The following is a 576,716-nucleotide window of genomic DNA, read 5'->3' on the forward strand; positions in this document are numbered from 1 at the left end:
GTAGGCAGAGATCTATAGGAATACATTCTGGAACCACAGTAGCAGTGTGGAAAAAGTTCTTATTCTTTTTAGTGTGCCTTCACAATCATTGTCCTACGCCAGCCACTCAGTGATCCGATGAAGAAAGACAGGTACTCTACAGCTTTAGAGATGAGAAAACTGAGGCACAAAGAGACCGAGTCACTTGTTCAAGGTGTGCTCTTAGTTCAGGAGCACGTTATTGCATTTAAAGGATTCTTTAAATCTGTCTACCTCCCTGTACTATTCAGGTTTTCTGAGGCCTATTCACAAACTCTGTATCCAGGCTGGTTCTATTCTTGAGTCAAGCCAATCTAGCCTTGCAGACGGTCTCTCTACCATCCAAGTAATCTTAAAGGCTGACACCATTTTGGGAGGTCCTGTTATTTCACATCACTGCCCTTTTACCCTCAATTCACCAAAGACTATCAACTCTACATAGCTTAAAGCTCTGTACCCTAGTGAATTTTCCATGTAGTTATCTTTTTATTTTCTGTTTCCAGTTTGTTTTTTGATCTTCATAGCTCAGGTTATCTGCTTCATTGAATACCCCAGTACTATAATCATTGCATTATTTGCCTTTTTGGTTCTTCCTTTCTCACAGCAGGGAGAAAATTAAAAATAGAGAAGAAAATAATCTTTCATATACAGTAAAGACAATATATGAATAGCAGTAGGGGTCACTTGCACAATGAGTAAAATGATTTAAATTTTCAACATGTTGTATTTTGAAATTTTGGCAGTCTTGCAAGCAACTGAAAATCTAATCTGATAGCAGAGTAAATGGCTATCTCTGGAAGCACTGATGTATAGGAGGCAAACAAAACTGCATGTATGGTGAGTTCATTGGTGTAAATGAACACAAAATAAGCTGGTCGGTGTTGATTTATGTAACAATTTGTGGCTTAGACAACTTCCATTTTTAGTTTACACCATCTTAATATTTGCCACTATAGTGGTTATAAGATGATAAAGCATATATACATTTCACAGTGAGTAGGCTTTCAAGTCAAAGAGATCTAATTTTTAGATATTGAAGTACAATTGATATATGATAGTCTTAATTTTAGGTGTACATTATAGTTATTCAGTATTTTTATATGGTATGAAATGATCCCTATGAGAAGTCTAGTTACCATCTGTCTCCATACTAAATTATGGTATTATTGACTGTATTCACTGTGCTGTAAATTACACCTCTATGATTCATCGTATAATGAAAGTTTGCATGTCTTAATCTTCTTCACCTATTTCACCTGCTCCCAACTCCCCCTTCCCCTACAACTCTGGTAACCAACAGTTTATCTATGAGTCCATTTCTGTTTAAACAGACCTAGATTTAAAAATTAGTTCTACCTTCTGCCAGAGTTAGGAACACAGACAAGTTAGCTTCATTCTTCCCAGCCTGTTTTCCCATCTCTATGTAGGGATAAATTAGTATCTATTTTGAAGTGGCTTGTGTAACATTTGGAGGAAAGCAAATTAAATGATACAATGTATGTACAATGCCTAGGAGAGTGTCTAACACTTGGTAGCATTTAATAAATAGTAGATGTTCAATTAAAGATAACTAATGATTTAAAATTTTATAGTCCAGGGTGCCTGGGTGACTCAGTAGGTTAAAGCCTCTGCCTTCAGCTCAGGTCATGATCTTGGGGTCCTGGGATGGAGCCCTGTGTTGGGCTCTCTGCTTGGCAGGGAACCTGCTTCCTCCCTCTCTCTCTCTGCCTGCTTCTCTGCCTACTTGTGATCTCTGTCTGTCAAATAAACAAATAAAATTTTAAAAAAATTAAATTTTATAGTCCAGATCTATATGTTTTTTCCCAAGATATTTGGTTTCTCACTTCATCATTTACTAAAGTCATATTCCTACTCAAATACATGGTTGAGGGAAGAGAAGGAAGTCAAACATATTATTAATTAGATGAACATGCTGAACTGTTCAAGTGATTTTCATCCTACTGAATATTAAGAATTATACTAATTGATATTTCTCTAATACATTAACTATGGCATACTTTCCCATATTGTAGAGTAATTTATTCCTCTCAAAATATATGTATTAAGTTAGAGTTTAAATACAAATTTTCATTAATATCCATAAATTACTAATAATTTGTACTTTAATGTTCATTATGGATAATAATTGACCTAACCACTTAAGAATTAATAATATTAAGTAACATCTTTTTTTCTTCCTGAAAAATGGAGAACTAACAATATTTAGAGGCATATATTCTTGTAGTTGGAAACCAGGTCTATCCTCTGTAAGGTGAATCAATAATTATTTAGTATGTATGGTAAATATAGATAAATAATAAGTAACTCAACTTCCAAGTTGGGTGGCAGGATGCAGAATAAAAGAAAACAGTTATAACCAGAATTTTTAAAGTAAGCATTAATCAATATTTCCTTACTTAATATAACTCAAAATGGAAATATTCACTTACAAATGTTTGTTTAGTTATAAACTCAGTAATTGACAAATCCCCAAAACCCAAATCATCATTACAAGTAGGTAGTCTCCCATTAGCTATGAAACAGTGACAATTTATGCTGGGTAAGGAAAATGCTGATTTGATTTGTTCCTAATGCTCATGTGTCTCCTGGGAGGGGAAAAGATTGGTAAAAATTTTGGTGGAATGATAAACGTTCTAAACTTCTGTTTAATGGGACTTATTGCCAGCTTCTTATGGCCTAGATTCCTCAGTTACCATATCTGAGAGTGATGGGGTTTTGCGGTATCACTCTTTTCAGGCCTGATGCCACAGAAAGTATTATAGGTGGAACCATGTGAGAGCAATTTCCTTTTGCACTTACAGTAACTGAATCTCCCTGGATGGGAGCCAAGAATAAAACCTTGCTATACCAAACTTCACACCATCATGGGTTGTGTTATATATAATGAGACTCTGATGTGCATGTAATGTTTCTCTTTGTTGATGGTTTATGAGAGGATCTTGATTCCCGGTGAGTAAATTTGTTGTCAAATCACTCACCCTTTGAAAATTCAGAATTTATTTCTTGCCTCAGAGGATAATTTCTAACCCAGAAGGTAAGCTTTTACATGACTATTTGAACGTTGTAATAATCTTTTTCCTCCCTGCCCCACCCCATGCTCAGAGGAGAAATTGATACTGAGAGAATTTTCAGGTCTTGGGATTACTAGTTCACTATACCTCCCGGGACATATAGTGGTGTTAGTACTGATGAAGTCCCAGAACCTAAGTCAGGTTCGGTGGGGTGAGGAGGTTCGGAGCCGACGACTAAAGAAAGAATTCTTAAGACGTCGTCATTGGTGCAAAAGGTGATTTATTAGAGCACGGGGACAGGGCCCGTGGGCAGGCGGAGACGCGGCTGCCCCGGGTTGTGAGGGGTGGTTGGTTACATACGCAGGAGTTGGGTAGGTGAGGACAAAGGGTTATTGGGGCAAAGAATACTATCAGGATATTGAAGGCTTAGTTACTATTAAGTAAAGACAATTGAGAGTCTCCTGGTGGAATGTTACATTCAAACATCCTTGTTAATGAGATTTAGGTTTAAAGAAATTTAACTTTATTTGCTTTTCCTTCTACCTCCGCCTCCTTCGGTTTTTATGGAGGGGAGGGTGACATTAGGCTTGAGAAACTGAGTTCTGTGTCTTTGGAATTTGGGCTATTGATAAGGTAACTTCTTTGTTTGTAAATCTCAAGGACATTTGCAAACCAAGGGAGACTCCTGTCTTGTAGGATTGTGATCTTAGCAAGTTAACTATTTATCATTTTATGGCAGTCAGGGGTGCCTGAAGAATGCTACACCTATGGAGGGGAGCGGATGAAGGGGGGGGGGGTGCAAGGCGCCAGCTCTTGCTTTGTCCTCAGCCAGCCTCCTGTTCCCTCATCAGTACTATCATTTCCATTTTGAAGGAAGGAGGGGGAAGGGAGCTCAGAAAAATAAACAGGTAGGCAAAGCATCACCTCTGCAAGTTGTATTTTGTGTTGGTTGCCACAGTAGCTTTTCTCAGACAAGCTATTGTTCAGTGTTTGTTGCTAGGTTACTTCATTTAAATCCCATTTATACCTAAAATAAGTCATGGGGTTATTGTTTGTATTTTGAATTTTTTTTTTTAAACCAAATTATCCATTAATCTCTAGTGGCTTCTCGGTCTACTGTCCTCCTTCAAAATTGTCCATATGGATCACAATTCTAGTCATTTTTTTTTTCTTTCCCTACAACAGTGATGTGAACATGTCAAATGACTTAGTGGTTCATCTGGCAGAAGGGACTGAAAATTTGAATGCTTATCTGAACTTTATCTGAACTATCCTGAGTTTTCGTGGGTCTGTAAAATTGGAACTGAAATCTCATGGAAACTGGCTTTCTCAAGAAATTTTTGGTGAGCCAGAAATACTGTGAGAGCAGCCTTTCCCGTGGTGTTTTGGCAATTTTTACTTTGGCCGGGACAAAACCAGGAAGTTCAGAGGTGAATGAGAATGAAAAATAACGAAATGGTAACTGATCTTTTTTTTTTTTTTTTTTTTTTGGTACTTTAGAAAGATTCAGTTCAAAATCTTTAAAGAACATATCAAGTCAGTCTTAGTAAATATAGGACTCATGATAAGCATTAAGAGAGATTTGGGATGCTATTAACAATTCAGCCCTTCTGTGATAAAGAAGGAAATTAAAAACTACCATTTCTTCTTGTTCTTCACACTGTTTGACTAACACATCATTTTTAGAATTGTAGATTCTATGAAATTATGGGTCAGTTTCATTAGCATATTTCTCCTGACATTAGCAATGACATGGCAGATGGTTTAATGAATTAATATCAATTTTCCTTACTGAATTTTAATTCAAAGTCTTACCACCAGGTAGCTTGCATTGCCATGGATTTTCATATTTAGAGGTTGAGAACCTATTGTTACAGATTATCCAAGATTTCGGTACATGGCTTACCACAGATTTTCAAGAAAATCAAGTTTCTATTTGTAAGCCAAATACATCTAGAAGATGCCTGAATTATATTCATAGAAGCATTCTGAAGGAGAGGGAAGAGATTCTTGTAGAGTAAGCAATAGTTCTCAAACCTTGTTCTACTTGTGGTACTTTTAAATAGAGATGCCCTGTCCCAACCCCCATCGACTACATCCAAATCACTGATTGTGGAACCCATGCTACTTTATTTTTATCTTGCTCCATTGGTTCTCATCATGTCCTGCAGACAAGCGTTCACTTAAGTGTCATGATTGTAAAAAGCAGTTCTGCATGAAAAATTGCATTGATATAAGTCTTGAAAGGGCTGTTTCTATCATTCTTGCTTTACGGTCGAAAGACTGAGGCTCTGGGAGTTTCAGTAATTTTCCCAGGTGTTAAGTGATCAAGTTGAAATTCAAATCCTGCTCTTTTGCCTCGAAGCTCCAGACTTTTTCCACTATAACACCAATGTCCTGCAAGCAGAGGAAGGAGGAACATCTGTTCCTATTTAAAAAAAATCAAAAAGGGATGTTTTGTCTGAGAAAGATCTACCATTCTAAACATCAATAACACCAAGGATATGACAGACATTTATTTGTAAATTACTTATCTAAGGAGACAGACAGGTAACTGAGACCATTCACAGATAACTTCGCTCAGATACCTACTCCTATTGGTGAGTGCTCAGTAAGTCCTTCGTGATAGACTATGACTTCAAGTTTTTGTTCTCTCTGCAAGCCTTTGCAAATCTTGGCTATGGAAGTGCTAATTGCAGATTCTAAATTGCTGATTCTGACGGCTGTACCTTCAGCCCCTGGGAAGTGTCCACCTTTCTTCTTAGCCCTTCCGTTAATTGTGGGTTCATTTGTATGTAGAGGTTTGGACAACAAGGGGATCAGAAGCCATGCTGAGCTATGCCATTTTAATGTAAAAACATATAATTCCTGTAGCGTTCTAAAAAGCCAGAGTTTACTAAAGCCTGAAAATTCTCAAAAATTGTTATGAAATTAATGCCCCCCCAAAGATTCTTACTTCATTGTTTTTGCTGGCTCTATTTTAAAAGCCGTGTACCTTCAGTGACCTAAGGGACTGGGCTTGGAATAAATGATGCCCTTTGGATCAGTTGTGTCTCCATAATTTGTACAGCATTGGCAACTCAGCCTGGCCTTTATCCCGGGCATTCATTGGAAATGTAGTCACATAAGATAGGGTAGGAACAGGAGGACGTGAGGGCAGAAGGATGATTGCCAAGCCCAAGGATAGTCAGGGGGAGAAGTCTATCCCTAGAGGAGAAATGTAAGTGGAGTTTGTGTGTAACTAAAATAAAAAAGTATGGAAGGTTTCTGAAAAACACTGAAATGTATACAAGTTAAAACAGACCGCCCTTAGGGCAGTTTCAGCGAGTGCAACTGGCACTCTTACAAAAGATAACCTAACCTGACACTAACCCTGCCAGTAGTTCAGGGATAATATTTTCACTAGGATGAACTGCTCTTGAACTGTTTCTGTAATTTATTTGGTGCAAACAGGCTTTCCTTCAACATCAGACATGCATGTCTTATGGCCACCCATTTGTTTATTGTAAAAACATATTTGTTATAGCCAATGCAAGCAAAACCCTCCTTTCCACTGCTGTTTGAATTCCCCCTGAAGCCTTCTCATACTGTGTACCACAGCCCTGATGATGAAGTATACGTGAGCTTGTTCCAAACCATGTCCCCTGTTTTCTTTGGACTTATATTCAAAATCTATGGCTAAAGAGCAACTCCTAGTGTTTTATGACCTTTTTGCATGATGGTGCTTATCCTTTGGAATTGAAATGATTTCCTTCTCTTGATGAAAATGTCAAGTGTGCCTGAGGATCCAGGCAGACACTGGACATTGGGCTAACTCCAAAGAAAGGAGAAGAGCTGACTAGATATAACAGAACAGATATGTTTTAGGAGACCATGGGAGTGTAGTAAAGATCACTCAGTGGAATCTAAGTAAAGCACTATAATGTATTATTAGTTTCATCATCATTATAGTCATGAATATGATAGTATATCCTATATGAGTTGCCAATGCTTGGCTTCTAGACTGATCATGCAAATAGAGGAGACCTTGAATGATTCTAGAGATGATGGCTTCTACACACACTAATTGATTCCAGAAATATTTCCTTGAGTGGCTACTATGTGCCAGTAAACAACCCAGAAAAAAAAATCATTTCCTTTGCCAAATCCAATTATTCTTTTTGTATTTGGAATGACTCAGTCCCCATCTTGTATTAGTAAAGCAGATTGTTTTGGGTTTATTCCCAAACTTGTGGATGCCATCTTTTAGACTGTTGAAAAAGAGTCCAAAGACCTAATGAGCATTTTAGACTTCATTTATGAATCTGATTGGAAAAGGAAATGAGGAGTGATTGATGAATCTGTTCTTGTGGCCCAGGAACTGCTTGGGTAGAGTTGAAGTGATTCTACAGAAGAATTAACACTTTTTAAATAATGCATATTAGGATTGTTGCTAGCACATATGACACCTTTGAGCAAATTAGGGAGAAAGTGCCTCTTCTTTGTAACACTTTACTGCAGTTTGGAATATTGTTATAATAAGTAAGCAAATCCATGACATCCATGCTTAGATGTGCTTCCCTGTGCAATGCACAGCTTGCCCAGCTACCTGCAGTGGCTCTCTACAGTAGCTATCTCACACAGTTTGGAGGGACTGCAAACAAATTGGAACAACTCATCAATATTAATGTCTATTCTCCCAAAAAGGGACATGTGCTATAATATTATGTCACCAAATTACTGTAACTTCCTTCTTCTTTATAGTTGTCTCCCAAACACACATATCACTGGGAACCTGAGTTTATCTCCCACATTTAAACAAAAGCTGTTTTTACTACCCTTCCTCTTTAATTTCCATAGATTTTTTTTTAATCAGTTGAAAGTTCTGCATTTCTGACTAACCTAATTTCACTTTGTTCGTGCATTACAACCTGTCCATATTTTTGGCTAACTTCTTTTCAGGATATCTTCCTGAAAATCAAAAATGGATGATGAAGTCCATGCATTTTCTGACCATGCAGGACTAAAATGATATGTAGATATCAGACATCTGTATGACCCCTATATATCTGAATATGGTGTCATGGAAATTCTAGAACCCCATAATTCTAAATTAAACTGAAAAATGCATAATTCTAAACCAAGCTTAAAAATTTTATTTCCTGCTTATCCTAAGTGTGGGTTCCATCATTTTTGTTCTGTACTTACATGGCAGAAAGAACAAAGTAAATACAAAATAAATTAGTGAGGGTTTCATTTTCTTTTGTAGCTTCAACATCTAGTTCCTGGAAATGTTTGCAGACATTTACATAGTATCCATCACACCCTCAATTCAATATAGTCATTTGGGAAGAACTGAGGGACAAAACTGGCAGTAATTATCATAAAATGTCATCCACAGAATTTTGGGTTTGGAAGGTCTGGTTTGTTGATCAGCCATCAATTGGTTAATGAGGTAATAAAATGAGAAAGAAACTTTACAAACTGTCATTCCTCACTCCTTTTTTATCTACCACTTCTCTAACCCCCATTCATTTCTACTTTAAAACTTAAGTCTGTAGCATGGCTGTTCCAACACATATAGCAGGAAATTGCTACCTACTGAAGGCTAGTATACATTAAATAGATCTATTCTCAACTATTTAGACAAAATAAACGTATGTATATAGGGAGTAGGGATTAGAAACGCCTCCTCCTCCCCAAGCTATGCTCAAAAAACCCCAGGAGCTTCCAAAGAGGAAACATAAAGGTTACATGGAGGTAAGATAAGGAACCTTGCAGGAGAGATTCATGGTGTCCCATTTTTATTTCAGTCAGAGTTCTGCTTTCATGCGTCTAATAACTCTGACATACATACAAGATTTCATCTGAAGAAAGATCCAACAAATGCAATAAATTTAAAACCTATCTACTTTGGAAATGCTTTGGCAAACAATCCTTAAGTAACTGCTGTGTCTATTCTCCATTCTAACCTTTACCTCCACCTGTGTCCTTATCTTCTCAAGGGCAGGTGCTGGGTCATAATCAACTCTTTGGCTGGCATATTGCTTCTTAAATAAACAGGTCTACAATAAAAATGTTGGAATAATTTTATTGATATACAATGAAAGTAATATCGCTATCACATTTTTGATATAATTTCTAGGGTTATTGGTTGAATTTAGACTAAAGATTGGTCAGAGTATGGCAATCATAAAGTGAATAATTTCCAAAAAAGAAAATGGTTTTTAAAAGCTTTGAGGGATGACTGGTATGCTTCCATGGCATTTTATGTTCTGAAACACTGGCTGTCTCTAAAAACAGCAATATTTCAAAGGACAGTCTTTCTTATTTAGTTAATTACTACTTCTATTTCCTTCTACTCTGGCCCAGGTGTACTTATTTATTTGTCATCTGAGAGAAGAAGGAAATAGCTTTGCTTTTCATGTTTTGTAGAACACTGTCTGAAAAAAATATTCTTATATCTCAAGTGCCCAGCCTGTTATAAAAAGAGAAAGTGGTAAATTGTACTACTCATTTCCAATATCCATCCCCTTGAACTCACAGCCATGTGACTTGCTTTTACTGATGCATTGTGATCAGGAGTCTCACGTGTCCCTTCCCGTGTCAAAGCTTTAAGGGACAATATGTGCTTCCCCCTCCCATTTTCCTTCTGGTAAAGTCAGTCAGCAGTGCTGCACGTCCCTGCTGGAGGCAGATAATGAGGAACAGAGACCCTGCTGACCATCATAGGCATTGTAGTGTGAGCAGGAAACACAAACAACAGCAACAACATACAATAACTTTGGTGTTTTAAGCATAGGAGTGAGGGTGCAAAAGTAGTTTGGGATGTATGTTTTTATTTTTGTGTGTTGAGTCTGAGTCAAAACGTGTCATCAGACTATTCTGTGGTCTTCTTGTGATCCAGGCCAAGGCACTATGTACAAAAACAAACCGCACTATTTCTAGTCCCCCCCAAAAATCAGAGAAGAGGGAGAGAGAACTGGTGCAGCTGTGGCAACAACCTTATTGTTAGAGAACGAGAGTATCTGATTTATAAGTGCCTAGGAAGTTTGGGTATGAAAAAAAAAAAAAGAAGCTATGCCTATCAGGGCATGGAGTTTTTCATTTTGTGAGAAACCATTCCTGTGTGCCTTTGTTGATTAGTTATTTTTGTCTTCAAAACTTGAGATGTAAATTTAAATCTCTTATTTTTACTAATTTAACCAGAATTATTGAGTTCTAGAATCTGGATTTAATGCTAGCTTGGGCCAACTTGCTTTAATTTCTGGGGACCTAGCATTCAACCTTTTCCAGCCCACAGATTACATGTGGGCCTGTGTTGGAGAATATCTGAGTTTTCTTCCTGGTAAGCATTAATTGCATTCCCATTGCCTCTCATGGAAAACATGCCAGGGGCCCAAGCCAATATTTAGACTATTGACATTAATTCTGTCCCTCTCCCTCTCTAAGGTGGTATACAGTAACTTCTAAGATCAAATTGTTAGACAAGCAAAAACATTTTCAGATTTCCGATAATTTTATCTTTCATTTTATGCCAAAGATATAAATTTACATCCAGCATTTGCTATAATCACATGGCCCTCCACAGTTACCCAAGCAAGCAGCCAGCAGAAACAGGAAGTTTAATAAAACCCTATACTTCCATAAAATGGAGCCTGAAATGTGTCATGGACCTGGACATCCCCCTTCCAAAGTGATAAACTAACATTTTATTTTCTATTAAAATCTAAATATATTTGATTCTTTAAATGACAAAAGGGAAAGACTCTTTCAATGGTTATAGACTTTGATATGAAAATGTATGTGGACATGTGTTTTCATCATTAATTACCATGGTATTTCAAAATAATATATGTTTATATTAGCTTCCGAATATCACACAAGCGTAACTTTATACAATGATCTTTATGGTAACATGTATATTTTGGAAAGATCTGTGACATTCCAGTCATGTTTGCTACTTATCATAAAGTTTTATACATCATCATGTTTGCTGCTTATCACAAAGATAAGTTTTTTCACAATTTCACTGTGGTCTTTCTATTGAACGTATAATTATAAAATTTTCTTAACTGAAATTCTATACTAAGAAGTGATAATTTATAAAACAAATAGGAACCTGAAATATATGCCAGAGGTTGAGGGCAAGACTCTAAAATAAACTTCTGTTTATGCTTTTTTTTTTTTAAAGATTTTATTTATTTATTTGACAGAGAGAAATCACAAGTAGATGGAGAGGCAGGCAGAGAGAGAGAGGGAAGCAGGCTCTCTGCTGAGCAGAGAGCCCGATGCGGGACTCGATCCCAGGACTCCGAGACCATGACCTGAGCTGAAGGCAGCGGCTTAACCCACTGAGCCACCCAGGCGCCCTCTGTTTATGCTTTGTAGGGACATGCCCTTATTTCTAATATTCATTGTACAGGATTGAAAATAAGTTGTCAGTAGTCAAAAAGAAAGAAATGAATGTGACTAAAGAGTTAGAAATGAAAGCAGTGAGGAATTCAAAGGAAGTATTTAAAAGTTATCTGCTATAGATACTCTAAAATTTAAATACAGAATGTGCAGTTTTAACTTTTTAAATTTATTTAATTAATTTATTTATTTAAGATTTTATCCATGCATTTGACAGACAGAGATCGCAAGTAGGCAGAGAGAGAGGAGGAAGCAGGCTCCCTGCTGAGCAGAGAGCCCAATGCAGGGCTGGATCCCAGGATCCTGGGATCATGATCCGAGCTGAAGGTGGAGGCTTTAACCCACTGAGCCACCCAGGCACCCCGAATGTGCAGTTTTTAAATGGATAAAATGGAGGCACCTGGCTGGCTCAGTTAGTAGAGCATGTGACTCTCAATCTCAGCATCATGAGTTCATGCCCCAGATGGAGCATGGAGCCTACTTAAAATAAAAATAAAATAAAGTATTTAAATGGATGAAATTAAAAAGTTATCCTCATTCTCTCTTCTTAGAAATTACACAAATGAACAAGAAAAGGAAATAAAGACCTAAACCTCAGTTCTCTGACACTGAGAGATACTTTTAACTTTGAACCCTGATAGGAAGAGGCTACCAAATCTTTTGAGACAGGGATGCAAGAAGATGCTGAGGGAGGGTCCAGAGACCATGGATCTAACTGAAGGTGGGCAAAGTCCAACTCTTCATTGGGACAAAATAGATGAACTGTCTGATAGCAAAAGCCTCCCTAGACAAGGTTTGGTAAAAAGAAGGGAAGGTAGGGCTGGCTGAGGAAATAGAAACCCAACGAGAAGCCATATTGTCAAAAGTTTTTTGGTGGTGAGGCATGCATTGTGAGAAGCCCTGAAATATCAATCTCTATCAGCTGGAGAGAGTAGCTAGCTCATTAATACTCACAGACTAGTATCATCAGAATGCTTTGTGGTTAAGAATATAGCCCTAGTCCCCCTCAAACATATCACCCTACAGAGAGCTAGTTCTGTAAGAAATAACTTCATTTAAATAGGAATTTTTAAAACCTGTCATAGAATCATTCAAATATATTCTATATAATCATATGAAAACTGAACAGTGTTTGCCATGAATTTTAAAATGTTAAGAAGTTATTGCTTCCATTAAATAGAAATTCTAGGAATAGACATGAGAGTGTAGGAAAAATAAGGTGAGGCAACAGAATGTAATGTAATTTGGGTTGGCAACTCAAAAGAAGTAGAAGAGAAAACAAAACCATCACAGAAATAAAGACCATTCTGGATGCAGCATGAAAGAGAATAGACTATACTGAAAACACAGGAAGGGAGCTCAGGTCATCGTCTCAGGATTGTGAAATGGAGTCCCTCATCAGACTCCACACTCAGTGTGGAATCTGCTTGAGATTCTCCTTACCCGTTTTCCCTTCCCCCATGCATACTCTCTCTCAAATAAATGAGTAAATAAATAAATAAAATCTTAAAAAAATAAATATTATAAAGGTAACAAAACAGAATAGAAAGTTAAAAAGAGATTAGGAGAATCAGAAAATGTGAGACCTGGAAACAAATATGAAAGCTCTAATAGAAGAATATAAACACTAGAAATAATGCTGTCCCCAAGAATGAAACATAAATTATGAAAGAATAAAAATATTTAAAGGTATAATTAAAGAGAAGTTTTTAGCAATAGAAGTAGCCTTAGATATTTAGATTAAAGTGTCTTGAATAGCAGAGCTAGAAAAAAAATTGCCTTAGAAAACAGAAACACACCCTGGTAAATTTTCTGGATACTAAAAATAAAGAAAAAAAATTATTTGAGTCTCTTGTCAAAAAGATAATAATTAAGGTGAGCTACAGAAAAGTTTATAGAAAGAATAAATGCTAGAACACAGACAAGAAGTAAAAGTGTAACCTAAGAATTTTATATCTGTCCAAATTTCTTCAAGAACGGGTGAAGATGATCTAGAGGAAAACTTAACAGTGAATCAAGAACTGAATGGAAAAAAAAAGTAGTGGAATGGTGCATCGAATCTATGTAACTGTTAAACCCAGACTTAAAAGAAACAAAAGAGAGTTTCTATTTTGGAGAATATAAATATTTTAAAAACTGACAATGTCGCAAACAGTTAACAGATAACAAAAGACAAATATGCTTAAACACCATAAAATATGCTCAGTCTCAAAAGAAAAGAAATAGAAAATTTGTAATGAACAACAAAGGACTCCAAACAGCCAAACAGTCTTTTTTTTTTTTCAGCCAAAACAATTTTGAGAAAAAAGAACAAAGCTAAAGGCATCACACTTCTTCACTTCCTACTATATCGTGAAACTACAGTAATGAAGACAGTGAGGTACTGGCAGAAAAACAGACTCATAAGTCAATGAAACAGAATCAAGAACCCAGAAATATATCATGTATGTCTGATCAACTAACATTTGACAAGGGAGCCAAGAACTCTCAATGGAGAAACAACAAACTGTGTTTTAACAAACTGAATATTCAAATGCAAAAGAGTAAAACTCACAAAAGAATAAAACTCACAAAAATTAACTCAAAGAAAAAAAAAATTAACTCAAAGAGTATTAAAGACTTGCATGTAAGACCCAAAAACATAAAGCTCCTCAAGGAAAAAAGGGGAAGGTCTTCTTGACATTGGTTGTGGTGATGATTTTTTGGATATGACACCAAAAGCACAAGCAACAAAGCAAGAATAAATAACAGAACGTTATCAAATTTAAAAAACTTTAAAAAAACTTCAGGGGGGCTGGTGGTGGGCAGGACACCTGGCTGGCTATCAGTTGAGTGTATGGCTCTTAGTCTCAGGGTTTGGGGTTCCAGCCCCATGTTGGGTGTAGAGATTACTTAAAAATAAGATCTTAAGAAAAAACAATAAAACCACTGAAAAACTTCTGTATAGCAAAAGAAACAACAAAATGATAGAGAACTTATGCAACAGGAGAAAATATTTGCAGATCATATATCTAAGAAGAAGTAAATATCCAAAATATGTAAGGAACTCCTGTAACTCAATAGTCAAAAAACAAATCAATTTAAAAATGGGCAAAGAACATCAGACATTTTTCCAAAGGAGGCATACACATAGCCAATAGGTACATAAAAATGTCCCCAACATCACTGATAAGCAGGGAAATACATATCAAAACCACAATGAGATATCACCTCACACCTGTTAGAATGGCTAGTATCAAAAAAACAAAAGGTAACAAGTATCATTGAGGATGTGGAGTAAAGGGAACCCTGTGCACCGTTGGTGGGAATATAAATATACAACTACTATGGAAAAGAGTATGGAACTTCCTTAAAATTTTTTAAATAGAAATACCATATGATCCAGCAATTTCACTCCAAGGTATATATCCAAAGAAAATGAAATCACTGTTTTGAGGAGATAGCTACATCCCTACATTCATTGCAGCATTATTCACAATTGGCAAGACATAGCAACAACCTAAGTGTCAGTTGACCGATGAATGGATAAAGTAAATGTGATACACACACACACACACACGCACACACAGAGAGAGGAGTATTATTCGGTTATGAAAAAGAAGAAAATCCTACCATTTGCAAAAATGTAGGATGAACTTGTGGACATTGGTAAGGACAAAATATTGGTAAGCAAGGTATAAAACAGGTCTAAAGGTACATGTCAATGATGCAAAAATGCAAAAAATGTGGGGGCAGAAAAAAGACCTAGAGCATATTAAACATAGACAAACATCTATGTGGAAAAGAAATTCAATAGAATGAGAGGATCTGAAGATCTGGTCAGCTGGGTTCCAACATAGGAGGCACATGCCAGGAGTTGTCATAGTTTAGCATTTGAGAATGTGGGCTTTGGTATAGAATTGCCTGTGTCAAATTTTTGTATTTTGCGTGTTAGCCACATGACCTGGAACAAGTGTTGGGAATTGAAGATATGGTAAAAGATATACCATACAAATATTAAGCAAAGCTGCAATATGAATATTAATATTTATATTAGTCAAGTTAGAACTGAATGCAAAAAGCATGAATAGAAATGAAGATATACATGACATAACAAAAGTAATGATCCGTGAAGAACATATATCATGAGCTTCACATTATATGTAATAGACAAAAACCAGAAGAGATATAGAAGCTTTAAAATTTATATAGATGTATACCCCCATTAAAAATATATATTTCTTTCAAATACATATGAAATATATATATATATATATATATATATATATATATATGCATGTATGTATTTTAAGTACTTTATTTATTGATCTGACAGGCAGAGATCACAAGTAAACAGAGAGGCAGGCAGGCAGAGAGAGGGGGAAGCAGGCTCCCTGCCAAGCAGAGAGCCCAGTGTGGGACTTGATCCTAGGACCCTGAGATCATGACCTGAGCTAAAGGCAGAGGCTTAACACATTGAGCCACCCAGGAGCCCCCAAAATATATAAATTTTTAAGTTGACTATATGTTAGGACACCAAGGACATCTCAATAAACTATAAGAAATTAATATATATAGATCACATTCTGTGACCACTATGCAATTAAATAAGAAATCAACATTAAAAGGCAGTTTTAAAGAACCCATATATGTTTGGATTTTTAAATATCTCATGTGTTAGGCAAATACTTAAATATAAATAACTATAAAAGTAATACTGTATAGCATCGGGGTACATGGTGGTTAGAGTAAAGTCTTTAACATATCTGAAATAAAAGATTTAAACAAATCAGTTAAGCATTCAATTCAGGAATGTAGGAAAAAAGGAAAACAATAAAAACAGCATACATGATAAGGAAATGATAAAGATAAGAGCACAAATTAATATGTAAGAGTAAAGAAATAATATAGAGAATCAATAGGCCTAAAAATTAGAGCTTTGATAAAATATTTTAAAGAGTATGTATAATTAATAATAGAAAGGAGACAAATATAGACATAATACAGATATAAAAACAATAGGAACATACTAAATCAATTGAAAATTTAGATGAAACATAACTTCCTAGAAAAATTAAAATTACCAAAATTCACTGGAGAAAAAATGGAAAACATGAATAAACCACTAACTATTAAAGAAATTAATAACAAGAAATTTCTTGCTCCAAAGACAGCAAGCCAAGACATCTTTATAGATGTGTTTTTTTTGTTTTTTAAATATTTTATTTACCTATCTGATAGAGATAGACACAGTGAGAAAGGGAACACAAGCAAGGGGAGTGGGAGAGGGAGAAGCTAGCTCCCCACCAAGCAGGGAGCCCAATGTGGGGCTTGATCCCAGGACTCTGGGATCAGGATCTGGGCCAAAGGCAGACGCTTAACGACTGAGCCACCCAGGCACCCCCTATAGATATGTTTTAATAAACTTTCTAAAAACAGATATCTGCTACTTTATATAAACTACTTATGATAAAAGTAAAAGAAGAAAAGCTTGCTGGCTTAATCTAAGAGGTTAATTTGCTTTTGATACCTAAACTAGTCAAAGACTTTATTAAAAAAGAAAAACTACTGGGCGCCTGGGTGGCTCAGTGTTTAAGCATCTACCTTTGGCTTAAGTCATGATCTCAGGGTCCTAGGATCAATCCCTGCTCAGCGGGAGGCCTGCTTCTTCCTCTCCCACTCCCCCTGCTGTTTTCCCTCTCTGGCCGTCTGTGTCAAAAAGAGAGAGAGAGGAAAGGAAGGAAGGAAGGGAGGGAAGGAGGCAGGAAGGGAAAGAAGAAAAAAAGGAGGAAAGAAAGAAAGAAAGAGGGAGGGAGGGAGTAAAGGAGGAAGGAAGGAAGAGGGAAAGAGAGAGAGAAAGGAAGAAAGAAGAGAGAGAGAGAGAAAGAAAGAAAACGACAGAATAATTCCTAAATGGACAAAAAAATCCTGACTAAAATGTTACAAATTGAATTTAACTGTTTATTAAAACTGCACATTCATCATGTTCAAGTAGTATTTATTCCAGGAGTACAAAGCTGTTTCAGTATCCGAAGATCTATCAGCTCATACTAGCACATAATCAAATGCAGAAAAAGGTAAAAATATTGACCCATTTATTTATTTGTTCAACAGATACTGATTTGATACCTACTTTGTGTTAAGCATTGCCCCAGATCATGGGGAATATCACATAAACAAAAAATTCTCTGCCTCAGGAATTTTACATCAAAGTGGATGAATGGAAAGATAATCAAATAACAGCTGAATTATATAATATCATGACATAATAATTGCTACAAAGAAAACTGAAGCAGGATAATGAGATAGAATGTGATGAAGAGTGCTATTTTGAGCAGATACTTGGATAAAGTGAGAAAGTGAGGCAAAGTTTTTAGTGAAAGAACACATCAAGCAGAGGGAACTATGAGTGTGAAGGCTCCAAGGTAGGGGTCTGCTTGGACAGGGATTAAGGAGGAACATTTAGGATCATGCCTGGTAGTATAAGAAGATATAACTTGGATGGAGCAACTGAGCAAAAAATAGAAAATGAGATTGAAGAAATTGCTAGAACCCTGATCAAGTATGGTTTTGTGTGCCAAAATAAAGACTGGATTTTTTCTGGATGTAATGGAAAAACTTTGGAGGGTATTCAGAAGATGAGTGATAAGATCTGATTTGTGTTCTAAATAACCTCTCTGGCTACTGTGTAGAGGATAATCTATACTAGTGCAAGCATAATTTATGGAAAAGTCAGTGGAAGGGGATAAACTAGTTCCAAGAAAATGGCTGTACCCCAGATGAAATGCACTGGTGGCTTCTACTAGGGTAGTTGCAGCAGTGAGTGTGATTAAATGGATTCATATATGAAATCTGGTAGCAAATGTATTGGTCAGGTTCTCCGAAGAAACAGAACCAATGGGAAGTATCTGTGTTTTATTATAAGGAATTGGCTTGTGAAATTATGGTGACTAACAAATTCCAAGATCTGCAGTTGGCAAACTGGAGACCCAGAACCGCTAATGCTGTAGTTCTAGTTCAAGTCCAAAGGCCCAAGAACCAGGAGAGCCTGTGATATAGTTGTAGCCTGAAGGCTTGTAGGGTCTCAAGTAAATATTCCAGTTTGAGCCTGAAGGCAGAAAAAAAACTGATGTCCCATCTTGAAGGCAGTCAAGCAGGAGGAGTTCTTTTTTACTCAATGGAGCATTGGCCCTTTTTTCTATTCAGGGTGTCACCTGGTTAGATCAGATCATCCACATTAGGGAGAACAATGTGTTTTACTCACTGTTATGATTTAAATGTTAGTCTTGTCCAGAAGCAGTATTGCAGACATTCCCAGAATAAATGCTTCACTGAAAAGTGTAGGCACCCCATAACCCAGTCAATTTGACACAAAATTAACCATCATGGCAAATTAGGAATAGTCTCAAGTAGAGAGTATAGAAAAACCTACAGATACCACTATTCAAAAATGAAACTTTAGAAGTGTTTCCAGCAGCAAGACAAGGATATTACTTTAACCTTGTATAGTCAACAGTGGGTTGAAGATCTCATCCAATGCAATACAAGAAGAAAAAGATTAAGTGGTACAAATATTGGAAACGGAGAGAAAAAAACTGTCTTTATTTGTAAACTATGTGATTTTAAACAAAGAAAATCCAGGAGCTCTTCAAGCAACTAGAATTAATAAGAAAGTACCATAAGTTTACTGGACTGAAATCAGCATGCTAAAATCATTATCATTTCAACAAACCAGCTAGAAAATTAAGTAAAGAGAAAAACATAACATTTGCAGTATACTAGTACATGATAGTTAAGAACTCTAAGAAAATTAAATCTATCTGAAGAACAACAAAGCAAGATTTAAAAAAAAAATATTTATTTATTTGACAGAGAGAGACACAGTGAGAGAGGAAACACAAGCAGGGAAGTGGGAGAAGGAGAAGCAGTCTCTCTGCTGCGCAGGGAGCCTGAGGTGGGGCTCGATCCCAGGACCTTGGGATCATGACCTGAGCCAAAGGCAGGTGCTTAACGACTGAGCCACCCAGGTGCCCTACAAACAAGATTTGAATACAGTTATTTGAATACAATAGTTATGCACTACTACATTCAAGAATTATAAAGATGTAGATTTCCCTTCAAAATACTCCATAAAGTTAATAAAATTCTAAGCAAAATATGGGACTTTATGGAACTTGACAAGCCAGTCTTAAAATTAATATGGAAGCACAAAGAATCAAGAATAGCCAAGATAAATTTGAAGAAGAATAAGTTGGGGGGAGGGGGAAATTTGTCAGAGCAAATAAATCAAGAATTTATAGAGCTATAGAAAATGAGACAGTGTGGTATTGGCATAGGAAGAATCAAATAAACCAAAGGAACATAATGGAGAGCCCAGAAACAGATACTTGCATATGTGGAAACTTGAAATATAACCAAGGTGGCACTACAAATCAATGAGAAAAGGCAGGACCGTTCAATAAATGGTACTGGGACAACTGGTTAACCATATGGAAAAAATAAAGTAAAACTGGATCCCATTCTCACACCATATACAAAAGTAAAGTCCAGATGGATTAAAGATCTAAATGTTAAAAGCAGTTTTGGGTAGAAAATGTGAAATATCTTCATAACATTTAGATGTGGAAAAATTTCTTAGACAAGACACAGAAAATAGAGCCAAAGATTGGTAAATTTGATGACACCAAGATAAATTAAAAAAAAAAAAAACCCTCTTATGTTTAAAAAAGACAAAAAAACAAAGTGAAAAAAGAAACCACAGAATGTGAAAAGTTATTTATAACTCATATAAATGACAAAGGAATTTATTTTTCTAAGTAACTGAACAGAAAAATGAACAAATTCCATTATCATGCAAATCAAAGAAAACATAACCTAACACTAAACATATGAAAAGACACTCAACTTACCAATAATGGGGGGGGGGGCGGTGGTTAACAGTTAGATGTTATGTCAGATCAGCAAAATTTAAATAATGACTGTACCAAGAGTAACAGTAATCCTCATAGACTGCTAGTAAGCCTGTGAATCGGTTCCACTACTTTCAAGAGCAATTGTGAAATATCTCATAAAGTTGACATCATAATCTCTAACTTAGCAGTTCTATTGGTAGGTATATAACTTAGAGAAAATTTCACATGTGTAGAAGGAGATGGGTGTAAAGTTATTGCAGATTTCTAATGAAAACAATTTAAAAGCAGAAATGTCATTCAATAGAAGAGCAGATTAATAAATTGTAATATAGTCATATAGTGGAATACTATATAGCATTTGAAAAGAACATGCCTGGGTGGCACAATGGGTTAAGCATTAGACTCTTGGTTTTGGCTCCAGGGCTCCAGTTGTGATCCCAGGGTCATGAGATCAAGTGCCACATCATTCTGTGCTGAACACAGAGTCTGCCTGAGATTTTCTGTCCCTCTCTCTCTGCCCCTCCCATTCCTGCCGTCTCTCTCTCTCTTTCTCTTTCAAGTAAATAAATAAATAAACATTTAAAAATAAAGAGAATGCACTGGAGATATGTGTGTTAAGCTAAAGTATCAAAAGCATAGATTGAAATACAAAAAGCAAGTTGCAGAATGATATGTACAATAGCATACCATTAGAGTAAACTTCAAAAACCAGTCAACATTGCCACATTATGCAGTATTATTTATATTGGTGAATACATGAATACTGAGTAAAGATATAAATTATACTTGGGATTTATAAAACATTAAATCTGTGATTATGGTAGGAAGTCATAAATTATACATATTTATGTATAGTTATATTTATTATTTATATATTGATTATATATCACATTTATTATACATACATATATCAAACACACACACACACACACACACACACACACACATATACACTATACTCCCCTGGGATGGTTTCAATAAATTAAGAACTGATTGGAGGTGGTTTTTAAAGCACACAAGACAAAAATAAAGAGAGTCCCCCTCTGAGAAGAGTCCCCCTTCTCAGTACAAATACCACACACAATCCCTATCTTCAAGCCCCTCACTTGGGAGTGTAAAAGGCCAGGACCATTTTACATTTGTCTTTTTATCCTCAACATCTGATTAAATGAATAAAGGAAATCTTCTCAAAGTATTCTCTACATTTGAATGTAACTGTCCACAGTCTGCCATGCTTCCAGAGTGAATGTCAGAGTATTTCTGAGAAACCTGAACTATCTTTATACAAGATGTTTTGTTAGAGAGTCAGATGCTGCAGTTTTCAAATTGGATATATTTTAATTAAGATGATTTAAACTGGAAGTATCAAAGTCATAGAACACTTTGCTAGAATGACTTTTTCACTCTCAGCTGGAAATAAACTTGGAAGGAAGGTAAGGCTTATACTGAAATGAAGGAGAAATTTCCGAGTCTGAAAATAAATGAGCTGAACAGAGTCCCCCCTTCTCTCAACTTATGACAACAAGCTCCAGCTTTCATAAAGTACAAACTCATTGCTGGAATTCATTGGTTCTTTTTGCCCTTGTTTGCTGTGTGGCACCCACTTGAGGAGCTAGACTGAAAACGGTCATGTCAGAGGCCTTGATGAGGTAATGCCCCAGTGGGTTTCAATGTCTTAATTCTTCATTCAACTAGTAATTAAAATCCAAAGCTTTACTCAGCTAAGACTTTTTCTTCCATTGAACAGGTAGGGTGCTTATCACGGCAGGGGGTTTCTAAACTCTTTAAGCCCTGATTAAAATATTTTTACAAACATAATACATAATCACCTACTAATATGTAGTTGATACTATGTAGTTTTTTTATTTTTTTTTAATCTTGTGGTAAAAATGTAAGCTGACAACAGCAAATTTTTCTTTCTTTTCTACTAATTTAACTCTACCAATTAATTTTACTGAAGATTTATTTCACTAAAAAAGTGACTCATACTATAGAAAATTTGGAAACTCCAGAAAAATAGAAAGTGGAAAATAGATAAAAATGCCATAGTCCACTCACTTAACAATAACTCCTATTTTAAAGCTGATGCATTTCCTTTATTTTTCAATTAATTGCTTCTGAATGCACAGCATTTTGGTTTGGTTTTACATCATTATAACACACCACAACATCATTTTTGAGTTTTGTTTTGTTTTTAAGGAAGTGATACAAGCCTAAGACTTTCAGGCCAATAGGACTTACCTTATTTTTTTTTTCCTTGAAACAGGATAAATAAGTCAAACTTCAGTTGTATTTGCTTTGGCATGATTCTTAATTAGTTTCTTTGGTTCATTCTTCAGTTCATGTAGGACTTAAAAGCTGTATGTTGTAGCAGAAAGAACAGGGATATTGGAATCTTACCAACCGGAGTTTGAATTCCAGTTTCACTTCCTGGCAATTATATGCCTTAGGTGTGTTCTCTGTACGTGGGCCTTTTTTTTTTTTTTTTTCCTTTTTGTATGATAGACACTATTATTCAGTCTTAAAGCAAACTATTTAAGCTCTGGGCACCCCATTCTTTATTCTGTAAATTGAGAGTCATGCACCCTCCCTTGCAGGGCTAATGAAGGTACTAAAGAAAATGTAGAGGTATGCATCACCAAGTACAAATTTCACTGAATAATGCCAATTTTAGTCACTTAGAAAAATCTTCATCGATTTTAAACACACTAGCTTCAAATTACATGGGATCTATTAATGACAGACATAAAAGTAGTGAACTCCAAAAGAGCTAATTCACCTTGAAGAACATATTTTAAGTAAATAAAAGAGTTTCTGAAAGATTTCACACTAGCTGCTCTTTGCTCAGAAGATCTGGAGACCAGAGAGCTGAGACAAAGAGGAGGAGGAGGAAAAGGAAGAAGGAAGGACAGGAGGGAGGGAGGAAAGAAAGAAGAACGGATTTGACTTTAATAGGGAGACTAAAGAAGTAGATGCAGTATGACTTGACTAGAAGAAATGTGAGTATCTATAAATAGCAAAAAGATATAAATCCTAAGAGGAGATGAACATCAAATGAGAAGGAAATACTAAAGAACAGTTACATTGGCCAGTGGCAATAAAGGATGAATCAGGGAGGAGGAATCAAAATGACGGAGAAGTAGCAGTCTGAGACTACTTCAAGTAGCAGAAGATCAGCTAGATAGCTTATCTAAAGATTGCAAATACCCACAATTCCAACGGGAGATTGAAGAGAAGAACAGCAATTCTAGAAACAGAAAATCAACCACTTTCTGAAAGGTAGGACTGGCGGAGACGTGAATCCAAAGCGATGGGAAGATAGACCCTGGGGGGAGGGGCCGGCTCCCGGCAAGCGGCGGAGCAACGGAGCACAAAATCAGGACTTTTAAAAGTCTGTTCCGCAGAGGGACATCGCTCCAAAGGCTAAACTGGGGTGAAGCCCACGTGGGGTCAGCGTGGCGTCAGGTCCCGCAGGGTCACAGAAGGATCAGGGGTGTCTTAGTGTCGCAGAGCTTGCGGGTATTAGAATGGAGAAACTGGCTACAGAGACAGAGCTGAGGAGTGAGCTCGCAGCTCGGGGTTACCTTGAATGGGTCGCAGGCTCGGTGAGCTCGGAGAACAGCCAGAAGCCAGGGAGACAGGAATAATTGGGCGCTATTCTCTGAGGGCGGACTGAGGAGTGGGGCCCAGAGCTCTTGGCTCCTCCAGGCCGGAGACTGGGAGGCCGCCATTTATATTCCCGTCCTCCGGAACTCTACAGAAAGCACTCGGGGAACAAAAGCTCCTGAAAATGAAAACAAACCTGAGCTGATTACTCAACCTGGCCTCTGGTAAGGGCGGTGCAATTCCGCCTGGAGCAAAGACACTTGAGAATCACTACAACAGGCCCCTCCCTCAGAAGATCAACAAGAAATCCTACCAGGACCAAATTCACCTACCAAGGAGTGCAGGTTCAATACCAAGGAGAGCGGCGGAATTCCAGAGGAGGAGAAAGCAAAGCATGGAACTCATGGCTTTCTCCCCATGATTCTTTAGTCTTGCAGGTAATTTAATTTTTTTTTCTTTTTCAATTTTTTTTTCTTCTGCTGCTAAAATTTTTTTACCTTTTACCCTTTTCCTTTTTAATGTTTTTTAACTACTTTATCTAATATATATATTTTTTTCATTTTTATATTTTTTCTTTATTCATTTTCTTTTTTTAATTGTTTCTTTTTTTTTCTGAACCTCTTTTTATCCCCTTTCTCCCCCCCCCCCCCCCATCCCCGATTTAGGATCTCTTCTGATTTGGTTAAAGCATATTTTCTTGGGGTCTTTGCCACCCTTTTAGTATTTTACTTGCTCCTTCATATACTCTTAGCTGGACAAAATGACAAGGCAGAAAAATTCACCACAAAAAAAAGAACAAGAGGCAGTACCGAAGGCTAGGGACCTAATCAATACAGACATTGGTAATATGTCAGATCTAGAGTTCAGAATGATGATTCTCAAGGTTCTAGCCGGGCTCGAAAAAGGCATGGAAGATATTAGAGAAACCCTCTCGGGAGATATAAAAGCCCTTTCTGGAGAAATAAAAGAACTAAAATCTAACCAAGTTGAAATAAAAAAAGCTATTAATGAGGTGCAATCAAAAAGGGAGGCTCTCACTGCTAGGATAAATGAAACAGAAGAAAGAATTAGCAATATAGAAGACCAAATGACAGAGAATAAAGAAGCTGAGCAAAAGAGGGACAAACAGCTACTGGACCATGAAGGGAGAATTCGAGAGATAAGTGACACCATAAGATGAAACAACATTAGAATAATTGGGATTCCAGAAGAAAAAGAAAGAGAGAGGGGAGCAGAAGGTATATTGGAGAGAATTATTGGAAAGAATTTCCCTACTATGGTAAAGGGAACAAGCATCAAAATCCAGGAGCTGCAGAGAACCACCTTCAAAATCAATAAGAATAGGTCCACACTCCATCACCTAATAGTAAAATTTACAAGTCTTAGTGACAAAGAGAAAATCCTGAAAGCAGCCCGGTAAAAGAAGTCTATAACATACAATGGTAAAAATATTAGATTGGCAGCAGACTTATCCAGAGAGACCTGGCAGGCCAGAAAGAGCTGGCATGATATATTCAGAGCACTAAATGAGAAAAACATGCACCCAAGAATACTATATCCAGGGTCACCTGGGTGGCTCAGTGGGTTAAAGCCTCTGCCTTTAGCTCAGGTCATGATCCCAGGGTCCTGGGATCGAGCCCCACGTCCGGCTCTCTGCTCAGCAGGGAGCCTGCTTCCTCCTCTCTCTCTGCCTTCCTCTCTGCCTACTTGTTATTTCTATCTGTCAAATAAACAAATAAAATCTTAAAAAAAAATACTATATCCAGCTAGGCTATCATTGAAAATAGAAGGAGAGATAAAAAGCATCCAGGACAAACAAAAACTGAAAGAATTTGCAAACACCAAACCAGCTTTACAGGAAATATTGAAAGGGGTCCTCTAAGCAAAGAGAGAGCCTAAAAGTAGTAGATCAGAAAGAAACAGAGACAATATACAATAATAGTCACCTTATAGGCAATACAATGGCACTAAATTCATATCTCTCAATAGTTACCCTGAATGTTAATGGGCTAAATGCCCCAGTCAAAAGACACAGGGTATCAGAATGGATAAAAAAACAAAACCCATCTATATGTTGCCTACAAGAAACTCACTTTAGACCCAAAGACATCTCCAGATTTAAAGTGAGGGGGTGGAAAACAATTTACCACGCTAATGGGCATCAGAAGAAAGCAGGGGTGGCAATCCTTATATCAGATCAATTAGATTTTAAGCCAAAGACTATAATAAGAGATGAGGAAGGACACTATATCATACTCAAAGGATCTGTCCAAAAAGAAGATCTAACAATTTTAAATATCTATGCCCCTAACGTGGGAGCAACCAACTATATAAACCAATTAATAACAAAATCAAAGAAACACATAAACAATAATACAATAATAGTAGGGGACTTTAACACTCCCCTCACTGAAATGGACAGATCATCCAAGCGAAAGATCAACAAGGAAATAAAAGCCTTAAATGACACACTGGACCAGATGGACATCACAGATATATTCAGAACATTCATCCCAAAGCAAAAGAATACACATTTTTCTCTAGTGCACATGGAACATTCTCCAGAATAGATCACATCCTCAGTCCTAAATCAGGTCTCAACCGGTATCAAAAGATTGGGATCATTCCCTGCATATTTTCAGACCACAATGCTCTGAAGCTAGAACTCAATCACAAGAGGAAATTTGAAAAGAACCCAAATACATGAAGACTAAACAGCATCCTTCTAAAGAATGAATAGGTCAACCAGGAAATTAAAGAAGAATTGAAAAAATTCATGGAAACAAATGATAATGAAAACACAATGGTTCAAAATCTGTGGGACACAACAAAGGCAGTCCTGAGAGGAAAATATATAGTGGTACAAGCCTTTCTCACAAAACAAGAAAGGTCTCAAGTATACAACCTAACCCTACACCTAAAGGAGCTGGAGAAAGAACAAGAAAGAAACCCTAAACCCAGCAGGAGAAGAGAAATCATAAAGATCAGAGCAGAAATCAATGAAAGAGAAACCAAAAAAACAATAGAACAAATCAACGAAACTAGGAGCTGGTTCTTTGAAAGAATTAATAAGATTGATAGACCCCTGGCCAGATTTATAAAAAAGAAGAGAAAGGACCCAAATAAATAAAATTATGAGTGAAAAAGGAGAGATCACAACTAACAGCAAGGAAGTACAGACAATTATAAGAACATATTATGAGCAACTCTACGCCAACAAATTTGACAATCTGGAAGAAATGGATGCATTCCTGAAGACATATAAACTACCACAATCGAACCAGGAAGAAATAGAAAACCTGAACAGATGCATAATCATTAAGGAGATTGAAACAATCATCAAAAATCTCCAAACAAACAAAAGCCCAGGGCCAGATGGCTTCCCGGGGGAATTCTACCAAACATTTAAAGAAGAACTAATTCCTATTCTCCTAAAACTGTTCCAAAAAATAGAAATGGAAGGAGAACTTCCAAACTCATTTTATGAGGCCAGCATCACCTTGATCCCAAAACAAGACAAGGATCCCATCAAAAAAGAGAACTACAGACCAATATCCTTGATGAACACAGATGCAAAAATTCTCACCAAAATACTAGCCAATAAGATTCAACAGTATAGTAAAAGGATTATTCATCACGACCAAGTGGGATTTATTCCACGGCTGCAAGGTTGGTTCAACATCCACAAATCAATCAATGTGATACAACACATTAATAAAAGAAAGAAAAAGAACCATATGATATTTTCAATAGATGCTGAAAAAGCATTTGACAAAGTACAGCATCCCTTCCTGATCAAAACTCTTCATAGTGTAGGAATAGAGGGCACATACCTCAATATCATCAAAGCCATCTATGAAAAACCCACCACAAATATCATCTCAATGGAGAAAAACTGAAAACTTTTCTGCTAAGGTCAGGAACACGGCAGGGATGTTCATTATCACCACTGCTACTCAATATAGTACTAGAAGTCCTAGCCTCAGCAATCAGACAAAAAAAGGAAATTAAAGACATCCAAATGGGCAAAGAAGAAGTCAAACTATCACTCTTCGCAGATGATATGATACTATATGTGGAAAACCCAAAAGACTCCACTCCAAAACTGCTAGAACTTGTACAGGAATTCAGTAAAGTGTCACGATATAAAATCAATGCACAGAAATCAGTTGCATTTCTCTACACCAACAACAAGACAGAAGAAAGAGAAATTAAGGAGACAATCCCATTTACAGTTGCACCCAAAACTATAAGATACCTAGGAATAAACCTAGCCAAAGAGGCTAAGAATCTATGCTTAGAAAACTATAAAGTACTCATGAAAGAAATTGAGGAAGACACAAAGAAATGGAAAAATGTTCCATGCTCCTGGATTGGAAGAATAAATATTATGAAAATGTCCATGCTACCTAAAGCAATCTACACATTTAATGCAATTCCTATCAAAATACCATCCATTTTTTTTCAAAGAAATGGAACAAATAATCCTAAAATTTATATGGAACCAGAAAAGACCTCGAATATCCAAAGGAATATTGAAAAAGAAAGCCAAAGTTGGTGGCATCACAATTCCGGACTTCAAGCTCTATTACAAAGCTGTCATCATCAAGACAGCATAGTACTGTCACAAAAACAGACACATAGATCAATGGAACAGAATAGAGAGCCCAGAAATAGACCCTCAGCTCTATGGTCAACTAATCTTCGACAAAGCAGGAAAGAATGTCCAATGGAAAAAAGACAGCCTCTTCAACAAATGGTGTTGGGAAAATTGGATGGCCACACGCAGAAAAATGAAATTGGACCATTTCCTTATACCACACACGAAAATAGACTCAAAATGGATGAAGGACCTCAAAGTGAGAAAGGAATCCATCAAAATCTTTGAGGAGAATACAACCTCTTCCATCTCAGGTGCAGCAACATCTTCCTAGGAACATCGCCAAAGGCAAGGGAAGCAAGGGCAAAAATGAACTATTGAGATTTCATCAAGATCAAAAGCTTTTGCACAGCAAAGGAAACAGTTAACAAAACCAAAAGACAACTGACAGAATGGGAGAAGATATTTGCAAACGACATATCAGATAAAGGGCTAGTGTCCAAAATCTATAAAGAACTTAGCAAACTCAACACCCAAGAACAGATAATCCAATCAAGAAATGGGCAGAGGACATGAACAGACACTTCTGCAAAGAAGACATCCAGATGGCCAACAGACACATGAAAAAGTGCTCCATATCACTCGGCATCAGAGAAATACAAATCAAAACCACAGTGAGATATCACCTCACACAAGTCAGAATGGCTAAAATTAAGAAGTCAGGAAATGACAGATGCTGGCGAGGATGCGGAGAAAGGGGAACCCTCCTTCACTGTTGATGGGAATGCAAGCTGGTGCAACCACTCTGGAAAACAGCATGGAGGTTCCTCAAAATGTTGAAAATAGAGCTACCCTATGACCCAGCAATTGCACTATTGGGTATTTACCCTAAAGATACAAACGTAGTGATCCAAAGGGGCACGTGCACCCAAATGTTTATAGCAGCAATGTCTGCAATAGCCAAACTATGGAAAGAACCTAGATGTCCATCCACTGATGACTGGATAAAGAAGATGTGGTATATATACACAATGGAATACTATACAGCCATCAAAAGAAATGAAATCTTACCATTTGTGATGACATGGATGGAACTAGAGGGTATCATGCTGAGCGAAATAAGTCAATCAGAGAAAGACAACTATCATATGATCTCCGTGATAGGAGGAAGTGGAGATGCAACATGCGGGGTTAAGGGGGTAGGAGAAGAATAAATGAAACAAGATGGGATTGGGAGGGACACAAACCATAAGTGACTCGTAATCTCACAAAACAAACTGAGGGTTGCTGGGGGGAGGGTGGTTAGGAGAAGGGGGGTGGGGTTATGGACATTGGGGAGGGTATGTGCTAAGGTAAGTGCTGTGAAGTGTGTAAACCTGGCGATTCACAGACCTGTACCCCTGGGGATAAAAATACATTATATGTTTATAAAAAATTTAAAAAGTTATTTTAAAAAATTAACAAGCTAGGGGGGCGCCTGGGTGGCTCAGTGGGTTAAAACCTCTGCCTTCTGCTCAGGTCGTGATCCCAGGATCCTGGGATCGGAGCCCCACATGGGGCTCTCTGCTCAGCAGGGAGCCTGCTTCCTCCTCTCTCTCTGCCTGCTTCTCTGCCTACTTGTGATCTCCGTCTGTCAAATAAATAAATAAAATCTTTAAAAAAAAATTAAAAAATAAAAAGGATGAATCGGTTCTACAGCTGGGTGGGGTGATCATTGTGATTGTATTCCAATATACAAACATTTTAGGAATAAAAGCAAAACACCAATCACCCTCTCCCAGCATAGAAATCTGGAAAATTTTGTGTTACCTCAAGACCATTGGGTTAATTGCCTTCTGGGAGTCTTCTAACCCTAGTGACAGCCTATCCTTCTAAAAAGTCCTAACATCAGCCAGACCATCACACCCCACTCCCCTCCTCCATCCTATTGTTTTCCCCAGAACAACACCTCTAACCGGAAAAGGAGCTTAGAGTAGGTGAAGAAGGGAAGCAGGGGTCTGCCTTCCTCTCCCTGAAGTAACCACTGATAATAGTGAAATAAATAATCTCACCATTAGATCTGTCTTTCTGATCTTTTCAATAAATGGAAAAGTAACCAACATTTTTTATAACAAAATATATTCGTTCATCCATACTCACTGGCATTAACTTGGAGTTTTATTTTCTTTGCTGTTTCTATAAAAAAAAAAAAAAAGTATATAAAATGGAAGGGTTAAAAGGCACACAGTTTGAAACGCTAATGAGGAGGTGAAGCTACGGGTTTGCAGAGATAGGATCACGTGGACCAAAGACAAGACAACCAGGACTCAGCGGCTCCTCTGCAGGTCCCTCCTCGCACAGGCAATGCCGCTTCTACTGGAAAGAAGTGGAAGGTTTTCAAGATAACTACTGAACCGTGTGCGGGGTTCTCCTTGCCTAATTCTCTGGTTTTACAAGTTTCAGTTTTACCTTTTAAGAGGATTGCCAACGCTTGATGGCACATTTGAACATCTATTTTCCTTCCCCTTCTTTTGCCTTTCTCAAGTATGTTTGACGTGGTTCTAGGTAAAGAATGGGCCCAAATCATGACTTTTTCTATCCCTTAAGCAGTTATTTTCACTGATTGTAAATCCAGGGTATTTTTTTCTTTTTTCTTTTTCCTGAAATGTGAAAAGTTTTATCTTTTACTTAGAGGACTTCAATCTCAGGCTCCCATATATTGTAAATGATTTCCTTTTATGAAATTTGGAAAATAGCCTAAAAGAAGACATTGAAAATAAAAAATTTAAATATACAAAATCTTTAAGTATCATTAAAATAAAACTACGTTAGTAAGAAACAGAAAAACAGGGGGGAAAAAATGAAACAGAAACAGAAAACAATTTGAAACAGAAAAGCATTTTCTACATGAAGCCAAACAATTGTTTTAATATTTAAATGCAAAAAGGTTCAAATAGGAATATAAATAAAAAAATGAAAAAAAAAAGAATGAAATACATTTAGGGAATGATAACTCTTAAAAGAAATATATACAAAAAAAGAGGCAGATATAACAGTAGTTTTCGGATGTCCTATTTCTGTTTTCCTTAAAAATGAGGCTTTAATTATCAAAGGAATGTTTAAAATGAATTACTGATACATGTATTACTTTAAACAATCTATTATGAATACCATGTATCAATCATTCCATACTTTTGAAGTCTATACTTTGACATCCTTGAAGCGGTGAAGAAAAATCAAATTCAAGCCCGAGGGTACAAACAGGAACAGGGAAAGGTCAGGTTGAATTTTTTCCATGTTAATGATGGTGAGAGTGGGTTTACTTCTTTATTGAACAAAGTGGACCTTTGTTTTGATACAGTTTTTCTCCTTTAGAGAGTTGGATGAAAACTGCCAATTTAACAGCAGACGAGAGAATTTCTTGCTGTAAGGAACAAATGTAATGCTTAATCAAATTAAGAAGTGCCACAGAAATCCACACAGTTGGATAGAATGCCAACTGGCTTGGGCACAAAGCTCCCAGCTTTGTTGAAAACAGTGAGATGCAGTGAAAATATGACATTTCTTTAAATATCTTCTTCTCCCTATTTTATTATATTGCAGACATTTTGCTTATGGGTTTTCTTGCCATGCTCTCCCCAATTTACTAATAGCATACAAATATTACAGTTCTAAATTCTTTGGCCTGTTACAACTGGCATAACTTGTTTATTCTTCTTCCAAGAAATATTTTATGTCTAACCTTTCTTCATATTCTGATGCATACTGATAACAAAAGGATCTCCGGTACTTTTTGTTTCAGATTAGAAAAGAAAAAAAAAAGATATCACACACATCATGTACAGTCCAAAATAAACAGAACTGAAAGACTTTCAAGCATCTGGTTTGCTCTAGCTTTCAGAGTACTGGGACTTTAAAAGAGATTCTTTTTTTAAAATCGCTTTAGTAACGGAGAAATTAAAGGAAAAAAGATATCTATCATGAGAAAAAAACAATTTTTTGAACATTTCCTTTTTTTAGTCACTTATGTTCAGTAATTTATTTCTCCATTTTTATTTAAAAACTTGTGAAGAGAGTGGTCTTATTTCAGGGGCGCCTGGACGGCTCAGTCAGTTAAATGTCCCGACACTTAGTTTTGGCTCAGGTTGTGCTCTTAGGTTTGGGAGATTGGGACCCCCTGTTGGGCTCCACGCTGGGCATTGGAGTCTGCTTGAGATTCAAGATTCTCTCTCTCCTAGTCCTTACCTGCTTTTTTTTCCTCTCTCTCTCTCTCTCTAAAAAATTTTAAAAAAAGGTTCTTACATTGCAAAAATGTTTTTCCCTGATTAATTAAAATAGTCCTCTAGATTAGAAACTGATGATGATAGAGTTTATTGATTTAACACTATTTTAGCTTTCAGTTGAAAAGTAATGTAGTGGGCACCTGGGTGGCTCAGTGGGTTAAGCCTCTGCCTTTGGGTCAGGTCACTATCTCAACGTCCTGGGATTGAATCCCACATCAGGCTCTCTGGTCAGCAGGAAGCCTGCTTCCCTCTCTCTGCCTGCCTCTCTGCCTACTTGCAATCTCTCTCCCTCTCTCTATCAAATAAATAAGTACAATATTTAAAAAAAGAAAAGTAATATATCATTAGTCTTAACTATTTTGTGACATAGAAGTAGCACAGGCATTTTTTTTCCATTACTGTCCTCTCCACCGCACCCCAATTTCCAAATTATGTTACTGTGTTCATTATAAAGCACTTGGTTTTTTTCCATTCATGTAAGGAAAAAATTGCAACATCAAATTCCAAGATTTATAGATTTGTCACTTTTAGCAGAAATAATTTTGAAACTAAAAATGAAATAATCCAGATCTCATTGCATAAATAAGATATACAATATTGTATATCAAGAGGTCCCTCAGTTGTTTTATTTCACTTTTTGAAAGTAATCACTAAGTAACATAGGACTTTCCAGTAATTGTGGGTTCTTCAGATTTTAGTTGCTGATTATACTGTTTTTTAAGGGTTTGGGTAGCTATAATATTGTGATAGGCATTCAATTAAGAAAGAAGAAACCAAAAAGTTTTTTATCCTCTAAGCATCTTATAGTTGAATTGCTATCACTAATCACAAAACAAGTCAGTACTGAATTTTAATACTATAATAAATGTGCTCTTTGATTATAATTTTTATTATGATATGTAGAACAGTTTTATCTTACTAAACAAACCTTTGCTGAGTTTCAGGGGGAATTTATGTTTCTGTTCGCTGTAATACTCAGATGCAGGCATGTACATAGTAGGTGTTTAATGAAGAACTGTTCTTTGGAAGAATGTAAAGCCAGTATCATTTCACGTAACATGATCACATGTGAACTTTCCTGTTCACTTCCCAGAAGAAAGATTTTTTTGAATAACTCTTGTCTCCTCCTGGCTTTATTTCAACTGTAAACACTTCCTTTGGCAGCCTTCAGTGTAGACTTTTCTGCAACTTTTCTTGCTGATTAATTCACTTCACATTTAATATTCCCTTTATTCATGCCACCAGGCATTCACTCATTCCCTATTCCCCTGAAGAAATCACTAAGCAGGTAAGGATGATTGTCTGTTGGATTTATACCCATGATTCCAAAACTGGTATCTTTTGCTTTCCTCCGCTTCACTAACTCTGGAAGAAATTAAAACAAGTATACTCCAAATGTAATAAAGGCAAAAATTACATATTTGTACCTCCTTCCTCTTAATATCTGATTTTTTCCAGAATGAGTAAGTGGTTTCCAGGGTAAAAAAGCGCCAAATGCCTTGTACCGCCACATCTTTTTTTTTTTTTTTTTTTCCTTTTTACATACACTTTTTCATTAAAAAATGCTGTATAATTCTAAACTCTAAAGTACCCACACATCTAGAATTGAAATTCTAGAGTTATGGTAGAGAATCCCTGCATACCCCACCAGCTTCATGGTGCAGTACTGATGCCGTGCCTATGAGAAATAAGCAATGATTGAGGCCAGTGGTGGGAACAGCAAAAACCTATTCCTGCATGACCTTGAGAAGACTGATAGGTGCTGATCCAGTAAGAACTAACTCAAAGGAAAAAGCCATTCAGATGTTCTCGAGTTCACCCCCACCCCTCCCCACTCCCTGACTCACTGCTACCTTGGGTATGTCTAGCTATTTTGGGCATCATGCCATTCAAATGGAACTGCTAACCGAGGGATTTGCTGATCACCTACCTCACAGAAGTCCTGTGAGCTCAGCTATTGAGCTATTGTGAGGTGATCTAGAAACAGATGGTGCTATGTAAGCATTAAGGGAACTGACTCAGTGAGGAGAGGGGGAGCACACTGCCCTTTAAATCTGAGGCATTGTTTTCTTTTTTCAGTCTTTTGTAGTCATTTCCGGATCAGAGGCTGCTCCTGGAAGGTCACTAAGGGGAACTGAATTTAAAGACCATAAAGCCATGGAGCATATTGCTTTCTTAAATGGGGGGAAATTAAGCTTTTTTTTTTTAAATTTAAATTTGAGAGAGAGAGAGAGAACATGTGAGAGTGGGGGAAGGGGCAGAGGGAGAGCATTCCAAGCATACTCCCCTCTTAGCTCAGCTCAGAGCCTGAGCTGGGCTCCCTGAGATCGTGACTTGAGCTGAAGCAAAGAGTTGGAGGCTCAACAGACTGAGCCACCCAGGTGCCCCAGGTTTTGGGTTTTATTTTTTAATTAATAGAATTTTTTTTTCATAGAATTTTTAAGTTTGCAGAAAAAAGAACAAGGAGTTCCTACACACAAAGAGCACAGAGTTTCCCTAATTACTTACATCTTGTATTAGTGTGGTATGTTTGTTATATTTGATCAACTGATACTAATACATCATTATTGACCAAAGTCTACAGTTTATATTAGGGTTCATTCTTTGTGATGTACATGCTGAGTTTGAAAATCAATTTTTTGAGGGCTAAAATGGGGGAGAGGAATGCAGTTGAAATCACACAAATAACACGTGAGGAAACAATAACAAAAGAGACCGTGGTTGGTTTTTAGAATAGAGAATGCTTTAGGTCATTCATTTATGCTGCAGTGGAATATGCTAGAGAAGAGGGGGAGAGGCTGGAATGAGAATGCATGTCATCCTAGTGAGGATGATACAACAAAATATTGATAGAAATTTATAATGAAAGAATATTCTTCTGGGGAGGGTGGAGTCCCACAAAATTTATTTCTAGCAAAGGAGTTAGAAGTCCTTAAAACTCTCCCTGCAAGGGGTCAATAAAAACCAAAAATCAGACTTAGGGTGAGCACTGGAAAGATACCAGGGGTCACAAAAAATTTTTAAGCAAAGAATATAGTAGGGTAATTTTGAGAGTAATTCATGTCTATCAAAAATAAGAGCTTGAAAGTGTTTGAATTGTGACTCTGTGAAGCCAAAAGAAATCGTTGAAAAAAAGAAGTATTCAACCAGAATGCTGACTTCCTTATTTGGTTATCATTTTTCTTGTACAGAACCAGCCTTAATCTGTCCAGGGCAAACGCTTCACCTATTTCCCTCTGTGAAGTTTCAGCTTATGACTTATTATAACTATCAATGAAATAGAAAGCATTGTGAATGAAAAAGTGTATTTGTGAGAGTTCTCATTAAGTTCATATAAGGAGCTTACTTGCTAGTAAATAGAAAACAATCCTGAAGGCTGTAATAAAGAGATCACATGAGAAAGAACAAAACAGACAGAATGCCCCACTCTGTGGGATCCTAAGCAGTCATCACCTGTAAACAGCACTATTATCTTATGCATCAACAAAGAAAAGAATGCTTGCCCAATTATAATTTCAATAAGAATCTTAATTTGAAATGTGTAAATATAAAAAAAAAATCCTTAGAGTTGATGAAATACAGTTTATGGAGTAATCTGGAAGAGAAAGAACTCGATTCATTTAGACTCCATTTAGAAACGAATTAGATTGTGGGTAACCTATTTAAGGGACCTTTAGTTTTGCACTTAACCCTCCACTACAGAGTTTTCTCTTTTATTTTTTGCCATCTTATTTTGTTCTATTTAATATCAGTTATTTGCCAAAAATAGCATCAATTTGCTCAATTTTAATGTTCTAATTTTGAGATACTCTTCTCAGAAAAATTGTAGTTTGAATCAGTATGAGTTTCACTTAATTTTCAAGTGACTTGAACTCATTAAGTTTTGGTTTTCTGATCTGTAAGAAAGAGTATCATTAAATAATGTTTATTTTAAAAGGTTTTTATGAGGGACAGAAGAGCTCAGTGGCTGGCATCTCATAAACAATAATAAAATACCAGCTATTGCAATTATTATTTGGCATATAGGAACCCTTTTGTCTACCATTTTCTAGCCGTATTAACGTGAACAGATTGATTATTCTCTGTGATTCAATTTCTTCATCATAAATGAAAATAATGACACTGGTCTTTCAGGTTTTTATAAGGGTTCAATGAAGTAACTAAAGCACAACATATCACCTTCTCTATATGACACCAGCCATATTCTGCTGATTAACTCAAAATGGGATACTAGTACATGACATCTATTGAGCACTTATGTGTTCAAACACTCTATGGTCGTTGATTCATTTATTCCTCACAGTAATCTTGGGAGGTGGCTACAGTTATTATCCCCATTTTGCAGGCACAGAAACTGAGGAAGAGAGTAGCTAAGTAACGTTCACACAGCTTTGGCAATGCTGCACATGAAGTCCAAGCAGCATGGCCCTAGGGCATTTATGCTGTTCAAGCTGCTTCTTCACTGGCTTTGACATTACCATTGGGAATAACACAAAGGAGCCTTACAGGATGAACAAGGCCTTCTGCTAGGCTAAAACTCTGGGGAAATAACAATAAGCCAAGCTCTGAGTGGCCACCACAGATATGCTTTTCAGTGGAAGGCAAAGGCTCAACATAGGACACCCTGTTAAAGAGGATTGCTCACAGCTCCAGCATTTGGCATGCAGCTCAAGTTGAGTCACTGAGAACTCTGCATAGCCACATAAGCTGGGGAATAACACGGAAGGTATTTAACAATCTGTAGGAACACGTAAACCCAGTGTAATAATAAGCAATCCATCCCTAAAGTTAACAAAAAAGAGAAATAGTTCTAGGCAAATCTGGACATTTATGAAGAAGACAGCCATGTTTCAAGATGAAAGGAATGTAATACTTGTACTTGGAAATATTTAATAGACAAGTCAAATAAAGTTCAAGGGAAAACAAGCAAATCTGCTAAAATGGGATAGGGAGATGGAAGGATTTAACAACCTGGGGCTCTGCAATGACAAGAGAGCGGCTAAGAATGGCAGTAGTAAAAAAAAAAAAAAAAAAAAAAAAAAAAAAGGATGGCAGTAGTATGCGAACTGGAAAATCATGTTAGCTTATGAACTCAGAACTCCCATTGTGCTTGTAAGTTATAGTGCAGAGTTTTCAGCTTCCCTGTTTCTTTGTTTCCTGTGTATTTATGTGGGTTCCTAAGCAAGATTGTAAACTCTGGTGAGTGCTGTGGTGCCATATATCTAACTTCAGGATCCGAAAAGAGTTATCTAAGACCCGGCCTGCCTCCTTAGCCAAATGCCCACAGACACACCACTTCCTCTCTGGCACAGTTTCCTCCCAGAGAAGTGAAGATAAGAATATCTACTTAAAATAAGAATGTGTGGAAGAACTGTATAAAACATATACTCTGTCACAAGTATGAGGTATTCAGAAGCAGGGAATCCAGCAACAATGACAGGAGATTAGAAGAAGGAAAACACTTAAGGTCTAAAGACCAAAGCCCACGACTCTGTCACTTGACAAGTCCATGACTTTGGCGCAGAATAATCCAATGATGCCACTTCACCTCTCTCCAGTTTTTTCTTCATCTGCAGACTGAGTTCAGGGTACTTAACTACTTCCAGTGGACGTCAGCGCGACATACGCTAACCCTACACAGTAGGTACGGTTTTCTAGCCAAGAGAACTGTGTTTTGTTTTGTTTTTCTGTCATCATTGTAATAATTCTTATAAAATCTTTAAAAGTTCTGGACGTGAAACAAAAACTCAGTCCTTCCTGGTTGACGAATGTAAGTGCATCATTATCTTAGCGGAGGAGACCCATATGTCAGCTAGAGAGAGGATCTCTTAACTACCCAAGAAGTGCATGTGGTAAAATGCCTTCATGGGCTGGTTGGTCCAGATGATCTCTCAATGTCCCTTGTAGTCATTTGGTTCTGGGAAATCAAGTAGAGACTGCACAAAGAACATAACAGCAGAAATGAAATTACTGCTTTTCTGTAGACAGTGCTATTTGTCTGAAAATTGTAAAATGTAGCTGGGAAGGAGGAAATAACAGGTCTGTGATTCATAACACTAAATGCTAAGAAAAGGTGGGTTTTCTTTGTGGCTACAAAACAAACAAAAAAGTATATAAACCCAGTGTTTAAATGTTAATTTGCTACAGCACATCATATGTTTATAGCAAGAATTTGATAAAAGCATCAGATTGAAAAGAAAGAAAAAAAACAACAGATCCTTTCCCATTGCTCCATGCCTATAAAGAAGACACCCAGCCGTCTCCAGCAAGGCATATTTACATTTCTGCAGGGAATACCCTGACCATTTTTGCTGTAGTGATCATGAAACAATGCTTCCAGGATGGGTAATATGAAATATTTCAAAACAAAACAAAACAAAAAAACCTTGTGGTTTCTTAGATAAAGAAAAGGATACCCTCTCTTGCATTTCTTGTACTTGCTACTATGTGCTTGGTTTATCTATTAGCCAGTGTGTCCTGGGTGCTTTGTAAATGGCCTTCAGACTTGCTCAGCTATCCACATTGTAAAGCATAAGATTGAAAATACAAAATGCTTAGTTTGATACCTTAAATGTTACAGATTTTAGGGGAAATTTGGCAAACAGTTAAATTACAAGATATTGATTATTCATCTGAAGTAATATCCAGACACATCCAGGCATGTTTCTCCCTCCAACATTTCTTTCTCCAAACACACTTTTATTCACTTCGAGTTTACCTTATACTGCAGCATAAATCAGAGAGGAAAAAAGAGCTCACAAAATTCCATAGCATTCCATTTTACAAACTGTAATAACTAGGCTGTTCTGTAAAATGTCTGGTCAGGGAAAAGACTGAAAGTACTGACTAAAAATGAGGTCTGAGTTTCTTCTGAGAAGTAGAATTCCTTGGGCTCTTCCAAATCCTAGATGACATAGATAATGGAAAATTAATTTTAATGCTAATGATATGCTTAAATTGGCAAAGATCAGTAGTTATTATGGCCTGGTTTTTGTTCATGTCTTAATTTTGCTGTTCTAAAAGTTTGAGCAGGTTTTAAAGTACTTCATACAGCACTCCCCGGACTCCAGTGTTTACCTTCCTCCAAAAATCCATCTTTCATGATTTCACTTTCTTTCCACATACAGAAGTTAAGTAAGAGGGCTTTGGAGCAAGACTATAACTGAACTCAAACCCCAAGGTTTTTGCTAAGCTATGTGACTGGGAGCGAGTTATTTGACCCCTCTGAGGAATGGGATAATATCTTGCAAGAGGGTCATTTTATGAGTGAATGAGGAGGAAATGAGACATCATATATAAGATGCTCTAAACAGTGTCCGGATTAATTTAGGGTTTCTAATAGATGTTTGTTATTATTACTCCATCTCATAAATGAAAGTATGTATGTGAATATTTAAACTTTTTTTAGCATATGTTAAAAGTACTTTTGAGTTTTCTCACTTCTGGATTATAATATTATAATAAAAGATGGCCTATTACAACTATGTGAAACTGATGAACTCCACCCAGAGGAAATAGATCATATATGCAAACTAGAAAATTTTTAATGAAACACAAATCTGAACAACCTTAGTAAACTCTTAGGTTATTTGATTCCAGACTCTTTCGTAAGTCTATAAAGCATGCCTTAGAAACTGTTATAGGTACCTGAGTTTGGAGTTGATTTGGGCAGTGGTGGGGGGGAGGACACTTTTGAGTAAAACAGAATTTTAGAATTGAAAAAGGGCAATGTGCAAGTGTAACATGGTCCCTGGACTTGACACTGCCTGGGAGAGAACCCTGACTTATAAGCTTGGAGACCTTGAACAAATTACTCAACCCCTTTGTCACTTAGTTGTCTCATCTGCAAAATGAAGATATTATTAGTATCAATCTCGTGGTGCTACTATAAAGATTAAATGAGCTAACATATTTGAGAATGGATTAGTGCCTGACCTTTCCACTGAGTTCCCACTAAATGTTTGCTATTATTGTTATTTATTATTATTACTGTTTTACAAATAGGGCTCTCTCTCAAGGTCGAGAGAGGATGTGAATTTCCCAAGGTCATATTTTAGCTCATGGTGAGGGGTAATGCTCAGTATTTCGGACTTTCTGTCTGTTGCTCTTTTCCCTCTAATACCAATTTACTTTTCGTCTTGGCCTTGCCTCTAGATAAGCTTCAGTTCTCCCGCCCTTGTCACCTATGGCTTAGCCCATGCGGATCTGGTAATTGATCTTTACTGCTGGTGATGTCCAAAGATTGACTTTGGACAGTGAAAAGGCCACGTTCTATACTGGATAGAGCTTGAAATCTCTGCTCAGTTCCCATCCATGGCCTTTTCCTTACTTAATTATGAAATATGAAGACAAACAAAAACAAAAAGCAAAACTTCAGCTAAGCAAGAGATGAATATACTTAGACTTCTCCCCAAACCTGCTAAACGCGGACACACTAGAAGAGCATTTGGGGTGCGGAGGAGTTGGGGGAGGGGCCTGTTTGCAGTTTCCCCTGAGAAAACTTCCCTGTAGGAAATGAGCTGTAAAGAGAAAGGGAGGCAAGGCATATGTTAAACCTCATTTTCTGTTTATCTCTTTGCACACCCTCTTCACCACCCACTGTAGCACTACCTGTTTAATCTCCTGTGTCACAATTCCAGGTGCACTCATCAGCATGCAAAAAAACAGGAAGGTGGATACATTTGCATATGAAGATGGATAAATCAAATCTGAAAATGGATAATAATATGAGCAAGTCGTCAGTGTATGCTTGTAAACAACTTTTCAGTTAGGCCTTGAGAACAACAGCTATGATAGTCTTTCAAAAAATCAGTGTGGCTTTCTTTTTTTGAAGTAAGTCTTTTGGTTTTGTTTTGAACAAATTTCCTGAATTTATTTTGAATGTTAGAAATTGGGGTCTGCTAATAGGATCATCCTTGATCTTGGATGTTTGTGCTAAGATTTCTATAGTACAACTTCTCCAACTTTTTCACCAAAATAGACCTAACCACAGCCAAGAGTGAATACCAACAGTTAGGAGCAAAACCTGAAGAGCCCAGACGGCAGCAGAATTTTTTTTTTCAGATTTCCCATATGTGTAACATAGAAATTAGGAATATAGATTCTTGAAACCAAATTGTCTGATCTTCAATCCTTGTGACACCACTTATTAGCTTGGTGACTTTGAACAAGCAGCCTATGCTTCCTGTGCCTCAATTACTTTATCTGTTAAATGGGGGTAATATTTTTTAAAGATTTTATTTATTTGAGAGAGAGAGTGAGCATAAGCGGGTTGAGGGGCAAGGAAGGAGCAGTCTTTCTGCTGAGCAGGGAGACAATGCGGGGCTCTGTCCTGGGACTCCAGGGTCATGACCTGAGCCAAAGGCAGACGCTTAACAGACTGAGCCACCCAGACACACCACATGGGGGTATTAATAGTACCCTTTGCATGGGTCTGTTATGAGGATGGAATGAGTTTATTAGTAAAGTACTCACAGGAAGCCTAGCATAAGTTGAGCACTCAGGAAATGTTAGCTCTGACTATTTTGAAGATAATCACTTGCATTGTATGCTATGATATACTCTGGTTTGCTTAAAATAAAAATAATGGATTCCTCCCCTCAAAAATTGTCAAGTAATTTATCCATGTATTCAAGAAGACTATATTGAGGGCATATGAAGGACTGATGCAATGCTAGGCATTGTGAGAGAGACAAAACATAAGTAAAACACACAGTTGGCTCCCAGCAAACTTAAGGTTTTCTAGAGAAAATGCATGAAGTAGAGAAAGGTCCAAAAATAGAAATAAATATTTATCAAAAAATATGTATCGGGGCACCTGGGTGGTTCAGTGGATTAAAGCCTCTGCCTTTGGCTCAGGTCATGATCTCAGGGTCCTGAGATCAAGCCCTACATTGGGCTCTTTGCTCAACGGGGAGCCTGCTTCCCCCTCTCTCTCAGACTGCCTCTCTGCCTACTTGCGATCTTTGTCTGTCAAATAAATAAATAAAATCTTTAGGAAAAAAAATATGTATTGACCAACTACCACATACCAAATTTTATGTGAAGTAGATATAGACTAAATCAGTCCTGCCAGGTAGATATTATTTTCACCATTTTACAACTGTGGAAACAGGAGCCAAGAGAAATCAGGTAAACATGCCCATGTCACGTGATTTGTAGGTACTGCCGCAGGTAATTTGCAGTCACATAATTTGCACAAAGATTTGAAATCATATTTTTCTGATCTCACAGCCTGTGTCTTTTCTGCTCCACTCCCGTAATTCCAATTTGTTAAATTTGTGGTCTTGGCTTGGAAGTTGGAAGCCCCAGATAACGACTGGTAACGAAGGAGGGGCAGAAATGGGAATGTTGTGTAGGGATGTTTAGAAAATGAGAGGAAAAAAAGATCTCAAGAGAAAATCAAATCCTTGGCTCCGTATTGGAGAGCCTAAGCCTGGGCAAGGACAAAGAAGAGAGGTGGATGTGGTGGCAGCTGACGGGTGGTGTTGTTAGGGACATTGGGCAGACAAGCGGTACTGATCACCTGGACTCAATAGGGGAGGGTCTTGTCCAATCAGCAGCCTTCTGTGGGCGCAAGTGTTGGGGGTGGCAGCGTGGTATCTGCAAGTTCCAGCGGGGGGTAAACAGTGAGCCAGAAAAGCAATTAAAGCAGAAACAGATGAGGATAATTAGAAGGGACAGCTCCAAAGGGTAGAAGGAGGCAGTGAAACTATAACAGAGGATTGAGCTATTTCTGTCCGTCCCTTGATGTCTGGAAAAATGGTCTTTTTGGTCCAGACAATGGTACTACGCCCTAAATAACACCACAGCTGTTCTCAGTACTGTCCCCCTAGTTTGGATTCAGTGGCATCTTCTGGATTCTGTTCCTGAACTGCCCTGAACAGAACAATGGTCTTTTAGACATCTCCATGTGGATGTTCCATAGATTCTTAACTCTACTGCCTCAAAATTCAACTTCTCACCTCTTCACACAAAGCCTTCCCCTTTCTTGGTATTCACTATTTTAATTTAATGTCACCCAAATCCATTGGCTCTCTAACACTGGAGCTAGGTCTTTGTTTCAGTAATAAAATGCTTCTCTCGAGCTTTCGGTTTCTGTTTATGTGTTCCCCCTCTCTTCTCTATCCAAGGTCAGATGAATCTATTCTCTGAAGATATGTCACTGACATTATGGGGCTGGGTAAGGAGCTGTTGGCCCATAGAGTCCCCAGGAAAGTGCTGCTGGCATGTTATGCCAAAGCCAGGAATTTGCCAGGTTTTTTTCCCCCCCATAACTTTATAACAATCTAGGAGAAATGCTGGAAAAGTGTCTTTTGGGAGAGAAAAGAGGATCAGAAAAATTGGTGACATCGAAACGCTTCCAAAAAGAGAAATGCAAAGGCATGAAGAAAAAGAAACCTTTCCCTCTTTGTGATTCTGTGTAGAGAACTTGGTCATAAGGAAATGGGCTTAGAAGCTTCTCAACACTGGCTACAAGAAGGTGAAGGCTGAAAATGCAAATTGGCCAATCTTTTCTTCTTTCATTCTGCTGTCCCCCCTGCTCCTTTAACCTCTTAGATGTGTATCTTCATTACGCACGACAGAGAGGTCATAATTGCATAATTTGGCTTTTCACTAAAGCCCTTATAAATTGAACTTTTATTGATGTAGCCCCAAAGTCTTGGGGCAATATTTATATTATGAAAGCACTGACATCATTTCATATAATTTAGTGTTCTTGGCATACTCAAGAGCCAAGAACAAAACCTATGATGCCACAGGTCAGGCCAGAGGTCTGTTGGCAGGGCTCTCTGTGGGAAATCTTTGTGCATCCGATCAGATGTAGATTGAAGGTGCTACAAATTTCTAAATTGCATTTGCCCCAAGTTTACTGGTGGTTTTAAAGGTTAAATCATACAAGTCAGAGTGAAACACCCACCTCCATAATATAAGTCGATACATGAGCTGCTCTTTTGAAATACATTGCTCTAGTAATATATATATTTTTTAATTTGCTGTGCTGTCCTGGGTAAATTATGTAAGCGACTCCAAGCTCTGGTGTCCTCACCTGCACAGCCGGGCAATAGCTTTGCCTCATTCGCTCGCCATTTTGAGGATTATACTAATTAATTCCAGCACATGGTGTATGCTCAAATCATGTTAGTTGGGCAATAACAATAGTAATTCTACCAGTGGACTTCTAATTTTGAGACAAAGGAATGAAGGCTGGGAAACTTAACTACTTCTGCTGTTAGAGGAAGGGGTAGGGAAAGAATATCTGCAAATTGATAGAAGATACTTGGGTTTCGCCTTGTCTTTCTTAGTTAACCCTTCTATTTCTTTTTTTAAATTAATTTAAAAAAATTTTTATAAGCATATAATGTATTTTTATCCCCAGGGGTACAGGTCTGTGAATCACCAGGTTTACACATCTTTCTATTTCTTTTAAATCAAAGTACTATAGCACATAATCTGAAAAGTCAAGTAGGACTTCCGGAATGATGGTGGAAACAGTAGCTACCTGCACTATCTCCTTTCCACTCAAATCCCTGCTCTGAGGTAATCCTTGAACTCTTTATTCCTGGCATTATTAAATAACATGCTGGTGGTGCTATTTTTCTCTCTTTCCTTATATTTCAGTATTAGGTTGTATCCACTGACTTCTAAGTATAGGAGATAAGATGGCTGCTTTTTAAAAATTTTACACGTGCGTGCGCACACACACACACACACACACTCACACTTCTCCTTATCTGCTAGGAGACTTACATTTAGCATCTCTATTTTTCCGTTTTGGTCTCCATTGAGCCATATGATGTGCCATGATTACATTTGCCTTATTACACATTTTAGTTGCCACATAGATAACATATACCATGTTTGGGGCTTGTTTTTTCAGCTTCTCTGTTCTCTAGGTACCTATTATTACTGTACTCGAATACTTGGCCTTGTCTATCTATAAGAGTGATGTAAATATAATCTCAAACTTACCGGGTAATTTATCAATTCCTTTTTTTTTTTGCTTTGGGTTACGTCCCTTTCACTCTCTGCTTCTTTCCTCCAATCTAAATGGGTTGCTCGTTGGGAGTACTACCGAGCTGCTCTTGGAATTCCCCTCGCCATTATCCTTATCCTGGAATTTCTCCCTTCCCTTGTAGCTCCTTGTTGTGGATGTGGATCCCACATCTTCCTTGTTTTTTATTTAGTTCCCTGTTTCAGTGGCAGGTATATATCTATATCTATATCTATATCTATATCTATATATATATATATATATTCCAGTAACTATCCAACAAAGATGCAAGGAAGGTTTACTGTTTGAGCCCTTACAAGGCAGAAGCTGTTGGTTGCTACCAACTTCTCCTCTCTCAGAATGATGGAGTATTTAGCTGAACCCGTGACTAGCTGCCCAGAATGAAGATTACATTTTCCAGCCTCTTGAACAGTTCTGTGGGAATACTGTGACTAAATCCTAGAGAATAAACTAGGAACAAAAGCATGGGGACCTTCCATGAGAGAGCTGGAGTGCCCCCTTATTCATACCTAGAAAGTGGGTACCACCCTGAACCATGGGGTTCTAGGGATGATGGGGCAAGAAGTTGTAAGGAGTCTGGGTCCCAGAGGGCATCATGGAATAAGGCTTTCATTCATAACCCTGTGCTTTTATATAAGAGAGAAATAACTTCTGTCCTCAGGAAGAAACTGATCCTACGATTATAGCTTTCATGTGAGAATTCTTTATCTTTACATTGGACTGAAAATTTAGTTGAGTTTAGAATTCTAGGTTGGAACATTGTCCCTCAGCATTTTGAAGTTTTTTTCTAGCTGCCTTCTAGCTTCTAGTATTGTTCTTGAGAAATCTGTTGCTATTTTGATTCTTAATACTTTCAATACAAGCTTCTTATTTTTAATCTCTCTCTCTGGAAGCTTTTATGCTCATTCTGATATTTCATGATGGCCTGTTTTGATATGGGTCATTTTTCATTTGCTGTGAAGGGAATTTGAGGGACCTCTTCAAAACAGAAATTCATGTATTTCTGTATTAGGAAACTTTCTTCTCCCTTCTGTATTATTTCTGGAAGTCCTGTTACCTGGGTATTGCACTGTTTGGATTGATCTTCTAAATTTCTTCTATGCTTTTCATATTTCCCATCCCTTTATCTTTAATAAATCTATATTCTTACACACAACCCTTCTATTGAATTTTTATTTCTTCAGTCATTTTTCACTCATAACACACTCTTTGTTCTCTAAATATACCTTTTTCAAATAGTGACCTATTTTTTTAAGGATACTGATCATTTTTTTTTTTCATATCTTTTCTCTTTCCTGAATTATCTATTCCCTCTGAATGTCTTTTTATCTTTGCTTTGGTCTCTGTCTGTCATGCTGGAGCTTTCTTTAAATATATTTGGCCATATGTTCATATTTAAGAATGATCTACCAAAAAGCAGCCTCTGAAATCTGTGTGTGTATAGGGTGGGGGAACAGGAGTTTCTCACAACACACAATGTAGGATTTTGCTTACATCTCCTATTTTAAATATGATGCCTCATCCCTGACCACCTGGCCTCCTCTCAACCTGAGTCCCTGTTTAATTTCTCCAAAGACTAAACTTGTTTTTCTCCAATCTTGGAAAAAACTAATCATATGTTCAAATGAAGTTGGAGGGGGGAGTAGAGATCTAATTTCTCTTATTCCAGGAATGTCAACTGATCCACTGCCTTTGTTTTCAAATCTACCATCACCCCCTTCTCCTGTGGTATCTGGTGCCTCCAACTTTGGAGACTTTTCAAGGCCATGCACTAGGTTTCCACTTTCTCTTCTCTATTTAGTCACTTACCTCTCATAGACTGTTTTCTATTTTTGAAAAAAAAAATTACATATTGGCAGTCTGTGAGCCACTGATGGACAATTAATGGACATCATCTTGCCCCTGCCCTCTCACAGCTTATGTTTTAGGTGAGGAGACAGATAATAAAGACATAAAATGTCTAATGACACTAAATGCTATGGAGAGAAATAAACTAGGGTGAGAGAGAGAGAGAGAGAGAGTGATGGGAGTGTTATTTTTATACGGAATGTGAAGGGATCCTTCCCATGAGGTACATTGGAAGAGAAACCTGAAGAAAGTTAGGGAAGGAGATATGCGGATTATTTAGGGGAAGTGGACTCCGCACCCAGAGACATTCAAATGTAAAGCTTTTGAAGTAGGAGCCCTGTGTCAGCTTGTGTAAGGAACAGCAAGGAGGTCAGTGTTGTTGGCAGAAGAGGAGATGTCGGAGACTAGTGGTAGTGAGTGTTTGTGTGGGGTCTTGTAGCCACGGCCAGAACGGTAGACTTTAATTCTGATTGGAGGCTATTGATGAGTTTTGAATGGGAAGTCAATGATTAAGCTTGCACTTTATATGCAATGTTGTCTCCTCTCCTGTCTCTTGGTCCTTGTGAACTTTTTATTCTTTGTGATTTTCATGAGGTTTGGTTATGGTATGTAAGAATTCAATTCAAGTATTTTAAGAATCTTTTTTTTTTTTTTTAAGATTTTATTTATTTATTTGAGAGCGCACTTGGGATGGTACAGAGGGAGGGAATCTCAAGCAGACTCCTTGCTGAGCACGAAGCCAGACTTGGGCTTGATCTCATGACCCTGAGATCATGAGCTGAGCAGAAATTAAGAGTCAGTGCTTACCCAACTGAGCCACTCAGGGGCCCCTTAGAACAGGGAGTTATGTTAAAAGTGGAATGATCTGCCTTGAAAGTCATAAAAGCATAGATGATCACAACTACAGCACAGATGATCTAAACCAAATGGATTTTGCTTTCTGTGAGTTCCTGTGGATCATCACAGTGAAAATGAGCTAATGAGACAAAGTGCATTCTTGGACTATCTCACAGTCCAGTGGTTCTCACCAGGGGTTGGACCTACTTTCACGGGGGCATTTGGAAATGTACTCACTCATCCCAAAGGAGGCATTGGAAAAGTGTGAAGACTCTATAGTTTTCTTGCTGAATGAAATTTCTCTTTCCTGCTGCCATGGTTGTGCCACAAAGAATTACACTGCTCCTAATTCTGATAGCATGCCTATTGAGAAACAGCTTTCATCCTTCCCCCAAGAAAGAATCCAAGAATCCCAAACTCCTGTATCATTTGAGGATGTGAGTGAGTCTGGGGTCCCTGAATCTGGCTCTAAACGTGTGGTTCCCTAGGTGTATTGATTTACACATGGAAGTATACTAGATCTCGTTAACACTGGAGTTCAAGCCATCACTTTCCCTAAACCAGACTGTGTCAGCTTCTTCAGGAAACACAAGCGGGTTTTGCATTCACCACGGTTGTAGTCATATAGTTTCTGAATAAATACTTGTGGATAAACCTGAACTCTGATGCTAATTTTATCACTGAAGCAATATACCTTAAAGTTACCAAATCAGACTTTTATTTTTTTTAAGATTTTATTTATTTATCTGTCAGAGATAGAGAGCAAGCTTGCACAAGTAGGGGGAGCAGCAGGCAGAGAAACAGGCTCCCCACTGAGCAAGGAGTCTGATGCAAGACTCGATCCCAGGACCCTGGGATCATGACCAGAGCCAAAGGTAGACGCTCAACAGACTGAGCCACGTAGGAAATGCCCAAATCAGACTTCTGTAAATTAGTGTTTTTTTCTTTCTTTCTTTCTTTCTTTCTTTGTAAAGATTTCATTTATTCATTTGACAGATAGATCACAAGTAGGCAGAGAGGCAGGCAGAGCGAGAGGAAGGAAAGCAGGCTCCCTGCTGAGCAGAGAGCCTGATGTGGGGCTCGATCCTAAGACCCTGGGATCATGACCTGAGCTGAAGGCAGAGGCTTAACCCACTGAGACACCCAGGCGACCCTGTAAATTAGCGTTTCTAATGAAAAATCAGCACAACTCATATGACTCTAGCTCCCATGTAGTAATGCAACCTCCTTTCTGCCACCAAACTCTGTGAGGCATAATTGCCATATGACTACAAAGCACCATGAGAATGTGAAATATTATGAAGAAATAGGTGGGATAGGTCGTTATTACATAATGCAGTTCTTCGAATCATGGCTTGGCTGTAATGTGGAAGGCCTTGGAGGCAAGCCCCGGAGTGCAGGACTGTGTCATCAACACACATCAACTCTAAATAATGAAAACTCACTGCTTATAATCATAGATACAGCTGAGCCCACAGGAAATACCTAACCTGTAATCAATCTCCTCCTCGCTGTGGTCTGGCAGGACAGGTGATACCTGTCTTCATGAATTTTTGTGTGGGGACTTCATTTTTATTTCAGCATCAACATCACAAACCTTTATTGGCCAGTTGGAAACATGCTGATGGTCTATCGTGCTTTTATTTGTTTTTATAACAGCAATAGACCATCCATGGCCGTGGTGATTTGTTTATATGACAGCATTTTTCATGTGAAAGGTTATTTTCTTTTTAAGTACTTTCACAATCTTCCACTTGTCTGTCTTCCAGTGGTCTTGGGAAGGGGTTAGTAAAAAGGGACTCGATTTTATGAGAAATGGGGATTGGAAAGGCCAGGATGTTCAGTAATTGGCTCACCAATATCCCGAGTAAGTGGGTAAGTAAATGGTTAACAACCTCATGGTGAACATCACAGTGAAAACATCACATTCTTTGTGAGATTACGGTGCCATTTCTTTGCTAGAATATAAACATTCGGTTTGGTTTGTCAGTCTAGCCATTCCAAAAATCCTTATCAAGGGCTTGCAACATGCCAGTGTGTCAGGCACTATGGCAAACCAGGATGTGGTTTATGCTACATTTTAAATCACTTTTGAAATAACTAGACAATCCCTACAGTCACTTAAAGTATTTAAAAGCAGAATAAACTAATACCTCCATATTTTAGAAGAGCTACAGATTGTGTGAATAATTAATAGAACTCACAATTGATAACAGAAAGAAGAGGAAGTGTTAAAGAAATGAGATAAAACATAATTTTTAATAGCATTAAGTGCATAAGAATAGTAAATGCAAAATGGCTCATTTCAGTATGAATATAATGCCCGTTTGGACTCTGTTGAATATGAGAAATTAAGGTTGCAAACTAGTGGTTATTTTAAAAAGAAGCAAGGATACCTAGATACATTTTAGATGAATTAAAGATTAAAGTTCCTATCAGAAATGATATTAATAGAGGTAAATTGCTTTATTATTTTGAGTCAGGGATGCCAACAATCATAAAGGAAAAAATAATAAGGTAAGTAGATAATCATTATAAATTTCTATAATCAAAAGAACACCAACACGGACTAATGGCAGATTGCACATAAGTTTCATGTTGGCCTAATATATGGCAGTCATTAATATACCTAAGATATGAGAAACACTAACAGAGTAATAAAAAGATGTATACTCCAATAGAAAGGTAAGCAAAGACCCTAAACAGGCAATTCACCAAATGAGAACTATATATAATCAGTAAACGGATGATTAGACATTTTCCCTCATTAGTAACCAAAGAAATGAAAACCTAAATGTTATTTTTCACATATTAGATTTGCAAAGTTGAAAGGAATTGAAAATATCTGGTGTTGAGGAAATTGTGAGAAAGTGGACATGCTTGTCATTGGAAACAAATCAGTACAGTCTTTTTTTTCAGACATCAATCTGACAATAGATTCCAAATATTTTTAGGTACATTCCCTATGCCTATTCCTTATTAGGAATTCTAAAGACAAGTGCATTAAGAGATAGATACATTAATATTCAAAGCAGCAATATTAACAATGTTTTAAAAAGAGAGAAAAGTCAAGGTGTGCCTGGGTGGCTCAGCTGGTTAAGTGTCACTCTTGATTTCAGCTTAAGTCAAGGTCTCCAGGTCATGATTTGGAGTACATGATCTGGAGTACAGAAAAATGTTTACAACATTAAGGAGAAAAAAGAAGATTATGAAATAACATCATAGTAGGAATTCTCCAATGGGAAGGTGGAAAAGGTAGGAGAAATGACTAATCATTGATTCCTTTCTGTCTTGCCTCAAAAATTTGATTTGCCTTTGTAGGAGTCATGTTTGAGTAAGGGAACCATGTTCCCTTCAAGAAAGATCCCCGTATGGCTCTGAGTCAACAGCCCCATCCCCTCTTTCCAACATGGACTCTTCACAGGTTGTCTTCACAGGAGTCTCTTCAAGACTCTTCAACCTTCACAGGTTGAAAATCATGGCTGTCTTTTTTTTTTTTTTTTTTTTTTTTTTTAGGAAAATAATATATATGAATACAAGCACAGAAAAAATATCCAGGGGAATGTTGACTACAATTATCTTTGCAAGGAAGATATTCAGGTGATTTTTTACAAAATATTTTTTGAATTTTGTATTTGTTGGATTTTTAATAAAAAAATATGATTTTCATTTTAAAAATGAAGCAAACAAGAAACTTGAAGTCCTTGAAAACCACTGCTGGAGAAATCAGGTGACAGCAGCCCAATATGTAACCACAATCAAAACAAGCTAAAAAAAAATTCCTAACAATGGATATCCTTTGTACTAAACCATAATTACATGTTTTAACCCAAGAAGCTAGATAAAGTCAAGTGTATGGCATAAATGATCTAAAGGAGCAGAAAAAGTTTAAGAATCTTTTGGACAATGATGGTTGAATGTTAAAAAATATATGTTTCTAAAATCATGAATCTTATTAAAAGCATATAATCATCCTATTAAAAAGGGGAATGTCCCATAAAATTTGTTAGAGAGGAATTTAGAAGAAAAACCTCTATTTTATATGAAGGACAGAAAACTTGGAATTCATTACTTCCAGAAGAGAATGGAGACTACATACAGAAACTGATTGAAGATAGAATTATTGCATGATAAAATGAATATTAATTAAAAAATAATGAAGAATTTGAGCATATGACTCTACTTTAGTTTGAAATTAGGATATTCAACCAACAATTCTCCATGAAATATCTCTTACTACTCTTGCCAGACACAGAGACCTGAATTAGATGAATCTGGGTCTGACCAAAGGCTTTTTTTTTTTTCATTAAAATTCCAAATTAATGGAATATAAATTAATGATAGCTTACCATTTATTGTTTGTACTTTAAATTGGTAATTTAAAGATACAAGTGAAAATATTAATGGGAGGGGCGCCTGGGAGGCTCAGTGGGTTAAGCCTCTGCTTTCAGCTCAGGTCATGATCTCAGGGTCCTGGGATTGAGCCCCACATCGGGCTCTCTGCACAGCAGGGGGCCTGCCTCCCTCTCTCTCTCTCTGCCTGCCTCTCTTCCTACTTGTGATCTTTCTGTCAAATAAATAAATAAAATCTTAAACAAAATATTAATGGGATAGTTTTTTTTATTGCTGTGCTAGGAAGATTAAAAAATAGTGCAAAGGCAATGCTAGTCTATTTTTTCTTTTCTATGCATTTGGTGTTTAAGTTTGACTTGTTGTTAGTAGGATTCAACTGTGCTTGGGCCTGGTGTTTCTGGTTTCTGGAATTGGCAAGGTCACTCCAAAATAAAAGAACAAGTCACCCCAAGTAGAGAGAGAAAAATTATTAAGGAAGCTTTGAGCAACTGTTACAGATAAAGGGGAAAGATAGGATTAAACGTGGGGTGTGGCAAGGGAGGATAAGGGAACAGTATAAAAAGTGTTCAGAGAGGGAAAGTTTTGGCCAGGCCTATGGCTCATGGAGGGTCCTTTATTTCTGTTTCCTATTCGGAGAATTGTTCTTCCAGCTTGTCACTGTTTATTTCAACCTGACATCACCTATCATCCAGAGAAGGAAATTTCTTAATTTAAGTGGAAATGTCTTTTGCAACCTGATTCTAATCTTCGCTTTTGACTAGTCTTCTCCCCATCCACATCCAAGAATTAGTAGAAATCTTCTTCCTGAAAAGCTATATCCGTCATTTCAATTATCCAGGTATCAGGCCATATAAATTTCTAGTTCTTTACTCCAATAGTTCCCAGAATTATGACAAGTCAGTCTTTTGTCAGCATGCTTCTTTCCTTGTTCCCTTTTCACATGAACATACAAATGCCTTTTCCATTTAGAAGCTCACCCGTTCTCAGCTCTGTTCCCCCACCATCCCCACCCCTGTTGAAGTCATAGGTTTCTGAATATGACCCGGTAGTCTAGACACACTGTTGATGTGTTTATTGTCACGTACAGGATCTTATAAAATCAGAGACGTGCGTGTAGATGCAGGCCTGCTGGAGGATTTTGCAAGGGAGACGGTGACGCACGCGTCCGTGTTTTGTTCACTGGGCAGAATTGACCCCACAGGCTGGGAGATTGCTTACTATTTTCCAAATATTTCTAGAGGAAGAATTAACAATGAGAAAGCCAGGCCTAATTGCTCTCATTTCATCAGTTAGTAACAGTAAGGCAACATTCCTTTTAGTTCATATACTTGTCTTAAGAAACCATTTCTTTTGTTATAAAGGAGCCTGGTTTACTTTATTTATGCAGTTCTCTGCTTCTCTGAAACTCAGCTTTTAAAAGATTTAAGACAACTGCCTGTAATATGACATACAGTCCAAATGGCACAGGAAAGGGATATCAACCACTGTCTACCAGCTGTTCTCTCTCTAGTATTGTATTTATTTGTCATTCATTCAATCAATATGCATTGGGCATGTATTACACACCAGGCATAGTTTAAAACACCAAAAGACATATTTCTCAGGGACCTCAAGGATTAATGCAGCTCCCCTCATGTTATAACCTATGACACCATGAGAAAAATGCGAATGGAGATGTGTTTCTCTGCTTATGGATGAGGAAGAGCATAGGAAGATGCCCATACGTGTACAGAAGGGTGATATTTATGGAATTTTTAAATACTGGACAGGAATTTGCCAGGTGCATGAGAGGGGAAGAGAATTCCAAGCAAATGCATCAACGTGTCCAAGAACTTGGGAGATGTGAAGTAGACGTGGTTGGGTAACAGCAAAGAGGCAGTTAGAGTTGAACCATCGTGAGTTAGGGGCAAGTGGGCAGATATGGTTTACAGGGGTGAGAGCAATTAAATTGTCAAGGGCCTTTTATGTTCACCAAAGAATGGAGCAGATATATATATTTTTTACAGGGGGTAAAGTCAGTGAAAGCTGTTAAGCAGAGAAGTGTTGTGTAAATTTTGTGCTTCAGATGCTAGAGGCAACTGTCTAAAATACAGATTCAGGACGAACAGAAGGTGAGGAAGCCTGCAGGCAGGGAGGTCTGCTTGGAGGCTCCTACAACAGAACAGGTGAGAAATGATGGGAGTCTGAAGTCAGACAGAAACTGTGGTCATGGAGTGGATTCCAGAGATATGCATAGACTCAGCCAGATATAATGACTGACTTAGGTAAGTGAGTAACAAAGAGGAAGTGATCCTGAAGCTTCTGGCTTGGACACCAAAACCAAATGAAGTGGAGCAGAATTAGAAAGAGGTTAAAGGGTATTTAATATTGGATATGTTCAGTATAAGCTTTGGGGGATATATGTAGGTAGAGATGTCTGTTAGGACTGTTAGGAGCTTAGAAATGCAAATCTGAAGTTCAAGGGAATGGTCTGTGCTAAAGACAAAAAGTCAAGAGTCATTAATCCATGGTCCCTGGTGTTACAGGAGTGGATGCCACTGCCGTGGGTGTGTGTGTGTGAAGAATAGGCAAGGGCAAGGAGACAATCCTGGAGGAAAACCAGAGTGTGAAAGGACCTAATGTGGAGAAGAAAAGCCAAAGATGGGGTAGGAGAGAGAATGAATAGAGACAGAAGTTGATGAAGTGATCGCCACATAAAGGCAAGTGTTTCAAATGGAGTTTGATAAATATTTTGAATTCTGTGAAGAATCTGTTGCAGTATAATTGATAAGCACCCATTACATTTTGCAACTACAGGGCCTCAGAGACCAACACAAGAACAATTTTCTGAATGATGGATGGAGAAGCCAGATTGCAATGGATTCACCAGACGAAAGGAGGCAGGCAGTGGTAACATCAGGGTGGGTGACAATCAAGAAGTTGGGATTGTGAACAGAGATAGATGAGGGCAAGCTTTCTTTCCCTCTTCCTCTTTTCCTCTTCTTTTCTCTTCTTTTTCTTTTCTCTCTTTCCTCCTCCTACTTGTTCTCTCTTTTCCTGAGAAATGTACATCTTTTAGGATAAACTAAAGGAAGAGGTGTTATTCCAAAGAGATGCTCTGTTTGGGGGTCGCTACTACAAACATCTGCTTTTGGGGACAGTTCCTTCATAGTCATTTTTCTCATCTATATTATGTTTCCAGGAGCACTGAGCTGTAGAAAACCAGCCTCTATGTTAATAGCCCTTTGTCCTAGAGCAAGATTGTGCTGTATTTACAGAGAAGACTATGTGGAGTGAAGCCAGCCGCTAGAAATTCCAAGAATACTGAAATTGACAATCACTCAGTAAAATTACTTTCAGTTCAGTGTGTAAAAGTGTAGTACCTATCACAGTATTTTGAATTGCTGTCTTTATTTAGTCCACTTGATAGATCAAACAGTACTTTTAAAGGTACTCAGTAAGGATTTATTTTGTACAAAGTTGAAAGTGTCCTGGGTAATTTTATGACAATTATGTAACACACTTGAGTCTCTCCTTAGGTTTCTTACCTATGTAAAAAGAAATGAAATGCATAAAGGGCTTTGAATCCATATGGTTCTTATATTTGGGAAACTTAAAACTTCTTTCAGGTATTACCTTAGTAATCCTCACAGATTTTTAGGTTATTTTTTTTTTCTGAATTCCCTATCATCACTTCAGGTGGAAAGTAAGCTATGTGTCATTATGACAAATTTTGCCTCTATCCCAGGAAACCTAGCTTTTACATAGAGTTTTGGCAGACCACATGGTTTTCTAAGTCCACTAAAATCAACCACTCTGTAACTGCTTTTCTCCTCACAGCCTCTATTTTTTTCACAGGTGAGAAAATGTCTATGTACAGCTTTGTGGGGCAGAGAGCAGTCTTCAAGATTAGGACTGTTCGTTGCTGGTAACCAAACAGGAGAGTCATTTCTGATAACAGAAGGGGTGTCTTTGAATCCAGGAAGTTCCTATCACTTATCTCTCGTCTCTGCTTTGTTCTTCTTTGTCCAGTTCCACGTCCTCTGGATCCTGGTCAGTAACGTAGAAGACATGCCACGACATGAACCCTGCTCAACAACTTGAAATACTGACTCCCTCTCTCTCTACCACAGTTACAAAGCCTGGGGAAGAGACACAGACTGATGCTCACTCACAGTCCAACCAACAGTGGGCCAGAAATAATCACACTGTCTAAAATGGCTTTCAGGAGTATGCCCCTGTAGTGTGGGGTGGGCTGGGAGTTAGTTAGGGGCATGGTTATAGGCTCAGTAGGTATTCCAAAATGTGCCCATCAGAAAAGCTATTCCCACTATGCCCACACCCCCTGCCACAAACACACCATTTTATAGGCAAGGAAACAAGGCTAGGTTATAAAGTGAGAATTCCCAACCCAGTGTTATTTTGGTATGTGACTTAATCTTCTTGACAGTAGAAGTATTGGGACTAGACGCAAACACCAGCTTGCTTCTGTCTGTATCCTTCTGAAATCCCCCTGTCCCCTTGCCCTTATTTTCCTATTAATTTCTCTCAAATAAATTAGAGAAAATGCTACATGTAAGTTAGATAATTTCTCAAAAGATCTAACCCTAGTAATATATTGATTTACCATTCATTTTTATGCTCAACAAGCACGTTTTCCATACAAGAGGGAGGAGTTATCTCTAGATCATGAGGACAAAAAGAACAAAACACATGACCTCTGCTTTCCTGAAATAAATTTTCTAAATAATTGAGAAAATAGATCTGCATATGAACAAAATAGAGAACACATGCAAATAGATAGTCATGTAAGCCAAACTGCTTACAAATTACTGAAGAAACAGAAAATAAGGACAAAGGACAGAAATCTTCAGTTCAGGCCAATTTTAAACAGATCTTGAAGAAGATAGCAATCACACCTCAGAGGTGGCCACATTTATGTCCCACAAGTTAAATCAGGTTTATTTCTGTTATGTTGGGCCAGTGTAGTACTTAAAAAACCAAACCAAACCAAAACAAAACAAAACAAAAAACAAAACTCTTAAACTGTAATACCTTTTCATGGGACCAGCTCTTTTCAGGTTAGCTGCAATCTGTACTCCTGCTTATATTTTATTCCATCCATTGAGAGAAAAAATGGGCAAATCCTTTATGCTTGGGAGACTAGTATATACAAAGGCAAAGAGAGGTGAGCCATGGATATGTGCCCATAAAATGTAATGTTAATAGAACCTGGCCTGCATGAAGCTAAGAGACTATGGGACTATCGGCGGAATTCTATGGATGAAGATGCATAGTTTCGGAAGGACCTGGTGACAGAGGCCCTTAAGGACTAGGGTTAAAGAATTTAGATTTTTTTTCTTCCCATTCTCGGGTCTGTCATTCTAAGTTCTTGAGTTATCCGAGTGATTTGAGAAAAGGTACTTGACTATTGTCTAATGGTTAAACTGGAAGACAAAGGTATGAGCTCAAAACCTTTTCCGCCATCTAGGTAGGAAATAACAGTTTGGGCCAAAGTGGTCGTTCTGACAATAGAAAGCCGGAAAGGAGAAGTAGCAGGTAAGAGAAAATGCAATTAGACAAGAACAACACAGGAAAAAGAAGTTAAGAGGCTGCAGTTTCCGCGGAGGGGAAGAAAATTGGAGAGCAATGGCAGTGTGTAACATTCTGTAACAAAGGTGATGAAATAAATAAAAGCTGGTTTTCATATTAGCACACAGCAGTTCTCCGTGCTGCTCATGGGTCCCTTTCCTGCCAGCACAGTCACTCATGGCTCCAGCTACTTGACTCTGCTGCTTGTCAAGAAAAGAACAGGCAGCTGCATGGGGTCTTCTGTATTTTATTCATTACAGCTCCTTTTATTTGTTTTAATGTATTTAATTTGCTAAATGATTACAGATGTTTTATATTACAATGCTAATAAGAAAACTATGAAAAGATGCCCAGCTTCTTTTAAGTCTGGTAGAAGTGGAAACATTTTTCCTTTTGCCTGTTCAAGTTTCAGTTGATCCTTTTTGAAAATGCTGACTGAAAATGGAGGGTCCCTACTGCTTTTAAGTAGCGGGAAAGAGGAACAAATTTCAAGTGACCTTTTGAAGAAATCTTTACAGATTCTGCTTTGGGAAGGTTCGAGACGTTGAGAATTCGAAGGCCCCATGAAGACGATCACAAAATGCATTACTACTCTTTTCTGGGATCTTCATTACTATTTGAGAATGTTAAATGTACAAGAAATGCTTATAACACGCCAGCATCACTTGGTGTTAGTAGTTGGTGTGTGTGAACATCTGAGACCCAGCTTTTGTGGGTGGCTTTTGTGGGCAGTACACTTCACGTTGAACAAAGGGAAACAGTCTCCCCAAGAACTGTATTTATGTGTGATTCATATACGTGGATTAGAACACTTAGGGAAAAACGCAACAAAGAAAAGCAACTTTCCCTGTGGGCTTCATGATTTACACAAATTAAATTTGTCACTGTTAAGACAGATAGGGCAGGCTCACTTAACGATTGTGCACCCCCAACCCTGGGCTGCATTGAAGCTTATGAGATAGCCACAGGTAACTACGGTAGATTTTCTTTGAACTCGTCCTCTAATTGGAGCCCTGTCACAGCAGAAAGCAGCTGAAATTTAATTAAGGGACAGGAAACTCCCAAGTTTAATTTTGTCCTGGAGCTGCTCTGTGGGTTGTCTCTCAGGCCTTCAACAGCTGTTGAGTGAAGGTTTTGGCGCAGATGCTGATGGCTGCCCGGTGAGGCGACTCCCAGTCACGATATGGCCAGGTGGCTCATTTCAAGGTCAGCTAAGTCCATCTCCGTGGACCCTGTGATACACTGGTAGACTCCTGCTTGCTTTGATGCAGGTTTTGAGGGCACCTTCAAATAGGGGCCCAATTTAGTTGTGATAGAAGTCAAGTACTTTAACAAAGAACTCAATTTTTCTTTCTGCTCTTCCAGTTGAAAATTCTTTAGTTGTTTTTGGTGCTAAATACCCCCAAATTATCAGGTCATCTGAACCCAATGGGGAAAACTGAAATGCAATTAAGTGAGAAAATACATGTAGAAGATATCTTTGCAAAGAGTGAGGAAAATTTAAGATGTTATCAAAATACTCGTAACAAAAACAAACTTCTCAAGACACATTTAAAATTTCTCTAAGATTCATGCCAAGAGGATAGCAGAACTCCACTTCTTCTAATGGATCCTTGGAGCAGGCCCAATGTGTTGTCTTAGATGGGGGCACGTCTTCCCTCTGTAGTGGGTTTCTTCCAACCACTCTCCCATGCCTGAGGAAGATCTTTTACCACCTGATTGGCTTAGATAATTATATATATATTTATTTATATATCATAAATATATATATTTATATATAAGTTATATATAATTATATATATATATGTATATATATATATACACACACACACTATATATAGAATGCACCTGATTTTTAGCAATCCAGTATACTAATCTTCAGAGCAGTGTACTGTGTAAATCATACCTACTGGGCAATGGCTCCAGGTCATAATAAAAACATTGTGTTAATCTTTTCATAACATGAAAAGCTTAATTTGCCATGAATAATGTCTACTTTGTCATATGATCTAGTATGTTTATAACTGCTTGCAAGTTGAACTGGACTAAATTTTTGGAGTGGCTAAATTCCCAAAGGTTTAGTTCCAAATGAGAGAGTCACTTGGTGATCCAAGGCTGGGTCTTAGACTGAATGATGTCAGGACTACCCTTCAGGTATAAAGCAAAGATCTCCAGAGCTGCTCTTATTGGCTTGCCTTCATGAGTATATGTGCTGATGGACATCAGAGCCACGGAGAAATCTGAGGTATCACCTCTAACATATAATAAGCCGCCAGACAACTGAAAGCCATATTTTGGTGCCAGCATTGAACTCCTTCAACTGTGCCATTCATTGCAAAGTATAAGGGGGGGCGGGTGTTGAAATGGGAATAATTTTGACCAGATTGTGGGCAGAGGCTGAGCTTCATGCTGTATTGACATGGGTGACTTGCATTGCCCATGGATGTTCAACTTTTTTTTTTTTGATGGAAAATATATTTGCATATGGAGTAGATATGATAGTCAATATCCCCAAATCACTTCTGACCTTCTCAACATGACTAATGCTTCTAAAAAAGTGGACACTTGACTTCAAATGAAGAAACAGTGGGATAATTCACTCTTCTTCCAAATATGTTGTTTTGAGTAAATGCAGCTTAAGAATCTCTCTGACATATTGTTACCATGTTACTGTGAGCTGTAAATGCAACAGACTGGTTAAAGACCACGGCCTAACTGCAACCATGTATTTCCTTTGTTTTATATATTTAGGTCAGACGCTAAACATAGCTTTAACATATTTTCTTTGTGGTTTAATTTCCTTTGTGATTATTTCTTTTATTTAATGGGAGTGTAAAAATGTCCCAAGGAGTAGAAACAAATTGCAGCTCCTTTTTAACATAGGCATCGAGGGGTACTCTGTTAGTTTGCCTTTGGGTCAAACTTTCAGGATCATTTCGGGTTAAAAATGCAACAGTGAGACATTTACATTTTCTTAACAAAACATAGGGGCCTATATTCATGTGGCATTCTTTCTTACCCCCTTGGGCCTAAGTCTTACAACAAACAAGGAAGGAGAAAGTGTGGGCTCCACAGTGACTCTCAGTGTATCTCTGGTCTGCACCTCCCCAGAGACGCCCGGGAGGCGCCTGCTCGCGGCACCACCCCGCTGCTCATAATGACTCCCCGGAGATGTGCAGGGATTCCTGGCCATGTAAGAAGGCAAGGCAGACTAAGTCATCAGGGCAGCACCCCAGGACCACCGTGAACTTCACAGCAGTGCAAAGGGGTGTGTGTCCATCTCCTAAGTGTTAAAGCTGCAAAGAGGTTTTTCATTACTGTCCAGCTTCTTAATGTGTTTGCTTCCGGCAGGTCATTCAGTTTATACCCTGATAGTGAACAGGTCTGTTTTCATGGTATTTGTAATTCTCCTTTCTCAGTAAAGGTGTTGAAATATTTGCTTCTTAAACAAGACAGAAGCTTTCTTTTTCTTTTCTTCTTCTTTCTTTCTTTCTTTCTTTCTTTCTTTCTTTCTTTCTTTTTTTTTTTTAACACTTACCTGTTTGTTTAGTGAGTAGCAGAAATATATGTTTTTTTATACTTTGGTCTTTATGAACATAATGTATTCATCAAATCCTAAAAGGCATCCTTAATAGAATATCCGTTGATTCTACCCAGGACTTAATATATTTAACACCTGGATAAATTTAGAGTTCTTTTGAACTAAATGAATTCACTGAGAATCTAACAGTTACCAGACAGCTGTTAATAGTTTTAACAACTACTTGCAGTTGCCCAGGGGGAAGAAATGTGGTCCATTTCAGGTCCTTAAATAAAATACAGTGAAATACAATGGGCACAATAGTTTAACATTAATGAAGGGAGACCTGTTTATTTTAATAGGACTACAATTTCAATTGTTAAAAATTTTTTTCTTATATTTTTTAGTTCCTTGAAATAAAAAATATAAGAATCCTAGAAGAAATAGATCCATGGTAAAAAAATGAGTAATGGTTTTCTTCCTCTTCATATTCTCATTGTGGTTGAGGAATATATTTTGAAATGACATAGACACATGTACTTCTAAAAATATTTTTTATTTGAATCACAAAGTGCAATTTTCTTAAATTGTACTGAGAGTAATATTATGTTAAATTAATAGCAAAAATAAATAGGCAGATAATTTTATTAACAGTCTCTGTCTTTTTCTAGGAAGATATATGATATTTGGAAAAGGAAGACATAATTATTAAATGAATATTAGTCTAAAATATACAAAATTATTAAATAAAATCAGGCTCTTTAAAATAGCTGATTTTTCATTTTAATATTAATAAAACTTTCCCAGATTCTTGTTTCTTTATCCAATAAAGGTATAATTCACTGTACCACTTACCTAATTTGTGAAGATATATTTTATTATATGAACAAATAATTGCATATAAACATGATGACACAGATTTAATTCACAATGTTTAAGACTAACCATGCTGATTTTAATAAAAATATTTCCCTAATAAAATCTTACTACTAACCTTTTTTCATGAAACATGTGTTTCCACCACTTCCAAAGACCTGGTAATCGTTCATGCAAATGAAAAAAAAAAAAGTGTATGTTTTCCATACATGCATAAGTTGTTCCACAAACATCTGGTAACGAAACTTTGAAAGCTGCTAGGTTCTGAGCCAGCCCAGGTGTTCACTACAACATCTCTAGAACTCGGCAATTGCCTGCAGTAATTTGTTGCAACTCGTATTGGCATTTTTACGGTTATGATGAGGCAAAGGGTGATGACATCATGTTCTAATGTTACGAAGGTGCTGTGAATTCGGTGTGAAAATTCCATCAATGAGTGATTGTTACTGAAATTGACTACATTGGTGGCCATTGCATTTTGCCAACTGAAACATCTGGGCACAAGTTAGTAGTGGCGCACCTTGTAAATAACTTAATTGAAATTAATTGCTAGAAGTTTGCAGCACCCTAGGTAGTTTGTAGTACCAGTTCTTACTCTACTGCAATGTTTTGCACTTGAGAATCTTGTATTCTCAGATTCTGTTTTAGCAGCTTGGGATGAAAGTGAAAAGTTTAGAAAATACACGATGAAACAGCAGAACCGCAAGGAAATTAACATTATACGTAGAGGAGAAAACATTGCTATCTGTATACCTACTTTCACCGATAAAGTATTTTTCTCACAGAAATAAGTTTCAAATTAATGTATAAAGCAGCTTTTAGAAATAGGGCAGTTGAGTGATTAGATATAGGTCTCTATTTCTCCAGAAAGAAACATCTAATATTTTGCCCATGTTGTAAATATTAAATGCTTATTGTGTTGCTACAAATGTGTAGGATTATTATATACTATAAAACCATATATTTGAAGAGACAAAGAGGCTGTTCTGTGGAAAAATTAGGAGACTGAATAGGAAATTTGGATCCTGTTGTTGCTATACATATTGTGAAGCATTTAGAGTAATTTTCTAAGTTATTCACAGCTTTATGCATCATAAATCCAAGGAAAGGTAACAGAACAATTAGAAGGATATTGTAGTCAACAAAAATGAATTATTCCATAAAAACTGATGTCAATTTCTTGCTTCTTCCCTTAACTCCTCTTACCTTTGAATTTTTGCTTTCTAAAAAATGTTCTGAAAATATAAAGCTGTTTAAAGATCTTAAATGTTGACAGTTTAAAATTCACATGAAAACCCAATTAGTAAACTGAAGTATACATTTGCCTTAAAAGTATCACAACTTATATATTACAATATAAACTTCCATAATGCCCTCAATATTGCAAAAACTTTTATAAAACCTTGGTTTTAAAAAATATCTATTGTTTTATTCTGGATGTCCAATATGAAGTTCTAATTAAATTTCTCTAGAGTTTAATGGGGAAGTTTTTCTAACTAGTGTGATACTTGTTATTTAAACAGAAAAGCATGTAACTTAAATTTTCTCCATCTGCCACCTGGGCTGCCTAAAAAGTTAAAGTGCTCTCTCTCTTTCTCTCTCTCTCTCTCTCTTTTTAATGAATCAGTCATTATCCTGAACCCAAACTTTCTGGTTCAACCAAATTGCTTTTTCTGCCCTTTTCCTTTTATATTTCTTGGCATTTGTGCTCTTATATTTGCTTTGATAATCAGTTTTATCTGTATTTTCTTTTTTTTTTTAAGATTTTATTTATTTATTTGACAGAGAGAGAGAGAGAGTACAAGCAAGCAGAGAAGCAGGCAGAGAGAGAGGAGGGGGAAGCAGGCTCCCCACTGAGCAGAGAGCCCGATGTGGGGCTCGATCCCAGGATCCTGGGATCATGTCCTGAGCCGAAAGCAGAGGCTTTAACCCACTGAGCCACCCAGTCGCCCCTATCTGTATTTTCTATGTAGATGAAAGTACATAGGTTTTAGAAAATACTCTAGAATAGGACTATCAGTTGATACTCTTTCATATAAAATATTTATAATTCAAAAAAATCTATTCTTCTAAGAGCTGAGGGATATTTCAAATTTGAATTTTTTTCTTATAGCTCACTATAACAAAAGTTATATTTTATATAAGTGTTTTGCTTTTTAATACCAGAGACCCTTATGTTCACAAATGAGCTTTTGATATGACAATACAACCTAGCTATTCCCAAAAAAGCTTTGAATTCTTTTTTTGAAGATAGAAAAAAATTATCTCTATACTTGGTCATAAAAATAATCTTGGTGCTTTGTCATAATGGGCATATTGTTCAGGCAAAGTGAGTTCAGTGCACTATCCAAATGCAAGAAAGAATTCCATTTAATCTTTGCTTTTGTTAGGAACAAGCGTGGAGAGTATGGGCAAAGAAGCAGCTTTAACTTATGGTTTTAATCGTAAACATTTGAATCCCTGTAAGTTTCCCTGAGGTTAATATTTTAATGGTATCAGATCAAATTAAATAGAGAATATGTGGAAGGAATGGCAGGCAATTAACAGAGCCATACAAAATCAATGACAGTTGTTTTTTAATCAGATTTCCACTCAGCTGCTTTTCACTACAAATGAATGTATTTTACAAGAAAAATGTATAAATCTTTGGAATGATAGAGCTATATGATCTTGGGATTTATCTTTATGATTTAAGGAATAAAATAAGTCCCTGTCCTTAAGGATTTTGCTGTTAATAAAACAGTTATATTTATTAAAGCTATAAAAGAGCCTGAAGTAGAAAAATGAGTCAGGAATTTTGCTAACGAGTTGCAGAAGGGACAAACTATTCATGAAAGTTGTTAGGAGGCAGTCCCGAGCAGTGCTAGAAATAATGAACAGAATGTGATGGAAATACTGAAGGAGAAGGCGAGCTAAAAAGAGATCTTTCAACTGGAAATAAGTGAAGAATTTTAATTCTTGGATAAAAGCATTTTTATTGCCATATTCCACCATTGGTTTTTTTAAATACATTGTAGTAAGAGAATGATTTCAGTGCAAAGCAGATGCAGTGGCCCTGAGGCGGCCATAGAAAATTGGGGGCGTAGGAAGATTAGGACGATGGTAACTGATTATGAAGATCTGTTCTTTCATTCAATTAGTTTAGAAGCACCTATGATCCTTCAGGTCCTCCACCTGGCTCTATGGCTGTGGAGGGCGGTGAGGCTCCGGCCTTAACCTGTACTTTGTGATCATTGTAACTATCCTACGTTAGTGAAGTATGGTAGATTAGTTATATTTTATTTGAGAAGACAGGTAAGTACAGAGACAATAAAGCTGATTTAGTTTTAGATGTCAAGACAACAGTTATGCTTGGCCAAGAGGGAAAATGGGTAGAGAAAGGATACACGGAAGAGGCCTTTGAGATTCTGGTAGTTTGCTTCTTGATTTGTAGGTTGGTTCAATGAGTGGTTCCATATTCACGTTGTGAATATTCATTGAATACATGCTTAGGATTTTTGCACTTTCCTTAAGTATATATTAGTAAAAATTTACATGGAATTAAGGAGAAAAAAGAGAACTGTTTAATGCCTGCCTTTTCTTTTTTTAACCAAGCTTTCTTATCTCGTTACTGCTCAGCTTTCTTATCTATTACTGCTCCTTCCTCTCTAACATTCTAGGACACTTCCTATGATTGAGCTCTCTGTAAGATTGCTAATGACAGAATCACCATCTCTGAAGGCCACTCTTCAATCTTTACCTCCTGTGCTGGCTCTGGTCCTTTTGACTTTCTGTTTTTTCTCTAAATTAGAATAGTTCAAAAAAAAATCTTTTGGGGGCACCTGGGTGGCTCAGTGGGTTGGGGCCTCTGCCTTGGGCTCGAGTCATGATCTCAGGATCCTGGGATCAAGCCCCACATCGGGCTCTCTGTTCAGTGGGGAGCCTGCTTCCTCCTCTCTCTCTCTGCCTACTTGTGATCTCTGTCAAATAAATAAATAAAATCTTTAAAAAAAGATTTTTTTTCCTGATTTGGCTTCCCTGTTTCTTTTTCTAATCATTAAATTCTTATCTCTTAGCCCCCTTCACTAGATTTTCTTCTAGTCATTCCTTAAATATTAATGTTCTTCTGTTTTCTCAACATTTTCTCCTTGCTCTACCTTCTTCCAGGGGAATTTGATTCAGAGATTTTGTGCTTTTTTGGTTGTTGTTCTGTTCTGTTTGTTTGTCTTTGTTTTAACTACAGTTTATTGATAATGCTCAAATCCTTATTTCCACCTCCAAAACTTGTTATCTAGTTCCATATTTTAGATTGTCTACTTAGCATTTCCACCTGGTTTTAAGTAGCCCAAACTAAGTAAGTTTCAAAGTGAAATTATTGTCTGTAAACTCCAGAAGTCTGCTTTTCCTCCTTTATTTCCTGTCTCAATTAGCAGTTCATCTTTAATCCAGTCATCCAAGGTTGTATTTCTGAATAATTCTTTATTTTGTCCCTTCTTTCTTTCAACTCTCACATGAATAAACCACCATGTTTGTTATTAGTACCAATTAAATGTTTCTCAAATTGAACCTCTCTTCTCAATTCCATTGAAATAGGTATAGTCTAGACCCTCATTATCTTTTCTGCCCCCAGAATATTTTTATATCCACATAAGTAGGTTCCCCGCCTAAGGTGTGAACATCCTTCTTACCTGTATTTCACATTGCCAGTATACAGCACCATTCAAAGGGCACTTCCTGCGGGCATGGTACAGGGCACAGCTGGCTAACTCCTCTTTTAACATGTTTCTTTTGAGATGCAAAAGACAGTTAATCTCAGCAACAGCACAGGAACCTATGGAAGAGTACCATTCACCTGACATAACATTCAAGAGATTCCCTTGGTTATAGTGGAAGTGGTGCCGTATTTTAAAAAAGAACATCTCCTGTGTATTTTAAATAAAATTCAGGAGAACCTGATTTCTATAAACAGAAGAAAGATCAGAGGGCAAATCTGTAAATTGAGACAAAGAGAGGTAATTAAAAAAAAAAAAAAAAAAGGACAAAATTTCCAAGTAGTTGAATTAGAAAAAGGGGATTCAATTAATTAAAAATGCAATGAGATTTTACAAGATCTTAATAAGAAATGAAGCAACATTACAGGAAATAAAATTAGTATTTAGAAAACAAATATAGAGGGGCATGTGGGTGGCTCAGTCAGTTAAGCATCTGTCTTTGGCTCAGGTCATGATCCCAGGGTCCTGGGATTGAGTACCACCCCCCATGCCTGCTCAGTAGGGAGCCGGCTTTTCTCTTTCCTCCCTGCTCACGCTCTCTCTAGTTATCTCTGTCTCTGTCTCTCTCTCTCTCTCAAATAAATAAATAAGATATTTAAAAAACAAAAGAAACAAATATAGAGACCAAGGCATAGGACAGAATATGATAGGTCCATATATTTTCTATTATAAACAAGAGTTTAAAGACAAATCTTGCATGTTATTTCCTTATTCCTTAGAACAAATTTCTAATTGTAGAAATACTGGGTTATAAGGTATGAATTTTTAAAAAGTTCTAAATTATCTTTTTTTAAAAAGATTTAATTTATTTATTTTAGTCAGAGAGAGAGCACAAGTGGAAGGGGCAGAGGGAGAGAGAATCAAGCAGACTCCTTGCTGATTGTAGTGCCAATGTGGGGCCCGATCCCACACCACTAAATTCAGGAACTGAACTGAAACCAAGAGTCAGACACTGAACTGACTGCGCCACCCAGGGGTCCCCCAAATTATTTTATGAAATGATTAGATTATTTTATCAACAGTGACTGCAAAACAAACTGCCTCATGCCCAAGCTCATACAACTATTTTAGGTCTTTGCCATGCTGTTTTAAATCCCATTAATGACTGTCTTTAATCTTAGAAAATATTTTGTATTAGACATTTCTTAATGTTTTGATGTTTGCATTAATTTTGCATCAGTGATTCCAACAAACATTTAAATTTAATGCAATGTTGAACTGCCATTGATGCTCATTTCAATTCTTTTTTATTACAATTTCTTCTCTCTTTTATCATTTATTTTGATGCATTTCCCATTGGACAGAAGCATCTCTTTCAAAATGTTTTCATTCAGAAAATTCAGACAGTACAATTTCTGAGCTCCTGCATATGTGAGTATGCCTTTCTGTTGACTGGTATGTAAAGAACAATTTAGCTGAGTTTAGAATTTTGGGTAATGAAATGTTGTCTCAAAAGGAGGATACATTGTTTTCTCCCTTTCAGTGTTATGGTCAAACCCAAGGCCAATCTGATTTTTATTCCTTTTTAGGCAACCTTTGTTAATTGGCTGCTTTGTCATAGAATATTTTCTTTTATCTTTGAAATTTAACATTTTTATCCTAATTGTCCATTTTTTAATTAATTTAGCCTGGTCCAGTTATTGAACTATTTCCATTACAAATGTACATATTTCTTCAGCTTTGGAAAGTTTATCCATTTCTATTACAGTATCAGTTAAATTGAGAAGAGCACAGATCAACATTTACTCATAAAATGGATTGGGGGGGTGTGATGGGTAAAAAAAGTATTGGGCCCAGAAGTTTTTTGTGTTATTTCCAGTTAATAAGCAATAGGTAATTTCCATGTGATAAATTTAAATTTTCAGAAGACAAGAAAAGATAGAAATGTTCTTAGTTTATTTTATAATGCAAATATAATCTTAGTAGCAGAACCAAAGATACCATAATATGATATCATTGCAGAAAATTTTTATAAAAATAATATCAAAAAATTCAAGTAAATAAAATAATTTTAAAGTTGACAGTATGTCACAAAATACACCAAAATGAGTTAGGCATTTTTTCCCCCCAAAATAGCTTAATGTTACAAAACCCATTCATATAAATTATCACATTAAAATAAATTAGATGTTCATTGCAACAATGTTGATCTTCTTAAATTGGACTGGATAGTAGTTCACTTAGCATTACTTCTTTACCCTTTTATAGCAGAGGAGAAGCCACAGACTACCAGTAAGAAGCACTGACATGAGGTTTATAGGGCACAAGAGAAGGAAAGGTCATTACTCTCTGGAGGCAGTTGCAAACTGACAAATGAGCATACATGAGATCTATACTGGCTTTTTCAAGAATTCTTGAGAACCACCTTCTGTGGTGTTATAGGCTGAAATCTTTACTTTTGAACTCCCTGATCCTATGTCTCCTGTTCTTCTAAGAGTTGCATAAGCCCACAATTCCTATATTAAACTCTGTAGGTGGATTACACAGAGTGCCTTCAGTGTTCTGGGTTGATCCCTGATTGATATAATAGATAAAATTCAAAATCCAATGCTTAATCAAACTTATATAATGTGTATTATATAATATGTCAAACTTAACAATATGTAGGAAGCATATAAAGAAATTAATAGAACTTTTTGTAGAGAGATAAATTTTGAATAAATGGAAAGTCATACCTAATTCTTGGATGTTGAAGATTCAATATTATGAAGATATCAAGTGCCTTCAAGTGAACTCATATATCTAATATGATTTAAGTGAAAATTCTCATCAGAATGTTTTTTAAACTTGATAAAAATTTCATAAAACTTTCTTCAAAAAATCATGAACAAGATTAAATTATTTTTATTTATTTATTTATTTTAAAGATTTTATTTATTTGACAGAGAGAAAGAGCACAAGCAGGCAGAGTGACAGGCAGAGGGAAAGGGAGAAGCAGGCTGCTCACCGAGCAGGGAGCAGGACTTGGGGTTTGATCCCAGGACTCTGGGATCATGACCTGAGCTGAAGGCAGACATTTCAATGACTAAGCCACCCAGGTGCCCCAAGATTAAATTATTTATGAGAAAAGAACAATGCATAGATAATTGGCCTAGTGGCTATTAAAACAAATGATAAAATTACAATAATTAAAAATGTAATACGGTGCCACCATGTCACCATAGACATAATCAATAGAAATAGAATAAAAAACACATAAGTAAAACCTTGTATACATAGCAATTTAATAATAACAAAACTGTATCTAACTGTATCGTTGTCTCTTCCACCAGATTAGTGAATTCTACTGCTCGTGTTTCAATTTTTTGACCAACAAACCACTCCAATCTTTACTCCCTTATCAGTTTCTTGGAGCTTGAAGTTTTGATTGCCTAGAATAAATTGTTTACAATTCCTTTCATCCAAATAAATGGCTTTTTAAAAATGGTCCTTGTTCCCAGGCTTAAGATATATTTGAAACTGAAAACTTAATATTAAGATACCCATACCACCTAGGGTGACTTACTGACCCAACACAATCAAAATCCTATCAAAATCCCAACAGTTCTTTTGAAGAATTAGAAAAAAAAATCTTAAAATTCATATGAAATTTCAAGGGACCCTGAATTACCAAAACAAAAGGAAGAACAAATTTGGTTGTTTCATACTTCCTGATTCAAAACTTACTACAAAGCCATGGTAGTAAAAACAGCGTAGGGGCACTTGGGTGGCTCAGGTATTAAGTGTCTGCCTTTGGCTCCAGTCATGATTCCAGGGTCCTGAGATTGAGCCTCAGGTCCGGCTCTCTGCTCAGCGGGGAGCCTGCTTCTCCCTCTCCTCCTGCTGTATCCCCTGCTTGTGTTCTCTCTGTCAAATAAATAAATAAAATCTTTAAAAAAAAAAGTGTAGTATTGGCATAAAAACAGATATATAGACACATGGAATAGAATAAAAATTTCAGAATTAAACCTTCACTTATATTGCCAAATGATTTTTCACAAGGGTGACAATGACCATTTAATGGGGGAAATGACAGTCTTTTCCACAAATGGTGTTGGGAAAACTGGCACAACACATACAAAAACAATGGAGTTGAACTTTTATCTTACATCATATACAAAAATGAACTCAGAATGGATCAAAAACCTACATGTGAAGAATTAAATAGGATAAAGCCCTTAGAAGAAAACATAGGAGAAAGTCTTCATGACACTGGATGTGTCAATGATTTCTTGAGTATGACAGTAAAAGCACAGGCAACAAAAGAAAAAAAAAAATAGATGAACTGAACTACATAAAACAGTGTGTAAACTACATAATACTCCTGTGCATCAAAAGACATGATCCATAGAGTGAAAAGGTAACTTACAGAATGGGAGATAATATTTGCAAATCATATATGTCACAAGGGGTTAATATTTAGGATGTATAAAGAACAACAGCTCAACAACAAAAAGCTCCAAAGAACCCGGAGCAAGAGTCAAGTTATTTTTCCAATGGGCAAGAGTCAAGTTATTTTTCCAAGGAAGTGATACACATGACCAATAAACACACAAGGAGATGCTCAAAATCACTGATCAGTAGTGAAATGCAAATTAAATCCTCATGAGCTACTACCTCACACCCATTAAGGTGGCTACTATCAAACAAAAAACAAACAGAAAATAAGTGTTTGCAAAAATGTGGAGAAATTCTAACACTTTTGCACTCTGAGAATGTAAAGTGGTACAGTTACTATGAAAAACAGTATGGAGGGACACCTGCGTGGCTCAGTTGGTTAGGCGGCTGCCTTCGGCTCAGGTCGTGAGCCGAGAGTCCTGGGACGGAGTCCCACCATCAGGCTCCCTGCTCAGCGAGGAGCCTGCTTCTCCATCTGCCTGCTCTGTCTGCTGCTTCCTCTGCTTGTCCTCTCTCTCTCTCTGACAAAAAAAAAAAAAAAAAAAAAAAAAAAAAAATTAAAATCTTAAAAAAAGAAAAGAAAAGAAAAACAGTATGGAGTGTCCTCAAAAAATTAAAAATAGAAGTATCATATCATCTAGCAATTCCACTTCTGGGTCTATATCCAAAAGAATGGAAAGCACTTCTTTTTTTTTTTTTTTTTTTTAAAGATTTTATTTATTTATTTGACAGAGAGAGATCACAAGCAGGCAGAGAGGCAGGCAGAGAAAGAGGAAGAAGCAGGCTCCCCGCTGAGCAGAGAGCCCAATGCGGGGCTCGATCCCAGAACCCTGGGATCATGACCTGAGCTGAAGGCAGTGGCTTAACCCACTGAGCCACCCAGGCGCCCCTGGAAAGCACTTCTTGATGAGATATTTCTATATCCATGTTCATAACACTATTAATCACAATAACCAGAGGGTAGAAACAACCCAAGTGTCCACTGACAGATGAACTGATAAAATGTGGTATATACATTCAATAGACTATTATTCAGCCTTAAAAAAGAAAGGAAACATATGAAAGCATGGGTAAACCTTTAGAACATGCTATGTGAAATAAGCCAGTTACAAAGAAACAAATACTTGATTCCACTTCTATGAGTTAGTTACCTAGAGTGGCCAGATTTGGCCAGATGGGGAATGGTAATTTCTAGGTTTTGTGCAGAGGAGGTAATGGAAGTTTCTTGTTTAATTAGTACAAAGTTTCAGTATTCTAAGATGAAAACAGATCTAGAGATAAATGATGGTGATGGTTGCACAACAATGTGAATGTATGTAATGCTACTGAATGGTACACTCAAAAATGGTTACGTTAGTAAATTTTATGTGTACTTCATCACAATTAATTATATGCATATACAAATAAAGATATATTGGAGAGCTATCTATAAAAAGGGAGACCAGAGATGTTTAATTCTCTTATGCTTTCTGATCCTTAGATAATAATTATAATCTCATTTCCTGGTACCTCCCTTTTTTCCCCCTTTAGCAGAATGCCAGCCAATATTATGACCTTTCCCACTGCCAGAAGTCTCAGAACTAGCTGAGTTTTCCATTCTATGCTTGTTTTCTAACAAGCCTGGGTGCTCAGTGTGCTTCTTAAACTAGATACCATCCTTCCCCTCATATGGCTTACATTCTAGTTGGGGTTATTTAAGCAGCAAAAGGGGCAAGCATAACAAAATGTTGTGTGATGGTGTCAATTTCTAAAAAGTTCACCTGAAACTGTGGTGGTATTGAATTCCACAGGGCTTCCTACAGTAACTTAGTACATGGAGGTGACAAAGTAAAATGATGTTAAGAATAGCATAAAGACACTGGGTGGCTTAGTTGGTTAAGTGCTTGCCTCCAGGTCGCGATCCCAGGGTCCTGCGATCAAGTCCTGTATCAAGCTCCCTCAGTGGGAAGCCTGCTTCTCCCTCTGCCTGCAGCTCCCCCTGGCTGTGGTTGGTCTCTTTCTGTGTGTGTGTGTGTGTGTGTGTGTGTGTGTGTGTGTGTGTGTCAAATAAAATCTTAAAAAAAAGAAAAAAAAATAGCTTAGTGCCTTGCAGCTCTAATTTGACCATACATACACTAAGAAATACCAGGTACAACATTCCATCAAGATAAAAGGCTCATTTTTGTCTTAAATTATATAGGCATGAGAGCAGGGTGGAGAGGATATGATTAACATGTGAAGCACTCCTTTGTGGTTGGCATGCAAAAAAAAATTTAAGCTGTAGGGTCCCAAGTATAGACAAGAGCTATTTGATTAGCAAGTGTTTCAAGGGATCAAGAGTGAAAGATAGGAATATAAAACTCAAGTGTGGGAAATTTACTACTAGGATTTTTTTAGTGGCTAAGAAACAAGCCCATGCCACTTATGATATCATTTATTTGATTTGAGTAGAAAAACTAACAGATGAAATCAAAGCAGCTACAAAACTTCCTGTACCATTGATTGAAAAATTTGTAACAGAAGCAGATGCTTCAACTGGAAAAGTTTCTTTCACAGCTTCATCTCTGGATTTTGTAACTGTTAGCCAAGGTGGGCCAAATTATTACAATGTATTTGGACAAATGAGACTCCACCATAGGCTTTTTCAGTTAATACATTAAAAAATTAAAAATATTAAAGGAAGTCATATTTAGTTCTCTTTGTTTCTTCAAGATTATTATTACTTTATAGAACTTTAAATGTTCTATCATATTTTTTATTAGAAAGAAAAAAATGCCCAGAACATGACTGCATCAGTGAAAGGTTGCAATTCTTTCCTTTTTAGTTAAGCACAACCACCATTTGGTAAAATTAGGGTATTCTTAAATTTTTAGCAACAATAAAGTTTAACAAACCTTATTTTCGTTGGTGGTGGGAGAACACCTTGAAGTTCCTCCCGTGTAACACAATGATATAATGTAAGTCTGTTATGTTCATCTTGAGTGCTCAATAAACTCCTCTTAAAATTTCACATTCAAAAAATTCAGAACCGTTTAAAGATTTTATTTATTCATTTATTTATTTGACACAGAGAGAGAGAGAGAGTGTGCAAGAAGGGGCAACATCTGAGGGAGAGGGAGAAGCAGGCTCGTCTCTGAACAGGGAGTGCCATGCAGGGCTTAATGCCCGGACCCTGGGATCATGACCTGAGCTGTAGGCAGAGGCTTAATTGACTGAGCCACCATGCACCCCTAGCTTTATAAAGATTTTAACTAGGATAGTCTATTTAATATTTTTGGTTACTATATCAATTTATTTCTCAAACCCGCTTTTCCTGGGTCCTGTATTTCACTGAATAAAGTTGTCATCCTCCCACTTTAGCTCAAAAACTCAAACTTTAGTTTTGACTTCTTTTTCTTTTTACCCCACGCACATTTACTTAGTTTTTACTCATACCAATTTTACATTTACAGACCCCTTTTTTTCCCAAGATTTTATTTATTTATTTTGACAGACAGAGATCACAAGTAGGCAGAGGGGCAGGCAGAGAGAGAGAGAGGAGGAAGCAGGCTCCCCACTGAGCAGAGAGCCCAACGTGACCTTTGTCATGACCTGAGCCGAAGGCAGAGTCTTAACCCACTGAGCCACCCAGGTGCCCCATATTTACAGACCCTCTTGCTTGCCTCATTTTCAATCTCAAATTATGCGGGAGTATTGAAATCGCCTTCTAACTCAACTCCCTACCTTTGGATTCTTACTTATCTAATCTATCCTACACAATACTATCAGATCAATTTTCTTAGTACACAGAGCAAATGTTGATTTTCTGGTCCCACAATTTTCCATTATCAGCTTAGTTTTTGAAGCATCCCATCCTGATATTTAATACTCTGAAGTACCTATTCACAAAATAGTTCTCTAGCATTATTTCTACTACTACCTTTTGCATTCTCTGACCTCCTAGGTCCTTTAACTCACCCTATCCATAATGTTTCCTTTATCTAGGATGTGCTTTTATCACTTTCAATATGTCTAAGAATTTTGCCTCAGTTGCAAGATTCAGCTCAGATTCTGAACCTTCCCAAAAGCTTTCAGATCTCCATCTTCTCAATTTTCATAACACTTTGTATGTATCTTCTACTTTGTATAAGTTTGATCATGTTTTTAATTTTTCATTTACACTTTCATCCCTTGATAGAGTTCAAGCTCCTTTTGAGCAGGCTTTATAGGTGCTTTACTTTGTTATATCCCACACTCCAATTGTTCAGTAAGTGCTCACTGAATTATTTAATTAATTGAAAACCCTTGAGATTTCACATGTGAGATGTGTGAAGGAAGGAAGTTTATTCACCTTTGAATAATATTATGCATTTGTAAGTCTAAAGAGGTGAATTGAGTTTAGTAATTCCGAAACTATTGTTGTAAATTTGAAACACAGAGTTTACCAGAAACTTATTAAAAGTAATTACCTTATATCTCGTGTGGTGATTGATTAATTTCTCAATGTTAAGAATTCCTTGTAGGGGGGAGAGATACAACAAATTTAACAAAACAACTTCCATAATTTATTCTCTTGCCTGTGTTCTGTTTCTGATGATTTGACATTGGCTGTTCCAAAGGAAACATCCAACATAGGAGGTAGTAGAGCCGATTACTGCACACTGCCCTCTGGTGAGCCACAAGGGTAATCTTGAGGGGAAAATTGAGGGTTGAGAGTATAACTCACTCTCCATGTCCAGGATGCCAGCTGGTGCCAAAGAATGATGTCATATTTTGTGATGTGATCACTTCTCTCAATTGTGCTCTCCTGAGTCTACCAATTCTTTCCATGTAGGTCATCAAACGGCCATCAGCTGGTAAAACTTTCCTCCTCACTTAGCCAAAAATGGATTCGGAATAGTTGTAATGAGTTTTACTAAAACAAGAATTAAAAAAAAAATTACTATTACTTCCACCACGACATTTCCCTGCATCTTCAAATATGGCCAAAGCATTGAATGAAAATAATGATTAAAAATATTCTCCTTAGTTTGTGAGGAAAATGGATTCTTGGTAATTGTCATGCTAACTTATTCTACATTCTCATTAACAAGTCCTATTTTATATAGAAAAATATAGAGCTCTCATTGTTAAAGAGGAAGCCAAAAACCAAATAACCAGCATAACAGCATTAGAAGTACTGTTTGACTTCGAAGGACCACAAGCATATCTGGCTTTTGACCATATTAAAACTTCCATGTTACTGGGTGATACTCATTTATTCATCACCCCCTGACCAAATACCATTCATGACTAAAGGGATAATTTAAAGTTTCAGAACAGACATGGAGATGCTCAAAACTCATATTCTAGGAAGGATACAAATAACCCAGTGACCAATAAGGTGTTTCATTGGCTTCTGCAAGCAGCTGTATTTACTGTTTGTATGCCATGATGTTTGTTATTTTCTTATCCTATTCATGACTTTGGGAAACTACATTTTGTATGAGTGATACCAGTAATGGGTAATCTTCAAATAAGTGGAAATTTCCTTTCTGAAGAAGATAGGAAGACTTGCAGAAACATGGAATAAGTGCCATCTTGTTTTATGGCATGTGAATGTTGTTTAAAAAAGAAAACTCCCTTTAATAAAAATTTTGACTCTTCCAACTCCAAGAAACTGACTTTGTTTTAGAAGCCTGTTCTACCCTTCTAAAATAAAAGTGCCATTTTTCCTTATGTCCTTTATTATGTAGTTTAAATTTAAATTATACTTGAACTAAAATTCTTTTTTGACTCTCAGTCTTTTAATTTCCTGAGGCTGTTTACCCATGCAAAGTCAGTAAACTAGTTTTTACTTACTGTTAACTTATTTTCTTTCAAGTAAAAAAAAAATTCTGTGGGAGGTTTTACACTGGTTTCTGTTGAGTTGTTGCCTAAATGTGGGTAAAGGGATTCCTGAATTCAAAGAGAAGTTTAAATAAAATAGCATGAAAGCTCCTTTAACCTCTAAAATTTTATGTTTCCAATGATATCATACACTGGTGAACAATTGTTTTAAGACTTTAAATATTAATTATCTCTATATAATATGTATTTAAAACCAATCTTTGTGCCATTGTATATTATGTAACTGAAAATTACCATGAGGAGAAACTATAAAAATATAATTTGTTTTTCAGCACAGAAATGTTACTTAGGCTTACCAATAATAATTACCAACTCGATCTGTAGTAATCGTTTAATCAAATAGGATATATCCTGTATTTTGCATTGCAGTAAATCTACTTTCTTTAAAATAAATATTTGTAAATCAAGTAGGGAAAGTGATAACATTACATATAAATCAATACGATCTTAGAAACTTCCTTTTTCTTATATCTATTTTTTTTTTTCACAGATACCAACCAAAAAGTGAAAGACAACCACCATGGTCATAGAATCTAAAAGACTTATTTAAAAAGACTTTGATTATTTGTGTATTTATGATGTTGATACCTTTTCTTCATGTAGGATTTTCTGATTTAATTAATTAATTAATTAATTAATTTTTGAGAAAGAGTGTGTGTGTGTGCATGGCGGGGAGAGGCAGATAGAGAATCTCCCCTCATGGGACTGGTGGGGATTCATCTCATGACACTGAGATCACAATGCAAGCCAAAGTAAAAAGTCAGATATTTGGGCGCCTGGGTGGCTCAGTGGTTTAAGCCTATGCCTTCTACTCAGGTCATGATCTCAGGGTCCTGGGATCGAGCCCCACATTGGGCTCTCTGCTCAGCGGGGAGCCTGGCTTCCCCTTCCTCTGTGCCTGCCTCTCTGCCTACTTGTGGTCTTTCTCTCTCTCTGTCCAATAAATAAATAAAATCTTAAAAAAACAAAAAAAAAGAAAAGAAAAAAGTCAGATGTTTCACTCACTGAGCCACTCAAGCACCCCAGGAATTTTCAGTTTTAAAAAAGATTAATCAACTTTATTTTTTAGAGCAGTTTTAAGATCATAGCAAAGTTGAGAGGAATATATGGAGTTCCCATATCTCCTTGTCTCCACACATGCCCAACCTCTCTCCTATCAGTATCTCACACCACAGTGGTATATTTGTTATAAACAGTAAACTTACATTGACACATCATTATACTCAAAGTCCATAGTTTACATTAGTCACTCTTGGTGTTATAAATTTTATGTGTTTTGACAAATATATAATGACATGTATCCACCATTATAGTAACATACAGAGTATACTTATTTATCTACTCACCTTCTAAAAAACATCATGGTTAGGGCACCTGGGTAGCTCAGTTGGTTAAGCGACTGCCTTCAGCTCAGGTCATGATCCTGGAGTCCTGGGATCAAGTCCCACATCAGGTTCCCAGCTCCATGGGGAGTCTCCTTCTCCCTCTGACCTTTTCTTTCATGGTCTCTCTCATTCTCTCTCTCTCAAATAAATAAATAAAATCTTTTAAAAAAAGATTTAAAAAATCATGGTTAATTCCAAGTTTTAGCAATTATCAATAAAGTTGCTATAAACATCTGTATACAAGTTTTCTTGTGTGGACATAAGTTTTCACTTCACAACCAAGGAGTGTGGTTACTAGAATGTATGGTAAGAGTATGTTTAGTATTGTAAGAAACTTCCCAACTGTCTTCCAAAATGGCTGTATTATTTTGCATTCCCACAGGCAATGAATGAGAGTTCCTCTTGCTCTACATCCTCACCAGCATTTGGTGTTGTCAGTGTTTTGAATTTTGGTTATTGTAATAGGTATGCAGTGATATCTCATTGTTTTGATTTGCAATACTCTAATGACATATGATGTTGAATATCCTTTCATTTCTTACTTGCCATTTGTACATCTTCTTTGGTGAGGTGTCATTAAACTTTTTAAATTGAGTTGCTCATTTTCTTATTGTTGGGTTTTAATAGTTCTTTATATGTTTTGGATAGCGGTTCTTTATTAGATGTGTCCTCTGCAAATATTTTCTCAGATTGTGGCTTGTCATCTCATTCTCTTGACATTGTCTTTTGCAGAGTAGAAGTTTTTAATTTTCATGAATTCCAGCTTTACAATATTTATTTCATAGATCATGCCTTTTGCGTTATATTTAAAAGTTATCATCATACCCAAGATCACCTATGTCATCTTCCAGGGGGTTATATTTTTTCATTTCACACTTAGGTCTATGGTCCATTTTGAGTTAATTTTGTGTGTGGGCAGGGTATAAGGTCTGTGTTTCAGTCACTCTTTGCTGGATGTCCAGTTGTTCCATTATTATTTGTTGAACAGTTATCTTGCTCCATTGTATTGCCTTTGCTCCTGTCAAAGATCAGTTGATTAGGTTTTTGTGGTCTGTCTCCAGGCTCCATTCTGTTCCATTGATTTCTTTTTCTCATCTTTCACCAATAGTATGCTGTCTTAATTACTGTAGCTTTATACTAGGTCTTGAAACTGGGTACTGTTAGTTTTCCAAATTTGTTAACTGTCAATATTAAGTTGGCTATTCTGGATCTTCTGGCTTTTCATATAAACTTTAGATTCCATTTGTCAATATCCACAAAATAACTTGCTGGGATTTTTTACTGGAATTGCATTGCGTCTATAGATTAAGTTGGGAAGAACTGACATCTTGACAATATTGAGTCTTTCCCTCCATGAACATGGAATATATCTCCATTTATTTAGTTTACTGATATCTTTCATAAGAGTTTTGTAGTTTTCTTAATATAGATCTTGTACATATTTTGCTAGATTTATATTTAAGTATTTGATTTGAAGTGGTGATAATATGATAAATGTATTTTTAATGTCAAATTCTACTTGTTTATTGCTGATATATTAGAATGCGATTGGCTTGGGGCACCTGGGTGCCTCAGTGGGTTAAATCCTCTATCTTTGGCCTACGTCATGGTTTCAGGGTCCTGGGACCAAGCCCCACATTGGGCTATATGCTCAGCAAGGAGCCTGCTTCCCCTCCTCTCTCTCTGCCTGCCCCTCTGCCTACTTGTGATCTCTGTCAAATAAGTTTTAAAAAAAAATCTAAAAACAAATGCGATTGACTTTTGTATATTAACCTTGTATCTTGCAACTTTGGTATATTCACTTATTAGTTCAGGTGTCTGTTGATTCATTCAGATTTCCTATGTAGACAATCATGTTATCTGAAAAGACAGACAGTTTTATTTCTTACTTTCCAATCTGTATCCTTTTCTTATCTTATTGCATTAACTAGGATTTTCAGTGTATGTGAAAAGCAGTAGTTGGAGAGGACATCCTTGCCTTGTTTCTCATCTAAGTGGGAAAGCTTTGAGTCACTCACCATTTAGTATGAAGTTATTTGGAGAAATGTGATTGAGTATGGATTTTAAAGTAATAAGACAGAAGACAGAGAGATCACCTAAGAATTTGCGCAGAAAATTGGAGGAATACCTGAATTGCCATAAATATTAGAATGGAGAAGACAGACAGAAGATAGAGTTGAAATTATTTAAAAAGTTAAGTGATCAGAATTTGGTGACCATTAACAATGAAGGCAAAAGGAGTTTAGGGAAGCTCTCAGCTTTCTAGTTGGGATAACTATGTAGCACAATCAAAGAAGATAGAAAGTCTAGAAGAAAAAGCAGGTTTGGGGATAAAAAAAATCATGGGTGCCCTTTGGAATATATTGGTACATTGAATCTGAAATGTCTTGAGGCGGTCAGAAGAAAATGTCCATCAGTCAGTAAAATATATGAATGCAAGACTTGGTGAAGTAGTCTGAACTGAGTATATAGATTTCAATGTTACTACCGAGTCTGTCATTAATTTAAAATTGTGTAAAAATGGGATGCCTGGGTGGCTCAGACAGTTAAACATTGGACTCTTTATTTCAGCTCAGGTCCTGATCTCAGGCTTCTGAGATTGAGTGCCACATCAGGCTCTATGCTGAGTGTAAGGCCTGCCTAAGATTATCTCTCTCCCTCTCCCTCTGACCTCCCTCACAAACCTGATTCTCTGATTTGAGCTCTTTCTCTATCTAAAAAATTAAATAAAAATAAAAATAAAATTGTGTAAAAATGCAATAAAAAATAAAGGAGTTAAGAAATACTTGGGGGTCTAACTTTTACATAGAAGATAGGAAAAGGGATAGGGTAAAAACAGGTTCTTGTTTATTTAGGAAATGTTTATTTAATTATTTAATTATTTAATTATTTCTTCTGTGAAAGACATTGTTTTGGATGTTAAGGATACAAAAATGAAAAATATAATCCCTATTTTCAAAAAGTTCACAGTATATTGGGCAAAGGCATAAGTAAATTATTGAGATATTAATATATAAAATATATATAAACATAAAAATGATATATAAAAATATAGCTTGAGAATGGCTATAATAATGGCATAAATAATATGTGGTCAGCCATGAGCAACTAATATAGCCTGAAAATTTCAGATTTCTGAGGAAGAGTACGCCTGGAAGATGAAACAGCATGTTCAAAGGCACAAGGATGAGAATGTTTCAGCCACTGGAGAAAACTGCAAGTAGCTGAATGTGCTAGATACAAAGATGCACTACCAGGTGTTCTTTCAAGGAGGACTTTGCAACTGTAGGAAGTACACCTAGAAATCTACAGCTGTCAGCTCTTTTAGAATATGCTCAGGTGCAGAGAGTGTCTTTCCAAAGGCTGTACCCTTCCCAGGGCAACCTGCATCTGTGACTGAGAGAAAGTATGAACAGACCCGATGGAGGACTCTGAAAGACATATTTGTTCCAGAGCTTTCTGCTGGGTTGGCTGAAGCTCTGTTATGTCTGCATCACAGTTAAACTTCTCCCTCTGCCCAGGCCTGCTTCCTTTTCTCTTCTTATTAAGGTATGGCCTCTAATAATTCTACAGTAATAAATTCTATCTCAGCTCGTGCTTACTGAGGATGCAATCTGATACATTAAGTACCAAAAGTTGTCCAAGAGAGATACGATAAAATTTGGGCCTGAGCCATTCCTTGCCTTCTGGCAATAAAAACCTTATCAGTGGTGGTACATGAAACACAGACAGCCCCTGGCATGAGGTCGAGTTAAAATTTTCACCATTGGTAAATTGTGCAAGTGAACCAGATATTTGAGATGTATGGAGAATATAGTAGCTTATAAAGATAGTAAGATTGGATGGCTATTGTTAAACAGCTCTATAGGAGGATAATGATCAAAAACTGGGTGGAAAGTTAAGGATGCCTCTTTAGTTGCATACAAAGAAACTCTCATTTCCTGCAAGGAAAGGCTGGAGAAAGCTCAGGACCAAGACCAAGACTTTATAGTCAGAGTGGCTGAATTTCAAAGATGGTCCAAATGCCAACCAAGACAGATGGTACATGTTAAGCAAAATTGAAATGTTAGGATTGCCATGATGGAAGAGTGCTAAAGGGGGTAAAGGCTCAGGAAAACAGGCAGGCTGGAATAGATACACAAATATGGCTGGAAGACTGTATGATGGATTTGTTCCATGGGAAACCCAGTGGACATGCAATTTACCAAGACCATAAAGAATATCCTGGTGAATAGAATTGGATTCATTGATGGCAAAGGAGACGATTGGACTCTGAAACAAAGAGGCCAGGAAGTAGTACTTAATTGCCAAAAGTCAGAGGTTTTCAATTATTTCAATGACCAACACGATCAGAATGGCAGCCAGGACTCACAGGGTTATGGAAAATATTAATAGAATGTGACAACCCTAGGGGCAAATAGATGGGCACTAACAAAGGAATCACTCAGCATGTACTGGTGGAAGAAATCAAGCATGGATATCTGGGAGGCTGAGTGGCCACCACAATGTAAGTGTCATAATCCCTAGCCCAGTTAATAGATCTGAGTCAGTTTTCAGACCCAGAATCCATTAATCAAAATGGCCAAGTTCCCCTGGAGATGAACTGTGTTATACCATGACAAATATACCTGTTTATGATTCCCATAGCTTTTCCCAAAAGAGATCAAAGTCTTTTTTACTCAGGAAAATATGTACCCAAACATTTCAAAAATACTTGGACACTGAGTCTTAGTTGACTTCCTGACACAACATCAGGGCCCCCCAGTTATAGTGGAAACATACGAGAGGCAGTTAAAAAAATGGAGTTCTGTCCAAGGTGTAAGCTTACAGTGGGTTCATGGCTGCAACAGAGACTGCATGGTCTGCAAAGCCTAACTACTAAATATCTGGTTCTTTTCAGAACCCGACCCTGGATCTAAAGGCTGTATGAGTGGTGGTCCCCACAGGATGGGTCTGGAAGATGATCATAGCTGCTGATAATGCCAGATGCGTTATCTTTGTTAGAGTTAATCCACTTTGTTAGATTAACACAGCCTTAGGTACACAATATGTAGCCAATGGTTTGGTGAATGCATTTTTTCCTAACTCATTCAGATTACGGGATCAGAAACCATCCAGTATACACTCACATGGAAAGAATCAATACCTATTAAGAGGCTGTAGCAGTAATTTAAGTAGAGGAGAAAAGGTTAAAGGGTTTCTTCCCGCACTGGATGTGAGAGGGCTTGGTGGTTGTTTTCCAGTCTAGATGATCCTCCTCCTCTTTTGTAATAGAATCCCTGAGCTTTTGCAGGCCACAAAAGCTGAGGAGGGCATATCCCAAGATTCCTTGTAGCTAAGCATGGCTGTGTGGTATGGCAAAGTTCTAGTCAATGGGATGTGAACGAAGTGAATGTATGCCTCTGTGCCTCCACTTAAAGAGAAGAGGTATTACCTTCCCTTCCTCCTCTCCTTTTTTCTTCCAGTTAGAATGTCGATGTGACGGCAGAATCTGGAGCATGTTAATTGGACCACACAAAGAAAGCCATGTGTTAAAAATGGGAGAGTAATAAGATGTAAGAAGGGTGGGTTGGATCTCTGTGGAGCCACCATACAAGCCCTGGGTTACTATGCTTATGTTTGCATGTGAAATAGAAATCAAGACCTCTCCTATTTAAGCCATTACTATTTTCCAGGCTTTATTAAAATGGCTGAAACTAGTGTCCTAACTAACGCAGATTGTACAGAAGCAATTAAGCAAGGTTGAATACAAAGGTTTTGTGGAGAATGGATAATGAACATGTTCTGGAACATGTAATTTGCCTGTGGGACATCTATGTGCATATCTCGTAGGCAGCTGTAAAGTGAATTCTGAGCTCAAGAGATAATTCTGGGCTGGAGAGTTAAAAAAAACTTCCATGGGATCAAAGGTGGATAATATGAATGAATTTTGTAGACATGTAGGATGTATTAATGTAGAGTAATAAGCAAGACGACCTTATACAGAAGACACCAGTGTATTCGAGAATCATTTGCATTAAGGAGATAAAGTCTGTGGAGAGTAGAGACAATTACCCACAGAGATTGGCTAAATCTGAGTGAGAAGAGAACAAAAGATGGAAACTCGGAGGCAGCCAGCTGAAGCAAAAGGTAAAGGAAAAAGACTGAATTGGAATGAAGACCACAGAATGGTCTGAAGGGTCAGACAATCAGCAGAGAATACTTTTGTTGAAGTTGATGGGAGAGTGAATTTCTATAAAAAGACAGTGACTGGTAGTCTCACATGCATGTATATTTCCGTCAATACATATAATTGGGAACTATCTTATACTTACATGTAGTGATTGTAAAGCATATTTCTGTCACTACAGATTGTTAACAGTAAGTCTTTATGTTACTATAAACTTAGGGAACATGTTGCCTCTGCACTAGACAATCATATAGACATCAAAAATTCATAACATTTTACTGGAAAACAAAGAGCATGCCATTGTTCATACTTGTAACAGGAGTCATATAATCCATATTTTACTCAGGAGCCTGAGTATCAAGTATTTTCATAAGAAGCTAGATTTGGGGGGATCTCATAAACCTAATTTTGAAAAAAAAAAAAAAAACTTTGTTAAGGTAAAAGCTAATTTAATTGTTGCTTAATCTTTAGGTATTATTATTATCATCTAAAGGCATTATTAACATTTATTACGTTGTAATCTTTGGTAGATAAATTAGACAAACTATTATAATTATATTGGGGTTTAAGATACACATCTTAATGGGCCACTGGGTGGCTCAGTCAGTTAAGCGTCTGCCTTTGGCTCAGGTCATGATCCTAAGGTCTTGGGATTGAGCCCAACATCTGGCTCCCTGCTCAGCCCAACATCTGGCTCCCTGCTCAGCAGGGAACTTGCTTCTCCTTCACCCTTTGCTTTCCCCCACCCACTGGCCTGTGCATACATGCTCTCGCTCTCTTTCTCAAAAACAAACAAACAAAACAAACAAAACAAAACAAAAACGCATCTTAAGCAAACATTCTGATAAAGGTATTACAATCTTAAAATCATACAAAATCCTATAATGTAAATAACAAGCCAAACCATGCCTTAGCTTTTAGTAAATTCACTTTTTCCCCTCAAAAGCAATGGGTTTGTGACTTATTGCCAGAAACAGATTTTAGACACTGCAGGTTTGATACACCCTGTGCCTTAATATCCTTATAAATATACCTTTGAACTTAGAAAACTATTATCAAAGCAAAAATTGACTAGTCTATTTATTTAATTATAATTTACATTGCTGCCAAGTACTCCTGAATTGACAGTATAAGAAATGCACAGACAGAGTCAGACTCTTTTTTTTTTTTTTTTTTTTTTATTTTTTTTTTTAAGATTTTATTTATTTATTTGACAGAGAGAGATCACAAGTATGCAGAGAGGCATGCAGAGAGAGAGAGAGGAGGAAACAGGCTTCCTGCTGAGCAGAGAGCCCGATGTGGGACTCGATCCCAGGACCCTGAGATCATGACCTGAGCCGAAGGCAGCGGCTTAACCCACTGAGCCACCCAGGCACCCCAGAGTCAGACTCTTAATAGAGATAACTTTCTTTCAGTTGTTGGGATGATTTTTTCCTCCTGTGCTAGGTTAAAGTTTGGTATAAGGACCCAACATTTTCTTTATTAGAATTATTTGATATCCAAGACTTAAAGGAAGAGAAATAAATGGAAGTGTCTTCCACTGTTCATATGTAATACTTGGCTTTTCCTGGTCAACTTGAGTGATCAGACTCTCAGGAGAAGGTTGAGAGGGGTTCCATCTTTTAAACTCCATTTTTCAAACTTCAGAGTTTTCTCATGATATGTTAATTTTGTGGTGCACCAAAATTTTTGAAAAAGTTTAATTTAAACTCAATTTATATTTGTTGCAGCAGTCTTGCATGGCTTTCTGCCCAGAGTATTGCTTGCTCCATCTGCAAAAGTGTTAGAGCAACTTCTAAGGAAGCAATATAATGGTTTAATATAGATGCAAAATCTACCTCACTTTTAAATTTTTCAATATCATCATAAAAAGTAGTGTTTAGCAGCCAGAGATGTGATATATAAGCACCAGGAATTATGTGAATAATCTAGGTGTTAGAATTAATCCAAAATATAAAAAATATTCCAGCATTGATTTTTAATGTTTTTAGAAAATTTAATTCCCCTGGCTTTTTAATTTTTTTTAAAGATATAATGAAGAGTAAAGGAAGTCGAGTGGACACATGTGCTTTCCATTTACAGTCATGCCATCTCTGAGTTATTATTTTGAGATCACAAGTAAAGGCAACTGATCATGTAAATTAGTTTTTATCAACTTACTGTAATGATTACACGGATGAAATGTAATCTTGTGTCTCTTTCTGGCTTGTGTCTCTTTCTGGCTTGGGATTTCTTTTGTGTATTAGGCACTGAGATAATAATAGAAGCAGTTCATATTTTTTAATGACATACAATATAGTTGACATATAATATTATATTAGTTTCAGGTGTACAACATAGTGTTTCAATATTTAAGCACATTCAGAATAATCAGAACAAGTCTAATTACCATCTGTCACCATACAAAGTTATAATATTATTGGCTATATTCCCTATACTGTACTTTACATCCTCATGACTTATGTATTTTATAATAATTTTCAATTATTTAGTCTATGTCCCCACCCCCAACTCTTTGGCAACCACCAGTTTGTTCTCTATATTTATGAGAGTGTTCCTGTTTTGTTTTGTTTTGTTTTTTAGATTCCATATATAAATGAAATCATACGATAATTGTTTCTCTGTCTTATTGCATTTAGCATAATGCCTTCTAAGTCTATCCATGTGGTGCAGATGGCAAGACCTCATTCTTTTTCATGGCTGAATAATATTCCATCATATATGTATATCACATCTTCTTTATCCACTCATCTACTTATGGACAGTTAGGTTGTTTTCATACTTGGCTGTTGTAGATAATGCTGCAACAAAATGGGGCTGCATATATCTTTTCAAATTAGTATTTCCATTTTTTTTTTTTTTTTTGATACCCAGAAGTGGAATTGCTGGATTATACTGTACTTCTGTTTTTAACTTTTTGAGGAGCTGCCATACTATTTTTCACACTGGCTGTATCAATTTACTTTCCCATCAAGAGTACATGAAGGTTTCTTTTCTCCATATCCTCACCAACACTTGTTATTTCTTATCTTTTTGATACTAGCCATTCCCATATGTGTGAAGTGATATTTCATTGTAGTTTTGATTTGCAAATTTCCCTGATGATTGGTGATGTTAAACACTTCTTCATATGTTTGTTGGAAATCTCTATGTCTTTGAAGAAATGTCTATTCAGGTCATTTGTGAAGGTCTATTCTGCTCATATATATATATATATATATATATATATATATAATATATATTTTTTGGTGTTCAGTTGTACAGGTTCTTTATATATTTTGGATGTTAACTCTATAAGATATATCATTGGCAAATACCTTCTCCCATTCAGTAGATGGTTTCCTTTGCTGTGCAAAAGCATTTTTTTCCCCAAAGCTTTTTAGACATTGAGTGATTCTTGCCCATTTATTAATCAACCCAAAATGTGCAAACCAAAATGGTGGCTAATAACAATGTGCAAATGAGTGTGAGATTAGGGATCATGTATCTCCCATATAATGGAGATTTCATAAAAGGGTTAGATGCTGCACAGAATTCAAAGGAGACCTGATTAAAGGAGGGGCCAGTAAGGGCTTATTAAAGACTTTCACAGTTAACTCTTTCCATCTTTTATATATAATGTTATAAATACATGTTTGAAATAGTTTCCATTGGTTTAACATGAAAGCTGAGTATCATATGAATCTTAAAGAACTGCTCTCAGGGACAGTATATCATTTTCAATATCACTCTGGCATGAACATTGACAAAAGGAAAGGGAAGAAGGTGGAAAAGTTATTATCCATTTTAGGAAAATGACAACTCATTTTCTGACACTTAATATGAAGCTAGCATACAAAAATCCTCCTATGAGTTAAAACACTTGAGACTGAACATAACAGAAAACCTAATTTAAATTGGATTAAATAATAAATGAAAATTGTTTAGATAAATGAAAAATCCCATGGAGGTGAGAGAAGCTTTAGAACTGATTTAATCAAAGCTTCAGATCCATTTCTCTGAATTATATCAGCTTTGTTTTACAATCTGTGTCTGCTTTTATCCTTAGACTGGTGTCCTTCATGGTCACAAGATGACTGTTAAAAGCAAGAGGAATTGGGGCACCTGGGTGGCTCAGTGGATTGAGCTTCTGCCTTCGGCTCGGGTCGTGATCTTGGGGTCCTGGGATCGAGCCCTGCATCGGGCTCTCTGCTCGGTGGGGAGCCTGTTCCCCCCCACCGCAACTGCCTCTCTGCCTATTTGTGATCTCTCTCTGTCAAATAAATAAATAAAATCTTTAAAAAAAAAAAAACAGTAGGAGGAATTACATACTTCTTCACTATATCCTCAGGAAGATAGAGAGTTCCTTCTAACAACCACTAAACAATGGTCTTGGGTTTCGTGCTTTTTGGATAATCTCAGATTCTTCTGGTTAGGTTAATGCTATGATTGACATAGGACTGGGTCTGCCTGCCCCCAGTAACTGTGGCATGTTTGGGAATAACTTCTAGCTTAAACTGATCGGGACTAACACTGGAAAAGTTTAAGGCTAATCTCACCCAATATACCTGAATGGTACACCATGGGGAAGAGCAAAATTCATTTCTGGGTAACAACTACCCATCTGCTGTAGGGGACCCTTTAGCTGACCAACCACTGTAATTAGTAACTGTAATTATTGAACATCATCTTTCTGTTTCTCCGAAGTGTTTTAGCTTCATCTGGAGTTCCTTATGTTCGAGCAACCAGTGACAAGTCACCTACTCCCAATAAATGCAAAATGCAATGGAAGAGAAAGGACAAAGTAATTGCAATGAAAACTTCCAAATAAAAAGAGTATATCTGGAAAAAATACAGAGTAGTCACTGATCCCTGTCATACTCTGCAGACAGGAATAGTGAGGCCTCCTGGATGGCAAGGGTATAGGTTCTTTGGGCAGGTACTGTTTTGCTTTCAGTGTCTTTTATGGTCCCATCTGAGCAGGTCATTGGGGAAGAAGCACTTTTTGAGAGGTTACCCTATTTTGGTAGCTTATTTCCTATTAGGTTGAATGTAGAAGTCTGAGGATTGTCTTAAGATTAAACAGTCAATCTATTATCAGTTAGGCTTGAGGTTTATATAACAATATATTTTCCCATTAATATTAGGTTTTTGAACTATTTCCTTCTTGTTACTTCTATAGGCAATTGACCATGCATAGTCCAACTTTTGTATCCTGGAAATTCTCTTTCCTAGTAGCCCTTCATACTCTTGTCAGTCTGAATTTAGTTTAATGGCCCATCCTGAGATCTCAGTTTAATGGTGTCTCTACTGGGAATATTCTAATTATGAACTTGCAGTGGCGGATGGGGGAAGGCACTAATAATTTATTCCTTGCCTCCATAATTAACATGATGTCTCCAGTCACCTCCATAACGAACATGATTCTCCCTTCAGTTAAGGAGAAATTAAACTGTTCCATCTTTGGCACACTGAAGAGTATTAGGATTTTAGACATTTTTGTTTGAGGTCAGAATGGTGCTGTTTCTAAAAGTGTAGACTACAGAGTTTACTAATATTTTGAAACCTTGGTCATGCAAGGTAGGGAGTATCTCTGAAATATTTATTGAATCTATATATCATGAATACCACTTGTTCATCAGTGAGAGTCAATTTATAACATCCATCATGCTAGCAGAAAACCCACTTATGAAACCCATCACTTATGGGTTTCACTTATGAAAACCCAGCTATAACATCCATTGATTAGCAAAGCTTCAGGTGTTAACGGAAGATTATGATACCAGAAGCATTTATCATTGCTGTTTAGAATGCAGGCTTTCTGAATAAACACAGGCTGAATACATCTAAAGTGGGAATTCTAGATGATGGCATCTGACAATCATTAGAGGATAAAGTAAGGTAAGTAACACAATGTGCACATTTATATCAAATGATGTACACTAACGTATTTTGAGGTAAACTTTAATAGTTATAAATTCAAACCAATTTAACCAATACTTAATATACTATTCAGTATTCAATACTGAGAATCAGTGGCAAAAAAAAAAAAAAAATCAAACTCTATGTTGATGTGATTTGAAGGCTCACATAATAGAACAATCTAGTACAGGAGGAGAAAGGGGCCAGAAGAATGCTTATTTAAAAATTTCACAGTTTGTACTTTACATCCTTTTGCTTATATACAATGTTACAGATCTTTGTTTATTTGATAGGGTTTCAGCTCCATTTCTCTTTCATTTTCTTGGTCACAAGATGACTGCCTTCAGCAACAAGGATCATATGCTTTCTCATTCACATCAAGAGGGAGAAAGGGAGCCAAATCAGACAATTTTGGGGCAAAATTTCTATGATTAGTGCTCACTCCCAAACCTTTGTGGCCAAGGGAACATCACGGGTCAGGATTAACCTGATTGGATTAACTTTGGGATAAGGGTGAGATTAATTCCACCCAAATTTCTGAGGTGTGTGCTGCACAATGTGGGAAGAGTGGAACAAATTCTGAGAAGGCAAGTGTCCACTATAGTCATTTCCAAAGCACATAAAGACATAAAAATTGTATTATTTTCTTGTTGGAGTAAACAAAACAAAATGAAACCTAACCCTAAACATACGTAATAAAGACTGATCCCACAGTTGACTAATGGTTGACAACTTTCAAGCCCTCATGTGTTCCCTTTTGCTCCACATCTGGGCAGGCTGATAAGAAAGCCTGGGTGCTCCCTTCTTTGCTGCCAGTGGGTAATTCAAGCCACAGAAGCCCTGCCTCCTGTGTAGGAATTTTCTCCTTAGTATCATGCCCTAGCCACCATAAAAACCCCAAGAGCCAGTCTTTTTCCCAAGCTCCCTGCACCCACTCCAAGCCATTTTGGACTTATTTGGGAAGCCTGCCTTGCTCTTCCTAGAAAGTCTCATCATGTGACTAATAAACCTCCTTACACCTTTTTGGTGCATGTGTGGTAGCAAAAATCTTGAAAAATGAACCAAATTTTAGATGGGCATCCATTTCATTTCTGTGGGTGACTGCAACAGCATATCAACTTCAACAGTAGTAAGTTGTAGTGTTTCACTATTATTCTCAGCAAGTGTACCACCTTCCTCCTGAATCCCCTACCTCTTTGAAAAATGGAAGCCTGGACTACAACTTCAATTGTTTCCTGTAATTTTGCGTTCGAATCCTTTTTGCCAATTTCATGGCTACCACCTCAACTCGGGCTTCCACAATTCTTCATTCTAGTTATTTTATCAGTCTTCTAACTGGCTTCTCTGTTTTTCCAGAGAAAAACCTGTTCCTTATCTAATAATCCATACTGTGTACTGCTGCTGAAGTAATTCCCCCCAGCCTTGCTTAAACAATCCATTAGTTTTCCATTGCCTTCAGAATAGATTTCAAACTCCTTAGCAGTTTATAAAAGTCTCCATCCATCTTGACCCGTCTGTACCCACTTCCCCTGCCACTTTCCCATACCTCACCACCTTTGTATCTACCTACACACTATACTTACCTGCACAGCTCATAGGCAAGGAGATACATATCAAGGTACATGTGCCTTTGTCTAGAACACACTTTGCTTCTTAGCTTGGCCAATTCCTCCTCATTCTTCAAGAGTCATCTCGAGCCTACATTTTATGAGAAGTACTTCCTGTTTAATGCCAGTTGAATAAGGTTGCTCCTCCTCCACATTTTAACAATAAATTTGATTTCAGTGCTTGTTATTACTCTATTTGATTGTTTATACCTTTCTCCAAACTTGATCCTCTTGAGGGCAAGGAACCATGTTTCTCAGCTCAGAAGGTCACAGACTATTAAGGTAATGGGCCTGCAGCCTGCAGATACACACAACAAAGATAAATAATAATACAATATGGCTTATGAAAAATACCCTGACAAGTAATAGAGCTACCAGTGCCTTCTCAAAAGGTTAAACACAGAAATAGCATATGATACAACAATTCCACTCCTAGGTACCCATGAAAATGTTATCTTGACACAATGAATGCTCTCATGAATGTTCATAGAAGCGTTATTCCTAATAGCTAAAAAGTAGAAACAACCCAATGTCTGCCAACTGATGTATGGATAAATAAACTTTGAAAACATGATGCAAAGTGAAGGAAGCCAGCCAGAAAAGATGCAAAGTGAAGGAAGCCAGCCAGAAAAGACTACATATTGCATGATCGCATTCATATGAAATATCCAGAATAGGCAACTCTAAAGACATAAAGTGGATTAATGCTTTTCTAGGCCAAAGGGGCAGGAAATAGGGAGGAATGGGGAGTGACTGACAAAGGGTATGAGATATATTTCTGAGGTGAGAAAAATGTTCTGAATTTGATTGTGGTGATGGCTGAATTATTTATTGAACACCTTCTAATCACTAAACAGTGTGATACTGCTGCATATACAAAGACAAATGAGAAGTAGATTGAGAGATATTCAAATGAAAAGTCATCTTAGAGGTGTAGTAGATAAGTGAATAAATTTGAGTAAGGAAGCATCATATTTGCTATAATAGAAACCTGTTTATTGTGTACATGACAATGGTGGACAGAGAAAGTGGTTGTAGAAGAGTGACATGTATGTTCGATATTGGAGCTACTCACTAACCATGTAAGCTTGCACTAACTGGAGAATTGTGAGGATTACTTGCTGACATTTTCCACCTTGAGTACACAGCACAGATTATTAAAGGCTTGAACCAATTTTGTTCAGTGGAAAGATGAGAAAAATAACATCCAAAATGTTAAAGAATGCCTATTATATGATGACTGAATATTCCAGAGATCTATGCTCAAAATTCCCAGATTACCTGTCTTTCTCACTCTCAATGGACTGCAAACCCCTTGAAGACAAACATCTTGAATGTATCTGGTCCATTCTCTCATTGCCAGCAGGCCAAGTACACATTTCATAAAAAGCTGTTAAATGAATGCTCCCCCAATCCTTTCCCTGTCAAAGATGGAAGACTCTTTAACAAGTGACCAGTTAGTTAACTGTTTCTCTTTAACAGTTACACTTTGAAATGGACACACACACACACACACACACACAACTCTATATAATAATGCCTTCTTTCAGATAAAACTCTGACAGTTATATCATTCTCTCTTCTTTTTCTTCAGGAGACATTATTTGACTGAAGGCTTGGAAAAAAGTGGATGGCTTGGCAGATGAAAATGAACAGTCTCTGAAACAGGGATGGCATGTATAAATTGCTGTGATCTAGAGTTGGGGCCAAGTACAAGAATAATTCTTGAGCAGTCTTCGACTGATACCCTAGGGTCTGGAGAGGCTTTGGGCTTACATGCTCTCCGGTGATTCAGAGCTCCTATACACAAAGATGAAATGGAAGAGTTGTCCAGTCAACTGTATCTTGAGCACTTACTACCTTCAGGCTATTTGGCTAAATTCATTTTTACTCAACTCAGCCTGGAAGTGGTGCAAATATCAGGCTTGTCTCTTCTCAGGAACAATCCTACAGAATCCCAGATGGGAGTATCATTTGGGGACGGTTTTATTTGCATGCATTAGGCACAGACACTGGGCCTATCACTCACGAGGAAACAACCTATAACTAACAGAAGGTAGCTCCTGCATCATCCCTTTTCAGAAGGCACCCCCCCTCCCACCGTGGACTAGCCAATCCACTGAAGGCGTGTCTCTGAAGATGGGGGACCTCAGCTCGGGCCACGTGACCCGCGTGTTGGCGTTGAGTGACAGCCGCAGCTTTGGGCGGGCCTTGGAGGAAATCAACTTCCGGGGGCAGAGGTGTTCGAAGCCGGGTGGTGCGTGGGCTACCCTAACTCGTGTGGCTGGGGTCGCGGTTCCCCCGCCTCACGGGTTTGGGGTCGTGCCCCGGGTGTGCGCGTGGGGGGCCGTGTGCTGGGTGGCTCACCTGGCAGCGTGGGTGAGCGGCGCGGCGGCGGCGGCGGCGGCAGCCAGAGCGGGCAGCAGGTAAATGGACGCTCGCCTTCCGGGCCTGGGTCTGGGGGCCGGGACCGCGCGAGGCCGGCGGCGCGCCGAGGCGGCCTGGGCGCGGGCGGGGAGCGCGGCCAGGCGTCCGCCTCGCGCCGGCTCCGGCCTCGCCCCCGGAGGTCGCCGGGACTCGAAGTCGGAGGCGTGACCCGCCCGGGGCTGGAACGGAACCGCGCCCACCCGGCCGCGGGTGCCGACCGGTACTGGCCCTGCCGGCTGGTTTCTGCCCCTGCACGTTCCAGAATCGCGTCTTTCCGAACGTCTACGGACAAGTTCACGTGATTATTGTGTCACCGAACCTCCCACCGAACGGAGACTTAGATCCTTGCCGAGTTTTCTCCGATGGCGCCTGAGTTGTGTCCCCCACCCCCACCCCCCTGGGCTGTGCACACCGGCGTAAAGGCTCTGCGACGTCCGTCAGCCACATGTCCTTGTAGTTACTCCGGGCCACATGTTGCGGTGCAAGTGGCATTTGGGGATTAAGGCCGGAGCTAGTAACTTAAGTGGTGAGGCATCCTTCATCCCTCTAAGTGCGCCCCCTTTCCCCACAATAAAGATGTTTCTTCCATCTCCCATGGTGTGTACTGTGGAAAGCTTTGGACATGAAACCTATTTCTGGCTTCACTTTAAGGAGGGGTAACACTATTAAAAGCAGTGCTGGATGTTTTTTTGGTAGGAGGATGTTGCTGCTGCTACTCTCACTTGCTTCCATGATGGGAGTTGGGGCAGAGCCTGATTTCCTGGAGGGTGAAGTCCTGGCCACAGCTGTAGGTGACTCAGCAGTCCCTTAAGAATTCCGACTCCTTTCCTCCCCTTCCTTTCCGAACTGTACAGACACTGATGCCACCTTCCTCTCCAAGTATTTAGCCGGGCGGTAGTTGGGTGATGGCTTTTGGGAGTGGTGTTTGCATATTTCTGGGGGAAGTGATTGGGGTGGGCTAACATTTCGCCCTACAGTTTAAGGCAAAATACCCAGATTATTTAGTTGGGTGGGAGAACAGGGAGTGACAGTGGATTCACTTTGTTCTCTGACATCAGAGAGCTCTACATTTCTAATTATCCTGTTTGCCCTGTGCTACAATTTCTGTTGCAATGAAGGAATTGGCAATACGTACTGTGCCTGTTAGGTAGATGGAGCAGGAGAGATGCCAGGGAGAGTGCACCTGCGTGGTGCAGGCTAGCCAGAAAATTGTGTGGTCCACAATCGTCCTGGTTACAAAGTTGGCTGGCTAGGAAAGCTGTTCTGTGGGCTTGGAAATCTTACTATGAATTGGTATCCTAGCAACAGGATAAGCCAAATGGAATAAACATAAAGAAAACAGTGATGGAAGTTACAATTTACCTCTATAATACATGGAAAAATGTATCTTCTTAGTGGAGTAATAAGCTCAAAACTTCTTAGAGCCTTTTATAACCATCTTAATACCAGTCAAAAAGAAACTGCAGAGTCATCAGAGAGCGACAGCACTTATTTATTTATTTATTTTTTGGTGACAGTAAAAACAAAAAGGAATTAGTTGATCTGAAGGTTAAGTGGATAAATAGGAGTTTGCCACACAAGAAGCATTTTATCTTGTTCCCTTAGCTGTAGATGTATGATTTATGAAGTATATGGGATTGTTTAGTTATTGGAAGGTTTATTATATTTCTCTTAATAGTATTTGTGGAGGCAGTGCATTGGACTGGATGAGACTATTTCCATTACTAAACTGGAAGGGAGTGTTAGGTGACTTGTCCCCAGATTCTTGCTCTTAATCACAGTGCTCCTTTATCAACCTGTTCCTTAGAACTTTTGGTCTTGTAAGTTCATCAAGTTTTATTTTTTGCCGTCCAAAAATGGGACCTTAATGAAAAAGACAACCTCTGTAGATTAATTCTTCATGTCAATGTCTGTTTCTTCTTACTTATAAGTCTTGATAATTAGTTAGTTTTTTTGATTTGCAGTATTTCTTTTTCTTTTTCTTTTTTTTCTTTTTTCTTTTTTAAAAAAAATTTTTTTTTAAGATTTTATTTATTTATTTGACAGAGAGAAATCACAAGTAGATGGAGAGACAGGCAGAGAGAGAGAGAGGAGGAAGCAGGCTCCCTGCTGAGCAGAGAGCCCGATGCGGAACTCGATCCCAGAACCCTGAGATCATGACCTGAGCTGAAGGCAGCGGCTTAACCCACTGAGCCACCGAGTTGCCCTTGATTTGCAGTATTTCTAAGGATTTTTTTTTGTTTCCTCAGTCTCCCCTACCCGCAAAACCAGTGAGATGGGTTAAGCTCATTTAATTTGATGCATATTTTTCAAAAGGGCATGTCCTATGTCCTTTAAAATTTAGGTTTATTGAACTATATAATTTGTAATTTAAAGTTATCGTTCAATCAGAAGTTATATACAGATTTTTGACTGTTAGGGTGTTGGTGCCCCTTACCTGAACTTGAGTTAAGGGTCTGCTGTAGTTCATTTTCTTGTTTAATTGTACTGTCTAGGACCTCCACTATGATGTTGAATAGGACAGGTAAGAGTAGGCATCCTTGCCTTGGTTTTCATCTTAGTGGGTAAGGCATGCAATCTTTTTCATTAAATAATTAGCTGTAGGTTTTTTGTAAACAGTTTTCATCAGTTTGGGGGAGTTTTCTTAGCTTCTAGTTTTTTTTTTTTTTTTTTTTTAAATCATGAATGAATATTGTACTTCTTTTTTTTTTCATTATGGAGATCATAGTTGTATAGAGTAAAATTGGGAAATAATCCAACAGAAAAAATCTAATCCATTTCTGTTAATATGAAATAACCTCTGCTAATATTTTGCTGGCTTTTCTTTCACTCTTTTAATTTTACAAACATTTTAAAAACAACTATAAATGTTGTTTTATATTTTTCCCTTGTCACTTAGCATTACATTGTAAGTGTTTACTATGTCATGAATTTTTTGAGAACTTGATTTGTAAGTTCTTGATTTATAGTTAGTTAAGTTTTTCCAGTTAGAATTAACATTAAACATCTTTTACATAACTCTGGTAAGATTCTTTTAATTTATATTTTTAAATGTGGTTGTTACTCGAAGTGCATGAAATTTTTTTCAGATTCTTAATATACACCGCCTGTTTGTTTCATTTGATGTTCTTAGATTTTTTTCCTCTGGGTTTTTTATTGTAATAAATTTGGGAGCAAAATTTCTGGGCATCACTTGAAGGTAGAATCCTAGAATTTCAGAAACCATCTAGTTCAAACTATTTCTTTTATAGGTGTAGAGTCTAAAATAGTTAAATGATTTTTCTGCCGACATTGTTATTTTGCTGCGAGTGATCTAAACAGAATTCCTGATGCATTTTGTGTCATGTGAAATACAATTCATGTTCTATTTTTGATAAGAATTATAGTAGTCTTTGAGTCTAGCATCATGCAGATACTCTATATGTTGTTTTATTAAAATCCAATCAGTACCTTCTGAGGTAGGTAGTATTTTTCTCAATTCATAGCCAGAGAAATTAAGTCTCAGACAAGTGAGCACTTATCCAAGGTTGCATAATAGTAAGTGGTAGAATTAGGGTTTGATCACAGGTCTTCCTGAATCTTGTTTTACTCATAGACTACACTGCTGAGTTCTTGTAAGCATTTTGTATATATTGTGTTTATTCTGAATCTGTCTTAATTTTGATGCTTGAAATAAACTTATTAAATTAATAACTCAACGTGAGATAGTATTAGTCAATTCTAAAATGTGTACCCCAATTTATGTCTTTTTATATTTTTAAATTTTAAATTTAGACATTTCTTTACCTGTACCCTCTTTCCTTCTCTGTCAGATCTTCAAAAAGATATTTGTTAGCTATATGCCATAGAATCCTATTAAAGAATTAGGGATAAGTTTAGGGCACCTGGGTGGCCCAGTCAGTTAAGCATCTGCCTTCAGCTAAGGTCATGATCCCAGAGTCCTGAGATGGAGCCCCACATCAAGCTACCTGCTCAGTGGGGAGTTGTCTTCTCCCTCTTCTTCTGCCCCTCCTCTTCCCCCAGGCTCTCTCTCTTTCTCTCAAATAAATAAACAAATAAATAAATCTTAAAAAAAAAAAAAAAGAATTAGGGATACATTTAATGTTACTAGTGAGGGATACAACAATTTTTAAAATTTTGAAATGGGAAGCATTTTTTTTTAGTTACAGATTTAATAAATGAAGAATAGAGATGATGTTACTCACTTTAAAATGCAACATATAATAATTCTCTTAAAGCTATTTTCCTTAGAAGGATATGTACATTTTGGCATATATATAACGCAGTCCAAACAGAGAGTCTTGTAGGCGAAGTATGTAAATGAAGTAACCACAATTTTGTGAAGTGCGAAAACACTTTTTCCTGGTATTCAGGGACAACTGACTTTCTTTTCCTTTTGTCAGCCTTGTTATCATTGACCATGTGTATCTTCTACCAAAAGTAGGCCTAGATAATGGAGAGACCAGCCAAATCACCTTTTATGTTGTGTCCAACCTCGTGGTAAGAGACGATCTGCATGATCATTTCAAGATGCTTGACTGATGTGTTATGAGAATTCAGAACTTCTGCAGTTGTGGTAGACAGTGTTGCAGTATTATGTGAGATCCATTGATCTGTGCGTGTGCTTCACTGATAGGGGCTGCATGAATATTACTAAAAAACTAAATCAATCCAAGATAGTTAATAAAAGTGAGAGTGTGATTATTTTATTTTATTTTTTAAAGATAATTGAGTTTTTATTTTTTTTAAATTTTATTTATTTATTTGATAGAGAGAGATCACAAGTAGGCAGAGGCAGGCAGAGAGAGGAAGGGAAGCAGGCTCCCTGCTGAGCAGAGAGCCCAATGCAGGGCTTGATCCCAGGACCCTGGGATCATGACCTGAGCTAAAGGCGGAGGCTTTAACCCACTGAGCCACCCAGGCGCCCCTAGTATGATTATTTTAATTATGAATTTGATAAAGACAACTTAAAATGAGGTTATACCTTTTATTTATAGTTTGCCCAAATTGAGTATGAAAAATTGAAAATAAGTTAATGATACCTAAGTGGCATTAAATGGGCCACCTGCCCTGAATCACAAGACAAATTGAGATGAATATTTTCTTTTCTGCAGAATGGGAAGAACATTTTTTATTTATTGCTGATAGTTTTTATGAAGTATTTAGATATTTTAGGTTTCTTTTGTCTGTTATGCAGGAGAGGTACATTTTATTGATTTCTTTTTAGAACTAGCTTCTGATTAACGTGACTGGTGTTGTAAAATATCTCTTGCTTATTTAGTATATGTGATCCCCCCCCCCCAAGTCATATTAGTTAAGAATACTTGTATACTACATTTTGTTGTAAGAGTCATTTGAAGGAGACTTTATTTTCATTGATGCATTGAGTTTATTTTCTTTAGTTCCAAAGTTAGGTGTTACTGATCTTGCTTTTCTTGTTATCAGCAGAAGAAAGGAGTGCCACAGAGGTTATTCTCATTGTCACAGTCATGAACATAAAAATGATTTCCATATGATTGATGAGAAGTTCTCTGACCACTTAGAATCATATCAGATTGCAAAACATTTTATTGTGTGAGTTTTACAAAATACTTAGGAATAGAAAATCTTACGAACAAGTGAGACAACATATACATGAAATTTTTGGAGATTTTTTTTTCTCCCACAAAGAAGGGCCATGGATATTATTATCATAGTTACTTTCATTTGATCAAAATAATTCATCAGGTTGTTCAGGTGGTGAATTGGGAATCATAAGGCTGGATCTAATTCTTTAATCAGCATAGACTTTTTTCCCACTCTATAAAATGTTTCGGAATCCATCTTTTGCTGGTGTGTGTGTGTGTGTGTCTGTTGTATGTTTGTATTTTGGGAAGTACACTTTGGAAAGTTTTTGGCCATTATTTCTTCAAATATTTTTTCTGCCCCTTTCTCTCTTTCTTCTTCTGGGATTGCCATAGTGCGTTTGTTGGCATGCTTGATGGTTTCCCATCCCATGGTTTCCCAAGACCATCAGGTCTCAGAGGATCTGTTTGGTTCCCTTCTTTCTCTTTCTGTTCCTCAGATTGATTAGTCTCAGTTGAGGAAGTACAAAAATTTGCCCGTGGATTGGTCTATCACGTACTGAGTGTATTGAGTGAATTTATTGGTGTTTAACACTCCATGTTAGACATATGGAAAAGAAACAGGCATTTATAAGGACAAAGAGCAATCAAGGAAGAAATAAATAAAGCTTTACTAGTAGTAACTAAGTTGGGAGTTACAGAGGAGGAGTTATTGGTAGGCTGAGGAAGAGGGGTTTGGATACTAGAAGTTTCAATAGTTGTGAATGGCAAGTTCTGTGAGAATAATAGCCTGCTGTAAATACAAGGATACAAAGTTTTCGTAAGAAAGTGAGTTTTAGAGGTTAAGATCCTGGATTGAGGCAGTTATTCAATATCACAAATATAGTGACTGCTACCTGCGTTTATGGAACAGATACTGCAGTGATATATTGTGATTCTATAGAGCAATATATAGTAGAGGCAATAATAGTAGTCTCTGTTTTTAAGTATCTGTAATATAGCAGGTACTGCAGTGGACGCTTCAAACTTTTTTTGAACACTTCTTTTTGTTTTTTTTTACTGAGGTGAAACATAATATAGAATTAATCATTTTAAAGTGTATAACTAGTATATAATCATTTTAAAATGTGTAATATTTTAAAGTGTATAACTATTGTGAATAGTGCTACTGTAGCATTTGTGTGGCAGTATTTGTTTGTGTACTTGTATTCAGTTTTCTTGGGCATATATGTAGGTATGTAGGAGTAGAATTGCTGGTTAATGTGATAATTCTGTATTTACCATGTTGAGAAATTGCTAAGCTATTTTCTTAAGGGGCTGTATATATTATTTCCTACCAGCAATGTATGAGGATTCCAGTTTTTCCACATCTTCAACACTTTTTTTTTCTTCTTTTTTTGTTTATAGCCATTCTAGTGGATGTGAACTGCTACCTCGTTGTGGTTTTGATTTGTATTTCCCTAATGATGATATTAAACAATGCTTTCTAAGTGTTTTTGGTTATTTTTATCTTTCTTGAAGTGTTTATTCAGTTCTTTTGCTGATTTTGAAATTGGGTTGCTTATCTTTTTGTTGTTGAGTTTTAAGAGTTCTTCTGGATACTAGACCATTATTAGATAAATGATATGCTAATGTTTTCCTAATTCTGTAGATAGTGTTTTCTCTTTTGTATTTGTTTTTTTTTTTAAAGATTTTATTTATTTATATGAGAGAGAGAGAGAGAAAACAGGTGGGAGAAGGGACAGAGGGAAAGAGAGAGGGAGAGGGAGAAGCAGACACCCTGCTAAGCAGGGAGCCGGATGCGGGGCTCAGTCCCAGGACCCCAAGATCATGACCTGAGCTGGAGGCGGATGCATAACTAACTGCGCCACTCCAGAGTCCCTGTTTCCTTTTCTGGTTAATGCCCTTTGATACACAAAGCTTTTAAATTTTTGATTAAATTTAGTGAGTTTTTCTATTGTTGCCTGTGCTTTTGGTGTCATATCAAAGAATCCATTGCCAAATGAAGGTAATGATTTCCCCTTTGTTTTCTTCTGTAGTTTTAGTTGTATTTAGCTCATTGATCCATTTTGAGTTAACTTTGGTTTATTGTGTGAGATAGGGGGTCTATGGAATTTTTTAATTAAATTTTTTGTTGGGGTGCCTGGGTGGCTCAGTGGGTTAAGCCGCTGCCTTCGGCTCAGGTCATGATCTCAGGGTCCTGGGATCGAGTCCCACATCGGGCTCTCTGCTCGGCAGGGAGCCTGCTTCCTTCTCTCTCTCTCTCTGCCTGCCTCTCAGTGTACTTGTAATTTCTCTCTGTCAAATAAATAAATAAAATCTTTAAAAAAAAAAATTTTTTTTTGTTAAGTATTTTATTTATTTTGCTGCTACCTCCTTTGTTTACTCAATAATATGTTTATGAAATTTATCCATGTTGATACATATAGCACTAGTTTTTTCATTTATACTACTTTATCATGTTTAATGGCTTTTGCTAATTATTAATTTCATCTATCTAAATGGACTTTTAGATTATTTCTTTTTTTGGTATTTTAAACAACATGGCAATGAATTTTCTTCATTTTTTCTGATGCATGTGAAGGAATTTTTCTAGGGTCTGCCATAGAATTTGCTGGTTCTTATGGTAAGAACATCTTCAAGTTAGGTATTATTAAATTATTCTGCAAAGCCTTTCTTCCCACTTTGCTCTCATTATTAATATCTGAGAATGTTTCTTCATCCTTGCCAATATTTGGTATAATTACTTTTGTATTTTTTTTGCTAATCTCATGGGTATAAGTTTCATTGTCACTAACATCTCTGCCCCTGATTACTAATGAGAATGACCATTTTTCCACGTAATTATTGTCCACATGGGTAATTCTGTGAATTATCTGTTCATATATCTGTCATTTTAGTGGTGTTTTAGAAGGGAATGGTAGTAAACGTGCATGTTCAATACTCCATATTTAACTGGAAGTGCCTCCTGCTCATTCTGGCTTTGGAGGCAAGTATTCAAGGCTTCTGCTGATGAGGAAGTCTTACCTGACCTTCTGGAGATGTTCAGATTCCTTTTTGCCCTCAGTCTTTGCAGACTTGTGTGGTTGCATATGTTTTTACAGCTTATTTCTTCCTCTTTGCCAGACTAAGTACCATGAGGCAAGGGCCAATTTTACTACCGTTATATCCTTAGTGCCTAACAGGGGTCTTGAACATCAGAGGTGCTAGTTAATACCTATTGAGTTAACGAACAGAAGAGGAATGATGAATAAGGGGAGCTGATACATAAGACATTCTGAAGAAGGTTCCAAGGCATCTGAGGAGGTGAAAGCATGGGCATGGGCATAGGACCTCAACATTTTTAAACTTTTATTGTAGTTTACATTATGTATTGATACTTTCTTCTCTAATCTAAGACAGTGGCTTTATTGATCATTATATTCTTCAGTAGCATGTAGTTGGTTTTTATTAAATAATTACTGGGTGAATAAAAATCAGATCTTTGACTAACTTACAGATTAAAAAAAAAATTTATTTATTTATTTGAGAGAGAGCATGGAGGGGAGGGGCAGAGGAAGAGGGAGAGAGGGTCTTTAAGCAGACTCTGCACTGTGTCCAGAGCCCAGCGTGGCGCTCAGTTTCACTATCCTGAGATCATGACCAGAGCCAAAACCAAGAGTCAAATGCTTAACCAACTAGGTTCCCCTGGGTATGCATGTATGTATTTTTCATTTTTTTCACAAGGGACTGTAAGGTTAGGTATTTCCAAGATGCATCTCTTTATTTTCTTTTATTCCTCTTATTATGTTTGAAAACGAGTATTCAGTGGCACCCAGAACAAGAGAATGCTCTGCAGTAGGTTGAGGTCTCTGTGCAAGCTGCTCTGTTGCTGGGGTCATATGATACAGCAGATTCAGTGGTGTTTGGGTATCAGTGGCAGTGTCAGTGGGGTGTTTAGAACCTTTATCAGGCTGTGATAGGTAAATCATAGTACAGATTCTTAGGATTTAGACCAAAGCCTGCCCTTCTCTACCGATAACTATGCCTTTCTGAGAAATAGCTGTTGATTTGCTAATGGGTCGTAGATTCTGCTTAACTGTGGGCCACCAAGTTACTGTGGGACCTGAACTGCTCGGTACTAAGTGGGTGGTTATCTGACCCACCAAACCATAAAGTTGGGCATGGGCAGCAGCGGTCTATCGTCAAATGGAAATAGTATGTATCTAATCAGGCCTGAGAATCGCTTCTCGGCCTTTTGGCTAAGATCAAGTGTAATCAGGCCCGAGTAGGCCTGGAAGACACAATACTTTACAAGAAGAAAGGGCTCAAGTGCCCGTAGTCCCTGCTCTGCTAGCATCTTCTTCTTCTTCTTCTTCTTCTTTTTTAAGATTTTATTTATTTATTTTTCAGAGAGAGAGAGAGCACAAGGACACAAAGTGGCAGGCAGAGGCAGAGAGAGAAGCAGACTCCCTGCTGAGCAAGGAACCTAATGTGGGACTTGATCCCAGGATCCTGGGATCATGACCCAAGCCGAAGGCAGCTGCTTAACCGACTGAGCCACCTAGGCATCCCTCTGCCAGCATCTTCTTTTTTCTGAGACTGCACTGAAGGCTTCATGGGAAGTTCCCTAAGGTTAATTGACTGTAAGACAAGACTCAGATGTGATTTACAGATGGTTCTTCATAGTATGCAGGTACCACCTGAAAATGGGCAGCTGCAGCCCTGTGGCCCCACTCTGGAGTATCCCTGAAAGACAGTGGTGAAGGCCAATCCTTCCAGTGGGGAGGACTTTGGGCAGTGCACCTGGTTGCTCACTTTGTTTGGAAGGAGAAGTGGGCAGATGGATGATTGTATTGTTTCATGGGTTATGACCAGTGGTTTGGCTGGATGGTCAGGGACTGGGGAGGAATATGGTTGAAAAACTGGTGACAAGAAAATTTGGAGAAGAGGTGAGGTATGTAGATAGACGTCTCTGGACAAAAGAATGTGAAGATGTTTGTGTTCCATGTAAATGCTTAACCAAAGAGTGACCTCAGCTGAAGAGGATTTTAATAATCAAGTGAATAAGATGACCCATTTTGTGGTCTGCCTCTTTCCACCCATCCCTGTTATTGTCCAGTGAGCTCATGAATTAACGTGGCTGTAGTAGCAGGGTTGGAGGTTATACATGGACTTAGCAACATAGACTTTTCACTCATTTAGACCTGTCTGGTTACAGCCAATGCTAAGTGCCCAGTCTGTCATCAGCAGAGAGTAACACTGAATTCCTTATATGACACCATTCCCTGTGGTGATTAGCTCGCTAACTGGAGGCAGGTTGATTACATGGGTGTGCTAGCATCATGGAAGTGGCATTGATTTGTTGTTACTGGAATAGACACTTAATCTAGATATGGATTTGCCTTTCCTACATGCAGCGCTTCTGCCAAACCAATCTGTGGGCTTACAGAATGCCCTTATCCACCATTATGATATTCCTTACAGCATGCTTCTGATCAAGGAACTTATTTCAGAGCAAAAGAATTACATTTTGTGGAATTCATTGGTCTTATGTTTCTTACTATCCCGAAGCAACTGACTTGATAGAATGGTTAGAATAGACTTTTGAAGACTTAAGTTACAGTGTCAGCTAGATGTGTCAGTTTTTTGCAGCACTGGGACGGGGTTCTTAAGAAGGTTGTATATGGTCAGAATTAGCATCCATTATATGATGGTGTTTCTCCCATAGCCAGGATTCATAATAGGTTCAGGAATCAAGGGGTACGTAGAATGGAAGTGGCTCCATTCATTATGACCCCTACTGACCATGAGCAAAAACATTTTTTTTTAAAGATTTTATTTATTTATTCAACACAGAGAGAGAGATCACAAGTAGGCAGAAAGGCCTGCAGAGAGGAAGAAGCAGGCTCCCCGCTGTGCAGAGAGCCCGATGTGGGGCTCATCCCAGGACCCTGAGATCATGACCTGAGCCAAAGGCAGAGGCTTAACCCACTGAGCCACCCAGGTACCTCCCTCCCCTGCCCATGAACAAAAATTTTTAGTGCCTCTTTCCATGACCTTATGCGCTGCTGGCCTAGACATTTTAGTTCCAAAGGGAGGAATGCTCTTACTGGGAAGCACAATGATTCCAATTGGAAGGGTCTTTAATCCATTTTGAATTTATTTATGTGTACCGTATAACAAAGTGGTCCAGTTTCATTCATTCTTTTGCATGTGGCTGTGTAGTTTTCCAACACCAGTTGTTGAAGAGGCTGTCCTTTTCCCATTGGTTATTCTTTGCTACTTTGTCGAAGATGAGTTGATCTTATAGCTGGGCATCCATTTCTGGGTTTGCTGTTCTGTTCCACTGATCTATGTTTCTATTTTTGTGCCATTACCATACTATCTTGATCACTACAACTTTGTAAGATAACTTGAAGTCTGGAATTGTGATGTCTCTAGCTTTGCTTTTCTTTTTCAAGATCACTTTGGCTGTTTGGGGTTTTGAGATTCTATACAAATTTTAGGATTGTTTGTTGTAGTTCTTTGAGAAATGCTGTTTGGTATTTTGATAGGGACTGGATTAAATGTGTAGATAGCTTTAGGTAGTATATGATATAGAGAACAAAGGTAAAAAAAGAAATGCAGATAAAATTAAATTTGCTTATGACCTGCATCCTATTGACAAACACTTGAGGCAGGCAGAGTATAACTTTCCTCCAGGAACTCCCAATCTTAATGTCAGTGTTTTGCTAGTGGGAAAAACTACCTTAGCTTGACAATAGGTAGCTCTCCAGGATCCTATGAGTCTTTAGCATATGAAAGTCTATTTCGAAACTTCCCTTTATCTTTACTTCCCCCAACTCCCAAGTATTATCAGTTGCTTCTCACAATCCAGGGACAGCGGTTTCTACCCTTGGGTCCTGCCCTTTGGCTTTAATAAAACCACCTTTTTGCATCAAAGAAGTTTGAAAAATTTTTTCTTGGCCATCAGATCTGAACTCCAACATTTCCCATCAGGATGGACATTTTAACAATATTTGTTCTTCCAATCCATGAGCATGGAATGTCTTTCCATTATTTAGTGTCATCTTCATTTCTTTTCATCAGTGTTTTATAGTTTTTAGGGTACATATCTTTAATCTCTTTGGTTAGGTTTGTTCCTAGGTATCTTATTATTTTTGGTGCAGTTGTAAATGGTATTGTTCTCTTCATTCCTCCTCCTTTTGCTTCATTTTTGGTGTATAAATATACGACAAACTTCTGGGGATTGCTTTTGTATCCTGAGTCTTTATTGCATTCGTTTATCAGTTCTAGCAGTTTTTTGGTGAAGTCTTTCAGGTTTTCTCTAGTATCATGTCACCTGCAGATACCGGAAGTTTAACTTCTTCTTTAATGATTTTGATGGATTTTATTTCTTTTTGTTGTCTAATTGCTGTGGCCAGGACCTCCAGTGAACAGAATGAATAGAAGTGGTGAGAGTAAACCTTGTCTTGTTCCTGACTTTTGGGGAAAAACTCTCAGTTTTTCCCTATTAAGTATGATGTTAGCTGTGGGTTTTTCATATACGGCCTTTTTTATGTTGAGATATATTTCCTCTAAACCTACTTTGTTGAGTGTTTGTGTCATGAATGGATGTTGTACTATGTCGAATGCTTTTTCTGCATCTTTTGGAAGGATCATGTGGTTCTCATTCTTTCTCTTAATGATGTGATGTATTATGTTGATTGATTTGCAAATATTGAACCACCTTGCAGTCCAGGAATAAATCCCACTTAATTATGGGGATTGATTTTTTTTTTTAATGTATTGTTAGATTTGTTTTGCTAGTATTTTTTTGAGGATGTTTACATCAGCGTTCTTCAGGAATATTGGCCCATAGCTCTTTTTTTGTGTTGTCTTTATCTGGTTTTGGTATCAAGATAATGCTGGCCTCATAGAATGAATTTGGTAGTTCTCCTTCCTCTTGCATTTTATTTTTCCAAGATTTTATTTATTTATTTGACAGAGAGATCACAAGTAGGCAAAGATGCAGGCAGAGGCAAGCAGAGGGAGAGGAGGAAGCAGGCTCCGTGCTGAGCAGAGAGCCTGATGTGGGGCTCGATTCTGGGATCATGACCTGAGATGAAGGCATAGGCTTTAATCCACTGAGCTACCCAGGCACCCCTCCTCTTGCATTTTTTGAAACAGATTGAAAAGAATAGGTATTAAGTCTTTAAATGCTTGGTCGAATTCATCCATGAAGCCATCTGATTTTTGATTTTTATTTGTTGCGAGTTTTTTGATTACTGATTCAATTTCTTTGCTGATAATCAGTCTGTTCAAATTTTCTTTTTCTTCATGTTTTAGTTTTTGTTTTCTTTGAATTTGTTTGTTTTCTTCGAATTTATCATTTCTCCAAGGTTGTCCAGTTTGTTGGCAGGTAGTTTTTCATGCTATTTTCTTAAAATTTTTTTTTTTTTTTTTAATTTCTGTGGGGTTGCTTGTTATTTCTTCTCTCTCATTTGTGATTTTTTTTTTTTTTTTTTGGTCCCTTCTCTTTTTTTCTTGATAAGTCTAGATGGAAGTTTGTCAATTCTACTGATGTTTAAGAAAAAAAAAAGCAGCTCCTGGTTCCATTGATCTGTTCTGTTTATTTTTTAGTTTTTATATTACTTATTTCTACTCTAGACTTTCTTATTTCCTTTCTTCTGCTGGCTTAAGGCTTTATTGTTGTTCTTTTTCTAGTTCCTTAGGTGAAAGATTAGGTTGTTTATTTGAGATTTTTCTTTCATCTGAGGTAGGCCTGTATTGCTATAAACTTCCCTCTTAGAACTGCTTTTGCTGCATCCCAAACATTTTGGACTGTTGTGTTTTCACTTTCATTTGTTTCCATGTACTTTTAAAGTTTCTTCTTTTATTTCCTGGTTGTCCCATTCATTATGTAGTAGTATGTTCTTTATAACCTCCATGTATTTGTGGTCTTTCCAGATTTTTTCTTGCGGTCTTTCCAGATATTTTCTTGTGGTTGACTTCTAGTTTCATAATGTTGTGGTCAGAAAAGATGCATGGTATGACCTCGATCTCTTTGAAATTGTTGAGGCTTGTTTTATGGCCCAATATGTGATCTATTCTGGAAAATGTTCCATGTGTACTTGGAAAGAATGTGTGTTCTGCTGTTTTTGGATGGAATGTTCTGAATATATCTGTTAAATCCTTCTGGTCCAGTGTGTTCTTCAAAGCCATTTTTTCTTTGTTGATTTTCTATTTAGATGTTCTGTACATTGATGTAAGTGGGGTGTTAAGGTCCCCTACTATTGTATTATTATCAATTACTTCCTTTATGTTTGTTATTAACTGTTTTATATATTTAGGTGCTCCTATATTTGGTACATAAATATTTAAAATTGTTAGAGCTTCTTGTTGGGTTGTCCCTTTTATTATTGTATGATATCCTTCTTTGTCTCTTGTTATAATTGTTGTTTTATGTCTATTTTATCTGAAGAAATTATTGCTACTCTGGCTTTTTTGGATATGCATTTGCATGATACTTATTTCTCCATCCTCTCACTTTTAATTTGCAGGTGTCTTTAGATCTAAAAAGTCTCTTGTAGGCAGCATCTAGAAGAATATTTATTTATTTTCTTTCTCTTTCTTTCTTTCTTTCTTTCTTTTTCTTCTTCTTTTAATCCACTCTGTCACCCTGTATCTTCTAGTTGGAGTATGTACTCACTCCGTTTACATTCAAACTAATTATTGACATATATGTATTAATAGTCATTTTACTTGTTTTTTGTTTGTTTCTGAAGATGTTCTCTGATCCTTTCTTGTCTTTTTCTATTTCTTAGTTTGCTGGCTTTCTGTAGTGATATATTTGGATTTCTTTCTGTTTATTCTTTGCATACTTATCAACGGTTTTTGATTTGTGGTTACCATTAGGTTTGTGTATAATATCTTCAACATACAGCAGTCTATTTTAAGTTGGTGCTTAAGTTTGGACCCATTCTTTACTTTTCTCCTCCACACATTTTAGGTACTATGTTTTTGTATTTTATATCCTTTAATTTTATGAGTTCCTTGACTGATTCTTTACAGAAATATTCCTTTTTACTGATTTTATGTTTTCTGACTTCATACTGTCATTTTTGAGCTTTCCTTTCCACTCAAAGAGCGCCCTTTAATATTTCTTGCAGAGCTGGTTTAGTGGTCAGCTCTTTATTTTCATTTATGTTTGTCTGGGAAACTCTTTCTCTCTCTTCCTATTCTGAATGATAGCCTTGCTGGATAGAGTTTTCTTGGCTGCAGGTTTTCCTCTTTGAGTACTTTGAATATAGCACGCCACTCATTTCTGGCTTGGAAAATTTCTGCTGAAAAATCTGCTGATAACATTATGGGATTTCCCTTGGAGGTAACTGTTTTCTTTTGCCTTACTATTTTTAGTAAAAATTTTCTCCTTATTACTGTGTTTAGGCATTTTAATTACAATATGTATTGTTGTAGATTTGCCTTTTTGGTTTTGTTGGGGGTTTTCTATGCCTTCTGGATCTGGATGTCTGTTTCCTACCCCAGATTGGGGAAGTTTTTAGCTATTATTTTTTCAAATAAATTTTCTTCCCCCTTTTCTCTCTTCTGGGACTCTTACAATATGAACGCTATTACTTTTGATCGAGTCACTGAGTTCCCTAAATTTATTCTCATTTTGCATAATTCTTATTTCTATTTTGTTCAGCATGATTACTTACCTTTACTCTGTCTTCTAAGTCATTAATTTGTTCCTCCCTTTATCTCTGCTTTGTTAATCCTTATCTCTGTGTTCATGGTCTCACTGATGTTCTCTAGTTTTCTCTCAAGTCTAGTTAATATCTTTATGATCATTGCTTTAAATTCTCCATCAGGAATGTTACTTACATTTTTGTCACTTAGATTTCTGGTGGTGGCCTTGTCCTATCCTTTCATAGACATAAATTCCTTTGTCTTCTCATTTTGTCTAGGTCTCTGTACCTGTTTCTGTGTGTTAGGAATGTTAGCCATGTCTTTTGTTTTTAAGTGTAATGGCTTTATGAAGAAGAGGTCCTATAGTGCCCTGCAGTATAGTTTCCCCTGTTCCCCATGGCCTGGTGCTTCTGGGAGTGCCTCCAACATGTGCTGCATGCACTCATCTATTGTGTCCTGACTACTTTATCCTTCAAGCCAGTTGTCTGTAGGGGCTCTCTTTGCCTCTTGTGGGCTGTATTTTGTCCCTGGGCTGAATATGGCATGTTTTAACTAGGTGTGCTCTGGACTGCTTGTGAAATGAGACCTGTTACCACCTCTGGTATGAGTAGAGGTTTGGGCCAGCTGTCTGAGGGAGGGTTCCTGCTGCACTGGGAGTGAGGCAAGGGTTGACTGGTAGTAGTGGTTCCATTCTGGAGCGAGGGGGCTGGGGGAGTTTGGTGTAAGCATGAGTATGGGCCCTGAGCTGATTCTTGCAGGTGTCTGGTGTCTGTGAGTTTATATTGATCGATGGGGGAAGGAAAGGTGCATGCCAGATCCTTTGTTTCCAAGGGGTCTCTCTGAGGGTTTCCTCTTTGGGACATGCTCAGGAGGGGCAGCTAACCTCCCAACTGTGTGCTGTTGATGCTCTTTAGATCGCTATATCCACATTGTGTATTGGTGGACCCTTTTCTCTAAGAGCAGTCCCAATGTCCTCTGTCCTGATCCAAGCACACTGACCTTTAAAATTCCAGGCTGTAAGCTCCACTGGTTGCAAGAACAAAAGAAATTTATCTGCTCTCACTTTCTAAGCTGATAGGTGTGGGGATTTGTTTTCCCTGTGCCCTCCCTTGTATGTTAGTCTGTCTCTTGCCCTTCCCTGCAACTGTAGCTCCCACCCCACTGCAGCAGCCAGGGTCTGTTTCTCTCCCAACTTGCTTCTCTGTGCTTCCAACTTTCTTCAATGTGGTCTCTTCTCTGCCTTTATTTGTGGAGTTTGTTCTGTCAGTCTTCAGGTTGATTTCTGGGATATTTAGGGTGATTTGATAATTACCTAGTTGTGTTTGTTGAATGAGTTGAGCCTAGGTTTCTCCTACTCCACCACCATCTTGCTCTCTTCTCTTTGAGCTTTTGTTTTACCACAACCTCATTTTAGATTATTGAAAATAGTCATTATGCCTCTGTCCTCCTTGTTGAAAGCTAGGCATTAATTAAATATTCTTCGTGATAGATTTAGTGAATAAAGTAAAATGGAATCCAATGCCAAGTAAGATACTCATTAAATTAAAAGGAGAGGAGAAATCCATGAGCAGTGGTACTCAGTACTATTTGTTTTCATTTTTTTTAGAAGTAAAGTAAGTTGAAGCAGTAATTAAGAAGACTATAGGATTTCCCCTTTCATAAAACATTAGGGAAAAAGAATGATTGTTTGGATACTTTCAGCATTTAAAGCTGGTTAATTACCACACATTCTTTCCATTGTGATTGTGTAGCAATGCTGAGGTCTGGAATCATGCAAATAATTTCAGAAGGCTCTTTTCTCTCTCTCTCTCTCTCTCTCTGTTTTTTAAATCAGCTCTCAGTAGAGTTCTTTCTCTGTTGGTTCTTAGACTTAGAAGACATATAGTGATTTTCTAAGCAGAGAAAATCTTGGTTCTTCTTGCAATTCAAACTAAAACCCTATTAAAGGGTTACTAAAACCTGTTAAAAGGTTCCTTAAAACCTGTTATCAGAATAGTTTCTTAAAAACTGTTATCAGAATAACAGTTCTGTGGTATTTTTTTGAAGCACAGTCTATATTTTCTTTTAATTACTAAAACCCTGTTAAAGGTTCCTTAAAACTGTGCTTAGACTTAAAACTGTGCTTAGACTGTGCTTCAAAAAAATACCACAGAACTGTTACTCTGATCCAGAAAGGTGTGCCATCTTTTTAGGAGAGTATGTGTAATGAAGTGCCAAGTTTGTCAGCTCTGTAGGAGGAAGGCAGCCATAATAATTGAATAAAACACCATTAATTTGTTATATATGTATCGAGAACCCGAGGCATGGATTTCTGTGTGTAGGAACTGTAGCATTCTTTTAAGTAGCTTTCTGTTCTTAACATAATTGAAGATTGGTCAGAGCAATGCTGTTCTAATTGTTCTTCATCTGTAAAACCCAGACCAAAAGTTATTGATGACTTCAAGTATATGTGTGTATGTTGAGTGAGAAAGTCATTTTGAGGGATGTAATTAGAATGTTACTTTCATTTTAAGGGATTCTTTGTTTTAGCTGTTCAGAGTATCATGAAACTGCTATTGTAACCGGGATACAGGGGTGCAAAGAGCACCTGGCTCTGGGAATTCCAAACAGAACAGGTTCAGCCACTCACCACTGACAAATCCAAGGACAGAGAGATGAATGATGGTGAAACAAGAAAGGTATTTATTTTACTGAGGCTAACACTGGAAAGATAGCAGATTGGTGTCTCAAAGATTGTCTCCAAAATGCTGAAAATACTTAAAGGTTTGTATAAGGAAAATGTAGGACAAAAGTTGGTAGGTACAATCTATTTTATGTTTTTTTGAGGAACCTCTGTACTGTTTTCCATAGTGGTTACACCAGTTTACACTCCCAGCAACACTGCATGAGTGTTCCACTTTGTCCACATCCTGTGAACATTTATTTCTTGTCTTTTTGATACTAGTCATTCTGGGAGGTGTGATGTGATATTTCATTGTGATTTTGATTTTGCATTTCTCTGATGATTAATAATGTTGGGCATCTTTTCATGTGTCTCTTGGCCATCTGTCTGGGAAAATGGTCAGGTCCTCTGCCCATTTTTAAATTACATTGTTTGGCTTTTTTCGTTTTGAGTCACAAGGGTTCCTTATGTATTTTGGATGTTAACTCCTTATTGGATATATGATTTCAAGATATTTTTCTCCCATTCTGTGGGTTGTCTTTCATTTTGTTGATGTTGTCCTTTACTGTACAAGTTTTTTAGTTTGGTGAAGTCCCAATTGTTTATTTTTGCTTTTGTTACCCATGCTGGGGAGACAGATCCTGAAAAATATTGCTAAGGCTGATGTCCAAAAACTTACATTGTATTTTTTTTAAAGGATTTTTATGTTTTCAGGCCTTCCATTTAGGTCTTTAATCTATTTTGAGTTTACTTTTGATTATGGTGTAAGAAAGTGGTATAGTTTTGTTCTTTTGTAGGTAGCTGTTCTGTTTTCCCAGTACTGTTTACTGAAGAGACCATCTTTTCCTCATTGTGTATTTTTGCCTCCTTTGTCATAGATTGACTGACCATATTAATATGGATTTATTTCTATCCTAACATGGGCTCTCTATCCTGTTCCATTGATCTATGGGTCTGTTTTTATGCCAGTACCATGCTGTTTTGATTACTATAGCTTTGTAGTATAGTTTTGAATTCTGGGATTGTAATACTTCCAAGTTTGTTTTTTCTCAAGATTACTTGGCTATTCAGGGCTTTTTGTGTTTCCATACAAATTTTAGAATTCTTTTGTTCTTGTTTTGTAAAAAATACTATTAGTATTTTGATAGAGATTGCATTGGTAATATGGACATTTTAACAATATTAATTCTTTGAATCCATGAGCATAGTGTCTCTTTCCATTTATTTGTATTGTCTTCAATTTCCTTCATGCAGTTGTAGTAAGATTGTTTTCTTAATTTGTCTTTCTGCTGGTTTGTTATTAGTGTACAGAAACATAACAGATCTCTATATATTGGTTTGACTACATTGTAGTCCTGGACTACCAATATTATATTGGGTAGAAGTAGGGAGAATGGACATCCTTGTCTTTTTCCTGGTCTTAGAGGAAAAGCCTTCAGCTTTTCACCACTAAGTATCATGTTATGTGTGGCTTTGTTATATATAACCTTTATTATGTTGAGGTATATTCTCTGAGAGTTTTTCTCATGAACAGATGTTGAATTTTGTTATATGCTTTTTCAGCATCAACTGAGATGATGATATGATTTTTTTCTCCTTCATTTTGTTGATGTGGTGTATCATGTTGATTGATTTGCTGATACCAAATCATCCTTGCATCATTGACATAAATCCTACTTGATCATGGTGAATGATCTTTTTAATATATTTTGAATTTGATTTGTAAATACTTTATTGAGGATGTTTGCATATATGTTAATCAGCATTATTTGTCCATAATTTTATTTATTAATTTTTTTTCTGTAGTGTCCTCATCTGGGCTTGGTATCAGGCTAATGCTGGCCTCATAAAATGAATTTGGAAGCATTTCTTCCTCTTCTGTTTTTGGACTAGCTTAAGAAGAATAGGTATTAATTCTTTAAATGTTTGATGGGATTCACCTGTGAAGCTATTTGATCCTAAGCTTTTGTTTTTAGATGATTTTTTTTTTAAAGATTATTTATTTATTCATTTGACAGAGAGAGATCACAAGTAGGCAGAGAGGCAGGCAGAGAGAGAGAGGGGAGGAAGCAGGCTCCCTGCTGAGCAGAGAGCCCGATGCGGGACTCGATCCCAGGACCCTGAGATCATGACCTGAGCCGAAGGCAGCGGCTTAACCCACTGAGCCACCCAGGCACCCTGTTTTTAGATGATTTTTGATACTGATTCAGTTTCATTATTTGTAATCAATTGGTCTGTTCATATATTCTCTTTCCTATTGATTCAGTCCTGGAAGATTGTGTATGGTTTTAGAGATTTATCTATTTCTTCTAGGATGTCCAGTTTATTGGCAAATAATTTTTGTTAATAGTCTTTTGTAATTCTTTGCTTTTATGTGGTTTCAGTTTTAACTTCTTTTCTTTCATGTTTGATTTTATTTATTTGAGTCCCTCTCTCTTCACCTCCCCCTTTTTTTAATCCTTGATCAATCTGATGAAAGGTGTAATAGCAGTTTTTTTCTTTTCCACAGAATGGGCTCCTAGTTTCATTGATCTTTTCTATTTTGGGGGGGAGGGTCTCTCATTTATTTCCAATCTGATCTTTATTTTTTCTGTCCTATTATGGACTTCACTTGTTTTCCTTTTTTTTTTTATAGATGTAAGGTTAGATACTTACTTGGATCTTGTTTTTTCTTGAGGTATACCTTTATGACTATAAATTTCCCTCTTAGAACTCCTTTTGCTGTGTCCCAAAGATTTTGGACCATTGTGTTTCCTTTTCATTTGTCTCTAGGTATTTTTTGATTTCTGTTTTCATGTCTTCATTGACACTTCAATTGTTTAATATTACGTTGTTTAGCCTCCATGTATTTGTGTTTTTTCTTGTAATTCTTGTAATTTCTTGTAATTGATTTCTAGTTTCATACTCTTGTAGTCTGAAAAGATGCTTGATAAGATTTTAGTTTTCTTGTACTTACTGAGACTTGTTTTGTGCTCTAACATGTGACCTGTCCTGGAGAATGTTCCATGTGTACTTGAAAAGAATGTATTGTTTTTGGTTAGAATGTTCTGCATATATGGGTTAAATCCATCTGGTCTAATGTGTCTTTCAAAACCACTTTTTCCTTTTTAATTTTCTTTGTGGATATTCTATTCATTGATGTAAGTGTATTGTTGAAGATTTGTGCTTTAACTGTATTAAGGTCATTTTCCCCTTTATGTCTGTTAATAATTTGCTTTTTATATTTTGGTGCTCCTGTGTTGGGATATTTACAGTGGTTTTATCTTGTTAGATTGATCACTTTATTATTATGTAATCCCTGTCTTTGTTTCTTGTTACAGTTTTTGTTTTAAAGTCTATTTTTTTTGATGCAACTGTTCCTTCCCCAGCTTTTTCTTTTGTTTGTTTGTTTTGTTACATTTGCATGCAATGTATTTTTCATCCATTCATTAGTTTGTGTCTTCAGGTCTGAAGTGAGTCTTTTGTAGGCAGCATAGATGGGTCTTGCTTTTTTATCCATTAGGTCACCTTATGTCTCTGGCTCAAATGCATTTACATATAAAGTAATTATTGATAGGTATGTGCATATTGCCATTTTATTAATTGTTTTCTCATTGTTTTATAGTTTTTCTGTTCCTTTTTTCTTCGCTTGCTTTTTTACTTTATGATTTGCTAACATTTTTAGTATTATGCCTAGAACCATTTCTCTTTATTGTTTAGTGTATCTGCTATAGGGGTTTGGTTTGTGGCTACCTTGAGGTTCATATATAATATCTTGTGTATATAGCAGTCTATATTTAGTTGATGGTTGCTTAAATTCCATCACATTCTAAAAGCACTTCAGTTTTATTCCTTCCATCTACATTTTAGGTATAGGATTTTTTCGCCCCCACATCATCTTATTTTATGTGTCCCTTAACTAACTTTTTTATAGATTTAATTGATTTTGCTACTGTGTCTTTTAACCTTCATAATGGCTTTGTGATTGATCTACTACCTTTACAATATGTTTGCTTTTATTAGTGATATTTTTTCTCTTCATAGTTCTCTTTATTCCTCTTACGATTTTTTTTCCCACTTAAAGAAGTTTCTCTAACATTTCTTGTGAGACCAGTTTAGTGGTGATGGACTACTTTAAATTTTGTTTGTCTGAGGGAACTATTTCTCATGATCATGAAATGGTAAGGTTAAAATGATAACTTTGTGAGGTTGAGTGTTAGTTGTAGGGTTTTTTTTTTTCCTGTTCAGCACTTAGACTCTATTATGCCACTCTTTTCTGGCCTGCAGAGTTTGTGCTGAAAAATAAGTGGATAGCCTTGTCTGGTTTCCCTTGTACTGAAGTTTGCTCTTCTCTTGCTGCTTTTAAGAGTCCCTTTTTGTTTAATTTTTGATGTTATTATGGTGTGTCTTGTTGTAGACCTCTTTGAGGTTCATCTTGTCTAGGGTTCTCTGTAGTTCCTGGACTTAGATGTTTATTTCCTTTTGCACATTAGGGAAGTTTTCAATTATTTCTTGAAGTAAGTTTCCTGTACCTTTCTCTTTTCTTCTCACTCATCTCCTATGATGTAGATGTTAGTACATTTGATGTTGTTCCAGAGGTCCCTTAACCTACAATAATTTTTTAAAATTCCTTTTTTTTCTTTTTATTGTTCATTCGGTTGGTTTCCACTACTCCATCTTCCAGATAAATGATCCATTCAGTATCCCCTATCTGCCGTTGACTCCCTCCAGTGTATTTTTCATTTCTTGTTCTTGTATTCTGATCAGTTCCTTTTTATGTTTTCGTTCTTTTTGTTGAAGGTCTCACTGATTCATACACTCTTCTCTCTACCCCAGTTAGTATCTTTATGACCATTACTTTGAACTCCTTACCAGATAGATTTCTTTTGTCCATTTTGTTTTGTTGTGTTTATGAGGCGTTGTTTTCTTTTGTTTGTAATGTATCCCTTTGGTCCTCATTTTGTCTGACTCTTTGTTTGTGTGTATATAGGTCAGTTATGTTTCCTGCTCTGAGAAACAGTGACCTTATATAGAAAATGCCCTTGGGTCCCAGTAGTGCAATCCCCTCTTTGGGCTCTGTGTGCCTTCTTGTTTTGACTGGGCCCTGATTGCTGTAGTTGTGCTGGTAGATGGGGCTGGCCTTCCCCCGCTTATCGCCCTCCCCTGTGCTACTTCCCCCTGGGGTTTTCTACCAGAATATTATTTGGTATTTGGTAGATGCCCATCCCAGCTGAGTCTGCCTGCCTGTGGGGAGAGGCAAATCAGGGTTCACTATGGGGGGGGGGTGCCTGGTGGGATGGGCAGGTTGGTGGGGTCTTCAGGAGCACACTTGAATGGGGTGAGCTGTGCTAACAAGGAAGATGGAGTGTTAGAACTGGCTCTTGCCTGTGTCAGGCCACCTAGCCTGAAGGAAGGCTAAAAAAATGGCTCCTGCCAGCACTTCTCTTCTGGGGGAAAGCTCCCATTGACCCCCTTCCTTCTGGAGCATGCCTAAAAATTAGTAAATCTCCTTCCCCTACAACCCAGGTGCTCTTTAAACCTCTGCCTTTTTGCTTGGTTTTAGAGTAATAATATAGGCCCTTCAAGAGTGAAGTCTTGATTTCTTATAGCCCTTTTGTTCTGAGTTATACCTGCTGGCTTTCAAAGCTGGATGTTATGGGGTCTTGTCTTTCCAGTGCAGGTTCCTGGGGCTGGGGTTGCTGAAGTGGGGCCTGATCTTCTTGTTCCTCAGGAAGGACTTCCACTCCTGTAATAGCTTTCCCATTTGTGGGTTACCATGCAGGGGGTTTTTGTTTCTGACCACTTCTCAGTCCCTCTTGCCTTTTTTGATTTGACTTTTTTTTTTTTTTTTTTTTTTTTTTTAAATATCCCTAGCTGTGGAAGAGCTGTCCTGCTAGTCTCCAGGTCATTTTCAGAATGAGTTGTGTTATATGTATTTGGAGTGTCAGTGTGTCTCTGGGTGGAGGTCAGCTTGGGATCCTCTTAACTTCGCCATCTTCCCTGCAGTCTCTTTCTGATTTTTTGAAATGGCTGTTAATTTTGTTTGGATTTAGCTATTTTGAGTTTTATCGTATTGATTGTTGAATTTTGTTGTATTATTTCAAGTAGTGTATATTGTTCCAACTCTCATTTGTGCTATTTAAAATCACTTGGATTATTTTGAGGCATATTTTTAAGATTTGTTAGTGTGAGTCCCGAACAGACTTTACTGTAGGTTTCATTTAACTCCACAACTAAGGAGATGTGCTCCCGAGGATTCAGCTGAATTCTCTATGTATTACAGGGTTTATCCAGTCTGACTAGTAGGAATATAAATCATTGCCCACTCTGTGAGCTCCAGATGTTGTACTCATTTTTGTTTATCTTTTCCTTGTCTTCTGTAATTTTCTGTCATTGTGTATGGGTTTTAGTCATCTCAAGACTTGGGCAGACTTTTCTATCTGTCTCTGGGATTTTTAGTATAGTTTTCTTAAGTTCTTGGCCCTGGAAGTTGTAATTGCCTTACAAACCTTTAACAGTCTCCTCAACTCAGTTTTGCTTGGGTTCCCCCACTATGTCTTGTAGCCTGTAAGCGGACTCCAGGTTGTAAGCTGGGCAACTACAATGCTTTCTTTGCTTATTTCCTTTCCTTCAAGTGTTACAGTCCTGTGCTACCTGTGGTCTAATATCTGAAAACCACTGTTTCATATATCTTGTTCAGTTTTCTAGTTGTGTTAGTTGGAAAAGTAAATCAGACGCCTGTGTCTCCATTTTTTGAAAGTAGAATGTTATCTTTATAGTCTAATTTAAACTTTCCTTCGTCCTTTGTCATATTTTTCCTTTGAAGTAACCACAGTACAGAAGATAATGGATATTTTAGGGGTGGATGGTTGTGAAGATGTTTGCAAGTAAACTGCTGGTGATAGTTAGGAAATGTGTGTTTTATTTTTTTCTGTTCACTCTTTTTATCTTTTATTATAGTTTATATTATATAAAGTATTTTATAAAAAGTAAAGTCTCTCCTTGTCATTATATCTTTGTATAAAATTTACACGCTAGGAATATGCACCGTATTTTTTGGTAATTTCCTGTATTTTAGACACATACTTCCTACTCTTAGTAAACCTTGAGAAACCAGACATTTCTCAGTTCTGTATCCATAATAGATCATTGTACTTAGCAACTGTTTAGAAAACACACTCATTTTGACATAATGTGAAAAATTTTAGTGTACAAATTTTATGCTATTTGGTTAATTAGAGATCCTTAATATAGTTCAAGGCTTTTCCTGTTCATTTTCTGAAATGGGTCTAATCTGATCTTTCTCCAGATCTGTATTCTTTCTGACTAGGTGACAGTTCCAGAGCTTTCCATCCTTGGCACTATTATCCTTTTCGTTGTGTTGAAACAGTAGTTTATATGATAGCTGCAGCTGCATTTGGATAGCTCTGCTGCTTTGGTCTTTTCAGGATTCATGCATGTGTAACAAATACCAGCAGTAACACCATCTCTAAAGGACGAGCACTATAGATATGTACAATTTAAAATTATTTCTTTTGGAAACTCCTCTATTTTTCCATTCTTTCTTTATTTCTACTGGAAATTATATGTGTTCTTCAAGGTTATGCAAGCTTTGACAAGCTGAGCTTTGCTAGCCTATCCAAGGGAAAAGTCAGCACCCCACATAGAGCCAAAATGGAGGGGGAAAAATCCCCAATTTTAATGGCACTGTGTCAGGAAATGGAAAGCCTGGTGGGGCATGTGTGCAGATAGATGTAAACTTATAGCTCTGCATGCTGTTAGGTTTCCATTGTGTTCCTTTAATGTCTTATAGAGACAATATAATACAGGTGTTGGTGAGAATTTTTTTCCTTGACTTTTTAAAGGAATAGGTGGGTGTTTTTGTGATGCTGTCAAGATAAAATTTCTATTTTTTTTTGAAATATTTACTATCTGCTATTTCTGTAAATAAATGAGTCTTTATGTAGCCTTTGCATTTTAGACACATTACTATTGTTGTGTGCTCACTTATGTTTGGCTCTGCTTTCAATTGGTTTCTTTTTTCTTAGACTTGACCTATTTGATGTACATACCCAACCTTCTAGTGTTCCAGTGCAACTATATGCTCCTTATCTCCTTTCTTCTTTTGCTTGTCTCTTGAGCAAGATTTCTCCCTTTATGTTTATTCTTTCCTCTTTTGAAACTTCCTTCTTTGGTATAGCATTTCACTAGGGTATTATTATATAATTTGGTAAGTTAAGTAATCCTCATTTATTAATGATACTGGTGTAGGAAAAGACATTAGGTTGTGAGTTTGATTGCTAAGAAAGAATTCTTGAGGTGTTTTTGATGCAAAAAAGTGGTTTTATTAAAGCATGGGGACATGCTTTAATGCATGCTTTTGTGGGCAGAAAGAGCTGCACTGGGGTCATGAGGAGAGGCCCCTTACATAATTTCAAGTTGGGAGGAAGTTAGAATAGCTTAGGTTTCTAAGGAATTTTGGAATAAGGTTTCCAGGACCTTGAGGGGGCTAGCTATTATTGGGAAAAGTTATTTGTTACTGTCTAATAAAAAGTGAGTCATGAGACCCTTCAGATGTATATCGTGGGTCAAATGCTTGGGAGGTGATTGCCAACATGTATCTTGGAGGGTAGGGATAAAGGAAGTTTCCAAAGAAGTTTTTAATGTTAAAGTAGACTTAGAGGATCTTGGAGGTTGAGCTAAGATTACTTGTTGTCCTTAGCAAATAGTAACATCGATGCAGCTGAATCCTTAGAGGAATGTCACTCTCTGTTTCAAGGACTTGTCAGTGGGCTGTAGGTAGTAAGGAAATTTAATAATTTTTCTTCTGCCTGTGTTTCCCACATCAGTACTGCTAGTAATAGTAAGGAGTTTTGGTATTTAAATTGACAATCAGAGGAGGTGTTAACTTATGTCATTAATTTTACAATGTTAAGCACTTTGAGTGAGATTTTCTTTTCTTTTTTTTTTTTTTTAATTTTGAGGGTTTTTAGTTTTTATCTAGATTCTTACTATGAGGGAAAGAAATGTCTTAAAACAAGTAAGTAGTCTCCTAAAACCATAGGTTCTTGGAGGAAATTATGTCAGTTGAAACTTAGGCCAGTAGAGATATGTCTGTACTGTTTCCTTGGTAGCTTCAAGTCAGGTATTTTCATGGATGCTCTGCTTGTCCCAGAAAGAGAGCCTAAAGCTGAGTTTTTCACTTGGGGAGTGCTTAAATGCTCCACGAATCACTGACCAGATTTGTTTCATTTTGTGCCCATGTGGTTTCTGTGGGTAGTTTGTTGTTTTAAAAACTTTGAAAGAAGAGCATTATTTTTTTTTCCTGGCAATCATGCGTATCCTGTGCAAGTATTTTTCATTATTAATAATCTTGAGAAGAACCAACTCCAGGTCATAATGCAGTTGGCTAAAATCACAAGGTTTTATCCAGTCATCCCATATGATTTGTGTCTGGTTTGCCAAAATACATTAATTTGAGGTTCCCAAAGGGCAGAGTAATGGTTTTCTCTCCTGTTTTTGACACCCACCTGTTTTTGGAAATTATTTCTATCAATTTTGTGTAAATTAACAGTCTTTCAGAGGCATTCATGAGATATTTAGATTTAATTTTTTCTAGGCCTATATACTGTTTTTACTTTGGGTTGAGTATTTCCCTCCTTTCTTACTCTATATAGCAATTTCCCTTTGTTTTTGTCTTGAATTCGATCTTTCTCATTGTGTTTTGTTTTTCATCTTCTTTCTCATTTAGGCCTAGTGGTTAGAAATGTTGTCTTTAGTTGAATTTTAAAGTGGTTAAGTTTTTGTCCTTTTGCGTTCTCCTGTCCAGTAGTGAGGGTTTGCTTCTGAAGGGACACTGCAAACTTTTTAGTAATGAATTTGGGTTTAAAGAGAAATTGAATGAAATTCCTGAGTTATTTCAGAAGTTGTAACCTCATGTTATTTACATTTCTGGCCACACTGAAGGTTTTCATGAAAGTGAAGTAGTGTCGTCAAGATTTTGAAAGTGAAGCTTTTGTGTCATCAGCCTGTTGGCATGAAATGTGTTTTTAGGATTTTGCTAGACCAGAATTACTATATTAAATAGTCCACATAAATGTAGGTAATAAGTGAATTAACCAGTAACCTCCTAAGTCCAGTGGTTTCTGTTCATTTCTTATCTCCTTTGGCTTCTATTATAGCTATTTCCATCCGTATACACTTTTCCTGTATGATTTCTAGGGCATCATTCTTTCTTTTTATATTTATGATCATTTCTTTTAATTTTCTTTTACTGACTTACTTTCTTCGACTCATCCCTTGAGCAGTAATGGTTTTCTATGTTTTTTATATTCTTGGCCTAATTAAAAAAAGCTTATTGTTTAAAATCATTTTAGATTTATGGAAAAAATTGTGAGTCTGTAGAGAGTTCTTATATATCCCACTTGTAGTTTTCCCCATTATTGATATATTAGTATGGTGCAGTTGTTAAAATTAATGAACCACAGTTTATACATAATTATTGACTTAAGTACATACTTTTTTTTCAGATTTCCATAGTTTTTATGTATTATCCTTTTTCTTTTCCAGATTCCCATATAGGCAGGATGTCATATTACGTTTAGTTATTATATGTACTTAAGTTCTTCTTGGCTGTGATGGGTTTTTAAACTTTACTTGCTTTTGAGGACTTTGACAAATTTGAGTAGGAGTTTTATAGATTGTCTTTCAAGCAGTTGGGGTTGGCCTGATATTTTTCTTATGTTTAGAGTGAAGTTAGGGGTTTTAGAGAAGAGACCACAGATGTAAAATATCATATTTATCATGTCCTATCAAGGGTACATACTATCAACATAACTTAATCATTGTCTATATTGACCTCAGTCATTTGGCTGAGGTGTTTTGTCAGGCATCTCTGTTTTACAGTTCGTCTTCTTTCTTCCTCTTTCCATTTGTGGTGTTCAGAACAAAATCAGTGTGTGCAGGCCACACTTCAGGAGTGGGGAGTTCTCTGAGGGTAGAGTATCTGTGTAAATTAATTGGAATTTTTCTGCATGGTTTCTCTCTAGCCTGTTTGCTCATAGAAAGTGGAGGTAATGATAGGGATCTTCTGAGGATTAAAAGTGATAATGTATCTAAAGAGTTTAGGTATGTGTCTGGTACAAATTAGTACATTGTAAAAGAAAGTTATTTTTATTATTCTGTGACCTCTTTTAGTCTCTGTGGAATGGCCTTTCACAATTTGGCTCTTGGCCACTTAACCAGCAGCTTCATTTGTGCTTATTCTCCTGCCATATTTACTGCATCATCCAACAATTTCACACTATTTGTTATACTTTCTGGGTTGCCATACTACATTTTTTGTTTTCTTTTGTTTTTTGTTTTTTTATACCTGTCCCTTCTCACATGTTCTTTTGTCAGGAATGTTTTTCATCTTTCTTGACTAATAGGAAAACTGGCTTCTACATATCCCTCAGTATTCAACTTAAATATTCCCACCATGAGAGCTAATCATCACCATTTTCTGTTCTTTTTAAGAAATCATGTTATTATATTATTTAATTTATAGTATTTGAGCTAATTTAGGTTCTATTCCTAACCTAGAAAGAACTTTTACATTAGATTTCCAAGGTTAGCTTAATATGTTTGAGTACTTAATTTAGATATTGAAATGCTATATATTATGGATATTATAAGCCTCAAAAAATACCCCCCAAATAGTGACCATATGGTGACTAACTGGCTCTACTACTATTACAGAATTTTAACAATACTTTTTTTTAACGTTGTAATTTTGGGTTTTGAACATGTGGGTTGTGAAAAGTAAACTGGAAATCTTGTCTCTTGGGTTGGAATCTGGTATGGCTTCAAATGACAAACAAAATATTTTAGTATGTACATGCCAGGTAAAATTTCGAATGGATTTTCCATAGGGTACAAACTTTTGAAGCCAAATAATGTAAAGTGATTTTATACTTGTAGACAGATTCCTGTTGAGTTACTTTGGTTTTTATTAACTTGTGGGAAAATCAGTAGGTGATTAAGCAAACAACTAAGGAAATATCTTTGTACGTCCTTTGTGCAGTTTGTTCCTGTTTACTTGTCACAGGGTTTTCAGGGAAGAGTTCTGAGATGATGTGCCAAGAGTTGGTATCCTGAGTCCAGTGGGTTTTTCTTTTTGTTTTTAAAATGACAGGTGTATTTCAAGATCTAGAATATCTTGCTTTGTTCCAAGGAATTATCCTAGAAGAATTGAAATTAGTAATTTTAGATTTTTAATTGTACTTAAACGAAGATATGTATATTTTCTTCCTTCTAATTTACTTGAGGATTTTAGGAGAAGTACATTGTGTAACATTAGGGGGGCCAGTTTAGAAAGGTCTAGGTAAATTTATTGTCTTTCAACTTGCATTATTCTTATTTATATGAGTGGCTGGGGATGTCACAAGTAATTTGAGGTCTATATCTGGTTTTATGTTGAGTGAATCTGATCTAGGCTCAGTTATCTTCAATGGTGATTTTCCCAGCTGTAAATTAAGAGCTTGGCATTGAAAATCATGTGGTTTTGTGTAAGTAGAATTCAAATTGTGATGTTTTCTCTCACTTCATAATTCTAATTTTAGAGTTTTAGTTTTTATAGTAGAATAATTCACTCTAGAAAAGTCTAAAATCTGATTGTCCATATATTGCCAGGAACATTGATGGTCAATGGTTTGTCAAAGTGGATATCCTTAGTAGAAATATGGTGAAGCATTTACTCATCTACTCATAGAATTATAACCATGAATTTTCTATCTTTTACTTGTAGAGTCTACAAGAACTGTGTTTGCATTCTCAAATTTCTTGGAAGCACAGAGCTATCTATGAAATTTTCTCTTCATTGGTAAAAAGGGAAGAATGGGGGATAAGTCTACTTGAGCCACTTACTGCTCTTTTGACTTTCCTTAAAAAAAAACAAAACTCACCTTTCAAAATAGTGGTTTGAATTCAATAGGGTTACAGTCAGAATACTGCAGGTACTATGAAGTCTTTTCTTGTAGCTGTCACCTACTTGTGCAGTGCCATCTACTTGATTATAAATGCCTTGAGGATTGAAGTTACTTTATAATCATCTTTGTGTTACTCTTAGCTTCTCACATAATTTATACAGAGTAAGTGGGTTTGTTGAATTAAATTGAATTGACTTGAATTGGAGGGGCTGGGGCATTAGTCAGATGGAAAAACAGGGCTAATCTGAGGGAAGCTAAATCTTATAGTCCTTTTAGATACCTTGTTTTAGTTTAAGTAATCAAGAATGGTGATGTTTTATTTACCTTTAAAACCCTTATGATTGACTAGTCAGAAATTGTAGCATGGCCTGTTACCAGCTAGGAATTTACCTTTCAATAAGCTGCTCTGTGTGATGGTTAAAAAATGCCATTACATATGTTGTTTTCAGGGGATAGTTTTCATCAATTAATTTCTAGACTAAATTCTTCAGTTTTCATTTGTTGCTCTCCCGTTTAAAAAACTAACGTGTATGGGGCACCTGGGTGGCTCAGTGAGTTAAGCCGCTGCCTTCGGCTCAGGTCATGATCTCAGGGTCCTGGGATCGAGCCCCGCATCGGGCTCTTTGCTCAGCAGGGAGCCTGCTTCCCTCTCTCTCTCTCTCTTTCTCTCTCTGCCTGCCTCTCTGCCTACTTGTGATCTCTGTCTGTCAAATAAATAAATAAAATCTTTAAAAAAAAAAAAAATAAAAAACTAACGTGTAATTTACATATATTGTGAAATGTACCCATAGGAGGCATATAATTTGTTGTGTTCTCTTTCTACTATATACTCTAATTAAGATCTAAAACATTTCCATTTCCCCAGAAAGTTCTTCAGGTCCCCTTGTACTCTCTTTCTCTACACCATTTACCTCATCCCCTGATTCACTCTTCTGATTTCTTTTACATAGATTAGTTTTACCTGTTCTTGATCTTCCTACAAATGGAATTACACATTATGCACTCTTTGTGAGTGGCTTAGGCTGCCCAGCATAATGTTTTTGATTTTTTTTTATTATTACTAAGTCAGTTCACTTCAGTATGACACATGCAATTTACCGTCTTCACCATTTTAAAGTGTACAAGTCAGTGGTTTTTAAAAATTATTTATTTTATATATATATATATTTTTAATTTTTTAAAAAATTAAAAAAAATTTTTTCAGTGTTCCAAGATTCATTGTTTATACACCACAATGTAGTGGTATTAAGTATAACCACATTGTGTTAACCATCACCACCATCCATCCACAGATCTCTTCATCTTGCAAAACTGAGACTTCATCCTTATTTCTTAATTTAAAAGACATTTTCTGAAAAGAGGTTATAGCACAAACTCCTTAATCAACTCAATTGGATATTGTTTATAAGAATATTTTTTGGGGTGGCTCAGTAGGTTAAGCATCTGCCTGCAGCTCAGGTCATGATCCTGGAGTCTCTTGATCGAGCTCCATGTCGGCCTCCCTGCTCAGCAGGGAGCCTGCTTCTCCCTCTGCTCCTCCCCATTCTCTTGCTCTTTTTCTCTCTCTCACAGTCTCTCTCTCTCAAATAAATAAAATCTTTAAAAAAATTCTTTTTTTTTTTTTGGGTGAGAATGGTTAGTCATAAAAATGGTATGTACATACCTTAAAACATAGTTTATATTTATAGTCCAGTCTTCTGATATTAAGTCCATATCTTTCCTGTGAGCATACGTCTGCTGAGTGGAATTCATCATGGCCTTTTTAAAATCACACCTTTAACCATTGTCTTTAATATCTAGTTTGATTTTCCTTTAGTATAGTGAGACAGTTGAAAATAGTCCCAGTGGTTACTGTACCAAATTTTTATAGTCTTGCTTCTTGAAAATGTGTTTTTAAAAGCAACTAGAATTTATCGGATTGTTATGAAATATTCAACTTACTCATGGAAACAGTGACTTCAATTCTTAAAGATTTTTAAAATATTTAATCACATTATATAATAATATTAACAAATAAACTGGGATAAATATGTTAAGAACAAAACAACTGATTCTCAGTAGTGTATGGTCAACCTGTGGTAGCATAGTTGCAGGGTATGTCTTACTTAGTAGCCTTAACACTTTCTTTAACACAGTAAAAATCAAAAGTAATGGGGAGTACAGGTTTATTTAATGATTAACTTATGGGTTATTTAATGGAAGACAAGAGAAACTTGTACTGTAGATACTAAATTATAATTTAAAAGTTTTTAAAACTTTCATTATCGTACAAGCAGTCTGCTGTCTTCCCTATTGTCATGGTGAGTTTATTTGTACATAAAATGAAATCATAGGTTTTGTTTGAGTTATCTGTTGTTGTGCAGCAAACAACCCCAAATCTTAAAGGATTAAACAACCATTTTATTTCATTCACAATTTTGTGGGTCGGGAATTTGGGAAGGATTTTGCTGGTTATATATTGTTGTGGTCATCTAGCACTGAGGCTACAATTACTGGAAGAGTGGGAGATTCATTAAGTATTTTCTCTTCATGTGGTTGCTCCACATGGCTATTTTGAGTTCCCTTGCAACATAGGAGTCTCAGGATAGTCAAATTTCTTCTGTGGAGAGTGGCATCATCCAGAGCAAGTTTTCCAAAGGACGGTAAGTTGAAGCCATCAGGTCTGAGCCTGGAAAATGGTACAGTGTCGTTTCTGCCACATACTACTGGTCAAAGCCATCATGGAGGCATAGATTCCACTTCTCTATAGGATGAATGCCAAAGATTTTGTGGCCATTTTTAATCTGACACAGGTTTAAATGGTCTATACAATTGATGACATTTTTATTTTTAAAAGCCCGAGAATATTTCTGGTGGATGTCAACATTGCAGTCTCTGGAAGAACACATGGGTCTGTATTTAACTGATTCAAATTGTAAATGAATATGAAACATCTGGAGAGTTAAACTGGTGAAGGATAGAATGCTGGCAGCAACATCATTATAGTAATGGCTGCTGGACAGTTCTAATTTATCAGTTCAGTGCCTGTTTTACCAGTAGGTTTGAGTTTCAGTCTCTCAGAGCATTTAAAAAAAAAAAGAGAGAAGAACAAAATTCAGTAACATATAGATGAAATTGAATTTTAATCTTTTGGCAGGCTGCAAATTCCGTTTGGTAGCTTGGTAACCGACATTTTAGACAACAGTGTGATTTGGTTTTAAGTGGAGTAGGTCATTTTCAAATGAATTAAATAATTTGCAAGTAACTTCTTTCTTCTTTGTTACTTATACTCGAAGTAGTGTCATTTATGTATATAGTATATAGATAGGTAAAAATTTTTTTTTTAAATATTTTATTTAGGGGCACCTGGGTGGCTCAGTGGGTTAAAGCCTCTGCCTTCAGCTCAGGTCATGATCTCAAGGTCCTGGGATCGAGCCCCACATCGGGCTCTCTGCTCAGCAGGGAGCCTGCTTCCTCCTCTCTCTCTGCCTGCCTCTCTGCCTACTTGTGATTGCTATCTGTCAAATAAATAAATAAAATCTTAAAAAAAAATATTTTATTTATTTATTTGTCAGAGAGAGAGAGAGAGAGAGAAAGAGAGCATGCCAGCACAGGCAGACAGAGTGGTAGGCAAAGGCAGAGGGAGAAGCAGGCTCCCCACCAAGCAAGGAGCCCGATGTGGGACTCGATCCCAGGATGCTAGGATCATGACCCGAGCCGAAGGCAGCCGCTTAACCAACTGACCCACCCAGGCGTCCCAAGATCGGTAAAATTTACCACTGATTTTAAATACAGTGTCCTGGGATGCCTGGGTGGCTCAGTGGGTTAAGCCTCTGCCTTTGGCTCAGGTCATGATCCTAGGGTCCTGGGATTAAGCCCTGCATTGGGCTCTTTGCTTGGCGGGGAGTCTGCTTCTTCCCTTCTCTCTGCCTGCCTTTCTGCCTGCTTATGATTTCTCTCTCTGTCAAATAACTAAATCTTTATAAATAAATAAATAAATACAGTATCCTTTATTATTACTAATGATAAAGGAAAATCAGATCTTCCAGGTCATTTCTTTCAATGACACACTGTGATCTTTTTTGATGTCCTGTGAAGACGCAGGGAAGAATATCTAAAATGATCATTAGAAATACCTTCTTTCACTAGGTTTTGCCATGCTTTGCTCTTGGAAGTAATACCACTTTTATTAAGATCAGCCAACATTAGAGTGTTGTTTTGTTAGATCTGAGACTGACTATATCAAAGAAATTCTATTTAATCTGTATGAAATGAATGTAACTAAGGTGTTGAATTATTTTTTGAATAAAGCAGAAATGGAAATACTCTTCCTTTCCTTGTGATTGTTTGATGCTGTTACCTGCTTTTCTGATGGTGCCCAAAGGAATTACTTTCACATGTTAAATCCACTATAATTTTACGTGATTCCTCTCTTTAGTTAAAGGCTGGTTATTCCCAGTGACTTGTATAGCATTGTTATTAGTAATTACTCATTAAATTTCTTATGTACTTTTGTTTTATTACATAATGCATAGAAATAAATAATTTTTGGTAGTCATTAACATAGTTCCCTTATTTTATATGAATATGTATTAGGTAGAGGTAATTTTCTGTGGAAGAGTATTACTATTCAGCTTTGTTCTTTTATATATAATATAGATATTCTTAATAGCAGGATAAAATTATATTTATGAGCTTAATGTCACTGTTGTATTATAATTTGCCTTTTCTCTCTTCCATTTAATCTTTCTTGGCTTGAATTATTTTATTTTATAAATTATTTTAATATCTACTATTTTTATCTTGAAGTATGATTTTTTCATATGAAGTAGAAAAACCAAAAAACTGAGACTGCTGTACTCAAAACAGTTCACATGAAAGTTTATATACTATATTAAAACATGGCTCAGATTATGTAAAATGATGTGTAGTCCCTGTTACCTTAAAATTGGCCATGTGGTGAAATATGAAAACCGTTCTTAGTAACTAGAGTATCTTTAAAACCTATAAAATACAGGTGAGCCCCAATTTAGGACCACATAAAATGTGAAAATCTGATTTATGGAAATGGTTAGGACTTACTTGCATTATAGAATGATTTTTCCCCAGTTTGTTGAAAAATACACTTTCATGTATAATGTAGGTATATAATATGTATAATGTTTTTGCAGTTAAGTAGTTTTCAATACTTAATACTTTTTATTTTTGTGTAAGTATAATAATGATGATACATTTTATTTTTTTAAGATTTTATTTATTTATTTGAGAAAGAAAGAGAGAGAGAGCACAAGTAACCAGAGCGGCAGGCAGAGGGAGAGAGAGAGCAGACTCTGCCAAGCAGGGAGTCCGATGCGGGGCTTGATCCCAAGACCCGGAATCATGACCCGAGCTGAAGGCAGCCACTTAACCAACTGAGCCACCCAGGCGTCCCGATACATTTAATTTTTTAAAAATATTTCATTTATTTATTTGTCAGAGAGAGAGACGGACCACAAGCAGGGGGACCAGCAGACTCCCCGCTGAGCAGGGAGCCCTGTAAGCGACTCCATCCCAGGACTATGGGATCATGACCTGAGCCAAAGGCAGATGCTTAACTGACTGAGCCACTCAGGCGTCCCTGATGATACATTTTACTAGAAAATTATTCACAGCTGCACTTCTTTTACAAAACTGAACATTTATCTCCCTTTAGTCACTTTCATTTGAATATAGTAGGTATGGTTTCTGAAGACTTTAATAGAAAAACAGTAGGTAAAAGTATATATAACTGTGGAATTTTATAATGAATTGAAAATTAGTAGTTCTTTTTGTGTATTTATTTGTAGTTTTATTTGTGTATTTATTTGTGTATTACTGTGTTATTAGTGATTGACTTATTTTCTTTGATTTTTCCTGTAACTCTGAGTAATATGTAATAGTTATGCTAGTCTCTTCCAGTTTGTTTATATATATATAAAACACATGTATATATATGCATTATATATACATATGTTACATGTATATATATATGTATTTTTTTTTACATTGTGGTAGGCAGAAAAATGTCCTCCAAAGGTAACAGTTCCTAATCCCTGGAATCTGTAAATGTTACCTTATTTGGAAAAAGGTTTTTGCAGATATGATTTAGTTAAGGGTTTTATAATGTGATTACTCTATCCTAGGTTTATTCACTCATATAGGAAATAATTATTGAGCATTTACAGTATGTCAGCCATTGGACTTGCTGCTGGGGATATGATAATGGCCAAGAGAAGGATATTTAATGAATAATAACAAAAAAATCTTTGAAATTAATTAAGTAGGGGAAGCAAAGTAGAGGATCTTGAAATAGATCACTATACATACAAGAAGGTTATATATGAAAATTCAGTTCAGGTTAATGTGTATGTATTATTTAGCAAATAGTTCTGGCATATTTGGCTATCCATTTGGGATAAATAAAGTTGGATCTTTATCTTACATGATATACAAAAATAAATTCCACATGGAAGGACTTAGTAAAAATTCTTTAAATGTAGGAGAGGACATGTGCATTCTTGCGGTGAAGGAGACCTTTACCACCACTGTAAACCTACAAAAAGATATATTTGTATGAAACCTAACTTCTGAATGAAAAAATACACTATATAAACAGTGGGTTTGGTGAAGACATTTGCAATTCAGAGGACGGCCGAAGTTGATCTGTTATTTGAAATAACAACTTAGATATTGACAAAAAGGGAGCATATAGGAAGCAATTTAAGAGCCGTAAGCAAAAGGTATGAGGAAGCAAATTCAAGTGGGCAAAAACATGTACAAAGATGTTGAAACTCATGAATAGAAGAAGGCAAATTAAAGTACAGATATAATATTACTGTGTCTATCAAATTGCCTCTTTCAGATCCTGCCGTTTATTTCCAGGGGGTAGCGGGGGTGGGGGAAGAAAGAAAAAGGAAAGGACCAACAGTAATTTTTTGCTGGCAAAGACCTAAAGGAAAAGTTATTTTTGTACTTTGCTGGTAGAAATGTGGTTTAATGGAGCCTTTTTGGAAGAATATCTGACACTGGTTAAAATTAAAAACAAAAACAAAGACACACCTATATACTGATTGATGTAGCAATCGCATTTAAAAAAAATCTGGCCCATAGAAACATACCTACATACCTATAGGTTTCTGTACAAGCATTTGTATTGTCAAAAATTTGGAAACGAAGTATATGCCTGTCAGTGGAGGAATGGTTGAATAAGTATGTATCTATTATGCATCTACAGGATGAAAGCTTAGTAACAGTAAGAGGGAAACAGATACACGAGGGATTTCCATTTGGATATTATTTGTGGGGAATTTGGATTTTTTTTTAAAGGTTTTATTTATTTATTTGACAGAGAGATAACAGGTAGGCAGAGAAGCAGGTAGAGAGAGAGGAGGAAGCAGGCTCCCTGCTAAGCAGAGAGCCCAATGCGGGGCTTGATCCCAGGACCCCGAGATCATGACCTGAGCCGAAGGCAGAGGCTTAACCCACTGAGCCACCCAGGCGCCCCGGAATTTGGATATTATTAAGTGAGAAAAATAAGGTTGAAAAAATGCATGATATTTTATATTAAAAAATGTAGTGACAGTACCGTTATATATGTAGATGTGAAAATGAGAGTACATATGTTATATGAGAATAGAGATATGATTAGGTACATAGTAGGTTGTTAACTTGGACCATTTGGGTGGGTGATGGGTGGAGCTAACATGGGGGGTAGGAGGAAGGGAGAGGTATGTGAGGTTGGGAATCATGTCTGCAAAGTAAGAAGAATTAAAAACAAGTTTCATGGTAGTATGATCATATCTATGCATTAAAGTTAAAATCATGCATTTATGTATTTATATATATGAAAGAATTTTAAAAATTGCATGTAGTGGTATTAATTATTATATTCTTTTGGAAAGGAGAATGGTTAAATTGTTATGTTGATGGAATATTATGCAGATATTAATACAGTTATGAAGAGTGTAATTATTAAGCCATTAATGAGTGAACTGTATTTATGATGTAATATATGAAAAAATAATTTATAGTCTCATGTATAATTTAAATATATATGTATGTATTTAAGTACTGGGATGGAATAGGATAAAATGAAAATACTATAGGGGAGAGTATAATGAATTGTTTTTATATTGTTCTGACAAATTCTGGAGAAAAATATGGCTTAAATGCTATAAATCCAACTTAAATACTCATTAAAAATTAATGTATATAGATTTTGTTTGTGATTAAACATTTAAAAATTAGTCTTTAGGCATTTGCAGGCTGTTTAAATTTGGAACTGACTGGGCATTTTTTAAATCAATATCTCACTCCAAAAGTTAAAGTTTTTCTTGATTTATTAATGAGAAATCTTTGGTTTCATGTACCATTATTTCTTACTACGAGAAAAACTTTGGGTCTTTGGAAGTAATTAGGATAGTTTCATCCTTTCTTTAAGTCACAGTATTGTTATAGATTCAGACAGCCAATTCTATTAATAGCTTAGGCATTGTATATTATTATGTGATGATTGAAATCTTTACAAACTCTTTGAATCTGAATGAAGGTATGAGGAATAAAGAGCAGAAAAAGAAATAGAATTTGCTCTTCCTCCTTCATCTTATTTTGAGAGATCTTTCCAAATCTCTCATATGCTTTATTGTTTTTAGGTGTTTGTAGTGTAGCTTACCTCACCTTAGGTTTTATGAGAGTTTGTGCCCTTTGTATTTATCTGACATTGGTGGTCTGAATTTTCTTGATTTGTGTTTGTTGTCTTTAACTGATTTTGAAAATTTTTCAGCCATCATCTTTTCAGATATTTTTTTGTCTCATTCTCTTTGGCTTCTCTTTCTAAGATTTTAATTACAAATATTATAGACCCTCTGATACTGTTTTGTAGCTCATGACCAGCCATAGTTTTTTTTTTCTTTTCCTCAGGGTCTGTTTGTATGTATTTAAATTTAGGTAGTCTTTTGATTTATTTTTAAGTTTACTGATTTTTTTCTTCTACTCTGTGCAGTTTGATAAGTCCAAAAGGAAGTTTCTTCTCTGGTACTGTGGTTTTCATTATCAGCATTTCCATTTTACTTTTATTTTTGATGGTTTCCATATATCTGTTGATATCTACTTTTGCATGTTTTCTACCTTTACATTATACTCTTACATTAACCACAGTTAATTTTTCTTTCTTTCTTTCTTTTTTTTTTTAATGTTCCTATCATTTGGATCATCTCTTGGCCTAGTTTTGTTGATTTGTCTCTTGACTTCTTTGTTTTTTTTTTCTTTTTCTTTTTTTGCTTGCTTGTCTAATAATTTGTGGCACTGTTTGTAAAAAAGACTGAGATAAGTTGTACTGACGCTACAAAATGGACATACCTCTTTTTCTTCAGGTCATTGATGTTAATGTTTTTAAAACATTCAGAATTAATACGGTATGAAAGTAAGGCAGATACATGATAAAATTGGCAAACCAATTCAAAGGTAAAATGCAGTATAAGTCAAAACATTTTAAAAAGGACACATTTAAATTTTATTTTAACAAAGTTCATACTTTAACTTTTTGAATATATGTAGAAATAAAAGAAAAACTTTATTTTGAAATAATTGTAGATTTATTAACAGAGAAGTTCTGCTTACTTTTCCTCCAGTTCCCAAATGGTTATATTTTATGCAAGTACAGGGTAATATAAACAGGAAAACTGAGAGTCACAGAATGTGTGTCTATAATTCTGTGTCATTTTATCCCACCTGTAGATTCGTATCACCATTCCCTCATCAAAATAGAGAACTGTTCCATCATCAGTAGGATCTCCCTTGTGCTACCCTTTTATAGTCAGTCCTACTCCCTCCCCTCCACCCCCTAACCTCTAGACACCATTCATTTCTTCTCCATATTTATAATTTTGTTATTCTGACAATGTTATATAAATGGAATCATACCACATGTGACCTTTTTAGTTTAGCTTTTTAATTTTTTTTTCTTTTTACTCATGTCAAGGATGCCCTTGACATCCATTCAACTAGTTGTTTCAGTAGTGCTCTTTTTTTCTCCTTTTAATGCTAATGCTTCAGTGGTGTGGATGTGGCACAGTTTGTTTAATATCTACTTATTTTAGGGCATTTTTATTGTTTCCAGTTTTTGGATATTAAAAATAAAGCCGTGTCCAGTCATGTACAGATTTTTCTGTGGATATATAAGTTTTCCTTTCTTTGGGAAAACTGCCCAGAAGATCTTATTCCTAGATCTTGTGGTAAGTATATGTTCAGTTTTTAAAGTAACTAACAAATATATTTTCCAGAGTTACCTGTACCATTGTACATTTGTGCCATCATTGTTTGAAAGATCCAGTTTCTCTGTATTCTTGCCAACATTTGGTATTGTCACTGCTTTTTTTTTTCTTTTTCTTTTTTGTAGGGTGGGGAGCTCCCAGTGTGGAGCCCAACACAGAGCTTGATCTCAAGACGCTGAGATCAAGACCTAAACTGAGATCAAGAGTCAGATACTTAACCAACTGACTCATGTAGGTGCCTCTCACTCCTTTTTTTTTTTTTCCCCTCTCACTGCTTTTTATATTAGCTGTTGTAATAGTTGTATAGCAATATCTCATGGTTTTCTTAATTTGCATTATGCTAATACCTAGTGAAATGTTGAATGTTTTTTAATTTGCTTAGTTGTTATTTCTCTTTGTATATCCTCTTTGGTGGAATGTTTATCTATATTATCCATTTTCTAATTAGGTTGTTTGGATTTTTTTTTTAACAATTGAGTTTTGAGAGTTCATTATATGGACCTGAGTCCTTTGTCAGCAGATATGTGGTTTGTAGATATTTTCTCCCAGTCTGTACCTTTTCACATGGCATTGTATTTCTTTTTTTGTTTGTTTGTTTTTTGAAATACTTGAAGCTGTATGGAAAAGTTATATGCAGTCCAAATAATTCCTGTATATTCTTCATCCAGATTTCCCTAATTTTAACATTTTACCACATTTAAAAAAAAATATTCTTTGTCTCTCTTTGTATGCATATGTATCTGTGTGTGTGTGTGTGTGTGTGTGTACATACACAGGCCAAATACATATTGTTATAATTTAACTTAATAGGAAAATAGACTAAAAAATAGGAAAATGGACTGAACAATAGAAATAAAAAAGTAAACCAAGAACCTTCTAGATTTGGCTATGATGGAATAATACAGTTTAGATTACCATCTTGTTATAAATGACTATGATACTGGACAAGATATATGAAACAACTATTTTCAAGCATTCAATAAGATACAGCACAGGACTGTGATCCTTGAGAAATAGAAAACAAAACAGTAAGTTAACTTCATATTCTCCCTAGCTTTTTACCTGAGTACACTTTCCCTGACCTAAGGAATTGGAAACTAGCTAGGGAATTGTGATTTTGATGGGTAGTGGAAACAGGGATTGGAGTTTAGGGAATCATGAGGCATTTGAAATTTGCAGACAGGGTATTGGAGAGGGAGTTGCAGGGAACTAACTTCAGGAATCTGCATAGAGTTTCCTTTAAACCTTAAATCTTAAATATATATGCACCTAATAACAGAGCTTCAAAATATATGAAGGAAAAAGTGACTGTGAGGACAAAAAGGCATATTCACAATGGTGAACAGTACTCTTTTTGGTGGGAGGGGCAGAGGGGGAGGGAGAGAATCTTAAGCAGGTTCCATGCTCAGTGTGGAGCCCTATGCAGGGCTTGATCTCACAACTCTGAGATCATGACCTGAACTGAACCAGGAGTCAGATGCTTAGCTGAGTGAGTCCCCCAGGTGCCCTGAACAGCACTTCAATCAGCGTGACCTAGTGACATTTGTAGACTGCTATACCCAGTAGTTTCAGTTCACTGATGATAATGAAACTTAGAAAATCCTGAAATTACACACAAAAAACTGTTGGAATTAATAAATAAATTTAGCTAAGTAGCTGGATACAGAGTCAACACACAAAACCAGTTGCCTTTCTATATAGTAACAATGAACAATCTGAAAAGGAAATTAAGAAAACAATTCCATTTATAGTAGCATAAAAAAGAATAAAATACTCAGGGGTTAACTAAGGAGGTGAAAGACTTGTACGATGAAAACTATAAAACATTCCTGAAAGAAAGATGACATAAATAAATGGAAAGGAATCCCATGTCCATGGATTGTAAGACTTAAGATTGTTAAGATTTCAATACTAACCTAAGTGATCTGCATTTAATGCAATCCCCATCAAAATCACAATGATTTTTTTTTCAGAATATAAAAACCCATCCTAAAATTCATATGGAATCTTGAGGGACCTTGAATAGCCAAAATGGACCTGGAAAAAAGAACAAAGCTAGATGACAAACACTTTCTAATTTTAAAACTTACTACAAACTAAGCAATCAAAACAGTGTGGTATTGGCAGAAAGACATGTGTCGATTCATGAACTAGAAGGGAGAACCCAGAAATAAACCCTTTCATATTTGGTGAAGTGATTTTTTGGTAGGGGTGCCAAGGCCATTGGATGAGCAAAAGATAGTATTTTCAACAAATAGTGCTGGAAAAAGTTGATATCCACATGCAGCAGAATGAAGTTGGACTCTTTACTAATACCGTATACAAAAAATAATTCTTAATGATCCAAATGAGATCTAAAACTATAAAACTTTTAAAAGAAAACATTGAGCAAAACTTTGACATTAGATTTAACTATGGTATCTTGGATGTGACTCTAAAAGCACAGGCAATGAAAGAAAAAAAAATAGACAAATTAGTCTTGATGGAAAAAGTTCGTACATGAAGGATATAAACTATCAAAGATAACCCACAAAATGGGAGGAACTATTTGCAAATAAAGGATTAAAATCCAGAATATATACAGAACTCCTAAAATGCAACAGCTGAAAACAAACCAGCAGATTAAAAAATTGGTAAAGAACTTGAATAGAAATTTTTTCAAAGAAATTTTTTCAAAAAGTTTTTTCAAATTTTCAAAGAAAATTTTTCAAAGAATTTCAAAGAAATTCAAAGAAGAATTTCAAATAGAAATTTTTCAAAAATTTTTTTCAAAGAAGATACACAAATGAGCATATGAAAATAAGGTCAACATCATTAACTATTAATGAAAATCAAAACAACGAGGTACTACCTCATATTCAATAAGATAGCTATTATTGAAAAAAAAATACCAAGTGTTGATGAGGATGTATAGAAATTGGAACCCTTGTGTGCTGTTACTGGGAATGCAAAATGGCACAGCTATTGTGTAAAACAGTATAGTAGTTCCTCAATAGTAAAACTAGAATTGCCAGATGATCCAGCAATTCCTCTTCAGGGGATATACCCAAAAGAATGAAAAACAGGTTCTTGAAGAGATATTTGTACACTAATACTAATAGCAATACTTTTCATGATAAGTAAAACCTGAAAGCAATCCAAATACCTATAGAAAGATGAATGGGTAAGCAAATTGTGGTATTCAATAGACTATTCAGCCTTAAAAAGAAAGTAGTAACAGAGTGTCTGGTTGGTTAAATGTCTGAGTTTTGATTTCAGCTCAGGTCATGATCTCAGGTTTGTGAGATCGAGTTTTGTATTGTGCTCTAGGGTGGTTGTGTAGCGTGCTTAAGATTCTCTCTCCTTCTCCCTCTACCCTCACCTCCCCCACATGCGCTCTCACGCTTGCTCTCTCTCTCTCTTCCTCTTAAGAAAAAAAAAAAAGGAATTTCTGACATGTGCAACAAAACAGAAAAACTTTGAGGTCGTGATGCTATGTGAAATAAGCAGTCAAAAAAAGGCAAATACTGTATTATTCCACTTATGTGATACACTTAGAGGAGTCAAATCTATAGAGGCAAAGTAGAGGAATGGCTGTCAGGGACCGGAGGAGAGGGGAATGGGGATTTGTTTAATGGTTTAGAGTTTCAGTTTTGTGAGATGAAAAGAGTTCTGAAGATGGATAGTGATGATTGCACAGCAGTATGAATGTACTTAATACCACTGAACTGTACACTTAATGGTTAAGATAATAAATGTTATGTTTACCACAATAAAAAAGATAATGACAATACTGTTAGCAACTCTGTGCCAACTATTTTTTAAAACAGAATAGTCACATTTCTAGAAAAATATTACTTACAAAAATTGAGGGAGAAATTAAAAGTCTGAATCATCCTATAATTATAAGAAATTGAATCGTCCCACAAAGAAAGCAACAGCCCAGATGTTTGCTAAGCAAATTTCTACCAAAATTTTAAGGAATAGATTATTCCAGTCTATTGCAATGTCTTTTAATTAATAGAAAAGGAGGGATGTTGTACCAGCTAGTTCTGAAAGCCCCACATAACCATGATACACCTAAAACAGATGAAGACATTACGAGAAATGAAAATTACAGATATATGTCCCTCATGAATGTAGATGTAGAAATCTCAAGTAAGGTAATAACCCATTGAAACCAACTTTATGAAAGAAGGCATACACTTTTACCACATTTGGTTTATTTCAGGTGTACAAGAATGTTTTACTATTATATGATCCATGAATGTAAATGATGACATTAATAGATTAAAAGAGAAAAATCATGATAATTTTAATAAATACAAAAAAGCATTTAATAATCAATGTAAATTCATGGTAAGAATGCTTAATAATTAGGAAAAGAGGAAAATTCTTTAATATGTTGGGACAATTAAGAAAAACAGTCATTAGCAGATATCTTTTAAAGTGGGGAAATATTGGGCGCCTGGGTGGCTCAGTGGGTTAAGCCGCTGCCTTCGGCTCAGGTCATGATCTCAGGGTCCTGGGATCGAGTCCCGCATCGGGCTCTCTGCTCAGCAGAGAGCCTGCTTCCCTCTCTCTCTCTCTGCCTGCTTCTCCGACTACTTGTGATTTCTCTCTGTCAAATAAATAAATAAAATCTTTAAAAAAAAAAAAAAATAAAGTGGGGAAATATTAAAAACATTTCCTTTAAAAACAGGAATGATGTAGGCATGGCTGTTATAACCCCCATTGTAGTTATCACTGTTACATAAGAAATCATCTCAAACTTAAGGACAAAACAACTAATAGATTCTGAAAGAAACTTGTACAGTGCAGAATAAGAAGGTTTGTTACTAGTCCACCCTAGTCAGTAGTATGACTTCAGCATTAGACTTGATGGCTAGGGGCTGGAATCATCTGGAAGTATGTTCATCTATCTGGTGATTTGATTTTAGTTGGTAGTCTGGGAACTAAATTAGGCAATAATTTGGAAAATTTACATGTGGCTTCTCTAAGTGGTCTCTCCAAATGGTGTGTTTGGCCTTTTTCACATCATGGCAACTGGGTTTAAGAGCAAGGAGTACTAGAGCACAAGGGAGAAATGCAGTGCAGTTTTATGACCTATATGGGGAAGTTATACAGTGTTAATTCTGGTGTGGTGTATTGGTTGTGGAAGTTATATAATGATCTACAGAGATTCAAGGGAAGAGGACAGAGACTCTACACATCATTGGGAGAAGTATCGGTGATACAGTCTTAGAAGAATATGTGAGTTGGGAGATATTTTTGTTACCATCTTTGGAAAATATAATCACTGTATTGCTTCCTGTACTTAGCATTGTATTGGAGGACATTATCAATGCTTTAAGGAAAAAAAAAAGGAATTAGAGGTATTAGAATTGGAAAGGAAGAAATAAAAGTATTATCTGGAGGCAATATGATCATTTACATATAAAATCAAAAGAATATAGGTAAATTATTAGATAGAAGAGTTTGGCAAAGATGAATAGCCATATATAGATAGACTAATATACGGAAGTTAATTGTGTTGTTATAAAATAGTGACAAACAGCTGGTAAACATACTTTAAAAGAAGACATTAAATGGTATTGTAGGATATCATTAGCAATAATATAGCAGGAGAGATGTAAGACTTCTTTAGGGAAAATTTTAACACTCTATTAATAGGCATTAAGAAAAGACTCATTCTAATTTGAGTCATAAGATAGACCATGTTTATGGGCAAATGGCTCAATATCATAAAGACTTTATGTCTACTGAAATAATCCTACAGCCAGAAACCAGTCCACACATTTGAGGAGCTTTGGTATATGGTAAAGATGGCATATCAGATTAATGAGGAAAGAAGTTACTATTTAATAAATGAAATTTTCAAAAGAAAAATAGAATCTCTGCACCTGCTGTATACAAAAGTTAAATTGCAGATTGGTTAAGTACTTAAATGTCAAAAATAAAATATTAACTTTTTGGAAAATACAAGTATATATCTTTTAGACCTAGGGATAAGAAAGTATTTAACAAATAAGACTAAACTTGGCTAAATTATAATGGAATAGATTAATACAGTTAACATACTAAAATATTTTGTTCATTAGAAGTTACCTTAAAGGATATGAAAAATAAGTTCTAAAATAGAGGATATTTGCAATATGCAAAGCTGACAATGATTAATATGAAGAATATTTTTTAAATTGCATAAATCAAAAGGCACAGGCAAAAATTAAAAAACTAGAAATTGGTATTTCACAAATTATATATGGTTAATAATCATTTGAAGAGATTTCAGCTTCATTAATAATTGGGGAGATCAAATTAGATACACAGTGGGATACCATTTAAAACCAAGTGTTGGAAAGGATGCAGATTCACAGTATTCTTACATACTGCTTCAACAAATACAATTTCTGCAACCATTTGGAAAATAGTTTTTCATTATCCCGCAAAGCTAAATATAGACAAACTTTATAACCCAGGGATTTTACTTGTAGGCATATACCCAAGAGAAATACTGTATATATACAAAAGTAAATGTGTTGGAAAATGTTCATAGCAGCTCTGCTCTCAATAACAAAATAGACACTCAAATATCTACTGACAAGAAAGTGACTGAATAAACTGTGGTATATTATATAGTAAAAAAAGGAATGATAGCTGAAATAATATTAATGACATAATATGCAAAAAACTTAGGTCTCCCTAATTTATATGTCATGGGACACCCTTTAAAAATAGCCAGATTAGAAGTAGTGTGCTTTTCCTTAGTAGATAAAGATAAAATGAAACTATTTTTGAAAGCAAGGGAATGATGAAAAATGAATGGAGGATTGTGCCCTAGGGAGGGTTTGCATGTAATTTATGGTTAAGATCTTTAGTTTTATGCTAGGTGGTGGGTTTCCATAAGCTGATTTTATTAGAAACAAAATAATAATAATAATAATAATAATAATAACAGCCAGATTTCTTGAAACAGGGATATGACAGGGAGGCCATGTAGCTAGAACAGAGTAAGTCAGGGGGAGTTATAGATATAGTCAGGGAGGCACTGGGGACCTCTAATTAGGTCTAATACAAAAGTGAGCAAAGCTATTTGTGAATAACATATTTGAGCACTGAGACACTAAGTTTACAATTTCACTCTTGTCTACCCAAAATAGTTTTGTGGTTATTGTATCAGAATAACATATTCTAGGTAGATGTGATTATTAGATATATTTATCCAGATAAATGAGATTTCACTGTAAACAGAAGAAACATAAATGAGAACATATAAAACCATGAAAGAAATAAAACACTGTCTTTATTGGGGAGAATATTAAATTTGTGATCTTCTGCACCTGATAATGGCAACACTGTTTTTACTATGTTGTTGTATAACTTTTTTTCCTGTATTTTTGTTGTATAGTATGCCCTTTTCTGCCTTAATATTTTGATGTAATTGTAGGTGTTTTATAGGACTTATTTTTGCTTTTAATGATCAGTGCAAGTGCAGTTCACAACTTTGTCTTTATGCTTACTTTGCTTACATATGAGGCTCCAAAGTTCATGTCTCATTGACCATGGATTTTTCATTCTCAGTTTGAAAGCTTTGAAGTTGAGACTTTCATGATAATAGTCTTAGAGCTTAAAATGCACTTGTTTTAGAAAAAGTTGTCCAGTATGATAAATGGATTGGGGAGAAGGATGACAAGTAAGTTCTGGTAATTTTTAAGAAATAGCAATAAATACCTGAATCAGAAAGATGATCACCAGAAGAGAAAGGAAATAAAGAGTGGGGAAAATAAAATAGGATTTACTTGGCCATGGTGGAAAGCAAAGAATATAAGGTGACATCTAATTTCTGCATTTTAGAGGAATTAAAACACGATAATAATTATTGAAAAATGACAGACTCAGAATAGAAAGTAGAAAGTTCTTTATGAAGAAAAAAGGAATTTGGTTTTAGTCATAGAATAGTATTTTTAGAGGCTTTTACAATGCAGTATCTTGGAAGTTATCTAATCATTGTGTTCATTTTACATATGAGGACACTGAAGTTGAGAGAGAAGTGGTGATTTGACCCAAGTCCCATGGTTAAAATACACACTCTTACATGATTGCAGGATATGGATGTGTTAGAGTTGAGGATGGTACCAGAAATCAGGTTATAGAAGTTCATTAATTCATTCTAAGAATTTTGACTTCATCTCTAAAGTGATGAGGAGTCACTGAAAGATTTTAACTAGGTGAGTATTTTAAAAGGACCATTTGGGTAGCAGACTGGAGAATGGAGTAGAAAAGGAGCAAACTGGAAACAACTGTTTTGTAGGTGATGGTATAAACCAGATGAAACACTATGGTGGCTTTATCTAGAGTGAAGATACTGGGAATGGGAATGGATGAATTCTAGAGGTACTTAGGACTTAGGATTTGGTGATTGGTTGTATGAAGTGAGAGAACAAAGGAGCCAAAGATGACTCCAGGATTTTGTCTTGGGCAGCTGTTTTGTAGATGGTAGTAGCAGTCACTGAGTGAAGGTATTCTCGGGGTGGGGGGGGAGATCTTGAGGTCAGTTTTGCTTGTATTGAATTTGAGGTGCTTTATAGACTGGAAAAAAGACTAATCAATTGTCTGTTGTTTGTGTGGGTCTGGAGTTCAGGAGGTGGATCTTAACTAGAGATTTCTTAGCTTGTATTTGTGGTTGAGTCCAACGGAGTCAATGAGGTAGTCCAGGGAGTGGGTTTGAATTGAGATAACAAGAAGGGGTAGGTTGGAGTGTTTAATTAGGAGAACCATCATTTAAAGTGTAGGTAGAAAGGCCTGCAAGGGAGATTGAGAAGAAGTAGCCAGAAAAATTGGAAGAAAGAGGGAAAAGAAGTATGGTTGTCTTGTAATGGGGGTAGGGTGTTTTGAGAAGGAAAGACTGGTCAAATGCTGTTAGTGTTCAAATAAGACAAGGAATTGAAAGTGTCTTTTTGCATTTAGTGAAAAGGAGATAATTGGTTACAGGCATGGGCTGTAAGAAAGAGCATTTATGAAGTTGAGCTGTGAAAAGGAGGGGGCTGTGGTTGGAGAAGAATTTGTAGTTGAGAGGGGTGTTGCTTTTGTTTTGTTTTGTTTCATTTCCAAAGATGTAGGACCTGGAGCATGTTTCAGTGTTTTGGGAGGAGTCAAATAAGAGGAGGAAGTTAAATATTTAAGAGAAAACACAATTGAGAGAACCAAGTCTCAGAACACAGATGAAGAAATTAGCTTTAAGAATGTAGAGGGATTCCTCTTTCTGTGTGAGCAGAATAAGCTGGAATAGTTTGGTACAGGTGCTGGTAACTACAGTTTTGGTAGAAAGACATTAAGGGACTTTCTTAAAATGCCTTCGGTTTTAGCAGGAGGCTTGGTTATATGCTTTGGTTACAGGAAGGAATGGGAAGGTTGGTTGTTTGAGGAGCATTGAGAATCTTTGAAATAGTTGCTAGAGAATTAGAGAAAGTGGCTTAATGAGAGAAAAAATAGGCGTGATAGGCAGCACTGTGAATCCTATTGAAGATGGGAAACATGAATTTTATAGCGAATTCTCTTAAATTCTTGGCAGAAGACAGGTAATTGGATATTGTTGATTGTTTCTGGGAGACATTGTCATTTGCCTTGTACCACTCCAGATCTGAATCGATTGAGAAATGGAACCAAGTAATAGGAATCAGAAAAGTGCTTTTATTGTTAAAAGTTTAGTGTAAATGTGGTTTGGATTGAGGTGGCAATGAGGTCTTCTACAAGTTCTCTTCTGAATTAAGTTTATTCATCCAGGTGCAGGCTAAAAAACATGTCTTCATGCTAAGAAAATGAAGTTTTTCTCTGATGAGCTTCTCTCATGGGAGTTGCACTAGAGGGATAATATGTTTATGCACACAGTTCCCAGTGAGGAACTCAATGAGCTGATATTGTGTATGCATGTTGATTTTCATACATTAATCTCACCCAATAGAGAACCTATGGATGTCCTGCTCTCACTACCATTTTTCTCTTGGAGGAAAGTAAAGAAGAAAGAGAAAGAGACTGTAGTATTTCTTTCTTTTTTTTCTTTTTTTAAAAAGATTTGTTTTTAATTTACTTGACGGAGATCACAATTAGCAGAGAGGCAGGCAGAGAGAGATGGGGAAGCAGGCTCCCCGCTGAGCGGAGAGTTTGATGCAGGGCTCCATCTCAGGACCCTGAGATCATTACCTGAGCCAAAGGCAGAGACTTAACCCACTGAGCCACCCAGCTACCCTGAGACTGTAGTATTTCTTAAATCTTGTTTCTATCCAGAGGTGGCCTTGTCCTCTTTTAAAATGTGAGATGAGGTGATATACCTAACCCCTAACATTGAGGGTCAAGATTTTGTGGGTAGGAAGAGTATAATTGATATACTGAAAATTTTGGGTTAACAGTAGGTTGGCCATATAACAGTATTTATTATTTGCTTATAAATATATAACTGAATGTAGCGAGGTGGTTAATTTTGCAAAGTTTGGGCAGAGCATCAAGATCATGACTAAATGCAGTCTTTGAAGGACAGGATAATGAGACAGGATCAGACATCCATCCATCAGTTGGAGGAAGGATTGCTATGAGGAGTTGGAGGAGGTAGAAGTAACCAAAGAGGCTGGGAAACAGGTAAGGGTTTGGAGAATGTAATGTAAAAGTGCTGTGCAATTTTGTTTCTTGTTATCAGCTGGGATGTATAAATTTTCTGAATGATGGCTGGCAAAAACAAAAACTTAATTGATAGTACAGATGAAAATTATATAAAAGACAATATTTAGTTACTAGAATTACTAGTGGTTGGGATGTCTTCCCATCTGATCATTTATGAATAGAATATTTTTCAGGAAGTGAATATATACCTCAGTTATTTTTTTAACTTGTGACATTTTACTATTGGCACTAGTATTGATAGTGTAGCAGTAATTTTGTGATTCAGCTTCATAGGGGACGTTTCAAAATTATTGATAGCGCTAATAATAGTTGGATACTTAAGACAGAGGAGTGTAGCAATATAAGATTTTTTAAGATGTAGGCCTTAATATGGGAAGCTCTGTTTTAGTGCTAGCAACTCGATCCTCTACTACTCAAGTTCCAACATGTTTTTCTTAGAGAAGTAAAAGGGAAGGGATGTCATGTGGGAGCTATTAGCAACTCCTTTGCTTTCATTTAGTGATTTATTCCAAAGGCACTGATTCAAAAGTATTCTTTGAGACCCTACTATGTGCTCCTCTGGCGAAGGTACCAGAGAGTTAAAAGTAGGTAAAAGAAACGGTCTCTGCACTATCTTGGAAGAGCTTATGTGAAATTAGGGAAAAGAAATAATTTCCTTGACTAGATAAGCCGGAAATTCTGATCTTATATGATTAGACTCTTCAAATTAGTTGAGTCTTGGTGACTTTTCATTTTTAACTTCGACTAAGGGGTGTTGTCTCTGTGTGTGTGTGTGTGTGTGTGTGTGTGTGTGTGTGTGCACTTCCTTTGTTCTGGTTCCTTTTACCAATTTATGTTTGCCCAGGACAGTCAGAAAAAAAAAAAAAATCACTTGTCTTTTGCTTCTAGGAAACATGGCATGAAACAGGATCAAATGGAAAAATATTGGGATTATGAGGATGCTGGTTAGCCAGTAGTTTTTCACATGGAATAGAGATTGAATTAAGTGCTAAGTGGACAATGTTAAGACACTTTGGGCTGATAGAATAATCTGGATGATCTCTGGAAATTGTACTTTTTGAAGTCAGTTACCTAAATTTCTTTTTTCTTAGAATTTTTTTCATTTAGTTCCATTTTTAGGAACTTTAGGTGTTTGAGACACACTTTTACATTTTGTATAAACTTGTAATAAATGTTAATAAATGTCATAAAGAAGACTAACATGAAAAAATTTAATTTTTTCACTGGTTAAATATTAATTTAAAATATTTAAGCTTCTGTTTATAGTTAGTTTTGTTTTAAAAAAAAAAAACTTTCTTTCCTTGAGGGTTTTTTTTCCCCCCAAGTATTTTGATAGAAAGAATAGATGGTTGGTTCATTTTGCCATGATTTTTTTAATACTATCTTTAAAGAATTAATTATATATGCTCAGAGTTTAAAGTTGTAAATTACCTGTTATGAAACACAGCCATCTCATATCCTTGCCCTTCTTTTCTAGCCCTCTATGTCTTGTTTTTTAGATGCAAGATGTTTAGCACATATAGTTGATTCTTTTAGTGTTTACCAGTGCATCCCTAACGTGTGTTATGGCTGCTGCTTGATTTTTCGGTTTCATACCCATCAGCTTTCCAATATGGAAGATGAAGCTTTAGCTCTCTTTTACCACCCCTTCAACCACCCATACCACATACTTTATCTTATTTCTTTTAACTTCCCAATATGGTTTTATTATAATTTTGGTGCCAGTATTTGTTCATTATTACTGTTATGTAAATTGTACTCACAGATAAGAAATACAGTACTGTAAAAATGTCTACTTTTCGGGCGCCTGGGTGGCTCAGTGGGTTAAGCCGCTGCCTTCGGCTCAGGTCATGGTCTCAGGGTCCTGGGATCGAGTCCCGCATCAGGCTCTCTGCTCAGCAGGGGGCCTGCTTCCCTCTCTCTCTCTCTGCCGGCCTCTCTGCCTACTTGTGATCTCTGTCTGTCAAATAAATAAATAAAATCTTAAAAAAAAAAAAAAAAATGTCTACTTTTCCTGTCTCACATACCATTTTCTCTCTGTTTTCATTTAGTTGATGTTTTAATCACTAATTCAACTCTGAATTTCCACCCAGTTGTTTAACATTACTCTCCTGTACGGTAAAACACATGAGACAGTCTATTAATTTGATTTGCTCGAATACTTTTCCAGGAACTTTCTGATCTGTGCAAATTTAGGTGGGTTGCTCCTTATCCTTGCTATATAAATAGCTTGGGAACTCACTTTACCATTATTCTGGGAGAATTCCCTTTGCTTTTCACTTGAGTTAGGGTACCTATTTTCTAATCCCATTTCTTCCTTGTGTGTCTTGTCTTATTCCCTTGGTTCACTGCATAGCTTTTTGTTTTGTTTTGTTTTTGTTTGTTTGTTTTAAAGATTTTTTTTTTTAATTTTTTATTTTTTATAAACATATATTTTTATCCCCAGGGGTACAGGTCTGTGAATCACCAGGTTTACACACTTCATAGCACTCACCAAATCACATACCCTCCCCAATGCTTATTTGAGAGAAAGAGATTGTGTGCATGCATGTTGGGGGAGGAGTTGAAGGAGAGGGAGAGAGAGACATAAGCAGACTCTGTGCTGAGTGGAGAGGCCCACAGGGGACTTGATCTCATGATCCTGAGATCATAACCTGAGCTGAACCAAGAGTTGGATGCTTAATTGACTGTGCTACCCAGGTACCCCTCCATAGCTTTTTAAGAAAGAATGGCAAATAATTTTTTTTTGAGGCTTTGCAGTATGAATATGACTTTAGTCTTCCCACAAATTAGTTATTTGTTGGTTTGGTTCATTTTAGAATTCTTTGTGTTAATCATTTTCCTCAACATTTTACAAACATTTTTCCTTTTTTTTTTTTTTTTTTTTTTTTGTCTTCCAGTAATGCTGCTGTGAAGTCGAATGTCATTATGTCCTTTGTCCTTTGTATGAAAACGATTTTATCTCTTCGAGGGCTTGTGGGATCTTCTTTTTGTCTCTACTGTGCTTCAGTGCGGGTTTATTCTTCTGTTTTCCTGGATTAAATTTGAAAATTATACTTTTAGGTTTAGAAAATTTTCTTGAATTATTTTTTTGATGATTTCTTCCCTTTTGTTTTCTGTTTCGTTTTTCTAGAATTCCTAATATTAGATATTGCATATTCTGTACAGGATCTTTTAATTTTCTTAGGTATTTACTCTGATGTTTGTTTTCTTTATACTCCTCAGCTTTATTATTTACCTGCAATTTTTTCACTTCTGAAATCATTTTTAGTTTTAATCCCTTAATCTTGGTACACACCCCTCTCTCATTCCCCACCCACCCTCAAATTAGAGTTTCCTGTTCTTATTTCATGGATGTACTATCTTCTATTGTTAACTCTCTAGAAGTACTAGTTATAGTTTTTAATTTTTTTGAAAATTTTCTTGTGTAGTTTCTATTTCTTCTACCTCTTTCTCCCTTCCTTCCACCTCTTTCTCCCTTCCTTCCTTTCTTCCTTCCTTCCAGCTTGGTTTCTTGTTTTTTATATTAAATACATTCTTCATATCTTCTGTTGGACTTGGCCTTGGCCTTGGCCATGTGGTCATATGTAAGAATGGAGTACTACTAATGAAGTATGAACATTTATATAATACTTAGAATGTACCAGACACTGTTTTAAGTGCTTCATCTATTTTAACTTATTTAATCTTCATAAGGACTTTAGGAGCTAGTTACTATTATTATTATTAGTAGTAGTATTAGTATCACTGTGTGACAGATGAGGAAACTGAGGTACACAGTGTTGAAGTAATCTGCACAGTGTAACACAGTTAAATGACAGAACTAGAATTTGAATCAAGGCAACCTGACCTGATAGTCTTTTCTTTTAGCCTTTATCCTAGTCATCCTCTTATTGAAAACCAGGAACAAATTGGAAATTCTCTGTATGTAGGTAGGATTTGTCAAAGTAATATTATCTGAGTGAACTGTATTTTTGTTTGTTTGTTTTGGTTTGGCTTTTTTGAGGAGTCTCTCATGAGGTCCTTTTTCATGGGTTGATTAGATTCACCAGAGAAGAATCTTATTCTTATTTTTTAAAAAATATTTATTTGTTTTAGAGACAAAGAGAGAGCAAGTGTGGGGAGGGGCAGAAGAAGAGAGAGAATCTGGAAGCAGACTCCCTACTGAGTGTGGAGCCTGACACAGGGCTCCATCCCACGACCCTGAGATCATGAACTCAAGAGCAGGTTGCTTAACTGACTGAGCCACCCAACTGCCCCAGAGAAGAATCTTCTAAGATCACGACTAAAAACTTAGGCATAGCTTCTGGCAGTTCTGTTGACAAGTGATGAAAGAGGATTGGGAGAATGGGTCTCAATATTTAAGAGAACTTTTAGTTCAGCAGTCTCAGTGTCTTCTAATCTGGACCCTTGGCTTTATCCTATCTAGGGAATAAACCTTCAGTCTTCTTCTATGATAAAGAACTATAAGTTGTTCTGTTGTGTAGATTCTGGAAGAGGATTTTGGGATACATCTGCCACTCTTATTTTGAGCCTCACCTTTATCCACTTTTCATTGTCATGCATTTTTTGTATGCTTTGTAGATGCTTTGATGTAAATGTGATTGATTCTTATTTTCCTCATTGACAGTTTTCGATCCATCTTCCTTATATTTGCTTTTCAACTTTTCTTCAGTTTTCTTATTTCACATTCTCTCTGACACTGTGTTTATGCAGAAGCAAACAATCAAAACAAATCTTTGCTATCTTTTAGGAAAAGACTTTGTGGAAAAGACTTTAATAAATTCATGTTTTTAATGTGTAATTTAAAATTCTCTGTTAGGTCTGTTATAATAGAGCTCAGATATCTCCCACCTGAAGCGCTTCATGATGTGCCCACTAGATATATCACCATCTAAAAATCTTTCCTCCCACCTGGACATTTTTTTCTTCTTTCTTAAGGCTACTTTATAGCTCATATTCTTAACATTTGCATGATTTTCTTATACTCTTCCACCTCTGCCTCCCCAGACCATAACTCCTTGAGGATCTTGAGTGTTCTCTTCTATAGAATTGCCTAATAAAAATTTGTTACAATAAGTGTTGTGTATATGTTTTTCTTATAAAATATCAGCAATGTATTAAATACTGGGAATAATAAAAGAGAGAATTAATACAGTGGTGCAACAGAAGAGATCAAATTCACATATAAAGAAGTCTGAGAATTATTAAACTAGATATTGTGATATCTTTCAGTGTAGATAACCTAATCCTCCCCCCCGCCCCGCCATGTGTGCCATGGCGATATATCTAGTGGGCACATCATGAAGCGCTTCAGGTGGGAGATATCTGAGCTCTATTATAACAGACCTAACAGAGAATGAACTACATGATATTTTTTAGCCAGGCTCGTGACAGGTATATTTGGTGTTTCTGTATTATATTTGTAGTTTAATGGGGTATATGTTAAGTGCTACAAATATTCTAAAAAGTTATAAATGCATTTTAGATAAAATAATGTTTTAAATGTGCTGGAGTTAGCTAACTCTATAAAGGAGTCCCCACTTGAAATCCCCACTTGTAGTATTTACTTTTAAAAATGAATTTTTAATTTTTGTATTTAGTGAAGTTGATTTGTACAAATCAATGCTGCTAATTTTACTTTCTCCTGTTCTTTGTAATGTTCATAAGAAACCAGAAACTTGCAAGATTTGAAACTAAAATATTTGGAAAATGTTAATGTGTTAAAATAATAAATATTTCTCTAATTATTATATTTTAAGAAATTCAAGACACATCTATCTTTTAAAATCTGTTAGTAGTTCTTTGAAAATAAAGTAGAGGAAAACTGTCATCATCCTTTTAATATGTAAAGGTTGCTGGGATATGGAAAACATCAGTGACCACTGATGTATGCTTTTGTAGAGTTAAATCAGTACTTAGGAAAGTGATGGTATTTGGTTCCTTACCATAGGCAAACAAGCTGAGGTGATTGTTAAACATGGCTCTTTATTTTTGTTTTCAAGATTTCTGGCACCTTCCAAATAATTTATTGGGATGTGATTTACAGAAACACCTAGAAGCATTACTCTAGAATTCTCTTGAAACTGTATTCTTTGGATACAGTGTTGTAGATGCTAAAAATATTTTTTAATTGTCTCCTGAGATTCATGGAATACATGTGGAAAACACAAACTTAGTGTTTATAGTTTGAGTTGGTTCGTTCTCAGCATCCATATCACTCTTACTTTATAATTTCTTCATGAAAAATGTATAATCACATACAGATTTCTATTTGCTTGCAACAGAATTAATGTGAATTCCATTTCAAACTAACCACCATCAAAAGTTTCTGAGAGTCTGGTTTATATATTTTAAGTGTTGTATGTGGATGACTTGCTTAGCTTTGATTCTTTTGAGAAATACATCTTTTAAAATTTTTTCTCCAAACTATTAAATCGTAGGTAATGGTGACAATAGTGGTGTCTCATTTGGGTTAATTTAATGTCCTTCCTTTTTATAATGTTCTTCTGCCTCCATATATTCCTTTTAGTCTCATTACCGACTTGAGTTTCTGTGAAAATAAATTTTCTTTGTCTATTGAAACAAAACAATCCTTGAGATTGTGTTTCACTGTTTATTTTTCTTTGACTATTTTTGAGTTTTATTTTTCAAGGCATTAATATTAATTTCATTGACAAGGTAAAACCTCACTATAGATGACTACTGCTTCATCACTCAAGGCAAAGTGCCTTAGAAAATGCTTTTAGAATTATTGCTTAACATGGTTTAATTTGTTTAGCTGTTTTTTTCTTAGAATTTGGAGAAGGTTGTTTTTCTGTAACCAAGTCCATCTTGTATTAGTGAGTCAAAGAAACTATAATTAATAATTTGGATACATTCACTTTTGAAAGATAAAAATGGAAACCAGTTATTATTGACCAGAGTATTTACTTGTGGCTACTGATTCACAATTTATTGTGAATTTATTTTTCATTTATTGTATACCATCTATTACTTGTTTTACTTTTCCAGGTTTCTTTCTTTCTTCTTCTTCCTTTTTTTTTTTTTTTTTTTTTAAATCATTTGTTAGATAAAAGCTTTTTCTTTTTCTTCTTTTTAAAGTCCTGGTACTCATGGTTTTCTCCTTCCATTTTAATGATACACATTAAGTACAAAGTAAAGCATGTATTATCTTACTGCTTGTCTCTCTCTTACGTAGTTTATCTTAAAAAGAGGAATTCAGGATATTCACTTGTGTTTTTCTCTTCCCTGTTCTCCCATGAATACATGACTTGATTTATCTTGATCAGCCTAGTAACTTGCTCCACATTTTTCCAAAAGTGCAAAGCAGTTTCAGCTAAAAATACACATATCAAAATGCTCCAGAAGTTGTGGCCAGAGCTCAAAAATGCTGATCAATTTTGAAAATCTAAATCAACCTCGGCCATGAAACCGAGGGAAGAACCTTTGTGGTGGGGGACAGATTTCCAAAAATTCACCACAGTCCTGTTCTTAGCTGGAGTTTGTGCTGATGTTGCCAGACAACTGAGGAATAGATGCAAAAAGCAGGAAGCATTATTGAATTGAGCCCTAGCGCCAATTTGGGAAAAGCAAATTAAAATGTAAAAGAATATTTTTCCACTCCTGGCGTCTCAACACAAAATGGCAAAATACATGGTTGCTGAAAAAGTCACAGAAATTGCTAATTTTGCCTGAATGGCTAATTTTGCCAAAAAACCTCCAGTCTTTTTGCATTAAAAACTGCATACCCATATAGTTACAAAAAGTAGATTTTTAAAAAATCTCAAATGAAATAGTTTTAATTTTCAAGTCAAAATATATATACATTTAAGTCAGAAAAATGTTTTGACATAAATGACTCTGTGTGTGGGCTTGTTTCAATGTCTTCTGATATTTTTCAGGTGCACTTGAAGAATGGATGATGATGATTTTGGTGGTTTTGAGGTATGTGCAATTACCTTATTTTGCTTATGTAATTGCTTTAACTTTTTGCTGTATATTAGTTTGAAAATATACTACTTATCATTGGCACTCATGATCATTTCTTGATCATTTTTAATGTAACACTGGAATAAAAAATGAAATCAAGGAAAATGAAGATATATCTCTTTTGAGAGATAAAGCTAATTATTACTGAATGTATGGTCATGCCCATGGAATGGCTTAAGTTGAGTTAATTAAGTACTGCTAGTAGAAGCATTAAAGAAGTCTTAAAAATTGTCAGCTGATGATTTTGCTGAGATACATGTCTGTTAGGAAATACTTGTGAGATGAAGGATGAGTATTGCAGATCTGTCACATGTTTTCATGTTTACACCTGTAATGAGTTGATTTAGTGTATTAACTACATAGCATTTTGGTGGCTTATAGGGCTAATTAGTAGTTTGTGGTGTTAGATTATTCTCTCACGTTTAAGTTGGATGCTTTGTAAGTGGAAATTGTTAGCTGAAGAAGCACTGTCTTTTCCTTAATCCTTTTCAGTGTGTGTTCATTTTATTGAAATATTTTGTAACCCAGTTATTTTTATGGAGCCAGTATAGTCTTGCAGGAAAATCTCTGGATTAGGAGTCAGGATGCCTGAGCTCAAGTCCTGGAACTACCAAGTGAGCTCTGCGACTTTTTTTTTTTTCCTTTTTAGTAAGAGTTTCACCTAATTTGGCATTTGGTAAAAAAAAAAAAAAATAAAATAAATAAAAAGAGATTGTTTATTAAAAACCAGGACTTTAATTAATGACATTAATAGGAGAAAAAAGGTATTAAGTATATACTCAGTATTCTGATTATTATGAAAAAATGGTGTGAGTTTTTTAACAACAGGATCATTTCTTTTCGGTTCTTATTGTCTGTCAATATGGACATACCTATTTTGTGCATTTTTTCTGACACTGGTTTATGTTTGGCAGATTTGTATGTTTTTTTTTGCATTTTTTAAAATGTTTTAGGTTTTGTTGGGTGATTAAATCTTCTGTTGCTGAAATTAACACTTAAAATTTTGTTAAAATTTTTTAAAGTTTGAGGATAATAGATGTTTTAGATATCATCTTAGTTCCTTGTTTACAAGTTGTCAGTTATTTGAAAGTTTAAACTTAGTACAGTTTTCTTCACTTAAACCATGCTTGATTTATTATATCAGAAAAAAATAGAGTAAGTATTTTCCTCAGAGTAAAATTATACTTCAATGTTACAGTCAATGGACCTGTTCCTTTCAGTATTACATTACAATGTTAACCAATTATTCCAATTTAATTAGTTATTAGGGTTCTTTCTTTTTCTATCTGGTTGTAGAAATACAGAAGATTTCCATCCTTGGTTATGTAAACCATGTTCATTTTTTGTAGTTTATAGATAATGGTTACTATATTCTATGTCACTTAGCTTCTGTGACAGATTGCCTCAGTTGACTTCTGCTTGGCTGACAACTCAATGCTGAACCAAATTGAAATTCTGGTTCTTTTTCTCAATAATAACTTTGCTGTGATCTGAACAATTAAGAGAGAAAACTTATCCAGAAACTCAACATGCAGTAATTGACTGTCCCTTACTTTTAAAAACTGTTTAATAGGAAGGCTTGTTAATTTAAAACATCAGTTTTAAGAATTTTCTAAATGTTGAATGCTAGGAAGTCCGAGTGGTAGATTATTGAAGAATATAGATGAACCCTATTTCTTTAGATTGATTTCCATTAGGTCTTATGCTAATTAATAAAAAAGATGTACTTAGAGTACTTACATGTAAACTTCTCAACTGAAAATGTGATCGAGGATATATAAAAGAAGATTTTCATTGGCAGGAGATATATTTTAGTAAGGAAGGGAGATTTTTACTTAAAAATAACAGAGCATGCCTAATGGGGGTGGGGAGTAGTGGTTAGGGTGGTAACTATGAAGACTGAGAAACAATTAAGTATTTGGTGGGAATTTGAAAATGTGTGGTATATAGCAGAGAATAAGCCTGTGGTACTGGAAGGCTTGGTTGCTTAAATAGCATTTCTATTTTTTAGATCTTTGAAAATAAATTTGCCTTTCTTTTTCCCCCTAGGCTGCAGAGATTTTTGATGGTGGAAATGGTGAGGCGCAAACTACGTCTCCTGCCATTCCTTGGGCTGCCTTTCCTACAGGTACTACTCTGCAGTAACTAGAATTTTTTTTTTTTCTTATTGAACACTTTGCCTTTTCTTTGAAAGCCTCTTTTTTACTTTTGCTCTTGGCCTTCTTTGATCTGAAAATGGAATGACCCAGATTTAATTTAGGGTTTTTTTAATAACAGATGATAAATTGCGTAACAAATTCTGCAGCGTGGCTTGAGGCATGATTCCAAAAATGATATCATGAACTTTAAATGAAATTAAAATATAATTTACATTTCCTAATCCGTCTTAGTTTCAGGAAAGTGAGGTATCAAATAATATTTTTAGGCTGTCCAGTTTGTTAATTAAAAAGACTTCTTATTCTTATAGTATAAAAATATCCTAAAGTAATATAACATCTTTACCAGTATTTGAATTTAGAAGTTTTTTTTTTCCCCCAGAAGGTCAGTCTAAAGTATTAAACATTAAAATTTAACCATCCAAGAAATCAAATGCAAAAATGAATTCCATTATGGGAGATATTTTATGGAAGACCAAATGTTCAATATTAATATAATTCATGTATAAATAATATATTGAATTTCCTAGGCTTTTTGTTCTGCCAAATCATTGTAAAGTCAGAAATAGAAGATGAAAGTATCCTTAGCAGCTCTGTCTTGTCTTAGATTATTAGAGTTATTCATCCTCCAAATATCTTTCCAGTGCTTATTATGCATTAGGTGCTATGGGAACGTGTCCTTTCCTTCAAGGGGAGATAGGACAGGCACATACATACTTGTAATATGAAGCAGGTTTGTGATTTGGGAAGAATGAAGATTTCATCATCCATTTGTTTAGAAAATGTTTATTTCATGCCTGGTATGAGTCCAGTACTATTCTTGAAGCTGGGCATATATTATTGATCCAGGCTTTGAAGGATGTTCATGATTTGAATAGGCACAGATGGGAGAATGGGGAAAGATTGTGAAGTGAGAAAAAGCAATGAAACAAATGTGTAAATGTGGGAAAGAGAATGACATAGTTCAGATGCTCATTCTTGTTTGAGGGATTTATCTATGTGGTTTCCTTTCCCTGGAATTTCTCACCTTGTTTCCCACCAGCACTCTTTCCCGCTCCCTTATTATACTAACTCCTATTTGTTTTATGTGTTGTATTATGCTTTAATATGCCTTTTCTGGGAAGCCTTCCCAGAGAACCCTCCCACATCTCTGTGCACCTATTTTCTGACTTGCAGTTTAGGCTGTAAATTTTGTGGGGATAGGCACTGCGTCTGTCCTTTTGTTATGTCTCAAATGCTGAGTTTAGTGCCTGGCTTATAGTTGGTCCTCAGTAAGTATTTATAAAAAGAATAATTAAAGGAAAAAAAAAATGAGGGAAGCCTGGGTGGCTCAGTTGGTTAAGTGTCCAGCTCTTGTTTTTGGCTCAGGTCATGATTAGGTTGTGAGATCAGCCCCACCTCTGGCTCTATGCTCAGCAGGGAATCTGCTTGAGATTCTCTTCCTCTGCCCCTTCTCCTACTCATGAGCATGTGTGCATATACTGTCTCTCTTTCAAATAAATAAATAAATCTTTAAAGAAATGAATAACTGAATGAATGACAACTAGAGTGGCAATGGAAATTGATAGAAAAATTGGAATACTGATATTTATGTAATGGTTTAGGATTTTCAGTGTGTTATCATGTATTTGATTATGGTAAAGTAGGTAGAGCAGCTACAATATTATCTATTGTACAGATAACAAAATGATGGGTTATAAAAGTTTTGGAATTTGATACAGGTAAATATGTTTAGGAATGAAATCTAGTCTATCAGATTATATTTCAGTTCTTTTTTTAAAGTTAACTGGTGGTTTTTGTTTGTTTGTTTGTTTGTTTTGATTAGGGGAAAGTCTCATCAGGGCCATCTGGCTGATGGGATGTGAGGGTGAGAGAGGAGTCAGAATTGATTCTTGAGGTTTCAAGCCTTGATTCTAAAGGAATACTATTGCTTTGAACAGAAATAGAGAATTTTAAAAAAGTTGGTTTGGGACAACATGAGCCTAATGAATTTGTCTTAGACTTGTGTATATATTAAGCTGCCTTCATTTCAGGAGAAAGGTTAAGGCTGGTGTTCTTCATTTGGGAGTTTTCTCGTAGATATGACAGTTGAAGTTGTAGAAGATAACTGTGGAATCAGTATGTAAAGAGATTAGGGTTCAGTAGAGAAATTTGTATGTCCATAATTAAGGAACAAGAGGAAAAGAAAGACACAGAAGATTGAGAGATAAGGAGAGTATGGGCTAGGCATCAGGAGTAAAACATTTCAAAGAAGTTATGGTCCTGGTGGCTAAAGGCTGTATGTGAGAGAGGTTAGTGTGATTAGAGACTGAGAAAATAAGCATAGTCAGAAATGGCTTTTAAGGAAGTGATTTCAGTAGATTGGAAGTTGAGACCAAATTGTACTTCTTGACAAAAGCAAGAACAGAATCTGTTTTCCTATAATTGTGGCAGTATATTAAAGAATTGTATATTATGGCCAGATTATCTACTTCCTGTTCTCCAAGAATGAATATTATATGTCACATGTATGCATATGTCCATATTTGTAGGTCAAGTTCTCAAAGCCTAATTAGAATTAAAAAACAATTCCTCTAGTGTGTGCGTATGTACACACAGACAGCACACCCAGTTTCTCCCTCAGCCCCGAAGAAATCAGACCTGTGGAAAGTACTTCTTCTGAATTTCCTCAGTGACTTGCAGAAGTGGAGATAAACTAACCTGGCCAACAGCTGAAGTGAAGGCATGGTAGATGCTAGCTCAGCCAAGTAATCTTTTTCTTTTGTTGAAGATAGTTTCTCTTTCTCTGCCTGCAGGAGCCTCTGATTCAGGTATCTGGAAGTTGAGACCAGAGTGATCTGAACAATCTAATTAGTATAACAATTTAATCATTTCTACACTAAAGTCCAGAGAAGATAGGAAGCTTTAAGAGATCCAATGTAGATTCTTTTCAGTTCAAAAAAGGACTTAATATTCTCCTTCTGTCTGATTCTCCACCTACACCCTAACAGTTTGTAATCTATATGAAAAATATTTCTAAAAGAGATGATTATTAACCAAGTTTTACCACAGCTTAAAATCCAAGAAGATTACTCAGAAACATTTGGTTTGTTTTTAAAGTATTTGGGGGAGAACAGACATTTTCATTCTTGGGGTTAGGATAAAAGATTTTAAGTAAAGAATATAGTCATAGGCTTCACATGTCGAATGATTATCTTGGTGCAGAGCTGGCAGTTAGTTGCAGGAGATGATTTTGTAATAGCAACTGGGATAATTAATTTATCTTAAAAACAGTGTCTGCTTATGGCCTACAATACTGTTAATGAATCAGGGTGCCTCAGGATACACATCTTACTGTAATATTCGTGTTATTTGCATAGAGGGACCTTTTATTTTATTTTTATTTATTATTTATTAATATTTTATTTATTTGACAGAGAGAAATCACAACTAGGCAGAGAGGCAGGAGGAAGCAGGCTCCCCGCGGAGCAGAGAGCCCAATGCGGGGCTCGACCCCAGGACCCCGAGATCATGACCTGAGCCAAAGGCAGAGGCTTTAACCCACTGAGCCACGCAGGTGCCCCTAGAGGGACATTTTAAAATGCTAGTTTCTGTGTGATGATGATGTTAAAAAATTGCCAGTTAGAATAAAGGAAATGCACATGTTGGTTCTGTATTCACATTGTTACCTCTAAGCCCATATCTCATCAATGTATAGCATCTAACCTTTTGAATGTATCTCTGTACTTCCGTCATCATGGAAGTTGGAGTATGTAAGCAAGAGACAAGCAAATATGAAGTTATCAATTTCCTTTTCCTCCTGCCTTTACTCTCACTAAAAGTAATTATTACTTTGTCTTAGTGAAAGATACTCAATGAAAAGAACTGCCTTTATTGGGCATTTTCTTCTCTATTTCGTAGTCTTTCCTTTTAGCTCACCTTCCATGGTTATTCGTTTTGAAGCCTGTGGCTAGTCAAACTGACCTACATTTTGTGTCTGGCTGGTGTCTGTTCTGTCACTTTGCTATTGCTCTGATTGTAGTACATTCCCTCATCTCCTATCTGCTTGAGACTCATTTTTCTTTCAGACCAAGGTATATAGAACTTTAACTGACTCCATATCTTATAATTGCTCTTACTTCTGAACTACTGCATTATTTTTTTTCTGCATCATTTGCTTGGCACTTTGGCCAATTTTTTTTAACTGTGGTTAAGTAACATACACAATTTATCATATTAACCATTTTTAAGTGTATAGTTCAGTATTGTTAAGCATATTGACATTGGTGTGCAACATTTTCATCTTGTGAAACTGAAACTCTGTAGCCATTTAACTACCCATTTGCCCCTATCCCCAGCCCCTGGCAGCTACAATTCTACTTTCTCTCTCTTCTAGACAACTCATATAAATAGAATCATACAGTGTTTGTCTTTTTGTGACTGGCTTATTTCTCTTAGCATAATATCCACAGGGTTCATCCATGTTGTAGCATGTGTCAGAATGTCCTTCCTTTTTAAGCCTAAATAATAGTCCATTGTATGTACAGACCACATTTTTTTTTTAAAGATTTTATTTATTTATTTGAGAGAGAGACAGTGAGAGAGAGCATGAGCGAAGAGAAGGTCAGAGAGAGAAGCAGACTCCCCATGGAGCTGGGAGCCAGATGTGGGACTCGATCCTGGAACTCTGGGATCATGACCTGAGCCGAAGGCAGTGGTCCAACCAACTGAGCCACCCAGGCATCCCACAGACCACATTTTTATCCATTAATCCGTTGATGGACTCGGGTTGCTTCCTTTGACTGTTGTAACTAACGCTGCCAAAAACATGGAGTAACTAATATATATTTTTAAAAAATATTTTGTCAATATGACTGCTGTCTATATGTGTCTTCTTTAGTCTAAACCTTGGTGGGTAGAGACTGTTTTTAAACCTTTGTGAATCCTAAGCACTTAGTATAGCATGTGCCTTGTTAATAAGCAGTGCTCAGTAATTATTTCTTGATGATTAGTAGAACAGATTTGCTTTTAAAAGTAACTCTTTTAAAAAATTCTTTATTTTAATTTGTCAATATTATTAGTTTCAGGGTACAATATAGTGATTCAATAACAGGAACTCTTTTTAATTAGTTTTAGTTCTTAGGCAGTAAATAAATAGTCTTACAATCATAAGGTAGAGGAAGGCAAACCTAAACTTGCCTTAAAAAATATAGTAATCTTGGGAATCTTAGATAATTACTGAAAGATGACAAAAAAGCTATACTCTGAGGTTCACTTAAGTTTTCTGGTCATTCCCAAGACAGACAAATTACCTGGGAATAATGATTAACAAGAGTAATCACAGGGGCGCCTGGGTGGCTCAGTGGGTGTTAAAGCCTCTGCCTTCCGCTCAGGTCATGATCCCAGGGTTTTGGGATCGAGCCCTGCATTGGTCTCTCTGCTCACGGGGAGCCTGCTTCCTCCAGTCTTTCTCTCTGCCTGCTTCTTTGCCTACTTGTGATCTTTAAAAAAATTATAAAAAAAATTATAAAAAAAATTATAAAAAATATTATAAAAAAATTTAAAAAAAATTATAAAGAAAAAACAAGAGTAATCACGGATTCACAGAAAGAGAGAACAGCTTTTTTGCTGTTTTTTTGTTTTTGTTTTTTCCTAATTTTTTGTCAGGTCCTACTGTATGGCAGCAGGTAACAGTAGAGGAGAGTAGAGGTTAGACTAAATTTTAGCTCAAAAATACTAGGGTCTAGAAGCAATAATAGTAGTATCGAGTTATTTTACTGACTTTTTTTCGTATTTATTTTTCTAAATATTTTTCTGAAGGAAAATCATTTTCCTTTATATGCTATTTTGCATAGCATATAATATCTGAAAGTTTTTGAGTTTACACATAGAGCTGTATTTTTTAGAAAAAGTTTTTTTTCCCCCTAAAGCTAAGAGATCTTTTTTTGAAATCATTATCAACTATCTTATAAATTTTTATAAGAGTGGTAATGTTCTACTTCTTAGGAAACTACTTTTCAAAATGAATGTTTATCTTCTGATAAACACATGCACCTATAAAAGCAAAAATATATAGGTACACACACACACACACACACAGAGTTATCCATGCATAGGTGGATATTCTGATTTCTCCTCTTTTCCTCATTTTTACCCTATAAAGCAATTTGTCCTCCCTATTGTACCCTTCTGAAGTAAGGGCTTTCTCTTTTCTTGATTGTACAAGTTCTAAGAACATTAGACTATTAGTCTTAGTTTGGGTTCAGTATGTTTTTTGATTGTTTTCTGATTGTAGCAGACCCAAGGTTTCAGAATATATGGGATTTATTTAAATGAATTCTTTAGTTTTTTTTTTTTTGTTGTTATTCATTCATTCACTTAATTCACTCCTTTATCAAATGTTTGAAGGTATACTGTGTATCAGACACTAAGTGCCATATGCTATGGACCTTATTCCATTTTCAGTGATACCATATGAGAATTGTCATCTCAAATGACTGAATGTTTCATGGAATGCATTGTTAATAGTGTTAGATGCTTTTATCAATAACTTCAGCTTCAAATATTTGATAGAGATTTCATGAAAAAAAATATTATGTCAGAAAGTGTTGTCACGTTGCCATTGTGTAAATGTGTGTGGTGCTGTTTTAGAGGCAAATGACTGTTCGCTTTTTACTTTTTAACTGTATAAATTTAAATTGTCTAGAAGGCGAGGTGGGAGGCGAAACCTTGAATACTGTCCTTTCCAATATGTTTCTAAGTTACTTGTAGCACTACACAGAACCACATTAGAATGCATTGACCATCAAAGGGAAAAACAAGTGGTCTAGATAGATACTTTAATCCAAATTAGCTCCTTCAAAACAGCTTATATAGAGGGCAAACTAAACTGTCACAAGCCGACCCTTTAGAAGGAATAATGGGAATTGGACCAGCAGATGTTGAACCAAATAACTTAGATGTGGTTCACTTTGCATCTGGAGCTATTTGCATACAAAGCCAACAGGAAAGTTCAAACATTTTTCTCAAGACATTGGCAGAGAGAAACCTGGAAGACAGATGCCTTTTTGATTTCATGGCTCAGTTTTTCCATTCTCCATTCTCCTGGCCAGGAAAACCTAGGACAACAAATCGGTCATTTTATTAATATCCCATTACTCTTCTTGCTAACCCTGTTTTTCCAGTAGAATCTGTGTTACACATCTACAAGAGCTCAGAACCTGAGTCCACACATTTTTGTTTGAGAAAATATTGTTGTGATATTTTTCTTGAAATTCATCTGTGGTTTGTGCATAGTCATAGTAAACATTAACTGAATTCATTGGTCTGAGCTATATTTTGGGTAAAATTTGAAGTTGACTTATATTCACAGACTCATATTATAATAGACAGTTGGATAATGTCTAAAAATTTCCCATCTCTTCAACTTTTTATCCACATTAGACATTTTGTTAGGATATAAATTGGATTTCCATTGTAGTATAATAATTTCATAGTATTTTTAAACAGATCGTTTGAATGGATGATTGCCAGATAGCTTCCTTTTCCTACTTTCTGTATTTTTTTCTTAACTCCCAGGTTATCAACTCACTTTCTTTTATTCTGGAACCACTTTTTATAAATGATAGCTAAGGTGATCGCTTCTATGAAGCTATGAGTTATTACTGTATATGTAATATTAGTTTTCAGTAATTTATGGTAGTTCCCATTTTCATTAATTGCATATAATACGGAATATATCAGTGATATTTGTTATGACTTTGAAGATTGGGTGTATAGTGTGGTGTAGAGGCAAATAACTGACTGTGGAAGGAGGAGTACTCTGAAACGCAATTATTTAATCTATAGATTGAAGAACTAGATGATATCTAAATGTTCTTAGATTCCAAATTTTGAATTCCAATTCTATTTATTTATTTATTTATTTTGTGATATGAGTAGCTTCTAGGTGAATCATGGTACCTGGTTTTAACTTCATAGTCCAAGTGATACGGGACTAATCTAATAAATCACATGTGCTCTATAAATAGCTATAAACATGGAACAAAACTATTAATATGAAGTACTATAATACTTAAGATAAACTTTTTTTCTATATATTTTAATTATCAGTTACTATTTAAACTGATTCTTGTAATATTTTATGGTTCAGTCTTTATGCATTCTAATTCTGATCTTGCTTTTTAAAAAGATTGCTTTAATTTTTAGGATGTTATAGAATACTCTAAAATTTTTTTAAAATAGAGCTTTGTAGGGATTTTCTCATATTACTGAAAAATGAAATTTGGCAGTGTATCATTTTTCTGTAAGATGAAGATAGTACTCTCTTTATCATCATAATCCCAAATTAGCCCCCCAAAAAGAATTTTTAATCTCTGTTTGGCTCAGTAACAGTAGGTATCATTGCTTCGTGCTCTTTTACCAACTCATAAATTTCTATTAATCTACCCTTATGAATTATATTTCTTTGGTCTCAGAAAATATACTCTCTATTGTTTTTGACAGCTGGGCACACACACATATGTAGTATAAAGGTATGAAAGAAATGGGAAATGATATTAAAATTATACAGTGAAAATTTCTTTTCTATCTTGGTCCTGTAGTCCCACTCCCCTGATATAACTTGTTTTACATTTTGTTTTGTAGCCCTCCAGATATTGTACAGGTGAACAAAAATGTGAATGTGCCCTCTTCTTTTTACACAGGTGACCGTGTCCTTTGTATGTATATGTGTATGTCCTGTGTATGCTTTTTTCCTCCACAGTAACTTGGAGATCTTCCTAACTCATTCTAGTGGTTGCACAGTGCTCTTTTGCATGGATGTACCAGTATTCATGTAACCAGTTATTTTCCTCCCAGTTTCTGGCTACTGTACACAGTCCTGCAGTGAACTTCTTTTTTTCCTCTTTGACTTTCCCATTAATTTACTTTTGATGTTCTCATTTAATATTTAGTGAGACTTGTAGAAGTATCCATTTATTGAGGCATTTGGAAGCTTGAAAGATTAACATGCTATACTGTGTTTGCATATTTAGGGCTGTTTCTGGAGAGAGATCTTGACACAAATTCAGAAAAAGGGATGCAGTGAATATTCTTGTATGTATTTTCAGGAAAGCTATTTTATTTATTTATTTATTTATTCATTTATTTTTTAAAAGATTTTATTTATTTATCAGAGAGAGAGAGAGGGAGAGAACAAGCACAGGCAGACAGAATGGCAGGCAGAGGCAGAGGGAGAAGCAGGCTCCCCGCTGAGCAAGGAGCCCGATGTGGGACTCGATCCCAGGACACTGGGATCATGACCTGAGCCGAAGGCAGCTGCTTAACCAACTGAGCCACCCAGGCGTCCCAGGAAAGCTATTTTAATGTAAGTCATTATTTATATTATTTCTGTGACTTTATGGGAAGCTTATTTAAAATTAAGTTTATTACTAATATAATCATAGATCATGCTTGTTCTCTAACTCTAAATAATGTCAAATTTTATATTTATATTTATATTTAGTATATATTTTAAATATATATTTTATATTTACAAGTAAATATTGGCCATATTGAAGGTGATGGTAATTTTATGAGTACACTGCAAATGAAATCTTTAGCTGGCTATGGACAAATTAGTGGTAGCATGGTAGGTTGAAATGCTCTTTAGTTGTCACATTTTATTTTATTTTATTTTATTTATTTAATTTTTTTTTTTTAAGATTTTATTTATTTATTTGACAGAGAGAAATTACAAGTACACTGAGAGGCAGGCAGAGAGAGAGAAGGAAACAGGCTCCCTGCTGAGCAGAGAGCCCGATGCTGGACTCGATCCCAGGACCCTGAGATCATGACCTGAGCCGAAGGCAGCGGCTTAACCCACTGAGCCACCCAGGCGCCCCTGTCACATTTTATTTTTTATGGGTAAAATGATGTTTATTGGAATAGCTCTAAATTAGAAAGAGCCCAAATGTCAGTTGAAAGCAGAAGGCTTAATATTTGGGGCATATATTTATATAATAGAACACTTAAACACCTGGAGAGTTAACTTCAGCTACATAGGGCAGCATTGATGAATCTCTTGAACATGTATACTACTCGTATAGTGTCTTTAAGGGATCAGTAAAAGGTCTCAGTTGACAAAGTTTTCTGTAATTTCTGACCCTAGTTCCAGAATCTCTGAAGTCTAGAGCATCATCCTCCTTTTGGAATCTGAATTCTTATTCTTCATGAGAATGGGGGCTCTGTGTTTTGGCTAGAAAGCCAGGGCTAGGTCTGATTCAGAGTGACTCCTGTGTATGAGTGTTCTAAAGGGCAGCAGTCATCATTCTGTTCAGTCAGATGGGATGGTATGGGGTAGAGAGCGGGGAGTAGACCTTAGGTATAGGGGCTGTGAATGAGTAGTGATATGATAGAATAGGGTAAATTTCAATTTTACCTAAAGTCTCTGCTACAGAGATGGGAGGCCACAGCCAGACCTGAAAGCTGATAAACTTTCAGCTGCTTATGTCACTCCTCTTTCCCTTTACTCCTAAAATTCTTGCTTTGGACTCCTAGGCCTAGCCATAGCTGGGAACAGTAAGTTCTTCTACTTTGGGAATTCTCAAGTAGCCAGACAGATAGGGCTTGCAGGAATATGAGACTGACAGGACAGTAGAACCAGCATGGCCAAAGTTTCTGACTGATCCGCACACACTTGGTTTGATGTCTCTGGACTGGTATCTCTAATGAACACTGTTAACACAAATGAGGATCTGAAATCAGCTCACACCTTGTTCTCAGTCAGGTTGAGTTTTCCAGCCCTTCCTTCTTTGTTCTGAAGGTTGGGTATTTGATTTCCTCAAATGATGTCTTTAACTCTTGGTGCTGTTCTTTTCTGCAGACACTGCTTCTCTGGTGTTTCCTCTTTGGGGAGTGCCATCATTTCATGAGATTTTTGAGTCTTCTAATCCTTTTCTGCTCCTGTTTCCTCTTTGTGGTTCTCTATTCCATGACCCTCCATCAGTCAATTCTTTAGGTTCCAGGTTTTGTCAAATATGGGGATCTTTTTACTTCTATCTACTTCCCTTGTTACTACCCCAGTCAGAGCTGTCATTATTTTTTTTTTTAGATGACCTCAGCAGCTTTCCACCTGCAACCATTCTTATTCCCTTTCTCCCTTTCTTTACCTCATCAGAGGGTGAGGACATAGTGAATATTCAGTAAGTGTTTGTTATTGTGGAATATCATTTTAAAGTTTAGAAGTGTTTCATGTTTTTTTCATTTTTGTGGATTCCGAAATATCGAAGTATAGGACATTTGACTAAAATTTTGTAAGTTATATTGATTACTGTGATATTCCTCTGAATATTTTGTTGTAATCTTTACATTGAGTATTAAAGGTTATACTTTTGATTAGGATATTATCTTGAATAAATCATGTAAACTAAGTAAATCCTTGCTGTTGGGGTGCCGGGGTGGCTCAGTGGGTTAAGCCTCTGCCTTTGGCTCAGGTCATGTTCTCAGGGTCCTGGGATCGAGCCCCACATTGGGCTCTCTGCTCAGCAGGGAGCCTGCTTTCTCCTCTCTCTTTGCCTGCCTCTCTGCCTACTTGTGATCTCTGTCTGTCAAATAAATAAATAAAATCTTAAAAAATAAAATAAAATCCTTGCTCTTGTGCCTGATCAAAGTATTAATCCAACCTTGAGTTCTTGTAGTTAATTTATATTATTCTCTTGGCTTTGTAGCCTTGTGTATTAAAAGTTTTCTTTACTATGAAAGCATTGCTTAGGTGAAGACAAAATCATTTTTAATGATTTCATTGTCAAAATTTTCTTCATTTAAATTAAAATTGAAAATCTTTTGAGGTTTGCTTTTTTGAATTGAATGTGATAAAGGCTGGTTTTATTGTGGACCTCCTTAGATGGGTGGTTGTGGATAATGGGCCTTTAATAATGGCATCCAGCCCCATCTTGGGCTCCTTCCTGAATGTGGAGTCACTCAAGAAGGAGCCCAAGATGGGGCTGGATCTCCCAACCCTAAAATCACTACCTGAGCTGAAATCGAGAGTTGGTTGCTTAACCTACTGAGCCACCCAGGCACCCCATCTTGCTGTTGTGTTAACTTGTGGCAGGGTCAACAGTCTTAATTTTACATTTATTTTATACTTTTTTCTGGTGTATTAATTTTTTATGATCATTTTCTTTGCTCTATTCTGTTGGATTTATTCTTCTGTTTTTCCTAATTTCTAAATATTTGATGCTTATTTCATTAATTTTAACTTCTTTTCAGATATTAACATTCAAGGCTGTAGTTCCCCTTCCATTTATTACTTTAGCTACATCTTGCCAATTCTGATATTTAAAAAATCCTTCAATTATCAATGTTTTCTAATATTCAGAATGAACTGATCCTTCAGTTACTTTAAAAGTATTTATTAATGTCTGGGGTTTTTCTAGTTTTTTTTTTATTGTTATTGTTTCTTAACTTGATTGCTTTATGGCTAGAGAAAGTAGTATAATATAAAATATTTATAATTTAATGGGTCTTTCTCTGGGGCAGAGTGCTATCTGAAGATGAACAGCATTGACATACCCTGGACCTTGTTAAAACTGTGAAATCAGGCTCAGCTCCTCACCTGCCATTCCGGAATCTGCATTTTAACAAGATCCCCAGGTGATGGTTATACACATCAGGATTTAGGAAATTTGCTGCACTGAGCCTGTAGAGAGAGGAGTTTGACAATTGCAGAATGCACATGTTTTATATAAACTTAAATTGTACAAATGTTATAATCTCTTATGATGGTGGAATTATAAACTTTTTGAGGTTGTGTAATTTTTTGCTTTGTCTATGTTGAGATTATGTTACTAGGTGCATTCATATATCCCGTATCTTTTTGGTGTATTGAACTTTCTATCAGTATGCAATGATCTTTTTATATCTCTAGAATTGTTTTGTCCCCCAAGCCCATTTTGTCCTATATAAATATAGAAACTTTATTTGATTAGAATTCAATTGATGTTACTTTTTCTATTCTTATGTTTTTCAGTCTTTTTGTATCTTTATGTTTTTTAGATATATCATTCATAAAGAGCTTAAATCTCAATTTTGTTTGTTTACGAGTCTGACAGTCCTTGTTTTTTAATTAGATTATTTCGTCCCTTTATGTTTTAATGTAATTACTGATGTCTGTATGTGGTTCTTTTTCCTACCATTGTAGTTTTGGCTTTTTTTTTGTAGTGCCATTTTTTCTTCTTTTTTCTTTTTCACTTTTTTTTTTTTTAAGATTTTTTAAAATTTATTTGACAGAGAGAGATCACAGTAGGAAAGAGGAAGGGAAGAGATCACAGAGAGAGAGGAAGGGAAGCAGGCCCCCTGCTGAGCAGAGAGCCCGATGTGGGACTCGATCCCAGGACCCTGAGATCATGACCTGAGCCGAAGGCAGCGGCTTAACCCACTGAACCACCCAGGCGCCCCTCTTTTTCACTTTTTTGAATTGATTTTATTTCCTTTTCCCCCTGCTTGTTCAGTTTGGAAATTATGAGCCCTGTTTTGCTTCTTTTGGTGGTTTCCCTAGAAATTTTAATGAGCATTCTTAACTTAGTAAAGCCTGAAGCAAATTAGTATCTTTATCTTCCTTTTGAAAAACATAAGCACAGTGGAACATCTGAACTTCAGGAATTTCCTCTCTGGTCATTATGCCAGTGTTGGCAAGTATTTTTCATATAGCTATTCTCCAGATTCTACATGTATATTTATATATTTAATATATATATATTTAACTCTACAAGGCATTATTACTTTTAGTAATGTTTTATATAGACAAAATATTTTGGATTAATCTGCATATTTACCATTTTTTTCTTTATTTCTTTTTGCAACTTAAACTCTGCATCACAAATCATTTCCTTCTGCTTGAAGTTAATCTTTGGGAGTTTTCCATAGAGGGGGACCTTGCTGGCAAACCCTCAGTAGATACTTGTTTGGAAATGCTTGTCCTTGTTCTGATTAGTGAAGCTTTCTACAGTCGACAGACTGTGTTACCATCTGAGCAGTTACAGGTACATCTTTCATGCACCCGTTCTTTGTTCATCATTGTCTAAGCTGGTGTAAAGCTTACCCATGACTTTATTATTTCTTTTTTCTTTCTCTTTCCCTCTCCCATCCTCCTCTTCCTCTTCCCCTCTCTTCCTGCCCTCCTGCCCCTTTTCCTTTCCCATTCTTTCCCCTTTTCTTTCTCTTCTCTTTTGATCTTTCTTCCTTTCCCTTCCTCTTCCTTTTCCATTCCATTCCTCTCCTTTTCTTCTGCTTCTTCCCCTTGTCTTCTGTTTTCTCTTTTCCCTGATCCATTGCATTGTTAGACACAGGCTATTTTCTTTCTTTTGTTCTAGGATGGGTATATTATTTTGAGTTCACTCTTAGCAGGAGAATATAGTTCTTTGAGGTCCCAGATTTTGTGGGGGAGGGCCCTTTGGTGGGCCCTGAACTTTACTTTTTCCCCATGTCTTTGAGGTCTTGGAAAACAAAGCTGAGGTTTACAAGGTTGGCAAAATGTCTCCAAGGCAAAAACTTGCTTATTTCTTTTTGTTACATAGTTTACTTATTTTTTTGCCTAAGTATTTCTGTTTTGCAGGATCATCAGTTGATTTTCTTAGTGGATTTTTAAAAACATTTCTCTATATTTTTAATTGCTTTCTGTAGATTGGTTAGCCAGGTACCTAATCTCATACTTTTGGAAACAGAAGTTTTAGGATTTTTGTTTTTAATAAAAAAAATCTTTACCTATATATTCTACTTCCTGATGGTTGGTTTTCATTAACTTAATTTAAAGTAAAAAAAAATACTGAAATAAAAAATTAAACTTTCAGGCTCGTATTTTCTGGATTCTGATAATTACTGTGTGTCTACTACAAATACATTGTCTATTTTAATGTACTTCAATCTTGTACTCTCACTAATATATTTGCTATAGTTTAATTAGATATGATGATGTCAAATGGGCTTATGTTAAAAAGATTTTTTTACATCCATAAAATATGTAAATCATACATTTATATTCTTCACTGTCATTGAGAAGATTTGGTATCATTACACTAATTGAATGCTATTTGTATATAATTCTTATAATTTTTGAATTACATTTCTTCAGAAAGAAAAGGCATTGTTGTTGGTCATGGTAGTATTGTTTAGAGTTTAAACCTGATGTCATTTTGGATTCATTGAGTGTAAATCAAAAAAGTATATTTATTTCTTGCATTCTTTTATGGTTAGAGTGACTAAATAGACAATTATACTTCGCAGTGTGTAACAAAAATAATTAGTTGTTTTTTTTCTCTTGATGGGAAAGATCTAAATTAGAAGAATTGTTTACTTCTGAAAAGTAGTTCAGACTTTTATGTTTCTGCCCATGAAGTGGTAAACAGCTGGGCTTGATGGATAGGCTGTAATTTTTGCCTTATTCAGACTGCTTAGTCAGTTGTTAGGTTTTTGAGTCTGAATTAGTCTCTCAGTTTCCTGGGACAACTGAATTTTAAAGTTTTCATTGAAGCACAGTGTTTTTCTAAGTCTAGCAGTATGTGTAACTGGTTAAATTTAGTTTGGAAAAGCTCTTAATTGTTTTGCTTATTGCAAATATTAAGACTTCTTTATAGATTAGAAAAAAGGAAAAAAATTTAATGTAATAAGATCCATACCATAAGCTTTTCTTCATGTAATTTATATATATATTTTATACATTAATATATTGCTTATTATGTAAGCTATATACTAATATATACATATACATAAGCAATATATTAATGTATAAAGTATAAATTTATTTATATATAAATTAGTAGTAATTAATTCTCTACTAGTAGTAGTTTAGAGAAATTTTACCTTTTTGATTTTAGAGTTTTAATTTTATAATTACGTTTTACTTACCTGCTAAGATTTATGGGAAATTATTTTCAGAGATGTGCTATTAGTTTTCCTAAAGGCTACTTGAAGCCATATTTCATTAGCTCATAGCTTATAGTGATCTATTTACAGGTTTGGTAAAAAATATAAACATTTTTACATAAAACTATATAAGGTAGACATTAAAATTAATGAATGTTTTAGAACTGAAACAACCTTATGTTCAAATATACTTCTATAAGAAAAAGCTACAAACTCATCTTTTTAAAAATAATTCAACATTTAAGAGTTTTATAAATGACTTACTGAAATATGACTTATTTTCATATTCATCATGAATGCTATAGACGCTATGCCAATTAAGTTACAGATTTTCTTTTCAGTGGGGTTAATTATTTTTGGTATCTCAAACGCTTTGTCTTAAAATGGCATTGGTTTGGTTAGTACAGTTGTTTAGCTTTAGTAGAAGCTAAATAAATTGCATTGGTTAGCACTGTTGGTCACATTCTTCTGTTGAGTGCATCAGCTCCCCCCTCCTTCTTTGTTTTCACTTCTGTATCAAACTAGTTCAGATTTATGTCGCATCTCACGTCAATTATTACAAATACTATCTTACCTGGCATCATTTCTCCTAATTCATCCTGTGCATGGTTTCTAGAATAGTCTTTATACAGTAGAGTTCAAAACCCCTATGGTCTTTTGTCTAACTTTCAAAATACACTCTTGTCTGGTGATGGCCAATGTTGACTTTCCACTCGCTGTTACCCTTGAAATACCAGTGGTCCAGTAAAACTGAAATTACTTGCTCTTCCCAGCAGATTTTTCCCAGCGGGTTCCTACCTCTCTGCTTCTTAGTTTTTCCTTTTGTTCTCCAGCTGGGATGGCCTCCATTGCTGCATGTTCAAGTCACATGCTTCTTTCAAGGCTTGGTTTAAATGTCTGTTTCTCCACTGAGCTTTCCTCAGTTACTTTTTCAACCCCCTCAATTCCTACCAAATATGGAAATGACCTTTCCTTTCTATCAATTGCTGTTGTGTTGCACCTGTGTCGTTTTATACTGTCAGCTCTTCTCTTTTAGGTTGATGATTATGGCAGTGGATACCCTGGGGTTTTTTCCCACTTCTCAAATCCTTTTGCATTCTTCACTTCATTATTATCTTTTTTCTCCCTGTCTCTTAAAAATTGTTTTTTTCTAGTGTTCTGTCTTTGACTTCTTTATTTTTTCACTGGTGAAATCTTTTATTTGAGGATATTTTGGTTCGTGCTTTTACTTTGTCCCCTTTTTAGAGCTTCAGCCTTAAATTTTCAACTGGTCTCTGGCTCTTTCTATCTGGGGGGTCCCTTAGGTCACTTAAAGTCAACATAACTAAAACTTACCTCCTTTTCTACTGCTTTAAACCTGCACACTTCTAATATTTCTTTTCTCACTTAATAAAACCACCATTCAACGAGGTGTATCAGCCAGATAACTGTTATTCTTAAGTTTCTCTCCTTTTCTAAATTTGTTACAACTAGTTGACCAAGACCTCTGTAATCACCATATTTCTTTTGAGCCTTTTACTTTTCAATTATGCTGTAGAACTTGCTGTCCCCTAAACTGCAGTTTATGTCTCTGTAGCTTTTTTTTTTAAATGTAGTTGACATATAGTATTCATACACTCTTCCCTTTGCCTAGAAAGTACTAGTAAGAAACTCTGTGACCTGGCCAAGTTAAATTAGCCTTTTCATTACCTGTTTCCTTATCTGTAAAATGGTAATAATACTTGCTCAGAAGTATTCTGAAGATTAAGTGTGAATACACACACACACGTGTACGTATATTATATAACCTACACTGTTAGCTATCCATTCATATATATGAAAGCTATTTAATTATGGGTACATACATATGATTCAAGATTATAATAAATACTATTAGCGATTAAATGAGTATATATGCCCGAGATGGTGCTATTTTTTTAAAAAAGATTTTATTTATTTATTTGACAGAGAAAGATCACAAGTACGCAGAGAGGCAGGCAGAGAGAGGCAGAGAGAGATGTGGGGCTCGATCCCAGGACCCTGAGACCATGACCTGAGCTGAAGGCAGAGGCTTTAACCCACTGAGCCACCCAGGCACCCGAGATGGTGCTATTTAAATATTAACTTTCCCCCTTCTCTTGCTTTTCTTTTATCGGACAAGCTATATGTCATATTTTATGTCTATCTAGGGATCACATCCTTTGTGAATCTTTTCATATAAAGATAGAATAATCCTTTTCTTCTTATACTTAATCTTCTACATCTTCTATTATGTGTTATACTAATTTGTTTATATGTATCCTCACTACAATGTGATCTTTAGGATGGAAAACTGTCTTATTTATTTTTTTATCCTCTTTTTATAAAGCCTCTAAATATGCCATGTATGAAATCCATCAAGTTATATGCTAAATTCTGTGCTCCTGTGAGTGTATGGACCTTCCTGGAAAGAAAGTTCATAGCTTCTTTTAGACTCTCAGAGTTACCTGTTACTTAAAGAAGGCAAATACTCATAACCACATGATATGCATACTTATACTCTGGAGTGATTTTCTCTTTGTCTAAATATATGTATATATAGTATTGAACCATTCGTGTTAGTCTAAAAACTTAGGCATGTTAGTCTAAAAAATTAGGCTTAGCCTAAAATATGGTACATCATCTTTCTCCTTATAGAGCTTATTTTTCTCCACTTGCTATGTTTGGGTTTTATTGGGCATATAAACAGAGAGAATGCAAGTAAATGCTTTGAAGACGGTAAATCTCCCAACATACTTAACTAAAAAAAATTTTTTTTTTGTCTCCGAAAGCATTATGATATAAGCAGGTTGTAGTGTAGGGATGCCTAGGTGGCTCAGTCAATTAAGCATCTGCCTTCGGCTCAGGTCATGATCCCAGCATCCTGGGATTGAGTGCTGCATCTTGCTCCCTGGTCAGCAGGGAGCCTGCTTCTCTCTCTCCCTGCTGCTCTCCCTGCTTGTGCTCTCTCTCTGACAAATAAGTAAAATCTTAAAAACAAAAAACAAAAAACAAAAACCCCAGAACTTAAAAAAATAGTAAAAAATCAGTGTACACAACAAGAACAGAAGATACGTAACTCCTTTTTTTCCTAGGATTTGACCTGTTTGAGCTTAAGAGTCATGCTCTTAGCATGTCGATAATACTAGAAGATCTTAGTAGGACAGTTTGATAATCTTATAAAATTGAATGTAATGTATGGGACAATATTTTAGAGAGGTTCAGAAAGTATTCTTTTTCTTACATCTTATGTGTGAAGAGAAAACATTTTAAATAATTTTTCTCTATTATTTACCCTTTTTTCCTCCCTCAGCTATTTCTGTTAGGTCCTTAACTTTGTCCTTATATACATTTCTCATTTGAAATTACCATCTGGCTTTGTGTTTTATGGTTTACTTCACACTGAAACACTGCTTTCACAACCCAAAACTGGCTGTAAAAAACATTCTGTCTATAAAGTAATTATATTCTGTTTTATTCTAGTTGTTATTTATGGTGGATGGGTAATAGATAATATAGAATTCTTTTTATAATCTAGATGTCTATGATTATGATGGTTGGGATATTGGATTAGAGGAACATATAAATCGGTTAATGACTTATACCTCTTTATGATCATCTTATTTTTTACATTACTTATTTACTTATTCATTTATTTATTTATTTTTGAATAAGCATTATCACTTTCATTTTTTAAATTCTAGTACTGTTAATATACAGTGTTATATTGGTTTCAGGTATACAATACTTTGATTCAACAATTCTTTACATTACTCAGTGCTAATCATGATAAATGTACTCTTTTATTAATATTCTTTTTTAACTTTTTAAAAATTTAATTTAATTTAATTTTTTTGTGTTCCAAAATTCATTGTTTATGCACCAGACCCAGTGCCCTATGTAATACATGCCCTCCTTAATACCCACCACCAGTATGAGCATTTTTCTGTTAAAAACAATTGCCAGGAGACGCCTGGGTGGCTCAGTGGGTTAAGCTGCTGCCTTCGGCTCAGGTCATGGTCCCAGCATCCTGGGATCGGGTCCCGCATCGGGCTCTCTGCTCAGCAGGGAGACTGCTTCCCTCTCTCTCTTTCTCTCTGCCTGCCTCTCTGTCTACTTGTGATCTCTGTCTGTCAAATAAGTAAATAAAATCTTTAAAAAAAAAATAAAAACAATTGCCAATTAATGATTAAAGAGTCACACAAACTTTAATATATTCTATGCAATATGGCTTTCTATTTAAGTTGGAAGATTGGTACAGTCCAATTTTCCATCTGTGTTTGTCTTTTCATTTATTCTTTACTTTGTTCAAGAAAGGGTTTAAAGCATTGGGGTATATGTTGACAATAGTCTCTTTGGTCCAATTAAATTGAAAGGTTTTTACCCATTAAGAACTTTTGGGAAGTATTTGAGTATTATGTATTATGTGGACATGGTATTTGTAACACACATGGTTCAACCAGAGAAGCAGAATCAGTAGTTGATATATAAAGAGATATTGCAGGTAATTGGTTTATATTATTTGGGGGGCTGGCTAGGCAAGTCTGAAATCCATAGGGTAGGCATCAGGAAGGCCAGATTCAAACTGGCAGGCACAGTTTGAAGCTGTAGCTCAGGGCAGAACTTCTTCAAGTAAAAACCTCAGCTCTGCTTTTAAAGACTTTCAACAATTATAAGTAAATAAATAAATTTATTTATTTTAGAGGGGGGGGCAGGGGCAAAAAGAGAGGGGGAGGGGAAGCCTACTCCAGGTTGAGCACAGAGACTGAGGTGGGGCTCGATCTTACAGCCCTGAGATCATGAACTGGGCCAAAACCAAGAGTCTGATGTTTAACCAGCTGAGCCCCCTACGTGCCCCAAGACAGTTTAGAGGCACATTTTGATAATTTCTCCATTTAGAAGTAATCAAGCTGCATGTTACTGTTTCAGTTGTTTGTTTTTTTCCAAGTTTACTATTGTTAATACATTTAAGTCTCTAACCTCTTTAGATTCATATAATCTACAGGTTGCCTACTGTTTTCACTTGGATATCTCTTAGATATTCTAAATGTCCTTCTCAAAAGATACATTACACTTTCTGTCTTTCTTCCCCTGGAAACATGATGAAGTGGAATGTCTTCCTTGTTACCAGATGCTTGGATTGAAAAATGATCCTGATAATAAATTATGTCTTCTCTAGGAGCTCTCTGAATGAGCTACATATACTTGGTTGGAAGGCAGAGTTTTGGACTTTCCTGGTATGTTAAATTTTGTAATGAAACATGTCTGTTTTGAGACCCTAGTAGCAACATCCATAAGATTGTTTTAAGAGATACCGATTCTTATGGAGATTGTAGCTAGCTTCTAAGCCAAGATGGGCCTCACACTTCCCTGTGAGGATCCTGTGTACTTGCCCATGAAGTGGGAATTGGGTTCTAACACTCCCTGCTTTTTACCCTCTGTGATTATGCCCTTTTGTACTTAATGTCTAGCTATAGAAATAGTGATCATCAGTTGATTTTTCTTTATCCCTGCAAACAATGGGTAGCCTTAGTTTTTGTGACTTGCGTGTGCTGTGATGAAAGTAGCACAGTGTTATGCATGGTCAACAATGAGGATATTTACTCTGAAATAATGTTTTTGTTTGTTTGTTTGGTTTTGGGTTTTTTTTCCCTTAATTTACCCGAGTTTTGGACCCAACTTCCATAGACTGGGGAGCCAAAAACTTCCTCAGCAGATCAGTTTAGTATATTGCTTTAACTTAAATTGTGATTTTTTTTTTCCTTCCTCTTTGGAAGTTGTGTAGAATTTGCCTATGTTTGGTCACCTTGTGTGAGTACTAGACGAAAGAAAAAAATACCTCAGATAGTAACTTGACTTAAAGGTATATTTATGGTTCTGAGATATTTCTTCCATATTTTTCAAAGTTATTAGAGTCATTAGATAATTCTATCTGCATTTTGTTATCATGTTTCTCTTGTTATTTTTAGTATTTCTTGGATGATGTGGGATTTTTTTCCTGCAGTGATAATGAAGAAGTAGTGGAGATTTAAGTAGATTATTTTTTAATGTCCCTGTCCAAAAAATTTTATTTATATGGTATGAATTTGTGTTGACCATTATTCTATCTCTGTCTCTTTTATAAATTGAAACATAGTTTTTTTATGCATCTGCATAATTCCAAAAATTGCTCATTACAATTTGTGGTATATGGTGTTGCCAAAATAGCTCTTAGGAACACACTATTATTCCTCAAAGAGGCAAGGAGAGGTAGGGTCTGTATTTCTAAGATACTCTGGAGACTAATTAAAAGTAAATTGGTAGAAATGTATCAATTTTGTAATCCTTCTTTTGCTAAGAAAAAGGTCATTCCTATTCCTTGTGTTCCTGTAGCTTAGCCTATTTTTTTTTTTTTTTTAATATTTTTTATTTGACAGAGAGAGACAGAGATCACAAGTAGCAGAGAAGCAGAGAGAGGGAGGGGGAAGCAGGCTCCCTGCTGAGCAGAGAGCCCGATGTGGGGCTTGATCCCAGGACCCTAGGATCATGACCTGAGCCGAAGGCAGACGCTTAACCGACTGAGCAACCCAGGCGCCCCTAGCTTAGCCTTTTTTAAGTTATTATATTTTTTTCTTCTAGATAGCCTTGGTAATATCTTGCAATCCATTAAATAATAAATCAAGGGTCATTTCTTGGAGAGAATCTTCTTGGATAGAGGTAATACTTTTCTAAACACTGATTTTAATCCTGGTTTCTGCCATTTAAAGAAACCCAACCTATCCATTTGTTTTACATTTGCTAACAAACCTTCATATTTAGATATACTACTTAGATTTTCCTTAATTTTTGCATAATTTTCCATAACTGAATGATTCATTTACATGAGTGGAGTGCACAGTCTCAGCAATGAGCCCTGAACCAGAAGTAGTGGGTTCATACATAGACCTGAAAATAAATTAGGGTATCATAGGATTTCAGTGAAATGACAGTTTGTAAAAGGTAATCGTCAGCCTCTGTGAGATGAAGAGATGGTGAAAAGGAAGGGCCTGGGTTGGATAAAAGAATGTCTGAATGAAAATTAAAGTCCAAAAATATTTTTTAAGTTAAAAGTTATAAAAACATTTATCATTTTATTAGTGTTCTCCTTGTGAATTGTTAAGCATCAGTGGAGATTAACAGATTTCTTTAGGTATAATTAAAAGTGCATGAGTATTTACACCTGTTTCTTGTTTAGACTTTACAAGAGTCATTATGCTTATGTAAACAAAACAGAGTTGACCACAGGCAAAATTACTGGAAAAAAGTTGCATACTGTTTGGAAACTTGGTCCTCTTTTGGTTATGCAGTATTCTGACGTAGTAGACTTTTTTGTGTTTTAGAAGAGGTCTGTCAATGAAAAATGATATGTCCAGTGACTTTGCTGATTACTGTTTCAAAGTGAAAGATGCAGAACTGCCATTCATTACGTTTTTGATTAGCTTTATAGCTACAAAAGAGTGTATGCTGACCTTGTATTCTCTGCTTTAGAAAACCAAGGATTTCACATTTGAAATGAAGCAAATTGTGTCTCTACTCTTGCTTATGAAGCAAGCAAACAAATAAAATACTCAAAGAAACAAAATTATGTAGATTTCTGCTTTTAAAATATTAGTTTTTTTATGTGGAAAATGGTGCTGTTGGGTACACTTGATCTTATAAAGATTTTTGACATGAAGCCTGGTACCAGTCAACTTTTTTTTTTTTTAAAGATTTTATTTTTTCATTTGAGAGAGAGAGGCAGAGAGAGCACACAAGCACTGGGGAGAGGCAGAGGGAGAAGCAGTCTCCAGGAGCCCAATGTGGGGCTAGATCCCAGAACCTGAAGATCATGACCTGAGCTGAAGGCAGACACCCAACCACCTGAGCCACCCAGAGGCCCCCAATCAGCTTTTAATAGACCAAAGAATATTGTAGCAATTTGAAACTTGGGAGTTGTATTTTATTGTCTAGGTGAGAAGATAATTATATTTTACATATTGGAATTTGTAATTTTCTGTTAAGCTTAAAAATTCCCGTTTGTTAAGCAGGCATATATAAAATGTGTACCATCATTATTGGGGAATAATGGTTTTGGTCTATATATGTTGACAGTATTTACCAATATGTGGCTTTTTTTAGGGTAAATTACTATTGAATAGTCACCTAAAACGTAGGGAAGATGTGTGAATTCTAGCACAGTGGAAAACTTAGAGGCTTAACTGAAAATATCTAGTTTCTACTTAGAGAGTAATACAGTTATATGTTCTCTTTTTTTTTTTTCACAGCACAACTCATTTATTTTCCCATTTTATTTTTAAAATAGGATGTGGATTATGATACATTCAGTAAACATCTATATTATTTAGTTAAATTTTTGAAAATCCCACTAATACCTCGTAAGCTGAAAGCACATGTAAATTCTAGTCATTTTAGGTTCGATGTTCCTAGTTTCTGGAATATATATTGACATTAGCAGGATGCCAGAGAAGCTCATGCCTTCAAATATTGTGTTTATTGGTGGTTGCTGGTTCTTGACGTCTTTTCATAAAAGCATAGCTTATTTTAGTAAACTAGTTGGTCCCTTTTTATCTTCAGTTGAGTTAGAGTTTTTCCCATCTTACTTAGGTAGAGCAAATTTTGATTAGCAGGTTAATGTAGCTCAGGAGAGTTGAGAAATAAAACCAGTAAGGGCACTGAAACAAGACATCTAGAGAATTAAATTTTTAGGCATATGTAATTATTTTTTTCTTTATTATATTTGAAAATTACACTCATGAACCTGCCATTTAAAACTTAGAACATTACCAATTCTAGTACTCTTGTTCTGTCCTATTCCTATATTGTCTTCTAAAAAGAACCACTGTCTTAAATTTTGAGTTATGTTTTCCTCACTTTTGTAAAATACAGTTTTATTGTATATATGTATATGTCTCTAAAGAGTTTTATGTGCCTTATAAAAATAGGTTAATACATGTGAACTCCCTACAATTTACTTTTTTTCTCCCAAATGTACCTTTCTACGAGTCCTCCCTTTTATTGCAGTTGTAGTTTCTTTATGTTCATTGATGTAAAATATTCCAATATATGATTATGCCACAGCTCATTTAGCTCTTCAACTGTCAGTGGGTATTTAGGGTGTTGTTACTTATTTGCCATCATGAACAGTATCGCTAAGAGTATTTCCGTACATACTGATTCAGCCACTTTGCAAAGAGAAGACTTTTGTTTAAACCAAGTATTTTTTTCCTTTAAGAGCAGTACTTTGGATCTCTTGTTTATTTTCTGTTATATAATTTCCCTCCCCCCTTTTGCTCTTTCTTCCTTTTATTTTGACTTCAGAAAAGCTGTAAGAAATGGACAACTGATTCCCATATGTCCTTCATCGGTTTTCTTCAGATGTTACATGTTACCATATTTGCTTTATATTTATCCTTTTCTTCCTTCCTCCTCATTCTCTTGTTTTTTTCTTCCTCTTGTTCTTCTCACTATTTGTTTAGCATTCATTTTGTTCTTCACACTGAGGACATATAGTCAAAATACTATGTCCCAAACAAAGTTGGATTAGTTTTTGCCCCCCACCCCAACCCCTCTCACACTTTATAGTGTGATAAGAGTATTCATTTGAAATACAGTTTAGTTCATTTATTACTCTTTGTATATTATTTTAGGATTCAATCCCCTTATTCCCTTGCTTGTTGATTTTATTGAGTATGTGAAACATTAACATGGTACCAAAAATCAGAACCATAAGTAAAAAAAAAAAATAAAAAACAAAATAAAAAACTATACTTATAGGGGCACCTGGGTAGTTCGGTGGGTTAAAGCCTCTGCCTTCGGCTCAGGTCATGATCCCAGGGTCCTGGGATCGAGCCCCGCATTGGGCTCTCTGCTCAGCAGGAGGCCTGCTTGCCTCTCTCTCTCTACCTGCCTCTCTGCCTGCTTGTGATCTCTGTCTGTCAAATAAATAAATAAAATCTTAAAAAAAAACAACTATACTCATAGAAAAAGTATTTCCACCATTCCTTTCTTCTTTCTACTACATGCCACCTGTCTTTCACCTAGGAGTCTCAATAGTTTTGGTTTTCTTCTCCCCGTGTTTATGACAAATGAGCAGGTGCCTATGTCTGTGTCTCCTCATATATTTAAGGGTTGTTTGTATATTTTATTTTTTGGTGAATTGTCTGTTCACATTTTTGCCCATTATTCTATAGGCTATTTTTTTTCCTTCTAATTTTTTCCTTTTAAGTTTTAAGCATTTTTTACATATTACAAATACTAACTCTTAACCTGTGATACATATTCTACATATTTTTTAGTTTATCAGCTTTTTAAAATTTTATTGAGGATACTTTTGGTACCCCAAAATTTGTATATATGCTATAGTCAAATTTGTCCTTTTTTTTTTTTTTTTTTTTTACTGTATCTAGAATTGAGTTATGGTTAAAAAGCCCTTTATACCCAAGGTAAAAAGGAACTCACTCATAGTTTAAGAGAAACTACACACACACAAACACACCTTATATGGTCTAAAGTTTTAAATATTTGGATCTCTGATCAATTTAGAGTTTATTTTTTGTCTTGTAGCATGAAGTATGAGTCTAATTTCATTTTTTCCCAAATGGCTATCCCTTGTCCTTGTCCTTGAAATGCCACTTTTATGATATATCTGCGTTTCATACTATTCTGGACTTTCTGGTATATTTTTCTGGTCTGTTTCCTACTGCACCAAATGAATACACTGTTTTATTTTTAAAGAGTTTATCATATGTGCTAATATAATTTAAAATACAGTATGTCTTAATAAGGTCTGTAGTATGTTTTACTATAGTTTAATTTATTATAATGAGGGGGTAGTATCCTTCTTATACTTTTTCATTTTTAGTATTTGCCTACCCATATTTGCATTTTTGCTTTTCTGTGTGACATTTAATGTCCATTTGTCTAGTTCACTTATAAAAAAGCTTATTGCTACTTTTATTGGAATTATATTAGGACTATAAATTAACTAAGGGATGATTGACATCTTTATGATGGATAGTTTCCCTATCCAATTTCAAGAGATCTTTTCCTTTGTTCAGGTCTATCCTTGAGTCTTTCAGAAGTGTTATAAAGTTTTTGCCATATTTCCACTTAAATTTGTAACTATTTTGTCTTCTTTCTATGGAAAATAGTATTCTTCTGTACCATTATATACTCTAAGTGGTTAATTGTTTTTACTGGTAACTGCTATTTTCTATATGCTGTGTGTAAGTTTATATCCTGCTACTTTACTGAATGTATGTGTTGTTTTAGTTAGTAGGAACATAAAATAGTTTTCCTCCTTTCCTATTTTTATGCTTGTATTTAATTTCTCTTGTCTAACCTCATTGCCTTATACCTTTAGTGGAATGTTCACTGGCACGGAAGTAGTAGTGATCCTTGTTTTGCTCCTGTTCATATAGGAGACAACTTTTTTCCCTAGTAGTTAATTAACCTGCTGACTTTAGGACTAAGACCTATATCATGTTAAGAAAGTGTCTATCAATTCCTGTTTTCTTGAGTGTTTTTAACAGATATGGGTATTCAGTTTTATCAGAATCATTTTTAAAGTCTTGGAAATAATCATATAATTTTTCTCGAAATATATTAATATGGAGTATTTTGTTAATGAATTCCTTAATAGCGAACCATCCTTGCATTACTGGAACAAGTCTGAGTTGTTCATTGCATGTCATTCTCTTAATATGGTATTGGATTCTTTTACTAGTTTTATTTACAACTTTGTCATTATTTATAAGTGATACTCTAAAAATCTCTAATGGTTCTTTTTGTACTATCTTTATCAAGTTTAGCTATCAGTGTTTTGTTAATGTTACATAATGCTAATGAAATTTTGACATTTTCCTTTACTTTCAATGTCCAGCAACAATTTTAGAACATTGGAATTATCCATTCTTCAAATTTTTGGTAGAAATTTTCTTGAGTGCTTTATCCGTGGGTTAGGTACCTAACTTTTTTCCCAAGGGCAGTTCTATTTTTTGAGTGGGTTTTTTTTTTTTTTTTTTTTAAAAGCTCTAATCAGAACAACTTATATAAGCTGTATTTCTGTGGAAATTTCTTATTTTACCTAGATTTTCAAATTTACTTAGAAGTCTACAGAGGAGTTTTATTACTAAAAAATTGTTCTGTTTTAATTATTTTCTCCTTGTCATTTGTGTATTTTTGCTTCCTCTTATTTTTAATTAATTACTTTTTTAAGAGAAGTTCAGGATTTTTTTCTTTTAGAAATTCAGGATTTTGATTTTTTGGATTTATTTTTCTTCTTAATCTATTTCTATATCTGCATTATCTTTGTTTTCTTTATTGTGCTTTTAAAGTTTTCTTTATTGTTTCTTTTTAGTTTATGATCTGGGAATTTAATTGATTTTTTTTGAAAATTGATTGAAGTGTTCAAGACTATAGATTTTTTCCTAATCATTGCTTTATTTGTATCCCATTATTATATATAATGTTTTAATTATAGTTATTTCTTAGAAATTCTGTTGTATGTTGATAGTGGAACATTTAAATTATATTATGGTTGGGTGGTAATGGAGCAGGTGAAGAGATTCCTGAATAGGCTTGCTTTGATAGTTGACAAATGATAATTTCAGTGGCAGCTTCCATTTACTGAATATTTACCATGTATCTGGTACAATGAAGTGATTATATACATCATCTGAGTTAACTTAATGTTTGTTTTGAGCTACACATTATTTCCCCATTTTCAGAAGAAGAAACAGTGGCTTAGAGGGGTTTATGTAATTTGCTCAAGGCTGCATAAACAAGTAAGTTGTTATTGTTTAAATTTGAATCCATTATTGACTCCACACCTATGCATTTTACTTAGGCAGCGTATTGTGAGGTCACAGAGGTATTGAATAGTATGGCATAATTAGAACTGTTAGTAGCACAGTGTGTCTGGAGTGAGGTTGGCACTTAATGGTATCATTTCTGGCTTGGGCAAATAGTTCTTTGAGGTACTGTTAACTAACATGGAAAACATGAAGCAAAGCAGCTTTATATAAGATAATGGGTAAGTTTGAGATACCTGCGGGACAGCTAAATGGAACTGTCTTGTAGTTGAGTATATGGATCTGGAGATCTGCATGTGGTTTGTGCTTACAGATGTGAATTTAGGTATCATTAGCTTACAGATCATAATCTGAATAATGGATTTTCAAAGTGGTAATGTGGACATTGGGAAGGTCAGACGGTGTAGGGAACAATGGAACTTAAGATTGAGTGGAGAAAGAATCTGAAAAGAAAACAAGGACAAAATAGTCAAACTATAAGGAGGAAGTCTAGGAGATAATGGTATTATTGCAAGCACCAAAGGAGGAGGTTCAGGAACAGGGGGGGTTGCTAGTAGCAAGTGCTCCTGAGAACTAAATAATGATCCAAGAAAGAAGTGTTCATTTGATTAATAGTAACTGAAAGAAAAATTAATGTCTTAAATGATGGGTCCAGTGGAGTGATAAAGGGTGGGAGAGGAAGAAAAAAGATGGAAACAAATCATTTGTTTTGGTTATAAAGGGAAAGTGTGATAGGGTGGCAGTAGCTGGTGGAAATATGAGGTTGCAGTCACAAATGTGAAGTTCCCCTCTTCCTGTTTTCCTCCCTCAACATCTCCCTTCCTCTTTCCCTTATGTATCTCTTTCCTCTTACAGTCCCTCCTTCCTCCCGATATTCTACCTACTTTTCCTTCTTTTTCTGAAATGATGTACTTGAGTCTACGGCCATACCACCCTGAACGTGCCCGATCTCGTCTGAAGTGATATACTTGACCATTTAATGTTATAGGATGAGAATTTAACTTGGGACAATATGATGTCTTAGAATATGGCTACAAATATGAGTGACATATAAAGAGATGTTAAAATGTTCAGGTATTAGATCAGACTGATATTTTTAAAAAAGACTTTTATTTATTTATTTGAGAAAGAGAGAGTGAGAGATAGAGAGTATACAAGCAAGGAGAGGGGAAGAGGGAAAGGGAGAAGCAGACTCCCTGCTGAGCAGAGCGCCTGATGTGGGGCTTAATCCCAGGACCCCGAGATCACGACCCGAGCTGAAAGGCAGATGCTCAACTGACTGAGCCACCCAGGCACCCCAGATCAGAATGATATTTTTAAGAGTTTCTTGAACCCAGGATCATAGTCACACATACCCTTCTGCCCAGAAATAAACATAATTGTCCAAAAAATTTTAATGATCTTTGAAGGAATAATGAAAATGATATCAGCACAGTGCTAAATGTTTTACATATTTTAGTCAAGTTAAGTCTCCTTAGCAACACTATGCCAATTTTACAGGCAAGAAAACTAAGGGAATTTTAACTTGCCAGTTGTCTTATACCTGGTATGACAATATGGTTCTGGAGTCTATGCTGTTAATTACAAGTTTGTATTCCCTTTACTGTACTATAGTGCTTATTTTCATGCCTTTAAAAGTTCATTAGGAATATTTTTATTATAAATTATAATTCAGAATTAGAATTAGACTATTCTGACATTTTAGAAAAATATGTTAGCATAGAGACTAGTGAAGATTAGAAAAAATAATTTCTGGAAAAGATATATCGAGTACAAGCATGAATTGAAATTTCTGCTTTCTGTATTTTAGTTAGAATAGTGAAATGTCTGTGGGACAAGGTTAGAATACCTTATCCAGTATGGCACATAGTGTCTTAAAAACTTGTTATTATGACATAGTAATAGTATATATAAGAAAATTAAATGATCCCATAGGTTGGCCAATCAGAAATTGATATATTCCTTAGTTTTAAAATATCTAATGACCTCATACATATCTTTCTTTAGGGAAAAATGCAATTTCCATTGTGAACTGCTTTCCAGAATTTATGGTAGAACTTCACTGACGTTTCTACTGATGCCAATGTGGAATAAAGGTCTATATAATTTAGAAAGTCAAAATGTATAAGTGGATTATTGTTAAAAGTGATTTACTCTTCTTAAACTTTAAAACACATAATACAAATATATTTGAAATTTTAGAAAGAAATTTGAAAATATAGTAATAATACATATGACCTTTTAATTTTGCCCTTATTGGTGTCTTGTCTTATTTCATCTTGGCAGTCAGCTTTCTTTTCATGACCTTTGTATTTAAGCCAAATCATAATCTAATAATATTTTGTCATCAAGCTAATTATAGGATTCTGTTTCAACATTACTTTTTTATAGAAACAAGTCAGTAAACTAAAATTGATTTTAACAAAGTCTTTTGCCTGTTACAAAGAAGAAGTTAACACAGAGGAAGTTGGATTAGCTACTTTTTAATTTAATTAAAAATTTTTTTTGAAGATTTTATTTATTTGAGAGAGAGCAGGTGCTGTGGAGGTGGGTAGGGGCAGAGGTGGAGGGAGAGAGAGAAACTGAAGCAGACTTTCTGTTTGTTGAACTGGATGTGGTGCTTGATCTCATGACCCTGAGATCATGATCTTAGCTGAAATCAAGAGTCAGATGCTTAACCAACTGAGCCACCCAGGCGCCCTGGATTAGCTATTTTAAAGTAATTATTCTTCCTTTTAGCTCAGTTTATTGTAATACATATTTAATTGATTTTATTTGCCTACTGGGTCATAAGGTCATTGAGTACATGAACTCATCTGTCTTGTTCACTGTATCTTCTCCATGCTTCGTGCTTGTGCTGGGCATTAGTAGGTATGCTAGTGCTTTTTCTTGACTGAATAAATGGATGATATATTTGAATACTTTCTCTCAGTTGGAAATGCACTACTTATGGTAATGTGTTTTTATGTAAACACTAAGACATTAGTAAACTGTTTTGTTGCCTGGATCTCATGTGGAAATGTTATGATAAATTTAGAAATACTAGTTTTAGATTTTAGATAGTGGTCCCTGAGGAATAGGCATAGGATCTTTGTTTCAGTGCCTTTACTTCCCTTACCCTTTTCCCTTCCCTCTACTCTCTTTCTTCCTTTCAACTCATTCTTGACTTGCTCTTGGATAATCCTGTATTTGTTTTTTCTTTAGTATCTGGAGTCCATCTTTCTCCAGCTTCTCCTGAGATTATACTGGACCATGACCATGCTACTTCAGTTGGCTGCCTCTCTTCCGAGCCCATCATTTCATCACCAGAGAACGCACACACAGACAACAGCATTGTCAGTCAAACCGTTCCTAAAGCACAGGTAAAGACAAGTGTAAGTTTACATACTAAAAAAATTATAGCCTGGTTTAAATGAAGCTTTTCTGATTTTTTTTAACTTTTTCTGATTTTTTTTTTTTTAAAGATTTTATTTATTTATTTGACAGAGATCACAAGTAGGCATAGAGGCATAGAGGCAGGCAGAGAGAGAGAGGAGGAAGCAGGCTCCCCGCCAAGCAGAGAGCCCGATGTGGGGCTTGATCCCGGGACCCTGAGATCATGACCTGAGCCGAAGGCAGCGGCTTAACCCACTGAGCCACCCAGGCGCCCCGACTTTTTCTGATTTTTTATCTATATAAATATTTCTGAAAAATATTTATGTAGATATTTTAACTTTGAGGCTAATAGCTAGAATTCAAAAAACTGAATAATATGTTTGTTTTGTGGCATAATTGCAAAGTATTTAAGTAGCCATAGTTACCAAAGTACAGTTTAAGTGTATCATTTATTAAAATTGACTTAGTTTTGCATTTCAAATCTTCAAAACTTCAAAAGAAAAAATAATTACAAAAAAATAATTATTTCTCTTTTCAGGGACACTTACCCTGCCTTTTTTAGGTATTAGAGTGTTCATTTCAATTTTAGAGTAAAAACCAGAAAGATAGCAGTCATAGGTTTTATTCATTCAAATATTTATTGATCCAGACATTGGACTAAATGCTGCAATTAGTCCAGATTTCCAAACTACAGCACATAATCTTGAGTCACCTATCACCTGCCTGTACTAGAGAGTGATTGATGATCCATTAGTGGTTATTAAGAAATTTCAAATTCTGATTTACAATTTAAAAAATATACAAATTATGGATGTTTGTATAAATTTAAGAATGGTGAGTATCAGATATGTCCATACTTAATTATATGCTCTCAAGCATAAGAAAATGTTTCAAGTTTTTTAGTGCTTTGCTTGCAAAATGATAAATGCTTTAGTCTCTAAAGTTTAGAAGAAATTTAGTTTCTTAGCTGCGAAGATCAGGTTGTTGTAACAGTTTGAGGTCTTCTGTTGATTTACTTAAAGGGTGAAATAATTTCAGAACCTTTGCTACAACTTAATTTCCAAATGTGGTTTCTGGTGCCCTTTGGATGTTTTCATTATTGGTACAGTGTAAACTTTCCCCTTTTGTGTATTTTTTTTTTTAATGTGGTTTAGATTCAGCAATCAACGCACACTCATCTGGATATCTCACTTTTTCCATTGGGTTTAAATGATGAGAAAAGTAATGGAACAATTGCTCTTGTGGATGATTCTGAGGATCCTGGAGCCAATGTATCAAACATACAGCTTCAGCAAAAAATTTCAAGTCTGGAGATTAAACTCAAAGTTTCTGAAGAAGAAAAACAGAGAATCAAAAAGGTATATTTACATTTGCCTAAAAAAAATAAATGTTTGAATTGCATGAACTCGAAATCTGATACAATCCCAATCTCTGTTTAAAAACTCATTAGTGGAAGAAGATGCTTTCTTCCCTTGGCTATAGATTTCAATGAGTTTTATGAGTTTATCACTTAGAAAAGTCTTTGATAAACAATGGTTAGTCTTAGATACATACTTTTAAAGGTGAACATATTATTAGTGAACATTTACTAGTGTGAATCATTTTAGTGTTATATCGGTGTTAATATAGGTCCGGAAATGAGAGTGGGGCATATAATCTGTAATAGTGTTGACCTTCAAACCATATTTCCTGTTAGTTCTTTCCTTACCAAATATTTTCTGGTGTGTTCATTGAAAAAACTGAATATATTTTATGCCATTAAATATTACAAAATTTATGCTTGATTTTTCTTTTAGGATGTGGAATCATTGATGGAAAAGCATAGTGTCTTAGAAAAAGATTTTCTTAAAGAAAAAGAGCAAGAGGCCATTTCGTTTCAAGATAGATACAAAGAACTTCAGGTAAACCTTGTGAATTTAAAATTTAATATGCAGGCCTTTTGCAGAAACATGTAAAATAATTTCAAAAAGTGTTTAATAAATACTTAATGAAGGATCAGATGCTTGCTTCAATTTGTAAAATATTGACCAGCAATGGATGAAATTAATGATAAATGCCATTTTGAAAAATCTGTATTTGGGAGAAGCAATGAGGGTTAGTTGAGACTCTGGTGAAAGATATTGTTCTGATGGATAAAACTTAGAAATTGATATTCTGATTTTTCTTACTGTGATTATATTTGAAGAGTTTGAAATCCTGTAACTTCCAAAGTAAGATGTTTAACCTTTTTTCATAAGTTGTAATCAATGTTTCCTCTTCTTCTCCCCAAATTTCCTTAATAAACTTCTGCAGTCTTTCCTATCCCAATAAATGGCAGCTCTGTATTTCCAGTTGCTAAGGATGATACCCACATACCCCATGTCTGTTCCTTTATCACAACTTGTCGGCTCTACCTTCAAAATGCCCAGGTTTTGATTGTTTGTCCTTCAGTCACTGCTACTCCCCTATTCTAACCCATCCTTATTTCTCCCTTGGAATACTAAAGGATCTTCTAACTAATCTTTTTGCCTCTGTCATTGCCCACTTACAGACCATTCTCCACATTGCAGCCACTGTGATTGGTCTAATACTTAAAGCTGATCATGTCCTTTCTCTGCTCTGAAACCTTCATGGCTTCTCATCTCACCCAAATTAAAAGCCAAGTAAGTCCTTAGAATGGTTTGCAAGGCACTGCATTCTCTTTTCTCTCCTCTCCCCACCTTTCCCCCGCTGCTGTCTCCTCAGTCATTTTGCCTTATCCCTGTATCTGGACCACTCTTCCCTCAGTTCTCTCCATGGTTTTCTTTTTTATATCATTCAGATGCCTGTGCAAATATCATTTTATCAGAGAAGATCCCTGTCAACCTTCCCATATTCTGTTCTGCTTTTCTCCATAGCACTTTTTACATCTGACAAACTATATATTTACTTGTTTATTTGCCTAGATCATTTTAATGGTCTCCTAAGTAGTCTTCTAGCCTCTATCCTTGCTCTTCTTTCTAATGAGTTTTTATTTCAGCAGGTAATGTTTTTAAAAATGTAAATCAAATCAGTTCCCAACCTCAATTCTCAGTCTCCTTCCAACGTAAATCTTCTGGCTTCTCCAGTTTTTCCAGTGACTTATTTACACTGAACTTCTTACTTATTAAGGTCCAGATGCATGTGTGAGTCTGTGTTGGAGAGGGTATTCGTTGCCTGTTGAAGTGGCAAGTGGAGGGAAATGGTTTTTGATTTATTCACAGTCTCTGACTGGATGGCTCTGCTATCTGCAAAACTCTTGCAAAAAAAAAAAAAAAAAAAAAAAAAAGAAAGAAAAGAGAAGAAAAGAAAACTTGAAAATAAGGGAAAGGGAGAGTTGTGTTCTTTCAGTGTCTTATGGGGATTTTGTTTAATAGACTTTGGATTATTTAGGAGAATGTCCTTTGACTCACTGTTTACTGTTGATTGTCTCAGATGTATTTTTCTTTTTTTAAAGATTTTATTTATTTATTTGACAGAGCAAGATACAGTGAGAGCGGGAACACAAGCAGGGGCAGTGGGAGAGAGAGAAGCAGGCTTCCCACCAAGCAGGGAGCCCGATGTGGGGCTCGATCCCAGGACTCTGGGACTATGACCTGAGCCAAAGGCAAACACTTATCAACTGAACCACACAGGCACCCCAAGTCTCAACTATATTGACATTACATGTTAGTTAATTTTTTCCCCAGAAGAACATTAAGTCATTTCTGTTAGAAAAGATAACTTCAAAAATACTCTTATTGCCATGGTAGGACATTGGCAAGTTTTGTCTCCAACCTAGCACTCTTCCTTAGTCTAACACACCATTATTTAAATTTTATATATATATATATGTATATATTTATATATGTATATATCATATATATACATGTAGGTATAATATATACATATTTTCAAATGCTCTTTGAACCAGTCTTAACATCCAATTCCTTTAGTCTTAAGCATAAGTTAATCCATTTATTAATAAGTGAGTAGAATAAATCTTTGGTCTATGTTCAGTTTATATTTACGTGAGTCACATTTTAATGTTTTGAATATTACACTTTTAACAATGTACTGAACTCTAGCTTCCTTCAAATACCTGCTCAAGTGCTACCTTCTTGTGGTTGCTTTCCTTGACTGTGCAATAGAAAATAAGACACTGTAAATGCCCAGCATTTCCTAGCTACCTTTCCTTGCCTTTTTCCTCCTCCTCATTTATTCACCTGTAATTTGGTTTTAATTTGGTGATTTTGTATTTTCTCCCACCGATTTTTATGAAATTTGGAACTTTCTTTCCCAGTGCCTAGAGCCATATCTGGCATATAGTATGGGCTCACGTAATATTCTTGAATGAATGAATGAATGAATGATTTTACTAATATAATGCAGCCTGTTCCCCAAAGGCTAATTGTGTTGCATAGAGCCACACTTACCAACCCCATATTGGAATTACAGTGTTTATTGGAAGATGCGATACTGAATACTGAGAGAACTTTATGTATTATTTTCTGCGAATAATGAGTGACTTATTCTGGGCCCTGTAGTGAGACATGTATCTTTGCAAATTCCGTTTCAGTTTCTCAGTCTACTAATGAAAACAGTAAAGTAATATACTTGAGATACCATCTAAGACCTCACAGACACTTTGAGCTTTTCACAGTAAAGACCGATATAAATCCCAAGTGGCCTTATCATGGCGGTTAAACTGCTTTTATTATTAACAGGGATAATAGAAAAGTAACAAGTTGAGTCCTCAAAACTCACATTCAATTTAAAAAGATTTTTTATAGGAAGCAGTACTTCCAAAGAAAACTTTTTTCAGATGGGTTTACTTCTATGCCAGGAAGGGTCTCTCTCCTTTTTATACCATGTGAATAAAAGGGTAACTGACTTGTGGGAGTATCTTACCATCTTGGGCACATAAGTGATAGAAAAATGTACTAGGAGGTCTCATAGCCCATCTGAACCAAAAGGCAAACACGCTGTTTAGCAAAGCTTTTTGTTGTTGTTGTTAGAGCTCTCTCTATAGGTCTTTGTTGTTCTGTACATGGTTTCTTCAGTCTGTTTTCTTCCTGCTGTTCCGTTTGAATAATTTTTATTGTATCTTGTAGTTTACCAAATCTGCTTTTGAGTCAGTTCTTTGCTATTTATTAATTTTGTTGTTTTTCAGTTTTAAAATTTGTTTGGTTCTTCTTTTTTTTAAAGTTTTTATTTATTTTTGTGAGAGAGAGAGGGAGAGAGAGAATGGGAAGAAGAGAGTAGGAGCAGTGGGGAGGGGCAGAGGGAGAAGCAAGCTCCCTGTGAGCAGGAAGCTGAGTGTGGGACTCAATCTCAGGACCCTGAGATCATGACCTGAACTGAAGGCAGACGCTTAACCAACTGAACCACCCCAGGCATCCATTGTTTCTTTTTTTTAATATCTTCTTTTTGCTGAAGCTTTCTTCTTTTCCTCATGTTTTAATCATGTTCATAATTACTTACTTAAGCAACTTTATGAGGGTTGTCAATCATCTTAACATTGGTGTGAGCTTATTGCTCTCTGTTCATGGTCTTTTCTTATTCACTTGAGGTTTTCCTGATTCTTGGTATGATGAGTGGTTTTAATTTTATCCTATGCATTTTGGGTCTTTCATATGACTCCTTGGGTCTTGGTTAAATCTGGTATTTTAACGGGTCTCCCGATACTGCACAGTTGGGGGAAGGTAGACGCCACTTTGTTATTTTTAGGTTCATATTTCCTACTTAGCTGCTATTGACCTTCTGGGTCAGAAAGGTGCCTCTTAATCCTGGGAAAAAGTGGAATTTCAAGCCCCCCATCAGCCTTGGCTGATACTGCCCTGGTTAGCAGGAGGAACATGGGGTGGGGAAGCCTCTGGATGGCTGAGTTCTGAGCCCTCACTCAGGTTTTTCTGACACAGGAAAGGAGGGAGAAAGAGCCTCCTTATGTCTGGGTGGGGATTCAAGTCCAAAAAATGCCTCCCAACTTGGTTTTTTCTGCTGTTAGCTAGAGGGCATCGAGGGTGGGAAGGGAAACTTCCTTACAGCTGGTCAAGGTGGAAGTCTAGGCTTAGTGTTTTGTTTTTTTTTTTTTTTTTTTTTTTTTGGCTTAGTGTTTTGGACTTGGCTCACAGAAATTGATGTGGGGTCATATTTTTTTTTCCATGGGTTTGGCTGTCATCAGGCCATTTGTTATCTACAAGTTTTTTGTTTTGCTGAATTGGACCTTCTGTGGGCCTTTGGCTAGAGAGGAAGGGCTTTTTTGGGGGTTTTTGTTTGTGCCCACCGGTATTTCCTGGTTGCTGCCCATTCCAGTACCCAGTTTGGGATGTATGAGGCTAAAGAAAAATCAATAGTACTGAATGTGTCATTCCCTTTTTTCCCAGGTCTCTAGACCTCTCTTCTTGCCACCTTCTAGAATCATCATGTATTTGTTTTAAATATAATATCCAGGTGTTTTAGCTGTATTTATTGAAAAAATAGGGAGAAAAGAATCGACTTCATCTTAGTCTGTAAGTATACTAGAAAAGAACATTCTAAATTTTAAATATTCTTTGTTGTAGCTACAGCAGGAAGCTAACTTCAATTTTAAAATATATTAACTTAAGGCAGATATTTTGAGTAGTTTTTTTGAGGAAATAGTTTACATAGTTAGTTTTTGGAGTCCTTGTACATAGAGGAAGGGCAAATAAAGATACAGATAACTCAAATTGGGAAAAACTCATAGGTTTCTATCTTTGCTTTATACTTACCAAGTTTGAACCTGTACTTTCTGGAAATGTATTTTCAGTAAAAATATTTAAATTAAAAAATATTTAAATTATGTTGTACAGACCAGCTTCATTAAGAATTTAGAAAATCTTGGGCTTCACTATTTGACATCCCTTTTTGTAATCCACTTCTTTCTGGGGTTATAACCCCTTTTTCCAAACTGATACAAAGCTAGTTTAGTCTGATAACTTTTTAGGAATAAGAGATGTTATTTATTTACTTTTTAAAAAGATTTTATTTTTTTATTCATCAGAGAGAGACTGAGTGAGCACAAGCAGGGGGAGCTGTAGGCAGAGGGAAAAGCAGTCTTCCTGCTGAGCAAGGAGCCTGATGCAGGAGTCTATCCTAAGGTCCTGGGATCATGACCTGAGCTGATGGCAGATGCTTTGATACCTCACATAATTATTTGCCAAGCATTTAGCATAAATTATTTAACTTAACTGACTGAGCGACCCAGGAGTCCCAAGAATAAGAGATGTTATTAAATTTGTGTCAAAAGAGGCCACTGTATGCCAAATATTTATATAGGGTGAAATATTAGCAAAAGTGAGTTTTAAAGAGTGGATATTTATTAAATTTCTTCCTTGAATTTATGGCTTGTCAGTCATTCTTCAGATATCTGAAAATCAATATATTTCTCTGAAGAATATGGCAATCCATATATTTTTCTTTATTAAGACATATAACCTACAGATCTTTTAAATATTTGTGGAGCTTAATGAAATAGAAAATGTTTTCTGTTATTTATGAAGACAGAGATAATATATTTGGTGCCTATCTCTCTGCTGTATCTTAAGTACAATGAAACATTCAGGAATACAAAGAGAGAGTACTGATGAGACTAGATTAAATTAGCTGAGAAGCCTTTCTCTTAAAAAATGTTAGTATGCTTATGTGTTTATAAGAATAGTATGTTTATTGTGGAAAATATGGAAAATTCAGAGAAATAAAAATAAAACAAAATTCATACATTTTCATCACCATAAACAATTCAGGTATTTTCGTGGGATCTCAAAGTGGAGCGTTTTAATTTTCAGTTTTGCAAATAAATCTACCTCTACTTAGATCATCGTTGGGTGTGCCTTTGTTAAGGTTTTAGTCTAACCAGAGAAAGAATAATTAATAAACGTAGTCTTTTTTTTAAAAAGACAACAGTAACTATTGCAGAGAACTCTTAACAGTGTTGTTTTATGCGATATGGTCTGATTACCAGGATAGGTGGGGGGTGTGAATGTGCCTGCAACAGAAGGAAATAAGGAACACTGTGAACTCGGCCGTACAATGGGGGTGTGCACTACCTCTCCTTTCCTGTTCTGTCCAGGGTGTGTAGCCCAAGCAGAGGAAGAGAAATGAGTCATGCCGCATTTGTCAGAGGTAGCTATTTGAAGGACTTCTCATGAATCTTGAAGGGAGAACTCATTTTAGTACAACTTGGATTCCAGTTTCTTTTGTCTCCTTTTTCTGACTTCCATAGCAAATTGGTCTGCCTGTGTGACGAGCACTGAAGAAACTTGGCAGCTTATCAGGTTGCACCTGATAATAAAAATGCGACCACGTTAAAAAAAAATTGAATTAGCAGATGCAGCTGGTTATAAAATTATCATCTCTGAGAGTTGTCAGAATCGGCAGCTATGGCTAACTTTCGGAGTTTTCTGTATAAACTTTTTAAAGACTGGGCCTGTTCTTCCAAATGCCATTTCTTATTGAAATGCCTCCTGGTTATAGTATGTTGACTATTCTGTTTGAGAATTAAAACTAAACAAAACAAAAACAATTATGTGAAAATACAGCGTTTCATTTAATAGTGTTTACATTGACCTTATAAATGGATTTATACTGCTTTATTCTGTTGCTGATTTCACAGGTTATATTAATTAAATAAGAATAAATGTCATTCTTTTTTCATTCTTTTTTTCTTTTTAAAGAATTTATTTATTCAGAGAAAGAGGATTAGAGTAGGGGGAAGAGAGGTAGATTCAGAGGGAGAGAGAGAATCTCAGGCAGACTCTGTGCTGAGTGTGGAGCCCTACCTGGGACTCAGTCTCACAACCTCAAGATCATGACCTGAGCTGAAAACGATAGTCAGATCATCAACTGACTGAGCCACCCAGGTGCCCCAAATAGATATTATTCTTAATGTTTTTGTGTACTTTTCAAAGTGAATGCTAGTCAGGTGTTGGACACTTGGGCCGTTAGCCAGAGGCTGCTGTGATTGTTGGGCTTTATGGCACTTGGCTGAGGGTACATTTGAGCAGTGGCTTGACACCTCTGAGCATTTAGCTTGATGACCCAGTATGTGAGGAATTAACCAGTTCTGTAGCGGTAACCCGAAATGTAGTTGCAGTCCCGCCAAGAGGAAGGGGATGCTAAAGGAAAGACAGATTAAGCATATCTTGAAGACACCCTGCTCACTCACCTATCCTTAAGAATGATTAACAGCATTATGAAGAAGAGGAAAAAAATGAAAGGAAAATAAAAATTCTATGTTTTGTTTGGTCTCCTATGCCTTTCACTTAACACTGTGTATTTTAGATTGGGAGAGATACCAGGGAATGAATAAATTTCAGTTTTTAGGAAACCTACCCTCTTTACAAGCCCCATAAAGGGAGAGTCATTATGACAGATGATGCATCTAAGAATTTTCTCTTATTCCAAAATAAATTAAATTGTCAAATCCAGTGTAAATTTGGAAGACCTTTTTGTTGAACTGTATTAGAACAATAAGCATTGAAGCAAAAGGTTTATATGTTTTTTAAAAAGTTTATTCAAGACATGCTGGAAGAATTATATATAAAAACAAGCAACATTTCAAGGGTGTTTTACTTAATATGTCAGTTATTTATTTCTTAAATATAAGATTTTTAGGTCAAAGTAATACATTTGAAATATTGCTTTATGTAGTAGTAGTTTTCACTAATTTCTTTGTTTTATCTCTTTTACTTCACTGATTTGACTGCCTTTAGATTTTAAAGCAGTAGTCCTCAATCATGGTTGCCATTAGCATCTCTAGGAAAGGCTTTAAAAAATGCTCATGTCCTATCCCACACCAGTTAAATGTGTTCAGGTGGTTCAGACATCAAAATGATGTCTAGTAAAAAAGGTATAAACGCAGTGAAAAGCCTACTCATCATCCTGTGCACAGTCTGCCTAGTTCCTGGTCCTCTCAACAGGTAACCAGTGTTGGTTTATTTTTATCCTTCCAGACTCTTCTAGGGTGAATATAAAACCCAACTCTAAAGGGATGGACGGATGGATGGTTGAATAAATCCTCCATCCCCTTTTTATACAGATAGTAGTATACTAAATACATTTTAATTATATATTTTTACAAATTTTCCCCTTGCCCTCCTTACTTAAGAGTGTTTCTTAGAGGCCCTTCAGTAGTGGCTCATTAAGAGATTCTTACTCAGTTTTCTTTTTATGGGTATCCGAATATATTATTGCATTTTTTCTGTTACGAAGTACTGCTAGCTAAAGACTTAATTTCAAACTAATCTTTTAATTATTAATTTTCTTCTTCGACAAATTTCTAATTTGTTCTTTAAAGTCAAATAATTTTACTGGAATATGCCCTAGTATTGGTCAATCTGGGTTGATTTCTCTAGATTCGCAGTGTGCCCCTTTAATATATATGGATTCAAGTACTTTTTTAGAATTTCAAGGAGTTTATATTAAATTATGCATTTAATTTTTGTTTTATTTCCTATTTTTTCCCCTTCTGGTGACTCATGTGTGTTGGATAGTGTTTGTCTTCTATGTTAGCCTTTAGTGTTGAATCCTTTTCATTGCTTTCTTCATTTCTTTCTGATCTAAAACATGTTTCTCCTTTTATTTTATTTCTCTTAAGGTATTTTCAATTTACCTTATTTGATCTTATGTTCTTTTTAGTTCAGTCGTCATTTCCAAAATGATTCATTCTGTCATAATTCTTTTCTGAAAATTTTCCTATCATTTGAGTCTTTCTGTAGTATGATTTATGTTGCTCCTTAGTTTATCACTTTCATAATATCTTTTAGTTCACTTTGAAATATAAGTGTAGAGTTTTAAATTTCTTTTTTAATATGTATTTTTGCTGTGCTTTTATTTTCTGTAGGGCTGTGATTCTGTTCCTTCTTTTACATATATAATAGTCTATGGGATTTGACTTTAGTACTTTTCTGTTGTTTGTTTTTATATGGCATTAATTTCCTTGGCCTTTTAAAAGAGAGGAGTGATTGAAGATAGTTTTATTCCCTCATGATTCTATAGTACTCTCATGTTTTTGTCAGATTAAAAAATTGTTGCCACATTTATAGATTTTTCTGACTCGGTACCATCTTCCACTTCTATCTCAAAACCCCCTTTTTCTTCTGTCTGTGGTCTCTGGCTTGGTCGGTTTGGATTCTCTTCTCAGCTAATTCTCCTCAGTCTGGAGCTTTCTCCTCAAAGTATGTAGAGTTTATCAGACCCGGTGTATCCTGGGCTATTGACACCTTACTGAGGACCACTTGTACAACATCCCTATTAGAATGTATAGGCCCTTCAGTTTCAGCTGCTGGCCTCATGTTGGCCTACTGACCTCTGGTTAGAATCTGTTAGCTGTTGTGGAGTTCCCATGTCTGCGTGATACCCTGTTGCTTTCATCTTTCTTCTTGGACAGAATCTGTTGCCATGCATATCTTAGGACGATTCACAGTTTGTCTTTACTTGCTCCCATTTGAGCATTCATAGAAACACTGTGACACCTACTTTTTTTTTTTTTTAAAGATTTATTTATTTATTTATTTGACACAGAAAGAGAGATCAGAAGTAGGTAGAGAGACAGGCAGAGAGAGACAGAGAAGCAGGTTCCCCGCTAAGCAGAGAGCCCGATGTAGGGCTCGATCCCAGGACCCAAGCCGAAGGCAGATGCTTAACCAACTGAGCCACCCAGGCGCCCCAATTGTGACACCTATTTTCGTGATAGCTATTGACTATGAATTTTTTGGTTCAATTTTTTTTAGGTGCTCTGTGTTTTTGTGAGGGGACTTTTGAGAGTTCTGAAAACTACCACCACTATTACCATATACCTGCTACCCACTCACTATTAATTATTATTAAAGGGAATTATCTGTGATAGTTAGGGTTACATGTATGCTTTTCCTAAGGATACTATGTCATATGGAATTAGGAGTAGTTTGCAGTCGTGCATAAATTTGAGGGAAAAGACCATATTTTGGTTTTGTATACTACTGTTTGGTACTTGTAGATGCCTGTGAGAATTGTTGAAATTAAGAAGACAATGTCTAGAAAATTAAAAAAAAAAAACTGCTCGGGAAAACTACTGCTTTTATTGTTTTTGATTTCAATTTTATAGAAAGTCAGTTTTATGGAAATACAATTGTACTGATATACAATTTTATGGAAATTGTATCACATTTTCCCAAGAGTCACTTTCTCATGCTTTATTCTGTTTTTTAAGTGTCGATGAATAACTTTATAAAAAAGTAATTTGAGGAAGAGGGTAATTGCAAGCATATCTGTGGAGTTACTACTACTCACTTGATTCATTGCTTTCCAAGATGTAACTTGTTTTTGTACCTTGTTTTGTACAGGTAAAACCTGTATCTGTAGATATAGACCACAATATCATGATCGATATTCCTAATAAGGATTTTTAGTCATTACCTCCCACCTCCCTAAAATATTAATTATCTTGAGAATAAACTTAGCTTTATACTATTTTTCTTCATTCACAATCTCTGTTCTCTACTTTAGCAGTTAGCAATCTTTCCCTAATTTAGGTGGTTAGCAACTTTCTTTTTTTGAATGAAGATTATTTTTTAAAAAATAAAAATTACATTTTTTTCAAAATTAAAAAAAGCTTAAGCTCTTGTTTATTAAAAACTTTCAGCTTATTGAATACAGTTTAATGAAAAAATTAGGGACATTTTAAAAAGCTCCCCCTCAATTTTATCATCAAAATAGGCAGTTTGAAAAAGAAATAAATACAATTTCTTTAGTACTTTTATAATTAATGGGAAAAATGTATACTTTAAAAATTGGATTATTTGTTACTAAATAACCATTTAATAAGAAAATTGAGCTTTTAGTCTTAAAAAGTGCTAAGGTTGGGGACAATTTTGAAAGATAGTATAGGTATAAGTTTTTGAAATTTAATGCTTGTTCGTATTTTGAAGGCATTATGTAATTTTTCTCATTCCTGTTCTAATAATTCAGAAAATCAAATGTTCTTTTTATTTGTCAAAACTAAATTGAATAATTTTAAAGTCATTAGAAGAATACCATCTTCTGTTCTACAGGCTGATTGACCATTGTGAGAATGATTTTCCTCCCTCTTATAATGATAGAAATTTAAAGTGTTTGCAGTACCTCTTCAAATATGTAGTTATTTTAAAAACACACCATCAATTTAATAATAGACTTTGAGGGGACAGAGAAGATAACATTAAATGTGTATTTCAAGACAGCCTAATTTTGGAGATCTTAAAGTATAACGAAGTAGACATTGTAGACTTGATTTGGTATGTAAATGGGCTTTTGTGTTCCAAATACTTTTCATATTTAGAATTTGTAGGTAGTTTATTTAAAAATATAAAATGTTTAAAAAGTAGTAAAACATATAAACTGTTTCAGTTAGTTTAAACTAAACTTCAGTGATTTTGTAACTAGGGAAGTGAAGGGTTTTCTCCTATTATTAAATTTAAAAATAATTCCTTAATTTAAATGCATAAGCCTCATTAAAGAGATTTCCTACTAAAAAAAAATTAATACCGAAAAATGGATTGAGAGTCCATCTGAAATTCAGGTACCTAAATTCTCAGTATGATTTTCCATAGCATCTCTTCAGCAAGCATTCTGTATATTTAGTTGGTCTTAACATTTTTACCTATTTTTAATTGTGAGTGATTCAAGGCTGGATGCTAATTTCCTAGGTATAATTTCTTTAAAAGTTAAATAGTGCATGTCTTCTTGAGGTCTGTGCTGATGCAAGTGATATATGAATACATTTCAGAAATGCTAGAGAGTTGTCATTGTGATATTTATTCTGTGACATTGAATTTGGTCTTTAATTTACTCCATATGCTATTAGGATGTTTGTAAGCACGTTTATCACTTCTGGGGTGTGTTTTATCTTCTTTACTAAATTGTAAATCAATCATCCAAAGAATATTCTTGGATTGCAGACAGTTTTTTTTATACCCACTAATGTTTTTGAGAAGAGCTTAGTGGTAGATTGTGTGTGTGTGTGTGTGTGTGTGTGTGTGCATAATGGTATTGCCAAAAAAATAGGAAAACATGGACTTATAATGTGGCTAAGCCTCATTCTCATCTAGTGGTGAGGCAAACCTGTTATTTGTGAATACTCTAGTTTACAATCTCAAGGGATGTATTTACTGTATTTCCGTACTTATCTGAGGTCAAACTCTGACCTCAACCATTCTAGAACAAAGCCACAGACCTCAGCAATAAATGAAAAGACTGGTTTGAAGCAAATTTATCTGAAATCCCGTGTATTTTGTTTGATAGGTAAGTCATGGAGCCTTTGTCTCTCAACCAGACAGTTGAATATAAAGTAAAGAAGTAAAGGCTACTGTACTTAATAGTAGCCAGAAGTGAATGTTGAAGGAGAAGCTTAAAAATCTGAGAAATTTTTGGATAGGCTTAGGTGGCCCCCAGGTCTGTGTTTTCTGTTATTTGTTTAATGGATTTTCAGTTTAGGACTTTTCTCAGGCAGGAACATTAAACGAGGAAAGAGGTGACTTAAGGAATATTTGCTATGTATTAATAAATAAGAGTTCTTTGACAAGCTCTACTGTCCCTTCCTATTTACTTGCTGAGTGCTTTTATGTATTCTATCTGAGGGAAGAAAGATATTGTGATTTTGAAGGGAATAGGCAAGGAATTTATGATTTCAGACTTCTTCACAATACAGAGTAGTGGCCTAAATCTAAAACTGGAAAGATGATTATATAGAATAATATATTTATTCTATATATATATATATAGAATATATATATTCTATATATATATATTGGGCCTTTTGTGATTGGTTTAGGTTGTTCATGGCTACTTCATCTTCATGCTTTGGCTCTCACGTGAAAGGCTACTCTCCGAGACAGCTTTTTTCTGACTTCTCTGGCTGACATAGTTCTTCCTTTCCCTCTTCTCCCTTCTGGTTTACTTTCCTCAGAGGAGTTAGCAGAATATTGTTTATGTGTTTATTGTTCGAATTGTATTTATTGTTTTCTCTCATAATGTAAGTTCTTGGAGGGAGACATTTTCTCATATTCAGTCATTATCAGCTCGTAGAATAGTGCCTGACACACAAAAATATGTTGGTTGGTTGATGAGTTGACTGAAACGTGTGGCTTGTGGGTGCTATGGATTCAGTCTCTCGCCTCTGGTGTTCCACCCCTGCACACCCAAATTCACATGTTGAAGCTCTCACCCCTAATGTGATGGTATTTATAGATGGGGCCTTTGGGAGGTAATTAGGTTGCGATGAGTTCATGAGGGTGAGGCCCTCATGAGGGGATTGGTGTTCTTATAAGAAGAGACACCAGAGAGCTCGGTCACTCTTCTTCCTGCCCTGTGAGGACACAGCTAGAAGACAGACTTCTCTGTAAACCAGAAAGAGAGCTCTCACCGAAAACTGACCTTACTGGCACCGATTTTGGATTTCTAGCCTCCAGAACTGTGAGAAAGTACATTTCTGTTGTTTAAGACACCAGTCTGTTACTTCGCAATGGGAGCCTGAGCAGACTAAGACATAGAATATAGGTGTTTTATATTTAAAGCTATAATGTATTATTTCATCATCCATTTAATACTTACTGTTGTGATCCATCTCTATGCTAAAATTTATTTGAATTCAGTTTTAAGAAGATAAAAGTAAAGTATGTTTTAGTTTATACTATAAAGCTTCTAAAGGAATTTATGGCTTTTGAAGGAGATTTTTGTGATAAAAGTATTAGGAGCAATATATATTTTCTTTCCAGCTAATACCTGTATTATCCCTGTATCTTATTAAATAACATCTCATAAGAAACTATTAAACTTGGTTTCAGCTGTGGATACAGAATAGAGAACATTTTAATAATGAAAAGTAGAGGTAAATATGCTACTTACTCCATCTGCTTCTAAAATTACAGACTAGCTGCCAGGGAGTTCCACAAGTTAGAGCAGTGTCTGAAGTCACAGAGCAGCATGAAACCTGCTGAATCTGAAAAAGGCAGCCTTCATGGCAAACACTAACCTGCTCTTTACTGCACAGGAATTTATGGATGTGGCAACAGCTCCAATCCTACTTCTACTTGAAGAATTTACCAAGGACCTCACACATTTAAAAAATCTTTGACCCCTCTTTTGCTTTCAGTTTCATTAGACTTTTTCCCTCTACCATTTCAAAGTTGTTCCCCCACTTGCTTTTGGAAGTCTCTTTCATTTTGTTATAGTTTCTTTTCCCATGTAATATGCTTCCTAGGCAGTTGCTTTTCTTTCTATCTTTTTTTTTCCCCAGAATGTATGTATTTTGTATGCATGTAAGTATGAGTTCTGCTTTCCTTATTATTTCATCTGTTTATACATTTTCTTTTGCTCTTTTTCTTAAAGTGCATAATTTTTCTAACAACATAGTCTAGTAAAAAATTCAAATATTTTAGAAATATAACCTAGTGAAAGTTACCTATAATTTCACACCTTACAGATAACAACTTTAAGACTACCCATTTGTTTTCTAGGATATTTTATAAATTTACACCTTCACCAAGAAGTAAATGAGAGTGCCTATTTTACCACATCCTTGCCTATACTAGGTTTTATCAATATTTTTAATACTTGTCAATCAGAGAAGTAAAATATATCTCTTTCTCTTTTAATTTTTATTAGTATATGTGATTTTTTTTCCATATGGCTATTTATCATTTTCACTTCATTCCTGAGTTTCCACTATCTTTCTTCTGTCCATCAAAAAAAAAGTTCTGTTTATCTTATTCTTTTTTTGTTTGTTTGTTTATTGTTTATCTTATTCTTAATGATTTATAGAACCTTTATGTGTGAGGGTTATTTATGCAGATGTTTTTCTGATACATTTATTTTTCATTTTGATGGTGTCTTCTACTACAGCAAATTTAAAAAGTAGCTGTTTATTATGTATGAATTTTGGGTTAGAAAATATTCAGCCTTGTTTTCTTTCAGTCCTTGTCATTTAATTTTACATTTTACTTTTGATCCATCTCGACTTTCTATTGATAAGATGAGGTAGGGTCCAATTATGACTTTCCCCTAATGCCCAACTTGTTGCCCTGACAGTATTTTTCAAATATACCTTCTCTCCCTTCCTTATTTTGGAATGCATCTTTGCCATACAGTTAATTTCCATATATACTTAGATATATTCTAGACTTCATTTTCATTTCTGTTGATACGTGTCTGTTCCCATAGTAGTACTATCTGCCTCGCTGTGATTACTGTTGTTTTGTTGAACACTTAGATTTACTAGGGCTGTACTTACTTTTTTTGGCTAATCTTGTATATTAATCTCCCAGTTAAACTTTAAATCATGAAACAAATTGCATTTAAAAAGAAAACCCTGTTGGGATTTTTGATGGAAATTTTGTTAAATTCTTCTATTTATTTATATATAGACATCTTCCTCTTACTTATTCTTTCTACTTAATAGGTATGTTTTCTCATTTATTCCAGACTCCTCAAATATCCCTCAACTGAGTTTTATAGTTTTCTTCTTATAGCTCATGGACATTTACTGTTAACTCATTCCTAAAAAATATAAGAGTTTTTGTTTGTTTCATATATAGTAATATACTCCTTATCTAGAATCAGATTTCCTGTAATCTTACCCTGGCTTTCAGTCTGGAGGGTAATGCTCTTGAGCACCTAAAGTAGCTATCAATTTTGTGCCTAAATTCAGTGCAACAATCTAGAATACATATATTTCCTCAGAAACTATGTTTCACAGTAAAGATAGAAACATACAATTTCATGTCAGATTGTAAGCAGTTACCATATAATCTGATGAGGTGTAGATTGGAGATACTGTAGGAGGTATGGAAGATCACGAATGAGGAAGAATCATCAGAACTTAGTTTCAGAAGATAAGCAGGTCTTTGTCACATAGTCTAGTGGGACAGGGAGATCTTGCAGAGGAAGCAACATTTGTGAAATACTGCGGTTATAAAATGGTATGAGCTGTTTGAAAAATTACTAGACCTAGAGTTTCAGTAGAGGGTTTTTGGTTTGGTATGTCAGCATAGGCTATGAGAGGGATGTGTTTTTGTAGCTGATTCTGAAAAGGTTGTTGGAAGCTGTCAAAAAGTTTTTAGTAGTAACACAGAATGTACTTGCATTTTGGAAAGACAGTTCTTACAGTTGGTTAAATATGAATTTGAGAGAGATGAGATGGAGTTAGGTAGACTTCTTTGGAGCCTGATGGTGTAATCCAGGAGAAATATGATGGAGATCTTAATTAAGTGGAGAAATGCGAGTAAAGATGGGGAAGACAGATTTTGAAAGGTATTAAGGCAGTAAAATTTACAGAATTTAACTGTTGGGAGTCAGGAAGAGGATGGAGTCTAGGATGGCTTGGTTTCAGGTTTGCAGAATGCTTGAGGCTTTAAATCATAACCTTTCCTTGTGAAACTTTTCAAATGTGTGCTTCATAGATATTTTATTTACTGTACAATAAATTAATAACTGATGTGATATGAAATTGGTAGGGTAAGGGTCTGTCAGAGGTGGACACAATCTCTACTTGCACTTAATCATTAAATCCTTATTTCTCTTCCTCAATCTCTCTCAAAGTTTTAGTACTTTTTCCCTCATCAATGCCATTACTCTAGCCCAGGGAGCAACCGTCTTTCACTCGGATTATTACATTCAATTTTGCTTTGTTCCAATTCAATCCATGCCGACCCAGAATCATTCTTCAGTTGTGTGATCATTTCAGACTCTGTCTTAAAATCCTTCTGTCACTTTCTGTTTTCCTTGGGATTACTGCCAGCCTTTCAAAACATCTTGCAAAGTCTCATTTTCCTTGCTTGTAAAATAGGAGTGATAATAATACTTCCTCTTTGGACTATTTGAGGATTAAACGAATTGATGACCTGAAGTGTTTAAGAACAGTGCTGGCACACACCGCTGTATAAATGTTTATTCGTGTTTTGTTGTTGTTCGTGTTATTTTTATTACTTGTTTAGTATTTTAAGTTGACATCTAGACTATAAGAAGCATGAGGTTTAGGATGATATCTGTCTTCCTTTGGCATTAAGTTCTGTGTTTAGTGTAGAATATAATAATATCAAGTGCCTAATGTAGTCATTTTATGTACAAATAGTGAACATCATTTGGAAGCATGATAAAGCAGAGAGTTGTACTATTATTATAATGTAATAGGAGAACAAATGTCCAACTATCCTGCATTGCTAAGAAAAGCACCATTGCATTTAGTCGCTTCTCTTATAAGATAGCAGCTCTGAAACTCATTTTATTGTTTGAAAAAAAGATATTAGATAAATGGAGAGTAAAATAAAGAAAAATAATCGGTTATGTACAAATGGAAAAGGAAAACAATGGCAACTTGGGTTATAAACCAAAATTAATAGGTACCTTAACATGTGATTTTCTTATGTAAGAAAGAGTTGATCTACTGTGGGGTTTGGATGTACTTTCTCTCCTGAAATGGTTGATAAGTAAAGTTTGTTCATGTGTTTATCCATCCACGAAATATTTATTGGGTGTATTCTATGAGCCAGGCATGGTTTTGAATGCTTGGGAACTATTAATGGGAAAATAACAACAGTAGCGAATCACTGCTCATGGAGCTTAGATTTTACTGTATTAGAGAGAGTATTTAATAAACATAAAAATAAGTTAATTAATGACATAGAAAGTGAGTAAATGATAAAAAAAAAAGAGTAGGATAAAAGAGGGGTTGGGATGGGGAGAGATAGATCACAATTTTAAATACAGTGATCAAGGTTTCATTTAAGAGGTGACTTCTGAGCCGAAATTTGAAGATGGAGACAGGGAGAAGACGGTAGGTCTAGAGATGAGTCAGAGAAAATGCTCTACAGTGGGAACTTAAAAGCAGACCAGTGTGGCTGGAGCAGAATGAATGAGGGGGAAATGGAGGAGGAAATGGTCCCCTAAGAAATAGAGGTCGGGTACGGGATGGAAAGAGCTTAATGCTTTTGACATTTATTTAGGGAAAACTACTTTTATGAAAATATTTTTAATTTTACATTAGACATTCTATACATAAAAAATCCCGTTTAAAGATGCCACAGGAGGAAGTATTGTAAGAAATAACAGACTATATTCTGCAAGACAGGGTATCTATGGTCATTTTATAGTATGTATACTCTTTCCAAATGAAATCTGGTCAGCAGTAGTAACGTTCTTTATTTCTCTATGGGGGATGCAGACATGGCTCTGCATATTTTTTGTTTCAGCTTCTTTTGTCTAAAAATTTCTGTGGCAGTCATATTTTTCCTGCCAGTGGATCTCTCTCTTTTTTTCTTTTTTTTCTGTGCTATTCGAAACATGGTGATTACATTCTGCTTAGAAGTAAAAACACAAGTCCATCTATTCCTGTGCAATTGTGAGATATGACTGTGACTCAAAGTAGGATTAGTTTTGCTTTTTTTTTTTTTTTTAAAGATTTTATTTATTTGACAGACAGAGATCACAAGTAGGCAGAGAGTCAGGCAGAGAGAGAGGAGGAAGCAGGCTCCTACTGAGCAGAGAGCCTGATGCTGGCTCCATCCCAGGACCCTGGGATCATGACCTGAGCCACCCAGGTGCTCAAAGTAGGATTAGTTTTTAAGCAAGATTAAACTTGATGGGCCATTTGGGATATTTCTTCTATACTTCATCTTTTGTAGACTTTCAACAGATTTAGTGTTTTAATGATTTTTGAAGCCATTTTTAAAAACAATTTTAAATCTCCATTCTCTTTATAGAAAATTTTACAGCTAGTTTTTATGTTTTGTTTTGTTTTGCTTTGCTTTTAAGAAATGAGAGCTGATCAGTGAAACATATAACATGACATATATGTCATATAACATATGACAGTGAAAATATAACATTTTATTATATGTAGAATTCAGAGAATGCCCTTGTCTCATGTATCCTTAGTGATACAGAGGCATGCTCCTAATTAGAACACTGTAATTTTCCTTTTAAATTTGTATGTTTTTCCAAGCCATCGCAGACTTAATTGATGTTTGAATTGCTGTTATTAACCTTTCAAAGAATAGAGGAAAAATGAGTCTTATAGATGTTCCCATCTGCCTTACATCGTATCTAGAGAAAGATCGCTGGACTACGTTTCAACTCAGCTTTCCATTTCTGCTATTTGTAGTTCTGGTTGTTAGGTTTCCTGCAAGCAAAACTGTAGTTTTTACATTTCCTTGTTTCCACAAAATTTTTGAGTATTTTGTTTAAATTTTAAACATTAAAGAGAAAAGTATAAATTAAAAATAATAAGGGCTAGGGAATATGCAGATAAAACGGAATGTTAAAGCCAAGAGAAAACTCAGGACATGCATACTTGCTTCTAAACATTTATTAAGATTTAGCTGCAAGTTTTATTGTCTAATTACTTTTACTAAACAGAAAGAACGATATAATTTCTAAAGAAAAGCTTCCTATTTCCTTAGTAGAAGGTGTGTACGAGTTGAATAGAATTTTCAGAAATAAGGCCTTAGAATTTGGATGAAGAGCTCGTGCTTCAGGCAATATGTTATAGTGAGTAAAAGGTATAATAGGAGGCTGAAACTTTTTTCTCTATCCATATTGATGTTCTGGTGTTCCTTTATGGAGAGACATCACATCTTCACATGCTAATGATGAAAAAAAAAAGTATTTTTATTGTATTTTTGAAGGTATTAGATATGAAGTAAACAGATGTCATTTTTTAAAATTAACCTTCTTTTATACATGAGGTAGTGGGATTCCACTTGTTGAGTTCCATAAGGAAATATATTCTTAATTTTCCTTTTTAAAAGACCACCCAGCTCTAAGATAATTTTATTGAAATTAGATGCTTAAAAGAAATTTACCCTCAGTTGATGGCTTGAAGGTAGAAAACGATAAGCTTCAGACATTGGAAAAGAAATGAGAAATGTTTGTGTTGGGGAAAAAAATAATTCACTTTCCATTAACCTCATAAAATTGGTCTTTTTCGAAAATAGACATGCATTTTTTTATACCTGGACTCTAAATATGATATTGAATGGAAAATAAAGAAGTCTTCCTGAAATAATACTGAAGAAAGCAAATTAAAATGTGAATCAGTTCCCTGTTATGTAAATAGTGATTCAGTTCAATGTTGGACTTCAAGGGCCAATAATTTTTATGAAAGTATTTCTAAAGCAAGGTGTTTGGATTGGATTTTAAAGTCTCTGTCCTTTGGTTGACTCTCTTTCATTTTATTCATTTGGGAGTACTTGTTTATAGTGTTGTGGCGTTTGTTTCGTTCCCACTAAATTCTTTCTTTTGCATCACCGGCAGAAATGTGGACACACAAGATCTAAAACTGAAGTTATAGTCCATAAGCTAAACTGTTTTTCCATATGGTATCAATCCTGTTGCATATATCTACATGTGTTATGTTTTATTTTCTATCATTGAGTCTGCATAGACTGGGCACTTTTTAATTGTACAGGAGTCGCCTCAGTAATTGTCGACCAAATGACAAGAGTTTATAGAGAGAGTATAAATTACCTGACATTATTAAGAACATTTTGCCTGTCACTGAGCTGCTAAAACAATTTAATCGTGTGCCTTGGTGGGAACACTGCTAGGTGTTATAGCAGCTGGATTGGTGAATAAGACAGCTGAGGTTATTGCTCCTTGGAGCTCATTACAATCTAACGGGTTATCGGTGTTCAGTTACTACCATTTGTACTTCAAAGTTTTGCCCTTTTTAAAAAACAACAACAACAACTTAGTCATGGGAGAAAGTCTTGACAGGAGAATATTAGTCATCAGTAGTGAAGATCATAAAATTGATTTTAGCCTATCCCTTTTGATTTTTTTTTTCATTTCGGCAAAAAAAGTTTATGTTCCCAGATTAGATTTTATTTTTGTGTTTTTGGTTTAATATCCAAGTCAAGACATCTGTGATCTGGTGGTTTTTAAATTTATTAAAAAGATCAGAAAATATTCCGAGGCAAGAAAAGTCATTTGTAGATTTCTTCTATTTATTTCACATTGGCCATATAAAAACTGATGAACTGCAGGCTACATACTACTGTCTAACCCCCAAGGCATGTTTAAATACTATCTTAACTCCATGCTTGCGGTTTCCGAGTTGTCAGTAATCTCCAGGATGAATGCTGGGGGCCAGTTATTTGCAGCCAACATAGTATCCTCCTGACAGAGGTTCATGTGAGGAAAAAAGTCAGGCTGGGCTAAAATTACAGGACAAAAGAGAATGGAAAGTATTGTATTCTATGAAAATGGTGATGGTGTTGTAGTTTTTGCCATAATCCCTTTTGGAAAATCATTTTTAAAACACTGTGGAAATGCCACAGATCTTGAAATATAATTTTTCCCCTTGTTTTGAAGCCTAGGACATAATGGGAGTGATAGTCATAAAAAATTAGTCTATTTTTGGAAGGATTACTTTGTGTGCCACAGTTCTTCATCCTGAGCTGGGAGGCAGTTTACTGTTTTGTGCAATTATGCTTGCCCTGATACACTTATTTAGTAAGCTATATACGAGAGGTAAAAATAGAACGAAATGTTCATTCTATTAAATATAGCATTTGTGGAAGCAAAGATTGGAAGTATTAATGTTTGTTTAGTATAAAATAGACCAATCCAGTTTGATGCCCATTTACCTCTGACTTTTCTAGGCTGTAACTCCTCATAGTGAACTGAGAAGAGGTAGAAGAATGAGCACTTTGCTGTGCTGTGAGGCATGCCTGTTCTTCCTTGGCTGGTGGCGGCCCCCACTAATTTCTTTGTCCCCACGCAGATCATGCATGGATTTCCTTGCGCAGTGCTGAGATTTACCCCAGGCCACAAAGATTGCCGAGACTACTGGCGCTCTCAGTAGTCTAGGGTGCCTAGACTACCAATCTAGATGGTTTGATTGCTCACTTAGTTTAGTAGCTGCTTAAGCATGTCGAGAGAATCAGGAGGTTCTCCAAAGACTGCATGAGAGGTTGACTCCATTTTCTTTTCCCAAAACCATTATACAACAGCCGTCTTCAGTCTTGTTGACACGAGCTCTCTTTTAGAAGGTCTTATGCCTTCAGAAGCCTCCACATCAAAGATGGGCACCAGTTGTTTACTTCATATGTGCTCACAGACTCTAGAGGAGCCTGGAGATTCATGTTAGGGTCTCCTAACAGCTCCCTCACTGTGCTTGGCTTTGTGCCAATGGCGGGATGAATGTGTGTCTGCATATTTTACAACTTGGCAAGGATGGGGAAAGACCAAGGTGCCAGTCCCCCTTTCTTCAGATAGTGCTCCTGGGGAGTGATTCTTTTGTAGGCCGCTCTTCCTCCCAACTTGTATTCAGACACTAGTAAATACACACACTTCTAGGAGAGGGGAAGGAGAAGCTTTTCTCCAGCAAGAGCATCCTTTCCATAAGAGCAAAGACTCTTATCCTTTCCTTACATAGACTGGTGGTGGTGGTAGTGGCATAGGTATATGAAGTTGGTAAGGGCTAATTGTGCCAATTTTTGGTAAACTCTGGGAGTGAGAAGACACAGTGTATGATGTTTTGAGACTTAATTGACATTTTGAGTTAACAGAAAAAGTCTTTATCAACGTCATTTCACAGATTTTGCTCTTTTTTATTCTTTGTATATATGTATGTGATGGAGGGAGGGATGTTTGGCCTCCTTGCCATGCTTTTTGTTTTTGTTTTTTGTTTTGTAATGCTCGTGCCTGAGTAGCTTTGTCCAGATTTTTTTTAAAAAGATTTATTTATTTATTTATTTGAGAGCGATCACAAGCATGGGGGGAGGTGCAGAGGGAGAAGCAGGCTCCCTGCTGAGTGGGGAGCCAGACACAGGGGTAGAGGGGAAGCCAGACGTGGGGCTCAGTCCCAGGACCCTGAGAATCATGACCTGAGCCGAAGGCAGACGCTTAACCAACTGAGCCACCCAGGCACTCATTTGTATAGAAGTTTTATTAGCTGTGATTTAAATATTTGTGGATAACACATTTTCTCACTTTATGAGATCAGCTTCCATTCCTCCATGAGGTACAGTTTGAGGTCTCACGTTTCTGTCACGGGATTCCAAGAGTGTTCAGTTGAGGCAGTATTTAGATTTATTAGAAGTTGGATTCTGAATTCTTCACAGATTTTGTTGAATATTTTCTGTCAGGGTCGGTGTACCTGTTTTTTTTTTTTTTTTTCCCCCACTGGATTTACTACCTTTGAGCTTCAGATCGTTTCTTCACTATAGTGGGCAGTTTTGAAGACACTTTTTTAATTTACTCATCTAGCAGCCATGTACTCTCTATTCAGAAGAAAAAGGAATAGTGACTGCTGGGGAAAAAAAAAGAAAAAGGAACAGTGACTGCTGGAAAAGGCTTTCTGAGACGTTGTAAAGCTAGAGGCTCAGAATCCAGTCCTAACTCCATTTCCTCTCTCCATGCCCCACCCCTTTTGTGGCCTAGATGATGCTGAGTTTGGCTTAGGAATTAGGAGACTCCAGTGCTTATAAACATTCTCTTAGATGGGAGCTCATGGATTATTAATGTAAGTTCTTCCAGAATGGTTGATAAAAGCCCTAAAAAGAGAGAGTTTTTAGTCACATGTTTTCTCAGATCTGGCAGGACACTATGTACCTTAGTATGGAACCAAAGACTAAGGGAAACAATATGATTTAACTGTCCCTCCTGTAAGTGGCCACTTCACTTTAAATAAGTTATCTTTTCTTGGGTTATTGGATTAGGAAATTAAAGGTGGTTCTGGCCCATCCATAGTCTACCCGAGACGTTGCATATAGTACTTCAGTTTGTTTCTCTTGAGAATATTAGTGAGAATTCTCAGAAATTGACTAGTGGGACTTAGGGTGAGTAGGGATGGGAGCAGGGCCATAATGCGCTTTTCCTGTGGGCCTCCAGAATTTCCGTTCTGCTAATTTTCTGCACTAAATTACACTATTTGAGGGGCGCCTGGGTGGCTCAGTGGGTTAAAGCCTCTGCCTTCGGCTCAGGTCATGATTCGGCTCAGGGTTCTGGGATCGAGCCCCACATCGGGCTCTCTGCTCAGCAAGGAGCCTGCTTCCCCCTCTCTCTCTGCCTGCCTCTCTGCCTGCTTGTGATCTCTGTCAAATAAATAAATAAAATCTTTTTAAAAAATTACACTATTTGAAAATAAATCTCATTAGATATCAAGAGAGGAAGGCAATATGCCATAATTTATTCTGCCAGCTTAACTTGTTACTTAATTTTATTTGTATGTGTATCCATTTGGTATTGCTAAATAACAAGTCACCTCAAAACTCAGTAGATTCAGATGGTAAACATTTATTATCCTTCATGCATTTATGGATCAGCTGGTTCTGCTGATGTAGGCCAGCTTCAGCTGCTTTCAGCAGGCTCGATCATGTATTTGCAGTCCAGTGATGAGCACTGTAGTCTCATTTATGTGTGTGTTGGTTGGCTGGCTATCGGCTAGGGTGACAGGTGAATAGGACACATGTCTCTCATTATCTAGTAGGCTACTTCAGATGTGTTCTTGTAGTGGCTGGGAAGGGTTCCAAGAACACCACGAGGGCAAGCTCCAAAGAGCAAGCACTTTGGGGACTTCTGCTTACATCATATTTGCTAACAACTTATTGACCTGCATGGATCTGATGACCATGTCCAGAGCCAGCATGGAAAGGCACCAGCAAAAGAGCATGGGTCCTGGCAGATAGAAATAAGTGAGGCTCTCACTGCAAAAGCACATAATTTAAAGATTTTATATTGTCAGACTTGTTTTCCTTTTTGTTTTTATTTTTTTCTTTAATATTTGAAAGGGACCATCCTTTGATAGTCCATCCATCCGTCAAAGGATGGTCCCTTTTAAGCAGAGTTTTTTCAGTTCTGGAAAGTTCCCAAATTTCATCATATTTTCTTTTTCTCCCTCCTGTAATTCTCATTCTAATATGCAGTTAATTCCCATTGTTCATGTAAATTATGTTCCGTAAAATCACTGCAAACACTGCATCACCTAATACTGAAAACCATTGCTTTTAGAAATTACAGGGTTAGGTTTAAGGTTTGTGAGGGCTTCTGGTCAGAATAGTTTTAGCGACTATCAGTATATAACCTTGTCTTATGTGTATTTCTTTTTAAATAATCTTATTTTAATATATGTTGGTAATTTGCCAGCATTGACCTCACTACCAACAACACTGTAACTCATGCTTGAATAAAACTCAGCTGACCTGAGTATTTCCTCTGTAGGTCACATCACAGCTTTCCTGCCCTTAGCCCTCATCACACTTTAGCACTCTGTGTGGGGACCATCTTAGACAGTGAAATCAATAGCAAGCACGAATGCAAAAGACATGACAGTGAATAGATTACAAAAAAGACATCAGTAGAATGAGAGCTGAAACAAGAAAGTAGAGAGCATCATCTTGTTTGACCTTACCTGGGATGTATCTGGTGGGCACCTCAGACTTATCATTCTGTGTCTTCCACAAGTGATCACTATAAAGTGCCTAGAGTATTGATTTTGGGGTTACAAGTACATTTTGGTTGGCAAATTCATGTATATGACATCTGTGAATATTGCAGTCAGCTCTGTTTGGGAACAAGCGGCTCTATCAATGTCTCATTTGCTTTTTACTTTTTAACTCTTAGTATTTCTGAGACAAATTTCCAGGGAATCTTGTATTTTACTGCTTGCATTTTAGAATCTATTCTTCACTGCCTTGGTTGCAGCTTTAAATTTAGGAATCATTGGGATCATTTTTATATTGCTTTTTCTTACCTCAGAATATATAGACTTTATAACTATTTTGTCTAGTTTTACTTGTTTATTTGCCTTTTTAAATTTTATTGCAAATGTGACATGAATTTTCCAAAATCTTTTCCTGTTTTTTGTTTGTTTGGTTTTTTTGGGGTAACATTTCTGTAGAAGACCTTTTGTATAATTACTTAGTTATTACTATTTAAAAAATATACATGGTGATTTATATTGGTTTGTTTCTATACTTACTTTTAAGATGGATTTCTGTGTTTGTCCTTTATTTAGAGTTGAAATGACTACTGTCAGAATTTGTGTATGTGTCTTTTAGTCAGTCCTATGGTCTTATATTGGGGAAAAGTGTTTCCTAGTTTTATTTTGTCAGAATTCTAACAGCCTAAGGAATGTAAGGTGTTGAAGGTAGTAGGGAAGTTTTCTTCTGTATCAGATAGTCACTTTTCCATATCCAATGTGGGAGTCAGTTTGTTGGTATTATTTCTGTTGTTCTTTTCCTAGATCAATTACCTCAAACAATTTAAAAGAATGGTTTTCCAAGAGAAAGCAAATTTTATTTAAAGCACTTTTTTTTTTTAAAAGCACCTAATATGAGCTCTTTTTTTTTTTTTTTTTTTGGTATTGCTAACAAATAATTCCTTTTTCACTAAAGAGATCAATTGACTTAAAATCTATTTTTATTTTTCCCTTGTTTCTGCGTATACTGTTCTCCTACTCTTGCCCTTTCAAATCTGCTAAAGGCTTAGAAACCAGATAACTAGCCTTAGTAGAAAGCTTGTAGAAGGGGAGGTGGTTTCTGGATTTGACTTTGCCGACATTTTCCTTTATGTAAAGCAGATTAATTCTGGAGCATAAATTTTTGTCACCTGTATTTGCTTCTTAGTATGCATTTATTCTATTTTATTTTTTCACTTAACAAAGTATTTTCTGGTTTGTAATAAGGTAAGGAAATTAGTGGAGTACATCATATGTAGTTAGCTTATAGGAAATTTAACTCTATGTACTGGCAGAAGAAAAAAAATGGGCCCTAAAGCAAGCATGGACACGGTTATAACAAACCCCCTCTCTACATAGACAAACATAATTAACATAAGCCTTGGAAATGTGAAATAGCTGTCCTGTGCCCTTGATCAGGCAATTCTACGTGTTTCTCTTATGCTGTTAGTATTTTACTGTAGTGTGTGATTGTAACGTTTAAAAATTTTCTGTCATACAACATGACCCCTTAATGCAAATCATTTAGCCTATCCGATGATTAGCCAGAGATAGAGTGATAGATAGGTATAGAAGTTAGCTATATTGGGAAAAGAGAAAAGATGAAGTATGTTGGGTGTCTGTGTGTCCCTTTCCAGGGAATTGTGAGGAATAACTTTCAGTGTATGACTTTCTCCATATGTTCCGACTATAACCCAGTTTCCATAAAGGGGCCTCTTCACTATTTGATTGTCTGCCATATACCAAGTACTACCCTAACCACTCGACATTCTTTCTTTCACCGAATTTCTACCATAAGGTAGTGTGATTGGCATTGATTGTCACATTTGACACTTAAAAAAGGTGATAGAGGTAGTAAATTACTTGTCCTAGGTTGCACAGTTAGTAAATTATATTTCCCAGATTTAAAATTGGGTTGACCTTACCATATGTGCTCTTTTTACTATCTTGGGATTGAAGGCAAAATTTTACTGTTAGAGGAGATAGCAAATATTGGTTACTGTTTTATTCAGGGTTGAATTTTTTAAGTATTTTATTCTTTAACCATTTTGAATTAGAGCTCTAACATGTGGCAAACGTCTCCCACCTTCCTTTTCTTCTTTTTGTTTTTGTTGTTAGAGATTATTAAATATGTTACTGTTTGTTTGGTGGAGTGACAGCTTTTTGTGTGCAATTCTTACATGTAAACAGTGTTGCTTTCGTGGTCTATAGAGGACTCTTTGTGTCTATAAGAAAATCAAGAGAAAAAAAACACTCTTTTTTTCATCTCATACATAACAAGAGATTTTCCATAAATTTTAACTTTTTCAGAAATGATTATTGGTTTATTTTCAGAGAGTAGTGTTTGAGCTACCATTAAGCAGGAGATTAAAAAAACAAAAAGCAGCTCCTCTTGCTTTTTTCTTACCCCAAACCCATTCCCAAAGAAACACATTTTATCTAATTTCTTAGTAATAAATGGGAAAAAATAAACAGGCAACTCCCAGTCATTAGGGCACTAATTTAAAAGAACAGGATACTCCCAGAGTGGAATTGGTTGGAATATTTTATTCTCGTCTAGCCTGGTTAGCTGTGAGCAGAAAATAATTAGTAATTGGTAGCAGGGCAGGAAGAGAATCTGATTCATAGATACACTAATCAGAATAATAATTATTGGAAAATTGGGACATATCCATATTCTACTGCTAAATGTGATTTTTGAAAAAGTTCCTTAAGTTCTGTTAGAACAAACAAGATTTATACTGTATGTTATTACACATATTGGACATTTTAGCAGTGGTTACAGTGTGATTTTTGTAGCTGTGGTTATATTATCTCTGAAGGAAAACTTGTTAAGGGTTTAATAATTCAACTTCACAATTTTATTTTAGGCTAACATTTGGCAGGATTAGGCTTAGTCCATTGGTGACTAATTTATTTTCTAGAGCTTGAAGGGTTTTGTTCAAATTCTAATAAATTGTTATTTCTAGCATGCATAATATTTTTTATTCTTGGAAAATGAAGAAACATTTTGGGAATGATTGCAAACATAAATGTAGAGAGGAGAATAGGGATGTCTGTCATTCATTCACTTTTGCGGCCATAGATAAATTCATTGTCGAATCACCTTAAAGAAGAAAAAGAAGAAACTAGTTCTTGCCAGAATGCTCTATGGGATATTTTTATTTCTAAAGTAAAATGTGATAACTTTTTAAAATTTATATATTATATGGATCATTAAATGTAAATTTCCATTTTTTTTTTATAACCGAAGAAGGTATTTTCCATATTTACAATGTATTTATTATTCTTCTGTAAAAAACCTTTTACTAGTGCTGTGTTTTATCTGGTTAATAGGCAAAATACTTTTCCAGCATCATTGTTGGTTCAAGTTACTGAATGTTTATTAAAGCCTCAGTATCAAGTAGCTTTTCCATGCCAATTGTCCCTGATTTAAAATGGTCACTTTTACTATCATTCTTTCAATTTTTGGCATAATTTTGAAGAAATCCCTGTTCCTTGGAGGTAAATGTCTTTCATGCCAAAAATTATAAAATTATCCATAATACTTCCACTAAATAACAATGCATTTGATGATTTTCTTTTTAATGAATATTTTAAATGTGGTCAAATTCATCCAATTTGTGTGCTGTTATTTATCCAACATAGCTTAAACATTTCCCATGTTATGAATTCTTTAGAGGTATAACTCCATAATATTCCATTATAGGAATGAGCCATAAGTTTTGAAAATTGTCTGGTATATTTAGATTATTATTTTTATTTTTATTCCTATTTTATTTATTTTTATTTTTTTATTTTTTTTTAAAGAATATATTATTATTATTTTTTTTAAAGATTTTTTATTTATGTATTTGACAGAGAGAAATCACAAGTAGACGGAGAGGCAGGTAGAGAGAGAGGAAGGGAAGCAGGCTCCCTGCTGAGCAGAGAGCCCGATGCGGAACTCGATCCCAGGACCCTGAGATCATGACCTGAGCCGAAGGCAGCGGCTTAACCCACTGAGCCACCCAGGCGCCCTCATTCCTATTTTAAAATCATGCTATTCCAGAGTATCTTGATTTATGATTTTTAAAAAGATTTATTTATTTGTTTATTTAGAGAGCAAGTGGGGGAGGGACAGAGGAAGAAAGAGCAAGAATTCCTCCAGCAGACTCCCCACTGAGTGCAAAGCTCAACGCAGGGCTCCATCCTAGGACCTTGAGATCATAACCTGAGCCAAAATCAAGAGTTGACCACTTAATTGAGCCACCCAGGTGCCCTGATTTATGATTTTCTTTTTTGTGTGTGTTATTAGAAGAGGAGTTACTGGATTAGAGGATAAAATTATAAACATAGAGTTAAATTGGTCTCATGAAAGCTTGGGCCAAGTTAAATCATCAGTGTTTGGCTCATACTTCCCTTATTGGTCAACTTAAATTATATTTAAAAAGTTTTGTTATTTGAAGTTCAAAAATAGTATCACCTTTAAATTTCAGTTTTTAAAAATTATACATTGTGTGGGACTTAAAAAACTTTCATCTGGTACTTTTTTTGTTTGTTATTTACCTGTTGCTTCCATATTTTGAATATTTTCCTTTTAGGACTGTAGTATTTCTTGCAGACTTCTATAGATAACTTTTTTATGTCATGAAAATTAACTATTTTTTTTATTCTGAACATTTTTCCTAGATTAATCACTAGATGAATGCTTAATAAATAGTTAGTAAAAGCTCACAAGACATTGTTGGAGAGAAAGCTCTGAACCCAGGAAAGTCTTGAATATACAGAGGCTGCCTTTTAGAGGGGGTACAGACCTGGGATAGATAAATTTGTAGTTTGTCAGGCCATAATAGTTGCTATTGAAGAAAAATAACACAGAATAAAGGAGCTGAAAAATGATAGGTGTGATAAAGTAGTAATTGAAAGTCTCTCTCACCAGAGACTTTTTGGAAAGAAAGGTATAAGCTTTATGGATCTTGGATGTATGTGGGAGGTGGGGCACGCAGAGGAAACCATGGAAAGAGGTAGGATTGTATTTCATGTGTTTTTAGAGCAAGGAGGTTGGATTTCTGGAAAGGATAATCATAGCAAATAAGATTAGAAAGATACCGCAGTGCCAGATTATATAAGGCCTTGCAGGCTAAGGTAATACCTCTGGATTTTACTCTCATTTTCATGGGAAGCTGTTTTCGAACAAAACCGTGATTGGCTCTAATTTAAAAAAAAAAAAAATCAAATCACTTTGGCTGCTATGGAGAAAAGATACATAATCTATTGAATAGATGTACTATCATTTATGTAACAAGTTCCCATCGTAAACATTTAAGTGGTTTCAGACCTTTTATTTCAGTCCCCTTGTACGTGTACCTTTGTGCATTTAGACATTGTTACTCAAGATGGAAAGTCTAGGGTTTATGGTTATTTATTCATTTACCTTCCACAGCTGTTGCAGAGTATGAGATCTAACATAGGTAATGCTTCCATCCTAAAAAGTCCTATTAAAATTATAAATCTAGTTTAAACAGTCCTGTAATTCTAAACATCTTATGATGAAAACAACATTTATAGGTTGCTTTCCTTGCACCTGCCACTTTTCTGCAACCCCCCCCTACCAACAGCAACCACTTCAACGTGTTGATTAGTATTTATGCCCATATTTCTAAATAACACTCTTGAAACATTGCTACTTCTTGGTTTTTTATTTATTTATTTTATTCTATTTTATATTTATTTATTTATTTATTTTAAAAGATTTTGTTTATTTATTTATTTGACAGAGATCACAAGTAGGCAGAGAGGCAGGCAGAGAGAGAGGAGGAAGCAGGCTCTCCGCCAAGCAGAGAGCCCAATGTGGGGCTTGATCCCAGGGGATCATGACCTGAGCCGAAGGCAGAGGCTTTAACCCACTGAGCCACCCAGGCGCCCCCTTCTTGGTTTTTTGAATGTTGTAAATTCTGTGGCCAATATATACTTAGATTCTCTTCATTCTTTCAATATAGTTATATTATAAATTTGGTTATATCAGTATTCAGTGTTTACAGTATAATGTTTATGTAAATGTCCATTGATACTTAAATCACATAACTGATTGTCCCTTTTTATTTATTTAATTTTTTATAGACTTTATTTTTTTAAAAATATTTAAAAAAATTTTTTTAAATATTTAAAGATTTTATTTATTTATTTGACAGAGGGAGAGAGATCACAAGTAGGCAGAGCAGCAGGCAGAGAGAGAGGGGGAAGCAGGCTCCCTGTGGAGCAGAGAGCCCAATGCAGGGCTTGATCCCAGGACCCCGAGATCATAACCCGAGCCAAAGGCAGAGGCTTAACCCACTGAGCCACCCAGGCGCCCTGGTTGTCCCTTCTTAATCAACTTTTTGTTTATCTTTAAGTAAATATTGTTTTTTTTGTGTATTCTTACTCATTATAAGTATTTTCTTGTAATTGTTCTATTAATTTTTATTGTGAACCCATATATGTTTGATCTCAAGTAATTGAATTCCTGGTCCTTAATTGAGAATTCCATCTTTTGCAGGTGTTTTATGCTAGCTTCTTTTGAACTGTCTTGGCACTATACTGGCACACTTTCAGGGTCTCTATTTCTACTAATTGCCTAATAACTAGTTATTTTTATTTGGTGCTATCCCAGGACTTACCATTCGGATTGAAAATACTATATAACGACCTTTGTCTTTGAGACAAGTTTGACTTTTAGGAATGCTTACCATTGGGACACCTGGGTGACTCAGTAGGTTGAGCATTTGCCTTCAGCTCAGGTCATGATCAAGTCCCACATTGGGCTCTTTGCTCAGGGGGCAGGCTGCTGTTCCCCCTGCTGTGCTTTCTCTCTCCCTGAGAGATAAATAAAATCTTTAAAAGAAAAAAAAGAATGCTTCTCGTATAAAAATTTTTTACTTTTTTTTAAAAAGTTTTTCCGTTTGGAAATTTCCTTACTTTCTTCAAACCAATATTGTAAATATTAAGCTGTGTGGGTGATCTAGTTGTGGTTTTGTTGTTTTTTTCTTTTGATTTTTTTCTAGTTGTGTTTTTCCTGGAGGTATGCACTAGTGCTAGAGATAAAGTTCCTAGCCCACATTTGTCCATTGTGGAAGAACTCTAGCCATACCTTGGTTTATAATGTTTAGATCTGGGGAATTCCTTTCCTTGTTTTACTTTTGATAACTTCTCTGTTATTTGGGTAACAGTATCTATTATCTCTTCTCTGTAATACCTATTATTTGGGTCCTGGATCTACTGGATTGTCTTATTGTATTTCCCTCCCTTTATTTTTCTCCTCTTTATTTCCCAAGTCTTCTGCTGATGTTTTTATACATGTTGTATAAATTCTCATACATGTTGTATGAATTCCCAAAGTTCTTTTGTTTGTTCCTTGAGTCTTCTTATTTTTTTTTTTTAATAGCATTTGGTACTTATTTTATAGATGCTAGATCTTATTTGAGGATGTCAATGTTACTATTTTTTTACTCTTTTTTTTTTTAAAGATTTTATTTATTTATTTTACAGACAGAGATCACAAGTAGGCAGAGAAACAGGCAGAGAGAGAGGAGGAAGCAGGCTCCCTGCTGAGCAGAGAGCCTGATGCGGGGCTCCATCCCAGGACCCTGGGATCATGACCTGAGCCGAAGGCAGAGGATTTAACCCACTGAGCCACCCAGGCGCCCTATTTTTTTACTCTTATATAACGTTTCTTCCAAGATTTTTTTTTTTCTTTTCTGTTGCTGTGTTCTGGTCTTTTTAAAGAGTCTTTCATTAAATGACTGATCCATAGCTATCCCAAGAGTGGGGTACAAAAGGTTGGCTGGAAGTTCTGTGCTGGTGAATGGGCTTGTAGAGAAGGCTTCACTAGGGTTTTCTGACAAGGCTGTTGACTGTCACCACTTTTTCATTGTCAGTATTTTTAATCAGGGTTGGCCTCAGGAGCATGCAACTTGTGCATTTGCACAGGGCCCATTTGATTTCAGGGAGTACCATGCTTAGTTTAGCAATATGCCTATTGCCATCTTGAAATTCTTAATTTTTTTTTTTAGGATTTTATTTATTTATTTGACAGAGCTCACAAGTAGACAGAGAGGGAGGCAGAGAGAAAGGGGGAAAAGCAGGCTCCCCACTGAGCAGAGAGCCTGATGTGGGGCTCGATCCCAGGACCTTGCGATCATGACCTGAGCTGAAGGCAGAAGCTTAACCCACTGAGCCACCCAGGCGCCCCTTGAAGTTCTTAATTTTTGAACAAGTGTTCTAAATTTATATTTCATGCTAGGGTCCACAACTTATATAGTTGATCCTATCTTTTCTTATAGATTTTATTACAGTTTGTATAGAAGACCCATTTAGTCTCCTACCCTGTGAGGATAATCCAATGACATAGGGGAAGATTTGGGGGCTTCATACTTAATATGTGAACTTTCACTAATTCTCCTTTTCGTGGTGGTTTTACCGTCATGTGTTCCTGGTGTTCCTGGTTTAGATACCTTCTGTATTGCCCTCTCCAGAGAATTGCCTTTTATTCCTCTACTGTAATTGTGTAGGGGTGATCTCAGTCCAGGCTTGCTGTTATTCTGCTGGTAAAACATTCTTAAAAACCTCATGGATCTTCTGTGTAAGGTGAGGGGATTTATGCCATTAGACAAGTGGGTTTCCACAGATCTTTCTGCACAATCCTATTTCTTTTTCTGTCTTCTGTGCAGGTGTTTGATTGGGTTCATGACTCACATATGTTATCTCTTGAGCAAACATTGTCCAGTCACACCATTTTGGCCTTCATTTAGAGCAGTTTCATATGTGTGGATTTTCTAATTCTAGCATCGTTTGTAGTTTGGGTAGACTGAGAACGTCCCAAATTATCAAGTGTTTTTGCTTAACATATCCTTTCTCAATTAATCTCTTTCCTCTTGCATTTCATCATGTGCAGCAAGCAGAAACCAGGCAACACCTTCAACACTTTGCGTAGAAATCTCCTCAGTTAAATATGGAAGTTTTACGGGTGCCTGGGTGGCTCAGTGGGTTAAGCCGCTGCCTTCGGCTCAGTTCATGATCTCAGGGTCCTGGGATCAAGTCCCACATCGGGCTCTCTGTTCAGCAGGGAGCCTGCTTCCTCCTCTCTCTCTCTCTGCCTGCCTCTCTGCCTACTTGTGACCTCTCTCTGTCAAATAAATAAATAAAATGTTTAAAAAAAAATATGGAAGTTTTACTTTCCACCCAATAATAGAACACCATGCAGTCAGGTTTTCTGTCACTTTATAACAAAGATCACCTATCTTTGATAGGTATTTTTTCTGGTACCACATATCTCATTTTCTTCTGAGACATCACTGGAAGCATTTTAGCATTCATATTTCTACCAAGATGCTGTTTATGATGATCTGTGTTTTCTAAACTGGTAACTTTTTCTACACTTCCTCCTGAGCCCTTACCACTATCACAGTTCATATCCATATTTCTACCAGCCACCTCCTCAAAACAAGTTAGGTGGTTCTTACGTTGCACTGTAAAAATCTTCCTGCCTCTATCCACTATCCAATTCCTAAGCTACTTCCACATTTTTAGTATTTGCTTGAGTAGATCCCTATTCTTGGCACCAAAAATTAGTTTCCTAAAGCAGCTTAACAAAGTTCCACAAACTTAGTGACCTAGAACAGCAGAGATTTATTCTCTTAGGGCTGTGCTTCCTCCAGAGGTGCTGGGGGAGAATCTTCCTCTGTCTCTTCTTGCTTCTGCCGGCACTGCTGACCTTTGGCTTGTTTTCTGCCACCTCCTCCCATAGCCTTCTCTGCTGTATCCCTGTGTCTCAACCTCGCTCTCCTTTCTCTTACAAGGAAACTAATCTTACTACTTAGGGCTCACTCTAAAATCAGAGATGATCTGATCTTGTGATGCCTAATAAATCTTTGTGAATATGCTATTTCCAAAAAATATTACATTCTCAGATATCAGGGATTAGGAATTGAACATAATCTTCAACTGACCATAAGCACCAAAGATGAATTTCAGGATATTCAAAAATGTGATGGCAGATTTTAATACTTTGGATAATAAACATATAAAGACAGAATATAAAGACAAACGACCAAAACATATAAAATGATGTTTCTCGTTAAGCTGTTTTTCTTTTCTTTCTTTTTTTTTGTTTTGAAGATTTTATTTATTTATTTGACAGAGATCACAAGTAGACAGAGAGGCAGGCAGAGAGAGAGAGGGAAGCAGGCTCCCCGCTGAGCAGAGAGCCCGATGTGGGACTTGATCCCAGGACCCTGAGATCATGACCCAAGCCAAACACAGAAGAAGCTTAACCCACTGAGCCACCCAGGTGCCCCTATTTTTCTTTTCTTGATGAAACTATTAAATATTTGAGAAGCTATGTTACTAGAAGGGCCTTTTTTTTTTTTTTTTACTAGAATTTAAATACAGTCAGACTTTGGAAAGTAGGCTTAAAATGGAAAAAGTCATAAGGAAATTAAAGGGATTTTAGAGAGGTTCACATTCTTATCGATGAATGTGATGTTTATAAATTTATCGTATATATAAGACACAAGTCTTTTTAACTCAGCTGGCTAAAAATTTTTCTTTAGGACTTTCAAAGTAAGGAACCTTAAAGTACCTGTGTGGTACCTGGTACAAGTAGGTGCAGCCCATTTTATGACTGCAAACTATGTGTTTGTCTACCTGCCCCTTTCTCCATCCATTCTTCCTTCCTCTTTTCCTTTATCTTTCTTCCCCCTCCATTCTATGTCCCATCTTTTTCTCCCTGCTTGGCTTGAGTTCGTTTTGGTCATCTGCTTCTCAAAGCTCTTTGCCTTTGAAGACTTCAACAAAGTTGATGAGAAATAGTAATTTCTTTTAAATCTGGTGCAGAGTGGAGTTTATGCCTTTCCTACTGAAGCAAATAATAAGGTGACAATTGAAGTAGCAGTTGGAACAGGGCCAGTCCAATCAACAAATTAGCCAGGAATTTAGCCAGACTTATTCAGGAGGCCGTATTCTCAGGCTGCGCAGAATTTGGCCCTTATTCTTTAACAGATTATAGTTGGTAGAGGAGATGTTGTGCTAATGGGGAAATGATAATGATAATAATGATGGCACTGCTGTAAACATATCATCCCCTTTATACATTTATGAATTTCACTTGAGTCATTGTTTTCACTTTAGTGTGATGAATTATATGTCACCTGCTTGTTTATTCCTTATTTGTTTACTACTAATTCCTTTCCTTGAAGTTTTGGTTTAGACATGCATGTAACATTATTAACTATGGTTTCCTAAGTTAGCATATAGAAAAGTTAATTACATCGGTGCTAGTATGAATAAAGTGTGGGACTCTTTGCATACCTTCATCACTGTTGTTAGGAAACTTCCAGAATGAGTTTTTGTTATCTCATTTTTGACTGAGAGGATTCAGCAGAGCTGATGAAATCCATGCAGTGTGTTAAGGTAGCCATTAATGGGTAAGGCCAGAGATGAAAATTAATCCTTTGAAAAATTTTGGATCTCTTTAGCCAAGGTCTGTTTTAGTACTGGGTACTGCTTGCTCTGGCAAAAGTGCTCTATTTCCATATGTAATATTACTTTATACCTGTAGATTGAGTCTTACAAGATTGTGTTTTTTTTTTCTCCTATTTTATATTTGGTTACATATTTGAATTAATCTGTGACACTGACTTGGTATGATTTTGAAGGATTTTGTCATGTTTTATTTGTTACTTATTGTATAGAGGGGCTAAGAAATGAGATGGAATGTGGAGATAAGAGATTAAACATTTATTCAATGGGAAAGACTTATTGTCACACAATGCTACGTCATGCCGGAGAAACCAATTTTCTTTTAGAAACCAGCTAAGCTTGTTGCATCTGACAGATGTGGGATTAGTGAGATATGGAGAGGTGGTGTTTTGTTATTTTTGTTCTGTTTTGACAAGGTCGATGCTTATAGAATAACCTGTTCTTATTTGTGCTTCTCTGACATTTACAGTTAGGCCACTTTAATGTGTTGGGAGTCTACAGATTTTGGTGTATTGGTAGTGGGGGGTGGGTGATACCATTCTCAGTCAAAACCCTTTCAATGCATTGGTTGGTTGTTATCCCTTTATCTTTATTTTGGTTTCTTGCCCTGTAAATTTCCTTTTGGAATATCTGGAAGTGTTTATGGCTGCCTTATCCAATGTAGTTGATTAATTGTTGTGAAAGGGATGTAATCTTGTGGCTTCAGAGGAAGTGGTGAAGCCTATATTGGAAACCTTTCTCAATCAGACATGTTCAGTCTAATTATAGACTTTGGCCAAAGAATTTAGAAGGTGAGAAGCAACTGCTTTCTAATAGGTGGAATATAGTGGTTAATTGATCTTTGAAGTTCATTCCCTCCCTCCCTCCTTTCCTTCCACTCTCTTCTTCTCTTGTACTTCATTCCAGGTACATCAATCAAATACTGGCTTTTAACCATCAACCTGGCACAGGATCCTGTTACTATGCATGGATTGATTTGCTAGTTGTGATTAATATGGGTTGTACTTGGTTTATTAATGGCCAACAATAATATGATGCGAATTGAGAAATGTTTATCAGTTTGTGTCATAAGTTTAGTCTTTATTTATTTTTTTTTAAAGATTTTATTTATTTATTTGACAGAGATCACAAGTAGGCAGAGAGGCAGGCAGAGAGAGAGGAGGAAGCAGGCTCCCTGCTGAGCAGAGAGCCCGATGTGGGGCTCCATCCCAGGACCCTGGGATCATGACCTGAGCCGAAGGCAGAGGCTTTAACCCACTGAGCCACCCAGGCACCCCATAAGCTTAGTTTTTAAAAAATTGTATAAATCTTGATTCAGATATCTGCACTGAGTTTTATTATCAATATACCAATGATGATTACTTTTAAAAATTGCTAATTTCCCTTTTTGTGAGCTACTTCTATTTGTTGAGCTAATTCTATTGTGTGGTTCCTATTTACAATACGTATGTATTCAACAAATAATTTTTCAATACTAGTCATGTCCAGGCATGTTAAGGGTATTAGACCCATGAGGAGTTAATAATTTTGTCAAGGAGTTAGTACTGGAATGATTATGGGCAGTGGACAGTTGTTGGAATGGACTTCTGATAACCTTCGAAAAGCATGACTTTACATCTCTTTTGTCAGACCAAAATTTCTGGTTGGCAGTAATAAATTGGTGAATGACTATGTCAGGTTTTACTAAGAGTGACCAGTTAGTGTCTTACTTTCATCAGAAGGCATAACTTAAGACATATGAGTCTATGCATTGTTGAGTTTTGTATAGAAAACAAATCTGTTGATGAAGAGTTGGGAATATACTCAAGTGAGTTCAGTCTTTGATGGGATATTTTTCTGTAAACGTTGGGCTGGCTGTCAGCAGATCTGATTCAGGCTTCACCCCACCCTTACTGAACTCAGTGACCTTGACCACACTTCCTGACCTCTCTATACCTCAGTTTCCTCATTTATAAAATGAATACAATGGGATGGTTTACCTTTCAAATCTCTTCTTGTTTAATGAAAAAGTCTGTAATTTTATTTAAGGTGAAGGTATTTTCCTGAATCTTCCCTTTCTAATGATGGTTTTGGGCTTGACATTTTGAAAGAAAGTTATCACTGTGGTCAAATTTGGTTTTGACTTTTTTGAAGATAGGTTGTAAATTTCTGGCTCTGTATTCTTGAAATAAAAATTTCAGGCCATGTAGGACTGTCTGGTTATTCTTGTGTTTTCTTTTGATAACTGGACAGCCTTGTGTGTTAAGTGTGGTTGTATGATTATGGTCAGTAGCCCTGAAGTAAGCAAAGAGAGGTTGGTTGATCTAGTTTCAGCCTACCATATCACAGAATAGCATGAAGAAAATTGGAAGGGTATTTTTTTAGAAAATGATTAAACCCAACTCTTTCATTCAATAGATTAAAAAAATGTCCAAAAATATTTGCTAATTTATAAGCTGAGCTTGTATCAGAAAATAACGTTGATTATAATCTCATTCATTCCCTCAGTAGATATGTATGTCAACCTAATAATAACCTTCTTTTTGAAGACCAGGTTTTAAATACTTTTTTAATATACTTATTATGATGTTAAATAACTCTCTGTCTTTGATGAGGAATGAAATACCTTTTTCACTTTCCAATTATATTTGGCCTTCAAATCCTGTCCACTTTCTCTCTTCTTTATTTAGTCCTTATTTTTCGAGCTGACATTATATATGAGGTAACATTTGAGATACGTGTATTCAACGGAAGTAAAATTTCTCCTTCCCAAGTTGAACTTTATATGGATCCTTTCAATTATCCATATAAAACCTTAATAGGTAGCTAGTTATGTAAATCTGGGGATCAGCCATGGCAAGATAAGAGATATAAATTAAGGCACTGTACATAGATAATATTTAAGGTAATAGGGTTAATTAGAGAGAGGTTGAAGAAGTAAAAGAGATCTGATTCCCAGGAAACTTCCACATCCCAAAGTTGGGTCAGTGAGAAGGAGCCAACAGAACAGACTGAGAAGGAACAGATAGGAAGAGAACCATGTAAACAAAATATTCCAAGAAGGAAAGGGTGGATTTGGCATGATGATGGCAGAAGCAGAGGCTGCAGAGTTTTGGGATCTTCTCAGATTTTCTTACAAAATTAGACTAAGATAGTTAAAAGAAAAGAAGTCATAAACACTATATTCAATAACAAAAAAGTAGATGACAGTTATTTAAATGAACTCTAGAGCACAAGCCGACGGAGCAGAACTATTGACAACAATGAGATATATGTGTCTATCACATCTGTGCTGGAGTAATGGCGGGGGACATAGGGGACTTCAGGTGGTCCTGAGCACTTAGTGATCCAGACTTAGATTGCTGCCAACAATTGTAAGAACAATTGCCAACAGAGAGAGGACTTGGAAGACATATCAGAGTCCAGCAGCTGAAACTGGCAGAATGCTCTGAGCCCCCATTTCTCTTAGAAATAAATACCTGGTGAAAGTACCCTTCTTAAAGTACAGAGATGCATGATAGGGAAATCGTAAGGAGCAGCACAACGCATTGAAGGAAGAAGAATGTACTGGTATAGAAGGGGCTCAGAGAAAGCTGGTTCCTGAAAGTAGCTTGGAACATGGGTAGGAGAAGAGGATTGTGGTGGAACTGTGTACAAAGATAGAAGCATTTGAAGACTAGCATAAATCAGAAATAAAATGGTTCAAAATGAGAAAAGATCACAGTTAAACAAGAAGAGGGGGGATGACAGACACAAAAAAGAATTAGAAGTAAAATAAAAGAAAAAAACTCCCCAAATGAGGGCTAAGCTCAAAAGAAGAGCAGACAGAACATAGTGCTGTAGAAAGAATGAAAAATAAAGGATGGCAAAATGAAAAATGAAAAACATCAAATACATGAAGAAAGGATTTGAGAGAAAGGAATAATTATAGGAAATAAGCAAAACTGACCCAGTGTATGTCTAAATAGAATTCTTGACAATACTATAGAGCTGAAACATCTATATGAAAAAACAAAATTCATCAAACTTTCAGAAAATAGAAGGGTAGGATCTTATTTAAGTATATATGTATACCTGGGAAAACAGACCCCAAACAGTCCATTAGGGATATATTCTAGTGGCTTCAAAGAAAGTAACACTCAAAACATTGCAGAACTCTATAATCACTTGGCTTGTTAGTTTGCCGAGGAGAGTCTATATTTATGCCTATTTCCCTATTGTGATTATAAATGGTAACCCCTTTCACTCTCAAAAGTGACCCAATTTCAGAAATAAATTATAGACAACCAAGATACAAGGCAAAGAAGATTAGATCCACATCAGACTTTTAGAAAACACACTTTATGCCAAAGAATAACGTAACACAATTAAGATGCTCAAGGAAAAGATGTGAATTCAGGATTTATATACTACTATTTTCAATTTCAAAGATTTTGTTTATTTGTCAGAGAGGGAGTGCGATCGGGCATACACAAGCAGGGGGAGTGGCAGGAAGAGGGAGAAGCAGGCTCCCATCTGAGCAAGGAGCCTAATGTGGGACTCCATCCCAGGACCCTGGGATCATGACCTGAGACTAAGGCACACCCTTAACTGACTGAGCTGCCCAAGTGTTTCTGACTTTCAATTTTAAAAGCTGCACATAGTTCTCTGCATTCAAAAACTTAGAGAATGTGGGCGCCTGGGTGGCTCAGTGGGTTAAGCCGCTGCCTTCGGCTCAGGTCATGATCTCAGGGTCCTGGGATCGAGTCCCGCATCGGGCTCTCTGCTCAGTGGGGAGCCTGCTTCCCTCTCTCTCTCTCTGCCTACCTCTCTGTCTACTGTGATCTCTCTCTCTGTCAAATAAATAAATAAATAAAAACAAAAACAAAAACAAAAACCAAAAAAAAAAAAAAAAAAAAAACCTTAGAGAATGTGATTCTCATGGTTCTTTTATGAGGACTCTTCCAGACACTTCAATGAATTCTAAGTGAAAAAATAATAAACCAGGATTCTCTGATAGAAAAGAAACCAAATTAGAAATGAATTCAAAATGAAAGAAGAAATAAAACACCCTTCAGCTTAGGGGCGCCTGGGTGGCTCAGTGGGTTAAAACCTCTGCCTTCGGCTCAGGTCATGATCTCAGGGTCCTGGGATCGAGCCCTGCATTGGGCTCTCTGCTCAGCGGGGAGCCTGTTTCCTCCTCTCTCTCTCTGCCTGCCTCTCTGCCTACTTGTGATCTATCTCTCTGTCAAATAAATAAACAAAATCTTAAAAAGAAAAAAAAAAACCCACCCTTCAGCTTAGAAATTAAAATGACATAAACATACTATTTTTTTCTTGCAATTTTTTTTTGTATTGAGATAAAATTCACATAGCATAAAATTCACCATTGAAACCATTTTAAAGTATGTAATCTAGTGGTTTTTAGTATATTCACAATATTGGTGAAGAGTCACTAATACCTATCCAATGCCAGGCATTTTTTTCTCACCTCAAGAAGAAACCCCATATGCATTAAGCAGTTACTCCTCATCTCCCTCTCCTCCAGCATCTGGCAACTGCTAATCTACTTCCTGTCTCTGCATTTGCCTGTTTTAGACATTTCATATAAAATGGAATCATGCAATATATAGCCTTTTGTGTTTGGATATTTCCATACAGCATAATGTTTTCAAGTTTTAGACATGTTTGTCCTAAGTGTCAGTACTTCATTCCTTTTGTGGATGACTAATATTCCATTGTATGGATAATGCTATAGTTTATCCAGCTCATTACATGATGTTTGCATTGTTTCTTCTTTTTGGTTATTATTAATTATGCTGATAGTGAACATTTGTGTACAAGTTTTCATGTGAATGTACATTTTATCTATGCCATTGGGTATATAGATAGGAGTGCAATTTCTGGGACATTTGGTAACTCTTTATTTAATTTTTTTGAGGAACTGCCATATTGTTTTGCAAAATGGATGCACCATTTTAAATCCCTACCAGCCATATGTGTTGGTTTCAATTTCTTCACCTCCTTACTAACACTTAATTTTCTTCGCTATTATAGTTATCCTAGTGAATGTGAGTAATTTCATCTTGAATCTCCATAATAGCTAATGATGTTGGGCATCTGTGTCTTTGGAGAAATATTTAAGTTCATTGCCCATCTTAAAATTTGACTTATCTTTTTGTTGCTGAGTTATGAGACTTACTTATTACATATAATCTGGATACTAGACCTTTATCAGATATATTATTTGCAAATATTGAGTGTGTTGCCATTTTACCTTCTTATTCATGTCCTTTGATTCACAGAAGTTTTAAGTTTTGGTGAAATCTAATTCACTTTTTTTTTTCTTGCTTACTTGTGCTTCTGCCATATATCATATTTTCAGAAACGGTTGCCTAATCCAAGATTACAAAGATATGCATCTATTTTTCCTTTAAGAGCTTGATAATTTTAGCATTTATATTTAGGTATTCCATTTCTAGTTAATTTTTATATATCATGCAAGGTGGGGTTTCCAGATTTATTCTTTTGTATGTGTATTCAGTTGCCCCACCGTCATTTGTTGATAAGATTATTTCTTTGCTATTGAATTGTCTTGTCACTTTGTAAAAAATCAATTGATTATGGACATAAAGGACATAAATTTTGCAACTCTCATTTCTATTTTCCACTGAAATCAGTCTCTGTCTTTATGCCAGTACCACAATGTTTGGTCACTGTAGCTTTGTGCTAAATTTTGTAATTAGAAAATATCAATCCTGCAAATTTCATCATCTTTTTCAAAATTGTTTTAACTATTCATAATCCCTTGCAATTCTTGTGCCTTTTATTTTTTTCCCATAAAATATGGGCTACGCATGGAGCCCAATGTGGGACTTGAACATGAACTTAGGACCCTGCAATCAAGACCTGGGCTGAGATCAAGAGTTGGATGCTTAACCAACTGAGCTACCCACGTGCCCCATCCCTTGCAATCTATGTGAATTTTGGGATCAGCTTGTCTCTTTCTGCAAAATAAAGCTACTAAAATCTCGATAGAGATTATACTGAATCTATAGATGAATTTGGGGATTAGTCACACTTAACACATTAAATCTTCCATTCTAGTAACACAGGATATCTTTCCATTTATTAAGATTCTATAGTTTTTATACAGTTTTTAGTGTAAAAGCTTTATATTTCTTTGGTAAAATTTATTCCTAAGTATTTTTTTTTTCATTCTATTGCAAGTGGAATTTTTTCCCCGATTTCGTGTTTGGATTGTTCACTACAAGTGTCTAAAAATAAATATGATTTTTGTGTGTTGACCTTGTATCTTATAACTTTGCTGAACTTGTTTATTAGATCTAATAGTGTGTTTTTTATTGAATCTAATAATTATTTCCAGTATATATAAAATCACATCTGCAAATAGGGATAGTTTCACTTCCTCATTTGTAATCTAGTAATTTCTTAAGATGCCTTTTTAAAATTTTTCTTGCCTTATGCCTTTGCTAGACCTTCAGTACAATGTTAAGTAAAAATGTCCGGAGGGTATACATTCTTGTCCTGTTTCTGATGTTAAAGTTTTAGTCTCTTGCCAATAATTTGATGTTAGCACAGATGCCCCTTTTCAGGTTGAAGTTGTTGCTTTCTATTTTTAGTTTATTGAGTATTTTTTTTTAAGATTTTTATTTATTTGATGGAGAGAGATATAGCGAGAGAGGGAAGACAAGCAGGAGGAGTGAGAGAGGGAGAAGTAGTCTTCCCACTGAGTAAGGAGCCCGAGGTGGGGCTTGATCTCAGGGCCTTGGGATCATGATCTGAGCCAAAGGCTTAACTGACTGAGCCACCCAGGTGCCTCTATTGAGTATTTTTTTTTATCAAGAATATGTTTGATCTTATCATTGTTTTTCTCCATACTGAGATGGTCATGTGGGTTTATTATTTTTCCTTTTTTGTTTTAAAATGGTGTATTAAATGGATTGATGTATGTGTTTTGAACCACCTTGGCATTCCTGAGATAAATTCCACTTTGTCCTTAGTGGATAATCCTTTTAAAATGCTACTGGATTCTGTTTGTTGCTATTTTATTAAAGAGTATTACATCTATATTTATAGGGCTCATTGCTTTATACTTTTCTTATATTTTCTTTATCTGGCTTTGGATTAATGTATCACTGGTTACTAAATCTTATATGTTACCAGACTGAAGGTAACTATTATATTTTAATATAAGATAAATATTACGTAATTAAAATATAAATATTATATTATATATATAAATATATTATATAACAATATATAAATAGAATATTTATATATTTTATAATATATAAAATATAAATATTATATTTTAATATAAGGTAAATATTATATTTTAATTATCACTTTATCCCCAGAGCCTAGCAGTCTGGCACATAGTAACAGTGTAAATTAAATATAATGTTTACTGAGAACATTTGATATTAAATAATAGCATCAGGGAGAATTTTAGGTGGTTGGCGACTGTAAATTTCATAGTACTTGGAGGGTCTTTTCTACCTTGAATTATGATGAATATTACTGACTATATCATTTTTAAAAATTTATGAAGTACATATTAAATATAACAGTCAAAATTTATCTTTGAATTTATCTAGATATCTAGATATCTAGATAACAGATATCTAGAATGATTATAGAAATCCATTATGTCAGTACTGAGAATTTCAGCATAATCCAGCATATTTGCTAATAGCTGATATGTTTTCAGATACTATGCAAAGCACTGAATTAATATTCCTTCTCTCTAGAAGATATAGCCATTTATAAAATGTTCATTGTCAGTTAAAATGTGTCATAGAGCATTTCGATTACTTATGAAATGTCTCTAAAAAAATGCCTTTTATGTTCATTGCTTAGTACATTGTACTCTGTGCTTTTTTAATAGCACACCAATACTTTTTTGACTTATGTCCTTGTTCAGGACTATAGTTACTGAATTATCAAACTTGATATTGCAATGATTCATATTCATCTCTAATTTGTAATTAATTAGATGAAAGTAGAATACATTCTGAGTTTTACTTAATGGATCTAGGTTAATTTTTTTCTCAGACTAATTAATTCTAAATAGCTTTTCAACCTTTTTGGTTCCCAGTTTTTCTCAATTCTAAACTGAAGAGATTAGTTAATAATAGGTATTGTTAAGAGAGAAAAAAAGTAAATTAGTATTTGATTAGTTAAGTTTGGAAAATGCTGGTTTTAGTTAAGTTCAAGGTATTTCCTTCTGGGTTTGTCTGAGGTTTAATATGTTAAAGTATGTTGTTAATGTCCACAGTTTTACCATATTTGCCTATTTTATGTGAGCTGCTTCTATATCACTGGCCTGAAAGTGAAACAAACATATGCATTCCAAGAACTGTGTGAGATGATCCACTATGATGTGGAAAGGAGATGTCAGAATATCTATTTCTATTTACATGTTTTTTAATCTTGAAAAGTAAGAGAAAAACTATGTTAGTACTTTTAGCACATGGATTAATGCTTTTTGCTCTCCATAGGTTCTTTTATGAAAGTCTCAATTTTTTGGTGATGAAACCTGACATGAATGGGAGATCCCAAATGATGAGTTGTTAGTGATGCCCTTCTTTGTTCCCTTGTTTTTAGTGTAATAGAGTACATAACTTGAATAACTAGGTAATTGGACTGTTATGTTATTTAGTTTTTACGGAAACTACTCTCAAAGAAATGGAAAAGTGACTCCAGAAGGATTGCTGCCATGAGCCGTAGATTGATAATTACACCAACAAAAATCCATATTTATAACAAGTGCCCTTGGTGATTTTTTTTAAATATTGTGGCAATTTTGGGAAATAGTGATTTAGCCACATTAAGGTATATAAAGGGATATCCCAGGAAGGGAAATTTGATATTAATAATGAAATAGAACCTGTCAAATCAGTAAGGTACTATAACTAAGGACAGATGATAAATGAGCAAGTGGAATCAGTAAATGGACAAAAATTATTATTATCTTTTATCCTAAATATAGTTGAGACTTAATTTTCTCCCAAAGTCCATTGAGGTGATGATGCAGTTATTCCTTGCAATCATGCAGGATTTCAAGCTGGCAGAGGCTGTGCCCTCTGCAGAACCCGGCTTTTGTTGTCATTTGGGCATTGGCTTCCAGCAAGCAAGTAGGGGTAGAAAAGGAGTTCATGGAAGATTGTTTGGAAGATTTTTTTGTGATTCAATCCTGAAACAGTGTTTAGCACTTCTCTCAAGCTGATATTCCTAAAGTAAATCCTTGATTGAGAGGTTATTCTATCTATATATTGTTAGACTCAATTAACTCATACTTTGTTTAGAATTTGTTTCTATACTTATAAAAGAGTGGTTCATAATTTTTTATTCTTCTAAATATCTCTGCAGAGTTAAGTATAAGGGATATGCTGTCCTAATAAAATAATGTGGGGAAGTATCCCCTCATTTCCTATTCTCTGGAAGAGTTTGTGTAAGATTCCTCTTATTTCTTTCTTAAATTTATTAAAATCACCTGTTAAGTCATCTAGGCTTAGAAATTCCTTGGTCAGAGGTTTTCTTGTGGTTTTATTTGTTGTTTGTTTTTTAATTAGTAAATTCAATTTTTCTTACATAAAGACTATTAAGATTTTTTAATTTCATCTTTCAAACATTTTGGTAAGTTGTGCTTTTTCTTAGGATTTTTTTATTTTATCTAAAATTTAGTTTTTGGATATATTTATATCTTAATGTTTTGTTTTTTAGAAATAGCTGTAGGCTCATGTAATGTCCTAATTCATGTATGATATAAATTTTCATTTTTCTCCATGATTTTATTTATCATCTTGCTACATTTACATTTCATTTTTTGTCTTATTTTGGATTATTTTTTAAATGATTCTTTTGTTGCATGTCTATTTAATCTTTTTACTCTGTCCCATTTGTCATTTTAGATTTGTTTTTTATATTTCCCATAGTTTTATTCCTCTTCTCACTCTAATCTCTTTTACCCCCCCACTTGCTTTTAATTCTCTAATCCTGCTTCCTGCTGTGTTCATCTACTGTTTACATCATCTGTTGAGTTATTAATACTGCATATTTATTAGCTGTAAAATTTCTATCTCATGAATTCCAGTTCTCAGATGAAAATCTGTATCCTACCATTTTCATTTCTTCTATACTTTCTTTAACATATGAATCATGCATATTTTTTTAAAGATTTATTTACTTATTTTAGAAAGAGAGGGGACATGAGCAGGAGGGGCAGAGGGAGAGGGAAATGGAGAGAGAATCCCAAGCTGACTCAGCACTGAGTGTGGAGCCTGACCTGGGGCTGGATCTCATGACACTGAGATCATGACCTGAGTTGAAACCAAAAGTCAGATGCTTAACCAACTGTGCCCCTGAATCGTAACATATTTTAAACTTTTTGATAATTAATATCTAAATCATTCATGGGCCTATTCCTTTTGTCTTTTCTGTTTTCTGTGTTTTTGATCTCATCTGTTGTCAGCTTTGGTACTTTTGTATTGAAAACTGTACAGAGTGTTTGAAAAATTTGAACGGCTCTGTAGAATGTTAACATTCTGTAAGAGTTCATCTATTCCTTTGCTAAGGAGATAGAATGGGGGATTGGTCACCTTAATCCAGCAGTTCTCCAACTTGGTATGTGTCATGTATTAAACTATTGGTATGTGTATATTACTGGAGAACTAATAAAAAATATGTAGAGGGCTGAGCTTATTGAAGTAAAATAGTCCCTCCTGGCTCTTGATCCAGGTGCAGAATTTCCATATGCCCCAAGAGATAACACCATTGTTCTGTGTTATCTCACCTCTCAGTATGATTTTCCTCTCGCAGTTATTGTTTTCCTGTTGTTTTTCATTGCTTCAGTCCTCCCTAATGGTTTTAAAGAGAACTTTATTTTTTCTCATTGTTTTTAGCAGCATCAGTATGCCACAAACCATCCAATCATTCACGGATGCAAGAGTCAATGGTTTTATTTTGTAAATAAAAGAAGAAACCATGATTTCATTTTTTTGTTTTTGTTTTTCAGGAAAAACACAAACAAGAATTGGAAGACATGAGGAAAGCTGGTCATGAAGCTCTCAGCATTATTGTGGATGAATATAAGGTAGAGGTTTGGGAGTCTGCTTTCTCTGTCTTTTAAACTGCGGCATACTTTAGGAAAAAAGCTTAGACACATTGGCACATGCGAACATATGCAATTATAGAATGGCTGTAGTCTTATTTTAGTATAGAATTCTTTTCAATTGACCATTAAGTGTTGAAAGCTTACTTAGTAGCTTACTAGGTAGTGCTGGATGCTGTTCTGCACTGGAGAACAGCATCCAGCATATAGAATCTACAGCTAACGAAGTTCAAGAACAAAATTCTATAGAATTAATTACTAGATTAGCTTGCATCTATACTGTGTTTCTACCTCTTTTAGATGAAAAAAAGCATGATATATGCATCTGAAAAATATTGTGGGTAAAGGGGATTAGGAGAAAAAATTTGTATGAATATTGTTATGTAAATCAGGATAAATGTCAATATCAGAGATACACAGCACATTATTCTTTGATTCTATGCATAAGCTTAATCATTTAAAGCAAACTGAGGACTGGCATGTTGCAAGCTTTCAAGATAGTCTGAACTTCAAAAAGTTGGTCCATTAGTTGTATCTGATGGATGTAATTTTGCTTTTTAGTTCACATTGTGTCAAGAGCCAATATTGTGAACCTAACTTTCTCTTATTGGTGGGTAATAACTGAAAATAAAGATTTTCATGCTAAAAAAAGTCCTTTTCCCCCTAAATTTCATGGTAGGTCATTTTTTTTTTTCCCCACAAAAAATTGAGGAATACATTCTTGCTGAAGTTAAATTCAAACAATTCTCGCCAGAGGTAAGCACTATTAGTGGTTTGATGTGAGCCTTCTAGAGGATTTTCTCCATTTTTGCATATGGACATATGCTAATACTGTATTATATAATTTTTTGATTTGTTTTTACAGGGTAATTCTACTCAATCCATTCTTTTATTTCTTTCTGTATTTATTCAATATGATTTGTATTTTAGTATCAGTACATATGAACTTATTTTTTGTTCTATAGTATTCCACAGGATGTATATGTATGTGTGTGTATGTGTGTGTGTGTGTATACACACATACCATAATTGGTTTAACTGTACCAGTATAAGTAAGCATTTAGTTTGATTTTGGTTACTCATTACTACAGTAAATGTTTTTTTAAAAAATCTTCTACCACATGTAGAATACAGAAATTTTTTTTTAAAGATTTTATTTATTTATTTGAAAGAGAGAGAACACAGCAGGGGAGCAGAAAAGAGAGAAGCAGGCTCCCTGCTGAGCAGGGTCCCCCGAATCAGGGCTTGATCCCAGGACCCTCGGATCATGACCTGAGTCGAACATAGCCACTTAACCTACCGTGAGCCACCCAGGCATCCCAAAATACAGAAATTTTCTGTTGATTAAACTTCATCCTTGGACTTGGTAGAAATTAATGTCATTTTAGTTAGCTAGTAATATAGTGTCAAAAAGCTTCTTATGACAAGTCATTTGGATAAAAGTAGAAAAAGAAGTGTATCCAGAATTAATTTAACTAAAAGTACTTCTTTTTTTAAAACCCAAGGTAAATAGTATAGTAGATATGTGTTGGGACATAAAAGGTCATTTGTATGACCACACCCAATATAGAAACCAGTGCCATTGTCAAGATGGTCATTAAAAAATGTCAGCTTTTTGCAGCTGTGATTATTGGCTCTTTTTATAATATTATGAATTTCTAGCTCTACTAATGTAGATCAGCTTAACAGTTATTAAATTGGCTAAAAGTATAGGATCTATTTTGAACTATCATCTTTCCCCCTCCTTAAGCTAAGGGTGGGAAGAATTAGAAAACTGGAATTTATATAATTCTCCTGGTGAATTAGATGATATATTCTTGGGTAAATTTGTATTTTACTTACTTTTTTTAATGAATTCTCAAATGTTTTAAAAACATTTACATTGTGTTTGAACTTGTGTTTTTCTGGAAAGCTCCATGTTTGACATTTTTAATTCTTTTTTGATTCTACCTCCATGTATTTAATTTGCTGAAAACATGTTTATTGTGTATTGCTTTTGATACTGACAACTAATGAGGTTAAAAGCATAAGTGAGAATTTTGCCAATACATTTTACAAATTGTAATTTGGAGAACTTGGTTGAGAGCTACTCGTTTCACCTCTTTTTTGTCTGGTATCATTATTTGATGTCCATTTGAAGAGGATTAAAGTTTTAAGCATTAGGTATCATGATTTGCTTAACAGGGTTAGGAATCAAGTCAAATAGGTTACAAAGTTATATTTAATTTGTCATATACTTATTGTCAGTTAATATAAACTAGATAAAGTTTTGTAGCAGGGAACTTTGTATAAATACATTTCATATAGCATTCCATATTGATTTATTGATGATCTTCATATTTTTGTATAATGATGTTATATTACTGTGAGAAGGAATAAGATCTGATACATTAACTATATAACATTTTCAGTTGGTGTGTTCTGAAAACATATGGAAAATCCACTTCAAAGTAAGATAGGAAAAAATAAAGTAATTCAGGTAGGAAGAAGAGGCGTTGTTTTCCTTGTAGGTTAGATGTCTTTATGATTTAAGTGTTGATTTGTGACCCATTATGGAACAGAAAAAGAAACAATGTATTTTTTTCCATTTGAAATTCAAACTTGAGATAGTCTTGTGATAATTACTATATTACGTGTCTCTTTTTTAGACAGTAACTTACTTTTTGTTGATATCTTTTAAAGCTTCCTTTTGCTAAAGTATATAAATATTTGATGGATAATTTATGAATCATTGGATAACTCAAAAACAAATGAAAATACAACTTCTAATTACTATTGCTAACAGAAGTTGTATGAACATTCTCTTTGATTTACTCTTTCCTTAATTCAAGAAACATTGACTTCCTTTATTATGCCCAAGACTCTTGAGGATATAGCACTGAAGAAGATAGATCTTTGGTCCAATGGAATATATATTACACATCCACCCATGCACATGCACAGATCGTATGTAGGTAGTAAGTCACCGAAAACCATAGCTTCCCGTGGAGGCATTTGCTCAAATATGCAACTGGACTAGAGAAATCTGTACCTTTTTACTACCATTCCTGGCTTTTAAGGATCTTATATTCATGTGGTTGGTTATCCTGGACTAGATGTTCTAAGTTATTTTGCCCCCTCCAACCTGAGTTGAGGAATATGGGGAAAAAAAAAATCATTAGAAAAGATAGTGAAAAATACAAATGAAGTAAGGTAAGAATGAAAAAGCCTAAAAACTAATAGGCAGGAAGATGCATTATTTTTATGTTAATCTTTCCTTCCAGAAAGGTGAAGTAGATCCCGCTCACCTTTCTAGATCCCTCTAGCCCCCGCTATTTTTCCTGCTATATAGCTAAAAAAAAAAAAATCCTTGGACATTATGTATAGAACAGACTTAAAATCCTGAAAGACAGAAGGCAGACTGCCTAGGGACTCTGGGATCCAGGTAACTACATGACACTGGGATCCCTAGATTTTCTTCCTTAATTTGGCTGATTAGGTTCTGGAGAAGTGAACGACCCAGAAGTACCAAATAGGCACTGATAACAAATACTAAAAAAAGGCTGCTATCTCCATCCAAAAGATCAGGAAAGCCTCCAGGCAAGACTCCTAGATAATAACCATTCTACTCCCACCAAACACCTAGAACAAAATGTGGCACTACCCTCCAGGCCAGCCAACAAAAGCTGGTTAAGGTTGTAGACTTTCACCTTCCCTAGGCTATGGTGAGATAGCTTTCCTCTTCTCCATTGGGAGGCTTCAGAGAAGGCTGACTTTCAGTCCCACTGGACAATAAATCCTCTCCTCCCAAGTGTCAGGGTAGGCCATGTAGGAAGCCTAGACTTCCACCCTACCCTGATGGTAGTGAGCCACTTTCTGTACTATCAAGGTATCAACAGATGTTTAAGGAAAGTCAAGGCTTTCATTATTGCTCAGTGGTAATAAGGTCAGCCCTCTAAAGTGTCAATGAAGGTTATTTGGGGAGAAATAAGGTGGCAACCCTGCTTCTGTCAGCCAGAGTGAAGTCATTGAAGGCTTTGTGTGCTGAACTCCCAACCATGTCCAGCAATAATGTGATTCTTGTTTCCCCTGCCTTGAGTATCGGTGGAGAATAAGTCAGGAACCTGGATTTAGTGCCTGGCTGTTCCCCTCTTGCCCTGTTGGAGTAAGTCTTATCAGAGGAAGTCTGCCTAAAGCAAGATTTAAAATACCCAAATTTCAACTGAAAATCAGTAGCCATACAAAGAAACAAGAATATCTCATCTTGAGTGAAAACAAGATAATGAACAGAAGCTAACACTGAGGTGACACCAATGTTAAAATTATCTAACAAGGATTTTAAGTGTCCATCATAAAAAAGTTTTAACAAGCAATTATGTATATGCTTGAGACAAATGAAAAAAATAGGAAGTCTCAGCAAAAGAATAGAAAGTCTTCAGCAAAGAAATAGATTATATATAGAAAGAACCAAATGAAAATTTTAGAACTTAAAAATACAATACAAAAAAATTTCAGTATATGGGCTCAATGTCATAATGGAAAAATGGGAAATAACCAATGAACTTGAAAATAGCAAATATAAGTCTCTCAGTTTGAACAATAGAGAGAAAATAGACTTAAAAAAAAATGAGCAAGGATTTAGGGATACCTGTGTGATTATAACAAAAAAATCTAAAATTCATGTCATCAGAATCCTGGAAAAAGAGGAGAAAGAGGATAGAGCTGAAAATATATTCAAAGAAATACTAGCTGAAAATTTCCCAAATTTGGCTAAAGAAATAAAACTACATATTCAAGAAGCTGAGTGAACTCAAACAGGATTAACCAAAATAATAATATCAAAATCAAAACAAATAAAAACCACTAAGACCCATTGTGATTCTTAATTTTATGTGTTAAGTTGATTAGGCCATGATGCCCCGATATTGGTCAAACATTATTATGGATATTTTTGTTAGGATTGGTTCCACATAAGATGAACTGACATTTGTATTTGTGGACCCTGAGTAAAGCAGATTGCCCTCCATGATGTGGGTGATTCTCACCCAACTGTTAGAAGGTTTTAATAGAACAAAGGACCTTTTCCCTCATCAATAAGGTATTTTGCTAGCAGACAGCCTTTTAGACTTGAACTGCAGCATTGGCTCTTCTCTGGATCTCCATTCTGCCATTCTGCCCTGCAGACAATTAAATTTGCCAGTGTTCACTTTTCTGGGAGCCAATTTCTTAAAGTCAGTCTTTCTCTATATATACACATCCTTTGGTTCTATTTCTCTAGGGACCTTGACTGCTACACACATTATAGTCAAACGTCTGAAAACTAAAGACAAAGAAAAAAAAAATCTTGAAAGCAGTGGAGAAAGATGGCATTTAACCTATAGGAAATCAATTAGATTTACATTGGATTTTTTCATCAGAAACCAGGGAGGCCAGAAGGAAATGAACAACTCTGAATGAAAATAAGTGTCTACTCAGATTTTTATATCCAATGAAAATATGTTTCTGCAATGAAGGGAAGAAATCAAGATGTTCTCAGATAAAGGAAAAGTAAGAGGATTTGTCATAGCAAACCTACTCTAAGAGAATGGCTAAGGAAGTTATCCAAACCAAAGGAAATTAATAAAGGAAGGAATTTTGGAACATTAGGAAAGAACAAAGGAAAGGACAAGATTGTGGATAAATGCAATAGACTTTCTTTTTTTAAATTTTCTAAATTATATCTGTTAAATTAAAAAATATGTAACATTGTTCAATGTGGTTCTTAATGTATATAAAGGAAAATTGAAGAAAATTATTGTAGGTCTGCCTGGGTGGCTCAATGGGTTAAGTGTCTGCCTTCAGCTCAGGTCATGACTTCAGGGTCCTGGGATCAAGCCCCAAGTCATGCTCCCTGCTTAGCAGGGAGTCTGCTTCTCCCTCTCCCTCTGCTGCTTCCCTGCTTGTGCTCTCTTTCTCAAATAAATAAATAAAATCTTAAAAAGAAAGAAAAAGTAAAACAAGAAAATTATATTGTAAACAAGGTAGAGGGACAGACATAAACTTAACTTGAACTGGTAAAAGGCTAACACCAGCAATGATGTGATTTTTTTTTTTTTAAATTTGGTAGTATCGCAGATTTATTTACTTCTACAATCTATTCCATGGTAAAACTTGAGATTTCTTTATTTAGAGTTTGGTTGCAAAATTATAAACTATCAGAATCATTTGGAGCTACTTTTTATTTGTATTTCAAAAACCGTAATAAGTTTAAAATGTAATAGAAAAGGCTTTTTCTCCATTTGTTGCTGCAATTTCTAAGAGCCTGAAGTAATCAGTAATTATCACCACAGAGAAAAGTTTAGTAATGATGTATTTTGATTTTGAGTAAGCTAGCGATATTTTAATATTTTATAATTTTTGTTTTGAACATCTTTATTGAGATATAATTCACATATTACAGAATTTACCAATTTAAAGTTTATAATTCTCTAGTTTTTAATATATTCACAGAATTATACAGTCATCACCACAATGTAATTTCAGAGCATTTTCAACACCCTGCATGAAACCTTATATCCTTTAAGAGTCATTCTTCACTCCTTCCCCAACCACCTGTTTTCTAGCCCTTGGTAACCGTTAATCTACATTACGTCACTATAGATTTGCATCTTCTGGACATTTTGTATAAATAGAATCCTCAGTTTGTGATCTTTTTGATTGACTTTCACTTAGCATAGTATTTTTGATGTTCATGCACGTTGTTGCATGTGTTAGTATTCATTCCTTTTTTATTGTCCAGTAATATTCCATCATATGGGTATACCACATTTTATTTATCCTTTCATCATTAATGGTCATTTGGATTGTGTTCATTTTCGACTATTGGAAATAACACTATGTGGTGTATATTTTCAATTCTCCTTGGTATATACCTAGGGTTGGAATTACTGGGTTATATAGCTATCTGTGTTTAACATTTTGAGGAACTACCAGAATGTTTCTGGCTGCACTATTTTATATTCCAACCAGCAGTGACCAAGGGTTCTAGTTTCTATCCATCCATACCAACACTTGTTTTTTTCCATTAAAAAAAAAATTAGCCATGCTAGTGTGTTTAATTGGCATTTAAGTCCTTGATCCATTTTGAGTTATTGTATGTGATATGAAGAAGGGATGGAACTCTTCGTTCTTTTTTTTTTTTTCATGTGCATATCCAGCACATTGTTGATGACATCCAACATCATTTGTTAAAAAGATTGTCCTTTCCTCATTGAATTGTGTTGGGACCTTTGTCAAAAATTAACCGTCTCTGTGGGGATTTATCTGTAGACTCTTAATTCCTTTTCAATGAACTATATGTCTGTCTTAATGCTCTTACCACACTTTTATTACTGTAGCTTTATAGTACGTTTTTGGTTTTGGGAAATGTATATTGTCCAACTTTGTTGTTGTTCCAATTTTTTTGGCATATAATAACAGGATTGATTTTGTTTATTTGTTCTGATATATATGTTCATTAGTTCTAATAGTTTTTTAATAGATTTATTAGGATTTTCTATATATAAGATCATGCCACTTGCCACCTGCACCTCTTTCCAGTCTGGGTGCCTTTCATTTTTTTTTTTTCCTTGCCTGATTGTCCTGGAAAGACCTCCAGTACAATTTGAATAAGAGCTGCAAGAGCATACATGATATTAGGGAGACAACATTCAGTTATTAACCATTTAAGTATCTTGTTACAAGTGGGTTGTAAATGATCTTCATTAGGTTGAAGAAATTACTTTCTATTTCCAGTTTGTTGAAAACGTTTTTTAATCATGAAAGGTTGCAGAATTTTGCCTAGTGCTATTTGTGTCTTTGTGAAATGATAATTTTTTCCTTATAATTCTACTTGATTTTTGGATGTTAAATCTGTTTTGCATTCCTGAGATAATCTCACTTGGTCATGGTGTATAATTTTTTTATGTGTTACATCAATCAGTTTGTTAATATTTTATTTAGTATTTTGTATCTTTATTCATAAGATATTGGTTTATCATTTTCTTTGGTGTCTTGCACCCAATATCAGTATAATAGTATCAGTATAGTATTTGCTATCAGTATAATACTTTACTCAAAATGAGTTAGGATATGTTTTCCTTTCTTTAATTTTTTAGAAGAGTTTGTAAAGGATCATTATTAATTATTAAGAATTGTATAATTCACCAATATAACCATGTGATACTGGATTTTTCTGTGTGAGAGGTTTTTGTTTTGTGTTTTTTAAATAAATTCAATTGCCTGTTAGTGGTCTCTCTTCCTGAGTTTGTTTGGTAATTTTTTTTTTCTAGGAATTTAGGTCTTATATCTAAGTGATCTAATTTTTAGCATTAGCTGTTTATAGTATGCTCTTACAGTGCTTTTATTTTTATAAGGTAAATAGCGCTATCTCTTCTTTCATTTCTCCTTTTGTAGTTTGAGTCTTCCCTCTTCTCCATTTGGTCAATTTATCTAAAGTTTTCTTCATTTTGTTTGTGTCTTCAAATAATTAAGTTTTGGTTTTGTTCATTTTCTGCCATTTTCTATTCTCTTGTTTACTAATATCCACTCTAACCTTTATTTTGCACAGCCTTCTGCTTACTTTGGCCTTAACTTTGTTTTTCTAGTTTGTTAAAATGGATAAGTAGGTGAAATATGTAATATCTTTTTTCTGATTAATATCTTTTTCTTTTTAATATAAACATTTATGTTTTCCCCTTGATTCTTATTAATTTCATCCCATAAGTTTTGTATGTTGTATTTTCATTTTTGTTCATGTAAAAAAATTTATAATCCTCATTGTGATTTCTTCCTTAATACATTGTTTCTTTAGAAAAGTGTTGTGTAATTTATATATATGAATTCCCCAAATTTCTGGCTGTTACTAATTTCTAATTTAATTTCCTTTGGTTGGAAAACTCACTTTGATGATTTTGACTGGGGGGGGGATATTCTGTAGATGTCTCCAGGTACATTCAGTTGGTTCATAGTGTTGTTTAAGTCTTCCATCTGCCGTTGGTAATATGCTTAGTTTTTCTGCTGTTTATTGATTGTATGGATATCAAAATATCCATTATTGTTGAACTCTTTGTTATTCTGTCATGTTTTGTTTCATATATTTTGGGGGTATTTTGTTCACTGCATATGTTTTTAAGTATTGTATCTTCCTAATTATTGACCCTTTTTATTCTTGTAAGATGCTCTGGTATGATTTTTTTTCCTTTTAAAATCTGGTTTGTTTGTTTGTTTTTTCTGACATTAATATAGCCACTCCGGCTCTGCTATAGTTTTTTATTTGCATGGTGTATCTTTTCCCATCATTCTCCCATTTTCCCATTATATTTAATTTTTTTAAAATTTAATTTTTTCAGTGTTCCAGGATTCGTTGTTTATGTACCACACCCAGTGCTCCATGCAATATGTGCCCTCCACAATACCCACCATCCCACTCACCCAATCCCTCACCCCCTTCTCCTCCAAAACCCTTTGTTTCTCAGAGTCCACAGTCTCTTATAGTTTGTCTCCCCCTGAGTTCCTCCAACTCACTTCTCCTCTCCTTCTCCTAATGTCCTCCATGTTATTCCTTATGTACCACAAGTAAGTGAAACCATATGATAGTTGACTCTCTATTTTACTTATTTCACTCAGCATAATCTCTGCCCGTCTCATCCATCATCATTAGCTATCAGGGAGATTCAAATCAAAACCACATTGAGATACCACCTTACACCAGTTAGAATGGCCAGAATTAACAAGACAAGAAACAACAAGTGTTGGAGAGGATGTGGAGAAAGGGGAACCCTCTTACACTGTTGGTGGGAATGCAAGCTGGTGCAGCCACTTCGGAAAACAATGTGGAGGTTCCTTAAAAAATTAAAAATAAAACTTATCCCATCCTTTTATTTTGAACTAGTTTATATCTTTGAATCTAAACTGTCTCTTGTACAAAGACGGTTATACACCTTTGTAAAATGTAATTGCTTTTTAAATCAATTAAGAGAAGAACGGAGCAGAAATAACCAATTATATTGTCTTTTAAAACTACCTACATGATTAACTTTACTGGCATGCTTTATTCATGTGGATTGAGTTATTGTCTGATTTTACTTGTTTTAACTTTAAGAACTTCCTTTAGTATTTACTGTAAATTATGTCTGCTAACAATGAATTATCTTGAAGTACCTTTTGTTCATTTTCATTCTTTAAAGATAGATTTCTACTTTTAAAAGCTATTTTGTTTCCTTTCGTTGGATATAAGATTCTTGTGAGACAGGTTTTTTGTTTAGTTTTAGCACTTTGAAAATGTTATCCCATTACCTTCTCTCTTTCATTATTTCTAATGAGAAGTAAGCTCTTAATTTTTTTTGTGGTTATCTTGTATGTGATGAATCATTTTTCTACTGTTTTCAGATTGTTTCTGTTTTTGTCTTTTGGCATTTTGAGTGTAATATATCTGGGTGTGTATCTCTTAGTTTTTCCTACATGGAAGTCATTGAGCTTCTTATATGTATAGATTCTATTTTGTCACTGTGGGAAGTTTTCAGCCATTATTTCTTTAAATATTTTTATTCTCTTCTTCCTTTGTGTTGCTTTCACTGCATACATGTTGGTCTGCTTAATACTGTCTCACACTTTTTTGAGGCTCTATTCATTTTTCCTCATTATTTAAACTGTGTAGTTCAGGTTTCACAGTCTTTATTGATATTTCTTTAGATTTACTGATTATTTTTCTCTCAGTTCAAACCTAATATTTAGAAGCTACAAAAAAATAATTTATTGCTAAAAAAATGCTTAACTATCATCTGAGATTTCAGCTAGCCATAATATCTTTTTTGCCAGTGGAGGGTTTTGCCTCGATGATGATGGCTGCTGACTGATTAGGCTGGTGGCTGCTGAAGTTTGGGGTGGCTGTGGCAGTTTCTTAAAATAAAACAACAGTGAAGTTTGCCACATTAATTGACTGTTTCTTTTATGAATGATTTCTCTGTAACATGCAGTGCTGTTTGATAGCATTTTACCTACAAAATTTTTCATTTTTTTGTTCTACATTTCCACTCCAGAGTTTCCTGTTGTTTCTTTTGTATAAATCCCTCTTTATTGATAGTGTGTATTTTATGAGATGTTATTTAATTATTTAAGCATAGTTTTCATTAGTTCAAACATTTTTTCAATAGGTGCTTTGAAGTCTTTTTCTGCTAAGTCACGTCTAGACCACATCAAAGGCAGTTTCCATTGACTCCTGTTTTCCCTGTGTATGTGACACAGTTTAATAGTTCTTTTCATGTCTAGTAATTTTTTATTGAAAACTAGACATTTTAGGTAAACTATTATAGTAGCAACTTTCTGTGTTCAGTCCTCCGGAGACTTTGTGCTTTTGTTTGTTGATTATTTAGTGAAGTTCTTTTTTTTTTTTTTTTTTTTTTTTTTTGAATTGTGCAGCTTTTGTAGAGTAAAATGGATATTTACATACTATATACTATTTCTGACTACAAGAAATGACTATTTTAGAACCATGCTTTCTTTAACTACCTCTTTCCTGGACTCTATTTTTTGATTCTGACTTGTCTATGTTTTATCATAAGTAGCTGTTAGTTTCTGCTAATTGCTAGTTTATTGCTTTAATGTTTGTGTTTCTAGTTTATTGCTCTAATGTTTGATCCCCAGCCTGATTCACTCATACATCAGTTATAGATCATTCCCTTTTATATGGGTGCTTTGTGTGCTAGAGTCTTGCTATAGCCCTTCCCTGTCGTAGAACCTATGGACTGTGCACAGGCCCTGGAAGAATAGGATGCTTAGTTTGCTCTTCATTGGCTTCCTCACCCAGATCCTCCTTTTACAGTTACAGCTATGCATGAGGGAAAGAGGGTAGGTACTATTCTGCTGCATGGTTGCCACTATTGCTCGGTATAGATCTTCTGTAATACAGAGTTCATGAGGAAGGGATTTTTGTCAAGTTTATAGCTGTTAAATATCTCTGGAATAATTCTTTTACCTCAGGAATGTGCTAGAGATGGGAACTGGCATTTGTCTTCTGAGCCCAGCTGAGCAGCTGTCCTGCAATACAGAGCTGTGCAGAAAAGAATTGTATTTTTTTTACCAGCTGCCCTATTTATGTGATGTAAGCCTTCTGCAGCATAGAACTGTGGAACATAGGATCTATTAATGTTCACCAGCTGCCAAGACCACCAGGAATGATTTTTACACTAATAGGTTGGGCAAGATGGGAGCTGTCACTCAGCTGCTGAGCCTGTTGAAATGGTTCTTCTGCAAGGCTCAGCTGTGGGTGAGTGGGTGAAGTTCTAGGTTGAGTATCATAATTTCCTTCTGTTCTTACAAGGTTTCTATAAACTTTAATAAATGCTGCTCAATTTATTGTAAGCCCTTTGATAAATGTCCAGAGACTTTGAATGATTGTTTTTGCTTAAAAGATACATGAGGTTAGAGGATTCTCTGAGCTCTTAACGTTACCATTCCAGAAATCCCAGACCACCCCCCCTTATTTATTTTAATACGTATTAAAATAGTGATTACTTATTACATATGTTCTTCACTTAACAAGTTATCCTGGGATCAGGGAATATCTAGGAGCCATGACATTCTTTGTATCTCGCTCTGTATTGACAAGAGTTGAGGATTTGTGTACACCATCCTGTCATATATGAGTACATCAACCTTTGGATCATTGCTGATTTCTTTTTCTAGTGCTTTTCTAAAATGTGACTTTTTTTTTACATGAGTAAATTCTGATATCATACCACTTACAAATTTCAGAATATGCTTTGGGTTTTGTTTCAGCAAATTACCATGGATTCAGATACTAATTTAAAGCTTAATGATTTAAATGCCAATCTTTTTTTTTTTTTTTACATTGGTAATCAAATGAAAGGAAAAAAAAAACCCTTAAGTTCTAATTTATTTGCTTAGCACATTTGTGCACCTAATACACTCAAATGAAATAGCACTTATTAAAGCTCCCAAATGATGTGATCAACAGTTTCTAATTAAAAAATAGAAATAAGCCGTGTTATGATTTCAACTTTTCACAAAGAATTAAAAGTTCTGATTCACCTTTAATTAGCCCCGTGTAGACATAAATTGAAGATATTGTGGGTTTGGTTCCAGACCACCACAGTAAAGTGAATGTAGCAGTAAAGTGATTCAAATGAATTTTTTGGTTTCCCAGTGCATATAAAAGTCATGTTTACACCATACTGTAGTCTGTTAAGTGTGTAGTAGCATTATTTCCAGAAAAGTGTGCACCTTAACTAAAAATACTTTATTGCTAAAATGCTTAACCATCATCTGAGATTTCAGCTTATAACTTCTTTTTGCTAGTGGAGGGTCTTGCCTCGATGTTGATGGCTGCTGACTCATCAGGGTGGTGGCTGCTGAAGGTTGGGGCATCTGTGGCCATTTCTTAAAATCAGACAACTGTGAAGTTTGCTGCATTGATTGACTCTTCCTCCGTGAATGATTTCTCTGTAACATGCAATGCTGTTTGATACCATAGTAGAACTTCCTTTGAAATTGGAGGTAGTCCTCTCAAAGTCTCTATTGCTTTATCAGCTGAGTTGATGTAATATCCTTTCTTGCCATTTCAACTTTCTCAACAGCATTTTACGAAGAGTAGATTCCACTTCAAGAAACCACTTTCTTTGCTCATCCACAGGAAGGAACTCCTCATCTGCTAAAGTTTTTTTTAGGAAATAGTTGCAATTTAGGTATAATAATAATGAAAAAGTTTAAAATAATGAGAATTACCAAAATGTGACACAAGACATGAAGTGAAGAAATGTTGTTGAGAAAATGACATTGATACACTTGCTTCACGTGGGTTGCCACAAGCCTTCAATGTATAAAAAGCGCAATATCTGTGAAGCAAAATGAGATGAAGAAAAATAAAACAAGGTATCCATGTGTTTAGTGGGTTAGCTGACCTCATCAAATTGGAATTCAGTTTTTTTGTAACTTCTCATTTTTACAACTTCAAACCATCCACTGCAAGAACTTGGTAAATACCCATATTTAAACAACTTGGAGTTCCAAAGTTATTTTGTACTCTTAATATGTTTTATGTACTCATATTCTTATTTTTTTCTACCTTTAATAATGATATATAATAATTTATATTTTTTTAACCTATGAATTCCCAAAAGATTGTTGCATTTCTGCAAAACTTTCTACTTTGGGACTGCCAAGTACTTCTGTTAGTAGAGCTAATTGATTATTTTGAAGTCAGTTAGGCTTTGATCAAAGCCCCATTTCTGATACTTAGGAAAAGGATGACCTTGGGCAGTTTCTTACATATGAATTTTAATTTCCTCTTGAGTAAAAGGGGGAATAAACCATAGAACCTATTCATAGGAGCATTGTGAGGATCCAGTGAGATAACATATATTACTTGGCTAATAATAATGCCGTTAATAAATACTAGTTATAGTTATCATTGGTATACCAATTTTCTAGCATAGCAATTTTGATGCATTGCCATTATTTTACAGCTGATTAGTAATGAGTTTACTTTTCAAAATGATACATTGTGAATTCTTATTTCAGTTTTATTTTTAGAACTATCCACTTAAGGGAAAGAGATTGTGGACCAGCCCTACATATTCCTGGGCTCCTGTTAAAAAGCCAGCATTCTTCTGATCATTTAGAAAATAAATAGCTTGCTCCAGATTGTTGAAAGGACATGTGAAATTCTGCTAAAGTACAGAAGAAAACAAAGCTCAAAATAAGCTAATGTGCTATATATGCCAACTTTTCCCATAATATTTACTTAATTTTGTTTACTTTTTCTTCCATGTCATGATTTTAAAAATCTTTTATACTGATAATTAACAACAGTAAAGTAAATGTAGATCTTGGAAGGCTTTCCATAGGAGCATGCCACATCTAAGATTGTTTACATAAGAATTTTCCTTCACTTGTTTCATTGGGCTTTTGTCTTTAAATTGTCATTCTTCGTTATGTGCACTGGCTCAGACTTAGCAATTCTTTTATGTCTATATCTGACAAGGATTATTATCCATGATGTAGACTATCTTAATTTTTTTAAGTTAATGAGTAGTTGCTTTACTGTAATGCTTTTTTGCTTAAGATGACTTTAACAGTTTTCACTGACCAGGATTTCTTAATCCTTTGGTTCCCATCATTTGCAGTATGTAATAAATTACTCAGGATGCTTTTTTTTTTTTTAAGATTTATTTATTTATTTGAGAGAGAGAGCACACAAGGAGGGGGAGAGGGAGAAGTAGGCTCCCCATGGAGCAGAGAGCCCAACTTAGGGCTTGATCCCAGGACCCTGAGATCATGACCTGAGCTGAAGGCAAACACTTAACCAATTGAGCCACCCAGGTGCCTTGTGATGATTTTTAAAAAATGCATATGCCAAGGCAGATTTTCTCTCCAAAAATTCTAAATCATTTGTTAATTGGTGGTATATAAGTATCCGTATTTTCTTTAAAGTTCTAAAAGTCATTCTGCTGCCCCTGTGGTAGGTGTGAGTTAATCATTGTCTTGTTCCTTTATATTTATTTGCCTGTCAGAATATTCTGTTTCAGCCTGTTGCCATTATTTCCCCACTTTTGTCATCTAATATTGAACCTGTCCAGGTTGTGTATATGTGTGTGTTTCCCGTTGAAATCACTGGGAAATTCTTCTGTACAAGAAAGATGAGAGATATTCTAACAGAATTTCAGTGACTGTAGGATGGACTTCTCTTTGTTTTGAAAGTTAAAAAAGAAACAGAAGTTTTAGCTGTGACCAAAAAACTAGAATTTATTCAGCATTTTTTTCCCTTTTTTTGAACTTGTGTCCTGTTTTTCCCAATGTGGGATTAGTGATCACAGTAAGAAAAATCTTCTTTATAGTGGAGGATTGGTAGAATAGCAAAGAAGGACTATCAGAGAAAGTCATACATGGAGAAAATACAGGTGTATTTGCTAAAACAGATATAATTCTGTAACTTAAGGAATAAGGTGTCTTATTTTTTAAAGAGAAAGTATCTTGCTCTCCACCTCTTACACGGATGTGTTTGTTGCTTGTTTCTCTTTTCAGAAGTATCTCATTATACAGGGATTTAGTTAATGCGTGTGTATAAGTCCTTGATCTAAAGCTGTTTTTCAGATGCTGACACATTCTTAAAATGAATTTTCTTTTTATTCTAAATAACTTTGGGAGAGAATTTTCCAAAGAAAGCTGTAGTTGACTCAGTGTGCTGAAGTTCAAAGCTGGTACTATTGCTAACATGCTGTTACAGTGAGTTGAAAGTACTCAAGAAATCAAGTTCAACATGTTGTTTTTATTTTATCTTACTTTGAGCCTCGTTCATTAAAAATCCCAGTTTGACACAAATAAGATAGGAACATATTTCTTGGTTAAAATTTTTGTTTTGCTACTGTATGCAGACAGTGATGACAGACTCCCCCACACTTCCGTGTGTGTGTGTGTGTGTGTGTGTGTGTGTGGTTTATGCTTTAAGGTAGAGAAGTTAGAAAAAGAGTTTTCCCTTTTGAAAATCTTCTATACCAAGTTTTTAATTAAAAAAGTTACATTTACAGGTTATTTTCTTGGTTCTGTCACATTGTATTTATTTTTAAGATTAAATTATTTTCTGTTTTTGTTGTTTAAACGTAAGGAATTTAGATATCTTCCAAATCATAGCAAGCATTAGAAGTATTGAAATTTATTAAATTTTGATGTAGTTGACAGATTAGCAAAAATGGTGATCAGAATAGCCTGAAAAAGGCAAAAAAGAAAAATGCAAACACCAATTAATTTATAACTGTACTGACTTAACATGTATTATATGTCTAGACCCTCTTGTGGGTTCCTCATCTAAACATGTTTTGTGTCAGTTTTTTGGTGATATGAAAATTAGTTCCTGGTCATCACATTTATCTTAAAACTAGAAAAGTTTTGTATTCAGACTTCTCAAAATTTAGAGCTTTCTTTCTCCCCCTAATGTTTTGTGTACACACATTTGGCCAGGCAAAGTGTATTTACAAAACTATATCTGCACATCGCAAGGTGTCTCCACTAAAATAGACATTTAGACACACACACACCCATTCCTCTTTTATTTTGTTTCTGAATCTTGACTGCTGTGATGATCTTTAATTCTGTATATTATAAACCAGATGCTAAAACCCAAAGAGTGCTTGACACATGAGTAGTGCTTAAAGTACTATCTTGACAATTTTAATGAGAAAATAAGAATAGTGGGTAGATTCTTCTCTAGTTTAAGAACATCTCACAAAGAGAATCTTCTGATATATTTGTTTTCTCTTCTTATTGTTTAAGTATGAGACTATTTGCTAAGATACACCAGAGTTGTAATGTATTGGGCACATGAGGTGTCTGCTACTCATGGTAGAAAATGATATAAAATTGTTACATAAACTGAAGTTTTTCTGAAGTTATCTTGATTAAAATTCTTGATATATTCATTTCCCATGTTAATGAACCTCAGCTTTATTGAGAGTGTCCATCTTTTGCATTTTATGTAAAGTTTAATTATGTCTGAACTACCTTTTGTTAAGGATTGCTTTGAATTTTAGCAATGTACCATATGTTAAATGCTGGGCTAGAGTATCACATGCCTGCTGTATTCCATTTTTCAAAGGCATCTACTTGCTAGTATTTTATTTGAACTCTTGAGTTGTTTGTACTGTTTTATAAGGGAGAGCATTTTACATCTAGGAGACCAGTTTTTCCCAGGGTGTAGAATTACTTGTATTGTATAAAGTTCTGCTCCAAGGAGGGGGGAACAACTTTGTTTTCTCTTCTTTTGATATTTTTCCTTGATTAAAGATTGCTGACTTTTAATGTAGAGAAGGGAGAACTAAATATTAAGATGTGTAAGACCTGTCATATATATATTTTTTGAGTTCCATTGTTTTGTTAACCCAAAGGTATGAAATAAATTTATAGTTTCAGTTATTTGATTGAACAAGGATTCTCATAAATTCCAGCTTTTATCGTGTGATCAGATTTTTCCTGGACAAATACAGATGTTTGCTGTTGCCAATAGACTTTGGCCTAACAGCATGCTAGATACTAGTGATTGGTTTGGAACTAACGACTTGGCTTGTCCCTTCTTATCCCTCCCACCAAACTTAACCTCAGTAGAGGATTGAGAAAGTTTGGTAGTTGAGAATAGTTCTTGTGTGCCTTCTGAGTTTCTTGGGCTAAGCCAGAATTTTGCATGCAAGGCTATTCTTGTGGTTTTTCCAGCCAGGCCAAAACCAAAAGGCATTGGAAATCTTGCAGGAGAACTTGTTCTAATATATATTTAAAGCTTGCTTTTTTGTACTGTGACTGGTACATCAGCCTGACAGTCAAAGGAAGGAAGGGAGGAATACTTCATACTGTATTGAGGATATATATTTTAAGTTTTTGCTGCAGAGCAGATCTTGAAAAATACCTCCAAATATTAAAAAAAATTAATGAGTAGGATTTATGTAGTTAGCTGTTTCTTAAGACACATAGGACCTGCCTTTTCCTGATTGGTTATTTTTGGCTTACCTTCTAAAATGTACTTTGAATGGCATAGGTTCATTTTCTATATCTCATCAGGTTAATATTTATAACTACTATTGATGCGATTTGAAAATTTTATCAATATCAGCCCTACCCACCTGGGTTTGTTGACTAATTATAGATTTTTGTTTATTATCATAAAAATCCAGGCTACTCTGTCATAAGTATCTTTTATCTGGTAAAATATTGTCTTTCCACATTGACCAGATGAAGCTTGACCTGTTCTCAATTCTTCCTTTTATCCAAGCTTATTCAACAGGTTTCATTAGCTAGTAATGATGCTGGAAGAGTGATTATATAGTAGTATCTATAGAAGGTATCATTTCTGTAACTATTCCAGTCAATGTAGCATATCAGTTATGTAGTTCTTAATCTCTTCTTATTCCAATGAACTGAATTGTCATCAAGGTCTATCTGGATTCAGGCATTTTCAGTCTTAGTGCCTGAAAAGTGTTAGGTAATTAGACTTCAGGGGAAAAAATTGATGTGTATGTGTTATAGATTTGTTGTTATTCATTTTTTTATTGGCCACCAATATTCCAGTTAGTGAAAGACTGCATACCATAGCTCCTAGAGGCAGAAAAGATAAACTGGTGAAAGTTATTAATATACTCATTTAATTTTCCAAGTTCACATGAGGGTATGTACCCAAAAAGCTGCTTTAATTTTTTAAATCTTTGCCTGTTTGAAAGGATGTAAGAAAGGAATGGTTAGCTGTATTCTTTCCTCTGAACTATAAAACACAGACTCTGAGGAAGGAAAGCGAGATAAAATGTCCAGTGAAGGGAAGCCTGGGTGGCTCAGTTGGTTAAGCAGCTGCCTTCGGCTCAGGTCATGATCCCAGTGTCCTGGGATCGAGTCCCACATCGGGCTCCTTGCTTGGCGGGAAGCCTGCTTCTCCCTCTGCCTCTGCCTGCCTCTCTGTCTGCCTGTGCTCGCTCTCTCTCCCTCTCTCTCTGACAAATAAATAAATAATCTTAAAAAAAAATAAAAATAAAAATAAATTATTGAAAAAAAAAAGAAATTATTTATAAAAAAAAAAATGTCCAGTGAAATGTTGAGATGTCGGTGACATTTATAATTAGTGTGCAACCCAGTATCAGAATAGAAGGCTGGATTTGATTTTATCTTTAAGTTCTTGTTAATCAGCTTTGGGGATACTTGATAGATAAGAATATATATTTTTATACCAAGGATTAATTTTTAGGCCACAGGAGGATTTACTCTTTTATTTTCAAAGTATTTTTTGACAAGGTAACATATATAGGCAATATAAAGTTCAAAAGATATGGAAGCACCAAGTTGAAGGGTTATTCTGTTTTTTTGTTTAGCAGGAAATTCTTGTAACCAAATGTTTTTAGTAATTAATCCACTGTAACAACCTAATGCAGGCTAATGTTCAGCCAGCAAGCACCACTTAGTGCCATTTTCTAATAGTGAAGTACCTCTATAGCAGTTTGTATATTAATAGTTCTTGTGAACCACTTTAATCCATTTTGGGGGCTTCTCTCTCATCCCATACAATCAAGCCGGAGCTTGGCATTGGAGGAGGCCCTTGACACATGCTTTCTGTTCTGGGGATGGGACTTCTGACTGTTGGGGGCCCAGTCCAATAGATTTGAATTATTTTATATATCACCTTAAATATTATCATTTTTGTAATATATGGCTTACTTTTAACTGGAAAAGAACCCAGTTCGAGGATCTTCCCTTATCATCAATGTTATTCTTTTTATGATCAAAAGAAAACAAAAAGGAAAATTGAATCTTTGTCCATATGTCCTCTAATAAAATTTGTTTTCATGAAACCTCTCATCTTTCTCCATGTGGATAACTTTAACAGTGGGAAAACACGTTCTTTTCTAATCTTTGAAATCTATATTGGGTGAATGATGAATCTTGATTAGTTTGGAGGAAAATTCTTTACTTTAATGATCTTAAATCTGGTAATAAAAAAATAATGTTTATCCTAACTTGAATCCACATAGCGTCAGTTTTATTTGTCATGAGAAAGTGAGGAATTTAGTTCTCAGATACCAGCAAATGGTTAGAACAATCTGATTTTGAAGTATCAATATAAAGAATTAGATTAACAGTCATAATTTCATAGAACTCCTTTATCATTGGCAGAGATGAAACTCTGGTATTCTCCCCATTTATTAGATAAGGAAGGAATCTGAGAAATAGAGAAGCACAGTGCTTTATCAAACACATATAGGCTGAGGAAAAGTTTTATATAAAAGCCAAGCATCTCAAACCTTGATGCAGGATTCTACTCAACAAATTACCCTGCTTCCTTGGAATATTAATGCATGTGCATTTAAACCAAATATTTCCAACATTCAGATGGTCTCTGATATATCAGGAAATCAGATGCCTAGTTCTTCAGTGTAACCAGGTGCTTTGTTTAGTCATAATTCTTTTTTCCTTTTCTTTCTTTCTTTCTTTCTTTCTTTCTTTCTTTCTTTCTTTCTTTCTCTCTATCTCTCTTTCTTTCTTTCTTTTCTTTCCTTTCTTTCTTTCATCACTGAAACTGTAGCTCTTACTGAAGTCACAAGGAACAATACCGTGGCATCTGAGGGTGAGGCATATCCATGTGGCGGCTTTTCAGAAGTTTAAAGTATCTGGAGGCAGACATGCAGAGCCTCTGTGCTGTGCTTAATTTTAGAAACTTCTTAATTTTAATGTGTTGTCCATGGCACAAAAGAAATTTTCACTGGGAGACTTTTGTGGTGTTTGAGGTAACAACTCTTATGTTACTAGAATCCCTTAACAACAAGGCCAATAGGAATGATTCCCTCTCTCCTGAAGATTTTCTTTGGCTTTCACAGCTTCCAAACATGGCTAGACTATATTGAATTTCCATGTTTAGATCTACACCCATAATTTAACATTTTTCTTTTTGAATTGTATAGTACCATGGCACTGTAATTCAAATACATAGAAAAACCTGAGGATCATTGCAATTCCAAATACTTGAGAATTGTAACAGTATAAATTTCAACAGACTCAACATGACCTTCTTAATTTTCTTTTTTTTTAATGAAGGAAAAGGAAGAAAGAGATCTTTTGTTTTTTAATCCATTTTTTCCATGATTTTGGGTAGTTGTTTCTGTCCCATTTTCTGAAAAAAAAGTATGAAGAAGTCCATCACTGTCACTCCTCAGACGTACTTTGGAGAAACATGTACCTTCATTCTCCTCAAGGGTTGAGTTTCCAGGGCCTAATTTCTGCCAGCCTAGGTAGTAGGAGACCATGGACCTACACTTGAATTTGGAGCCAGTTTTGAGTAAATGAAAGCCTTAAGTTCAGATCAAAGTCTTTATTCTAAAGAGTTATTACTCCCTATTCCTTTTTACAATGCACTTTTAAATCACCTGTCAATGATAGGATTTAATCACATTATTTCTTTTTGTAGCCCCCAAAAATTTTCTAAAATGTCTAAATGTTGTTTTCAGGGATAGCCTAATGTTCTCTTCTAAGACATCCATATAATATACCTCAATTGGATTACTAGGTCACTGATCAGAAGCCTTTAAATACATACATACAGGGGCACCAAGGTGGGTCAGTAGGTTAAGCCTCTGCCTTGGGCTCAGGTCATGATCTCAGGGTCCTGGGATCAAGCCCCTCATCAGGCTCTCTGCTCAGCGGGGAGCCTGCTTCCCCCACCCTCTCTCTCTTCCTGTCTCTGTGCCTGCTTGTGATCTCTGTCTGTCAAATGAATAAATAAAAACCTTAAAAATAAACACATACATACAGATGTGTGTATTATCTGTTTGTATGACATACGCTATTTTTCCTCCACACTACAAGCCATCAGAGCTATAGATTGATGTCTTAGACCCCAGAACTGGCAAGAGCTAGTTTTTGGTTAGTCAAGAGTTGTTGAACATTAAGAAAAGTTAGAAACGAAACTCAACATTTGGAGCCAAATCTAGTCAGTTGCCCTCGTTTGGACACTATGTCTTCATTTTTACAGTCTTTGTTCCCAGTTAAATTTATAAAATGGTTAAACTTGGGGTGCCTGGGTGGCTCAGTGGGTTAAGCCTCTGCTTTCAGCTCAGGTTATGATCTCGGGATCCTGGGATCGAGTCCCGCATCGGGCTCTCTGCTCAGCAGGGAGCCTGCTTCCCCTGCTCTCTTCTTTCTCTACCTGCCTCTCTGCCTACTTGTGATCTCTCTCTGTCAAATAAATCTTCAAAAAAAAAAAAAAACAACTGGATCAACTTAAGTATTATAGAAGAACTGCATGCTAATAGAGTATCCAGATGAAGTTCAAGTATGTATTACTTGCCAGGTATACTTATATCTGTGGCAATTTTTGTGAGAATATGAAAAACTCAGTTTGTTCTTGTTAGGATTAACCCTTCATTACCAGAGAGGAAAATTGCGTAACTCTTACTTCTACTGGATAGAAAAAGTTTTATGCATGATATGTTAATTATAAGTTCCCAATTTACTTATATATGAGTAGCCCACAAAGATCAATGCTACATATTTTTATTCTTTCACAAATTGTCCATTGATGGAGAACTTTGATAGTATTTGAGTGCTTTTGGTACTTTGCAGTGCTGTTCAAAAATATTTAAAAAAAAATAACAGATTATAGATGCTTCCTTGTTTAAATCTTTTAGGGGTTTTTCACTGTAGTTAGAATAGAATGAAAATGCCTTTTCATGGTTCTCCATGATTCTGGTCCTCTACCCACTTTTCTGATCTCTGATTCACTTTTCAAGTCTAGGGGTCAATAAGAACACAGGCCCTGTGGCGAGAAATTTGACCTGGTTACAGATAAAAAGAAGTGGACAATAGCTGTAGCATCTAATGGAATTCTCTAGTTCATATGATCCACACTGGCCTTTTTGCTAGTTCTTGAGCTCATCAGCCGTAGTCCCGCCTTGGACTTTGCACTCTTTTCTTTATGGAAATGTTCTTCCCTCAGATATTCTATATGACTGAATTTTTGTTTGCTGGTGGCAGCTCTTATTTTTGCCTCTCCATAGAGCTCTTTCTTGACTAGCCTTTCTAAAAATTTTCTTTTCCATTTTTTTTTGTCATGTTTCTTTTACTTCCTTTTTTTTTTTTTTTTTTCCCTTTTATAGCCAGTAACCGCATCAGGAGTGGTTTGCTGTCTACATTTCAAACCTCCTTGTCCTCCCCACTCTCTGTATCCCCTAGGCAGTAATGTAGTTCAGGAGAGTCAGGCTCCTGTCTGTTTTGTTCACTCTGTATCCCCCGCTCCTAGAGCAGTGTCTGGAGTGAAATGTGCATTCAGTAAATATTAGCTGAATAAATGACGAATGAACAAATAATTAAGTGACTTTACAAATAGAATATGTGCTTAATTCATGAAGAGAAATCTGCTTTATTGGGTTGAAACAGATAAGACAAACCAGGAGCAAAGTCGGTGGATCTGAATTCAGTTCTTTGTTCCACTGAGTCTTTTCATGTGTGTTGGGGATGGTTTCTTAACCCCAGCGTCTGTTTCTTTATCTGTAAAACAGAGATGTAGAGTTCATGGGGAAAAAAATGGATGAATTAGTTGGTGAAATGATTAAGATTCATCATTTTTCCATGTGTATCTCAGTCAGGGGGCTCTCCTTTTGAATAACAGACTCACTTCCAATATGTTAGAAAATTTGAGGTTATATTATAAGGTGTGTTAATAGTTTAATAGCCTTGCAAAATTTAAAGTAATATTTTACTTAAAGAGAGTACGTCACTAGAAAAAAAAACATGAAATCATCCCCTCAGAGTTTTAACTTAATCCTTTTCCAGATACATTTTATTTTGCTTATTTTATTTTTGGTTGAAAATTGGAAAAGATCTGAAAGAAATTTTTGAAAAGCAAACTGTGATATTTTTTCAAGAAAGGTGAAATTGTGCTTGATTTCAAATGATGCTTTACAATAATTAATCTATACTACTGTAGTCAAAAAGCTAACCTAAATATAATTACAGACATCATTGACATCAAAGTTTTAATAGTTTCTCTATGAAGAGGCAAATAATCAGGCTTGGACATGCCAAAGTCGTGACATCTCTGCAGTTCATTCAACACATATTTGTTTAATGTCTTCAGTGTGTTAGGTACTATTGTAGATGTACTGAGTAGGCACATGAGTGAATTAAACACTGGCTTAAATTTCAGAGGGCTGTTTATTCTGTTTTGCTTCCAGCTTGCTCCATAGCTTTATACCTCTCTCCATTTGTTAAGTTACGACTCAGATGATTGATATAGAAAATTTGGGGGTGACTTTTAAAAGTCTTCTAATTGCTGTTGAATGAAATTAGCTACAACATGTTTTGAGGTTATATACTAAATACCAACATGACATTAATGTTTTGGACACCATCTGGTTCTTTAGACACATCTGCATTGCAAACCTGGACAAGCTATTTAATTTGATGAGGCTAGATCAAATCTATAAGAATTGGGTTGTTTCAAGGGAGAAGAAAAACTGTGGATATGCTGAGACAATGGACTGTAGTTTAGATTGTAGTGGTCTACTTTGGCTATAGTTTTTTAAATTCCAGCATATATTTAATTCTATTAAAAATATGTATCTACAGCTTATGGGTAATGGTTGGGTGGGGTGGTTTTGACTTAAGTCTATTTGTTTTATATGGGTCTAATAGTTGTAGAATTTGTAGTATACTTTTCTTCCAAGGATTTTGCAGCCTTCACACACCTTGTTTTATTTATTCAAAATTTCTTCTATGAGGTAGAAAGGATGGACATTTCTAGTCTAAAATGATAATTAAAAAAAACTAAAACCCCTGGTATGATTAAATATACTTAGCAACAAATTTGGTAGATGAACTTGGTAGTTATAATGTGAAGCTTAGTGCACTTTCCAGTGAATACTGTTACCATTCACACTATGATATTTTTTCTTTCAAGATTTTATTTAAATTCTAGTTAGTTACAATATGGTGTCGTATTAGATTCAGAGGTAGAATTTAGTGATTTTTAAAAATATTAATCTTAGTACAAGAATCATCATTCATCAGATACCTCTTGCATGTGTCTACTATGTATAAGGAACTCTGTACAAAACTGTGATGTCTAAAGATGAGTAAGTTAAGTACTTACGTACTTAAGTAAAGATGAGTAAGTTCCTTATTAAAGGAACCTGCAGTCTTATTTGCATATTTCAAATTCTTCTTAAGTATGGTTATTGGTTTTCCTTAAGCTCAGTGAGTTAAATCCCCTGGGATGACACCATGCATCTCTGATAGAACTGTGGCTAAAACATAAATATGTTGAAAATTAATAATACTTTCCCTACCTTTAGTAGCATTTTATCATTATAGGATGTTTATGTATATCTTTGTTTTTCTGCCTCTGCATACAATGAGGGTCTTAATGCTTTTTATATTTGTTGAGAATAGTTTAAAATAGTTTTTTAAAGGAAATACTTTCAGATTTTTCTTTATAGCATTGTTCCTTTTATCTTTGATGTTTATAGACACAATTACAGATGAAAATATAAATTGCAGGGAAATTTTAAGATTAATGCTCATTTCTATACTTAAGATACACAAGAAATGTAAAAGCAATTATCATGGTATATTACATTGGAAAATAAGTATCCAGTTATATAATGATAGATCATGCTGTAAAAGCAGATGGCTAGTATGAATTTGTGCTTATAGTGTGTCCATAATGATTAATATTATAGTTGTAAGAAAAATGTTTGGAAATTACCTCTTATTTGGACTGTTGACACTAATAATACAGTGTTCAGTAGGATTAGCCCAATTTTTAAATAGTCTTGTTATGCATCTAAAATTTTAAAAATATTTGATACCTGTTTATTTTGCTGCCTTCTTGCCTCCACTCATAACTGCAATTATTCTTATCTATTTAATAGTCTTTACATAGAACAGTGAGACTTACAGGGAGGCTCCAGGTATCTTTTCTTTGATATGTATCTCACATATAGCTATGGTATGTAGTTACCTAGAGAATGTTTCTCTTCTACAGCAGACTGAACTCAGTGAGGATAGACTTTTTTTTTTTTTTTTTAATCTTTGTATTCCTGGTACCTACCTTCATGTGTCTTTTGTAGATGGGTGGATTTAAGTAACTGAATGGTGTTAAGATGAGAGGTTTAAACTATATAAAAAGCTGGTCACTTCTGCATAGCTTTTTACCACACTCCATAACCATAGCTTTGACTCTTTTTTTTTTTTTTTTAACTCTTACATTGTCCTATCATGCTTGCCTCCTTCATTGGGAGAGAGTGAGTATGTGGTGTACAAATCAATCACTAGAAAAAAATACTGTTTCATTGTGCTTCCTTTTTTGTGTGTGTGTGTATTTTATTTATTTATTTTAGAGAGCACGTGCACGTGTGCAAGTGGGGAGAGGGACAGAGGAATAGAGGGGGAGTGAGAGGCAAAGGGAGAGAATCTCAGGCAGTCTCAGGGCTGAGCACAGGGCTCAATGCAGGGGCTTAATCTCATCACTCTCAGATCATGACCTGAGCAGAAACCAAGAGCTGCAGGCTTAACAGCTGAGCATCCAGGCGCCCCTCCATTGTGTTCCTTAATTATGGTGGGAAAAGGTTTTAGTTCATTAACTTACCTGTTTCTCCAAAGGATATAATCTACTAAAAATCTATATAATTCCACTAAAATTGGGTACTTAAACTGTGGGGTTATTTGAAACCATGGCAAATAGCAAAGTGAAAACAGTCCTTCCCATTAAGCAAAACAATTCTGTCATATCCAAGACCCAAAAAGAGAATGGCATTTTTCTATCTACAGGAGATGTCATGAATAGACCCAAGAGAATTATCATAACTATAATGTTCTTTAAATTTTATGAAGTCCAACAAATAGAATATTATATTTTGCCAATGGTAAATAATAATTTTACATTATCTAGTCACAGTTTAAGAGGTTAAATTTGGGGGCCTTACATAAATTTATGATCATGGAATCTTTAAGAGGATATCTAATGTATATATTGAAGGGCTGAAGCACCTCTCTTAAGCGCTTCTCTAAATATTAATTAAACCTCAGTCAGAGCTTTATTTTCCCTTACTAATTTGCTAGTAACTATGTGACTTTAGAGTGACAACTATTGAATTATAGGAGTGGTAGAATCATCAGACAGTTTAACATTTGCAGAAGAAGGTTAATTATCTGAAAATTTGAGACTTATCTGGAGCTTTAAAAAAATATTTTTGTCTCAGTTTTTTAAAATGTTTGCATACTTATTTAGCTCCTTAATGCATGTTGTTTCCAACCAAGTAAATCTATTTTCAAAACAGAGATTATTTAAGAGATTTGGCTTATTTTTCTTTTCTTGGTGAATGTGCCAAAGGTCTGTTTTCTATAAGACGTGTGTCTGTTTCAACTTACTATTTTGATTATGAGTAGTTTATTATCCAGATAGACCTTCAAAAATAGAATATTTGCTAAAGAATTCTTATGTATATGGTTGAGTACATATTTTAGAATGATTTAGGATTTATAAATAGCATGTAATGTAATATTGGGAACACGTTAAGTATAACATATAATGCTTTAATAAAAAGGAAAGAAAAAAAAGATAATGTTCTAAGCATTTCCAATAAGGAAGTGAGTGGGTGGAACGTCTTCAAATGCTGATTTGGCTTCCCTTAGAACAGTGTTAATGTCTTCATATTTTACCGACTCAGGTTCCAGCATTTACATTATCCACTTAAGTTTGTCCCGTCTCCCAAGTTTTATTACTTTTTATGAATACTGCCTTGAGATTCTGACTTCCATAACTTTGACTTCTACCTTTTTATATTAGGGGTGTGAACTTCCTGGGGGGCAGTTCTTTTATGTATGAAATTGCTCAGAGTTTCCATCTGCTTTTACTTGCCTTGTGGTCTTGAAGATCATGCTTGGCCCATGGGATATTACAGTGTGCCGAGAGGATGTGGAGTTTTGTCAGCCAGTGAAATATGTCTGTTTTTTTTTTTTTTTTCCCTTTCTTTCTTCTTCTTCTTCTTCTTTTTTTTTTTCTTCAGTGGCTTTCATATACTCCTCATCCTGTGTGGTCTTCAATAAACTGAATTTATATTTAACAGAACTACTCACCCTCTTTATCATCTTCTATGACTTGGCCTTTTCTAAGGAGAAGGTGTGTGGAAGTAACATCTGAGCCAAAAAACTAGAGTGTTGGCAATAGGAAAACCTAAAACCAAAAGCTTGAAGTATGTTATATATGAATGTGTTCAATATTCACAAATGTGTAGTTTGTAATGCAGAAGAGTATCATATTTCAGATACGTACAACTGTCAAAAAAAAATGTTTATGCCAACAGTAGACTCCAAGTGTTGTCTGTGATCCAAATGACTTTTTTGCTTGTTTTTAGGCACTGCTGCAGTCTTCAGTTAAGCAACAAGTAGAAGCTATTGAAAAACAGTACATTTCTGCAATTGAGAAACAAGCACACAAGTGTGAAGAGTTGTTGAATACTCAGGTAATAAAATTGCACATCCATTATATATTTATACTTTGTTTTTTGACTCTCCTCCCCTGAGAGCTGTATAACTGTTTATTCAGTTTCATGCCATTTACTTTCCTTGGTGTATTTTGGAGAAAAAAAATATGGTTATGTAAACTTAATGTTAAAGTTTGGGAATTTCATGAAAGACTAAAAATAGAGCTAAAACCCTAAAATATGTGACTCTCCCATAAATTAATGATAATTCTTATGTTAATTTCTGAGTTATGATATTATTCAACAAATGACAAGGACAAGAGATGACTGAATGTATTATGGCATGTGAAATGGTTTTTAGGATTATAAGATTTATAATTAATACTTGAACTTTTAAAGGCACTTATTCATGTTTGAGTACCTTTTGCTGTATGTAGGGATTGGTCTCTATTTAAATTTTTTCGTGGAATTTTTTCTTTCTTTTCTTGATTTAATGTCTTGGAAGACATTAAAGACATGATTAGCCTATTTACACTGAACAATCAGATGAAGATCATTTATGGAGGTGTCATAGTATGAGTAATATATTCAAGAAATTCACAGCAACACTTTTAAATAACATAAAATATGGTAGGTGAGAATAAAACCAGCTTTATTTACTAGAACTTTTTTATATCATGGGAGGAAAATATACTAAGAATTTGGAAAACAAAATTAGGGGTAAATTTAAATAGAGACTTAACAAATATGCCACTGCATCACTGAGACTGGGGTCGATTCTATTAAATTTTTTCAGTATCATTTTAATAAACGGCTTGAAAGGAAATACACAGAATTTTATAAATTTAATATAACAATTATATTCTTGTGGGTGGCGAAATGCCAGGTTGTCAGAAGTATGAAGTATATGACTTTGTAAATGGACAGAAAAATCACCGAGATAAATTAAGGTCACAGAACTGTGAAACAGCAGAAAGCATGTATTAGCCTAGGCAGGCCAGGTTAAACCCTAAATGCTCTGACTTCACACAGCAAAGACTTATATCTTACCCATGTGACATATATACCGAGGATTATCTTGGGGCTTGGTCGCATGTCGTCCTCCCCATAGGAATAGGCCTGGTAGTGTAGGTCCTGTGTGGTTCATTACCTGTTATCATTGCAGAGTGAAAAGGAGCCCAGTCAAATTTCCTACTATTAATTCAATATTCTGGACTGGAAATGATCCTTCCACTCTCAATTTATATCCATAGTGCTCCACCTCATCATATGAGGCCAAGTAGTGAGATTCTACTACGAATCTGAAAGGAAGAGAGCAGGAAATACTTGGTAAGCAGCATTAGTTATACCACAGTTGGCTCTTATGGTTGCCAAATATTCTCAGTCTCCATTTACAGGCAGATTTACTCAACCTGTCTCTTTGGGAGAAAATCTGAAAGTTCTGAACAGCTATGGCCTCAATCTCAAAAGTCCAGGATCTTTAGATGGTAGGTAGGGAATGATGTACCCGAGTGTCTGTATTATCAGGTCTAGATAGACAGTCCCCTTTGACTTAAAGAACTAGAAACTAAAATATACCTTGTTTACCTTCAACATATTTGGTATACAGTGGCAAGATAAAGGTGTTTACTATAGTCACTCTCAAGAAGGATAAAGAATCAGAAATGCACAGCTATTATTAGTATATAGCAATTCTGAAATCTCAGTGGTCAGATTAAATAAGATCTCTGTTATGGGAATAAGATTGATCTTTGAATGACCATGATTCTCTGTTTAGGGTTTAGGCACAGGTTTTCTTCTAGTCCATTGTTCTTTATGATCTTATAGATTTTAAGTTTTCAATATCTTTGTTGGCTATCCCTGAGTATTGGTGATTATACCATTTCTCAGCCTGCTTCTTGCTATAGAAAATTGGGAGGCATGGGTCATTTTAGATAGCAAATAGTGAGAGTTCAGGGTTATGGTTCTTTTGGCTCCTTATCTGTTTGATTACAATTGGCTCCATTCATCAGAGGCAAACCCACAGTTATTTTAGAGAACTACTGCCTACATTTAATATGCTTATATGCGTTTTGTGTCTTCCCTGTTTGTCTTTCTCTTTTTTTCTGATTAAAAATAACTTCATTTAGCAAACCTGGGTTGAAGAAATTTCAGTGGTCTCTTTTCTCCAAACCATTTGTTCCAAATGAAAATATATATAGGACAGTCACAGCTTTGTTGGGTCTGTGCTTGGAGACACTAATGGGTTAAATCTTCAACAGTGGATGTGACTAACACATACTTGGTTTAATACTTGCTGTAAGGTTGAATTTAGTTGGTCTTTGTTGCTCAAAGACCTTCTCAGCTATTTCTTTTAGAAGTTGAGGTTGGGAAGGTGGTTATTCTTGCAGGTCCTCAAATTTCTGAACTTTTTCTGTTAACTGTAATTCAGTTCTTGTAAATTGTCTTTTCTTGTGAATTCATTGCTGAATTTGTCTCTTTCTACTATTACCTTGTCAAAAATAGCCAATAGCAGAGCTAATAAATAAATTCAGCGCAGTGGCAGGTTAAAAGATTAACACGCAAAATCAGTCATGTTTCTCTACACTCTCAATGAATATCCAAAAAAGAAATTAAGAAAGCAGTTAAGTTTACAGTACAATCTTAAAGAATAATATTCTTAGTGGTAAATTTAACCAAGGAGGTGAGAGACTTGTCCATTGAAAACTACGAAACTGGGCTGAAAGAAATTTAAAATAACCTAAGTAAGTAGAAGGATATCCTGTGTTCATCAGTTGGAAACACTGGGTGGAGAGCAGTCCAGCACTACCTCAGGACACATCGAGGAGCGGAAGCAGTTCCGTATGGTGAAATGCTATTTAAAAACCAGGCACTAAAAGGGGATATGATTATAGGTAAAATCATGTAAAGTGTAAAATTGGTGATCCCACACTTGTATTCTCTAATCATATTGGAAATTTGAAGTTAGTAAATTTAATTTAACAAAAATAATAGCTGGGTGGTTCCTTAGAAATAATTTAGTTTAGCATTCATGTGTATGTGTGTGCAGGCACATGCATTCATACCTTTCTCTCTGTCTGTCTCTCTTTTTCAAATTAAAAATTTAAGGGAAAATCAAGTAAACATTAGAGTTATTGCAATTAGGTGTTCTGAAATCTGACTCCCTACCTTTGTCCCTTAACGGTTTATATGTAATGTCCTTAGCCTCTCTGTGCCTCATTTTTCTTATCTTTAGAGTGTATACACAAGTAATTCTCACCTCACAGGATTTTCAGGAGTATTGTATGACATCAGATTTACATATTGCTTAGGATAGCACCTGGCACATTCTAGGTGTTCAGCTAATACTGACTGAATTATTATCATATTTGTTATTATTGGTCACAAGATTTCTTGGTCAAGGTACTCCCAAAACCAGGGTTAGGATTCATGTTTCCTGATGTCCCGGGTATAGAAGAAAGGTTACTTACTTGTAGTTCATATATTATCTGTCTTTGATTTTGAAAAGTCAACTTTAAATTTTTACACATTTACTTTGGGGCCTTGTTTAGCATTTGAATGCTAGACCAAGCCTTTGTCCTTCCCTCTCTTCCTTATTTAATGTGGGCCTTTTACATGACTGATATTCTGCTGGATTATATGGATATAACATGAGCAGGACACAGTCCTTCTATTAATATTAAGCAGGTAAAAATCAATGAGATGATTGTTAAAACTGTGGTAAGTTATGATGAAACAAGTGTTATATTAAAAGGGGTATATAATTCTTTCATTTTGTGTGAGGGACCACTTTATTGGACCAGTGATGAGATCGTTCAGGGTTCATGGGGTCTAAGTGATGTCAGAACTGAGAATTACACATGAGAGCGGTAGATGGAATAGCATATTCACAGTCTGTTAAATGAGAGAGTATAATGTAAATGTTTGGCAAGGGGGTGCTGAGGCTGTTTGAGACTATGAAATGAAAGATTATTTTATTCCACAGAAATAATAATAAAGGACCTTGTCTGCCATGTAGTCTGATAGGAAATTGGGAGATGTTAAAAGATATTAATTCGAGAAGTGACATTTCTTCAGATCTGCATTTTAGAAGTATTACTCTGGTAAAGTTTAAAAAACACTTGATGGGAGACAGTATTAGAAGCACATAAATCAGTTAAACAGCAATTACAATTATCCTAGTGAGAATGGTGGTGGCTCAAAATAAGGTAGGTGTATGGAAAAGAGAGGTTTTAATGGTTTTGAGTCATATTAAGGGAACAGAAACCAGAGAATTTGTGGGAATAAAAGAGGGGAAGTCAATGTTGAATGATAAAGGATATAATTACACATACACAAGCACACACATTTTATATACATAAATATGCGTTTATATACATGAATATGTTTTTGTGGTTGGTGACCAGATCTTTGGTTTTGGCAATTCACTGAAATAGGAAACTTAAGACCTGCGGCATGGTTAGGGTTGAAAATTTCATGTTTTAGATATGTTGAACTTATAGTGCCTGTGGAATATTCAAGATCAGAGTTCATAAGAGTGTTGAATATAGAGTTTGGAACTATGAGAACTCTTTTAGTGGATGAATTTGGAAGTCATAAGTATGTACAAGGTCAGAGAAAGTATGTCTGTGGATGATACCAGAGACTATATAGAATGAGAAAATAATTCCACCTAGGGTCCTGAGGGACCTCAATATAGAATGGATAGGCTAAGAGAGCTTGTGAAGGAAACTGTAAACTGGCAAGAAGAAAAGGAGGAAACCAAGTGCCGAGTATACCTAGATCCTGAGAAGAGAGCATTTTATAAAAAAGTTGAGTGGGTAAGATTTTCAAATAATATAAAAAAAGTAAGGTATGGATTTACAGATGATTGCTAGATGGGACAACAAGAAAGCCAGTAAAAAATAGTTTTGGTGGAATGGTGGCCAAACAAAAGTGGATAATCAGATGAGGAAAAAAAAAAAAAAAAGGAGATGAAACAATAGAAACAGAAGACAAGTCTTTGGGAAGCTTAGATGATGAACATAAGAGAGCACTGTAGGTGGAGGGAGCTATGAAGGGGAAATTTTTCCCTCAGATATTTTGGCCTGGAAGTTGAGCTCATTTTAACACTTATGGGTGAGAGCCAATCTTAGAAAGCCTAAAGATATAAGAAAGAAAAAAACTGATAGACCAGAGTCCTCAGGAAAGAGGAAGTAATAAACAAAGTTAATCTTTATTAGATGAGAAAGCATTTGCATGTATGCAAGTGGGAGTTTGTACTTGTGGGTGGAGGGTTGTATATGTGCACAGATACAGATATAATTTTAAATATTATTCATACTTTTGAATTATAACATTCATGAATTTTATTTCTTAGTTCCTCTCTACCAGCACTTGCAAAATCCAAATTTCTGTGAAGAATATGTATGACATACTATTTATAATCTTTTAGTGCTATTAACAGATATAATGTGGAAAGTTACCCAAGCATACCAAATAAACTATCTGTATTATTACTTTGTCCTTAAGCTTTTTTACAAAAAGAAAACTAAGTTTGTCTTTTTCCTGCAGTGCCTTGTCAAAAATGTCTACAAATGATCAACACATGTTTTTAACATATTATCTTCTAGTGTCTTCCCTTAGAACTGTAAGTACTCATTTCATTTGAGTACAGAATGTAAATTCTATGAGAGTTAGGTAATGTGCTTATTCTGAATTTTACTATATCCCCAAAGCCTGTCAGTTTTTTGGTATTTGCTCTAAGTATAGTAAAATAGGCTTGTTATTGAGAAATATATACATCCATGTATCTACTGTCACAATCAAGATATAGAACATTTCTATCAACCCAAGAAATTCTCTCTTGTCCTTTTACAGTCATCCCTTCCATTATAGCTCTAGACCTAGGCAACCAGAGGTCCACATTTTCTCACTACTGATGAGCTAGCTTTTATAATTTCATAAAGATGAAGTAAACGTGTATTTTCTTTTTATATCTATCTGCTTTGGTTCAGCATGTTTTTTGAGATCATGAGGTTACCTGTATTAGTAATCTATGCATTTTGATTGCTGACTGGTATTCTGTTACATGGATATACAACATTTTGTTTATCCATTCACTTATTCCTGGACATTTAGATTGATTAACATTTTGGGTTGCTGTGAATATTTACATGAAGATCTGTGTGGGAACATATATTTTTTTAATTATTTAAAAATATTTAGGTATGGAATTGCAGGATCATATGGTAAGTGTTTAAATTTATAAACAAATTCCAAACTGTTTTCCAGAGTTTCTTGGCATTTTATATTTTCATTGTAATGTATGAGAGTTCTCTTTGATCTGAAGCCTATCAGCACTTGGTATTGTCAGTGTTTTTCATTTTAGCCTTTTGTTTTCTTTTGAATGGGAAATGGCATCTCATCTCACTGCATTTTTTGAATAACAGTTGATAAGTAAGCACATGAAAAGATGCTTATTACTATTTGTGTTTTCTTTTGTGAAGTATATATATGTTTTAATCATTCATTTTATTTTATTGTTTATCTTCATAATTTTAGTTTGTTTTTATAAATTCTATATATAAGTCCTTTGCCATAATATGCATTATGAATATTTTCTCATTTTCTGGTTTCTTTTTCACTTTTTTTTTTTTTTAAAGATTTTATTTATTTGACAGAGAGCGAGAAATCACAAGTAGGCAGAGAGGCAGGCAGAGAGAGAGAGAGAGGAGGAAGCAGGCTCCCCGTGGAGCAGAGAGCCCAACTCGTGGCTTGATTTCAGGACCCTGGGATCATGACCTGAGCTGAAGGCAGAGGCTTTAACCCACTGAGCCAGGCTCCTTTTCACTTTCTTGATGGTATCCTTAGATGAATAAAACTTTAATTTTGATGAATTCAAACATCATTTTTTCTTATGGATCATACTTTTGATGTTATATCAAATCTTTACCTAACTATAAGTCACCATGATTTTCTCCTATATTTTCAGTAAGAAGTTTTATGTATTTTCTTAGGTTATGTATGTGACTCATTTTTTAATTTGCTTGGGGATGTAATGAGATAGTTGAAGTTTCCCCCCTTTTCAGCGAGCTCCAGTATGAATATCCATAATGATTTCAGCACCATTTTTTTAAAAAACAAAAGTATCTTCTCCTTCAAAAATTGCTAGAACCCATATAGGAATTCAGGAGAGTGGCAAGATACAAAATCAATGCGCAGAAATCAGTTGCATTTCTATGCACTACCAATGAGACAGAAGAAAGAGAAATTGAGTTGATCATATTTACAGTTGCACCCAGAACCATAGATACCTAGGAATAAACCTAACCAAAGAGGCAAAAGATCTGTACTCAGAAAACTAAGGAACACTCATGAAAGAAACTGAGAAAAACAAAGAAATGGAAAAACATTTCATGCTCATGGATTGGAAGAACAAATATTGTGAAAATGTCTGTGCTACCTAGAGCAATCTACACTTTAAATGCAGTCCTTATCAAAATACCTCAGTTTTTATCACAGAGCTGGAACAAATAGTCCTAAAATTTGTATAGGACAAGTAAAGACCCCAAGTAGCCAAAGGAATGTTAGAAAAGAAAACCAAAGTTGGAAGCATCCCAGTGCCTGACTTCAAGCTCTATTTCAAAGCTGTAATCATCAAGAGAGTATGGTACTGGCACAAAAATGGACACCTAGATCAATGGGACAGAATAGAGAACCCAGAAATGGACCAACAACTCTGTAGCCAACTAATCTTCAACAGAGCAAGTAAGAATATCCAATGGAAAAAAGACAGTCTCTTCAACAAATAGTGTTAAGACAGTTGGACAGCCACATAGACAAGAATGAAACTGGACCATTTTTGTACACCACACACAAAAATAGACTCAAAATGGATGAAAGACCCAAATGTGAGACAGGAATCCATCAAAATCCTTGAGGAGAATACAGGCAGCAACATCTTTGACCTTGGCTGCAGCAACTTCTTGCTAGACCTGTCTCCAAAGGCAGGGGAAACCAAAGGCAAAAATGAACTATTGGGATTTCATCAAGATGAAAAGCTTTTGCACAGCAAAGGAAACAACTGACAAAACCAAAAGGCAACTGACAGAATGGGAGAAGATATTTGCAAATGACATTACAGATAAAGGGCTAGTATCCAAAATATACAAAGAACTTATCAAACTTAACACCCAAAGAACAAATAATCCAATCAAGAAATGAGCAGAAGACATGGACAAACATTTCTGCAAAGAAGACATCCTGATGGCCAACAGACACATGAAAAAAATGCTGAATGTCACTCAGCATCAGGGAAATAAGAATCAAAACCAAAATGAGATGCACCTCACACCAGGTAGAATGGCTAAAATTAACAAGTCAGGAAATAACAGATGTTGGTGAGAATATGGAGAAAGGGGAACTGTCTTACACTGTTGGTTGGAATGCAGACTGATGTAGCCACTGTGGAAAACAGTTTGGAGGTTCCTCAAAAAGTTGCAAATAGGGCTACCCTATGACTCAGCAATTGCACTACTGGGTATTTACCCCAAAGTTACAAATGCAGTGATTCAAAGGGGCACCTGCACCCCAGTGTTCATAATAGCAACGTCTACAATAGCCAAACAATGGGAAGAGCCAAAAGTCCATTGACAGATGAATGGATAAAGAGATGTGGCATGGTGTGTGTGTGTGTGTGTGTGTGTGTAAAAACATATATATACACACACATATATAAATGGAATAGTACAATATTACGCAGCCATCAAAAAATGAACTCTTGCCATTTACAATGACGTGGATGTAACTAGACAGTATTATGCTGAGTGAAATAAGTTAATCGGAGAAAGACAATTATCATATGACCTCACTTGTGGAATTAAGAAATGAGAGAGGATCTTAGGGTAAAAGAGGAAAAAATAAAATGAAACCAGAGAGGGAGACAAACCATAAGAGACTCTTCCAATTTTAGTAGATGTGCTGCCGAAGCGAGCACAAACCATAAGAGACTCTTAACTATAGGAAACTATAGAGGGTTGTTGGAGGAAAGGCAGGTGGGGGAATGGGGTAACTGGGTGATAAGATAGTAAGAGGGACATGTGATGTAATGAGCACTGGGTTTTATATAAGACTGGTGAAAAAGAAAAGTATCTTTTCCTTCACTGTATTACCCTACCATCTCAGGAGAAAAATCATTTGACCATGTGAGTACAGATTTCTGGACTCCTAATTTTGTTCTATTGACCTGGTATTTTTCAACCTTGGCAATATTGACAGTTGGAGTTGCATAATTCTCTATTATGGAGGGCTATCTTGTGTGCTGCAGGATCTTTAGCAGCCTCCTTCATTCCCACCCCATGAGTGCCTGTAGCATGTGCTTCAGTGTGATAACCAGAAATGTCTCCAGATACTGCTAGATGTCCCCTGGGAGAATGGGGGTAGTAAACCACCGTTGGATGAGAACCACTACTATGATCTAGTTTTCTATCTGTACACCAATACCATACTCTCTTGTTTAGTGTAGCTTTATAATAAGTCTTAAAATCATGAACTTAAAAACAACAATTTTATTCTTGAAAATTGTTCGGCTAGTCTAGAGAATGTGCGTTTTCTTATACATTTTATACTCAGCTTGTCAGTTTCCATTTAAAAAAAAAAAGCCCAGTTACTATTTATTGGGATTGCATAGTCTGTAGGTAAATTTAGAAAAAATTATCATCTTATACTCTTACCTTGATTATTTTATTTCTTTAGTTTAATTGGCTTTCTATTCTCTCTTATTCCAGTATCTTAAAACCAGAAGTTTACGCCACTGATTGAAACTTTTATTTTTAAACCTAGGCATTTGGTGGTATATTTCTTCATGCACTCTAGGTGCATGTCTCACTTATCTTTTTAAGAGAGAGAAAATGGGGGGGGGGCAGAGGCAGAGGGAGAGAGAGAAGAGAGAGAATCTTAAGCAGGATCCACGCCCAGCACGGACCCCAACATGTGCTCAGTCTCACAACCCTGAGATATGACCTGAGCTGAAATCAGGAGTGAGATACTTAGACTACTGAGGCACCCAGGCATCCCTTCTCACATTTTCAAATGTCCTGTTTTCAATTTCAGTGAGTTAAAAGTACTTTTAATTTTTTTTTTTATTCTTTTTTCCCTGGGTCATTTAGAAATCTCTTATTTAGTGTCAAAATATTTGTGGTTTTCTACATGTATTTCTTTTATTCATTTCTAATCTTGTTCTAATATGGACAAAGAATATATTTCATATAATTTAAACACTTTTTTGAGATTTGTTTTATGGCCCAGGATATGCTGTCTTGGTAGATGTTCTTTATCTACTTGAAAATAATGTGCATTCTTCTGTTGGTGGAGTTTTGTTTTTGTTTTTGTTTTTTTAATAAATGTCATTTAGATCAAGTGTTTTGATTGTGTCTTTCAAGTCTTCTGTATTGTTATGGGTTTTCTTTCTACCTGTCTGCCAGTTAATGAGAGGCAAGTGTTGAAATAGCTGACTGTGTTTATGGATTTGACTAGTTTCCCTCGCAGTTCTATTTTTTCCTAGGAATTTTGACATGCTAAACATTTTGGATTGAGTCCTCATCACATAATTTTCCCTTTAACACTATAAAAATGCCTTTTTTCTGATAAAGTCATTATGAAATCTACCTTGTATGATATTAATATAGTTTTTCTACCTTTTTTTTTATTATTGCCAGAATAATATAATTTCCCCTATCCTTTAACCTTTTTTCCCTATTTACTTTTTTCCTTCATATTTTATCCCTTTACTTTTTTTTTTTTAATATTTTATTTATTCACTTGACAGACAGATCACAAGTAGGCAGAGAAACAGGCAGAGAGAGGAGGAAGTAGACTCCTCACTGAGCAGAGAGCCCTATGCGGGGCTCGATCCCAGGACCCTGGGATCATGACCTGAGCGGAAGGCAGAGGCTTTAATCCACTGAGCCACCCAGGTGCCCCTCCCCTTTACTTTTAATCTATTTCTGTCTTTATGTTTTAAATGGGTTTCTTGTAGAAAACATGTAGTTGGATCTTACTTTTATCTAATCTAATAACCATTGCCTTCGTTTTGTGTTTTTGTAACTCTTTATGTTTAGTTTGATTTTTGAGATTTTTGTATTACAGTGTATCATCTTGCTATTTGTTTCTCGTCCCATGTTTTCTTTTTTTTTTCTTTTAATGCCTACTTTTGGATTATTTTAATGACTTCATTTTATGTCGTTTGTTGGCTTATTGTAACTCTTTGTTATTTTGTGATTAAGGAAAGTTGGTGGACATTATTTGAAAATGGATAGATAGCAAATATTTTAGGATCTCTGCTGAAACTATTTAACTCTGCCAGTACAATGAGAAAGCAGCCACAAATGACGTGCAATTGAATGGCCATTGCTGTGTTTCAGTAAAAGTTTATTTACAAAATCGGGCTACTAATTTGATTTGAACTGGAGACCATAGTTTGCCAAACCTCTCTGCTGTAGCAAGACAGGAACTGTCGTAACTTGGAGAATTTAAGGATCTTGAGTTCTTCATTTCCTCTTTAATGGTATATTTTTTCCTCAGATTTGCTTTATCGTGAAAATCCCTTAGATTCCATGTTAATAATGTTCCTTTCCTGCAGAATCTGATACAGTAGTTCTACTGGGTCAAAGGAATATGTGAACTTTATGAAATTGGCAATATTTAGCTATCTTTAGCCTAAAACCCAGCATTTTATGTGCTTCAACCTATTGTATTTTTAACAAGAATCCAGGTGAGTATTTTGTTTCCACAATATTAGAAAACATCATTTTGGACAATGTTTTCTAAATTTCTTTATAATGAGAATACTGGGGATATTTGTTTATTATTCAGATTAACAGGATTCTGCTCTATTAATTTTTATTCTTAATGATTTAGTTGGAGCCCACCTATACATATCTTTAACAGGCAAATCAGGGAATACCTTTGAGAGAACTTAGAGAGACACTGTTTTATTATTGCCTTTATAGTGCTGATCTTCAGCACCCCTTACTCTTAATTTCTCATCCTTCAGGTTTCTGAAATGCAGAGGAAATGTAGTAGGAAATTACTCCACTGTTTTAGGTGTCTTTAACCTCAAATCACTTAAACAGATAGGTTGGAAGAAAGGACATGTGATTTTTGATATCTTTGTGGACTAAGAAGGCACGTCAAATGATGTCTTTTATTCTTTATTAGTAGTTTGGATTAGGGCAACTCTAATTTCTTTGTACTTATTTCTAAAAATCTCTAAATTAGAGTTAATTATAGTATTGAACAGCTGCTATGTAAGGATTAAGTGAAGCAAAGTGCCAGTGTATAGTAATTACTCAATAACCAGTAGCTAAAGTTGTGTGGAAAAATCTTTTTTTTTTTTTTAAAGATTTTATTTATTTTATTTGACAGACAGAGATTACAAGTACACAGAGAGGCAGGCAGAGAGAGAGAGAGGAGGAAGCAGGCTTCCTGCTGAGCAGAGAGCCTGATGTGGGGATTGATCCCAGCACCCTGGGATCATGACCTGAGCCAAAGGCAGAGGCTTTAACCCATTGAGCCACCCAGGCGCCCTGGAAAAATCTTTTGATTTGATTTTGTTTTTTGTGATTACAGTTATGCAAAGGATGTCCAATATCCTATAATAACAGAAATAGTTCACTCACCTGTTGTTATTCTTTAAGGTTTTCTATTTGAAAGAATGTTTAGTTTTTAACCTAGTTACAGTTTCTGTTAGAATTTGGTAATTGATTTTTTTGAGAACATCATTTCCATATAAATTTTGGAAATTTTCTTCTCCACCAATTTTGAGACTCTGTATCACAATTTACTGCAATTTTTAGTAATTAAATAGAATAAACAAAAAATTAATAGACAAGCATTAAGATTTAATATCTGGTTTCATAGCAGAGGAAAACTTGTTTTTTTCTAATATTCTCCTAGGTACTTTGGCTGGGGCTTTGTAAATTGAAGTGCCAAAGACAAATTAACAGGAGATAACCGTACAAAATTATTTAATATAATCTTACATGACATGGGAACCTCCATAAAGAAGAAAAAAACCCTAAGAAAGTTAAACCTGAGCATTTTTATTTTTTAATTTTTTAAAAAGATTTTATTTATTTGTCAGAGAGAGTACAGGGAGGGGGAATGGAAGGCAGAGGGAGAAGCAGGCTCCCCGCTAGCAAGGAGCCCGATGTAGGACTTGATCCCGGAACCCTGAGATCATGACCTGAGGTGAAGGTGGACACTTAACTGGCTTCCCAAACCTGAGCATTTTAATACTAGTTTTGATGAAGAGTAACAAGTCATAGAAAAATATGATAGGACAAAAGGGTGGGAACTAAACGTAGTAAACTGGGTGCATTTTAGCAAGACCTAGTCATTTGGATTCTTTTTGTCATTCGTCTTTGGAAATAAGGAAGCTCCCTTTTTTCAGGGTATAAGGTAGCATGTCTCACAAGAAGGTCTTATCACTTGCTTCAGCGGAAAAGAGGAGGTCAGAGAATTCTTTCCGCACCTGCCATTTTTCAAATTCCTTTAGCTTAAAATACATAATATGTCAAGGTGCCAGAATTTGGGAGATAGTGTTCTGAACCCCATCAGTTTCATTATGACGTATTTGCTTCAGATCTTTTTAATTTGGGGGAGAAAGTAACAAATAAAGCTAAGCCTCAGTTTCTCTGTCATACTTCCCTTCTAAAGGACATACATTTTTTGACTTTACCATGTTTTTACTCTTGGCTTCATGTGCCCATACTATTCAGTATTTAGTTTTAGTTCTTAAATTCTCCAAAATGTTGTTTTTAGTTATATTTCTAGTGATGTACTCACATACTTACACATTTTTTTAGCTTTTACTGCTTTCTTTCTCTCCATGTGTTCAATTTACTTCTTATGTTATAGTCTTTATTAATTGTAAAGTATAAACTTTAGTCATATTTGTTTTTCTGAAAATTTTTGTTACACCATAATTTCTGAATAATATTTTATTTCAACACTGTGAAATTCTGTAGCAGTTGTTTTTCATGAAGAAATTATTCCACTGTCTTTAGTATGTAGTGTTTCTTAGGAGATGTGTAATGTCAGTTCAATTATTGATATTCTGTAGATCATCTTTTTCTTTGGTTTTTGTTTTGTTGTTGTTTTTACCAAAACTTGTTGCTCTTATTTAGCATATGGTTGTCACTTGGCAGCTCCTTCTCCCTGCTGGGGTCTTTTCCTTTGCCTTTGTGGGGTCAGTGTAGTTCATAAAAGCCTCTTTTTGCCTATATCCTTCCATGAAATATCTGTCAGGTAAAACCATTAATTGGAGATAATCCCTTTCAGAGTCAGTAGTTTAATTTGTGTTGTTATTTTTCTGGACAGCAAACAAAGTTCAAGTAGCTTAGTTTTCTGCCAGTGATTTGGGAGTGCAAGTAAAATGTGTCACTTTCTGGCCAAGATGGTTAAGAAGAAGATGGGCTTTGCCATCTCTTTTCTCTTTTGCTCGTAAGAGAAAATATTAAGATTTTTTTTCAGTGGCAATACCACAGGTATGAGGAGATTGGGTTTGTGAATTATCACTTGGAGGGAATCTGTCATTTGAGACAGTTCCATGATTAAAAAAGAAAACTTACGTTGTCTTAAGTCAGTGAAAATTTTGAAATTATTTGTTGATAGCAGCTAGCATTACCATAATACATCAGGACCCATTTGGCATCATTATCTTTGAAAAACTTTTATACTGCTACTCAAATATTTTTCTAGAACCCAGACTTATCAAAGAAGTATATATATCTAGAAACCTGTTGCAAAGTTTAAAAATACTATCATAATAAATAGTGTCAAGAAGTCAGACTGTTTGAATCCCAGGTAAAACAGTCCTTTGTGTTTAGGACAAGGTAGAAGAGTTCATTTTAGTTAAAAGTGGGTTAAAAGATTGAAATATGAAAGTATGAAAATCCCCAAAAATACAATATTTAAAAAGTACCCAACATTTAAAGAATTGGTTTAAATTTTTAAGATTAACTTTGAACTGGAATACATTTAAAATGAAAGAAATTTATATCTGGGTTTAATTAAGATTAAGAAATTGAAGATTTATGCTTTGTCTCCTGCATTTTACATGATTCTTTTTTGTAGGGCACCAGCAGTTGATCACACTAGGCTTTTTATTTGAGTGTTAGTATATTACATCTCCAGAACACTGGAATGTTTTAAAATCTTCTCTGCATTCATTTAGAGGAAAATTGATAATGATAGATTGTTATAAGACACCCACTCTCATTCTGCTTGGGCAGAGCAGGAAAATACTGTGGTCTTGGCACCTGTAGAGGAGGAAAGATTTTTATTCTACCCTTCAAGGTTCTTTTGGCTGGTCTATTAATGAAATTGGCATAAAACAGATTACAGGAGGAAAAACAAATTTAATTATATGTATATGGGAGCCCCATAAGAATATGAGACCCACAGGCAGTCAGGCTTATATGCCATCCTGAGCTAAGGAGAAGAGGGATAGGACTATGAGATTTCAAAGGGCAGGAACATAATTCACAGCAAGATGAACAAGGAAAACATGTTTGTCATACTTTACAGATACAGAGGGACGCAGAAAGAAATTTGCTCTCCAGTTCCTGCCAAGGTCCCCACCCCATCGGTTTATTACCACCTAGCCCATAGTTTTTATAGTTATCTCTGTTAGTTTTCTTCCTGGAATAGGACCTCTCTCTAAATTCTTTTAGGAGGTTAAGGGGGAGGCAAAAGCTCTTCCTGAATCTTTTCAGCCTTGAATGACTTCAGCTAAAAGTGATCCATATGCTGAAGTAGCACATTTTGGCAGGGGAGACTTGTTCTGAACCCCCTTACACTGTAAAAATAGAAAAAAAGAAACTTAAAAGTGCAAGTAGAAAAGAGCCAAGGGCAAGAAAGTAGAAATAAAGCCAAGAGCATATTGTTTAATCACATACCAGTGAGATTTTGCATGTGTGAATCCTGTAGAAACAATGAGGAGACTATTTTCCCTTGTTTAAGACATTAATGCTTTAGAACTGAAAACAAATCTTCATGGTGAGGTTGAGGTGGGGAGGTAATTATCTTACTGGCCAGAGAATTTGGAAAACAATTAAATGGAGAGAAACCAAAGGTTTCAGGTATAATTAGCTAGCTTTTTGGTAATATTATAAACTAGGATCATCAAATTATTTTTTATAATCCACTTCAGATTTTATCTACTTTAATATTTTTTTCTTCCCCATTAAGTTTCATCTCTTGACCTCCAATTTAAGAGTCAGTTTATGATGTTAATTATTTGTTTATAAAGCTCACTTTAAAATGTGTATTTTAGAGCAAATCTTACTGTTAATAAGGATATATTTATGAAATCGTAATATACAATATGTGAAAGGTGATTTTATATATAATATGATTTTAAATAACCTTTTAAAAATGAAAATATTACATTAAGAAAGCTGTATTTTTACAACATTTATTTATTTATTTGGGGGAGAGAGAGAGCAGGAGCAGGAGGGGTAGAGGGGGAGAGAGAGAGAGAAAGAGAATCCCAAGCAGACTCCATGCTGAGTGGGGAACCTGACTTGGGGCTTGATCTTACAACCTTGAAATCATGACCTGAGCAAAACCAAGATTGGATGCTTAACTACTTGCCCCACCCAGATGCCCCACTATATGTATTTTTAAGTTTTTATTTTTATTATAAAAAATTTTGTTTTGAATTGAAATTTGTCTCTCTACCTGAGAAATACTTGCTGAGGTCTATGTTAATATATAATGGTTGATGATTAATATGGAAGATATGACTCAAAAAACCCAGAATAGAGTAGAAAAAAACAGTGTTGACATTAGTTTCTGAAGAGTTTCATCATATTTTACAAAACAAGCCTATTTTTCTTCTTGATATTTTTCACTACAAGAGCTGAATATAATTATCAGGATACTTTTTGAAAATTCAGTGGTCAGTGTTTTGTTTTGTTTTGTTTTAAACTTGTTTGTGAGACAGTTTGTCATAAATCAGGATGGCCCTTAGAACTTTATATATTTGGTTGCAGAGTTAGCACCTAAACAACATTCCTCATCCAGTTCATGCTGGAACCTTTCAAAAATACCAAAAGGATATTGGTCTTTATATCTAATAAACTTCTGATTAGCTTTTTGACATATAGGGATTATGCCCCATGACTATTTGGTGTGTATAGGCAGGAGCTATCTGGGGAACTTTTTCTTTTATTAGTTTCCTACACAGAAGTGTCTTTCGTATGACAGGGTATATATTCAAGAGGATGATCATAGAGCAAATGTCAGTGTGAATATGGAAAGGAGTAGTGAGACTCAGTAGATACAGACGCAAGCATAGAACAAGGTGAGACAAAGGCCACCAAAACAACATGACTAAATAAAGATTAAAACCAACAGGAGGCTTTTCATGCTGATAGCACTCTTGAAAACAAGGTGAACGTGTCCTAAAACTCTGGATTTTCTGCAAGAACTGTGGCAAGCACCAACCCCACAAAGTGACGCAGTCCAAGAAAGGCAAAGATTCTATGCCCAGGGCGAGTGGTGTTATGACAAGAAGCAGAGTGGTTGTGGTGGGCAGACTAAGCCAATTTTTTGGAAAAAGTCTAAAACTACAAAGATGGTGCTGAGGCTTAAATGTGCTGAGCCCAACTGCGGATCTAAGAGAATGCTCGCAGTTAAGAGACGTAAATATTTTGAACTGGAAGGAGATAAGAAAAAGGGCCAAGTGATCCAGTTTTAAGCTTTATATTTTGTTATATTATGTGAAGATAATAAAATCTGGAGACTGTGTTCACTTCCTTTGATTGCATTTGGTTTTATAAGAGGGAAATAAACTAGTGTCATGAACAAAAATTCCCTTTGTGGGGCAATTTATGCTTGGGGAAAAAAAAAGTCAACAGGATGAAGAGAACATTTTATATGTCTATAATCACTTGTATACCTAATATCACATGTGTAATAAATATATATATATAATCATTGATATAGTTTGTTGTGTCTGGGCACTGATGAGTATGAGTACGACGTCTCTCAGCCAATCTGTAGTCAGGCTCCTCTGAACTCCTTCTCTCCTAGGTCTCAATGTTGGGCTCATCCTTGATATGCTTGCTTACCTAGTATTCTTAAGAATCCTGCTGTCAGAGAGAATCCCCCCAAAGCTTGATATCTGATCAAGTTCCTTAACCCCCATCCTTGATATCTAAACACCTTCGCCCTTAGCAAGAATTCTGTTCTATCAGTTTAGCAAGAATCTCCCCCTACCCTTGATATCTCATACTAATTTTCAGCTCAACCAACCTCATCAACCTGCATCCCTGGCTGTAAAGCCCTGGTTGTTCTTGTATTGAAATTGAGCTGGTCTCTTGACTCTATTGCAACAATTTTGGCATCTGTCACAATGGTCTTGAACAAAGTCTTTCTTACTATTTTAATGAGTGTTAGAATAATTTTTACCTTAACAGTATACATACACACACTTAAACCCACATAATGTCAGTGGGCTTATCCAATCAACTGAAGGTTATAAGAGTTAATACTACAGTTTCCCCAAAAAGAAAAATTCTTTTTTAATAATGTAACACAGAATCCTGCCTGAGTTTCCAACCTGATTGGTTACTGCCCTAAGGATTTCCTACTTGATAGCTCCTACCGAGTGAGCCAATTCCTTAAAATCAATCAGCATCCAATCCTCCACTCCCCCACTCTTCCTCCTCCACTCTCCTCCTACTTTCTCTTTTGCTTTCTCTTTCTTCTTACTCTCTCCGTGTAGCCTACTGGTTCTGTTTCTGTAGAGAAAGCTGTGAATTTGTATTTACTTATCTTTGAGATTGCCATAACTTTTAAGGATGCTTAAGTGCTTTGTTGTGCTTTTCTTTCTTTTTTTTTTGAATTTTATTTATTTATTTGACAGACAGAGATCACAAGTAGGCAGAGCAGCAGGCAGAGAGAGAGGAGGAAGCAGGCTCCCCGCCGAGCAGAGAGCCTGATGCGGGGCTCGATCCCAGGACCCTGAGATCAGGGCCCAAGCTGAAGGCAGAGGCTTTAACCCACTGAGCCACCCAGGCGCCCCCTGTTGTGCTTTTCTATACCTGTTCTGTGTTACTTGTCTGTTGGAGTTTGTCTATAGTTCTTGGAGTTTGTCTATATAGTTCTTGAAAGCACTAGAAATCTGTATTTGCATCTATCACTCTTATTAAGCTTTATCATTTTAGAAAAGTGTTGTTTAGGTATTTCAAATGCTTTCTGTAAATCATATTATTGATTGTGATTGAGTGATTGATTGATTTAGGTAGATATTGAGGAATTCTTGTCATCTTTACTGCATAGTTCCAAAAAATACTGTAATTATATCAAAGTAGTTAAAGTATAGTTTTCTCATAAATTCAAAAGTTCATCCAGTTATAATTCATCATTTTCTTGGTAATTACTTTTTATACTATAATTTATATGGATATTATATAAAAAGTAGCTATCAAAATATAAATTTTAAAAGAATTAATAACATATTACAAGCTCTTTTTGCTTTTTATTTAATTTTATACACAATTGTTATGAAACAATAACAATACTAATTTTATTACTTTTGTAGGAGCTAGGGTATTTGAATCCATTCTTAGTACACCATCAGGATCACTTGAGTCTTATTCTCATAATATATGCAGAAAAAAAGTATGCCTTGAGGCCATTTATCTGCCAGGAAAATCACATTTTTATTACCTGCTAATTATTGTCCCAAATATATATAGTGATATGTTAGCATAGTGTGGCTGGACATAAAATTGTTTTTCTCTTACCGTATACATTATTTTTCTTTATTCTCCACATATAGTAAATTTAAGAAAATGAAGAAATTTTAAATTGAAATTACTATACAGAAAATAAGAAGCTTTTACCTTATATTTCTCTTAAAAGCATTCTTTGAGAGAAAAAAAAATATCATCATGCTCATTTAAAATAATGCACATAATGTTCACATTAAGAAAGCCAGGGAAAGGGGCGCCTGGGTGGCTCAGTGGGTTAAGCCTCTGCCTTCTGCTCAGGTCATGATCCCAGGGTCCTGGGATTGAGCCCCGCATTGGGCTCTCTGCTCAGCAGGGAGCCTGCTTCCTCCTCTCTCTCTGCCTGCCTCTCTGCCTACTTGTGATCTTTCTCTGTCAAAAAAAAAAAAAAAAAAAAAAAAAAAGCCAGGGAAAGAATAGTCCTACTCATTGCTTGGGGAAAATATTTGTAATGATGATAAGGAGAAATCAGAACTTATTAACTTCTGAATTTTTTTTCCTCTAATTCCTGCATTGTTGTTTTTTGCTGTTGCTTGTTTTTGTTTTACTTTTTACCTTCACTAAGATCTCTCAGTACAAAGTTGATTCTTTTTGACAAAGGATACAGTTAAAGAAGAACAAAAGCCTTAGAGTAGTGAAAAGGTGCAGTTGTGCACCAGCCTCTTTATAGCATGTACAGAATTGCTTGTTTAGGTGAATTGTGATCAAGAAATTTCCAAATGGAAACAATGAAACATTTTCTGTTGTCTTCTGAGGCATTTAAAAAGAATAACCTGAATACTGTAGACCACAAATGGGTAAATACCCTTACATTTGAACAAGAACATTTCACAAACCGGTAATTATAATGATGGTTCTTTTAATGATTTATGATTTCAGAATGGATTGTTAAAGAAAGAATTGTAACTTCCACAAATGGGATTGACTTGCTAAGAAAATACTACCAGGCTAAACTTGTCCTTTTAGGGGACAGATTTACTAAGCTCGTAAGGAAAATGGGGCAGGAAAGTTATCTAAACTTTAATAAACGAAGTCACTCGCAAGATCAATTTATAAACAAAAGCTTGAAATATATGAGGGGTAAAGACATTAGATAAATTGATTAAATAAGCATACCAAGTATGTAAATATATGGATTGATATCCACTTAAAGGAGAGATCTATAGTAGAATGTCACAGGGTTCCATCTTCATCTTTATTCTGCTCAGTATTGTCAGTGATTTGGATAAAAATATTGAAAACATATTTTCACATTTTATATGACATGAAGCTGTATTTAAAATATCTTAAAAGACTGAAGTTGTATATTCTATCTAAAGCGAAATTCAAAAGTAATAAATATTAGTGGCTTAAACTTAAATTTTAACTTCAACATTTGTACAGGGTTAGTAACCAAACTTAGCTATACCATATGTATTTAACATTTTTAGGAGTGTTATTTAACAGTAAGTTTTAAGAATAATGTAATTTTAGTCTGATGTAATTGAAGCTAGTTTTCTAAAAATCGGGGAGAGTCCCAGTCTAATTTGAATTCATATCACATTAACTCCTTTTAATATGCTGTCATACTTATAATTTTTTATTGGAATGTTAGAACATATTTAAAGAATAATGGATAAAGAATTGAAGGGACATGAAGATGTATAATATGAACTACAGTTGAAAGTATTTGAAATAAGTTGCCTATTTGGAAAATTGTTATATGGATAAAAGATTTATTTTGGATCATTATAGAGCTAGGGTCAATGTGTTAAAACTAGGGGGAAACATTTTAACCCAACATGAAAATACAAAGTTATATTAGAGTCACCTAATGGCATGACACTGATATGAAATTAGATGAATTAGACCATTTCTACCTATAAAAATGGGTATTTCATATGGTTCATCTTAATAAAAGGGATAACAGATGAGCAGTGTTCCTTGAGGTAGCAAATTTCTCTTCTGTAGAGTAACCTAGTCATAGCATGGACAGTAATTTAATGGATAGTATATCTTATTGTTTGTCTGTCTATCTACATACATACATAGAGTGTGGAGGGATTTAAGTATTGGATGAACAGTCAAATTAAGTGTCTTTTAAATTTATTTCTGATCCTAAGATTTTGTGATTCTAGAAATTGAATTTTGCATTTACTATGTGTTTGCTAAATAGAGATCCAGATAGACATGGACATGACTGTAGATGACACTGTGATGACCTAGAATGTCTTCATTTGTCTAGGTACATAAGCATCTTTTATAAATTTAAGGACATATTAAGAATATTTTATGTAGTAGTGGACTTATTTACTCCAATGCTTAATGGGAAATTTTTAAAAAACTATTTCTGTCTTTACATTGATAACCTTTTCTTCTTAAACAAGATTTTATGTCTATAAACCAAAATCTTGATATTTTTCCTCAGACAGATTGTTTTCTTTTAAATATCTACTCTGGATAAAATTAGTGCTTTGGGTAGAATTAATTTCTTATGAAATACTTTTGATTAATATCCTGATAAAGTATTGAAAGTAGATAGTAGAAATGATAATAAAATATTATATTATAGAAAAGTATCTTGAATAAGGATTTCTACCCACTAAATTTCTTTTCTTTGCTCAGAGATGTTTATATATTGTCTTAAATGACATTTTAATGAAAAAAAGGAAGCATGGGGAAGATCTTTAAGAAACAGTCTTTATACTCTACTAGTTTTCTCTCAAATAAGGTGTTTAATAATTCAGGTTGGAAAACTATTCATTATTTTTGGTACCTTGAGATTAAAGCTCATGAATCACAAGTTAGATGTTAGATGAAGTATAGTTTTATTATCTGGACTCTTAAAGCATTGTTTCAATGGCCAAAAGGTTATCTGAATCAAACTCTGAAATAATATTCTGCATTTAAATTCTCACCTTTTGAAGTACTTTCAAGGTTTGTTTCAAGAAATAGTGATTCATTAAGTATCTTGAAAGTGTTTTCATAGATGCTTATGAGATCTCCATCTACCCTTATTGTGTCTTAGTTGTTGTAAAGCCTGTAACACTTTAATAGTATCATGGCAATGACAGAGGAAGTAAAGTAAATAAGTGAGGATTAAAGTCCAGATTATAAATTATCAGATTTACCACAAGTAGCTGTCATGTACAATGTAATGACATGTACAATTACATTATAGAATATGTACGTGCTCTAAACATTTTACCATATTAAATCATTTAATACTTAATATTTTACTTTAGATATGTAGTTGTGCCCAGAATAGTAATCCTGTTAGTTCTCTTCAGAGTGTAAAGAGGAACTGGAGTATAGAAGTCTCTGGAGTGTCAGCAGCCTCAAGCTATTCCAGCTTCTTCTTTGTACACTACTATGCTCTACTACCCATTTTCATTTTTCTCCCTAAAATGAGCCCCTTTTCCTAGTAGCACATACTTGAGGTGTTTGACTTCTGGTAAAAACATGTGATTTCTCAGGCCTGACCATAGCGATTATAAAGGCTTTACCTGTCAGGTCTCACAGGAAAAAAAAATCTGCACTCTCCACATTAGAATTGGTACACAGCCGGTGCATGGTAGTCTTTGGAAGCAGTTGCCTTCAAGTATTCAGGTCCCCCTGGCGAGCAGTGGACTTCATTTTGCATTTCTAGCCCAGCACCTTCTTTCCTATGTTTACTTCTCTAAGGTTCTTGAGCACCTGTTTTCTTCTGGTGCTTCTGCCTAAGCCTCCTCCTTAGGAGGAGAAAACTTAGATAGTTTCCCTACTCTGACTCAGTTATTCAGTACTTTTCCATTCCTCACCAGAGACTGTTTAGGATTCCCAAAGCAGGGAGATTACTCTTACCTCTGCTCTGATTCATGTGGCATTGACCTTGTGTGCAGTTTCTTAAGGAAGGGGGGTAGTGGGCAGGGGAAGGAGGAAAGAGAGGAATCAGCACAGTCTCTGATTTTAGCCACTTGCTTATATTATCACAGTAAGTGATTAAAACCTTCTCTGTTATTTTCGTTTTGGCTGTTGCTGCTTAATCAGCATCTCCTATCTGAGACGCACCCTTTATAGATCAGCCTAGTTCCTGACAACACTGTGGTCATAATTTTCAAAATAGAGTCCCTGGGTTAGCAGTTCAATATCTGCATTAGTTGGGAGTTTGTTAGAAATGCAAGTTCTGTAGCACTACCTCAAACTACTGAATCAGAAATTCTTTTCTTAGGTCCATAATTCTCTAATAAATTGTCCAGATGATTCTGATATATGCAAAAGTTTGAGAACCATTAATAGTGTTCCTATTACACATTGTTTTGTGGGCTTCTTTACCGTAGATTAAGTTCCCATAAATGTGGGTCTGTCTCTGAGCTTTCTTTCTATTCTCCTGGATTAAACTGTTCTTTTATTCTTAAATAAATATAATAGTATTTTTATACTATGTTTTATTATAATGTGATGTATTTTAATATGTGGTATGGCAAATCTGGTTCTTCTTGATTTTTTTCTCTTCCTTTCAATACTTTAAATATTTCTCTCCACTCTTATTTTTTCTTTTTTTTTTTTTTGTTAGTTTGCATGGTTTCAAAAAAAAAGTCTACTGTAATTCTTATCTTTTTCCTTTTATAAATAAAGTGTTGTTTTTTTTCCTTCTAGCTTTTTTTATTTTTTGAGATTACCTATTTTCTTTGAGTTTATTGTCATTGGAATATGATACACGTAGGATGGAGTTTTCTTTTTCCCTTTTTTCCCTAAATATTTATAATCCTCAGTGTTCTTTCTGGTTTTGTGTTTGTCATTAATTTTAGAAAATTGGTTATTATTACTTCAAATACATTCAGATACTTCATTCTGTCTTCTCCTTTTGGTATTTCAGTTACACATACATTATGCCTTTTAAAACCATTTCATAGTTCTTGGCTCTTCTAGTTTTTGTTTTACTTTACTTTTTTTTTTTCCTCTTTACACTTCAGTCTGGAAAGTTTGTATTGGCCTGTCTTCATGGTGATGATTCTTTCCTTGGTTAGGTTGAGTCTGCTGATTAACTCACCAAAGGCATTCTTCTTGTCTGTCTTTCCATTTCTGACATTTCCTTTGGTTTCTTTCTTAGAGTTCCCATCTGCCCATTGTCCGCCCATATACCACCTATCTTTGCATGTTACCTACGTTTTAAATTAGATTCCTCAACATATTAGTAATTAATTAATTAATTACTTTTATTGTAAATTTCCAGCCTCTTAGTTCCAAAGTCTCTGTCATATCTGAAACTGGTTCCAATGCTGTTTTTGTTCCTTTAGACTTTTTAGCCTTTTAGCATGCCTTATAATTTTTTGTTAAAGGATTAACATGTTGTATCATGTAATAGGAATTGAGGTGAATAGACTTTTAGTGGGTGGTTTTGTTAATTTGGCTGGGAGTGGATAGGTGCGTTTAATGTTCTCTGTTTCTGTATATAGCCAGATGGTTCATATTCCTTAGAAGTCCTTGTTTTTCTCTCCCCTGTTGTCTTTGGCTTCCATAAGGACTTCTTCTCACGTAGAGTCTCCATCTTAATAGCTCTTTCAGCTGTCATCCCCTGTCAATAAACTATAGGCTGTTGGTTTGCTGATGAGCTGTTGGGGAGAGAAAGCATTCTATAATCTTATGATTAAATCTCAGTCTTTTAGAGGATCTGTGACCTTCCTAAGTGTTTGTTGGGTTTTCTCCCTTCCTTTATGTAAAGACAAGAAGACTAGAGGGGGCTGGAATCTTGGTAATGTCTTTCCTCAGGTGGAACATTTTATAAGACTTTGATAAAGTCTTTTCACCTAAAGAAAGGCTTTTGTTATGGAGAATGCTAAGGGCATATTTCACAATGGCTACTTTTTCTCTTCCCTTGCCAGAGCCATGAGGGAAGATTTCTTGGCTCTTCACACTGAAATTCTGAAGGGTTTCTTGGGAAAAACCCCCACAAAAGTGTGGGAAAACCCCTAAGATATCAGCTCCTAAATGTTCTCAGTCCCATACTCATTTTCACTCAGCTTCCAGCAGTTTTGCAAGTTTAGCATTTAAGTGTTCCTACCAGTATGTCTCCAGCAGTTTCTGCTGTCGGGATTTGCCCATCATTGTAGATTTTGGGGTGGCAGTTTGCCTTGTCACCATCCTCTGATGAAACTAAGGCATTGATCTTTAGTTTGTTTAGCATTTTTCTTGTTTTAAAAACTAAAGTGATGATTTCCAAGCTCTTTACATGTCATGCTGAAACCAAGAGTATGAATATATGTTTTCATTATTGACTTTAGCAAATTTTAGTGATCAAACCTTTTCTTAGATTAAAAACTTTTTTGGGGCGGTGCCTGTGTGGCTCAGTGGGTTACGCCTCTGCCTTTGGCTCAGGTCATGATCTCAGGGTCCTGGGATCGAACCCCTCATCGGACTCTCTGCTTAGTGGGGAGCCTGCTTCCCCCCTATCTCTGCTTGCCTCTCTGCCTACTTGTGATTTCTCTCTGTGAAATAAATAAATAAAATCTTAAAAAAAAAAAAAAGGCTTCTTTTGAAGATCTTGCTAATAAGACCAATAAAGATATAGGATGCCGAGTAATCTATTGGACAGAATTTGAAAACTATTTGTTCCAGCTAGTAAACTAAACAGAATCAGGGCAGTACCCTTTGGAACACTGTTGTCAAGCATTATTTTACTGCTGTTACTACTCAATATTGTATTTTTGTTATATGATGTGCTCATTTATGTTCATTCACAGTATTTACTGTGTGCCCTCATGTACTTCATAGAAATATAGTTTATTTCATTTTATTTTAAGATTTTATTTATTTCAGGAGAGAGAGGAGGTAGAGAACATAAACATGAGCAGGGGGAGGGGCAGAGGGAGAAGCAGATTCCCTGCTAAGCAGCCAGCCTGATGCAGGGCTCAATCCCAGGACTCTGGGATTATGACCTGAGCCAAACAAAGGCAGATGCTTAACCCATGGAGCATCCAGGTGCCCCAATACATTTTATTGTAGAGGGAAAAAATAGAGTACATTGTATTTTAAAATATGTGTTTTATGTAACTCTGGAATATAAAATATTTTGAAGAAATTCCCCTTCTTATCTAGGGAATATGTTGCACAAAGAAGAGAAAGAGGCATTGTCTTTTTATTTTCTACATTGTTTGCCTACATGGATGTGTAATCTTTTTTTTTTTTTTTAAAGATTTTATTTTTATTTATTTATTTGTCAGAGAGAGAGGTAGAGTGAGCACAAGCACAAGCAGACAGAGTGGCAGGCAGAGTCAGAGGGAGAAGCAGGCTCCTTGCAGAGCAAGGAGCCCGATGTGGGACTCGATCCCAGGACGCTGGGATCATGACCTGAGCTGAAGGCAGCTGCTCAACCAACTGAGCCACCCAGGCATCCCGGATGTGTAATCTTTTAAGAAAATATTTCACAGGTGTTTGATGTGATCACTTCATTTACTATCTAAATATAGTAATGATATGATAATCTTTCCTAAGATGTTATTCACCAATTTTTATTTCATGATAATTGTAAGATTTGTGTGAGAAAATTGTCAGGCCTTTCTTAAGTCTTCTTACAACTTCAGAGTCTTAAAGCTCTCAGCTAAATCTTGAGGAAGGGGGCTGGTGTCTGATATATAATTCTTTTTATTGACTTTCCAATTTCTGTCATATATATGCTTCTGACCTGTGTTTCAACTGAACCAGTAATTTAGTCCATTACTGGTCTGTGTAAATCTTACCCACAGCTATTTCCCAAGGTGGTTTTGGGTCTAACGAGTGGTTGGTGTTGATGTCCAGCAGGAAATCTTGCAAACCAGATGATTGGTGTGGTTCAAACTGTAACCTTGTTAAAGCATTGGTCAGGTTGCACTTAAGGGAGTTATTTAATTAGTTTCCCAATAATATTTGTGTACAATTTTTAGGTGACCACTACTTCTTTTTCTTTCATCATGGTTCAGAAAAAGACAGTTGCCTGTTGTTATCAGAGTCAAATACTAATCCAGTACTCTTATTTCTTTAAGTTACCTTTGGACAGTCATTTTAATACTGCTAGAATTTCTCTTGAACACTAGTATCTATAATGATACCATAAACTTAAATTAAGAACTTTCAGTGTACTAGTACTGTACTATAAAGATTTTTTTTTAATTATAAGAATATTCTCGGACTTCAATAAACAAAGTCTTATTATTTGAGACATAAAAAGTGAATTATAATGCAGTATAATAAATAATACACTAGCGGTAGAAACAAAATACCCTGTGGTTACAGATAAGAGAGTAAGCAGTTCTTCCTGAGATTTCAGGGAATAGTTAAGAAGGTGTAACATTGTAATGGCATTTGAAAGGGTGGCCTTTTACTGGAGGAGAAAGTGAGGGTATTGAAAGTAGACAGAAATAGTATGAGTTCAAAATTAGTACTAAGTGTGTGTGTATTTTTTCTTCAAGTTTACTGAAGTATAATTCACATACAGTAGAATCCATCTATTTTAATGAACCATTCTTTGAATTTTGACAGACTTAAAACTTTTGCAACCATAAATTAAGATTAAAAAATGTTCTCATGAGCTCCCCAAAATTCTCTCATGCCCCCTTTATAGTCTATCTGTATATGTATTTTTATGTTTATCGAGTAGAATTTTTGAGGGAAAAAATTATTTGGCCTTACTTCGCTGATACTGAATAATTTGATCCTGTGTGGTATAATTTACCAAGAATTTGTTTTTCCTAGCCTTCCACATTTGGGTTATTTGGATGGTCAAGTTAATTTAGGAAACACTATTATGAAAGTTCATCACTTAAAAATTTATAGGCATGTATTATTTTTAATTACATTACAATATCTGTTACCATTAGTAAGGAGAAATGAAGAAATTTAAAACTGTAATGTTGAATACACTGCCTTTTTTTGTGGTTTTATAAAGGCCAAGTTATGACAATAGAACAAACTGATGATTTTAGAAGGAGATGATGGAAATAGAACAATGGGACAAAATAGCTAAAATGAGTGTTATGATATACACACAACACACTTAATGAAAATAGTATCTAAATTCATAGGATTTATTCTGTCAGTTATTCTTAGCACATCCATGTGTAATTTGCAAAAAGCAATATATTCAGTACCCTAAAGAAGCCCACAGTCTGGAATGAGACTCTGATTTCCAGTATTATATTTACATAAAACATTATTAGCAAAAACATGCATTCCATTGAATTTGCTATAAAGAACTGGAGGAGATTATGCTGAGTGAAATAAGTCAAGCAGAGAGAGCCAATTATCATATGGTTTCACTTATTTGTGGAGCATAACAAATAGCATGGAGGACTAGGGGAGATGGAGAGGAGAAGGGAGTTGAGGGAAATTGGAGGGGGAGGTGAACCATGAGAGACAATCTGAGGGTTTTGAAGGGGCGGGGGAACCAGGTGGTGGGTATTAGAGAGGACACAGATTGCATGGAGCACTGTGTGCGATGCAAAAACAATGAATACTGTTACGCTGAAAAGAAATAAAAAATTAAAAAAAAAAAGAAACTGTGTATATATTTAGAAAGAAACCTAAGATGATGTATATAGATTCCGTTAAATTTCTCTATATGAAAATATTACAAGAATTCACTACTTAGGGGCACCTGGGTGGCTCAGTCAGTTAAGCCTCTGCCTTCGGCTCAGGTCATGATCCCAGAACTCTGGGATCCTCATCAGGCTCCTTGCTCAATGGGGAGCCTGCTTCTCCCTCCCCCTCTGCCTGCCTGCCTACCTGCCTGCCACTACCCCTGTTTGTGCTCTGTCTCTCACTAACTCTCTCTGAGTGTCAAATAAATAAATAAAATCTTAAAAAAAAATTCACTACTTAAAGGATAATGAATTTCATTACAGGATAGATGGATACTCCACTAGTGATTTCTACTGTAATGAAGTACATATTTAAGTGTTGCGGTAAAAATGATTTTATACCCCTCTCTTTTTCTGTGAAAGAGAAATGTTCTGCCCATGCCAGGGGTGTCCTGTAGTTTCTGAGCCCTATAGTGGACTGTGACAGATGTATGTGTCTAATTAGCATAAAATTGTATTTAAAATTACAAAAACAAATTCCAATTATGACATGTTAAAATTTCTCTTAATTTTTGGTTCCTAATTATTACATTGTGGCCAGAGGGTGATGTTTATATGACAGAGTATTTGAAATGTAATAATTATCCACTATTTGGCAAATTTTCATAAATGTTTTATGTATGCTTGAAAAATTGTGTATTTTCCACTATTGGTTTAGTGTTACATATATACCCATTAAGCAAGCATGTTATGTTCAAATTTTTTTGAACATAACCATGTTCATAAATCACCATGCTGGTTTTTAATTGCTTGACCTGCTGATTATTGAAAGAAATGCATTAAAATCTCATACTATAATAATAGGGCCACCAGGTTTTTTTTGCAGTACTGTTGGTTCTTGCTTTATATATTATGAGGCTATGTTATTATGTGCATATAAATTTAAATTTGTTTTTTATTCCTGGTATCATTTTGTAGTGATGTCTTCATTCTAGGAATCCCTTTTGCCTAAAGTCTGTTGTCGATATTAATATGGCTAAGTTTTGTCTTGGTTAGAATTTGTCTAAAGCTCTTTACAATTCATTAGTTAACAGTCTTTTGGGGTTTCAGTATATCTCTTATAAGGTGGATGTAGCTGTATTTTTATTGTTAATATGGCATGAAAATCTTTTTCTCTTAATTAGACTTTATTGTTTTAGAGATATTTAATATTCACAGCAAAACTGAACAGAAAGTATGGAGAATTCCCACATACCTCCTGTACATGCACAATCTTTCCTACTGTCAACATCCCACAACACAGTTGTACATTTGCTACCATCAGTATTCTGTTCCCATGATATCTATATTGATACATTTTTGCCATCAGAAGTCTGCAGTTTACATTAGGATTCATTTTTGGTGTTCTTTAGGTTTAAACAAATATATAATGACATGTATCTGCCACTGTAGTATCATTCAGAATGGTTTCACTGCCCTAAAATTCCTCTGGTTTCACCTTTTCATCCTCCCTTCCACTCTAGCCCTACTAACCACTAACATTTTTACTGCCTCCATAGTTTTGCATTTTCCAGAATGTCATGTAGTTGGAATACTGCAGTGTGTAGGTTTTTCAAATTGACTTTTTTCACTTGGTTGTATGCCTTTAAATGTCTTCTAAATGTCTTTAAATGTCTTCTCTTGGCTTGATAATACATCTCCTTTTGCACTGAATAATACTTTAGTGTCTGAATGAAGCACAGTTACACATTCAGCTACTGAAGGATATCTTGTTTTTCTCCAAGTTTTGGTAATTATGAATAAAGCTGCTATAAATACTTTGTGCAGGTTTTTATGTGGGCATACATTTTCAGCTCATTTGGGTAAATAGCAAAGGATGAGATTGCTGGATTGAATGGTAAGAGTATTTTTAGTTTTATAAAAAACTGCCCAACTGTCTTCCTGTACCATTTTGCATTCTGACCAGCAATGAATGAGAATTCCTGCTGCTCTGCAACCTCACCAATATTTCATGTTCAGTGTTTGGGATTTTGACCATTCTAATAAGTGTATAATGATATCTTTTTTAATTTGTAATCTTCAAATAACGTATGATGTTGACCACTTTTTCATATGCTTATATACCATCTGTGTCTTTGTTCAGGTGGTTCTTTTGGTGTTTTACCTATTTTTCAATCACCTTCTTTATATTCTTATTTTTGAGATTTAAGTGTTCTTTATATATTTTGCTTAACAGTCGTATTAGATGTGTCTTTTGCAAATATTTTCTTTTAATATATAGCTTGTTTTATCATTTTCTAGATAATTCTTAGAGTAGACATTTTCAGTTTTAATGAAGTCCAGCTTAATGTTCTTTCATGGATTTAAATCACTGTCATACTCAAGGTTTTACAGGTTTTCTTTTATGTCAACTTCTAGGATGTTCATAAATTTCATATCTTACATTTGGGTCTGTGATCCAATTTGAGTTAATGTATGTGAAGTGGGTAAGGTTGAAGTTTAGATTTATATTTTTACACATGAATGTTCAGTTGTGCTAGCACCATTTGTTGAAAAGACTTTGTTCCATTGTACTATTGCCTTTGCTTCTTTATCAAAGATCAGTTGACTTCAGTTACAAAGGTTTATTTCTGAACTCCCTCTTCTGTTCTATTCTTTAAAATATTTATTTTTTTTTGTTAGATGGGGGGAGAGGCAGAGGTTGTGGGAGAGAGGAATCCCAAGCAGACTCCTTGCTGATCGTGGAGCCCAGTGTAGTGCTCAATTTTGACCTGAGCCGAAATCACGAGTCAGACACTAAACTGACTAAGCCACCCAGACCTTCTGTTCTTTTCTGTTGTTCTATTTGTCTGTTATTTTTTTGCCAGCAGCCACACTCTCATGATTACTGTAGTTTTATATCAAGTCTGGAAGTCAGATAATGTCAGTCCTCCAACTTTGCTTTTCTCCTTCAAAATTGAGTTGGTGATTTTGAGTTTTTTATTAGAAAAACATTTCTTTCAAGTCAGGCCTAGTGGCAACAAATTATCTCAATTTTTGTTCGTTTGAGAAAGCCTCTATTTCTCCCTTGCTTTGGCATGATAATCTCAAAATGTAATTTTAGGTTTGTGTTTTTTTTTTTCTCGTTACTTCAAATATTTCACTTCATTTTCTTATTTACATTGGTTTCTGAGGATTACTTGGATGCAATTCTTATCTTTGCTCCTCCTTTAGTTAGATGTTCCACCAGCCCATCCCTGACTTCTTTCAGAGTTTTTCTTTACTTTGTTTTACATCAGTTAGAATATAATATGTTTCATTTTCATATAATAGGTTTCATTTTGGGAGGAATTCATTCTTTGGGGGAATATTCCTGGATTTGTTGTTTAGTGTCTGACATTAATTTGAAGAAATTCTTAGTCATTATTGCTTGAAATATTTCTTCCATTTCTTTCACATTTTATTCTCCTTCTAGTATTTTAATTAAATGTGTGGTACATTTTTGTAGTAATCCTACAATTCTTGGATAATTCTCTTGGGGTTTTCTCTTTTAGTCTCTCTCTCTGTCTCTCTCCATTTGCCTCTTTGCTCTCCAAGTTTGAAAGTTTCTATTGACATATTATTGGTACTGAGTTGTATGAGTCCCTTATATATTTTGGATATTAACCCCTTATCAGATGTACGCTTTACAAATATTTTCTCCCATTCTGTAGGTTTCCTTTTTATTGTTCTCATTTGCTTCTTTTGTTGTACCCAACTTTTGGTCTTATGTAGTCTCACTTGTTTTGGTTTGTGCTGTTGCTGCCATTTAAAAAAAAAAAAAAGTAATTTCTAAGACTAATCATGTTAAGGAGATTTTTCCCTGTATTTTCTTCTAGGATTTTTAAGGCATCAGGTATTGCATTTTAGTTTTTAATCCATTTTTAGTTAATTTTTTGTGTATGGTATGTGCTAAGGGTCCAGTTTTATTCTTGTGCAGTACCATTTATTGAAGAGACTATCCTTTCTCCACTGATTGTTCTTAGCTTTTTTGTCAAATATAAATGATTTTATAAAAATAGGTTTATTTTTGGGGATCTTGACTATATTCCCTTGGTCTGTGTGCCTATTTTATGCCATTAGCATATGGTTTTGATTACTGTTGCTTTGTAATATAATTTAAAAACAAAGTATGATGTGCCACTTTTGCTTTTTTTTTTTTTTGTATTGTTTTGACTATTCAGGGTCTTTTGTGGTTCCATAAAATTTTAGAATTGTTTTTCTGAAAAATGCCATGGAATTTTGATAGGAATTGCTTTGAATCTGTTGACAGCTTTGGATAGCATGGACATTTTAACAATATTAACTCTTCCACTTCATGAACATGGGATATTTTCTTGTGTCTTCTTCAAGTTCTTTCATCAATGTCTTACAATTTTTTGTGTTCATATATTTCATGTTGTTTAAATTTGTTTCTAAGTATTTAATTGTTCTTGAAGCTATAGTAATCGGGATTGTTTTATTTCTTTTTTAGATAGTTCTTTGTTAGTGTACAGCAGCAGAACTTAGTTTTGTATATTTGTTTTATATCTTGCAACTTTACTGATTCTATTTTTTTTTTTTTAAGATTTTATTTATTTGAGAGAGAGAGAGAGGATGGGATAATGAGAGACAGAAGCAGAATCCCTCAGCAGGGAGCCTGATCTGGGGCTGGATCCCAGGACCCTGAGATCATGACGTGAGCTGAAAGCAGACACTTAACCAACTGAGCCACCAGGCCCCTCTTTACTAATTTCATTTTTATAACACTTTTTGGTGCCAATTTAGGATTTTCTAGGTGTAAGTTTATGTCATCTGCAAACAGTGATAATTTCTCTTCTTCCTTTCTAGTTTAAATGCCTTTTATTATTAACTAATTGTTCTGACTAGAACATCCAGTATTATGTTGAATAGAAGGGCTGAAAGCTTTGTCTTATTTCTGAAAGCTTTCAACCTTTCACCATTGGATATGATGTATGCTGTTAGCCATGAACTTGTTATATATGGTCTTTATTATGTTGAGTTATGTTTCTTCTATATTCAAATTGTCATGTGCTTATCATGTTTATCATGATAGTTTTTAATCCTGTGTTTATATGAGAACATTTATTGTGTTTTATCATGATAGGTGTTTATCACAATAAGTGTTTATCATGAAAAGATATTGTATTTTATTAAATCACTTTCTACATCCATTGAGATGAAATTAAAAGTGGATAGCACTGGAAAGTCCTTCTGTGTAGGTGTGTTCTTGGTAAACTTTTTAAAAAAATCACAATAAACTTATTTCTTTCTCATTCTCCTAGAGTAGTTTTGCTACACATGTAATTCTGAGTTAATACTAATTACCATTTTTATAGGTGATTAATTATTTCTTTATGGCTGCTGATACAGAATCTCTTTTTGCTTTGAGTTCTGCTTTTTCACCTAGTACTGCTTGGTGTGAAATTTTAAAAAAAATTATTATGTTTTGTATTGGGTTTTAATATGGATAATTGCTTCTATCTCATTCGCTCTGTTATTTCCCTCCAGAACTCTAATAGAATATGTTAAACTTTCTTGATCTGTCATCAGTGTCTCTCATACTTCTCTAGCATATTTTAAAATATTTTTATCTGTGTTCTTTCCTGTGCAGTCTTTTCACATCTGTCTTATTGTCCGTCCTTTTCTGCATAAAATGAAACTTAAGCCAAACATTGAGCTTTAACTTTCACTTAATGTATATTTCATTTTCATATTCCTTATGATATTTTTCCAGTCATATATATGTTCATTTTATGTCTTATCTCTTACTCATACTTTTGACACTTTAAAAAAATAGGTTAAATGAGGGGGAGGAGTCAAGGTGGCAGAGGAGTAGCAGGCTGAGATGACATCAGGTAGCAGAAGATCAGCTAGATAGTTTATCCAACCCTTCCAAACACCTACAAATCCAACAGGAAATCGAAGAGAATAAGTGCAGCAATTCTAGAAACAGAAAATTGACCACTTTCTGAAAGGTAGGACCTGCGGAGAAGTGAATCCAAAGCGACGGGAAGATAGACTGCAGGAGGAGGGGCCAGCTCCCATCAAGCAGCGGAGCAATGGAGCACAAAATCAGAACCTTTAAAAGTCTGCTCTACTGAGGAACATTGCTCCAGAGGCTAGGCGGGGATGGAGCTCTCACAGGAACAGTGTGGTGTCAGGTCCCACAGGGTCACAGAAGGATCGGGGGGTGTCTGAGTGTCGCAGAGCTTGCAGGTATTAGAGCAGGAAAGCCAGCTAGAGACAGAGCTGAGGAGTGAACTCTCAACTCGGGGCTACCTTAAACTGTGATCTGTGGCACAGTCAGGCTACTGCTCTTTGAGCAGGGACCCCACAAGTGGCAGATCTGGGGAGACACCCCTGGAAGAGTGCCAGGGATCTGATGGGTTTGGAGACTCCAGGTGGGGCTGTGTGCCAGAGACAGAAACACTTGGTCACAGGCTGGGTGAGCTTGGAGCTCATCGGGAGGCTAGGGAGATGGGAGTGATTGAGCACTTTTCTCTGAGGGTCACTGAGGAGTGGGGCTCCAAGCTCTTGGCTCCTCGGGCCGAAGTTTGGGAGGCCACCATTTTCATTCCTGTCCTCCAGAACTCTTTGGGAGGCATTCAGGGAACAAAAACTCCCCGAGCGAACTCGGGGCAGATTACTTTCTCTGGCCCCTAGAAGGGCTGTGCAGTTCCACCTCGGGCAAAGACACTTGAGAATCACTACAGCAGGCCCCTCCCCTGGAAGATCAGCAAGAAATCCAGCAAGACCAAGTTCACTTACCAAGGAGAATGGCAGAATTCCAGAGGAGGGGAAAGCAAAGCATGGAATTCATGGCTTTCTCCCCATGATTCTTTAGTTTTGAGAAGTTAATTAGTTGTTTTAAATTTTATTTTTTATTTTTCTAATTGTTTTAACGTTTACTCTTTCCTCTTTTAATGTTTTTTTAACTAGTTAATCTTAACAATACCTTTCATTAAAAAAAATCTTTTTGAACCTTCATTATTATAGCTATATTTTATCCTTCATTGTATCTAACATAATTTTTCTATACACATAGGGTTTTTTCTTCTAAAAAATTTTGGGATGCAACTTCTTCTAATAGATCAAAATATACCCTAAATCTAGCACAGGCCTTTGTTCTAGTCTCCAGGCTAAGCAAATTCTCTCCACTTTCTTTTTCTTTCTTTTCCCAACCAACTTATATTATCAACTCCTTTTTTAGAATTTTTTAAATATTTTCATCTTTACAGTCATATTCCATCCCTTCATTGTGTTTACCCTTATTTGTGTGTGTGTGTGTGTGTGTATGTATGTATGTGTGTATATATATATATATTTTTTTTTTTTCTTTCTTTAAATTTTGGGGAGGTAGTTTCTTTTAAGAGAGAAAAATACTCCTCAAATTTAGTGGGTGGCTCTGTTCTATTCACCAGTTTAATATATAATTTTTCTTTCTTTTTTTTTTTAATTATTTTTAACTTTTTACCCCCTTTCTTCCCCCCACAATTTGGGGTCTCTTCTGATTTGGTTAATGCACACTTTTCTGGGGTCATTGCCACCCTTTTAGTATTTTATTCTCTCCTTCATATATTTTTATCTGAATAAAATGACAAGGTGGACATTGGGAATATGTCAGATCTAGAGTATAGAATGATGATTCTCAAGGTGCTAGCTGGGCTTGAAAAAGGCATGGAAGATATTAGAGAAACCCTGTCTGGAGAAATAAAAGAACTAAAATCTAACCAAGCTGAAATCAAAAAAGCTATTGAGGTGCTATCAAAAATGGATGCTCTTACTGTGAGGGTAAATGAGACAGAAGAGAGAATTAGTGATATAGAAGACCAGATGACAGAGAATAAAGAAGCTGAGCAAAAGAGGTACAAACAGCTACTGGACCACGAGGGGAGAACTCGAGAGATAAGTGATACCATAAGATGAAACAACATTAGAATAATTGGGATTCCAGAAGAAGAAGAAAGAGAGAAGGGAGCAGAAGGTATATTGGAGAGAAGTATTGGAGAGAATTTCCCTAATATGACAAAAGGAACAAGCATCATAATCCACGAGGTACAGAAACCCCCCCCTCAAAATCGTAAGAATACGCCCATACCCGGTCATCTAATAGTAAAACTTTACAAGTCTTAGTGACAAAGAGAAAATCCTGAAAGCAGCCCAGGACAAGAAGTCTGTAACATACAATGATAAAAATATTATATTGGCAGCAGACTTATCCACAGAGACCCGGCAGGCCAGAAAAAACTGGCATGATATATTCAGAGCACTAAATGAGAAAAACATGCAGCCAAGAATACTATATCCAGCTAGGCTATCATTGAAAATAGAAGGAGAGATAAAAAGCTTCCAGGACAAACAAAAATTCAAAGAATTTGTAAACACCAAACCAGCTCTACAGGAAATATTGAAAGGGGTCCTCTAAGCAAAGAGAGAGCCTAAAAATAGTAGATCAGAAAGGAACAGAGACTAGTTTATATAGTAATAGTCACCTTACAGGTAATACAACTGCACTAAATTCATGTCTCTCAATAGTTACCCTGAATCTAAATGGGGTAATGCCCCAATCAAAAGACACAGGGTATCAGAAGGGATTAAAAAAACAACAACAACAACAACCATCAATATGTTGTCTACAAGAAACTCATATTAGACCCAAAGACACCTCCAGATTTAAAGTGAGGGGGTGGAAAACAATTTACCATGCTAATGGACATCAAAAGAAAGCTGGGGTGGCAATCCTTATATCAGATCAATTAGATTTTAAGCCAAAGACTAAAATAAGAGATGAGGAAGGACACTATATCATAATCAAAGGGTCTGTCAAATGAGAAGAGCTAACAATTTTAAATATCTATGCCCCTAACGTGGGAGCAGCCAACTATATAAACCAATTAATAACAAAATCAAAATAACACATCAACAATAATACAGTAATAATACAGTAATAGAGGACTTTAACACCACTTTCATTGAAATGGATAGATCATCCAATGAAAGATCAAAAAGGAAAGGCCTTAAATGACACTCTGGACCAAATAGACATCACAGATATATTTAGAACATTCCATCCCAAAACAACAGAATACACATTCTTCTCTAGTGCACATGGAACATTCTCCAGAATATCACATCCTGGGTCACAAATCAGTTTTCAACTGGTAACAAAAGATTGGAATCATTCCCTGAATATTTTCAGACCACAGTGCTCTGAAGCTGGAACTCAATGACAAGAGGAAATTTGGAAAGAACCCAAATACATGGAGGCTAAAGAGTCTCCTTCTAAAGAATGAATGGGTCAAGCAGGAAATTAAAGAAGAATTGAAAAAATTCATGGAAACAAATGATAATGACAACACAACAGTTCAAAATCTGTGGGACACAGCAAAGGCAGTCCTGAGAGGAAAATATATAGTGATACAAGCCTTTCTCAAGAAACAAAGGTCTCAAATACACAACCTAACCCTACACCTAAAGGAGCTGTAAATGGAACAACAAAGAAAGCCTAAACCCAGCAGAAGGGAAATAATAAAATTCAAAGCAGAAATCAATGACATAGAAACCAAAAAAACCCGGTAGAACAAATCAATGAAACAAGGAGCTGGTTCTTTGAAAGAATTAGTAAAATTGATAAACCCCTGGCCAGACTTATCAAAACGAAAAAAGAAAGGACCCAAGTAAATAAAATCATGAATGAAAGAGGAAACATCACAACCAACTTCAAAGAAATACAAACAATTATAAGAACATATTATGAGCAACTATGCGCCAGCAAATTTGACAATCTGGATGAAATGGATGCATTCCTAGAGTCTCATAAACTACCACAACTGAACCAGGAAGAAATAGAAAACCTGAACAGACCCATTACCAGTCAGGAGATTGAAGCAGTCATGAGAAATCTCCCAAAAAATAAGAGCCCAGGGCCAGATTGCTTCCCAGGGGATTTCTACCAAACATTTGAGGAAGAATTAATACCTATTCTCCTGAAACTGTTCCAAAAAATAGAAATAGAAGAAAAACTTCCAAACTAATTTTATGAGGCCAGCATTTCCTTGTTCCTAAAACCAGACAAAGATCTCATCAAAAAAGAGAATTACAGACTAATATCCTTGACGAACACAGATGCAAAAATTCTCACCAAAATACTAGCCAATAGGATCCAACAGTACATTAAAAGGATAATTCACCATGACCACGTGGGATTTATTCCAGGGCTGCAAGTTTGGTTCAACATCCGCAAATCAATCAATGCGATACAATATATTAATAAAAGAAAGAACAAGAACCATTTGATACTCTCAATATATGCTGAAAAAGCATTTGACAAAGTACAGCATCCTTTCTTGATCAATAGAGGGTACATACCTCAATATCATCAAAACCATCTATGAAAAACCCACTGCAAGCATCATTCTCAATGGAGAAAAACTGAGGGCTTTTCCACTAAGGACAGGAACATGGCAGGGGTGTCCATTATCACCACTGCGATTCAACACAGTACTAGAAGTTCTAGCCTCAGCAACCAGACAACAAAAAGAAATTAAAGGCATCCAAATTGGCAAAGAAGTCGTCAATCTATCACTCTTTGCAAATGATATGATACTTTATGTGGAAAACCCAAAAGACTCCACTCCCAATCTGCTAGAACTTGTACAGGAATTCAGTAAAGTGTCAGGATATAAAATCAATGCACAGAAATCAGTTGCATTTCTCTACACCAACAGCAAGACAGAAGAAAGAGAAATTATGGAGTCAATCCCATTTACAATTGCACCCAAAACCATAAGATACTTAGGAATAAACCTAACCAAAGAGGCACAGAATCTATACTCAGAAAACTATAAAGTACTCATGAAAGAAATTGAGGAAGACACAAAGAAATGGAAAAATGTTCCATGCTTATGGATTGGAATAACAAATATTGTGAAAATGTCTATGCTGTCTAAAGCAATCTACATGTTTAATGCAATCCTTATTAAAATCCCATCCTTTTTTTTTTTTTCAAAGAAATGGAACCAATAATCCTAAAATTTATATGGAACCAGAAAAGACCCCAAATAGCCAGAGGAATGTTGAAAAGAAAGCCAAAATTGGTGGCATCACAATTCCAGACTTCAAGCACTGTTACAAAGCTGTTGTCATCAACACAGTATGTTACTGGCACAAAAGCAGACACATCCATCAATGGAACCGAATAGAAAGCCCAGAAATAGACCCTCAACTCTATGGTCAAGTAATCTTTGACAAAGAAGGAAAGAATGTCGAATGGAAAAAAGTCTCTTCAACAAATGGTGTTGGGAAAATTGGACAGCCACATGCAGAAAAATGAAATTGGACCATTTCCTTACACCACACATGAAAGTAGACTCAAAATGGATGAAGGACCTCAATGTGAGAAAGGAATCCATCAAAAACCTTGAGGAGAACACAGAAAGCAACTTCTTCCCAGAAACATCACCAAAGGCAAGGGAAGCAAGGGCAAAAATGAACTATTGGGCCTCCATGAGGATCAAAAGCTTTTGCACAGCAAAGGAAACAGTTAACAAAACCAAAAGACAACTGACAGAATGGGAGAAGATATTTGCAAATGACAAATCAGGTAAAGGGCTAGTATCCAAAATGTATAAAGAACTTATCAAACTCAACACCCAAAGAACAAATAATCCAATCAAGAAATGAGCACAGTACATGAATAGACATTTCTGCAAAGAAGACATCCAGATGGCCAACAGATACATGAAAAAATTCTCCACATCACTCAACATCAGGGAAGTACAAATCAAAACTACAATGATATACCACCTCATTCCAGTCAGAATGGCTAAAATTAACAAGTCAGGAAATGACAGGTGCTGGTGAGGATGTGGAGAAATGGGAATCCGCCTACACTGTTGGTGGGAATGCAAGCTGGTGCAACCACTCTGGAGGACAGCATGGAGGTTCCTGAAAAATGTGAAAATAGAGCTACCCTAGACCCAGCAATCACACTACTGGATATTTACCCTAACGTTACAAATGTAGTGATCCGAAGGGGCATATGCACCCAACTGTTTATAGCAGCAATGTCCACTATAGCCAAACTATGGAAAGAACCTAGATTTCTGTCAACAGATGAAGGGATAAAGAAGATGTGTTATATATATACAATGGAGTACTATGCAGCCATCAAAAGAAATGAAATCTTGCCATTTGCGAGCAGCAATGTCCACTATAGCCAAACTATGGAAAGAACCTAGATTTCCATCAACAGATGAATGGATAATGAAGATGTGTTATATATATATATACGATGCAGCCATCTAAAGAAATGAAATCTTTCCATTTGCGACGACATGGATGGAACTAGAGGGTATTATGTGTAGCGAAATAAGTCAATCAGAGAAAGACAATTATCATATGATCTCCCTGATACAAGGAAGTTGAGAGGCAACATGGGGGTGTTGGGGGATAGAAAAGGAATAAATGAAACAAGATGGGATCGGGAGGGAGACAAACCGTAAGAGTCTTAATCTGACAAAACAAACTGACGTTTGCTTGGCAGAGGGTGATAGGGAGAGGGTGGTTGGGTTATGGATATTGGGTATGTGCTATGGTGAGTGCTGTGAAGTGTGTAAACCGGGCAATTCACAGACCTGTACCCCTAGAGCCAATAATACATTATATGTCAATAAAAAAATAAAAAAAATTAAAAATATGTTAAATGTACTTTTTTGCAAATAATTTGTATTGAGTCCTTCTGGTGTCTGCCGCTTTTTTAGTTCTGATTCTGCACAGCTTTCTTCTCACATTTATGCTACCTTGTTTCCTTGGATATTTTGTATTTTATGTTTGTGAGATCATCCTCATTGGAATTTTAATTGTGATAATTCTTTGATGCTTAGGTTTAAGGTCAGTTCTTCCATGGAATAATTGTTGTCCTTCTAACAGTCCTTCAGGGGCAAAGTTTTAATTGTGAATTTTTGAAATATTGTGTGTGGGAATTTTTGCCCCAAACTTGCAAAAATGTAGCATGTGATTATGAATTAGCAGGGAACATCCGTCCTCATTCTCTCCGCACTCCAACTCAAAAAAAACCCCTTTCCGATTCTCTTTGTTTTATGGGTTCTTTCTAGTTTACCAACTTAGAGTGTTATGTTTCAGGCCTTATAGCTTTATGTGAGTGTCCTAACTTTCTCCTTTTCAACCCTTAGGTTTTGTTTCTGTTTGTAAGCATAGCCTATTAAAAACAAAACTCTTAATTTTAGCATTCCTCAGGTCTCCAAAGAAAAGTTAAATGTATTCAAACCTTGTTTATCTCCATGAATTTGTGCTTTTTATCAGTTTTGCCTACTTACATAACTGTCTTATCAGCTCAGTAATATTTAAAAGGATTGTTTTGTATTTGTCCAACAATTTTTTACTGAGATTTTCATGGTATATTTGGATCATGTAACTAGAAAAATATAAAATTCACTTTTTATTTATTCCTTTGTTTCATATAAATTATAAAAATTTTGTTTTATTAATGAGCTTTAAAATGGTATTCATTTTTCCTCTAAAATTGTTAGAATCAGCAAAGAACCTGGCAAGACAATAATGGTTTAAACTACCCCTTTCCAAACCATACCTCTCAGAGTAAAAATCCAAGATGTTCTATAGAAAAACATGTTAATGAAACACTTTTAGGAGGTCATGTGTGCTTTATTCCTATCTAGTGGTTTATATTTATTTATTTGTTTGTTTTCCATTTATCTACTGTTTTAAAATACTCATCATGTTAATTAAATATTCTACCCAAATACACAGCTTTTAATTAATCTTCTTTTATCCATAAAACATTTTTGAGAGTATCTATTAAATGTGTTGAGAAATATGGAAATGGTGGTGTAACGAATAAATGTAGAAGAAATGACTTTGGAGATATATTACTTTGGGGAAAAAATTTACCAGGACTAGATTATGGAAGGTCTTAATTCCAAATGGCTGATAATATAACATAGACCAATAGGGTCAGATTTGAGCACTAGGATCAAATATTTACCCATCAAAATATACCTAATCCAGATTTTCCCCTATGTCTGTGTTTTTCTATACCTTGTAAAATTTAACAACAAAAAAAAAAGAGTAAATTACTTGTGAAAGATCTGCATTTTCACAGCTTTTCAATTTTTTTGCTAAAATATAGATGATATGTATGTTAGATTATTTTTAAGTATTTTCAGTACATTTTAGTCCTGTCTACCATTTTTCCCTTATAGATCCCTTATGATATTCCTACTGCCATTTCAGGACATTCTGTTTTTTGTCTTTTGAATTTTATTAGAATGGTAGTAATTTAAAAAGAATAGTATTCTATTCCACCAGTCTCCCAATAAAATAGTGTTCTTTTTCTTATGATCCTTTTCAATATTTTTTCAAGTACTTATAATACTACAGTTATAATAATGATGGCTTTAGATAATCTTGTGGTTTTTCTTCAATTGTATTTTATAAATATACATTTATTTATATAATTATCTAAATATAAATATATTTACAAATATAATTCCATATATTTTTTTAAAGATTTAATTTATTTATTTGACAGATGGAGATCACAAGTAGGCAGAGAGGCAGGCAGATAGAGAGGGGGAAGCAAGCTCCCTGCTGAGCAGAGAGCCTGATGCACAGCTCGATCCCAGGACCCTGAGATCATGACCTGAGCTGAAGGCAGAGGCTTTAACCCCCTGAGCCACTAGACTCCCCCAAACATAACTCTATATTGATGCGTAGTTTTATGCTTAATAATCATATGATACTCCTTTTAGTTGACATACTATCGTTTCTTATACTGAACCCATTTGTTGGACATTTTAAATGTTTTGGCTTTTATACTTTTATAACAAATTTCGCTGTATCTTCTTATGTATTGTTTTTATTCTTTTGCATTATAAACAGTCTCCTACTATTGTACAAAATGGGTTTTTGAAAATACACTAATAATGATTAATGAGTTTACCTAATATAAGAGTGTTCATTTCCCTGACATCTAAAAATTATGAGATCAATAATTATACCTTATTTTTTTAATTCATTTTTATATACCTCATCTTTATAGACAGATTACTCAGTTGTAGTATTTCAGTATTAGAAACTTTGTGTAGACTGTCCTTACTTCAGGGAGTATCCAATTAAGGGTAACAATTCATTCATTTCAACAAGTTTAATGATTTCCATTTTATCATAATTGCATTTGTTTGATGAAACATATATTCCTAATACTTACGTCAACACTTATTATTCCAAAATTTTATATGTTTAATATTATGTGTGTATTATATGTGTATATATATGTGCACCCATACATATACATACACAAAATAAGTATAAAACTGAATTTTTTACATAAGAAACACAATGCTAACTGTAAGAGCTGTGCTCCTGATATTGATTTTTGTCTAGCAGATACTCATTCTGCAATAAATCAGAATATTCTTTTGTTAGCTTATTTCTCAAAAATGTCTGATTCTAACTAGTTTAGGGATGTTACTGTACAGAGTATAAAAGTGGAGGTTATAAAATGGACAAACATGAGAAATTGGGAGCTAACCATTGGTATTTTCTGATGATAAATTTTAGGAGTAGGAAGCACAGACCAGACTTGGGGACAGTTACTATGGTATCACATTGGTTCCTGAAAAGTACTACACCTGTTGTATTATGTTTCTTAGGAGGTGCAGACAAATCTGTTTCCTTTTTTTTTTCTTTTTTGCTAAGGGGAGTATCTTATATACATGTGTTGTTTATTTCATATGTCCATTTGAAAGGCACTATTTGTTGAAGCAAGCTTATTGTATTGTACTTAGGCAAGTGGATGAAATAATAAGATTCAGATGCATTTTCAAAAGCTATTTCATTCGAAAATGGTGAAGCAGAAATATTCTACTTAAACTTAGAATTGGGACATATCTTTGGCATTTAATAATATGGGCACTTTCCAAATATAGAAACCTCATTATGGAAGTATAAACCAGTCTTACCTTTTTTTTATGCTGATGTATCACTCAATTTTTGTCTCATTCCTTTGTATTTCTCCCTTAAATCAAAGGCAAATAACTTCTTTGCTTACATTGTTTCATGCCTATTAGAAATATGTCTGTTTAGGTGAAATAAGTGTAGTGTAGCTTGTATAATAGTTTTATTTTATTCACTTTAAGAAGTTTATTGATATTATTGGACTTGTAACTGCTATGAGTAGATTTAATCTCATAGTTCATCTTTTTTAGGTTTTCTTTCTAAACAATATTTAATGTGTTGGTCCATGAATGGGTGAAATGTCTCTGACTCACTTTACATTAAGACATTTATTAAGTTTATTCAGTGTCTGTAAAGTCAGGTTAAATGGAGGAATATATGAGCTTGTGCTTTAAGACTTTCCTACCAGACCACTTGATCTTGTTCAGTGTTTGTGCTTTACAGAAAGTGAAATATGGTGCTTCTTGAGTTTGCATTATAGAATATATACTTAACACACCCATGCACATACCCCATGTATAAAATAAGGTGAAGTTTGTGGACCTGTCATAAATAGATAACTGTATACCTGAACAAGAGCTTCTGTAACTGCTTAGTCTAACATTTAATATACAAAACACTGTCCATGTGTGATTGTGATTAAATCTCTTTACAATATCTCATGTGACTCACATTCCAAGAAAGAAGAGATTTTTAAATATTTTTTATAAGAATCAAGTAAAAACCATATAACTTCCATATTTATATTTGAGTCTGCATCAAACATTTTTCACTTGGAAGAACTTCTTCCAAAAGGAAGAAATAGCATAATCTCTTTCTGAATGCCCTGTGTTTTAGGCTAATTTCAAAGGACTGTCCTTGAGACCTTTGCATTAAGCATCTGCTCTGTAAGATTAATAGACCTGTTTAGTTTGCATTTATTTAACATTATAAAAACTCTAAAATTTCAATTTTTATGAATCTGTCAACAGAATATTTTAGATAAGCAAAATGTAGTAAACTCTTCACTGTTCTTAGATGAGATTTCCTGGTATAGATTTCAATTAATTTTCATAGTGTTTTTTAAAATGTATAAAGGTATGTCTTGAAATTTTCAGGGAAGTTCCTCTGTGGTTATAAATATTTGGACAAGAATCTTATGATTGCATGTTGCCAGTTGGTTCAGCTTTGTCTCTGGACACAACAAATATGTCCAGAACATCCCCACCTTGGTATTGGTCAGCTAGTAAGGTGCAGAAGAAAGTATTTACCATTCCTCATACCATCAAAAACCATGTGAGCCATTTCTAGGGTGTTGATACTTTTGGATAAGTAAGGAATTCTGTATTCAGGCAGAAGGCAGGTGTAATACAGACAATCTCCAGATATGCTTTATACTTTATTTTAGATAGACTAAAGGAAGGATGAAATCTTTTTGGCCAAGCTGTTTGTTAACATTATAATTTCTTGTTTATAGTGATTACAGTCATCCAGAGAAGAAAGGCATTTGGCCCAGAGAGGAAAGTCATCCCTGCTTTTGCAGAGTCTCAGACAAGAAACAAACCTCAAGTCCAGTACACTTTCTACTACAGTCCTATAAAGACTGCAAAAAGAGCTCTAGTCATTTTCCTATTTGTGCTAATAATACTATTAATAGTTAAAAAGTTGTAGTAGGGTATTAGAAGTAGAAGTAGTATTTGTAAAGATATTCAACATATTTAGAGAAATTTTTAAAAAATCACAATGAGATACCATTTCCAATTACTAAGATGACTATAGAAATAATAAGAAAAAAGGAAATAATAAATATAGAGAATGTGGAAAGATTAGACTCCTTGTGCATTGCTGTGGGAATAAAAAATGGAGTAATCAGAGAAAGCAGTTTGGTGGTTCCTCAAAAAATTAAACAAAATTATTATGTGACCAAATACTTCTACTAATAGATCTATACTCAAAAGAATTGAAAACAGAGACTCAAAATACAGTTTTATATGTGAATATTCATAGCAGCAAATTCTAATAGTCAAAAGGTGGAAACACCCCATGTGTCCATCAACAAATGAATAGATAAAACAAAAGTGGTATATGTACACAGTGGATTATCATTCAGCCATAAACAGGAATGATACTCATATATATATTACAACATAGATGAGGCTTGAAAACATTTTGCCATGTGAAATTAGCCAAACAAAAATATGAATACTATTTGATTCCACTTATATGAAACGTCTAAATGGGCAAATTCTTAGAGACAGAAAGTAGGTTGGAGGTTACCAGGAGCTGGGATGAGGAGCAATAAGTCATTGCTTAATGGGCGCACAGTTTCTGTTGGGGATTATGAAAAAATTACGAAACAATGGGGATGGCTCCAAAGCATTGTGAATATAATTAATGCCACTTGTCTACTTTAAAAAGGTTAAAATAGAAAATTTTTGTTATGGGGCACCTGGGTGGCTCAGTTGGTTAAGCATCTGGCTCTTGATTTTGGCTCAGGTTATGATCTCAGAGTTGTGGGGTGGAGCCTGCATCAGGCTCTGGGCTGAGCTTAGTCTGCTTCAGATTCTTTCTCCCTCTCCCTTCCCCTCAGCTCCACCCTACTTGCATTCTCTCTTTCAAATAAATAAAGTCTTTAAAAAAGAAGACAAGGCATTTTTTTTGTTGTTGCACTTATATTTTATCACAAAAGAAAAAATGGAAGTAGAAATAGCAGTTGTAGTAGTATAATAGTACCTTATACATTGCTCAGTGTTCATCATGAGACGTGTACTCTATAGATATATTTTTTTCTGTTCTGACTTATCATTTAAAATTTGTGTGTTGTATTTTTTTTCGGGGGAAGAGGGGTTTATTTTTATCTATCTATCTATCTATCTATCTATCTATTTCCAAAGCCTAAAAGTTATTTTGCAGTGAGAGGAAAAATTCATTGTTAATGTATTCCTTGAAGTTTTTTTTTTTTCTTACAAAATAGTTCTATAATTGAAATATAAGGAATTGATTCATGGGTTGTCTTTTAGATATTAATATTTGTGAGGGCACCATCCCCAGAAACTAGTATAGTATCCTGTGTTGGTAGGCACCAAGCAAATATTTCGTATGCATGGTTGAAAAAAAGCATGAATTTATACATTTACATATAGATGTAGAAATTATGTATAATTTATAAGTTGATACATAAAGATAAACTTTAATGTAGGATAATTTAATATAACAATAAGATATTAAAGTATGTCGTTGAATTTCTACCTTAAAGATTGATCATCTAAACAATTTTTAAAAAGGAATAATAGAGGGGCGCCTGGGTGGCTCAGCAGGTTAAGCCTCTGCCTTCAGCTCAAGTCATGATCTCAGGGTCCTGGGATCGAGCCCCATACTGGGCTCTCTGCTCAGCAGGGAGCCTGCTTCCCCCACTCTGTGCTTGCTGCTCTGCCTACTTGTGATCTTTCTCTCTCTCTCTCTCTCTCTCTCTCTCTGTGAAATAAAATCTTAAAAAAAAAGAATTTAACAAAAACGGAATAATAGAAAATGAACATCCACAGGATACTGCTCACATTTTCTATTGAAGTTCATAACTCTAACAACTAAAGATTATGAACACTTAAAGTAGGTATGATGCTTTATGAAAAACATTTCATTTATATAATCAGTTAATCATCAGAAAACCCCTATAAACTGGATTTTAATCCTCACTTTCAGGAGATCATACTGCATTTCAGATTTAAAATGTCAAATACCACGTAACTAATGTAGAGCTAACAAGGAGAGCAAGAGTTTGAATCCATGTTTTGTGTCCTTGGATCCAAAGTTGCTGCCGCTACCCATTGTGCTCAAAGTATAGCAGAGTGGTTGGTCGTGGTCGGATTTTACAGACAGGGCTTGGTCTCACTGAAGTCTGGAAATAGGAAAGACAGCAGTCATGTTGAAAACAAATATACATTGCAATCTTGATTTATATTGAAATAAAACAATTTGAGAATTTTCAAAATGGAATGTCTAGAGTAACTACTTTTAGTCTTGGATCATTTTTCCCTAGATTCAGGTACTCTGACAGGAGTAAAGCCCTGATTATAAGGTCTACCAGTTAGCAATATCCACGGAAATGAAATTGGTATGGATTATAAAAGTTAACACTCTATTTTACTGAAAGATATTTTTGAAATTATTATTGAAAAAGGGGATGGATGTTCCTTCTGAGGCCTTTATGTTTGAGCAGCAACTAATTCTTTATATGAAAAAAAATTCCTCTTCATAAGTGAACTTAATAATCATACTTTTATCAGCTATTTGACAGGAAGTCTAGTTAACATTTTTGAGTATCAGATACATTACCTGCATTACATCATTTAATTTTCAAAACTGTGAGGTTGGCATAATTAGCTTTATATAATAAAAGAAAAAAAGAGGCTTAGAAAAATTTAAGTTGTACCTTTCATAAGGGAAGAACTAGTGATTGACTCCAGGTCTGTCTGATTCTACTGCCTGTGTTTCAGTCAAACATGATAACCCTACTACACTATGGGAATAAGATTCTAATGCCTGTATTAATTATAATGAGATATGTTCCCTTCCAAGGAGCTGCCCGCAAAATATAAATGGAACAGAAGAATGTCTTTTTTTGACCTTACAGAAGTACCATAATATAGTTTTTGTAATTGTGGCTTATATGTTTATCTATTCTTTCAGAAAAGTCTCTTCCCTGAGAGTATGTATGTCTTTGATAAAAGAAAATGTGTTGGCTGATACAGGCATTGATTACTGAGTCAAGTTTTTGGCTGTGTGTATTTCTTGGAATTCCAATGGGAGAGATTCAGCTACTTAAATAACCTACAGTCTTGTCCCCCCCCCCCCCATAAAAGTTAATTTGTCAAGAATGAGTCCCCTTTCCTTCTAGTTTTTGTGATCTTGCCATCTCCATTACATTCCATTAAGGGGCCAGATATAAGAATTGGGGGAGAATAGACATATCATGACCAGCACATAACTATATATCATGACCAGCACATAACTATAAGACTAGGTGAACAGTCCCAGTGTATGACTGAAACTCAGAAAGTCAAAGAAAAAGTCCTTCGAGATGTAACAGAGCCCTTAGTTGTATGTTGATTCTAGGTAATCTAGTGCAAAGTCCATGGATTTTCTATTCAACTCCTACTGGGTCCCAGTTTTAGTTTAACTATTAATTAGTCCTGTGAATGTAGGCAATTTATATAACCTGTCTGAAACACAATTTGAAAATCTGTCAAATGTAAGTATTAAGACATTTCTGGGTTGTTGTGAGGGTTCCCAGTAAGACTTGTAAAGTTCCTAACACAGTGCTTGGCACGTAAGGTTGAGTCAGAAACTCGGATGTAATTCAGTGTTTTTAAAAAGTGACTCTAGGGGGCACCTGGGTGGCTCAGTGGGTTAAGCCTCTGCCTTCAGCTCAGGTCACTATCTTGGACTCTCTGCTCGGTGGGGAGCCAGCTCCCCCCCACCCCCACTCTCTTTGCCTGCCTCTCTGCCTACTTGTGATCTCAATGTCTGTCAGATAAATAAAATCTTTTTTTAAAAAAAAAGTGATTCTAAATCTAGATAAATACGGTGAACTAAATATGCTCATCTCTTCTACCTTCTATACCTCTTCTCTCTCAAAAATCACTAAAATGACACCAAAAGAAACCAAAACAAATAAATAAAAGCAATAAACTAACGGGGATAAGATATAGGCAAATCTCACTGACTCAACAGAGGCTAACATATTGTAATCTTAGACCGTTGAGGTGAAACCCTTATGAAACAAGCTGCTCTGTCCTACAAAACCCTAGAATGCCTCAGGAATAAGGGGCACTGGGTGCTGTGAAGCTTGAAAAGCAGGAGGAATGGTTGAAACTTTCCATGCACATCGTTCTTAATTCAGATACTTACTGTATACCCTAGCAGGACAAAGGAGTAGTTAGACCTACTAATTTGACCTCATAAGGCTGGAACTAAAAACTGGGAGATTATCCCAAAATCCACCTTATAGTTAACTTTTTACCCATACCCTCTTCACCCATATCCTACCAGTGAGAAGATTGGGGAATTTTTTTTCTAGGCAAAAAGAGCAGCTTAAGAGAAAATGGTGCTACATAGACCTGACATTTGGAAATTGCCACCACAACCATGAAAAAGCCAGCTATTTGCAGTTCCTGTAAAGCTTCCCCACATACACAGTATTTCCTACCAGCGTTTTTGTGTCTGAGATTTTCATACGCATGAATTGAAAAAGATGACCAAACATTGGAGAAACATCTTAAATGAGAAAATTACTGACTCAAGCCACCCCCCACAAAAAAAGGAGCTTTGAAAAAAACAAAAACAAAAACAGTAATGTGGAAATAGAAGGGCCCTTGCCTCCACCACCCATAACTATAATCAGTGCATTCAGAAAGAAGAAGAAGAACAGAAAAGATGCAACAAAAATTCCCATTTTCAAACAGGGAGAATGATGAAATAAACAGCCATGCTTGGCTTATAGCAGATACCAAATATTGTTGGTATCCCTGTGCCAACAGTGGAACAGTTTCCTTGGTTAGTTGCTCATCCAGTCCATGATTCTGTTCTCTGGAAGAATCTACCTTGTCTTTTTCCTACTATTGATCGTCAGTAGTCAACTAAGGTATAATTTTGTATTTTCTTTCTGGAATACAGTTTGAGGGCATGCATAAAATATAAACTGTGCTCAGTCATCAACCTGCCAATACCAACCCTAGGAATATTTCATGAGGCCATAATTACATAAGTTCCCAAGGTACATGCACAAAAATCAAGATTTTTTTAAAAGGAAAATTTTGTAAACATAAATGTGTAAGTGGGACATGGTAAAATATATAATTAGGGTAATAAAAATAATAGCATAATTATGTTTCTGTAGAAACAATACTGTTGAGTTGAAAAGGCTGTGGTAGTTATAAACGTAATACATAAAATATATACATATAGCTGTATATTTACATACACAGAGAGCCCTCCAGAAGGATGTTTGCCTAAATGGTTGTCATTTAGGTGATAGAACACTGGGAGACTTTTTTTTTTTTTTTTTACCACCTGACACTTTTATAAGAATAACGTATTTTCCGTTTCTGTTGTCCTTGATTAGCTACTTGTAAATTATTCATTTTATAAATTAACTTTAATTTTAAGAGTTAACATCTCTCATGCCATTCAGGGTCTTTCTGAATCCTCTCTCCTATTACTTTTTTTCAGAAAATCATCTTATTTTAATGTTACTCTGAAAAAAAAATCAGAAGTATAGGTTAGTCAAATTATTTTAAAGATTTTATTTATTTATTTGGCAGAAAGAGAGGGCGTGAGCGAGAACAAGCAGGAGGAGCAGCAGAGAGCCCTGCTTAGCAGGGAGCCCAATGCCTGGCTCAGTCCCAGGAGCCTGAGATCATGACCTGAGCCCAAAGGCAGACGCTGAACCAACCTGGCCACCCAGGTGGCCCTAGTCAAATGCTTTTAAAACCAAATGCAAGTGAGGTTTTACCTGACATACAACTTGTAATAAGGAGCTTTTAGATATTGGGTAACATCAGGGCAATGCTGAGGCCACATTTAGCTAGTAGGTAATTATTACTGTTGATAATGAGTACACTGATAGGATCATTGCCGAAGTGATTCATTAGAGACCTGGCAGTTTCATAACTTCTCTAAGTCTCAGGCCACTCATCTGAAATGAGGAAGAATATTGCCTGATTTAGCAGTTTGTTGTGGATTTAATGCGGTACCACTACATGTAAAGCCCTTTTTTTTTTTTTTTAAGATTTTATTTATTTATTTGAGAGAGAGTGAGAGAGAACATGAGCAAGGAGAAGGTCAGAGAGAGAAGCAGGCTCCCTGTGGAACAGGGAGCCCTATGCAGGACTCCATCCCGGGACTCCAGGATCATGACCTGAGACGAAGGCAGTCGTCCAACCAACTGAGCCACCCAGGCGTCCCCATGTAAAGCCCTTTTAACAATCTCTGAAACCTAAAAAATGCCCCCAAAGCATCAGCTATCATGACCTGTATGTATAAGAAATTCAGTAACCTAATTGTGTTTTCTCAAGCAGATGGATGATTTTACTTAAAGTATCTTTTATGTAGGATACTTCTTTCCAATGGTAATTTTGAGTTTATTCTTATAGAAGAAAGTTCAAGAGTAGTCTTCTATTATAGTGTATTGTCAGAATGAAGAAATAATGATCAGGAATGAATTTTCTAAACACTACATTGTCATTTCAGCTAACATACCCTCTTTAACTAGTTCTTGGACCACTGGAAAAACTTGGCCTACTTACAATTAATTACTTAATGATTTCCATTAACCTGACTTATTAATGTTACAGTTCTTTTTAAGAAGAAATGATTTTCAAAGCTATTAATGACTCTGAAAACTTCATTGTTTAGTTTAATTCTTAGAGCTTTTATTGGTTTTCTATTTCGTTATGTTTATCCCTACCACAAAGCCTAAACTGAGTATTTTTGGTTTCATACGGGAATTGTATTTATCATTTCTAAATCTAATTATTTGCCTGGTATAACATTTTTAAACTTTTTTCTCATGTATGTATTTGAAGTAGGATTATGTATTTTTTTTCTGATCCAATAACATTTATGTGTATCTAGACTTAAAAGAATATGAAATTAAAGTCTCAGAACTTAGCATATGTTAAGTCTACTGATTTGTCAGTTGCTTTTCCCAAATTGATATTGTACAAATAATTTCTCATAATCAAGTTGTAATTTGTATCACAGTTTGGATTTTTTTTTTTAATGAAAAAACACATCATGTGATTTTTCTTATTTTCTTGAAAAATAAGGGAAAAAATAAATTTATATTTAAAAATAGGAATAATAGGGGCGCCTGGGTGGCTCAGTGGGTAAAAGCCTCTGCCTTCCGCTCAGGTCATGATCCCAGGGTCTTGGGATCGAGCCCTGCATTGGGCTCTCTGCTCAGCAGGGGCCTGCTTCTTCCTCTCTCTCTGCCTGCCTCTCCGCCCACTTATAATCTCTGTCTGTCAAATAAATAAATAAAATGTTTTAAAAAAATAGGAATAATAGATTCTCTTAACTAGACGTGGCTGTTTGGTCACTTACTCTTCATGTGGACTGTTCCCTAAAAAATACTTAACTCAGAACAACATTGAAAGACATAGATCCATTTTAAAATACTGGATATTCAAATAAGTTCATATTTAAAGAGGCTTCAAAATCAGAGGAATTGGAGAAAATGTTCTTCTTTGCCCTTTAGTAACTGAATGTGAAATCTTTGTAAGTAGAAATATATATATTCTTTTTGGTTTTGTTCCTCATAAAAGCACTGTTCCAGAACAAGTATCTGGCTTCTCTCTGTTGAAGATCTTGATGATACAAAAGTTGAATTTTCTTGGAAAACTCTCAATTCCAAGTGCCCAATCCATGAAAACTGGCTAATGGTTGTGTGTGCTTTTTTGCTAGCACACTGGAGTCAAAGTAAATACATGAATTCTGTATATTGTAACATTAGCTCTCACATAAATTCCTGTCACTGTTTTATTTTCTGAGTCTTAGAGTGAGAACAGTAAATAACCTCTCCATTTCTTTAACAATGAAACACAAATAATATGTTATGATCATTCATCAAACATCAGTTATTATTTATTTGCTTCTTTTGCTGTAGACTAATAACTTTAGTGAGTAGTTTTTCTAAATTTAATTTTGATTAAAGACATTTTATCATTTTCTGATTTATTTTCCAATTTGGACTAGTCTGCCTAAGTTAGATCTCATGTCATGTACATTGCTGAGTTTGGGGCCACAAAAAGTTCTTTTGCGCTGATTGGAAAAAGGTGAATTGGGTTTTTTGGTAAGTCTTCGTTTCAGCAATCTACCCATTGTTTCCTCTAGTGACTATTTCAGTGCGGCCAGGCCAGTGAATTCCACGAGCTATACTCCTTGTTGATAGATTATTGGTCTCAGAGCCATAATCATAGTCTCTTTATCTTTCCTTGTAGCATCAGAGGCTCCTTGAAATGCTAGATACAGAGAAGGAACTGCTGAAAGAAAAAATAAAAGAAGCTTTGATTCAGCAGTCTCAAGAACAGAAGGTAATACTTGAAGTTTGCTCGGAGTGTAGAAAGATGTGTTGTTCCCTCAAATAATTATCTCAGATAATACATTTACTGTCTACCCAACTGTCTTATCATTTACAGGAAATACTGGAAAAATGTTTGGAGGAAGAAAGGCAAAGAAATAAAGAGGCATTAGTATCTGCTGCAAAGGTATTTCTGTCTGTAATATTGGGTTTCTTTGTAAGTAGGTGGAATTTAAACACTGACTTCATTAGTGGTGTCAATCTACTTTTTTGGTCTAAGTCGGTCTACTTTTTTTGGTATAAAACGTCATACAGAAAAATCAGAGTTTTTTTCTTTCTTGTTTTTCCTGTTAAATTTAGAATTCTACTATATGTATTATGGTTAAATTTACATTATACAGGACTGGAATGACATCGAAATACTGCAGATTTAGGTAATTATTGTTAAAAGAGAATATATGTTGTGACATTTATAAGTACTTGGTATGTACAGTTATCATCACAAATAATGTATGTGTATGTAAGTATGTATTTGTAAAAAGATATGTGACTTTTAAAGCCAATTTTGAAATACTTCTAAGTAGTGTATCTGTAGTTATTAAATATACATATGCCAACAAAACATAGCACTAACTTTTGAGATTTAGATTTAAATTTAGTAAGCAAATATTTTGAAAATTTCATATTTGCACATCACCATGCAATGTGATGACTATGATTTTGTCTTAAAGAATTTACAGTCATGTAAGTTATTACTTATTACCAGTAAGGTATGGCAGAATGTATTAAGTTATTATGAGCATATAGACAGTACTTCTGTGCCAGGAGTTTTTAACAATAAATTACTTTGAAATTAGCTTGAAGGGTGGCTAGTATTCTGAATTGTGAGTCTGAATTTTATTCCATAGATAAGAGCAGACACATTGAAATTTTTGAGTGTAGGTATGACATAATGATAATTTACATTAATTTGGGGAAAATTAGAAGCAAGGAAAAAAGTTAATAGAATGTGTCCAAAGTCTGTGTAAAAGAGAATGAGTGGCAGAAGTAAAGTAGTAGTAATAAAGGAAAGAAATAGACAAATTCTAGAAATAGGAGATGGAATTATCATATATTTTGGGGGTGGATAATATAGAAGGAGGCCAAGTTGGGAACCGCCAGCGTATTGCCTCAGAAACAACATGGAGGTGGTATTGTTTCTTTGGTATAGAGTTTGAGGTGCTCATAATATATTCAGATGGCAAGGCAAGTAGGCAACTAAATCTACCTGGCAGCTCAGAGGAGAAAAGAATGACTTGAAGATGCTAATAAAGTTTGTTTCTTTTTTCAGCAGACAGATGGTAATGGTAACCATGGAAATTATTGTTATGTATAATCACCTCACTGGAGAGAATAGAGTAACAAGTGGTACTAGGCTTGAACCCTGAAAGAACTCCAAAATTTAAAATTGAGAGAGAGGAGAAAGTTCCAAAAAACTGAACAGAGTCAGCCATATAAGTAGAGTAAAAGCATCATGCTGTTATGCAAGCCAAGAAAAGGAAAACAGAAATAGTCAACAATGTAGGAGGTCACTTTGATGTCAAGAAAAGTAGGGATTGAAACAAACAAAAAAACATGTTATTTAGATTTAACAAAATGGAGAGCTTTGGTAAGCATAGTAAGAGAGTAGTTTCAGGGAAGAATTATAGAGTAAAACAGGAGTTCAGAAAATGGTAACTCACTTTGATAACTTGTCTCAAATTTGGCCAACTGGAAGAAAGAGAAAAGGGTGGGCATCAAAAATGGGAGGACCGTAGACATTACTACATCCCCAAGTATGATGGTTGTCTTGAGAGAAATTCTCCTGTTTGAGTTGCAACTAAAGTCAACAGTTTTCATGGAAAACCATTTTACTGGATAACAGGGGTTATGCAGACTTTAGTATTTGGCAAACATTTTCTCCAAAGTAAACAGAGTGAGCCTAGCATCTCCAGAAAACTGTTTTTGTTGATAAAAGTTGAGCTTTAAAGCAAAATTAGAATTTTGGAAAATTTGTATCTACTTTCAGATCCTTAAAGGCTTTTCTGATGAGATTGATGGTTATATTAACAAATGTGACCTTTGTTTTTGTTATGATGTAATGAAATATGTCAAATTCTAGAGGAGATGCATAGTATACTGAATCAATATTTTCCAAATAAAAATGCTTAAGAAATTCATGCATAAAGGACTCATTTAAAGTGCAAGAAAAGAAAATGTGACAGAATATAAAAATTTCATTGCAACTATATGATTTTCCTTACTGCAGCTACCCTTTAAGAACTATCCTGTGTTGGGCACCTGGGTGGCTCAGTCATTAAACATCTGCCTTCAGCTCAGGTCATGATTCCAGGGTTCTGAGATTCAGCCCTGCATTGGGCTCCCTGCTTGGTGGGAAGTCAGCTTCTCCCTCTCCCCCTCTCCCTGCTTGTGTTCCCTCACTTGCTGTCTCTCTCCCTATCAAATAATAAATTTTTTAAAATCTTAAAAAAAAAAAAAAGAACTATCCTCTGTTAAAATTTTGATATGGAACAATCAATATCTACAAAGATCCGAACTGGCTACTAAGTACTCCTCCCTTTTCTACTGCATATCAGTGTGAGACTGAGTTTTCTTTATGTCCTTAAACCAAAAGCCATACTACAGATTTAATACAAAAGGCAGATACGAGAACCTAGTTGTTTTCTATTAAGTCAAATATTAAGGAGGTCCACAGATTTTCTTCTCACTTCTTCACTTTGGAAAATATAGTTATTTTTTTCATAAAAGATATTCATTAATATACAGTGCATTTAATGTTAATATAAAATTAGTTAATAAATATTTTTATTTTATCTTGGTTTCAGTTTCTAATACGGTGATCATAATATGTACAGCCAGCATAAGCAAAAGCTCTTTGAAGTACTCCATAATTTTTAAGAATGTAAAGAGATTCTAAGACCAAATAGTTTGAAACTGCTACTTTAAGTTAAGGCTTAGTTTCTGTGATATTAAATGTGCCTTGGAAATAATGTATGAATATTTGTACAAAAACAAGTAATTGATTTGATTTTTACACCAGTTATTAAGTATGGATAAAAACAACAGCGTCAGAACTAAACCCTATAGAATTCAAGTTTTGTACCTTTTAGGTTAACCCAAATCTTTCTTATTCAAGGTTTTATGCAGTCACTCATTCAAATATTTTCATTTAAGTCATTATTTGTTTTGAAGCTTGAGAAAGAAGCAATGAAGGATGCAGTTTTAAAAGCCATAGAAGAAGAAAGAAAAAATTTGGAAAAAGCTCATGCTGAAGAAAGGGAGTTATGGAAGACTGAGCATGCAAAAGATCAAGAAAAAGTATCTCAGGCAATTCAAAAAGCTATACAAGAACAAAGAAAAATAAGTCAGGTTAGTAAAATTCACTCTTTGTAAATACTTCCTTTTTCCTTATTTTTCTCAAAATGAAGTTTCCTTATTATTATTTTATCTTAAAATCACCATAGTGGACATATCAGTATTAATTATTTTGCCTTTGATAGTAATATTTTAAACTAATAATTTTTAATGTATCAGTGTATTTCTACTTTCTGATATTGCAAATCCTATAATTTTATCTTTTTACCATTTTTTTAAAAAGTCAGAATCCAAACTTATGTTTAGTTATTGCAACTACACAAAACTCCGGTTTGATTTTTTTTTCTTTTTTCACAAATACATACATATACACACACAATCAATGCAAAATAATATATATATAGGTAGAAAACAGTTTGATTCTCTTAATTATGTCTTATTTATGTATCTGTATGATCTGTAGCTGGTACTGATAATTAGTAGTACTTCACAGATGATCCCTGTGGTTTCATAAATGCTATTATGTATCAACAAGTATGGCCTACATACAAAATAACTTTTGTCTACTTAAGTGAACAGTTAAAAACTACAGTACTTTCATTTTCCATAATTAAATTTGCATGGCTCTATTTTCCATATTTCTAGTCTTTTCGTAACAGAGGCACTGAAATACCTGAATAAATTCCCCCTTAAAGAAGTGTAAAGAGCAAAAAATAACATTTGTAGAAGTCTTTGTTTTCCATGATAAAAGTGTTACATACCCTACCATTGTTTATTCAGTCATGCATTATCAATGTAGCTAAAGCACCTAACATTTACCAAACAACCCAGAAGACTTTCTTACAATTTGTTAGCTAATCTTCATGAAGCCTTAAAAATGTCAATGCTTTTAATATCCAGGATAAATATTATGCACTTTTTAAAAAAAAGTCACTTAAATTTATTGTCAAGCACATAGTCACCCATTTGTTATAAAAATTAAACAGATCTTTTTGTAGTATTTGTCATAAGAAAACAGTAGTGTAGTGACAGATCTTATTTTATTATTTATTTGCTTTTTTCTGTTGGAGTAATGATTACTTTGTAATTCTTTTGTTGTTAGTATCATTGAATACATATTGAGCACATATTGTTTATAAGATGTTTAATTGTCAGTTAGTTGGAATTTGATGCTGGTAAGGTCACGATCTTTGGTTAAATTCTGACTTGGGAGCATGTACTTAAAACTTTTTGTGGCCACAGACCACTCCTCTAACCTCACATAGATGTGGACTCTTAGTCACCATGAACTTGGGCAAGAGGGCATGAATAAATCTGCACATGTTCATCACTCCGACAGAAAAGTATATATCATAAAGGGCATAATTCTCTGCTGGTTTGTCAGGAGCATTCTTGCCTACAGAAAACACTATAATATATGACATACTTTAACATCTGTTTGCCACAGTTTCAGAGCTGTGAAGATAATCCAAGCCTGTCATGAATAAATGCATTGTATTTATTTTCTTCCAAATGTTTCCATATTTTAGGTGCATGTGAGAAAGTGAGTATGTGTGTGTGGTATGTGTGTCTGTGTGTGCTTAACGCTTTGTGGCTAAGGGAATTGAACAGAGAACATATATAACAGAAAAACAATGTTTCCGGTTAACTCTCCAGCTTTCAAATGCGAGGTCGTAAATGTCAAGTGTATTCTGTCTTCTTAAATAGCTGCTTTCATTTTCACGTAGTTGCAGTTAAGAAACTACAACCAAACAATTGTCACTCCATTAGCCCCTTAGAGATTCATAGCTCTAGTTTAGAAAATTGACAAATTACTTCTCTTGGGAGCCTTATGAAGTTCCTATCTTTGGTTTATTTAGGCCAGTAGGGTAAGCAAACAAATTGACATGGTCAGACTTACTTTTCAGTGTTTCACATTAATAATTGGAGTGACTGCCTGCCATCTCCCAGGGACTGTACTTATTTCTGGTGATGGAATAGTAAGAAAAGAACCAACAACTTGCCTGACTTCTTGTGAAGAAGACTGATAGGAAAGTATTCAAGCCTAACAGAGTGTGAAATAGTATTCAGTGTCATGAATTAAAATGAAGCTGGGCACCATCAAGAGAGTCAGGGAACCTCAACGGGGGAGTCAGGGAAGGGCTCTAAGGAGTCAGCATTTGAGCTGAGGCCTGCATGGAAGTCAGGAGTTTACTTTGTGACTCATTGGGGGAGAGAATGTTTCAGGCAGGGGAATAGCAAGTACTAAGGCTCTGCGGCAGAAAGATCATTGGTGTAATTAAAACTGTATGGTACTGTTATGGATACAGAACAGGTAGACCATTGGATAAGTTTGGAATACAGAAGGATGTAAAATTTTCTGCAATTCATAAATCTATAAAGATGATAGTACAAATTAAGTAGGATAAGTTACTGTAGCAAATAGCAAATAATGGCCTTTAATCTGAGTTGCATGGAAAGGGGCCCATACAAGTCTGTGAAATTCTGCAAAACTATGGATATGTATAGACTTTTCTGCAGAAATGGTCCATAGTTTTTAATTAGATTCTCAAAAGTATCTTAACTAATTAACCCAGAAAAGATTGAAGATAACTATAACTGGCCACCCATTTCTTTTTGGGCTTTGTACAGGTAGATTAAATGTTCAAACTTGCAAACTTAATGTACTAAAAAGCAATTGAACAAATACTGATATTCTTAGAAATGGAGAGTCTAAGCACTTCAGGAATGATAGACTAAAGATCTCTGCAAATTACCTTCTCTGTAGAGGGAATGATAACATTAGCAAAATTGTCAAAATCAACTTTTTCAGAACTCTGAATATTAACCAAAGGTTTCAGTAACCCAAGGAGTATTTTATTCAGCAAAAATAGTTAAAGCTCACTAAGAACATCAAGATTTGTAGATTTTAGCTTGCTTTACTACCACCCTCTTTTCTCTAGTTGCATAGTAGATTTAAAAAGTAGTAGCTTCACAACAATGATAGCTATGAAAAACAGCAGTGTAGAAGCCACTGGAATGGGCAGACTAAATTTGGAGCTACACACACACAAAAAAACCTTTCTCCAGGGAATTGGTTTGACCTATATGATAGCTTCCCAGAAAGTCCCCATTTGCTTAGAGCTTGCGTATTGGGAGAGCCCTAATCTTCATATTGTTTGTGAAAAACAGTAAGTGGCAATTGTTTAACCTGTGCCTGAGACAGAAATACCACTTGGTCAAACAAGCCCAGCCAAAAAACTTAAAAGGGACATTTGGGAAATGAGATTATTATAGGTGGCTTTGAAAAGCTCCAACTTTTAAAAATAATCCTGGATTTCTTGAGGGCCATGCACATGCACTAGGTTGTGCACCTGCCCAGGAAAGACCTGAGAATACCTTAATCTCTCACCACTGACTGATTTTGATTCTGTTCAAGCAAAAAGTGAAGGCTGAGACAGAATTGTAAACTGGCAGTGTTAAAGGTGTTACCCAGCACCCACACTCCCCGGTAAAATGATGGATCGCTTATCTAATTCAAGGTATTTAAGGAATTCACTATCTAATTATTTGCTGACCACCTGGCTAACCCAGCAGAGACCTCAATGGCTATACATGACAAAAAATACAGACTTTGCAGAATTAGGTCAGGAAAGTTACTAGACAAATAACAACAAGAACAAGGATTCCTGGGAGCTGAAAGAGATCTGATTTCTAGAATTGCTATATTATATTATTTTAATGTCCATTTTTATCAACAGTAGGAGATATGCAAAGAAACAAGAAGGTATGGCTCATGTACAGCAAAACCAAAGCAGTCAATGGAAGATACGTTGATATTGGACTTAACAAGGACAAATCTGCTAGTATAAATATGTTAAAAGAATTAAAGGAGATCATTTCTCCAGATTTATAAGCCTCCTCATCTTATACATTATGTGTATGTATGCTCTTCATAAAGTAGCACTAGAAATTGTTGAAGGACTGCTCTGTTTTTAAAAGTGCCCCTCTTTGTTGTAAAAACAAGATTGCAGATACATGGGTGTACACTTATTTTCTTCCTACTATTACCTGCAACTCAGAGAATACTTATCATTTGTTGGAGGGGAAAAGACCCTAACCTCCTATCTTGCAGTTTATAATTCTCTTACACCATATATCAAATTCAAATACCTACTTATCTGACTGACCTTCCCACTGAACTGAGAACTTCCTAAGTGTCTCAATCGTATTTATGCTGTGGAGGCCCTAGCCTAATATGTAGCTTATAGAATGTGTTCTAGAAAACTAATCATGGTCCTTAAATGTCAGGATCCAAAATATCATACAATTAACTTGGGAAGATGACTTATAAGACTTAATTGTATTCACCCAAAATTCTCAAGTAAATACATAGACATCATTTCATTAATTAATCAACATTAATTCCATAGAAAGGCAAATTGGAAAAAGCAATAAAGTACTACAGTTTGGTTTATAAAAAACTCCTTAATTAATTATTCTAAGTTACCTAAGTTACAGGACCAGAAATATAGTTTATAAATAGACTTTACCCCTAGGCTTCTAGAGATAGGAATGTGAAATTCTGCCTCTTGAGCTTGTCCATACCCTTATAATCATGGGATTTTAACTGTGAGTTTCAGATTTATATTTAATGTCCTTGTTACTACTTATAGGAAAATACCTGGAATGTTAGATATTGCAGAAGTTGACAGAGTGTCATTGTTTCTTTTAACTTTAACAGAAAACAATAATAGTTCTCTCTGTTTCCATTTCACTTACCTGGCTTATTCTCTACAAGTATTTTAGGCTGCTAGCTAAGAACCTATTTTTATGGAAGTCTATACAATAGGAGTGGTAGTGGTAGTGGGGACGGCAACAACTTTTAACAGCAGCAAGGTCACTAATTCACTTCTACGTGCCAGACCGTTCTCTCCTGGTTTTTTTCATGTGTGATTTCATATAATACTCAAAAGAGGCAGAAATGATATCTCCACTTTTACAAATGCAGAAATTAAATCTTAGATTGTGTAACTCCTTAGAAGAGACAACAGGCTGTATTCAGATTAGAGGGCGTTACTGCGAAGGCAGTAATCTACGCTGTTCCGCCTCCCACTGTTCTATCCTAGGATAAAGCACACATTGCTCTCAATGCTTATTTCATCTATAGGTAATTTCAGTCACAAAAACTCAAAGGGGCTATTTATCATTTCTTTATTTATTCAGTAATATTTATGGAGTATCTACCATGCATCAGCTCTGTTGGAGGTTCTGGGCATACAGCATCAAAGAAGATAGACAAGGTCCCTAGGCATGAGATGGAACTTACACCCAAATTAAAAAAGACTTACAGTGAATAGGGCAATTCCGTATAGTGATATGAACTGTGGAAAGGGTTATGTGTTTCACTGAGAATGGGTGTTAGAGGTTTTATTTAGATAAGGAAATTAGGGAAGAAGCCAGACTCAAAAAATTTACATGTTACAATTCTACTTGTATGAAGTTTTGAAGAAGGCAAAATGATTTAAGAGGAAAGAAATCAGGCATTGTGGGGGGGAGTACTTTTTGAAAGTGATAGAAATATTTTAATCATAATTGTGATGATTACATTTGATGTTTTACCAAATTACATATTTTATAGTGATGCATCTTCTTAATGTATATAAATACTACTTTAATAAAACTTTTTTTTTAAACAAATAACCACCAAAATAAATTCTTGGCTATATGGCAATTTGAGATGGTGAGGAGGTTTGAGTTTCATGGGGATAAATAATGTAATTTGTGCATATTAAATTTGAGGTGCCTATTCATAATCCTAGAGGAAATGGTGAGTAGGCAGTTAGAAGTGTGTGTCTGGACAGGTGTGTTGTTAGGGCTGGAGAGCAAAACTTGGGATTAATAACAACAGAGATGGTGTCAAAGCCAAATACATAAAAAACAAAACTTTTCTGGATGGACGGAACTTTACATGACATTCTCTCACTGAATGTAGCCATCTTCTACCTAGCAAAAATATGGCCACGTCAGATTAACTGTGTAATAGTGGAAATAGTCTCATATTTAGGAGGGTTGTATTTCAAGGAATATTGTGAAGGTGTTGAAGTTACTGGTGCTTTCTGTATCACACTGCTACCCAGATTAAGTGGCCAGAGCTTCATTCCAGTTTCTAGGAAGCTCAGGGTTATGAGTCTAAACAGCAGCTCCTACCACCCTCTGCCCACCACCTGTCTGGTTTCCAAGGCCAGCACGCATTCCTTCCCTTCGTTCTTCCCTAGTCTGTTGTACCCATACAGCCTGAAGAATACTGTCTGGGGAACTATAGACTGTTTGAATACTGACTAAGGGGACTGACATTATCAAAGCTAGGAAGCTATCTTTTTAATTCTAAGATTTGGGTCATTTCATAGCACTCAAAGTTAATTAAAAGAATTAAAATAAAATTTATTTTATCCAAAAATAAAACAGAATTAATAGCAATTAGCAATTTTGACCACTAAGTCACACTAGAAATAAGGAAAAAGATGGAGTTCTGCAAAGGGAAAAACAGTATAAACTTAAGTAACTAAAATTACTCTGACAAAAGTAAGGAAGACAAAGAGCTTTTTGGCTTTATAATTTACCTATAGATTTTCTCTGTGTTAATACTGGCACTAACTGAAGAGATAATGTTAAACTATGACAGAAAATGCAATTCCTAAGGATTGGGGCACATATTTCTCTGAATTGATTTGATAGATAATTTTGTTTGGCCTTCATCATAAATTAAGACTAAGTCAGTGTGTGGATTGAGTGAAGAAAGTTAATGACTCTGAGTTTTTTGGTTTTCATAGTAAATGAATTCTGTGTCCCTTGAAAATTGTTAACAAAAGGAAAGTACATTTGTTACTGACACCAAAAAGGGCAAAAAGAGGAGTCATTAATTTTGCTGTTCTAGCAAAGTCCTGTAAAAGGACTCCAGGGCATACAGACACTTAAACGATGTCTGACGTTGGAAGCTCTTCATAATAGTTTATAACCACAGCCACTGTAATTTGGGGTTATGTTTCCCCCAAAGCCACAGACATTACAATCAGTGGTTAAATTTTCTTTAAGAAATTCAGCATTGCCACCTGACCCTTCTTTTAAAAAAGGAAATAGCATTTCTATTTTAGCTTAGGCCAGATAATTTCACAACACTGAAATAATTTTTCTGTATTGACTTACTTAGCTTTGATTCATTAGTTTGTTTGAAAGGTTTTTTTTGTAAAACTTTGATAGCCACCTAGTTAATTAAAGGTAAAATCTTAATCACATTTTTTTCAAAATTATTGTACTTAGGGACAAGTAACAAATAGTGCATCAATTATCTTCTCATCTCCGAAGACCTTTCCCTCCTGCTCTATTTCCTATTTTCATTCAGTGAGATAACTATCTACCAAGTTTCCCAGTCCAGACAACTGGAGATTTTCCTAAACTCTCCCTCTCTCAACCCCATTTTGATACATTAAAACCTTTCCATTTTACCTGATGGAATCCTTAAGTGTACAAACCTCTGGCCTGCCATCACTGACTTCATCGTGGTTCTGATTGTTTACCTTGACCACCTACATCAGTTTCTTGGCTTCCAGTTTTGTTCCCTTTCAATTTGGAATAAGAAAATGAATGGACTTTAAATTCTTTAGTATCTCCCCATAGCCTACAGGATCACATTCAAGCTACTTAGCATGAACTATAAATCTTTCAGCACGTGACACAGAAACTTTCAGTGACCTGGTCCCTACCTATTCAGTTCATCTGCTGCCATTCTCCTTCACATTTCGTGCTTTTAGTACCAGACTGCTGGTACTCATATCATGCTGTTTGATGGCATTGGGCCTTAGTCACACTGTACCTTCAGTCTAGAATACCATCACTTTCCTAACTTGCAAAACCCACTCATATCTAATAACTTAGCTTTTTTTTTTTTTTTTTTTTTTTTTTACTCCACAAAACTTTTTACATTTCTTAGATTAAATCAAGTGTTCTTTCCTCTTCTTTGACATTCAGTATATAACTATACCACTAGGCATAAGATTCTGTTTCTCTGTTTTCTCCCCTAGATTTAAGCACCCCAGAAGTAGGAGTTGAGTCTTGAAAACTGCAATAGGTTATAAGATGGTATAGAACCAACATTGTTTTAAGGAGACATATTAATCTTTTAAAAATGTATTTGATCTCCATCAGTACAATTTAGCTCTGTTAGAGTTTTGGCTGCCTTTAAGTGATACATTTTACCAAAAGTGGGATCACCAAAAACAGTGCTTTGGTTTTTGTCATCCTTTAAAAACATATTAATCAGATTGTCTATGGGGTGCCAAACTGACGTGATTCTTATTGTTATTCAAGGAAATAGTAATCGGAGGGAAAAAAAAAAGAGTGATTACATTTAGCTTCAGCAAAGGATTACTTTGAACAGCTTGTATAGATTTGCAGTAAAGTGATGAGTGGATGCATGATTCCAAATAGAATTTTTAGGTAAAGTCGTATACTTTCTTTCACTGGTCTGATGGAAGCATTGCATTCATTTCCATATCCATGTTTTAAGAGAGATATTGCCAAATCAGAATGAGATCATCTTAGACATTTATTGGTATTCCCTTAGCAACTGTTCCTCCATTCCCAAAGTGATTCTTTCTATCTCTTAGCCATGTGGTTTAGGTGAGATTTAACCTACTTTCTAATTTTATGCATAAGCCCTTATTTACGTAGGCTAATAATGATTATGTCCTACCCCTATGTTAGCAGGTTCTAAGAATTCACACATTTTCTGAGTCAAGGCTGTAAGGCTCCATTTTGGAACTTGCTTCCTCAGCTATATAAACACTGTCATTCACAGTAAGAAAATGGGAAAAATCCTTGGAACTGTTAATAACCCCCTTGGGACCATATGTGTAGAACTATTATGAGAACGGATCCTACCCGAAAGGCAGAGCTAAGAATTGGAAATGGAGAAATTTGCATCCTTGATCACATCACTTGAACACTAATGGAAGCTTACCCTTAGTTCTTTCATGTGAGGCTGCAAATTCTTTTTAAAGTCAGTTCGTGAATTTTCTGTTACCCTGTGATCAAAAGAATAACTGATTACCAAAGTAAATATGCCAAGAAGTAGGTGGGATTGGGTGTGAGTCCTAGCCTGTGCTGAAGTAACCTTGACCACTTTTTAAAAATATATGAGACTCCATTTTCAGATCTGTAAAGTGGGATTAATAATACCTGCTTTACAGAGTTGCTATGAGGCCCTTGGAAACGTTTTAAAATGAAAACTGAGATTTATGCAACAGCTTTAGACACTATAAATGTCATGTAAAAAAGTATTGTGGGCAGATCAGTAACAGAGCAGGAAACCTTGTCACAACTATAGAAGGTATTGGAATATTTAGTTGAGAGAAGAGAAAAATAAAGGTATGGTAACATTCTCCACCTGTTTGAAGGACTATCATAAAATGAGTTTTTTTCTATTTAAAGGGGCGGGGTATATGTTAGAAGAAGTAGGTAAAATAAAAATTTAACTCAGTACAGTATAAAGCTACCAAATCACAATTTATCTACCAAAAAAATTTATCCAGGATTTTGACGAATGGATTGGGTAGAAGATTGAAGAATGTATATATTGAAAATATAATTTCCACTGTCATTTTTTTGGTTTAGGGGATGTTTGACTTTCATGTCATTATAGTTACATGGTAATTTCCAGGTCCACAGATTTATAACTAATTACTAACATTCCGGAAATCAGCCATTCTTATAGTCATTGAAAATGCACTCTTAGAAATAATTACTGTAATTATTTATATTGCCATTTTTAAAACATATGATTTAAGGAGATAGTTTGCTTAACTTTGCTGTGTCTTTTACACAGATCTCTGTTAGGTCCCAGAAACTTTAATTATAAGTATCATTGATGAGTCATCAATAAAGACCCAGCTGACATTCATTCACTTATTTCGTGTAGTGTCTACAACATAGTCTGAGTTGTTGCCCAGATGGCTGCCGGTGTTGATATGTCACTAGTACTATTATTATTATTATTATTATTATTATTATTAAAACCATCTTAACCACCTTTGTCATTTTAATACCTAGCTGAGTGCTAAGAATAACAAACAGTTAGTGGAGGTTTATTGTGAATACTGAAGGCAATAGTTTCCCAGCTGCATCTAGGTGCCCTGGGTGCTGCAGGATGTTTTCAGTATTAGAGGGCAGCACACAGATACAGTACTGATTTGTCTTACATTCCTTTCTAGTACATCATGTCGTAGTGATGTTAGGTTTGGGGGTTGCTGTGATAAAAAGCAAGTATCGTGCAAATATCCCTGTGGAACAGGAAGTGAGAGTGTCATTGTCTGATCTTATGCCAGGAAGCTATGAAATTCCTGCTATGTACAGAACTCTTATGAATAAGGAATTTGGGTTAAAGATGAAATTAAAGTATTTGTGTTTCAGTTTTTGTATATCAACTTTTCAAATGGCTCCTGTGTTATGACATAACCAGTTAGTAAATGAAACAATTAGGTATTTCTTTTGGCCTGGAGGGCAAGGTAGAAAAAATTATTGAGGCAACAAGGGAGCTGTGAACTGAGAAAGTTTGGAAAGATTTACTCTAGGGTGCTCCCACCACACAGTTGCTCTGGGGAACACATATATAAGTTGCAATCCCTACCCTCAAATAGATTTTCTTTGCATTGGAGAAACAAATTGATTTATTTATTGAAGATGAATTTGAATTGTGCATCTGTACTCTGTACCAGGTACTATATTAGCTTCTAGTCATAAAGAATATGAACTGTAATAAATATAATCCCTGATTACAAAGAGATCTCAAGTTGGTAATAGATAGGTAAAGCAGCTATTACAGTGGTGAGTCGTGGAATGCTTTGAGATATAAAATATAGGTTGTTGCTCTTTGAACACCTACAAGGGGTGCTAAACCCACCACCCTGTGAAAAGACGTGGAAGGTCTAAAGCATTTCAGGGAACATTACAGTTGATGCTGCTTAGACTGATTTGTGCAGAAGGAGTACATTTGATCATCACAGGAGAAGGCTAAGGGGAACTGACTTCCACCAGAGAGAGCATGGCATGTCCAAGGGAACTGCTTATCAGATACTTGCTATAAGCATGACAAATGATAGTTTTTGCAGAGATTACAAATGTGAATGAAACTGCCACTGTGTTCAGTGACCTTACAGTGAACTAGGGAATGTGTCAAGTGCATAAATTGCTCCAGTGTGAGGAAGGATGAGATGCATGATAAAGCACAAATGGCTGAGGCATTTGAATAGAAATTATAATAGTGGTTATCTCTGGTGGGCAAAAGCATGAGAGAACTTTCTGCAATATCTAATTGCTCTTTATCTTGATCTGGGTGGTAGGCGAATGGGTGTATGTGTATATGAAAATCCACTGAGCTGTACATACACTTAAGGTTCGTGCATTTCAGTATGTGCAAATTTTTTTAAAGCTATGCACAAAGGAAAAATAATGTAGTCATTATTAAAATAGTTATTTACTTAAAATTGTGAGAAACATCTAAGTGATGCTTCAAAGGAAAATCATAATCTTAAATCATGTATTAGAAAATAGAAAAGACTGGAAAAGAATGGGCTAACACCCAACTTACTAATACAGTTCGAAAAGAAAGAATAGGGTAATCCAAAGAAAATAGGAAGGAAATAAAGTTTATGACAGAAATTTACAAAAATTGTAAAGTTTCAAAATATTATCATTTCTTAAAAAAGACATAAAATTCACAAATCTTTGACAAGATTGATGAAGATGTTATTAGTGAATATTGTCAGAATGAATCAAGTGACCTAAAATAGATGAAATGCAGATTTTAAACGTGATATAAGCAATATAAATCAGTTAGTACCAATCAGCTGTAAAGCTTAGACAAGATGAAAACTTGTCAAGAAAAATATAAATTGCAGAACTGAAGCAAGAAGAATTAGAAATGCGGAACAGTTCTATAGCTATAGAGGAAACTATAGTCTAAAATTAATCATGTATCTTTAGAAATAAATGTAGATACACACTTGTTTCCAGTAGATAAAACTTAATTCACCTCTGCTTGAGTATTGGCTGGGCTTAGTTGTTCATGTCTAATTGAATAAATTATAAAAGGGAAAAAATGTTTTCACTTTATAGCCATAAAACCTGGCAGATACCATGTTACCCAAATGATCAAGGTTAACACAGCTAGTGATAAATTATGTTTAAGGCCACACTCCCCTCATACGATATAATGAGAAGCATGCTTCAGCTCTGTGGTATTCTTCCCCCAAATCAGAACCCTAGTCTAATTATGAGAAAAAAAGAGAGAAATCCAGATTTCTTCAAAATACCTGAAAAGTGTTGTAAAGGAAAGACTGAGAAACTGTCAGAAGTTAGAAGAGACTAATGAGATATGATGTCTGAATGCAACATTTTACCCTGAATTAATCCCAGAACAGAAAAAAGACATTAGTGGAAAACCTGGTGAAATACAAATAAAATTTATAATCTATTTATTATTATTGTGTGATGTTAATTTCTTTTTAAAAAATTAATTATTTTTATTAACAAATAATTTTTATTTGTCCCAGGGGTACAGGTCTGTAAATCATCATCAGGCTTACACATTTCACTGCATTCACCATAGTGTGATGTTAATTTCTTGTCTTGATAAATGTTGTAAGATAATTATGTAAGATGGAAAAATGGCTAAGGTTCTCCATAAGTAGTATGAAACTTTTCACCTTACATAATTATGTAAGATGTTACTATTAGGGGAAATTGGGTAAAATGTGTATGAGAACTCTTGTACTACCTTTGCAAGTTTCTGTAAATCTAAAATTATTTCCAAGTAAACGTTTAATACATTTTTCCTAACACATATCTTGTTAAAAAGAACAGACAGTATATGCGTTTTTGTCCACCTCCTTCTAAAACTCCACTGAAATAAAAAGTAGTGAAATGGAACCCTAAATTAGAAACTGAGAAGACCAATATATATTGTAGAAACTCCTGAAGGCTTGTTTGTGGCACCAGAAACTTCTGGATGTGGGAATGAAGGGGAGAACTCAACTAGAAGGAAAGACTGAAAGTCTATTTAATAAGCAGTTAGGCCCCCACACATTTTTTCCACATCTGACAGAAACCTTAGGTTAATTCTCTGGAAAAAAATAAAATGTAGGGTCTCTGGACCAGGGATAACCAAGGCAAAGTGGACATGGGGTTGGGGGCAGAGCAAGGTGAAAAGTTTCATACTACTTATGGAGAACCTTAGCCATTTTTCCAACCCAGCTCTCAGAATGTCTACAACCAGACAGGAAATTGGAAGATTCTTTTCTGAGGAATTTAGACAGCCCAAGATAAAAGACCTAAATGTATTGGTATCAGAAATTGCCCCAAGGAAACAACCGAGCCAGATTACTCTGCTATTAAGATCACAGTCCATAAACCACAACTGCAAGCACAGAGATGTTACTCAGCATTTTAGTGCTCTCCTCTTTAAACACGAGCAAATAGTCAAGTATGAACAGAAAACTTCCCTGAAAAACAGGAAATAAAACACTCTGTAAAGTATGGAAAGTTAAAAAGAAACTTGTTAAGGTTCTTAAAGGTAAGAGAAGATTTTACATCTATGAAACAGGAAGGGGATGCTATTTTTAAGCCAAATAAAAGATTAGAAATCTAAAATGTACTAGAAAGTTTAAAAAAAAAGATGAAGCTGTAAAAGTCTTCCAGAGACAAGGATATTAAAAAGAAAAAAAAAAAAACCCTCAAAAAACAAAAACAAAATAGGAGTGGAAAGAGGAGAAAATTAGCCAGCTTAGGAGTTTCATTAGCTGAATCAAAGGATTCTTGAAAAACAGAAAACAGAATGCAAGAAATAATGTATTTTTAGTATTATTATTATTAAAGTAAATCTCCCAAATTGAAGGACATGAGTTTTTCATGAAGAGCATGAGATTGTAAGACCTAAGTTTCTAAATAGACCTATAACTAGGTTTGTCATGAAATTTTTGAGAAATGGGAATAAAGAACATGTGTAAGACTTCTTAGAGAAGAAAAAAAACTTAGACAATTGAAGAGGTATCAGAATCAAACTTCTCAAAAACCTTTAAAACTGAAAAAATTTCCAAGCTAGAAATCCACACTTAGCCAAACTATAAATTAAGTGTAAGGGTAGAATAAAGTCATTTTTCAGACAAAGGAAATATCAAAACTTTTATTTCCCATGTGCCTTTTCTCAAGAATCTCCTACAGGAGGTACTCTGTCAAAACAAAGGAGTAAACCAAGAAAGAAGAATTCAATGGTATCCAGAAAGCTGGAGTTGTAGTTCAAGAGCCATGTAGTGAATTTCCAGAAATACACCTGAGAGAGATCCAAATTAGACAGTTATGTAACAGACCTAGAGAACAACCAATCCAGTATGGAAATATGTTCACGAGATATGTCTCCAATGCAATAAACATAATAGAAGGCCTGATATCTTTGAATATACTGAGATGATGATGTTTGGACAATTAGATAAGAATTTGGGAATCAGTTCATAATGCTTATTCACTCAGGCCAGTATAATGTGGCTGAAGTAACATAGGATCATCAGAAGACATTCTTTGGCAACTCTGTCCAGATGCTAGGTAACAATGCCTGAGCTAGTCTGCTAGAGCTTGGGAGAGCACAAGAAGGAGAAACAAGCCTTCCTACCTGAGGCTACTCAGTAGTGGCAGCCACATCAGCCCCAACAGTTGACTTCATGTGCATGGAAGACCCCAGCCAAGACTAACAGTACTGTACAGTTGAGTCCAGCCCAGGTGGCCGACTTGGAGAATCATGACCTTAATCAGGGATTGACAGTCTTTCTCTGTAGAGGATCATATAGTAATAGTTACAGGGTTTATGGCCTATCAAGGCTTAATCAAGAATATTATGTAGGTGCTTACTTAACAAGAGGGTAAAAACTTTATAAATTTTATTGATTAAATTCAAAATCTAATGATTATTTATTTTAGAGAGAGCGCTTGAGCAGGGGGAGATGCAGAGGCAGAGAATCTCAAGCAGACTTCCCACTGAGCATGGAGCCTGACACAGGACTCGATCTCAGGATCCTGAGATCATGACCTGAGCCAAAAACTGAGAGTCAGACACTTAACCAACTTAGCCATCCACATGCCCCAATAATATTTGTTAATAACATAAATCCAGTGACAATAGGATTTTCCTTGGTGAAGATAACATTTTGCTTAATTGTGGTTCAGAGTGAGATACACCTATCATGAAAAATGGCTAAAAACTCATTAATGCTGATATGTTATGAGATTCTACATATATCATCTTTAAAAATGCCTAATGCAGGTAGGTACTATCAAATATTGATATTGTCAATGAGCATATGATTTTAATTGAGCATATTCATTACATTATAGAATTAGGTTATTCTATTAATATTTTACATTGAGCATATCACTACAATGTAGGTTAATTACTTTCAGTTGAAAGTTGGGTGAAAGTTTCTTAACTGCACAGTAATTGGATTTTGAAATATAGACATTTTTGTTTGCATCAATGTCTAAGAAGCACTGATGGAACTGTAGTTTGAACTCATAAATTTGTATAGGAGTGGAAGTCTCAATTTTACTAACAGTAAGGCAGCTTGACTTGACTCATGATTCAAACACTCATTTTCTAAGGTACATTTTCACAACCATGTGCAACATTGTAAGTAGTCTATAATTATGAAATATGCATATTGTGTATTAATAAAAAAAAAAAGAAAGAAACACACAGTTGCCCCAGGAATTTCTGATAACTATGGTTTATAGCCCACAAACCAGGATTGAGTTGATCGCTGAAATTTGTTCCATAAATAATTTGACTGTGTTTATAATCCTTAACTAAAGTACCCTGAAAAAGAACAAACACCGCAGATCATTTATTAGTTCATGATCCTACGATTTCTGAAATGTATGGTAGGTTAATGGAAACTAAAGCATAGCTATACTTCTGAGCAATAAGGAGAAATTAAAAGTCTTAAATAAAATGTCACATAAACCTTTAGCCCTAAATGATATTCATCATGATGTATTTAATTGTTATAGCATAGAAACTGATTCCTAATCATTCAGTTTTTAAAGAAATTAGTATATAGAACTCTTTTTTCCACATTTAAAAACTAGCTGTGTAATCATTTGGATATGATTTCTTGCAGAGATCCTATTTTTTATTGCATATATTTTAGATAAAAATATTTAAGATAGGATGAGAAACATAACATATATTTTGACAGATCGCAACATATATGCAAATGGATGTCCCTCCAAACTATTGGCCTTACAGTGGTGGTTCTCAGCTGGTGGCAATCTAGTGAGTAGAGGTCAGAGATGCTGCTCACCCCAGGACATCCCCCCACACCTCCCAGCGAAGAATTACCAATCGTTCTGAGGCTGAGAAACCTGTCTTAGAGAATATACCACGTTTCTGGAAAATACTCATTATAATCGCCTATTTGAATATATTCACTGGTGGCAAATCTTCATTCCCTGTGAGGTATATTTTATCTTAGACCAATCCGCATGTCTCATAGGGAAACAAAACATCTAGGCAGACATTCACAGACACTTTGTATACTTACACATAAAATTCACTAATTCCCAACTAATTCAGAATTTGGTCTGGTTAGAAAATGGATGGCTTAACCTTTACATTTTATATTATAGTCAGAGGAATGTATTTATTGGCAAGTATTTTTTAAGGATGGATTTCACAACCTTGACTGTCACCGAATTTTCAACTGGAGAGGAGAGTTGAATTAAGGAACTTTTTTTGAAAATGGTTCTTTATCAGCTCAGAAAGCAAAGAGGATCCTCAAAAATGTGGATTGAACAGATAATAAACTATACACCCCCCAAAAGCCAATGAAAGAACAGGTTAGCTAATTCTTCATGTTTTTTCTGGATATATCCCTTTTGTTTAAATTGAGGTGTTTGCTTTCAAACAAGTCTGGTCACATTTACTGGTATGACCCTTGCTACATAGAAATTCTGGTTGATATTTAGTGTGACATGGATTTGTCTTTTACATTCAAATAATCCAGGTCTACAGTTCTTATCTACAGTTCTAAAATTCCAGAAGCTCTGAAAGCTTAGGATGTTATAACTCAACTATTGGCAAAACCTGACCTGAACTGATGTGAATAATTTTATACTTTTGATTTACCCATTCTCTACTCTAGTACTATTAATGTGTTATATTTCAGGGGCTGAGTAATATATTTTGCCTTTCCAAAATATGAAAATTTTCAAAGTTCAAATTAATGTGAAACCAGTAAGAATTCTAACAGTAGGTGATTTTAGTTTAAATAATTTTATTGGTTCTCATTTTTGTCTTCATAGGTTTTCAGCTTTAATCTTTACAAATAATTAAGGGAACAACAGCGCTCTATTTTATCAATGGAACTAAAGCTTAATATATTCAGTGGTTGAAGATAAAATGGTAACCGTTTTTCAAAGTTACTGCCATTATAGGAATTAGCAGATTTGTGACTTCGTTGTCTGTTTTAAAAATGAACCCCAAAAAACTTACGAGCATACCAGTATTGAAGTGGAATGAGGAGATATGATCAGGCAGATGATAAAACATGTTATGTATGTTCCTAATATTTCTATGAGACATGCTGAATACCAGATAATAATCTTTTTAAAATATAGAATATATTTTAAAATATATATTTTAAAAATATAAAAATATATATTAAATATATATTATATATAATTATATAATATATTATATAACTATACATTATAGTTATATATATAACTATACATTATAGTTATATAATATATATAATCTATATATTATATATTATATATCTATATATTATATATATTAAATATATATTATATATTTAATATATATAAATATATTTATAAATATATATAAAAGTATATATATATTTTAAAATATAGAATAGATGTCATTCTCCCTCAAATAAGTGAAGAACTAATGGGACTCTGGGGCGCCTGGGTGGCTGAGTCATTAAGTGTCTGCCTTTGGCTCAGGTCATGATCCCAGGATCCTGGGATCGAGACCTGCATCGGGCTCCTCGCTAGCAGGAAACCTGCTTCTCCCTCTCCCACTCCCCCTGCTTGTGTTCCCTTCCTTGCTATGTCTCTCTCTCTCTCTCAAAATAAATAAATAAAATCTTTTATAAAAACAACAACAACACTAATGGGACTAAATATAATCTAGGATGTAAGAAAACAGCCACTTCCATGGACTGCTTATTGAACAAAAATGTGTACACAAGGTCAGAAGCTACAAGAGAACTCAAAAATTACATACTTTGGCCAAAATGATTCTACTTCTTGAAATCATCTACAGAAATATCTAACATGCACCACAAAAATACTTATATGGATGCTTAGCACTGCTTTATTTTATTAAAAACAACCATAACCTAACACATGAATAAGTACTGATAAAATAAATTCTTGCATATCCATGCAATGGAATGTAAATCATATTATGAAGGAATGTATCATGGGTTAAAGTATTCAAAATATATTTTAAGTGTAAAATACCAGTTAGAAAATAGTATGTAAAGTTTGAGCCCTTCCTTCTTTATACCCAAGTGTGATGATGTGTGTATATTGTTTTGTGTTCATAATTTTCTGCATTTTCAAATTTTCTGCAGTAAATGTATCCACAACTGGAAATTCTTTATATTATTTCATATTTCCTGGGTTATATGCACATATCTAAAATAATTGGGGAAAAAATAACAAAAGTAAGCATTCGCTACAAAGTAAAGAGTCCTCAAGACTAACAGAATGAAGCAAATACTCCCACAAAATTTCAAGGCATTTTCTAACTGGTCACCTGAAAAGAAGGATGCTGCCTATATAGATAAGTGCAAGTTAAAGAAGTTTATTTCGTGGCATTCATCCAATCCATGATATGCTATGTTAGCAGAAAGTATACTTTCTGAAAAGCGTTGTACTTGTTTTTCAGAATTTTAGCCTTTTTTCCTCCCTATCTGAAATTCCGAAATCTCCAAGGTACTTGATTACAATTTCAGTAAAATAGAAGTACCACTTTTTTCCCCAGATTCCTCATGTCAAATATTAGCACACAGGGTGGAATTTTTACCTCTTATGCATGGTGTCCAGCTCTCAACATCTTAACCTGGCAGAAGGACCAAACTAGCTGTAAATCTTCACCCAGACCACACTTGATTACTGTATGATGGGAAAATTAAACGTGAATAAAACAGCTAGAGCATTAGGGTGTTCTTGGAAGAATAAACACAAGTTGGAAGTCTTATGTGGATAGTGCAAAGTACAGGAAGGCAATCAATCATGTAAACATCAAATGAAAGGTTGGTAAGGAAGCCATTGGAGTCTGTCAGGCGCTCCCTGCAATAAATGGCTTATTCCATTCCTTTTCCCTTTCACTCAGTTTAGAAAAATGAATTCTGTGGAATCTCTAACGTCCTAAAAGATTTTGCAAATTCTTATTCCAGGTTAAAGATACACTTTGGAATGAACTGAACCCATGGCAGAGGAGTTTGAAGTTTATATGAAATGGACACAAACATGTCCTAATGCATACCTCCCTGACTTTTTTTCCTTCCTCCCACAAACAGGAAACTGTTAGGGCAGCAATAATAGAAGAGCAAAAGCGAAGTGAAAAGGCTGTGGAAGAGGCAGTGAAGAGAACAAGAGACGAATTGATAGAGTATGTGAAAGAACAGAAAAGAGTAAGTATTCCCCCTGAAGGGTTTTACTTTGTGCTTCCATAAACTGAAACTTTGACTTTCATGCAGAAACATGACATTTTAAAATAGTTAAAATGTCCTTTGTCATCTAATTTAAGAATCTCCAAGATTCTTTTTCTGATATAATTATATATTTTGATATCTTTGAACATAAATTCCATCTGTCAACAAAAAGCAACACTGAATAACTTCTTGCTAGACTCCTAGAAATGACCTATAGCATTTCCAGCGTAATTATCTCATGAAAAAAATAGGCAGTTTTAGATTTTTAGGTTTTTTTAATTTTTTTTTTTGCCATAAGTTTGTTAATTTCTTACACTAGTTGTTGAAATTTACATACTCCCTTTAGGCCTTCTATGTTAACACTACTGTGGTTCTAGTAGTTTCCAGCACAGTTAGCAAATTAAGCTTCTTCTGTCATAGTTCCATTTCAGTAACATAATTCAGAATATATTTCAAAGAATTCAGAATACATATTGAAGCTTTACAAAATAAATGTCACTTCACTGCAGTGTGGTCTTATTAAGGTATAAGTTTGAGCAGTGGCTGAAAATAGTAGGTGAAACTTGATTTGTAGTCTTTTCAGCAAATCTTTTCATCTTAAGTAATACCCAAGATAAGAAACACGTAAGATGTTATCTCTGTAATAAGCATATTCTAATATGGAACATGATAAGTTATAGGATAAATTTTCTTATAATATTTTATCTTTTATCTATGTTTGGTATAACATTAAATATATTACAGAAGTAATATATTTAAGGATGATATAAGGTATAATATTAGGTATAAATATGTAATATAAACATTAGCATTTACCATGCGTGTTATGTAATATGTAATAAAAATATAAAGCATGAAACAGTGTGTGTATGAGGAAATCTGACACATGATATCTAAACTCAATTGGTGGTCAAATGGCAAACTAAATAGAAAATGTAAGATTGCCCTTCAGTAAGCAGTTAAGTATAAGGCTAGGAGTACAGTAAAAGCACGTGACACCAACTTAATTCTACACTGTTAATTTGAAGTCAAATTTGATATGATAAAAAGAACATTCTTCCCCCTCAATAGCTACCATTAGTTTCAACAAAGGAGAATTTGTCAGCTGAGTAAAAATTGCTAATTAAGCTTTCCAGGTGAATTATCCACTCATAGGCGCATTTTGTATGGGATTAAATTTTTGTGCATGTTTTGCAGGTGTTTTTAAAAGCAGTTTCACCTAAATAAATTCCCGATAGGTTCCTCACCTTCTGAAGAGAAAACTATGGGCCAAAAATTGTTGACTTTTTAGGAAGTAATATATTCCCAGAAAATTGCTATTTCCATATGCCTCCCCAAAATGCTTATTTTCAATTGTCTGGTTTAAAACTAGTCATTCAGCAAAGGAATTATAGATGCTTTCCACATATCTGCAGCAATTGTAGTAGTGAAAGAACACAGACTTCGATGTCTTGTGGGTGTATCCTTTTCTATCAGGTTTTCTTAATAATATATGACCAATCTTTACTTGCACTCTAAATGGGAACAAGAGATTATAGAACTAAGCAAACCCATTCATAACATTATTTTAGAGTAGTATTTTTTATCAAAATGGAAGATTTTTCTTAAAAAAATTGAAAATTCTGTTACTTTCCCATCAAAAAGAGTCACGTGGCTGCCATAAGAAATGTTTAAGATAAGAGAGCAAGAAATGCCTTTCTAGGAGTTATCTGGTCCCTATGTGAGCAAATTAACTCTTGAAGAGGATTGACAATGAACTCTATGGATTTAATCTGTGTGTTCTTACAAACCCTATTAAAGAATTAGTATTCATTTGTATTAGATAAACCAGTTCTCACATGTAGAAACATTCATTAAATAACAACAAAATGAGAACATTTGATTCTATTTGTACCAAAGTTCAACTTCCTTATGCTTGTTCCTATATGTGGTAAGGGAAATAAATGCAATACCTCCTTACAGAATTGTCCCTAATAATAAACATATAATAAAATAGAACAGCTTACATAAGGACTCAGTAATATGTGCTATGATTTTTATCATTTTCACTGCATTATGAAGGAAAAAAAAAACCCAGAGACTCCTTTGCTAATGAGAAATGTGCTTTTCAGATTAATATTTGGCATTCTCTTTCTTCTGAAGTTTACAGTGTGATTCTAAAAGTTTATTCCATTCTTATTACTAGAGTCACAGAAGATTAGAACTGATTTAATCAGTATGGTAGTAGGAAGTTTATTATTTCCACTTAGGGATTTGGGAGTTGTTTTTATAACACATTGTGGAATACTTTTAATATTTGAATGTTTCCATCTCTTCAAACAGAAAAGCTATAAAAAAGGAAAATAGGTAAAATATCTGAAATGGAGCACCAACTAATGACTAGACCTCTTTTTTATATAACTTTTTAAAAATTCAGATTCTCTATACTCTTCTTCTTTCCAAAACTGGATTTCAGTATTTCAAGTTAATTTGTATGAATATCTTTGGGCTTGGAAATTTTTCACAAAAAATAAGATATCTCATAGCTTATAAAGTCATAGAAGAAACAAAAGTTTTTTAGCAAATTCATAATCTTCTTGTCTCTTTCCAAAAGACTAAATTAGGGCAACTCATCTCTACTTCTTCCTTTGTAAGATGGATTTCTATTTGCATCAGAGAAGAACACTTTTCCAGAACAAAAATTTTCCTTTCTCCTCTCCAGCTTTTTTTAACTAGAGAGTCAACTTGAGATTTTTAGCATTAGACACCTCAAAAGCCCTATAGACCTTAGTTCCAACTGGGCTTACATTCCAGTCTGTGAAGTAATCTTCCCCTTTTGAAGTTTTCAGAAATCTTTGAAGGAAGAAGTCTAATGTTGTGTTAGTTCCTGTCTTTATATGTCTTTTGTCCTAAACAATTTTTCCTTTGACATCATCTTACCCTTACCAAATTCTCTCAAAGGTTGAAATGAAGACTCTTTTCCCTACACCTTTCCCTTTAGTCTTTACTTTTAAAAGATAGTGAAATACAGAATGAAAAATCAATTCAAATAACTTTTTGATATGACTTAACTTATATCAAATAACTTGTCCTACAGTATAAGATGTAGGAGAATCATATATAACCATAGTGGATATTGTTGCTTTTTCTGTGTATCTGAAGTCAGTAAGTTTTTAATCAGTTAGCCAGTCCTTTTAGGTATTACAATTATACAAAGAATTAGAACTAAAATTACACAAGAATTAGAATTATAACGAGAAAATGTTTTACTTTTAAAAGCCATTTACCAGTTTTCCTTAAATCAATAGAGATATCATCAAATTTTATAAATACTATTCATCTGGTCTGAACATCTTTGGTAGGACAAAGGGGCTACCCATACATGCACTAATTAAGTGAATTATAATTTACACTGAAATTGCATACTAAATTATTTATTAAGTTGGATACATAGTACTTACATTTTAGTCCAATTCATAATAATAACCAAAAATTAGTATGGAATCAAAATATGCAAATAAGGAAGCTTTTTAAATGATCAACCAGGAAAATAATTCAGATTAATAATGGATCTGTCCAGTGATAAAAATGACTTTCTTTTAAGTATTCTAAGTAGTAGGGATTTTTTTTAATCCTGTAAAATCTATCTTGTTAAGTCCAGAAAAAATAATTATTACATTGCATTCATAGTTAGCATAGAATTGAAAAGCTGCTGTTTTGTAGCCTCAAACTCTTATAAGTGTTTCCTTAGTTGATAAAAGTTGTCTGTTTTATTCAAAGATTTACTTATTTATTTGAAAGAGTGAGCACACACGTGTGCACGTGCCCAGGGAAGGGCAGAAGGAGTGAGAGGATCTCAAGCATGCTCCCTGCTGAGCGTGGAGCCCCATCTGAGTCTTCATCTCACCACCCTGAGATCATGACCTGAGCTGAAATCAAGAGTCAGATGCTTAACCAACTGAGCTACCAAGGTGCCCCCAAAATTGTCTAATTTTTTTTAATAAATCTAGAAATCTTCATTATAATTTGTACAATCCAAAGAAGAGGTAAATAGGAAAAGCTGAAAAGATTTTAAAATATATTTAATTTGTCTGAGGCAAAAGGCAGGTCAACTGGGTATCTTCAAGTGTAGTGATTTTCACTGGGAAGGCCATAACTGTTATTTTATTAAAATTTAAATTTTGGTCCAAACTCTCTTGAATCATTATCAATTCTGCGTAAGAGGTTGCAAACTGTAACCTGTGGTTCAAACTGGTTGCTACTTGTTTTTGTAAATAAAGTTTTATTGAAACATGCAGCCATACCCATTCACTTATGTATAATTTTTTAACTGGTTTCGTGATGCAGCAGCAGGCCAGTTTGATATTCTATCAGGACCATATAATGCAAAATATTTATTATCTGACCCTTTTAGGGAAAAGCTTATCAACTCCTGTTCTAGACCATCAAAATCATCTCGTGGGGAAAATTTCTTCCTATCAGACCTTTGAAATATGTATTCTTTCATTATGCCTCATTGTAACTAGACAGTTGAAATTCCATAGGTGCCAATCTGGGAAAGATTTTTTCTGTCAGTATTAATTACCAGGTAAGGTATTATTATAATATATTAAATCTGGTGCTCACTGGCATAAACTGTATTTTATTTTATTTTTTTAAAAGATTTTATTTATTTATTTGGCAGACAGAGATCACAAGTAGGCAGAGAGGCAGGCAGAGAGAGAGAGGAGGAAGCAGGCTCCCTGCTGAGCAGAGAGCCTGATGTGGGGCTCGATCCCAGAACCCTAGGATCATGACCTGAGCCGAAGGCAGAGGCTTTAACCGACTGAGCCACCCAGGCGCTCCTGGCATAAACTGTATTTTAGACTAGAGGAGATTATAGAAAAATGATATAGCAAAGACCACATCCCTTGACACTCCCTAGGGAGGAGGAATTTGTGGTTTCTAATGACCTATGGACCTTGGGCTAGAATGGAGTGTTCCAACCCATCCCACAAGTTAAGACTGTTACACATGAGCTTGCTATGAGGGAGGAAGTGTGAATAATATTCAGCAAGCAACAACTACTCACAGCCAAGCAGTGATTCCTAAAAAATAAAATCTTGTCCAAATGTAATAAAAGATTATTATTTTTTCCTCTTAAGAACCAGAATTATGGCCTGTGTTTTCTAAATCACCTCCAGGAAAATAATCTTCACTTTAGAGGATCCTTTTAATTTAGATCTTTAGAGAAAACTAAGGAACAGTTATCTTCACTTTAAAGTTTTTGTGGCCAAGGCATTGTCAGAATTTCTTAATTTTAAAAGGACTCTTTCAATCCAGTTTTGCTACATATTTTTGAGTATTTGCATCTCAAACTAATTATTAAAAGGTAGTATTTGGCCAAAATGAACTTTGTGATTTGAATTAATTTATTTGAATTAATTTGTTATTTGAATTAAACATGATCTCAAGACAGTTATTTAATATGTTATGGTGCCTTACTTTTCTCCTCTTAATAATATGGAAGTTGCACCGTCTGATCTCTGATGTTTCTATAGTTCTAAAATCTATCAGCACTATTTTTAACATTTTCCCTGACAACTGATAAATCTTTCGAGGAGTTTTGAATTCTTGGCATAAATAAGTTGCATCATACTAATTCTTTTATATGTTATTTGTGCATTAGTATGGAAAATGACACTTTCTGGCATTCCCCAGCCTTCTGCCTCATTTTCATTCTAACTAATTGCCTAATTAACTCACTCATACTCATTCTGGGGCAGGCTGTATATTGCCTCGGCAAGAAGTGTCTGCCCTTAAAACTTTGGGTTTAGGTCTCATAAAAGAAAATGCTTTTATCTGACCAAGGCATATTAAAATCGATAACGCCTCACATGTACTTGTTGTCCTTCCATTCATACTTCATTTTTTGATGCCAAAGGGAATTAAACCTACTCCATACTACCTGTATTTCAGGTTAACCCACAAAAAAAATTTACCTATCAAATTTTTAAAATTTCATCCATTTCAAATGGTACGATAACAAATACATAGAAAGACATTTAGATTTGGAAATAGCCAGTGCAAATCATTTTGCCAGTTGATATTTCACTGGGTAATTAATTTGTCCTCTCTAAATTTAAAGAATAAAAAACTTAATTCAGAAGGGATTAGTGAAACCAATGAGGTGAATAGGTTTTAAAAGGTGTTTTAGCTTATATAGATGTACTCTTAAAAAATTATTTCCTTTTTTTACATCTTAAAATCTTTGAAAACTTATTTCATACAGTATACCTTAAAATAAAAATTTATTGTCATTCTCCACTTTATATTTTAACAGTCTTCTTGATCCTCTTCCTTATTTTGCCATAGTCAGTTGCATAAGCATAACCTTGAAAAAATGTGTTGACACGTGAACAACCGTGGTTTCTGGTGAGGCAGGTCACTAGTGATCATTTCCATTCAGCAGCGGGGTAATTGAAAAGATATTATAGATACAGCTTAATGCTTACATCAAAGCCCATTGTATCTCTGTCAGGAAATAACATACATTCCAACTTAGAATTAAAATGACAGGGGCGCCTGGGTGGCTCAGTGGGTTGAGGCCTCTGCCTTCGGCTCGGGTCATGATCCCAGGGTCCTGGGATCGAGCCCCACGTCGGGCTCTCTGCTCAGTGGGGAGCCTGCTTCCTCCTCTCTCTCTGCCTGCTTCTCTGCCTACTTGTGATCTCTGTCTGTCAAATAAATAAATAAAATCTTTAAAAAAAAAAAAAAATTAAAAAAAAAAAAAATAAAATGACAATTTATGTATGTACACATAAGAACTAATTAGGTACAGTAATTAATGTGACCTTCAGCTGTTTGGGGGATAGCATTCTGTTTAAAGAAAAACAAAATTTCTAAATCAAAATACAGTAAGTGTAAATACTTGTGTTGGGGTCATTTAGTGTCTAAAAATGTTTATCTGTGTAGTAATTTAAAGTATTCATTTAAATAATTCAGTCACTTCTTAAATGATCACAATGACAATTTGCTTTATTCTTCACTGAAAGGTTTTAACTTTTTCTTAAATATTCAGATGACTTTTCTCCATTTAGATGGTGGTAAGAATTGATTCAATCAAGGACAGATCAACAAAATCAAAGTGTCCGTTTTGAGTCATAGATTATGGCAGTTCAGAATTGACACACTTGATGGCTATACTATCACTGCAGGTCTGTAAGTTAGGTATCATTTTTGAGATGGGTCATACCAACTGAAGCTTTTACTCAGAATGTAAAAGCTTTTACTCATAATATAAATGATGAGCAACTGGCCCAGAAGGAAAACCAGAGGTCAGACCTAGAGGAAGCACTAATTTCAAAGACCTCAAAATTGAAATGATGATTCCAGGCACTAGTCTAAGGATAGTGTGTGTGTGTGTGAGAGAGAGAGAGAGTGTATGCGTGCACATTACTCTCAAGAATATTTCATGATCACAAGTCATAAAACTAGAAAGTGGTAGTCTGGCTCTGAGCTGTTAACCAGCAGTCTAGCTCTGTGGGCAAGATGCAACAATAAAGAATAGGGACAAGAATTTGTGAATAGGTCAGAAATGAAAATTTCAGGTTAAAAAGCTAAGAACAAGAGGGTAACGGGGACCCATGTTTCTGTTTTGTTAGCAGTATGGCACTGTGTGGTATCTATCATATCAGATAGCAGTGGAGGACCAGAAATAACAAGTTCTTTAAAAAGCTAAAATTCTTGTTTTGGAAGGAAAGTATAAAGACATATTAAGTAACTATGTAAAGACAAAATAATAGCTTAAAGCAATAGTAAACACAATAATATATGGAGTGCTTGGATAAAGGTCAAAAGCATTATGCTGACATAATTGCAATAGAAATCCAGAAGATTGTTTAAGACTAGGATGATCAAGGATGGGATTTTCTTTATTTTGGTTGGATGGAAACTAAAATATGGACTAGGCTATATGGTTTAAAAAAAAAAAAAAAAGGTGGTTAATAGTATGTGAGAAACCAAAGGATTTAATCCCTTATAGAAATAAGCTAATTTTATAAAGATTTTTATTAAAAAGTCCATTTCTAAATTCTTGGTATACCTTTTGGTTGCAATTCTAGAATGTCTTGTTTCATTAAGTTCAGATTGTTGGGGGCAGTGGGGATGGAAATTTTATGTTGATTTACCCTTCAGCCAATTTTAGAACTTAAAAAGCATTTAGTCATTCCTGTGCTATTTATGAAGGGTCTCCAGTTGCCCTCGCTGTGCTGCTCCAGCCACAACTATTAACTATTTAGAAAGAAATGAGGGGCAAAGGGGTATTCCCAATGGCCAACATCTTGGATCAATCCAGTTATCTACACAGCACGCTTCTGAGTGTGCCCTTGCTATTCCGACCTAGGTTGTGTACTCTGAAGTTGGTCTAAGTGTTTTTCCATTCTCTAAAGAAATGTTGAACATCTTTAATAGTTTGAGGACTGTGGTGAGATAAATGAGATAATGAGAGCTTACACCCTTGTATCAATAATAATAATAACAATAATAGAATATTTATTTAGCAACTAAATTTTATAAAGGTTTTTACATATACTCTTTGATTCATATAATCAATTGCATCATTCTTATGCTGCTTTTACAAACCAGAAAATTAAAAAAGAGTTGGTAGAGATGTTGACTCTTCCAAGGTTTCTTCTAGTAAATAGTATCGTCAAGACTTGAATTTTCCTGTCCTTTATCCTGTACTCTTTCCTATGCATCACACCAACTAGCCTTGTCAACTTCTTTAAACTGGCAGTTTCATTGTGCTGCCTGGGGGAAAGCCAGTATCCAAAGAGGATTATCAAAGCCCATAGTAGTTAGGACCAGTGAAGAGGTACAGCCCCAACACAGCTAAGAGAACTGGAAGGGCATGAGATACCCAATAATAAAGAAAAGATCCTGAAAACAGGAGCCCACATTCTCCTACTATCTTCTTCTCTTATGGTGTTTTCACTGTAGAACTATGCCCAGTTTGAGTTCCATATTTAGGAAAAAATATTGGTATTTTCATGGAAATCAGGGTTCTTAGAGTGAGCTATTGAGGATATAACCTAGGAGAAGGAGTTTGAAAGATCTGAGGTTGTTCAGCTGAAGAAAAAGTTACTGTGGGAATTCAATAATGTAGAAACACAGAAAAGGCGATCTTAATATGATCTTACTATTAAAAGAATATGTAAAAATGTTCAACTTGGACGGAATCTAGGTTGTTGACATAAAATGTTCCATATCAGAAAACAATACTAAACAACAACCATTAATGAGTGCCAAGTTTGTCCAAAATACCACAGTAGCTGCTTTATTTACACTATTTCACATTATCGTCAAAACAACCCTAAATAATATCTGCACTTTACGGACAAGGAGAATTGAGAGTGATATTTGATAACTGCCCAAGATCAGTAGAAAAAAGAATTAAGCTTTTTAGCTTGGTTCTGTCTGACTGCAAATCATGTAGGGAGATTCCCCAGTAACAGTACTGAAGTCTGGTTAGATAATTTTCTTTACATATTATTTTTTAGACACTGTTCTAGGATTGTCAGTTTCTCCATTGGCAGGCTTTTAATACATCTTTCTACTTGTACAGGCTTCATCTAGATAAATTAGAGGAATCAGCTCCATCCAGACAAATTAGGAAGAAAAGCAGAAAAACCTGGAGAGTATGCAGGCACACACACCTCACTTAGGAAATTGCAATTATGTATTGCATACAACTTGTAACTTACTCTTAAGTAGATTTTTTTTTTTTTAATTTTAAGTAGATTTTTCACCTGTCATGAATGTTTTTTAAAAAAAAATATTTTATTTATTTATTTGAGAGAGATCACAAGTAGACAGAGAGGCAGGCAGAGAGAGGGAAGCAGGCTCCCCGCTGATTAGAGAGCCCAATGTGGGGCTTGATCCCAGAACCCTGGGACCCTGACCCGACCCTAAGACAGAGGCTTAACCAACTGAGCCACCCAGCACCTCATGCCGTGAACTTTTGAGTACCCTAGCAAAGACTCCTGGCTTAGATTATTTTAAATATTATTTCATTCCCACAGGGTTTTAAAGTTTAGATTTACATAAAAAACAGGACTTGTATTTTCCTGATTTTATTAGGAAACATTAGGTGGTGATAAAAGATTGACAAAGTCTTAAAATGAGGTTTTAAGCATGCATGAATTGGGCTATGAAGTTAAAACCACCACCAGCTTATATAATAGCAGTGATAAGGTAACAATAAGTTTGTCTTGCCTTTTTGAAAACCACTCTAACTTTACTATTCTAGGTAGTATTATCTCTTTTATCTTTTTGGTTTTAAACATAGTGTTAACTGTATTTAAAGTTTATGTTAACACTGTTTAAAACTAAAACCTTTAGCCTATTCATTTTAGTTCTCATTAAAGTCCTTATGGGCATATTCTTGGAATTAGTACACATTTCTACTCACATACAGGCTAATGCCAAACTCCCTTAAATTATACTTCCTCTAGGAATGAAAAAATAAAACAAAAGTAACATGTCAGAGTTATTTCAGTCCTTTAAAAATGAAACAAAAGTAACATGTCAGAGTTATTTCAGTCCTTTAAAATAGATCCAAATATACAAGTCATTATTGCAAACAAGTTTTTTATTTAGCAAATTAAGAAAACGGAGTCATGATCCCAACATAAGCTTTTTCAAAACCAGTTTTGTTAAATTCTGAAGTTATGTTGGCGCGGATGATATTTTCTTTAAATTTCATTTGATTCTATTTCAGTATGGAGGTAAGCTGTATAATCCTTGTATTTACTTCTCTGATACTTCTTAGTGGCTCTCAATTCTTAATTCTATCTTGCTAGGTAGAGAGAAGAAAATACTGTCATTTACAAGAAAGATACAAGGATTGAACAATGACCATCTGGGTCTTGCACTAATATTACTACAAGAGCATCTTATGAAACATTTACAAATATAATGACTTTCTCTGTATACTTTAAACAGTTGGATCATAGAAATTATAGGGTTGTGTAGGTTTACTCCATAATAGGTTAATGTTCTTTATATTATCCTGCATATTTATGAATATCTGTTGCTTCCCATTCTTTGACTTTTTTCAGATGTATAAATTGTTAAAAGATGAATTATTTTTCATGTGCTGTTTTTTAACTGAAACTTCTAAAATGACTGTTTTCTTCCTTTCTTTATCAAAATCTCTTTCAGTACAAAGGAGATTGTATTATTACTAAAAGACACTTGGTAGTTGTTACATTTAAAGTACTTGATTTGTTATATAGTTTTCCATCATATGTATCTCCTCTGCCATCAGTTCTTTCCTTGGAAAAAATAGCAAAAATAACAATTTGGTTTGTAACTAATAGTGCCTTGGAAACAGCATGAAAAAATCATTTTCTAAGAGATGCGGTATTTTTCTTCTCATATGAAAACAGAGAAAACCTCCTTGACATTCTGTTCATTGCTGATTCATATGCACTGACATGACCTCTCTGTGCTCCTGTCTTGCTTTGGAAGCTTTGTGCTCACTCTTTAAAGGAAGTCCAATTATTTAATACATGTGAACTCGAGTCTGTAACAGAGAGGAAACAGATACATCATTTATTATCATCATCACATTATTTTTGAATGAAATCCATTCAATTATGGGTGAATCACATGTCTGACTTAGTCTTAGAGTAAATTGTCAGACAATTTTTCTTATTTTTTAAATTAAGAATATTAAATGGATAGACAAGACATAATTTTACTTTTCTTTCTGTGGGATTGATGTACCATTGTATATCTCTTCATCTTATTTCTCTTTTTAAAGATATTTATTATCCTATATTCTTTTCCTAGAAGTTTTTCATTCATTCTCCTCATTATTGATTGGTTCAGCTGAGTTTCCATGCATGACATTCCATAATTCTTAGTTTTATACATAAAGCTTCAACATTCACATGAATTTACCCTCTTAAGAACTAATTTTTATCATTGCATCCTTTAGCAGAGAGTTTAAGATTAACCTAATTAAGATCCTATAAATATGTGACAGGTTGTTGGTCTGTTGGAAAAGTGTGTATTTTTTAACTTCAGATTGAATTCCTAATTTTGTACAATAGAGTTTGACTCTAACCGATTAGACATAAAAGGAGTTTATTTATTAAGAGGTTATTGGGATGGAAGAAGTAGGCTTGTAAGCTCAGCTTTCAAAAGGAAAGCCCAAAAGCATGACATAGAACTGACCTAATGAGAAGATCCCATTGATGCTGCTGACCCACCATATGCCCCCTCCCAATTCATTGCTTTTCCTCCCCCACCTAACACCGCTGCATCTCACAGCCTCTAGCTTTTGGCCCCTAAAACGAAAGTCTCTCCCTCCAACCTTCACCAGTTAAGAGGGTCCCTTACAGAGTTTCATTCATCAGGCTGTTTATTTTTCTTGAAGCATGGGGGTAACCCTGATTGGTAGGCCTTTGATCACATTGCCTGTATGCTGGGTACAAAAAAGAAGCTAAGAAATACTCTTTAGGCATTCTACCTTGAGGTGACCAAACTTGTAAGGATAGAATATCCCCCGATATGTTAAGGGCTTTCACAAAATGCCAAAATAAGAAAATATGGCAAATGTATGCTATCATTTATTGCTTGGTTATTCAATATCAGCTTATACCCTTTGTCATTACTTAAACCTAACCTTTAAAATATACCGTTCTTCCATACTTACCCATATTAACAGTAACATTAAGTAAAATAATAACAAAATACTTCAGCTGTCCCTTATAAAAATAAAATGTGTTCATAAAGGGAATGGCCTAGAGTCTCTTGTAGCAACCTACCACAAGGCGGGTGTAGCTGAGAATAAGTAATTCTGAGAGTAAGTGATTCTGAGCGTAGAACTTCTGCTTTTTCTTTCTCAAGTCTCTTCAGGTTCTCAAGTCTCATTCCATGTGTGTCACAGTCACTTCATATGGCCTACTCCTGAGCATGCCTGATTGAACCGTTCAGTGAATCAGCTAAACCAAGCTGACTTAGGGCAGATCAGGTCACATTTATTGTTTGCAGTCTGATGCACAGACTCTAATAGAAAAGGGACACGTTTCCTGCCTGATGACTTTGCTCCAAAACCTTAGCGATCTCTGCTGGGATTCCTCCATCAGAATTTGCCCCAGGCTCTATCTAGTACTGTGATAAAATTATGACAGTTCTAAATCCATTGAATCTGTTGGTCACAAAGGCCAGGTCGATGTTCTGTAGCCGGGATTAACTAGGAAGGGCTCCTCTGTCCTTTAGTGCTCACTCAGCATATTTCAGGTTACTGCATAAGTAGATCACAAAGCAAAATTCCCAGTGGGATATAGATTATTTTCAAAAAAACCCACATACCACCATGCTTCTTTCTTAGTGGCAGGAGGTACAGTCAGTCATGTACCTTCGTAGAGGTTATCCTGACGTGCCCAAGATCATGGGGCCCTCAGAAACTTCACCACGGTGTAGCTCTGCTGTTTTCATAATGATGAAACTACCCCCCTCACTCCACGCATGTTGGACTTAGAGCTGTGTGTTACGTGTCTGCACAAAGGAGCTTGAATACTTGTCACTTCCTGCTTTCCAGGTCCTGGAGATGTAATGTCATCATTGTAGTCCTGTGTTTTGGTGAGACAGTACGGGTCTTTGTGAAATGTACTGTGGTTCAGAGCCAAGTAATTTGTATAACCCTAAGAGGAAATGATTTATTGCTCTATGAACACAGCTGTTGCAGGTGTTCTCTCTCTATTAGGGAAGAAGGAAATAGTCCAGGTGCAGATGAAATAGCCGTGTACCTGGCGCTGAGCGCTAGGTAAGAATGTGCGTCTGCAGGAGTGGCTGCGTATGAGACGGCTCTCTGATGAAGCCTCTTGCCATCTCCTCTCCTTCCCCAGTGCCAGCTCCATACTCCATGTGTTTAAGGTTCCAGTGGGCTGGATGGGGGGCACCTTCAGGTTAAAATTCCTCCCACTGGTCGTTTGATTCCCACAATCACCCTTTCTGACCACTAGTCCATAGTGGTGTTCTGGGTTCCCCGTCTTTTAGAGTTAGTTCAGAGCTGTTGTACAACAGTGCCCCCTAGACCTGGTCTTTCCCTCCTGTGGTGCAATTACGTTGATGCAAAAGGCCAAGCTGAGAGTTTGCAGTTTACGCCTGTCATGTCATTATGATTCGTGTCTTCAGGAACTTGGAGCTCTGCATCTGCAAAGTGACTTAGGACTAGAAATTGGAATAGACATTACAAATTTTTGTTGTGTGGCTCAAGTCAGGCCTCTCTGCCTTAAACCCAGATATATTATAATTTTATTAAGTTGGGATTTTTTTGGATGCCTATCTGGTATATGGATCATTTGATCCAGTAGCCAAAACCGATGGTCAGAGCAGGCCAGAGCATTCTGATTACAACTTAACTCTCCTAACAAGAACAGTAACCTTCTCCTCCTGCCTCTTGGATCTAAATTTATCTGCCTGAGGTCGGCCACCTGAGCATCCCACTGTCTACACTGAAAGCAGTGAGACCTAGGAACACTCCTGGTCTGTAAAAGGTAGACAGTATTGTTGGCTGATGCTGCCTTTCCCCTCCCCGGAAATATTAGGGAATAGCTCTTGGCTGTGATTTTTGCCTTGAACTGAGAATTTGGAATTGTGAACATTTTGTTATCTTCTTAAAAAGATGTGCTGTGGAATTAGAAGCAGGTCAAGAATCGTGTCTTCTTCATGCTCTTTATATTGTTGTTCCATGTTAGTAGCCACTGGATCTTCTGAAGTCTTGCCTTCATTGGTCCCTTTATTTCAAGTGACTGTAGTTAAAACTTTGTTACTTTGCTACTGCAGGCTTCCAGACTTGATTTGACTTTTTTTTTTCCTCTTTCAGAAACCGGCTGGAATATTAGAGCCCTTAGAGAGCCAGAACTAACCATAGATGTTTCTGATTTTTTCCTGAGGCTAAAGTGCCTTCAGCCACTCTTAGTAGCCATTTAGTATCAACCAGGGCTTTCCTCTTCAACAGTAGAAACTGTCTCTGGCTAGTTAAGCAGTAAAAAAAAAAAAAGGTCATTAAAAGGAAATTGACTAGTTGACCAAAGTGTTGAGAGCTAGAGAACCAGGGGCAAGGTTAAGCTTCTAGAAACAATACCAAAACTATACCACAAAACTTGCTCAAAAACAAGTCCCCCTTTGCTGTGACATTCCCATCAAGCACTCTAAGAGCCTGTTGCTTAAAGCAACCATTGCAGTAGCTAACAGCTGAATGTGTCTCATCCTTGTGAGCAAAATGGATGCTATACAGAGCTTCCTTCATCTCTTTCTGCTGAATCAAAGTCCATTACGGTTGACTCTGATTAGCAGAGCCCCGGGAATAGAGCAGGATAGATAACTGTGTTGTCTGGGTTTTACCTAGGGGAGTCATACCTCATAAGGCTAGAAATTCACCAAACACAGGAAGGGTATCAAAAATCACGGAGCATTACAAATGGCCACTCCATATTTTGGGAATTTTTTCCAAGTTGCTATGGTTACTGTAGAAATATTTTTCCAGCTTTTTAGTCTCATGGCTAATTCTAAATCTGATCCTTTGAAGTCAAACTACATGGGTTTCATTCTTACTAAAACAGGACTTTAGCAGTCGCCAGGTTCATCAGACATGTTGTAGAAGGTTTGCCACTTGGCCACCACAATTTCATACTTTCTCAAATAATCTGAGGTTTCTACAGTTAGGCCCAGATGATGTGACACTGTGCCGAGGATATGCAGTATTTTGAATAGATAAGGTTTTTATTCCGTGTACTTATGCTAAAAATAGATAGTTTTAGAAGGTATGTATAAGTAGATTTTTTTTTTTTTTTAAGTTTTAGTGATTAAGTTATTGTTCTTAAGCTAACCGACAATTTTACCTTTGGTAATTTAGGAACATCGTACATATATACATAAGTATAGTACTTGTTTTTGTAGAGTGATGGCCACAAAGATTCCTAAAGTAGAAAGAACTTGACTCACTTGTCTCTTTACTGAATTCACCTACATTAAATTTCAGTTGTCTGTTGTGTCTTCAGAAACATCTTTGCTCTCATGCTCTTATCAGTGGATCTGTTTCTTCTGCATCCTCTCCCATTTTCTCCTGTTATCTATGACCTCTTCTATTTTTTTCATCTCTAAGTGTAAAATGGAAGAAATAATAAGAAACTAGACAGCAAAGTACTTTTTTTTTTTTTATCAAATTAAGCCATGTATATTCTAAGTCTGAAAAAGGAGAGTCTTTAATCCTTAACTATGTAATAAGGATATAGGTTTTGTTGGGTCTATTTTCCCTGGTCCCTTTTACTTCTATCTTTCTCTGAGATTCTGGCCTGGAGAAAATTATGGCTGCTCAAAATCTGGCTGCGTCAGAACATTATTATGCTAGTAAGTTTCAAAGTTAGATTCCTCCAATCCATTCGCGTCTTTTCCAGATAATGTTTTCCAATGTAGATAATTTTCTGAACATTTGAGTTGAAGTACAATATTTTCAGATAAATCCTATATCCAACATTCAGTGCACATTGGGATTAATTCATTAAATGATCCCATTGCTCTTGTCACCAAGATTTTTCATATTTTCATATTTTTTGCATGTATAATGTGATCATTACCTTGTACCAGGAACATATTAATCATAATTTCTTTGCCATTTTACAAGAATTTTAATGTCTGCTTTTTATTCATCTGTGGGGACATTTGGCATATAAAATAATTTTGTTGCTTAGTTTTTCCTTTATAGTTTAGAGTGCTTATTCACTTAAGATTTAGTGTGACTATAATATATTCAACACTTTGCTTTTGTCCTCAATATTTATTCCATTCCTGTGGTTCACATTTTCCTTTTCTTATGTATCATGTGTTGAAAATGAAAATCTCTTGTCTGGGGTGGAGCTTAGCCACTGGACTAAACAAACATGCTTTCCTTCTGCTCTTAGTTGATTTTAGTGGTTAAATTACTAAAAAATCCTGTTAATAAAAAAAAAGAAGTTTTATATCTACCTGTTTTTATTGTGTACTTTCATAGTTAGTAAAAATTCCTTCCTTTCAACTCTCCCACCAAAATGCAACTTGTTCACTCATATTTCTTTTATATTTAAGACCCTGACATTAGCAGTCAACAGATTAATGAAAATAGCAAAATAGCATAGACATTCAAGAATCAAAGTTTTTTAATTTAGTAAAAGAAACTAAAGCACTTGAACAGAGTTTCCAGAACTCAGAGGTTATCTAGATGGGCTATCCAGGTCATGTTCTTCTTATATCAGTGGCACAAGTGTAAGAGGGAAAAACCCAAACGCACAAACGTGGGAAGTTTCTGATTGTGTCACCTCTTGACATCTTGTGGACCAAAGCAAGTCACATGGCCAAGCCCAAGATCAAAAGGTAGAGAAGTACATTCTACCCACTGTGAGGCCAAGCATGTTGCGCAGTCAAATTCAACAACAATGGAGTGGGAAACTGATGCTCCCATGGAGGTGGGGGAAAGGAATGGGTTAATAGTTGCCAAATAGTAATTTAATCTGCTGCATACCAACCAATCTAGGCAAGCTACCCTCTCTCCTACTAATCTTACTTTACCATGTCATGACCCTGTTTTATTTTCTTCTTAGTCCATATCATTATCTGAAACTATTTTAATAGTTACATTGCATTATTTCTTCATTAATTAAATATTATCAGGCACCTAATGTGTACAAGCCAGTGCTCTTAAGTACTAGCAACACATCAATAAAAAAACAAGACCAAAATCCATGTTGTTTGCCTCCCTCCCTAAAGTATAAGCTCCAAGAAAGAAAGGACCTCATTTATTTTGTTCACCACTATATTCTCAGTGTCTCAGAATAAACCTGACAGGGGCGCCTGGGTGGCTCAGTGGGTTAAAGCCTCTGCCTTTGGCTCATGTTATGATCCTGGGGTCCTGGGATTGAGCCCCGCATTGGGCTCTCTGCTCAGCGGGGAGCCTGCTCCCTCCTCTCTCTGCCTGCCTCTCTGCCTGCCTGTGACCTCTGTCAAGTAAATAAATAAAATCTTTAAAAAAAAAAAAAAAAAAAGAATAAACCTGACACATAACAGATGTTCAAAACAATTTTGTTTCATGAATGAAGAAATGCCATTAAACATTTAAGTAATCTAACACCATTAGACCCTCTATTTATTAGGCAGCTTTCTGATTGTGATTTGTTTGCAATATAGGACATTTTTATAGACAGTCTTGTGAACTTGAGTTACTGTAAGTCTTCTTGTGAGAGAAAGATCTGTGCTTGGTGTTTTGGCCAATCTGGTGTCTGTACCTATACAGTTGAAAACCAGTCCTTTGATGCAGTAAACTCAGCATGGTAAAAACCACCCTGAGAAGTTTAAGAGATATGCCCCATTGGCTAAGTACACTTGTAATTCCCTTCTAAGCAGGTGATGCAAAGGGATTTTGACACAGAGTATGTGACATCCCGTGTCTCATGAGGGTTCTGCTCATTTTAGATACTTATCTTCTTTGCTTCAAGGTTTCTGACAAAAACTATTTTAGTGATAAGGTATTAGTTCTTTTCTTAGGCTCATACATAGCAAGCACAAAGAGTATGTAAAGAGCTAAGGTAATTAATGGATACCATTACCAGGTTTTGAATCATATGCTACTCTTTAATTTAGGCTTCTAAAGCTCTGCTTCAAGAAGTTTTCCCAGAATATGTATATATTGTACAAAACTGAGCAAAAACTTAATACCAGATTGTCAGTGGATCTGTTCCAAAGAGATATGAACTGCATTATCAACAGTCAGGACAGGACTGTTCCCCACTCCCATCCCTGAAGCTGTAGTTGTCTTATTTTTACACTCTATCAATTAGTATCTAATAGTAAATGGTCTGGCCAATCTCACATTTAAAATAAAATCAATCAGTGCTTGCTTCAGCAGCACAAATACTAAAATTGGAATGACACAGAGAAGATTAGCATGGCCTCTGCACAGGGATGACACATAAAATAAAATAAAATCAGTCATAGCAATTCTCATACATACTTTAAGTTCTTATGAATTTTTCATGCATTAGGCTGTGAAAAATACTAGATATGCTTCATAAAGTCTTTTAAGAGCTATGGCCATTTGCTAAAGAAGATACTATTGTTTAACCACAATAGATCTTAATAAAATATAGGTGATGATGAACTATTTTATAGAATTGGTGGGTGATGTACCACTGTTGAAAAAGAAGATTTTGTACAGTCTTAGACCGAGGAAGAATTTCCCAATATCTTTATGGCCAACAGTGTTATTGAGTTCTTTTGTAATGATTTTACTTATTCATTTCACTCATAACAAAAGCTAATTCAACATTTACATGCTAAATATGTACTCTAAGTAAGATAGACATGATTCCTACACTGCCAAAGATTAGATCCCAGAAGGAGATGGGGAAAGCCGGGATGTGCCACCATGTGAGAGTGCTGAGAGAAAAGTGGGACAGGGTGCTGTAGAAGCACACGGAATGGGGCCTAAATGAAGTTCTCATGGATCAGAGTACCCTCCAGCAGAATAATATTGAAGCTAAAACTTTAACAGTTACTTCTGCCTCCCTCTATCCCTGTATGTATGGGGAATTATATCTTTAAAATATATCCAAATTCTAACCACCTCGATTGCTGTCACCAGTGGCTAAGCCACTATCAGCTTTTGCCTGGCTTTCTTCACAAGCCCCCTAACTAGGACCTTTACCTCTGCTCTCACACTGCAAAGTCATTTTTCATACTTCAGTCAGATTTTATCGCTTCTCTGCATAAAACCTTGAAATGGTCCCATGTCACTCAGAGGAAATGGCAGTGGCCTCTGGGGTTCTCTGTGATCTGGCCTCTTGCTTCTTCTCCCATCTCCCCAAAACACCAAACCTAACTATAAAAGACTGCAACTGTTTCAGAGTGTTAGTGTCACATAATAATTCGATGTTTTCAAAATTTCACTGAACTTATCCTGTGGGTGAAACTGAAAAACGAGCCTCATGGTTTACTAAGTAGAGTTAACTATGCTGTGTTTCAGATGTCATCTATGTATTATTTTGAGATATCTCTTACAGCCATCAAAACCAAGTGTTAAAGTACATCTAGACCCAAATCAGTATATCACAAAGTACTAAACCAAGATTTTCAAACGTAGTGAAGCATTATTCAATTTATTAGCCTCACTCTTTAAATAGTACATATTTTATGGCATGTACAACATTTTAGTGAAAAAATGCATGTCCATAAATTAATAAATAACCATTTATTTGAGCTAGAGAGCTTCATTTTAGACCAGTAGTTTTCTCCACACTCATGTCTAAGAAAAGATAACTGTAAAGATGTTTTTAAAAGAGACAGTATAGTGAAGGGAGCCCTTATTTGTTGAGAAAGTTGCACTATTTCTTGAAGGCTCTGCATTTGGTCTGTTTCATTTCTCCTAACTGGAAAATATGTTTGAGAGGGAAAAGCAAGATAGAAAGAGATGCAAAATAGTTGTCTTAATTGATTTGTACCTTGGTTATTTCGGTGCTAAATTTATAGTTAGTTTAAAATATACCTGACTCCTTAAGACCTTTGTTATACTGTGGGACAGTGTTTGTCTCATTTATTTTATTGTTGTAATGTTGTTAGGAAAGCTATAAGTTTAGGGAATATAGTAGAGAGCTGGTAAGACTTAAAGCAATTTAGAGAATGTCCAGATTGCATAGGGAATAGTCAAGAATGAAATCACTTCTAGAGCAACAATGATAAGCTATTATTTACTTCTCCTAGAGAATAGTATTGAGATAAGTTCATGAATAAATTCATCAATAAATCAAATATCATGTTTATATGATACAGAAGTATTATAAAATTTGACACTCAGTTTCAAGGACTTATGGGATGATGAGTCTAAATATATTTTTAAAAACTAGTGCATTGTACAAGGTAGCATACAATTGTCATAATTCATGACGCAGCTTGTCATTGCTCTGGGCATTTAGAGCAGGGAACATGAAGAAATAGTGCAAACCCTGTAAAGACCATAGTTCTCATCTAGCATTGCAGAATTGTGGCAAACAGTGCTAATTGTCTATATAATATTAAGTCTGTCCTTCTGACCCAGTAATAGAATCCCAGGGGTTTTAAGGGTAGCAGTATACACAATTGTAAACAGGAACTCCTCAAACTCTCATCAGCCTTCAGTGGCTACGTAACCCAGTTCTAGCCACTGAGGTGTCAAAGAAAGTCTATTGAGTGAGGCTTTTAAGAAGCCTTTTTTTCTGGTAAAAGTAGACAGATTCCTTTGGCAAGCATATTTTGCTTTTCCTTCCTCATCTTTCCTGTCTAGAACATAAACTGATGCCCGAAGGCACAATAGCCATCTTATGACCAAAGGGAAGAAAATGTATATGCTAAAGATATGCAGGTAGGAAAACAGTCTGGTTCCTGGACTGTTTACTCCCAGAGGCCATGGTGCAATAAATAATAATTTCTTCTTTAAGCCACTGTTTGTCAGGTTTCTGTTACAGCTGAACACACTTCTGACTGATAAGAAAGGTTAGGGTTGCATAAGTAAATATGTATCGGAAAAAACCAAGCATCAAGTCATAAGTGGCATCAATAATATGAGGACACAATTCAGAATCAGAAATGATTGTTACTTATCTATGTACAATGTAAAGAGTGAGGTTCCTGGAGTGGTTTATATTGACTCAACTGCCTTTAAATATATGAATTGCCTTACCTATTTGGGGGAATTTTTTTTTTTTTTTTTGACAGTCATCCTAGCCAAACTTTATTATGGGTAAGGTTTGTTGCCAGACATCATTAAACCCAAGTCAAGATAACACAAGCCAGAACATGTACAATAGAGGAGAATGGTGTTAGATATAAACCCAGCACCTGGAAACCTGGCCCATCCTGCATCCAGTGACTAACCCATCTGAATTCCTAGAGCATAAAAGTGCAGAGTAAGTCCCAAATCTTTAACATGGGATCTTGTTGCATTTTTATATTGTGCTACAAATATCTATAATATACATACATCATCTGTTATGATGGTGTCATGTGGGCTTGTGAGTTAAATTTTATTACCTTCATTAAGCACTTTTATTTTACCGGTGCCATTTATAATTAAATTGTTGGGGGGAATTATTTTTAATTATTTTCTTTGTCATCATCTATGAATTATCTGAAAGACATGACATTCTTTTGTCCATTTTTCATAAATGAAGGCAGAATTCATAAGTCCATACTTTTAAGTAGTCAGTATTCCAGTAGTCAAATGTAGGCTCCTGCAAGCTTTGCCCATTATTTAAGGACCTTAAATTGTTATCCCAGATAAGCCATTGTAACAATTTTGCCTGTTTTCCAACTAGATTACACTGCAGAAATGATATATTTAGAAGACTTAGTCGCCTCAACTGGATGTAGTTTTCAACAGCATTATAATAGAGAACCAGTCTCTATAAAGGATTGACACCCAGCATTATTTCAATGGAATCATATTTTTAGAAGTCAGATACCATCTTATAGTTTTCTTAGCTATAATACAGTAATCTCTGACTTAAACTAAGGAAAAAGAAAATAATTAATGGTCAAACATGTAAGGCAGTGAGTATGTTAGCTTAATTGTGTCTAAGTGGAAAAATGTCAGTTTTATACAAGGAGAAAAACTTCGTTTGTCCATTTCCATATGTGGTGTACAGCCTCCTATCAGTTGTGCAAGCTTCTGATACCCTTTCAACAAAATCTCTCTTCCTAAAGTTAGCCTGATCCAGTTCTATTGCTTGTGATAAAAAACCTCTGCAGATACTAAGTAGCTAGCTATATCTTATATCTGCGTGAATCCTGTAATTTAGTAAAAGTGGTTAGCATTCATCTTGTTTCTGGTGAGAAAGAACTAATGGAGTTTTATGTAGGGAATGGTGGGAATCACGGAGGTACCTCACTGTTCTGCTCCCCATTTGAAGTGAATGCATGCACAGATAGAGTGTCACACGGAAGAACATTCCCTCTGATTTCTGGTTGAAATGAGCACATTCTAAATCTCATAGGATGTTTTGAACTAGGCTATAAATTGTAAAATTTGATTCTGGTTTAACAAGTTACCTACTATAGTCATTGATGGCCCTTCAGTGTTTATTATGAATAAGGATATTACCATTAAGACATGATGTTGAAACTGTCGCTTCAGGAATCTGTAATGGATGAATTCCGTGTGTGTTCAGCACAGCTTAATCCATGATACAGATAAATCCCTTGCAACCAGCATCCTTGGACTTTACACAATACAGAATTACTAACTAGTAGGTTCAGAAATGAGGGCATACAACTAACAAGAAAGAAGAGTCAAAGACCACCCTGAATCAGTTGCTTCTTTACTCCCAGGAGGTAAAGTGTTTTCTGGGAAAATGAATATATTATATTATCACTAAATATTTCCATGCCTTCTGTTAGTGCTTTTTTTTTTTATAGAAAAGTTTCAAACTAGTTATTGAACCATGCATGAAAATGCTTATGTCACTTTAAAAGATTCTTAGGCATACATTTCTTTCAACATATGTAGATCAAGAAAAAATGCCTTGTCTGGCAGGTAATGGACTTAAATGAAGTTTAGCGGAGCAGCTTCTCTAGAGCTATAAATTGATCTGTCATTTTAGCTTTGGAAACTTGTTACAGAATGACAGGTTGCTAACGGTACTATAGGACAACCGACACTACACATTGTAATTGGTAAAAGCTGCTTCAGTAGTGCTGGAAGTCAGAACTGTTACCCATTTTAGCATCCACTCATGGACTTCTTTTCTCCTATTTTTTAACAAAAATCTGGAGTTTGGCTTAATTTTTCAAAAACCAGAGAGTCTCTGACTTTGTTAAATATGCGTTTAGTTTTCCCAAATTTTCCTGCTCAAAGAATTATTACTGTTTGCCTTGAGAATCATTTATACTGAAATGTGGGGAAACTAACAGAGCCCCGAATACTGTATACCAAGTGACGGGACAGAACATATTTTTGTGCCCTGCACTGAAATGCCATCGTAATGGCTTGCTCTATTGCAACCCGGCTGAGGGATTCAGGCTACTCCATGGCTTTGAAAGCCATTCTGGGAAGTGAACGCTAAAGAAACTCAGAGATTGCCACTCTATCTTCCCACAGTGAAAAATGAAGTGGATCAAAGCCTCTGTAAAGCAAAAACCAAAGTGATTATTCATTCCTTTCCTTGTTTAAGAAACATGTCCTTTCACTCGGCTCCACTCCTCTCCCCTCACCGTGATGCCAGTAACTGCACATTCAGACTTACCACACGGAGCCTGACCCATAGCTATACCCAAAGAGCAACCACATCCAAGACACAGAAGGAAAGCCAAAAATAATGAAAGCCTCTGTATCTGAAAAGATTCTTATTTAAGATCTCAGGTAAGCCTATAGAATTGTGGACTCAGGCAATCAGACATCAACCAGACATTCAGTTTCTTTTCACTTGCCTTGTATTTCTTGAAGCCCTACCAAGAAGTGCTCCAACAGAGAGCAAACAGAGATGACTGCTTAAACAGCACCTTTGCTCCACAGAATTTTCTTTTGGGTAAACAGTCTTCAGTTCCTATGTAGACTTCACTGTGTGCGGGTATGTATTAGGGCGAAAACCAAAAGGCAAATTAATGATAAAACAGACTTCTGAAAGCAGAGACAAGTCACTAAATCTTATTTGTGCTTACTTTAATTAAATATTAATTAGATAATTTATGCCGATGTAAGCTATAGTTGCTTAATGTACATATAGAGTTTGGGTTACAAGCAGTAGAACTAGGTCAGGCTAATTTTAGGAAAAGGGATTTTGTTGAAAGGTCATCGGAGGCTTGCAGAATTGATGAGAAGCGATATCCCAGACATGAACATGGGCAAGGGAAGTGAATCATCTTTGGAAATTCAGAGGCATCAATGTTAACAATGGTGTTATAATGAAAAAATAAACTAGTCAGTAGCATTACTAAGAATGGACAGAGCTAAACATCTTCTGGGTTATTTCTCCACTCTGTATATACGTTTCAGAGAGGGGACATCTGATTGGCTTAGTTTGGGTTACATGCCTGCCCTCTAGGAGGGCAAGACACCTAATTAGAGTCCGCCATACTAAATCCATGCAGTAAGAATTAATTCCTCAACTGCAGTTCACGTTGCCATTAAAAAGGAGAAATAGGCACTGGAAGCCAGAATGGAATGGATATTCAATACAACTACAATTTATTCAGTGTGTGTGGTTTATCAGTCACTATGTTTCATATGCATTTTCTTACTAAATTCTTAAAGGAAACTTTGTAGTAAGTTACTATTTTACAGGTAAGAAATTTTAAGCTCTGAGGAAGGTTAGGTAACTTATCCAAGGTCACACCACTAGAAAAATGGCAAAATTGAGAACCCAGAGAACAATTAGACTCCGTGCTCCCTCTTGGCAGATCCGTGTATTATTACTGGTAACAGTATTTCCTGAGCCTATCTCTCAGAGATTGAAAAAAAAACAAAAAAGATTTTTTTAATACTATGTGTAAGTGTACTAAATCTACCAGTAGTACTGTACAGTGTACAGGTTCTTTATTTGAATAAAACTTTGGAAATAAATATTATGTAAATTCAGAATGTATGAATTTGAAAATGATTTTTTCCCTCTTATATGAATTGTTTAGTTTCTTAATATAATAAAGAGTTTATTTTCTTAATATAACGAATTTATCAATGAATCACAAAAGTGAGCCAGCACATCAAACTTGCTATCTTTTGGTTTGTAGGGAAGAGATTAATAAAGGTAAAAAGTTCAGGTAGTGATTGCCATCTGGACCAGAAAAAGTTCCATGAAATGGAAGTGAACTATTATACTCATTTTTACTGGTAGCATTCTTTTGGATCTTTGGCGTCAGTTTCCTTCACTGAGTTTAATTTCCCCGTCTGTAATGAAGAAATGCTAATAACCCCCTTAATCCTAAGAATGTAATGAGATGATGACTATAACATAACCCAATGACCTCTAAACCAGGGTTTCTAAACATTGGCTCTGTTGACTCTTTGGGCCAGATAATTATTTATTTGGGGGGACCGTACAGTCATTGCTGGATGTTCAACATCATGCCTGGCCTCCCAATAGGTCCCAATAGGTCCCAGTAGTGCTCTCCCCCTAGCAGTGATAATCAAACAACTGACTCCAAATCACCACTCCAAAATCACTACCAGTTTTTTCAATGACGTAAGTATACTAGATTATAAAGATACTTTTTCAAGGGACTCAAAAACTATTTTAAATGTTTTTCATTTGGTTTTTCTCCCCACCCCCACTTTCCTGAATTCTTTTTTAGGGGAAAGAAAGTGCTTACCATTGAACAGAATGTTCTTCCTGGCATCTTAATGGGTCTAGGAGTTCATGTCTTTATACCATATCCAGATCTGATAATCAGCGGGTACTAGTACAGCCTTACCAGTTTGTCTTCAGTCAGATGCCCTCCAAAATAAACTTAGAGATTGAGATTTGTGTGCAGGAAATTTATCAGGGGATGCCCTTAGGAACAGTGAGTATGCAGGGAAAAGGAAATAGGATTGGGCACAGGGAGGAGTTGCAATACAGTTGCACAAGGGCTTTAGCTCATTCTGTAGAACTCTAGAGCTGTGATGGCCCTTCAGAGTTGGAACAACTTGAGGCAAGGGTTCTGGATCTTTATACTCTTACAGTGACTAGTCATTGAACATAGGAGTCTCTCAAGGGGAGGACATCACTTTGGCCACGGTCACAATTCCCTGAGAAGAACTCAGCTGAACCCCTCCAGTCACCAACGATCTCAGCAACTAGGGGAATTAGTACGTTAGTCCTAAAAGTAAGTTCTGGTTGGTGCACTAGAGTTCATCTTTTGCACCAATCGAATCTATTTCCATTGCTTAATAAGTTCTTTTAGCAGTTCTTGAGAATTCTGTTTTGCCTTATGGTCTTCTTTCATGGGGAAACTTAGAAAAGGAAAGTTGGTGAGATAAGCTATAACCCCTGTTTTAGTCTGCCTTAAATCCCTCCTCTGTTCTTTGTTTTAGATTTTTCTTAACTCTTGACTGAACTCTGCTATTTTAGGGGCTTACTGAGGAAATAAACCAGACTCATCCATAAGACCTCCAAGATTTTGTTGCCATGTGTTTCTCAGACTATAGTTGTTGAACTTGTCTATTTACAATAAAAATTAGGCAGGTGTGTTCTAAGAGATGCCCTACTGGATCACCTGGATATCAAACATAGTTTTATTCTACCCCATGCCAAGGCTCTAATGCAGAAAGTTACAGAAGTTATATTTCTTGTGAACATAATATAGACCCGTCTCCTGGTTTTTTGTCCTTTTGTTTTTGTTTCTCTGTCTCCTCCTTTTTTGATCAGGATCAATTACGTGTGCCTTTTTCCTTGCCTGCAGTTCTTGGCATGAGGAGCGCCTAGTATCAGGTAGCAAGAATAGCTTCAAGTTTAATGAGACAGACTCGTGTACTTTGGTGGAATATCATCGCCCTCCTAGGAATCAGAACCTCTAAATCCTAGAGTTTGCAGGAGTGGGAAACACAGATTCTCCACATCAGTTATTAAGAATGAGGATAGGGGCATCTGGGTGGCTCAGTCAGTTAAGTGTCTCTTTGTTTCCCCTTAGGTTGTGATCTCAGAGTCGTGAGATAGAGCCCTGCGTCAGGCTCCACACTCAGCATAGAGACTGCTTGAGACTCTCTTTCTCCTTCTCCCTCTTCTCCTCCCCTCACCTATGCTTGCCATCTCTCTCTCAAATAAATATATCTTTAAAAAAAAAAAAAAAGATGATAAATAGGGTGACTCTTACCTTAGTTCCTGGATCTATGAATTCTACTTCTTGGAAATACAGCTCTTTATAATGGTTGTGGACTTAGGGTGTATTCTGTGTCCTAGAGAATAAATTATAGGATAACATCACCAGGGTAGAGTCCTGGCTTTACCTTTCATAGACCATTCCATCATTCCTTAGGCCCACAGCTCTGGCTGGTGTAGTCTGTGATAGCACTTGGACTGTCTGTCATAGCACTGTGGTATTTATAACTCATGTTATGTGGAGCATTGCTTTCTGTATGCTTCCAAGAGCCATCATAGCACTGTCTTAGGATCATCTCACACAGTCTCGCTAGGATAGTAAATCCTGTGAGAGAATATTCCCATATCAATAATCTCCATTATCCAAATGCATATTCTATCTCCTCTTGATCCAGCACACTCTCACCTGCTTCCTGCTGGTACATGTTAACTAGGTCCTATCATTCCTTGGAGGTATAGCCTTTCTTCCTTTAGGAGGCAAAGCACTTCCCAGGCTGGGTTCTGACGTAACTTGATTCATGACATTGGTCTGGGGGCCAGGTCTTAAAGAGCTAGTGGTGGGTTGTGGGTGGGAGTGGTGGAGGTGTGTGTCTCATCCTGCAAGGAAGGTATAACGCTATTTATTGTTTTCAAGCAGCAAGGGACTGCTATTTTCCCAATAGAAGTTTTAAATACATCACAGTATAATAGAGCTTAGTTTTGGTTGATGACATGAGTGACTTAAGGCTTTTTTTTTTTTAATATAATTGTTTTATGAAGCTCTCTTTTAAAAATTAGTATATATAGATAATCATATAATTAAATATGCTTGATATTTAAAGAGCTATTTAAAGATGTATGTTATATAAAAAACATATGACAGCTCGTTAGATACTATCCAAATGAAAATATTTGGATTACTTTTTAAGGCTGATAATAATGGAAACAAGAAAGGAAAAAAAAAAGGCTCTAAGGCAGAAAGTTATAGAAGTTCTATTTCTTATGAACATAATATTCTCATGTTTCAAGGTTACTTCTAACCCAAAATGTTTAGTGAAGGAGTATTATTTTCACTTAGATATAAATTTATGTGTCTTGATCCAAGAACTGTTTTTATATTTCTGGATTGCTAACAGTTTTGAAAGCTCTAGCAGTATATCAGGTCTTACTCTTGCTCTCTTCTGAGATTATGGTTGTACCAGCAGGGGAAAATACCAGGGTTGAAGGGAGAATAGCCACCAAGAATTGAATCTTGAAAAGGGTGGAGAAGCTGGTTTTTAAGTAAGAAATGGAAATGAGAAATAGGCTTCCTGAAAGCCTTTCATGTTTCCTATCCCACTTGCTAATTCTTTTCATGAATTAGACTTTCAAAACTAGTAGGATGATGACTTGTTTCATAAGTTATTTTATCATGCATTTATGGGGCCTCTGTTCTGTGCTTAATCCTTTGGAAAGAATTTTTCCCTAGAAGAGCAGAATATCTAGCCTTCTCTCCAGCCTACCTGAGGGCATGGGCTGGGGATAACGACTCAGTATGTCTCCAGTAAATTTTTGGTTTCCACCACCCTTGACATGTCTTTCTTATCTCAGCCAGTGGTTCCAGTCACTCAAACCAAAATCCTAGAAGTCTTCCTCTTTCCACAACTTACATAGTCTTCCAACAAAACTGACAAATATACTCTAGAATAATACTGAATTCATCAGCTTATCACATCTTCCCACTGCACCCTCTCTAGACCAAGCCACCATCATCTTTCAGAGGATCAAATATGCCTCCAAAATATCTCCTGAGTATGACATTTTATCACCATCTCCACTGCTGTGTCATAAGACCAAGCCACCACCATCCTTACCAGTTCTACTTGTTTCCACTTCTATGCCCCGTAACCCTGCTGCAACATAGCAGCCCATGATGTATCTTCTCGAAGCATAAATCTGGCCATCATATTACCATACTTGAAATCTTCCAAAGGTTTACCAAATGTTACCCCTTCAAACAGTCCATCCCCGGCCATCTAGGCTAACGTCCCTCCATGTTTTTCTCCCTCCACCTGCCATGCTCTACTGCCAATGCCTTTTCTTGCCCTAGCACATCATCAGTTACTAAAATCATTTTATATACTGTTTTAGATGATTGTTTTCTATTTCTCTCAAAGAGGAATGGTATGCTTGAAAAGAAAAGGAAAAAAAAAAAAGTTCCGATGCAGACCCCAGTGGCTGATAGGTTATAGTCCTTCAGTAAATGTCTGCTGAAGAAATGAAAGTGGAGGTCATGGCGAGGTTCGAGCCTGGGGTGATTTGTCTTACTGAAATAGTTGTTCTGTTCAGTAGAGTCTGAGGAAAAGCTGTACTTGCTTTGTTTTTTTGTTTTATGAAGGACCCCCTGCACCATGTCTGCGTCTCATATATCAGCTTCATGTTGGAAAAAAAAAAAAAATGTGTTGGTGTAGTCCCTTGCTGTCATGTTGCTGTCAGGCTTCTGTCTTCACTGTAACCATGAATGTTACTTGTCACTGGCAGATGAACGTGATTTTCAGCCATGAGAAAATAATAAAAGGTTCTTAGTTCTAGGGTACTCTAGGATTTTTCATAATGTTTTCGGTGAAATAAATTAACTTCTGTTCTTTCATTTTATGGAGTGGCTCTGAATGTCATTAAAAGCACACATGTTTGTGACTAGATGGATTTCAGTACTTAACATCTTGTGTTAATCTTATTTTTTAAATCCCACTGCCAACCACTTCTGCCTGGTTGGACCACCCGTATCTGGGTTTCTGTGATGCATTCTTTTATGAATAGATTTCCTTTTTCCAGTGGATTTCCCTGCCTTATCTACAAATACCTGTTTTCTGCTTACAAGGGAAAAGATATCACACTGATTCCCATGTTTATGCATCCCAATCAGTTGGAATTTTTTGTCACATTGTTCTTTTCCTAATATGAGAAAACTCCTTATGTCAGTGGAAAAAATATTCTCTCTAGTTCTAGAATCTGATTTAACAGTGGAAAGGGGGCATTCCAGCTTAGAAGTACAGGGACAATGGAAATGTCCTCTTGGAGAACTCGAAATTAATGCCCCTTCTCTTCCCATTTCCCACATTTCCTTTCCCAATGTCATTGACTCTATCAAGTAAGAACTATTTACTGAGGCCAGCCATCTGTCTAGCACTATAAAAGGTATTGTTGGGTAAAGCAGAAGTTGGCCAAACATGACTAATGGGCCTAATCCAGCTTGCTGCCTGTTTTTCTTTTAAAATAAAGTTTTATTGGAACACAGCTACATCCATTTATTTACATATTATCTATGGCTGCTTGTGTGCTACAAGAGCCGAGTTGAGTGATTGTGACAGAAACCATATGGCCTGAAAAGCTTGGATTTTTTACTATCTGGCTCTCCAAAAAGTTTGCCAACCCACCAAGTTTATGAATTAATTGGGTTTATTGTGAACACGTGGAGTAATTGGTAAATCAATAAATACCAATTGCACATCACTGAAGAGAATAGATACCACACATTAGTTTTATTGGTTGGGAAATAAATTTCATTTTCAAAGGAGCTGATGATTTTTAAATGTTGAAATGTGAAGAGATTCCTTGTACTGCCTTTCCTCAGTCATTCTGTGCTTTTCTTTGTCAAGTCCCAGATGTGCTATGAAATTTAAAGAAATTTAAGACTTTATTAGCAAAATTATATCTCCTCCATAATTCCCCCCAAATAGATGCGTTGAAGAAATTGCACAGGATTCTCAAAATAATGACATGGTATATCATAGATCCTCATCTATCCTTAAATAAATGGAAGAACATGCAAACTGTGAAGGAAGAGAAATTCTGTGCAAATGATAGTTAATATTGAGTATTCAAAATGTGCCATCTTCATGTGGTGTTTCTCAGTAGGGAAGAGATTGGCTCTTTTAAGATTGGATGGTAGCCGGAATGTAAACTCCTTCATTTATTGTCTGACCCATGGCACATTGTAAGCGCTTAATAATGCACTTAATAGGGCACCTGGGTGGCACAGTGGATTAAGGCCTCTGCCTTCGGCTCTCGTCATGATCTTGGGGTCCTGGGATCGAGCCTCGCATCAGGTTCTCCACTCAGCAGAGAGCCTGCTTCCTCCTCTCTCTGCCTGCCTCTCTGTCTGCCTCTCTGACTACTTGTGACCTCTCTCTCTCTCTCTGTCAAATAAATTTTAAAAAAAAATCTTAAAAAAAATTTTTTTAAAAATGTGCTTAATACTGTCACTGTTTAGAGGAAATTGTCGATTTTCTTTCAGACATAGTACTAATTATACTGAGGTGCATGAAAATAAATAAAGCAAATAAATTAACCCTTGATTGTTTCACTCACAAATATTAAGTAAAGATTTGTATTAAGGAAATACATAACAGAATGATTCACAAGAATATAAAACTAGCTCATTCATCAGTGTAGAAACATCCTTTTTTAAATTTTGTTGTGCTGATTATTAATAACTTATTAATATCTTTTAAACAGCAGGAGAAATTAGCTATGTGTATGTATCTACTCAGCTGCTTCCTTTTCTAAAAACTTTTTATTTAGTTTAACATAAACCCTTAGAACACCACTCAGTGGATTTCCACAAAGGAAGCACACCTGTGTAACCAGCACTGAGGACAAGCAAAATATTGCTGACGTCCCAGACCACCTCCCATGGCTCCTTTCCGTCACTGCTACTCTCCCAGAAGGAACCACTCTCCCGTCATAGGAACAAGCACTGTAAAGATGAATCGAGGTGATGCTAGCATGTTCTTTTAATAAGTCCACAGATTCTGTTGGGCCTTTGAGAACACTCTGTCATTTTAAATAGAGAATAGTCTCCTGACTCTGAAATAGTTTATGCTAAATATGTCAGAGTTCTTTTTACATCCTCAGTAATGTGCTTTGACATGTTTAATATGAAAGCCTTCAGGGGAAAGCAATTATTTTCCTCCTCTTAAACTAGAGAGTGAGGCAGGGTTTAACTACATGAAAAAGTTCATGATTAACAACAACAGCAGCCACAGTCATGAGGCCCATTAGTCAATCATGCCCCCTTAGCTAGACCTGGAGAGGTAGAAAGTGGATTTAAAGGACTCTCTGTTCTGCCATCAGCCGGTGTATTCAGGTAATTTTATTTTTTTTTTTTTGTAGTTTTCCCTGATGTCTGTGAAGGAATTCATATCTCCCCTTCCTTCTGGGCTCCAAAGGCCATGCTCATTTTCCCTGACAATAACTTCTGCGTTCCGAACACTGGATGAGTGAATATCCTAAGAAAATGTTGCGAGAGCTATTCAGTTTTCTATTTCGTAGTTATTTCCCCATCCCAATTTTTCTTTGTTTTACTTTATGTTGTGTGTTTTTAAATTACTTCAAACAAAAAAACAAACAAACAAAAGGAGGTTATTGTAATTCTTGTTCCCAAATGTTTAGTTTGGCATCGGATGCAAGGCCTCAATTGCAGGTTTGAGCGCCAGAAGCTCAGGCTTAAGACAAGACTGTGGTGGGCAGGCTTGAGAGTTGAATTCAGGAGGAGTGTTTATATTTTCCCAAGGGCCTCATTAACAAGAACCCAAGCCCTGAATTTACTACCAACACATTTTAACGGACTAACTTCTCTGTTCTGTATGGTAGAGTGTCATCTTAGAGATGTACGTCCTACTTTCTCTTCCCTGTCCACCGCCTTGTAAGCTCCAAAAGAAAATTTAACAGTAAATCCTCATCAAATTTGAAATTGTGATTTTGTCATAGCTCATGGCATGTAATCACACAATAGAGTTTAATTCGTGAATATTTTCAAAATTAGAAACAGCTGAAATGTCCACCAGTTGAGGACCTGTTAGATGAATTACGTTACAGTGGACTGCTGTACATCCATTAAATGAATATTTATTTACATTTATCAAGATGGCTGCAAAATGTCCTGAATAATATTATCTTGTATATCCAAGTGTATTTTGCTGTATATCTCTGTATACATGTTGTCTTAGAAAATATATTTAAATAGATAAAAGGAAAAGGTGATTTAATGTCTTCTCCCAGTGGTAGAAGGGGAAAGATTTTGTTTCCTGATTTATACTCCTTTGTTTAAATATCTGATATATTGATTGTGTCGTAGCTTTAAGAAGAGAAAACTGGTTGAAATAGTTGAGTTGTTTTGTGTCCATTTTTTATTTTAAAGATTTTATTTATTTATTTGACAGAGAGAAATCACAAGCAGATGGAGAGGCAGGCAGAGAGATAGAGGGAAGCAGGCTTCCTGCTGAGCAGAGAGCCCGATGCGGGACTCGATCCCAGGACCCTGAGATCATGACCTGAGCCGAAGGCAGCGGCTTAACCCACTGAGCCACCCAGGCGCCCCTGTGTCCATTTTTTATATGTCCAGTATTTCAACCTTTTTTTTTTCTTTTTTTTTAAAGTATATTCAGAATCCTCTCCCCAGCTTTGGCTGCAGGGTCATACAGGTTTGACTTGGATGTTCTAGACAGCAATAGGCTAACGTTTTCCTTTCTCATTTGAGCCATGCCATACTTAGAAGGAAATGCTGACCAATGAAGTCAATGCCAGGACTGACAGTGGTATCAAGGTAGCGAGAGTTCTTTAGCTCGGTTTCCTACTCATTCATCTGGGTCTGTTTTGTGGCTTGAATGGATTAGAGAAACATTTGCATTAGGCTTTGGGAGAATGTTCACACTGCTCAACTCTCACAGAACAATATAAATGCACAGGATTATGGATGGGATTTATGTAGTCAGTAGGGTAAAATGAGTGCATGCACCTGGGTCTTTTCTGTTTTCTACTGGCTGAGGAAGACACCCTGAGACAGTGGGGACAAAAATGTATGTGTAGGCAAGGCCATGTTTTTCAGGGAGATATAATTTGATGTAATTTAAAGAAGTTCTGCCTTTTTAAAAGCAAGTCCAGTTGCAAGTTGTTTGTGGAAAACAAAACTGATGTGGAAAATAAATTGCCTCTCAAATATCTTATCTCTATTAGCATTTGCTTTATCTTCCAAATATTCTTCATTCTTCAACCTTGCTTTCTCCTGCCTTTTGAGTCCCATAATGACTGAAGTTATTCTTTCTGACTACAATTCAGAGACCAATATTGCCTCTTTTAATTTAGGTGAATATTGGCTTACTTCAACACTTAACCTGAACTGGAGATAAGATTAACACCCTCAGGAAATTGAGAATGCTAAGAAATAGTATCTAATTAGGACTTGTGACAGGTTGTATTTTTCAAAAATAATCATAGCAGTGCTCCCAGTCCAACATTCTCTTGCCATACCCCATCAATAAGCAGAGTCTGTTCTCCTCCCCTTGAACCTGGGGCTGAACTCTGTGCCTGTCTCAACAAATACAATCTGATGGCTGTGACCCCGAGTGATTCTGAGGCTAGCTCAAACAAGGCAATAAGGCTTCCACCTATCCATTTTCCTCTCTTCACATAATCACTTGTGAATCTAGCCATCATGCTGTGACAGAATCCCAACTAGCCTCTGAGGGGACCACATGGGAGGCCCACGTGCATAGGAGCCGGCCTCCAGCCAGCTTCAACCACCAGATGTGAGCGAGCAAGCCCATAGCTGATTCTAGCTTCTGGCCTTCAGATCTTCCAGCTGAGATCCCAGATTTCATGGAGCAAAGACAGGCTTACAGTGACACCATATTGCAATCCCTAACCCACAGTTCATGAGCATAATAAATCATTGTCTTACACTGCTGAGTCGTAGGGTACTTTGTTTTGCCACCATAGTAACTGGTACAGAGCCACTTCTTCATTAGAGACAGATGAGGAAGTATCTGTAGACAAGGGCAAAATTCTTTTTCAGAGATAATTTTATATCTCCAGGGTGTGGCTTGGATTCAAAGGGTAATTTTTAAAAGGCAGATGGAGCTAATATTGAAACATGTGGAGAAAAGAGTGACCAGAGGACAGGTTATTAAAAACCGCCTGAGTGAAGAGAGCCTCTCCATTCAGAAACCACCAAAAGGAGTCTCCATTAGGCCCGATTAAGCACTCTTTGTGAATCTGGCTGTTTCAGGACTTGGAGTATTATCTAGACTGATGGAGCAGTCCTGAATATTGCATTTCAGAGAGATCTCAACATGTCATTAACAAATGACATGACAGAAGCACAAAATGAGCAGTGCCAGAAAGCAACTAGGCCAGATTTCTCCCTGCATTACATCTGACAAAGTTTAGAAAATGAATGGTTCTCAATAATAACAATTTTCAGTGATAGAAATTAAGAAGCTAGACAGATTTTTTTCATGTTATTGTTATAAATTTCAAAATGTGTATAATTTTATTATACACTTATACCTATTATATCTATGTACCATAAAAATAAAGGCACTCTGCTATTCATTATTTACTGATGCAAACATCTATTTCACACGATACTGTATTTTATTGATCGATGGTGTACACTTAAAGAATATCGTAACTAGTGTACTGAGTACTTTACAAAAAACTTGCAGTTTCTTTTACTCATTTTAAATTCCTTGCACATAGGACACCTGGGTGGCTTTGTCAGTGAAGCATCTGACTCTTGACTTCGGCCCAGGTCACGATCTCAGGGTCGTGAGATCAAGTCCTGCATCAGGCTCTGTATGAGGCAGGCAGTCTGCTTACGATTCTCTCTCTCCCTCTTCACCCCCCCCACCCCGCCGTGCTTGTGTGTGCTCTCTCTTTCTCTCTAAAATAAATAAATGTCTTGTACATATCATTTTTGTGAAGACAAAAATACCATTTGTTGAAATTTTTGAAACTATAGTGTTTTTCCTAAAATATAATGGCTAAAATAATTTAGCCATAATTATCTCTTCTTGTTTTGTTCTTTATTCAGCAAACATTTAGTGAGTCCATATTATATGCCAGGTACTGCACTAGACCTTGGAGAGAAAGAAGTATTCACATCCTGTTTTCCTAGGGTTTTCTTAGGGAGCCTACCTGTAGTCAGGCATAAGGCTGACAGTAAACAAATGTGTGGTATTTGAGGGTGTTAAAATGCCTTGTGGTTCAGGGGGATGAGTTAGTGATGCAGGTGAAGAGCAGGTGTGCTGTCTTTTGGAGAAAGTGCATGGAAGCAGGCCTCAGTGATAAACTGAGGTTGGCACTGGGGAAGGACTTGAATGTACAGAGTGGCGAAGTCACGCAGTTATCTAGAAGGATCTCCCAGATGGAGGAAAGAGCAAGTGCAAAGGGCTGATGTAGAAGGGAGCTAGGCTGTATTTAAAAACAGTCAAGGAAGACAGGGTGGCTGGAACCAAGTGGGCAAAGGGTAGCCTGCAGGGCTAGACAGCGTCAGAATGTGCCTAGAGGAAGGTGAAAAAATTAGACTGATTCAGTCTGAGTTGTGAATATCTTTATTAAATGCTGCTGATGTGTCCAGTAAAATGTGGACTTGAAATGAACAGTCCTTAACTAATGTAATATCTCATAAGTTCACATTGAAGGGACTTCAAAATTATAAGGTAATCTCTAGAAGGTGTCATATTTGTGATTTTAGAATTTTTTAAATTATAAATACATATATTTCAGGGAAGTAAAAGAGTGATCAAGTTTTAAGCATAAGATATATTGCTAGGATAAAAATAAGGGAAGGAATAAAAAGAAATAGTGTAAAAAATCCAGATTGTAAAAGAATACATTTGTTTGTTTTAATAAATGATGTGGAGTATTACAGGATACATCTAAAATCATAAATAATTGTTTTGTTTATGATGTCAACAGTTACGACACACTGGAAATTCCATCCTTTATAACCATGTAACTTACAGTAAGTTTAGTTAGCAACTTAAAAATGTGTAAGGGGGCGTACAAGACCAAAATATTTAGAGACCACTGAATCATACCAATTTGAAAACCGTGTCATAGGTTTGTCAGGTACTGATGTGTGGTTAGTTTTCTCTATTCCACGTGACATGGTGTATGAATAACCTTTATCAGCTGTCAAGAAAAATGGGTATTTGGGGCCATATGTGTGTCCAGGAAAGTAATACTGGGATGGGGCAGTTTAAGTTCTGTCCAAAGAACTCCTTGAAGCACATGGGTCAGTAGCATTCATACTTTCACCAAACTATTAAATATTGACCAAGAAGAAGATACTATTACTAATTTTGTCTTGCCGTGTATGATATTTCGACACTATTAATTAGTTTTGATGGCCCCAATACCATATTTGATTGGGAAATTATATCAGTGCATTTCTTTAATATCCATTATGCTTTCTTTATAAACAAAACACATGTCTACATGAAGCTTTAATCAAGTTACCTGCTTTTGATTATGGCATAATTCTACTTCAAAATATTTTCCTTGAGTCTCTTTTCCTTTTTTTTTTTTGAGATTTGTGGAATTGTAACTTCCTAGTCATACTTAAAATCAGGCATCTGTCTCTGTAATTAGGAGTAAGTTTCCAAAACAAATACTCTTTATTTTTATATTAAATTTTTTTACTTTACTTTCAATTAATAGTTTGCTTGCCTGTGGGGTTATGTACTATCTTTGAATATTTTCTTCTAGACTAATTATTCTGGTTTTGTCCATTTGTCAAATAATTCATGATTAATTTTTCAGTAAGTTCTACTTAAAGTGTTATTGGTAACTATAGTTTTCATATTTTAATTATTGATAAATATATTTCTCAGTTCTACTTTTCCCTTTTTTGCATTACCAAAGATTATTGAGATGTATGTAATTAAAAATTATGTGGTGCCCTTATAAGAACTTTAGAATACAGAAAATATAGCCACTAAAAGGATCCTTGATATTTATTTAGTGTGCTCCCTCTCCCACTTACCTGTTTTGGATAAAATAGCAGAGTAATGAGAAACAGATCTTATAATGTTGCTTTGTAGTGATTTCTTTTTCAAATTTTATTTGAAAGGTGTTTCCTTATCCTTTCCAACAACTTCACTATTTGATTTGAACAACAGATGTACTTTGTGGTCTTTATCACACACATATTTTGTAACAGTTTCTTTATCAAATCTTTTCTTTCAGGTCCCTATATTTCTGTATATTCTAGGACCTGAACAGTCTTTTATAGTATTATTCTTCCAACATAATTTGCTAAGGTTGATTTAAAAAGATAGCCTCCCCACAAATATTATTTTTATTAAATCTTCACCTTGTCTCATAAAATATTACACGTTAATTCAGTGTGACAGTATGAGTATATACTCTGGAGTCAGGAACTTACATGTTCTAAATATGGTTTTACTACTCATTGTCAGGTATAGAACTTTTTGATATTTTAATTTCCTCACCTGTAATATAGAAGTGATGATCATAATTTAGTCAGTTCTTACTTTCCATTCTACTTCTGAGACTTCTCTGGAAATACTGTTGATCCTTCAGGAATGCAGAGGTTAGAGGTGCTGATATCCCACACTTGAAAATCTACGTATACAAATAAATACCTTTGGGCTCCCCCAAAATTTAACCACTGATAGCTTACTGTTGGCCTTATCAATAACATAAACAGTTGATTAGCACATATTTGTATGTAATGTGTACTACATACTGCATTCTTAGAGTAAGCTAGAGAAAGGATAGTATTATTAAGAAAATTATAAGGGGGCACCTGGCTGGCTCAGTTGAAAGAGCATTCAACTCATGATCTTGGGGTCATGAGTTTGAGCCCCACATTGGGTGTAGAGATTACATAAGCATAGATAAATAAACTTTTTTTAAAAAAGAAAATCATAAGGAGGAGAAAACACATTTGCAATACTGTACTGTAAAAAATCCACATAAAAGTTGACCCACATCATCCAAACCCATGTTGTTCAAGGATCAATTATATTAAATTAACCTGTTGAAATGAAGGAAGGAATGCTGAGTCCTAATATTAATACTCTGCACCACTTTTTGTGAAGAGTTTTATACCAGTGACTGTTGCATGTCATTAGCTTTTTTAATACAATGAAGCTTTGTAGAATGACCATCAAATAGTGAGATAGAGTCCCCTAAGAGGAAGAAATGCCAGTTATCTTTCTTTGCTTTCTAGAACTTAATCCCACTTTTTTGATGATTGCTCCACATGCTTCATCAGTCAAATGGAGCTGTTGTAATTCTGTTTCTTATCTATAGAATACATGTAGAAACTGTCCGTGACACTCCCCAAAGGCCTCAGTCCTTCTCCTGATGCCCTTAATAAACAAGACTCAAACATGTCTCTTCTTATTTTTTTTACTAAGAATTTTATTTTTTTTACTTTTTTTAAAATTTATTATCAGCATAACAGTATTCATTATTTTTTCACCACACCCAGTGCTCCATGCAATCCATGCCCTCTATAATACCCACCACCTGGTACCCCAACCTCCCACCCCCCCCGCCACTTCAAACCCCTCAAATTGTTTTTCAGAGTCCATAGTCTCTCATGGTTCACCTCCCCTTCCAATTTCCCCCAACTCCCTTCTCCTCTCTAAACTCCCCGTGTCCTCCATGCTATTTGTTATGCTCCACAAATAAGTGAACCATATGATAATTGACTCTCTCTGCTTGACTTATTTCACTCAGCATAATCTCTTCCAGTCCCGTCCATGTTGCTACAAAAGTTGGGTATTCGTCCTTTCTGATGGAGGCATAATACTCCATAGTGTATATGGACCACATTTTCCTTATCCATTCATCCGTTGAAGGGCATATTGGTTCTTTCCACAGTTTGGCAACCATGGCCATTGCTGCTATAAACATTGGGATATGGATGGCCCTTCTTTTCACTACATCTGTATCTTTGCGGTAAATACCCAGGAGTGCAATTGCAGGGTTATAGGGAAGTTCTATTTTTAATTTCTTGAGGAATCTCCACACTGTTCTCCAAAGAGGCTGCACCAACTTGCATTCCCATCAACAGTTTAAGAGGGTTCCCCTTTCTCCACATCCCCTCCAATACATGTTGTTTCCTGTCTTGTTAATTTTGGCCATTCTAACTGGTATAAATACAGAAAGGGAAATTAGAGAATCAATTCCATTTACTATAGCACCAAGAACCATAAGATACCTGGGAATAAACCTAACCAAAGAGGTAAAGGATCTGTACTCGAGGAACTACAGAACACTCATGAAGGAAATTGAAGAAGACACAAAAAGAAGACCGTTCCATGCTCTTGGATTGGAAGAATAAACATTGTTAAAATGTCTATACTGCCTAGAGCAATCTATACTTTTAATGCCATTCCGATCAAAATTCCACCAGTATTCTTCAAAGAGCTGGAGCAAATAATCCAAAAATTTGTATGGAATCAGAAGAGACCCCGAATCGCTAAGGAAATGCTGAAAAACAAAAATAAAACTGGGGGCATCACGTTACCTGATTTCAAGCTTTATTACAAAGCTGTGATCACCAAGACAGCATGGTACTGGCATAAAAACAGACACATAGACCAGTGGAACAGAGTAGAGAGCCCAGATATGGACCCTCAATTCTATGGGTAAATAATCTTCGACAAAGCAGGAAAAAATATACAGTGGAAAAAAGACAGTCTCTTCAATAAATGGTGCTGGGAAAACTGGACAGCTATATGTAGAAGAATGAAACTCGACCATTCTCTTACACCGTACACAAAGATAAACTCAAAATGGATAAAAGACCTCAACGTGAGACAGGAATCCACCAGAATCCTAGAGGAGAACTTAGGCAGTAATCTCTTCGATATCAGCCACAGCAACTTCTTTCAAGATGTGTCTCCAAAGGCAAAGGAAACAAGAGCAAAAATAAACTTTTGGGACTTCATCAAAATCAAAAGCTTCTGCACAGCAAAGGAAACAGTCAAAAAAACAAAGAGGCAACCCATGGAATGGGAGAAGATATTTGCAAATGACAGTACAGACAAAAGGTTGATATCCAGAATCTATAATGAACTCCTCAAACTCAACACACACAAAACAGACAATCATATCAAAAAATGGGCAGAAGATATGAACAGACACTTCTCCAATGAAGACATACAAATGGCTATCAGACACAAGAAAAAATGTTCATCATCACTAGCCCTCAGGCAGATTCAAATTAAAACCACATTGAGATATCACCTTACACCAGTTAGAATGGCCAAAATTAACAAACATGTCTCTTCTTAACTATGGTTCAAGACTCCCTTAAAAATGAATACTAGATTGAAAATTTTTACAGCAATCCATGAGCCGTTGGATTTTTGGCAATCCCAGATTTAACACTACATCAGAAGAAGACTACTCCTGCAGAGATATATCTAAGATCTGTGTTAGCATGGTGGTCCTCCTCTCTAAATATCATTCTAGCTTTTCCAAGTTTCTCAGTCAACAATCCAGGAAATGCTAGAAACACTTAATTCATTTTTATGTAAAACTCTCCTATCATGTAGAAGACTAGGTTTTTAAGCAAAATATGTATTTCTGTATATACTCACCATAAATTTAAAAATATACTTAAGTGTTTTCTTTGAAGGAATGAAGAGCTGTAAAATGAGACCACCATATAGCTAAAAGTTTTTTAAAAACTTAATTTTTTAGGATATTTTTAGGTTTACAACAAAATTGAGAGAGAAATACAGAGGTTTCCCTGTATCAGGCACATGCATAATGTCCCCCATAATAAACATTCCCCCACAATTGATAAAGCTATATTGACACATTATAATTGCCAAAATCCAAGTTTACACAAAAGTTCGCTCTTTGTGTTGTTATATTCTGTGGGTTTGGACGAATATATAATGACATGTATCTCTCATTATAATATACAGAATATTTCCACTGTTCTGTAGTTTTGCATTGTACCTTTAGGTCTGTAATTAATTTTGAATTAATTTTTGTGAAGAGGTATATACAGTATGTCTGGATTCACTTTTTGGTTTGTGGATATCTAGGTGTTCCAGTATGTACCATTTGTTGAAAAGACCATCTTTTCTTAATTGTATTGTCTTTGCTCCTTTGTCAAAGATCAGTCCAACTATATTTATGGACTCTCTGTTTCTATTTCTGGACTCTCTGTTCTGTCCGGTTCATCTGTATTCATCTATTCTTTCACCTGTAATACACTATCTTGATTACTGTCACTTTAGAATAAAGCTTGAAGTCTGGTAGCATCAGTCCTCCAACTCTGTTCTTCCCTTTCAATATTGAGTTGGCCATTCTGAGTTTTTTGTCTCTCCATATAAACTATAGAATCAGTTTATTGATGTCCATAAAATAACTTGCTGGAATTTTGATTGGGATTGCACTGAATCCATAGTTCAAATTGGGAAAACTGACATCCTGACAATATTGAGTCTTCCGATCAATGGACTTGTTTCTATCCATTTATTTAGTTCTTTGACTTTATCATTTTTAGTTTTCCTTATATAGATCATATACATATACATATATTGTACATAGAGAGAGATCTTGTATATAGGAAAGATATTAACTTTTGTATATTAACTTTGTATCTACAGCCTTATTAATTGCTTATTGGTTCCAGGAATTTTTTGTGTGTGAATTCTTTGAGATTTTCTAGAGTTGATTATATCCCTTTATAATAAAACAGACAGTTTCAGGTCTTCCTTCCCAATCTATACCTTTTGTTTCCTTTTCTTGTCTTACTGCACTAGCAAGGACTTGAGTATGATGTTGAAAAGGAATGGTTGAGAGGGGACATCCTTGCCTTCTACTTTATGTTAGTAGGAAGGCTTTGAATTTGACACCTGGAGTGTGATATTAGCTCTAGCTCTAGGCTGTTTATAAGATTGTCTTTGTTAAGTTGAGAAAGTTTCTCTCTCTTCCTAGTTTGCTGAGAGTTTATCATGAGTGGGTATTGGATTTTTGTCAAGTAATTTTTCTCCGACCACTGATATGATTGTGTGATTTTTTTTTTTAGCTTATTGATTACATTAATTGATATTTTGAAGGTTGAACCAGCCTTGCATAGCTGGGATAAATCCCACTTTGTCATAGGCGTAATTCTTTTTATACTTTTTTAGATTTGATTTGCAAATATTTTGTTGAGGATTTTTGGGTCTATGTTCAAGAAAGAAAATGGTCTGTAGTTCTCTTTTCTTGTAATGCCTTTGCTTTTGGTATTAGGGTTATTCATTCCTTACTGAATGAGTTAGGAAGCATTTTTTCTACCTCTATGCTCTGAATTCATATAACTTTTGACTCTTAGGTTTTCATAGAAGAGTAGTAGGTTTTCATATAACTTTTGACTCTTAGGTTTTCAAGTGATCAAAGACTATGATTGGATTTTTAGTTTGGCATACTTATATTTAATAGATTTTTAATGTATATGGTTAAATTCAGTGCTACTATCTTGGTATTCCTGGAGACTTTCAACTCTTCACTGTCTTTAATTTAGAAAAATCAAGATATACGCCACAGAACTCTCATTATTTTTTCCCTAAGCACAGTGATACCTATATAGTTAATGAGGTTGTAAGTCATTTGGATTGGTCATACCCCTGGACTTTCTATATGATAATAATCTACATTTGGTTTACCACCAACAATTTAGAGTACTTGATCATTCCATTCCCTTGCATAATGTCATTTGTTTACAGTAAAACACAAGAAGAAAGAGTCTCAATGCTTTGGCTGCATTAATTCACATTATAACGTAAGAAAAATGTTTAATGTACTGCCTGTATTGCCTTGTTTAACTGAGTCCTCAGGTAGTACGCTTTGCAGCAGAGAAAGAGCAGTTATCTTGGGCCTATGTTGCTACATTATATGGTATTCCAGGGACATCTCAATTGCAATGTGTACTTATGGATAACTTTTTTTTTTTTTTTTTTTTTAAGAAAATTAGCCCCCCCCTCACTAATCTGCTTCCTAGTTCCAGTGCATTTGTAATGATGCTTGGTGAGGATTGGTTACATAAAACATTTTGAGTAATTGCCACATTTTCTTCTGAACCTTTCTCACCTACAAGTAGAGGTAAGAAATGGGAGCAAATACAAAAAAGAAAAAGCAAATACAATAGTGCTACTAGGTTGACAAGAAAAGTAAATGGCTGAAATAGAAATGAAAGTTAAATAGCTTTCATACAAACCTCACAAATGTTTCTGGGCTATGGATCATCAATTTATGTAATTTCTACCTAAGTTGCCACCAATTCTGCTTTGCAAATTTCCCACAGATTTTTAAAGAGAGAAAGATTGTTGGCCTTTTCTTATTTTCTTTTAATAGTACTGGATTGTCCCATTTTTTAGAAAAACCTTTAACATTGTAGCAGGGCATAAGTGTACTCTCTTCTTAGTAATAGAAATACAGTATATGATTGGGGGATGGGTTTTTGAATCAAGATTTCCTATTTATTAGATGTGTAAATTTAGGCAAGTACTTAAAACTGTGGGCCACATTTTAATCATCTATAAAATGGAGATAAAAATAGTGCTTATTTCACATAAAATTGTTATGAGAATAAAATGATTTAGCACATGTAAAGTTCTTATAACATTAACTGGCATTTTAGTTATTAATACTATTTATTGTTGATGTAAGTTTTCCTAGTTATATGGTTTAGATCAGACTCTCTCTGGTACCTATACATATATATGATTCTTGAAGTATTTTTTTAGTTTAAATACCATTTTGTTCCAGAAGTAATTCATGGAAAGTAAATAAATTAAATCATATATATATATATATATATATATGAATACACACACATATAGATATATATATTCTATTAAAAATCCTGCTTAATGGTAAATGAGCATCAAAAATGAGTGTGGGGGCACCTGGGTGGCTCAGTGGGTTAGAGCTTCTGCCTTCAGCTCTGGTCGTGATCCCAGGGGCTCTCTGCTCGGCAGGGAGCCTGCTTCCTCCTCTCTCTCTGCCTGCCTCTCTGCCTACTTGTGATCTCTGTCTGTCAAATAAGTAAATAAAATCTTTTTTAAAAAAATGAGTGTGAAACTGATAGAGATATAAAGGAAAAGTTGCATTCACAAACTAGAAGAGTAAAAAAATAAATAAGACCTAAAAATGTTGAAAAACATATAATGGGGATGGATTCTAAACTATAGTGATAAAATTTTACCTAATGAACAAGTTCACTTAGGATGTCTGGAGATATAAAATTCCTAATCAATTTAAAATTGTGAACATTATGTGTAAAATATGATAGTTTTGTCTCTGGGAAACTCCAACCTGATGCTGCAGATTAACTCTGATAAGCAGCCAGCACTCTGTGACATGTACATAATTATATTAAATCTCCATCAGAGGAAAAAAAGATACTTGCCAATGAAAGTTGAATACATATATGTTCAGGTGATCACTACAATCTGATCATTGTGGTGGTTTTATTTTTATTTTTTTACCATTCATATACTCTAGAAATAACGGCATCAGTAAGTCCAGAGGTAAGCTGTTTAGAGCTAAGATGGAAGCTTAACAGTCATAAAATGATTCTGATCCTTCTGTCTTTGTGCTTTTTCTATCTTTAGCACAGGCTTCATTTTCAAGGCTACAGAATAGTAGCTAGAGCTCCAGTAAATACATCTGTGATGGAGGAAAAAAGGAAAAGGGGGAAAAATTAAAGGAAAAAGAATTTGGGACAAGTGTATGTCCCATTTTTAAGGAACTCTCCTAGAGATCCTACCCAGTAACTTACACTCCCATCTCTTGAGCTACTCCTAACTAGGAGTCTTGGGAGTGAAGGCTTGAGGATGTTGTGTCGTTCTAGAACTAAACTGGAATTTTATGGGTAAGAAAAATGGATATTGGAGCGAGAGCTCACAGCTTTCTGCTGTTTGGTGGGTGTTTAGTGTTAATTATTTTTCAGCATCTTCTATTTGAGCAGGTGCTATTGCCATTTTTAGGCACTAATATCCAAGTTTAGCTTTCCTAATTGAAAGCCAACTTCCTTTACTTGTTTACAAGAAGGAGGATGGTGAGGGTTTTCTTATGTTTCTTGATCCAGCTGGGAGGCAGCAAAGGGTTTTAGGAGGACTGACTTTATGTTTTCCCACTTGGTTTCCTCAGTAGGATAAATCTGTTTTAAAATGTGCCAGACAGATGGTATTTTTTCCGTAAGGCTTCAGTGATCAAGTACACACCATAAAATCCTGAATGAAGAGGAGGGGCAGTCCTATATATTCAAAATAAGAGAAAAAAGTCTATTCAAACTAACTTCCATTTGATTAAATGGCACTTTATTCCATTGGTTTGATTTTGAATACTGAGGATTTCCTACTGGCAATCAGATATGCATCACAGCTCTGTAGTATTTCACACTTGGGTATTTGACTAGTTGTATGAGTAGTAATGGAAATGTAAAGGTAAGCAAGTGAGGACTGTCTTAGTCTCCAAGGTGCCGCAAGGTGAGATCCATACCATACATTGATTGTCTTTATTAATTACATTTTCCTTTTCTTTTGTTATGGACCTAGCAGGAAGTAGTCTGTTGTTTTTATATATGGCCACTGAAGTTTGTAGATTAAGGCAATGATTTCTTATATGATGCATTTATTGTGCTGGCTTTTCTTTAAACACATCTGTTGCATTTTCAAGGAGCTATTTGTATATTAATATAACAGGAACCTTCCTGAACCTACTGTTTAGGAAGAGAAGATAACTACATGTTTTAATGACTTTAGGGCTTTTGGCATCTTGACAGGTTTTTGCATGAGTATATGCAATGCAAGAAACTTACATATTTTATCGCACAGCAGATATTATGGCAAGGACCCGAGTCATAGCTGAAGTCCTTATCTGAGAAGTCAGTGTAGTATTGTGGTTCAGAGAATAGGTTTGTATCACACACACCTGGATTTGAATCCTGGCCCTGCTGCTGGGCCCAGCTATCTGTCTCTAAGCCTCACTGTCCTCATTCATAGAGTTCCAAGAGAATAAAAACGAGATAATACATACTTTATGTTTCCCAGTGCACTTACTGTAATCTCCCCACCTTGAGTGTGGGCTGGACTGAGTGGAATTGGGTTATGAAAAGATTGTGGCTTCTGTCTTGGGTGCTGTCCCGCTCTCCTGATGTGCTTTTGATTCCTCTCATTCTCTGGTGGATTGCTTGCTTTGGGAAGTCAGCTGCCTTATCATTAGGCAGCCTTGCGGAGGGACTCACAGGAGCTCTGTTACAAATGGAGATTTTGAGGCCTGTCAGCAGCCACTGAGAGAGGTCAGAAGCAGGATCTTGCCCAATTAAACTTCGACTTGACCACAGCCCACCTAAGAACTTGGTTGCAACCCCTACATAGGCAGGGGCCAGAGGCACTCAGTTAAGCAGCACCCAATTCCCTCACCCACAAACCATGAGATGATAAATATTTGTCTTTTTGTTTTAAACTACCAGACTTGGGGTGATTGGTTACACATAATAGACAAATAATACAACACATAAAGAGGCTCACCTGTGCATGGCAGGTGAACAAGAATCTCAAAACAAGGGGCGCCTGGGTGGCTCAGTGGCTTAAAGCCTCTGCTTTTGGCTCGGGTCATGATCCCAGGGTCCTGGGAACACATCGGGCTCTCTGTTCAGCAGGAAGCCTGCTTCCTCCTCTCTCTCTCTCTGCCTCCCTCCCTGCCTACTTATGATCTCTGTCTGTCAAATAAATAAATCTTTAGGGAAAAAAAAAAAGAATCTCAAAACAAGAAAAGTTGCATTCACAAACTATGTGCATACTTAATTCAACGTTACAGGGTTATTGATCCTGCACTGTAAGTCATCTTCAGTATTTGTTTGCACAGAGCTCCAGAATAAGCCTTGAAGACAGCCACTTGCCTGCTTTTGTAGATTGACACATGTAAAGCAAATGTTATCAGTCATCTGAGATTTTAAGATAGGATGGGGAGACAGGACCCAAGAGGTCATGTAATTCCTTCTTCTGCTTCAAAGTAAAATGAAATTTATATTGCTGAAGGTCAAAACAAAAGAGGACATAGATAATAATTGGCAGATATTATTCCTTATATTGACACATAAGAATTGCTAAAATCTTTAAAAAGATGAACTGGTAAAAAATACAAGAGTTTGTGTTTGTTACTTGAACATTTCATTACTTAACAGTATTTCTTTAGGATCTTTGTGTTTATTTACTTTATAGAATGTCATCCTGCAGACTGCAATATTTGCAGCAACCCAGTTCTTGAAAAAATAATGTAGGAAAAAAAGGTTGTTTCATTGTTTGGGAGCGTGTAACAAATTGGATGAAAAAATTTTATGTGGAATGTTATATTAAAATCAGTTAGTCTGCCTTGCCAGAATCAATCCATCTTATATTTGAGATAAACACTTTCCTTGCCATTGAACTCTAGAAAGTAGGATATGGAACTTATTAATGGGTAAATATAACCGTATGGTTTAAAGGCCTAAGACAGAATTTCTGCACAACTACTATTAGTTTTATCTACCTTTACCTTCTTTTTCTAAAATTTCCCTCAATCTGTGGCTTCCCCTTTTTTTTACATTGTTTTGGAAATTTTCAGACTTAGGAGTAAAGCAGTTGTTACCAGAATCATTTTTTTTCCCCCAAATTCATTGAACTTCACATATGGAAGGTCATATTATAAAGTCTAGTGCCTGCTACCAGATAAGTAAGAGTAAAATTTTACTTACTACCATAGGGCATCCTTTTCCAGCCAGCTGTTTGCTTTAAGATCAAATAAGGTTGTATTCTAAGGTGGTTTGCCTGCACATCAGAGTCTGGAATGCATATTGGTTTATTCTGTCCAGATGATTTAGCAAAAGCTAAAATGAATATTCCCATTTCCCAGTGGATTCTATGGCAGTTTGAGATAAAAAGGCAGAACTGCCCAAATATGTAGAACTTACTTTAGATGATTCAAAAACAGAGAATTTAGTTACCCTAAGACATCTTAAAACAAAATAAAACAAAGCCAAAAAACAATCCTTTAGTTGTGGCTGATAGGGTTTAAGACTCTTTATACCCGTTTCTCATTTACTCTAAAAGAGCATCTGTAATTCATCTTGTGCATGGTAGAAAGTTACACAACTTCTTTATATGTTGACATTTTTAACTATATAAATAGATAGATTTGAAGTACACTTTAAAGTTGAAAAGTGTTCTCAAAGAGAAAAGGAGATGTGAACTCTGGATTGAAAGTCTTCATGGGACATGAATGATGCTCTACCAAGGTTCTGCTAAAGAAGCGAGGCCTACATTTTCCGAAGTTCAAGGTTGAGGCAACTGGCACTGCCTTAGTTAAAACCACTGCCCTGACTCTATTGACTCTTTTAGAGTCAGAGTTATTCTAAACATGTATTTTATGTAACATTATTATCCTGAAGTTGGTTCAAAGTCTCTTTCAATGTGATTTACAATAATGCCATAGTTGTATTCCCAGAGAGGAGATTTCATGTCTAAACTCAACCTTTATATACAATCTATCCCTCTTGCAATCAAATTTGCTTATCTGAAAATATAAAGAAAAGAGTATTTTAAAAGAGAAACTGTTTACGGTTAGTGAACCAGTAATAAAACAGATACCATAGGACCTCCATTAATGCAACTAGTAATGTTACAGATAAGTAAATTTTCTTAGGCTAAAGTGATGAGAAGCAGAATTGGAGGATATAGGAAACAAATAAAGATGATGGTGTTTAGAGCAAAAAATGTTTAAGTGCCACAGAATAAAAGTAATCACCACTAAGAATAACTTGGTCTTCTTCAAGTCTGTCAGGCCTTATTATGATGATTTCATAAAACATACCAGACGGTTACAGTAATGTTTGCATGTTAAGCTTTAAAATCAATCCATAAGGACGCCTAGGTGGCTCAGTTGGTTAAGCGTTGGCCTTCAGCTCCGGTCATGATCCCAGGGTCCTGGGAGCGAGTCCCACGTGGGTTCCGTCCTCAGCGGGGAGCCTCCTTCTCCCTCTGCCTGCCATTCCCCCTGCTTGTGTTCCCTGTCTTTCTCTCTCTCTGACAAATAAATAAAATCTTTAAAATCAATCAGTCAATCCATAATCCACTTCCTTCATGTGTCCATTAAGGCTAAGAGTGGTAATGTTATCTCACCCAGAATGGTTCTTAGCACCTTTTAGGGAGGAGTCCTAGGAGGCACTAGAATATACTTAATACATCAGAGGGTTTCTTAAGCAAAGATAAACTCAGGTTAATATATTTAAATATATTTTTTAGTTGTAGGAAGACATTTAAGATTGTGAAATTGGTCTTTTAACCACTCAGAGGATCAATTTTCCACAACTATAAAATACAGATACTAGACTAAGAAATCTCAAAACACCTTTCCACTAAAATTCCATGAATACTCATTAAGGGGAAACTCAATCAGTATAGTGTTCTTCCTATATTTGTAATTTTTTTTTTAATTTTATTCATCTATTTGACAGAGATCACAAGTAGGCAAAGAGGCAGGCAGAGAGAGAGAAGGAAACAGGCTCCCTGCTGAGGAGAGAGCCCGATGTGGGGCTCGATCCCAGTACCCTGAGATCATGACCCAAGCCGAAGGCAGAGGCCCCAACCCACAGAGCCACCCAGGCGCCCCGTGTAATTTGTTTTGAGTCTACAGGAGTTCTCAAGAAATATTAATTTGTGGGGCATTTTCCAAAGTATGCTTTATGCACACACATGCACACACATAATAACAAAGTTTAAGAAGGTGGAGAAATGTTACTATGTACTATAGCCATTTTAGCAGTTCACAATGCTTATGAGCATAAAAGCGCTGAGAAGTTATAAAGAAAAGAGACCTTTTTTAAGCCTGCATTTCTCAAACTTACTTGATTAAAAAGCCTTGAAAAAAAAAAAACACACACAAACAGGGCGTGTGCTACATAAAAATAGTGCTTTATACATTGTGGGAAACACTACTCTGGTATGTAAGGACCTCAATGATTTGGAAAAAATCACTGTTAGTAGTTTCCTAGGGCTGCTATAATAATACCACAAACTGGATGGCTTAAAACAACAGAAATTTATTTTCTCACAGTTCCAGAGGCCGGAAGTCCCCAAATCAAGGTGTTGGAGGGGCTGTGCTGTCTCTGAAGGCTCCAGGGTGTGATCTGTTCTGTGCCCCTCTCCTAGCTTCCCGTGTCGCTGGCAAATCCCATGCATTCTTTCCTTTATAGCCACATCAGCCTCAGTCTGCCTCCAACTTCACATGGTGTTCTCCCCTGTGTCTATTTCCGTGTTTCTCTGTCTCTTCTTAGGACACTAAGGATTAGATTTGAAGGCCATCCTAATCTGGTATGACCTCATCTTACATCTTAATTATATCTGCAAAGATCCTTTTTCCAAAGGAGGTGACATTCACAGGTGTGGGAGTTAGGAGTTAAATATATCTTCTGGGGGGACACAGTTCAACCCATCACGTTGATTACCCCCCAAACCTCATATCCCACTGCTCCTTGACCAGGCCATTTGTTAATGTGCACCAGGTCTTAGTTTTCTGACCTTTTCTTTTATCTACATTCATTCCACAGATTAAGGCCTTTTGTGCTTTAAATGTCTTCTCCATACAGATGATTTCCAAATCCACATCTCTCGCCCTGCCCTCCCTGCTGAACTGCAGTCTTCCATCCAGAATCTGCCATATCTGATAGGATTAGACAGACTAACCCTGTCCAAAACAAAATTCTCATTTTCCTAGGGCCACCTCACTCCAGCTGCAGTCCATCACCAGGAAATGGCAATATCCTTCTGAGAATCACCTTTGTTTCTCTATTCCTTTTACCCCCACTCCTAATCCCTCAGCAACCCAAGCTCATCCCGTCTCAGATACCTTCCCAGGCAGAGTGCTGCGGAGCTCACACTGCTGGCCGTCTGGCTGGTGGTCTGCCCTTCCCAAACCGGAAGTCTCCTCAGTGGGGTTTCCTCTTCTGCGCTCGCCCCACTACCGTCTGTTGCCCACAGTAACAAAGTCGCTCTTTCTCTAAAATCGAGTATGGTCACAGTCCTACTCCAAACTCTCCCGTGTCTTCCCACGACCCATAACGTCTGCCACACTCTGAGCACTGTCTGCTTCTCGGATCCTCCCTCCTTCTCCCCCTGGCTCATTTTGCTCCATTTTATTACATGGGTTGCCAGTCTTCAGTCACACCAGATCTGAACCCACGTTTTGGACTCCGCCTTTGCCGTTCATCTGCCGTGCAATTTTCTTTCCTGATGCTTTTTTTTTTTTTTTTTTTGGAAACAATTTTATTTATTTGTCAGCGAGAGAGACAGCACAAGCAGTGGGAGTGGCAGGCAGAACAGAAAGAGGGAGAAGCAGGCTCCCCAATGGGCAGGGAGCCAGAGGCAGGGCTAGATCCCAGAACCCTGGGATCATGACCTGAGCTGAAGGCAGACATTTAACCACAGAGCCACCCAGGCACCCTTTCCTGATGCTTTTGTATGGTTCCATTCCTCCCTTATTCCTTTCAGCTCTCTTCATTACCACCCTGTCCATGTGCCTTCCCTCTTCATCCTACCTCAAAATCTCTCCCTCTCTCTGTCAAAGCCTACTTTGTTATTTTTAAAGGACTGATCTCTACCTGAAAAGTCATTATTTGTTTCCTCAAACTATAGTATAAATTATATAAGAAAGAGACTTGTCCCATTCATCACTGTATTTCTAGTGCCTGAAATGATGTCTGGCACGTAGTAGGTGCTGGAGAAATAGTGAATAAATGAGGGAATGAAAGAGTGTTTGAATACTTGTAAGCAGACTTTCTCCACTGCATTCAGGTTTCCTTCCTCAGCGTCTCTCAACAGTCTTTGTTCTTCTAATGTGCTTTCTTAAAATTTCTAATACATCTTCTCTTTGTCTAAGGAAACGCTCTTGATACTCTGAGCTCCTGTTCAAGCTGCACCTCCTTGACGTTTGCACTGCTCCCTTCCTGCCATGATCGCCCCCACCCCGTGTATGATCTTCCAGTAGATTCTCTCTTTACATAAGAGCACCTGCTTGTTCAATTATTGCATGTGTGTCTCTCCAAAGAGATTAAAAGCTTCTTAAGGAAAAGGACATTATAGTATACCTTTTTTGCTCAGGTCTCAGAGCCATAATGTAAGGATAGGGGTCAATCTTGACTTTTTTATTGATTAGCTGATTGACTAATTGAATGCCTCAATCTCAAACTTGTAAATGAAACAACAGCTTGAGGGTTTCTTGGAGAGAGGTGTATACAGTCAGAAAAGAGAAGCATTCATATCCAAATACACCATTAAAAGGTCAGCACTATAATAAATAAGTAACTGAAGAACTATTCCGTTTCTTATTAGACAGTAAACAATCTTTCTTACCCAATATGTTGATACTAACTGGAAAATCTGTCTGAATAATTACAGTTTCAGATCATCATACCTTTCCTCAGTGCTCAGGAAAGAGCTTGTTAGTGAATGTAAAAACCAAACCCATAAAGGTTACTACTACTAAACTGATAACATTTGTTTATGAAATCACTTTCCATCAGTGAATTTGATATCCATTCTAGCTTTTTTTAAAAAGTAGATCACTTTTTAAGCATAGTTTAAAATATGGTGGAGGGCAGGCTGGAAAAGTAACATTGATAGAAGTCAGCTTAGTACTTTCACATCTCTTATGTGTCTTGTTGGTAGAAGCCCCAAAGATAGTGAAATCACAATTAGTACTAAGTGTATTATATGTATATGTAATATACATAAAATATATATTATACACACACATACGATGTATCAGATTTTCTGGGTTGTAAACAGTGTTCTTAACAGTTCTTAAATAAGCCATTTTTGTTTGTTACTGATTTTGAATTGTGCTATTCAGACGTATATAAGTTCACCATCCATCATATTTGTATTTTGAAATGAAAGCTAAGATCTAGAGATGTTTTTCTTCTTTTGCTGTGGCATAAAATACTAACAGGTAAATCTAATGCAGGGAATTACTAGAAATTCATGTGTTCTTTTCTTTTTCTCCTAACCTTATTAACTTTTAGCAAGTAATATGCTTTGCAATGGCTTTTAGTAGTATACAAACTGAAATGATGCAAAGAGGGAAGAAAGATTTATAAAGCCCAGGGGTCTGTTTCAGAGACCTCAGAATTTCCAGGGTGGGTGGTTTTTTTTTTTTTTTTTTTTTTTTCAGCTGAAGCAACAGAAAATGGAGGGGAAAACAAAGCAGTTAGAGCTACTTGGTTAGGAAGAGATTGTAAATCCCATACCCAGAAATGCTTGCCACCACTACTCTAGACATAATATTGTCAGCACAAAGTCATAGAATACAAATCTTTGACTCACTTTGAAGTGAAAGCCACAAACACAGGACTAAGCTCCAGTCTTCAAGGGGCAAAGAAAGTTGAATACTTTGCCAAAATTCTTCTTGCCTCAATAAAGGATAGTAAGGTAATGCCTAATAAAACAGAAACTGTTGAAATTCAGGAATTTTCCAAGAACATCAGCTTGATGCACTCATTTCAGAGAGAGGAATCCGCCATCTTTCTAAGAGAAAGGTCTCAAGTGTTCCTCTTCACAGACAGGATTTTTGTATCATGTCCAGGAAGGACGCGCCAAATTGGAATTTCAGCTCTGTGATGGCCCAAATTATCTTCCTTCCCATAAAGGATCAGTGTCAACTTATTGCTCCTTAAAGTGTTGAGTGCCAGTTGATTTAGTGGATTGTTGACTTCAGACAGTTCTGGGGAGGCATGCTGAAAGATGTGAAGTGAAATTTGGAGCTGCCTAAACCCAAAACTAGTATGTCCATGATCTTTTTTTTTTTTTTAATATTTTATTTATTTAACAGAGAGAGATCACAAGTAGGCAGAGAGGCAGGCCGAGAGAGAGGGAGAAACAGGCTCCCCGCTGAGCAGAGAGCCTGATACGGGGCTCGATCCCAGGACCCTGAGATCATGACCTGAGCCGAAGGCAGAGGTTTTAACCACTGAGCCACCCAGGCGCCCCTGTCCCATGTTCTTCTAATCCACTAGTTCCACAAGCAAAAAGAGAGAAGTGCTTGGTATACTTAAATAAATCTATTAAACCTTTTTGCATATTTTTGCATATATATTATATATATATATATATAGGCAGGAATATATCCCTGCTTTTTAAAAAAATTACAGAATATTCATTCTGAGCACACAAATCCAGGTGATTATTGTCACTTAGCGACAACCACAGGTGGCTTGTTAATTATGTGAGCTTGTGCAATAGGCCCTCAGGAGAAAAGTTTCTCTTCTGTCTAATATTCATAAATTCTAAGATACTCAGTCAACTTTTATTTTAATACAACTCCTAATTATTCTAGGGAGCTTCTAGAAGACTTTGAACTATTAAAGCTAACATTTATGATATATGCACATGAGTTATGAAACATATTTGTAAAGCCCCCTCAGAATGAATCCAGATGTCCATCTGCCTGACACCATACTCTATATACAACTCCAGATACAACTATCCTCATTTGTGATTGCATAATTTCCTTGCCTCAAAAACAAATATTCTGTTGCCTATTGATATAACTCGAAATAATACATTTCTGAATTTTGCTTGGCTTTTGTGCTGTATGAAAAAGTGTATCAGACTATCTGTAGTCTCACCCACTTCCTTTTTAAATTCAGTTTTATTACAGATGGTCACTAATTTATATTCTTCTGAAATATTGGTGTTATGGTTGGTAATGTGTTTGTTAATATGTGATACATTAAGATTTATTGTTGAGTTGTAGTAATTAGACCAGCATTATATTTGTGTGGTGATAGGTGAAATGTCTAGTGGAACAGAACAGGGAGCCCAGAGACAGATTCTTGCCTACATGGAAACCTGATTCATCACGGAAATAACATTGCAGGTGACACAGGCTTTGGCTTAAGCAGTCTCTGTAAGATCTAGCTTAGGTGTACAGAGGTCTGTGTTCAAGGATGCTCATTACAGCATTGGTTATAATAGCAAAAGATTAAGAGCGATCCAATAGATATTTATTTATTTATTTATAATATTTATATTATAATTTATTTATATAATATTTATTCTATCAAAAGAATAATTTCAAATAAATAATAAAATATTTTATATATATGTATATATAATAATAAATGCACAGAGGAAAAGTATGCAACCCTTTTAAAGAAGAAAACGGGAAACTCATCCTCTCATATACTTGCACATGGGACAGATAGATTTGCATCCCCACTCTGGAAAACAATTTGGTATTATCTATCACAATTTAAAATATGTAGATCTTATGATGTAGAAATTTCACCTGTTGGAATCTGTCCAAGAGATACCCTTGAATATCTTTTGAAGGGAGTGCACTCAGGTTGTTAATTTCCGTGGTGCTTCAAAAACAAGACAAAACTGGAACAAATTTTCATGTCTATCAGTGGGGAGAACGGCTACATCAAATGATGGAATACAGTCAAGTAATTTCTTAAAAATGAGATGGGGAAAGTTCCAGTAATGGCAGTTGGAACAATGCGATTATGTGAACCCTCCCATAGTTAACAATTATAAGATCAGGACCAAATATTTTTAAAAACCCATCTTTTAAATGCTTGAAACCCTCCAAAAGTACACAGAAACCACTGGGAATGGACTGCAACTGGTATTAGTACCTTCTTCTGTTTTATTGAAATTTGGACCAAGTGTAAAATTTTAAAACTATAAATATTCATACTTCAATTTTTTTTCCCTTTCCTACTTATCTTTTAGACTAGGTCAATCATGTTTTCACTTTTAGAATTAAACATGGATCTGTCATTTCCTGATAGATTGCCTTGCTCTGGTTGGTTGAAGACTTCTTGATTCATCAACGTCAGCAAAGATTTATTGAGTGTCTAACATGTGTCAGACCCTCTTCTAGATGTGGGGTTACAGTCGTCAGCAGGACAGACCAGATCTCTGCTCATTTGGGGTTTATATTCTAATGAACTGTCTTGTTTAATAGACATGTGGAGGCGAAGGCATATATTCACCTGAAGGTATCATCTGAAAGAAAAAGGGGAAAAAAGGGAGGAAAAACGATAAACAGAAATCCTATTTCTGTATGTGTATGTATATGTGTGTGTGTGTGTATGTGTGTGTGTGTATATGTATCCCAAACTGTTAGAATTATATATATTTATAATATAATTATATATAAATTAAATATGATTATGTATATTCTATATATAAAATTATATATTCTTTCTATAAATTATAAAAATATATATTATATATTATTTCTATAAATCATAAAATATATAAATATATTATATATAATTATATGTTATTTATAATTATATAAATAGTTATATTTCTATCATATTTATATAAATGTATATTATGTATATATATATATTTATATATAGAGAATATATATATATATATATATATCCCAAACTGTTAGAATTGAAAGGAGTCTTCAGTGTTTTACATGAGCATTTTGCTAAATGCATTTTTACTAACTAATTTTTAGGGTATTTCAACATTTTAACCTTCCAGTTTTTCAGTCATTTTGGATATCAGTGGTTTATAGAGGTGGAATTTAACAGAATTCTTGTTTGTATTGTTTTTTTATGTTGGGGAAAGCTTATGGGAAGATTATGTTAGCTTTTATATAAATCTGACAAGTATATACTGTGAGAAGGAATTTTCTTGCCTTTTTTTTTTTTTTAAGTTATTTCATTTTTCTGTAGCCTGTAGGCAATGTGTTGTCATTGGTTATTTTTACACCATGGGCAAGTTGATTTTTTATTGTTTTAAATAAAAATAAAATAAAAAATAAAAAAAATAAAAATAAATTGTTTTTTATTTCAATTCCAGTATAGTTAATATACAGTGTTCTGTTAGTTTCAGGTGTACAATACAGTGATTCACCGATTCTGTACATTACTCAGTGCTCATCACAGGAGGACCACCCTTTAATCCCCATTACCTATTTCACCCATCCCCCAGTCTACCTCCCCTCTGGTAACCATCAGTTTGTTCCCTATGGTTAAGAGTCTGTTTCTTGGTTTGTCCCTCTCTCTCTCTCATTTTTTTCCCCTTTGCTCATTTGTTTTGTTTCTTAAATTCCATATATGTGTGAATTTACATGGTGTCTGTCTTTCTCTGACTTACTTCAGAGTAAGTCAGAGAAACATTATACTCCCTAGCTCCATGTGTGTCATTGCAAATGGCAAGATTTCAATCTTTTTTATGGCTGAATAATATTCCATTATTATATATATTATTCCATTATGTATATAAAATATACACACACCACATCTTTATCCATTCATCAATCAGTGGGCACTTGGGCTGCATCCTTTATTTGGCTATTATAAATAATGCTGCAATAAACATAAAGGCACATGTATCCCTTCGAATTAGTGTTTTGTGTTCTTTAGGTACATATTCAGTAGTGTTCTATTTTTAACTTTTTGAAGAACCTCCATACTTTCTTCCATACATTTCCAAACGTCTCCTACCAATTGCATTCCTACCAATAGTGCATAAGGGTTCCCTTTTCACCACATCCTCACCATCCCTTGTTCTTTTTTATGTTGTTGATTTTAGCCATTGTGACTGGTGTCAGGTGATATCTCCTTGTGGTTTTGATATGCATTTCCCTGAAAATGAGTGGTGTTGAGCATCTTTTCATGTGTCTGTTGGATCATGAGCAAATATTTTAGGGCAGAAGGGAAGTTAGAAACTTAACTTGATGTATTCAATAATCCTTACCATCCAGAAAGTTCTTAATTATACGACTTTATTATTAACCTTTTGTTCACTGTATTTGTTATTGATACATTAAAATAGTCTCTTAACTCAGCAGGAAGATCAGGTCAAATAAGTTTCAACAGTATCAAGTATTTCTTAAAATACACTTGTCCCAAGCACTTTCTCTAACTTCAACTTCAGGACATGGTCTCTTCACTTTTTCTTAATTCTGCTAAAGTTTCTGCATAATGTAATTATGCTGTATTTTTGTACTGTGTATTTCTTTTGTTTTTCACATCTATAATATTTATATGTTCTTTGTGGCTATTTAGTCTGTATATTCATTAAGAACTGACATCCTTATATCTTTGCTTTCTGAAATCACTGTGACTGAATTTAGGCTATTTTCTAATAACTGAATACCAATATCAATTTTTTAAAAATATTTTATTTATTTGTTTGATAGTGAGAAAGAGAGAGAGAGAGCACACACACAAGTAGGGGGAGCAGCAGGCAGAGGGAGAAGCAGGCCTTCTGCTGAGCAGGGAGCCTGACGTGGGGCTTGATCCCAGGACCCTGGAATCATGACCCGAGCCGAAGGTAGACACCTAACGACTGAGCCACCCAGGCACCCCCCAATATCAATTTTTAAAATTATAATGAGCATCATCTCACTTTAGCTGTTACAGGCCAGAATTAGTGACTCCATTGTCTCCGAATGTAAGGCACTATTTGATTTTCTACATCATTATCTCAAGTTTTCTCTAGTGGGCTTCGGTGGTATAATATTCTTTATCTGTCAACTAAGTGTATTTTTTTTTCTCTTTTTCTCTCTCTTTAAAAACAAACAAACAAAACAAAAAACTAAAAACCAACAGCTTGATCAAGTCATCCGCCAAAGAAGCCTGTCCAGTTTGGAACTGTTCCTCTCTTGTGCTCAGAAACAGTTAAGTGCGTTAATAGCTACAGAACCAGTTGACATTGAATAAAGAGAACATGACAAGCTAACCCACACTGGCAGTGGATAAATCATTGGACCTCCAAAATACATGCTGTGAAGTATAAAGATGCTTTTGTTTTCCTTCCAAACCTTGGAGAATTGATTTCCACTTCAAGGGTAAACCAAACCAATATTTAGAAGAACTATCACGAGATCTAACTTATTTTCTTTTGTTTTCTCCTTTACATTTACTGTCATTTTCTTAGGAGTAGTAGTTGTCATAGTGCAGCAATGGAAAGTATGATGTGACCTAAAAGCCGTTGAAAATTGCCATGTTACCAAAAGCTAATTAAACTTAATAGCCTCCGGTGGCCTATTATATTGTATTTGGCAAAAAATAGTAACTATCTTTACTTAATGCTTCACAGTGACCCTTGATAAGAGTCTAGAATGTAATCAGACCTTTATTTGATTTTGAGGATAGAAACAGCATGGACTTCAGCATCATTTACTTATCTATATAACTTCAATGTAAAACACTGATATGACAAAGAGTCATTCTGATATTACCAGATCCCTTTTCTGTAGTGGGATCTATGTGTTTTCACTGGTAGCAATTAAAAATACTGAACATTATTATATTAATTCAGCTTAGATCTGATGTACTGCCTAAAGGGGTATGTGTGTGATATATGCTTATTTTCCGTTTCTGTTCTTCAAAGCCACTATAAATCAGTGAAATCATTTTTCTTATTATTCATTATCATGAACTTAATCTCCAGAAATATAATAGAACTTAGCCATTTTTAGGAATTCAGGTTCAAATATAAAAGATATAAAATCCTTTCCCAGTACTTCAGAATGTACTTAAATCATGAGTAATGTACTTTAATGAGAAATCATGAGTTTTTTTAACATCAAAACTAAAATTCTGTCATTAAAATGTATGCAAATATTTTGTTTTGTTTTCTGAAATGCTTCTATTTCCATGGGCTTTGTACTTTTCTGAGATTTCTCAATGTAATAAAAAGAACTCCAAAAATGTATGTGGTTATTAGTTTTATTTTTTTAATCTTTTTTAAAAATCTTTTTTACTCAAACTTCTATATCCATGGATGATGATGTTTTTAAAATAGACCTCCTCGGATGTGAGGGTGATCTGGCTGCAACATCTATCACTCCATTGATCACCAGGGTTGATTCAGCTGATCTGGCTGGGTAGGCGGGTGTCCCCTTCCTCCCTCACCGCTCCATGTGTGTCCCTCTGGAAGCTGCGCGCTCGGTCGAAGAGGACGACCTTCCCCAGTAGAGGAGAGGACCGAGAGGACCGTTCTTCGGTCAAGGGTATACGAGTAGCTGCGTTCCCCTGCTAGAACCCCCCTCCAAATAAGCTCTCAAGGTCCATTTGTAGGAGAATGTAGGGTAGTCAAGTTTCCAAGACTCCAGACACATCCAAATGAGGCAGTGCACGTGGCAGTCTGCCTTTCTTAAAAAATAGAAATAAAAATAAAGTAGACCTCCTCCTAACCATTTAGAATAATGTTTACCAACAATCTTTAAATGTGGATAACTAATTAGTTTTCTCTTGTAAATTTAAAAAAGAAATTAAAGCAAGCGGGCCACTCACTTGAAATGCAGCCTAGTAAATAGAGGAAGGAGGGCTTTTAATTCAGGAATAAGCCAATAACACAGTGTTAGAGTCCTATTTAAAATCATTTGACTCTCTGTCCTCAAATTTAAAATGATAAGAAATTTTGCAAATCACTAAAACATGAATTAGATGAAAATGAAGCATCGAAGTTCACTGAAACTAAGATCCAGAGATAGTAGAAATGTCAAGAAAATAAAATAGTCTACACGGTTTGTTCAGCCCCTACCACCACAGATTGCCTTTTTTCTTCTAGAGTTCCAGCTTTGCTGTTAACTTAGGCTAGTTGTTGTTTGAAGTAATTCGAAACAAATTGATACTGATCAGTCTAGGAGCATTTGCAGAACACCCAGCAAGCACAACTAGAAACTCTTGGACTGCTGTATGGTGCTTCTTTCCCGGAGAGCTGTCCTTAAAGGGAACTAAACATGATCATCTGGGCAAAGAAATGATTATTTGAATACATTAATCCTTCCAGGCTTATTATCTATTCAGTGACGTTCAAGTTCTAGATCTCATTGAGAACTATTCTTTTTTTGCTCTGGTTATCAAAAGGACATAGACCATCTCAGGTCATAGCCAATGAGAAAATTAAATGCTTAAATATTGTGCCATGACTAAAAGAGAGAGTCTTCCCCTGAATGTGAGCCCAGAGTCTCAAAGAAAAGTAGTCATATGTTTTGTGTGTAAAACTTTCTTTGCCTATTGTATGACTTTCTTAACTCTTTTTATGTAGCATTTTCTACTTTTATATTTAGATGAGTAAGGCACCATCTGAAAGGCTGAGAGTAAGACAGCAGTTTGATTTTTGGAATGATAAAGCCATTTTCAAACTGTGACCCCATTTTTAATAGCATGCTTGAGGGTTCATTAATAGAAAAGTTCTCCCTCCCCCCAGATGAGTATCTTCTTTTTGTGCCAGGTATTTTCACATGTTTTCCCAGTGACCTATAAGGTTACAATATCTAGTGAAGGAGATGATATATCCACATTTATTAGTGGAAAGGTGTTTACTTGCCGAAAATGACCAGGTGGTGTTAAGATTCAACCCAGTGTTTATGACATGCAGTTTTAGTCTTTCTAGTCTACTGGAGATACCTAATACTGTCTCCATGAGAAGATATCTGGAACTCTCTAGTTCATGTACTCTCCTCACTTTATTTTAATCTTAAGAAGAAGACTACCCCCTCTTACAAACCTAGTTGGAGCTCAGGGCCTGCCACATTCTAACTGTGGAACGTCGGACAAGTTGCCTAACCAATTTGAGTCTCAGTTTTCTCTTTGTGAGGTGGAAATAGTGGTTTTTGTAGGCTTTTAGTGAAAATCCAATTAAGCTTTTAAAATGCTCCATAGAGGACACCTGGGTGGCTCAGTTGGAAGCAACAGCCTTCGGCTCAAGTCATGATCCCGGAGTCCTGGGATCAAGTCCCACATCAGGCTCCCAGTTCCTCAGGGAGTCTGCTTCTCCCTCTAACGTTCTCCCCTCTCATGCTCTGTCTCACTGTCTCTTTCTCAAATAAATAAATAAAATCTTTAAAAAATAAAAATTAAAAAATAAAATAAAATGCTCCATAGAGTAGACCTTGCTAGTATGGCCACCAGTTCACAATTATTCCCTTTTCTCTGGGAACCGCCCACAAAATACAGGTGTGGTTGCCCAAAAACAAGTGGTTAAAAACACTTATTATCCAGTCCCTTGGACCTTGACTGATCCACAAGTGAAGACCGGACCCCAATGGGCCTCCTGTGAAGAATCATCTAGTGAGACCCTTCAACTGCTTTACCCTAGGGAGACAGATCCACAAGAACTTCTGAGGTCAGAAGTCCCGTGATCCCTGCTGTGCCTGAGTCCTGGATTCGATGAGATACCCAAATATTCTTCCAGTATGCCAACACCACTTACTTTTTTCCCCTAGTCGAGCCAGAGCCAGTTTCTATTCCGTGCAACCAAAAGAATATTAATCAAGGCAATCCAACCCAGAGCCCAGTGCATAATCCCTGGACACTCGGCACTTGTAAATTCTTCATTTCCTCCACCATACTAATCCGCATCCAAAATGGGAACACTCTTTGATTTATTTTAAGGAATGTTAAAAATATAACTGAACCAAAGCCCCTATTGTCTAACAAAGCCAAGTAAATCACAGATACCTAAAACTATGAACAAACAGTGCCCTATTTAGAAGTTCTCTGTCACTCAGAATCTGGAGTAGAGGTTTAAACTCAGCCCTGCTAAATGCTGATTCATGTTCCAATTCAGCGGAGCCTTGCTCAGTGATTGCTTTGAAATCAAAACCAGAACAATGTCCCTATGATTGGTGTTATTCTGCACTGAGTCAAGTATCTATAATTATAACTTTTTTTTTTTAATCTGGCAGTTAAACTGAACAGAATCAGGAAATGATGTGTACGCTTTAAAGAACAATAAAAGCAAAAGAATTCTCTAGTCACTAATTTAAAAATATAGCTTTTGCATATTAAATCCTAAACAAGAAAAAAAAAGCCATAGATAAAAACCTGGAGAACATTTCTAAAACTCCAAAGAGAAGAAGGAGAGTCGGATCAAAGCACTCAGCTCCTAGTCTTCTGTTTACATACCGGCAAACAGCTCTACTGTGGCTCGAGAGACTCTACTAACAAGAAGCAGAGAGCCAGCGTGTTCTTAGTCCATGGGCCACTTAACTTGTAGCATCACCACTAGCACCCGATGAAGTGGGCAGAAACTGTACAAGACCTCTCAGCTGTGACTGCCAGAATCGTCTTAAGCCAGGCAAAACTGAAACTATTCCCTTTATTTAATTGAAAAATAAACACGCTTTCCTATACCTAATCTGCCGCAATGCAGGAGCTGTTTGGGCATCAATCATTGCTATATAAACAGAAGGAAAAGCCCTAGTAAGATGTTCTTTGCTGTCCTCCAGGTTTCTGTTTTCTTTTTCTCAGAAGCTTCCATTCTCCACATGTTGATTCCCTTTAAATTTTACCTCTCTCCACCCTGCATGTTACCTACTGGGCTTTCCCTATGGAGTACTTAGAGAAGCAAATAATAGTTTTGTGTTAATTGTTTTTATTTCTTTTTTTAATTTTAAATTTTTTGTTTTTATTTTATTTTTTAAATTTTTGTAATTGTCATTTTTAATTAATAACGTGTCTTATTTTTGTACACGACTGCTCCCCTTAAAGGGAGAACCCGCATCTGTTGTGTCTATTGTGTCTTGAGGGCATTCCATGGTGCCTAGCCTGTGGTGTGGACTTCCTATATAATTGTGAGTTCATAAATGATTAAATCAATCAAGCAATCGATCATTACACCTGTAATATAATAAATCTCAGTCAAGCACTCAATCACTGTACTTGTAGTATAATAAGTTGACTAATTCCGAGCTGGTAGATTCTGACGACTGATTTAAAGGATTAGGCAAAATTTGCTGTATTTCTAAATGAGGGTTCTGTAGGAGAGTTAGCCTCTCATGAAACAGTAACACGCCTTCTAGGACTCAACAAAACTTCTCAGTACTCTAAAATGAATTCTGTGCTTCCAAACACTACTGGAATGACTAAATCTCTATATCATAGCAACTCAAACAGCACTCAATCAGTAGAAATGTGCTACCCAAATTTAGAAGATCTTCTAAGAGTGTGAGTTGGGAAGCCCATCTGAAAAATGATGTGTGAAATAATTTCTTATGGTCGTAAGGGGTTCCTGGCCTTAAGACTAAGAAAAAGTTTTCCATTGAGTGGGCTGTAGGGTAAGTATGAGACTCACTGGTCCCAGTTCGTGAAGTTTCAGTTACAAAAAGAAAGCAAGAAGAAAGTTGGGAGAAGGGATTGTCCACACAGGATTCTGTGATGGAGAGTAAAAGACCCCAAGGGCCCGGCTGGGGATGTGGTTGAGAGGAGAAGGGAGGGGTTTGGGAGCAGGTCAGGTTGGGAATGTCCAGAGCAATGTGGTATCAGAGTCCTTCTGATTACAGAAGCCAAGAAACATCTGATAGGCTTTTAAAATCTACCTCAGACTCCCAGTTGTGATACAAACTGGTCTTGTATTTTTGAGAAATACAGAGAAATCAAGAAACAAACCCGTTCAAAAGGTAGGAAAACTTGACTCAGTCCTGGCAAACATTCAGTTCTCAGAAGTCTGGGAGCTGATTTAAAAAGAAAACTCTGAAGCCACAGAATGTACAAATCACCGACTTCAACACGGCTCAGATGCTGAGACAGATTATAGAAAATTCCTTGTGGCAAGATCTATAAGTAATGCATTTTGAGCGTTTGCTCCTGAGTGTCGGTACTGTTCCATAAAACGTTAGTAACTGCCGGACACTGTGGAAGGCATTACTTTCTTGGAAACATTTTCCCCTGTGTTCTGTTTTTATCTTTTTTTTTTTCGCCTGCTTTCCACAACGGCCCCAAGTGTAAATGTTTAATTTAAACTATAAACATGTTAGACAATGATTCAATTAGTAAAATTGTACTTATTGTCTCAGCTAGTCTTTAGCAATCATTCTGCGTTATAACTTTACAGGCAAACCAATAGTTTTTATGTTTGTGAGCTCTTAGATTGCTAAAGCTAAACAACACAGCTTTTATTTCCTCTTAACACGTTTCTCTTTTTGTCTCAGAAAGCAGGGAAAAAAGACCTTTTACACTTCGTTATCAAAAACTGTCATGTCTGCAGCTGTTCTCTAAAATGAAGTAAACTAGGTAGAAATACCACATCAGACTTTTTTTGGGAAACTCTGGTCTATTGTTTCTAAGCAATCCAGATAAATAACCAGCTGGCTGCAGTTGTCGAAGATGTCAAAGAGTAACATTTGTTCCCTTTTATGTAAGCGAAATTTTTCCAGATTGTCACAGTAATCTACCTAATATAACTCTTTCTTATGGTGGCAGTTCCTCACTTGAAGAAATCTCGTGTTCAGAGAAGGGTTTTCTCCCTATTCCTTATAATTTGTGATGCATACTCTCTATTACACATATGAAGTAGTCTACCAGGCTGGCTGAAAAATTCTATATAACCCATAATGGAGTGTTCGATAGACCTCAATCTTAAATGTAAGAGGGCCGGTGCCCTCCTTGTTTTAGTCTCTCTTTGTGCATGATCTCATCTGATTCCATGGCTTTATATACTGTCTGAATACTAAAGACCACCGAATATGTGCCTGCCGGCCAGTTCTCTGAAGCTCAGAGCCCTGTTTTTAGCTCCCTACTTAATATTTCTACTTGGATGTGGTACTTCACTTAGTAAAACTAATGCTCTTCATCTCTAGCCATCCCCTGCCACCCAGAAAATCTTTTCTCTGTCTTTGATAATATTTCCCACTCAATGAATGTCCATTATCATCTCCTCCATTTCTCTTTTTTTTTCCTCACTCCTTACTTCAAAGTCAATCCCTTCCGCTTTACCGGAAGGTTTCTCCTGAGTCTCATCTACTTTTTTCCATTCATTTCATGACTACCTCCCTGACCAAAGCCTTTATCATCTCTTGCCTAGACTTTTGAAATAGTCTCCCCAGTGAGCCCTTGCTTCTTCCCTTCTTGCTCCTGAATGATCACTTCTCCACAATACAGCTCATGATCTCCTGAGCTAAATTTAAATTTATTGAACCACCTAATGTCTCGCTGGGAAAATGCATTCATAGTTTCACTTTGGAGGCTAAGAACATAAACAATGTGTAGGAATAGAAACAAGTAACCAGTTGTGGTTTCTGTCATTGGGGCAGGGATCCTAACAGGATGAGGTACAGAGGATAAAAACAAGACTCGGTTGAAGACAAGGAGAAGGTTGGTAAATGAATGGCTATGGGTACGTCTGTAACCTGGGAGCCAGCTGGTTCCTTTTTCATCCTCTTTTTTATTGGGCTTCAACTTTGACCGGCCTGCCTCTCTTTACTCTTATTACTTTGCCAAGCAGAGTGTCTCTTCTTGAAGGTTTACTGTGGAACAGAATTCAACATTATAAATAGCCACAGTTTCTTATATAATCCTCTCCGGATTGGTTGGGAATTTTATTCATGATGGTGGGAAAAGTGGAAGTAGAAAAGGTATCCCTTTTCTCTAGCCCTTGAGGTAATCATACATCTTATCCTCAAGAGTTGTGTATGCTAGAAAAGAACATGCAGCTTCAGGTGATTCTGTGCTTTTTCTTACTGAGTTAAGGTGTAAAGTAAATAGGATGTAGGTTCAGGGTGATGAAGGAATAGCTGTGGCTTGGGGCGCAAAGGACCGACATTTTCTCAGCCTTGATGAGTCTCCTAAGGAGGAGAGACGGGCTTCTCAGCCCTCATGAAAAGTGTATTTTCTCTTTTTTCTCTTTGCCCGTGGCCCCACCCTCCTGCCATTATGAGGCCTACTGACAAATAACAAGGAAGGAAGCATTAATAAGATGGGACTGGTATGGTCGTGAGGGAAGGGAAAAGGCGAAATCCAAGGGATTCCAAACCAGAGCAGTAGAAAAGAGCCATCTCATTCGTGGCCTTACTGCCTGGCTTGGGTGCCTGTTTCAGCCTGTCCTTTGCGGAATAGCTATTCTAACTAGCATAATTCAGTCGACTAATAGGAATACTTGAGAGATGGAATGTGTCGGTTAACCTGGCCAATCAGGTTGGCTTCAGCAAGCTGAGATCACTGTCAGGCGGCGGTGCTTCATTCCTTCATGAAACTGAGAACATGGGACTACACGTTTGCAGAGATTCCATTCCCATGAAGAACTGAAAACAAAGATGGGAGTAAAGGCACAAGATGCTCCTACGTTTTGTTCTCTAGGTATTTTTACAAACCTCTTAAAGAATAAGAGAAAATAAAGAGGAAGACTGTATCTTGGTATGCCCAATAAGAAAGAAAAATTATAATTGGATACCTTTACTGTCAATCATTTAGCAGTGCTTCCTGACAGAAGGTGTGGAGATGATGGAAACTGTGTATTACACGTGAATTGTGTAATATGGTAGCTACTAGCTCTTTGTGACTCTTGAGCTCTTGAAATGTGGCTAGAGTGCCTGAGAAAACTAAATTATTTTATTTTAATTAATTTTAATTTAAATGTGTATACCCATCTGTGACTAGTATCTACCCTATGGGAGAGAGTGAATCTAGAAATTCCCTTGCCAGGGAAGAAGCAATGACCAGGTTATTTCCCCTGATCTTTAACATAGATTTGTTTCCCTCCATCTTTTTTTTTTTTTTTTTAATTTTTTTAAATTTATTTGAGAGAGAGGGAGAGATCACAGGTAAGCAGAGAGGCAGGCAGTGAGAGGGGGGAAGCAGGCTCTTCACTGAGCAGAGGGCCTGATGTGGGGCTCGACCCCAGGACTCTGAGATCATGACCTGAGCTGAAGGCAGAGGCTAAACCCACTGAACCACCCAGGCGCCCCTCCCTCCACCTTTTTTAAGATTGGGAGTCTGCATGTCACCAGTACAAGGGCACGTGAAACACTCTTAAGGAAAGGTATGTCACTAATGAAAGGCTAGGATTCCATGCTGTTGATAGGTTATTTAATTTTATCATGAGTAAAGGGTAAAAGGGACCTTATTGAGTAACCCATCTGACCAATGTATGACTCTTGGAAAAGAAGGAACATTTCTAGTTTAGTGCTGCAAGTAGAAGGGAGTTTTCTGATCTTTGGCCCAAATTATCCTCAAAATCAGAAACAAATCTTCTGAATTTGAGGAACTACTATAGAATCAGTCTTGGTTTGCTTTGAGCATGATAAGGATCAAAATGACTTTCATTTAAAAGCTAAACACTTCGAACAACCTCATTATTCACTTAATTTAGAACAATTCAAATTAGTCATTATTCAGAAATTGAATAATATGGATTCAGGCTTCCAAAATGGATTTTTGATTCATGAGAAAGAATGTCTCAGTTATGAGTTCTCAAAAATATCTTTTTCACACCCTTTTTCCAATCATAGAGTTTGTTGAGAGGTAGCTTTGCACTTAAAAATAATTTATTGAGCTCTATGATGTGCCACGCATTGTGCTAGACATATTACAGCCACTTAATGCTTTTAACAGTTCTTTGAAAGGAGAGGAAACCAAAGCTGACAGAGGTTCAGCAACTCACCAGTGATCACAGCTTGTAAACTGTGGAGCTGAGTTCCAGCTCAGGACCGCCTGATGCCAAAGCCATGCTTTTCAGAAGGGGAGCTATTTCCTTTTGCCAGCCACATTCGCCTCTTTTATTTAATCTAGCCACTCAATCTGTTTGGATTCACTTTTGTAATATATCTCCTTTGAAAGGATGCTGATGATCTTTCTCAGTACAAGCTCGAGGCCCAGCCTCTTGGCAACCGGACTGTGCTGAGTGGTACATCACCAAAGCCTGCAGTAAACGCTGTGGCTTCTTGCAGTGTTAGGGTTTATGCTGATGGGGCGAAGTGGTGGGAAGATCATTTCCCTTCTAAGCCAAATTCCATTTAATTGCTATTGTTTACCTGGTGGGGAAAAGATTTATGTTCCCCAGCTCAAGCATATCAATACTACCGAATACTGTGATGTAGCCTACAGTTTACACAGGTTAACCCATATGAAAGCCTGTTTGGGATAGAAAGGACAGATGAGCTCAAGTACATGTAACAATACAGGTTCTTCCAAAAAACATCTCTTCTCCCACGTTCTAATCAACTCTCAAGGGAAACCATCGGTCCAAATCAATAACTTAATACGTGATGAGCTTTATTACATTTGCAGCGTAGAAAAATAGAAATGGCTGTACAATGTAATTCAATTCTGTTCTAAATCTCAGACAAAGATCACAATGCAGAGCCAAGGATCACTAGCTGCTTTCCTCAGATTTTACCTATTAACTGTAACTGATATAGCCCACCAGTGATATTAACATCAGAAATTACATCACGTATTTAGTGATTTGGAAATACCCAATATTGTTCCCATTGCAAAACTTTACTGAGAGAAGATTTCGTCCCTTTCATGATTTATCACAGTTTTTGCAGGACAGAGCCAGGCTGTCTGGGTTCAAGTCTCACATTCATCATTTACCAGCTTAGTATTTAACCTTGCCCTGCCTCAGTTTCCTCTGTTTTAGAAAATTCCATAAGGTTGTTGGAAGGTTAATACATGTAAAGCCATTAAAACAATGTCTGACCCATAAAGGTTCATGTTCTATAGTCATAAAGGGGAAAAAAAAAAAAGGTGCTGTTTACATGTTCTTTAAAATATCTCATTATCATTATTTTCTGTTAATATTTTTGGTAATACTTTTCATATTGATAGAATGTCATTTTTTAGCTTTAAAAAATACATGTGTTATGTTGCTTCATTTGTCCTGGATGCTAGTTTTTCTTTTCTGTGAAACCATGTCTTAATTTATTTGAAAAGTATTTATGATCTGTCATCTTTCAGCCAGATGTCCCATTAGCTTCTAAGAAGCTTAGAATTCTGCAAAACATCTTCAGAGAGCAAGCATAATAATGCTTTACTGAATGACTTTTTCTTCTGGTGGTAGCAAATATTTTGAGAATTCAAAAATGCTCTTTCCTTCAACTGTTCTCTAAAATTAAACTGAGCCTCTGACCACAATGCAGCCTCCATATTTCACTATTAGGACTATCTCAGGTATGTTTACCTTCAACAGAGTTGCTTCCTTTGTCTCCCCCCCCCCCTTTCCCCACTCCCTCCCTCCCCTTCTCTTCCCCCGGTCTACTGCATGCCTGTCTACTCTGAAGAGTGGTGACAAATACTAATCTGAACTAGACCACAGTCATATGAAGTCAGATGGAGAACTTGGCCTTGTCTCAAACCTAAAGCAGAAGGGAAGGGTGGAAACTGCTGTCTTGTAAATAGCGAGCCACCCAGAGCGTGAGCCCTGAAAACATGTAAATAACACTACGTCCCATATGCTTTATTCCTCAATTTTGTCATGCTACCTTTGCCAGCTAGTTTGAGTACGATTTGCAATGTTATTTTGTTGAACCTTTTTTTGACAATTTGAGTACAGTTTTGAATGTAATATTAAATCCTCTTCTGGCTTGGCAGATTGCAAAATTGCACGCTCTGTCTACACATCAAATCCTAGCTCTGGAGGGGAATTCAGACTTGACCTAGTCCAGCACATACAGAAAGTATTGCATTTGAGCTCTCCCGTAGCAGACGATATTTCAAACAATCCTAAATGACAATCATATAAGATTAATTATGATATTAAAGATGCTTTTACCAAAAAAATTACACTTAAGCTTGGCTTCCACTTATAAATTCATTCAATTTCTTCTTCTCATTGAAGGATCGCTAGCCAACTCCAATGGCTGGACTAGTAAGTCTGATCACACCTCTGTGACTAAGGAGGAAACGATCATAAATTATGTTAGCAATTTAGTTCTAAATTCCTTGTGTCAGCTTTATGTATCAGACTTGGGACCAGTCACTTTTTAATCCATGAGGGATTCTAGAGAATTATCAGCTCAATCCTAGCCACCATTTTATAGAAATTCTGGGATAACCAGAAAGGACACTGGCGCAATACTTCAAGCTTTGGCCTAGCATGACTTTAAATCATACTTACATTATGTTATTACATTTTTCTAAGAATTCCTTAAGGAAAAAATGTATATGATCAAAGGAAGGGAAAATTGCTTTAATCAAAGTCCACAAGATTGTAGACCATATACTTGGTGACGGAATGAAGACTTACCTCAGAACACCATTTCATCAGCTTCCCTTTGGGCTTTCTATCATCCCAGGTTCTATTGTTATTTTGTTTTTTTAATTTAAATATAGACGGACAAACAAAAGATAGATTGCTTTAAAATATCAGCTACATGGCATTTTAAAGTTGTTTTAAAACAAACTCACATCGATCTTAAAGTTAGCTTCAGTGAAATTAAAAAATACATTCAACCTGGGATTCTCCTTCACAATCAGCATCTAAGATCTGTTATTCTTTTATGATCAAGTAGTTTCTTCATCAATTTGTTTATATTTATGTTTCTTCCCTCCTAAAAGAAGCTTTTTGCTCTGTTATATATTTCCTTGGAAACCATTTAATCTGTACGGTATAGACTTCTGATTCTAGCCAGTTCTCCTCTGTTTCTGGGGCACCGGGTAGATTATATTTTCCTAAACCACAGCAGTGAGATGGAGCAGCACCACGGTACTAACAGGCTTCATCATGGGCTTCACAGAAGTGATGTGTACTGTGTCCAGGCCAAAACATTTAACTGCTGCCGCCAGCCCCGATCTGCCTTCCCGTGCTGAGCAGCAGAGGCATCGACCTTGTGCTGACATTGGGGATCTACATCTTAGAGCTGCCCCTGAAGGACAGGTGGCTTGGAGGGTCTCCTACATCCACAAGTGATTTTAAAGGAAGGAGAACTAAACCTTTTGTTGTGTAAGTCACTGAGTTCTGGGAGTTTTCTATTATTGCCACATAGCCTGGTCTATCTTAATTAGACAAGATAAGACAAGCCTTAGGAGAAAGTCTGGCCTGTTTACATTATGACTTCCTTGAGTGTCTTATCAAGACCTAGCTGGGACACAAACACTATAAGTATACAACCTTTTGCACTCAAATTGCTATAGAACTACTTCCTGGGGTTATGTTTAACCATTCAAAGTTGGAAAATTGGACTAAAACCTTTTTCTCTTGCCAAAAATATGTGTGAATCTAAAAATGTTGTGGGTGTGCATGCACATGCACACACATACACACTGGGTGTGTGTGTGTGTCCTGCATTGTTGTGCATTTAGTGTATATGAAAGTTTAAGGGCAGAGAGAGAAAGATACAAGTCACTACATTCTTCCGTGGATCTTTCACTAAGTTCCAAAATCCAGTGCAGTTGTCTATCTGCCACTCTCTTGCACAGAATAAAAAATGGCTCCCAGATCATGGAAAAAATGGCATAATTCACTTCCAGCTAGTCTGTAACTAGTAATTTCCCTTTTCTTTCTTTTGAAGGATGGGTTGAAATTGTCTGAAACTAAGTAGTGCAAGAAGAAAGAAACTGTTGCCATCCAATTTTATGTATACATTGTATTCCATTGTATTGACAATTCTTTGTACTAAGCAAGTCAAGGGCAGGTTCTGTTAAGTTACTGTGACTGCCAGAAAACTGCCAAGCAATCAAGTAGATGTTTCTTGGTCGCACCTGAGCCTGTCTCTGGCCGAGGTTTACCCCTGGGTGCTGATAAACATACACTTTGCACTTTATGTGGGTGAAAACACTAATTAATGGAAAACCTGGGCTTAGCTTTTCTTCATTTAGCTGAATAATCTAGCTCTTGAAATTATCGATACTAAAGATATAATTATTAGTGTTTCTATTGTACCTTTCATGACTAAGGTGTTTTTATTTTGCATGCATTTCATTCCTAGGATACCTGCTCGGAGTAGCTAGTGGTGTAATGCTACATGCTAAGAATGTAAAATGCGTTCACTTCTCTAAGACACGCAGGAATCATGTAAACAAACTACCATCCAAACTCCTGTCTGTGCTCTGATGGCAGATGTCACTTTTTTAATACAAAAAATCCTTTTTGCAAATATTTTTCTTTATAAAATATTCTTTTTTAAAGCCACAAGGATTCAAAACTCCAGGTTACTCTTGGAATTGCCTACATGATCTTTGCAGCATTTCTGGAGTCGGTGGCTCACATGCATCCAAATCCCCGGGGATCCTTGTGAAAAATGCAAGTTCTTGGTTTTCTACCTAAATGTTCCAAATCAGAATCTTCTGAAGCGGGCTTCAGAAATTTTCATTTTTAACTAATTTTTCAGATAATTCTAATACACAATAGAATTTGAGAGCTCCTACTGAAACAGTAACGACCGTTATTCCTGAGCACTGGGAGAACATCTTTAAACCATTACAGAGATTACTCTGGCTTTATCAAAGCAACACCTCAGTAAGCCCCTTTATGTTTAACCTCCTCACCTCTAACAAGCATCTGAACAGCAAATTAAGTTTAGCTACTGGTAGGAGCCAAGAAGTTGTAAATGGTCAATGAACAGCTGAAGGATAATTTTTTCTTAATTTGAAGTATAATTTGAAGAAACTGAACATCAGTATCCTAATGGGTTGTTTTTAAATGACACTGAATGCTGCCTTCAGGAAATATTTAAAAATTGTGAATTTGGAGGCTGATGCTAAGGAAGAATTTGAAAGTACACAGGAAGAGGTAGCAGGTGGCTAGTGGGGAAGTGAGGCAGGAGACTGTCTATCACTGGATGGAAAGAAGAGAAAGAGGGGTGTGGAGAGCAGCATTTGAAAACAGAAAATAACCTTTGCACACATTCTTTAAACCCAAGGTTAAGTGGTAGTATCCTGTTTTGCAGTTACGAATTTGAGTCACAGAGAAGTTCCATGAGTTGCCAAAGGTCAGTCGGTTAGTCAATGGCAGAACCAACCATACTCCAATGACTCCAAACCCACGGCTTTTTCCACCTCATTATATTGCATTTTCTTTTGTTTTAAGCCTTCCAAATAGTTTTCAGCCCATCTGAGGGTATCCTATCTAAGTCAATTTGAATTAATGTGGCAGGACCTTGGGCAACCACATCAGTGTTTTTTGAGCCTTTCTTACTGTTTTTTTCCCTTCACAATAATTACAAACTGCTGTGTTTTAATTACAGTGACTTTTAGGATGCTCCAGATTTCTTCCAAACAGTTGGTTTTTGTATTTTCTGCCTCTACCTTTTCATCACTGGAATCCTAAACTCTCCTGTACCCTAGTGGAATTTTCCCCTAAGAAGAAACTCTGACTGATATAGTCCATCTGAATGGCAAGATGGAGGAGCACAGAAATAGACTCTCCAGAATATAAGGTGTAAATGCTTTCAGGAAGCGCCCCTGGGTTGAAAGCAGTATAAAGCAATATTCTTTTCAAAGCCAGTTGGAAGGAGTTTACAAGCAAGAAACAATGTGGTCTACGTGAAAACAATAATTCTGATTCCCATGTATCATCTGTGTGTTGCACAACTCTGTAAATTATTCATAGAAACAGAATTTAGGAAAAGGAAGTAGCTCTGCAAAGTGCTGTGACTAGAGAATCACTGAGCATCCCTTACTCGGCTGATATTTTGAATTGATGTTTGTTTATGAAGAAATATAGTGCAGCTGTAACAGGATGGCCCCTTCTAGAACACAAAAAGAAAATAGATAATTATGAAGGCAGCAGTGCCTTTTCCATAAGTGACTCAGGATTCAGCTTTTTCTTCCTATTAAGAGTTACCTCCCAATGGTATATTTAGCAAACAGAAGAGTTTTTTTGAGTTTATTTTTGTTTCCGAGCCATCCCTAATTGCTACTCCCCTGAGACAGAGGTCTCCTTCCTCCTCCTCACTGTGTCACTGCCAACTTTTCAGAGGATTCTGTAGAAGAAGAGATGGTCAAGAAGAGATAACAGGGCCTCACTTCTATTCATAGTTCTGTCATTTCTCTTTCTTTCTTTTTTCTTTCTCTTTTTCTTTTTTTCTTCCTTTCTTTTGAGGTATAATTGACATGTAAAAGTCTATACGTGTTTAATGTTTACAGCTTGAAGAGTTTGGAGTAAGTATATACCCATGAAACCATCACCATCCTCTAGGCCATAGACATGCCCATTATGGCGCAAGTTTTCCTCCCACCTACTTTGTAATAATAATAATGATATCTTTATTATAATCATCATCATCATCATCTACTACCATATAATAGATCTCTTGAACTTGTTTATTTATATAAATGAAACTTTGTAACCTTTAATTATCACTTCCTCATATCCCCTTAGCCCTAGCCCCTGACAACCACAAATATACCCATTGTTTCTCTGAGTTTGACTATTTTAGGTTTTACATGTAAGTGAGATCATACAGTATTTGTCTTCCTGTGTCTGTCTGACTTATTTCACTTAGTCACTGTCTCCCAGGTCTATCCATGTTGTTACAAATGGTAGGATTTTCTTCATTTTTTAAAGCAGAATCATATTCCATTGTATATACATACTATATTTTCTTTATCCATTCACCTATCATTGGATATTTAGGTAGTTTTCTGTATTTTGGCCATTGTGAGTAACACTGAAATGAACATGGGAGTGCAAAGTATCTCTTTGAAATCCCGATTCCAATTCCTTTGAATAAATACCAAGAAGCAAGATTGCTGGATTTTGATGGCAGTTCTATTTTTTTTTTAAGATTTATTTATTTATTTGACAGACAGAGATCACAAGTAGGCAGAGAGGCAGACAGAGAGAGAGGAGGAAGCAGGCTCCCTGCTGAGCAGAGAGCCCGATGTGGGGCTCCATCCCAGGACCCTGGGATCATGACCCAAGCCGAAGGCAGAGGCTTTAACCCACTGAGCCACCCAGGTGGCACCCAGGTGCCCCTAGTGGTTACTTTTAAATGGTACTTGGTATTGCCTTTGGACGACACACTGGGAGATGGCAAGGAGAAGTGAGTTGGGGGAAATTGTAGGGGGAGATGAACCCCTACAAACTTTGTAGTTTGGACTCTGAGAAACAAACTGAGAGTTTTGTGGAGGAGGGGTGTGGGGGGGTTGGGTGAGCCTGATGATGGGTATCATGGAGGGCACGAGTTGCAGGGAGCACTGGGGGTGGTGCATAAGCAATGGATCTTGAAACACTGAAAAAAATTAAATTTTAAAAACTGCTTTAAAAAAATTAAGTCTTTTATATAGAGAAAAAAAAAAAATAAAAACCTAAACTATAAACTTTGTAATGCTGCTTCCTTAGCCTAACAGAGTCTGGTATAGCTTTTAATTTTTTATTTTTTAAAAAATTTTTATTATGACATTCAGTTAGCCACTGTATCTTACATAATTAGTTGGTGACAGCTTTGATTCTACCCCCTGAACCGGCCTAATTAAGCTCTCACACAGAGGTTGCCCCTCTGGCCAGTCTCTGTGGGGTAGCCAGGCTTCAGCTCAGAGCCATTCCTCCTTCAGGCCCTCCCCAATCTCTGCAAAGGTGGCCGAATGACAGTCTGTACCAACGCAACCACTGAAGAAATGCTTTAGTTCAGTTAATAAATTAAGAAATGTTAGTGTACCCTTAATAATATGATCATCTGACGATGTTATAAAATCACTCTTGCTTTCCCTGTGTCAGGAGGAGTCGGTAAGGCCAGAAGATTGTGTTGGGATGTGGATAAGGTTTGAAGGAGGTGTGCTGAAATTTGACAAAGATATTTGAAAAAGGAGCTTGGATGTTGTTATCATTTAAAATTGATTGTGAAGGGGGAACAGCCCTCCCCGACTTCTCAGGCTGCCTTCCTTACAGAGGGAGGCTTCACCAGGGTAACCTCTGCGTCACTCTGTCCTTCTCCCCGTGGGAGATGAGCTTCCACCTGAGAACCTGCCTCCACGCTTCCTGGGAGGCAGTTTTCTCCCTGCCAGTGACAGGCCTGCCTCGGGCACCAGGACCCACTCAGTCAACACCATGACACTCAGTGGCCTCTCGTCCTGTTTGTCTTCCAACTTCATTAGTGACTGGCCTTTATATCTGCTATTCCCATGTCGGACTTTTCAAAGTTGTCTATCAGTCTCACGTGGCAGCAAGATGCTCTTTATGGGGTCCCTGACCCTGCAAGTCTCCAACGTGCACTGAATACTTCTTGGGAATCTAGTAAATGCCACACATCAGCCTACACGATGGGAATAAAAAGGCTAGAAGAAGTCTGGATATTTCTCACGGTTAATACTTTGTATGGGGTAGAACGGAGAGTAGGTGGCTCTTCCTGCAATCACACATAAAGGGATGAGAGTAAGAGGGTCTGTGGTTCCCCGGTCAGTGGTACAGATTTGGAAGAATGAAGGAAAATCAGAGGAGAGAGATCCGGGCTGGAGGGCCTCAGAGGGGCGGTCGGCGCACTTCCAAAGTGCAGTGTGCTATTCATGGGAAACTAAGCACATCAGGCTGGTTCTATTGCAAATGTGTATTTATAATTACATCCTGTAAGTAACCAAAAACTCTATCATTATCCTAAAAAATGTGGAACCTGCCGGGGCAGCCTCAGCATCAGCACGTTCCGTCTCACCCGCCAGGCGGCCTGCAAGACTGGTGGCCAAGTTCACAATGGACGTGGGAGCCGTTTTTTCGTTTTTTTGCACTAAGTAAGAAGAAAAGAGCTCTGAATGCTGATGCCAAAAACTCGGGCCTCTCCGTCGCGCTGAGCAAAGATGGAAGGGCTCTGAGGCCTCAGCCCGGGAGCATGGGCTGCGCTGCCTCGGAGACAGCCCTGCTGTCCTGCTGTGAGCCCGCAGGCCAGATGGGCCAGAACCCTGCAGGAGGCAGGAATGCATCTGAGTTGCTGAGAGGGAGTGTGGTGGGGTGAAGAGTTCTGAGGTCCCTAAACCCTCTTAAACCTTGGCGGATTTCACTCCTGACACACCAGCTCCAGGAATACAGAAAGAACACTGCACTTTCACTCCTGGTGGCCCTGGGACAACACTGCTCCTCTCAGGGGCCCACGAAGAGCCCTGGCTTTTGCATTGGTTTTCTCAGAGTGGCCCAGTGCCGGGGCTGAGGGCTCAGCCCTCCCCAGGACCAGCACCAGGCGCCTGCGTTGCTGTTGGCCAGATTGCTGCCTGCGCTTGTACATACATGGGAGGAAAACGAACGCTCATACCAGCCTTCTGTCTGGGAGACAGGGCAGCCGCTTACAGGCTCCATGGTGCTTTCCCATCCCTCTCATCTAATTCTTGGGTCACATCTGGTGTAGCTCAGGCACAGCTGGCAAAGCAAGTGCTGGCAGACCACCTCTGGAAGAGACACATCTGGCGCTCCCGCCCACACCACCTGCCTTCGCCTCACTCTCCCAGAACCCGGGGACAGGGAGCCAAGACACTGGCTTCTCAGGAGCCAGCCTGCCATTGACCGACTGGGTTCAAGGGCAAAATCGTGTCCCCTCTCTGGGTGTAACTATGTCTTAGGTGATTTCTGAAGTTCTCTTCTAGCTCCAAGATACTATAACCCTGTGACAACCTGGAGAAGTAGACAGAAAGGGTATCGATACCCTCCTCAAAGATGGAGATCCTGTGTGTTCGTTCAGAAAATGTAAGGATTCTGACCCCAGCCTTACCCAGATGGTAGTGGGAACGTCTCTGGACACTCCGTGTAGTGTTTTTTTCCACTCCATCACACACACGTGTGTGAGCACACACGTGGATTAACTGTGACCTGATTAGCTCTGGCTCAGATAATCAGACACAGATGAAAAGAATCTGCGCTTTCAGTTAAGCTACACTAATTACTTGAACAGTATGTGGCTAAATAAGATTTCAGAAACCGATAGCTTGCTGACAGGATTTGTCCTAAGGCCCCATTTTATATGGCTCCTAGAGCATAATATATATATATATCTTTAATTGGGAATATTTTACATGAAAATCCAAATTTTCAAATTCTCTTCAAAAAGTAATTTGGCAACATGACAGTAATTGGTTGAAATGGGTTTGTCATTATATGGTCCTTTTGTTAGTGTTTTTCAATCTCAGCACTATGAAAATTTGGGGGTGTATGAGTCTTTGTTGTAGGCAGCTCCCCTTGTATTTTGGGATGTTTAGTAGCATCCCTGCCCTGTCCCATCACACACCAACAGCAGTAGCACCTTCCCACCTTGTGACAACCAGCTGTGACATTGCCACATGTGCCCTGGGGTGGGGGGTGGGGGGGGAAGCAAGGTGCCTCAGGTAGGAGGTTTGGGAAGCTTTGCTATAGGTGTTTGAAAAGTGAACCCAGGAAAGCAGAATTTTAGAGCTGGCAAAGATGAAGCAAAATCTTCTGAGTAGGAACCTGAAGCCCATCCAAAGAGTTTAAGTAACCTGCCTGCGATGGCACAGCTTGGACAACTAGTAACAGCTCTAGGACTGGGACCCAAGTCATCTGAATCCTTGTGCAGTGTGCTTTCCCCTCAGCTGCTTCCCATAGCCCACTGCCCGCCAGCTCCTCCACGCTCTCCTTACAGATGCGGTGGTCACCTGTCACTCTCCGCATGTGCACGCTCATCCCTGCCACGGCGTTGGGGTCAAATGGAGCAGCTCTTCACTTAACAGGACAATCTCCTGAGTCTAGGCAGTCCCCACTGTCTCGCTCAGATAGGAAGGGGGATTTCCTAAACGATACCTTATTTTCTCGATTCCCGTTATTTAACAGAGGGTTTTCCTCATTCCCAGCCTATTGAGATCACCAGTCTCTTCTGCATTCTTCTGCGTTCCACATTTCCTCTAAAGCCACTTACAAAATGTGCCGCCAGAACCAAATGTTTATTTGAAGTCGTTTGTCACTCCGAAAACTCCTCCGGAATGTGGTCGTTATACAACAGTTGGATGACATTGTTTATACCCTTAGAATTTGTTTCACCATCTCAGGTCTCATCCTTTTTTGATACAATCAGCATAAGGACATATTAATGATTTCCCACAGGAGGTATTTTCTTTACAGAATAAGAGCTTCCTCTGATGTCAGAACGTTCCAGACAAGGCTCACTGGCGTAGGAGCCTCCAATGCTTAGGTTTTAGTTGTGGTTCTGCCACTGTTTGAGCGTATGGCCAAGCACATCTGAAGCTTTCTCAACTATAGAACACTGTGTTCCAAGGGTGTCTGGGTGGCTCAGTTGGTTGAGGTCGGACCTCGGTTTCAGCTCAGGTCAGGATTTCAGGGTCGTGAGGTTGAGCCCTCCCTGTCAGACTCCATGCTCCGTGTGGGGTATCCTTGAAGCTTCTCTCTCCCTCTGGCCCTCCCCTAACTAGGATGTGTGCTTTCTCTCTCTCACACATCAATAAATAAATCTTTAGATCCCTTGAATCTTTAAATAAATAAATCTTTAAAAAAAAAAACCCACTTAGATCCCTTGAATCTCTCACATTGAGTTATATTCTTATTTTATCATTAGTCAAAGAGTCCATGTGAAATTTCTCCCCTTAGTGAGTCCTGCTCTAACTGGTCAGACTCCTTCATTTTTTGGCAGGGAAAGCACCAAAGACACTTACTGTAAAATAGTATTCCTTATCGCAAAATAGTATACCACAGGGTGACTGCTCCGCAGTTTAGTTTGAAATTTTTCTCATTGTCCATGAAACGCTATCTTTGAACTTAGTAGTTTGCCAAAATGTCAAGAAAGTTTTCACTCAGGGTATGTCCTTCTTGGGTGTCCTGCTGAATAAGAGTCATCCAAGCATGAAATGATGCGTGATTCACCCTCTTCCCCTACCACCTCTATCAAGTCTCCCTCCCAGTGCGGTAGGATGTGTCTTAGATCTTCTTAGATCTGGAGCGAGGGAGCACTGCCGTGTGACCACTCATTACTGCAGAATCCCACGGGCGTGTGTGCTTATTGGCTTGGTTTCTATTCCAGATGTATCTCTCTCTGGCATCGCTTCCTACTGGCTTCCTATTCTCCCCGACCCGTATCCTACCCTGTCCCCTTCCCCCACCCCTCCCTTCTCTGCCCTTTCCTGTTCTTATTTTTTTTTTTTAAAGATTTTATTTATTTGACAGAGATCACAAGTAGGCAGAAAGGCAGGCGGGGGGTGGGGGGGCGGAAGCAGGCTTCCTGCTGAGCAGAGAGCCCGACGTGGGGCTCGATCCCAGGACCCTGAGATCATGACCTGAGCTGAAGGCAGAGGCTTTAACCCACTGAACCACCCAGGTGCCCCCCTTTCCTGTTCTTAGAACTTAAGGAAAAGAGAATCCTTGCATGAAAGATAATGAGAGCCGCATGGCAGTGTACACAAGAGATGTGGGTAACATTCCTTTGTGTGATGTTTTGGGGAGCCTTGTTCATGAGGTATGTTTGGACCAGTGGAGAAGGGGATGAAATTCCTCAGAAACCCAAATGCCTGAATTGAAGAAATGAGTTGGGCTTTAAGGTGGAAATGCAATTTGGATTCCCCCAACACACACCACCAGCAATAACCTAACCAGGACTGGCTGGGAGATGGGACAAGGTTGAGGCCTCACTCAGGGGCCAAGCCTTCACTCCCTAAAACCCAGCAGGACCAGGAGGCCAGGGCAGTGACGGTCACTTTATCCCCAAACCTTCGCCATTCTTAATCAGACCCACCCTGGGAGTCTCTGTGTGAAAGTGTGAAGGCACACATACCTTTTTCTTTTATCTCTATATCAAGACTGAAATAAAATCCACTGCTCGAAATTTTTGCCTATTATTAAAAAACAAAATAAAACACATTAACTACTACCAATGGAACCCTGACTTTCTGTCAAACATTCCACCTCTCTCTTAGCAGAAGCTCACAGGAAACCGTAAGGATAGTTTCTAGCTCCCCTTGAGTATGTATTCTCTTTTTCTTTGTCAGCAAGACAAGCCCTGAATCTTAGCGGGGCACGTGGCATCCCGCTGAAGGCTCTGTCTTGCCGTTGGTGATACAGATTGATGGGACCACGTGCCTGCGTGATAGCCCATGGGATGGGAGCAGATAGATGTAAACAACTTGCAGTTCACACCCGAAAAAGGGAAAGATTGCGCCCTCCGCTTCCCCTTCTCCTTTTTCACTGGCAAGAGTTGAGAACAGTTTAGCCCTGAGGTGAAAGATGAGTGTTGAAGATGCCAAACAGCATCCGGGGAGCCTAGTCCCAAACTGGGGAGCTGCCTTCTCAGCTCTGGACAGGTTGAATTGAGACCGTATCACGAGGGAGAAAAAAAAATCCGGCCTCTATTAAGTCACAATTATTCTGACTTTTGTTACAGTAGCCAGACCTGGTTTCCAGCTAATACTGGCATTCATTTTTATACTTTTTGTGCAAATGAGCATCTGGACCTGCAAAGAGACAAGTAACTCATCTGAAATTGCTTATAGGACAATCCTTTTAAGCTGCTCAACCAGGATGCTTTCTCTTAGAATGCCTCTCTGATGTGAAAACGCCAGTGAAAACATGCAGCTCTTCCCCCACACCCAAAGGATCGCCAGATCTGAAGGAGATGTGCATCCTGGAGTGTCTGCCTGGCTGAGTCGGTGAGGGTCCATTCTCTGGTAACTCCCATCCTGGAGACTCCCACCTCATCAGAGGCTGAGTTAGTTTTGAGGTTCCGGTAACCTATATGGTAGGTCAATACCATACATAAACCTTGTATGTTGGTGAGATTTGGGTTGTGAGAGCCATTATGGCATCTTTGACCTGTTTTCTTTTCAGGAGGACAGAGGCACTTACTTATAAGATGCCAAAAAAAGAGGTACGGAGGCCAGCGTTTCCTTCAGTCCTCTCTGACAAAAAGAGGGGTCATCTTCACAGTGATCTCAGCACTTCTGATGCCCTTTGGAAATTAGGAAACAGCTCAGTTATACCTGTGAGCCATAACTTGATCTCAGTCATCTCCAAAGCTATTTCCAGGTTAGTCAGAATTGTAACACAGAGGAAAAGGCAGGAGCAGATTTTCTTTCCCTTCTGCATAGGAGTGGGAGTAATGAAAGCCAAAGCTGGGGATGAAAGCAGGGACCAGATGAAATGCCAAGAGAGCCAAGAGAGCAAGGAGATAGGGGTCAGGCGTCTAAACAAACAAACCTGTCTGGAGAGGGTTCCTCCACACCACTGCTGAAGGGTTTTGAGGCCAAGGAAAAGGGAAGTGTTAAAAGAAAATTTACAGAGCTTGACTTGATATGAATATTTGACTGAGTGAGAGACGGACTGGTCACAATCAGGGGCACTTCAAACCCAGGACGATAAAGCTCAAGGGCACGATGTTCTGGCACGGCTTAGAAAATGACAATGACAAAGTTACTTGACCTTCACAATGATTGGTTATTATAGTGGGGGTTTCCAGATGGCAGGGGATTGGTTAAAAGTGCTTATCTTATACCATTTTAGGAAAATGTTTTAAGATTCTTTGATGATTATCAGTGGCATTTATAAGAAATAACCTTAAGTAGGTTCCATGGATGCTCCTAAAAATAAGCCAGATTGAGTTTTGCTTACTTGGCTTAAACGGTTCTGTCTGCTTGGGAGATGTTTAAACCTGGTCTCCATTTCATTTTACTTTAATTAAAGTAAATAAAAATTGCTGAGTGTCTATTATGTACCAGAAGATCGCATTTTCAAACAAATCCTGTGGATGGCATAATTATCACCACTTCATAGCTGGGAAAGATGGTCTCGAAAAGTTAGCCCAATGGATATCACACCACTGATGAATAGTAGATTCTGGTCTCATTCCAAAGCCTGTGTTCTTCCCATCCATAGCAATGACTTGAGAGCAAGAAGCCTGCCAAGGGAGGGCAGGTTGTAATGAACTGGAGAGAATGGACAGGGAGTCAGACCCGGACTTTGTGTAACTGTGTAGGGACAGGGTAACATCTGGCACAAGACTTTTAGGGAGTGGGCTGTCTTTGGGAAAACACATTGGTTAACTGCCCTGGGTTTGGGCCATAAGGTGCCAAGGTCAAGGTCTAGAAGATAAAGGCAAAACCAAACTTCTCTACAGAGTGAGTTAACTAGAATTTGGGACAAGGAATTTGACAGAAGGAGAGAAGAGTTAGAAGAAAAGAGGGGCCACAGCGTATGGTGGGATGTGGAAGCTATAGAGAAATGTGGCCAGGAAGTGGGGTCCTGGTGATGAGGTAGCTGAGAGGTTTTGAAGAATAGAAATGCATATTGTTTCATCCTCACCTGACTGGTCGCCACACTGTTAATCCCAGCCAGTGCCTTAATTATGTCACACACACTTGCAGAGCCTTGTGTTTGAGACAGACTCACGTGGAATGTCCCAGCAGGAAAAGAAGAGAACCGCCCAGTGGAGGGGGAAAAGATGACAGCCGAAAGGAGGACGGGTGTAGAAAAGAGAGGGCTCCATACACGGAGTGATCAACCTCAGCGGGAGGTGGCCAGGACACTTAGGAACAGCCTCCTGCCCACACGTCGAAGATGGACAGGGAGTCTGAAAGGCTTGTGAATGGCTTCCTGCATAAGGCATGAGAATTCAAAATAATCTCATTTAAATCTGAAAGGCCAAGTGACATCTGGTTTTATGAAAAGAAGGTATTTCTGAAAGAGCTACTCAAGGACGAAGTGGGTGACCTTGGGCAGTAGTCCATTCCCGTCCTGGGTAGTGTTGAGGCAGAGGTAGTATGGGGCGGTAAAGCAGACTCAGCTGTCGGAAGGGACAGACTGCACAACCAATTGAACCCCCTGCCAACCCTGAGGGTCCCGATTCTATGTCTATGAAAGCAATTGCAACTGAGTATCCAAACAAGCAAGAGTGGGATTTGGGAGTGCACACACCAAGCTTGGCTGAAGGAATGAAGAAGTCCACTCAACGGGCTAAAAGTAATACTGAACCCTTAACATCCAAAAAATGGGTAAAGTTGTCTTGCCCTTGAGCCCCACTTCTGGTTCCATGAAGACTTTCTCACGGGCTCCCTGCCACTCCATGACTTGCACCGTGGTATAGACAACCTGGGATTTGCTCTCCGAGCAGGCTGCCAGACGTGCCCATCGGAATGGCGATTCAGGCCTCGATGTCTGCTGTAGAAGCATCTAATGCTGAGAAATTTTTTTGTCTTTTGAGATCGATATCTGAACCTGACCACCGTTGGTCCCAGCTCGTTAGTGAGCTCCAAGGGTTGGAGGCACTCAGAGGGAGTGAAAGCCCACCTGCTTCAGGAGACACGGAAGGGAAAGAAGAAAGAAGCAGCAATCTACCAAGAAGTCAGGAACAATGGGCTTTCTTTTCTTCCCCCCACCGCGCCCCCCAAAAAATAAGACCAGAGGCTGCTTCAATCCTCCAGTGCTTGCAAGGACAGAGTATATACCAATGGCTAAAAAACAACTAAAAAGATTATACTGGAAAAAAAAGCTTCCTGGATTTTCTCTCATAACGTGCCCAGAATAGTATATGCCCGCAAGTTGGAGCAAAATACCTAAGTAAATATGATATCCTGCCAATGCTCAAATTTTGCCTCAACCAGGGATGAAGATAGCTTGGGTACACGGAATTCATAGATAAACCATAAACTTACAAAAAGCAGACTTTATCGGTTTGAATTTCAGCTTGTAAGGTATTTTGCCACCCACTCACGGGAGAACGTGGGTGCGGAGTCAGAAGTCCCAGGGGTTGCGGGTGGGGGGAGCTGCGAAAAACTGACATCAGCCACAAACTAGATCAGCCCGGGAGAGCAGACTGCAGACCTCAGACAGCTCCTGATGTTTGAATTAACAATAGAAGTTCCCATATGAAGCCAGTCTAGGAAAGGCATCCTTGATGATTCAAACTCTCTCGTGTCCGATTCCTCCACTGAGCAGGACCGAACACATCTCTGCGGGGCGGGGTCGGGGGTGGGGTGTCACACCCTCTTCCATTAGGTTCCAGAGATGCAGGATTTCAGTTCTTGCCTCCTCCCTTCGTGGTAGGAGAAGTAACGAGAAGTAAATTCCTCGTAAATCGGGAAGACTAAGTCACATTTAAGCTACCTCTCAGCTTTAGAAATGATTTTCTCCCACAAAACTGGTTTTGAAATAGGGGACAAGGTTAGGATACCTGACCTCCCTTCTTTCATTTAATGAACATTCTGAAGTCCTTCCTCCGATCCAGACATCGTGCTGGATTCTACAGACACAAAGATGGAGATGCCTTGGCGTAGCTTGGAGCCTTAGTGAATAAGATGCTCATACAAAAGAGATTGAAGCCCGGTAAGGGAGTTTCTCCTGAGACACGGTGAGTGGCATTTCTGGAGGAAGGAACAGTACCTTACAGAGGTACCAAAGAGGGAGAGATTATGACAGGTCAGTGCCAGGGTCAAAGTAGTACCTGGTACTCTCTGGCTACATCAGAGTTTTCCTGGAAAATGAGTAAAGGCATGATGAGGGTCATGTGCTTTCTTGCATTTGAAGTTCAACAAGTCCAGAGATACTGACTCAGAGCAAAAGGAAATAACACATCTTGACGGGTTTCTTTGTGATACCTCAAGACATGTGCCAAGGTGACTTAGGGATTAATGTCCCTGGAATATTCAGGGCCCCTTTGCAGGTGTGTGGCCGGCAGTCACACAGGGCTCCGTGTTCGGAAGCCTCTGGTCCCGGATACATGTTCTGCAGTTGCTGTCTTGAACTTCTTTAATAATCATGGCCAAAGGGTCCAGCATTTTTCTATTTCACTGGGTCCCCCAAATGATGGAGCTGATCCTGAGAAAAGAACATTTTCAGAGAAATTGTAGTGCAGTATTGTAGTATTGTATCCAAAGTGGGAGGAGGAAGAAGTGTCTGCTGAGGTAGAGCTGTAGGCAGGGGCATAGGTTGAAAAGCCAGGAAGTCCAGGTCCTGAGATGGCCCCGGCATCGGGCTTCCTGGTCAGCAGTGAGTCTGCTTCTCTCTCTTCCTCCCTCCCTCTCCCCATCACTTGTTCTCTTTCCCTCAAATAAATCAATAAAATCTTTACTTTTTGTATTTTTAAAAAGATTTTATTCATTTATTTGAGAGGGAATGAGAGAGAGCATGAGAGGGAGAGAGTCAGAGGGAGAAGCAGACTCCCCGCTGAGCCCGGAGCCCCTTACAGGACTCGATCCTGCAACTCCGGGATCATGACCTGAGCCTAAGGCAGTCACTTCACTGACTGAGCTACCCAGGTGCTCCTAAATAAAATCTTTAAAAAACAGAAAAGAAAAGAAAAGCCTGAAAGTCTTGCTAAGCACTTAAAATTTGCCTCTAAGAGCAGAATCATCATGGAGGACTTCAAACGGGATAGTAACACGGAGAGATTTGACTTTCAGACCACTGTGGCGTAATGCGGGTGATGGAGTGTGAATGTAACAGAGTGATGCCTTCCGTTGTTCAGATTTCATTTATTGGGTCTAAATTTTTGATCCCTGTTAAAATGCAAAGGTCCCCTGAAAGGAATAACTGCTATGTTCCATGTACATTGTAGGGTAAATGAAGCTAGTGGGCTCTGTGAGCACTTCCGAGAACTAAATGTAGGAAAGAGCGAAGGGAAATCAGGAAGCAGAGGGCTCTGTTTGGAGGCAGCCGTCACAGAGAGACCGATGAGCCTTTAGGGGGAAGCTTAGGCCTGTTTCATTTTTTGTTTTTCTTCATTTTACACAAGACCAGCCTGACCCACACGTAAGATTAATTTTTTTCCTACAATTGCTTTTAACAGTTCCCACCCAGAGTCCTTCAGTGCGGCAGTTCTCAGAGTGCGGTTCCCAGGAAAGCAGCGTCAACATGACCTGTTAGAAATGCCTTCTGTACCCCGCTTGTGGTACACCGAGGCAGCCGCGGTGGGGGCGGGACCCCGCATTCTGTGGCCCCCAACCCCCCCGGGGTGTCCTCGTGCAGCTGAGAAGTGTTGCATTGTTACAAGTTACCTGTGCCCCTGAAACTCAGACCTTACAGGAAAAAAAAAAAAAAAAAAGGTGGACATGCCTGTTTGGTATTAGAATGGATGATCAGGGTGCCTGGGTGGCTCAGTGGGTTAAGCCGCTGCCTTCGGCTCAGGTCATGATCTCAGGGTCCTCAGATGGAGTCCCGCATCAGGCTCTCTGCTCAGCAGGGAGCCGGCTTCCTCCTCTCTCTCTCTCTCTCTGCCTGCCTCTCTGCCTACTTGTGATCTCTCTCTCTGTCAAATAAATAAATAAAAATCTTAAAAAAAAAAAAAAAAAGAATGGATGATCAAAGGTGATTTTAATACCAAGAGGAAGTTTGGCTTCTTCGTCCTAAACGTGCTTTTAAGGGAAGTCTATTCAGCGAGTGATCTAAGTTATATATGACTGCAGTGTCTTCATAAGTGATAATTCCAGTGTTCCAGGATGACTTTAAAAGGTCTTATTTTATTAAACAGACTCTGAGTCATGCTGCTGGAGCTAATGGTGATATTTAGCAAAACAAGATGATAATTTTTTTTTCCTATGCAAGCATGGTTGCTATAGGGGAAGCATGTTTCACTTCTACCATCATCTTCCAAGGAATAATCTCTGCTGATAGTGCTGGAAAATTTCATTTCTTGGTGTCTTACATTGCACCGGTGGTATCACGGCTGCGTTAACACATGTCCAAAAACTGCTTTCGTTTACATAGTCTATAATATTTCTGAAATGGAGTCTCAGTTGCTGTTAAAACCAGCATTTCTCAGATTCTTTCCGTTGTCTTCCATGAGTAATCCAATATACATGGAAGAATAAAAGAGTAAACACTTTTGTGATAATCCAAATTTTTCCGACGGAATTTTAAACAATCTGACAGTTCAGTCTTGTTAAAAATTGATATAAAATAAATGCTTCTTAGCAAACAACGGTCCAGTAAATATTATAATTCTGTCTCATATTCTCTCAGTGGATTGTTTTCTGAGTCTTTCAGTGGAATTCTTTCGAATTAGAACTCAATGATCTTCTTTATATTTCATCCAGGGTTTGAAATACATGAACCTGTCTCTACTTACTTGAACAATGGCCTCTATTATGGTGTCTTTTTCTTTAAATCCAAATATTATACTCAGCATTTTAGGAATTCCCTATTCCAAATACAGGCAATTAAATTGTCTATAAGTTATTCAGAGCCTTAGAAAATGAAATGAAATAGGAGTTTGTACTTTGAAATGAGTTCAAAAATGTGTACCATTTGTCAATGCTAGTCTCTGTCAAATAGTCCTCATTATCTTCTGGTTCTGCTGTTAACAGACGAAATAATCTGACACAGACTTCTCTAACAAAAATATTTCCTTCTAGGAGAAATCTGGCTTTTCTCAGCAACCAGGAATCAAATTCTTGACCTTGAAGATGGGAGAGAGAACACAATACTTCTTGGTGCCATATAAGCTGGATGAAATTTGAAAACACCCCCCAGGATACATGGGGGGACCTGCACGGAAATTTACATTGCTTTTCCCAATATCTAAGATGAAGGAGCTGATAGCCTGGTACTACAGAATAAGAGAAAACCAAGTTTGGAGCTTTGGAAGCCCTGGAGGTACTATTGCCTGAGGCCAGGGCTCAGATCCAGGGGTCACATCACTGGCCTGGCTTTCTTTGACTTCAGGACTCTGCGTAGCGACCAGAATGAAAGTGGTCAGCATCCTTCGCAAGGATCGTCTATCCTTTGCACTTGCCCTTTTTACTTGGGGGCTCCAAAGTATGGTTCTGTACTTACTCTCTCATGAGCTTCAGTATAATCAGGAACTAAACAAGTGTTTGTTGAACCAAATGGTGGTCTCCTTAATCATTTCAGGATATGCGAATATTAACCTAAATGAATTTCTGATTGGTGGGCTTGCAGGCAGTGTGAAGACAATATTTGGGAGCAAGAGCCTCTTTCTAAAAGCAAAGAGGCTGGGGTCACAAACTCATCTCTTTTCTCCCCCACTGCCTCCTCCCCCTCCCTCCCCATATTATCCTTCTTGGTGGGAGGTGAATCGTATCCATCAGTGCTGCTGTTTTCCTCTTCCTCTCAGGTTCTTGTCTGGTGCCTGAAACCCACACTGTTATCTCTTTATCCGTTGGTAAAAGGGTGGGAAGGGAGAATGGGGAAATTGCCTACTGAATAACGTAACAGCTCTATCTGCATATCCCAGAGGGGCTATAATTGCCATCTGAAAAAAAGCACTTCCGACTCCCAGACCTTATGCTGAAAGACCTCTGCTGCTATGGTCTCATCATCCAGTTGGCCAAGCAAAGAGTTTGGAGATACTTGGTTCCCTCGGTGGTGGGGAAGCTACCGTGAAGCAATCAATGCATGAGGGTTTGTAAGCAGTGCAAAGCGTGGGAGGAGGAGGTGTTTTGGAAAACAGAGATTACATCTCAATGACAGTGACAGTGTCTCCATGCTGCAACACCCTATTGAGTGTGAACGTTTCAGAGACAGAGGAAGGTTGTACGGACAGACATGAAACTAGGAAGCGCCATGGCCCCATCTCATATAGAACTCAGCCCAACAAGCAAACCAAAAGTAATGGGAACCAGTTCATGTCTTTGCCCAGTTTCTCAGGAAACAGTCAAAGGTGGCGCTTGTGTAGATGAACTACCTTTCCAGGCCCAAGAGAAGTAGCAAAATGTCCAAATCCATTCTCCTCTTATTCATCACGTTTCATATTCATGACTCCCTAATACCTTCTGAAATTTCCCTACTTTCAACTTCCAACTTCAAGTCCATTCTCTTTCCAGTATAAATCTTCCGGCTTCTCCAGATTATCCCCAGCTATTCACTTACACGACACTTCCTAATAAGGTTGAACGTATGAGTGTGCGTTGGTGGGGGGCTCCTCCTGGAGGGAGGGAGAGGGGCCAACTCACTCATGTTGCCTCCGCCTGCAATGCTCCTCCTCCAGCTATCTGCTTGACTTTGTAAAGAAAAAAAAAAAAAAAAAAAAAACCAAAAAACCAAACAAAAAACTAAAGAAGAAAAAGAAAGCAAAACTTGAAAATAAAAAGGTGAGCAGTGTGTCTTTTAAATGTGCTATGGGTACATTGTTTCATAGGTTCCCACGGGATGATTTAGGGGAATGGACTTTCTTTGACTCACTCTTGACTGTTGATTAAAAGTCTTAGATGGAGTGAAGTTTCTTGTTAGTTTGTAGATTTTTTTTCCAGGAGAGACCAAATAATTTCTGTTAAAGGACTTCAGAGAGTAGAGTTGCTATAGAATCTAGTAGGACATGAACCAGCTTTGTCTGTAATCTAACGGTCTTTCTTCGTTGAGCACTCCGTTTTTAAACTTCCTGTAAATGCCACATTTTTGAATGCCACTTGAACGAGTCTTAACCTTTTATTATTCCTTTACTAGTTACTGAGCAGAATGAATCTTTGACATAAGTTCGGTTTCTATTTATATGAGAGTTGCTTTTTGGTTTTTTGAAAATTCTACTTTAACCGCTTTCATGGAGCCCTAGCTTCCTTCAAAGTCCTGCTTAAATGCCTCCCGCCTGAGGAGGCCTTCCTGGACCATGCTGTAGGAAATAAGACCCTCGGCATTTCCTAGCTTTCTTCCTTTGCTTCCCCACAACATTTATGTCCACCTGATATTTTATTTTGATGTTCTTGTTTGTTTGTTTCTAGGCACCAGAATGGAAGCTCTGTGAATTTAGGGACGCTGCAGCCCACTCCCTGATCAACAGTTGACATGTAATGAATACTCAGTGAACACTGAATGAATGAATGAATGAATACACTACTAGCAGGCAACTCTGCTCTTCAAAAGCTGATTTGATTGTATACAACCTACCCTCGGAATTTTGACGTGTAATAAAAGTACTGAAGTTGTTTCGTTTTGTTTTCCGGTTTCCCGTGAGCCACTTCTTCTCGGCCTTTCAGTGAGACAGACACCTTTGCAAGCTCAGTTTCCTGTCTGTTAATGGGAACAGAAACACACCTGAGGATCGTCTGCAACCTCGCGCGTGGCACTTGAACTTTTCCTAGTAAAGACTACTATAGAGGCCAGTGTGAGTGGCATTATCACTGTCGTCTCACTTCCGTTGCTGTTTGCAGTGATTGTCGGGGATGACCACTTCTGGGCAGGAGGGAGTCTTCCAGAGTCTAAATCTCAACCCGAAAATATCTTCCTCTTACCTGGAAAGCACCTCCTAGGAAAACAGAGTTTTCAGGTAGTTTTGCTTCAGGACCAGTGGGCCTCGCTCCTTGTATAGCATTAAAAAAAAAAAAGAAAAGAAAAGAAAAGAAAAAAAGAAACTAACTCATGAAGTGTTTTACCAACTTGCCTAAAGAAGGGATGGGAATGCACGGGGAAGTCTCAGAGCCAAGCGGAGCTCAAATACAGGCATACATCTCAGCAACACCTCTGAGAAAAGCATCTCCTTTAAATACATGTTTGTACCACTTCAACATCAGAAAAAGTTTTTCCAAAACAGTTTTTTTTTTTTCCACTGCCCAATAGCTAGAAATTTCTTAGGAATGAGTGTCTTCCCTAAAACAACAAACCGTCTTCTTTTAGCTCTGTGCCCTCAGAGAAAATAAGACAGCCTCAAAGATTTGAGTTTCCAAAGCCTCAGCACTTGCAGACAGTAAGCGGAATAGCAGGAGACTTCACCCACGGTCACAATTTGGTGGTGCTGTGGGAAATCTGTTTTTGGAAGCTAAAATCAATGGGAAATCCTTGAGCTGGGAGACTCTGAGGTTTAGCAGCTTAGATAGCAGAGCTGGTAATATGCTGACCAAGAGAGCTGAAGAAAGCCCTACGTCAGGGAGCGCTTCTACTGTGGCTACATTAGGAACACTTTTACCGCTGGTTAGCTTAGAACTTCTCTATCCAATTTCATCAGAAATTTCAAGAATCCTCAGATTCCTTCTCAGAGGTGCAGGGAGCATCTTCCATGCTAGAATCAGAAAGTGAGGGGCACCTGGGTGGCTCAGATGGTTAAGCACCTGCCTTTGGCTCAGGTCATGATCTCCAGGTCTTGGGATCAAGCCCTGTGTCAGGCTCCCAGCTGGGCAGGGAGTCTGCTTCTCCCTCTGCCTCTGCCTCTCCACTGCTTGGGTGTTCTCATTCTCTACTGAATAAATAAAGTCTTAAAAAAAAAAAAAAAAAAAGGAAAAAGAAAATGGAGTGGCTTTGGAGCCTCTTCTAGAGAAACATTAGAAGTTACCAGGGCTTTCGATCACCGAGACAGGGAGACCCTAAGGAAACACCCTAAGAAGGTGTTTTGGCTTCCCTCTGGATGCTCCCTTTTAAAATTCCTTATCAACTATGTCCACTTTCCCAGATGAAGTCAAGTATCTCAGCCAGCAGAAAATATCCACTTGCTGCAAAAAAAAAAAAGTGGAGAACTTCTGCCCCACGCCACCAAAAGACTGTGAATGAGTGGTTACATTTTTGGTGTCTTCATGGAAGTGGGCTCATGCTTCAGAATGTGCACCTCTTGGGCTGATGAACTGGAAACTTCTCTTCAGTCGGAGACAGCATGCCTACTGAAAATTATTTCTCCTGTCAAAATACTACTGACGGTAACAGTTACTATGCAGAGAGAGCATCGTGGTAAAAAGCCTGGGCGGTGGAGGCAGATGGATTCCTGACTCTGCTGCGGACTATGTCAGTTCCCTAAGCCCCTTCCTTAACCGATGTATGTTGCAGTGTGCTCAACTGTACAATGGAAATCTGCAACAGGAATTGATTTCAGTTGTTTAGGACATGCTAAACTTTATTCTGGTGTTTTGCCTTCATTAAATCATTTAACCCTTTCAACGGCTGTGTGAGGTCAGTGCCTTTGTTAGGTAATTCCTGAGTCTCCTGCGCTCTCCTGTCGTGAGTGCCCCAGATTCTCTATACCTGTGAAGGACAATGATGTGCTTTGCAGGCATGATCTCTTTCAATCCTCAGAGCACCCTCATCAGGAAGGCACTCTTCTCTGACCCACTTTACACTTGAGAAAACTGAGGCACAGAGAGGCAAAGGAACTTACCAATGATGCCAAAGAATGAAAGACTCTAAACACCCTGCTTTTCAATATGAGGCATCATAAGATTTGCTCCCCCAGAGCGTCCCCATTTGTTAAAGGGGAATGAAACCGACTCAGATCCCATGTTTGTGAATGGGAAACATTTAAAAAGGAGGGCTGAAGAGCTGCCTTCAGTGCTTGCATCAAAATAAACAGAACTGATAGACACAATCAAAGTCTCTGGCTTTAATTTTGTTGTTGTTGGGTTTTTCCCCCCTTCGGTACAGGATTTTATGATGAAGTTTCCATGAGAAAAGGGATCCTGTGGTCATGTAAAATAATCAACAAAAAGAATGTAGGAAAGGGTACTGGTAAGCCAGATGAGGAAATCACTAACAAGATGTTTGTCTCCATACTGACATGAAATTACCCAAAGATTTCACAATCTACGGGATGGCAATGAACTGCCCCTAGAGGGCGCCAAAGTGACCTCTTTTTTTTTTTTTTTTTTTTTTTTTAAATCTGCGTCTGTAGATCTGATCTGGACCTCCTGCATCTCTGAGGGTTGCTGGATGGTCCTCTAAAAGCCCCTCAGGGCCTTCCTCTGGTTTGGGGCGTGGGCCACGGTCACCCAGAATGCTAAATGCAGCCGCTGGGCGATAAAAGCCCGGCGGTAAAGTGACTTCCAGCTAACCACAGGGCAGCAGAGAGCGTCTAATGCAACCACAAAGTGGTTTGCTGGCACGGAACTTTCCCAACCTTTGGAACGAGATACCAGGGGATGTTGTTTAGTCTCCATCTTGGAAACCTTTCTCTTGGCGAGAGGAAAATTCTGATATCCATCAGTCTGAAATCAGTGGGGCACAGCCTTAGGTGGAGGCGGGTGGCAAGCAAGTTGTCTGTGGCATCTCACCACCTCAAAACCTATGGTCCTGAAGGAGCTACTTACAGTTATTGTGAGACAGGCGTGCATACAGATGCTGGCGGGTACTGACAAACTGCATGTAGACTCCCAGAGCGCTCTGCAAAACGACATTTGTTTTCCTAAAAATGTTAAAAGACATTTCATTTAAATGCAGAAGCAGTAGTCCTCTGAGAACTTCCGGAGCCTTCAGGTATGCATGCAACACCGACCATGCTGCTGTCAGCCGGACATGGACTCCTTGTAACAGATGCCCTTTGTCAAGGTCACTGCATTGCACTTGAACAGAACCACTGGCCTCCTGCAATCGGGCTGTCGCCCTGGGAACCGTGTTCTGAAGGAATTGAGACTGACAGTATTAAGACCTTGAGTTTTTTTCTTTACAATATCTCCACTGCTTATTCTTCAGACCTGCCTTTGAGCTAGAAATTGATGTATTTGGCTGATGAGTCTAAATTACATGAAAGAATGGCTTTCATCATATTGCTCAATTTAGGGATTTCTTTCATTTCAAAGGCAAGGTTAATTACCTCTAGAAAATGTTAAGCAATTATCCACTAATAATAGCAGGGAAGATGCTCCTGGAGCAGCCAACTCAAGGTGGAGAAGGGATTTTCGAGGAAGGCAGGAGACTTAGATTTTAATTAATGCTGAAAAATGAAAACTATGTTAAGCTTTTAAGGACTTTAATGGGGAGAGACAAGACTGACGCTTTAGCTCTTTGGCAGCCTTGGCCATCAGTTCCTTCCATTTTTTTTTCCCCCCAGGACTTGGAGGATAGGCCTGTTTGAGGCACATTCCCTATGACTGTTACCTGTACCCACTTATAACCTAGAGAGGAGGTGGTTCAAGTCTCTGGCAATCAGCGGGATGTAACAAAGGCGTGAGTTCTGCATCGAAGCTAAAGAAGAATCTAGTCTGGGGCTTTTCAGTTACATCCAGGGATTTCCTATTTCTCTACATATTCAAGTACTCGGAGTCTTGCTGTAGGAGTTCAGGGATGAGTGATGTCTTCCAAAAGCCTGGGCCCTTTTACAGGCCCAAGACACACACTCACACTCACACACACACGCACACACACACACACACACACAGGGAGTGCTATTGTATCTCTCCCTCTCAGGCTCAGTTTCAAGTAACTGAAGAATGAGAAAGCTTCCAAATATGATTCTCTAAATTTTGCTCCACTTAGGATCCTGTGGCAGGTGGATATAGGAAACAGGACAATCCACACTCTGTTCTTTCTTTGATTCCTTTCATTCGAGAAGTAAGGCTGTTTTCTGTGCACAGGAGCTTGTTAACACATGCGAGACCTTGTTCCTGCTGTGGACACAGTTCTCATAGCCCAGGATGCCTCAGTACCTGGGAGGGAAGCTGGTCAGTAGGTACTGGGAAAAGAGTGGACCCAACTTGGTGCTGAAGGGGTGCTGGGGAGACACTTCTCTGTCTCCACAGAGCCTCTTCAGTGCAGGCCATACCTCTTGGAAAAGCAAGGCTAGCAGGAGACCATGCACTGTTCAAATAAAATCCTGTCACCACATGAATGCATTTCAGTTCCTTTCTCTCCAGAAAAAGCAATTCCCTGATTTCATGGGCTAACCATAAGATGATCTTAGAACCCCCAAATTATAGCTCTTTAACATTCGTATTAAACTCATATGTGCTTAGGCTTAAATACTATAGGGTTTATAGGAATTGATCTTGAAACTGAAGCTCAGAGTTTCAAGGATTCTGAAAGGGAGAAAATTAATAATTTGCTGGGGGGGAATTATTTACTGGTAATTATGAGCACTGGGAAGTCTGGGGTCTCATTTCTGATAGGTAGCAGCCACCATTTAGGATTTACTCTTAAATCCTACCTTTGACACTGTAAGCAAAGAAAAACAAGAATACATCACACAACAAATCTGCCAGGTAATGCAAAAAGAAATAGAAAACTTCTCTAGACAGAGAGTGAAATTAGTTAAATTCAGTTTACAGAAACCACACAATCTAAACAGACTTGTTTTCTTCCTTTCCTTCTGTAAAGTTCCAAGGGTACTTTGTGAACTAGGCAAAACTCAGTTTCCGACCTTTGCTTTTTTTTTTTTTTTTAAACCACATTCTAGCCTTTTCACAACTTTGAGTCTACCTGCCCCTGTTTATTCCCAGGTATGAAATATCACTAGATGTTCAGTATTAGAGCTGGTAAGAACAGTCAGAAACTCTTAGTCCCATGCTTCTATTTTATAAACAAGAAGCAGAGACTTCGAGAAGCAGAGAAACTTTGGTAAGGTCCCACAGCTAGTTAATGACAAAACTGGGGGCAAATCCAGACTTCCTGACTCCCAGTCCAACAGAGTCAGGATCCAGATAGTCCACATGACACGAGATCCTGCCTGAGATGTGACAAGCCACTGCAAGGCTCCAGGGAGAATGGACCAAATGCAGCCACTGAGAAGAGGAATGAGGCAGGAAAGGAGAAAGATTTTTTTTCTTTGAGGCTCTGCTTTTTTGCTTCCTCTACATATTAGCTCTCTGGCACAAAGCCCCATTATCCTGACCCAAGAAATCACCCTGACGTTTCAGATATTGAGCTAGAAGTTTCTTGTGTCCACACGAGATGCCATGAGAGTTATTACATTTATACCTAACATAAGTAGATACTAATCCTAATGTAAAATCTCTAAAGGCAAGTTGCTTTAAGCATTAAAATATACACTTGGCCTGTGCTTAAACCACTGCAGGTTTGACAACTATCTAGTACTCATTCATTCATTCATTCATTCATTTTCTCACTGATTCACTCAACAGACTCTTACTGAGTACCTTGTCCATGCCAAGAGATGCAGTGGTGGTCAGGGCAGGCAACGGCCCTGGCTCCCGTAGAACATATAATTTACTGGGTGCAACAGACATTGAACAAGAATTCAGTGAATTATGGAGGGACACACCACAGAACTCCACCAGGAACCAAGGGACTAGTTTGACATTCCAACTCTGTGGTTTTTTGTGGAGGTGGTTTGGAAAGTGGTGGAGACATCTGGGACTATTATAATTCCAGAGGGAAGCTCCTAGCCTTTAGGTGTAGAGAGGCAAGGTTGCTGGGCGTCTGGTACTTTTCTGTCTAGCCCCACAATAGAGAGAATTTCCCTTCATCCTTCGTGATTTCTGAGTCCTTGCTGGACATTCAAAAAGGGGGAAAGCCTGCTTAATTACCCAAGCCTGGACCCCGGCTCCACTTCAGGTCTACACGAAGTATCTCTTGCACATTTTGAACATATGAGGAATATTCAAGGAATGGATCAGTGTGGGCGATGACCTTTTGTTCTGTTCAGAACTAAGAAGCATGTCAGCGATTTCATAAAAACATGTCGGTGGCAGCAATGCTGCCCATAAAACACACCTCAGTCAGGTGACAGTTAGTGATCTCTTCTCTCATGAAGATGGAGTATACAGCTGTACTGAAATTCATTTTAAAATACACATTCCTTTCTATTTACTACTAGTCCATTAGGTTCAGACAGTGTATTGATGATAGCTTATTTTCCTTATGAATTTCATTTCTGGTTGGTTTGTGAAGGAAGGTGAACACGATCTCAAGGACCCGGCAGAGAACTGTACTGTGCCTCCTCTCTTGCATCTAGGAATGCCTTTGGTGGTGTCCCTGCACTGGCCAGTGGTGTGGCTTTTGGTTACTTGTTTGGGGGAAAACACACACACACACACACACACCCTTCTCTTTTCCCATTTCAGTGACTCTGGAGTGAGAGGACAACAGATAGAAGAGAAACCCACACACGGAAGGGGTGTAGGTGTGACTTCCTACCTCTATGTGGAGGCTGCTCAATCCACAAAGCATCTATCCATCTAGATTTTGGTTTCCAGGAACACGGCACTCAGAGAGAATTTTTATAACTAGTGTATCTGCTGTGCACCTAGAGCCACGAGAAAGAGTCCAGATGCCAGATGATGGCAGTGAACAGAGAGACCCAGGAGCCCACAAGCACAGGAACACCAGCCTTTTCTCCAGTTCTACCTGCGACTCTGCTTTTCTGGCTGAGGGAGTGCAGGAGAGAGTCTGAACCAAGGGCAGGGAGAAAGGTTCTGGACTGTGGACGGAACAACAGTGTTTAGAAAGCTTTGGTGTCCCTGAGAATTTAGCATCTTCCTGCACTATGGTGCTCTCAGGCACTTTTCTGGTAATTTCTTATTTCCTGACATTCTGCAAAACAAGGATGTGGCAACGTGGGTTGTGGCTGGCAGACAAACAAGAACCTTCTTTACCGGTGGAGAGAGATAGCAAGACTGTGTTGACTTCCTTTTATTCCTGTTGCTGCACAAATTCAGCCACTTGATAGGCTGGACACGCAAGACAGAGCAGGATCCAGGAAGACAGGCATTCACAGGGACACGCAGCGATCCAAGAAGGCTGCGCCAGAAGCTTCCACTCCACGTGAATGCGGTGGACGTGCCCAGTGGGGAAGGGCCTGAGTGGATCTCTACAGTAGCTTCTAATTATCAAGCCACCAGGCTGCTTTCTTAAAGAAGTCTGATTGAAGAACTAGAGTTGCCTTAGAAGAGGGGTTGTTGTTGTTTTGCATTGTTTTTAACCTTTGCAATCTTGACTCTCTAGAACTGAATGAGGGACACTTTGGTCACAGAGTTGGAGTTTGGGGCTTGAGCACTTTTAAAATAATGTTGGTGGGACTTCGATCTGTGGTCTAAAAGGAAACCTACAGCGTGACAACAGTTGGGATTTTTCCTTGGGGAGGTAGCCCCTGTATGTGAGGTCAGCTCCCCTGGTAGCCGGGATGAGGTGACCAGCTTGTTTCGCCAAGGCCTCCAAAGTGTCTCAAATGGCAACTAATTTTAGTTGAAATGGACTTAATCCAAATTTGAACCAGGGACTGAGAAGAGCAAGGCTCCGTATCCCATTACCAGAGCTATCCAGATTCTCCATCATACTGTATATTAAATCCTTATAATAAGCTGCTTTGTGAGTCTTGGTGCTGGTTCAGGATTTTCATTGCAGTGATTACCCTATGGTCTGCTGGCCAGCTGAAGCTGGAGTCCTCTTTCCCTTGATACGTTTCCATAACATCTCTCATCGGCCCAGTGAAACTTGTTGTTAAGGGCAGAGCTAATCTATTGCAGCCTGCCCGGCAACATCATGCCAAGAAACTTGGTGTTTCTTTCAGCTCTTTCTGTGAGGACAGTTCACTTCTCTGGAAGAGTTTTAGCTCCATCGAGTCAGGGAACAATCCAGCTGCAAATAGCTCTTGAAAACAGCTTCCCCGGGGCATCCTAAAAGTGGGGGCCCCTCACCCAGACTGACACCAAAATGAAGACGTTATTTCATATACTGGGCTTCAATACATGTATGCATACGAATATTTAAGTATCTGTGTGTTCCCAAAGGTGCTGGGGGGAACTTTTTAAAAAAGTATCGGGATTTTACATGTCCTTGAGTGACATGGTTTTCTAATTCCGCTTCCTTATCCACTGCCCGCCCACCACTCGAGCTACTCGTTTGGTAGCTTACAACCTTGCGGGGCGCTGGCCACAGAGAGAAGATTAAGGCAGTTTCAGCCCACTAGGACGGAGCAACAAACAAATAAGCCAGACTTTTGTGTGATCTGTGAAGAGGAGCCAAAAAAAGTCCACAACACCAACCAGTGTGAAGACAGCCCAACAGAGTTTGCTTTGAATACTAGGGCTGGGGAAGTAAACCCATTTGTCCGCAGCTGGGCAGCCGGAGTATCCCAGACGAGGGATGTGTGGTGAAATCCTCTCACTCGGCAGGAGTGACTTGGGCCCTGGGAGGACACCTCTGACTCCACACGCCCCCACCCCATGCGACTGCCCTCCATCTGGCTTGCCCCTCACCCTGTGTGGCAGCTCATTTATGAGACTTTCACCATGGAGATTTGTCCCGCCTCTATCGTGATTCCCTGGCCCCGCTGCTTTTGGCCTCCTCTACGGTCTTGGCCCCTGTGTTGGGAACCCCACTCGCTCCTCTGGCTTAGCATTTTCCCCATCCCCATACTCTAGGCCTCCACCCCAGGCTGTCCTCCACCTGATCCCTTGTCTCGGGGCTCCAGGAGCCGCTGCCAACACAGTTCCAGCCACACCCTCTCTCGGTTCTCCCCGGGGCCACCGGGTTTTGTTTTGTTTTGTTTCCTCCTTGGGTCCCACCCTTACCCTCTTCCTGCCATTTTGAAAGAAAATCCAATGCTTTGGGCCTCAATAAAACAAACAAACTGACAAATACACTAAAGAGCCAAGTCTGGGTCAAAAATCAAAGCAAAGCAAAACTCAACTCTGGAGAACATTTCTTCTGTTATAGAATTCATGCCTTTTATTCTCCTTTTATTCTCAGCCCCCAAATGGTAAGAGAGTTTGGTGTCATAGACACAGGAGAAGCTTAACGCCAAAGAAAAGCTGCAGGGGCTGGGGGGTGGGAGGGGGTGGGCAGCCATAATCCTTATACCTGGAAGAGCCCTCCATTACCTGGAGAGCTTGTGGCTTATACTTTTAGGACATTTTATACCAGCGCTGTCAATAAACGTATACTGTTAGACACGTCTCATTTTATTTATTTATTTTTTAAAAATATTTAATTAATTAATTTATTTGACAGAGAGAGACACAGCGAGAGCAGGAACACAAGCAGGGGGAGTGAGAGAAGGAGAAACAGGCGTCCCATGGAGCAGGGAACCCAATGCAAGGCTTGATTCCAGGACCCTGGGATCACAACCCAAGCCGAATGCAGTTGCTTGATGACTGAGCCACCCAGACAGCCCTAGTTTTATGTTCTAATAGCTACGTTAAAAAAAACATAAAGAAAAAAAATGAAATAACTTTAATAATAGATTTTGTTTAACCCAGTGCAGCTAAAATATGCTCCTTGCAAAATAGAACATAAGATTACAAGATGAATTAGTTCTAGGGGTCTGCTGTATGACATACGGAGTAGCAAATGATACTGCAGACTGCACTCAAAACTTGTAAGAGGGTAGATCTTGTGTTAAGTGTTCTTACCACACACACAAAAGAGCAAGTACAAGGAAACTTCTGGAGGTGATGGATATGTCTATACCCTGATCGTGGTGATGTTTTCCTGGTTTTATGTGTAAGTCCAGACTTAGCCAATTGTAGACATTGAATATGCATGTTGTTTGGTGTATCCACTGTACCCCTACAATGCTTTTTACAAAGTATTAGTGAGACATTTTACATCCTTTTATTATCATACTAAGCCTTAGAAAAGCCATTCATGTGCCACATTTTCAACAAAGCCTAATAGAGTCCTACCGAAACAAACTTGTCTTTCATGGACAAATATTTTACATTGCTTAAGCTTCTTCATTTAAATTAATTACAATACAAGAAATAAAACATTTTTCATTTGCACTAGCCTTATTTCCCAGCCTTCTGAGCCACATCTGATGCTAGCTAATGTATGGTACAGCACACAACCACGAACAAAGGTGCTTACTCATTCGCAGCACCTCACACCAGCTCAGCAAAATACAGAAACTAGTCTCCCCAGTGAGACAATGACAGTCATTGAACAGGGAGGAGGGAAGCCGGTCCCAACCTCCACTCCCCTGCTCTTTCAAAAGTCTTCACAAATGCCATCAATTTGCAAATTATTTCCTGTAATTTTTACTTTTCTTCTTAAGCTTAACTTTCTTCAAAGAAAAAAAAAAAGAGCAACTCAAATGCAACACAGATGACATTTACTAGTAAATTATATATATTTTTTAATCCATAAACTTGCCATCTTGGCAACCCAATAAATTTGCCAATTAGTGTATAAAAAGCAAACAGAGCACCAGGCTCCATAAACATCTCCTGAAGCATTAGTTCATGCCTTTGGTCTCTTTTCAGTATGAATTAGCCTTAAACATAAGATTTCCTCTCCTCTAAGACTTTAACTGTTGTCTGTTCCTCCCATTACAGGCATACCTTGGAGATCTTGTGGGTTTAGTTCCAGAACACCACAATAAAGCAATATCAAAAGAAAGCTGGTCAAATGAATTTTGTGGTTTCCCAGTGCTTATAAAAGTTATCTGTATCCTATACTGTAGTAATAGCATCGTACCTAAAAATTGTATATACCTTAATTAAAAAGAGGAGAAGTGAGTTGGGGGAAATCAGAGGGAGAGATGAACCATGAGACACTGTGGACTCTGAGAAACAAACTGAGGATTTCAGAGGGGAGAAGTGGGGGTTTGGGTGAGCCTGGTGGTGGGTATTAAGGAGGGCATGTATTGCATGGAGCATTGGGAGTGATACCTAAACAATGAATTTTGGAACACTGAAAAAATATAAAATTAAAAAAAATACTTTATTGCCAAAATTTGCTAATCGTCCCCTGAGCTTTGGCAAGTCCTAATCTTTTTGCTGGTGGAGGGTCTTGTCTCCATGCTGATGGCTGCTGACTTATCAAGGTAGTGGTTGCTGGAGGGTGGGGTGTCTGTGCCAATTTCGGAAAATAAGACAACTGCTTGGCTTGCCGCATTGATGGACTCTTCCTTTCGTCCATGGCTCCTCTGTGGCATGTGATGCTGTCTGATAACACTGCACCCACAGGAGAACATCTTTCAGTATTAGAGTCAACCCTCTCAAACCCTGATGCTGCTTTATTAGCTAAAATTATGTAATAATCTAAATCCTTTCTTGTCATTTCAGCATTCTTCATTGCATCTCCACCAGGAAGAGGTTCATCACAAGAAATCACTTTCTTGGGCATCTGGGTGGTTCAGTAGTTGAGCATCTGCTTTCGGCTCAGGTCACGATCCCAGGGTCCTAGGATCGAGCCCCACATTGGGCTCCCTGATCAGCGGGAAGCCTGCTTCTTCCTCTCTCATTCCCCGTGCTTTTTTTCCTTTCTTGCTATGCCTCTCTCTGTCAAATAAATAAATAAAATCTTAAAAAGAAAAGAAAAGAAAAGAAACCACATTCTTTGCTCAACCACAAGAAGCTCATCTGTGAGAGACTTATCATGAGATGGTGGCAGTTCAGCCCCATCTTCAGGTCTGCTTCTAATTCTAGTTCTCTGCTCTTCCCACCGTATCTGCAGTTCCTTCCTCCGCTGAAGTCTTAAACATCTCACAGTTATCTATTAGGATGGAAATCAACTTCTTCCAGACTCCTGTTAATGTTGATATTTTGACCTCTTGCCCTGAATCATGAACATTTTTAATGACATCTGGAATGGTGAATCCTTTCCAGAAGGTTTGCAATGGCTTTTGTCTAGTTCTATCAGAGGAATCACTACCTAGAGCAGTTAGAGCCATATGCAATGTAATTCTTAAATAGTATGACTTGAAAGATGAAATTACTCCCTGACCCATAGGCTACAGAATGGATGTCATTGGCAGGCATAAAAAAAACACTAATCTCATTGCACATCTCTATCAGAACTCCAGTAACTAGGTACATTGTCAATGAGCAGTAATATTTTGGAAGATACCCCCCCCTTTTTTTTAGCAGGAGATCTCAAAAGTGAGCTCAAAGGATTCAGTAAACCATATTGTAAACAGATGTGTTGCCATCCAGGCTTCAACTAATAGAATACAGAGTAGATTTAACATAATTCTTAAAGCACTGTAATTTTCAGCACGGTAAATGGACATCGGCTTCAACTTTAAGTTACCAGCTACATTAAGCTGCTAACAAGAGAGTCAGCCTATCCTTTGCAGGTTTGAAGTCAGGCGGGGACTTCTCCTCTCTAGCTATGAAAGTCCTAGATGGCGTCTTCTTCCAACAGAAGGCTGTTTTGTCTACATTGAAGATCTGTTTAGTGTAGTCACCTTCATGAATTATCGTCTGGATAACTGGCTTCAGCTTCTACATCAACACCTGCTACTTCACCTTGCACCTGTTAGGGAGATGGGTTCTTTCCTTAAATCCCATACACCAACCTCTCTTAGCTTCACTCTTTTCTTCTGCAGCCTCCCCACCTCTCTCAGCCTTCACAGAATTGAAGAGAGCGAGGGCCTTTCTTTCAATTAGGCTCTGGCTTAAGGGAATGTTGTGGCTGGTTTGGTCTTCTATTCAGACCTCTGAAACTTTCTCCATATCAGCAATAAGGCGGCTTTTCTTTCTTATCTTTGATGTGTTCACTGCAATAGCACTTTTGATTTTCTCCAAGAACTTTTCCTTTGCATTCACAGCTTGGCTAACTAACTGTTTGCTGTAGGAGGCCTAGCTTTCAGCCTATCTCAGCTTTCAGTATGCCTTCCTCACTGAGCTAAATCACTTCTAGCTTTGGATTTAAAGGGACATAGGGGACATGTGGGTGACACCATCGGTTATGTGTCCCCCTCTTGATTTTGGCTTGGTTCATGTCCTCAGGGTGGTGAGACTGGGCTGCAAGTAGGGCTCTGTGCTCAGCGGGGAGTCTGCTAAGGATTCTCTCCCTCTGTCCCTCCCCTTAGCTAAAGTAAATCTTCAAAAATGAAATTGTGTCTCAGGGAACAGGGAAGCCTGAGGAGAAGGAGAGAGACAGGGGAACAGCAAGTTGGCGGAACAGTCAAAACACACCCAACATACCCAGAGGAAGTTTGCCATCTTGTATGAACACAGGTCACTGGGCCGCAAAACGATTACAAAGGCAACATCAACAGTCACTGACTACAGATCACCATAACAAAAATAATAATGATAAAAGGTCTGAGATACTGTGGGCATTACTAACATGTGACACGGAGACATGAAGCGAGTACATGCTGGTGGAAAAATGGCGCCGATAGACTTGTAGGGCGCAGGCGTGCTACCAATCTTCCATTTGCAAACGACACAATACCCATGACGGGCGACAAAGCCAAGTACAACCAGGCGTCCCTGTACTGAGCATCTGCTACATGCCAATCCCTGTTCCTTCAGGTTTGGAACCATCCCAGGAACCTCACATCGAACATTTTCCGAATTAACTGCTTCATTTTCCCGTCCATGACCTCCACCCCAGCCTCCTGGTCAAGTCTCCATCCTGTCCAGATAAAGGCATTTTCATCCGTGTCTTTATGATGAAACAGCATGAAACAAGGACCGAAATGGCAGGTGACTCATTGGAGGAGTCATTCCATATGGAGTTGAGAAAAGCCAAGAAAGGAGCGGAGGCCAGTGAAGGACATTTGATTGCTCCAATGACTCCCACTGGCAGCTGAGTGGCTCAGTCCCACTGGGGCCTCGGAAACTGCATGGCCCATGTTTCGGGTTTGTCCCGCCGAAGGAAAGAAGGCTGGGGCATTTGTCCACCAACTGGTATTCCTTCTTGGTTGGTGTTACTCCCCACCCCAAAGTCATAAATTCTCCTACACTTCTGGGCTATTTCTGTGCTAGGAATTTCCAAAACCCTGAGGCAGGAAAGGAAAGGTATTTAGGAGATATTTGACAGGGCACTGGCAGCCCAAATCACAGGTAGTCTGGGACCATGTGAAACCAGGTACCACCCACCTGCCCAGCTGTCCAAGGCAGAAAGCCTGGAGCTGTCCTTGCATTTGCTCTTGGTTTCCAACCTTTTCTTTCCTCCTCTGAGTGCCAAATCGGAGTGAAGCCCATCTGCTAAATTTCCTTTCCAGTGTATTGCTTCTACTCCGTATCAGTTATCATATTTGATTAAAAACCTTCTACAGCTCTGGCCTGCGACCACTTCCTGCTCCACCTGTTGTGTTCATCCCTGCCCCAAAGCTGGGGCATAATTCATTCAAATAAGAATGAATTATTTCAGAGGTTTCCTATGTTACTAGCAGAGGTGACAAACAGACATGCCAACTCTTTTTAACTGGAGACCATCCCGTGAGAATGTCACGCGGAAAAGACTTCTAAGGCCATGCCTTGTCTGAGTGGGAAAAGTAGAATGACTAATTCCGTGTTTTCAGGGATGAGGAAGGAGCAAGCCGTTGTACTGGGTAGTCACCAGCCACGGTCCTTTGTAACATCCACACTTCTTATGTGACACACAAGGCTAGTCTGCACCTGACGTCAGCCCACTGTCCTAGTTTCTCCCATCTCTTTCCTGCCACTCCTCCCCCAATGTCCTTCTCTCCAATCATGTAGAGCTTTGAGCCATTTTCAGAATCAGCCCTGCTCTTTCATATCTCCGTGACCTTTACTCACCATTCCCTCCCCCTACAGTGCTTGACCGGGCTCATATTCCATCATTGCTCAAGGGCCAAATCAAAATATACCTCCCTGAGAAGATATCTGTGGCCTCCCCAAGAAAATGAGATCCCTAGTACCCCCGTTCCTGTGATCATCCACTGCTTTCTGTCTAATTCAGGTATCATTCTTTGTGTAATTGTTTTTTAATGGAATATCTGTCCCCCATTCATCCACAAACAATTAAACAAACAGACCAATACTAATTGTATTAATCCAGGTTAGTACTGCATAATCCCAATATGGAATTCTCTGGTGAAATAAAGTTTGTTGAATGAAGCTTAGGCATGAAGCCAGATATATCCTCCTATTCTAATCCTCCTATTCCTGAATGGAAATATCTGGCCCCACAGTACAGTTTTAGCCAGGAAACCTGGTCTCTGGCAGGGCCAGCAAGAAGGTAGTGGTGACTTCACCCTGCACAGACCTGCACAATGGGAAACCATGAACTGTGCCTTAGCTCAGGTCATAAAGCAGCAGGAGATAAACACTGATCATGAAAAATAATAAGACAGCAATAATCCCAGGATTTATGTTTTTTAAAAGTTTTTTTTTTTTTTTTTTTTTTTTTTTTAAGTAATCTCTATACCCAACACCGGGCTCCAACTGACAACCCCGATATCAAGAGTCATATGTTCCACTGACTGAGCCAACCAGGTGCCCCTACTTTATGCTTTTGATAGAAATAAACAAACATCTCAAAAAAACAACAAAGCAGACGGAAAAAAGCAGTGTGGAGGAAACTAAAAACATACCTAAAAGTGGAGGAAGTTTGACGTAGTGATAAAGATGAGACTTGGCTAAGAAAATGGGAGCCACAATACACCAAAGTAATCGCTAAAAAATAGGAAATAGAATTATAAGTTCAAATCCAATAAATGGAAAAAGAGATTCAAGAAAGCACGATTATTCCATTGGAAGAGAGGAGGAAGAGAAGATTAAAAGTGGAAAAAAATCCCCCCAAAACAAAGAGAGACCATGATCAATGAGAAACAAAGAAATCAGGTGGAAGAAATAGGTTAGAATTTATTATGGATAAATTATGAATAAGCGTGAATGGGGTAAGTTTGTCTAATTAAAGAGGGAAACTCTTACATTTAAAAAAATCTAGCTCTGGTGCCCCTGGGTGGCTCAGTTGGTTAAACGTCTGTCTGCCTTTGGTTCAGGTCATGATCTCAGATTCCTGGGCTTGCGCCCAGAGGCAGGTTCCCTGCTTGGCAGGGAGTCTACTTCTCCCTCTGTCTCTGCCCTTCCCCTTGCTCACACTCTCTTTCACTCTCTTTCAAATAAATATATTAGAAAATCTTTAAAAAAACAATCTAGCTCTAAGCTATTGATGAGAGACCCAGTTAAGGTGAAATCACACTAAGAGGCAAATAAAGGATGGATAAGGAGATAGCAGATGTGCTCAACCCAGGGAAATCTGGGATCATCAATATCTATATCTATCCGAATAGAATTTAACGTTGCGCTGTAATTCAGCCATTTAAACAAATGAATTATAGCTGTGTGTAACAGTAAGAATAGATCTCAAAAACATATTTAGTGAATAAAACAAACTACATCACAAATAAACAACAGGATATGATTTATATGTAATTTTAAAATGTATCTGAAGTGACACCATAGTTACTCTACATAAATATGTAAAAGAATTTTTCAAAAAGGTCTTCAGGGCTAGATACCAATTTATAATACTGAGTGCCTCTTAGAAATGGAGAATATTGTGCAAAAGGGATACAGATTAGAGAATACTTTTTTTTTTTTTGCTCTTTTTTAACTTTATTTTTTCAGTGTTCCAAGATTCATTCCTTATGCACCACATCCAGTGCTCCATGCAATACGTGCCCTCCATGATACCCACCACCAGGCTCACCCAACCTCCTATCCCCCTCCCCTCCAAAACCCTTAGTTTGTTTCTCAGGGTCCACAGTCTCTCATGGTTTGTCTCCCCCTTCAATTTCCCTCAACTCACTTCTCCTCTCCATCTCCCCATGTCTTCCGTGTTATTCCTTATGCTCCACAAGTAAGTAAAACCATATGATAATTGGAGACTATTTTTATTTTCATCTGTAAGTTTTTAATTTTTTTCTTTTAAGAAGACAGTGTAGTCATACAGTAGTATAATGTCTTTTAACATATAGTCATAGAAAAAAATTGAAAGCAAGTGAAACAAAATGTTTATTTTATTTTATTTTTTCAGTGTTCTAAGACTCATTGTTTTTGTACCACACCCAGTGCTCCATGCAATACGTGCCCTCCTTAGTACCCACCACCAGAAAAGCAAAATGTTAATAGTGTTTAATTGTCATTGGTGAGGATACAAACGTCTGCCATTCAATTCTTTGTACCTTTCTGTATTCTTCAAATTTCCAAGAAGAAAAGAAGAGGACAGGGCTGGAGTAGATGATCTTCCCAGCTATTATCATTTATGATTACACAATGGACAAATGCACAGGAACTGAAATCCAGAATGTCAAGAAGACCTAGGAAGATTCACAATTGGTTACAGAAAATTTCCAAACCTATCTACCATGGCTTGTCAAAAGTAACAAATACTCACAGTACCTAATGAAATAATGCAGAGTTTTGATTGCTTAACATTTTTCTTAATGTTGTTCTCTATTCAAAGCCAAGTGCCTAATTTAAAGAATCTTCAATATTTTGAGTTGCCAATATGCTGTGAATTTCAGATTTCAAAGATCCAGGGGAATAATATTTCATAAACCTATAAAAAATGTTAAAAGTCCATTACCATTTAATTACATTACACAAAGTTATGGTTCCCCACTTAATGGCTGCTGTGTAAGAAAAAGAGGGTTTTGGGAAAGTCCAGAGTGACCTAGTAAAGCAAGGACTACTACATTTTATTGCTTCACGTAACTTCACGTACAAGATATATTTGCAATAAATCTTGCACAGGTTTTCATGACCATGTCTATAGGAAAAACTGAGAAAGTGGTTAGTAGCTGTTCCATTTTAAACATTGGGAGCGCATTGCTGTGTTCTAACTCATCATCTGGAATATTCTGCTGCCGTCGAAATCATTAACCAGCTCTAAAGCATTACTTTTCATTGTCACCAAATGCCTTAGATAATTAGTGTCTAGTACTGTCACAACTTTCCATATTGCTCTTTTCATATAATATTACAAAACGATTGTGTTCTAGTGAACAAGATTTTTAAATCCATCAAGTATTTACTGAACATTTATAGATTTTCCCCTTCCTCCTACCTCTAATAAAATTGGAATCATTTTATTCCAATCTTTTACATGCATGTATGTGTGTGTATACATAGGTCTAAATCTTTTTAGAGGAAAGCTCTGTTTTTCCAAGTTAAAGCTTTAGTAGACAACTTTTGGAGGAAGATTTTACTTCATGTTTTCGCTACACATCATTGAAATGACACTTAAAAGTACAAAATAGTACAGAGTGACCCTACAGAAATACAAAATAAAGTAAATCCATTACAATTTGGGAGCAAATGGGTCAGGATCATCATCAGATAGGATGTGTTGATGGATTTCTGGAATACAGAAAGCAGGTGGGTTGTGTGGAAGCCTCAGTCACCATGAAGAGGAAGAAAGTGGTGATAGGGAAACCTAGTTTCCTAGCGGAAGCTCAAATAAGTTCCAAGCATGGGGTATTAGTAAAAAAGCAGGGGGTATAAAGTGGGGCATACATCTGGGTATTAAGAGCCAGTCTCCTGCAGAACACCCATCCACCTGCCCACTCATCCTCCATTCTCTTCCCCAAACTGTGCATCTACAGAGCAAAAGACAGCAGCCATTTTCCACAGGCTGAAACCAAAGACATGCTCTGAAGAAGTTAAACAAGCTGACTGGAAATAAGCAAGCTTTGGGTGTGGCTGTACATGTTCCATAACGAATCTTTCCTCACTCTGGCTAGTAATGGCCACTCACCAGTTACCGGCCAGTGACAAGCGACTTGCTCTGACCTGTGTACACAGCTCAAGAACAACCCTCCACCTGGTAGGGAGTTTTGTAGAGAAAACAGACTTTTCCTCAGTGGAGAAAATCTACTCTCAATCAGTCTAATTCCTTTATTCCAAACATAAATGGCCAACCCAGACGGTTGAGGAAAGCCAACGGAACACAGACAAGAACTAAGAAGAAACATACAACAATTAACCCTAAGGAAATAGAGGTAATTCAGAAAACTGAAGAGAAGTTTTTAATAATAAATTAGTTTTATATAAAAGTTAGTTTTGAGATATTTATTAAATCCAAGGACAAGGAAGATTTATTTGAGTTTAAAACTACAGGGGTCAAATTTTTGAATAGACCTCTAAAAGGAAACTCACGGATGTCATCCAGATTTCAGAGCAAAAAAGCTAGAGAAGAAAATGTAATATGAACATTCAGAGACATACAGGATTAATTCAGAAGCTGAACATCTAGGAGAAATTCCAGAATCAGAGAACAGAGAAAATGGAGGGGAGGAAATAACTTTTGTTTTAAATTTTGAAGGAAATTCTCCTAAACTGAAGAAAAGATATTAAATTTTTTAATTGGAAGATAGTGTAGAACACCAAACTGAAGTAAAGTAGAAAGATAATCCAACTCTGTACATAGACTGATAAAGTCTTCATATACTGATGATAAAAAGAAGTTATTAAAATGATCTATAGAGTGGGGACAAAATGAAGCAGGTGATATGAAAAGGAATAAGAATCTGATTTGCATCCCAACTTTTTTCTTTTTCAGAAATGTTGGATTCTAAAACTGGTAACACAATGCCTTCACAGTTCTGACAGAAAATTCCATTAAACTGAGATTTCTATATGATTTAAATCAGCAATCAAATCTGAAGACAAAGTAATGACATTTTGAGACATGCAAGACCTAAGAAAAGATTCCTCCCTCCTTTCTATAAAAAGTTCCTTCAGGATGTTGCTACCACAAAGCCAAAAAAGGATCCAAGGAAGAGAAAGATGTAAGTGTCAAGATCTAGTTGCTGTAGCAGAGAAATATCACGAAAAGAATTCTTGGGATGATTCTGTGTGGCAGGCTGGAAAAGCAATCATTCAATATTTTCGAACAGAAAGCCAGAATTCTCAGCAGAATGTCTTTGAGAAGAAAGGACATTTATTATAAAAGATAGCAACTTGAAAAAGCTGGGTGTGCTTTAGTGATCATTAGAAACACATTATTATCCTGAGAAGTGTAAAAAGGAAAAAAAGGAAAGAAAAAGAAAGATAATTAGAAATGCTAAGAAAAAAATCTGTACCGGAAAGTTAAAGCGTAAACATAATGGACAAAATTTTGAGCGAAAGTGCAAAAATTTTGAGCAATTAATGGGGCGCTGTAACAGACTTTATTTGAACTTGACATCTGAGATAAGTTCCTGTAACAGCCCAGATTTTGTGAATTACATTCCCACTTCCCACTTCCTATCATACTGAGTATTTCTGCACTCACCTAGATTTGCATGATTCATCAATGTTGTTTACAGGTTTTCAGTCTTTAAAATCATGTTATTGACAGCACAGAAGACCTCATCATAGATACTGAGCAAAAGATATATCTTGTCAAGTTTGTTATTTTTGGAGCACTGTTAGCATTGACAGACATTCAGACGTAGCAGACGTGGGACAGAGAGAAAAAGACAGAAAAGGAGGGAAATTCGTTTTCTAATCTTATATCTAACTTCCCTGAAGAAATAGAGATAGAAGCTTTCGCATATCATCTACAGATGAAAAAAAAGAATTCCCAAAGAACTAAAAATATAACTGGCAAATATCAGTAGATGAGAAAGGGAGTTACAGGCTGTCTTGGGCGAGCTAAGCCTGCCCCTTTCAAAGCATGTAGAGGCTATTTGGAGTTGCAGAGATTGCCGAGGGGACATTAAGCAGGAAACTAATGAAGCTTCAGGGCTCCTTACTCACCCAGGCTCCTTCTGGAGCCTGGAAATGTATACAAACTGTCAAATGCATAATTTTCCTTTGGAAGAGTTCACCGGGTGGATGCATTTCAGGCTCCACAAACCCAAACCCGGCCCCAGAAGTGACAAACTGAAGAACAACTCACCTCTGGGGAAAGCTTTGTGGAGATGGCCTTGTGAGAAACTCCGACCTTCAGGATGGTTCGGGAATACCGTCTACGCTCTTGAGTATGTGCGGACGTTACTCCTATCATTTATTTTGAAGCACTCACGAGAATGCTTTCTCCCTTTTTGTGCTCATCCTAGTTCTTCATTGTGCCTCAAGGTCCATCCCTTCTCCCAGTTCCCGTCTACCACCGCCTTCCCTGAAAGCCCGCAGGCCCCTCTCCTAAATAACTAAACTTAGTCACGCACTTGGGACGCATAAACCAAAGGCTGCAGGTACCTGGATGCTAGTCTAAGTGTGAGACAATTAAGGTGATATTTGCAGGACAAGGGTTGTTTTTTTTTTTTTTTTTTTATCTCGAGAGGGTAGGTTGAACAAGTACCCAGTCTTGATGAAGAGGTTGGGGGGCAGGGACCATGGCATGGGAGAATGAGACAAGACGTCAAAGAGCATGCTCTGTTGCCAGTGACCCCTGGAGGTGGAGTGGACACCTGTTAGTCCTTCTCCCTGCTCTTATCTGATAGCCAAGGGCAGTCGAAGCCCCTGGAAGAGAGAGGATTGCTTGAACACTCAGTGAGATGGTGACAGCATAAAATGGGAGCCCTTAGCCCTGACCCAAGTAAGTGTAGACAGAGGCAGGAGTGTAGTGACACAAACAGAATCCGTATGCTTACTACTGTGAGCCTCTGAAGGGGACGGAGCTGAACCTTAGCACCCATTCTTCCCACCTATCCAACAAATATATTACATATACACTATGTATCTCACACAAAGGCATATATATATATATTTATGTAAAGATGTGAGATTTTAGGTATTAAAGATATTAAATTAGGTATTATTTTAAATGAGATATTAAAGATGTTATATATCTTTAAATATATATATTTCTTTGTGCGAAAATATCTACCCATCTCTGGCATTTTCTTTCTTTCTTTTTTTTTTTTAAGATTTTGTTTATTTATTTGACAGACAGAGATCACAAGTAGACAGAGAGGCAGGCAGAGAGAGAGAGAGGAGGAAGCAGGCTCCCTGCCAAGCAGAGAGCCCAATGCCGGGCTCGATCCCAGGACCCTGGGACCGTGACCTGAGCCAAAGGCAGAGGCTTTAACCCACTGAGCCACCCAGGCGCCCCATCTCTGGCATTTTCAAAGGCTAGTTTGTTAAAAATGATATGATGGGGTCAAATGGCGTGAACATTTCAGAGTGCCTACTATATTGTGCCTACTTGCTTTCATTCATGCCTGCGCCCCAGTGTGTAAGCTTACTTCCTGCAGGCAATGCTGTTTCTATTGTTGGTTATTTTCAGAGGCTGCATAATGAGAAGGAAGGAATTTACATACTATTCTGCCTCTGTTTTGTAGTCACCAGTTTCTTTGGAAGAGCCTCTCCGGTTCCCCAGGCCTCAGTTTCCTCTCTTGAAAATTAGGCCCAGGTTGGTTTTGGTCCTGTGTGCTCCAAGTGTGGTTCCCAGAGCAGCAGCGGCATTTGAAAATTGATGGATGTGCAAATTTTAAGGCCCCACCTCGGAGCTACAGAATAGGAAACTTTGAAACCAGGGCCCATGGATCTTGTTTGAATAAGCCCTCAAGGTGGTTCAGATGCCGCTAAAATTTGAGAAGTTCTGGGTTGGATGATCTCTAAGCTCCATTCTATTGCTAACAGATCTGATCCATCCATTCGAAGCTGATAAGAGAAATAGAAGAATTTTCAGTGTGGATTTGTTGGCACGACTTTCTGGCATTCAAGAGCATTGAACCGGACATAGATGTTTTTGCATCGAGCTCCTCAAAGATTTTCAACAGCTATACCTAAGATCTGTGTGATTTTACTGCAGAAAGATGAGATCATCAAACTGTACACATAAAAGACTGGAAACAATACAGGGTGGGAGGTAAGAGACTGGGTCTGGGTCACGGCTCTGATATTTACTAACTATGTGACCTTGGGGCTCAGTGTCCTTACCTGCAAAATGGAGATAGCATTGTCAAATTAATTAAACAAAGAGGTCAATTGAGGTGGGCCTAATGCCTTAGCAGCCGGCTCTATCTAACCGAAACCCAAATCTGTAATGCCTCAAGGCTAAGACATCAAAACCTAAGGACAATCTATCAAGAACAGGCAACTGGGCTTTCCAGAATGAGGCAACCACTTAAGATAGTCAGTCAGATAGCCTCCTTGCTTTGATGCCTGTGTCCCTATAAAAGTCTTGCCCTGTAGCTCTTGGTGGGTGGAGTACTTCTAACCATTCCTGGTTTGGTGCTGCCCCATTCTAGGTGTTATTTCCTCAAATAAGCTCTGAAGATTTTTATTATGCCTCAGTTTATCTTCCAACAGTCTTCCCTCATAGAAAGAATTGTTGTAAACATTAAATAAGGTACTACATGTAAAGCACTAATCCCTGTGTCTAGGCTGTAGGATGGGTTCCATGAATGTCCTATTATCTACTCTTAATGTCCTATTATCTACTGTTAATAAGATACTAGAGCCCAGCCAAGTCCATCTACATAAAAGCAGTGGTTATTACAGTGCAAGTCCAAGGAGCAATAACACCAGGAGCTTGAAAAACCAGACTGGTGAATTAGTGTGATCACGAAGAGAGGGGCCAAAGAAACATAGGTGAGCTGTAGCGCAGTGGGGAAACACAGCTGTAGGAAATGTGCCACACTGATCTGAAGCAGGTTCTTTACGAACGGTGTCTTAGAGCCATTCATAACCTCTCTTTGCTAAAATTACGGTGGAATGGGAAAGGGTAAGTGTTTTCTCCGCCAATGCCTGATCCCTGAACTTTTCTCATTCTCTTTGGCAATTTTGTGTCCCATGACCAGTATTTTTCATCCTCGCACTCGAGGACAGGGCATATTCGTTATCAGTGGCCTCACTATTGGGGACTGGAGGGTGATTCTTAAAGGGCTAGAAGACAGCCTACCACCATGGCACTACACGAGGTGCTTCCAGCTGAAGCGACAGGACACTTTTAATTGCAAAAGAATTATTTTCAGGCCCAACCTAGCTTCCCTCCCTCTTAAAATATTCCTTTCCTGTTCCTAGAAATGCCAACCTTAATCTCCACGTGACAGCACTTTTCAGTCTTATTGACTTGACCTTAGTAGATTCCTTCAAATAAGTGACATTTCTGTGTTCCTTGAATTCTCACAATAGAAATAGTGTCTCGGTTTCTCTACTGATTTTGCTAAGAGTTGAGGTTTCAAAAAACATATAACTGTGCAGAGAAGAGCTGGGAAGGAATTTCCTCACGGAAACACTAATGCCTACAACCACAGTCTCATATTACAGAGGGGTCACTTGTTTTAAACAACCAATGATATAAACTCACTTTATTTTGTGAAACAGTTTTATCATATGTTCATTTTTGTTGTCACACAAGCCTCTGTGACTAAGCTCTTCACCCTCAAAGACCTAGTCTCTGACGTCCCAATGGCTCAGCATGGTACAAATCTCATCTATTTGCAAGGACTCATGATTGGCTTGGTGAAGTGGCCTTTTTAGCAGGAATTCTGAATACCATCCCAGCGGCCACGTGCCCTTCTTCCCACCACAATGTATTGATTCATTAACCTCCAAAGTCCAAAGGTCTGCTGATTTCAGAAAAAGGTGGTTGGGGTGAGAACCTTCACTTAAAATACTGGACCCACACACATTAATCCATTATATAAAAAGGTGCTCATCACATAAGAAAAGGTACACATCATGCTAGTATTGGGATCATAAAAAAGAATAAGGCCCAGCATCTGCCTTTGGTGAATTATATAAACAAACGGTAAAATATGAGTTTCGGTAGAGGTATGTATCTAAAGAAGTAGAGTGGGAGAGTTTCAGTAGAATTTCACAGAGTGTGGTCATAAATATGTGTAGGTGTTCATGTGAGTAAAAAAAGGAGAACATATTAGTTCATATTAGTTCAAGGACAAGCACATACAGAGGCATTTCTCTTGGAAAATCCTTATGGAAGTCAGTAGGATGGACGAAGTCCTGATGTGTTTGCCTAAATTAGCAAAAAGTCTAATATGGTCCGAGAAGAGCATGCATGAAGCAGAGTTGCCGTTGTTGAGGTGAAGATGGAGAGAATTTTCCATCCAAAAAGGATGGTGATAGAGTCACATAGACCCCATATGTCATGCTGAGTTTAGACAATCTGTGCGTAGTGGAAAATAATTGAAGGTTGCTGAAATTATTAAATTAGCTATGCCTCATTACATTCCCTTATCCAGCAATTTAACAGAAGAGGCTTCTGAAACTGTCCTCTGTGATTCTTGGTTCTGTTAGTTAGAAAACTGTCAATTCAAAAAATTTATTTCGAATCCAATTCTCCTGAAGAAACCAACTTAACTACTCCGATTTCAGTTTTGCTCAACAGATATTTACTTAAGAGTGTCCGCGTGCCAAGTATTATACTGGGTGCTGTGGTTGCAAGATAGGGGACAGTTCCATCCTGCGTCAGTTTAGAAACTAACAAAGCAACAGGCATCTAAGCAGAGCATCATCAGCAAGTGTGTACAAAACACTATGGGCTTATCCTGGTTGGGCTTCCATGGATATCTTGAAAGATTTCTTAGATTCTGTCCTATTCAACTATTTACTGCAGGTCATTAATGTATCAGAGTCAAAATTCCAAAGGTTAATAAGGTTTGCTAAGAGTAGATGAGGACACAGATGCTGAAGTAATCTCTCTGTTTCTCATCCTGCTTCATGAAAACATATTAAAAATAAAAAACAGGTAATCCTCATTTGGAAACTCTGTAAAAGGGTGGGTAGTTTCGATTACAAAAGTAAATTATGAATTTTCTGAGGTTGTTTTAGAAATATGATTTTTAGAGTAATTGAATTTTTAAAGTTGGAATTTATTTCAAAAATCAACTGGTTGAACTGCCTTATTTACCTAATGAGGGAGCTGTTCCCAACTCCTTTAAAATGTGTGTTTCGGGTTAGACATAGCACTTCTTTGTTCATATTTGAAGGATTCATTCTAGTCAGTAATTCATTGGTGAACATAATACCTCTTCTGTGCAGTCACTCAGTATAATTCCCATTTTTTTTTTTTTTAAAAAAGAGGAAACACAGAGAGGGTAAGTAATTTACCCAAAGCCACACAGCCAGACAGTGTTTGAGAAAGAGCAGAATTTGAAGTTTCTGATTCCCAATCCAAGAAGCAGTTCATTAGGCCATGCAACTTCCTTTTGAAAAGTTATAAACACTGCAAGGCAGTTTTTTCTTGTTTTAACAAAACATGTAGTCACTGTTTTTTATACTAAGCCCTTGGAAACTCCGGGAATGAACTAGTTTCCTTGCAAATACTTTTTTTTTTTTTTTTTAAATCGACCCACACTGGTTTATTATTGCAGGGCTGTTCATGAAAGCAAGGTTGCTGGCATTGTTTCTTTTTTTAAGGAAGCAGGGAGTCGTTTTCTTTTTGAAATGTATATCTAGAATAAGATTGGTTTGCTCTTCTATTTTGCTCAAGAAACCTCGGGCTATACTGGTAAAGCACAGTACTACAAAATGTTCTACTGCTAGTCTTGCTGTGTATAATAAGTTATTTCTGAACTTGTTCGTAATATTCTGAGTCCAAGGTAGTCAAATCTTATAAGATAGCATCTTCTGACATTTTCTTTGAGTCTCTTCATTTATGTGTATTGGAAGAGGAAGAACAACAACAAGAAGAACAACTAAAAAGACAATGAAAAAGGTATTTTGATACATCCACATGAAATGAAAGCATTCTCAGTCCTCGGTAAAACAGCACGAAATCCATCCATCCATCCTTCCTTCCTTCCTTCTTATCTTCCTTCCTCCTGGGTTCCCTCCCTCCCTTCCTTTTTTCTCCTTTCCCTTCCCCTTCCTTTCCTTCTTTCTTTCTTTCAAGAGAAAACAAGCTTGGGCGTCTGGGTGGGTCAGTGGGTTAAGCCTCTGCCTTCAGCTCAGGTCATGATCCCGGGATCCTGGGATCAAGCCCCGCATCAGGTTCTCTGCTCAGCAGGGAGCCTGCTTCCTCCTCTCTTTCTGTCTGCCTCTCTGCCTACTTGTGATCGCTATCTGTCAAATAAATAATAATAATAATAATAATAATAATAAAAGAGAAAACAAGCTTGTGGGGAGGGAGGGATGCAGATGCAGAGGGGGAAGGGCAGAAGCAGAGGCCCAGGCAGAGGCAGAGAAAGAATCCCCAAGCAGCCTCCCTGCCCAGTGCCCAGGGGTGAGCTTGCTCTCGGGCTCTCTGTCATGACATTGAGATCAAGAGTCTGACGCTTAACGGACCGAGCCACCCAGACACCCCTTTTCCTAAAGCAAAGGTTTCCTGCCGGGTCATTCTGTTACTGATACTGGATCAATCAACAAATACACATCTGTGTACAGGGTGATTATTGGGATGAATTTCCCTCCCCCTCCTGCTTTTGTCTTCTGTCTCCCATCTGGCCAGCCTTTCCCTCCTCCTCCCCTTCACCCCTCTCCCACCCTTCTCGTTCCCGATTTCCCTTTCATCTCTCTCTAGTTTCGATTACACCCCAGGAACCTTGCCAGGCACTGGGAGGTAGAGATTGGAGACGTACGCCATGTTTACAAACATCTCATCATTTAGAGTTGTGGTTTCAATAAGTTTTCCAACATGATTCACATGGAAAAGGCAACTTGGCTAACACCAATCTGATGATCTATGATCATTTTTCAGTAAAAGAAAAAAAAAAAAAGAAAGGAAGAAAGAAAAGAAAAGGAGAGATTGGTGATAACAAAAATTGAAAAGGAATAATGTCATGAACATTTTGCTCAATTTTGCTTACTGATTAGGATTGCAGACGCTTAAGCCCTACTATCTGAGTTTGAATTCTGTCCCTTATGAGTAATTTCACCTTCCAGCGCTTCAGTTTATTCATCTGTGAAATGTGAATGTTAATAATTCCTGTATTGTTTGGCTGCTGTGAGGATTAAAGCTGGGAGAAAAATGCCTGACACAAAGTAGGCATCTTATAAGTGTTAGCAATTATTGTAGTTACTATTATTAGTAGTAATAGTCTTAAGTCATCAGAAAAATAAGGTCTATGCACTGAAAAATAGAAGGAAGTTGTGACATTTCAGCACATTGGGAGGACTGTCATGATTCTGAGGGATGAGGACCATATATGAGAGTCATATGTTAATTTAAAAAAATCAGTGTTAGAGATGCCACACTGGAAGCATGTTCTAGACAAGTTTCAATGGGTGCACAATGAAAAGAAAGATGAAGATCTAGCCTTATTTTATTAGTTATTCTAAGGAAGGACTGGAACTGCTCCAAGACAACATAGAACCTAAGAAAAGGGCACAAGAGAAGAGAAAACACGGAAGGCGTTCACCAGCAGAAAGCCAACGAAGGTTCCTTATCTCAGAGGACCCTTGAGTTCAGGGTACAGGCAGATACTGGAGACAGACCTTATGGCCTGCGTTCAGCATGTGTGTTCTCTCTTCTTACTCCCTTTCCTTGATTCTGAGTACCTGGAGTGATACCTCTCTGGGAGACATTATAGGAGAGACCCCAGTGACTTGAAGCATAGTTGGATTGTCGCCATAATATATAAACAGTAGTTCTGATGCTTTTTGGTGGTAGATTTATTTTGTTTCCTTCCCCTTCCATCCTACCTTTTTTCCTTCCTTCCTTCCTTCCTTCTTTCCTCTCTCTCTCTCTTCTTTCTTTCTTTCACCTCTTCTTATAATATTGTTACAGGTGGAGAATTATAGACTGTCTCTTCACCCCCCCCCCCCCACACACACACATTCTCTTTCCAACTAGAAGTGTTGGGAGAGGCAATCCTCCTTAGGTCCTGTGTGCTCTTGCACATGCTCACTGGATATACCAAGAATGCAAGGCTATGGCCACTCTATCTGAGACACTTCTCAACTGTCTCATAGTCTAATGTTATAGTGTATTTGCAGTTATGGTAGCCTCAGGACTGTATCTTCAGGGGTATCCTCAAGGGATGAGATAACATTTCCTTTCAGGCAAAGAGTAAGCTTACTTACCACACCCTGTAAAAGTGACAAATACCCCAAGGACATTTATCCTTTCCTATAAGTCAACAACATGCATTTGCAGAAATCCATCTAACCTCACTTGTGTCATCCATGGGATTTAGGGAGTCATAGGAAATCAATGCCAACCAATATCAAGCTCTTGCTGCCTACTGTGTAGTGAGCAATAAAGTCCTTTGTCTCTGACCTGTGAGTTTCATGTCTTATTCCAGCATCCATCCATTAAACAGTAACAAGCTAACCTGTTCTCTTGTCAATAGAGTAAAACGTCAGACCCTTTCCAGACCATGACAGAAAGTACTGGAAACTTAACAGTTCCAATATCTTCAATGCAAGGGCTACGTAGGAGTTGTGTAAGTTAGCAAAAGGCACTCGTGACATGTAAACTCTTTCTTCTTTTAAGAAACATATGCTTTGGCTGGAGAGATGAGACTAATGCTAATTCAAAATGTGAGGGAATATAACAGCTCAAACTGTCATCATTCTGGATATCCCATATTTCAGTTCTCCACTCTTTGCACCCCCAGGTGAATATTTATGTACTTCACCTCTTAATGCTTTTTCTCTTCACTTTGGTTACTGTAGCTTCATAATCATTAAATTTTATTGTATCAGTCAAAAGTCATCTAATGAAATTACCTCACATTCGGGAAGGCCTTGCTAATGGAAGCAAATACTTGAAGTCTATGAAACATGGAACCAATAACCTCATCACTGTAGGGGTGGTCTTGCCAATGGGGTGGAGATATTTGAAGCCCATTGGTTAGGTTTCATTTTCTTTTGACTGCAATCATTTGATTTAGACACTTTTGTTCTTCAACAGGGAGGAGATACTTTTCTCCTCCCTATTCGGAGTGACAGATAGTTCTTTAGAAATATATATCCATGCAATTGGATTAAATGCATATTCAGGAATATGTACTTTTTTTTTTTTTTTGCTCAAATCTCTACCATGATGGTTTTTATACTTTGATAGTAAGAAAGAATTTTTCTAGCTAAATCTGTTTAACTAAATTTTACCTACATTTATTTAGACTATAAAATTAATACATTCATGGCAAAAAAATTAAATTCAAACACTATAAAAATGTACTAAATGAAACAGAAAGTTGTTTCCCCTCTTTTACCCTACCTCATTCTCTCTTCCCAGATTTACCAACTTCTAACTATTTCTATGTAGTCTTTTAGATATTTTCTGAAATGATAGCATGTTGCAGAAGTTAACATTGATGATTTGGATATGGTCAGAGGAAGGCCACTAGGACGGTGGAGACTTTCACACCAGAAACTTTATAGGATGATGAAAGAAATGGGAATTTGGACTAAGGACATGGAGAGTTGAACTGAGAGGGTAGGGAGAGAAACAGAAGTATAGCTTTTGGACAGTTGACATGTGCAAAGGTGGTGGGCTCTGAGAATGAAAAGAATATAGGTTTTGGAGGGAAGGGGTTGGGGAGCTGGGTAAGCCTGATGGTGGGTATTGTGGAGAGCACCAATTGCATGGAGCACTGGGTGTGGTGCGTAAACAATGAATCTTGGAACACTGAAAAATTAAAATAAAATTTTGAAAAAGAATGTAGGGGAAAGGAGCTTAACTGTAATGTCTAAAGTTTTTAAGAAAGGGAATATATTTGTATGTGACTTATGTAGATAAAATCGATGAAAATAAAAAGAAAATGAATCTGACTTATCCAGATGGAGAATAGTAGGACTGATGTATGTACAGGCAGATTTCAGCTCACCTAGAGGAGGAACTTTCTTCTAACACTTGAGCCCACCGGGTGTTCTGACAGACGCTAAGTGAACAACACTCGGCCAAGGCCCTTCCTGCTCGACGGGAGAGGAGCCTGTGTTAAATGACCTCTAAGACTCTATTAGACTATCATTCCTTAAACTAACAATTGTTGTTTGTTTTGTACCAGGTGCTCTAGTAGAGGGTTAATGTGGGTTATCTCATTTAACCTCGCCATGACTCTGTGAGGAAAAGAAATATTGTTATATACATTATTTCTATTCAATAGACAATGAAATCACAGTTGAGAGTCATTTGTTTTGTTTCATTTTGTTTTATTTATGTTAATCTGAACTTCTCCTCACCCCTGTTGCTTCCAATCCAAGTCTTGGTTTAAACGTGGTGATTCACAGACACCAGCCAGTCACAACATTCTTTAACTGGGGAAGATATAATATACTGAGAAAATTTGCTGGATGATGTAGTTTGCATAAACGCTCTGAGGGGGGAGAGGGAGGAGTTCTTCATTTGAAGAAGAATAGTCAATACCTACTGTTCCTGAATACCGTGCTGGGTGCTAGGGGCACCATGGTGACTGAGACCCCAGTTCCTGTCCTCAGGGAGGTTTCGGATTAGTGGGAGCAGTAGGCAAGTTAACAGAACATTTCAAAATAGCAAGTGCTTGGCCTGGAGTTCACACAGAGAGTGACTTTCCCTCCAAATTTTGGAGGCCCAGTGAGGACATTCTAGAAGGGAAGGGCTGTAAATCTGAAATTCTTACCTTGAAGGAAGAGGAAGAATTACTTAGTGTGGGAGGGTGCGGGTGGGTGTCGAGATGGGCATTAGAAGGAAAAGGAAGGGTTGAAGCTATACTTTTGGCCAACTGCCAGAAGTTTAGTTTGGCTGGAAGGCACCGTGGGAGGAGTCAGAGAAGCTAGGTCTGAGCTGGAAAAGCAGGCAGAGCCTTTTTATGGCTTAGCTAACGAGTTTGGACCTCTTCCTGAGGGCAATGCTTACTTACATTTATATAATAGCTTTATTATGTATTTATAACATAAAATTGCAGTTATACTCCCTTCTGTCCAACAATAGCCCCTTCATATTTGAGGTAACTTTAAATTGGCTACATTTTATCTAGAAGCGGAAAGTCCAGCCCTTTCCACATCTAGTTTAGAGAAGGCAAGGAATTGGAGCTCATGTCGACATGGACATGCTCTCTCCAGACTACTTCGCTCAACAAGCTTAAAAACTCAAATTGAAGGCAGTGTCCCCACTAACCTTGGCGGTTGAGGCAGGAGTTCAGGGGATTCAGCAGAAAAGGTCCTCCCTCAGGAAGGAATGCTTCTAGCCGTGGAGCTGATGGTGCAGACAGCTCCTCAGTGCTCCATAGTTAAGTTTGGGGAAGAGGAGAGGCAGATCATGGAAGCATTGTCAATTAGATGCACAGTCTTGGGGATATCTTGGCTCAGTTTCACATTCCTTTTGGAAGCCTAAGGGAGTAGACACAGCCCCGGTTTCTTCCTTATGCTACCCCATGAACTGGGTCCTATACCCCAGCCCTGGTAGCCCATCATGTGCCATTATTTTATTCAAAATAATGCACTTCTAATCATGTTGTGGCCATATTACACAACATGGGTAATATGGGGGTAAATTCTGAAAATCCATTTTAGGATGGTTGTTTCTTGTTGGTGATTTATTTTTCTGTTTTGTCTCATGAAGTATTCTGTAGAATTTGACAAAGAAATCCAACAGGCTGATAGTCTGAATTCTTAGAGAGAGGAAATACTTCAACAGAACAACTTCTGAATAATTCCCAAAGGACCCAAATGTCCTCTTCTCTGTCAAAGATTCTATTGACAGAAAAGTCTATTGCTTATCCTGGAACGGCTCCTGGTGAAGAATGTCAGATATCGCAAGCATTTTCCCCATTGCTAATATTACTTTATGATTTTCAGTTTTTCATGGGAAATATATGGCATCTGGTGAAATTATCTCATCTTCTCTGAATTTAATTCCTTCCATCAGGGGACCCATGTAGATTTCCACTGACTTCACCAAAAATGCTGCATATGCGTCTTAGATCAAACAGTGCCCCATGGGGTTCTTTATATCATAAAATAATTTTTTCACAAAGAAGCTTGCACATGAAATATTTATATATTCTAGTGATGAAGATCCTCCTTGATCCTGTGTGTGCCGGAGGCAAAGGCAGCTTTCCTTTCCCCCAGTGAAATCTTATGTATGTTGAATAAAATAAAGGATTCAGAGGTTTCGGTTTTACAGTGAGCCAGCAGAGATATGCTTTTTAATGTATGCATAGGACTGTCAGGTCAGTAAAAAGACTCCACGGAGGAACATGGGATGAGTAGGGGTAGTGCTGAATTTTAAACAAGTTAAAAATAAGTACACACACACACACACCACACACACACACACACACACACACACACACACACACACACAGGAAAGATGGATCATAAAAATAGCAGCAAATGGCGGGCAGTTAGAAGGCCAGCAGGTGTGAAAGACAGTGAACAGGGCTGGGTGCAGCAAAGGCAAGTTTTCTAGAAAGTGATCCGAGATGTGAGCCTAATGGATTTCCATTCACGTCACAGTCCTTAATGAGAGAGAGACTTGCCACCGAGTTCTAGAAGCAGAATCTCAGTGATCCAATGAGTGGGTCATGGAGGTAAGGACAGGACAGCTCATCCTGGGGCTGAAGATGTGGCTTGGAGGAACTCTAGAGGGCAAACGATTTCCAGGAGATGGCCACTGGCTTGTAGGTTAAAGCAGATTCCAACTCTCAAAGCTCCTGTGTCAAGTTAGATTTATGGCCAACTAAGTATTTGTAGCTCGTCTACTAGTTTAGATTTTTATCCTGAAGTGCTCCCCAATGCAGGAAAGTACAATATATGTCCAGAATATCTGGTTTTAGAATATACTGATGTGGATCTTGGAGGAGGCAGAGGAGAAGGGAAGAACTTGGGCTCCAAATTTGCTCGCTAGAAAGAGCCAATATTTACAATTCTAAACAAGGTGTATTTGTTTCCTTACGTATTATAACAAAGCACCTCTACCTGGGTTGTTGCCTAGGACAATAGAAATTTATTCTTTCACAGTTCTGGATGCGAGAAGTTGGAAGTCAAGATGTTGGCACTACCCTCCCTTCTGAGGGCACAGAGGGAGACTCCTCCCTGCGTCTCTCTTATCCTAGCTCCTGGTGACATCTGGCATGCTTTGCCACGTAGATGCAACACTCCAATCTGCTGCCTCCTTCTTGCGGTGGTCTTCTCATGAAGACACCAGTCCCAGAGGATTAGAACCCACTCTACTCGAATATGACCTCATCTTAACTAATCACACATGTAATTACCCGATTTCCAAATAGTTCACATTCAGAAGTATTAGGGTAGCTTTTGGGAGGATATAATTCAACCTATGAAACAAGGTCAGTGGTGGACACAGGAGGCCCTGGAAAGTAGTGTCAGTTGTTAATTGCTGACAGTTAAGAAACCGGCATTTCTGTCCAGGCAGTCTTAATTTGCATCTGAAGATATTCTAGTCTCCAATGAGCTGCTGATGAATCCATATGTCTCCTCCTATTTATACTTGTAGAGTGAAAGCAATGAAAAGAAACAAAATAATTATAGAGAGAGAGAAAGAGAAGGGAAAAAAAAAACCCATGGATGGAAAGTAAAGAAAGATAAGAACTTTCAAAGTACTTTCTTGCTATCACAGATGTTGTATCCGTTCAAACAAATCTTAGTATGCTACATAGATATGTGGAACTTCAAAAACAGAAACAAATATATATTTGAAACAATGAAGAGAGAAAAAGTCCCCAATAAATATTTCAGAAGCATAGTGGGCTAGCACATGAAATTCAAAGCGAATCTTAGAATTTCTGTTTTCCATGAAAGCCTGGCAGTTAATAAATCCCAATAATGAATGAGAGTAGGCTCCAGTTCTGGCTGTTTCATCATTACTCTCTCGCCTGTTGCATCTTAACAAAGTATGCCAGGACCTCTTCTTCTAAGAGGAATCTAACCTTCCTTTTCCTATGCATGAGAAGGCTCTAAATTGTGCTTGCAAACCCATGTGTGCAATATGGACTACATTGTTGCCCTCGAGGGTTTAATATAAATGTAACATCGTGTTGTGCAAAAAGAATTTCCCTGTGATTTAATAACTAACATACTAGGAGGGAGCCATTATTTAAAACAGCAGAAGAATGGGAGAACCATGTGGCTGATGAGAACGGAGCCAATTGGGATCAACTACCCTGTCATCATTCATACAGCAGAACATAAATACGGATCAGATGAAAGAAAATGTGCAGGTCAAATGGGATGGGTTGTTCCAAACTGTCACAACGGAAAGATAATGCTTTGCTTGAGTAGAGAAGAAGAAATAAGTAGACATTTTCTAAACATTCAATACCCGAGTGAAACCAAAGCATCTGAACTGAAGCAACAGCCTCAGTCTAATGACTTCATTTCTGTCTTGTAACCTGGGGAAACAAGATGTCAAAAATAATCCATTAAAAAACAGAGCAAGAAACGTACAAGACCTCTATGAAGGAAACTGTAAATCTTTACCAAGGAAATAAATGAAGGCTTACATGAGCAGAGGGGCATGCCACGGTCTAGGTTGGGAATATTGTAAAGATGTCAGATTACTCCAAAGTAATCTCTAAACCATACCTAAGCTCCAGATTCAAATGGGATATTTTATGGGACTTGATGAGTTCATTCTCAAATTTATCTGAAAGAAAATACTCACAAAAATAGTTAATAAAAAAGATTAAAAAGTTGAATAATTATGTGGGGCTTGCTTAATTAAAATAGGGGGCTACTGGTGTGGGAAAAGGGAAATTGATCACTGAAACAGAACAAGGTTCAATAATTAATCTTTTCATACTTATTAATTTTGATTATGACAAAGGTGGTATTTTGAATCAGTAATTAATCTTTCATACTTATTAATTTTGATTCTGACAAGAGTGGTATTTTGAATAAGTAGGAGAAATAATGCCATGAGAAAAACTAGTAATCTATTTGAAAAGTGCTATATTAAAATGCTTTATCCAGCTCACATCATTCCTTTAAAAAAAAAAAAATCCTGATGGATTGCAAATGTGAAATGTAAAAAATAAAATTATAGAAGTATTAAAAGGAAATGAAAGAATTTTAAGAATCATCCAGGAAAAAGGTTTTCTTCCTCTCCCACTCACCCTAGAAGCTATAAAATAAAATGATAGATTTAATTACATAATATATTTGGATTTCTGCACTAGACAACATAAAAATGTGAGACTGAGTTGTAGAAAATGTCTACATCACACAATATAAAGATTAATATTCAGACTATATTAAAGAGCTTCTATAAATCCAGAAGAAAAGATAAGCAATCCAAGAGGATAAAGGTAAGGTCAAGGTAAGCACTTCACAATAAAACAAGTAATTTACAAAGATGATATTCAAACGACCAGCAAATATGAAAATAAACACTCTATTTCACCGCCAGAGAAGTTTAAATTAAGTACAATAAAATATTTTGCCTATCAGATAAGCAAAAGTGAAAATAATGATACTATCTATTATAAGTGTTATGAACTAGGATACAGGCATGATCTGTGAGGAAGAATATTCAAAACTTTTCTTTGGAAGCAATTTCATAATACCTTTAGGATATAAAATGTGCCTATTTTTTTGATGCCACAATTTTACTTCTACTACTGTATCTATTCTAAAACAGCTCAAATACGCATAAACATAAATATACAAGGATATTCATTTTCATGCTGTTTATAATTTAAAAAAATTCAAGCTGAACAAAATGGCCATCAATATGGGCGTGATTGAGCTTCATGTGTAATTCTCTACCAGGCAGAACGGGGTAGGTTATGCTGCTACAAGAAAACAATCTCAAACTCTCTGTAGGTAAAATAAACAGGGATTTATTTTGTTTTTCACTCATGAGATTCACAGATCCATTCAGTTGAGTCTGTGTGACCTCCATGTGCTGGGGCTCAGGCAGATTTCGCAGCCACTGTTTAGAGCATTACCAGTCACTATGGCAGATGGAAATAATGTGCTGAATGCAGACATTGAATCTTAAAAGCTTCTACTTAGCAGAAATGTGGTTGCTTACAGGCACATTTCATTAGGTGGCCAGACCTAACACCCTGGGCAGACGAACTGTGTCCTGATACAGAGTTGAAATAATCAGCATCTAACACTACTCAGTGATTTAACAAGAATACATCAGATCCATACATACTATCTATAAACTGATAGGCAAACTAAGTGAAAAATAGAAAATAAAAACAAGTTTCAGACTCTGTAAATACACTAACATTCATTGAAATGTACACTTACAATAAGTGAATTTTATGGTATACAAATCATCTCAATAGAACTACTTGTAAAAAAACATTGTGGAACATGTAGGTATTACTTAATATTACATTTGGCTCGTGTAACAGAACTCAACTACGGTAGCTTAACAAAAAGAGATTTTTGCCTTGCATATGAAACAAAATGAAAAGGTATAAATATAGGCAGACTAGAGCTGGTCTAGCTGCTTGAGGAAGTCTTCAGGATCTAGGCTCATTCTAGTTTTCTGCTCATCCATTCAGAACATACAGCTTTTATCCTCACCTTTGAAGAATGGGTGCTTTATCTCCAGGCATTGAATCATCATCTCTGCAGGCAGCTTCAAAGGATGACAGCAAATGTTCTTTTCGTTGGGCACATTGCCAGTCCTGATAAAGTCGAGTTCGGTTGATAAGAAGGAGAGGGACAATGGGAGAACAGATATTGGGTAGATCACTAGCTCTTCTTAGATCATACCCTTTTCATTGGTAATATAGCATGAACTTTATCCCATACCATTATTTTTTTCCTTTCAAATATGCACTATGCTTTATTACACCATAATATAATTGTTGGAAAACTAGATGATTTCCAGTTTCCATCATCCTACATAATGCTGCAATTAACACTCTTTTATAAAAATTCATCTAAATCTAATTGTTTCTTTAGTATCTTTTGGGGATGGTACAAGTTTACAAAGAGTTCAAGGTGTGTTTTTTTTTTTTTTCCTTCCACTTCTAGATTATTTGTAGCAAAACTTAAAAACCTTCTAACATTTGACAGTTACTTAAGGACCGAAACAGATCTTCCCTGATTAGGTGACCACAAGAACTTTTAGTCCTGGACTAAAGACTGTTTTTCTCAGAAGCAACATTCAGAATAGAGCTTTGAGATTATCTCAGTCATGGTGTTACTTACCTTTGGTGGTGGTGATGGAAGGTTGCCATGTAGTCTAACAGTAGTGTCCATAGCACTGCTAGTGGGGCGAAGGGTACTGGCTGCAGTATTCATGGGTCGGGGGGATGGAGGTAGCAGTGGTGGTGAAGGTGGTAGTGAAGGAGATGATGGAGATGATGATGGTTAAGTTCAAAGTGGCCAAGGTGGTAGTGAAAGAGATCGGTAGTGGTGGACAACGTGCTAGAGTTGGTGAAGATTCTGGGAACAAGAGGATTATCACATTACAGATCACTGTCATTGTCACAGAATAATTTATAGGCCATTTTTTGTGCATTTTTCCACCTCCTCTCGGAGTCACTTCCTACCACAACCAGCCATTGTTATAGCTGGTTGGGTCGGCTTCCACACTTCACCAGGTGTAACCTGAGAAGGCTTTTTCCCAGATCGGATCCTTGCCACATTCTTCTTACCTCCTGTCCTGGGCTTCAGCTGCTGTAGTATGGGGTGCTCATGGACCCAGGCTTGGCACTTGTGCATGCAGACTCTAGTAAAGCAGGGACGTTGACCCACAGCAGTATCCTTGACCAAAGTGTGAGCCATCCAGACATGTACTTCATCAGGATCCTCCTGAGAATTCCACAGAATTGAGCTCCATTTTCCCATACTGGGGCCAACTCAGTAATACAGCTTCTTATTGACTTTTTCTTATCCCCTGCCTGACTCTACTCCTGCTTTTTATAGTTTCTTTCTGGAATTGCTTCTCAAATTTACTACCTGACTATTGTCTTTGCTATAGGTTCTGCTTTTAAGGCAACCCAGTCTAAGTCAAACTGTAAGGCCAGGAAAGCTATTTCAAGAGACTACCAAGGTTGGTCTTCCATGGTTTAAAAATATTTTTTTATTTATTCATGTATGGTAAATTTGATCCATAGGATCTTATCCTTCAAGAGACAACTAGTGAATCTCCAGTTCCTAATACAGTCTCTAAGGCTAAGTTGGTGCCCAGTAAAGCACCATAAATGAGTAAAAAAATGAATTAAAAGTAGCCAATTTTAAATCCCAAGGGCAACCTTACACATACATACACATTCCAATCAAGGATCAGTATCCACTTGTGAAACCAAATTAAATAGAAAATTATGGGGCACCTGGGTAGCTCAGTCTATTAAGCACCTAGCTTCTGGCTCAGATCATGATCTCAGGATTCTAAGATGGAGCCGGGAGTGGGCCTCCGTGCTTAGTGGGGAGTCTGCTTCTCCCCCTGTCTCTCCCTCTCTCTCAAATAGATAAATAAAATGTTTTAAAAATTAGAAAACTGTGCTCGCTTCGGCAGCACATATACTAAAAAATTAGAAAACTACTTGCTGAATCCAGAATTAGGATAGTGTTGGTGTAATATGAGAAATAATGCCATCAGCAAGAGCTGATTGATAGAATGACCAATCCACTATGAACTACACAATGTACTTGTTTCCTGTACCCGTTTCTCTGAAAAACAAAACAAAACTATAGAAACCTACAATCTTCTTTTTCTCAAATACTTTTTTTCTTTTTAACTCAATCAACCTATCATGTGTTTTTACTCCCCAGTTTGGTAGTAATGTTAAAATTTTCAAGCTTAAATTGACCTCTTTAACCTTGGTGACATTTTAAGGGTGTCTTTGTTGGTCTCTGCATCATCATGAGATGACTCCAATCCCCAATGCAAAGTAGACTATTGTAGGTTCATTACTGCAGAAAGCTCATTTCATAGACTCTACATGGATTCTTGTATTTTGACATCAAGTTTACTGTTGGGTCCTCTCTAACTGATGATTTTAGTCTTCCAGGCCCATGGATCATCCTCTGTTGAAAAGGATAGACTCCATCCCTTCAATTTTTTTACAGTCGCAGAACATGAAAACTGGGCAAGATCCACTGGACCACCTACCCCACTACCACACACATACACACAAATCTTGAGAAATCTTTTCCCAAATTAATAATCATTGCTGAGGTTACAGTTTTAAAATATTGATTCTTATATTTAGATTTAAATTCAACAAGTAAATTAAAACAAATTTAAAACACACATTTAGGCTGAGTTTTAGAACAGATTTGTAATTAGCCACAGGACCACCTAGGACATATGGGACCACCAATAGCCCCAAGATCACAATTTGAGAACCATTTATCTGTACCACAGCAAATGTACATTCTGGCAGGGAATGAAGTGAAATAAATATGTTTCATATTTGTTAATTTAGCTTTCATCTTCTTTTTAAAAACAAACTCTTTTTTATCCTTCTTGATTGGGTTGCAAGGAGTCAGCTTTAACAATATCACTTCCTCTTGTTCTGAGAAAAGAAAAATCTAGAAAAAGAAGAAAAAGGCTAATCATGGCCTTAAGGGTCCAGCTTATACCTGATTAGTGAATCTGGTAGTAGTGAGTTAAGCATTGCAGGGAGCTGGCTGAGACAACTTCGTACATGTTTCTGAAGGTGAAAAGTTTTTCTCCAGAAGATGCATGCGTTACTGTAGTTCACATACATTTGCTCATCCAAGGACACTGAAAATTTTCAAATGAGTTGTGGCTGGGACTGCCAGGTGCTGCTCTAACATTCATTCTGCTAAAGGTCTGGATTCTCCAGCGCCATCTCCTCCATTCAGTTGGGTGCGGGCTTATGACTAAGGTCTGAGCACTCAGATATATAATGCGTGTTGTGTGTGCATTCCAGGAAGTGTTGTTGAGAGGAGAAGGGAAGCAGGAGAACTTCCTGGTCATCTCTTCTTTCGGCTCACTGAGTGATGCCTGTAAAGATGACAAGGTGAAGAGATATGCTCCTGGAACTTAGATGTACTAAGGATGATGAAGCAGCAAGCTAAGGGGAGCTGAGAACCACAGACACGACCATTACATGGGAATGAAACTTTTATCTGATTTAAACCACTGTTATTTGGGTTTTCCTGATCTGTGTGGTCAAACATAATCCTCACCGACACAGGACAGAAGCCAAAAGACTAAGCTTGTCACAAGGAAACATACAGGGGTGTAGCTAGCGCTCCATCCCAGTTTCCTGCCTCTACCACCACCGAGTATCCAGAGGCTGGAGGAAGGGGCATCTTCTCAGGTCCTGATTTTGGGGGCACAATGCAATCTTCCCTTCTTTCTTTAGCTCACTGTCTTTTCTTGTAGGAGTCACTTTAACAGTATCACATCAGGATTTCTTTTCTTTTCCTCCTCTTCCTTCCTTCTCCTCCTTCCTTTCTATCTCTTTTCCCCCCTCTCTCCTTCTAAATGTCCTTACTATGTTTGGGAAATTCCCTTCTCTCTGAGTCTTGGTGGGATGCAAAGAAATTTAAAAACACCAGTTTCTCATTTTCCCTGCTGCTCTAGTTATCATCTAGTCAGACGTACTCATGTGGGTACTAATGACACAAAGTAATGACACAAAGTCATTTTGGAACTAATGACACAAAGTAGGGATGAGAGCTTCTCTCTGTAGACAATTGTAGGGATGTTAGCGTCCTTCAAGGGCAGTGGTGGCAGGGAGCCAATGATGATGACTGTCAATGGCTTGAAGCCAACGACTTCAAGGATTAGGTTGGACAAGTTGAGCTTATTACTCTTCACAGCAAGGGAGTATCTAAAAAGGGAGTTTGGGGTGGGAAGAGAGTATGAAAACCTTAGAGAACCATGGGATGTCTCAGTAACAGGGTGTTACATAGAGAGTATTATAGAACTTGGGGTTTTGATTGATAACTTCAGGGAACGGGAAAGAAGGGAGGGTTTACCCTACATAGAACACTGCCAGAACACTGGGGCAATTCTCTGACTCAGTATCTCAATCTTCTCCATAGGGATGACTACTAATAGCCTACTGTTACTGGTAAAATAAACGGGTGATTAACACTAATATTTTGTGTTATAAATATCATATACTGTATTCTTACAATAAAAGAAAACAAGCGTGATTAAGAAAATCATAAGAAAGAGAAAATATATTTATGTACTGAACTGTATTTTGTAAAAAAGAAAGAAAGAAAGAAAGAAATCCTCATATAAGCAGATACACCCAATTCAAACCTGTATTGCTCCAGGGCCAACTGTGCTGAGCATTAAAAATAATCGTACTAAGTGTAAGAGATGACAATATCTTCTTTAATACCCACAGCAACTCAGGTGGATATCTGTTATCAGTGCTATTTTACACCTGAGAGGACTGGGGCTAGAGACCTGAAGTCACTTGTCCCTTCTCATAAGGATGGGACGTATAGAAACTACCTTCAATCCACAGGCCCACATGTACAAGTGACAATGGTAGTGCTAGGAGAACACTCGGCTTTATTTAACTTTCCGACCACGCTTCAAAGAATGCAGCCAGATGGCGAATCTCTGGGGCCCATGAGGAGCTCACTGGACACACAGGGGTAACTTGTGCTGAGAAAATGTGTGCACTTGGTCTGTGCCAAGTTCATTGTTCCTTTGCACACCAAGCCACGAGGAGAGGCCACCAAGTGTGAAGGGCATAGGGCCTGGAGGGAGGACCAAACTTTTAGAAACAGAAATGTGTTTCAAGTTTCAGGTTCAATTCATGAGACAATGAGCAAATCATAACATTAGGTTTTCTCCCGGATCCTCAAGGTGGGAACGGTTGTGGCAGAGGGTCGGAGAAAAATGGTCTTGAGACTGGCCTTGTAAAGGACAGCCAGACTGTCTCTTCATGGGAAGATGAGTGTTGTTACCCAGGCTTTTCTCCAACACACCAGAAAAAGGATGTCTGGGAGGTGAGGGTCTTGGGTTAAAAGTAGAGATGACTTCCATGTGTGGCATACTCTTGGCCTTGGCCAGCAGCACACCGTTGAAGGTGTGTAGACGCAGACGTGCCTGAGAACTGAGAAGGCTAAATACGTACCTCATGCATGCTTTCTCTGTTCAACATTCTTTCTTCCGCTGAGTATTTATACATTCCGATGTCTCATACCGAACAACAACAGCTACTACCTTCAGGACCGACTACAGAAGGAAAACCTTATTCTAAGCAACTCTTGAAAACTGACTCAAACTTCAAAACTAATTCTTGACAGAGGGTACCATCATTATCCCCATTTTACAGATGAGAAAACTGAGGTGTGAAGAAGCCAAATACATTGCCAGGTTCACCTGGCTCACAAGAAGGCAGAACCAGGCATATAACCAAGGCATTCTGGCTCCAAAGTACATACAGCCAACACTGCCTTTTTTTTTTTTTTCCATTAATACTTTTTGTGGGATTCTAGGCATAAACTCAACAATAATGAAAACAATTTCCTTTCTGACAATTCAGGTTTGACTCAGCTTCCCCATCATGAAACGAGCATGATTTTTTGGTGATTACTTATACAATCCATCATGGGATTTTGAAAACATATTTAATGTTTGTATAGCACTTGGAGGCCCATTAAATGTGCAATAAAATGTAGATAAAGAAACATTCTCGGCATTGCTTATTGATGATGGCAGTGGAAGTTGAAGTTTCCTTTAAAGGTTTTTACTCCTCCAGTGATTCCTTCTTTGTAGTATTTCCTATGGCCCATTTTTCGAGCTCTCCCATGGAGAAGAAAATAAAATGGCTGAGTGAAACCTCCCACCGCCCTCAAGTTAGCCACTCATAACTAACTTCCTTAATCAAAGGAACCCTCCTTTTTTGATTAATCATCTTTTTATAGTACACTTAAGAGGAAAAAAGGACCAAATGAAAATATGAAGTTGGAGGCAGCACAAACTAATTCGATAATATTGCCATTACAACTGAGTAAAGAAATACATAGAGCTCCCCTGGAAATATTTTTCCTGTGAAAATTTATGCCTTTTCTAAAGGGTGTGTGCAAGGGGGTGTTTTTCTTCCTACGCTCTATGTGAATGTAATGAGTAAATGTTAGCTTTGTGCCTTTTTTGGCCCATTAAGAGTTACGCACCATGGCAATTTACAAACAAGAGGGTGAACAGGTAGGCAGGGCCAGAAGAGGTCTGCTGAATCGGGAGAACATGGAAACGATTTCTGAAACAGAAGCTGGGAGCTGAAATTGTCGAGTCCCCCTTGACAGGAATGCGATCACCCCCGAAGCTGCCACAGTCCAGTCTTGTTGGGTTGGCCATTATCTATCATGATGGGGGGCCATGGATTCACCCACCATTTGCAACAAAGGACTCCAATATTTTTCAGGAGTAAAAGCACTTTTCACTGGCTGCTCCAGGGTAACTCATTGATGTGAGAGCCAAGCGTGTAAACGGCCTCCTGAAAGAACTGGCAGGCGTGAAGAACATTGAGCCCCAAAGCACGAGTTGTTTGCGAGGCGCTCCTCCAGCTGAAGCCTGGGGAGGGGAGGCCAGCGAGCAGGGAGGCAGGCGGAGGTGGGCGGCTGTCTGCGGGCGGGCGAGGGGGAAATGTTTATATAGAGCGAGTTAAAAGGCGGACAACAGACCGATCTTGGTGTGGGGCTGCTGCGGGGTGAATTTGGGAGGCGCCCACTTGGCTCCCAAGAGAAAAAAAAGAGATGGTAAAGCCAGCAGCATTTCAACCTAAAGGCTTCTTTCCCACTTGGGGTTAACATCTTTGCTTCTTTGCAAAGGAGGCACTAGCTCTCCTGCCCCAAATTCCCCTGGGCACAAGGAGTGCAGAAAGTTTTACTTGGTAGGTAAGTTGTTTTTATGCGAAACCATTTTGGCCAAGGTGGGGATTTTTCACTTGGGTGTCAGTGGTGCCCTTCTGATGTTTCTAGAACTTAGCAAATGTACAGTTTGAACAGTTATTTTAAGTAAAAATGTCAATTTCTTCATAAAGTCAGGCACTCTAAGTTCTGTGTGTGAGACAAATTCTTAGATTTTCCAGTGTTGAGAAAACCTTTACCTTGCTTCACGCAGTTCTCAAATTGAGTTATGACCCTGATATCCCTCCACTCTTTCAAGTACACCATGGAGGTTACTGAAAAATAACTGAAGAGGAGGAGAAAATGTCATTTTCTATCTTGTGGGGGTGGTGAGAAGATACCACAGATTCTTTCAAGGTGGGATTTCCTCTGGCGATTGAACTTCATGTCCATTTCTCTTTGAGGCGTGGTAACCTTGCTAGGAACACCCATTGAGGGGGTTACTGCTTCAACACCCTATGCCTTAGACCTGTATCAAAGCTCTTTCCACCTCCGTCCTCTGTGAACCCCTATACTTTTATGAGCACTGGACTGACCAGAAAAATTTGATGTATGAAATCCCTTGTCTGAATCCTTTCCATTTTGCCCCTCTGGTTTTTTGGTGACCTTTTTTGTTCAACTCCACATGCCTTAGGTGGTCTCCCGATCTAACTTTCTTGTATATGTCTTTTCACTTGCTTCCAAAGCTGTTCAGTCACCTTTAACCGATTGCTTGGCTATCTTGGGACTTGAGGTGTCAAGTCTCTGTTTCTTTTCCCTGGTGACTAAGACTGATGCATGGTCAGAAATGGTTCTAAGCAACAACTCAGACTACAGCTCAGATGAGATCCTCTCAACTCCCTCCAGACCCTCAGGTGAGGGCAAGTGTAATCTGTCCCATACTATATACTTTTTTGTGTGTTACTTGGCTGCATTTCCCGTTTTCTTTCTTCAGAGCCTGTTTGTCCACTTCACTGTTAGATGTCTAACCTTGTCCTCTGAAGTGAGGAGAAGTGAATTCGTACAAATTTCATATACCTCTGAGGCATATAGAAGGAGAACACAGAAGTTATTTTCACCAGTTTGAATACCAGTGTAGATTGGTAGATATCATTTTTCTTATGCACTTACTTGCGGAAATGGGTAAGGAATAAACAAACAGCAATACTCCATTTTAACTCTCCAATCCAAGCTAACCTCGAAAGATTTGAGGGGGCTCCAGGCCTGGTTCATTAGCCTGTTAAACAAAAAATCAGTAATGTCATCTTTGACTACCTGTTGAGCTTCTTTACTTTTGGTTAAGAAAAATCTGCTTTTGCTATTCCTTCTGGAATCTCTTGGATACAGTCTCTTTCAAGCTCATCCTTGGTTATCTCTGATCTTTCCCTACCACAGCTTACTGCCATTGTTTGTTGGTTGGATGCTGGAACTGGAGACCTATGCCTTCCACACAGTAGTAGGCAAGCTCATAGCGTGAAAACTCACAGAATGAAAATAGACTCTGTATGGGAAAGTGGTGCTCTGCCTTGGTCTTCACCATTGCTACTATAACTTCTTGTTTATTTTCTCTTTTTGTTTTGAGCCCTGCTTTGTAGATGCTATTCGTCATGAACACACACTCTTGAATTGTACTTGGACAGTACTCAGATCCCCTGTTACATGACCTTCACCCCGCCTTCCTTTATAATTGCCAAATCTAAGTTTTAATATGACACCCTCAATCAATCACTGGTGTCTACATAGTGATAATTTCCCCAATTGCCTCTTTGAAACACCATAATCTGTAAGGAAACAGAACTGGTTGTTCACAAGACACTACAAACAGTATTCAGAACCTTTGGCTGTATTACACGTATATGGCTGAGTTTGATCTTGGCCGTGTAATAATTACGGTAAGAATGCTTCAGAGGAAGGAAGCATATTCTTTGTCTTCATTGTATCAGTGAGGATAGACCAGGTTCTGCTGCAGTTACAAACAAGCCCCAATCTCAGGGGCTCAGATAAACAAAGGTTTAGATCTTGCTTATGCTCCACGTCCATCTGGCACCACATCTAGGGGCTCTGCTCCACATTATCTAAGGAAATCTCCTACATATTTGCTCTCCAGACACTTGCCTCAGCTGTGATATCTTCCTGAAAAGCTGCAGAATGTATATTGTTGCGATGAGTCTTCTCGGAGATTTTGCAGTTAGACTCCTAATTAGCTCACATTATCTTATCTTTGCAAAGCTGTTGCCCATCCTTCTGTCCTTTGGGGTTCCCTAGCTTAGCAGTCATTTTATTAACCTTTTTAAAGTAAATACAGTTGCAGGAGAAAACAACACACTCCTTACTTTGTCAGAGTCTTAAGAACTTCCAGGGGAAGTCTAGACCTTTCTTTTTCCCATATTTTTCTCTACCTGGTTCATTAAATTTATGAAATATTCTGACATCATCACAATTTTTGCTTTTCACTTTCTTAAGCCAATAGATGCTTTCTTTCTTTCTTCCTTTTTTTTTTTTAAGATTTTATTTATTTGAGAGAGAGACAGTGAGAGAGAGCATGAGCAAAGAGAAGGTCAGAGGGAGAAGCAGACTCCCCGTGGAGCTGGGAGCCAGATGTGGGACTCGATCCCGGGATTCCAGGATCATGACCTGAGCTGAAGGCAGTCGTCCAACCAACTGAGCCACCCAGGCGCCCCCAGTAGATGCTTTCTTATTATTTATTCTCAGGTGGAGAATTTCTCAGGTTTTAATTTCTCCACATTCTTATTCTAACTTCAACACGGTTTTCCTGGGTCCTCTGTATTATTCCATTGAAGAATATTCAGCTTCTCGAAAATCTTTGACACTTAGGTTTTCTTCAAGTGAGTGGCTTCCATTTCCTGATTCTATTGTTTGTTTTTAGTTTTTTCTTCATGATCCTTAATTGTCTTGTTTTAAAAAACAATCTCTCCCAGCTTTATAGACTATCCTATTTCTCCCTGCCTGTTGCATGTCATGTAAAAATGTCATGCATCATAAAAAGAATGACACATAACCAGTGTCATATATGTGTATCTATATAAATACATATGCAAATATTTATATGTACCCCTGACATTCTCAAAGATCATCACATGTATCGGGCGTGTTGTTTTCACCTAGAGAAATATTTGGACTATTACTTTAAGTATAAATGTTTCCTCTACTACTTACTGCCTATAGTTATACCTCTAATTCTCTGAGACAGAACTTGTAGTTTGGTGATATATAATTTTTGCAAAAACTGCCATCAATGTATTCATTATCTAGTGGGGAACCAAAGACAGAGGTCTCTCCCTAGGAGCTTAGATACTCTGTGTCTTGTTATTGACCTAATAGTATCAGGTCAACTTTTAATTCCTTCCCAGTCCATTCTCAGGAGTTTACTCCTCTACCTGAGGACATAGATGGGGTAATATAACTCAAACACAGTTATGCCCTGTATGTACTTTATTTCCTAATGCTACACACATTTAAAAGGTACCAAGACAGAATGATAATATGGGACTAAAGCTGTTTTTTCCATATCTCCATCAACACAAAATATCCCCCTACGTAAAGTGTAGAGTATGTGGTAGTATTTGGGTATGCGTCTGGTTTCATTGGGAAGTGCCTGAGAACACCCTACAGAGACTAGCTACACAGCAGTAGCTTTTGCTCTAATGGCTAGAAGGATCTTTGTAAATGGTGCCCCGTTGGAGGTGAGTGGTTGGGGGTGTCAAGAGAGGCACGAGTCTTCAGGGTGCTTCTCATCTTTTATCATCATCATTCATCAACGCCGCTGTGTCACACAGAACATTTTCCACCCCTTCTTTTGCCCCCAGGGTCTGGTACAGCTCAGCAGCAGCAACCTGTTGATTCTGGACTGCTAAGTACTCCTGGCTGGCATACGAGGCTGCAGGGTGACTTAACTGTGGGAGACAGGCGGAATTGTTTCCAATGTACACCTAAGGAGGCCCTCAGCAAAGCAAACATTGATTTTGGAGGAGTATTTTTTTTTTCTCTCTATTTGCTTGCTGCCAGGGGCCTCTAAATAGGATTCCTATTTTTTCCCCCCTGTTAATATTAACCCATTTAGAGACTGGGTGACATAGCTCGGGCCAGTAGGTCTTGCAGGATGCTGGAAGATGCCATCACCTTCTAAACAGAGTAACTCCTAGCGAGGATTCAGTAGGTGGTTGGACGTGAACTAAAACCTTGGAGGCAGCCCCGAGTGCCTGGGTGGCCTCTGGTTTACTGCTGGTTCACTGGGTTCCTCCTGCCTCAGTGGGCCAACTCCCAGTATTATAAATCATATAGATGTGAACTTCTTCCTGAAGTAACTTGTTTGCTTTATTTATTTGGAAAATTTCGGTAACTGCTTTCTCAACGGCCAGGCTGTTGAACTTGCCATAACTGAGGCTTACTCAAGAATGTTTAGTCTTAACACTGTGTGGTTTCCTTCAGGGACTCCTGAGCCACATTTTGAAGAGAGACGTGCTGGTACTGAAGTATGGTGGATCCACTTCCAGGTAACTCAGGGGCGTCTCAGAACACCTTCAGTTCTGAGACGGAGTGGGTGGCGATGGTGAAGCGGGCCCTCTCCCTAAACAAACCAGGCTCACACAGCCAGAAACATACCCACGCCCACATACACCTTGATGTTTCAGGGGTTGAATATGCAAAAAAAAGGAATGCAGTTCTAAATGGGAGTTTCAGGGTAATTTTTAATAATTTTAATGTAGAGATCATCAGGTAGACTTACCCTCCTGCAATAAACCTCTTCCACTTCCTCTCGGTGTATTGCCTGTCTGAAAAAGCGTATTTGAATAAAAGAAAATAAGTGCCTTACAATGAATAAAATCATTCATTGGTAGCGGTGATGTGAGTTTACATTTGGGCCTCCCAAGCCAAACCGTCAGAAAAGACCACATTATTCTTTGTAATTTGCCAAACAGCTTTCTGGTGGAGAGCAAAGTAAGACTGGGGTGGGAGGGTGGAAATGGGAAGGGGGTTCCTACTTAAGGGTATGTCTCAAATGCAGAGGCTACCTATACGGCTTCTGTATCTGGGAGGAGGAAGTTTTGGCACACCTTTAAGTCCGAGAAAAATTTCCTCTAGCTTTTTAAGCTAAAGCATTGGTGTAACCTAAGCAGGAAAATGTAGTTGGTTTTTAACTTCATGTGGATGCATAGTGACATTTTTTGTGCCTGGATTTTGGGACTTTTCCGTGTACTACACTGCATTAGGAAAAGAAAGGGCAGGGGGAGGGATGCACGGTTCAAGAAATGTGGTGCTCACAGTGCATGGGAAAAACGATATTTTCCAAGATTGTTGCATCCCTTCCATTAGCTTTTATGGTTAAGGGTAAGGGAGCCACTGATGCTCCCTTCGTCACACCCACCCCTCAGTAGCCCTAACAGCCTGCAGTTTTTAGATGGTCTATTTATATGATACTGTCAAAGGCGGAGCATCTTTATGTCTGTGCTTATATTCCTTCCCTATCTCTTTAAAAATGTGTGTTGCTGTCCCAAAGCCCATGTTCTAATGACCCAGGGCAGAATATGGAGAGAATCAGAAATGCCAACTTTATGATTTATCAAGGGCTCCTGAGTTCCTTCGGGGTAGAGTGTGTTGTGCAGTATAATTATTGTTTTTTTTTTTTTTTTTTTTTCCTTTTTCTTCTTTCTTTTTTTTTTTTTTTTTTTTTTATTTTTTATTTTTTATAAACATATATTTTTTATATACATATATTTTTATCCCCAGGTCTGTGAATCAGAAGAAAACGAGGAAGCAGGATGTAGCAGATGAAATGAAGATTTAAAAAAAAAAAAAAAAAAGACTGAAAGGAGTGCGCAAAGGTGCCCGGTCCATCAAGCGGGATGGTCTCTGTTGTCTTGACCTGCTCAGTGTAGACCAACAGGTGTCTCGAGGGAAAAGCAAAATTTCTCTTGCATGGTCCCTTGGATTTCTATGTATACAGCATTTGTCTGAAGGTAGGATTTTCTTTCGGAAGGTGGCTGCACTTTTCCAATCTTCCAACTGCTAAGAGCATGACTAGGGAGTTACGAAGAGGAGGAACAGGTTCTTAAATGGAATTGTTCCTCGGCGGAGACAGAACTGTAAACTGAAAATACGAACACATCTGTTCTTGCTATAAAAAGAGATATCAAAACACTGTAGGACAGTGCTAGTCAAACCTTATTGTGCACAAGGAGCATTTGGAACGCTTGCTGAATGCAGATTCCTAGGTTCTACCCTTGAATTTCTCATTCTGAAGGTCAGAAGTTGGGCCTGAGATTTTGCTTTTCCTATAAGCATCCCGGTGAGAGTAATTGCTGCTGTGGTTCCCTGGACCACACTCTGAAGAGCACTTCTGTAAAACATCGCTTCTGTTTGAGAAAATGGAAAGAGGGGTGAAGTAGGATGGAGGTACACCAATAGTGAGTTGGGCGGCTATTTATTTAGGTGGGTAACCCAGGCATGCACCATGGTAAAAAGATTGGTAGAGGAACCAGATTTTAGCCCAATAAATGTCCCCGGCTGGAAGGTCTTCAAATGTATTGCCCTGCAGGGTGCTTGTGCTTGGGGGCTGCAAGGTGAGCACTGAATTAGAATTTAAATAGACTGCACTCTCCCTGTGCTCTTCTGCAACCTGAATGGGAACCTTTCCGAGGTGCCCCAGCAATAATGGGCATGTTGGCTACACAATTGCTTGTGAACTAGGGCACCACATGACAGCCAGAAGCAAGAGCGACGATGACCTCTAGCTCTCTCCACAACCTTGCCTTGTTTTTGGAAGCAGAATTATGTGCATGGAGTAAGCCCTAAAGTTTGTAGATGATTTGGAAACGGGTGGGGAAAGGAAAAGTCTTGGAGGAGAGACTTCTCCTGCTAATAAGATTGCGGGTGGGGAGAAGGGAGAACTATTAGCTGGAATTCAATATGAGCTCATCAGTACCAAGTTTGCAGAGTGTAATATAGTGATTTTGAAGAGAGATGTCAATCAAATGGGAGAATGGTCACTATGAAAGAAAAGAATCAAGAGGCAAACATGGTATAGTATCTTCAGCAGTGTCTATAGGAGAAAGTGTGCTCTGATCTACAAACAAGAATATTTGCTCCTTCTGGAAATTCGTTTTCCTAGCATAGGATGAAGTCATGGAGCTTGATAACGCCTGCCATTCTAATCAGTCAGCTCAGTCCTTGGGCTCAGACCACATACTCATTAGCAGTGTTGTCAACACCACAGAAAACCTCCTGATATTTTTTTGTTGCAATTGCATTAAACCTATAGATCAATATGGGGGAGAATCCACATCTTACCGACATTGAATCTTTCAGTCCATTAACATAGCATATTCCTCTCTTTGTTAAATCCTTTCATTTTCCTCAGTAATATTTAGTAGTTTGAGCAGTTTTAAGATTTTTCCATTTTTTATTAGATTTGTTGTAGGTATTTGATGTATTCTGATGCGCCTATAAATAGAAGTTCTTTGAAATTTAATTTTCCGAGTGTTTCGTTTTTGTTTCTGTTTTTACTTGTGTACAGAAATACAGTTGATTCGGGTCATGTAAGAGTCTGATTCCATGTTTTGATGTTTGACTTCTGAGTTTTTATAAGACCCAGCTTCCTTTGTCCCTTCTGCTCCATATCTAGACATAATTGATAAGAAAATCCAAATGAACTCTCTCCTTCAGGACATGTGGGAAAATACAAACTTGGCAAATTCCCAGCCCTCCCTCAGGAACTTGTCCTTGGTCCTGCTCCTTTGCCACTGGAAAGGCCTAACCCACTCTCTCTGCTCCACTGGAGCCTGCTTGGATCTATTTGTACCCTTCCTGCTCTCCCTAGGAGTCCCTTGTGCTAACAATAAACTTTCTTTTAAATTCTCTAGGTCTCTGGAATGTCAACAGCATCAACATCCTATCTCTTAATTGGGAAGGGTTATAGCCTACCTCTGTGGGGTAAACACAAAACAGAATGTTTACCTTATCCAGCAGCCTTCCTAAATTCACTTAGAATTTCTAATCATTTGTAAATCATTTTGAACTTTCTAATCATATAATTACATCATCTGTGAGTAATAACCATTTACTAGTTATTTTTCAACCTTTTATTCTCAAGAAACATTTTTTACTGCTTCTTCAAACTAGTGAGGACTTCCAATATCAAATAGCACTGGTGGTTGTAGAAATCTTGTCTTCCTGCCATTCTCAGGGGTTGGGGAATGGAATGGTCAATATTTTACCGTGTTATATTGGCCATTAAGATTTTACTTTGTAGATATCTTTTATCAGATTAACAAAAATCTTGGCTACTTCTAACATGTTGAGTATTTTCCTTTTAAATAATAAATGTGTGTTGAATATGATCAAATATGTTTTCTGTGTTTGTTGAAGTAATCACATGGTTTATCTCCCTTGTTCATTAATTAGGTGAATTATATTGGTTGATTTTCAGGGTAGCTTCATTTAGTTTTGGTGTATCATCCTTTTTATATAAAACTCGATTCTGTTGGCTAAGGTTTTATTTAATATATTCATATTTGTATTCATAAGAAATGTTGGCCCATATTTTCCCTTCTTAGTTATTTTCAGGTTTTAGTGTCAGAGTTTTGCTGGGTCATAAAACGAGTTGCGAGTTGGTGAATTGCTTGTTTTTTTCTATTCTATGGCAGAACTTATGTAAGATTGGCATTATTTCTTCTTTCACTCATAGGAAGACTACACCAGTAAAATCATCTACATCTAGAGTTTCAAATGTCATCCTTACACAGGAACCATGCTAATCTTCTCTGTATCTTTCTAGTTTTAGTATATGTGCTGCCAAAGTGAGCATTACATCTGGAGTTTTCATGAGAAAATTTTTTCACAATGGATTTGATTTTTTTTTTTTTTTAAAGGATGTAGGCATGTACAGATGCTCCATTTCTTCAGGGTCATTTTTTGATAAATCGTGTTTTCCAAGAATCTGTACACTGTATTTTTCCAATTTTATTGGCATCAAGTTGATCATAATGTGCTGTTATTATCCTTTTGGTGTGTGTGTGGGGGTCTGTATAGATGCTCTCTGTTTTTTCCTCATATTAGTCATTTGTGTTCTCTTTCTCTTGTTGAGTGTCGATCGGTGTTTTTAATGTGTCCAAAGAATCAAAGCTAAAGCGTTGTTAATTTTTCTATTTTATTGATTTCACCAATTATTTGTTTTTTAAAGTTCTGTTTATTCATTTGACAGAGAGAGAGCAAGAGCGCACAAGCAGGAAGAGCAGGAGGCAGAGGGAGAGGGAGAAGCAGGCTTCCTGCTGAGCAGAGATTTCCCCATGTGGGACTCTTCCAAAACCCTGGGATCATTACCTGACCTGAGAATAGGTGCTTAACTGACTGAACCACCCAGGTGCCCATCATCACTTATTTTTATTACTTTTATCCCATTTCCTTTGTTTAGTTTGTTTCCCCTTTCCAGATTCTTAAGTTAGAAGTATAGGTCATTGATTTCAAATCTCTTTTTCTTTTCTAATATCTGTATTTAAATCAATATATATCCCTCTAAAGATTGTTTTTGCTGCATCCCACCAATCTTGATATGTTGGTTTTTATTATCATTCTAATTTCTAATTTGCCTTGTGATTTCCTCTTAAGCATATGGGCCTAATTTCCAAGTGTTTAAAGATTTTTCTTGTTATCTTTAATTCCATTCGATCATTTAATTCTGTGTTGGTCATGGGATATATACTTATGATTTCAGTTCTTTGAAATTTATTAAGGTTTGCTTTATCACCAGAATAAACTTTAAAATATGTCTCATTTTTGTATTTATTTCTTCAGTTATTGAATGTGATATTCTTGATCTGTGAATTAAGTCAAATTGGTTCATATCTTTTATAGTCTCACTGATTTGTGCATGTGTATTTTATTAGCTCTTGAGATGGCATCAAGAACTGTCAATGGTCTGAGAATTTATTCTATTTGCAGTCTAAGAAGGTAGTTTGCCACAGTTGCATGCATAGGTTTATGATTATTTGAATTTCCTTTTATGTAAACTGCTTGTACATACCCATTGCTTCTTCCTTATTGTTTGATTTTTCTTCAAGAGAGTGTTGGTATCCCTAAATTTTCCATGCAGGACCATAACATAGATCTCCATTTATTTGGATTGATAGTGTTCTTCAATAATTTTATTAAAACTTTCCTTCAAAAGGTTTTGCATATGTTTATTAGATTTGTTCCTGGGACTATTATATTTTTGTTCCTAAAATAAATTTTTTCTACCTAATTTTCTATTGTTATTACTGGTTTTAGTTGTGCTATATATTTTTATGTGTTGATAATTTATCTTGAAACTGTTCTAGTTACTCATATAAATTCTATTTTCTATGTAGATATCATCAACAAAGAATAATTATTTTATATTTCCTTTCAGATTATGATGGCTTTTTAAAAATAGCATAATGTTGGGACACCTAGATGGTTCAGTAGTTTAAACTTCTGCCTCTTGATTTTGGCTGTGGTCATCATCTCAGGGTCCTGAGATCGAGCCCCACGTTGGGTTCCATACTCAGTGGTGAGTCCCAAATTCTATCTTTCCCTCTGCACCCATCACCTGCCTGTGCTCTCTCCCTCCCTAAAATAAACAAGTAAATCTTTAAAACAACAACATCAACATAATGTTAAAAAGAAGCCATAATAGCAGACATTCTTATTCCTGATATAGTATAATTCTAAAGTTTATCATTTTAAGTGAAGGAAGAAGGAAGGTCGAAGGAAATACCATTCTATTTTTAGTGTGCAAAGTGTTTTTATTACGAATGCTTACCTGACTACTTCCTCCATTTATTGAAGAATGTATATGTAGAGAGATCATATGTCTTATCCCCTTCATTTCTGCTAATATAGTGAATGATAATATTAGATATTCTGATGTTGAATTATGTAGGCATCATGGGATAAACCCTACTTGATTAAAGTGTATTCTTTATACATTGTCAAAATCAGGTTTTTAGTATATTACTCAGTATCTGTACTTCTACGTTCATAAATGAATTAATCCACTTTCTTTTCTTGGGCTCCTCATGTCTGCATTTGGCATGAAGTTTATTTTAATTTTAAAAATAAATTAATAGTTTTTCCCATGTTTCTATCTTTTGAAACAAATTTATGATATGGGGATTACCCCTTTCTTTAAAGTTTGTTCAAAGTCACCTTTGAAGTTATTTAGGGCTGATTCCCTTGGGATAAGGTGGCTTTTAATTTCTTTTTTTTTTTTTAAGATTTTATTTTTATGTATTTATCACAGAGAGAGAAAGAGCATAAGCAGGAGAGTGGCCGAGGGAGAGGAAGAAGCACCGTCCCCACAGAGCAGGGAGCCCTATGCAGGACCGGATCCCGACTTTTAATTTCTTTAATTGGTTTTGGCTTATTGGATTTTATATTTCTTAAATCAGTTTTGGAAACCCATCCTTTCATCTAAGTTTTGACATAAATTTTTTTCATGGTATCTCTTGTGATTTTTGAAAACTGTTTTCTCTTAGACATATTTCTAAATGCATTTTTATTCTATATTTTTAAAAAAGAAGGACACATACATCCTTAATACACATCAATCAGTTCAACCACTCATTTTCCTCATTATTCTGCAATCCAGGTCAAAACTCTTGTAATCATTTAATCTTCTAATTGACATATTTACAAGAAAGACTGAGTATAATTTGATGATGTACATTAATCATGGTTTTATGATAATCATCCCTTTAAATGTAAATACAGGATTCTTTCTACTGAATAGTATAGTCCTGTCAAATTTAGAGGATACTGCTACAACACCATATAATCACATTTTCATAAAACAGGTCCCACGCAATCTGTTAGCTATAATTAATTGGACTGTAAACTACACGGAAATGAGACAAGATCTGGAAAGTGAAAGATGAGAGTGGTAAGGCAATGCTAAGTGCCAGCTAGATATGTAAACAAAACGAGCAATCTTAAGAAAAAAAGTGACATCTTCTCAATTAGCAGGCATAAACATGTCAAAATTAACTCTGGAATCTGTTTTTTTTTTAATTTTTTATTTTTTATAAACATATATTTTTATCCATCAACAGATGAATGGATCAAGAAGATGTGGTATATATACACAATGGAATACTATGCAGCCATCAAAAGAAATGAAATCTTGCCATTTGCGACAACATGGATGGAACTAGAGCGTATCATGCTTAGCGAAATAAGTCAAGCAGAGAAAGACAACTATCATATGATCTCCCTGATATGAGGAAGTGGCGATGCAACATGGGGGCTTAAGTGGGTACGAGAAGAATCAATGGAATCTGTTTTGATAAAAAACCACTATAAACCAATATGACTAAGTTAGCAGACATTTAAACAATTTGCTCCTTGGCCAAAAGGGATGCTGCTTTCTTTCTCTGACCACCAAAGACATAATGTTCAAACATTTTCATAACAACAAAATGGCTGTTTTTTTCTTAGACATTTCATACCATTGTCCACATTATCTAAGAAGATAATTTCCAGGGTACTCTTTTCCACCAACATCAAGACCAGGGTAATCTCTTCATTTGAAAATTATGACTTGATCTCATCAAGAATCCTAATCTGAAAAATGCCATCAATTATTTTGGCCCTTATACAATAACTTAGAGTACATGGAACTTATTTGCTTGTCATCTCTGAGAATTCCCTGAATTGCTCATACATTATTCGATGATAGCACATGAAAACACGTTAGTGAAAATGAATTAGAAAGCTTCTTTTGTAACTTTGGGATATAAATCATCAAAGCAAAGTGGGATTTGCATTAGAGGACTTCTGAGGTCATTTCCTGCTTTAATAGTCTATGATTTTATAATTCTAACAGGAAATGAACCCTGATTCACTTTTGAAGGGAAAGGGCAGAGGGAATCGTCCCATCATTTCCTACCTGGTGACTAAGCTTTTAATTTAATAGTCACACTTTTATTTTCAAAGAAAGTGTATTGAATAATTTTTTAAAAGATTTTGTTTATGGGATGCCTGGGTGGTTCAGTTGGTTAAGCGGCTGCCTTCGCTCAGGTCATGATCCCAGCGTCCTAGAATCAAGTCCCACATCCAGCTCCTTGCACCGCAGGGGGCCTGCTTCTCCCTCTGCCTCTGCCTGCCACTCTGTCTGCCTGTGCTCGCTCTCTCTCTTTCTGACAAATAAATAAATAAAATCTTAAAAAAAAAAAAAAAGATTTTATTTATTTGAGAGAAAGCGAGAGAGCGCGCGCGTGCGCACAAGTTGGCGGAGGGGTGGGGTGGCGGAGGTAGAGGAAGAAGCAGACTCCTTGCTAAGTAGGGAGCCTGATCCAGAGCTGGGTCCCAGCACCCTGAGATCATGACCTGACCTGAAGGCAGACATTTAATCAACTGAGCCACACACGAGCCCCTGAAGAATTTTTTTATTCACCTGCTTTAACTTTTTTATCTTACCTATACCTTTCAATGATTTGTGGCTCCTCTTTTTTGTCTTTATTTCCCCTTTTAAATTTTTTGCCCCCATTTTTGTGTCTTCTTTTCATCGATCACCTGTTTGTTATAAGTTTACATTCATTTGGGTTACTTTCCTTAGAAAGAAGGTGAAAGGCATAATCTGTTTTACTAATGCTTATGTTTCCTCCTAGATACTCTATAGCATGGTATAGTTTGGGTAAAATGTGGGCAAGAATCCTCAGTAGACCTGGTGTCTTCTTTCTGAGCAATGGTTAAGTCCTATCCCTGCTGGTTGCTGGCTGTATTATATAAGTTATTTATACTCTCTGTTTCACAGCATGGTAGTTGTAGTTTCCTGATAGGGTCATTGAGAAGAATAAATAAGTTAACATATGCAAAGTGTAGGGGCCAAGAGCAGGCTATCCCAAGATGGGCCATTTTGGCATACAGATTAATTTTAGTTAGAAGTAATCAAAACCCAGCAGCTGCAGAAAAAGTTCTCTGCCTCCCCTTCAACAGCTTGGATTTACGTTGAAAAGGGTGAGAGGTATTAACAGACTCCCTGTTACCTAAGAAACTTATCTCCACAATAGGGCAATCACTGTTTTTTTAAAACATGTCTTTTCACCTTCCTGCCCCTGGCCTTCCTCCTTTTTGTGTCCTCTGACCCAACGTGTCTCTGCAGTTCAACTATCTAAGCCTCATGTTGCTCATTGTGCTTGGAATTTCATGTCTGTGTGGGTTCCCTGTGCATATGCCTATTAACTTTCATTTTCTCCTGTTATTTTTTCTCATGTCAGTCTGATTCTAAGGGCAACTAGAAGGACAAAAGGGTAGAGGAAGATTTTCCTCTCAGACCCCTGGAGTCAGGTTTGGATTTATCTTCTGTACAGAGATACTTCTGGCTTCTTGGGTTAACACTGAATTAAAGAATCTTTCACGTGTACACGTTGATAGATTCAGCATGAGGTAAAATGGTATATTTTTGCCCCTTTTCTAAAAAAAACTTTAGAATTCATTGCGCACATATTCTCCAGTTTTCCTTTTGATATAAATGAGTAAATCTTTACAGTTCTTTTATAAACCATCCTTCCCTTCCAATTTTGACTTTCTAGTTGGTCCTCTGAGGAATGCTGAGGTCTGAGTCTCAATTAAGGTGTGGAGGTCATGACAGATGGAGAGACAAGGTTCTAAGAGAAGTGGCATTCTCTTGCAAATACCTCTCTCTAGTGAGATCAGTCCGTATCTTCTAGCTGGGAAGGATTCATTTCATTAGACAGAATGAGGGAGGCTCAGCGGATTCAGGGATTGGAGACATTCTCTATCTTTGATATCTGACAAAAGTTGAGAATTCTATTTCTTGGGGTTTTGCTTTTTCCCAATCAATGTCTTAACTTTCACAACCTTCAAATAGGAGATGGATTAAAACTTCATTGTTAATTTAGGTGTTTGAAAGTTTGATTTTTTACTTTGATTTTTGACTACATCTATATTGTGGCCATTAGAGATAGATTTGTTAGAACCGTTGTATAACCTTCCTAATTCTCTGGTCATTCTTGAGATTAAGAATTAAAAACCCTAATTCCATAATAAAAAGTGTTCACTGGGGTTTTAGGAGGTGAACATTCCATCCCACAGTCAATGTGTTTCGCATGTCATAGGTAGAATTTAAAGGCAGTCAGTCACCACTTGCTCTGCCAACACCACACCTTCAAGCAACATTTTATTCCAAGTGAACACAGATAATAATTTAAGTTTCCTTAGATTATCAGTATCCTATCCTTTAATGCTACCCAGGTTGTCACTGCTCAAAACCAACAAATGAAATGTAAACAATCTCAAATTCTCAACCTTGAAAATCTGTTGTCCCTAGCCACTTCTGTGGAACCAAATACTAGGTCTGTCAAGCTTCCGTTGAAGATAACAGAAATCGCTCTACCTAGTTTAAGAAAAGGGATATAATTCAGGAAATTAGATGCTTCTAAAAGAATTGGATGATCTAGGGGCACATGCCTTTATCTCTGGTCATGATCCCAGGGTCCTGGGATAGAGCCCCACATTGGGCAGCCTGCTCAGCGGGAACCCAGCTCCTCCCTCTGCCACTCCCCCTGCTTGTGTCCTCTCTCTCGCCGTGTCTTTCTCTGTTAAATAAATAAATAAACTCTTTAAAAAAATTGGATGATCTAGAAAACCAGTCTTAGGCTTGACTACTATAAAGGACTCCCAGGAGAGCAGTGCACCACTGGCCTACCAAGAGGTCTGGTATCTCTGCCATGGTTAATTAGTTGGGAAATCAAGAATCTGCCACCATAATGGTTGCTTCAGGACTTCACTATGGCAGCCATGATTCATCCCAGCAATCAGATGACCCATATCTTGCTCCTCAATATGTATGAAGCCGGGTGACCAGGTACTGGGCAGAAAATGTGAATATCTCCATCACAGGGCTTGCAGATATAAGGAGCACCACTTTCTACCTTCCTGTAATGTATCTTCAACTTATATCCATGTTAATACATTTAAGCCTATGGCATTTTTAAGAATTAGTGCAGAGCAATAGATCAAAGTTTATTTAACTATTCCCATAGGATGGACACTTAGGTTGTTATTTTTCAGTAATATAAACAATGCAGCAATGAATGTTTTGATTCAGCCTCCTTAGGCACACATTGAGAGTTTTTATACAGTAAAGAAACAAATAAGTACAATTTCTGAATCATAGGGCAGGCTTATCTTCAGTTTTAATAGATACTATTGAAATGTTAAATTGTTTTCCTGAGTAGCAACACCAATTTACGCTCTCACCCATAATATCTAGCAATACCTACATAAATTTTGTAATTCCATTTCTGGGGGTTTCACTTTCTTGCCAATATTTGATTTAAACTCTTGCCAGCATTTGGTATTATCAAACTTTGTTTAAATTGCCTAATTTCACGGGTAAAATATCCTACTGTATCATTTGAATTTGTATATTTTTGATTATATGTGAGGTTGAGCATCTTTTTACTTATTTAACATTTTAATTTCAACTTTGACTTTTTCAGTTTACATCTTTTGTTCATTTTTGGGGGGGGTTGATTCCTTTTTTTCCCCTTGATTTGATTTTCCCTCAAATAATCTGGACACTACTTATGCTTTTTAATTTGTATAATTTATTTACCCTGAGGTCATAAACATATTCTTCCGTATTTCCTCAATCTATTTTTGTAGCTTTGTTTTTCTATTTTGACTATTAATTTGTAAATCATTTATTAAATAATCCATTTTGACTTCAAAGGCTACTTTAATCATAAATTAAACTTTTATATATCCATGATTTTTGCCTTCCTTTTTAGTTTATTCTACTGATTGCAAAATTATAAATCTGTATTAATTCTTATAGCTTTAAAATAAGCTTTTGTATCTGGGAAATTAAATATTTTCTCTTCTTAGACTTTTTAGAATTATCTTAGCAATTTTATTCTTTTTTTTTTATATATAGCAATGTCTTTATTTTCATACAAGGTGCCATTGCAGGTAAACATCAGGGAACACACTGCTGTTTACAGATTCACAGAACTGAACAAACGTGTTTTAGCTTGCTGCCTTACTGTACATAGAAAACTGGTGAACAATTTCAGACACTACAGTTAGGAAATAAAATGGGTTAGCACCGTTTGTCGATAGGTTTATGAATCACTCGTCAGTGTTACAGGCTATCTTCACCTGAAAGCAGAATCACAATCACTCTGGCAGTGTCTGGACAATTCTAAATAAAATGCAGGTCTAGTGAAAGCTACGATGCTCAAGCGAGAGAGACAGCCTGTCCCATTCTGAAGGGAAACTGAGGTAGAGCCGCACTGGCACATTTTTAGAGTCGATACAGCCATTTTAATTAGCTTGACTTTCCCTTACCACATATGTTGGCCATCAGCAAGAATTTCCAACACATGAGCTGAATAATGAATAAGCCTAAGATTAGAAAGCAGAATGCTGTCCACGTAACAGAACTGCTGCTTCACAACTTTTGCCCAGTTCTCACCTGTTGTCCTGCAAAAACCCCTTATCCGACAGATTCTAGCAAAGCCCGTAGCAACTGTAGTGGACCTTTCCTAACCCAGCTCCAGATACTAAGTATCAGAAATAAGTGCCTGTGAAGTGGACGTGTCCATGGGGAAATGTCAGTGCTTCTACTGGAGGTAAGTGCCCAGTTTCCTCTTGATATTGTCAAGGGAATCTGCTCCCATGTAATCAGACTGGCCCTGTTCCTTCCACTCCTTCCATTCTTCTGAGGACATAAGGAGCCTGTGCTGCAGCCGGGATCTCACCAAGGGACAGATGGTATATGGCTCCTGAGACACCTTCTACTTTTAGGTGTGAGTGGGTGTCTCTGTTCAAGCAGAGATAAAACACTGGTGGTGAAGATCCCACCACAGGTTGAGAAACTCTGGATGAGTCATGATGGGATCATGGGACTCACTTTTGACACTTTTTTTTAGGATCGTAAGTATAATTCCATGGTTTGATCCATCCTAGGAAATGTACAACTTTGGCATTTGCACCAAATGCTTTACATGCTGGGAGGTAGGAGTATATAGAAACGCTGCTTAGGTTATCAATAAATGGCAGATGTTTTCTGATACCTGTTGCTGCCCAGCTGTTAAGAAATGTGTTCTGTAAGACCTGTACACCTGGGGATAAAAATATATGTTTATAAAAAATAAAAAATTAAATTAAAAAAAAAAAGAAAGAAATGTGTTCTGTAAACCCTGGTCCCCCATCAAAACTGCCTTGCTCAGAAGCAAGGTGCAATAGCTAATTGTATGTTTCAACTGAAGGCTGATAAACAAGGACTCCAGAACTGAAGCAGGCCACGGTGATAATTCTTCTCACTCTAAAAGATTATGGTATTTGCTGGGACCATAGTATCTGCCTCCATGAACACACATTCTGAATACTCTGCAAATGACCAGCAATGGAGTTTAGTTAACATGACACAAAACTCAGGCCTCTTCATCAAGGTTAGATGTGCAGAATCGCCACTGTCCAAGACATCTACAGTGATGACTTCATCGAAGACTGTCTCTAAAATTTTTCTCATGGAGTCTGAGATCTGCGGGGTGGCAAGCACAGCCAGCTTCCTAGTGGGCCTGAGTTGTTTCAGAGACAGCCCAGGACCAAGACTCCTTTGGTGTAGGCATCGTTTGTGGTCAGTGTCACAAAGGCCTGATCTGTCATGGTGCTGCCAGGAGTGAGGGCAGTGGGGAGGTAGGGGGTGGGGAGGTGGGAGGCAGTCCCCACAGCTGCAGGTTGCTGGTTGGGAGAAGGCGAGTGCCCAGGAGTGTGGCCAGGGAGGAGACATGGCGGGCAGCTATTTTATTCTTTTCTATGAATTTCTGACTTAATTTTAAAATTTCCATATGTATTTTGGGATTTTTATTGGGATTAAATAGATTTATAGAATAGTCTTCTATTGGTTTTATATTCCTTAAAATACTGATTCATTGTATTGATAATATGGTACAGTTCTTTTAGTAAACTTTTAATTTTACTTCAATAAATATCTTCTACATTTTATATTAATTCATGTATTTGTCAAGGTAAGTTACACTAGATGCTGTAACAAACAATCCCAAATGTTTTTATTCAACTAACATGAAGATAGAAGCAGTTTCTTTTTTTAATTTAAATTCAACTAATCAACGTATAGTGTATTAGTTTCAGGTAGAGTTCAGTGATTTGTCAGTTGCATATTATACCCAGTGCTCATTACATCATGTGCCCTGCTTAATGCCCATCACCCCGTTACCCCATCTCCCTATCCCTCTCCCCTCCCACAATCCTCAGTTTGTTTCCTATGGTTAAGAGGCTCTTAGGGCTTGTCTGCCTTTCTGATTACATCTTGTTTAATTTCCCCCTCCTTTCTTCTATTCTCCTCTGCTTTGTTTCTTAAATTTCACCTATGGGTGAAATCATATGATAACTGTTTTTCTCTGATTGACTTTTTTCACTTAGCATAATACCCTCTAGTTCCATCCACATTGTTGTAAATGGCAAGATTTATTTTTGATGGCTGAGTAATATTCCATTGCGTGTATATGTGTGTGTATACCACATCTTCTTTATCCACTCTTCTGTCAATGGACATCTGGGCTCTTTCCATAGTTTTGCTATTGTGGACATTGCTTCTATATACACTGGGGGGCAGATGCCCCTTCTGATCACTACATTTGTAACCTAATAGTGCAATTTCTAGGTCATAGCGTAGTTCTATTTTCAACTTTTTGAGGAGCCTCCATACTTTTTTCCAGGGTGGCTCTGTCAGCCTGCATTCCCACCAGCAGTGTAAGAGGGTTCTCCTTTCTCCATATTTGTTGTTTCCTGTTTTGTTAGTTTTAGCCATTCTGACTGGTGTGAGGTGGTATCTCATTGTACTTTTGATTTGTATTTTTCTGATGCTGAGTAACTCCCCAAATCTTACTTACATCATAGTACAATGTGGACCAAGTTGGTTTGCATTCTGCTTGACTCAGCCATTTTGGGAACCTAGATTGACAGCTCTGCCATTACCAGTGAGAACTTCTAGATTGCCCTGTGTCTTACCATCTAGTAGGCAAATAGAGAAGAGAGTGTGAAAGATAATTTGGGGGATTTTTTGGCCAGAATGAAATGGTATGCATAACTGTTGTTGTACTCACAACTCAGTCAGTTGCCCCACATTTCTGGAAGAGATGCAAGGAAAGATTCCTCATGTAAGCCCAAGAGGTAAATAAAATGATTTTGGAAAATTCTTAAAATTGCCTCACCCAACTACATGGAAAATCCAAGAGAATCAACTAAAATACTAATAAAACTAGTAAAAGAGTTTTAAAAGGTAATTGGATCCAAGATTGGTTTACAAAAATAAATCTTTTTTTAAAAAAAAAATTTATTTATTTGTTCGACAGAGAGAGACACAGCGAGAGAGGGAACACAAGCAGGGGGAGTGGGAGAGGGAGAAGCAGGTTTCCCACTGAGCAGGGAGGCCAGTGTGGGACTCAATCTCAGAGTCCTGGGATCATGACTTGAGCCGAAGGCAGACTCAACAAATGAGCCACTGAGGCACCCCAAATCATCTTCTTATATGTGAGAAATAACCAGTAAGAATTATCATAGCTAAGATGACAGAAGATTTTTCCTACCTGTTTCTTTTAAATTGTCTCCAAACAGTGAATATTTTGGCTTTTCCTTTTTTAATGTTTCTAGTCTCTCCTTTTTCTTTTAAATTTAAATATTGGAACATTCCGTGATATTGAATTGAATGGTACCAACTGTCTTGTTTGTTATAATAAATTTTCAATTGGTTAAAAACAAAATAAAATGCTGGAATGCCGCTGGCTGAATTTCTGAAATGTTTGTCTTGATGGAACTCCTCTTTTCAAAATGAAAGACATGATTTTGTGATCATTCTCTTGATAATGAGCCTCTACTTGTGTGGCTCTGAGCTTTCTTTTTTCCAAAAAGACATTTTTTTTTTTATTGTTGTTGAAGTAGATTCAACAAGAAATTCTGCCTAAAGGTTTCTAGAAATTAAGCTTTTTGTTTTTGGTTTTTGGTATGGTTTTAGAAAATAACAGTTGAATGAAAGTCTTAGCGAACATTTTAAATCCTGACTGCCTAATTTAGCATTACTACTAGGATTCTTTCTGCATTTTAGGTGCCTACATAACCCAGAGTCTACCAAACTGTATTGTGAACATTATTATTGTTGTTATTATTTCCTACTATTAGTGGAAATAGCAAAATTTATAGTCAGGAACCTCGACCTCAAGCTATTCTTTCACCATTTGTTACACAATGAGCCAGCTACTTAGCTTTTCCTAGTTTTGACTCAATTTTTTAAAGGGAGGAAAAACATCTTTCCTCCCGAGTGATGCAGAGTGAACAATATCTTTCTGGTAAGTATCTACAGTAAATCCAGCCTTTTCCAAGCTTTTTACTACCACTTTGGATATTGAGCTTCTCAAACCATGTGTCCAGCCCTGATCTCCATACATAGATCCAGCTCAGATTTCTAGATTCCTACTGGAATTTCTGTTTGAATGAAGGACACTCACCTCAAATATATTTTGCTCACCATCTAGCATATTGCCTTTTCCCTTATATTTGAGCCTATCACTGCATTCTCAATCTTATTGTTCCCTTGGCACTTGACAAAGAAATGATCCTATAAATTTTAAACATTTCCTTTTCCTCTCAAATAATGCTACTCCATGTTTGTGGCAACACTGTTTTGAAATTTTTCTCTCATATATTGGGAGGGTTTTATTCTGAAGCTGCCTGGACAAGACTCAGTCTTGTTGATGTGCCATTGTGAAAGTCAGAAAAAATGAATTGATGGGCCAGAAATTCAGAATGTATCAATTCTGAACTGGATACTTTGCTTAGTCATCTTAGGCCAAGATTTCTAACAGTGTTCTCTCCTATACCTCACAGAATTCCTCTCTTCTCATCTACTTGGTCTCCATGAGGGACACTATCTGCTCCTGCAACTTTAGTTACACTATTTCTCTAGGACAGCTCACTCTCTCAACTGTAGACCATCATGACCGAATGCTCACTGCATGGATATACTTGGACCTTGCTTAGGTGTCCAAGTTGTGCTTGTTATTTCTTCTCCATTTACCCAGACACTAAAGCCAGAAGATTTCTTGTCAACCTTGATTTCTTTGAATAACCCACTCCCTACATCAAATCAATCACCAAGTTCTAATGAACTCTCTTACTATCTCCAAATCAGACCACCCCTCTCCATCTCTACCAGTATTCAACTAATTGAGGTCATCATCATTTCCCACCCAAATATTCTGTAGTAATCATCTCATTGCTCTTCCTCTCTGGTCTGGTTCACCTTCAATTCTGCCTCTAAATTTCTCATTGAGCAGAACAATCTTTCTAAAGGCCAAATCTAATCAAGTTATTTCTCTACTCAAAGCGTCAAATCCTTCATATGGCTTATAAGAGGCTTAATGTTGTGTCTTTAAATTATCTTCAAAAACACGTCTTCCCCTATTCACCATCCACCTTTTGCTGGGAACCGCTTTAGGTCCTCTCACCACTGGAGCTCTATAAGGTTACTTCCCATAGTTAGGACAGCTTAACTAACCCTCCTCCTATCATCCTTTTTTTTTCGCTTCCTTTGATTTCAATTCTCTAATCAGCCTTTTTGACATTCTGTCCCTAAAGACTTGATGTTTACCCACCCATGTAATCTAAGCACCGTCACTCAGTCTATATTTTAGTATGTATCACCCTGTAGTATAACAAATTGTGGTAACTATAAACTTGAATGTCTCTTTTATCAAAGTATAGGGAACAAAGAGGAGATTGTATTTTGCTTATTTTCTAACCCCAATGCCGAGGACTTTGTCTGGCACACAGTGTCCATTAACTACTTACTAAATTAAGAAAATAACAAGGATACCTGAAACATTTGGAAAATATAAAATATTATATGGAAATATTTCAAACAGTGCTAATAGTACTTTTAAAAAAGAAAATAAATTATTATTCACTAGGTATTTCCACTCTTGCATAATTTTAAGCTAAACCCACAAAGGGCATTTTTAATGGAATTTTTTACAAATACTGAATTTCATGAAATTTTTCTCTTAGAGGTGACTTAAAGATTTGAATTCCAACCAAAAAGAAAGAGTTGGCTAGTGTTCTAGATAAGAATTAAATGTTCAAAGAAATTCTGTCATAATTCCTAGGTTGGAACACCAAATTCTGTTTATAAAATAGCTTAGTTTTCAGAAAGATGGGTTCTGAGACTATTTTGGCAACATTATATTGTGTAATGGAATTATTTAATGAGATGACACCATTTTTACTTTGGAAAATTTTGTACTATTTTGTTTGTGTTCTCAGTCAAGGTCAGCATTTTCATTCATATCTTTTCTTTTTCACATAGTGTTAGTTTCTATGTTCCTTATATTCCAATTAATTTCTTCCCAACAACATGTCAAATTATCTCTTTTATCTTGAGTGAAACATACACATGAAATATGGCTTTTTTATTGATTAGTATATGAAATGCTTGAAAGACATTTAGAGACTGTATGAAAAGATACATTTCATATAACCACCTATGACCATTTTCCGACTCACCATCAATAAGAAAGTGAAGGTATATTTCCTTAAATAAGCAAAGTTACTCAATGTATAAACCTGATTTCTCAAATCTATGTATAAGACTCCAAAAACTAAGCAAAGCAAAAGAAACAAACCGTCTAAAGAAACAAAATCAAAATCACAATTTGCTGTTCCTGTCCAGTCATCATAGAGAATTCCTTTATATATAGCTGTACTCCTACAGTCTCTGTTGTGTCCATATACCATGTCTATATAGACATGCCTTCTCCATATGCCCAGAGCATCTACTGAACCTCTGGATGGGGTGCCCTATGCTAACATTACAGAAACAAAAAGAAACTAATAGAAGAACACAATTCATGAAGCACACTAGTCTTTCAAATTTAATTTCATTCCTCATAGAGGGAAGAGTAGTTACTACATCCAAAACATAGGAGCAAGACATCACACAAGACAAACATATATGGAGGAAGAACTCTTGGAAATTAAAAGCACAAAAACTGAAAAAAATTTTTTACAAGTTTGGAAAATACCCTTGAGGAGATTCCATTAAGAAATTCAAGGAGATGAAAATATGAAGTCTTATTTTTAAAATGGAGGATTGATACAGGTATAAGAATATTTTTATCTTCATGGACCTTAGGAAGCTACTGTAGGTATTACTTCACCAAAACAAGGGTCCAAATCAAAAGAGAGGAATTTATGGAATCTGGACAACAGGAAACCTCACTACTGGTGATACATAAAGGGACTTCTCAGTATAAAAGTGAAGGGTACTCCAGATAACATATGTGCATCAGACCCTCAGAGCAGCCAGTGTGCATCAAATCAGGACAGAAAAATCCAAAAGGGAACCTCTAAGGGGGAAAAAAAAGAAGTTGAAATAATAAATTATCTAATGCAAATGGATATTTTGAGAGGAGATTTATAATTCTTTCAAGAGTCTGGGGAAATATTCATGATAGAGTTTCTGTTAAATTTAAGACAGAGAAGCACAATCACTATAAGAGTATTTAGGGATAATTGTTGGAATTTAGCCATTCATAATGTAGGACAAGCTGGAAGTGTAAAGTCCAGAAGGGGGAATAGAAGAATTAGAGAAGTAAGCCACTAAGCAGCCCTGGTACAGGTGGATAAGTTGAAGCATGTAAGAAAATCCAAGAAGCCAAGAACATCTAACCACCAAAATGGGTCCTTCAAAGGGGAGCTCATGGAGAATCTATGGAAAGTTCTTACTTCTGTGTCAATACCACATCTGATGGTAGACCCAAAGTCACTACTGGAAGAGGAAGAACAGGACAGGACCCAGAAGAGAGCAACCCTATACCTGTTGGATCCTGTGTTTGCCTGTCACAGTTCTGGGCATAAAAAAGACCTTTGGAGACTAGTCCTACTTTTAAAACTGTACAAGTTTCTCTTTTGGCCATCTCTAACAGGAAACCATCCAGATTCCTCAAGTTAACAGAGCAACCCAACATAGGTAGGTAGAAGAGGCTAAAAAAGCAAATAAAGAAACACAATCCTAGGCAACTACTAACTCTAGGGAAGAATGTTTATGTGAGAAGCAAAGATAATCAAATCATTTCACATGGTTCATCTCTGAATAATATTTACATGTAAATCATGTAAGACTATCTGACATATTGATTTAACCACAAATCATAGCTTCATTGAATAGATGGGATGAAGGAGGATATTTGCATGAAGCAAGAGGCAGAAAGCAAGATTTAAAACTTCTCAATTCATATATTCCTTAATGGGATTCAAAGTATAACATGTAAAACTGGGGAAGACAAACCATAAGAGATTCTTAATCTCACAAAACAAACTAATGGTTGCTGGGGGGTGAGGGAGGTAGGGATATGGTTGTTGGGTTATGGACATTGGGGAGGGTTTGTTCTATGGTGAGTGCTGTGAAATGTGTAAGCCTGATGGTTCACAGACCTGTACCCTGGGGCAAATAATAGGTTATTAAAAATAATTATAGGTTAATAAAAATAATTTTAAAAAATAAAGAGTAGTATGATCCTGTTATACAGTCTTAAGCATATAAGTGTAAGCTAAAAGAGTTGAAGCTAAAAGAGTTGAAGTTACTTTTGGAGGGTGATGAGGAGTGCGATGGGAGACTACTTTATGTTTGTTACCACAAGCATTGACCATCACTGACTTTTTAACCTATTTATGGGTACTAATGTAATATATAAGGAACATTTAGTAAAAATAAGCACTATATTAGAAGAATAAGGCCATAATAATCTATGTATATGAATGGACTTAGAGCTACAAGAAGAAATTTCTAAGATATTATATGTTAATGTCTAAGAAATTTCTAAGATATAATGTGTTAAGATATAAGCAATGGAAAAGAGGTTTGTACTCAAATCAATGAGGGGCACATCTTAAGAAAAATAAGCCTTGATAAAAATATCATAGGTAGTGGGGCACCTGGGTGGCTCAGTGGGTTAAAGCCTCTGCCTTTGACTCAGGTCATGATCCCAGGGTCCTAGGATCAAGTCCAACATTGGGCTCTCTGTTCAGTGGGGAGCCTGCTTCCCTTCCTTTCTCTCTGCTTGCCTCTCTGCCTACTTGTGATCTCTGTCTGTCAAATAAACAAATAAAATCTTAAAAAAAAAATTATAGGTAGTAAAACATTCCAGATTCCTTCTGGTACAATCACTTTATTTAGGTGCCATTAAACTCTTAGGGAAAACTGAATAATTTTATTCAATCAAGGAGTAAAATTCACTTAGAAGTCACTGATTAGAATTTATTTATTTTGTAAAACAATAGCACAGAACCATGAACAATTATGTTAATTTTTTAAATGTACTTTTATGGTTCTACTAATAGCTCATTATTAAAAATTAAAGTATGAATTAATTAATTGTCTTAGAGCAGTGGCTAGCAAGCAGTTAGCCAATACATTGATTGGTTCATTCTGTTTACAATTTTTAGGGTGACTTGTAAACTAACATTGAACAAGCTACGTTTCAATTAAACTCAACCAACCATTTAGAGAATCCTCTCATAGTGAGAATTCCAGATATGCAAACAAATTCCTGAGACATCTGTCATTGAAATAATCACAGGTTTAGTCCAAATGTTAGGAAATTGGAGGCCAATGTTTTTGAGATAAGTGTCTCAATTAATCAAGTAATTGTTCTAGGCTGAGTGGAGTCTAATATTTAAAATATTCAAGAGAGCTATAACAAAGGATTAAAATATGCTGTCAGAAGTCAGAAGTATTTCCATTTAAGGGCTCCTCAGAATTTCCTGGGCTGGAAGTAGTTACTACCATAGTATTCTGCAGCGTTTCCTCAAACCCTGTGATCGATAAACAATATGATCATTGAGGTAGAATTTTAGATTGTGACCCATGCATTCTGAGACAATATGAGCATTTTGGGGATTCTAGCTATTGGCTAAACAACATTCCTGGAAAGACATTAGAACATATTGTTGTTTGATTCTTGAAGATTATATGTTATAGGGATATAGGCCCCTAAATTCCAGTAAGTTATATTCTTGCATCTTTTTATTAAGGTAAAAGAGTAAGATAGAATGGAAAAATTAGAGGGAGCGTAAAACATACATTCAGAGAGAACTAGAGTTTTACAAAGTGGAGAAAGAAAAAAACAGCTGTGTGCCTGCAGATGGATATCCAGTTTCTTTTTTTTTAAAGATTTTATTTATTTATTTGACAGACAGAGATCACAAGTAGGCAGAGAGGCAGGCAGGGGGCGGGGGGATGAAGATTCCCTGCTGAGCAGGGAGCCTCATGCAGGGCTTGATCCCAAAACCTTGAGATCATGACCAGAGCCAAAAACAGAGGCTCAACCCACTTAGCTGCCCAGGCACCCCACGGATATCCAGCTTCTTATTCTAGATTCTTAAGGAGCCAATCTGTTTCCTGTCCTTGAATTCCATAGGTACCCAAACATCTTTCCAATATATTTCATCGTAGCAACACCTGTGCTATAGTGATCAACCATCTCAATTTACCAGTAGCTATCCCAATTTTAGCACAAAAGTCATGAATTCTGGGAAATCCCTAAATTCCAGACAAATTGGGATTGATTGTCACCCTAATTGTATTTGTCTCTTCAAATAACGTGATGTGAGTTTCGGAAACTGCCAACCAGGAAAGCCTTAATTAAGACAGAAAATTTCAGCCACATGCAACTGATGATACCTATTGTATTTAAAACCTCTGTTAATGCATATCACTTTCTACCTAGTACTATTATTTACAGCTTAGAATGTGGTGTGGCTATGGGCAGGAGAATTGCCATAAACAGAGATGGGTTAACTGTATAAGTAAATACAGAATTCAGATTGGGATGATCCACACTGAGAGGAATTACGGGTATGTTGCCATTTTCAGTGTCAGAATCCTAAATTATGCCAGTAAGTCACAGAGCTGTTTTAAGAGTGCAAAGTTTATTAAGCAATTCATTGTACTGAAATAACACTCGTCTTTTTCACACATCTATAAAATGTTTTGCTCTTAATATATATACATACATATGTTATATACATTATTCTATATGTATAGCATATAACACATATATTTATGTATTTATATCTATGTGTATATATATGCTAAATCAGGGAAGTTGTGCTTTGTAGATAGGTTTTCTTCCCTTAAGATCATTTGACTATCAATATTTGCAGCTAATAAGAGTTTAACAACTGTATACTCTGCATGAGAGGTCAATGAATGCAAGGGAATTCAAAGTCATAAAAAAGCCAAAGAGATGATGACTTAAGAAGTGACAGCAGCATCAGCCTGAGCAGCAGCAGACAGACCACCCAGAGAGGCTGCCTCTCAGCGGTGGCTCCCCACGTTCCCCCCACCCACACCCAGTTTGAGAAAAGAAATGATGACAGCCTAGTTAAGAGGCACAACCCTCAGCAATAAAAAGATTGTCAGCAGCTTTGCAGATGGGCTCAGGAAAGCTTCTTAGCCTATGAAACACTGATCTCACTCAAAGATCCCTGGTTTTCTACGTCTTTATTAGTGTCATCGGTTAATGAAGAGCCTGAGCCTGAAAAAATATGATCTTATATCCACATAGTTCTTTCCTGAAGCTCTTTCATTTGATCTTCTTGGAAACTGTGATGGAGACAATGGAGTCACAATTATTCTATCTTGTTGATCAGAAATCAAGAGATCTCTATTGTCTTACTTGACTGGTTAATACCATTGTTCCATTACTTCAGATAATATTGATTGAGTAGCTATGTGTTAGACATTAGGTTAGGCCCTTGTAATGGATTATTTCACTTACGTTCAGAAAATCACTTTGGAATGCATAATATTATTGTTCCTAATTTATAGAATAGAGAACTTGGGCTCAGAGGGTCATAGCAACCTGTGTAAGAAAGCACCAGAATTTAAGCCTGGGGCCTAGAATCTGTGCTCTCCACTTAGTCTTGATCTTATAGTACAAGTCAATATTTTTGAATATCTATTACTTGAATTATTTTGCACTTTTTTTTGGGAAATTTTTGGCACCAATCCAGAGTTAGATCATTAGCCTATGAGTTGAAGCTAATTATTTCCACATTCCTCTTACAGATATTTATTGAACACTTACTATATGCCAGGCACTGTTGTAAGTTTTGAGAAAATATTAGTTTTTAAAAAGGACACATATTCTGTAATAAGATGGTTACATTCTATGCTTTTCTTTATTTTCTTCTTAATTACTTTTTCTTAGTTACACAAGGAGGCTGGTTGCATTCCTACATGTGGTCTCACATATGTGAGTAGTAGGATAATAGTAGAAGTCGTGGAACTTACATGGGTTTGACAAGAGGTTTGGAGTTTGAGAGACATCCAATAAATATGCACAATGATGCGTGTTTGGGAGAACACTTATCTCCCACTCCTCCCTCGGTTCTGTAGAAGACACCTCTGCTTCAGGAACTCTAGTGACCTCCCTCTGCCCCAGATTTTTTGAGTTTGGGAGAAGGAAAGGAAAGCACCTGGCTCAGTCTCTTCTGTGTTTAGCTTGAGGCCTTGCTGCCTCCTGAGAGGGTGCCTTCGAGTCTGCTTTCGTTCAGAATGAGCTCAGTTAGTGCCACAGATTCTGCTCCTGTGTGTGGAGGTCTGCTGGTGTCTTGTGTTCCCTGTAATGGATGAAGTGTCACAGCTTCTGGTATGCAGAAGTTCTTCTGGTTAAAGTTCTTCTGGTTCTTCTGGTTAAAAGCAATTATTTCTATCTCTCATTCCTGCTTCTTTCTCTTAATTTCATCTGAACTTTGGATCATGGACCTGTACCTTCTCTCGATCTATAAAGGCTATATCAGAATTGTCTATCAATTTGTTAGGTCGCTCAGCTCCCACACCAGAGAGAATACTATTAATTTCCAGTACATACTCATATATATCTCAAGTCTTTAAAAGGTGTCCAGTAAATGCTTGTTGAAAAGAAATGGGCTTCTGTTTTTCTCACTTGCAATATAAAGAAGTTGGATTAATTTCTCAAGTTCCAACTAGGGCAGATGTATGGAACTTAAAAAAAGGCAGAAAAGAGTCACTTATGGTTTGTCTCCCTCCCAATCCCATCTTGTTTCATTTATTCTTCTACCCACTTAAGCCTCCATGTTGCATCACCACTTCCTCATATCAGGGAGATCATATGATAGTTGTCTTTCTCTGCTTGACTTATTTCGCTAAGCATGATACGCTCTAGTTCCATCCATGTTGTTGCAAATGGCAAGATTTCATTTCTTTTGATGGCTGCATAGTATTCCATTGTGTATATATACCACATCTTCTTGATCCATTCATCTGTTGATGGACATCTAGGTTCTTTCCATAGTTTGGCTATTGTGGACATTGCTGCTATAAACATTCGGGTGCATGTGTCCCTTTGGATCACTACATTTGTATCTTTAGGGTAAATACCCAATAGTGCAATTGCTGGGTCATAGGGCAGTTCTATTTTCAACATTTTGAGGAACCTCCATGCTGTTTTCCAGAGTGGCTGCACCAGCTTGCATTCCCACCAACAGTGTAGGAGGGTTCCCCTTTCTCCGCATCCTCAAACTGAGGGTTGCCGGGGGGAGGGGGTTGGGGAGAAGGGGGTGGGATTATGGACATTGGGGAGGGTATGTGATTTGGTGAGTGCTGTGAAGTGTGTAAACCTGGTGATTCACAGACCTGGGGATAAAAATATATGTATATAAAAAATATATGTTTATAAAAAATAAAAATAAAAAAAAAAAAAAAAAAAGAAATTCATGTGAAAAAGAAAAAAAAAAAAAAAAAAAAAAAAGGCAGAAAAGACTACCTATCCTAGTAAAGACAGAGTAATAAGGACTAAATTAACTGACTTATCTGTTTTTTTTTTTAATTGGTCTTCCTCAAAATTAAGAATGACTGTTCTTTGAAAGACACTTAATAGACAAATATTTTCTGTATCTATTGCTGTATCTTCAAGTTAAGACTGAAAAGATGAGCAACAGACTGGAAGAGAATATGTGCAAAATACCTATCTGATAAAGGATTTATATCCGGAATATATAAAGAACTTTCAACATCAACATTAAGAAAATGATCACCCAATAAAAATACGGGCAAACATAAGAGTAGATGCTTCACCAAAGAAAATACAAGATAGTAAAAAGCACATGAGAAGATGTTCAACATCATTGGTCAAATAGAGGCTTTCCTGGGTCTCCAGCTTGCAGACAATATGCCTGGAGTTTCTTCTGTTTCGTTGACCTGAGTATCTACCCTTTCTCCTATATCACTCCTAGTGAAATTATCCATTAAGATGACTAAAAATAGAAAAATGTGTTTAAAATATTCATACTCATTTTAACCAGATATAGGTCCAAATCTGGTATCCTATTTCTTCTGCCAGAAGAATTTCCTTTAACGCCTCTGTAATACAAGTTGCCATGTAATGAATGCTGTCAGCTTTTGTTCTCTAAAGAAGTACTGTGTCTTTATTTCAGAAAGACATTCATGAGTATAGAGCTCTCGGCTGATAGTGTTTTGGTTTTTTTTTCTGTCAGTATATATTTTTTACTGTCAGTAATTTTAAGATGTTGCTCACTGTCTTCTTGCTTATATTGTCTCTGACGAGAAATCTTCTGTCATCCTTATCTTTGTTTTTTCCAGTACATAATGTATCTTTTCTCTCTGGCTATTTTTAAGATTTTATCATTGGATTTTAGCAGTTTGCTCACAGTGTCCCGTAGGGTAGTTTTCTGTCGACTTTTGTGCTTGGCCCTTTTTGAGCTTTTTAAATCTACGGGATTCTATTTCCCATCAATTTTAGAAAAAATTGAGTCATTATTTTTTCAAATATTTCCCCCCCCCTCCCATGGAAACTCCAATTACAAGTATTTTAAGTTAGTTGAAGTTATCTCACAGCTCACTGATACTTCATTTCATTTTTTTTAAATTATTTTTTTTCTCTATGTTCCTTTCAGTATAGTTTCTATTTCTATTGCTATTTCTTCAAGTTAAGTGATTTTTTTGTGGGGGAGGGGTAGCATCTAATCTGCCCTTAATCTTATTCAGTGTATTTTTCATCTCAGATATTATAGTTTTCAACTATGGAGATTTGAGGACTTTTTTTTTTTTTAACTTTATGTCTCTATTTTTTAAACATACAGAATTCCATTGTAATCATTTTTATGTCCTTTCCTATTACTTATAACAACGGCAGCAACTCTAACTGGTTTATTTTTCTCCTTATTGAGGTTGAGGGTCATGTTTCCCTGCTTTTTTGGATGCCTGGTAATTTTTTTGTTTGTTTGTTTTTGAGCTGTATTCTATTTTATTTTTATTTGTTTTAAAGATTTTATTTATTTATTTGACAAACAGAGATCACAAGTAAGCAGAGAGGCAGGCAGAGAGAGAGAGAGAGGGAAGCAGGCTCTTTGCTGAGCAGAGAGCCCAATGTGGGCCTTGAACCCAGGACCCTAGGATCATGACCCGAGCTGAAGACAGAGGCTTTAACCCACTGAGCCACCCAGGTGCCCCTGAGCTGTATTCTATTTTAAATAAACTTTCCATTTTGGGACAGTTGTAGGTTTACAGAAAAAATGCAAAGATAATGCAGAGAGTCCCCATATACCCCACGCCAAATGTACCCCACGATTAACATCTGATGTAAGTTTGGCCCATTTATGATAGTAGATGGCCAGTACTGATACATTATTATTAACTAAATCCATCTTTTTGGGGCAGAAGGGACAGACGAAAAGAAACTCAAATAGACTCCCCACTGAACACAGAGCACAGTGTTCTCACGACCCTCATGACCTGAGGACCAGAGCCAAAATCAAGAGGCAGACCCTTAACTGACTGAGCTACCCAGGCGCCACCATGTTTTCTTTTTTCTTTTCTTTTTTGTTTTTACCAAATGTCTTTTTCTGTCCCAGGATCCCACCCAGGATTACATTTATCACTCATGTGTTCTTAGGCTTCTCTTGGCTGTGATAACTTCATTTTCTTTCTTTCTTTCTTTCTTTTTTTTTTTTGGTGCAACAGCACTGGGGCAGGACCTGTGGGCAGAAAGAGCTGCTGCGGCTGTGATAATTTCTGACTTTCCCTATTTCCAGTGACCTTGATAGTGTTGAGGAGTATTGGTAAGGTATTTTGTAGAAAGGCCTTCAGTTATTTGCCTGTTTTTGTTTTGTTTTTAAATAACGGCTGGAATTATGTCTCTGAGGGGAGAACTGGCATTCTCATTACATCGTGTCAAGGACACATATTATTAACCTGACTTAGCACTGTTAATGTTAACCTTGGTCATCTGGCTGAGGTAGCATGTGCCAGATCTCTGTGCTAGGAAGTTGTCTTTCTCCCTCCTTTCCATAATGTACTTTTTTGAAGGAAGTCACAACCCATGTTTAAGTCAAAAGAAAGCGGTGCTTTCCCATTCCTTGAGGGTGGAGTCTCTACATAAATTGTTTGGAATTCTGCATGGGAATAATTTTTGATTGGATGCCAGACATGTTGAATTTTACCTTTGTTCTTGAGCTTTGTTGTGAGATGCAGTTATGTTACTTGGAAACCATTTGATCCTCTTGGTTTTGCTTTTAAGAATTGTTAGGTGGGACCAGAGTGCTGCTTAGTCTATGTCCAATTATTCTTCACTCTTGAGGCAAGACCCTTCTGAGTACTCTAACTAATGCCCTATGAATTATGAGATTTTTCTGTCTGGCTTGTGGAAACAAGCAGTATTCCTGGGCCTAAGTGAGTGCTGGGTACTAGTCCCTTTAATCCTTTTTGGGTAATTCTTTCCCTGCCTTGGAGTTATTTTCTTACATAAATGCGGTGATCAGTACACTGCAGAACACATAAGCAGGACCCTTTACAGATCTTTTGAATTCTGCAACGTAACACTTACCTTTCCAGTACTCCATCTTTTAACTCTAGCCATCTTGGTTTCTTCAGACTCTCAGCAATGTGTCCTCTTCTCAGAGGGTGTGCTGGACTCTGCTTATGGTCTTTTTGCCGGCTCTGAGGCATATAAACTCATTAAAGGCATGAAGCTCAGGAAAAAATACTATTGATTCATTTCCCAATTCTTTGGGATCACTGTCCTTCATTACCTGATGCCCACATAATGTTTTGAAAATATTGTTAAATATATTTAGCCCAGTATTTTTTTTTTTTTTTCAGGCAGGAGGATAAATATGGTCTCTGTTAGTCCATTCTGGTCAGAAGCAGACGTCTTGTCTCCTCTGTCACTTTTGTCCTTTCCCTTCCAGTTATATGAAGTCACCTGCCATTTCCATAATATGCTGTGGAAATATCACTTGCCTCTGGCCTCTGCAGATTCTGGCTATTCCATTTTATATTTCTCCTTATTTCTCACCTGACACTTTTTTTTTTTTTTTTTTTTTGCCACTGTTTACATCCCATTGTGGAAAGCTCTTCATTCATTCAATTTATTGCTTAGAAGGCTTACCATAAACTATCATCTTCTTTGATTCTCATAATGTTCAGTTTGGTTTCTTACAATTTGTCCAGTCAGTAAGTTGTTGAAGAGGGGGACTGAATTATATCTCTCTGCTCATGTTGTTTTCATGATGCATTATTATTTTCTTTCATCATTTTTGACCTATAGACAATATTCCTAGCCTTGAATTAGAGTGCTTTGAAAGTGGTCTTCATTCTAGAAAACATGATCTTTATCCTCAAGCATCTTAAAATATATTGGAAAAGAACCTAAGCACACTTCAAATAAGTAATGGGATAAGGAGGCATAGGACCAAGGGTTATATGAGGTGGCACAGAGGATCTTTGTATTGTTTCTTAAGAGGCCATAATAGGATTAGAATAATTGATAAGTTTTTCATGTGGCACCTAGATCAGTCACTGTACAAATATAACGCCTATTAGTCCTTGTTCCAGAAGAACAGAAAGGAAGGAAAGAAGGAAAGAAAGGTAAAAACAAAAAACAAAAACAAAAAAACTAAGATAGTACAGAGGGTGTCTTTCAAATAAAAATGCTATCCAAAACTCTTAAATTAATCATCTCCAGTCCAGTGTTCTTATCTGGTCTCCATACTTTTCTATAGTTTTATGACATTAGTTGAGAAAAGAGGGAATAGTAAGTATTTGGTTTTAATTTCATTATCTTTTTTAAAAAGATTTTATTTATTTATTTGACAGAGAGAGACACAGTGAGAGAGGGAACACAAGCAGGGCGAGTGGGAGAGGGAGAAGCAGGCTTCCCACCTAGCAGGGAGCCTGATGCGGGGCTTGATTCCAGGACCCTGGGATCATGACCTGAGCCAAACGCAGACGCTTAATGACTGAGCCACCCAGGTGCCCCTTAATTTCATTATCTTAAACCCATTTTACTGAGGTAAGACAATATTATGAAATATTAATTAAGATATCTAAGAATATGTGTTTGAGCAGAACAAACTCTCCTCATTTCTTTTGCCAGTTTGGCAGATTAGAGTAGGATCCTAAAGTTTTGGCAACAAGAAGAAGAGCTGAACTAGAAGAAAGATATTAAGGTCCTTCTGTATGTCTTTCAACCAGACTTTCTTCCTTTTGTGTCATCCCTGCTTCACAAAGTAACCTCCAGGAATGGGGGTGAGTAAGCATCATCATGGCATGGAAAAGAGAAAGTAAAACAGCTGAGTCAGGTGTCAAAGGGAGATGGAGAGGCACCCTGTCAGAGTCCCAGACACTCCCCCAAGGATGCTTATATATTTGACCATAGTAAATGGTCAGATGTGATGCTGAGATGGGAAGACTTGGAGGGTTTCATTGTCATTGTGGTCAGGGTAAAGGAATACGAGATCTCGACAGATGGGATATTAGGCATCTCAGTGGATGCAAAAATGGAGGAAGAATAACAGCGAGGAGGCAGTAATGTACAATAATGTACAATAGATTCGATAATGAGTATATCATCCGATGATGGATGCCTTTCTTTGCCCCACCCAAACTCTATCGACACAACCTAGAGTACTCCAGGAACTTGGGTGCCATTCTGGGGAGAAGGGAGTTATGGGGAAAATGTGAATTTACCACCAATAAATTGTATCTTGTCGGATTTACCTGAAATTGATCAAGATTACATTTCTTAATACTGGGCACAATGAGGATTCAAAGTAGATATCATATTGCTTTGCAAAAGAAAAATAATAAAGTTAAGATCTTACACATCTGAATATATGACTTAAAATTCTGTGTACTTTGTCTCTATTCTGGGGAAGTTGATTAAGCTACCAGCTTGAAGATATTAAGAAGACAGAGCCCTGGATCATAGCTCTAACTTTTCCATAGTTCCTTATGGTGTTTTGCCTCAATTTCTCTATTTGTAAAAGCAAATTTGGCATGTTTCCTTCTCATACACTAGTGGTACCTGGGGTAAGGACACCATGTGGTTTTAATTTTTCAGAGTGCTGGTTCAGCTGTGTATGTTTTACTGTCAGCCTTAAAGATAGGAGAGAATTTTAAGTAAGACTTTCCTGGACTTGGCATTTACTTTCCATGTTTTTGCTTACTTGGTATCTTATAATATGATAATGTATTCCTGTGACCTTGGGAGTGATGTATATTCAAGGTAGAGGCTTATGTGAAAAAAAATATTTATTTTTTAGAAAATATCTTATTGCACAGTCTTGTCTTTGTAATATGAAGACTCTCAATGTGGTGAATCTTCAAGGTTGAAAGATAATTAGTTCACTAGGCACCTGTTATTAAAAGCTACAAATGTATAATATACATCAGATGCTTCAGTTGACTCCTTGACTGGGTTAGGATCAGCCCCTAGCTTGATGGGAAAATGTTTCTTTGTACAGAACGTTCCCTGCCTCCATTCTAGGAGGGAGGCCAGCCAGAGGAGCTGGCTGTTTATTTTTGAGCCCATGTAAAAGGAGCTCAAGAGTAGACACCTCCTGCTGGAGACCAAGCCTGGCAAAGAGGTCATCTTTGTTGCAAGTAGCTGAGGAATTGCCTCCCCTGCTGATGATTGGGGCTATTTTTAGCTACAAACTGAAACTTTTCATTCTTGAAATTGTTTTCGTTTCCACCCAAAGAGGCAAACTGCATGAGTTGGGGGAAAAAAAACAAAATAAGGGCAAAAGCACTAATAGGAGCCGTGTGTCAGTGTAAAGAGAAACTCGACGAAATTGCTTCCCCTGGTGCTGACAACTTGGTCCTGGCACCAGGGTGGTTCTAATAGCTGTAGGCTAAAAGAATCATTTCCATAGTGCAGCCGAAATGATAATGTAAATTTCACTTAAGTATACATGATTACAGAAAATTACACAGAATTGCAACAGACTTTGTGCTGTACTGTTTATGGAGCTATATAGATTTACCTCCTCCCCCACCCCACCGAATTCAACTGAAGGCAAACTTCTTTTGACACCATGAGAGGATAAAAGTCTATAGCATTGCATTAAAGTGTTTGAACATTCTCAGGCAGGTTGGCCATACGTTTGCTGAGTGCTAACAATGAAGGGAGAGGTGGGAGAGATTCTACCAACTTGCAGAGCCCCACTTTGGATGAAGTGTTTTCTAAAGTCTCCAGGAGTCTTCACTCTCTGTGTATTCGCAGCAGAAGGAAAACTTTCCAAGGTCCGCCTGGGTCAAAGGGTTGCACGAAGGTACTCTCTCTTGCATCTGCTTTGCTGTGAACCCCTCAAATTGCACATCCCCTGAGACACCTCTTGGTCCCTTCACATTTTATCAGGGTTTATGTCCATGCTGAGTAGCAATCCCCTCTTGTATGTTTCTAGAGCGCAAGCCCTGTGTTGTCCTCATTGAGCTTGAGCTCGATGCCTTATACCTAGCAGGTCTTCAATAACTACTTGTTGAATTCAGTCCAACTGGAGTAGGGCAATTCCTTATAGTAAAAATAGAGAAACACTTCTGATATAAAATATTTAAGTAGTTATTAAAATTTTATTGGATTTGTACAACGTCAGAGCACTCTGTCTGGAGTGGCAGAAGGGATATGTCAGGGAATATAATGTACTCTTGGAGTGTTTTGGCAGAGAACTAACACCCAAGAATAAAGAGAAGGACACTAAAGGAATCCCTGCCTATTCACTCATTTACTCCTCCCAGCAACTCTCTGAAGTAGATACATTAATTCTCATTTTACAGATGAGAATGTTGAAATTCAGAGAGGTTAAATACATTTCCCAGCCTCATGCCCCTAAGATTTGACTCCATCTCTGCCTAAATCCTGGTCCCAACCCTCTTACACCCGTGTCCCATGTTCCCCGAAGAAGAGAAACGTCTTGCTGGTGCCCAATGACAGAACCAAGCTTCCATCTCCACTTCTATTTACTTTCCTTAAAATAACCAAACTGTTTGCAGAGAGAGAGGAGCTGCAAGATCCTGATGGTCATATTTCTGTCAAGAATCCAAGAAGAATCCTATTGACTTCTTTCTATTGATGATTGGCTCATATTTGGGTGAGTCCTGGGAGTCATGGCTGTCTATCCTAACATGGCTGGTTGAATCTTGCCTTTCCTTGTGTGTGCACTGGGATACAATTGCTGCTTCTGGGTTATGGTGCATAATAACTTTCCTTGGTGGTAGGAATTGCGGGTAGGGGTACTGAAGCTAGCAGAAGTTTCTATGTGGGTGTGTTGGGATTGAACACTCAGGGAGAAATAGAAAACGGGTATTATGTAGATTATGCTCAGGATTCTGCATGGAAAAAGGAGGCCTCCTTGGCCATGAGTTATCTTTTGGAAAAAAAAAAAAGAAGAAATGCTTGACTCTACATACATCCATTGCCCACCAATACATACAGAAGTTAGCATGTTCATTTTGTTTTCCAGGTACAAAAGCAAAAGGCCCTGTGTAATTATTCCATAATTAGCTGGAAATTGCGATGTCATAAGTAAATATCTATAAATATTTCTAGACCTTCCAGTTTGCTTGGTAATTACACTTGCAGTTCTTAAGAAAATCTGGAATCTTTGCAAATGCTTTCCAACAGTATTTGTTATTGGTGCCATATGAAACAGAGTGTGCCTGAAATGCACTATGACTTTTGCAGCATTTTGGCTTTGAGATGCTATTCCCCAGATATGTCCGAGTAGTGCCAACAACTAAGTCTGTAAGTTGCTTTAGCTAGAATAACTAATACTAATATTGACTTAAAGTAAGTACAAATTTGAGGTAGCAAATGGAATCCCTATATTTTCTCTTCACAGTCGTAGTGGACACTTCACTATGCCCGACGTGGGTAGAGAACCAGTGGAGGTGACCAAAGGAAGATGCAAGGGAAGGGGGTTGTACCCGTCTGTCAGTGGCATGGAACCCTGTGTTCCTTGATCAACTCCCGCCAAGACTTTCCATCCTATTGAGGTTTTCAAGGCGGGAGGTGGTCATTTGGGAAAACCTGAATACAGTAGTAAAATGAATGAATATTCAAGCTCTGCCCCCCAAAATTTTCAAGTGTAAAGGCAATCTCTCCTGCATCTTTGTGCATGGTCCTTGTTGACCATTACACGGTTCTTGCAGTCCTGCGGTTTCTGCCTCCACTAACTTTTTGCATGTTACTCAGTTGAGACTAGCTGCTCAATAAATAGTTTTGGCATGAACAAGGAAGGGAAGAAATGAGGAAGTCTGAAGAAATACCAGTATTTATAGTAAGGATAAGGAAGATGGGGTCCATATACACTATGGAATATTATGCCTCCATCAGAAAGGACGAATACCCAACTTTTGTAGCAACATGGACGGGACTGGAAGAGAGTATGCTGAGTGAAATAAGTCAAGCAGAGAGAGTCAATTATCATATGGTTTCAGTTATTTGTGGAGCATAACAAATAACATGGAGGAAAAGGGGAGAGGAAGAGGAGAAGGGAGTTGAGGGAAATTGGAAGGGGAGGTGAACCATGAGAGACTATGGACTCTGAGAAACAATCTGAGGGTTTTGAAGGGGCGGGGGTGGGAGGTCGGGGTACCAGGTGGTGGGTATTATAGAGGGCATGGATTGCATAGAGCACTGGGTGTGGTACAAAAACAATGAATACTGTTATGCTGAAAATAAATAAATAAATAAATAAATAAAAGAAAAAAGAAAAAAAGAGGTGTGAAAATTAAAAAAAAAGAATTTAAGAATGTGGGAAAAAAAGGACACTGGTATTCTGAAAGTCAATAGCTTAAGCTTTTCTAATTTGCAAATGAGGATTAAAAGCTAAAAGCTGACTTTCAAAATTTATGAGATGACAGAAAAGAGAGGAAGTAATTTCTAAACACATTTGTGACAGTAAAGCATTAAGGAGGATTTCTTGAACTTCTATGGAATACCTGGTTACTTTTATTTAAAGAAAGGTTTCTTGTATTAGATATTTTAAAACATTTATTGGAAGTTTTATGTTAAAAACTTTGTGCTAGTCAGAATTTAACATGTAATTTCATTCTTATAACTTTTCAACTTTTCAAGGTGTTTATTATTATTATTTTTTTTTTTATAATTTTTTTATTTTTTATAAACATATATTTTTATCCCCAGGGGTACAGGTCTGTGAATCACCAGGTTTACACACTTCACAGCACTCACCAAATCACATACCCTCCCCAATGTCCATAATCCCACCCCCTTCTCCCCAACCCCCTCCCCCCGGCAACCCTCAGTTTGTTTTGTGAGATTAAGAGTCACTTATGGTTTGTCTCCCTCCCAATCCCATCTTCTTTCATTTATTCGTCTCCTACCCACTTAAGCCCCCATGTTGCATCACCACTTCCTCATATCAGGGAGATCATATGATAGTTGTCTTTCTCTGCTTGACTTATTTCGCTAAGCATGATACGCTCTAGTTCCATCCATGTTGTTGCAAATGGCAAGATTTCATTTCTTTTGATGGCTGCATAGTATTCCATTGTGTATATATACCACATCTTCTTGATCCATTCATCTGTTGATGGACATCTAGGTTCTTTCCATAGTTTGGCTATTGTGGACATTGCTGCTATAAACATTCGGGTGCATGTGCTCCTTTGGATCACTACATTTGTATCTTTAGGGTAAATACCCAATAGTGCAATTGCTGGGTCATAGGGCAGTTCTATTTTCAACATTTTGAGGAACCTCCATGCTGTTTTCCAGAGTGGCTGCACCAGCTTGCATTCCCACCAACAGTGTAGGAGGGTTCCCCTTTCTCCGCATCCTCGCCAGCATCTGTCATTTCCTGACTTGTTGATTTTAGCCATTCTGACTGGTGTGAGGTGATATCTCATTGTGGTTTTGATTTGTATTTCCCTGATGCCGAGTGATATGGAGCACTTTTTCATGTGTCTGTTCGCCATCTGGATGTCTTCTTTGCAGAAATGTCTGTTCATGTCCTCTGCCCATTTCTTGATTGGATTATTTGTTCTTTGGGTGTTGAGTTTGCTAAGTTCTTTATAGATTCTGGACACTAGTCCTTTATCTGATATGTCGTTTGCAAATATCTTCTCCCATTCTGTCAGTTGTCTTTTGATTTTGTGAACTGTTTCCTTTGCTGTGCAAAAGCTTTTGATCTTGATGAAATCCCAGTAGTTCATTTTTTCCCTTGCTTCCCTTGCCTTTTGCGTTGTTCCTAGGAAGATGTTGCTGCGGCAGAGGTCGAAGAGGTTGCTGCCCGTGTTCTCCTCAAGGATTTTGATGGATTCCTTTCGTACATTGAGGTCCTTCATCCATTTTGAGTCTATTTTTGTGTGTGGTGTAAGGAAATGGTCCAATTTCATTTTTCTGCATGTGGCTGTCCAATTTTCCCAGCACCATTTATTGAAAAGGCTGTCTTTTTTCCATTGGACATTCTTTCCTGCTTTGTCGAAGATTAGTTGACCATAGATTTGAGGGTCTATTTCTGGGCTCTCTATTCTGTTCCATTGATCTATGTGTCTGTTTTTGTGCCAGTACCATGCTGTCTTGATGATGACAGCTTTGTAATAGAGCCTGAAGTCCGGAATTGTGATGCCACCAACGTTGGCTTTCTTTTTCAATATCCCTTTGGCTATTCGAGGTCTTTTCTGGTTCCATATAAATTTTAGCATTATTTGTTCCATTTCTTTGAAAAAGATGGATGGTACTTTGATAGGAATTGCATTAAATGTGTATATTGCTTTAGGTAGCATAGACATTTTCATAATATTTATTCTTCCAATCCAGGAGCATGGCACATTTTTCCATTTCTTTGTGTCTTCCTCAATTTCTTTCATGAGTACTTTATAGTTTTCTGAGTATAGATTCTGTGTCTCTTTGGTTAGGTTTATTCCTAGGTATCTTATGGTTTTGGGTGCAATTGTAAATGGGATTGACTCCTTAATTTCCCTTTCTTCTGTCTTGCTGTTGGTGTAGAGAAATGCAACTGATTTCTGTGCATTGATTTTATATCCTGACACTTTACTGAATTCCTGTATAAGTTCTAGCAGTTTTGGAGTGGAGTCTTTTGGGTTTTCCACATATAGTATCATATCATCTGCGAAGAGTGATAATTTGACTTCTTCTTTGCCGATTTGGATGCCTTTAATTTCCTTTTGTTGTCTGATTGCTGAGGCTAGGACCTCTAGTACGATGTTGAATAGCAGTGGTGATAATGGACATCCCTGCCGTGTTCTTGACCTTAGCGGAAAAGCTTTCAGTTTTTCTCCATTGAGAATGATATTTGCGGTGGGTTTTTCATAGATGGCTTTGATGATATTGAGGTATGCGCCCTCTATCCCTACACTTTGAAGAGTTTTGATCAGGAAGGGATGTTGTACTTTGTCAAATGCTTTTTCAGCATCTATTGAGAGTATCATATGGTTCTTGTTCTTTCTTTTATTGATGTGTTGTATCACATTGACTGATTTGCGGATGTTGAACCAACCTTGCAGCCCTGGAATAAATCCCACTTGGTCGTGGTGAATAATCCTTTTAATGTACTGTTGAATCCTATTGGCTAGTATTTTGTTGAGTATTTTCGCATCTGTGTTCATCAAGGATATCGGTCTATAGCTCTCTTTTTTGGTGGGATCCTTGTCTGGTTTTGGGATCAAGGTGATGCTGGCCTCATAAAATGAGTTTGGAAGTTTTCCTTCCATTTCTATTTTTTGGAACAGTTTCAGGAGAATAGGAATTAGTTCTTCTTTAAATGTTTGGTAGAATTCCCCCGGGAAGCCGTCTGGCCCTGGGCTTTTGTTTGTTTGGAGATTTTTAATGACTGTTTCAATCTCCTTACTGGTTATGGGTCTGTTCAGGCTTTCTATTTCTTCCTGGCTCAGTTGTGGTAGTTTATATGTTTCTAGGAATGCATCCATTTCTTCCAGATTGTCAAATTTATTGCCGTAGAGTTGCTCATAGTATGTTCTTATAATAGTTTGTATTTCTTTGGTGTTAGTTGTGATCTCTCCTCTTTCATTCATGATTTTATTTATTTGGGTCCTTTCTCTTTTCTTTTTGATAAGTCGGGCCAGGGGTTTATCAATTTTATTAATTCTTTCAAAGAACCAGCTCCTAGTTTCGTTGATTTGTTCTATTGTTTTTTTGGTTTCTATTTCATTGATTTCTGCTCTGATCTTTATGATTTCTCTTCTCCTGCTGGGCTTAGGGTTTCTTTCTTGTTCTTTCTCCAGCTCCTTTAGGTGTAGGGTTAGGTTGTGTACCTGAGACCTTTCTTGTTTCTTGAGAAAGGCTTGTACTGCTATATATTTTCCTCTCAGGACTGCCTTTGTTGTGTCCCACAGATTTTGAACCGTTGTATTTTCATTATCATTTGTTTCCATGATTTTTTTCAATTCTTCTTTAATTTCCCGGTTGACCCATTCATTCTTTAGAAGGATACTGTTTAGTCTCCATGTATTTGGGTTCTTTCCAAACTTCCTTTTGTGGTTGAGTTCTAGCTTTAGAGCATTGTGGTCTGAAAATATGCAGGGAATGATCCCAATCTTTTGATACCGGTTGAGTCCTGATTTAGGACCGAGGATGTGATCTATTCTGGAGAATGTTCCATGTGCACTAGAGAAGAATGTGTATTCTGTTGCTTTGGGATGAAATGTTCTGAATATATCTGTGATGTCCATCTGGTCCAGTGTGTCGTTTAAGGCCTTTATTTCCTTGCTGATCTTTTGCTTGGATGACCTGTCCATTTCAGTGAGGGGAGTGTTAAAGTCCCCTACTATTATTGTATTATTGTTGATGTGTTTCTTTGATTTTGTTATTAATTGGTTTATATAGTTGGCTGCTCCCACATTGGGGGCATAGATATTTAAAATTGTTAAATCTTCTTGTTGGACAGACCCTTTGAGTATGATATAGTGTCCTTCCTCATCTCTTATTATAGTCTTTGGCTTAAAATCTAATTGATCTGATATAAGGATTGCCACTCCTGCTTTCTTCTGATGTCCATTAGCATGGTAAATTCTTTTCCACCCCCTCACTTTAAATCTGGAGGTGTCTTCGAGCTTAAAATGTGTTTCTTGGAGGCAACATATAGATGGGCTTTGTTTTTTTATCCATTCTGACACCCTGTGTCTTTTGACAGGGGCATTTAGCCCATTCACATTCAGGGTAACTATTGAGAGATATGAATTTAGTGCCATTGTATTGCCTGTAAGGTGACTGTTACTGTATATGGTCTCTGTTCCTTTCTGATCTACCACTTGTAGGCTCTCTCTTTGCTTAGAGGACCCCTTTCAATATTTCCTGTAGAGCTGGTTTGGTATTTGCAAATTCTTTCAGTTGTTGTTTGTCCTGGAAGCTTTTAATCTCTCCTTCTATTTTCAATGATAGCCTAGATGGATATAGTATTCTTGGCTGCATGTTTTTCTCGTTTAGTGCTCTGAAAATATCATGCCAGCTCTTTCTGGCCTGCCAGGTCTCTGTGGATAAGTCAGCTGCCAATCTAATATTTTTACCATTGTATGTTACAGACTTCTTTTCCCGGGCTGCTTTTAGGATTTTCTCTTTGTCATTGAGACTTGTAAATTTTACTATTAGGTGACGGGGTGTGGGCCTATTCTTATTGATTTTGAGGGGCGTTCTCTGAACCTCCTGAATTTTGATGCTCGTTCCCTTTGCCATATTGGGGAAATTCTCCCCAATAATTCTCTCCAGTATACCTTCTGCTCCCCTCTCACTTTCTTCTTCTTCTGGAATCCCAATTATTCTAATGTTGTTTCGTCTTATGGTGTCACTTATCTCTCGAATTCTCCCCTCGTGGTCCAGTAGCTGTTTGTCCCTCTTTTGCTCAGCTTCTTTATTCTCTGTCATTTGGTCTTCTATATCACTAATTCTTTCTTCTGCCTCATTTATCCTAGCAGTGAGAGCCTCCATTTTTGATTGCACCTCATTAATAGCTTTTTTGATTTCACCTTGGTTAGATTTTAGTTCTTTTATTTCTCCAGAAAGGGCTTTTATATCTCTCGAGAGGGTTTCTCTAATATCTTCCATGCCTTTTTCGAGCCCGGCTAGAACCTTGAGAATTGTCATTCTGAACTCTAGATCTGACATATTACCGATGTCTGTATTGATTAGGTCCCTAGCCTTCAGTACTGCCTCTTGTTCTTTTTTTTGTGTTGAATTTTTATGTCTTGTCATTTTGTCCAGATAATAGTAAATGAAGGGGCAAGTAAAATACTAAAAGGGTGGCAACAACCCCAGGAAAATATGCTTTAACCAAATTAGAAGAGATCCAAAATCGTGAGTGGGGAGAAAGGGGATAAAAAGAGGTTCAAAAAGGAAGAAAGAAAAAAAAACAAAAAGAAAAGAAAAAAAAAAAGAAAAGAAAAGAAAAGAATTTTTAAAATAGAAAACACCTAAGAAAAATGTAAAAAAGAAAAAATATATATATTAGATAAACTAGTAAAAAATCGTTAAAAAAGAAAAAGGTAACAGTTAAAAAAAAAAAAATTTTACCCGAAGGCGAGAAAAAAAAAAAAATGAAAAAGAAAAAATCAAATTAACTGCAAGACTAAAAAAAATCCCAGGAAAAAAGCCATGAGTTCCGTGTTTGGCTTTCTCCTCCTCTGGAATTCTGCTGCTCTCCTTGGTATTGAAATCGCACTCCTTGGTAGGTGAACTTGGTCTCGGCTGGATTTCTTGTTGATCTTCTGGGGGAGGGGCCTGGTGTAGTGATTCTCAAGTGTCTTTGCCCCAGGCGGAATTACACCGCCCTTACCCGGGGGCCGGGGTGAGTAATCCGCTCGGTTTTGCTTTCAGGAGCTTTTGTTCCCTGAGCGCTTTCCGTAGAGTTCCAGAGGACGGGAATACAAATGGCGGCCTCCTGGTCTCCGGCCCGGAGGAGCCGAGAGCCCAGGGCCCCACTCCTCAGTGCGCGCTCAGAGAACCGCGCCCAGTTACTCCCGTCTGCCTGACCTCCGGCCGCGCTCCGAGCTCACCGAGCCTGCGACCGGTTCAAGGTAACACCGAGCTGCGAGCTTACTGTCGGCTCTGTCTCTGTAGCCGGCTTTCCCGTTCCAATACCCGCAAGCTCTGCGACACTCAGACACCCCCGATCCTTCTGTGACCCTGCGGGACCTGAGGCCACGCTGACCCCGCGTGGGTTTCGCCCCGGTTTAGCCTCTGGAGCGATGTCCCTCAGCGGAGCAGACTTTTAAAAGTCCTGATTTTGTGCGCCGTTGCTCCGCCACTTGCCGGGAGCCGGCCCCTCCCCCCGGGGTCTATCTTCCCGTCGCTTTGGATTCACTTCTCCGCCGGTCCTACCTTTCAGAAAGTGGTTGTTTTTCTGTTTCCAGAATTGCTGTTCTTCTTCTCTTCGATCTGCCGATGGATTTTCAGGTGTTTGCAATCTTTAGATAAGCTATCTAGCTGATCTCTGGCTAGCTGAAGCAGTCTCAGCTTGCTACTTCTCCGCCATCTTGACTTCCCCTTATTATTTTTGACAAATAAATTATAAGCAAGTAATTCTTAATTTGTTGGTTCTCTTAGAGACCAAAACTCATTTCTTCCTAGCAGCAGTTCTCAAACTTTTCGGTTTCAGGAAACTTTTATACTCTAAAATTAGTGAGGATCACAGAGCGTTTTTGCTTTAGGTTGGTTATATCACTTTTTAACATCCTGGAAGCTAAAACCAATAAACTTAAAAATATTTCTTTATTATATTATTTAAAATAACAATAAGAAACCTATTTACATAGTAGTGCAAATAACATTTTTAATAAAAAATAATATTTTAAAACAAGAAACTTGTAGAGAAATTGATATTATTTTATAGGCAAATTTGTTTAATTTTAGGCTTAACAGAAGATAGCAGTTTTCTTATATTCGCTTTTGTATTCAATCTGTTGTAATAGATTATTTCATTGAGTTATATGAAGGGAGAAAAGGGAAAAATACTTTATAACTTTTAAAAACTAGAAAAGTTAAAAGCATTTTTAACTTTTCAGATAATTATGGATATTCTTTGATATTATACCAAAACTTGACAAGAAATTAGTTTCTTAAAGGTTAATGTTATTTAGAATCTGGAACCATTATCAATGAAAACATCCTCCTTTTTTATTATATTAAAATCAACTGGCCAATCTCGTGCTTTTTTGCACATTCATGATCTTGTATCCCTTATTGGTCATTTACAAAAAGTTAGTTTTTTGAGTATGCAAATCTTCCAAATATTGACCCATTTTATTACATGATGTAAAAAAATAATATTCGTTAATAACTTGACCTATTTCATGTAAGACGTTTCAAGTATAAGGAAGCTACAGTGGTGGGGAAAAGTTCACTGGCAATAAAACTATGCATCGTTTTCCTTGTTGTGACAGGCTTACTTGGGTTTTTTGTTATTGTTGTTCTTCCATTTTTGGAGACATTATCAACAAAATGCCCAAATCTGAATAGTCATAGCTTGTCTATAAACTGGTCTTTTAAGTAAAAACAGTGTTCTGTAAAGAAGAGTTGATGATTCTGTTCAAAATTTAAAAATCCCAGCAGAGCCTGTCTTTGAGACATCCTTCATACTCTGACATGCAGCAGACAATGCCTTTGTGAGTACATCCCATTTCATCAGATATCGTCAAGTCTAAACAGACGATTGAATGAAGTTTAAAACGTTTACTGCTTCCTGGATAACATTCTTAAGTGAAACTGGCTCTTTTTTTGGACCAACATGTGAAAGTGAACCACACAATTACTTATACAGTTTGATGTTATTGCTTTAATTTGTGCTGTAACACAAACAGCTTACCCATTATTGCCTTTGCACCATTAGTGCAAATGTCAACCTAGTGAAAAAGCATGTTATGGTTTAGTATGATCACAAGATTCATTTTTAACCTTTAAATACCTGAAAAGATCTTGGGACTCTCAGAGGACCCAGACGACACTGTGAGAATAGTTGTTCTACAATAATTAAGTATCAAAACGGGACTCAGTTTTATTCACCAAATAAGTTTTCGGTATATATTCTATAGAGACAGACAGTAGTCTGTCAAAGAGAAATATGTGATACAGTCTTTTTTTTTTTTTAATGACTTGCCACTTAAGAAGCAGTTCTGTTTAGCTATACTTTAAAGCCACATTACCTTAAAAGTGTCATAACTCTCCTTAAAAATATTTCCAAATTTAATGGATTTATGCAAGTGAAAAACAATGAGGTGAACACAAATATTTAGTTGATCTAGTTTTTGAGATGTTCATGGTTGTGTTGATGAGAAAGACAACCCAAATATAGGTAACACAGTGGGAAAAGTGTTGAAAGAAAGGCCGGTACAAGATACGTGGGCCGTCGGGAGAAAAATCATCAGTGGAATCTGGATCAACAGAACATTTGAAAATGAATCTTCCCAAAGGTGAGAAGGGCTGCCTCAGCAAATCAACAGTTTGCCAAATCCCTATCCCAGGATATCTTAAGTTATCTCTCCTGACTACACCAATTGCCCTCATCAGCCCCTTATCCTCACCTCTTGTTTTAGCTGTCATTCGCTCTTTGTTTCAGGCATGAAAAGAACAGTGTACGTTTTCTTTCTCAGTAACCTGATCTTATGCACATACACACACCAGACAAAATAAGTGGAATTGAATTTCCAAAGCTATATTAAACTCCATTACAATCTTTCAACACAGTCATCTTAGAAAATATTTCCTTCTCTGTATTCTTTTAATACCACTAAATAGCTGTTGGGCCGTGGGACATGGTGATTAACAACAGTAACAAAAGAAAGGTCATCATTTGATTCTTTCCATTACAATGTTTTAAAAATTAAGACATATTGATTTCAGGGGAACTTGGGTGGCTCAGTCAGTTAGGCATCTGCCTTTGGCTCAGTTCATGATCCTGGGATTCTGGGATTGAGGCCTGCGTAGAGCTCCTCGTAGCCCCATATCAGGCTCCCTACTCATGGGAGCCTGCTTCTCTGTCACCCTCTGTCATGCTCTTATACTCTCTCTTTCTCAAGTAAATAAATAAAATCTTAAAAAAAAAAAAGGATATATTGATTTCACATGGCAGAAAATTAACCATATATTGTAAGACTACTCATTTCAAGTTGTGCTGATTTATTAGCTTTTGTATAATTCTATGGCTTATTTTTTTAATTAATTAATTTATTTATTTTAATAAACATATTATGTATTTTTATCCCCAGGGGTACAGGTCTGTGAATCGCCAGGTTTACACATTTCACAGCACTCACCATAACACATACCCTCCCCAATGTTATGGCTTCTGTCTTTATTAATTTTTTATATTTTGTCACTTTCCTGGTAAAGGCAGGTAATTGTTTAGAGACAACTATAGATCAATTATGATAACAAATAAATGTACAAAAATACAGGCATATAACAAATATGTATACAAGAGTGTATATATACATGAGTATTCATATATATTTGAATGACAAGATGATTGAGAATGTGAACCATAAAAGTTCATGCTTTGTGGATAGGAATTTAGATTTAGCTTATTCTAAGTAGGACGATATCTATGTCATGAAGTCATCAATATAACTAGGCAATGTTGTTTCCAGGATCCCCCTCAAAGGTTGATTATTTAAAGAAATTCAGATGTTCTTTACTTCAAAAAGATTGTCCCTTGTTAGTTTGAGATATACACGATATACATGGGTGGGGACATTTCCTTGGGGGTTTCTTTTCACTTTCCATTCCGAATAGAGAGAAATCTAAGATTTTGTTATACCAGCCAGCACTTTGTATCTTGCATCAAAAAACCTTTTATAACAGAGGCAGATAGTGGACAGATGAAATGTTTACTGCAATAATATGAGCTAACTTTTTTCTCCTTCTTCATACATTTACATTCCCCACCCAAATCCCTTTCTCAGGGGACCGGTCAAGATTATTCACAGAAAAACAAGACTTTGTTGAGTTTGGCTTGTTCTGCAATTTAGAAGGTGCGACAATTTTATTCCTAAAATGAAAGAGACAGACTCTGTAAGCCAGAACACACAAGGGAAATCCACTTTCCTTGAAAAGTCTGGCATCTTTTTAACCTGGCACTTACGGCAGTTCTACAAAAGGTCTACTTTCCATTTCCACACAGTGTCAGAGACATTTAAAGCATGTCTAAAGACATAGTTGCATAGAATGGACCTGATGTCATCAAGAAAATGAAGAGTGTCCACCCAATCTGTCCATTGTTTAGATGTCCTTAAGAACTATCTCTGCTTACCTGGTACTCCCTCCACATTAGATCTAGTACAAAGATACTATATATATATCCGAGACAAACTATTGGTCTTTATTTTTGTGTAGTAACTTGACACAATTGGCTGATCCCTCTTATCTACCAATAGCAACATTCTCCCTCCCACCCCCAGAAAATGATACTGCTTCTAATTTTTCAACATGGAGCTGCTGTGGGGTTTTCTCAAACTTGATTGGTAGATTATTGTGATATATTCAAATAAGAGAAGGTAGATGCTAACGATCTACACTACATTTTTGTAGCACTTTAAAGATTGCTGAAATACTCTCAACATATTAAATCATAAGAAATTTCTCAAAATATTATTACAAATTTTATCTGACAATGTTGAGTGTATTTGATAAAGCAACCCCTCTATATACCCAATCAAACATCTTTGTATCTTGGCCTGGGAAACAAATTTCAGACAGTTTATCAGCATGTTGTACAAAATAGTGTATGCAGAGATCCCTTATTCAAAGCCATAAAAGATATTACTATCAAAGCATAACTTAAATGTCTGTCACTTAAATGTTTGGGGACTAGGATAAAGGTCAAAATATCAGAAAATATTTAACAAAGTAAGCTTAGTAGACATTTATCCTGAGAGGCTATGCATGTTTGTTGAATTAATGAGGCAAAGATTTTTATTAGCGTCCTTTCGCAGGGGCATCGAAACCTAGCGAAGGTTTAAATTTCAAATTGGTTCTTATTAAAATGTCAGTCTGTGGAGACATTTGAGTGTGGTAGCATCTAAGTGACACCAGGGCAACTAGTTGAAAAGTGAGTGCCAGGCAACTGGTTTGATGGACGTTTCTTAAGTGAATTGAATGCTTTGGCTTGTTGTTTGGCCAACTTCTTTCTCATGTAGACACAGTCTAAGAGAAAAATAGTTCTACTTATTTCCTTTGGCACTTATCAGGCAAATAGGTTCCTGTAGTCAAGTTGTTCTCCAGTAATAGAACAGCTAATAAATCTAACCTGAAGGCTCTTCTTGGGATACCAATTATTCCTGAGTGCTTGAATCTTGTTTTTATCCACTCACAGTTTATAGCAAACCTGGTTTTTCTCCCATTCATGAATCCCTCCTGTTCCTGGCTGTATGTAGATAGAATTTGGGGCTCTCCAAAACTTTAGAGTCTTAAGAAATAAAATGTAATTTCAAGGAGTTAAGCATTCACTGTCCTCATGATTGGATCAGTTGTTTTTTAACTCTGCTTCACCCTAACTCTTGATGTGTAGGCAAGAATTCTGTCTTCCTGGTCAACTCACTAATGAATCAGATGCATGCAGAAGCCAACTTTTGGTTTTAAACAGGAGTCATAAAAAAGTAATCTTCCTTTTTTCTTTGTGTTCCCAAAGACAGATGGCAAACTCAGGCTGGACAAAGCTTATCTTATTGGAGTCCTATTCTATAAAATATTACATTAAAAGAAGATGAGTTCTGAGAAGTAAAAACTGCAGTTATAAGGCCCTGGGCTTTCACTGAAGCTACTGTCCAGTAGAACTGTAGCATCACAATGATAGTATCATGGAGCAGTCTGTTGACATAATGATTCTATATACCAGTAATTCCCTTTATCCTTACATTAGAAAAGAATCCCATATGTAAGCCTACCAGTTATTTCAATGGAAGGGCCAAGTGGTTTGGATAAAACAAGATCTTAGTTGAACCTTTGCCTTAAACTGAAATTGAACCTGAATCTTGTTTAAGGTTCAAAAAGTTGAGTTAACTTTTTCCCCTTTATTTTAATTTTTGTGCATCTCTGCACTTCCTGATTTTGGTTGGGAGTAGAAACCAAAATACCGCAAGAAAAGCTATTCTTGTTGCATTTCCAGCCTTTCAAGCCAAAAAGCACTGGAAATCTCATGAAGAAAACAGTTCCCACCTAATTTCTAGCCCCAAAAGGTTCAGATAAGTTTGAATAAACTTTGGATAATGTTGCCTCTATTATTTGGAGAATATCTAAAACAGGCAGCGATAAAAAGCTTTAAGATGGTAGAAACAGTGAAGGAAATAAGATGACAATAAACTGGACCTTTCTTCAAATTAAACTAAGGACACTATCATAAGCAAACCAGACTTTTGTTTGCTTTATGGCAAAAAAGCCAAAATATTATAAATGTTGGATGAAAATTTTGAACTCAGATTTCTAACTTCTTAAGTCTTGCCATTCACAAAATACTCTTCAAATTTAGATTATCTTTAAACTATTTAAATCACCAAAATCATTTTAAAATAACTTCATTTGTTACCACATCAAGGGATCTGTGGGAATAGATCGTAATGTATAATTATAATGTTTGTGGAGCTTACTTGAGTTAACTGTCCTTTGGTTCATTCAGTTCTGCTCGATATCCACTCTTATATTCAACAAGTATTGATTGAATACTTACTCTGTGTGAGATTCCATATAAAGTGCTGAGAAGTTGATGATGGGTAAGATATAGATTTTCCCTCAAGCACTGATACTTTGGGGGAAGGGGTAGAGGGCACATGAACTAATGGGGTCTAGTAGAGTTGGTTAAGGGCTCTGATAGAGATAGGAAGGGAGGATTTAGGGAACTCATAAAGAGGTCCCTAACCCAGCCTGGGAGCTCTTGTAGAATCTCTTGAAGGAATTAAGGTCTCAAGGAAGATGTAGTGAATGAGATAAAAAACTGTTTCTACTTTTCCAGAGAAAATTTGTCAGAATCAGGACTTGGCTGGCAGCACTAGGGGTCAAATAAGAATGAAGGTAAAATAAAGAAGGTAATTGTGAAGGTAAAACAGAAACTTGAATTCTGGTCAAGAGTTTGGGAAGGGCAAAAATAGGTTGGGAAGGTGGTGAAACAATGTTAGGAACATCTAGTAACAGAGAGCTGCAACATTCAGGAGAGTAGATGCTGGGAAGATGAACAAGGCCTGAGCTAAGGAAGATTAACCTAGGGACAGAGGTACGGTTTCCCTTTGGATTCCGCAGGAATAAGATTGCTATTATGATTATTGATATTATTATTTAATGCACTTTGGTGTAATGGAAAACCACAAGTTTTGGAGTCAAACAGTTCCACACCTCATACATTCTGTGGCTTTGGATAATTTACATAACTTCACTTAGCCTCCGTGAGATGGGATGATGAGATCCTGTCCTTGGGTTAATGCAGGAACCAAATGGGACCTGTTCTGTGGGTGGGCCTGCCATGGCAGGACTCAGCCCTGCCAGTAAATGATCATGTCCTTCTTTCTCTCACTTCAGGTCCCACGCATTTTGCCCCTGACAAAATCTCTCTCTGAGGAGCAGCCTGTTCAACTTACCCACTCTCTAGTTTTCTCTCCTTCGAAACAGCACTTTCTCTCCCTTCTCACTGCAGTTTACTCTTGGAGCCGCACAGTTGTTTCTATTCCCCCAAACACCGTTTTAGAAAGGAGGAAACAGGCTCAGACAGGTGAAGCTATTTGCCCAAGGGTGCAGCTGATAAATTACAGTGTTAGCTTTAGACCTGAGCCTTTGTGAATCCAGCGTCTGTTCTTTCCAGTCATTCTCTCCCGTTTCTGTGTAACACGTAAGAAGTCCACATACTAGGAAATCGATTTTGTAGTTTGGCGTTTGGACAGCAAACCAGACTTCAGCAACACTCACATTGACAGGTCCCATTTTGGGAGAGGTCTCCATACATTTCCTTATTCTGTTGATGAAGTGGAAACAGGATAAAGAAAATCTTCATAATTTTTACTCAAAACTGGGAGGGGTTGAGATAAAGCTATCCCTTTCTCATTTATCCAAGAAAGCAAGTACTTCATTCTTTGAAGATAAATGCATATCTGTTTAAGGATATTCTATATAAGCTGGTTCAGGTATCAAAAATATGCAAGGCAAATAATCCAACAGTCCGTATTCTTGCCAAAGAAAAGAAAGAAAAAAAGGCTTCACCCTGAATATAGACAGCTCATAAGTTGGCCACCAGGGAAGATATGAAATTTAAGTCAGTCTGAATTCATTGCGTGAATTTGCAATTTTGCCCTGGATTTCTCAGCTTATTTATAAAGAGGGAGAGAGTTGGGGCGCCTGGGTGGCTCAGTGGGTTAAGCCGCTGCCTTCGGCTCAGGTCATGATTTCGGGGTCCTGGGATCGAGTCCCGCGTCGGGCTCTCTGCTCAGCAGGGAGCCTGCTTCTCTCTCTCTCTCTCTGCCTGCCTCTCTGTCTACTTGTGATCTCTCTGTCAAATAAATAAATAAATAAATCTTAAAAAAAAAAAAAAGAGGGAGAGAGTTTATCATCAATAGCATGAATGCTGGCCATTTTTTTCTCATAGTAGATGGGTACTTTGTCCAAGGGAAAACATTCTAATTCTCTATGATTTTGTGGCTGAGAGTTTGCCACAACAGGCATATTTCTAAACAAATTGTATGACATATATCTTTATATTACCATTGCCTTGATTCCTTAAATGAACTTTCTTCCATGAGAACATCCATGAAAATTTTTAAGTAAAGACATATTCACAGTTGTCTCTTTGCCAGAAACTTCAGTGTCAGGTTTCTCCAGGGTAGGATGACCACAAATACCACTCACCAGTTTAAATTAAAGTACTCATCTATAGCTGGTGTTTGAGGTTGAGCCATATACAAATAGAATTAGGGCCAGCCTTTACCAAGATGACTCAAGAGAAATAGTCTGAGTTCTGCAGGAGGCGGGGACTCTCATCTACAGTGGCTTTCCTTGGTTTTTGTGGTGTCCCAAGCAGAGTGTTTTGTGGGTAGAGGGGAGATGGTGACAGAGTTGGGGGAGGATGGGGATTGATCTTCCTATGCAGGATTCTCATAGTTATGTACTCTTTCTCTTTTCTCATACCATGTTGACCTGTTCTGACCTGACTTCAAACAATGATTTCTTCAATTTTGTGGGAACATTAAAGACAATAATAATGAAAGGTACTGATTACAGGTTGAATTGTGTCTCTTCAAAGTTCATACACTAAAGTCTTAAGCCTTAGGACTTCAGTATATGACCTTATTTGGAGAAATGGTCTTTACAGAAAGAATTATGTTGAAGTGAGTTCATTAAGGTAGGCCCTAATCCAGTATGGCTGGTATCCTTATAAAAAGGAGAAAATTAGACATAAAAGTTTCTAGAGAGAAGACAATGTGAAGACAGAGGAAAAAAATGGCCATCTGCATGTGAGGAACGTTCTTCCTCACAACCTTTAGAAGGAGCCGATTCTGCTGATACCTTGATCTTGGATTTTTAGCCTCCAGAACTGTGAGACAATAAATAAATAAATTTTTAGCCTCCAGAACTGTGAGACAATAAATGCTTAAGCCAACTGATTTATGGTACTTTGTTATGGCAATCCTAACAAATGAATGCATGAACTAATGTAATTCTATAAAAACCTATTAAGTTAGTGGCTACTAACCTCATTTATAGGTGAAGAAACTGAGACTCAGAAAAGCAAATTTACCCAAGGTCACAAACTGGAAGTGGTAGAACCATCTTAAATGTTTCTGAAATTCGTGTGATTTCCACTATACCACGCACTTCACAAGGGCAAAAAGATTAGATTGTATCAAAACGACTCTTACATATCAAATCACTTGCTTATTGTGAAATTTGGTTTTAAATTGTGAGGACAGTTCTTGTAACCACAATTCCTTTGAATCGAAAGCCTGTGATAGTTTTCCAAATTGACTTCCTTGCTGATGTTTACCAGCACAGTTGTGAAAAGATCAAGGGAACTATAGTAAAAAATTTTCTAGTTCTAAGGTTGTTGTTGTTTTGCCAGACCTCTTTACATGGAATATAATTGCTATCTTCCTCTTTTCATAGTTTCATAGCACATAATTATTGATTAGCCCTTTTGAATTTCTGATTTGCAGTTGTATTGAGATAGTGGATATAAAAAGTCGGTTGATTTGAATTTGTTTGCCTTCTTTCACGTGATTTCATGTATTAATTTTTCTTTTACTGAAATACAGTTAAACTTCTCTTTGTAGATCTGATAATACTTGCATTTACTTAATCTGAAATAGTAAATGTAAGGAATGTGTGCGTTGTGTGTGAGCATGTATTATATATATGGCTAAAGTAAGTGGCATTTATTGTAATTAATGACCTTTTTGGCTTTATTCTTAAGATTTTATTTTATGTCTCCTGTTTCCTATGCTTTCCATTTTGTAGTTCTCTATTTTTTGTTGGAACATTTGATTTTTGTTCTATTTTTCTTTTCTCATCCAGTGGATGGGAAATGATATACCACATTCCCACTATTTTCTAGATACACTCAGCATTTAATAAAAATATCTATAGAGAATATTGAAGGAGCTTAATCCTTTATCCCTTTTCCTCCATATTTTGGACTCACTGAGAAACAGACACAACAGCATCCTGCTAGGAATTAAAACACAATATTTACCTCAATGCTGGCAAAACTGGCTCAGAGAAGGAGCTGGTCTGAGGCTGAAAAAAATCTTATTCCTTCCCCACCAATGGAATATATGCACCTGACAAAGGAAGAGCAGGGAGCAAGTGGCTTGCCTCAGTGTGCTAACCTCATGGCAGGACAAATCAGAGAAGCAGGAGCGACTTCTGCCAGGCCAAACAGAGGAGAGAGGCAGCACTTACTATTATATAATATATTTTATATATATATATATATATATATATTTATAGGTGAAGAAACTGAGACTCAGAAAAGCTAATTTACCCAAGGTCACAAACTGGAAGTGGTAGAACCATCTTAAATGTTTCTGAAATTCGTGTGATTTCCACTATGCCACACTTTCCATACATTAATTTTATGACATTTGAATTCTATGTCAATAAAGTTATTAAAAATTTTTAAAGAATAAGTGGGATCTGGGTGGCATAGTTGGTTATGTATCTGACTTTTGGTTTCGGCGAGGTTGTGATCTCAGAGTTGGGAAATTGAACCCTGCCTCAGGGCTTCTGGCTCAGAGCAGAGTCGGCTTGGGTTCTCTCTCTCTCTCCCTCTGCCCCTTCACTTGTGCTCTCTCTTTCTCACTAAATAAATAATATCTTTTTAAAAATTTAAAGAATAATACCTCTTCCAAAGAATAAGAGAAAATCCCACTTTATGATGTAACAATGAGACGTAATAGAAAGAATAAGCAAGAGCTCTCAGAAATGAAAAGAGTGATTATAAAGAAAGACTCCAAAGAAGGACTCAGTATCAGAATGAGTACTGTTAAAGGGAAACAAATAGAACTGAGGGATTAAAACCAGCAATTCTCTGAGGATCCAATGCAGAAGTAAAACAAAGAATAAGTGAACGAGAAGTTAGAAGACATAAAGAATGAGCCAGCATTTCTCACAGCCACCTAATAGTAGTTCTAGAATAAGAGCACAGAAAGAATTGAGGCAAGGATAAAATCAAAGAAACAATAGAAAAATCTTCCAGATCTCAAGAAAACTCAAATCTTCCGATTCAGAGAGTCCACAAGTACTGAGCAGGATGAGTCAATCAGTATTTACCTCTGTAGGTATTGAGGATATAAAGCACATCCTAAAAGTCTTACAAAGAAAATATATGTGATCTACCAAGAATAAAAAATCAGACCAACAACCAGAATTTCATTAGTAGCACTGAATGTAAGAGACCACAGAACAATAATGTCATAGTTTGATGAAAATTTAATTTTAAATCTATAGCCTTGGACCCATGTGGTATGCTCAGAATTTTATCCACCTTCTGTAAAAGAATTACAGAGCAAAAGGTTAATTCAAAAGGAAATAGAGTTTAAAAAGCAAGAGATTCAATAAATCTTTTCTTTTCCAGATGTATTGTTAATTCTTTACTTAAGGCCAATTTATAAAATCAAAATTCAACAAGGGGTTTGCAAGAAAGGAAAAAACGCTGGTCAGTGTCATTTGTAAACATACCTGCAAAAATTCCAAACAAAATATTAGCAAACTAAATCCAACAAAAGGAAAAATATATATATATATAATTTTATAAATATAACAACACAGTACTTTTCTGTTTTTTCTTGTAGTAAATCTACATAACATAAAACCTTGCTCCTAACCACTATTAAGTGTACAGTTCAATAGTATAAAGTGCATTAATACTGTTGTTCACCATTCTCACCTTGCATCTCCAGAACTCTTCTCATTTTGCAAAAATGAAACTCTGTACCATTAAACAATAGTTTCCCATGATGACCTTCCTCCAGCCCTAGGCAACCACTCTCTTACTTTCTTTCTTTTTTTTATCTCCTCTTTTCCCGTACACCCCAGCTTCTGGTAACCACTATTCTAGAGTCTGTTACTATGAGTTTGGCTTTTTTTTCTCTTTTAATAGTCTATATATAAGTGAGATCTTACAATATTTGTCTTTATGTGTCTGGTTTATTTTACTTAGCATAATGTTCTCCGGTTTTGTCCATATGGTCAGAAATGGCAGGATTTCCTTCTTTCTTACGCTGAATACTACTCCAAGTTTGCATGAGTGTGTGTGTTTGTGTGTGCACGGGCGTGCATGTGTGCGTGTGTGGGTGTGGGTGCACATTTTCTTTATCCACCCATTGGTCAGTATATCTTATCATTAAATCTAAATAATTGGGGATGCATAACATAAAAATAAAAATAACATTTTATTTAAAAATCAAAAGGGATTTCAACATGAGAGTTCTCAGGACAAAGTAAAAGCACAATGTATAATGCTTTTGTTTTATGAGTGGAAGAATATAGATACGATTAAATCAGGACATAATAGAGAAACATAATGTTATTGTAAGTTCTCTACCTCTTCAAGTAACCCATCCTCACTCCCTAAAATAGAATTTTATTTTCCCTTTCAGAGAAGTTCTAAGGTAATTGTAGAAACGTTCTAGGAAGTTCTAGAAAATATTCCATCATTTCACCTTCTTCAAATTCTCCCCATAGAACTATGTATCACGCTCTGTTATATATTAGGAATCATAGGTCCAGTATCCAGGACCTATAAATATGTTGAACCTAGGAGGAAAAAGCAGTTTTTTTCCAAAAAAAGAAAACTGATATGTTGAAATTTTAGCAAATGTGTAATCATATTTTTTTTAGATTTTATTTATTTATTTGGACAGAGATCACAAGTAGGCAAAGAGGCAGGCAGAGAGAGAGGAGGAAGCAGGCTCCCCGCTGAGCAGAGAGCCCGACGTGGGGCTTGATCCCAGGACCCTGAGATCATGACCTGAGCCGAAGGCAGAGGCTTTAACCCACTGAGCCACCCAGGCACCCCTGTGTAATCATATTCTTAACAAAATACTATGTATTAACTTTATTAGTTGCTAAATATGGTATTCAAAAAGTACTATTGGAAATAATTTATAGATTACTTTTTTTCACTTAATCAGAATACCTGATGCTGCATAATGATTGCCAAGACATCATAGCTGAACATAAATTAAGATTTATTCAGAACTGGGGCACCTGGGTGGCTCAGTCAGTTAAGCATCTGCCTCTAGCTCAGATCATGATCCCAGGTCGGGCTCCCTGCTCAGTGCGGAGTCTGCTTCTCCCTCTGCCTCTGCCTCTCTTCACTGCTCCTTTATTGTCTCTCTCATTCTCAAATAAATAAAATCTTTGAAAAAATATTTATTCAGAATTAAATACTTTGAAAACCAAATCACCAAAAAAAAACCCTTCAAAAATTATAAAGGAAAAATACATGAATAGTAATGTGAGTGTGCTTAAATCCATTTGATTTGACATACGGAAGATCTCAAATAAAAGTTGGCAGGGCCTACAGCAACCTTAAAACAGCCCAGAAGAATCTGATTCATGAGGCTGAGTGGAGGTCACTGCTGGTTCTGTCTGCTCACAGCTAGACTTTTGGGGTTCCTACTGTTCCTAGTATCAATTTTTGTTTTCTGGTATGTTTCATTTGATATTGGGGTAGTCACCCTAGCTCTCTTATTGTTGCTTTTTAGATGAACGATCTTATTTCATCCATTAATTTTGAACCTACTTCCATCTTTGAATCTAGATTATTCTTATTTAGACAGCATATAGTTAGATCATGTTTTCTTTAATTCAATCTGGTAAATTCTACCTTTTGATTAGATTGCTTAATTCATTTATATTTAGTGTTAAGATTGATCTGGTTGCTTTATGTTTGTTGTCTTGCAGCTTCTTTTCTATGTTGTATGTGTTTTTATTTCCTTTGTTACTCTTAACTGTTTTCTTCTGCAGTAAGTGAAATTTTCTGGGATAATATTTCATTCCTTTACTGATTTTTTCACAGTATTTTATTTAATTATTTTATTAGTGGCTGTTTAAGGGCTCATAATAATCTTAACGTCTCATAACCTTCCTAAAATTTATAATAATTTACGTCCAATGAGATGACAATGTTACTATTATATAATTCCTTTCCCAACTTTTGTGCTATTAATGTTACACTAATTAGATTTGTATATGCTTTAAACCCACATACATTATTATAATTTATCATTTTATATTATTTTATATCTTTTAAAGATGCTGAGAGAAGGAAAATATATAAGTGTCTATTTATAGTTTATTATATTAAGATTATTATGAAGCCCCTGCTCTACAAGTGACTAGGACAAGGGTGACTAGAGTGCATTTGGGGTAGACATTCTGTCCAACAAATTGGGTCTGGGTAGAAGAGACCCCAGGACTCTCAGCTGCACCTGCCTGATACAGAGCTTCTGCAACACAGAGCTAAGAATAATAAGAAATACTGGCAGTCTTCTTCTCCAGGAATAATAAGAAATATTGGCAGTCTGCTTCTTCTGGAGAGAAACTATAGCTTTAGACTGGACTCTGTGGGGGAAAGGAAGCCCTGTGTTCTTACCTACAGCCAACTGGAGTAGAGTACTATGATGCTGAGCTGAGGGTCAGGAAGAGGGCAGATTGTGGCTCAAATGCCTTGATTCTCCCTGTTCTTACCAAGAGTTGATGTATTTTCTTGAATAAATATTTCTCCATTTGCTATATACCCCTAGGACACTTTTCAGGTACTTTAAGTCATTTGTTTTTTTATAATTTTCACCAGTTCCAGATGTTTTGCTAGAGTAGGATCCACAGAGCTCCTCATGGCTAATAATGCCATTCTGAACTATCATTCTTTTTTTTAGAAACCTAGCTTGATTAACTATATTTGCCATGATAGTTATTCTTGTAATGATAATCCATCTTAGTTGTACAATGGAACCAAGAGGGAATCTATAAAAAATGTTGATGCTTTGGGCATACCCTAGATTTTTGTTTGTGGTGCAGTCTGGGCATCAAATTAAAACAAAAATTCTTCAGGTTATTTTTATTTGCATTTAAGATGGAGGAACACTCTTATATGTGTTGAGTTTTATGCTGCTTTTTCATGGGCTTACTTTTTCTTATTTTCTTGTGTTTTCCTTTGTACTTATTGTCCCTGTTTACTTGTTAAAGAATGTTATTTCTGTTTAGTGTAAACTACTTCCATGATTGTGGGAGAAAATAAGGACACCTCTTGAATAAATATTCAAGAATATTCAATAAATATTCTGGACATTCCTGGCAAAAGTGTCCATTGTCTGGAGTGAGGCACCTTATTCAATATGGATATAACGAACAGTGTGGTCTCTTTGCTAAAAGTGCCTACATTGCTCTATTCAGGAAACAAACATTCTATTGATGAATCTAGTGAAATTCAGGATGGATAGGTCTGCCCAGGTACCTTGAGTGTTTCCCATAGAAACTTCTGCTCCTTACATTCTTTAATTCTAAATATGCAGAATTCTCAGAATATTTTATATAAATTGAGTCATACAATATGTGACTTTTTTGTGTTGCTTCTTTCACTTAATGTTTCTGAGGTTCATCTATGTTGCATTTTGTTATCAGTTCTTCATTCTTTTTCATGGTTAATATCCCATTTTATGTATATGCTATGATTATTTATCCATTTATCCATTGATGGACATTTGGGCTGTTTCCAACTGTTTTGGCTATTGCAAATAGTGATGATATGAATATGTATGTGTATGTTTTTGTTTGAAAACAAAACAAAAACAAAAAACAATTCTTTGGGGTAGAATTTCTAGTTCACACGGTAATTCAATCTTTCAATTCTTTGGTGTGGAATTTCTAGCTCATATGGCAATTCTATCTTTAACTTTTTAAAAAACAGCCAAACTGTTGTCCACTGTGGCCAAATCATTTCATATTCCTTTCGGCAATGCACAAGCATTTCAATTTCTCCACAACTTTGGCAACACTTTTTATTTTTCACTATGGCCATGTCAGTGGGTATGAAGTAGTATCTTTTTATGGTTTTGATTAGCATTTCCCCAATGACTAATAATGTTGAGTAATTTTTCATGTGATTGTTGGCCATTTGGGTATCTTCTATGGAAAAATATCTATTTGAATACTGGCTTAGCCTGTTTGGGCTGTATAACAAAAATACCACAAACCAGGAGCTTATAAACAATAAATATTTATTTTTCATGATTCTAGAGGCTAGAAAATTCAAGTTTATGAAGCCAAAAGAGTCAGTGTCTAGGGAAAGCCCACTTTCTAGATGGCTGTGTTCTAGCCTCACATGATAGAACGGGTGAGGAAATTCTCTGGAACCTCTAATATAAGGACACTAATTCCATTCATGAAGGCTCTTCTCTCATGACCTAGCATTTCCCAAAGGCCTCTTGTAATGCCGTCACACTGGGGGTTAAGATTTCAACATATGGATTGTGGGGTGGGGGACACATACATTCAGACCACAGCAAGCACTTTGCCCATTTTTTAACTGGGTTGTTTGTCTTCTTCTCATGAGGTTTCACAGGTTCCTAGCATATACTGGACCTTTATCATAAGCCATACGATTTTCAATTTTTTTTTTCACTCTGTAGGTTATCTTTTCAATTTCTTGATAATGACTTTTGATGCATTTGCAGGTCGGGTAAGACTGCCTAGAGAAGCTCTCATCTTGGCTAAGACCTGAAGCCTGAGTTAGCAGGAAAAGAAAGAGTGGGGGAATGGTGTCCCAGTACCCTGGGGAGATGGTGTGTAGAAATGGAAAAAGAGATTCAGTAGATCTTAGCTGAGCACCAAAGGTGTCTACTATACCTATCAGATAATACTAGGGAATATTCTGGAGAAGAAGCATTTTGTTAGGTGAATCTTCAAGGGTAAATAGGAATTCACGCAGTAGATAAGGGAGGACCTGCCTAAGCCAAGAATTATAGATAGATAGACAGGAGCAAAGACTAGCAAAGGTTTCTATCTGCTCAGCCTTCTGATAATTCTGAAGAGTTGCTACTCATTACACCTTGTAATTATTTTGAAACTAAACTTAGAAATCATATCATTTCATCCAGAAATATTGCAATATGTAGTTCTAAAAATAAGAGCTTTGGACTGCCTGTGTAGCTCAGTTAGTTAAGCGTCTGCCTTTGGCTCAGCTCATGATCCCAGAGTCCTGGGATGGAGTCCCACATCTGGTTCTTTGCTCAGCAGGGAGCCTGCTTCTGCCTCTGCCTGCTGTTCTCCCTGCTTGTGCTTGTTCTCTTGTTCCCTCTCTCTCTTTGACAAATAAATAAATAAAACCTTTAAAAAATAATAAAAATAAGAACTTTTGCTTATTTTATATTTTTTAAAGATTTATTTCTTTGGGAGGGGGAGCAAGTGTGTGAACAAGCTGGGGGAGTGGCAGAGGCAGAATGAGAATCTTAAGTAGGCTCCCTGCTGAGCCCAAAGCCCAACACTGGCTCCATCTCCCCACCCTGAGATGGAGACCTGAGCTGCTGAAACCAAGAGTTAGACATTTAACTGATTATGCCACCCAGGAGCCCTGATTTCTGGCTTTCAGTAGCATAATTCAGAAAACTAGAACACTTAGTACATGCGCACTCTAATATTTTATGACTTTATTATGTTCTTCTATCACTTAAATGTTCCTTCTTTTCTTCTTATTTTATCGTTAAAATGTATTATTCAATTATATTTTCCCATTATTAATTTATAACTGGTATTTAAATACTGATTTTCAGTTTCACTAATAGTCACCCTACTCCTGAAATTCAAACATACTCCCTAATATTAAATAAGTATGAAATCATGATATGCTGATTTGCAGAAAGATGTCAGTGTACTGACTGAAAGAGCTCAAAGAGTAATTTTCCTCTATTTCTTTTATCAGCGTCTTCCCATTTCTGTTCCTTTTATTCTTCCTGGAGATTTTAGTATTTGCATGATTGGGTACCAGGATCTATCCTCCTGTGTATCTGCTCTGTGATCCTCCCATTTTTGGTTTATTCATTAAAAAAAATTGTTGGAGAGAGAGCACATGCATGCCCACAGGGTGGGGGGACAGAGGGAGAAGGAGAGAGAGAGGGAGAATCTTAAGCAAGCTCCACGCTCAGCACCAAGCCTAGCTTGGGACTCCATTCGTGATCCTGAAGTCAAGACCTGAGCTGAAATCAAGAGTCAGTAGCTTAACTGACTGAGCTCCCCAGGCGCCCCTCATTAAATTTTTTAATGCGAAAATCAGCAATTCCATTTTGCAGTAGGATCTCCTTAAGTGTGCATATTATTGCCATTATTATTTTTGTTAATATTATCATCTATCTCAGCCAGCAAGTCTATTTCATGAGAGGCTTCCTAGCCTCGGTATTCTTGCTATGATCCTCCTTTTGGTTTTTAGATCCTTTCATGTGTACCTTTAATATCTATCTAGGGTTCGATATATCTCAGCGTTCACAACAAGCCATGAGGGTCTATTAAACAGTGACTGACGGGCACGTATGAAAAGCACAGCAATCTGTGCTCTGGTTCTGGCCATCTTTTGGGGCTGCTGTCCCACTGAAGAAGAGGATCCGAATTGGAAAATGAAAGCAGGAACAACAGACTACTTCTTAACATGATTACTATTTTAATAGGGAGTTTAGCTCATTTGCCCATTTGCCTTTTTTTTTTTCTTTTGTTACATAAGCAGTGATTTACTTTCTCTAATCTTTTGGCATGACGTACAAAGTGAAAGTATCATCCTAAACTATGCCTGTAGTTGCATTTGAGTTTTACAAATATATATATTTAATCCTACCTTTTTTTAAATTACTAAGGCATCCAATTCTGTTTAGAGAAAGTGTATCTGATAATTAGGGGAGACGGTCTCTGGAATCAGACTCCTTGTGTTTCAATATGTGTCCATCACTTCCTAGCTGTGTGACTTTTTATCATCTATAAAATGGGGACATAAACCTCAGAGTGTTGTTCTATGTTGTTCTACGGAGTGAATAACAAAGGCAAAGAACCTAGGCCATGGAAGGACACCAGCACACAGTAAGTACTCAGGAACCATAATACTTACAGTCATGATTTATTCTTAACTCAATGTTTTATGTGGTCTCTATGATCACCTCCATTCTTTTTATATAAATTTTTTTCCTACATTGAGTTTTTCCTTATGATACTGAGTGTGGAGCACATTTTAAATTCACAAAACACTTTTGGTCATAAATCTAGTTAGGTAGAGTTCTAACACTGAGTGTGCATGGAAACTAAACCTAACAAAACACTCTTACTTTGCTGTACATCTGCTTCTTTTTAGAAGCTTCTTGCTGTCTCTTGATGTTGCTGTTCTTGATTCTGTTCATTTCCTAGTCAGCTGGGTTGAACAACCAAATAATTTTCTCAGGAAAAGGCCTGTATGTTTAAATGTTTGAATATGAAAATATCTTTTGATTGATTTCACATTAATTATAATTTAATTACAACAATTATAATTTTTTTTCTTTTTGGAATCTTGAAAGGTTTATTTTTCTTTTCCTTTAAATAAAAAAAAATTAAATTTAACTACGGAATCCATCTTCTCCCCTATCTGCAACATTGTCCATTATATTACATGAAACTCAGGAATCCTTTTAATCTACATACATTCAAATATTTGTTTAACCAAGGCCATTTTCCTTAATTGCTATATTTTACCATTTTTTCTTTCTATTTTCTGCCCCTGCCTCTTCTGAAATACCTATAATTCTCAAATGATCACTTGTTTTTCTAGCTCTCACATAAAACATCTTACCATTTTTAATCTGAGAACTGAAATATCCCTTATAAATTCAACATTTTCTCTGAATGTTTTCATCTTTTTGTTGACTAAACCATGTTGTCCCCTGACATCAAGTTTTCCTGTGTGTCTTCTGCAGCATGCACACATCAATACCAGAAGGTGAGGGGTCTCCCTGCTTGCCATTACTTCCAAACAATCCATCCCCTTTCCATGGAAACAAAGACTAAAACAAAAACAAGGCTAACCTAAATCTCTTCTTTGAAACTTAGGCTGTCTACCTACACCATTCTCTGTTCCTGTTTGTTGTGTAATCTACTGACTATTATTCCCCCCTATTGAGTGAAGAGATTGATTCTAGATTTAGATTTTCCAGTCATATTTATGAGATGGGTTTTTTTGTTTTTGTTTTTTATTTTTATTTTTTGTCTTGTTTCTTTCATGATTTCCTTTTAGTCTTTGGCTTTTAACAGTTGGACCCTGATATATCTAGGAGTGGATCTCTTTGCATTTCTCCTACTTTGAGTTCATCATGACTTTTATGTTTAGATTAGTATTTGGCATTGCATTGAGATGTTTTCAGTCATAATTTTCTCAAATAACTTTTCTGCCCCTTTCTCTCTCATCTTTCTTTCTGGGACTCCTATTACATGTATATTGGGATGGTTTATTCTTTCAAAAACTCCCTGTTGCACTTATGATAATGAACTTTATTTTTTATGATGGTCTGTGAAGTTTCCATAGGATTTGACTCCTGTATGCATTTTCAACTTTATTTTGTCAATCTCTTTCTCTCTCTCACAACATGCTCTGTGAAACACCTAAATGGCTTCACGATAACTCCTAGATCAAAATTTATGAAGGAAGGAATATGTGTCTGACAGACTTCACAGTTGCTATTATCTGTGCCTTACATAATCCTTTCTTATTCTTTATGTGGATCTTTTATCTTATTCCCATCATAGAGGCTATTTTCAGAGAGGATTTCCCTGCCTATCTTATCTATCTTAGCTTCTCTCTTGCCCAAATATTCTCAACTACAACATCCAATTTATTTCCCCCATGACACTTCTAAAAACCTGCAATTTTTTGTCTATTATTTGTTTTCTTATATTTGTCTACTCTCTCATTAGAATATAAGCACCATGAGTTGGAACCAAATCTGTCTTATTTATTCTTGCATTTCCAGTATCTATTACAGTATCTAACATATAGTAAATGCTCATGAAATAAATGTTTGTTGTAAAAAAAAATTAATCTCTTTGGTTGTTAACTCTGAATTCTGGAAGGTTCTCAAATGTATGTTCTAGCTTGTTGATCCAAGGCCGATTTTCATTTTGCTATTGAAATTGGGGTTTCTTTACATTCTGTTGTTGTTTTTTTTTTTTAAGTTAAAAAGTTAAAGTGCTTCTGTATGTGCTGTTATTTCAATATATTTGCTCTTTATGGATCCTGACCCAGTTTCTTAATGTGTATTTTTAGGTCACAAAGAAAATGCCTTGTCATTTAAAAAAAAATTGTCTTACCAAGTTAGTGCCAAAAGTCTGCTTTTCTAGGTCATTGTTCTCCCCCAGTGGTGAGCTCTCCTTTCCCTCTGGGGCATTTGGCATTATCTAAAGACATTTTTGGTTGTCATACCTGAGATGGGGTGCTGCTGGCACCTGGTGGATATGGACCAGGGTTGCGTCTCAACATCCCAAAGTACACAGGACAGTTCCTCACAACAAAGAATTTTGTGATTAAAATGTCAGTAATGCCCAGGTTGAGAAATTCTGCTCTAGGTAATATAGAGGAGAAAGTAATGTGTTAAATGAAGCTACAAGAAGGCAGTCAGTAAAATCTAGAAAATAGGAAACTCAACATGGGATGCAAGGAGATTTTAAGGGAAAAAGAAAAATAAGAAGGGAAGAAGGGAGAGATGGAAGGAAAGAGAGAGAGATTATACTTACAGATGAAAAGAAACAAGAGATATGTCAACCAGCTTCAATGAATAGACTTTATTTTGAAAGTGATTTGAAAAAAAAATTGTAAAAAATAAAACAACTTGGGAGACAATTGGGGAAACTGGAACATTGGATATTTTGTGATAAAAAATTTAGGTGTACTAATTTAGGCGTAAAAGATTTAATTATATTTTACAAAAGACCTCATATTTTAGAGATATGTACCAAACTATTTACGGATGAAATGATATAATATCTGCTTCAAAAATAATCCAGTTGGATTGAAGAAAATGGGTAGAGGGCATAGATAAAAAGAAAAGAATTGGTCATGCATTAATAACTATTAAATCTGATTTATTAATTCTATCTGTATTAGTTTTAGTTACAAACTTAGTGGATAAAAGTACACACAACTATTATCTCACATTTTGTGTGCTCTAGGAGTTCAGGTTAGATGGGTCCCCTGCTTTGTGTCTCATGGGCTGCAATCAAAATGTCAATCAAGCTTGCACTCTCATCTGAGATTCAGAGAAGGAAGAGTCTGCTTTAAGCTTACTCAGATTGTTGACAGAATTCTGTTCCTTATGGTTCTAAGATTGAGGGCTTCCGTTTCTTATTAACTATTGGCCAGGAGCCATCCTCAACTACTAGTTACCACTCACAATTCCAATCATGTCAGATTACCCGGGATGTGCTCTTGCTTCTGGAAAGCCCACAAAAGAGAGAGGGTGCAAAATGAAAGGAGGCTACGGGGCACACCAAATTCTACTGGCAAGAAATAGGCTAACAAAACTACTCAGCTGTAAACCCATGATGCCTTTCATGGAAAAGGACAGGTGACTCTGAAAAGAGAGCCAAAGGCCCAGAGGAAGGAATCAAAACCCACAAAGGAATTATTCCCAGACACTGAAATTTAATTAAGAAACTAAGTATTTGCTTGGCTAGATTTCAGAATTGCTATGGAGCAGTGACTTCTTTGTATCTTCTACTTTACCTTATGAAATGGGACTATTTATAGCCACTATCCTATTCCTGCCTAACCATTAAATATTGTATGGGACAGATAATTTGTCTGTTTAGTTTTACAGATCCGCAGATCAAGAGGCATTATAGAATTTCAGGAGACCAAAGAGTGTCATCCATACCCTAGACTTAGATTATGGCTTCTGAATAGATATTATAATGAGACAGTATCTAGGGGCAGGGATGGGGTGGTGTCCTTGGAAAAGAATGAATTTAGTTTACCGGTGACAGGAAAAGGAGTCACTAGGGACCAGAGGGCAAACTGTAGCAGGCTGCCTTGTGAGATGGCTTTCCATATCTCCACTTACTAATGTTCATGGCTTTGTGGGATCCCCCCTTTGAATGTGGACAAGAACTGTAACTTGCTTCTAACCAATAAGATATGGCAAAGGTGAGGGATTCATGTGACTGCACGTACATGATTATGTGATTACATTATACAAGATGATAGCTCTCATCTGGTTGGGACCTTTCTCTCCCTTACTGGCTTTGTGAAACGAGAAGTCATTTTGGAGAACTTGATATGGCAGAAACAGCAGATAGCCATTAAAAGTGAAGAGTGGCCTCTGTTCAAGGGACAGCAAGAAGCTGAAGCTCTCAGTCCTACAACCACAAGGAATTGAATCTTGTCAACAACTTGAGTGAGCTTAGAAATGGAAGCACAACTCTGGATGATACGTTGATGCTGGTCTTGAGAGACACAGAGCAGACGGCCTACCTAAGTCATGTCTGAATTCCTGACCCATAAAAGCTATAAGCTAAAAAATGCATATTGATTTAAGCCACTACATCTGTGGTAATATTGTTTTACAGCAATAAATAACTAATACACTATGCTTATTATTTTTATGTATTTTGAAATATTTATAATAAATAAGTTAAAAACATTTCTTTTTTTTACTTTTAAGGACCTTATTCCATCTACTTTGTGTTGGCTTTTTACAGGCTTTATTTATTTTCTTAATTTTGTTTGTCAACTCTTTCTTGGGAAGGGGTCCCTCCAGGCCCTGGGATTTACTCTCAGAGTGGACAAATGCTCTAAATCAGTTCTTGGTTCCCATAAATGTTAGAAGCTCCATCTATTCCCATTGCAGTCCATTTCGTGGCTTTAATGTCAGTCTTCACAACCTGTTGAATGAGATGCCCCATAACTGTTTGCGTATTGTGACTCTGCAGATCCTAGGTAGGGATCTTTTCTTTTCCAGATTCTCTGGTCTTATGATAGCCAGAGATTTCAATTCAGTTTATAGGGTTCCTTTGTACAATATAGTACGTGAAAAAGTCATCCCCAGCACCTGCTATGCCCAGTATGTTTTTTTGTTATGCCACTGCTTACAATACTTTCCCTTAGGTGACTAAATTGTTCCAGGATATAAACTTTATATACCTGCACATGTTACTCAACTTCTTGCAGTGATATCCAGGAAGGTTAGTCTCTAAATGGAGATAACCAAAAAAAAAAAAAAAAGGCTGCCAGCATGGGAGGGAGGCTGAATGGGGATGGGAGAGCAGAAAATGACCATGATTTTGCCTGACCCACAGTTCCTAAGCATTTGTTGAATGGGTTTCTGTCTGCCTGAGTAGGACACACTTTCACCTTCTGGATTGGGAAATTTTTTGTTACCTTCTTTGGGGCTTCTGTCCAGTTCTGATTCAGAGGGTGGAGTATATGTTGTGTAATCCAAGAACATGCATTTCATTCCATTCTCGTGGGTAATTCATTCAGTGGAAATTCTCCCTGAACTTTGGACTATGGTCTTCTCTTATTTTTTTTATTTACAGAACTGTCATTACTTTGTCTTTTTGTTTAAAGTTGTGGATATTTTAATTTAATGGGAAATTCAAAAAGGCTTTATTAGATATAGAGTCCAGCTACTATCTTAACTTACAAACCTTAGCCTCTTTTTTGGTTTTAATGAAAGACTGTGGGATTGGGAGAGGACATTAAGCTTTTAGATGACTTTTGTATTGAATCTAGGCTTGCATTTATCACTTTTTTCAATCTTCTCTTGTTTTAAAAAGGTATAAAGGAAAGAGCATTTCCCGAATATTGAGTATGTCGTATATGCCAGATATGGCACAAGGCATTGTCACATACAATTTTGCATTTAATCTTGACAAAAACCCTGTGAGTAATGGTTTTCCTTTTAAACGAGGAAACTAAGTCTTACAAAATGTAAAACATTTTTCATAAATGCATATGTTGAAAATACAATTTAAACCAAAGTCATTTGACCTCAGGTGTTGTAGTCAAGAAATTCAACGTTTCTGTTATGTGGGCAAACTTGAGTTAATTTATCTGCTCTCACGCTTATCAGTTGCGGGTATCATCTTGTCTTCTATATGGTGGGTTTTGTGAGTATCCTGGCTCTTTGAAATGGGATTATATAAACGGAATTAACTGGACAGGGCTGCTGAACTACATTTGGCTTACTCAGATGAGTTCCATGTAACCTGGGTACCTGCCAATAATGCTTCCTCCTTTTGGACACAATAAGGTTGTTGGCCACGTTATCTTTCTTGGTGCTGATATATTTTGGCCAACCCAGATTCTGGAGCATAGTTGACTTGATCAGATGGCAATATATTTCTGACCTTCTCATGTCTGGCAAGGCTCTGACTTCTCCCTTTGTAGCATGTCCCATTCTTGTTTCTACGTGACCTCTCACTCCCCCTCAGGCACAGTTGCTTTATAATCTGAGGCTCAAATTAGGAGTTATCTGGATTTTCTTGTTCTTTTTCAGCAAGTTCTCTCTTAACATTCAATCTTACTTTTCTTCTCTTGGGGTTCTTCAAGTCTCACTTACTTTCCTATCTGGGTAATCACTCTTCATGTCTTTTTCCAACTGTATTTCCAGAAATATTTAAATCCAACCCCATCCTAGCTATATGTTTTCTTCCATTTCTAGGGGAAAAACCATTTAAAAAAATAGCAAAGTCTGTTAATCTAAAGCTGATACCCTAAGTATTTGTACTACTTCTGTGTCAGCACAGTTCTCAAGGGGTAGGTATCACTTGCATAAGCTGTCTTTAACAGACTTTTGGCCTTTGTTTTAATGAGGATTTCAGTTATCTTTCTTCTACCCTTGTCCAAATGCAGATTGTACCTACAATATGGGTGAGGCCTTCATTTCTTGTTGTTTGTTCCGTAATAAAGTCCTCTTCTTTTCTGTGGGTAAAGCTGAAATATAGATCTCCAAGATTCACATGTGTAATTAACACATAGCAGATCAAAAGCAGACTAGCCACCCCATTTTGGGATCAATCCTGCTTTGGATGAACGTCAATACTTAATATTCCATGACTACATATGTTATCTTTATATTCCATTTTTATATCAACTTATATATATTGTCTGAATATTCCTATATTCCCCTATTGGTTTACAGAACTAGCCGAGAAGCACAGCAGAGGGTAGCAGACTGTTAAGCTCACTAATACATGGGTTCGTAAACTTCTCTATAAAAGGCCGGATAGTAAATATTTTAGGTTTGTGGGCTTTATGGTCTTTATCCAACCATTCAGTTTTGCCACTGTAGTATGAAAGTCGTGATAGATTATATGTAAATGAATAGGCATAGCTGTGCCCCAATTAAAAAAAATTTTTTTTTTAACACAAATACAGGAGGCAGGCTATATTTGACCTGAGGTCATTGTTTGCCACCCCCTGTTCTAATGCCTGGACAACTAGACATAGAAGCTATTCTGAAGTGAACTTTCAAAAGGACTAAAGGAAGCAGTCAAGGTCAAAGATGTACATTTCCTTTCCCTTCCCTTCCAATCATGCTCTGTCAAATGCCTCTAAGCATGTCTTTTGTTGTTCTTATTTTTAATTTTTTTGTCTTCATCTATAATTCTAATTTCCTGTCTTTTTTTTTCAAAATCCATCCATTGTACCAGATATTGGGATCATGGTGGGAGAGACAAGTAATAATACCCTTTCTCCCTATTCAAGTTCCAAACCATTTGAGAAATAAAGCAAGGAAGTTGACATGTGGGACAAATGTTTTTTTTTGTTTGTTTTTTGTTTTCTGTTGCTATGAAAGACTAGCTTGGAGGCTGTGAGTTTCCCAGTACAGAGTCCCAAACTTAGGCATCCTTATCAGACTGGAACCATTGCTCCCTGTGGACAGCTTGCATTCAAGAGAAACCAAGAAGGAAGGGCTCTGTTACCTTTTTCTTTCCACATTTCCCTATCAGGTAAGTAATTCCATCTAGCTTGGGCAGGACTGAGGGAAGAAGACAAAAAAGTCTAGAAGTTCTGTGCCAGTTGAGGTTTTCTCCAAAGGGGAAAGAAGTATTCCCCAACAAATAATGTTAGCCCCAGCTGTGAGTTTGAAAGGACTGTTTTGTGTTGACTTGAAGAGGCAACAGAGAATACAGTAACAGATGAAGAAAGCAGCAGGGTTCTTAGGTTCAATGACATTCACACAACTATTTAAAATCTTCATGCTTTAAATAGTGGTCCTGCTTTGCTGCTCCCCAAAGGATGTGGGAAAGTCAAGAACATTCTCAAAATAATTTGTTTGATGAAGTTCCAGGGTTTTTATCACTATAATAATTTCTTCTGTAATAACCCAAAAGCCAGAACAGCTTACAGAGACCTGCTTACAGGTCTGCAACATCATGACTGGCAACTCCTTCTTTTTCCTTCCATCAGAACCATGATGGTCAAATAGAAGTCCTCAATAAATATTGTTTAAACAAATGAATAAATACAACCTTCTAAGGTCTTGATTTCTCTATCCTCATTGTCTTGTTTAAATAGTTAGCAGTAAGCCTCTCTTTAAGAGTATCTGCCCATTCTCTTAAAAAACTCTCCTCTTCAGCTCATAGAAATTCAGATTCATCTTACTATCTTTCTTTTATAACTCATTGCTCTTGGGGAAAAAAAAAATTTTTAAAAAGTGGGAAAGGAGCAGTATCTGATGCATGAGACATAGCCAGAGGTAATGGTATAACTGAAAACAGTTGGTAATTTTTATAATAAAGAGGCATCTCCTAATTTGCTGCTAATTTATATTTGGAAATTGATGTTGTCTCTAAGGTCTTTAATGAGGTCAGGAAAATATAGAAGCTCCTTTAAAAAGGGAAAATGAAATAAAAAAATAAGTTTCATATTTTCCTTGGTCTGTTGCTTAAGAAGGTTACTGTAGGAAATGTAAATAGACCACAGGAAGCTTTAGAAACTCAGCTCCTTGATTGGAAAAATGGAAATTCTGTTTTTTAATGGAAATAAAGTAATTCTATGAAAATACAAAATACAGTTGGTTATCATTTTAAAAAGGTTAGTCTTTTGGATTATGGTTTCTTTGATATAGTACAACTCTGGCACAGGCTATTCCAAGTATATTTCTGAAAGCAAAATAAATGGAAAACTGTTTTCTCTCTTCATTAATGTCTTGCTGTGTTCTATTTGTGGAATGCCAAGAGAAGGAGCACACAGAGTTTCCCTGGATCATTTTCAGAAAAAGAAGGATGAATGGGGTAAGGGAGTAGACCCCGGAAGAAAAGAGTCACTCAACTTGAAGAAATAATGCTTCCCCAGGCTTACAGCACATTTAGATCCTCTAATAGTGAGAAAAAAACACCTTTCCTTGACCTTTGGTACATTCCTCTTAAATAAAAAGTATCCAAAAGAACATGGCAAGCTGAGAAGATTTTGTTTGTTTGTTTACTTGGTAACTATAAAGTCCTCATGACCCTAGCAGGCTTATAAATTATTCTTTTTGGATTATTTTTTTCACTTCCCCTCCAAACACACATTTCCTGTCCTCTCCATTTGCCTTGAACATTGTACCATCTCTTGGTGAAATTCAACTCAACTCCTTCTCTTTCTCTCTCTCTTTCTGTCTCTCGTTTAAGACTTTATTTACTTATTTGTCAGAGAAAGAGAGAGAGAAAACATGAGAGGGTGGAGGGTCAGAGGGAGAAGCAGACTCCCTGCTGAGCAGGAAGCCCGATGTGGTGCTCCATCCCAGGGTCCTGGGATCATGACCTGAGCGGAAGACAGATGCTTAACTGACTGAGCCACCCAGGCATCCCTGAACTCCTTTTCTTTAAACAAACTTTAGTCTGAAAACTGTAATATCTTGAAGAAGTTACATTTAAATATTTACCCATATTTTTTAATCAATATTTTAAAAAGATTTTATCTATTTATTTGAGACAGAGAAAGAGAGACAGTGAGCACGAGTGGAGGGCAGAGACAGAGGGAGAGGCAGAAGCAAACCCCCAATAAACAGAGAGCCCTAAGTGGGCTCCATCTCAGGACACTAACATCATGACCTGAGCCAAAATCAGATGCTTAACTGACTGAGCCACCCAGGCACCCCTAATTAATATATATTTTTAAGATTTTATTTATTTATTTGACAGAGAGAAAGAGAGAGATCACAAGTAGGCAGAGAGGCAGGCAGAGAGAGAGAGGGAGGGAAGCAGGCTTCCTGCTGGAAGAGAGCCCGATGCAGGGCTCAATCCCAGGACCCTGAGATCATGACCTGAGCCAAAGGCAGAGGCTTAACCCACTGAGCCACCCAGGCGCCCCTCAGTATTTTTTGATCAAGGACTTTATGCCAGGACTTGGGGACACAGGGGAGAATAAGTCAAATGTTGTCTCTGTCCTGATGGGGCTTACTGGCTTTCTGGAGCATCTAGAGTGAAAGTCAGCAAAGTACACCTCATGGGACAGATCTAGCCCATTGCCATATTTTGGAAATAAAGTTTCACCGGAACAGAGTCATGCTCATTCAGTTACAAAATGTATATGGCTGCTTTTGTGCTACCGTAGCCAAACTGAATAGCTGCAATTTACCCACTGGGTTGGCAAAACCTAGAATAGTCACCACTGGGTCCTTTACAAAAAATGTTGTCAGCTGTTTCTCAGGAAGAAAACCTAGTTCCTATTATACATAGAGGTAAGAAAGAGATAGTCATTAAAGGATTTCTGTGGAAGGGTATATCAAATCTTCCCAGTTGACCCCCAATATTCACTTTGTACTCTTCTTTCTTTGAAAAATACACCTCATTTTCAGTTGGGCATACATCACCTGGAACATAGACTGCATTCCCCAGTCTTCTTTGCAGATAGATATGAATTTGCATTTCAGATCTGGCCTAAGGGTTGTAAACAGAAGTATTATGTGCACTTTTTGAAAGTTTCCATAAAGGAGAGAATGGATCCTTTATGGACCCTGCTGGTTACAGTGCAATTATAGTGGCTTGTACTTGAACAGCAATCTGGGACCATGAAACCCAGAAATAGTGACACAGCCGGAGAAAAGGCTCTGATTTATGGAGCCAATCATGCCAATTTTGGACTACCTGCCATTGAATTTCATTTTTGTGAAATTTATGTGAAGGAGAAATAAACTACTATAGTTATGCTAATGCTATTTTGACTTTTCTGTCAAATGCAACTAAACTCTAGAAGAATTTCTATCTAATATATCTGATACCCTGTTTCTATTCCCGCTCTTTGGTGTAAACCTGTGATTTTTTTTTTAACCTTTTCAATGAGGTGTACTATACATATAGAGGTGTGTCCATAATGTTTATGGTTCAATAATTTTTTTTCAAACTGAACACAGAAGCATAACCAGTAACTAAGTAAGAAATAGAATATTTCCACCACCTCAAAATGCCTTTCCTCCTCCTTCCAATAGCTATCCTCACTTAATGAAAAAGTACTTTCCTGATTTCTAATTGCATTGATTACCTTTTGTTGTTTTAATTTATTAGAGAGATGGAGTTACACAATAAGTACTCTCCTTTTTCTGGCTTCTTGTGTTCAATATTATGTTTGTGACTTTTATTGATATGGTAGACTATAGGTGTGATAATTCATTCCAACTGCTACATAGTATTTCTTTTTGTGACTATACCGTAACTTATTTGTCCATTCCACATTTGATGGGCATTTGAGGAGTTTCTAGTTGTTTGGTTATTACAAACAGTTCTATTACAAACATTTTCATACATGTCTCTTATGAACGAGCATCTCCTGGTATATACCTAGGAATGGAATCACAGGGTACGCATAAGTTCAACTATAAAAGATACTGCAAACAGTTTTCCAAAGCAACTGAACCAAGCTGCACTCCCACCAACAATGTGTGAAAGTTTTGATTGCTTTAAATTCTTGCTAACACTTGAGATTTTCCTTTTTTTCCATTTCAGAAATCTTTGTTGTATATAGAGTACTACAGTGAGTTTTTATTTGTATCTTTCTCATGACTGTTTGTGTTATTTATCTAGTGCCACAGTAGTGCTACGTAACAGGCAACCACAAAATGTCAGTGGCATTTCACAGTAACCATGTGCTGATCCCAAGAATAGAGTCAGCTGGGGGGCTGGTTTGGCGGGTCTGCTGTTCTTGGCTGGGATTGTTCACATACCTGTGGGTTATCAGCTGACTATCATCTGATTTAGGCTGGCTGCAGCTGGTGTGACTGGGGTTACTCATCTCTCTTCTACACATCTCTCAATCTCCATCCAGCAGGCTAGCCCCAGGATTCTCATGGATATGGCACAGGTGCAAAAGCAAACAAGCCCAATTGTGCAAGTGCTTTTCAAAACTTTGTTTGCATGACATTTGCTAATATTCCATTGGTCAAAGTGAGTCACACAGTCTAGCTCAGATTCAGAGTCAGTCAGTACTACACAGTCACATGGCAAAGGGAGCAGAGACAGGATGGAAGAAGTGAGCCATGCTTGCAATGTATTACACTAAATGAAGTTTGGTACCTTTCAGATTCTTATTGGCCATTTGGGTATCTTCTTCTATGACATAGCTGCTCGAGTCCTTCCCACTTCTTTTTTGGGTTGTCAGTCTTCATATTGATGTATAGGTTTTTGTTTCTAAATGTGAGTCTTGTTGAATACATGCCTTGTGAATAGCTTCTTTTCTTCTGTGAGCTACCTATTTATCCTTCAGTGATGTCTCCTGAAGAATAAAACTTTAATTTTAATATAGTCAGTTTATCAATTTTTCTTTATGTTTAATGTTTGCTGTGTCTATTAAAATAGTCTTGCTTACCCCAAGAGCAGAGATTTTTAGTTACGTCTTTTTTTAATATCTTTATTATTTCATCTCTCTTATGTAAATCATAATTCATTCGGATGCTCTGTTTGTGAAAAGATTGAGCTAGGAATCAAACTGCATTGTTCCCTGATAGCTATCCAATTAACCAAGTAGCATTTCTTGAAAAAAATCATCCTTTTCTTACTGTGGTATTGTCTCATTTTTGTCATAAATCAGACAATCATGTATGTACCAGTCTGTTTCTACACTATTTTTGATAAAATCTTGAAAATATAGCCTAGTTTTGTCTTCACTTTGAGAGTTAATATCTAGTCCTGTTTGTGTGCCCAGAGAAACTGGTAAGGATTAAGTTGGATGAACCTGCATATTCTCACGCAAAGTGAATTTTTAGCAGAGAATATGGTTTTGAAACAGGGCAAAAGTTTACTTCATACTATTTTTTGGCTGACTAAGGATCAAAATAAATGTTGCACGAGGAAAACTATTTTTTTTGGTTTAGTGTATTGAGCAACTATTTTTAAAGTATTTGCAGCTCAAAATCTCTCTTTCCGTTTATCCACAAAGCTTCAGTGATTACATCTATTACTACGATGATATCTGATGAGTATTCTAGCTTTTGATAGTTTTTATACCAGGATTTAGGTAGGCACCAGTGTATAGAAGATTTGTTTCCTTTCCCTGTGCCCAAGACTTATATAATAGAATAATTATTGTTTTGTGTAAAAACAAAAACTTTCTTATTGGTAAGAATAGTAAGAAATGTGGGCTCTAAATTTCCAGATGGAGAATCAGGTTTAAGAATGTCACTCCAAATTTTCCAGACCATTTGAAATTGTAGCCTAATGGACCAGAAAGGGAAATTTTCATCATGATATGCCCGAGTTAATCTGATTCTCATTCAGGCAAGAACCCAGAATGTTTTGTTCCTTTTTACTGTCTGCCAGGGGTGGCTGTATACCAGGGATAGTACAGTCTATATCTAGTGTAAATACCAATGTTTAAAATTTGTTATCTGATAAGATACTTGAGTCTATTTTACTAGAGAAAGAAATGGCTGAAAATGCAGGTGTCTGATTTGTAGTTATAAATGAGTAAATAAATAATTCACTAAGAAGAGATTGGACAATCTTGAAAGTCCTGTTCTAATTTACCTGGGAAATATTTTCCTTGCTCTAATTCCTCAGATGGGTTTCTTCTTCTTCTTTTTTTTTTTTACATTTAATTTTATTTTTTCAGTGTTCCAAGATTCATTGTTTATGCACCACACCCAGTGCTCCATGCAATCCATGCCCTCCGCAATACCCACCACCAGGCTCACCGCTTTCCCCGCCCCCCCCTCCAAAACCCTCAGTTTGTTTCTCAGAGTCACAATCTCTCATGGTTCCTCTCCCCCTTTGATTTACCTCAATTCACTTTTTAAAAAAAAAATATAAGGATGATAGGTTTTCATTCTTGGGAAGCAGACGCTGAACGACTGAGCCACCCAGGCACACCCAGGAAAATAGACTTAATGTAAGTTACATCTATTGCAGGTGAGGAACTGTGAAAACTGTCAAAAGGAGGCAGTATGCTAGGCAGGATAGAACTTGGGAAATGGCATTCTCTTCATATAACTTCCTCTTTGTGCCTCAATTCAAGGACAGAGAGGAAAAAGCTTTTTATCTGGGTGCTTAGTGTTTGTCCTCTTTACCCATAAGAGAAGAGACGTTCCTTTATTGCCATTTATCTAGTACCCACACTCAACTGGTGTTGTATAATAGTCATTGTCTGTTGGTGAATGAAAGAATGCTGCCTTAGATTGCTTCTCAAAATGTTTATGTGTTGCATCACCACTTCCTCATATCAGGGAGATCATATGACAGTTGTCTTTCTCTGCTTGACTTATTTTGCTAAGCATGATACGCTCTAGTTCCACCCACGTTGTCGCAAATGGCAAGATTTCATTTCTTTTGATGGCTGCATAGTATTCCATTGTGTATATATACCACATCTTCTTTATCCATTCATCTGTTGATGGACATCTAGGTTCTTTCCATAGTTTGGCTATTGTGGACATTGCCGCTATGGGTGTAGGAGAAGAATAAATGAAACAAGATGGGATTGGGAGGGAGACAAACCATAAGTGACTCTTAATCTCACAAAACAAACTGAGGGTTGCTGGGGGAAGGAGGGTTGGGAGAAGGGGGTGGTATTATGGACATTGGGGAGGATATGTGCCTTGGTGAGTGCTGTGAAGTGTGTAAACCTGGCGATTCACAGACCTGTACTCCTGGGGATAAAAATATATTACATGTTTATAAAAAATAAAAAAAAATTAAAAAAAATGTTTATGTGTATATGCTTCCTCTTTCTATATTGACTACCAATTTTCAGAAGATAGAAACTATATCTTCATCACTTCAGAATTCTCTTCTATGTTCAGCATGTGACTGAGCATAAAGCAGATATGCAAAAAGTATTTAGAAAGATAGAGTTCAAATGATCACAGTTAAGAAATCCTAGTGTTCTTTTACATTTTCCAAATGACACCTATATTCAATACATAGAGAAGAGATGTATAATATATGGTGAAAAGTGATGAGGACTTAGATTAGGACTGTAGGAAACGGCAGCTTTAGTGGGACAGAAGAGGCTGAATTCTCATTGGAGGAGTTTTAAAGTAACCAGTAAAACAATAAAAGGGGAGACCAGAAATAGGTTAGTTCAGAATCCAAGGAAGAAAAGAGTATCAGAAATAAAAGTAGTCAATGATGTCAAGGTCACAGAGAGGTCAAATTGAGGGCGGCTCAAAATAGATCCTGAAATTTGATAAATAGAAGGTCACTTGTGACTTCAGGGAGAACCATTTCAATAGAATGACCAACAGTAGTGAGGTCAGCAGTGGTGAGTTAAGGAGTGAGTAAGAAAGGGCACAGGGAAACATGAGTAGAGACGTTCTCGCAGGAAGTTTTACGTGTTTTGAAGAACAATTCGTGTTGCAAGAGTTCAGAGAAGGGAAAGAGCAAGGAAACTTGATAAAGGACGTATGATGAGGGGAAGGGAAATTTATGGCTCATTGGGAAAAGAATGTAGATAATAGTCCAAGGTTAAAATGGCACAGATAAGGGTGACATCAGGAAGGTGAAAGAGGAGAAAGGTGTTAGAAAATCATGGTGATGAAGGATTTCGAGTGCAGAGAAGTGGGGGCAGAGAGGATTTGGAAATTTTAAGCCTGGGTGATGAGCCATTCACGGTGCCAGGAACAGGGAACTATGAAGAACGACTAGATTGTGCAGGAGGCTTGGAATGAGTTTAATCTAAAAGCAGTAACCATGAGGTGCCTGTGGAAGAGACATTCCACAGTCTTGGTGTGACTGTCAGGACAGAAATTGGAATTGTAGGTTGGGGAAGTGACTTTACAGATCAGTTCACTGTATCCCAGTGCTTGATTTCCTAGAATTTGACAAACACAGTCTCTTCAACACATCTGTAATGACCTTCTTGGTACCGTTGCTCAGTGGATCTCAAAGCAACCTTTCTAGTCTCAATCATTAAAAACCTTTATCGACAGTTTATTGAATCATCATTGACTATACAGAGGTCCCTCTTCTCGTGTGTCATGATGCATGAAATCACTTGATCAAGTGCCTCACCACAACAAATACTCAACTAATTGCAATGTTCCCTGACCACAAGCCCAACCCTAGCTGCTTCCTCCAGTGAAATCCTGCTCACTTTTTATATCCATTGGCTATTGCTGCTGTAGAACAATGACCATAAATGCAGCCATGTAACACAATATAAATTTATTTTCTTATTGTTCTAGAGATCAGAAGTCCCAAATGCGTTTCTCTGAGCTAATATCAAGGTGTCCACTAAGATCAGAGCAGTATCCTTTTCTGGAGGAGAGAGTCTGTTTCTTTGCCTTCTAAAAGCTTGTAGAGGCTTCCTACACTGGTTGTCTCCTAATCCCTCTCCATTTTTAAATTCAGCAATATAAGCCTTTTATCGCATCACTCTGACACGGAGTCTTTTTCTACTCCCACTCTTAAGGATCCTTGTGATGGCACTGAGCTCACTCATAATCCAAGATTTTCTCCCCATCTCATGGCCAGCTGAATTACCAATCTTAATTTCGTCTTTACTCTTAATTCTTTTTTTCCACATAGTATAACCTATTCACAGTTTCTGGGGACTAAGATGTAGTTCACTATGTAAGGCATTATTCTACATACCATACCCTCACAGATCACATGGAGGCACCCCCTCTTCTGTGAGCATATGGTGACTCCAAAGAATACAGGGAATCATGTTCTTTTCAGAGTTTCCCCCTCACATAGTGATGACCTCCTATTACAGCTCTTAGCAAATTGTTCTGTGTTATTTATATAATAATCTGACACCTTCATTCCAGGGGAGCATGGTCTTTGTGTTTGGCAAAAAGCAAGATTTGAATGAAAAATAGTTGAATTAACAAATGCAGAGGAGGTAGAAAGGCTTTTGGTAGGGTTTTATTAGGAGCGTGAAGGGTTTATGATGAGGAAGTGAATTCGAGGGCCATTTTATGATATGAGAGGGAAAATGAGTGAAAGTCAGGTAAATACTTGTATTTACAGTCAAAGTTAAGAAGTCAGATGCCATGAAATGGGCACAATGAAAAAACTATAGTTCATCAATGGCTGGAATTCATGTAACTTTATCTCATACTGCATTGCCATTTAGGAATAGCTCGTTTATGAACTCTTACTTCATTATGAAGAGAACCCAAAACGAAAGGAAGGCTATATGCAATAACGCGTCATAAAGAGACACTATCATGACACAAAATGCAGAAACCAAGTGCTCTCTCTCTCTCTCTCTCTTTGTGTAGGAAGCTAATACAAATAAGTAATAACAATTTTAAAAATCCTTTAAATCCATCCCTTTCCAGGAGATTGATGTTTTGATTTATGTGATAAGGATAGTTCTATTTCCTTCTTAGCTTGAGCTATCCCTTGGGTGGAGTAGGTCAGTGTTGGGTTGTATGAGTGTGACGCACATTTCCTTCAGCAACAATCAATTTCCTTTTTCCAATCTACGCTCCCCACACACCCACTGATAAACAGTCTTGTCTCCGAGGGGAGCAACTCACCAGGAAGGGAGTGCCTGGTTCACATCTGACCAGTCCTGTTCCCAGGCAGGCTGGTGGTTGGCCCACGGCAGATGAATAAACTGTGCCCTAGTTTATAACTGTCTTTGTGTGGTTATTAGAATGAATCAATTTTCCAGGACCAAGTGGGAAGTCTAATAAATATAATGTATCTAAAAACACGTCAAAGACCAGCCTTTCATCACAATGAGCCCAGGCGGATATAACCTCTCTGAGGCGTGTTCATGTTGGTGGCCCCGTCTGTGAGCGCCTACGGGATGGCTAATTTTTGACTCATCCAACTGTGCCTCATCAGCAATGGGAGGCTTCCACCTGGCAAGCAGTAGACAGTCACTGGAGCCTCTTAAATCATTAAAGAAATAAGAGGGTAAAAATGGAGGCTGAGAGAGATTAACCTGACATTGCCATGCCTGCAGGGCTGATGAGTTTTGAAAGACAAAAGGGAGTCAGCCATGTGGCTGTGACAATATTGCCCTGAATGGCTCAGGGCCTGGACTTCCACGCACAGAAAGGGGGTGATGGTAAGACAAGGCGAAGGAAGAAACTGACTACTACCATGGATACAGGTTTGTAGAGGAAGCAGCACTGAAGATGAATCTTTGATTTTGATTATGGACACCAGAGTGAGGCTTATCTGATAGGATCTATATTCAAGTATATATTTATTGATTGATTTTATTTTATTTTAAAGATGTTCTTTATTTATTTGACAGAGAGGAAGCATGAGCAGTGGGGAGGGCAAGGAAGAGGAAGAAGGGGGCTCCTTGCTGAGCAGGGAGCCTGACGTGGGGCTTGATCCCAGGATCCCGAGATGACAACCTGAGCCAAAGGCAGACACTTAACCGAATGAACCACCCAGTCACCCTGATATATTTAAAACAATAATACCTTTATATATTTAAAACAAATTTCAGTGATCCCTAAATTAAAGTTGTGAAATAACTGTAGTATAATTTTCTTTAAAAAAAAAAGAAAGTCAGGTCATTTTTTTTTCAAACATTTGTTGGCATAAACTCAAAGAAAAGGCTAGCACCTAGATATGCTTTTGACTCTAAGAGCAATTTAATTGTTTCAAAATCTTAGCTCTGTTGATTTTTTATTAGTGAGCAGTAGCTGATAACATTATTTCGGGAAGCAAGTCAAAGCTAAAAAATAGTCTCTGAAGTAGGACACCCAGCTTCATAGGTAACTGTAGTGGCACTTGCTACCAGCAAAGAGCAACCTGAAGTGATGGGTACACACCATGTCTCTCCTGAAGTTATTCTAACTACCTGGAATCATGCAGGAAATATTATGCAAAGCCACTGGGAGTTCTAACTAATACCTGGGAAGCAAGACTTGTAGGTGAAACATGAGTGAGCTTTTAAAAAGCCCTTGGTGGTACCAAACCACGTAGCATCTTCAGGAGGTGTGCATTTCCTTTACGATCTAGGTCACGTCCAATTTTATGTCAACTCTCTGGCTCGATGCCATATCCCATACTCTTTCAAAAGTCATATGAACAGAAAAGTAAAGCTAATACAAATAAATAAAATTCATAAAGAACAAGAGCCTTATTGTCTGGCCTGGCAAATTTACCCAAAGCTGCTGTTCTCTCTCCCTTTCTCTCTCCCTCACACACACACACACTTTTTTTTTTTTTTTTTTTTTTTAATCCTTAATTGAAAAATTGAGCCTCCAGGAGCCAAAACATACACGGCAAAGCTAAAGCCGTTTGGGCATTGGCATCTCCGAGAACCTGGCACTTGTGTCACGGCTGTAGCTAGTTTTCACACTGTGAGGCTGCTTTTGATTTATTGCTGTCATAAAACAGGAATAGGTGTAGTGTTATGATGATTTGCGATTTGTTCCTAACTCTGAGGGCTCTGGTGGCCTCTTAAACTTATTATAACAACTCCATATTAGGAAAATGAAACTTGACAGGATTCATTCCTTTGGGTGACACAGAAATTGCGGGAGGTTTCCCTCCTGTGCGTGAGGGGAGAACGAAGAGACGGATGAGGGGAGCTTGTGGTCATTCGGTGATGCTTTTGTCCCAAAGCCATCAACTCAGAGTTGGGGGGCTCGAGTGTTTAGGTTTTTGGGTCTCTCCTTATGTAATTAGAAACTTTTCTAAACGGTCATCTACATTCCCATTTTATTTGCTCATCTTTACATTCTTCACAGCTGTGAGGGTTCCAGTGGAGCCGATTTCCTGCCAACGCGACAATATCCATGCTGGCTCACGGCAGCTTGATGGGGCATCGGGGAGAGAATAGAATGACTCGAATGGGCCGCCCACGGCCTCTGAGTGAGTGAGTAACTGTAAAGGCTCCCCACCACGTGTGTTAATACTTAGAAACACAGAAATGAATGTCAACACTAGGCCTCTCCTGAGAGCACTCAGATCTGAGCATGGAGGCCGAGGGTAACACCACACCAGCCTGGAGTTCAGAAAGGAAAGTATATGTTATCTGTTTTAAATCACTTGTCAAAAACGAGCTTTTCTTGAGCTCTCTTCTTGGGGGAGAAAAAAAATTATAGAAGGGTCTTTGGCATCCACTGCCTTGCCTTGGTGCTGAGTAGCAGCCAAGAACACTGACACAGGGCACCCATACCAGAACGGCTCACACGCTCATCACTCCTCAAAAACAGAGCATTCGCACATAGAAGGTAGGGTCGGAGTCCTCATTCCGTCTTAGCCTCAGCAATCCTCAAATCTGGTCTACATTCCAGTTTTCTCACTGGCAAAGGGAGCTTAATCTTTGTTGACTTACTAGGTATGTCGCAAAGAAAAGTCATACTAGTCCTTGCTAGGATGTGTGAGTGTGTGCGGACGCACATGTGTGTGCACGCACACACGCATTAGGGGTGGAAGGGAGCTTTTGCATTGTACAAAGTAGCATGGATGTAGTGGACTTGTAAAGGCACCCGATGGCCACCTAACTGAGCGAAATTAACTGAGACGATCCGGTTCTTCTGACTCTGTTACTAACTCAGAACAAATCACTTAACCTCTCTGCACATGTTTCCTCCCTTATAGGAGGTGATGGGACAGGGGTGCAGTGCTAGATCAAATGTCTACATTTCTTTTCAGTTCAGACATCCCTCATGATGAGGTCCTCATGCAAGGACGGGGAAATGGAACATCTAAAACATGCTTAGTTTCATAGGCAGGGAGTAATAGAAACGTTTACCGATCATTTAGCTCTTTCTATGTGTGAGAATCTTTTCTAAGTCACTTACACACATTGGCTGATTTTCTTCTCATAACAATCCTGTGAAGTGGATAGCATTGCTTTACACAATTTACTGCAAATGAAGTCAAGGTATAGAGAAAGAGTGATTCTCCCAAATGACACCTCTAGGAAGTGGCAGATACAACATTTGAACCTAGGTTGTTTGGCTCCAAAGTTCACATGCTTTAGCTTCAAACTATAGTGGCTTTCTGCAACGTCATTTTTATAAAACTTTGAAAATCTCAATAGGAAAGAGTCCCATGATTGATTATTAATGATTGCTAAGAGCCTGGAAATCTGAAGTACAAGCATTCACACTGAGCGTCTGCTGATCTCGATAGCATGAATCCTCCAGCATTCCTGAGTTATGGAACCTAAAGAGATATTTACATTTTTTAATATAATGCCTGGATAGCTTACTCAAGATGTCTAGCAGAGTAGGACAGACAGGGGGCAGATGCAACCATCCTCTCAATGAAAAGACCAATTGCCTAAGCTCTTCCCCAACTGAATTGAACAATTTTAATATTCATTCTCCCACTTCTCACTTCCTTGTTTGCTGTCTCCTGAATTTTATGTCTTTGGGAACAATCTTAAGTAATCCCTCTGCAGAAAAAGGATGGGACTCTATCTTTAATACAAAAAATGCTGGAATTCAGGCTGGATGTCCCAAATGATAGGGAAGAGTTTGTAAGCGTGAAAATGTCTCTTGGACAGACCAAACTTGACACCTTGTATTTCCATCTGACTTGAATTTACATACAGAGAAAGAACATATCTTCTTGCTCATTCCCAGATGGTTCAGATATTTTCTTTGGTGGGTAGAAAGATACGCTTTTTATATTACCTATAAATAGAATAGAACCTAATCCATATTAGAGATATAGCTTAAGTTTAATTGTGAGTCCGCTATAATTTTGGAGTAAATGTAAATATATGTATGGATATATGTATGAGGGAGAAAATTTTAAAGACAGAAGTTATAAACAAACAAATTATTAACCATCAGGAACTGGGATTTGATTAGTTATGTAAAAGGTCCATTTTCTCAGAAAACAATGCTAAGGCTAAAGAAAGAACTAGTGTGAACTCAGTACAGTGGAACTCTATTTGGGTGCCTATCCACCATTTTCTTCTATTTGTTTCTTTTTTCTAGAATACCTGGTACAGACCTCTCACAGCAGGACCAACATTATACAGTTTATGTAAGCTTCTCCACTATTAGACCCAGACGTTCTTAAAGGCAGGAGCTGTCTCCAGTTCATCTTGATGGCTCCAGGGTCTAACATAATGCCTAGCACATAAAAAGTATCTTTGTCAACACTTACTGTAAAAGTGCCCTAGAACCACCCACTAAAAGTCCGCATCACACAAATTTAGTATTTACACTTTAGAGCATGGTTCCAAGGTTAACTGTGGATCAGAATATCCAGGCTAAGCTTAGCTTGGAAACTCTTTCCAAGCTGTGTGTTCAGTTGGCTTGGCTCCTTGCTGAAGGCTGTGCTCCGCTCTGTCCTTGGGATCCAGGCTGAAAGGACAACAGCTAATCAGAAAGAAATGTTCCCATGGTAGAGGAGGTGGGGTGAGGGTGGGGGGCAGGCACGGGTGGGCGGTGCAAGCCTAACCACACACACATTTGCAAACGTTTCATTATGTCATGTCTACTAGTACTTTAGTGGTCAGAGCAAGTCACATGATCAAGCTCAACACTAATTGAGTGGGGAAATTCCACATCAGGCAGGAGAAATTCAAAGGCACGTGACAAAAGGCCTGGCCACAAAATAGAATCAGAAACTAGAAATGCTAATGCAGCCTACCACAATAGGTAGTCAACAGAAGCTTAGAGAATGAGAGTTCACATTCCTTACCCTGTCACTTCTTAGCTTTTATGAGTGCCCAACTAACGACTACCTCAAATGCTCTTGGTTTTGTTTTTTGTTTTTTTCAGCATAGTGTGAATGGGCAGTAAATATTAAACAACTGGAAGTCCACCCATTATTCCAGGTGATTTGAACCAGAGAGGCCTCAGCAAGATGGAGCTGAAAGCTCGCAAATATTCTCTCTGCAGCATAGAGAGTTTCTTTTTCATGATCCAGCCCTGAGCCAGGAAGAGAAAGAAGAAACAAAAATGGAAACGATTTATAGAAATGCCCTCTAGTAGGTGAGCTCACAAACATGTGAGGTCTGTTGTTTTCAGTTCTTTCATTTGAACGCTATGGTTTGAGCTGGTCTGTTTAACTCACCCATGCCCCTCCCAGTCACAACTAAAGGACTTCTCCTTGCTAGACAGTGGACACCCACGACCAGTGCAGCTAGAACTCCCACAGCAAAGGCCCTCCGGGAAGTTGTGGCCCTGCTGGGACCCTAACCTTCCTTCCAGAACCACCGAATGTCTTCTGCCACGTTTCTATGAGGCTGACACACCTGCTTTGAATATCAATTTGCCTGTACCTCTGGATTTCCAGGTGGTGATTTTTATTGCTTTCCAAAGCATGAAATTTGAACTTGCATTTTCCCTGATGTCAGATTAGCAAAAGCACCTTAACAGTGAGCTTTTTAAAATAAAGCAGCTATTTCTGGTGGTTACCTCATATTTTAAGAGCCCATTAGAACTATACAGAGAGATTGCTAAAAAGCAGGGAGAAGAGTGTTAGACATTTAAAGTTTCAACTGGTCATCTCGCCATTAAAATATTAGGTGTGGACTGGCTTACATACTTTTTTATGTTACAAACCATACATCTGAAGATAGAATAATAAGCCTTGGAGGCCAGAGATGGAGTTTCCTTGTCTATTTTTCAAAGCAATGTAGGAAACTTAACTTTATGTTGGAGGAGGAGCATGGAGAGAAACATCCCAGGCCGGCAGTGGACCGCAGTGGTGGCTACCGTGGGAGGTCATTCTTTGTTTCAAGTCACAGAGCACAACGTGATCCTAATAAACT

General features: G+C 36.7%; 1 protein-coding gene, 1 long non-coding RNA gene, 2 other non-coding genes and 1 pseudogene across 13 annotated transcripts; 2 read left to right on the top strand and 3 right to left on the bottom strand.

Moving 5' to 3' along the window:
- Positions 1-67,511: 67,511 nt before the first annotated feature.
- Positions 67,512-95,083, bottom strand: LOC131838952 (uncharacterized). Of its 4 annotated transcripts, XR_009356760.1 has the most exons (7): positions 94,142-95,083; positions 93,071-93,158; positions 80,957-81,043; positions 79,145-79,342; positions 76,636-76,824; positions 72,314-72,472; positions 67,512-71,420 (listed from the first exon to the last, which is right to left on the bottom strand). It is a non-coding gene; the product is annotated as an uncharacterized LOC131838952 (long non-coding RNA). The 4 variants fall into 4 exon arrangements; XR_009356759.1 differs by having other exon boundaries at positions 67,512-72,472; XR_009356757.1 differs by lacking the exons at positions 67,512-71,420; positions 72,314-72,472 and having other exon boundaries at positions 72,497-76,824.
- A 6-nt stretch (positions 95,084-95,089) lies between these two features.
- CCDC91 (coiled-coil domain containing 91) lies at positions 95,090-442,232 on the top strand. Of its 7 annotated transcripts, none has more exons than XM_059185849.1 (14): positions 95,090-95,286; positions 137,507-137,612; positions 155,939-155,981; positions 158,076-158,154; positions 190,096-190,253; positions 191,421-191,624; positions 192,063-192,167; positions 241,170-241,247; positions 270,152-270,259; positions 325,511-325,603; positions 325,709-325,777; positions 328,822-328,998; positions 348,579-348,692; positions 406,158-406,465. In XM_059185849.1, exons 3-14 carry the CDS (start codon positions 155,952-155,954, stop codon positions 406,311-406,313), a joined length of 1,371 nt encoding a protein of 456 aa, XP_059041832.1. In that variant the 5' UTR covers positions 95,090-95,286; positions 137,507-137,612; positions 155,939-155,951; the 3' UTR covers positions 406,314-406,465. The 7 variants fall into 7 exon arrangements, 6 of the variants coding, with proteins under 6 accessions (XP_059041832.1, XP_059041831.1, XP_059041835.1 ...); XR_009356756.1 differs by lacking the exons at positions 137,507-137,612; positions 406,158-406,465 and adding exons at positions 439,281-439,521; positions 441,603-442,232 and having other exon boundaries at positions 95,091-95,286; XM_059185848.1 differs by lacking the exon at positions 137,507-137,612 and having other exon boundaries at positions 406,158-406,464.
- Positions 367,608-367,719, top strand: LOC131839986 (U6 spliceosomal RNA). The gene has a single exon (XR_009357106.1). It is a non-coding gene; the product is annotated as a U6 spliceosomal RNA (small nuclear RNA).
- A 53,245-nt stretch (positions 442,233-495,477) lies between the features above and the next one.
- LOC131840014 (U6 spliceosomal RNA) lies at positions 495,478-495,585 on the bottom strand. The gene has a single exon (XR_009357134.1). It is a non-coding gene; the product is annotated as a U6 spliceosomal RNA (small nuclear RNA).
- An 8,800-nt stretch (positions 495,586-504,385) lies between these two features.
- LOC131837961 (glycogenin-1-like) lies at positions 504,386-505,433 on the bottom strand (annotated as a pseudogene).
- Positions 505,434-576,716: the final 71,283 nt, after the last annotated feature.

This window comes from Mustela lutreola, chromosome 8, assembly GCF_030435805.1.
Source record: "Mustela lutreola isolate mMusLut2 chromosome 8, mMusLut2.pri, whole genome shotgun sequence".
In the NCBI taxonomy this organism is placed as follows: domain Eukaryota; kingdom Metazoa; phylum Chordata; class Mammalia; order Carnivora; family Mustelidae; genus Mustela; species Mustela lutreola.

Bases quoted from the DNA above. Each gene is read 5' to 3' on its own strand.
- CCDC91 (XM_059185849.1), top strand. From the start codon at position 155,952: ATGGATGATGATGATTTTGGTGGTTTTGAG. The intron at 190,254-191,420 runs GTAAAGACAAGT...AATGTGGTTTAG, and splicing joins AAACCGTTCCTAAAGCACAG to ATTCAGCAATCAACGCACAC. The intron at 348,693-406,157 runs GTAAGTATTCCC...ATTTCCTGATAG, and splicing joins ATGTGAAAGAACAGAAAAGA to ATTGCCTTGCTCTGGTTGGT.